This window comes from Homo sapiens, chromosome 7, assembly GCF_000001405.40.
Source record: "Homo sapiens chromosome 7, GRCh38.p14 Primary Assembly".
Classification (NCBI taxonomy): domain Eukaryota; kingdom Metazoa; phylum Chordata; class Mammalia; order Primates; family Hominidae; genus Homo; species Homo sapiens.
The window spans coordinates 96,347,980-96,924,695 of record NC_000007.14 but is presented as its reverse complement, the minus strand read 5'-3'; the positions used below and the strand labels follow the sequence as shown (position 1 = coordinate 96,924,695).

The following is a 576,716-nucleotide window of genomic DNA, read 5'->3' as shown; positions in this document are numbered from 1 at the left end:
TAAGCTCACTGCAGCCTCTGCCTCCTGGGTTCAAGTGATTCTCCTGCCTCAGCTTTCTGAGTAGCTGGGAGTACAGGCGCCTGCCACCATGCCTGACTACTTTTTGTATTTTTAGTAGAGATGGGGGTTTCACCATGTTGGCTAGGCTGGTCTCAAACTCCAGGCCTCAAGTGATCCACCCGCATCAGCATCCCAAAGTGCTGGGATTACAGGTGTGAGCCACCGTGCCCAGCCCCATTTCAGAAATCTCTTGATTCTGGACTTGATCTGAGAAAGAAGGAAAGGAAACCCAACTAGCTCTTATGGAATGCCTCCAATGCATCTAATACTATTCTAGGTGTATGAGTTCATTCATTTTTTCATTCAGTCATGAAGCACATCCTTCATGCAAAGTACTGTGCTAGCTGTTGAGGTTACAAAGACTGAAAAGACAGTCCTTATCCTTAAGAAGCCCACAGATAATTACTACCCAGAGAAACATGTGCTATGATGAAAGGTGCTTGGGAGACTTTGGAAGAAGCTCTCAACTCAGACTAGGTGGGATGAGAGGGTGAGTTTACAAAAATTTCCAAGAAGAGGTGGCACTTAAACTAAATCTTAAATAATTCTGATTCTCGTATTTACTGCTGCAAAATAGTGTAGTATGGTTGGGCAGAGAGAGCTAGAGAAAGGATAGAAAGGGGTCGGGATAGGGGGAGGAGCCAAAGATGAGACTGGAGAGGCAGGTGTGCTGGAACCAGGTAATAAGTTGCCTTGACTTTTTCCCCAGATGCAGCAGGAGATACTGGAGTCAAAGCAGGCAATGACAGCATCATATTTTTGGCTGAGGAAGCATAATATAGTGGCAGCAAAGGGAACACATTAGGACAGGGTGAGGCTAGACATGGGAGCCTGATAATCTGAGATGAAGCAGTGGAAATGAGAATAGAGAGGAAGGGGTTGATAAGACTTGATGACCAGTTGTTTGTGTATAGGAGAAAGGAGGAGAAGTCAAGGATGGTGTCCAAGTTTCTTTTTTGGCAGCTGGATGAATCATGGTGCAATTCATCATTTATTATTTGCTTTAAGATAGTTCTTTGTTTTGCCTTTATAATAACCTTATGCCTTATTTATTTATCTATCATATCTATCTATCTATCTATCTATCTATCTATCTATCTATCATCTATCTATCTATTTATCCATCTATCTATCTATCTACTTAGGAGCAGGGTCTTGCTCTGTCACCAAGCTGGAGTGCAGTGGCATGATCATAGCTCATTGTAGCCTCAAACTCCTGGGCTCAAGCAATCCTCCTGCCTCACCCTCCTGAGTAGCTGGGACTACAGGCATGCCACCATGCCCAGGTAATTTTTTAATTTTTATTTTTTGTAGAGATAGGGTCTTGCCTTGCTGCCCAGGCTAATCTTGAACTACTGGCCTCAAGTGATTCTCTCACCTCAGCCTCCCAAAGCACTGGGATTACAGGCATAAGCCAACATGCCTGGCCACTTATGCCATTTTTAATAAAGATAGGAAAGCTCTGAGAGATCAAAGAGAGAAAAGGAGGAAAGTTCCAGCTCTCCAGCTTGTAACTTGGGAGCTGGGATCCAAATTCAGGTCAGCCCGACTTCTCAGACCATGCCTCCAAAGCCCGGGACAAAAGCAAAACTTAATAAAGCTAAACAGAAAGAAAACGGCTTTGAGTAGGCTACATTCACAATAGAAACAACATGAGCTAAGATCCGAAAAGTAGAATCCCAGCACTTGAAATGAGTTCTTGACTGCAGTTAGCATGGTGAGATATGACCTCCTTTTTGACAAGGTAGTCAATTTTTTTTTCCCCAATGCTGTGCAACCTTTTTATATCTCACTGATGGCAAATAAGATTGAACTAAGATTTTAAAAACAAAAAAAGTTGCTGTTAAAAATGTCCTTATAAAAAAGGTAAAATGAAGCCTCTTAACCTTTGCTTCAGAGGTTTGCTTATTCCACCTCTGAAAATAATTTGTTTAAAAACAATCACCTCACTGGGGGAGTTTAATAAATATTTAAAAGTTTTTCATGGAAAACTAGATTTTTACCTAGAATCTTCTATGGTAGTAATGAGATATGATACTTTAAAGAGAGTAAATTCTGTATCTATGCTTTCTGAGCCAAAGGGTTATGCAGAAGACTCCATGATGTCAGGCCATTGACAAAGATTCCGCCATTTAAACCTACCGGGACAATGTATAGCTCATCCATGTAGCCCCCAGGTACACATTTGGCTGTTTCATGGTATGATTTAACCTTGAACTTCTGCTGTTTCTTTGGCTGACATTGAATTTAGTCTATGTGTCTAGTATCTTTGAAATTACTTTTGCCTTTCAGTTTTGGGAGAAACAGCTTCCTTTTTAGTGGAATAGGATATTGCTCTTTTGTAATATTCCTAGGATCCCCTTATTCATGCTTTGAGTTGGCCGCATACCAAAGATAGGTTTAATTTAGATTTGCCCCCTGTATTTATTCCCCTGAAACTTATCTTTATCCAACTTGTCTCCCTAACTATACTTTCCCTTTCCCACTCAAAAAGAGACAATCTCCATTCAAGAATTAAATTTCTTGGTTTGAACAGTTTGTTGGTTTGTCACTCCATCTCTTGAGGCTTCAACTTGCCAGGGCCTGCACTGGGGCTCCCAACACTTCAGTTTCCCCGTATGTTGGATTGCCTTCACTCACCTTGAGAGATGACTGTGAGGCATAGCTCATAAATGTCATCATAAACTGCTCTGCAAAAGTATGTCTCAACGTCTGTGATGCCAGATTCAGAAGGGCTCAATTGTGTGTATCTGGTCAAAAAAAAAAAAAGGTAGAGGGTGGCCTTTTGATGCTGAACAGCATGGTGAGGAGCTGCCAATCTTCAAGTCTCCTATGACGGTCTGAACTGCATTTTCTGCAGTTGTCCTTGCTAGCAGCAAATGTTCTAGCATTCTTTCTTATTAACAGAAGTCAGCAGGCTTGCAGGTCAGTACTTTTACTTTAGTTAGTTGGAAGTGGCCCTTTCCCCCACTTTCAGGAGCAGGAATTTTGAGACGGTAACCCCACCCTTCCATAGCAGGTCACATAAAATGCCTAGACGCTACCCTCCCCCTATGGGCAGCTGGCCTATTTATGCAAGAGAACAATAAGGAGATGGTTTCTTTGCTTCTATTTCTTTGGCAATGCGAGAGAAGGAGGTGGCTGAAGCCAGACACACTGGCTCCACGCACATGCCCAAGCCTTTTTCAAAGTCTCACCCTATTGAGTAACAAGAAGGCAACTGTCTCCATATTAACACCACCAGTGACGATATCATAACTGGATTGGCTAGTTTTCTTTCATTGAAACCCTGGCTTAACGGGTGTGTCTCTGTGTCTGAAAAACATAAATGGAAAGAACTGAAAGGGAAAAAAGACAAAAGTGAAATCACTCCTTTCTTGGCAAGGAAAACAAAAATATTCCACTTTAATGAACAAAGGCAATTGCCTGCCACTATAGCTGAACAAGGACCTATTAATAGTTTGAGACACTATCATTTAAATGTAGGGGGCTTTGAATCTGTAAAACTCAGCCACATGCAAACTGAACTATCCAGGTAACTGTTAATTGTCATTCAGGCCAAATGCACTTTCCACCTTTACTTCCAAATTCTTCTGCAGAGCTAGAACTTTTGCCACACCTACTATTGCAGGAACTTTTCTGCTTCCTTATCTTTTTGCTGGCTAGTCTGTTTACTTGAAATGCCCTTCCAGTCTTTTTATACCTGAGGAATGCATACTCACTTTCTAAATTCCACCTTTAAGTTCTTCCCTACCTTTTCTGTGTCCTCAGGCAGAACTGGTTACTCATGAGGAGCTTTGTTTAAATTAAGACTAACATTGGCACATTCGATTACCCCTTGGGATTGTGACTTTCTAGAGTTTAGAAACTGTTTTTTGTTCCTTTCTGTATTCTCAGTGCTTTTTGTGGTTCTGCACAGTGATAGGTATAGAATAAACTTTGCTCTAGCCATATGGTGGAAACCTTTAGTTATCTGAATTTTAGTTATGATGATATTTGTTAATGATGAAATCTGATTTTTAACACATGCTCTGGATTTTTGGCTTCATTTGGTTTTCCTGTTATCATACAACCTAAGGGTGAATGCAAGGCATCTATATTGCTTCAAAAAAGTTGTACTCAAGTCAGCAATATCTTCCTTTTGAGTAGAATATAAGACTTTTTACATTTTACCATGTAGGTGAAGGGAGAGAGAAGTTCATACATGGCTGAGAAAGCCAGTGTAGGTTGAAAACAAGGAAGAATGGGATCAAAAAGGAGAGAAAAGAGAGAAAAAGAAAGAAAGAGAAAGAAGAGAAAAAGAAAGAAAAGGAAGAAAGGAAGGAAGAAAGAAAGAGAAGGAAGGAAGGAAGGAAAGAAGGAAACAAAATGTAAATCAGCAAAACATACACAATCATCCATAATACTGATACCTGGAGATAATCACTGTTACCATATTCATTGACTCATTCACTCAAGAAATATTTGTTGGTATATACATTTTATTTCCTGAGTCTTTTATTGCATCTAGATACCCATATCCACACATATGTGTTTACAGGAATGAAATCAGAATATCTTTATTGTACTGTGGCTTGCACACTTCTTTTTAGGCCAATTTGTTATATGGATTACCATGATTTATTTAAAAAAATTCATTATTATTAGATACTTTGGCTGTTTCTAATATTTTGCTATTATAAACAAGGCTGCAAGAAACGTTCTGTAACTATTTCTTTGTCTCCTTGTCTAATTGTTTCCTTAGAAAAAATTTTTTTTAAAATCCTGGCAAAAAATTGCAACTTTAAAAGGTTTTGGTATATTTGGGTAATTTTTGCCCAGAAACATGGTATCACTCTTTAGAGTGCCTTTCCCACCCCACCCATACATTTTTATTTATAAAGTATTACCATTCTTTATAAGTTTTGCTAATCTGATATGTAAAAAATGACACATTATTTTAGGTTTTTTTTTATTGACTTGTTAGTTGTGTTGAACATGACTTTGTGTTTGTTGTACATTTGTTTCTTCTTTCATGAATTGCCTATACAGTTTCTGCCTTATTTAAAAAAACTTGAGTTATTTTTTTCTTATTGATTTTTAAAAACTCATTATATATTAAAAATATTAACCACACTATAAAGATATTCATGAGATGTTAACTTTTCCTTTTGTTTATTGTTTTTCACTTCTTCCATTTCTTGTTTAGCAGAGGAGAACTTTCATGAAATATAATGTTGCTTTGGTTTTTTTCTGAAGGCTTCTGAGTCTTCTGAAAATGTGTACATTGAGAGCCATAAAAGGGATTTATCAAACTGAAGATCTGGATATAGAATACCAAAAAGCAATGTGACTCTGCTCCTTTTCTAACTAAAGGACTTTATTTTTACCCCTATACCTGCTTTTGGTACCATGTGGCATCATGTAAAAATATTTTTTAAAAAATAAATGTCTACTTGACAAGGGTATATTCTCACAGTTCCAGAGTTTGTTGGATTTTTAAGAAACAAATTGTCATGATAAATAATTAATAGGTTTGGAAAGAACCATTTATTTGCAGCTCTGGATTAAGAATGCATACCCAAGTAGGGCCGGGCGCGGTGGCTCACGCCTGTAATCTCAGCCCTTTGGGAGGCCGAGGCGGGCGGATCACGAGGTCAGGAGATCGAGACCGTTGTGGCTAACATGGTGAAACCCTGTCTCTACTAAAAATACAAAAACATTAGCTGGGCGTGGTGGCGGACGCCTGTAGTCCCAGCAATTTGGGAGACTGAGGCAGGAGAATGGCGTGAACCCGGGAGGCGGAGCTTGCAGTGAGCCGAGATCGCGCCACTGCACTCCAGCCTGGGAGACAGAGCGAATCTCCGTCTCAAAAAAAAAAAAAAAAAGAATGCATACCCAAGTAGTACTATAACCCATGGAGAATAATGGGCCCTTTCTGTAGATAAGAAGAGATGATTTTAGGGCACAATCTTCCTCATCAGGCTTTGAGATAGCAGATTTTTCTCTATTACTTTTCATCCAAATGAAATATTTCATCTCAATCTTTTTGTTATTCATACGAATTTGTTTAAAGTAATAAATATTCTCCTCCATCCTAGTTCTTTGTTTTCTAGATGTGAACAATCGTTCAGTTAAATAAAATTATTACCAGATTGAATGTGGTTTCAGTAAGAATAGTTATTAGTAGGGATATATTGCATGTTTTGACCTTTAAAAAGTTAAACTTTCCCATCGTCCACATTTGGGTTAGAATTATAGAAGGCCCACTGTGTCTGAGCAGCATCTGAAGTCCCAAAGGAAACCACCAAGGATAGGCAGTTTTGTTTTTTCAACCTGGAGGAAAGGCTGATATTCTATGACATTTTGGAAATAGAATGTCCAATAAAACTTGTGTCAAAAATGGTAGTTATCACAATGAACAGAGAGAGAAAATGCATGGAATGATTTGGGGGGAGGTAACACTTAACCAGCTATTTTTCTGCAGAATATTTGGTTGAATTCTTAGTGAATTCTGCTTTTTGTCCTTCAAAATATTTTATGCAAAATTTCAAATCAGTATTAAGTAGTTCACTTAATACAAGAAAAACTTTTACTTTTTTCTCTTTATGAAAGTTTCTAAATTAGAACAATAATCCATGCTGGTTGGGACTATGTCCCACTCATGACCTAAGCCCAGTATTTCTAAATTTCTATCTGATCATAATCTATAGGATATGAAAGTAAGAGAGCCATATTCCCAGGAAATCTCAATAATTTCTTAAATCATGAGCTGTTTTTGTCTTTAAAATACTTCCAACCCTCTTCATATTCTTTAAATATTATTTTGTATGGCTTAGTTTGTTTTGTGCTACAGAATACCACAGACTGGGTAATTTTTAATGGACAGAAATTTATTGGCTTATGATTCTGAAGTTTGGGAAATCCAGGTTCAAGGGGCTAGCATCTGGTGAGCACTTTCTTGCTGCATCATTCTATGGGCAAAGAGAGGGTGAGAGAAAGCAAGAGGGGGCCAAACTCATCCTTTTATAGGAATTCTCTCTTAAGAAACCCAATCCTGTATAATGGCGGCATTAATTCATTCATGAAGGTAGAGCTTAATCACCTCTTCAAGGTTTCACCTCTTAATACTATTACAATGGTAATTAAATTTTAACATAAGTTTGAGAGAAAACAAACATTGAAATCATAGCTATAGATTGGGCCAGGTGCTGTGGCTCATGCCTTGTAATCCCAGCACTTTGGGAGGCCGAGGCGGGCGGATCACAAGGTCAGGAGATCGAGACCATCCTGGCTAACACAGTGAAACCCCGTCTCTACTAAAAATACAAAAAATTAGCCAGGTGTGGTGGCGGGAGCTGTGGTCCCAGCTACTCAGGAGGTTGAGGCAGAAGAATGGCGTGAACCGGGGAGGCCGAGCTTGCAGTGAGCCAAGATCGCACCACTGCACTCCAGCCTGGGTGACAGAGCGAGACTCCATCTCAAAAAAAAAAAAAAAAAAGAAATCATAGCCATAGATATCTAAAAAGAGTTTTATTTTTTAACAAATAAATTTTACTTTTAGTAGTATTTATAATTTTTTTTCCCATAGCAAATATTCAAATGCTGTAAAATGTCAGCCCAGACTATTGGGTAGTATTTGATTAATACCACAGTTCAGATCTCTTGGCACTATGCAGAATCATGTCTCAAAATTGCCAATTAAAAAACTTGTATTGCTTCTAAAACTTGTTATTTCTTGGAATACCACTCATAGGATTTGTTTAAAATATTCTATTTGTATAGACATACTAATCATTATTTCATTTGTAAGCTTGACTTACTGTTAGTACCAGCTATGGCTATGAATGCTCACTTATAACATTGCAACAGTTATAGACAAGACTGACCCATAATGTAGTGACCACTTCTCTTTCCTGTGCTCCTGTCTCAATTCCTAGACATGCTGGTCAACCTTAACCTCCACTTTGTGTGTTCATATTTCCTTCGGTTGCTTTCCACCTGATGTCAGTGGAGCCCTTCAAATCAGCAACATCTCTACATTGATTGCTGTGTTTTAGCAATCAATGTTTTAATTCTTGCAGGCAAATTGTAAAGACTTTTCCAGTCTTTAAAATTTCTTGAGAGTTTTTTTCTTGGGATTTTGAAAAACACAACAATTTCCCAAGAAATACTAGGAAGGCATTCCCACATGGAATCACTATCCAAGCCCGACCCCTTTGGGACTGACCAGGGCTGCTCCTTGTAGACTCAAGCTGGGTGGAAGGCAGTGTGACATGACAGAGTCACCCAGGACCAGACTTCAGGAACCATGGGTTTTAATCCTGACTGCCCCACTAACTATAGTTGTATAACCTGAAGTCGGTTTCCTAACTTCTCAGGAAGTTACATAATGAGTTTGTACATAATGAGTTTAAGGGAAGCTAAAAGTTCTTTTAATCAATGTTTTATAGTGTTCAGTGTACAGGTCTTTCACCTCCTAGTTAAGTTTGTTCGTAAGTATTTTATTATTTTGATGCTGTTGTAAATGCGATTGTTCTCTTTATTTTCGGGTTGTTTGTTATTAGTGTACAAAAATACAACTGATTTTTATATGTTGATTTTGTATTCTGCAACTTGACTGAATTCATTTATTAGTTCTAACAATTTTTTGGTGGTGTCTTTAGGATTTTCTGCATGTAAGATCAAGTCATCTAAAAACAGAGATCATTTTACTTCCCTTTTTCTGATTTAGATGCCTTTTGTTTCTTTTTCTTACCTAATGCTAAGACTTAGAGTCCTATGTTGAATAGAAGGGGTGAGAGTGGGCATCCTTGCAGTGTTCCAGATCTTAAAGGAAAAGTTTTCAGTTTTTCACCATTGAGTGTGATGTTAGCTGTGAGCTTTATGTATGTATGTATGTATGTATGTATGTATGTATGTATATATGTATGCATTGAGATGGACTTTTGCTCTTGTCACCCAGGCTGGAGTGCAATGGCATGATTTTGGCTCACTGCAACCTCTGCCTCCTGGGTTGAAGTGATTCTACTGCCTCAGCCTCCTGAGTAGCTGGGATTACAGGTATGCGCCACCATGCCCTGCTAATTTTGTATTTTTAGTAGAGATCGGGTTTCTCCATGTTTGTCAGGCTGGTCTCGAACTCCCGACCTCAGGTGATCCACCAGCCTCAGCCTCCCAAAGTGCTGGGATTACAGACATGAGCCACTGTGCCCGGCCGAGCTTTATTTTTATTTACTTGGCTTTTATTATGTTGAGGTAAGTTCCTTTTGTACCTAATTTGTTGAGAGTTTTTACCATAAAAGGGTGTTGAAGTTTGTCAAATGCTTTTTCTCCAATCTATTGAGATAATCATGTGATTTGTATCCTTCATTCTGCTAATGTACCACGTATGTGAGGAATCTAAAAAATTCAAACTCATAGAGACAGAGAGTAGAATAGTGGTTGCCAGGTGCTGGGGTGAGAAGGAAATGGAAGTATTAGTCAAATGGTACAAAGTTTCAGTTATACAAATAAATAAGTGCTGGAGATCTACTGTACAGCATAATGCCCATAATTAACAATATTGCATTGTGTACTTAAAATTTTGCTAAGAGGGTAGATCTTACATTCTGTTCCTATCACAAAAAAATTACTGATAACAAATGAAGAGGGTGGGAGGAAACTTTCTGAAGTGATGGATATGTTTATGGCATAGATTGTGTTAAGAGTTTCATGGATATATACTTGTCTCCAAACTCAGCAAGTTGTATATATTGAATATGTACAGCCTTTTGTATGTCGCTTGTACCTCAATAAAATGTTTTTTTTTGTTGTTTTTTGATAAGCTGAAAGGCTATGAGAAGAAATAACATTTTATTTCTGAGAGGTTTCAAGGTCACTGTGAGGGGCAGAAAAACAAAGGTCTGCCAGGAAGTTGCCCTTGGGTGGGAGAGTGGGTTCTGACAGTCACCAGAGGAGAGGCCAGTGGCTGATGTTTGCTTTTTTTAACTCGATGGTGGCTCCAGCCACCTGTGCTGATGGGAATTGGGGGCTGCAGCTAGTTGGGGGACGCCAGCACACCCAACTGGCGAATTTCAAACTTGCCTTTGCATTCAGACGTTTTAAGATACTTTGTGCTAAATCCAAATCAAAAGGAACTTTATTGTTTGTCATATGAAATGTTAATAAAATAATAAAAATCTCTCTCATTAGGGCTAAGTTTATAACTTAAAACCAGTAACAATTATTATCACTTCAGATATTTCTATAAGTTGGACAGGTCTGGGGCAGGTTGCGGAGCAATATGTTTTTCTTTTAGAGGGAAAGGGGTTGGCTGTCAGCATATTTCATTGTAAATTAATAATAAATACGTTCATTTACTTCTGGGATCAACGTGTTCTTTACTGAAATAAGGTACTATTTTCTAATTCTAGATTGGTCAAATTAATTTTTTTGAGTCAGAGGAGCCCTGGAAAATGTGGGAGGAGCTAAACTAGAAAAACACTTTGGGAAAGAGTATTTAGTTATGCCACATTTTCTCACACGTTTGACTTCAAGCCGTCGATCCAGGCCTTTTTCTATGTTAGACATTTCCTCTACTGTCTTGCAGCAGACATGCTGTTAGATATTTCATTCTATGATGTTGATCATGATGGGGCAGTGCAGGTCTGAAGAGGGCTGTCAGCATCTAAAATGGAAAGAAAAAGTTGAAAGTAAGGAGCATTTTAAATGAAAACTTAGGATACTGTAACTAATTAGATGGCGGTAGAAGACTGTAGAAAGGTTTTGAGCTTAAGAGATTGTAGAAATGGTGCTACTTATAATAAGATGAGAGAAGCAGGAGGACTTATTTTGGGATGAAATATATTGACCTTGGGATATCAATGGGACTTTTCAGGTAAGTATAGCAGGAATCTGTTGCTTTATAGCAGAAGCATGAAAGAGGCAGGTGTGGGGATAGAGTGGTGATTGCCGAAGTTCTGTGAATGAAAGAGATTTCAACTAAAAGAGAGGAGAAGACAGGATGGAGCCTTGTGGCATGCTCACACAAAGGGATGGAAAGAGGACAGGAGCCCTGAAAGGAGATAGTTCAGCTTATGAGAAATAAAACAGGAGAACCAGATGAAGGCTTTGTAAGAGAATCCAAAGGAATAAACAGATGGTCAGCCATCAGGAACTTCAGAAAACTCGAGCAGGAGCAGGACCATTGTATCTAACAATGGAGAAAGTACCGATCAGCCAGGGAGAATACTTGAAAGAAAGGGTCTACCTTGTTTATGTTGGTGTCCTGGAGGAATTGGCTCTAACAGGGGTAGTGGGAGAACAAGAGCTTAGAATGCTACCCTAGTATAAAGCTGAGACTAGCATGGGCGGCCATGAAGAGTGGGGTATCATGTGGTAAACGGGCTGACAAACATGGCCATCTCATTATAAAATCGAGATAGAAAGCCCCCAATTCTATAAGGTTAGTATTTTTTCACCACTAAGCAAAATAAAGAGCACAAAAGTTGGAACCAAAAGAGAAATCATAATGGCCTTGTAATATAAAGTTAACCACACATAGTTAGTGTTATGATTTTTATCTGTGTATTTTAATCCAACAAATCAACACATTTCCAAGATTCAGCAAAGGCAGTTATGTAAATTTGCATGAATATAAGATTTAGGGCCAGAGAGTATAGGCTCAAAGACTTCAGTTTGAAAGAATAGTGAATACAAATGTTAATGATGAATGAAAATTATGTGCTGTTAGCCCAAGAAGTATTACTTGACCTTTCCTGCACTAATAGTATGACAGTAATGATGCAACTACCATGGACTGAAGCAGACACATGCAGTAACATTTGACTGGAAGTCTATATCACTACCCATAACATGTATGGCCGATTACAGGCATTGACATCAGCAGCACTCATGTTATGATTTGGATGAGCATAAGCAGATTTGATGGCTACAGGAAAAGCACCATGTTTTCCTCCTCTATAGGTAAAAGGAGGTCACATTGTCAGCTTTCCCTGGTTTCATTTTCCTCATCAGAAAAAAAATGAGAAAGTTGGATAATATTATCTCTAGTACCCTTTCAGAAATAAGGTTCTGATTCTCTGACTTCAAGGACCATCTTCCAATATCCATTAAAATATTAAAAATTCAAGAAAAGATGCTTGCTGAGCTCTTGATTGAATGAAGTTTGAGAAAAGGGTGGATTACTGCAGGTTTTGCAGGCCAACATTTGTGTAGAATGGTAATCTTCAAAATTATTGACTTTGCACCTCCATTATTAAAAAATTGAGCACAAACTACTAATATATGCATATTTATTTATAAGTTATATACATATATGGTCAGATTTATACATACATTATAAAAAAGACACAGAAAATAAATTGGGAAAGTATGATACAAGAAAAAGAAATCCAAGGTACTCCATGGGATTAGCACATCCCACTTTGGAGATTATTTAGAGAGACAGGTGTTTGCTACCTTACACTAAAGACCTAATAGTGTGACTAATAAGTTTTACAACTTAGCAATCATTTTATTTGATGAGAAAGTATTCCTAAAGCTTAAACATGTTAAATTAGGAATAAATAAAATAAATAAAACATAGTTGTTCCTTGCTTTTCAAAATGACAAATTCTTCCAAGAAGCATTTTTGACAGTAACAATTTGAAGCCTAGTCTGATTTTTATCAACATGGTAAATCTGACTTTTGCCAACATGAAGCTTGCCCTTGTATTGTCAGCCATCTCTCTGATGTGGATGTTTACATTTGTGATTTTAGATCATGCAGAATAGATTTGCATTCTATTTTATTATAGACAGGAACAATTATGGAGTCTAAGCTGTCTAAACTATTAAAGCATCTTCAAATCCTTTTTCAAATTCTACTGTCAGAACTAAAGAGGCAAAAATGACTCCCTGACTAATCAAATACCAACTGTATATGGTGGAAAAGAAGGCTTGATCTACACGTCATTTCTTTAAACAAATCTAAATAAACTTGCTCAATTCAGAAATAATTCCTCTCTACTATAACAAACATAGGATGCAGATCTATGCCATCTCAGGAATGGCTTTAACTTGTTGGCCTTTATTCTAGAAAACAGTAGTTTAATATCAGCTCTATTAAAATAAATTACTTTTTAGCCAATATTATTCACCAAGCAATTAAATGAATTCATTCAAGTAATTGTTTCTATATATTAAGATTCATCCCTAAAGCGTGACACAACTCACTTGCAGCACAACAGAATTGACAAGAGAGGCTGGAACTGGGTCTGCTGGTTCCAGGGATCTTGTATTCTGGGCCAAGGAGACAGCAAGGTCAGCTCAGGAACCACAGAGACTCCCAAGGGTTCTATCCTTCATTCTGAACTATGCTGACCCATCCTTACTGGGGTCATCTTCCTCCTTCTCTCTTAAGAAGAAAGATGGTGAGGGCTGGAGTAGCTCAAGTACTTTCCACTTCGGGCAGGACTGATTCAGGAACTGAAGAGGTGACAACACATAGCACTTAACATTTTCTAGACAAAATAACATATTTCATATTCTATGACACAGAACTTAAAGGTCTCAATTGGAGATCTGTCCAAAAACATGAGCAAAATTTAATCTCTTTGGAGGGGTACGCTATATACTGTCTTTGGGCATTTGGCATCCATTTATATCTTGCTCTCTCTCTCTCCCTCCCCTGTACTGAAAGCCTGGAAGGATAAAATTTGCATTTCTCAGATTCCTTTGCAACTAAGATTCTGGATATATTGTGATAGGCACTTGGAAGAGATTTGAAAAGTGGAAGAAAGTTAAAGGCTGTCTTCCTGCAACAGTGGCAGCTGACAACCAAGGTCTGGACTCCACGTTTCTCGGTCTAGTCAGCAGCATCATGAGTGGAAGGCAGCCATATTCATGGCAGCAGTAGTATTAACAGTAGCAGTAATTTTCTGAAATCTGGTGCACAGCAGACCTTGAAGCCAAAAGACATGTTGCAATCCCCTGACTCAGGCTTTTCCAGCTCTTCTGCTGAGTGTGTAATCACTTAGTTTCCTGCATTAAATCTCTTTCTACTGGAAATACCTAGAGTGTTTGCTGCACTATATCCAGATAGAGACAGAAGGACTTTTGACCCTACACATTGATACCTCTGAAGGTCTCCATTTTTTATTTACGTATTGTACAGATATCCCTTTTAGGGCACACATACAAGCTTCCCAGACAAAATGTCAATTTCACCACTTCAGGTCTTCATTGGGAAGTTAAAACTTTGAATGCATGTTGTCCAGCACCTCCTAAAAGCCAATTCACAAAACAGATATCGAAAAAAGATATGTTAACTCTTCCTTCCTCTGCATACTTTAAGCTCTGTTTCTGCGATATAATTTCAATTGGAGTTATTGAAAGTTGCATATGGGTCTTTCAAATGATCCTTACATAAGAATTTAAGGGACCAATTTCTACTAGCATTTATTGCCAGAAAAAACATTTTTTTTTTTGCTTAGTAATCTTGATAATAAGAATAATGTAATCCATTTTCTTTCCTTGGTTTTGTTCTGATTTTCAAAGGCTCAAAGTCATATTAGGAATTAAGTGTGGCATCTTTCTGGACAAATTATTTTTATCTTCTTTCTTCTTGGTTTCTGATCATTTATTTCTATTTTAATTATACACATTAGAAAATGGGTACGTAGGATTTACTTTGAAATAAGGGATATCTGTACAATACATAAATAAAAAATGGAGACATTTCCTCCCTGCTTTATATCAATAACTGTTATTAGCCTCAGTGCTGTTTTCTATCTATCTATCATCTATCTCAAAAATATCTCTCATTTTATATTTCTTAGTCATTGATGCAAAAGCCTCTTGGATGGTGTGTCTTATACACAAAATAATAGCATCAAAGAAACTCCTTAAAAATAATTGTTTTCTCAATGCTCTGTAATAGTCCTAAAGCTGATTCATAAAAACCAATGAGCCAAAGCGAAGCAACCAAGAATACTGTAAACAGTGAAGAGTTAACTTTAAAAGTGTGAGTAAAAACCAAACACAAAAATCTCTCTCTGCTTTTTTCCTTCTAATATTCTCCTCACACAATTTCCTGTTAGTCTCTCTGACTTTTCTAAGAGATATTATTCCCTTTTCCAGTACCAATTTCAGCAGTGATGGCCTAAAAGGTTCTGGTGCCCCAAGTGAGACTAGATTATAAGACTCCATATGGGGTCAAAGATAGGAGGGTTCTTAGGGATTTTTACCAACAAAATAAAAGCGGTGGGGTTTCACATCACTTCAAAGTAAGGATACCAATAGAAGCAGATTCTCTTCTTGTCATATTGATAGAGATGCAGAAAGATCCCTCCTGTCATGTCAGTGGGAACACTGACGGCCTGAGTGGGGAATTGAACTATAAACTGGAGAGTTTTGTGAAATTTGGCGTCACACACACACACACACACACACACACACACACACACACACAGAGTGGAGAATATATACATACACACACACACACACATATCTATATGTATAGACACACCCACAGATACCACAGATACTTGAGGTTGAGAAAGAGATTTTCATATATTAGCAATGCATGTCTTGCCCTCTAGTAAGTTTTCTTTACATCCAATGTATCTCCAGGAGATTTAACTGAAGTACAGAGGCTTCCAGGATGAGTTTGACATCACCCTTGGGTTTCCCACATGCTGAGAGAAAGGAGCCAAATGATCTTACTGGGGAGGTCAGGAGCAGTGAGAAACCCACTGTCTCCTGTCTTTTTTTTTTTTTTTTGGTTTCTTTTTTTTAGAAGTCACTATCTGTGAGTCCCAGTATCCTGTATACTGTTGTCTGGGGACCAGTAGGCAAAGGGACTTAGATTTCTTGTGACTTTGTCTTTGTATCTATTGTCTCAATATGTACAAGCCACTTCTAATGATTCTTAGTGATGTCGTTCATTGGACAATAGTAGTCTTGAAGGAGGGAGTAAATAATTAGTGCTTTTTAGGATGTTGGAGAAGTACCACAGAATATTTGTATTCAGTTTTCCACGTTAATGTTCTGAAAGCCACATAAGAATTCCATTAACTAAGAACTTTCACCTCCATCTAATAGCATACTTCTCAATTCCGTGATCAGTAGAATTAACACTGATTCAGAGAAGGCTTACTTTCTTTAGAAAATGCTACTTTGTGTCTTTGAAACCAGAGGAAATGATGCTTAGGGTAGTAGACCATAGTCGTTCTGGCTGTGCTCTTAACCAGCACAGCCAGGCTTTGCACTGCAATCACAGATCTATTTGGTTGGAGTTCTGGCCACTTCCCATTCTAAACCTCGATATCCTTATATGAGAAATAGGCACAGTAAGAGAATCTATCTCATATGACTGTGAGGATTAAATAAAATGATGCATGTGAAGTGTTCAACCCAAGGCCTGGCATATAAAGAGCTCATTAATTATGAGGTTCTGAGGCAGCCTTAGAAACAAACTCTCCTGCTCCCTCCCAGTGGCTCTCTCCTGGTGTCTCTGGCTCTCCCAGTGCATCTGAGTCATGCTCTCGCCACTACTGACAGTCTGGTTCTCCTGTCTTGGTCTATTTGTGCTGCTATAACAAAATACCCAAGCCTGGGTAATTTATAAAAAGCAGAAATTTAGTTCTCATAGTTCTGGAGGCTGGGAAGTTCAAAACCAAAGCACTAGCAAGTTTTGTGTCTGGATAGGGCCCTGTGTCTGCTTCCAAGATAGTGACTTGTTGCTGCATCCTCCAGATGGGATGAACTCTGTATCCTCACATGGCCTAACTAGTTCCCTCCAGCCCTTTGAAAAAGTATTAATCCATGAGAGATAAGCCCTCATGACTTAATCACTTCACCCAAAACTCCACCTATTAATACTATCACAATGGAGATTTAAGTTTCGACACATAAATTTTGGTGGATATTTGGACCATAGCATTTCCCTATATGTTTTATTTGGCATTCAGGAAGGAGCTAATATGATTAATTGACTAAGCTAAATACTATCTTCTTACTGAGCAGAGTTCTTTCACACCATGTGTCAGCCATGGGTACTCACAAAGGGGAAAGTAATATGAAAATCCATTTATTACAAGATACTTTATTCCAGGACATTGAAGAATGACAGTCAGTCATTATTAATTCTTCTAGAGCTTCCTCTTTAATTAGAATAGTTTTGCATATTCAGGAATTAGATTAGGATGGTAATTTGCACACTTAGATCATTTTAAAGGCAGTCTAAGAAAATCCTGTTTCCACCTGGTCATATCTGATTTCAGTGACAATTAGAATGCTCTTCGTTGAGGCTAAGATAGCCAGACTCAAACCATGGATATCAATACTTTTGTATTGATATCTTGTAAACTTCAACATATTCTCTCTTTAGAACTAGCTCTAGCCCAACACTTGAAGGGGAACAATGCCAGACTCTGCTTCCTAATCGTGTGTAATTTCTAATTAGCTGCAGAAAATTTTCACTCCAAATAGCCCCAAGCACCCAACAACAACAGCAATCCAAACTAGCTTTTAATTTTTTGGAAGTTATGTTAGTAAAGTTCTTATTATGCCATGTGAAATTCTACCCAGCTATTTGCCAGAGATGTTTAAAGGCAGCCTGCTACTTTTTGGGTGGTTAATACCTGAGGCAAAATTTAGAAAAGAAACATGAAAGTTCTTGTACTACTTGAGGTTAATTACCTGTGTGGTGAGGCTTAAGTATTCAGCTTATGTAAAATACTGATCTGTTCACTTCTCCATCTAGAAGGGTATAACTTGAACTGAAGATATGTTATTTTCAGTGGAGTTTTGGGTACAGATTTCTATGAGTGCATATGAATGAATGAAATTTTATTTTATTTTAAAAATGTATTTTTGTATAACACAACAGCCAAGAAATAAAATAGGAGTCAGTGAAATTTCACATAGATGAGAAAATTCACAGCATCTTTATGCTAGGGTCAGGATAATTTCCATTTCTCTGAAAGTAAAAAACCCAAATCACAATTTTCTTAATGTACTTAATGTCTACATGTAATGTATTTAAAAGAATTATGGAAACATATAACAGTCACTTTAATTGCCATTAATTGCTCTTGGTTTTTACTTGAGATAGACATTGATTTTTTTTGTGGCATTTATTAGTTTTAAAGTTGAAATGGCAACATTTTAGCTTTAGTTTTGGGGTCAGGAGTTAAAACACAGCTGGGTATGCCATCAATTTAAGATAATTTATCAGGTTGCAGGATAATTATGAAACCAATGGATATTTTCATAAAACAGATACAGATTCTAAGCTCCTGTAGAAAATTATAAGTAAATATTATCAGGAAGGTTCTGAGTCATCTACAGAGAAAGTATTAACCGAATCAGCACAGAAAGTTCTAGTTTGTTCTCCTTTTCTTAGCATGGAGAACTGAACCACGAATGGCAGCTATGTGCGCACAAACTGGCCCCCACATACTTCCTCCCACCCTGTGGCTAACAATTTATGGACAGTATGATATTCAAATGAAAACTAATACAAGTGATAGTGATTGTGTCTCATACCTTTCTTGAAATTCAGTCAACTTTGAGTAAAATGGCTCAAATAGTGACTTTGTGAAGAAACAGCAGTGGTTACAGACCTGATGACAATTAGGATTATGCTGAGTGCTCAGAGCTTTCTAGGATTCTGCCTGGAGTGTGTTGCTTTCACAGCAGGGTGTGCCATGCCATTTGAGTTGGATTTTAAATGTACAGTTTGAAATATTCAGAATCAGTCAGGTATGATGTTTCATGCCTTCATACCAGCACTTTGGGAGGCCAAGGCAGGAGGATCTCTTGAGGCCAAGAGTTCAAGACAGCCTGGACAATATAGCAACACCTCATCCCTAAAAAGAAAAAAATAACTGGGCCTGGGGTGGATGCCTGTAGTCTCAGCTAATCAGAAGGCTGATGTGAGAGGATTGCTTGAGCCCAGAATGTTGAGGCTGAGGTGAGTGGTGATTCCACCATTGCACTCCAGCCTGGGCAGCAGAGTGAGACCCTGTCTCTAAAATTAAAAAAAAAAAAAAGAAAAATAAATATTCAGAATGCTCTTTAGTCTGGATATGGTCTGTGAGAATGTCTCTGATCTGAATAAGAGATGGGTGAATGAATACCTGCTGTATTGTTTCATGTTTATGGCAGGTGAACACAGTAACTTCCCATCTTAGTGAAATCCCACTGCTGTTCTCTATGGACATCAGTATCACCAAAACATTAGTGTTCAGCTGAAGTGATTGGGGAAAATAGCCAGTGCTATCTAGGGAGCAGGCCTTGGTCAGGAAGGACAGTAGAGCATAACTGAATTTGTTCCTGTGACCTCCAGAAATCCCAGTCACCTGAGGTCTTCAGTGTTAACTTTTCCATTTTCTCTCTCAAGATCTCAAACCTGAGAACAACCAAGTTACAGATGCTCCCATTAGTACTGATTCCTTTGGCGAAATGTATAAGGTTTTTGGATATAAAAGAGGCTGCCCAGCATGGAATTGGGTGGAAGGGTAGGGGAGGGCAGAGAAATTATTAGGTATGTCCTTCTGATTCTTCCTGAGTGTTATGAAATAGTCATTTGGATAGAAGTAGTGACAGGCAAGCCTAACAGAGAAACCCAACTGAACCCAAAATAATACACATAAACACACAGTACCCAAGAATCCATTATTTTTTTACTGTGTGTGAAAGAGATCTGAAACAAGAAGTCACACAGTCTGATTGTATTTTAAAAAATGAAGCAGAATAAAAAACCACAAATATACCCTAATTAACAAACTAAAAATAAAATACATGGGAAACCCACAGGAATTAGTACAGATTTTCCTGCTAATCTTTTCTAAGTTTCTTCCGGCTTCTAGGAGAATGAGGACTATCTAGTCTGAGAGTCTGACTAGATAGATAGCTGGGCTGTAGCCACGCTTAAGTGATGGTCCATATCACAGAAAGGAAAGTCCCTCTAGTCTGGCTGTGCATCTATTTTAATTCCCTGAGCAGAGAAGGAGCTTAGGAGAGCCAACTGCTCGACACTGTTAACCATTATCACTTGATAGTGCTTTTTGAACACGCTCTGTGTGTATGAGCCTCTACTAGGACTTGGTAGAGGTCAGCTTTCTCAGGATCTTTTTGTGTGTGTGGGCCAGGGGGCTTACAGAATTTGCATTCTAGAAAGTGCACATTAACTAGAATGTAGTATCAACCCAATTCCCCTTCTCCTCCCTTCTCCCTTTGCTTTCTCCAGAAAATCCTCCCATCAGCATATGGTTGTCCCCACACTACTCCAGTTCCCCAATCTATCCTCACCGAAGTAGGGATTATAGCAGAAGCTCTGTAGTGGAAGAGGGAGGCTTTGTAACAGTAACTTGCACCAGGATCTTGTGGCACAGACTTCAGCCATAGTTGTTATCAACCAAGCTCCCTGGTACCCCATGCCCTCCAAAACACACACAGATTGTGGTCTTTGAGCCTCCTCCCTAACAATTAGATACAGCTGATATTCTTCTAGGCCTGGGGCCTCATCTGGACTCCATCTCATCTTGAAACTCTACTACTGAAGAATACATTGCCTGTTGAAACCTGCCTGGCCTCTTGACTCCTGACCACAGAACTCAGGAGAAACTTCCCTTTCTCTGAATAACCAGGGCACTGATCTTTTCCTTTCCCATTGAATTTATCACATTATACCTTATAACTATTCAAATTTTAAGATGTCAGTTACTTAGTAGCAATACTTTTTTTCATCTTTGGTTTACATGCAGTACTACAAAGGAAGGAGCTAAAATTCTCTGAGTTGTCTCTGGATCTAATCTGAACCTTGCATGAGTAGAGATGCAAAAATAATTGCTAGATAAATTATTTATTGTGTCCCAGCATTCCTTTAGCCTCTGACCTTCAAGCCTTGCTAGTAGCTATAAGATAGTCCTATATATAGGGTTGTGAGGAAATAATTAGGTGTTTGAATGCGTGCTATGGAAATGAAATGTATTTTCAAACTCTTCATCCAGGTACTATATTGGAGGATTCAAGAGTGAATAGTTGACTGACTGCAGTCAAATCTTGATGCTTTTCTGTTTTTTTTGCAAGAAAAAGTGAAAACACTATAAAATTCATGCACACATTCATTCACTCAACTACTCGTGAAAAATAACATTCACAAGCTACTCATGAAAAATAATATTAGATGGTATTATAGAATGTATTCATTACAAGTTTAGTTTAGCACTTCAAGAAATCCAAGAGTTATTAAATGATTCAACCTGTGCTCCATGTAACAGTTATTTTTCCTAGAAAGGTACTTTCAAACTCTAACATGCATACACATTATCTGGGGCATCTGGTTAAAATGCAGTTTCTGATTCCATTGGTTGGGATGAGGCCTGGGATGCTGTATTTTTGACAAACTCCAGGTGATCCTGATGGCCCGTGGATCACACTATAAGAGTGAAGGCCTTAGGAGACCTTGTTCTTGCTCTGAATGACTATGCTTAAGAGGTCATGTCTAACAGAAAGAAGACCCATGCATAACCTAGATTCTTCCTTCTCCATGTAGTGCCTTGGGCAAAGGAGCTTCTTTTGAGCATTTTAAAAATGGGATTATAATGTCAACTCCACCTCTTTTAAATGAGTTGCTAAGATCATATGAGATGCCTGTGAGAGAACTCCACAAATAAAAAGCAGCATGATTAATATTGATAATGATAATTACTAATTTCACACTTTAGTTGAAATGTGGAGTCTTGAGTAATAGTAATTTCAAATGGGAAAAGGACGAAAGCTTTTAAAACACAAATATCTCACTGGTGTGATTACTTAACCTACAGAAGAGTTGGGTGGAATCTGACAGAGGGTGTCACCTGGGTGAGAGAGATGCTAAACGTGGTTTCCAAGGTGGGAACAATAGACACTAGAAGAGAGAGAGAGGGAGTGGGGCAAGGGCTGAAAAACTACCTATTAGGTACTATGCTCACTACCTGGGTGACATGATCACTTGAAGCCCAAACCTCAGAGTTATCCAATACACCCATATAACAAACCTGCCCATGTAACCCCCAAATCTAAAATAAAAATTGAAATTAAAGAAAGAAAGAAAAGGAAATATGGTCTACAGAAAACTTTGCTGTGTGTTGAGTGGAAGCGATGCTCCTTTGCTGCCATTTAAATGGGACTTGGTAAAGAAACAAATCCATGCAAAGGCTTTGGTATCTAATTTGCATTTATATTTTTATGTCATTTGACTTGCACATCAACCCCAGGCATTGGCATTATTTATTCCCATCTTAAAGATAAGGACCCACGAGCTCCATGAAGGCAAATCCTGCATTCTTGTCCTCAGCATAGCATTCTCAGCAGTAGTACAATGCTGAAACAGAGTAGGCATCCTAGACTATTTGTTTAATGAATGAATCAAACATGAGGTGTCTTGTTCAAGGTCACACCCTATTAAGTGGTGGAGCAAGGCATTGTCCCAGATCTATTTGGCTTCTAAGCCAAATAATGGCTTGATTCCAAGATTCACGTGAAGTCTTTGTTAGAAATACAGATCCTTGGCTTCTGCAGACCCTTGGAGTTTCTCACTCAGCTGCCTAGGCTGAGCCCAGTGATTCATATTTTTAATAAGCGACCCAATGGATCCCTTTGACTCATTCATATATTGAACATATATTTATGAAGCATGTAATATATGTTAGTCACTGTTCTAGGTGCTGGGGTGCTTTCAGCAAACAAAACAGATCAGAATCCCTGCTGTGGGACATCAAGCCAGTTTAAGCAATCCTGCATTAAACTGTGAGGACATTGGTTTCTGTAATTCAGTTAGAATTAGGATCCAAGGGTGATTTCCTTCATCCTTTCACTCAAATTTGTTGTGAGCAGTAAGAGCATCTTGAGCAGATGAAAGCAATTTCAAAAGGTCATCTTTTGAGAAGGAGCCAGGGCTTTTTGGGTGGGGCAATTTTTCATTGTATGAGCCTTGTTTAGCATCCCTGACCCTTGGCACTAAATACCATGAGCACTACCTCACTGGGACAAATGAAAATGTCCCAGCTCCTCCATCCCCTCCTTTTCCTGTTGAGAACCCCTGAAGAGACTGAAGTAGACACATGCCGGCAGGAGGATGCTCTGCTGAGCCTCACCTCCACCATTTGAGGGCTTTGTAGCTGGTAAAGAGGATTTCTTGGTTCCTTCTTCTGAAGATCAGGCCCTATTTAATTTCATAGAGATATTTTGTCAAGACAATGTTGTATTTTAATTATCTATAATGCTTTCAGAAATCATTCATTTTAGATTTTTAAACTATTGCATGAAAAATCTTGATTGCTATCATTTAACATGTGTTGCCCCTCTTTTTTTTAAAAAAAAAACATGAATAGAAATTTCAGGTACTTCAAGGAAGGAAGTAAATGACTCCCTGTGTTTAAAATGTCTGCTACTTTAACAACCTGTAGTTACTTACTGACTTAAATGAGTAACCAGCATAATTGCTGTATTTTTAGTCCTCAAAAATCTGTTTCTGTAATGGAAATCTTCATGCAATCAGTATAATCAATTGCAAAATTAATAAACTAGGGCGATCTACAACACAGCTTTTTCTGCTTTGAGAAATGAGGGGAAAAATACCTCCATGTGTGGTTTAGTCCTGAAAGACTTTTAGTAACAAATTCTGAATTGTATGGCCTTACTTTGAAGTTGCTGATGACGCTCATTTTTCTGTCATTTTCTTAAACGTTTTCTGTGCCAAACTCAGCATTTAAAATGGGCAGAAGGCAGTAACTTAGGGAACCTCTTAGGGGGACAAATTTTTCTCAAAGAATTTTGCATAAAATGTCTGTAAGCAATTCCCTATTTTAGAAAAATAGCGAAGCTACTTACATGTTCATGGAAACACGTAGAGACATGTGGAAAATAAACCATTTATCTCAAGATTTTCATCTTGTTAGATAAGAGATGTACTCCATTTGTTATAATATCAGGAACAAACTTAACACAGTTGTCATACAACAATACAGTGAGCTCAGATTGTTAAGAATCGTGGCTTCCTATTTGCAATTTGAGAAAGCATTTAGTGGGGTTTGTGCTGGGTGGGCAACCTATATTGCTCTAAGAAATGCAGTTAGTTGCTGAAGTATGCCTGTTCTAATATTCACAATAACAACTGCCTCAATATCTTTTTTTCTAGGAGGGCAATATTTAATTTATGTTATTAGTAATGTCATAAAAGGGGCAAAAGATATAAAGGTTTAGCCCTTCTTAGGAATTGTCTGTTTTAAGATTATTTAATTTCTTTTTCATTGCATGATATAAAATGAGCCAAGTGTCCCTTATTGAGGGCTTCCTAGTCTTGTTCCACTGAATTTGCTAGCTATCATCCAGGAGGGCCTGCTTCTGAGTAGGTGTACCCCACTTGAAACCATCCTAGGGAAGCCAAGTTCAGTAATTTCTAATAGTCCATGTGTGGTCTGAAATCAAAGCCTGCAGAAAATTTTAGATATCTAAATATTATAAACCGAATCAAAATCTATAACATTTTGATTAACAAAATATTTTTAAAGGTCTTTCTTTCCAAGTAACCAACAAAGCATGGTGCACAAATGAAGAACACTTTAATTTTTTTAAAAGTTTTTGTTGACTTTTAGTACTCTCTAAATGCAAATATAAAACTAAATAGGGAGAGCTACATTTTCTGTTCATAATAAGCCTTGTTTTATTTTGCAAAGCACAGAACTTCCCCCAGTTTAGGTTTTGTTAATGAAAAATAGAGAAATATAAAAAGGCAAACTCAAGAATAATTTGCTGTGGAAAACCAAAGTTAAAATGGGTTATATCCAAAAAAGAGTTGGTTTGTATTGTCCTGGTTAGTGAAAGAAAGAGAAAAAAATTATTGATACAAACCTCAAGCTCAGTTGCTGTTAATATTGGTGTCATAAAAGTTAATTACCTAAGTAGAAGTTTGTAATATGTATATATGTAGTTATGATATATTTTACATAGTTGAGATTTAATTTTGAATTATATTTTTCTATTTTGTGCCAAATAAAAAACACAGCACATTTATGGACAATAACTTTAAAGAAAATAATCCTGTGGATTAAAAAAAAAAAAAACCTGTTCATACCATTGACAACATGAGAGTAAAAATAAGGTTTTTTACTTTATAGTGTGTTTCTTTATTTCTTTCATAGTTTGTTTCTTTATTTCTTTCATATCCTTGAAAGCAGATTTATTTTTCATGAACAGCAAAGACATAGGCCACAATGAAATACAAGCACTATGTAAAGACAGACACACTCATTTAACAACTAGCTGCTATAAAAATAAATTACACATATGACTCAGGGAAGTTGTTAATAATCCTACTTTGTTTACATTATGCTTAGAAAGCAACATAACTTAATGAGATAAGATATTAAGCTAATGGTGTATCTTGGAATCATAACGTTTTCAAGCTCTGCCAAAACTGTAGGCAGATTGAATGTGGGTAGTTTATACTGATAGTGTTTTCAAAAGAGGAAATGAATAAGGCCCTGCTCAGGATAGAAGCTATGCATTCATTACCTAAGAAAGAATATTAAGTACAGATAAATTAGTGAGCTGCTTTGAAAGGACACAGCTCAAATAACAAAAATGGGGAACAGTTCAAGAATCTTGGGGGTATATTTAAGAACTGTGGATAATAATAATAATAATAAACCTATAGAAAGCCCATAATAACAAGTGACCAAGTTTCCAAAAAATCACGTGGCCACATTCTAAAGCAGGTGAACAGTGTTTAGAATTTTCTACAAAACCAAGTTTCTTCCTACTCCCCGAACTCTTTGAATGGGTTAGTTACAATGAATTTGGCCATACTCAATTTTACATTTTTATTACTCAGAAAAACATTAAACTTTTTAACCTCGGAGTTGCCTATTTGATTTTTAAAACAATATGATATTCAAGTAGGTAATGCTCACTCTTATCCACCCTTTTTAAAGGGCATAACTGATTGACATGGTAAAGCAATTTCTCCTCATCTTAGTGAAAAATGTAAAAGTAAAAGTCATAGATTATGGTTTTACGTGCCAGAAACTTGGATGGCAACAACATGTAACATGTAATGAGCACCATCACCCCAGTACAGCACAACATCTAAAAGCAGATTCTTTGCACAGTTGTCTGCAGGCTTGGTTTTGTCCTTTCAAAATCGACTTAGTATTGCTTCCTCTCTCGTCCTACACCCAAGCTTTGCAAAGTGCCAGAAGAAAAAAAAGAAGAAGCAATACCAAACCCCTACTTTGCCAAATTAGTCAGAAGGCAGGATCTAGAAAATGTAGACATTATCTGTTTTGCACCAGTAAAACACACCACAGCCAGGTCAAGCATATGCACTTTTTCTAAGGGAAAGGTACAGCATGTGTCGGTACATTCAACTTTATATAAAAATAAATACATTTCAAAAGACATAAGGCAAGGGCAACAAGAGAAACATAATTTGCAAAGTTTACTGCTAACTAGTGAGAAGATGGCATGACGCTATTTTGCTCTTGCATCCAGAAAGTGACACTATTTTTATGGGTAGAGGGAACTGATATAGCATAATTAGCTCTAGATCCAATATTGAAAGCATTGCGTACCTTGAAGATGATGCTATCAGGTGAACATAAGCTGGCAAAAGGTTATGCCAAAATAATATGGTTCAATTGGTAGATTATTGATCCCTATTACTTCTCAATTCTTTCTATGAAACCAATTCAAATTAAAGGAGCAAAAGGAAGTGAGCATCATAGTAGTCAGTCCATCATTCCTTCAATTTTTATCTTGCCAGTGATTACAGAAGTCTCAGGGAAACAATCCATAGGCTGTTTTTTTTTTCTATGTCCTAGGGAATGGTTTCTGGTTAACTGCTGCATAACAAATCACCCCAAAAGTTAGTGGCTTTAAGCAACATTAATCATTATTATCTCATAGTTTCTTGGATCAGAATTTGGAACAGACTCATGTAGATTTGGCCTGGGGTCTTTTACATGGTTGTAGACAAATAGTAGCTGGTACTATAGCAGTGGCCTAGAGGAGCTGGAGGCTGGCCAGGCATATCTCCATATCTATCTATCTATCTATCTATCTATCTATCTATCTATCTATCTATATATCTTTCTATCATCTATACCTATCATCTATTTATCTCTATCTTATCTATCTATCTATCTATCTATCTATCTATCTATCTATCCATCCATCCATTTATCCACCCACCTACCTACCTATCCATCTATCTGTGTATCATCTTCATATTGTCTCAGGCTTCTCCATGTGGTCTCTCCTGGTGGACTAGTTTGGGCTTTCTCATAGCATGGTGGCCTCAGGAGAGTCTGACTGCTTATGCGGTGGCTCAGGACTCCAGTATGAATGTTCCATCAAGCAAGGTAGAAGATATAACTTTTTTTCTGACAGGCTCAGTAGTCACACACACTGGCATTACATTTTATTGGAAACCAGGAAGGAGAAGAATTAGACTGAACTGACTCTTAATATGGGAGGTTTAGAAGATCTTATGCAACCATAGATATTGTGGATGGTCATCTTTGGAATACATTGTCACAGTGCCTTTAACTCTGAAATGGTTTGTCAGATTGGTGATGTGATATTTTGGGTAAAAATAGATGTATCCTTTGTTAGTAGATGACTGATGATGAACTATTATGCTAAAAAAACCCTAATAATCTTTTGACTCCTTGAGTCAAGATATCTCATTTGTCAGTGATACCTCCACTGCATGGAAACCCCAGTAATTTCCCGCAGTGTTAGTAGGCCTTTGTTGTTTCTTTAACTTCAGGCCTTCCAGAAGGTCTGGAATTATACCTTTAGTTGAAACAGATTCATTTTTATTACAAAAATCCAGTGACAGTGGGAATAACAGAAAAGTGGAGGCCATTTGGCTCAGGTGAGAAAAAAGGAGAAATGTGATGCCAACACTGAACGGACAGGAGGGATGGGCTATATTATGCTGGCCTGGTAATCTCTCTCGGTATCACTTTCCCCTCCTGTAAAACAGAGAGCAGCACTTCTACCTTGCCTCACAGCAAAGTAAAGCAAAGCTAAGGAAAATGTTTGGGAAGCAATTTTCAAATACATGGTTCTTTCTGGATGCCAACTGGGAGTTGCAATGATGATACCTGGATTGTCTTGCCCTCATATCTATGGCATGATGGCATGGCCTTTATCTTCAGAAGGTGAGACCACAGACCTATCAGCCAGACATTTGCTTTGAATGTTTTTTTTTTTTTCCTCTAGTGGATTTCTGTTGAGCCACCCACATTCCTACCTGGTCTTTCTCTCCAACAGTAGAATGTCCTTGCTTGGTGACTGGCAGGGTCAGCTAAACCTCCACTAAAAGAAAGAAAATACATTAATCTGTAGTACTTTGATGTATTAAAAGCAAATTATAACCAAGAAACAAAAACAAGTTGATCAGAAAGGTCTGAAAAACCTCTTAGGCAAATATTTATTGAAATCTGATGTAAACTCTTGGGAATCTGCAATAAATCATAAATTTTGTACACTTGAAAATAGAAGTGAAAATCTGATAGTGTAAGCAACATTTTTAGTCAATAGGCGTCAGAAGTTTACCTTAAAAGGGTAACCCCAAGGGACAAAGATTGTTTTACTATGGTGAATCAGGATAAGCTCATCCTCTGCAAAAGATTTCTGTGGTACCCAAAGACAGGGTCAGCCCACTGGTTTAGTGCTACAGAGTGTTTGATTTGGAAGTAGTTTCTTCAAGATCAGTAGGGCTGACAAACTGAGGCCCTTCTGAACATGATTTTCTGAGATGAACATCACTGCAAAATTCCAAACCTATGGGGCATTTAAGGTGTGTTTATTGCAAGCTCTCGGGGGCAGGTTTTGGTTGTGGACAGCTCCACGCTGCAAGGGTAGAAAAGGTAATACTTCTTGGTGTTCGGATGGCGATGACCATTTATCTTTGATACTCTCACCTACCAGGATCATTAAATAATTCCTGACTTTTAAGATACCAGGAAGGAATCAAACCCCAACTGATTTTAAAAAAAACAGATTAGAAATATAGCAATTATTGCCTGGATAAAGAGATAAGAAAAGTTTCTAACAATCCTTTAAGTCAAATTATTTACTTGGAAGAGGCTCACCTATATGGCAAGCACAGCTTGATGCTTTTGCAAAGTCCTCTAACTCCCTTCTAAAAGAAGCCGTATTTAAGTAATCATCCATTTATACCATTTATACCGGCAGATAACTGCACACCAAGCAACACTTTGTACTTCTCAGAGAAAATTTGAAAGAAACAGATTTTCCTAAAATGGGAGTTCAGTGATATTTTGGGTTAAACACAGTGCTTCTATTGTTTCTGTAATTTAGAGTCCTTACTACCAGTGAGCAAAGAAAAGCAACGATTCCAGAGACTCCTGTAAGCCAGATAATATAGATGGTATTTCACACTTTTGCATTGTTCCTGGTGAATAACTTCCACTGGGCTAATTAGTCTTGGAAAGAATTTCAGATGTCTGTGTACTACACTGTTGAAAACTGGGCATAACAACAAGCAAACTACTCTTTGAATAAAATAACATTTCATGGACTCTAGGTACATCAAGGAAGTATAACCCCAAACTGAAAGACTGAGTTGCTCTGGATGGAAAATTGATATAAATGTCAGACTTTGTAACCAAAAACCTGCCAGACTTTTGCTTAGCAATTGCTTACTGTGGTTTCTCAATGTGTGCTTTGTATAAACAGATTAACATTGTTTTCTAAGTGTTTCCAAAGGGCCTAGAAACTAAGAATTACACATTGCTTCTGTCCATCCCTCAAAAACCAACAAACTCTTCCCCAAGCTCAACACCTGTAATTGAAAATCTACCATACAGTGGCCTTCACCTTCTGTGCCAACAGATGTGAAGATGCCAAGAGGTCCTTCAGATGTTTGTGCTTCTGGGTCTCATGGGGGCACCAGCATGGGGAGGGAAAATGATCCCGGAATTCTAAAGGTCATTGCTTGACTGAAATAATGAAAATTGCCCACATGTTGGAAAAAATACAGATGTGATTACTGGAAAGTCTGGCAATCAGACCAAGAGGAACTAACGGGGCTAGAATTTCAGAGAGAGAGAGAGAGAAAGCAAGGTGTACCAGAGTGAGAGAGAAATAATTATATTCCTCAGCCTTTAGGCTACCACAATCAAGTTCAAACATAAAATGGAAGAAATATTTACTTGTGCCAAAAGCAATAAAATGTCAACTGTTACCTAAACAAGCACTCATTTCTGAAAACAAATCTAAACATTAATAAGTAATTAAAGAAAGTGAAAATTATAGTTTTTTTAAACAAGAGAAGAATGGGATATATATATATATTTGAACTTTATTTTAAAACACTGATTGTATCTAACTACCATTTCCTTACAACTATTTTATTCTAAGGACAGCTTTCCTTTCTGATGTGTCTCTTCCCACTCTTCCCTTGAAGGTACTGGAACTCTCTGTATGGTGATGCTTATATGATTATATTTGTAAAAAGTTGCATTTTCTGCCCTAAATAAGCTTGACAATTATATGTCACAATGTCTGCTTTGTACTCTTTTTACTCTGGGTGATTTAGTGGGAGACCTAGAGGCAGGATGGGGTAGTGGAGAGCTCAAGGGGTTTAGAGGTTGAGTCAGAGCTTAGCTCCAACCCCAGCTGTATGGTCTGGGGTCATTTATTTTCATTATTTATGTATTCCTTCACATCTAGGGAGCAATGGGCTCTGAATATGTACTGGAATTAGAGATTGACACCCTACCCATACAGAGCTTTTAGGCGGAGAGTCCCCTATCTGAGTTCTGTGGGTAGGATAAGGGGGTGGAGGAGATCAGGGAATGCTCCCCAGAAGGTGTAAAGACTAGCGCCGGCCGGGCGCGGTGGCTCACGCCTGTAATCCCAGCACTTTGGGAGGCCGAGGCGGGCGGATCACGAGGTCAGGAGATCGAGACCACCCCGGCTAAAATGGTGAAACCCCGTCTCTACTAAAAATACAAAAAATTAGCCGGGCGTAGTGGCGGGCGCCTGTAGTCCCAGCTACTTGGGAGGCTGAGGCAGGAGAATGGCGTGAACCCGGGAGGCGGAGCTTGCAGTGAGCCGAGATCCCGCCACTGCACTCCAGCCTGGGCGACAGAGCGAGACTCCGTCTCAAAAAAAAAAAAAAAAAAAAAAAAAAAAAAAAAAAAAGACTAGCGCCAGAGGCTCATGTAGGAGTTAGCCAGTGGAAGGGCGGGGGTGTTGTGGAAAGAGTGCAGTAGACAGAGATAATGCCATATGTGAAGACCCAGAGGCGCTGGATCTGCAAAGACTCATTCCAGTGGTCTTTCAGCCTCATATATATTTGTTTTGAGACAAAGAAAGATGTAGGGTTTTGTCTAGAACTAGAATCTTTAAAGACAAACTTCAGAGATGAGATTACCAATGGTATCTGTTATAGTTATCAGTGGGTCTCATTCAAATTTTCTCTTTTTAGCCCAAAGGGTTCCTGGTAATGTACAAGGTGGAAACCTAAGGCTTTATTTCGAGTAAGAAGGAGGAACTTCTTAGGTTACATCAGCACTCTTGAAGCTACTGAGGTTGCAAACCTGGGCTTCCCCCACATCAAGTGCATCTTCCAAAATAAACACATATTTTAGCTTGATTCGTCTAGAATGTTGATATGCATAAAAATCACCTGGGGATTTTATTAAAATGCAGATTTTGATTCAGTAGGTCAGGGTGGTTCTGAGATACGCCATTTAAAGCTCCTAGGTGATCCCGATCCCTGTGGTTTGAGGACCCCACTTTAAATTGTAAGGTCTCAAAGTAGGTAAAGAAGTCTCCATTCAGGGAGATCAGTTTCCTGAAAGTTTCAGTATTTTAAATAATTTACTTAAAACACATTCTCTAATTTTATCTGTGTCTCTATGTCTCTGTCTCACCGTCTGTCCCTCTCTCTGTCACACACACAAACAGTTGTATATAGTTTAAATTCATCCTACTGGCTATACACAAATATGTAACAACTGACCAACCAAACAAGAATGAGGCAACTAGTCTGGTTATTATTGTCAGTCTTAAAAATGGATTAAACAAATATCCTGTCCACTATCATACTTTTAATGAGCTTATGCAATTTCACTTTTCTTTCTGGTGTGTTCTAGAATAGTAATGAAATATCAGAGTAACAGTCAAATACATGTGGCCTCCAAAATCCAAGAAGGCCTACCTGGTGTTGTATCTCTTTCTTCAATGTGGGAAGTCTGGAAGCAATATGTCTCTCTCCTTTAGAAGGAATATCGCAATATGCTCCAGAACACTGGTTTCATAGAAACTTCCCCATGGAGCAGGGCCCTTAAACTTTCCTTGCTTTATTTGTCTCTCTCCAGCACACGTATCTTATTAAGGCATTTGAGGTGCTTGCTTTTGCTCACTCATCAGATCCAATTAGTATAGCATTACAAGGTAATGGACCAGGGTGATGTTCTGTGGAAAAACAATTCAATCAAGATCCCTGTGAAAGTAATTCAGAGATATCTGGGGATTCAAAGCTACCAGCCTTGGCTGTGTTTGTCCAAATATCTCATCCCAATCATCAGAAGCCAAATTCTTTTCAACCTGTCTCCAATCTTAGTAAAAAGACACCAGGTGGTTGGTATATTTAAATTGGAATTGGCAATTCCAACTCTTACAATCAAACCTTGGCCTGATTCTCAGCCACATCTGCCCTGAAGGTACAGAGATAAGAAAATCTATAAAGCACCACAGAGGATCTCTGGTTCTCCACCTTTTGTGCTAGACCCTTATTGACTCCAATAGGGATGGCACCAGGTTTGAGAAGCCAAATAAGAGACCCAGAGCTAGCCAACAAGACATGGGGTTTGTTGAGGGAAACCTGCGTATACGGTGGTCCAGTGACAGCAGGCTGGACAGGAGAACTGCTGCCACTTTTAAAAAGCATGCAAATATCTTGTCCACTGTCACACTTTATGTAGCAGTTTATAAAGCACCATCAGTTAGCACTCTCCCTAACAACCTCCACCTGGCAACCTTCATTTAACAGAAAACATTTAACCTCGATCCCTCTACGAACCACGTTCCACAGGCCAAGCTGTGGCAGAGTGTGGGGGGTTGTGTGTTCCTCATGGATAAGGAATACATCTCCGGTTTGGCCATTGTCTGAACTCTGAACACACATTCAGGTGTGTCTGCCATACAGGGTCATTCTCAGCATATGCTTAAGTTATCGCCATCAGGTGCCTCTACCCTACCATACAAACTTAACCCTAAGGTTGGAAATTCAAGCTTTTATGCTTATCTTTTTCTTTAAATATACTTTCCAGAGCATTCCACCCTATCATTTTTAATAACCACCATTGTCACCATAGCAATTAAGAGCCACCCTGTCTGCTAGAGCCTTGGTCTCTACATTCACTTCATGCCACCTCTGGTGACCATCTGAGTGACCTATATACCTGAGTGCTACTGTATGCCATGGATTCCCAGTGTTTGCTGTCCTCCTGGCAAGGTGGTTTTCTGTGCGCTCTTCAAAGAGGAGAAACTCAGTCCCAGAATCTCATTTTGAGGATCTACTTGTCATACCTCATTCCTGGTATCAATTACTACTTTAGTCAAAGTCCTAGCAGAAATCAGGGCACACTCACAAGTTCTAAATTAAAACAAGACTAACCCAGTTGTTTTAAGAGCTGCCCATCAAAGTGTGCTGGCTGGAAAGAACCTATATTTTCTTCTATTCAACCATATAATATTACCTTTCACAGGTAAGTTTTATAAGCCATCTGGAATTCACCTTTGCATATGAGACAAATTTATTTTTTTCCATAAAACAACCAGTTTGCCATCAAGTTTGCTAAAAATTCATTACTTCCCCACCCACTTGTAATGCCACCTTTATCATATGTCACATTCCCACTGTTTCTAAGCTCTGTATTGTATTCCATTTTTCTATTTCTCTGTACCTACATTGCTTTTATTACTCTGGCTTTGTAGTATGGCTTAATATCTGGTAATCTATTCATGCACTTTATGTTCATCCATATACATGTTAGAGTCAGTATATTAAGTCCTTCAAACAATCCAGCATGCTCAATTACCAAAGGTGATTTTAAACTGCCACCCTGGGAAAATGAGTCTTGTTATCTCCAGCATTTCTGTTTTGCTGAGCAAGGTGCGCAATTTGAAGATAAGCTGACTAACTCATTTGTCCCTGGCGGTTTTCCTTCTCCACTAATTCCTACACAATGCTCCATGTCTCCTCCCAATAAACATTGACTGGTGTTATGGGCCAAATTGTGTCCCTTCCAAAATTTATTTGTTGACATTGAACCTCCAAATACCTCAAAATGGGACTATATTTGGCGATAGGATTTTAAAAGAGGTAACTAAGTTAAAATGAAGTTATTAAGGTTGGTCCTAATTTAATATGACTGGTGTCCTTATAAGAAAAGAACATTTGAACACAGGATCTAGAGGGAGGACCATGTGAAGACACAAGAAGACAGCCATGAGCTAAGGAGAGAGGCCTCAGAAGAAGCCAACACCTTGATCCTGACTTCTAGCATCCAGAATTGTGAGAAAATAAATTTCTGTTGTTTTAGCCACTGTGGTACTTTGTTATGACAGCTCTAGAAAGCTAATACAATCAGGTATTAAAAGAATATTGATTTAAAGGAGTGTGCCACAATTTAGCCTAGTTCTCATGCCCATATGCCTTAATCTGGCCCTTCCAAATCTTTGGCTCTAATTTTGGTCATTTTTTTTTTTCTGGAGAACAGGCCCACTTGTCAACTGTATTTTTTACCATTACCTACGTATATTTAACTGGCTTCTGGAGTTCAAGTGCTCCAATCTAAGTTGTGATGTTTTCCTTCAAGTCTGTTGATCTACAGTGATCTCTATCTTATATAATGGCTATGGAGAGACCTAGGAATCACCCTAGACCTCTGCACCCCCGATGCACCCCGTTGGATGCACATTAAGAGTATCCATTTATCCTGATTATTTCAGTCTCCCGAATGTTTCTTGCCCTGACCTCTTCCCATCTGATTACCATTATGTTGGTTCAGGCCAACATTGCTCCTTGCCTGAGCTTTGCTAAAGATGTGTTCTAATTTTGCTACGATTTGCTAAAGACCAGTTCTAATTCCTTTGCAGGACATTCAAGGCCTTTAATAATCTGGACCAACCTGTTAGCTGAACTTCTTTACTACCACACCTTGCTCATGCCAAGCACCCTTTGTTCCTGCCACACCGATCATTTTATACTTCCTCCAATATGGAACATATTTTCACACCTTCATGGTTTTGGTCATGTTAGTCTCCATCTGCAATGTATTTTACCCCCTATTTTATTGTTAAAAACTCAGCACATCTTTAATTCCCAAATAAACTGACATTTTCTCTAGGAAACTGACATTAGAACCCCCAATTGTGATTGGTAGTTTTACACATGTGACCCCTGCCCCCCAACAGAACCTTTTGAATCCCATTTCTTTCACATTCATCACATTTTGTTTTAGTTTTGTATCACTGGCCTTATCCAATAGGTGGTGTCTTTTCCTCTGTGAAGGAAAAGACAGTATTTTTGTTCATTTTTCTGTACCTACTCAGTATATTAGCATAGGGCTTTCTACATTCTAGGTGATTTTAAAACATTTGGATTAATTGAGTTTGCTAAGTATCAATTCTATAAGTATTTTGAGTTTGGAGGCCTGTCACCAAGTTTACTTAATTTTAGTATTTCATTTTGTGGAAAATATGGCTTATTCATTTGCAGACCCAAAGTATTAAAAGGCTCATTTCTTTCTTGGCTATGAAATAGCTGTTAGAAAATATTATGAAAGGTGAAGTGCAAATTAATCAGATAAGTGAAAATTAAATTCTTCTTGAAATGTCCTCAGAAAGAAAACTCAGGGAAACCATTCAGAAGGCAAAAATTTGATTACATTTGCCAAATCTAAAATATTTTTAGCAATATTTTATGGTGAGTGTCAATCTTCTCAGACCTCAGACAGAGACTATGGAAATAGCAGGACCACCTTCTTGAATCTAGAGGAAGAGCTATTTGGAATTGAAAGTGGCCTTACAATTTGAGAGACTATGTAGCAAAACATATAGTATTTGAGAAGTGGCCAACACTAAGTAGACTGAAACCTTTCATTATCTTTACCCTTTCCCCAATTATTTTTGAAATCAAGTCTGGTGTAAGTACTATTTACTGTGTGGACAGGATCCTTCGAAATGACAGCCAGGCCAATGAAACACTTCCAAGTTGTGGAAGCATTCATTCTGTCTTAGATTTTGTTGGTTTTGTTTCTTGCTTTTTTGTTTCTGATTCTGTTTCTTGTTGCAGAGTCCAAAAAAGAGGCCATCGTGATTGAAATATCTTGTATGACTACAGTGTTTGCTTTTTAAGGACTCTGCAAAGGTACCTTGGTAGAGCCCTTGGGTTTTCAGAGCTCATGGTTTGAAAACCGCTGATTTAATAACTTAATTCATCTTATGGAAGTATTTGTTCTGCTCTAACAGTAGGAATTCTGAGTTTCTCCACTCCTTAGTAATTGATAAAGCATCTCTTTGATAGATTTCTTGACTCTTAACAAGAAGGATCTCTCTTAGTTATGGTTAAAAAAAATCCAACCAGAAAATTTGACAAGAGAAGATGAAATATTTGGCATCATCCATTTACTCACCGCTGGAAGATTCCACTTTCCCACCCTGAGCCGATAACTGTAGAATGAATAAGGAAAATCTTATTGATTTTCAACTAGGTTCACACTAGAAACCTAGCTATGCCTGCCTGTAAAGCCTTGTTCTTCTCTATTTTACATTGCTAGGGGAAGAATGCAATTAGATGAAGAGAAAAAGAGATGGGCAGATTTTCTTTGTTGTAGACATATTTATGAGTCATTAAAACAGATCCAGACTTATGCAAGTATATACATTCTAGGTTCCTCTCCTTTGAGCTTTAACTGTGCTAAATAAACAATGGTGTTACAACTCTTGATCCACAGGGATAAAATGACTAAGACATGAATAGCAATGGTTTTAAAATACAGAATGTATTAAGTCATCAAGGCTGCAAGTAGCTGGAAGACTCTCACATTGCCTTTGGGTCGTCACACATATTCTCCCTCTTAGATTGTAAGCTGCTGAAGCACAGGTATCTTTTCTTCTTTGCGATCTCCCTCCCAATTAGAATAAATGAATAATTACTGACCTTCAAGAAGATGGTATCAGGCTGGAAGTGGCGGTGGACCAATTACAACCAAAAATATTGCTTCCTAGATAGAACTGCTCAAGCGAAAAGTTATATACACATGGCCTAATAATGCCCCTGCTTGGAGTAGGGCCTACTAGTATACTTCATTTCACTAGTTTTGCTTTACTTCTTACAGGGTTGCTTTTTATTTCTTTCTCTTACAGTTTGGCAACTTTGTAGCTACAGTCAATTCTCTCTACTCCTGCCCCAGTTCTACTAGAATAAGGGCAATTGATTTATGCACCAAAAGTCTGATAGTATATAGAAGGTCATTCATGGAGAACTAAGGGGTCTGTTTTAACAGTGGTGGTCATGCAAATTAGTGTGATTGCTGGCCCAGGTCCTGAAAGAAATTAAGTTAAACTGAATAGAAACCAAGCTATGAAAGAATTTGATTTAAAATAAGGTTTTAAAGTATACATTCCCACTCTGGCACCAGATTTTTTTCATGTCACTTTTGGGCATTTTTACCAGTTGCATGACATTAATAAATGTGTATAATAGAACTATAGAGATTGGTTCAGTTTGGGGAGGGTGAGCTTGTGGTAGTAGCATTGTTGGCAGACCGATAGATGTTTTGAATTTATCTTTACTGTTTTATTAGACAACATGAAACGACTTTGAGATATAACTTTATTTTTTTAAAAAATGTCCTGCATTGGCTTCTCCCACTTCATAAGGAACCCTGACATCAAGACAAAGAGCATTAGGGGAAAGCCTTCTCTGGGGCCAGGATCCCTGTGACCTTGTCTCTCTGTGCTGGTTTGACCAGAGTTATTTTTTAAAGGTGGTGGATCATTTCCTTTTAAACTGATCTTTCTCTGCCTTTGGCTGTTTTTCCCTACCTATTCCAACAATGAACAACTTGGGGAATTGATAGGTAGAAGCTGAAGAAGTTCTGGAGTTGGGTAGTGAATAACAGGAAGTGGTGCAAGACACCTGATAATCCCTTCTGATAATGAAGTCTCAGCTCCATTCCATTAATTTCCTTGTCTTATTTCTTCTAGGCAGTTACTGCTTACCTTACCAGGGAAATGGTAGTTGGATTTCATGGGACTTCCCTAAGTCTCAGTATCATGGTATCATTAAGCTCTCCACTTATACTTACCCTTCATTTTCAGTGTAAGATGAAATTAATTAATAACACTACGATAATCTCTGTATTGGATCAGCTATGGAGAATATGAGGAAAAATGACAGCCATTAAGCTCCTACTGAATGGATGGCCCCCTTTTGTAAGATGACTTTTAATTTTTGAAATATATGAAGAGTGCGTACAATGTAAATATACAGGAAAAATAAGAAAATAAACAGCCATGTACCCACTGCCTTGCTAAAGAGATAGACTATAGCAATACCTTGAAATTTCCTGATATTGTAAGCCTTTTCTCAATCCCATCTCTTGTCTCTAAGATGTAATCACAATCCTGAATATTGTGTTATTAATTTCCTTGTTTTCCTTTATGGTTATACCACATATTGTATATATCCTTAAGTAATAAATCACCTAGTTTTGTGAGCTTATAAATTTGATATAAACTAAATTATATCTTCATGTACCTTCTGCAACTTGCTTTTTTTTGGATCACACTTACGTTTTTAAGACTAATTTTGTTGCTGTGTATAGCTGAGGTTCAGTTATTTTTTATTTTGTATAGTATTCTATTATTTGACCTCAATTGTTCTCCTGTTGGTGGATACTTGGATTGTTTCCAGTTTTTTTAAAATATTAGAAACAATGCTACTATAAATATTTACATGCTCTGAATTTCTGGGGCACACACACAAGTATTTCTTAAACATATATTCCTAAGAGTGGAATTACTAGGTTATAGAGTATGCATATTCTAAATTTGAGCCAAATATTTTTAATAGTGTTTATGTTATTTTACTTTCTCACCAGTGTCCACATCCTCACCGACATACCTCTTGATTTTTAACGTTCTGTTTAGTGTGAAATGGTATCTCACTGTGGTTTGAATTTGCATTTTCTTGATTAGTAATGATGCTAAGTGTTTTTTCATGTTTGTGAGTCATTCATGTTTCTTTTTTGAGATGCCTATTCATGTCTTTTGCTCATTTTAATTGGGCCGTTCATTTTATCTTTATTGCTTTATTTGTTGGATATAATTCTTTGTTGATTACATGTTTTATAAATCTCTGGGCCTAGTTCGTGGCTTGTATTTCAATTTACTTTATGGTGTCTTTTGATGAACAGTGTTCTTAATATTATTATGGGAAAATTTACTATTTTTCCTTTAGGGTTTGAGCTTTTCTTTTTTAATTGATATATCATAGTTGTACACATTTTTGGAGTACATGTGAGTTTTTGTGAATCTAATAAAGATATTGTGCATCCTTCATAATTTAATCCATCTGAAACTAATTTTTGTGGCCAGCGTGAGTTAAATCTATTTCAATTTTTTTGCATTTTGTTAACTATTTTCCCAGTGTAATATGTTTTGTAGAACCCTCTTTCTTCAGTTATCTGCAATGCCAACTCTGTTGTATACTAATTTTTATTTATGCGTGAGTCTATTTCTGGACTCCTATTTGATGCTGTTTATCAATTTTTCTAACCCTGTATTAATACATGCTCTAATAATTATTGTAGATTTGTAATAAGTCTTACATGGTAGAACAAGCCCTCCAATCTGGTTCTTCCTCAGAAATATCTTGACTATTCTTGGCCCTTTGACTTTCTACATACATTTTGGAATCAGTTATGCCTAATTCCATAAAAATTCATGTTTGAATTTTTATTAGAATTATGTTACATTTATAGATTAACTTTGGGATTTGAGAAAGTTTGCCATCTTTATGACATTGAGATTCCCTTTACATGATCATGGTATGTTTCTGTATGTATTTAAACCTTTTAAAATGTCTTTAATTTAGGTTTTATAATTTTCTCCATGTAGATTTTTTGTGCTTCTATTCCGGGACACTTTACTTTTTATTGTTGTTTTTGTAAAAGTCACATGCAAGTACACACACACACACACACGCGCACACTCATATATTATGCAACATTAAATGATTTCGAGATAATATTGTTTTAAAATTTCTCTGCACCTGCTTCTTCCAACCCCATAAGGAGGCCTGAGACCAAGAAAAGTAGGCAATGATTATGTTTTGTGGTAGTCAGGTCAGGATTAATATTCTGTATATATCTACAAATGTATATACAGTCATCCCTTGGTATCCAAAAGGGATTGGTTCCAAGAACCCTGAGAATACCAAAATCCACAGATGCTCAAGTTCCCTATACAAAGTAGGGCAGTATTTGCATATCACCTTCACATGTCCCTGGCACACTTTAAATCATATCTAAATAACTTATAATACCTAATACAATGTAAATTCTATGTACATAGTTGTTTTACTATATTGTTTACAGAATAATGACAAGAAAAAAAGTCTGCCTATATTCAGTATGGATGAAACAATTCAATTTTTTTCAAAATTTTTTTACATTAAAAATTTTTTATGGGTACATAGTAAGTGTTTATGTTTATGGGGCATGTGAGATATTTGGTACAGACATACAATGTGCAATAATCACATTAAGGTAAATGGGGGTGTCTATCACCTCAGGTATTTATTACTTCTTTATGTTACAAACATTATAATTATACCTCTTTAGTTATTTTTAAATGTATAATAAATTATTATTGACTGTAATCACCCTGTTGTGCTGTCAAATACTAGCTTTTTTTTTTCTTTTTTTTGAGATAGAGTCTTGCTCTGTCACCCAGGCTGGAGTGTAGTGGCGCAATCTCAGCTCTCTGCAATCACAGCCTTCCAGGTTCAAGCGATTCTCCTGTTCCAGCCTCTGGAGTAGCTAGGATTACAGATGTGCGCCACCACACCTGGCTAATTTTTGTATTTTTCATAGAGATGGGGTTTCACCATGTTGGCCAGGCTGGTCTCGAACTCCTGACCTCAGGTGATCTGCCCGCCTCGGCCTCCCGAAGTGTTGGGATTACTGGCATGAGCCACTACGCCCAGCCCTAGCTCTTATTCATTCTATTTAACTATATTTTTATATCCATTAACTGTTCTCCCAAGCCCACTACCCTTCCCAGCCTCTGGTAACCATCATTCTACTGTCTATCTCTATGAGTTCAACTGTTTTAGTTTTTTAGCTCCCGCAGATGAGTGCGAACATGCAAAGTTTGTCTTTCTGAGCCTGGCTCATTTGACTTAACATAATGTCCTCTAGTTCCAGCCATGTTGTTGCAAATGACAGGATCCCATTCTCTTTTATGGACGACTAATACTCCATTGTGTATATATACCACATTTTCTTTATCCATTCATTTGCTGATGGATGCTTTGGTTGCTTTCAAACCTTGGACACTGTGAATAGTGCTGCAATAAACATGAGAGTGAAGATATCTCTTTAATATCCTTCCTTCCTTCCTTCTTTCTTATTTTCACAGGGTCTCACTCTGTCGCTCAGGCTAGAGTACAGTGCCATGATCATGGTTCACTGCAGCCACGACTTCCTGGGCTCAAGCAAAATTCTCCCTCTTCAGCTTCCCAAGTAGCTGGGGCCACAGGTGCACATAACCATGCCCAGCTGATTATTCTATTTTTATGTTGTAGAGATGAAGTTTCCCTATATTGGCCATGCTGGTGTCTAACTCCTGGGCTCAAGCTATCCTCCTGCCTCAGCTGGCAAGTGTGAGCCACTGCACTGGGCCTTGATTTCCTTTCTTTTTGGTATATACCTAGCAGTGGGATTGCTGGATCATATAATAGTTTTAGTTTTAGTTTTTTGAGGAACCTCTGTACTATTCTCCACAGTGGCTGTGTGAATTTACATTCCCACAAATAGTGTACAAGAGTTCCCTTTTCCTCACATCCTTGCCAGCGTTCGTTATTGCATGTTTTTTGGACAAAAGCCATTTTAACTGGGATGAGATGATACCTCATTGTAGTTCTGATTTGCATTACTCTGATGATCAATGACATGGAGCATGTTTTCATATACCTGTCATTTGTATGTCTTCTTTAAAAAATGTCTTTTCAGATCTTTTGCCCATTTAAAAATCAGATTATTATGTTTATTTTCCTATTGCATTGTTTGAGCTTCTTATATGTTCTGGTCAGATGAATAGATTGCAAATATTTTCTCCTGTTCTGTGGATTGCCTCTTTACTTTGTTGATTATTTCCTTTGCAGTGTGGAAGCTTTTTAACTTGATGTGACCTCATTTGTCCATTTTTGCTTTGGGTGCCTGTGCTTTTACAAAAGATTTTGGAACACAAAATCTTTTGCCCAAACCAATGTCCTGGAGAGTTTCTCCAATGTTTTCTTTTAATAGTTTTATAGTTTCAGGTCTTAGATTTAAGGCTTTAATCCATTTTGATTTGACTTTTGTTTATGGTGAGAGACAGGGGTCTAGTTTCATTCTCTGCATATAGAGATCCAATTTTCCCAGCACCATTAATTGAAGAGACTGTCCTTTCTCCAATGTATGTTCTTGACATCTCTATGGAAAACGAGTTCACCGTAGGTGTGTGGATTTGTTTCTGGGTTCTCTATTCTGTTCCATTGGTCTATGAGTCTGTTCTTATGCTAGTACCATGCTGTTTTGGTTACTATAGGTATGTAGTATAATTTGAAGTCAGGTAATGTCATCCCTCTAGTTTTGTTCTTTTTTCTCAGGATGGTTTTGGCTATTCTGAGTTTTTTGTGGTTCTACATAACTTTTAGGATTATTTTTTCAATTTCTGTGAAAAATGCCATTGGTATTTTGATAGGGATTGCATTGAATCTGTAGATTGCTTTGGGTAGTATGGACATTTTAACAATATTTTTTCTTTCAATCCGTGAGCATAGAATATTTTTCCATTTTTTGTGTCCACTTCAATTTCTTGCATCAATGTTTTACAGTTTTAATTGTAGAAAACTTTCACTTCTTTGGCTAAGTTTATTCCTAGGTATTTTATTTATTTGTGGCTATTGTAAATGTGATTATTTTCTTGATTTCTTTTTCAGATTGTTTGCTGTTGGCATATAGAAATACTACTAATTTTTGTATGTTGATTTTGTATAATGCAATGTTACTGAATTGGTTTATTAGTTCAAATAGTTTTTTGGTGGAGTCTTCAGGTTTTTCCAAATATAAGATTCTATTATTTACAAACAAGGATAATTTGACTTTTTCCTTCGCAATTTGGATACCCTTTATTTATTCCTTTTGTTCTGTTGCTCTAGCTAGGACTTCCACTACTAGTTTGAATAACAGTGTTAAGAGTGGGCATCCTTGTTGTTTTTCTGATCTTAAAGGAAAGGCTTTCATTTTTTCCCCATGAAGTATGATACCAGCTGTGGGTCTGTCATATATGGCTTTTATTGTTTTGAGGTATGTTCTTCCTGTACTCAGTTTTTAAAGGGGTTTTTATCATGAAGGTTGTTGAATTTTATCAAATCCTTTTTCAGTGTCAATTGAAATGATCATTTTTTTTTTCTTTTTTTCGAGACAGAGTCTTGCTCTGTCACCCAGGCTGGGTGGAGTGACATGATCTTGACTCACTGCAACCTCTGCTTCCTGGATTCAAGCGATTCTCATGCCTCAGCCCCCTGAGTACCTGGGACTACAGGCATGTGCCACTATGCCTGGCTAACTTTTGTATTTTTTGGTAGAGATGGGATTTTGCCATGCTGGCCAGCTGGTCTTGAACCCTTGGCCTCATGTGATCTGCCCACCTTGACCCCCCAAAGTGCTGGGATTACAGGCGTGAGCCACTGCACCAACCTTGAAATGATCATATGGTTTTTATCCTTCATTCTGTTGATATGACGTATCACATCGATTGATTTGGTTATGTTGAACCATCTTTGCATCCCTGGGATAAATCCCATTTCGTCATGATGAATGATCTTTTAAATATGTTTGCTAGTATTTTGTGGAGGATTTTTACATCAATATCCATCAGGGATATTGACCTGTAGTTTTCTTTTTTTATTTGTCTTTGTCATGTTTTGTTATCAGGGTAGTACTCACTTTCTAGGATGAGTTTGGAAGGATCCCCTCTTCTTATTTTTTGGAATAGTCTGAGTAGGATTGTCATTAGTTATTTAAATGTCTGGTAAAATTCAGCAGTGAAACCATCAGTTCTTGGGCTTTCCTTTGCTGGGAGACTTTATTACAGCTTCTATCTCAATATTTGTTATTGATCTATTCAGGTTTTAGGCTTCTTCAAGGTTCAATCTTGGTAGGTTGTATGTTTGCAGGAATTTATTCATTTCTTCAAGTTTTTCCAATTTATGGGCATATTGCTGCACATAGTAGTCTCTAATGACCTGTGAATTTCTGTGGTATCAGTTATAATGTCTTGTTTTTCATCTCTGATTTTATTTATTTGGATCTTCTTTCTTTTTTTCTTAGTCTGGCTAAAGTTTTGTTGATTTTGTTTATCTTTTCAAAAAACCATCTTTTCATTTCATTGATCTTTAGTATGATTTTTTTTCATTTCAATTTCATTTATTTTTGCTCTTATCTTTACTATTTCTCTTCTACTAATTTTGGGTTTGGTTTGCTCTTGCTTTTCTAGTTCTTTAAGAGGCACCATCAGATTGTTTGCTTGAAGTTTTTCTACTTTTTTGATGTAGTTGCTTATTTCTATAAACTTTCTTCTTAGTACTGCTTTTGCTGTATTGCATAGGTTTTGGTATATTGTGTTTCCATTTTCATTTGCTTCAAGAAATTTTTAAATTTCCCTTTAAATTTCTTCATTGACCCCTGCTTATTCAGGAGCATATTGTTTAATTTCCATGTGTTTGTATAGTTTCCAAAGTTCCTCTTGTTATTGATTTCTAGTTTTAATCCACTGTGGTCAGAGAAGATACTTGATGTAATTTCAATATTTTTGAATTTTTAAAAGATTTGTTTTGTGGCCTAACACATGGTCTATCCTTGAGAATTATCCATGTGCTGAGGAGAAGGATGTGTATTCTGTAGCCATTGGATAAAATGTTCTATTAATATCTATTAGGTCCATTTGATCTATAGTACAGATTAAATCCCATATTTCTTTGTTGATTTTCTATCTGGATGATCTTTCCAATGCTGGAAATGGGATCTATAAAGCTTCCAGCTATTATTTTAGTGGGGTCTATCTCCCTCTTTAGCTCTAACGATATTTGCTTTATATATCTGGGTACTCCAGTATTGGGTGCATACGTGCTTACAATTGTTATATACTCTTGCTGAATTGATCTTTTTATCATTATATAGCAACCTTCTTTTTCTCTTTTTATAGTTTTGTCTTGAAATGTATTTTGTCTGATATAAGTATAATCACTTCTGCTTATTTTTGGTTTATGTTTGCACGGGATATATTTTTCCATCCCTTTATTATCAGTCTATGTATGTCTTTATAGGTGAAGTGTGTTTCTTGTAGGCAACAAAACACTGAGTCTTTTTTTTTTTTTTTAATCCATTCTGCCACTCTCCATGTTTTGACTGGAGAGTTTAGTCCATTTACATTCAATGATATTATTGATAAGTAAGAGCTTACTCCTGCCATTTATTATTTGTTTTCTCGTTGTTTTGTAGTCTTCTCTTCCTTGCTTCCTTCCTTTTTATAAAGCTAATGTTCTCTGGTGGTATGTTTTAATTTCTTGCCTTTTATTTTTTGTGTATCTGTTGTGTGCTTTTTGATTTGAGGTTACCATGAGGCTTACAAAGAATATTTTATAACCTATTATTTTAAATGGATGACAACTTAACAGTGGTTGCAAAAACAAACAAGAGAGAAAACTAATAAAAACTCTATAATTTAACCTAATTCCTCTACTTTTTAACATTTTATTATTTCTATTTATATCTTCTATTATTGCCTATGTCTTGAAACGTTGTCATAGTGATTATTTTTAGTAGTTTCATCTTTTAGTCTTTCTTCTCAAGAGATAGTTTATACACCACAATTACAATGTTGTAATATTCTATATTTGTGTAGTTATTATTACCAAATTTTCTACCTTCTGATAATCTCTTATTATTCATTAACATCCTTTTCTTTCAGATTGAAGCACTACCTTTAGCATTTCTTGTAGGACAGGTCTGGTGTTTATGAAATCCCTCAGTTTTTATTTGTCTGGGAAATTCCTTATTTCTGTTTCATGACTGAAGGATATTTTCACTGAATATACTACTCTAGAACAAAAGTTGTTTTTCTTTCTGCACTTTAAAAAAACATTTGAAAAAATGCTCAAGGCTGGGTGTGGTGGCTCACACCTATAATCATAGCACTTTGGGAGGCCAGGATGGATGGTTCATTTGAGCCCAGGAGTTCGAGAGCAACCTGGGTAACGTGATGAAACCCCATCTCTACTAAAAAATACAAAAATTACCTGGGCCTGATGACACATGCCTATAGTCCCAGCTACTCAGGGGGCTGAGGCAGGAGGCTCACCTGAGCCTTGGGAGGTCAAGGCTGCAATGAGCTGTGACTGAGCCACTGCAATCCATCCTGGGTGACAGAGAGAGACCCTGCCTCAAAAACAAACAAACAAACAAAAAAACTCAACATCGCTAATCACCAGAGAAATGCAAATCAAAAGTACAGTGAGATATAATTTCACACCAGTCAGAATGTCTATTATTGAAAAGTCAAAAAACAACAGATGCTGGCAAGGCTGTGGAGTAAAGGGAATGTTTATATACTGTTGGTGTGAATGTAAATTGGTTTAGCCACTGTGGAAGCAGTTTGTAGATTTCTCAAGGAACTTAAAAAAGATTTATAATTTGACCTAGCAATTCCATTGCTGGAAAAAAGAAAATAAATCATTCTGCCAAAGCACACATGTGCTCATAAGTTCACTGTAGCACTATTCACAATAGCAAAGACATGGAATCCACCTTGATGCCCATCAACACTGTGGAATGCTACACAACCATAAAAAGGAGAGAAATCCTGTCCTTTGCAGCAACATGGATGTAGCTGGAGGCCGTTATCCTAAGCAAATTAACACAGGAACAGAAACCCAAATACTGCATGTTCTCACTTATAAGTGAGAGCTAAACGTTGAGTAGTCATGGACATAAAGATGGCAACAATAGTCACTTGGGGCTAATAGATAAAGGAGGGAGAAAGAGGGGCAAGGGTTGAAAAACTAACTGTTGGGTACTGTGCTCACTGCCTGGGTGATAAGATCATTCATATTCCAAACCTCAGCATCATGCAATATACCCATGTAAGAATCCTGAATATGTACCCCTTGAATCTAAAATGAAAGTTGAAATTTTGAAAAATACATAAAATAAAAATAAGATGAGTTTGTCATGTCACTCTCTCCTGGCCTGTACAGCTTCCATGAAAAATTCTGCTGCAAGATGTATTGGAGCTCCATTGTATGTTATTTGTTTCTTTTCTCTTGCTGCTGTTAGGATTCTTCCTTGTCTTTGACTTTTGGAAGTTTGATTATTAAATGTCTTTAATAATTAATTCTGCTTGACCAGTTCTGCTGTTGATCAGCTCTGCTGTTGAGAGACTCTAGATGCATCCTCCAGTGTGTCAATTCCTGTTTTCAGCTCCAGAATTTCTGCCTGATCCTTTGTAGTTATTTTAATCTCTTTGTTAAATTTATCTGATAGGATTCTGAATTTCTTCTCTGTATTATCTTGAATTTTGTTGAGCTTCCTCAAAGCATCTAGTTTGAATTCTCTGTGTGAAAGGTCTCATTTCACTGTCACTCAGGGATTGGTCATTGGTGCCGTATTTAGTTTGTTTGGTGGGGTCATGTTTTCCTGGATGGTCTTGATGCTTGTGGATGTTCATCAATGTCTGGGTATTAAAGAGATAGGTATTTATTGTAGTCTTCACAGTCTGGGCTTGTTTGCACCCATCTTTCTTGGGAAGGCTTTTCAAGTATTCAAAGGGAATTGACTGTTGTGATCTAAGTCTTTGTTCACTGCACCCATATCTGCATTAGGGGGCACCCCAAGTCCAGTAGCACTGTGTCTCTTGCAGACTCATAGAGGTCCTGCCTTACTGATCTTGGGCAAGATCCATAAGAATACTCCAGATTACCAGATGGAGACTTTTGTTCTCTCTCCTTACTTTCCCCCAAACAAATGGAATTTCTCTCTCCATGCAGAGCTCCTAGAACTAGGGGAGTGGTGACACAAGCACCCCTGTGGCTACTACCAGTGGGACTACACTGGGTCAGACATAATGCCAACACAGCACTGGGTCTCACCCAAGGCCTGCAGTGACAACTGTTTGTCTACTACTGCCAATTTTCACTCAGGGCCCAAGTGCTCTTCAGTTAGCAGTTGATAAATCTGGCCAGGCTCATGCCCTTCCCTTCAGGGTGGCAAGCCCCATGCCCTGGCCAAGGGTGAGTCCAGAAATGCCATCTGGGAGCCAGGGCCTGGTGGTAACCTTAGGAATCCACATGGTGCTCTATTCTACTGCACTGAGCTGTCACTCAGGCCAGAAGACAAAGTCTTTTCCACTCTTCTCTCCTTTTCTCAAGCAGAAGTCTGCCCCTATGGCCACCACCATCCCAGGCCCGCAGCAAATACTGCCTGTCTACCACCAATATTCATTCAAGGCCCAAAGGCTCTTCAGTTTGTGGTAAATGCTGCCAGTCCTAGGTTTCTGTCTTCAGAATAGTGTTTTCCCACCCACCCAGCCCAGGGCAGGTCCAGGAATGCCATCCAAGAGCCAAAGCCTGAAATCAGGGGCCCCAGAAACTTGCTTGGTGCTCTACCCCACTATGGCCAAGCTAATGCCCAGGCTGTAACACAAAGTCCCCTTTACTATTCCATCTTTTTCCCTCAAGCAGAAGGAGTCTCTCCTCATAGCCACCGTGCAGCAAATGTGCTGGGTCCCATCTGGAGCCACCATGGAACTGGGACTCCCCCAAGGCCCACAGTGAGTACTGCCTGGCTATTGATGTTTATTTAAGGCCCAAGAGCTCTCTAGTTAGTAGGTGATGGATCCCACCAGGATTGGATCCTTTCCTTCAAGGGAGCAGGTACTCTTCTGGTCCAAAGTTTGTCTAGAAATGTGATCTGGGAGCTAGGGTCTGGAAGGGTTGGGGGGCCCTCAGGATTTTCCCTGGGGACCTAGTCTTCTATGGCTGGGCTGGTATCCAAGTTGCAAGAGAAAGTCTTCTTTACTCTTCCCTATCTTCTCTTCAAACAGAGGGAAGGAGTCTCTCCCAGAGGTGTGAGCTGCACTTCCTGGGGTAAGGGGAAGGATAATGAAAGCACTCCCTTAGTTGCACCAGCTGATGTCTCACTAGGCCACCTGCAATCCAAGTCCACTGGCTCCAAGCCCTGCACAGCACTAGTACTTCCTCAGGAATTACAGTCACTGTGGTCTAGACTGCCTTTCAGGCTACTTAGGACTCCAGAGCACTTTAGCTTGTGGTGGTGGGGCTAGCTGGAACTCAGGTTCTGACCACTAGGATGGATGATTCCCCTTTGGCTAATGCTGACTTAAGAGCTCCCACTGTGTGCATCAGCTGAGTTCTGCTCAGTGTTGCTTTCCACTATGACAGGGCAGCACTGAGTTCCAATGCAAAGTCCCACAATCACTGCACTCTCTCTCTCCCATGCACACAGATTCTCACTCTGTGCCATGTGGCTGCTGTCAAGGGATTGGGGAGGAGAGGTGTAGGAAATTCAAGACTGTCTTTCCTACCTCTTCAGTGTCTCCTTCAGTTATATGATGTATAACCAGGTACTGTAATAGCTTATCTGGTTTTTGGTTCTTATGAAGGTGCTTTTTTGTGTGGATAGTTGTTCAATTTGGTGTTCCTTAGTGGGGCATAATTGCTGGAGGTTTATATTCAGCCATCCTGTTCTACCTCTTCTCCCAAATATTTTTGATCTGCTGTTGGTTGAATCTCTGAAAGTGGAACCCATGGATGTGGAACCCACAGATATGGAGGGCTGACTATATATTTATATGTGTGTTATATAAACATATTACATATGTAATATTTTTCTCATTGTATATTGTATAGAAAGGCACTTGGATTTTATGGTTATCTTTTAATAGCAACCTTCTAAATTTATTTATTCTAATAAACTGTGCATGATTTGTTATTGTCTCATCATTTGCAAATAGTGGCATTTGACTCCTTCCTGTCCCATCTTTCTACTTTTTGTTTCTTTTTCTAGTGCTATTGTGCTGGCCTAGACTTCTAAATAATGGTGAATAGAAATGCTGATAGTAGCCAACTTATTTTATACTTGAATGCTTGATATAATTGTACCATGAGTCAGATGCTTGCTTTTATTTTTTTGTGCATGCCCTTTTTCAGGTAAAAGAAAACACAACAGGTGAAAAAAAAGCACATTCTATTTTTAGTTTACTGAGAGTCTTTTTTTCAATTCATGAATACATGTTAAATTTTATCAAATGTATTATTTTGCATATTATTGAAATGATATTTTTCTCTTTTAACCTGCTATTGTGATGATGATGTATTATATTAATACATTTTATCATGGTAAACCAACCTCGTATTCTTGGAATAAATTTTACTTTATTATTATATATAATCTTTTAAATTATATTATTGCCCTTGATTTACTAATATTTTGTTGAGAATTTTTTTCATCTTTGTTCATGAATGAGATTGGCTTATTATTTCCTTTCTAGTGTCTGTCCTTGTTTGGTATCAGGTTTATATTAATTTGACAAAACATTTTGGGAGAGCATTCACTCCTTCCTCCATTTACTGAAAAATTTCATGTGAGATAAGTATTATTTATAAACATTCCCTTTAAAATAATTTAGTTCTGATATTTTCTTTGTGAGAAGATGTTTCCTTTTGCTACTGATTTATTTTCCTTAATGGTTGTAACAGCACTTTACAACTTTTTCATGTTGTGGTAACTTGGTACAGACAAGCCCAGACTGTGGAGACTACAATAAATACCTATCTCTTTAATGGCCAGACACTGATGAACATCCACAAGCATCAAGACCATCCAGGAAAACATGACCTCCACGAAACTAAATAAGGCACTGATGACCAATGAAAATGACATTATCTATACAATACATTGTAGAAAACTGGTGGCAATTTGGTAATATCTTTATGTATTTGGGGTAAACATTCATTATAATTAAGTTAGATAGCTATAAGTAAAATAAAACAGAGAATTTAAGAATATCTAAAATATTAAATTTTATATTCATATTACCTTAAAATATTAAATAGAAAATTTCTAAACAAAATAGTTTCAAATTGTTTTAATCAGATTTTCCTTTTGATTGAAATGGTTATATGCAATTCCTAATCAGGACTTTCAAATTATAATCTCTTAAAATGCTTGATAATCATATTTAACAAGAAACTTTTAAATATAATTTAGTGACAAAAGCTTTTCAACCATGTTTTAAAAATAATATTATTTAAAAACCTGATCACTATTCTTTTTTTTTTCACGGACAAGTGTAACATTGAAGTTTTTGTTATTTTGCCGCAGTGCAAAAAGAATTCTAGTTCAGTCAGACTTTTCTCTAATTTGTAGACTGCTTGGGCATTATCACAGTAGCCACTTTGAAAGGATAGTAGTGATATGCCACAAAAATGGCATGTCAGCCAAAGACAGACGGAGGTACCCTCCATATTGGGCTGAATAAGTATCTCCCCCAAAATTCATGTCCACCTGGAACCTCAGAATGTGACTTTGTAAATGGGACCTTCACAAATAGATTAGTTAAGATGACGTCCTACTGATTAAAGTGGGCCCTAAATCAAATAACTGGTTTTCTATAAAAAGAGGAGAGGACACAAAGAAATACATAGTTGCATAGGGAAGAAGCTATGTGATGATGGGGGCAGTGATTAGAGTGATATAGCTACAAGCCAAAGAACGCTAAGGATGGCTGAGAGCCACCAAAAGTGTGGAAGAGGCAAAGAAGGATTCTTCCCTAGATGTTTCAGTGGAAGCATGGCCTGCTGATTACATGATTTCAGACTTCTAGCCCCCAGAATTATGAGAGAATAAATTTATGGGGTTTTTTTGTTTTCGTTTTTTTTTTTTTTTTGAGACGGAGTTTTGCTCTGTCGCTCAGGCTGGAGTGCAATGGTGTGATCTTGGCTCACTGCAACCTCTGCCTCCCAGGTTCAAGAGATTCTCCTGCCTCACCCTCCCGAGTAGCTGGGATTACAGGCGCCTGCCACCACACCCAGCTAATTTTTTTTAGTAGAGACGGGGTTTTGCCATGTTGGCCAGGCTGGTCTTGAACTCCTGATCTCAGATGATCCACCTGCCTCGGCCTCCCAAAGTGTTGGGATTACAGGCGTGAGCCATTGCGCCTGGCCTCTGTTGTTTTAAACCACACAGTTTGTGATGATTTGGGACAGCAGCCCAGGAAGACTAAAACACCCTCTATGAGTGAAGACAGATGAGACACACTTTCTGGAGCTTTGTCTTTCAGGAGACCTTGATTGGTTTTCCACCTTCCACACCCTCAAGCAGCTACATATTGGTTTGCATACTGCTACAGTTTGGATATATGACCCTTCAAAATTCATGTTGAAATTTGATTCCTGATGTTGGAGGTGGGACCTAATTGGAGGTGTTTGGGTCATGGGAGCAGATTCCTCATGAATAGCTTCCTGCCAACCTCCTGGTAATGAGTGAGTTCTTGCTCTATTAGTTCCTGTGAGAGCTGGTTGTTAAAAAGAGCTTGGCACCTTCTTCCTTTCTCTTGTTTCTGTTGCCATGTGATCTCTGTACAAACTGGCTTCCCTTCATTGTCTGCTGGGTGGAAGCAGCCTGAGGCCCTCACAGGATGTAGATGCCTGATCTATCCAGAATCATAGACCAAATAAACCACTTTTCTTTCTAAATTACCCAGCCTCAGGTATTCCTTTATAGCAACACACATGGATGAAGACACATGCCATGTTCCTTGGGCAACAAGCTTATGATCTCCTCCATCGACTCCACAGGCTGATTGTTATCCACAATGGTCAGTCTGCAGTTGGCTGCTGGAGTGGATGTTCAGGTTGTGGAGTTCCTGCTGGGCTGCACTCAGTGAGTTTAGGCAGTGGACAGGGCATGATGACATTAATAGGGCTCACCCTCCTCAAGAACTGTGGGACCACCACCATTCTGCCTGAGCAGTCCTCCTCAGGGCCCTGAGAGAAGCTGTGTTTGGGCAAAGGTAATTAGCCAGGTGGAAGCCTTGATTGCCCCAGGCCCAGCTGATCACCCCAAGGGCTGATGCAATCCTCACACTGGTTGTGGAACTCAGCTCTCACTAGCAAGCTTCAGCATGTACCTATATGTCAAAAATTGCCTCCAGTGCTTGCTTACCACTGTAGAGTTTTGTTTTCTCTTCTCTGGCCCTTGAGGGAAGGGATCCCTTTCTCACTTTTGCTACAGATTTGATAATTATTACATATTTTATTCAGCTTATTTGCTTGTTCTGTACTGGATGGTTTTCTATGAAAATTCAGTCCATCTTTTTGGGGGAAATGGAATGAGGCTGACTTTTCTTTTATCACAGTCTAGGTCTTCACGTGTTGCTGTGCCTTGATGTAGGATGTTGGTATATCTTTCTTGTGAAATAAGCTTGCGAAAGCACAGGAAGCTTATGTCCTTGATTTATCAGAACCTTATATTGACTACATTTTCAGAATCTTAAATCAGGATATATGGGCAGACAAATGAGGCCATATATTATGGACAAAAGGATAGAATCTTTGAAATTTAAAATTTTATGGCAAAAGCAACTAATTATCCAGTCTATCATTAGACTCCCTTGCTTTCAAATCCCCAACTGGCCACTATTTATTAGCAGTGTGACATGAACAAGTAGTTTACATCCCTTACTGTCAACATCCTTATCTGTAAAATAATATTACTTACATCATGGAACTGTGGTGAGAACTAAATAACATAATCCATATAAAGCACTCGATCCATAAAAATCCACGTTATGTTGAGCAATACAACCCTTGCTCAACAAACAGCTGTTGCTGTTATTGTTACTGGTGCTGTTTTGCTACTCATGTCAGGACTAGCCTTTGGTAAAATTAGTAGGAAAACAAGGCTTGGGTGGACATCCTCTCCTTCTCCTGCTATGTGGTATCCTCTCTCTACTTCACATGCTCCTCTCTCTTAGGCTTGCTGGGGCCTCCCAGTGAGATCTAATTCCTGATACTGCCCTTCCCTCAATGACAACAGTCTGCGCTTTGTCTCCCATTTCTCCCTGCTTTGGTTAAAATGTAGCTGGATATGCCCCATCCTCACCAGACCTTTATTTTTCCAAACTGTCCTGAAAACAATGAAAACCAAGGTGAAAATAGAGGAGAAGCTACTTAATGATAATACACCACGTAGAATGTAACAGTGGTTGTGAATGCTTCCATTTAAAAAGTACTTAATAGGATGGTTATGGGTATGTAACCAAGCCCTTGCACTGTGAATTTTTAGGCTGGAAAGTTTTTAGTATCATAGAGACATTATCCACAGAAGATGAGCAAATATGAGTTAGGGCATGAAAAAGTAAATATATAATATTATTATTCCCATTTTGCAAATGAGAAAACTGTTGCTTAAAGGCACATATGCAATTTTCTTAGGTCACACACATATTCAATGGGAAAGATGTGCATCAGCTCTTTCTAAATATAGAGCTATGGCTCTTACACACAAAGTCAGTGAACATTAATCAGTGGGTAAGATGTGTATGGGAGTCCAAACCCAGCACAAAGTACAATAGGAAGAAAAGGGTAACAGCAGCAATCATGGCAGAAAGACTAGAACAATAAAAAACGGACTTCCAGAAATTTAGAGGGTGTTTACGAAGCCATTTACTAATATGCCATCCACAAGTAATGTTTTACTGGGTAAGGAAAATTGTAGATCCCAAGAATAATACAAAAGAGAGTTAATGTCACTCTGAGACCTTGAGCCTAGCTAGAGGGATGAGAAGAATTTAGCTGTCCTTTGCAAGGAAGTTAGTGGTTACCTAAGAATCATACTTCTTCTGAAGAAATATATATGTATTATAATTTGCTGACTTTCCATGTTCATTCTTTAGTTCACTAGTCACCTGCGTAGGTAAGCTAGTAATGCTGTTTGGAATCCAATAATAATAGAATTGGCTTAAGCCTAGCAGACTATGTATCAATCAGCTTTCTGGCAATTTTGTTTCTAGTTTATCCCAACCTCATTCTGTGTATTAATCTCTTCGATTACAAATTTCAAGAATAAATAATTTCTTTCTATTGTTGATAAAGGAGAAACATCTAAACCTGATTGTACGTTTAATTGATCTCAATGTAAATAAACTTGGGATTATGGATGAATTAATCTACCAGTTAAAAAAATATCTGTAGCAGAGAATGCCCCTGCTTTAAGCATAGTCAGGTAACCTAATTTCATGAAGGCAGATTTCTTTTTTTGCTTGCAGGAAATGTAAGTGCTGACTCCTTTGTTCCTTCTGAATGTTCTATCAAAGACTATTTATAATGAGGTGCACCATTATTCAGTTGCTTTAACAATAAAGAGCAAAGTTGTTGCTAACCTCATAGAAACCAGGGCTAAGTTAAGACCCTTGTTTTCTGAACTCGAGTAGCCAACCTGATTAAAAAAGGAAAACTAAAAGATCCACTTCCTTCTCCTTGTATTTCTCATCACAACTGTTCAAAATCCTTTCTCCCATACAACCCACTGAGGTGGACTGATTTGCATGAAATTGTGTAGTGGGTGATTAAGAGGTGAATCTCTGATGTTGAAGTCCTAGCTTTGAAACTTACTAGCTGTGTTACTATGGCAGGTTATTTCACCTCTTTAAGATAAGATTCTCTCATGTATAAAGTGGGTGCAATATTAAGTTTTACAGGATTGGAGTAAAAATTAAATGGAATTGGCCGGGCGTGGTGGCTCACGCCTGTAATCCCAGCACTTTGGGAGGCCGAGGCGGGCAGATCACGAGGTCAGGAGATCGAGACCATCCTGGCTAACACGGTAAAACCCCGTCTCTACTAAAAAATACAAAAAAAAAAAAAAAAAAAGCCTGGCATGGTGGCGGGCGCCTGTAGTTCCAGCTACTCAGGAGGCTGAGGCAGGAGAATGGCGTGAACCTGGGAGGTGGAGCTTGCAGTGAGCCGAGATTGCGTCACTGCGCTCCAGCTTGGGTGACAGAGTGAGACTCTGTCCCCCCGCCAAAAAAAAAAAAAAAAAAAAAAATTAAATGAGATAATGCATAAAAGTAATTAATTAGTTTAGTGTTAAATCCCATGTGGTCCAGTCTTATAGCAGTATAGCAATAAAAAAAAAAAAACATGGCCTGGAAATTTTTTAAATAATCCAGTTTGCTCATGTTCTTTACTTACATTTAACAAGCCCCTTGAAGAGGATACGCAGCCTTCATCAACACTTTTTAAACCCTCTTTACTGTCACACCCACTCAGTCAGTTACTTGACTCCCCATCCAAAATCTATCCTTAAATTCCTTCTGCAGCCATAGACAAAGAGCCTCTCTTCCCTTCAGTCGTCCCTCTTCTCCCAATTTCAAATCACAAAATCCCAGGGGGAGACACTCATTTGAAGAGATCTAGGGCAGAAATTGAGTGGGCAGAGTAAAAACTCTCTTACTGTGTTGCTACCCACTGTTCGATGGTGGTAAAGTGGTCAGCATAAGAATACACTAAAAGCACTTTCTCCCACAATGTTGTCTAATTTTCTACGTTCTGGTGCCCTTTTAAATTTGTCATTCATTCACATTGTAAGGTTCTGCAACTGGATAACTGAATCACTGACAAATCAAATTCAAAGGGATGGCAGTTTGGATGGTTTGAGGGCAGATCATTTTGGAGTAAGGTACCTCCAACACTGAGTAACAATGATAAGAACAATACCATTTAAATCATGATCTATATTTATACTGCACTTGATAATCTTATGAGGGTTCTTACGTGTTATCTATCTATTCCCCACAAAAGTACAAGAGTAGTGTGAGGTTGGTGAGAAGAACCGAATTATCTCCTGTTTAACAGATGAGGAAACGGGAGCTATGAAGACTGGTACCTCGTGAGGTGATGTTGGGGCTGCAATTTCAGACACCCAGAGTGCTGTATGAGAGCCCTAGTCACTTGAGGGGCAACAGACCAACTAGAAGTGTTGGAGGGGCACAGGAAGGGAGGGCCCCCCTCAGCCTCCCTTACCACTGACCACGGGGAGGACATCATCTCATTTGGTACTGATGCCTTAGCTTGTTGACTCTTTCCATTATATCCTTCCAGTCACTTCATGCTATGATGATGTTGACACCATAAAGAAGTATACCCTGCAAAACTAATTAGTCTAAGAAAATTCTATTGATGCTGCCTTCCTTCTACTATGATAAAAAAATACAAATGAGTTAATCAAACAAAAATTATGTCTCTTTATAAGAAACAAGAGAATTTTTTAGGTTAATTTTTTATAACAAAGGATTGTTAAATATGTCTGTTGTGGTTTTAGTGCACAAGAACACCATAGCCAAGTAGGACCTTTTATCTTCATGTACAGAGCAATGGTACATTTCATTCAATACATTAAATTACATAGACATTAGCCACAACATGTTGATTCAGCTTCACAGGAAATGAAAATCAAGACCATCTGTGTGCATAGCCACTCCACATCACCATAACACACACTGTAATGTGTTCATTGTGTCTCAGCTCCAAAACCTAACTCCATTAGAATGACATCATTGTAAATTTTAGAAAGTCACACACACACACACACACACACACACACACACACACACACACACACATAATCTAAATCAAGAAGTCAAATAATTTTGAATACAAATTTTAGCAGCAATATTCTCTAGCTGTTTTAATTTGTCTAGTGTTCGATAAATTCTGAAATTGTCATGAGATACATATCTTCAAACACTGTGAGACATGACCCAAGTACCCAGCATAGAGCCTGGCCCATAGCAGGTGCTCAGAAAATACATGTTGCTCTTTTGATAAATGACTAGCTCTCAGCGTTTGCTTTGTTAGAATTCGCTCAGGATTCCAAATAACTCTGATTTCAGAAGAGAAGAGGTACCATGGTTGACTTTGGGGTAGTTGGCATCTAATATTTAATTTGGGTCCCTTATTTAGCAAGGAGGGTTAGTAAAGTGGATGATATACCATTTTTGGAAGATAAGCATGGAGAGTTTTAAAATCTTAAGTTTGGGCACTTTTGAATCCTCTAAAAAACCTTGCTCCTTAAAGTAAACCAAGGGGAACAGAAAAGTCTGCTTTCCAGCATTAAAGACTTTTGAATGATCTGTGAATTGTTTAGACATGCAAATTCTCACGCATCACCCCAGAATCACATCGTAAGTACCATTAGAGTAATAGATGGCTCAGTTGTCCAGCTGCCCATTGAAACTTATAAGGAATTCTAGAAGGCATGAAATATGGGCAGGTCTATTAAGACAGTGTGGTCCTTTCACCTAGAAGGCCCAGAGGCTCTTCCAGGTGCCTATGAGGTCAAAACTTGTCATAATGACATTAAGATATTACTTAGCCTTTTTCACAATTTTCAAATAAACAGTGGAGTTTCCAAGTAATTATGTGACTGGTACACAACAGAATGAATGGAATATAGAATGCGTCAGAATCTAGATGCCATTTATTAAACACATCTGTGTCAGTTTTAATTTTTAATTCAAATATTGATAATCCACATAATAAAAATCTTTGAAGTCTTTAGTTTTTCTGAAAACAAACTGAAATTCACCTAGATTAGCATATTAAACAAATGTATTTATAAATTGAAATAAAGATGACAATAAAAATAATTTGTTGAATTAATGAATCAGAGCAAGATCCATCATCAATTTAATGACATATTCTTGGGCAAAAAGAAACCTTAAAGTAAACTTACCTATTGATTGCAAGATGCATGTTTATATTTGAAATGTGAAAAAGATTGTATGTTAGAATCTAAGAAAATCAGTAATTATTCCAGGAAAGGCAGATATAAAGTGCTCTGGAAGTTTGTAGGAGAAAAAACTTATTTTTCAGGCAGAGGGATCAGATAATTTTATCTGTAGGGACTGTTCTTTGAGAGCCCTAGAATTCCTGTGTAAGAGGGGCTTGGAGGTGACAGTATTTGGAAAGAAGTTGGGTGAGCTACTAAGGGAACTGCCTTGAAAATGCATTTGTTTAGCCAACATACTGATTTTATTTGGCTCATATGTTTATTTGGAAAGGCTTAGACTGGGCTGAGGGTGGGGAAAGATTGATGGCAATTATGTAGAATCTTAAAATTTCCCATTTGGGGTATATAGGAATTTATGTCTAGATATACATCTCTATCTGTATACTATGTGTTTGCTTTGCTATTTCTCTTTCTTTTCTCGAAAGCAATAGACTCTAATTGTTCTCTGTTCTTATTGAAAATAACCTCTGTTTATACTTATCCTATGTTATTTTACCTCATCAGTCTTTCTCATATTCAAGAAATTTTCCGAGGAAGCATTTTCGTCTTATCCACATTCATAGCCACAGCATCAGATAGAGCCTAAGTTTCAGTAGATGTGCAAGTTATTTATTGAAATGAATGTCCTCAAAAGGTGCCGATGGGAGGGTTAATTCTTTTCAGCACACTAGCATATAAGGTCAGCCTCCATTTTGTTGAGAGGATATTAAAGCAAGATTAGAGGCTCAACCTGGAGTCATAAATAAATGTCAGAAGAAAACCTGAGGTAGACTCCAGAGGATCCCACTCCCAGTACTGCCTTTGCATCATCTCCAAATTCTAGCAAAAGTCCCATGGATGTTCTATATATTAATATGTACCTTTTAATGTTTCATATGTGCTTGGTGAATTAATATGTACCATTTACATGTCCCCTTTGTAGACTTGGAAGTTGGGGCTATTTACTATTTCACACCTTAAAAAGTCAGATATGCACTTTAAATTGATTTTGAGGGGTAGGTTTTGACCTTTCTTGGACTTCTTACACTCACCTTGCGATTATTGTCACATGCACCCACACAATGGCTGTGGGAGAGAGGTGTGCGTCTGCCTCCATGTAATTACATGCTATGGAGCCTCGTCATTTCTGGTTCTTCAATCCAAATTTCTTAACCAACTATTTTTGAATTGGATCTTTAGTACATCTATGTCAATACTATAGCTTTAAAACAAAATTATGTTTTTTAAAGCTATTTGAACATGGAAAAAATATGAACAATTTCTGAAAGCAAAAGCAGTGTATTTTCTTTAAACTCAAGTAACTGAAATAACTGAAGAGATTTAGTACAAATTGCAAATAAATTCGCCTTTGGATTGAGACGAAGGCAAGAGAAACATCAGACTCAAAGGTCAAAAGGAACATTTTGGAGTAAGTTATAAACCAGAAAATAGGGATTTAAAATGGAAACACTGAACTCAACAATAAGATGAGGTCATGACACCTTGGCAAGTATTTTTTATTATTATTTTTGACTGTGTTAACTCAGAATTTTGTGTTCTCTGGAGTGGAAAAATTCTGTAGTAAGATATTAATCATTGTTTTAAATATTTTTATTGAGTAGGAGTCCTCTAATTAGGGATTTGTCCTCATTTCAGTTGATGCTGGTATCTTAGTCCATTTGGACTGCTATAACACAATACTATAGATTGGGTAATTTATCAACAACAGAATTTATTGCTCACAGTTCTGGAGGCTGGGAAGTCCAAGGTCAAGGTGCCAGGAGATTTGGTGCCTGTGAGGGTCTGTGCCTCATGGATGGTGTCTTCTTGCTGCATGTGTCCTCACATGATGGAGGTGGCAAGCAGGCTCCATCAGCCCTCTCTAATCCCATTCATGAGGTCTCCACCCTCATGACATAATTACCTCCCAAAGGCCTCACGTCTTCATATTATTGCATTGGAGATTAGGTTTCAACATATAAATTTTGAAAGGACACAAACATTCAGACCATAGCAACTGAGTTAATATTTACTCTTTTACCAGCTTTTAAAAAAGTGTTCCTAAAGCCATTTAGCACTATAAAAAAGGCTTAGGAGAACATTGAAAAGTATCTTTTGATTGAGTGAATGAAGAGAGTTGGGTCAGAACATACAATGAGTTCACTATTCTTCCAACTCAATGGGTCTACATTATGTCAATTTTATTTCCCTTCACTGGAAGTGGCGTAGCTCTTCTCACACTACAGTTATTGGCCACTTTTGCCTGATTGGCCAATCTCATTTCCCAATATATTCTCAAAATTGTACTCTAGGTTCTAGTGATATCAAGTGGCTTGCCTTTTCTAGTACCTGTCTCTACATCTGTGCCCTCCTGTTCTTTCTCTGCCTGAAATATTCTACCCATTAATCTCCCAAGAAAGTCTTACCCAGCTTCAAGTCAGGACTTAAATACTACTTCCTAAGTAAAGGCTTAACTGGGTGTCCTGGGTAATCACTTTTCTCTCACCCTTCAGCATAGGGAGGTAAGGCAATCTTCTATTATACTTACTGGTTGTTTGCATATCTTCTTCCTCAATGAATGGAAAGATCCTGGAGGGTGAGTGCTTTGTGTGTCTGCAATTTTGTAACCCTAATGCCAGACAGAGTGCTTTATATACAGTACATACCCTTCAAATATTTACTGGGAGAATGTATTTACTGGGAGAATGAGTATATTCTTTGGTATAAACCATAAAGATTATTTATACTTGGCTATGTGTCTTATTAGACTCCTCATGACTATCCCTTTCAGGTATAATATTCTTGACACAGGTAGCCCATGCCTAAAAACATATTTTTAATTTGGGGGATTTAATCACAATTTTGATCCCAGGCGCATTGTCCAATATGATAGCCGCTAGCCACCTGTGGCTATTTAAACTTAAATCAATACGAATTAAATAAAATTAAAAATTCAGTTTCCTAGTAGCACTAACTACATTTTAAGTGTTCAATAGCCACATGAGGTTGGTGGCTACTGTCTTGGTTGGCACAGAGAGAAAATATTTCTATCATTGCAAAAAGTTCTGTTGGACAGCACTGCCTCAGAGAAACTAGCTATCTTTGGTAACATTTCAAATTCTTTTGCCAATTAAATAATCACATTCAAACTAATTACCCTTGAAAATATGGATGCTAACATAGCCAGGTTATTTAAATGTTATTCTATCTGATACAGCCAACCATTTTACAAATATTTTAAATATATTGAAATGTAATTTTAAATATATTGAAATGTAAAGTATACTCAGCAGAATAAATATTGAGACTAATAAATCAACACAATATCTTAGGCATACCATTTTATTACCTCTCTTTCCTGAGACATCAATAAAATCATAGTAAACAAAATGTTTTAAGTGCTATAACTCCACAAAATAAAGAGAACGGACAAAGACCATCCATAGACAGGCAGAAATCTAAAAAATTCTGGAATACAAAAAAGTGATTAAACGAATTGGAGAAAGCAGCAGCCTATATTATATATAACATATTTTATATATATGATCCTGTATACACACACACACAAACACACACGATCCTGTATATTGTACCTGAAGAGGTAGAAGGCTTCAGTCTTTATGCTTAGAAACACCAGATACAAAGAAGATCAGGAGTAAGCTGTGCAACAAAACAGAAAGGTTTATTAAAAATCTCTATATAGAATTCTCAGTTTGAGAGGGCCCACTGCACACATGGCACAATAAGGAAAAAAATTACCTACATCTATGTCATTGAGACATTTTAGAACATCAGGGTAAAGAGAATATTGAGATAGAAAGGGTCACCTAAAAAGAGAACAAAAAGCACCCTGACAAGAAACTTCTCATCAGCAATGGAGGGTGCTATTATAGAAAGTAGTGGAGCAAGGGTCTCAAAAATGTTTGTCAGTTATGAGGGCAGAATAAAGATATTTATAGACACATATGATTCAGAAAGTTTACCTGCCATACCCTCTCCTTAGGAATTTATTAGAGGATGCTGTCCAGCAAAACAAGGTAGTAGTGTGTAAAACATAGGTTCCTATGGTGGATTAGATGATTGTTCCTTATTGTTCACCTCTCCCCTGTTGTCAACATATACATCCATGCCTTTGCCAAGTGACTTGGTCCTGCCTCCCCCTAGAGTAGGTGAAGTATTTTCTTCTACTCATTTGGTGTTGGGTTGGACATGTGATTTTCTTCACATGATTGCTTCAGCTAGTGGACTCTAAATGGATGCAACATGAACAGAGGCTTTAAATATGCTTATTTGGCTTATCTTGGTCTCTCTTTCTTCTCTCATTTTCCACAAGAAAAGCACGCTGCAGACAGCTGCTGGCACTGAATGAAAGACACATGAAACAGGCTTGAACTCAACCCATAGTCTGAAGCAGGGTAAAGAGTAAATGTTTGTTGTTACCACTGAGATTTCAGGTTGCTTGTTACACAGCATTATGGTTACATAGCATTTTTGTAGCAATCAGTGACTAAGAAATTTTCAGGAACAATCGGTACAATCTACAAGAGCAGTGACATCCTGTCTCAGAATGATAGCTGTGCAGTAGACCTAAAAGCGACTGGTCCACTGTGGAATATGAGGATTAATGGCTTTGGGAGAGGGATCTCCAGGCAGTAAGAAGAATTAGTAGAACAGAAAGCATGATAGAGACCTTCAGAATGTAGTAAAGACAATCGGAAGAGCGCAAAAACAGGAAATCCATTCCACTGGATTCTAGGAGCACAGCAGTCATGACATTGGAAGCTATAGAAGGGTATCTTGATCTTATCTTACTAGCCCTTCAGTGTACTATATTTATATAGGTGTAATTAAGCTCCACTTAAATTTTTTTCTTTTCGAATTAAACAGTAGACAAATCACAAACCAGAATCTAAAGGTTTACAAAAGATTAATATAAAAGTATCACTGAGAGAACTTATAGGAGTGGGGAGGATGGGGGAAGGATGAGAGTTCTAACACCGATTTTACAGAGTGGGATTCAAGGCGGTAGGATAGAAATGGAGATGTAGGTATGTCATGGGAGACTGTGATTGTGGTGGCAACCAAAGGAGGAATGAGAATAGTGCTACCTTCCAAAATTGTGAAAGACCTAAATTCCCATCAGTTGTGACAGAACTCCAATAGCCAATAACTAAAATTGATAATTCAAGAAAGAATGATGTAACATTAATTTAAAGAAGTAGCCACCGGCCAGGCACCATGGCTCACACTTGTAATCCTAGCACTTTGGGAGGCTGAAGTGAGTGGATCACCTGAGGTCAGGAGTTCGAGAGCAGCCTGGCCAACATGGTGAAACCCCGTCTCTACTAAAAATACAAAAATTAGCCGGGCGTGGTGGTGGGCACCTACCTGTAATCCCAGCTACTCAGGAGGCTGAAGCAGGACAATCACTTGAACCCAAGGCACAGAGGTTGCAGTGAGCCAAGATTGCACCATTGCACTCCAGCCTGGGTGACAGAGCGAGACTCCATCTCAAAAAAAAAAAAAAAGTAGCCACCAGTAGAACTAAAAAGCTCTGGTGTATGAAGGAAAGGGCACAGGGGACTATTTTTTGGAGGGGATTGGGTCTGTTGATTTCTGTAGAACTTCTCCCCTTCCCGACAAACACAGAAGTAAAGGAGAAGAGCAGGAGAGGGGAGATATGCCCCAGGAAAAACAGTGCAATCTCTGAAGTTTCACCCAGATATGGGCAGAGGGCCAGCCTGCAGTAGGGCCTATTAGGCTCTTGTCTCCTCAGAGGCTTCTGGAAGTCTTTTAAAGCTTCAGCTCAGCAGTCAATTTGGGAACAATGCTTTTGAAGGTAATGGAGGTGCCAATATCCTCTTTATTTGAACCGCCTGGAGAAAATGCTAGGACAGTTTGCACAACTCCACCCTCTGCTACACGCATTCCTCTTGGCCAGGTGGGCCGTGCACATACAGCAGGGGTGTACTTGCTCAGCTCCCACCCACAGCTGTTTGCATCTAGCACCTGGCTGATCTCTCACACCATCTCACTGAGCTCCACTGAGCTAGGATCTTCATGTTCCATGTAAACTTCAAGGAGTATGCCTGACCTCTCAACATTCATTGTTGTTTGTATCACTCTCTGGGCTGCCCATAACATGAGGTTTGATCATTTCCACTCAGCTGGCAGCTTCATGCCAGTCCTTTTCGGCTGACTTGAAACACATTTCTCTGCTATTGGCACCCTGCAAGCCCTGGCTGTTGCCAGAGTAAGAAACTGAGTTCACACTATGGGACAAAATCTACTGGTCAGGCACCTGTTCAGGTTGCCTAGGGCGAAGGGAGTTTCCTTTGGAGCATATACCTTGAGGGAATTTGGTTCCATCTGGGGCACTACCACTGCTTCTGGTTGTGGGTGGGGGAATAGGCCACAGGGCCACGCTGGGAGGCTGTGTTGAAGGTTGTGATCTTCTCTGCCCTGACTCCTGGTCCTCCTCAGTACGCTGATTTTCTGAGTTGTTACCTAGACTATCCTTAGAATAATGAAAGGTGGGAAAGGCAGGCTTGCTGAAACTCTGCTGCTTTCGGTTGGCAGAGTCGCTATATTGTATCTCGCAGAATGGGGAAGGAATGCAGCTATCGGTGGGATCAGCTGAAGGCAGGGGCTTCAGGGTGATTGTGTAGCCCTCCAGCTCATATCTCTTGTAGCCCAAGAGTAGATAGGTGGCCATCACTTGTACTTCTGGTTCATCAATGAGCCCCGGATCTCTTCCAATGTGTAAGCCATGGAAACCACCAACTCAACCTGCCAGGATCCTTGTAGTCACAGAGTGGCTCAACATAAGGCTTTAATTCATCCTCACTGCCCATGTTCATCCATGGGTTCCTCATAATTTTCTCTAATGTGCCTCTCCTGCTAATTTTTCTCTAAAGTGCCACTCCTGCTAAGGTTGAAGATGAAGAATTTCTTGAGCAGGTTTTCACAGTCCATGGACTACAGAAAGGAATATGGTATATTCTGCTTAGTTCCTGCTCCACCAGCTACTTTAAGTTCTGTCCATCAAAAGGCGGGGCCTACTGACCAGCATAGAAAGGATGCCTCCAAGGTGCCACACATCCGCTGTGGGACCACAGTGCTTTTGGCCCGGGAGAGGTCTACGTTAACGTGGGAAGGACCTGCCACAGAAGGAGTCCAGCTTGTTGTCAAGGTGAACTCATTGCTGAAACCAAAATCTGCTGTCAGGATGATCATGTCAACATCCAGAGCAGGTTTTATGCCTTTAGGTCTGTCCCTGTGGACAACGTCCCATCATTAGTTTAAAATTGGGAAAAGCTGGTAAGAAGATTGATTCAAATGGCCACAAAAGAAAATCAGATCCAAAGTTTGCCTGAAAAATGGATTTTCATAATGGAATCCAAATACCACAATACTAGGCAAAAATGAAAATAAACAGAAACAAATGACAAACTAAAGAAAATGAGAGAAAAAAGAAAATGATAAAAAAGAAAAAATAGAGAAAAAATACGAGAAAATAATGAATAAGTGAGGAAAATAAAAATGAAAGAATTAGAAAAATGAGAAAAAGAAAAACAATAAAAAATGGGAAAAGAAATAAATAATAAAAATGGAAATATTAGAAAAAGAAAAAAATAGTAGAGGAAGAACACCCCACAATACAAAACACACAAAAAACTATTGAGGAAAAAAGCTAACTGGTCAAAGTCCCTCAGGTCACTAAAAACCAGTTTATTAAGCTATAATAAACAAAAATGTCAGCCTAGCTATAGATTTATATAAGCACTTGGAATTCCACAAAAATGGCTCCTTATGAGGTCATAGCAAGAAATAGATCTATTATATCTAGGGATAAAAATATAGTGGTTTTCTCACTTTTGGCCTGGAGAACACTTTAGTCTTAGAAAAAAAAAGGTGAGGAGGGATCTCAAAGAGCTTTTTGTTTATGTGGATTATAGCAATTGCTATTTACCATATTAGAAATTAAGGCCAGGCACATATGGCTCATGCCTGTAATCCCAGCACTTTGGGAGGCCGAAGTAGGTGGATCACTTGAGGCCAGGAGTTTTGAGACCAGCCTGGCCAACATGGTGAAACCCTGTCTCTACTAAAAATACAAAATTTAGCCAGGCATGGTGGTGCACACCTGTAATCCCAGCTACCCGGGAGGCTGAGGCATGAGAATCGCTTGAACCCAGGAGGTGGAGGCTGCATTGAGCTGAGATTATACCACTACACTCCAGCCTGGGCTACAGAGGGAGACTCTGTCTCAAAAAGTAAATAAATAAATAAAAATAAATAAATTAAAACCTGTAAGTGCTTCAGTAGCCTTTTTATTTCTAGTTTGAGAAGCTATAATAACTTTTGGCTTTTAAAGGGCTCATAATATTTACACTTACAATATTTAATTCCCTTTTTAAAAAAATTCTAAATGGTTGGTCTCAAAATGATGCCACAATTTAACTGGCATCATGACACTATATGAAAATGTTCCATCATGTAAAACACAGTATAGAATATTATTAACATCTATAAAAGCTGAGAAGAAGACAGTTTTCATCATTTTTCTTATTTACAGTTTTGTCAAATTTCTTTGGAGTATTTCTCCCTTCCACAGGCCAGATAATTTGCTATGTCCTTTTTGGTATCTTTAAATGCAGAGGTTGCGGCTGTGGATGGGGAAAGCAAGTCTTCTACTCCCTTTTAAGCCAACAATCTATCATGTTGAGTGTCTGTATTATTCACTTTGGGTGGGGGGGTCTGGGACCTGGGCATGGCACCAGCACCCAGAGGAGGGAACTGAGAATGCCTTTCATTTATTCCTTTTTCAAAACTCTGCCTTTTAAAATGTAGGTCTATGTTTCTGATCTATATAATTTCCTTCTCTCTAAAGGATTTCTTTTAACACTTTTTGCCAAGCAAATCTACTGGTGACAAATTCCCTTAAGTTTTGTTTGTCTGTGGAAATCTTTATTTCTCTTTACTTTTGAAGGATAATTTTACTGGATGTAGAATTCTAGGTTGGGTTTTGTTTTTCTTGCTTGCTTGCATAGTTTCTGAAGGGAAGTCTGATTTAATTCTTATCCTTGTTTCTCTACAGATAAGGTGCTTTTGCCCCTTTGGGCTCTCTCAAGACTTTCTCTTTGTCTTTGACTGTCTGCAGTTTGAATATGATATGCCCAGTGTAGATTTTTTAGTATTTGCCTGCATATTCTTCTCTGACCTTCCTGGATCTATGGTTTGGTTTCTGTTATTATATTGCTTTTTATTATGAAACGTTTTATCAGATTTAAGTTTTAAAAATATAACATATACAACTTATATATTTTAAAAATAACTCTGGCACTTTCTCACTCTATAATGCTCTGTAACCTCTTTTCATATTTAGCATTCTTTTGCAGTCTTTTAAATGATCCCTTACACATAAATGTCCACATGAACACCTAATTGCCTTCTTATGTCTTAAAAAAAAGGAGAGTCTATTCAAACTCTCACAGTAATTGAGTTTAAGTCAGCATTTCTATTACAAAACAACTTTTGGCTATTTTGCAACAGCTAGCAACAATAACAACAACAAAAACTCTCCAGGATGAACCTTGACTTAAATTTATTTTAGTTGCAAAAGAGTAGAAGAAAAATTTTGCCGTTTGTTTGTGTCAGTAGATGACATATTCATTAAAATCAAATTATTCTTTTGGTTTTAAAAACAATTCTTTTCAGTGTTTCAAAAGTTAGATGATGGGCATCTCATGGGAGCAGGCATCTGGGTGGGAGACAGGCTCTTATTTAGGTCCATCTAAAAGGAAATCTCCTTCTCTTTGAGCCTTGGTTTCCTGTCTATAAAATATGCATGGTTTTCTCCAACTGCTTTGCAGAGAAAGGAAAGCAAAATCCAAGATTTTTGGAGTCAAACTAGCCTTGAGAGATTATCTTGTCTTTTATGACAAGAAGACAGAGGCAAAAGTGGGTTGAAAATCTTGCTCAAGGTCAAATGTTGGAGGGTCACATAGAATTACTGTATTTACATTTGGCATTGACAGTACAAAGCTAATATTTTTATTTTTATAACCCCAGTGAGTCCTGTGTAAACTCATTATAGCAGTATGAGCTTTGTGGACCACTTTCATTACAATATCATATTTCTAGGACAGAAGTCCCCTGCTGGTATGGAAAATGCTTGCTTTTTAAGTGGGATCAATCCCCATTTCCATAAACTGTCCAATAACTGCATTATCAGTTCCTACATCTTGCCTTTTCTGATGTTGCCAAGTTCTTTGAGCACATCATTATAAGATCTGTAAGCTGAGTCAGGATCTGTGAGCTGAAACTTAAAGTAAGAGTTAGCAAGATGGAAAAGAAAGGTATTCTGGACAAAACAACGCAGTGGATGTAACTCACCACAATGTAAGAGTGGTGTTTGCAACATTAAAGTAATTTGCCATTGGAATCTTTGCCAAGGCCATTCATCTGCGCTTTCTTTCTCAGAGTCACAAAGAGAATCTGGCAGGTGGGTGGGGTGGGATAGGGGAGCATCCTCGATTTCTAATCTTTCTCACATTTCAGTAGAAGTCCTACTGACTCTGCTAAGTGTTTCTGAAATGTGCCCTCTGTGTTGTTGACAAGGCCAAAGTCTTAGTTCAGGTCATCATTTTTTTTGGCTTAGATAACTAGTTACTAGATTACAATCTGCCTCCTAACTAACTCACTGCCCTTACCCAATTTACTCTCCACACTGGGCTGAGTGATCTTTATGCAACACAAATATGATCATGTTTCTCAGAGACTTAACAGCTTTTAACCTAAAGGTGAAGCCCAAATTCCTTAGCATGGCATTTAAAGCAGATTCCTGCTTCTCTCTCTGCATCAGCACTCTTCCCACACCTCTGTGCTCTTGTCCTCTGAGCATGCACACAGTTCCAGTTTAAGGCTCTGCAGAGTAACCAGGTCTTCCATGACACCCTCCTCATCCTCTCTTCTTCCTCACTTGGCTAGTGACAAATTAACCTTTTCCTCACTTCCTCCCTGTTTCACTTTCTTCATTCCATAAATATTTATTGAGGATCTTCTATGTGTCAATCACTGAAGATACATTAATGAACGGGTGAGAGCTCTGCCCTTATAAACCTTATATTTGTGTGTATGTTGGGGGAACAGAAAGCAAATGTAATGTATAATGCTTTCGTCTGAATGTGTCCTCCAAACTTAATTGATAATGTGATAGCATTATGAGGTGAGGTCTTTAAGAGTTGATTAAGTTATGAGGACAAAGCCCTCATGGAATGGGGATTAGTATTATCATAAAAGAGATTTGACAAAGCTGTTTGCCCTTTTTTCAACATTCCATTTCTTCCACCATGTGAGGACACAACATTCCTCCCCACTCTGGTACCATCTTGGAAGCAAACACTGGGTCCTTACTAGACATTGAATACCAGCATCTTGATCTTGACTTTCCAGCCTCCAGAACTGTGAGAAATAAATCTCTGGTGTTTATAAATTACCCAGTCTCAGGTATTTTGTTACAGCAGCACAAATAGACTAAGACACATAAGTAATAGAGCATGTTAGAAGATGACAATCACCATGAAGAAAAATAAACTGTAAGTAGGAGTGGGGAATACAGAAAGAGATGCAGTTTTAAATAGCGGTCAGAGTAGGTTCCACAGAAAAGATGAAGTTAAAGCAAAGAGTTCAATGAGGTGGGTGAGGAAACCATTGTCTTATCTGAAGGAAGGATGTCCAGGAAGAGGGAACAGCCAGTGCAAAGGCCTAGCATGTCCACAAAGCAGCAAGCCAGTTTAGTGCAGCTGGAGCACAGTAAGTAAGGAAAACTCACAGAAGAAGAGACCAGAGAGGTTCCTGGGGGACCTCACTACTGTCAGGCCTTGGTGAAAACTTCAGTTTTAATGCTGTAAGAGGACCACTGGAGGCTTTTGAACAGGAGAGTAACATTATTCGGCTCATGTTTTCAAAGGATCACTGTTGAGAATCGACTGTGTAGTAGAAAGAGAGGAAGTAGGGAGACCAGTTAAAAGGCTATTGTAATAACGTAGGTGAGAAATATGGAGGCCTGGATCAGGGTGGCAGTAGAGGGTGGTGAGGATTGATCAGATTCTGGAAGAGTATTTTTCTGGTTTTGCATTTTAAACAATTTTAAACAAATTATTGTATGGTAAAGTTGACTCTTTTTGGTGTATAGGTCTACAGATATTAATGTGTATATAGATGTATGTAGCCATTCCCACAGTCAAAATAAAAAACAGTTTCCCAAATTCCCAAAACTCGGGCTGCCACTTTGTGGCCACATCCCTTCTTCCAATCCTAACTCTTGTCAAACACTTTGTTTGACAAGTTTTGTATTTTCAAGAATGTCTTATAAATGAAGTCATATAGTATGTAACATTTTGAGCCTGGCTTCTTTCCCTTGATACAGTGCCTCTAAGTTTCATCTAAGTTGATGTGTCAATAGTTTGTTCCTTTTTATCAATGAGTAGTATTCAATTATATGGCTGTACCATAGTTTGTTTATCCATTCACCTGTTACAAGAACAGGTTTTTTTTTTTTTTTCCCCCTGGGCGATTTTGAATACTGTACAGGCTTTTGAGTGAACATACATTTTTGTTTTTCTGAGATAAATACTCAGGAATACAAATGCTGGGCTGTATGATAACTGCATGTTTAACTTCATAAGAAACTGCCAAACTATTTTCCAGAGTGGCTGTACCATTTTGCATTCCCTCCAACAGTGTATGAAAGTTCCAGTTGCGAGGGGAGGAGCCAAGATGGCCGAATAGGAACAGCTCCGGTCTACAGCTCCCAGCGTGAGCGACGCAGAAGACGGTGATTTCTGCATTTCCATCTGAGGTACCGGGTTCATCTCACTAGGGAGTGCCAGACAGTGGGCGCAGGCCAGTGTGTGTGCGCACCGTGCGCGAGCCGAAGCAGGGCGAGGCATTGCCTCACCTGGGAAGCGCAAGGGGTCAGGGAGTTCCCTTTCCGAGTCAAAGAAAGGGGTGACGGACGCACCTGGAAAATCGGGTCACTCCCACCCGAATATTGCGCTTTTCAGACCGGCTTAAGAAACGGCGCACCACGAGACTATATCCCACACCTGGCTCGGAGGGTCCTACGCCCACGGAATCTCGCTGATTGCTAGCACAGCAGTCTGAGATCAAACTGCAAGGCGGCAACGAGGCTGGGGGAGGGGCGCCCGCCATTGCCCAGGCTTGCTTAGGTAAACAAAGCAGCCGGGAAGCTCGAACTGGGTGGAGCCCACCACAGCTCAAGGAGGCCTGCCTGCCTCTGTAGGCTCCACCTCTGGGGGCAGGGCACAGACAAACAAAAAGACAGCAGTAACCTCTGCAGACTTAAGTGTCCCTGTCTGACAGCTTTGAAGAGAGCAGTGGTTCTCCCAGCACGCAGCTGGAGATCTGAGAACGGGCAGACTGCCTCCTCAAGTGGGTCCCTGACTCCTGACCCCCGAGCAGCCTAACTGGGAGGCACCCCCCAGCAGGGGCACACTGACACCTCACACGGCAGGGTATTCCAACAGACCTGCAGCTGAGGGTCCTGTCTGTTAGAAGGAAAACTAACAACCAGAAAGGACATCTACACCGAAAACCCATCTGTACATCACCATCATCAAAGACCAAAAGTAGATAAAACCACAAAGATGGGGAAAAAACAGAACAGAAAAACTGGAAACTCTAAAACGCAGAGCGCCTCTCCTCCTCCAAAGGAACGCAGTTCCTCACCAGCAACAGAACAAAGCTGGATGGAGAATGATTTTGACGAGCTGAGAGAAGAAGGCTTCAGACGATCAAATTACTCTGAGCTACGGGAGGACATTCAAACCAAAGGCAAAGAAGTTGAAAACTTTGAAAAAAATTTAGAAGAATGTATAACTAGAATAACCAATACAGAGAAGTGCTTAAAGGAGCTGATGGAGCTGAAAACCAAGGCTCGAGAACTACGTGAAGAATGCAGAAGCCTCAGGAGCCGATGCGATCAACTGGAAGAAAGGGTATCAGCAATGGAAGATGAAATGAATGAAATGAAGCGAGAAGGGAAGTTTAGAGAAAAAAGAATAAAAAGAAATGAGCAAAGCCTCCAAGAAATATGGGACTATGTGAAAAGACCAAATCTACGTCTGATTGGTGTACCTGAAAGTGATGTGGAGAATGGAACCAAGTTGGAAAACACTCTGCAGGATATTATCCAGGAGAACTTCCCCAATCTAGCAAGGCAGGCCAACGTTCAGATTCAGGAAATACAGAGAACGCCACAAAGATACTCCTCGAGAAGAGCAACTCCAAGACACATAATTGTCAGATTCACCAAAGTTGAAATGAAGGAAAAAATGTTAAGGGCAGCCAGAGAGAAAGGTCGGGTTACCCTCAAAGGAAAGCCCATCAGACTAACAGCGGATCTCTCGGCAGAAACCCTACAAGCCAGAAGAGAGTGGGGGCCAATATTCAACATTCTTAAAGAAAAGAATTTTCAACCCAGAATTTCATATCCAGCCAAACTAAGCTTCATAAGTGAAGGAGAAATAAAATACTTTATAGACAAGCAAATGTTGAGAGATTTTGTCACCACCAGGCCTGCCCTAAAAGAGCTCCTGAAGGAAGCGCTAAACATGGAAAGGAACAACCGGTACCAGCCGCTGCAAAATCATGCCAAAATGTAAAGACCATCGAGACTAGGAAGAAACTGCATCAACTAATGAGCAAAATCACCAGCTAACATCATAATGACAGGATCAAATTCACACATAACAATATTAACTTTAAATATAAATGGACTAAATTCTGCAATTAAAAGACACAGACTGGCAAGTTGGATAAAGAGTCAAGACCCATCAGTGTGCTGTATTCAGGAAACCCATCTCACGTGCAGAGACACACATAGGCTCAAAATAAAAGGATGGAGGAAGATCTACCAAGCCAATGGAAAACAAAAAAAGGCAGGGGTTGCAATCCTAGTCTCTGATAAAACAGACTTTAAACCAACAAAGATCAAAAGAGACAAAGAAGGCCATTACATAATGGTAAAGGGATCAATTCAACAAGAGGAGCTAACTATCCTAAATATTTATGCACCCAATACAGGAGCACCCAGATTCATAAAGCAAGTCCTCAGTGACCTACAAAGAGACTTAGACTCCCACACATTAATAATGGGAGACTTTAACACCCCACTGTCAACATTAGACAGATCAACGAGACAGAAAGTCAACAAGGATACCCAGGAATTGAACTCAGCTCTGCACCAAGCAGACCTAATAGACATCTACAGAACTCTCCACCCCAAATCAACAGAATATACATTTTTTTCAGCACCACACCACACCTATTCCAAAATTGACCACATAGTTGGAAGTAAAGCTCTCCTCAGCAAATGTAAAAGAACAGAAATTATAACAAACTATCTCTCAGACCACAGTGCAATCAAACTAGAACTCAGGATTAAGAATCTCACTCAAAGCCGCTCAACTACATGGAAACTGAACAACCTGCTCCTGAATGACTACTGGGTACATAACGAAATGAAGGCAGAAATAAAGATGTTCTTTGAAACCAACGAGAACAAAGACACCACATACCAGAATCTCTGGGACGCACTCAAAGCAGTGTGTAGAGGGAAATTTATAGCACTAAATGCCTACAAGAGAAAGCAGGAAAGATCCAAAATTGACACCCTAACATCACAATTAAAAGAACTAGAAAAGCAAGAGCAAACACATTCAAAAGCTAGCAGAAGGCAAGAAATAACTAAAATCAGAGCAGAACTGAAGGAAATAGAGACACAAAAAACCCTTCAAAAAATCAATGAATCCAGGAGCTGGTTTTTTGAAAGGATCAACAAAATTGATAGACCGCTAGCAAGACTAATAAAGAAAAAAAGAGAGAAGAATCAAATAGACACAATAAAAAATGATAAAGGGGATATCACCACCGATCCCACAGAAATACAAACTACCATCAGAGAATACTACAAACACCTCTACGCAAATAAACTAGAAAATCTAGAAGAAATGGATACATTCCTCGACACATACACTCTCCCAAGACTAAACCAGGAAGAAGTTGAATCTCTGAATCGACCAATAACAGGCTCTGAAATTGTGGCAATAATCAATAGTTTACCAACCAAAAAGAGTCCAGGACCAGATGGATTCACAGCCGAATTCTACCAGAGGTACAAGGAGGAACTGGTACCATTCCTTCTGAAACTATTCCAATCAATAGAAAAAGAGGGAATCCTCCCTAACTCATTTTATGAGGCCAGCATCATACTGATACCAAAGCCGGGCAGAGACACAACCAAAAAAGAGAATTTTAGACCAATATCCTTGATGAACATTGATGCAAAAATCCTCAATAAAATACTGGCAAACCGAATCCAGCAGCACATCAAAAAGCTTATCCACCATGATCAAGTGGGCTTCATCCCTGGGATGCAAGGCTGGTTCAATATACGCAAATCAATAAATGTAATCCAGCATATAAACAGAGCCAAAGACAAAAACCACATGATTATCTCAATAGATGCAGAAAAAGCCTTTGACAAAATTCAACAACCCTTCATGCTAAAAACTCTCAATAAATTAGGTATTGATGGGACGTATTTCAAAATAATAAGAGCTATCTATGACAAACCCACAGCCAATATCATACTGAATGGGCAAAAACTGGAAGCATTCCCTTTGAAAACCGGCACAAGACAGGGATGCCCTCTCTCACCGCTCCTATTCAACATAGTGTTGGAAGTTCTGGCCAGGGCAATCAGGCAGGAGAAGGAAATAAAGGGTATTCAATTAGGAAAAGAGGAAGTCAAATTGTCTCTGTTTGCAGACGACATGATTGTTTATCTAGAAAACCCCATCGTCTCAGCCCAAAATCTCCTTAAGCTGATAAGCAACTTCAGCAAAGTCTCAGGATACAAAATCAATGTACAAAAATCACAAGCATTCTTATACACCAACAACAGACAAACAGAGAGCCAAATCATGGGTGAACTCCCATTCACAATTGCTTCAAAGAGAATAAAATACCTAGGAATCCAACTTACAAGGGATGTGAAGGACCTCTTCAAGGAGAACTACAAACCACTGCTCACGGAAATAAAAGAGGAGACAAACAAATGGAAGAACATTCCATGCTCATGGGTAGGAAGAATCAATATCGTGAAAATGGCCATACTGCCCAAGGTAATTTACAGATTCAATGCCATCCCCATCAAGCTACCAATGACTTTCTTCACAGAATTGGAAAAAACTACTTTAAAGTTCATATGGAACCAAAAAAGAGCCTGCATTGCCAAGTCAATCCTAAGCCAAAAGAACAAAGCTGGAGGCATCACACTACCTGACTTCAAACTATACTACAAGGCTACAGTAACCAAAACAGCATGGTACTGGTACCAAAACAGAGATATAGATCAATGGAACAGAACAGAGCCCTCAGAAATAATGCCGCATATCTACAACTATCTGATCTTTGACAAACCTGAGAAAAACAAGCAATGGGGAAAGGATTCCCTATTTAATAAATGGTGCTGGGAAAACTGGCTAGCCATATGTAGAAAGCTGAAACTGGATCCCTTCCTTACACCTTATACAAAAATCAATTCAAGATGGATTAAAGATTTAAACGTTAAACCTAAAACCATAAAAACCCTAGAAGAAAACCTAGGCATTACCATTCAGGACATAGGCGTGGGCAAGGACTTCATGTCCAAAACACCAAAAGCAATGGCAACAAAAGACAAAATTGACAAATGGGATCTAATTAAACTAAAGAGCTTCTGCACAGCAAAAGAAACTACCATCAGAGTGAACAGGCAACCTACAACATGGGAGAAAATTTTTGCAACCTACTCATCTGACAAAGGGCTAATATCCAGAATCTACAATGAACTCAAACAAATTTACAAGAAAAAAACAAACAACCCCATCAAAAAGTGGGCGAAGGACATGAACAGACACTTCTCAAAAGAAGACATTTATGCAGCCAAAAAACACATGAAGAAATGCTCATCATCACTGGCCATCAGAGAAATGCAAATCAAAACCACTATGAGATATCATCTCACACCAGTTAGAATGGCAATCATTTAAAAGTCAGGAAACAACAGGTGCTGGAGAGGATGCGGAGAAATAGGAACACTTTTACACTGTTGGTGGGACTGTAAACTAGTTCAACCATTGTGGAAGTCAGTGTGGCGATTCCTCAGGGATCTAGAACTAGAAATACCATTTGACCCAGCCATCCCATTACTGGGTATATACCCAAATGAGTATAAATCATGCTGCTATAAAGACACATGCACACGTATGTTTATTGCAGCACTATTCACAATAGCAAAGACTTGGAACCAACCCAAATGCCCAACAATGATAGACTGGATTAAGAAAATGTGGCACATATACACCATGGAATACTATGCAGCCATAAAAAATGATGAGTTCATATCCTTTGTAGGGACATGGATGAAATTGGAAACCATCATTCTCAGTAAACTATCGCAAGAACAAAAAACCAAACACTGCATATTCTCACTCATAGGTGGGAATTGAACAATGAGATCACATGGACACAGGAAGGGGAATATCACACTCTGGGGACTGTGGTGGGGTCGGGGGAGGGGGGAGGGATAGCATTGGGAGATATACCTAATGCTAGATGACACATTAGTGGGTGCAGTGCACCAGCATGGCACATGTATACATATGTAACTAACCTGCACAATGTGCACATGTACCCTAAAACTTAGAGTATAATAAAAAAAAAAAAAAAAGAATTGTAAAAAAAAAAATTATAAATAAAACAAAGAAGAATAAAAAAAAAAAAAAAAAGAAAGTTCCAGTTGCTTTGCATCCTTATCAGCATTTGGTTTTGTCAGTATTATTTTCGCTATTCTAATAGGTGCATAGTAATGTTTCATTATGGTTTAAATTTGCATTTTCTAATATCGAATAATATTGAATATCTCTTTATGTGCTTATATACCATTTGTATATCATCTTTGTTGAATTGTCTATTGAAATCTTTTGCCCATTTTTCAAAAATCAAGTTTTTCCTTTTACTACAGTTGAGCATTGAGAATTCATCACATAATCTGGATATAAGTTTTTGTCAGACCATTTTTGCGAATATTTTCTCCCAGTCTTCAGCCTGCATGTTCGTCCTCTCAACTTTGCAAAGCAAAAGACTTTTTAAATTAATTTTTTTACTTTTTAGATAATTGTAGATTTACATACAGTTCTAAGAAACTATACAGAAGGATCTCATACACCCTTTTATGTAGTGTGCACCAGTGGTAACATCTTACAGAATATTGGCATAGAAACAGTCAGGATACAGAGCTGTTTCATCTCCATAAGGTTTCCCTTTCAGAGCCACACTCACCTCCCTCCCATTCCAACCTCCTCCTTAACCCTGGCAACCACTAATCTGCTCTCTATTTCTGTAATTTCATTATGTTAGAATGTTAAATAAATAGAATCATACAACAGGTAATCTTTGGGATTTGCTTATTTTCACTCAGCGTAATTCTCTGGTGAGAATTATCAATAGTTTGTTCCTTTTTATTGTTAAGTATATGCCATGATATGGATATACCATCATTTGTTTAACTATTCATCTATTGAAGGACGTAGGGTTTTTTTTTTAATTTTTAGCTATCATGAACAAAGTTACTCTGAGTACTTATGTCCAGGTTTTTATGTGAACATAAGTTTTCATTTCTCTGGGACAGCTAAATGCCCAAGAATGCGACTGCTGTACAGCATAGTGGCTGCATATTTAATTTTATAAGAAACTGCCAAAATGCTTTCCAAACTGGTTGTACTATTTTACATTCTTACCAACAGTATATGGATGATCCAGCCTCTCTGCATACTTGTTAATATTTTATGTTTTCACTTTTTTTTTATTTTAGCCATTCTGGTAGGTATATAGTGATATCTCATTGTGCTTTTAATTTGCATTTACTAAATGCCTAATGCTGCTCTGCGTTTTTCCATCTGTATATCCTTTTTGGTGAAATGTCTATTCATTTAAATTTCTCTTTCTCTAATTGGTTTGTTTGTTTTTTTACTGTTGAATTTTGAGAGATTTTAATATATTCTTAATACTGGTTCTTTGACAGATATGTGGTTTGCAAATATTGTCTCTAAGCCTTTAGCTTATAATTTCATCCTTTTAATAGAGTCTTTCATAGAACAACTTTACTTTACTTTGATGAGATTCAATTTATCTATTTTTTTCTTTATGGATCATGCTTTTCATGTCATGTTTAAGGGCTTACTGCTTAACGTCTGGTTAGGAGGACTTCTAAAATTTTTATAGTTTTATATTTTACATTTATGTCTATGGTGAATTTTGAGTTGATTTTTATGTACACTGTGAGGTTTAGGTTAAGGTTCATTTTTGAGCATATAAATATTAAATAATTCAACACAATTTGTTGAACACTGTATTCCTTTTCCATCCAATCATCCTTGTGACCTTGTCAAAAATAATTTATTTGGCTGTGTGTGTCTGTGTGTGTGTATGGGACCTAGTTTTATGTTCTCTATTCTGTTTCATTGATCTATGTGTCTGTGATCAATCTCTTCATTAATACTATACTGTCTTAATTACTGTAGCTATAGAGTAAGTCTTAAAATTAAATAGTGTGATTTTTTTCAGTTTATTCTTCTTTTTCAAAAGTAGATTTGCCTACTCTACTTTCTTTGCCATTCCAAATAAATTTTAGTGTCAGCTTTTCTATATCTACAAAAAGTGTTCTGGAATTTTGACTGGATTTTCATTAAATCTTTAGATTAGTTTGGGGAAAATTGACATCGTTAGTATATGAAGTCTTCCATGTATACATAAAATTTATTATAGCTCCAAGAAAAATGAAATGCCTATGTATAAATCTAAAAAAAACATGAAAAAACCTATATGCTGAAAATTACAAAAAGCTGATTAAAAAAATCAAAGAAGACCTAAATAAATGTAAAAACATACCATGTACATGTATTGGAAGAGTTAATATACTAACAATGTCAGTTCTCCCCAAACTAATGTGGAGGTTTAAGTAAATTTCAGTCAAAATTCTAGAACTTTTTTTAGATATAGAAAAATTGACTCTAAAATTTATTTGAAAAAGCAAAGGAAGCCGAATCCAATTTTGAAAAAAATAAACTGAAGGAATGGCATTACCCAATATGCTGTATATGTATTATTCTAAAGTTTTGGTTTCTAATTGTTCATTGCTAGTATATAAGATACTGATATTTGTGTGTTGAGCTTAAAGTCACTTATAGTTTCAGGAAGTTGTTTTGTTTTGTTTTTAAAATCTTTAGAATTTCTACATAGACAATCATGTCATCTTGGAATAGGAACAATTTTATTTCTTTATTTCTAATGTGTATAAATACACATTTATTTCTTGCCTTATTCCAAGGCATTATGAGTGGTGAAAGTTGATATCCTTGCCTTGTTCCTGATCTTAGTGAGAAAGTATTCAGTCTTTTACCATCAAATATGATATTAGCTGTAGGTTTTTGTAGATGCCCTTAACCATGTTGAGAAAATTCCTTTGTATTCCCTATTTGTTGAAAGATTTTGTCATGAAAGGATGTTGAATTTTGTCACATGCCTTTTCTGTATCTATTGATGTGATCACATGGGTTTTCTTCTTTGGACTGTAAATATGGTGGATCACATTGATTGATTCTTAAACCGGCCTTAAACCAGCCTTGTATTCCCAGTTTAAAACCTACTTGTTCAAACCAGAGGCATCCATCACATTACCTGACTTCAAACTCTGCTGTAAGATGACAGTAACCAAAACATCATGCATGATACTGGTACAAAAACAGACACATAGACGAATGGAACACAATAAAGAACCCAGAAATAAGGCTGCACACCTACAACATTCTGATCTTCAACAGAGTCAACAAAAATAAGCAATGGGGAAAGGACTCCCTATTCAATAAATTTTGCTGGAATAGCTGGCCAGCCATATGCAGAAGAATAAAACTGCCCTCTACTTTTCATCATATACAAAAATTAACTCAAGATGGATTACAGATTAAAGTGTAAGACTCCAACTATAAAAACCCTAGAAGAAAGCCTAGAAAATACCATTCTGGACATTAGCCTTGGCAAACAATTTATGACTAAGTCCTCAAAAACAATTGTGACAAAACCAAAAATTGACAAGTGGTGGGACCTAATTAAACTAAAGAGCTTCTGCACAACAAAAGAGACTGTCAGCAGAGTAAACAGACAACCTACCGAATAAGAGAAAATATTCACAATCTATGCATTTGACAAAGGTCTAATATCCAGAATCCATAAGGTACTTAATTCAACAAGCAAAAAACACATAACCCCATTAACAAGTGGGCAAAGGACATGAACAGACACTTCCCAAAAAAAGACATTTAGGTGGCCAACAAACATGAAAAAATGCTCATCACTAATCATCAGAGACATGCAAATCAAAACCAAGAGATAACCTTTTGCACTAGTCAGAATGACTATTATTAAAAAGTTAAAAAACAACAGATGCTGATAAGGCAGTGGAGAAAAAGGGAATGCTTATACACTGTTGGTGTAAACTAGTTCCACTGTAGAAAGCAGTTTGGAGATTTTTCACAGTACTTAAAACAGAACTATCTTTTGACCAGGCAATCCCCTTACTGGGTATATATCCAAAGGAAAAATAAATCGTTCTACCAAAAAAACACAATCACTTGTATGTCCATTGCAGCACTATTCACCATAGCAAAAACATGGAATCAACCTAGGTACACATTAGCAGTGGATTGGATAAAGATAAGATGGTACATATACACCATGAGATACTACACAGCTGTAAAAAAGAATAAAATCATGTCCTTTGCAGCAACATGGATGCAGCTGGAGGCCATTATCCTAACTGAAAACCAAATACTGCATGTTCTCACTTGTAAGTGGGAGCAAAACATTGAGTACACATGGACATAAAGATGGGAACAATAGACAATAGGGACTTCTTGAGGGGGGAGAGAGGGATGGGGCAAGGGCTGAAACACTGCCTAAGGGTACTATGCTCGATACCTGGCTAACGAGATCAATCACACCCCAAACCTCAGCATCGTGCAATATACCCGTGTGAAAAATCTGCACATGTATGCCCTGAATCTAAAATAAAAGTTGGAATTATTTTTTGAAAACCTACTTTTGTGTGTTGCATTATTATTTTTACCTATTGATGGATTCAATGTTCTAATATTTTGTGAGGATTTTGTGTCTATATTTATGAGAAGCTAACTTTAGCAAGCCATTTACTATTTCTGAGTTTCAGGTTCCTCTGTTCTAAAGTTAATTTTGTTGCCCCTAATTATGTTACAGAGTAATTGTAGAGACAAAATAGGGACCAGCTAAATGATGACATGCTTTGTAATGTGTAAAGCATTACATAAAGGCAAGGAATGAGGAGGGCTTGTTCAGTCTTTGTGTTGTCTCCTCAGCTACATAATCTGTCCCTCCTTGTTGCCTTCTTAGGTGTAGTACCTAAGTGTACTTAGGTGTAGTACTTGCTTTCATGGAAAGGAACCTATGGAAGTGACAATCTGCATGAACTTCTCAGAAAACTTGGCACATTAGGTCAGGTCACCCAATATCTTATGAATTGGTGTAGAGACCTTTGGAACTTTTCCAAGACCAGGAATAATACTGTGGTACCTTATCTGGCTCCCAACAGGGAGGAATGTGGTCAAATGCAACATAGGGCAGTGTCTCTCAAACACCTGCAGTGCAGTCCAGTCCAGTCTTTGCAGCTAGAACTCATTTCTGGATCTTTAGTCAAATGGATTATACAAATTAACAAGAGCCAGGATTTGATTTGAGCCCAAGAAAGAGTTTAATCACCATAGGGGCATGAACACAGGTCAGTGTAATAGTGGGAGCTGCTCACATCAAAAAAATCTCTATATTCCGTTTTTCACCAAAATCGAGGTTTTCAGGAAATCAATACAGACAAATAAACTCTTCTAGGACTTGCACCACTGCAGTTCATGGCCTCTAGTAGCTGCTGCGGCAGCAGCCTTAGCTAATAACACCTCACTACAAGCAGTTTTAAAGAGTGGAATAATATACGTTATATTTACCAGAGTTTGTACATTACTATTGTTCTTTCTCTCTCTAAAATGATTCTAAATTGGTACTTCTATGTCCATGCCAGCCCCTTCATTAATCTAGCTAGGAGGGCTGGTATACAATCTTTGCAACATCATTATCCACAGCATCACCAGGAATTAAAAATTCACTGTCATTGGAAATAAAAATGATCAACAAAATAATGCAAGACATAAATTCTCAAGCTTATGAGATAAGGTAAGAGAAGGTAAAAAATATAAAGTTAAGTTTGCCATAAGGTTCGTTGGGATATGCCTCTTTTGGGGTGAAAATAAACAATCCTAAAGAAAACTGGGTCTTGCAAAAGAAAATTGAATTTAATATTATTATAATTGTTGTTGATTGGGGGAAAATGTGACTTCTTTTATTAGTTTCATCTTGCTAGAAAAAAAACTTTATCTTTTTAGTTTCATGATAAACCTGATTTTATATTTGGCTATGTATAGATAAGGGAATTTTCAGAAGAGGGTATGAATTTTTCCTAACTTCCCTAATTGATTACTAGCTAGAATCTATATCTATGTCTGACTATCTTTCTTTTGAAAGATCTTTTTTATTCTCTTAATGTCCTCCACTTTTTATTAAAGTTTATCTTTTTCCCTTGCAAATTGGCAAAACAGATACAACATCAACAAACTTATCAAAATTATCTTTGAGAAACCAAGACCCAACAGGGAGGCAGAGTGATTGAATTGATTGTGCAGAGTTTGACAGAAGAAGGGATATTTCCAGATACGCCTCATATGAGAATGCCAACCAACATGGCCATCTACCAAACTAATAAATATTTTGCAAAAAATTCCTTTTTTAAGGCCCGTCTTGACACATAGGTAACTTGGTCATTTTTTGGTTATAAAGGGCAGAATGATTTCTTCAGTACCAAAGAGTCTGAAAACTACATACTCTGATGCCAACTCCCTTGTAAAGCAATTGCCATGTTGGAGGAGGGAACCATTATTGTTCACGGGAGCCAGATGTACCTGGTTGGGGGGAGGCTTTGGGATGCCAGGCACAGGATCAGGCTCTTGTTAGGTGTGAAGGGGTTCAAGCAGATCATGACAATTCACAAAGTGGAGAGTGAGCAAGAGGCAGAGTGAGCACAACATTCTTTTTGTACTCTGGAACTACAGAAAATGTGGCTAAATGTGCAACTAAGGTTTTAAAATTCAAGTAAATTGGAAAGAGTTCAAAGGAGAACAACAAGTTGATAAAGGGTTTGTATGTCAGCCTCTAAATAAAGGGTGCAGACTGCTTGGCATGTTCACTTGAAAGGAAAAAAACCTAAAATGAGGCATAACAGCCTCTAAGCACATATAGGGATATTAAACAAGAGAAATCTCAATTACCCTTATAAGTCATTAATGGGATTAAGCTTTAGGAAAGTCAGAAAATGTAGAATATTTGAAAATCATTCTCTTCTACAGACTCAAAAGGCAGAAAAAAGTAATTCCTGTAGTTCTCCAATCAAATTCTCAAAGTTAGAAGCTACACATCTAGTGTTGGATGTTTTCAACACATATGCGATGAAGAATATTTACATTTATGCCTCATGCCTAAATAACCTATTTGAATATATAGGCATTATGTTGATAAAAACCACAATTTGGGGAAAGGAGAAATACAAATTCATTATCCATGGGATTGACTTAAAATCTTAGAAACAGGCATAGATCATTAAAAAAGGAGCCAAGCACATTGATATATTAGTACAAATCAATGAAAAGAAGGTTAAGAAATAAGAGGAAATGAAATAGGATGGAAACCATGGGCTCTTGAGTACTCCCATAAAGGACAAAAGAAGTTTATTCATTGTAGAGAAGAGAATATAAATCACCTTTATAAATTCACTAAGGTGACCTAAAAGTTAATGTTGCAAAAATCTTAGACCTTTGCAAGAGTTCCCAAGCCTTGTGATGGCTGTGAAAAGCATGCTGAGAAAGCTACACTAATCATCTACAGTACTCTGGATTGTAGGGAAAGTCAAGAAAGATGAACAAACCACAATGAAGCTGCCGAAATGAATCTTAGAAGCCAAGCAGAGAGTGCGTAAAAAAATTGATCTTGACAGATGTGTCAATCAGATTGCAAGTATCTAAACAAATGCAAAATGAAACCATAAGAAAGTCACAAAGGAAAAACAAAATCAAAAGGTTTTGAAAACCCTACAGGATGCTATAGAAAGGAAAAGATATTAATACAAACCATTACAAAGGATGAGTCTGTAAAGCTGACCAAGATTACAAAGAGAATCTCTCTGGAGTGATAATGGTGAAAAAGGGAAACAAAGATGCAAGGATATGGGCTCAGGGTGGATAGTCAGAAGACTTTGAGGAAGCTTACCACATGCAGGGAATTAAAGAGAGGTTGGTCGAGAGAAAAGAATAAAACGTTATTAGGGAATGTGTCTCTTTGTGGCAAGTGCTATCTTCTGAATCCAAACAAGTAGATGAGTGAAGGGAAGATTTGCAGTTGGATGAAGAGCCTTTGAAAGGTACATCGCTGAATCGCAGAAATCAGGCCCTGGCAAATGCCTGTTGGGTAACAGAGTTCACTGTCTGTCTCGCTGCACTGTTGTTCCCAGCAGGTGGCTGGCAAATGCTATGTCCAGTCGGGTTCCTGGCCAGCAGGGCAGTCTTGTACACAGCAGGCAAACTTTCAATTACTATATAAAAAAACTGGACGTTAATACTCATGTATTAACCATCTTTGACAGACAGAATAGAAGTTTAGGCCCTTTGGAATAGCAGCGGAGAGTCTCTGGGAAAAGAGCTCAGGAGGACAGTGTATACTCACTGTAACTGAAATTGAAAACAGATAAAACACTAAGAGCCAGGAACAGAGGAAAATATGTGAAGGAATGGGAAGAACTAAGGGCTTGACCGTTTCTTAGGTGCCTCAGTGAAACTAAAGGTAGGTAGATGCTCAGTACAGCAGAAACCACTCAATCAACATTGACACTATCTCAAATGAAAGACTTAGGCATATAAAATCTAATCTGGGATGCTGATGAGTTCTCTTATGGCTAGTCCATGTGCATTTAATATTGTTACAGAAAAAGTATCATAATATAGTTCTTCCTGAAAATAATAGTGGGACAGAATGCGATCCTGATGTATATTTGTAGAATTTCAGTTTTCTTCTGGTACAAGCAACCACTTCTATTTTGCACAAGGAGAAAACAGAAGGAACAGTGCTCAAAGAAAATTTAAGGCAACAAATAGAGAGGGCAGGCATTTCCAGCCTCTTATGTAACTAGGGACTGAATTTTCTGAGGAAGTTGAGAAGAAGCAAACATCTTTAAAAATACTATTAATAGAAAATCCCTGCTTCAAGGGCACTTTGAGCAACTGCAGCTTGAATGACTGAGAAAACCCACCAATAGTCATAAAAGCCCAGACAGAAGAAAGAGTTCAGCAAAACCCAGAGGAAAAGAGAACTCAGATTCAAGAGTAACCCCTTAACCACATCTAGCTAAGAGTTTCACCACTTCCTTGGTGGCGAGGAACACTGAAATGATCAGAATCTCTTTCAGAGTAAAGGGAAAGTAATTATTCATAACCATACAGTGTAGTACATGTGTAGTTCTCATGCTTTAAAAGGACACTTTTGTTGTCTTCACAACGAAGTCACCTATTGCTGCAAATAAATATCTGAACTGGACAGACTGATTATAGCTGTTGAAATTCTAATATGTAAAGGTGGAAGAGCTTACATAGGGGTGGAGTTACAGGTTATGCAGTGACAAACAAACCATGAGTAAACTCACTATCTTGCCAGTGGGAGGATTTTCAAGCAAAGGAGAGCATGGGTTTCTTGGGGCTTTATTTTCACTTTTATCTGTGTTAAAAATCATGTGAGAATAATTTAGAGACACAAAATTTCTCCAATCAGAATAGAGCTTGTAGCACAATTCTGTTGGTTATACCTTTATGTATTTATCTTGTGAGGTCTAATTGACCATTATTCGCCACACCTTTCCTGGAGACAATGATCACAGCCTATTGTCTGTTTTTGTTGTTGTTGTTATTTATTTGTTATTTTGAGATGGACTCTGGCTCTGTTGCCTAGGCTGGAGTGCAGCGGCACGATCTTGGCTCACTGCAACCTCCACCAGGTTCAAGCGATTCTCCTGCAACCTCCATCTCCCTGGTTCAAGGGATTCTCCTGCCTCAGCCTCCCTAGCAGCTGGGATTACAGGGATGCACCACCATGCCAAGATAATTTTTGTATTTTTAGTAGAGACAGGGTTTTGCCATGTTGGCCAGGCTGGTCTCAAACTCCTGACCTGAGGTAATCCGCTTGCCTCGGCCTCCCAAAGTGGTGTGATTACAGGAGTGAGCCACCGCACCTGGCCCACAGCCGGTTATCTTGACTTACACAGTCACAGACTTTATTCTCAGCTATAGACCATACTTGCTATATAGTGGGTTAAAAAAGAATCTAAATATGTGATTTAGTTTATGTATTTGTTAACTAGGTATAAGAAACTGGATATTTCCTAAACTTGGAAAGCTGCAGTGAAGACTAATGGGTATATGTAAAGCACTTTTAAATATAAAATCAGCAACCATAATGGTAACAGAAACGGCAATGTGCCAAAACAAAACTGAAACCAAAAAGAATATTGTAACATTTTATTTCTCAAAACCACAATGGAGAGAAAAATTTCTCTTTTGTTTGCTTAAGGGAAGGGGTGTATTTCACTCTTAAAATCATGAATGTTTTCCCTGAGAGATTGTCCCATGGCTCGTTGATATAAGAGTCACTGAAATGTAATGGCAGTATCATGATTCGATGTGCTTCACTTTTGTACAGTGTTTATCAACTGCAGGTTTCTAGATATACACATTCATAATATCTTGAATATTATAATATTAGGTAACACAGAATCGAATGGCTTTTCTGACTGGTGAATCCATCCTCAACTGGGAACTAAACATTGAAGATCAGATTAGTTGACAATTCTGATCTTCAGCATTCTATCACATTAAGTCATGGTACTATTTATATTCATTCAGCAAACTTTTCATTTTTTGAGTTTTCTCATTTATAAAGTCATCTAAAATTTGTGAAAGGTGATGGGGAAAGCATGTTTTCACAAAAATCAAAATGTTAATTAACAGTCTTCTTTTGTTCCCAAGAAACTTAAGGAGGATCACAAGAACAGATAACATTGAGATAATAGTTTAGTGAGAAACCTGTAACAAAAGGAAAAGACAAGAACGTTAAACAAATCCAAGAATGAAATAGAAGCCAAAACATGTACTATTAAGCCCTATCTTATTGTGAAAGATGGGTTTCAAATTAAGTTTCATGCTTTTCAGTGACCAATGCAAAGAAGTAAATGTCCTCAGTTACATGCACCTCAGGGTCTTTATGGCAGTGTAAATATATTGTCTCAGAGAGGCACAACTATTCCTGATACTAAGACTACAAAAAGTTTCTCAAAGTGTCCTCATGGAAATTGTCCTGAACAACATGCTTACTTTAATCCCAGGGACAAGTTTCACAGGGCTCTTCCTTAAAGCTCCCAATGGAATCAATTTAGTAAAAGCAATTTTGTGGAGAAGATGAAAAGTGAGGGTCAGTTTATTGAAATCTACTTTCTTGGTGCTGTGAAGGTTTACACAAAATTGCTATATAAAGATGTGAATTTTTGCTAATGAAATCTCATAATAATATAACAGCTTCTATATACAAATGGTAAACAAGCATATGGAAAAATGCTCAACATCACTAATTATCATGGAAATGCAAATCAAAACTGCAATGTGATAGCACCTCACTCCTGCAAGAATGGCCATAATCAAAAAAATAAAAAAATAATAGATGTTGAAGCGGATGTGGTAAAAAGGGAACAGTTTTACTTTGTTGGTGGGAATGTAAACTAGTACAACCACTATGGAAAACAGTGTGGAGATTCCTTAAACAACTAAAAGGAGATCTACCATTTGGTCCACTAATCCCACTACTAGGTATCTACCCAGAGGAAAAGAAGTCATTATATGAAAAAGGTACTTGCACATGCATGTTTATCAGCACAATTTGCAATTGCAAATTGCAATTGCAAAAATTCCCATCAATCAAATAATGGATAAAGAAAATGTCGTATGTGTGAGTATATATATATATGTATACACACACACACACACACACACACACACACACACACGCACATGCACCCCATGGAATTACTGCTCAGCCATAAAAAGGAACTAAATAATGGCATTCACAGCAACCTGGATGGAATTGGAGACTATTATTCTAAGTGAAGTAACTCAGGAATGGAAAACCAAACATTGTATGCTCTCACTCATAAGTGGGAGCTAAACTACAAGGACACAAAGGCATAAGAATGATAGAGTGATCTTTGGGGACTGGTGCGGGGGAAGGGTGGAGGTGGTGAGGGATAAAAGACTACACACATTGAATACAGTGTACACTGCTCAGGTGATGGGTGCACCAAAATCTCAGAAATCACCACTACAGAACTTATTCATGTAACCAAACACCACCTGTTCCCCCAAAACCTATTGAAATAAAAAATAAATTAAAAAACAACAAAATAATAATATAACAGCTTCTTATGCATATGAAGTATATTTAACATTCATTTTAAAATAGAAAGTACTATCATTGTCTTCTTGAAAAGCTCAAATATGAGTTTTTGGCTTTTTTCTGTATTGTTTGCTTCTAAAGAATTATTCATAAATGCTTTAAAGGAATAAACATAGCGTTATTGTGACTCTGCTTGATTAAAAATGCCATTCCCTTTTCCCAAATGTAAAGAGAATGAAGTTAGGATAAATAATCTTTGAGATATTTTACTTCAAATACTTAATGGCTTTAATATATGTCACGATAATACCTCGTTTTTAAAGCAAAGAACCTTTCTTATTTTCTCAGAAGCCTCAAAAGGCAAAGGAAAAATCAGTGTATTGATCCCTACAATGGATTCCAATGTTATTCTAGCTTCAGAAGGTGTCCAGTTACAGAGAAACATTTTAGTAATCATAAGGTTGAGACAGACCTTATGTGACCCTATTCATTCCTGACCAACAAATAGTTTTTGTTTAACTTCGAAATAAACCAGACAAACCCTGCAAGGTTACTTGTAATCATGACACCATTCTTAGAATTGCCATGTGCTGGGAACATGCCTTCTCGCTTCCTCCTTCTATCTACAGTGTAAATCTGAAGGACTTTGTTATGGCTCTTATACTTGGCACATCTTAGGCCTATTTAGAACATCAACACCATCAATCACATAATATGGGGCCGACCAGCTGGATGAACCCTGGCTATCATTCAGGGGTTATTTGTCATCTGGGCATGTCTGTTTGGTATATAACACTCCTTCAGTCCCAGAACAATTTTCCCCCTCCAAAAGTATTCTCTTTGATTCAGGAAACACGTGATTAATAAAGGACAAGGGTTTAAAGCCTGAGGTCAAGGCTAAAAGTCTTAACCAAACAAGTGCATTGCTTACTAACGTTTGCATCAGCAGTTAAAAATTCCCTTGAAGAACTCCCACACCGAAGAAACACACATCTATTCTTAAATGCCATAAATTTCAGGGGACTTCAGCAACTATGATCATCTTGAGAGATTTATTTTAAAATAATGTTGTGCATCAGAAATGTTTTGCTGCAGAATAATAACACTGCATCAAGCATTTAAAAGGCTCAGTACAAACATTTACAATTTAATATAAAAAAATTAGGGTTGAAAAGACACAGTTTAACCAATACGATATGTAAAGGAAATTTGTACTATAACATTAGGACAATTTACATTAAAAATAAATTGTTTTCTAAGATGTCTATTTACACTTAAATGGATTTAAAAGCAACACTCCTTCCCTCATATCCTTTGGCTTATTTATATGCCAATCTACAATACTTTATAGTACTTTTCCATTAGATAGTTTTTATTTTATATTTGTTTCCCTTTCTTTCACCAAAAGAAGCTTGTTTCATGTTCATAGAATATTTTCTTCCTTCTAGGCAACTTATAGTTCCACCCTGTAATAGTATTTGCCTAGTATTTATCTGATATTATGAATTGTTGGATGTATGTATAATGACAGAAAAAAAGCAAATTTTAACAACATACATTTAAAAAGTAATTGTTGGTTAAGGTTTTAAATTGTCCTAACATGACTTAACTGGAACTGACTTCATTTCTTAATCTAAAAAAATTGATTTAATAGTGTTTATTTCATTGGAATTATAAAGGGAGTCACAAACTCCCACTGGAATTCTAAACAGAGTTTCTCAGAAGATGATAAATAGATTGTGTTATAGCACTGATAATGTTGCAAGGCCTAAGGAGCTCATGTCAGTTGTTACTTTATCCAACTTGTAGAGACTTCTAAGTTCCTGAACACAGGCCACTTTAGGTAATCAGATTTGCTAGAGTTCATCTTTCTATACCTCCCACCTCTCTGCCAAATACCAAAGGAATAAAAATAGAAGCTCGGTACAAAACACACTGTATTAAAAATAAGTTGTCATTGAAATTCATACAGGCAATGCATTTATCCTGTAGACTGCATTAGAATCATAGCTTTGCAAGCAAAAAGGGGTTTCCATGTCCTCTGGTCAGATTGCTCATCCTACTGCTGTGGAAATTGAGCCTTTAGGAAGGAACTGGCAGAGGTAAGACTAGAACACTGGTCTCCCATGTCCCTGTCCAGTGTTTCCTGTGTTGAGATATAAAGCCCTCTTATGGCTCAACAGTTAGTGCAGAATCTTCGGGTTAATCTGACTTGCTCTAGCTTGGCCATCTGTTGCTCCACTACTTATGCTAATATGTTAACATTATATACTTGACTGTTGATGGGGCCTTCTTGGCACTATACATGCATAATGCTCCCAGTTAACTCAGTTGACCCTGTTAAACAATGACAATGTGTGTGAGGTCCAAGTTTGTTCACATTCATTTTTACAAAAACAGGGTTACTGACCTTGTCATATTTAACAGTGTTGAGTAGACACAGCAATGTAGATCCTGAGGGCAAATAAAGAATTTCCATTGGTCATGTAAGAACTATGTTAATTAGCTTCCCCCTCCATTCTGCTTCCAGACACTGCATAACTCTATAGTTCAGCTAGAAGGCTCACTGAGCCCTAAACTAATAAAACCCAAGAATTTTTATGAATAATAATTTACAAAATGTATTTGAGCATGCACAACTTAGAAATGTGTTCATATGTGTTTCTCTAAGAAACAGTGGCTTTTGCAGAGCAGTGTGCCTGGGGGAAGTTATCACTCTATTTTTGCTGTTGCATCTCTACTGCATAGAAGTGAAACAATGAAGTAGACTGATTTTTTAAAAAAAGACATAAAATGGAGCCAAGTGTGGTGGCATGTGCCTGAGTATAGTCCCAGATACTCAGGGGGCTAAGAAGGAGGATTGCTTGAGCCCAAGGCTGTGGTGCTCTGTGATCATGCCTGTGAATAGCCACTGCACTCCAGGCTGGGCAACATAGCGAGACTCCATCTCTAAAAGAAATAAAAAATGAAAATAGAGTCATCTCTTTATCTATATTCTCTAAGAACCATTTTCTCAGCTTGAGATAAAAAAAATGCTGCCACACAATGACTAAGGAATTATATGTGGGGCTGGTTCACATATCTAAGCACTGGATATGAGCATTCTTACCTTAGTAGAAAAACAAGCTAAGTTAATTTTTCAACAAGCAGTATTACCTTGGTACATCTTGTTCTCTCTTTCCCTCGGGGTCTTATATGAATGAATCAGAAAATTGCTCCCTTATGTGAAGCCTGAGTCTGCACCTGTGTTAAATTCACATGGAACTGAAATTGGGGGTGTGGGGGTGGGGATAAATGTCAGAAAAGCTAATGGGATGATATATCTAAGTTTGAATTCTGAAGTTGACTAGCATCCAACACAAAAAGCACAGATGAGGATATTTTTATGGGCACATTGTGCCACATTTAGAACTGAAATTAAGAATATAATAATGTTGACCAATTGTCCTTGAGTTTATGATTAGAAGCATCTGGCTCTAGATTTTAGGAAACTCAGATAACCAGGTATTCTGAAAATCTTGGCATGCCAAAATTTTTTACTTTACCTTCTTTGGGTCCTGGATCACCTTTCAAGTATTGAAACAATTTCTATGTCTTAGACATTGTAAGAGAGCTCACGAAAGGTAAGCAAGTCATTGAAGCGAAATACAGAAAACAATAAAGAGTTGAAAGAAGAGAAGAGATTAATGACTTCTAGATTTCCAAAAGCAGGCAGAATTGTTGATGTTCTGGACAGGTGAATGGGTGTGGAAGGTGGAGAGAGGATGAGTCAGTGTAAAAGTAAGAGGAATTAAATGAGGAAAACAGATATATATAGAGAGTTGTGTCTATGTTTTAAGTCTGCTCTTCATTCATGAATGGAAGTGGTTGGGGCAAGTCAGTTTCCCTCAAAACGAAGCAGACTTGTGAATGGAATTTCTCATTTGCTTGATTTATTAATGTTTTTAGACAAAATTGGACAGTGTATGAGATGCATTCTGGATGAAGACATCTCTCTGAAAGATTTTGCTATCAGAGGAAAGAAGGAAATGAGAGAGAAGTTTGGGGCTCTAAGACTAAGACACCTCAGTTTTATCAGCTGTGAAGTATACACTGAAGAGGACAATTATTTGCATATTGCAATGGGGGCTGGTTAAAATCCAATCAATTGAATCCAGATGTGAGTTTCTTGTGTGTGTGTGTGTGTGTGTGTGTGTGTGTGTGTGTGTGTGTGTGTGTGTGTTTAATGGAGGGTTGCCAAAACATCTTGGGAGTAGAGACCACAAGCTAATATAAGCCAAAGGATTCACAAAATACAAGGAAAACTTTTGCTTTATAAAAATCCTGCTTTAAGCATGGTGACTGGAATAATAAAATAAAATGGTCTGTGATAAATTAGTTAGTAGATATTTACAAATGGCTGGCCCTGTCTAAACAAAATCTTCCAAACTAACTCTACAAAAAGTGTTCCTGATATGGTGGTATCCAATCACATGTTTAGGGAACACCATAACTGGTAGTTTACGCTCTTTAGGCAGGAGGTAAAAAACTCCAAAAAAGCAATTTATGAGGAACCACCTCCTGGCACAACGGGGTCATGAATGGAATTTTGATAAAATGCCAAAGGTGTGTTTATTTTATTTTAAGTTCTGGGCTACATGTGCAGGATGTGCAGATTTGTTACATAGGTAAACATGTACCATGGTGATTTGCTGCACCTATTAACCCATCACCTAGGTATGAAGCCCAGCACGCATTAGCTATTTCTTCTTATGCTCTCCCTCCCATACCCCACAGACCCCAGTGTGTGTCGTTCCCCTCCGTTTGTCATGTGTTCAGATTGCTCAGCTCCCACTTATAAGTGAGAATATGTGGTGTTTGGTTTTCTGTTCCTATGTTAGTTTGCTGAGGATAATGGCTTCCAGCTTCATCCATGTCCCTTCAAAGGACATCATCTCATTCCTTTTTATGGCTGCATAGTATTCCATGGTGTATTTGTACCACATTTTCTTTATCCAGCTATCATTGATGGGCATTTGGGTTGATTCCATGTCTTTTTATTGTGAATAGTGCTGCAAAGAATACACAAATGCATGTATCTTTATGGTATTAATAGAATGATATATATTCCACAAAGCTGTGTTTTTAGAGGTGTAAATGTCCATAGAGATCTCAGTCCCCTTAAGAAACTAACAATAAAATCTTTTATCTTATAAGTTGATTAATTATAAGAATATTAGGAAATAATTCTGTAGGAGAATTTTGTTGCTCTTGTGCTTTCTTTTGAAATGTGACTAATTTTGATTAGTCAAAACCTAACCTCTTTCTTGGAACCAGTATTCTTGAAATAACTGCTTTGGGTTTAGAGTAACTACCGCTATGATACAAACATTTGTTTTAGTTTATTTTCTAAATGTGTTGAACACTTAAAAATAGCATTGGGAGATATACCTAATGCTAGATGACGAGTTAGTGGGTGCCGCGCACCAGCATGGCACATGTATACATATGTAACTAACCTGCACAATGTGCACATGTACCCTAAAACTTAAAGTATAATTAAAAAAAAAAAAGTAGATAAAAGGAATAATTTCTCCACAACCTCATTCCCTTGGCAAATCAACCTGTTTTCATATTCCTGAGTTCTCATCAAGTCTTTATGCATGGATATTTCCTTTTACAAAGTTACAAGTGTGCTAGAATGAATAAGTGTTTTTGAAATAATAAAGTAATGGAAGTCTTATTGTTTAAATATCATTCAATGTCTTAAAATGATGGAGTTTAGTTTATGTATTTATTAATGTGGCTAATTATTATTTGTTAAGAAAAAATTTTGTTTGTGTTAGACTAGAACCTTTTTCCTGAAATCTTAAATAGAACCAAGAATTTGTTTAAACTAGAGCTTTTCTAGAGCTTTGGCTTTTTCCTGTATTTGTTTTAGATTGCTTCATGTTACTTTAAAAATACACAACCAAACTTGAGAATGAGAAATTCATAAATAGGAAAAACGCTTAATTAGAAGAAATTGGATCCATTTCAACTCCACTGAATTTAATTCAACCCGAAACTTATTTTCTATGTGCTAGGTATTATAAAGGAAATACATCAGATGAGACTTTTCTGTCTGCTAGGGCCTTCTAATGTATTGCATAGACACATTTATGGGTTGCACTTAAGGCAGGGTTTACAGTGGGAACAACCAAAGTTCTTGGAGAACTTCTATACAAGGCCATGGAAAAGCTATTCCAACAGTGAGGGCTTCTTAAAGTAAATGGAACTTTAACTGGGCCTGGAAGAATGGGGGAGCATGGTTTACTTTTGTTTGGATCCTTTGATAAACTTAATCTTATAAACGATAAAGTCCTCTGAAGGCAGTGGATTATGCATGGGTGATTTTAAGCTTCTTTTAATCAATGGGAATGGAGAAAGAACAAACTCTTTTTCAAAACTCATACCATGTATCAGACAGTGAACCAAGTAAGCCTCCATAGGCTAACTGGCAATGAGCAGGGCTGGCTTCATGGGCATATGATCAGCACAGTGGCACAAGACCCTATGCTCAGAAGGACCTTGCACACTGGGTCTAAATGCAGTTAACCTCTCGAGATTCTTAATAATTGTATTGTTTTGTAAGTGAAGTCCAATAAGACAATGGAACATGTGTTGGGGCTTGGAGTCTTGGCTTGCTTGCTATTCCATCTCTCAGTCTCTGACTACTACCTCTACTCCCCGCTCTTCTGGATAGATTCTCAGCCTCCCACTCTCAGCTCTGCCCTGTATATAGAAAATAAAGGCACCCTCTTCCTGGGGTAGCTGCGGAATTGTGTCAGCAGGGGGAGGTCTTTGTTCCATTGTTGCCCTCAGTCCTCGCCGGGGACCTAACCATGAGCTTGAGGAAGGACAGGGACCTGGGAATAAGTGTGGGAAGTGTGAAGAGGGTTAGGGTCAGGCGTGCAGTCCCTGTGGCAAGTCAGCCATAGCCAAGGTGGTATCTGGCAGCACAACGGTGATCCAGGTACCACACTTTTCCCAGAGCAGAGCTTGCAATTTTGGGGGGGTTGACAATTTGCTGTGATTTGAGAGATTGACTTCCCTGCCCCAGCCAGAGGCCCACATTTTCATTTTACACTGGGTATTGCAAATCCTGTGGCGGACCCTGACCGTGAGGCAGGTGTTATTGACTTTCTATTACAGATAGGAAACTGGAGCCCAGAGAAGGGCTGGTAAGTGGCAGAGCAAAGGTGTCTTACTTGAAAGCCCATCCCTTTTCCACTTTGACGTCTGGTACCATCTCCCTTGAGAAACAGTTGGGTGAGGGAAAGGCACCTTGGGATGCTGAGTGCTGTGGGTGTTCTCTCCTCTGGAGTGACCTGGAGGTGACCTATAGCCATCTCTTAACAAGATAGACCTGAGCTTAATTGACTCAAGGTCTCTACAGTTTCTTACGGTGGACAAGTAGGAAAATTTTAAGCTCCAGGCCCACTATTATGACTGAGTTATGACCCCCAAATTCAGAATTTAAAGCCATAATAATCACCAGTACCTCAGAATGTGACTGTGGCTGGAGACAGGTCCTTTAAAGTAATAATTAATTTAAATGAAGGCCATTAGGTTGGGCCTTAATCCCATCTGACTGGTGTCCTTATAAGTAAAGGAAATTTGGACCCACAAAGAGGCACCAGGGGTGCGTGTGCACAGAGGAAAGACTATATCAGGAAATATCCAGAAGACGGCCCTCGACAAGCCAGGGAGAAGGCCGTCAGAAGAAATCAACCCTGTTGGCACCTTGATCTTACACTTCTAGCCTCCAGAACTGTGAGAAAATAAATTTCTGTTGTTTAAGCCTCCACTCTGTGGTATTTTGTTATGGCAGCCCTGGCAAGCTAATGCACCTAATAAGACACTGATAATGTGAATTCATCAATCTTCTGTTGGTCTAAATGGTATGGTAACAGGATTCTACCAAGTACTACACAAATGAGGAATTGTATATAAAAGCCCATTAGATGAGACTTGAAAATTCTGTATGACAGAAATCCTGCAATAGAAAATCGAGAGTGAGAGAAAATGGGATGAGGCAAGAAGAAAAAATGTAGAATACCTTAGGTAAGAGATCATTTAGCTGTTGCTCCTCATCTTTTTTATATAAACAAGTAATATGTAAATAATGCACATTTGTTAAAAAAAAAAAAGCTTACTTCAATTGAGTAAAAAATCTAGGTCTTGCCAGGAGAGGTGGCTCATGCCTGTAATCCCAGCAGTTTGGGAGGCTGAGGCAGGAGGATCACTTGAGCCCAGGAGTTCGAGACAAGACCATTGTAGAGATGAGATCTCTACAATGAAAATTTAAAAAATTAGCCAGGCATGATGACATGCACCTGTGGTCTCAGCTACATAAGAGGCTGAAATGAGAAGATAGCTTGAACCCAGGAGGTCAAGGTGGCAGTGAGTCATGATTGCACCACTGCATTCCAGCCTGAGTGACACAGTGAGACTGTCTAAAAAACAAAACAAAAACAAAAACAAACAAAAGTCTAGGTTTTTCTGTCCCTCTTCATTCCCCATCTCACTTCCCACCTCAGCAGTAAGCACTGATAGGTATATTCCTTTAGATCATTTTACAAATCATTTAAGACTATATGTATAAAATTTCTATATATGCTTAACTTTGCTTATCTCAATTTTAATTATTGAAAGAATGTAATTATATAATATGTATTGTTTTGTGATTTGTTTTTCCATTTAATAATATATATTAGGGATTTTTCTGTATTTGTTATACACTTTTATTTTATGTAATTTATTATGAAATGTGAAAACCATAGTACAGATGCTTTATGATGTATTTAACCATTATGTTACTGATAAACATTTCGGTTGTTTTCAGGTTTTTATGATTACAAAAAATATTACAATAAACATTTTTGTACATATATATGTGTGACATTTAGATTTCTAATCACCATATCTCTTGGTCACTTCCATGGTTCCTCTTTTGCTTCTGGATTCCTTTTGGAATTTATAGCTAGGACTGTCTTTTTTGATCTGAATTAGGTATGTAAAAATAGGCTGAGATGATTTTTCTTTAATATCCATATAACTAGAGTTATGTATGATTTCCTGTTTCCTTGGTAGAGAAAGTTCTTTAATTGTTAAGGCCATGTAGCATGCTGCGCCCAGGGCCAGGAGTATACAGTAGGCCACAAAGGATAGTTTAAGCTGTTGAGTTTAACACATAACCTCTCTGTGGTTTGAGGTAAAGAGACAATAAAGCTGTGAACTAGGGCATGACCCAGTGCCAGAAGACATCTGTGTACCCAGGATGGGGGTGCCAACTCAGAATGACTTTTAGGATTCTCTCTGGGATGGACACGTGTGGTATAGTCTTCAATATGGAGGTGTAGGAATGCCCTGATAAACCCTGAGCATTTCTTCCCAATTTCCATGTTTCATTTCAAGGAGTTCCTGCCCAGTGAATAATGGCACATTTTGTTATGGCTGCATAAAGCAACTACTGAGACTTTCTTAAGAATAGCCAAGTTAGTTTTATAGTGACCTAGCAAATATTGGTTTTTGGTTAAAAAAAAATACCTGGCATGATTTTTTCTAATAGTCAAATGGATGAAGAGGTGGACACATTAAAGAACAATATTTTAAAATTGTAAGCATTTAAAGATGGGTTAAATGTATACTATCACTAGACTTCATTCCTTCATCCTGAAGTCTAAAAAGCAATAATTCTCAATCCCTTCCTATGTTTTCAAACCTTCCAGTGTCTGTTCTCTTTGGCAAAACTTCATGCCTCTTGGCTTCAGGCAGGCAATTTGTCAAGAAAGCTTGCCATTTTGGCTTGCTTCTCTTTTATTTCTTGTTCCCACCATTCATTCAGCCTTCAAAATCCTCTAATTAGCTGTTTACCTTAATTATTCCAGCTAGGACTTCATCTGGTCTCAGGTTCTGCCACTTCTGAGAATCCAAAATGTCTGTGCCTTCCCTCTTGGGAGAATCTTCCTACTTTTCTGAAAAATGCATTCCCACCCGGCTTGCTCTGTGTCTTGTGGCTTCCATAGCCAAGGAGGGAAGAGAAAACTGGCAGTAGTCTTAAACATCTGATTCTGAGCCACATCTATCCTATTTTAGAGAAAATACAATTTCTTACATAGCCTCAGCGGAACCCAGGGTTTCAGCTTAGATCAGAATTTGCAGACTAGTTACTAAGTACAAGACCTCAGCAAAATCTGGGCTTAGTTCACATCTAGAATCTATAAGACATTGGAGGAATAGTGAGTTGGTGCACTTTTTCTTAACCAGACCTCCTTATCTATCATCTCTTTTGGCTCGTGAACATATAACATCAAATTAAACACCATGTAACTTGAGGATGATATCTAGCAGTTTTGAAACAGTTCAGGTCAAGGCACTATCAATCTTATGAAGAATAGGTAGAGATTCCCTGGGTGACCATGCAGCTACACACCAAATAATTAAACATGTGATTTTGAGTCTCCCTAGGCTATTCATGGAAACCAGACTCATTTTACATAGATGTATTTAATGACTAATGAACTAACTCTTAGCACCTTGATAAATAACATTCTTTGTATTTAAATTTTTGCTTATGGACATGTGTTGGTAAAAGATATTGTCACTAGTTAGGCCCCTGATTAACCCCAGAAACTATCTTCCTCGTTAGGTATAATCATTAGGGTTGACACAACCTGATCATCCACCAATTGGAATCTGATAGAAACAGAAGTACCTACCATGAAGCTTTTGAGTGCCTTGGTATTACATTTGAATTTGGAATTGACTAAGCCTTAAGCCTTCCAAATCTCACAAAATAAATTATGAAATGCATCACTTGGACCTCTTCAGGTGACATGGCCCGGGGGTCTTATTTGCCACTTTTAAAACAGAGTTCCCTTCTTGGTCCACTGTGAGACTGTTAAGCTGCAGTAATCTGAAGGGTGGCCTGTCAATCGCACACAGAGGAAAGACTGAAGATCATTTTAAGTATGACGGTTTATTTTACTTGGAAGTTTTGCTCCACTAAGTTCATTAAAAATCCTCATATATTTTTAAATTTATTTAAAATTCAGATTCTCTATTTCTCATTTTATCACCACTTTAATTAGGCATAACAGATTGAAATTAGGTATCATAGAATAACTTTGCATGTTGAGACTAACAATACTGCAATTTATTCTACGTGATGATTCATTCCCTCCCTCGATACTTGTCTGAGTCACCAGGCATAAATGAATATGCAAAGAACAGACCTTCGTACTTCTGGATTTTCAGATTATGAAATAAGAAAATCAGACATCTGTTTCCAAGACTTGTGAACTAACTCTGAGTGTAGAAATCTTTATTTTTTGCCTAATGACTGAAAAGCAGGTTCTGATGTGCTTCTTCAGAAGCACTTCATAAAATAACTGGTGCGTATAAAAAATAAATAAATAAAAGGGTAAAATATGCCACAAACTATTTGCATATGATAATTTCATGAAACATTCCCCTTGAGAAATACCTGAGTAAAATTAATTCACAATCAGTAGAAACCCAGTGGGAATGTGTTCATCGAAATAAATAACCCAAAATTATTCTTGGGCTGTGAAGTTTGTTTACTGCCTTAACTGAAGTGTGTATCAAACATAAGTACATTAGCATTGGCTGTGCACTGGGGCAGTCAGGCACAGACTTCACCTCATGTTTTTCATCCATTCTGCTGTTTATATTTTTTGGCAACAGGTTCAAACCACAAGGGGGTTTTTTCCAATATTTTGTGTGTGTGTGTGTGTGTGTGTGCGCACAGTAATGGGCATAGCACCTTTTCAAGAGGAGCCTCCAAGGTATGGCTAAATTATTGAAAGCTGGATAAGAGTTTGCTAATTTTAAAAATTATTTTAAAACTCAATTCCCTTATAGGCAAAGGGCAATGAGTATTCTCAGTCAAAGAAATAAAGAGTGTTTCTTCCCACTTAGAATTCTCAGGGCTGACTACCACTCTACTCCTGTCCAGCTCTCTGTTGTCACCTCCCAACACTGCTTGGTGGTTGTTGCTGCGATGTTGTTTTACATGTTTAATTGAAATAATACATTGTACACTCTTAGGAGGCACATGTTGGTATCAAAAGATGTTAGAGTTGTTGTCAATACATTTCACCAGTATCAGGAAAAGCTGAGCAGGGTAAGGCACTGGTTACTTTTGGGTCATCCTTGGGAGAACTTCGGTAAAAGATGAGCTGAAGCTGATAACTAAAATAACAATAGACTAGCCGTAGCCTTAATTATGAAGATCAGCGACAATTCTGATTTTTCTGATGCATATGAGATGTCACAGTGGCAGCGAACACATTAATCTTGTTCTTACTTAAGAGCAAATATTCACTGTCCCTAATTGCAAAAGGTACATAACTGCTTATCAGTCATTTTCTTTCCCATGTGTGCTACTTTAGGACTCAGGTAATTCAGATAGTATCTTCAGGATTTGGACTTCTGGAGATAAGGAGGAGTGAGCTGGGTAGTTTTTGGGTTGGCATTGAATTTTTATGTAGGACAGAGAATACTGGGAGTTAGAAAAGAAAGATAGTGACTACACTTTATATATTTCTAAGATTTTTTTTCAGTCATGGTCATTCTGGGTGTTGCTAGCTGTGATAAACATATGTGTAGGCATGGTCTTGTTTATATAAACACCTTGTGCCTGATGTTGGGCTACAAATAACTTGACAGACATTGCTTTGCAATGGTCTTGCAGCTTTGAGGTGGCAGAAACAGGATTTCAACCTAGGTCTGTCTGGATTCTAGAGCCAGTATTTGTAACTATGATACACTTCTTTCCTCATATTCTTCTCAGGCTGCATAAGTCTCCTTGCAGAAATTTTTCACCTTGTTTTTCCCTTTCCCTTTCAAGATTTCCTTCAATGTCCATTCTATATATATATATATATATATATATATATATATATATATATATACACTTTAAGTTCTGGAATACATGTGCAGAACATGCAGGTTTGTTACATAGGTATACCTGTGCCATGGTGGTTTGCTGCACCCATTCATTTAAGTAGTACTTGGTAGAATCCTGTTACCATACCATTTAGGCCAACAGAAGAAAACCTGTCATCTAGGGTTTAAGCACCGTATGCATTAGGTATTTCTCCTAATGCTATCCCCCTCAGCCCCTCACCCCCTGACAGGCCCCAGTGTGTGATGTTCCCTTCCCTGCATCCATGTGTTCTCATTGTTCAACTCCCACTTATGAGTGAGAACATGCAGTGTTTGGTTTTCTGTTGCTGTGTTAGTTGGCTGAGAATGATGGTTTCTAGTTTCATCCATGTCCCTGCAAAGGACATGAACTCATCCTTTTTTATGGCTGCATAGTATTCCATGGTGTATATGTGCTACATTTGCTTCATCCAGTCTATCATTGATGGGCATTTAGGTTGGTTCCAAGTCTTTGCTACTTCAGTGTCCATTCTAACCATACTTGGCCTATATAGAAATGTTGCGGGTTAGGATTCATACCCATAGTGAGACTCATGTGGCTCTTACAGCCAGATGGATGGAGAGAAGGATAAATGGGTGCATGAGTGGCCACACTCATTTTCTTGGAACAGAGTGGCCTAGGAACGTAGGAATAATGCTACATTCATAACATGTACTGACTAGGCATGGTGGATAACAAGTTGCTCCTTCAAGATGTCAATGCCACCAACAATAGGTAGTCCCAATAAAAGCTCCTGAACTAGATAAAACCAGTCTCCAGAAAGATTGTAGCGGTTAATAGGATGGAGTTTGAAGCCAGAATGCCTGGGTTTAAATCCTATACTGATGTGTAATCTTAGGCATGTTATTTACTTTTTTCTGTGCCTTCGTTTCCTAATCTATAAAATGGGCATACTTACCTCATGGGATTGTTGTAAGGAATATGAATATATAGACTCAGTTCCTGGCATATAGTATGTGCTATTAAGTGTTTTCTAGTATTACCAGTAGTATGATGCCTTGTGTTTGATAATTGCTCCTTCTGATATCTGACTGTGGTCCCAACCGACATATAACTCTTGGTATATCCTTAATAGAGCTTTTGGTTTACTTTGTACCCAATTCCCCTTCTATCAGCCCATAACCCACGCATTCCTGAATTTGTAGCTGACTTAAAAATATGTGGTAATGAGTCACTTCTCCATCCCCAAACTAAGAGTAAAAGCTTGGCTTCAAACTATATTCAAGGCTGGCATATTTCTACCCTATGGAAAGTAAAGCCAAAAAAATTTAATAGAGAAAAGAAGGAAAGAAGGAAGGAAAGACAGAGAGAGAAAGAGAGGGAGGGGAGAAGGAAGAGAGGAAGGAAGGAAAAAGAGAAAGCGAAAACAATGTCAGGGCAGTATACCAGGGAGGTAAAGGAGAGAGGAGAGCATAATGCTAAGTTCGGTTTCTGTAACAGTCTTTAATGTAAGATGCTCAGAAACCAGAACCATTTGTAAATGAGACTACCTGTATGTTTCCATGATGGTGTCCTACAAGTTGGCAGAAGAGTTTGAAAGGGAAGCCAACTCTCTGTGATGCAAGATGTTAGTTTTTCTTCTCTGTTATCCCTGCAGATTCTTCCCCAAATCATAAACTTCCATTCAATCTAATAACAAGAACTGGAGATTTTATTGAATAAACCTGACTTCATAAATTTAAGGAGCCATCTGAATTTGCAGTTTGGAAGTGTTGGAAGTATCAGAAAATTTATTCCAGGTGTCTTATTGACATTCAGTTAAATTCAACACTGTAAAATGGCTCTCTAAGGAAATTCCATTAATATATTTTTTGCAAATATGATTGTCCACAGCCTCAATGGATAACTACATTCAGAACAACTGCTTCACTAAATGGTTCTCTTTTCTGTTCATAAAAAAATCTAAGCAGCAAAAATGGAAGAAAAAAATGATGAGGCAATAAATACTTTCTTTTAAGACAATTGCATGACTAGACTTTACACTTAATTTCTATAAGACTGCACAAAGAAGCTTTCTTAGTGAATTCATGTCTCTGTAGTGTAGCTTTACTCAATCATGTAAAAAAGAAACATCATGAATTACACAAGTGAGGGGTGGCATTGAAAATAGAACACATCCTTTCATTAACTTACAAAAATACAATTAGTAATTATTAGTAATTTCCTGGAGAAAGTCCAGAGCTGAATTAAAAATATCACTAACCATAAAGATCTTCAATGGTCCCATAGAGAAAAAAAATATACAGTTATGAGGCTTATGTATTGTACTTGCTTTGGAAACATAAAAGGAGTAATTCATAAAGCAACCACACAACATTTGTAATGTTTTTTACTTCTTTTGCATTCTCTGGGAAATGCAAAGAATGTTTCTTTTTCTAAATAAAATGCCCTGTGGCATTTTGTCTAGAATGAGAATGGTTATGGCTTCGTTCAGAAGTCATGGATAGTCTGCCAAAAATGAGATCATTTTCTAAAAAGGCATATTTTTCAGTTTTGGCATATTCTCTTCTAATGGGCAACATGTTTATGCTGATTCTAGAAAAATGAAAAACAAATCTAAAATATCTGGAATATCTAGGGGCAATCTTACTCTTTATGTCAAATATTATTCAGAATCTTGCCATCTAAATATGTTAAAATTATTTTAAAAGAGGGTTCTATAATCCCATTAAAAAGTGGGCAAATGGCGTGAAGAGACATTTCTCGAAAGAAGATATAAAAATGGCTAACAAACATATGAAAAAAGTGCTCAATATCACTGATCATTCAGGAAATGCAAATTAAAACCACAATGAGATACCACTTTGCCCCAGCCAGAATTATTAAAAAGTCAAAAAACAACAGATGTTGATGTGGACATGTTGGAAAAGTAATGCTTCTACACTGTTTATGGGACTGTAAATTAGTACAACCTATATAGAAAACAGTATGAAGCTTTCTCAAATGACTAAAAGTAGATCTACCATTCAATCCAGCAATCCCACTAGTGGATATCTATCCAAAGGAAAAGAAGTCATTATACAAAAAAGACATCTGCATACATATGTATATCAAAGCACAATTCACAATTGCAAAGATACAGAGTCAACCTAAGTGCCCATCAACTGATGAGTGGATAAAAAAAATGTGGTATATATGCACATGGAATACTACTCAGGCATACAAAAGATCAAAATAATATATTCTGCAGCAACTTGGATGGAACTGGAGGCCATTATGCCAAGTGAAATAACTCAGGAATGGAAAACCAAACACTGAATGTTCTCACTTGTAAGTAGGAGCTAAACTATAAATTATGATTCTGAATAATATTTGACCAAAGAGTAAGATTGGTCCTAGAGATTTATATTAGATATTTTAGATTTGTTTCCATCTTTCTGGAATAACTATGCAAAGGCATACAGAGTGTTATAATGGATATTGGAGACTCAGAAGAGGGGTGGGTGGCAAGGGTCAGGGATGGAAACTTACCTACTGGATGCAATGGACACTGGGTGATGGGTGCATTAAAGGCCCAGACTTCACCACTATATGATTTGTCCATGTAACCAAAAACCACCTGTGCCCCTAAAGCTATTGAAATTTTTTTAAAATCAAAAAACAAACAAACAAAAAGAACAAAAAACTGAAGATAAAATAATAATAAAATTAAAAAGAAGTTGTTAATTTCAATATGCTGGGGCAACAATCCCTGGCAGTTGTGGAGACAGGCTCCAGGTATCAGGTAGATCCTTACCTGTTGATGTTTTGGACTCTTCTTTCTTGCCTCCGGGTTTGGAGAAACACACAGTATCAGCCTTCTGCGTTTGGTGGGGAATGAACTCTTCCTGTGAAACATATGGCTCTTTGAAGACAGGTGTGTTTTGACTGGATAGAAACAGGGTCAGCAGAGCTCTCAGCTGCATCAGGAAGAAAGGGAAGGAGGCCTGGTATGGGGAGCATTTGGGGCAAGACCCCAGAGGATTCTCCTGCTCTCATCATCTGCTTGCTATTTACGTAAAATTTCAACCTGCTTGATGGTTGCCTTCCTTTTTCTGTATTGCCTTTTGGAAAAGCAAGAAACTTAGTGCTGGGAAACTCCTGAATGAACTGTAAAATTCAATCAACTCCTGATTTTTCAAAATGCAGATTGCCTGATTTGCTCTCTCTCAGGTATCAGGCTTTGTTCTCAGTTTATATTCTGATGTCAGCCAGCTTCCCTGATCCATCTCTCCTCTTGGAGGTGGAACACTTAATCTAAGGTTAGACCAGGAGCTGCCAGGAAGTTAAAATGTATAAAAAAAAAAATAGGATATGACAGGATGTCCCCCTGATTCCCTTTCACCCATTCTCATCCTGACCTCTGTGAGATGGGGTCATTTAGTTTTATGATGTGAATTCAGGAAAGCCCATCATGATATGAATCCTGTGAGATGTGAGTCCTATGAGAGCCCATCAGTGTTGGTAAGAAAGCTCCATCTCATAAATCCTTCACTCAGTAATTTGAAGGTTCCAGGACCACTGCCCACAACATTGTGTGGCGTCATCTTCCCCCTTCAGAAAGGAATCAGAAACACTGCTCTTCATGGTCTTGAGTATGTGAGACAGTTGCAGGAAGAGAAAGGGCCTTAACCCAGTGATGGTACAAGGCAGAGGGATAGGAAAGATAAGAGGGGAGGAGACCAGGGAGCCCGGGGTGCGTGGAAGCCTGCCTGAGGCCAGCTTGGTGTGAAACAAAACATAAACAGGTGGGAGGTTTTACATTGTCCGTGAACCTTTGGTGCGTTTGGAATTGGGTAGCAGAAATATTTTCTTTTTGGAAAAGGACTGAACCTTAATGTACCTCTAGGCATTTAGGGGCATTAATGTAGGTACAGATATATTTTCAGCCTGGAATTTGAAATAAAATATTTGGGATTATCTGTTTTACTTGCCTCTGTGGGCAAGGAATTCAATAATTAAAAGTTAAATCTATGCTAAGATATACTATATATAAACTAAACAAAATAAAACAGAGCATTGAAAGGTCATGGATGAGATTCCACAGTCATGGCTGAAAAGGTAGATATCAACAATTGAGCAGGAGCACCTCACTGGTCTAAACACAGCCACTAGCAAATGAACAGGAGAAGAGAGTTAGAGATTGTGTTTAGAACAAAAGCCTTTCTGAAACTGCAAGGGTTTGTTTTCTTTCTTTCTTTCTTTCTTTCTTTCTTTCTTTCTTTCTTTCTTTCTTTCTTTCTCTTCCTTCCTTCCTTCCTTCCTTCCTTCCTTCCTTCCTTCCTTCCTTCCTTCCTTTCTTTCTTTCTTTCTTTCTTTCTTTCTTTCCTTTCTTTCTTTCTTTCCTTTCTTTCTTTCCTTCCTTCCTTCCTTCCTTCTACTAAGGACCAAAATTAAGGTTTCCTTAGAGTAGTTTTACAACTCTGAAAGTACTGATTGTTCTAAAGCCAAACCTTGGTTACTTCCTCTGCAATCATCACATTGAAAGATCAACAGATGCATGTTCAGGAGGAGGAGACATTCTCAGATTGTAGTTAACTTGGATCACAAGAAGGGGTGGGGGCACTGGTGTCCTGGGGCAGCACACTTCAGGAGCTCAGGCACAGTCCCCTTGGGCATGCCCCCCCAGCATGGCTGCATGCCCTGGAGTGAGTAGATCCTTAGTGTCATGAGCAAGGGCTTTTCAGTTTCAGAAATGAGAAGGTAGGTCAGAGAGAGCTTAGCCATTTTCGCATTTCTCTCTGTCTCTGTCTCTGTCTCTCTCTCACACACACACACAGACACACACACACACAAACACACACACACCACATTCACAAATCTGCAGTTGCTTTGAGTGGGGAAAACATTTTATTTTTATCATGTAGACATGGCCAAAATGTTCTCAACCCATTAAAAACTTGGAAGAAGATGTAGCCCCTGCTACAGAAATACCTGTTCTTTTTATTCCTCAATGGAGATAACTGCATACAAGGGTCCTTAAAATGATATGACTGGGATTCAAGTCTCTCCTTAGAATAATTACCTGTTCTGAAGAAAAGGAAGACATGTTACATAAGGAAAGCAACTTCAAGCTTCCTGTGTGGATCGTTATGAAAAAAGTGCCTGAAGAGGACACATCTACTCTAGGTAACGAGAGACTTCAGTTTAAGTTCCAGTTCTACAATGCACTGGCTATGAACGGATTTACAAAAAATCTTTCTTAAACTGTTTCTTTATCTATAAAATGGGCACACAAAAGCCATTTGGCTACTTCCCAAACTTGTCATGAGAATCCAACGTAGAGCACTATACAAGGCACATGAAAGTAAAGCAAAAGTATAGAAAACTACCTAGGGTGAATTAAAAGCAAGTCTGTGCCCAGTTATAGCTTAGTAATACATAAAAATTGTTGAAAAGCAAAACTGACATTTTGCTCTACCACAGTGGGCTGAAACCTTGAATATATACAATGTAGTTCTAGGGAAACGAACTTTATACCTGAAGATAAACATACAAAAAATTTCTCCAAACTGAGTTACTTGTCTACTACCAGTCTACAAAATAGATAAAACCAAGAACTTTTTCTGTGAGTTACTGACTGTCTAATAAAACAACTTTATTCCTGATTTTACAATCCAGATATATATGATAAGCCTCATAGGTACTAATGTAGAAATTCTGTGTTTTTATTACATTATTATACTGTAAATTCTGGGATATATGTGCAGAACGTGCAGGTTTGTTACATAGGTATACATGTGCCATGGTGGTTTGCTGCACCCATCAACCTGTCATCTAGGTTTTAAGCCCCGCGTGCATTAGGTATTTGTCCTAATGCTCTCCCTCCCCACCCCCAACAGGCCCCAGTGTATAATGTTTCCCTCCCTGGGTTCATGTGTTCTCACTGTTCAACTCCCACTTATGAGTGAGAACATGCGGTGTTTGGTTTTCTGTTCCTGTGTTAGTTTGCTGAGAATGATGGTTTCCAGCTTCATCCATGTCCCTGCAAAGGACATGAACCCATTCTTTTTTATGGCTGCATAGTATTCCATGGTGTATATGTGCCACATTTTCTTTATACAATCTATCACTGATGGACATTTGGATTGGTTCCAAGTCTTTGCTATTGTGAATAGTGCCTCAGTAAACATACGTGTGCATGTGTCTTTATAGTAGAATGATTTATAATCCTTTGGGTATATACCCAGTAATGGGATTGCTGAGTCAAATGGTATTTCTGGTTATAGAGCCTTGAGGAATCACCACACTGTCTTCCACAATGATTGAATTAATTAACACTCCCACCAACAGTGTAAAAGTGTTCCTATTTCTCCACCTCCTCTCCAGCATCTGTTGTTTCCTGACTTTTTAATAATCGCTATTCTAAATGGCATGAGACGGCATCTGATTGTGGTTTTGATTTGCATTTCTCTAATGACCAGTGATGATGAGGTTTTTTTCATATGTTTGTTGGCTGCATAAATGTCTTCTTTTGAGAAGTGTCTGTTCGTATCCTTTGCCCACTTTTTGATGGGGTTGTTTTTTTCTTGTACATTTATTTAAGTTCCTTGTACATTCTGGATATTAGACCTTTGTACATTCTGGATATTAGACCTTTGTCAGATGGATAGATTGCAAACATTTTCTCCCATTCTGTAGGTTGCCTGTTTGTTCTGATGATAGTTTCTTTTCCTGTGCAGATGCTCTTTAGTTTAACTAGATCCCATTTGTCAATTTTGGCTTTTGATGCCATTGCTTTTGGTGTTTTAGTCATGAAGTCTTCACCCATGCCTATGTCCCGAATGGTATTGCCTAGGTTTTCTTCTAGTGTTTTTAAGATTTTAGATTTTAGGTGTAAGTCTTTAATCCATCTTGAGTTAATTTTTAGATAAGGTGTGAGGAAGGGATCCAGTTTCAGTTTTCTGCATATGGCTAGCCAGTTTTCCCAGCACCAATTATTAAATAGGGAATCCTTTCCCCATTGCTTGTTTTTGTCAGGTTTGTTGAAGATCAGATGGTTGTAGATGTGTAGTGTTATTTCTGAGGCCTCTGTTCTGTTCCATTGGTCTATATATCTGTTTTGGTACCAGTACCATGCTGTCTTGGTTACTATAGCCTTGTAGTGTAGTTTGAAGTCAGGTAGTGTGATTCCTCCAGCTTTGTTCTTTTTGTTTATGATTGTCTTGGCTATGCGGGCTCTTTTTTGATTCCATATGAAGCTTAAAGTAGTTTTTTCCAGTTCTGTGAAGAAGTCAATGGTAGCTTGATGAGAATAGCATTGAATCTATAAAATACTTTGGTGAGCATGGCCATTTTCATGATATTGATTCTTCCAATCCATAAGCATGGAATGTTTTTCCACTGGTTAATGACCTGTCTTATTTCCTTGAGGAGTGGTTTGTAGTTCTCCTTGAAGATCTCCTTCATAACCTTTGTGAGTTGCATTCCTAGGTATTTCATTCTCTTTGTAGACATTGTGAATGAGAGTTCACTCATGATTTGGCTCTCTGTCTATTATTGGTGTATAGGAATGCTTATGATTTTTGCACATTGATTTTGTATCCTGAGACTTTGTTGAAGTTGCTTATCAGCTTAAGGAGTTTTTGGGCTGAGACGATGGGATTTTCTAAATATACAATCATGTCATCTGCAAACAGAGACAACGTGACTTCCTCTCTTCCTATTTGAATACCCTTTATTTCTTTCTCTTGCCTGATTGCCCTGGCCAGAACTTCCAATACTATGTTGAAAAGGAGTGGTGAGAGAGGGCATCCTTGTCTTGTGCCGGTTTTCAAAGGGAATGCTTCCAGTTTTTGCCCATTCAGTATGATATTGGCTATGAGTTTGCCATAAATAGCTCTTATTATTTTGAGATATGGTCCATCAATACCTAGTTTATTCAGTGTTTTTAGCATGAAGGGGTGTTGAATTTTGTCGAAGGCCTTTTCTGCATGTATTGAGATAATCATGTGGTTTTTGTCACTGGTTCTGTTTATGTGATGGATTACATTTATTGATTTGCGTATGTTGAACCAGCCTTGCATCTCAGGGATGAAACCAACTTGATCATGTTGGATAAGCTTTTTGATATGCTGCTGGATTTGGTTTGCCAGTATTTTATTGAGGATTTTCGCATCAATGTTTGTGAGGGATATTGGCCTGAAATTTTCTCTTTTTGTTGTGTCTCTGCCAGGTTTTGGTATCAGGATGATGCTGGCCTCATAAATGAGTTAGGGAGGGGTCACTCTTTTTCTATTGTTTGGAATAGTTTCAGAAGGAATGGTACCAACTCCTCTTTGTACCTCTGGTAGAATTTAGCTGTGAGTCCATCTGGTCCTAGGCTTTTTTTTTGGTTGGTAGGCTATTAATTACTGCCTCAATTCCAGAACTTCTTATTGGTCAATACAGGGATTTGACTTCTTCCTGGTTCGGTCTTGGGAGGGTGTATGTGTCCAGGAATTTATTTCTTCTAGATTTTCTAGTTTATTTGTGTAGAGGTGTTTATAGTATTCTCTGATACTAGTTTGTATTTCTGTGTGATCAGTTGTGATACCCCTTTTATTTTTTTTATTATGTCTATTTGATTCTTCTTTCTTTTCTTCTTTATTAGTCTGGCTAATGGTGTGTCTGTTTTGTTAATCTTTTCAAAAAACCACCTCCTGGATTCATTGATTTTTTGAAGAGTTTTCGTGTCTCTATCTCCTTCAGTTCTGCCCTCATCTTAGTTATTTCTTGTCTTCTGCTATCTTTTGATTTTGTTTGCTCTTGCTTGTGTAGTTCTTTTAATTGTGATGTTAGGGTGTCGATTTTAGATCTATGTATCCTTTTAATTCAGTGATCCAGTCCTTGAGAAATGTCCCCAGCTGAAGTAAGGAAGCCATCCTTTGTACCCTCTGCATTGACCACCAATAGGTGGGCTTCCCCTGGAAAGCAAGCATGGTTCAAAGTAAAGCAGCTCCCTTGTGTGGAGGAAAATCCCCAGGGAGAAACACAGCTGTGGCGCATCAGCAGGCAAGGCTTCTGGCAGCTGAGCAAACTTATGCTTTAGTGCTAGAGTGGGATTCAGGAGGCACATCGCAGCGACCGCTGTAAACAGTTCCCCAAAAGTTGGATTACTGATGAAAGTATGAGTTTATATTGCAATATAGGTTAGCAAATTATGTTTCTTAAATGTTGTATAATTTGTACTTCCATCAGCAACGTATGAGAATGTCTGTTTCCCTGAATACTCCCCAGCACTTGGTATTATTGCTTTTCCAAATATTTAATGATTACATACTCTTGTTAATTTAAACATTTCCGATTATTGCTAAGTTTGAATATCTCTTTATTGGTGATACTTACTTTTGCCTTGGTAATATTTTTGTGCATGTATGTGTGTGCCCTGTACTCATTTTTCTGCTGTGTTGTTTCTTTGTATATAAATACCATTAATTGATTGTGAATTATGGGAGAGTTTCTTAAAATCTGTTCTCCATTTTGTTGCCTGGGCACACGGCTAGAGCACAATCCCCAGTCACTTTTGCAGTTAAGTGTGATTATATAACTAAGTTCTGAACAGTGGGTTTTCAGCGTAGATGTCTTTGTTATGCCTCCTAGTTGCCTTTTATCGTCTTTTTCACTGGACACAGATACTAATGGCTATGGTGGAGCTTTGAGATAGTAGGAGGCTGGGTCCCTGAATCACCATGTGGGGTAGCTGTCTGCAAACTGTGAACCCCTGCTCTGGACTATTAGATGAACAAGAAATAAACCTCTTTTATATTTGAGTTACTATACATTTTTGGGATGTACTATTTGTTTTAGCAGTTTAGCCCACACTAATACAGCTGTATTGTCTAATTTCTTCTTAGTCCATCATATTTATTTGACCACATATCATGGTGTATTTAAAGGCTCCCTAGAGAAAAATGCACAGGCAACGGAATTTGAAAAGGGAGGCCGGAGAAGCAGGAGGGACAATAGGATAGTGCAACATTGTAGAAGCCAAAGAAAAAAGTATTTCAGGAAATAAGCCACGATCAGTCATGTATCATACTGTTGAGAGGCTAGGCAGGGGCTAAAAAATGCTTGATGATTGGTTCAGTGCAAAGATGACTCTGGAGCCAGGATTCCAGGACAGAAGTATTGGAAAGCTTTCCTGTGATGAAGGCACCTTAATATCTGGGAAGTGAATGCTCTAATAAATGTCTGTCTTCTGCTAATGAACTTGCCAAATGTGTAAAAAGTCTGGAAGTTTCCCACCCATGCCCTTGAAGAGCAGTAAAAGCACTGTTCAATCTGAAGTATTGATCCACACATCTCTGCAGGCCTAGATATCTGGGTGATTCCAGCTCATTCCACTAGAATTCATCTGCAGGCAGGTCCTATGAACCACCATTAATACTCTTAGAGAGCCGCGTTGGCCATTCACAGCTGAACTAATGGTGCCCTTCGCAGAAGGCACAACATTCATGAGCAGTAAGTTCTTGCCTACTACTCCCCACTGTCTGAACATGACATATCGACTTTCAATTTTTCACCTACACTTTATTCAACTCTCTTGTTTTCTCAGGTAAGACTCTAAAAATTACTTCTAGGAACAGAACATTCTGGGTTACTGAATCTCAGGACACAAACAAATTATCTTGCTTACAAGAAAAAACATGGTAAAACTTTATTGCACATCCCAGTTAATGGGTTAAAATAAGAGAAAACATATTTTGTTGGTTTCTTCCTCTTTTGTTTTTTTTGAGACAGAGTTTTACTCTGTCACCCAGGCTGGAGTGCAGTGGTGCAATCTCGGCTCACTGCAGCCTTGACCTCCCGGGCTCAGGTGATTCTCTCACCTCAGCCTCCAGAGTAGCTGGGACTACAGGCACACACCACCATGCCCAGCTAATTTTTTGTATTTTTAATAGAGACAAGGTGTCGCCATGTTGCCCAGACTGGTCTCGAACTCCTGGACTCAAGCAATCCACCCACCTTGGCCTCCCAGAGTGCTGGGATTACAGGCGTGAGCCACTGCGCCTGGCAAAGAAAATATATTTTGATTAATCTTTTAAATTAAATGACCATAGAGATAATTTATCCACCATAAAAGTGAGAGATGAAAAGAGATTCAGACATGTCAAAAGACATCAATACATGTACTTATTAAAAGTATATGGTGCTGTGCTTTAAAAACCTGGAACTGAAGGTGACTTTTCTAATTACCTATGACATGTGAAGTCAGTTGTCCCTAATACATTCAGAATGACACATTACGAATGAATAGATATTAGAGCTTTCTGCTCTGCTGCTTATAGAAACATCTGATGAAGGACAAGCACTTGGATATGTCACCTATGTCTTAAGAAAAGAAAATGAAAAGATAGTTGGAAAAGGTAGAGTCATTCTATGCTTCATGTTTTTAGTAATTCTGAGCATGAAATTATTTTTTGAAGAAAATTTCTTGTTTCTTATTTTAAAATATGTAACAAGTTTAAGCTACAGAGTTAAGAAGCTTCAGTCTTACTTGATTCAAAACGCTTATTAGTTCCTGGCAATTAAACAGCATACGCACTATCCATTTTAAGGTAATTTATCTCTAGTTTCTTCTTAGGAAAATATTTAGAAAGCCATATAGAATTTAGTAGTAGAAATGAAAATAGGGTCTATTATTTTATTTCTGCCTGCCCATTATATACTATTGAGGCTTTAAAGCATCTTTTTTTTCATAATCAATTTTATAAATTACTCCTATTCATTAGCAAACAGATTAAGGGAATATTCACATTTTGAACAATGGAAATTCTCCAGAATTCTAAGACACTCATTTATTCCATATCATTTTGAATGGGTTACATACAAAGTTGTTTTGTTTTTGCACCTACAGTATGAAAACATAGAGATCCTTAATGTTATCAATGATCAATGTGTAAACAAAAATTTATGTTTCCAGATTTTATGGCTGTCCTGCACATTTAAGTAGACCTTTGTGTCTGCTGAGTAGAATGTCATGGAAGGGGAACCCATGATAGCCTGCTGAGTCTAGATCTCACACATGTATTATGTTGATAAATAACTACCATCCTCGGAAATCCACTGCACTTAGTCTCTCCTTCTCTTGCGGTGATTGCCACACTCTACTTTGTTTTCTTGTTACTGCCGAATGTTTTCTCTCCCTCTCTGGAGCATGAGTTCTTCCAGACAAGCCTGTTTTTCAGTCTTTGCTGCATCCCCCAAGTGTCCTGCTTGTAGTTGGCTGTCAGCACAATTTTGCGGAATAAATGACTTCCAAGTGATGTAAAGCATGTTCCACTTGGGTTTTTTTTTTTTTTTTTAAAGTTAACCTGGCTGGGCGTGGTGGTTCACGCCTGTAATCCCAGCACTTTGAGAGGCTGAGGCAGGCTGATCACAAGGTCAGGAGTTCGAGACCAGCCTGGCCAGCATGGTGAAACCCCGTCTCTACTAAAAATACAAAAAAATTAGCCGGGCATGGTGGCACATGCCTGTAGTCCCAGCTACTCCGGAGGCTGAGGCAGGAGAATAACTTGAACCTAGCAGGCAGAGGTTGCAGTGAGCCAAGATTGCACCACTGTACTCCAGCCTTGGTGACAGAGCGAGACTCCATCTCAAAAAAATAAAAAATAAAAAATAAAAAAATTAACCCATGCAAAATAGTTTTGGATATGAATAATTTCCAATGATTTCCCTAACAGATGTAGTAAAACACTGTTTCCAGCCCTAATTAATTAGACCAGGAGCAAGGCAGAAAACCCTGGTAAATAATTAGGCATTATTAGCTTCATCAACAGAGTGGAGGGAAGTTTACTTAGAACTGTAGGGAAACTTAACTCATGGAGCTGATTTTTGTCAATTTCCACATTGGTCTTTAGAAAAATCATGAGCAGAGTCGCACAGTATGCAGAGCTACTCTTCATGATTTGTGGTATTTTCCCTAAATTCTTTGCTAAAATATTAGTGGTGTTATACACAAACATAACAAAAATGCAGTCTGTTTTAATTTAGTATAATTCCTTCACATTTTTCTGCTCTCTTCTTGGTCAAAATATATCTCTGTCTCTATCTCTATCTCCACGTACTTGACTTTGTAAGCTCTCTTCCATGCCCAAATCCAGCATAGTTCCCTGTACTTTCTGAAGGACTTCTATAAATACTGCAACTAGTTGATTAACTATGTAAGAAGGCTTCTCAGATGTTGCTAGTCTCAAGTTTTACTCCCCTTATGCCTTAAATGCTGATTGTAGCACCACCTTTTGTAGAATAGAATCACGTGTGATGATGTTTTGAGAGAGACGGATACTATAATAAGGTTCTTTCTAGCACTTCTTATAAATAAATGCCATTGGCTGGGTGATAGCATTTGGTTCTATGTCCCTACCCAAATCTCATCTCGAATTATAATCCCCATGTGTCAAAGGAGAGACCCATAATGCCCACGTGTCAAGGAAAGGAGGTGACTGGATCATTGGGGCAGTTTCTCCCATGCTGTTCTGATAGTGAGTGAATTCTCATGAGATCTGATGGTTTTATAAGGGGCCCTTCCCCCTTCACTTTCTCCTCTCTCTCCTGCTACCATGTAAGATGTGCCTGCTTCCCCTTCCACCATGATTGTAAGTTTCCTGAGGCCTCCACAGCCATGCAGAACTGTGAGTCAATGAAACCTCTTTCCTTTATAAATTACTCAGTCTTGGCAGTATTTTTTTAGCAGTGTGAAAGCGGTTTAATGAAATGTGTCCTAATAAAGATGTTGCCATTTTATTCCATGACAAATTATGGTATAGTAAAGCTTTGGTTTTTTCATCATAAAGCCATTGGGATTCTTCCTGTATGACTGAAACATTGTTGTGTTGGTGGCCTTAAAACTACTTTTCTTCTGTTGTGTTTATTACATTTATAAGTTGTAAGGACACTCCATGGAATTCCAAGCTGTATGAATTTAGAGGTGAGCCTCCAGGAAGATAATTGATCACCAGTGGCTGTGAACCATTCTTTTGTGCATCTTTAACAGCTCAAAAGCTCATAGTCTCAGGCCTGAATGGAAGCTTGAAGGTTGAGTCACCCCACCTGATGCTTGAATAATCCAATTTTCACTTAACAGTCCCATCTTTCAAATATTTAAAGACATCATCATGTCATGCCTCCCCTCCCCAGAAACTCCTCCAAATCAGACTAAGCTAAAATTACATTATGGTCGATTAAAATGGTCGATTTTCCTTCATGTGATACAGTTTTAAACCTCTTCACCCATCTGATTGGATTTGGATTTGAATGCTAGCCCCATTAATTTATTATATATGTAAAGCTAGACATGTTTTAAAAATGTTTTGAACCTCAGCATTTTTTAACCTGTAAAATGGGGATAATAATACTAATAGGACTGTTAGGATGATTAACTCAAATAATCAATGCACATAGCTGGTACTTAGTAAGTACTCACTTCCTTCCCATTTTTAAAGTGATTTGTAGAATGCTTGTGTTCCATGAAGAAAGGTCTTGTGATTAAATAGTCAGAAAAATAAATAGAGTTAAGCAAGTTACTTAGATTTTCTAATTACAAGATTTCCAGAGCTTTTAACAGGATGACATGCTTTGTGAATCTCCAAATAAATATGGTTTGAAGCATTTCCCTAGTTTATTTGACCACAAAACCCTTTTTGAGTAGAACACAGAATAACATTTTGTGTTTCTCTGAATACAGTGTGAGAAGGGTTGTCCTAGTGGGATCTTTGGATGTGTTGCTTTGCCCCCTGGGCTTGTCTGGAAGTATGATTGTCCCTCTGGGTCCTAGGAGTGGCCCATGCAGGGAAATTTATTCTGAGCAAACACAAAGAGGGCAAATATTTTCCCTCTGCTTCAAGTAAGAAAATAGAGTCAGCAATGAGGCTTAGGTCTTTTTGTTTCATCTATGATGCTGAGGTATAGTCTTCAGGTTTGGGAAACTCTGAGGAATTACTGTAATGAAAATACTATGATAAATAAACTACTAGGAAGGAGGAAAAACTGAAGACATTATGTAGTGGGCTGGGCAGAATCCAGCATGCTGTCCCCTTTCATGAAATTAAATATTTCTGTTTATATGATGGAAAAATCTGTGCTGATTCATTCTCATTAAGGTTCTAGCAAGTTCATCAGAGAAAGTTTATAGAGACCTTGGGGAAAACTCAACAGGGGGGAGTTTCCTGTTAGGGGCTGGGGGTGGGGAGCGAGTATTTTCCCTTTATTGGGGTTTGCTTTGTTAATTGGTGTTTGAAGAAACCCCATTTCTTTCATAGTTGAAGCTAAGCAGAATTAATGTTAATTAAAAAATCATGTTAGCATTCCCAGAGCACATTCAAGCCATTAGTTGGGAAAAGCCTTGTCCAAAACACTTCTCTCATGGCTTTGTTTGTATGGGGAACTGACCGGTGAGGAGTTTCACCAGGACAAGAGAGGGAGCTGCCAGTTTATTTCTGGAACATAGAAGGATGTGTTTCAAAAGACACTCAAAATAAAGAACACACCAAAATGTACCGAAAGTGGTTTGGTTTTCTGTTTTTTTAAAGCAAGGATGGAGCCATGCTTGAAACCTGTAAAACAGGATGCTGTACTCGAGTGTGTGTTGGGTGGAAATGGGTAAGGAAGGGTGAGCCTTGGCCTGTGATTGTCAGTATTCTAAAAAATGTACAGTTTTTAAACTTCACTGTTTGAAGCAGACTATCTTTCTTTGCCTGTAGAAATCTGTACGGTGGTCTTTCCATTTAATCTTCTTTAAGGATTATTTTACTTCACACAGAGAGGACTTCAATAAATAGATACATTGCCATCTAATCCCTGAGGTCTGTGTATTTCCTTCGGGTATAATTAATTTCGGTGGCTCACTAGACCTAAACAACCACCTTAGACAGTACTGGGGGGAAAAGCAAAATCCTGAATATATTTTTCTGCGCATTCTGGAGCCCACTGATTATTTTTTTTAGGTATGAGTTACATATTATAGGATGAGAATGTGTAATATTGAGTTACATTTAGGTAGAAGTCAACTGTCACTAACAGCCATTCTGAAACGTGAAATGACTTTCCAACTCAATGAAAATAATCATTTGATTATTCATTAATGTATTCCTCATTTCATTTTAAAAACATCTGAAGAGGCTTATAACGAAGATTACATAGAAAATCAGTCTGATGGTGTAAACCCAGAAATTGCAAATGGGATCTGCAGAAAGAGGTGGTAGCAAACGTGCTAATGTGGCAGGCTAGTGCGGATGTTCCAACTGAGCATCCATTTTGATTCTGAGCTTCCTGAAAGGCAGAATTAGAAGGGAAACATTCTTGAATTATTTCCATTAGAATTGAAGAAACACAAACAAATTCTTATTTGAACACAAGTTTTTCTGGCACTAAATTCTAAAGGAAAGAAATCTCTTCACATGTGCTTTTTTAAAGCATGTGATTTCTCTTTTGAAAATTATTTTTAGGCACACAAATGATTTATGAATACATTTAAACAACACAGAAGTATGTAGATTAAGAAGTTCAGGTTCTCCTTTACCCTTTCAACTTCACCCTCCCACCTGGAGTCTGGTGTGTGACATCTCTGAACTTTTTCTAAGACCCCCTTTATTTCCTAGCGCTTGCCCCATGTGTACCAAATACATCATATACAGTGATCATATAGATGGATTATTCTTCAGCTTACTTTTATTTATTTATCTATGCTTTGATGATCATCCATATCAATATAAATAGTGCTATTTTGTTTTGTAAAACTCCTATATGGATGTTCTAAGATTTACCAAAACATTCTCCTATGTTTGAGTTATTTGCAATTTTTCTTCCTTCGTTTGTTTTTTTGAGACAGGGTTTGGCTCTGTTGCCCAGGCTGGGGTGCAGTGGCATGAACATAGCTCACTGCAGCCTTGACCTCCTGGGCTCAAGCGATCCTCCCAACTCAGCCTCCCAAGTAGCTGAGGCTGGCTAACTTTTAAATTTTTTGTAGAAACCGGGGTCTTGCCATGTTTCCCAGAATGGTCTCAAACTCCTAGGCTCAAGTGATTCTCCCACCTTGGCCTCCCAAAGTGCTGGGATCACAGGTGTGAGCCACAGTACCCAGCCACAATTTTTGAATATTACAAATAATGCCATAATAAACACCATGTGCATGTGTTTAAAAATTTTTGTTTGGTGGATGTGATAGACACTTAGAAGTAGGAAAACAGGGTCAGAAGGTATATGCATAACAAAAATGACAAAGGAAGACTTTGTGATTAAGGGCAATGAGTTCTCAAAATCAGTAATTCTCGAATTTTTGGTATGGGTGTGTTCCTGTAGGTGTCATGCTCTTTGGAGAACCTTCTTACCTACTGCTGAAGATAATTCTATCATATGAACACTTTTCCTATCATACCAGATGACATTTGACGTAGGCAATAAGATAAAGAATCATAATTTCACATCTCAAAGAAGCCAACCTGGCCCACCAGGATCAGCTGCTCCTAAGGATTTTTGTTTTCAATATCTTGTGACTCGTTCATTTTGTTCTTGACTATCAGCATTTATGAGCAGATAAATAACACCTGTAAATAAATAAGAAAATACTTGAAAAAAATACTTGAGTATTTTTTTCATTCAGAGCGAAAAAGATATCTGTCGCTGGATTTTAGAAGTAGAAAAATCTAAGTTTGGCACGTTGCAAAGGGAATCATTTGAGAAAGAGTGCTCTAGATTAAGTCAATTACAAAATAAGAAATGAGTTGTTATATATAATACCACCACTGAAAGACCCATGTTAAATTTTTAGCCAATGTCCCTTCAAAAAGATATGATATTCAAAAGGACTTTATAACAAATTTTAGGTGAATTCCAGACTGACATATCTTTAAGATTTTATTAATTATTTACATAGTTCTGAAATTTACATCCTGCTTCCAAATGAGTTCATTTGAATATACACAAGCAAGTTTTGCTTCTGTTTGAATAAACTCATGTCTTTGGCTGATATTTCTGACATTTTTTTTATATTGTCTGAGAAGTAGAATGACTCCTTCCAGACAGGGATCTAAACAATTCTAAAGAAATACTGAGGAAACAGAGAGCAGCAGAAGCAAACTATAGTGTGTTTAACAATTCTGAGGTTGTTCCTGGTACAACTTGCGCATAAAGGAAACAGAACTTCAGTCTTAAGGTAAACATTGGCATCTATCAAATGCACACATCTTATCCTCTCTGAATTTGATACCTTCTGAAAGGGAAGATTCAATGTGATTTGTAATGTGCAGAAGGCTTTGAGATTAAAGGCGTTCAACAATTCCACTTATCTAGTTCCCCTCTTTCAGCCCCCTTTTACCAGCTTCCAAGATTAACCTCATTCCTTAATTATTGTGGTCATACTTTGAATAAAAGAGGAGAAAATGCAATGGCAGCCAATCACTTCAGAATTATAGACTTTACAAAAGAGACAAAGGATGGGTATCCCCAGCAAGCATGTTTATTTACAATACCCATAACTATAGAATACCTCCAAAAATATGCCCTTGGTCTTTTTGTTTTCTAAGCAGGCATGTAGTTGATTAGATGCTTTTAAGGATTTTAAATGTTAATACATATGAACATGTCTGTCATCCTTTATCCTATTTATATTTCCACATGATATTTGCAGAGATTTTGACTTGGGGGATTTGAGGTGGGGAAATTCTGATGCAGGGTCATTGACTTAGATAGTACCTTCATTCTCAGATCTCTGATTTCTTATAGAAATCATTCTCCTCATCTGGCCAGTCTTTGAAGACCAGAATCCAGTGATGATCACCAAGAATGAAAAAGAGAGAATTGTGTCGCTAACTCGCTCTCTTCCCAGTTTTCCTTGGATTTGCACTCTCACTTAGTAATTTGAACCCTATGGCATGGCATTGCATTCCTGAAAACTGACTTTTATGTCTGCATGCTTTTACTAATATTACTTATTTCTGGGCACAATGGTGCATGCTTGTAGTTCAAGCTACTCGGGAGGCTGAAGGAGAATGATTGCTTGAGCCCAGGAGTTCAAGGCTAGCCTGGGCAACGTTGCAAGAACCTGTCTCTTAAAAAAATTGCCTATGATTACCCCCTTCCCCCAGCTCATACTGATCCATCTATATAGGCAAAAGCTGGTCTGGGCTTTATTCTGGATTTGTTTTGAATTCTAGATCATGTTTTCCACCACAACCATAGCACCAAGATTGATAGGGATCCTAGCATATCTCTTACATCTCCTTATGAAACCGACTCTATGACCATTTAGCAAATTCCAAAGTTTCCTCATTTATATAGTGGAGTTACTACTGACACTCCTCAGAGATGTGTTGTGAGGATTAAATGAGGTAATATACACAAAGAACTTAGCATAATTCTGTAAACAAGGGTCAATATCCCATAGTTATCTGAGAGGAAAAAAAGCCAGATACAAAACAACTCCTGAAGTTCATTGAGGCAGACTTTCAATGAAAGCTCATTTGCTCTTCTCTCTCCCCTCCTTGGGTTTTAATTCTTCTTACGTAATATAAAAGTAGGAAAATGAGGTTACAAAAAGACTAACAGTTCTCAACACTATCACCATCTAATGCTCCCCAGTTTGTAAGATGAATGATGTACATTAAGCATCTACACCAAACAACCTCTGGGAGGCACACAAACTAGCTGGAATCCAGTGTGAGAGTGAAAAAGCAAAGCTACCTTTGGACACGGTACAGTTATTGTGGTTAGAATGACATTAGGAATGATGCAATAGGCTGGCCTCCCTCCATCAATTTATAAAGGATCCCTTTGATGTTATCTTAATTTACTTTCAGGACCTGGCCTAATACATTGTACATATTCACATGGTTTTTTGCTAGCCTCCGGCAGAACAAGCAGTACAAGACAGGCTGGAGAAGTATTTACCCAACCAGTTAAAAGTCCAGTTTCTAAGACACAGCATCAGCCTGCTGGGCATCCAATTAGATCCCAAAAGATCTCTACCCTCCAATGACTTAAGGCCTAAAGTGGTGCAGCACATTCTGGACTCATTGATTAACTCAAACAGTTTTTGTCCTACTTCTCCATTATGACGGCATTCCTCAGCATCAGAATTACAACTTTTTTTGGTAGTCCAAGGCTGGCAACATCCGAAGACCTTTAAATAACCTGTTTGCCTCTGGCTCATTCCTTCTCCACCTTATTCTTGGTAAATGTTGATAGTTCTAACATTATAGCATGGGCAGTCTTACCACTTAATCTAACCCAGTTTAAATCTTGTAAGTTCTTTTTTAATCATACATTCTTGAATAATAGAAAAATGACCAGGAAAAAGGCATTTTTGGCAACTGAGATCATATTAGAAGCTGATATGAACCATTCCATGTTTACGTCCACCAAATAGCTTAATAGTCTGTCTAGTGGGTGTTGAATATGCTGCTCCTCAACCTTGCGTAATTGTACTTTTAGATCCTGTACCTCTCAAGCTTCTGCAATCAATAATTTTGTGTCTTTCGTAAGTTCTACTATCTAGGACAATGTGAGTAGCACAGATGAGGCAGAGAATGGAGAAAAGATTCCAAGGGCTTCTTGGATCAGGAATAGGTCTGTAAGATGCTGTAAGATCAGGGGACAACTTCATTCTATAATCTATCCAAAGGCAGTGTTTAAAGGACTGAACTATTTACTCAGCACATTCATTTGACAAATAGTTCTGGAGAGTTTATAATATACAGGATACCATATTAAAAACTGAAGATGAATGAGCAAAACCTGACCTAAGTCCTCATCTTGATATATCATAGAGTCAGGAACACATATATTAATCAAATACAACTTACACTTGTAAATGCAGAATTGTGGTAAGGGCTTCAAAGTAAAGGTATATGGGACAATGAGAATTCAGATCTTCTTCAATTTCTATCAGACATCTAGTGACAACAGACCACCATCATCACAGACTTTTTATTATCAAAATGGCTTCTTTTCAGTTACCCCGAACTAGCTAATTCAATGATACTTCTCTTTTGGGTGTTTAAACAGGTTTTTGTTTGTTTGTTGCTTTTTTTTTTTTTTTTTTTTTTTTTGAGGTATGGTCTCATTCTGTTGCCCAGGCTGGAGTGCAGTGGTACAATCACAGCTTACTGTAGCCTCGACCTCCTTGGCTCAAGCAATCCTCCCACCTCAGCCTCCTGAGTAGCTGGACCACAGGTGCACACCACCACACATGGCTAGTTTTTTAATGTTTTAAATTTATTATTATTATTATTTTGAGACGGAGTTTCACTCTTGTTACCCAGGCTGCAGTCCAATGGTGGAATCTTGGCTCACTGCAACCTCTGCCTCCTGGGTTCAAGCGATTCTCCTGTCTCAGCCTCCTGAGTAGCTGGGATTACAGGCGCCGGCCACCACACCCAGCTAATTTTTGTATTTGTAGTAGAAGTGGAGTTTCACCATGTTGGCCGGGCTGATCTTGAACTCCTGACCTCAGGTGATCCACCTGCCTCAGCCTCCCAAAGTGCTGGGATTACAGGTGTGAGCCACAGCGCCTGGTCTAGTTTTTTAATTTTTTTGTAGAGATGAGGTCTCACTCTGTTGCCCAGGCTGGTCTTAAACTCCTGGACTCAAGCTATTCTCCAACCTCAGGCCCTTAAGGTGCTGAGATCACAGGTGTGAGTCACCGTGCATGGACTAAACAGGTTTTAATGCATTCACTAAATAGTTTATTTCGCACCATGCTATGCGTGATCTCAGGTAACCATAATTACTTGAATATTTATAAGAACATCTTCTATTTTTACGAAGGTGTGTATTCCTTGGTATGATAGGGTTGTGCAATAAAATATTCTGGTAGAATGAGGAGAGTCCCAACTTATAGACCCATTTTGAAAAACTAAAACAAAACTGCATTAATCTGTTCCTGCATTGCTATAAAGAAATGTCTGAGACTGGGAGATTTATTAAAAAAAGAGGTTTAATTGGCTCATGGTTCCACAGGCTGTACAGGAAGCATGGCTGAGGAGGCCTCGGGAAACTTTCAATCATGGCAGAAGGCGAAGGGGAAGCAGGCATGTCTTATATGACTGGAGCAGGAGGAAAGTGGAGAGGTGTGACACACTTTTAAACAACCAGATCTCGTGAGAACTCACTCAATATCATGAGAACAGCACCCAGGCGGATGGTGTTAAACCATTAGAAACTGCCCCCAGGATCAATCACCTCTCACCAGGCCCCACCTCCAACACTGAGGATTACAATTGAACATGAGATTTGGGTAAAAATATAGATCTAAACCATATCCAAACCCAACTGATTTCTGCCAGAGCAAGTAGATAAACCAAATATCTTCCGCCCCAATGCCCACTAGTGTTACCTCTTGACAACAGAATAACTATTATTACTTTCTTCCTTAGGTTAATTTGATAAACCAATATCATCTCTCCCTCCAAGAAAAATATTCTCTCCCTAAATGCTTCCCTACCCCTACACTTCTCCACCTCTTATTGCCCTTTTAGGAAACCAAGTTCATGGATTGAATTTCAGTTATTCTTCCAGATGACAAATACATTTATTTATTTCCTTGTTTTCCCATTAATTCATTCAACACCTGAAGGCTTATTATACATTTGATATTTTGCCAGTGGCTAAGTTCTAAGTAAGACTTAGAACTTCTCTCAAGGATTTCATCATCTCGGTGACACAAACCCTTACAAAATTTTATCAAGCAGCAGGGTGGACCTTAATAAAAATGTGTATAAAGCATAGAGGTGATAGAATAGCAGCAGTAAGTGGTAGTAGGTGTTAGGAAGATTTCTTGGTGAGGGAGAAGGAATGTAAATACTCCAGGAAGCCAAAGGGTACATTTAGGGAGGGACTTACTAGGCAAAGGCACACCAGCATCTGCAAAGACTTAGGCCTGAAATAGCACAGTGAACTACGGATGAAGAATTAAGTCCAAGGAACAAGTGCACCAGAAGACACTGGAGAGAAGGAAGCAAGGGCCAAATTATGGGGAGTTCTATTTGTCATGTGACCAGCCCAGAAGTTACTGTGTAGGCAAAGGGGAAACCATGGAAGGGCTTTAAGCAGGAGAGTAAAACATCGACACTTGTATATTTAAAGGATCATTTTGGTGGCAACTGGAGAATGAATTGGGAGTGAGGAAGGCTACAAACAAGGTCCAGTTACCCTGCTGTCAGAATCCCAGGCAGGAAACGGTAAGCCTGAACTAAGGCAGCGGCCAAAGGAATGCAGAAAGAAGGTACATTTCAGCCGGGCACGGTGGCTTATGCCTGTAATCCCAGCACTTTGGGAGGCCAAGGCGGGTGGATCACGAGGTCAGGAGATCGAGACCATCCTTGCCAACATAGTGAAACCTCGTCTCTACTAAAAATACAAAAATTAGCTGGGCATGGTGGCGCGTGTCTGTAGTTCCAGCTACTAGGGAGGCTGAGGAAGGAGAATCGCTTGAACCCAGGAGGCAGAGGTTGCAGTGAGCCGAGACTGCGTCGTTGCACTCCAGCCTGGGTGATAGAGTGAGACCCTGCCTCAAAAATAAAAAAATAAAAAAAATAAAGAAGGTACATTTGAGAAAAGTTTACAGAATCAAGAAAACTTGGCAACTGATTGGATGTGGGAGATGAGGAAGAAAGAGAAAATTAGGTCTACCCTTGTGTTTGGGAGAAAGGTGGATGTTAGTTTTAAAACACAAAAGGTACCTCTGAGAGAACCTTGACAATCAGAAACCAGGTGTAATTTTCTATCTAATAACTTAATAACTTTCCTTCTACATGATCTTACAGCTGGGTGGACCCACGATAGACTCCTTATCGCCCAGACCAGCACCTAGTTCAAGCTTTCAACTTGACTGCATACTGGCAGCTTTAAAAAAATACTAATACCTGCATCTGTACCCAATTTATGCAGGTGCAATCTAGACATTGGTGTTCATTAAGGTCTCAGTGACTGTAAAATGCCATCACTGCTCCAGAGGTTTCCCTAGATTTAAAACACCTACTACTTACTTAAATGCTTACTCTTCTAATTGGCCAAACACCATACCCTTCTCTTACTCTAGTAAGCTATAAAAGAATTTGAAGTGCAGGTATTTGTGGGCCCTTGGCTCTGAAGGAGAAAAATTTTGGCCCTTAGAACCCAGAAAAGATGTGTTCCAGAAGGCCAGGCCTGAACTCTCTGGTCATGCTAGACTCTCTGAGGACCAGCGCTCTCACCAAACCTGGCTCCACTAGGGGATGCGTGGCCTGGTGGGATCGAGGGTTGAGGCTTGAGGGGAGTGTCATGCCAGGGACATGGATTGAGGATACGGACTGTGAAAATCTGCTTCTCAGTTGACTCATAAACCTGGCAACCACACAGCTGAAAGTCCTTCAGACAGCAAGGCATGTTGGGTTCCTAGTGCTGCCATAACGAAGTACCCACAATCTGGTTGGTTTAAAACAGCAGAAATTTATTCCCTTACAGTTCTGTAGTCTAGAGGTTCAATATCATGGTTTTGGAAATGCCATGTGTCCTCACCAGGTTCTAGGGATGAATCTTTCTTTGCTCTTCTCAGCTTCTGGTGATTGCTGGCCGGGAGTGTTCTTTGAAGCCACATATTCCAGCCTCTGCCTCCATCTTCACGTGAACTTTATCCTTGGGTATATCAGTGTGTCCAAGTTTCACGCTTCTTCTTATAAGGATACCTTAAAAGCCCTAATCCATTATTACCTCATCTTAAGTTAATTACATCAGCAAATACCCTATTTCCAAATACAGTCACATTCAGAGGTACTGGGGTTTAGGACTTGAACGTATTCTAGGGAACAAAATTTACCCACAATACAAAAAGACTACTTGTGCTATCTGTTTTCTGGGAGAAATTCCTCCTGCTGCCTCTCACTGACATCTTGACTTTCCAGGTTTTGACCTCAGCTTGCTGATTACATAATTGTCTGTCCTGCCATCCCTCAAACCCCCACCAGCACCTCCGTATCTCAGATCAAAAGAGCCACAGATTTTTTTCAGAAGTAGAAATAATATTATAGAGGACATCTTCTGTGTATATGTATTTATAATAGATGCATTTTATGAATGGGGAGAGTTCTGGGACTCTTTTCCCCCAAGTCTGTCTACTCCAGAAACGAGTCTCTAACTTTATTCTTATTTTAACTTCTGACCTGAACATACCACAGATATCTCTGACTCAAATTCTGTCCCGGTTGACCACCTCTCTCTCCTTTTCTACTTTGTCTTCTCACTTTTCCTTCTGTTTGGTTGCTTTTCACCAATACACCAGCTTCACTTCTGAACCGGCAAAGCTTCTTAAACCCTAAGGTGGGAAGTCTTGGCCCACCTTAAACTCTGACTTAAACCCTATTTTTTCCATAATGAATGTAAGCAGCAAGTCACAAAGATAAAAATTAAACCATATCTCCTTTCCTATTTGGTGACCCTTTATGCTATCAGCTTACTTTTCTGCACAGATATAAAAACGTACCTCGAGGATGTAGATCCATCCCATAATTTGTATTGTCACTTTCCTTGAGTCCAGATAGGATCCCTCCAAACCAATCCCACTTCTTCCTTGATCTGAGGCCCTGTCCTCCAGTTGCTGTGTAGAATCTGGTTGGAGAACTTGGTACTGACTACATGAAAGGCAGCCTTCTATTTTTATATTTGTTCTTTTGCATTAGAAATCCTAAGGGATTGTTTGTTCATGTCTCACTGGGCCCATAACTGAAACCCTACTGGGAGATTTCCCCATGTTTACTGACCATTAGATTCACTGCTGTCTATTTCTGGCCCTGAGGTAATTTTTTTCTGTGAACTTGAACAAATAACCTCTATTTTCCTTTCCTTATAAAATGATATACTTATTGCCTATGCATGTTTTTGGGCTTAACAAGGTTGTTACCAAATGATTACATATGAAGCTGAATCATAAAACATTTTATGCTTATTTTTATTGGCTGTACTACAGTACACTTCAATTCAGAAGCCATTTATTTATTTATTGCTCACCGACAATGTACCTAGCATGGTGCTACATGTTATTGGTAGTCTATGACTTGTTAGGAAAATAGTAACGTTCAGTACGTACCTGACTGATCAACATGTAAGATATGGCCCCTGGTTTCAAGTAATCAACAACTTCTATGGTCAGTAGTACTTTGTATTTTGAGGAAAAAGTAATTAGTTAAATAAAATGTTATCAGACAAGTGTAGGCATTCGCAATGGTAAGAGCTAAGAAAAGGAGAAGGGACTTAATATGTATTCAATATTTTACCTACATTATTCAACTTTGTCCTCACCACAAGCTTGTAAGGTATCATCCCCATTGCCAGAAAAAGAAACTGAGGCTCAGAGTGGTTTGGTGACTTGCCCAAGTTTACACCTAGTAAGTGGGGAATGAAAGTTTAATGGCAAATGCATTTAATGTACGTCAGTTTAACTATAAAGTTGGTGCTTTCATTGCTACACTAGTTTGCTAAGGCCAGATGCCAAACCCTAGGGCATGATTCCTTTGTTCAGTTCTCTTTATTGCTGTTGAATTAGAAGTCTTCAGATTCTTCTGCCAAAACATGACCTGTCTCTGGGAGGAAGAGCTTAGCGTGCCTACAGTGTGATGATCCACCTTCTTAGCTGTCCAGTGAAATCTTCTTTTCTCATTTTACAGACTGCCTTTTGCCTGTGTTATCCACTCCAGTCATTATCTCTATGCTGCTTCTTCCCATGGCTCCCTTCTTGACATTTCTACCTGGAGAGGTTTCAAAGCTAACAAATCCCAAATCAAACTCATTATCTTCTCACCTTTCCTCCTTTCACTCTAAGGTTGGGGAAACCTTGCTTCTTCTCCATCTTCCATATTACTGTCTAGGTCAGTGTCATCATCAGCCAAAGTTGTTCAAGATAGGAACCTCTTCTAGTCCCACAGTCATCAAGTCCCATAGAGTCTTCCTGGATACCTCCCACTCCTGCCCCTTCCACATCACTGCTGTCATCACATTCCAGGCTCTCATGACCTGTCACTGGGAAAATTATAAGAGCATGGGTCTCCCTAGCTGTGTTCTCATTCATTCTCCCCTCTTACTTTACCCCCTCACATCCCTGACACACACACACACACACGTGCGCATGTGTGCACGCGCATGCACGTTTGGATGGGAGAACACAGCCTGAGTCAACTCCAATCGGTTTCATCAGCCATTCCCTCTACCCTGACAGCTCTAGACTCCAGTGAAGTCTCTCACTCTTTCTACAAACTGTCTTTGTAGCCTCCAATAAATATTCCTGTTTTTCCCCCAACTAAACTACATATCCTCAGAAAATGAACTTGAGTGTAACTACCAGGTGAAGTCTTCTTGACTCCTCTTGACTCTTTGAGACAGAGTTAGTTCCATCTTCCTCTGTTTTCTCTCCCACCTCATACACCTCATGCCCCTATTAACACTTTTAACATATTATGGCCATTTTTATTGTACTTATGATGCCCCTATAATCTGAGTGCTTCTTAACAGGAGGGCCATTTCATTTGCATCCTCTTTATCGTGAAGTATTTTAGCTATTCATAAAAGTATAGCGAATAATATAATGAACACCAATGGATCCACCTTCTGGTTTTGTCATATAAAAAGATGTTTTTTAATAACAGAATACTACAGTTGGATTGAAGACCTCTGTGTACCTTTTCCCATTCCATTCCCTCTCTTGCCAGAAGTATCCACTACCCTGGATGTGCTGTCACTTCACCCATGTGTGTTTTGACATTTATTACATACAGATGTATCCATAAACAATAATGCAGGGTTTTTTTTAGAAGTTTTTAAAAGTGATAATGATATCATCCTGTGTGTATCCTCCTGCAATTGAAGTTTTCTTTTTGTTCACTATTGTGTTTTTGGAATTTAGCCACATAGGTAGATGTGGCACTCATTCATTAATTTTAACTACTGCATAATATTTTTTATGAGCATAAGCCCAATTTATCTCTTCTTTCATAGGTTGATAAGCCTTTTCTGATTTTGCATGTCCATGCTTCCTTGAGCAGCTATGAGGGTTTCTCTAGGGTATACAAGCTGTGAGTGAAAGGTATGTCTTTCACCTCAAGACATACCGTCACCTTGTTTCTTGCAGGGCTTATACTTATTGATACTCCTACCAGCAGTGTAGAGCATTCCCGTTGCTCACTATTACCCCAATTGCTTAGCAAGAGTCTAGCACACAAGAGATGCATTATACCTCCTAACGGTAACTGAAGGAATGAGTGAACAGTGCTTGAATTTATAAAAAGTGAGCCAAAAGAAGCAGAAATACAAGTACTTTTACTGAAATCACCAACAATAGGAAGTCTAGACCCGTGCTATTTAAATGTAAGTTAGTTAAATCAAATTAAGTTAAAGATTCAGTTCCTTAGCTCATGAGCCACATTTCATATGCTCAGTAGCCACTTGTGGTTAGTGGCTCCTGGCTGCCATACTGCACAGCACAGATGTAGACCATCTCCACCATGGCAGAAAGTCTCAGTGGACTATGCTGGTCTAGACCTTTCTCACTTCCTCCCTTTGCCCTCTTCCCACCTACCTTAAGCACTTAATATTTTCCCAGTGCCTTCTAGATGCCTAGAATTCCCACCAAGTGTGCTTTCCTCGGCTGGAATTCATAATTCATGGCTCCTCATCTGATTTTCTTTAAAAAATGGTAGTAAAACATGCATAACATAAAACTTAACATTTTAACCATTTTAAGTGCATAGCTCAGTGGCATTAAGTAAAATCACCTTGTGCAACCATTATCGCCATTCATCTCTAGAACATTTTCCTCTTCCAAACTGAAACTCTGTTCCAATTAAACACTAATTCTCCATGCTGCCATCCTCCAACCCCTGACAACTACCATCCAACTTCCTGTCCCTATGAATGTGATTCCTGTGGGTACCTCATATCAGTGGAATCATACAATATTGTCCTTTTGTATCTGGCTTAGCATAATGTCATCAAGGTTCATTCGTGTTGTACCATGCATCAGAATTTCATTCTTTTTAAGGCTGAATAGTATTCCATTGTATGTGTACACCACTCCTCATCGGATTTTATATTTTCTTTTCCACTCAGGTACCAGCTGGGTGACTGCCCAGCCAAATGAATGCAATCCATAGCATTGACAAAGGGTACAGGCTTAACTCAATGGCCCCCAGATAATAACATTACAGTGTGGAGTGCTGGGCAGAACGATGGGACAGGAATGAGGATTTCTGGGTTCTGGTTCCCAGACTGCTGGGCTACAGCGGGTGGCTTTCCAAAGTTACCTTAACTTTCAAGCATCAGTTTCCTTATCTAATCAAAAAAATAAAAAAATAAAAAATAAAAAAAGGCCTTTCTGTTATTCTAAAATTCTGTGGTTTTTGGAGGACTCTTCAGTGCATTGACTCAAAATCAATAAGGAAAGTGGATATGAAGGCATTATAGCAAAATGAGTAAGGGAAATATTTTAGGAAAGAGTGCTGTCTAAAACTTTCCAATTCTATACACACACAAAAAGGAGGCAGCTTACACTATGTGTAAGGCCATATGCATTAGACATTTCTATACCTAATGTCTCCCTGTCTAGAGTCAAGGGCAGGGTCTTGGAAAATTCTTACCTATTTTACTTAACTTTCAACTTTCTGTTAGGCCTCTGGGATATTCTAAATCTTCTTTGATTTTGTTTGTTTTGTTTTTCCAACTTAGTTTCATAGAATATTTCAAAATAGGAACTAAATTCAACATTTTTTATATTGATTATTGATTTTCTTCTATATTATTATTATTCTCTAGTTTATTTCCTTTTACATTTTGCATTTATAAATGATTCTCTAATTTTTACCCTGTTGAAATGCATTGGTTTCCAAGTACAATTAAGAACTGCCCCAGAAGATAAATAGTAGAGATGTGGACAAAAAAGGCAGAGATTGATTATACTCCTCCTGCTGTAATCTGGCTGGGGAATGACATGGAAAGGAGGGAAAGAACTTTGATGGCCTCATATTCCCACTTTTCCTAGATTTCGTCCCCGGTCTTTATATATACCTGTATTACCATTGTATTTCTGACTACTCCTTACATGGATTCTAGGCAAAATAAACCAACATATATATTTTGTATTATGGCCACATTTTATGTATGTGCTTTGAGGATTTAGCCAGGTGCATGCATATGGCCCTAATTCATTAATTTTAACTGCTGCATGGTGTTATGTTATGAACATAGTGCAATTTATTTATGTGTTCTTCTTTGATGGTTAGGCTGTTTTCAATTTGTCATTGTATATTTCTCCATGAACACATACGAGGGTGCTCTCAAAACCTTATGCTTGACCCAGGTTTAGGAAATTTGCTTGCCGTGTTTTTTGGGACAAAATTTCTATGAACTCCAAAGAGTTCCTTCATTCAACAGATAAAAACCGAGTATCTATAGTGTACAGAGATAAGGAAAAGCAAAGATAAAATCCCCATTCTCAAGAAAGGACCATTGGAATGGGATAATAATCAAATAATAGAATAAAGAAATATAACATTGCAAGAGTAATGAATAATTTGAAGGAAAGGTCCATCATCTGTAAGAGCATAGAACAGGGAGAACCTGCTTGACTCAGGGTATCAGTGTTGGTTTTCCCATAGTCATACTTGGTCTGAAAGGGGAAAGAGGAATGAGTAAGACTTGGCCTAATAAGAAATATGAGGTCTGGGCTGGGCTGGGCTGAAAGCCTCAGAAGCAGAGGGAACAGCAAGCAGACAGGCCTTGAGCTGGAGGAGGAAGTAGATGATTTAGAGAGAAGGCCCATGTGGCTGGAACAAAGAGTGATGGAAAGGAACATGTGAGAAAAACTTGAGAACTAGAACTAGATGGGTTAGAGAATGCAGGACATTTGACTTACACCCTAAAATGAGGGAATGCTATGAGCTGATTTTAAGCTAGGAAGATATACTAGCAGATTTGGGTTTCAAAACAACAAACTCACTGTCTCCTGTATGGTGAAGCCTTTGTGGGGATCTTGGTTCCAGTTTATGCTGAATCTGTGTGGCTGGAGATAAACCTCTTGTAGTCACTGGCAGGACTCACCCATTCCCTTGAAGAAAGATCTGAAATGAGGGAACGCTTTTAAGTAGGAGGATCATCTTTTATGACAGGATGCACAGCAGAGAGAGAAGAGGGTTGATATCATCCATAAAGTGGTGAGAATCTTTAGCAAAAGAGAGGTCAAAGTAAGGAAGAGTCTATTCACAGAAGAGAAAAAGGGTGGGGAGAGAGGAAGTAGAAGCTGAGAGCCCAACTCCACGAGAAGCCTCTTAGTCATGCTGGTGGGTATAGAGATCAGACTATCAGGATAAACCAGGCAAAACACAGGGATAAGGCAGTAGCGGAGACTTCAGTTAAAATCTGGAGGGAAAACATAGTTCTCTAGGCTGTCCAAAGTGGACCAAATAGCCCACAAATTGCACAACACAGCAACTAAAATCCTATAGTCTCTGGGAGGCCTGAGTGTCCCTACACTCAGCCCATAATTAATCCTCCTCCTTCTTAGAAAATCAAAGTCATGACCTGTGACTTGTGGTACCAACATTGTCATGGCTCCTGCTGAGTAACTCGTGGGCACCACTCCATGCTCCCCAGGCTCCAGCCCCTGTCTCAGCTCGAAAAACATACTTGACAACACTATCATGACTCTTGAAGAGCCAACTTTTACTTCCCCTATTATTTAACAATATGTTTTCCCTTCTCATGCTTTGAGTAGATGTTTAGTTTCTAAGACAAGGGGCAAAAAAGAATTCTGAGTTTCGTTTTGCAGTGGGGAAATGCTTTACAACCAAGGGTGAGGGAAGAACTTTTCTGGAAAACAATGATTTTTATTTGGCTGTTTCAAAAAGTGTGTATTATCATAAGAAAGACTTAGATGCTAACAAAAATACAGTCTCAGAGAAGAGCCTGATTGAAGCATAATTGATTATGTTGGACAATTACAAATGCCCTTATTAAATAATTGCATTTAAACCACATGATAGTTTTATAACTGATTTATAAAAACAAAACTGTAAAAGTTTAAGTGACATAATTGTTCTCAGTATCACTACAATTTTCAAATGAAGCAATTTAGACTTAGAAGCAATTTTACTTTTCATTGTGATGTTATTTTGGTGTCAGACTGCAAGCTTTTGTTCCACTCCAGAGTTCTAGGAATGATGATTAACCCTTCTCTCTCCTTGGCTGAGACAATGATACATTTTTCTAATGTACTAGTCCTTCACATTTTGCTGCAGACTCAGCAGGTTCTGCAAAGAATGGTTTTCAGGCCTCCACTTATTTATATGGTTTCTATTTAATTAGAATGAAGTAGTTTCTGCAGGCGTGTGGGTAATGTAAATCTTTCTTAGATTAGGTATATATGTGAACTCACAATAAAAATGGCACATAAAAATGGTACAAACAATATCCTCTTGTGTTTGAGGGTATTGATAAATAATGTTAAGTCTTTGCACAGTTTTCTTTCAAAATTGAGTCCACCCTGGAAACAATGTGGCAAATGGCCTGGTATCTCAGGCACATCTCCATAGAATGTTAATCAAAGGTCTATATTTTCAGGTATATGAATAAAAGATCTTCGAACATTCAGTGGATAAAAGCCAAAGCCATTAACATTCCTATATTTAGTTTCTGTGAATTAAATGGTTTTATGCAACTACTGTCTCTATATCACACACGAAACTCGCAAGGCATGTTTTACACTGGTAATAAGAGCTTAACCTGCTGTATTTCATTTCAGTCTTGCTGATAGCATTTATCAGCAAAATCTGGCTAAAAACACAATATGCAACTTAAACCTGATCATAACTAGGCTGCAGAGGAGGAAAGTGGGGGATTATCTGGAGACTGGGAGCACAAATATAAGATTGTATTGTCATTGTGTGCTATAGGCCTTTTGGCAAACTGTAGTGTAAGCCCCAGCTGACAGGCCTTTTCACAACTGACAGAGGAAAATATGAAACTTAAATTCTTCATGACAGATAAATCTGCCGAATGAAAGGAAGACCAATAGGATAACAGTGGGACAAAAAAATATTGCTTCTGGGTAACTCCCTTAAATCTACCTCTTTTGTAAATATACAAAATAGGCATTCAACGAATATCTTCTAAACTCCTACCTATCAACTTTGCTAAGCAAGCTGTTAAATTGGAATGATAAAATAAGCATCTTTTCTTCAGCAGATGAATACAAAGTCTTATAAAACAGGGGTGGCAGATTAAATTTAATATGTGGGTATGAAAGACGTTTCCTGGATGACTATCAACTGGAGTGGATTTCTTGAACCAAGTTGACATGTTAATATTGTAGAGGGCTTATTAATTGAGATATTAAATGTACCTAATCCATCATGATTGGGTTCTTTGTCAAATTAAAAAAAAGTATGACTGTAAGTAATTGCTCTTTTCTGTCAGTGGGCCTTGAGTCCCTGAAATGTAACCAGAGACTATTTCTTAGGATTAGTATCATTGGCCTTTCCACTGCCAATACATACCTTTTACCCTTGTCAAAGGCACTAGGGCCTCCAGGGGTCTAGGGTTCTTTGCTTCTCCCCTGCTGGTTTGGCATTGGCATTCTTTTCATCCTGGGAACATTTCATTCTGGTTGGCTCTACCAATTGTATCCAATTCCAGTGGCAGCCTATGGAAAACTACCTCAAACTATGAGAGGCCAGATTGAACTGAAAAAGTAGTTTCTTGTTGTCTAATGTTTTTTTAAAAAACTCTTCTAACTATTTACTATTAACCTCCCTGCTCTTCTGGCATCTCCTGGAGCAGCATACTTCTGCGGGGAAAGGAGAGATTCGTATGGGCTCCTTAAACAGGCTGCCTCTTTTATTTGTGAACGGCTGGACTGCCTTGGCAAGCCCCAGGTCAAGTTGATAGACTCTGTCTTGTTGATAAAGCAAATTTCAGGACCCAAGAGCAGATCTGCCTTGAACTGTCACGTTCCCTGGTTGCCATGGCAATTCCTGGCTAATCTCCAGCACAAAAATCAAAATGAGAAAGAGAAAGAGAGAGAGAGAGAGAAAGAGAATGAATGGGAGGAAGGAAAGATGAAACAGATAAGAGTTCTTGGGGTCGTTTTTTTTGTTTTGTTTTGTTTTCTGAGACTTCATGTTCCCACCAGTGTGGGTTCTTTCCCCAGCCAGCCAGTCCCAGAATGTTTGGCGGCAGGACAAGGCCAGAGTCTCAGGCCATGGGAATCTCTGACCAAGTTGCAGGGAGGAAGAAGAAAGGCAGTTAGAGAGTTAGAGACTATGAAAAGGAGGTGGAGGAGGAGGGGAGCCAGCCTGGAGTCTGAGAGAAGAATCCAGGCGCCACGGTGTAACAGCTGCCTCAGGTATGCTAGCCAGTTTCAGCTCGTTCCCAGCTCTTTCTGGCAAGCCCCAGGCTCAGGCCTGTGTGTGCGCGCGCACACACACACACATGCACATACACATACGTGTGCCCGTACATGCACGATTGAGTTGTATCTGTTGGGAAGAAGTTGCTAGGCTGTCCGCAACAGTGTCTTTCAGATATTTGCTGAAGAGCTGGGCTTGCTGGGCACCACTTTTCATAATTGTGGTGAAATTGCCTAAGACCTTGGTAAATAACAAAATCTACTCAAATACAAAGGGATTTAACTTACTCTAAAGATTATTTTGTTTTGTCTGCTGGATTAAAATTGCTTCTAAAGTTATTAGAGAAACTTAACATTAGCACTTGCCTTTCTATAAAGAAACAAACCACACACACACAAAGGTGCAGCATTATACGGTAATTATCCAAAATGCTACCGCTTGGAATAATAAGGATGCTGTGTGTTTACATAGCATCTTTCTTTTCCAAATAAATTAAATAGATACACCACCCGCATCCCATTATCCCTATAAATAGTCTTCTATGAGCCATGCGGGTGGCAAGGAAGATTATCTGCATTATATAGGAGGAGTGACTGAAGCACAGAGAAGCTTTCAAGATCACACGGTAAGGAAACAGCAATTCTAGATTTGTTATGTAAAACACTAACTTGGAAGAGTTTTGCTGTTTAAATAAAATATATATTCTTTTCCATCTTGATTCTGTAAAAGCAATTTGCAGAGTCGTTCCTCTTTAGGGACTCTTCCCTGACACCTTCCTCGTGTATAGTCTTTACCTTAGCACTTATCAGTGTCTTGTAATACTTCATTGATTTGCCTGCCTTTTTCCTGAGATTATACTCTTCTTGAGGGCTGGGATTTACTCGTCTTTGTATCTCCAGTGCTTGTAACATGGTTGATGCTTCTTAAATGTCTGTTGCTTGAATGAATGAATGAAAGAAAAAAGAATGAATGAATTTTCGGACAGTCTTCTAAGAATTTCTGACGAAGTAACAATAAGTGCAAATTTGGACTTTAAATATGTCTCATTTCATTTTATCTTTGCTGTGACAAATATGTCCACCTTACAAACCATCTTTTAAGAATCCAGTGAATACATTTATAGCTAATTCTTTCCCTGCCTGGGATGTTGGGTCTATTGTTTGGAACAATAAACTTAAACTTGTGGAAATACTAGGGCTCCAGGTAGTCTATTGTAATTATTTTCCTCATAGCCTTCTTTATATACGGGAAAGCATTTAGGTGTGGAGGTTCTGGGAAGTGTTAATATATGGTTATTACGCTGTACCCAAAACCCTTTCTTGTATGCATTGAATCTTAAAGCCAGACTATTATTTGTAGGGAGGAGGTGTAGACCTCAAAATAACAATAGGAACAATGATTGCTCTTCAAGGAGACTACAAATTTAACTTTCTTTTATACATTTTTCAGTGATCAATACAAAAAAAGGCAAGGTAATATATGTTAATCTTTACTAGATGTACTTTATGTATCCCCTTACGTTGGAAGCCTAGCAGGAGTAGAATGTCACAACAGACATTTACTGAAATACCTGGGGAAATGTAACAAAAAGTGTTAGAGGAAAATGGTCTTTCAGCTAAATTACCTAATATATTTGCTAATGGTATCTGATTTAAAAGCCATAAAAATACCAAGTTAAAAGCACATTAGAAGATGTGTTATATTTATAAGTGTTTGTCACCTTGGCAACAAAAGCTATATTCCAAATCTAACACTAGCTATGATGGGCCAAGACCTTTTAAAATTGGTAAATACTTCTTTATGGCAATGATCTGCTTTCAGCTACTGAATGCTAGAACTAGAAAAGGCAAGTTCTTCATTGCTTAGCAATTTTTTTCCCAGCTTTCTACTATGGGTAAGCTTTTTTTTTTTTTATTAGTTACTATGGTTTATTCGTAACGAGAAATATAATGCATTTTCAAATAAAGTATCAGTCTTAATTATTCCCTTCTTACACTGAGAAATCTAGGTATAATAGCAGATTCCTAAAGATAGCATTTATTTATCAGCCTACACTTCAATCTATCAACCATAGCACTAATCTTGGTTCATGGAGGAAACACTACAGGTGTATGCTAGAAAATCAACTGTATGCTACAAATATCTATCCTCCTAAGCAGCTAGATGGAATATGTTCAGTTTAATAGGAGGTCATACATGAGGAAAGTTTTCACAAACTTTTACCTCCCCAGTGAGCTGCATGAGGACTGAAAATTTTCCTTCAGCATGTCCCACTACAATTCTGCTCATGCTGTTACATCTAGTAAAGATGAACAGTTTGGTGTGGGAACCCATGCTTGAAAAGGTAGATTTTAGGTAGACCTCAAAGAGGTTTAGATTTGGACTCTTACTGTTCTTTCCTCATTTTCTAAGCTACAATCTGATTTTTCAAATTCTATAAAAAATGCTTGGGTCATGTACCAGTCAAAGATTATAATTCCAAGAGTCTAACTAGATTCCCATGTGGTTGAACCAATTTTCAGAAGTAAACCATGGAAAAGGTCTGGGTAAACACACATTCTCTGTGGGCTGTGGCTGTTCACTGGGCGCCTAGACAAGTTGTCTCTGCAGCCAGCTTGGGAAAACCCAAGCCCAACTCGTGATCTGTAATCATGCTCAGCAGGTTCTCAGATACAGGGGCAACTTGGAGGGCCTAAGATCATCATTTCCAAGTAACCTTCTCACACAAGGAAAGTATGTCTCTCTTTTACCTAAAAAAATCAACAAAAATTCCCTACCACATAGGCCATACTAAAAGTTGCCACAAAGTACATCTTAGCTTCCATTGTATTTTCTCAGAAATAAGGTTTTCTTAGTGAGTATTAAAAATAAGCTTCAGTCTACGAGACAGGGAAATTAATGTCATACAAGGAGAATGTTCTAGAAGAGTATAGGATAAGCCTCTGCCCAGAACTAATAAATTAAGGTAGTAGCTTTGAGTTCAAATATAAACCATGTGAACAAGGCTGGCATCATGTATTCAAACATAGTTAAACCAGGTTTACCTTCCATTGACTGAAGGCAAAGAATCACATGGATTGACTTGTATTCTAGTACTTAAACACACAGTTTTCATGTGATTGATAAATGCAACTTACCTCTTAAGAATGTTCTGGCTACATCATGTTACCACTAAGTCCTTTGTTTAACTCCTAATTAATCAACTACCCAGTCACAATCTGTTGGAAATTTTTAAAAATGCTGTTTATTTTTGTCTCAATATGACTTTTATTTTTATTTTATTTTATTTTATTTTATTTTATTTTATTTTATTTTATTTTATTTTATTTTATTTTACTTTGAGATGGAGTCTCACTGTCACCCAGGCTGGAGTGTAGTGGTGCAATCTCGGCTCACCGCAACCTCTGCCACCCTGGTTCAAGCAATTCTCCTGCCTCAGCCTTCTGAGTAGCTGGGATTATAGGCGCCTGCGACTGTGCTTGACTAATTTTTGTGGTTTTAGTAGAGATGGGGTTTCATCATCTTGACCAGGGTGGTCTTGAACTCCTGACCTTGTGATCCACCTGCCTTGGCCTCCCAAAGTGTTGATATTACAGGCGTGAGCCACTGCACCCGGCCTCAATATGACTTTTAAATAGCATAGATGGAAAATTACAGCATCATCTTTAAAAATCATTATATAACGTATTATTTAAAGTATTAACTCCATAATCTCATTTCACTATCCAGAAAATATGAGCAAAAGGCTAACTGTGGCCTGAATTTCACCACATATAAAGACACAGGGTACTTCATAAAAACTACCTTGAGTGAAAAATAAAACATGCAGTATCAATAAATTGTTTTTCTAAGAGAATAAAGGGCTCATGGGGAAAGAGATTGATTATTTTTCAACTTTATACCTTCTGCATAGGAGGCAAGTAAAAAATATTTGTAGAAATTGAAAATAAATTTCAGTAAGTCTATTTTATATATTCTTCATGATATGCACAAGGTTAAGGAATGGCCGTCCACATAAATATGTAGCCAAGAGAAAAGGTTAAAGGTAAGAGTAAAATAAAAGAACATGATTCACTTCCATTTTGTTGAAACTTACCTGTAGATATATTTGCCTTACATACCTGAAAGATGAGCAGAAATTAGACAAAGAGATGGAGCCACAGTAGCATAACTAAAGGCAGAAAGTGAGAATTAGCATGGCAGGAACTTTCAGGAGACTTGCCTTGTTGAGTGAAAGTTGTAGGTTTAGAGGTAGGAAATGTGGTTAGGTCAGGTGGGGCCAGTTGTAGACCAGGAAAGGAAGCTAACATTTGCTGAGTGCCAGGACTTGCACAGAGGTTCCCTGGGGTCACTCCTCATGACAACATGGTGATGTAGGTGTGATTATCCTTACTTACAGATTGAAGAGAGTCTTAGAAAGTTTACATGACTGACTCAGTGGCTTTCTGCAAGGATGTGGCAAACATGAGACATAGTCCAATGTTCTTTTAAACACACTATATTGTATTAAAAACCAGGAAGAGAGATGTAGAGATTAACTTACATGGAAAGCAACAACATATAAACCAAGTCCAGAGAGGTGGAATCTAAATAAAAAATTTAAAAACACAAATGGCCTAATATGAGCGCTGTTTTGGGAATTTTCCATGTGTAAAATGAGCAATATCATTACATAATTATGTTCTTATTCTGAACAGGACCAACAGATTAATTTCCAGTTACAAATTTCAAAGTAGTACCGATTAAGACTTCATTGCTTAGGATATTACTGTTCATCATTCCAGAAAATCCTAGGTCCAATTTGGAAAACATAAAATATTCTAAAAGCAGGTCTAGTGCAGGAATTTAGACATTGTCTTTTATTGGAGACCTGACAAATCTGCCACTATACTCTTCCCTCTGTGGTTTACAGGCTGCTTCCCCATATATGATACTAGCATCCTATTCAGAAGCTGATTGTTGTGTTTTGGTTTATGCTTCATATGGCAACAGCCTTGAGCCACTTCTAAGAGAGGATAATAATGACAAATTTGAAAATTTCTCCCCAAGAAAGGAGGCTGTGGTGAAAATAAGAAACGGCATTTAAGCAACTACCATTAAAGGCACCTTAATTTTCTGTTGACAAACACGAATTCCCAAATTATTTGCAGGGAGGTTTCAGGGCTGACTGCCATAAAGCCTGTCTAGGACAATGTTTTCTGGTTCTACAGAAGTGCTAATGAAATCTTCATTCTTCCATTGATTACTTTCAGTGGGAGTCGTTATGTCTTAAAAACCACGGCACTCTTGAGGTCGATGGCTCCCCAGCTCCTCTCACATTCTTACAGAGTCCCTTGACCCCCTCACTTGGACCAGGCTCTCCTAATCTCAAACACCAATGTAGACAATGTAGACTTGAGACAGGAGTGCTGGAAGGAGCTCTGTGCTTTAAGGAGCATTGACTCCACACGTAGTACATCCATTCTTTCAGCAGAAACAGCCTTGTTTTTAGGCCCCATTTCTGCAAACTGGAATTTTATCTTGCTCAGGAGGCTTAATCTCCACTAACTTAACTTTAATGAACATATTTTTTGTCTTAGATGCCGTCTGTCACTTTAGCTTTCTAGAGCATTGTAGGCTTGTAGTTATTAGATAGATACGTAGTCACTCTTAAGAGTGAAGCTCAGTCATACTCTTCTTAATTTGTCCTTCCTGGACTCCTGTTATATTCAAGGTTTGGAACTTTGCTGGTGCTTAATGCCTGCCTTTCTGCCTGTCTGGATTTTCAGTTTTGTTTTGCCAGACTTCTTTATACAATTTGTATCATTTTATACAATACCCTCATTTTACAAGCAAGAAAATAAAAATATAAGAAAGCTGGGAGATTTGCTTAAGGCTTCAGCGCTAATTACTGGACCTCAGGTCTACTAACTTTGAAGCCTATATGCTTTTACATAGTTGGGCTAAGGTTATTAGATGCCTCCTTTTTTTTTTTTTTTGAGACGGAGTCTTGCTCTGTCGCCCAGGCTGGAGTGCAGTGGTGCTATCTCGGCCCACTGCAAGCTCCGCCTCCCGGGTTCACGCCGTTCTCCTGCCTCAGCCTCCGGAGTAGCTGGGACTACAGGCGCCTGCCACCGCGCCCGGCTAATTTTTTTGTATTTTTTAGTAGAGACGGGGTCTCACCGTGGTCTCGATCTCCTGACCTCATGATCCGCCCGCCTCGGCCTCCCAAAGTGCTGGGATTACAGGCGTGAGCCACCGCGCCCGGCCTGGATGCCTCTTTTAAAGAGATTTTTCCCTGGGGTGGTGTGGGGAAGGGACCAATGTCCTGAATATACCTGTTTTATTCTTAGCTGTGCAGATAACACAAGCCTTCTGGCCTGGAGGTGTTCATAACAGAGCTGTGTCATAGACAAATGCAATAGGCATCATTTTTTTGTTACTCTCCAGTGACATAACTTTTATTTTAAATATATTTTATTTACCCTTATTTGGGGGAAATTCTCCAAGTTTATGGACACTCTTGTTTCTCTAATATATCCTTGACATGTATCTTAAGCACCATCCTTCTATTATAATCAACTAGAAATTACATTGCTTTACCAAAGAATCTTAACAAAAATCTCTCTCCCTTTTCCATGATATCAGTCTCTTTTCTTTTCCTTCTTTTCTCTTGCATGTTTCTCCTCTCTCTCTCTTTTTTTGTTCTCTCTTTCTATAAAAAAGCCAATCTGCCAGAAGTTTCAAGGTATCAGGTTTATTGAGGAACAATTTACATACAACAAAATGCATTCTTTCTAGGTATAGTGTTGCATTTGACTGGTCCGTTTTGTGGTTCCAGGTTAGATTTTTTCACGATTCCTGTAAGTGGAATCATACAGTGTACAACTCTTTCCATCTGACTTCTTTTACTCAGGATAGTGTGTTTGAGGCTCATCTATGTCGTTCCACATGTGAGTTCCCTGATATGTGTAGACTTCCACTGTGTGGATATGCCTCCATTTATTTAACCATTGATGGACATTTGAATTGTTTCCAGTTTTTTGAATTTGTGAATAAAGCGGCTATAAATATTTGTATTCAAAAAGAGAGATTATTCCCCTTTATTTGAATTTTTATCTACTATGTCAAGAAATATTTGAGAGAGAAAATTGTCCCCCAACGTTTAAAAAAGGTTAAAATGAAAAGCAAAATACCTACCCCTTTTCAAGAATATTAGCCTATGGGTGGGTGGTTTTCTTTAGTTTTAAGAAACACTTTTTTTTAAAACATGAGCTTGTTTTATCAATCATTCTATTTTCAAACTGTTATTATGATAGACCTCTATTTTATTAAGATAGTTTCTTTTCCTACAGTATAAAAAGTAAGAAACTAATTTGCATTTCAAACACTTGTTTTTTTGCTATTCTGGTCTGTGAATTCTAGCTGAGACTTTGCCCATCTTTACTTCTCCACCTCTGTGTCTTAAACCTTGTAATATATAACAGTCTTTTCCAAGGAAACATTTTTTTTCCCATCAGTTTCTTTCCTAGGCCCTTAAATATCAATAGAGCCTTTTGCCAATCCATTATACTTTAAGACACCTTATATTACATTAAAACACAATTAATTCCTCGGGATTTAAAAAATCAATAGTTATTTTGGTGTTTTAAATGTCCACAGGCATGGAAACTAGAGCTGCCCTGTGCTCTGCAAGGGTTTTTATCGAACAGAATTTATAGTAAGCTCAGCAACAAAGCCCTGTTGTGGAGTGTTACCTGATGGGACATAGAACTAAGTGACCGTGAGATCTGAAATAATGAGAGTCTGTTGAGTTTCATGCTTCCCAGCCTTCTGCCTTCTTTAGGAATGGTAGCAGGTCTTTTTTCTGAGGCACTTACCTGGCCACCCACGCATACAGGCCTGGTCTACACACTGTATCTTAGTCTTTAACTGCATTCCATTACATCCCATTCATTCAGATGTGACTCTGCTGCCCCATGTGGAGTACCTGGAAGGGCGAATCTCTGAGACACCTGACCTTTTTATCTGACTAGACCTCTGAGTATTTCAGGAACTAACTACAGTCAAAGTCAATGGTGCTTTTTTATTTTTTATTTTTGTGTCTTTTTAAAGAATTTCCTACCCAGGCCTGCCCAGAAGGCTTAAAGATATTTTACTGTTTTGTCTTCTCAGGGTTTTAAAATTTTGAAGTTTTGCCATTGATGGCCAAATCACTAAACCGTTTAGAATGGTGTGTATATGTGTGTGTGAATAAAGTAGGGCTTTTTTTCCCCCAGAAGGATAACTAGTTTTCTCAGCATATTGAAGTAACTTGTTCAATCTTTCCCCTCTGATCCTTATTGCCAGACTTGCTATATACAAAATTTCCATATTGCGTGAGTCTCTTCCTGGACACTCCATTCTTTTCTATTGGTTTCCTAAATGTGCTAATATCATTTTACCTTATTTATCATTACTTTAGAATAAACTGACATCTAGTAAAGTATGTCCCCTCATCTGGTTCTACTATCTCTTCTGTCATACTTGGCTATTCCTAATTCATTTTTCTTGCAAACATATTTTAGAATCAGCTTTTCAATGTCAAGAAAACTGTCTGCTGTAACTATATTAATAGCAGACAGAAATATAAGAAAATTTCAACTACTTTGTAAAATTCAAATTGTTTTGTAACCCATAACTTATCTATGTCTTACAAATTTTATAGCTCCTGTAGTCTTGACTACCTAACAATATACCTGTTGTTGATGATATAGAAGAAATTCAAGCACAAAATTATTTGAGCACTCTTGTACTATATTGCTTTTATTTGCATATTTCTAACTGGCTCATATGTCCTTTTCTAGATCATTTATAAATTTGTATCAGTTATGGTTCTCTATTAGGATTCAATTCAAAAAAGAGACCACTTTAGGTATTATTAGCAGGAAAATTTTTTTATTTTTTTTTTAACTTTTGTTTTCTTTGAGGCAGAGTTTCACTCTGTGGCCCTGGCTGGAGTGCAGTGGCATGATCTTGGCTCACGGCAACCTCCACCTCCCAGGTTCAAGCAATTCTCCTGCCTCAGCTTCCCAAGTAGCTAGGATTACAAGTATGCACCACCACACCTGGCTAATTTTTATATTTTTAGTAGAGATGGGGTTTCGCCATGTTGGCCAGGCTGGTCTCAAACTCCTGCCCTCAAGTGATCCACGGCCTCGGCCTCCTGAAATTCTGGGGTTACAGGCATGAGCCACCATGCTGGGCCACTAGCAGGAAGAATTTAATACAGAGAATGAGTGCTTATGAAATCACTAGATGTGTTAAAGGATCAGGCTGTAGTCTGGGTCTCTAAAAGCGATTGCAAAATGATACAGAACCCATCCACCAGCTACTGCCACTGAGGCACTAGGAGAGCTGTGCCTGAGTCAAGAACCTGCCACCTCTCTGCTGCCACTGCTTCTGGGTACCAAAGGAGGTACAAGGCAGGGATTAGGATAACAAATCAAGTAATCTGAATGAGTAAAGCCTGCCACAAGTGCTTTTACTCATCACCAAGGAAGCCTTAGTGTGGACACTGGGACATTGCTGCAGAGAGATCTCAGGTTTTCACAGCCATGTTTATCAGCAGACACAGCCAAAAAGGGACAGGAAAATGGCCTTGCCTCACTTCAGGCTTCTAAATCTTATACTAATGTGATGAATTGATGGAACTTAATTTGCATCTAGAACCCTAGGTGCAAGGAAATATGAGAAATGAGGGTGTTGGCTTCCAAGTTGCCCACAGCCCATCCACATTATCCAGCATGTGGTTTTTTTTTTGTTTTGGTTTGTGGTTTTTTTTTTTTTTTTTTTTGCTTGCAAGCAACTGAAGTTTACCATGTTCAACATAAGCAAAAAAGCAATTTATTGGCTGGGCGTGGTGGCTCACACCTGTAATCCCAGCACTTTGGGAGGCCAAGGTGGGCAGATCACAAGGTCAAGGAGATTGAGACCATCCGGGCCAACATGGTGAAACCCCATCTCTACTAAAAATACAAAAATTAGCTGGGCATGGTGCTGCTTGGGAGGCTGAGGCAGGAGAATTGCTTGAACCCGGGAGGTGGAGGTTGCAGTGAGCCAAGATTGCGCCCCTGCACTCCATCCTGGCAACGGAGAGAGCCTCCGAAAAAAAAAAAAAAGCAATTTATTGGGAAGAGAGAGCAGTTACATAACCAAAGAGAGAGCATTCAAGTCTTAGAAAAGGTGGAAAGCAAGGCAGGTCTGAGAACTTAGGTAATGGAACCTAAGAACTAACTCTCTCTCCCATTCTCTACCATTGTATGGCTCAGCTCTAACTGCTTCATGTCTGTTCACAGGATTCCATACCTGGGTGGTTAACACTTAAGATATAAATTTCTAGGAGGAAGAATCTCATTGCCTCAGTTAGGGTCAAATGATCACTTCAGTGGTGGTGATAGTGGTGGGAAGGTAGACTCCCAGTTGACAATTTCCTCAGAATCTCCTACAGTCCAGAAGTAGCACATTTACAAAAAAAGAAAATAAAGGAAAGAAAGAAAGAGAAAGAAAAAAGGAAAAGAAAGAAGAAAGAAAGAAGGAAAGAGAAAGAAAAGAAAGAAAGAAAGAGAGAAAGAAAGAAAGAAGGAAAGTAAGTGAGTACTGGGCAGGAAAAATATACCAGTTGTCTCTTCCAGTGGGCCAGTCTGATAAGTGGCATTGCCTCAAAGTCATATACCTGTTGAAATAGATTCTTATACCACAAAGCTTTTGTAAAACACATTGAGGGTTTACATTGAAAATGTAAATGTAAAAGTCAAAATTATAGACTTGAATATTTTAGTGTTGATCTTTTAGTTATATAGGTAAGTTTTGCTACATGTTTGAAATATTTCATTTTGTAGATATAGAAAATGAGATCCTTCAAGGAGCATAAAGGGTTTCCTTTGTATAAAGTCACACAAATTGGTATAGAACCAGATACAGAGGCCGCTCTTCTGGAAATGTTCCTATACATGCCGTAACGGTTAAAGTGCTCTTTGTCTTTAACTGGCTTTGTTATATAGGAGGTATATTTTGGGTTCTCATCCATATATAGCATTTATGCACAGTACATTTCAGAGAGCAACCTGACTTACACCTACCTGCCTTATCTCATGTTCGCATCTGTAAGGCCCCTGAGCTGTCACGGTGACAGCATGATTCAAAATTAATGACACATGGAAATTCACAGGCCCCCAGAAAAGAAACTTTCTCCCACACTGCTCAGGAAATTTAAAAAAAAGGAAACTTCATGCCAATATACTGAAAAGAAAGTTGCTGCCAACTATAGGATTGTGACCCACTACGAAATGTGTACCGTAGACTTACCGTGTTACCGGCAAGAATCTTCCCAGATAAATTATAATGAAGCCCCCAGCTGCAGAAACAACCACATCTTGAAGGGTTGAAACCATTACCAGTATGAGTTTCTCATTTACTTGGCTGTGAGTTGGGGAATAACTGAAGGGGATTGTTAGTCTCTGGGTGCCTCAGTCTCTTGCCTGTCTTTCTCACTCTATTCTCCCTTCTTCTCTCTCCCTATCATGATGGAGTGACTGCTCAGTTCTTTCTCCTAGTAATATCATGCACACTCTCACTAGGGTGTCATAGTTCTCTTTCCTACTAACTCCGAGAGGAAAGTGGGGGATGAGCACCTGAGGAGCTTGTGAGGTGGAGTTTGCCCTCTTGCACCTCTGCGTTTGCGCTAAGAACATTCCCCTGGTAGCTGCCTGGTCTGAGGAGGATGGGGAACAGAGCCTCCTGGCTGACTTGCAGACCTGCATCTTGAGGCAGAGAAGCCCAGTAGATCCCAGTCAGTCCAGGGTAACTGACCTCTAGCTAGTCTGCATATCATACATATGCATGAGGAGCCTCCCAGAGATCCATAGAGCTGACCCATAGATGCGTGATAAATGCCTGCTTCTTCTTGTATGCTGCTGAGAGCTTGTGATTGTTTGTTGTTTGGTGTTACTGCAGCAGTGGCTAAGCAATTCACTTCTAATTCCCCTTCTCCTCTCTCCCCTTGTCTCTTGCTCCATCATCCTCATCATTGAGAAGCTTCCATCCTCAGCCAGTGCTGGTCCCTTAGGTTAATTACCTGCCTGCTAAATAGTAAGCCCCAAGTAATCCACTTTCAAAGTTTATTACAACAAAGGAAAGGAGTCCACATAAAAGGACATAAGCAGACAATGCTTTGACGACGTTAGCAATGCCTCTTTAAGAGGCATTTCGGAAGTGTGTTCATATTCACTGGTGTATGTCACTATCAATTTGAGTAATTGTCACTGTAACACCATATATTATGAATTGAAGCACAGAAATAAATGGTGTTGAGGGTAACTCTATCTCGCAAGCCATTCATCATCCCATAGCATGGGATTTCTTCAGGAGAAAATAAACAGCGAGAGGAATCTCAATTCTACTCCACCCCCACTCCCCATCCCCAGCTCCCACCCCCACAAAATATATAACATCTTTTCTTCCTTAGTCTCCTGTTTGCCTTTTTCTTTTCATTTTTCCCAGCCTGTCTATTATGGAGTGATATACTAGGCATAGAATCACCATTCCTTTTTCTTCTTTACTGTGTAAATGTCAGTGGAAAGTATGCCAAGTTCCAGACACAATATAATCATAATACTACCACTGTGTTTCTGGATTAATTAATCATAATGAATGAAATTTTTCTTGATTCTGTATGCCAAGCCTGGAAGCATAATTCAATTTCATCTTTGACTTCTGTAGCCTGAAGCAACCACTTAAACTCAGCTGTCATAAGGCTTTTGGAGGGAGATCAAAAAACACTAAATAGGAAAAAAAATCCAACTTGCTAAAAGCCATAAACGAAGCAGAAAATATTCTTTTAATATACCAAAAGAAAGGCATCTACATATATATTAAAAGAAGGGCACAATAAAATATTGCTATTTTCCAAATATGATTATAAAATGTGATGACACTGCCTTTCAAAATCTTTGTTTTCTCCTCCCAAACCATCTGAAAATAGTATTAGACATGAGCAAAACACACATTGGAACAGTGAATGGGAACACTGAAAGTCTCCGTGAAAACTAAACTAATTTGGAACCTATCATAACTTGTTTTCAGCTTTAGAACCACTAAATCATTATGAAAACACCTAAGTTACTCTTTTTGAAATCGTATAATGGTAACATGGACTTTCTGTTGTGTTTGTTTCTAATCTAGATCCTATCCCCTTGGGGGCCCTTTATATATGAAGTTGAATTGCTTGTGGTTTAATTTAGAATCTATGACATTCATTGTTTTCATTCACTGTGGAAATAAAGATGACCATAAGGAAAAATATCATTCTTCTGTAATCTTAGCACTCAGAGATATCCCCAGCTAATATTTTGATGTATAGAATTTTATTCTTTGTTCCCTGTTTGTGTGTGTCTAGCATATGTGTAACAAAATGATAAATACACAATGTATCTACCTTTAACAAGATAGCAGAAACATCCTTTCTTGTCATAATGTTCAACTCTCTCTTTTGAATGGTTATATATTTCAATAATTTTCATAGGATCCAAAACTGAGATAGGTCCAGAGCAGCCATATTTATGATATTGATGGACATCTAGCAGAGAAGAGGATACTACAATGGCTTCAGAGATTAGTTCAGTTTGTGCTTGCATTTTGATTGAGAATGTATCTTGACTCTTCAGCATTCTTTGAATGACACCTACACCATCTTAAACTTCATGTTCATTCACTGTGATTACAAGCCGCTGGGCACTAGAAATTAGTAAGACTGGTGTTTCTGGGAAAATGGTTCCTTCCACTCTGAGGATGCTTTTGCTATATCCTCTGATGAGGGTATTTCTGTATTCTTTGCCACTTTGCTGCTGACACAAGTTAGACACGACCTTCATTATGACTCAAAGCATCCACACGATCCCAGGCATCCATTCCATTGTGACATGACAGGAGCCTAGTTATTGAAATGAACATCTTCATGCTTCTTAGTGGCAAAGATCTGGAAAGAGGCAGTAATAAAGCCGCTGACAGTACATGCAAAACATATTGAACAGTCAACACCTTCTATTCACATGCAGAATCATTCCTGGGCGGACTTACTAGGGAAGAGACAAGAGGGAGTGCATGCAAGTTTAAATCTGCAACAAAAGATATGATGCAGAAGGAGATGAGCAAGATGGGATGGGAATAATTATTCAATCAGAGCGATGAAAAAATAACACAAAAGCCACAGGAATCTGTTGAGGTTGAAGGGGAAAAATGTGAAAGAACCAAATGAATTGCTTTACAAGAAAGGGCCACAATTCAGAGATTACAGGTGCTTTGGTGGTAACTGGGGATCCCCAATAAAGCAAATCCACTTAATCTTTGATTAGCACCTCTAACCACAATGAAGCCGTGGTGGATTTGATTTTAGGTTGGATATTCAACTTCAGGACAAGTTTTAGTTTTAAATTTTTACCCAATAAATATTTTTAATAATCATTTTTTAAAAACAGTATTAACCCTGCCCAAACCCATTCTCCACTGATGCTGGCACACAGGGCACCGAATGTAGTAGACATTTACTCATACTTTTTAGAAATGAAAAATAAACATGAGGCTAATCATAGCCACATATGTGTCCAATTTTCCAAGAAAAAAAAATTTCTACTGGTTTATAAATTGGGAGACAACCATTGTGATGACATTTCCCACGCATCAAACCCAGAGTAGCTGTGAACTAATTTATTGTCCATTGATGTTGCAATTTTCAGTATACAGAATCCAGTGGAAATCTGGAACTGATTCCCAGTTATACCCACCTTATGACTCCATGTGAAACTCTAAAACAAGCCCCACACTGAGGACTAGAAAGTCTTTCTTTGCCTCAGAATGAGATTATTTACTTACACTGAGGTTTCAATCTGTTTCCAGCAGAAAATAGCAGCCAATAGCACTTTTACAGGCATTTCTGAGAGACTGCATCCATAACTGAATGGAAAACTTGGGACCCTATTTTACCCCACAGTGAATGCCTGGTAGCAACTCTGGTTCCGTGGTCCCACCAGACTCAGCAACAAGGTCTCCCAACAGAAATGTACTCTGGTCTCATGCATAGTTTCAGGGGCTGCATCTTCCCCATGAATAAACCTACAGGGGGCTCTGTCTTTGGAACATCCAGCCGATTGGACTTTTTATTTGATTTCGGTTGAAATGGAATTTCACTATTTTCAGTTCTGCAAGGACAGGTGCCATAGTATAGGTTTTCCAGCCACAATGGTTGATGTGGGCTGACTTACAATGTACTCATTGTGGTTACACAAGATTTACGTGCCATGCCTTCCTTTTAACATCCCTTTCTCAGCCCATCCTGGGAAAAGAAATGCTTGCTAGATTCTAGATAAGTCACTCTTTACTGTTTCTGTCAGATGTCATTCACTGGGGGACAGTAATGTGCCTTATGGAGATAAGGTGAATTGCCTGTTTCATGGCACGAATCTGAAAGCATCCTTGAATTCAATTCAACAGTCTGACCGCCAGACAGCTCTTGAAATCATGTAAGAGGAAAAGAAAGAATGGGATTCTTATCTGGGAAGTGCCATACTGTAAAACTATAAGCATGATGTGCTGACGGACCGATGGGATGGTAGATTACATTAACACATGAAAAACAGAAACAGATTTGTTAGAGGGAAGGAAAATCACCTTATTCATTAAATTTGCCTACTTTTATGCTTTCTACTTTTTTAATAGAATTTTTTCCACTTTTTTAAAAGAAGTAAATGGTTTTATCCCAAACAAAACTGTAAAACAGTTGAATTGATCTCTGTCATTCACCCTTTATCTACCAAACCACTCTCCCTGATCAGAGAAGCCACTAGTCCACATCATGTTCTCTGTGTCTCTCCAACTTTATCTATCTTCCTCTGAGTTAAACATGACCTGAGGGAAGAATCTGATACCTTCATTCATGCTGGAGGTAGCACTCTACTAGAATGTGAGCTTCACTGGGGCAGAGTTTGGTTTTTTGTCTGTTTTGTTAATTGGCACACCATGAGCAGCTAGAACAGTGCCTGACACATAGTAGATATTCAATAAATACTTGTTTTTGAATGATAAAGCTCAATGCTTTTTCTGACATGAAGGTAAACACACTTTTAAAATTATATGTATTATATGTCCTCCTGTTGGGGGTGTAGGGAGAGGTCACTTATACCATCATTTGACCATTTGTCGTTCCGTTTTTTGAAGAAAGAATTCATAGGATAATTATTGAGCAAAACCTCTGCTCCCTCCTCCACTTACCCCTTATTTATTGTTATCTCTCTAAGAGGAGAGAGGCAGTCAAATAAATAAGTTTCTGTCCAGAGCAAATTTTCAGAGATTGAGGCAAAGGTTGAAGTGCTATCCTCATTACTCCCTAAAATATCCATATATTGGATGCAGTTCGTATTTATAGGACAGAAAAAGAAGCTACTGAGAACCAGAGTAGAGAGAGGTGAGGAGGCTGAACATCTGAGAAGCAAGTCAACTCCAATTTTAGAGAAGATACCTGCAGGTTTAATATAAGTGTCTGTTAAGCTTCAGTACATAACGTCTTACAGAATATTGTGATTTTGTCAGTGTATTAGTCAGGGTACTCCAGAGAGACAGAACTAATAGGATATATAGAGAGATAAATACAGAGATGAGAGGAGATTTATTATGGGAATTGGCTCACATCATTATGGAGGCTGAGAAGTCCCACAATAGGCCATCAGCAAACTGGAGAACCAGGGAAGCTGGTAGCATGGTTCAATCTAAGTTGAAAGATCTCAGACAGAGGGAATCCCATTGTATAATTTTCTGTATTAGTCTGTTCTCACACTGCTATAAAGAACTACCTGAGGCTGAGTAATTTATGAAGAAAAGAGGTTTAATTGACTTACAGTTCTGCAGGCTGTACAGGAAGCATGGCTAGGAGGTCTCAGGAAACGTATGGCAGAAGGCGAAGGGGAAGCAAGCACATCTTACCATGATGGAGCAAGAGAGGTGAAGGGGGAAGGGCTACACACTTTCAAATAACCATGTCTCAAGAGAACTCACTCACTATCACAAGCACAGCAAAGGGGAAACCCACCCCTGTGATCCAATCACCTTCCACCAGGTCCCTCCCCCAACAGTGGGAAGTGGAATTCAACATGAGATTTGGGTGGGGACACAGAGCTAAACAATATCACTGTCTGCCCAAGGCTGAAGGCCTGAGGAACCCAGGGGCCTACTGGTGCAAGTCCAGGAGTTCAAAGGCCAGAAAACCTAGAGTTCTAACATCCAAGGGCAGAGAAGGGTGTCCCAGCTAAAGAAGAAATTGAGAGAGAGAGAGAGAGAGCAAATTCACCTTTCCTCTGCCTTTTTGCTATATGTGGGCCGTTAGCCATTTGGACGATGCCTGCCCACACTGGACCATGCCTGCTTACATCTTACTCAGCCCACAGATTCAAATGCCAATCTTCTGGAAATACTCAGAAATAATACTTTATCAGCTATCTGGGTATCCCTTAATCCAATCAAGTTGACATCTAAAATTAAGCATCACAGTCAGTCAGCTGAGTGACTTTTTTAACCCTAGGGAGAGACAGAGATGGGAGAGGTAAAAAGCAACACCATCTGCTTGATAAATTCTGATCTTTTTTATTCTTAATCTAATTTTTTAAGAACATTGCCCTCATATCTGAAAATTCCCGAAACCATACCTCAGTTCTCTTTCTACAGAAATACCATCCAATTGAACTTTCTAGATTCTCTCGATTTTAAAGAATGAAGAAGGCAAGCTTCTTAGGTTGTTCATAGTTTGGGGATCAGGAACCATGGCTTTTTCGTCTTAGCATTTTCCCTTACCCATAAGAGAAACTCAATAAATGTCTGACAGATTAATTACAATCCTTTCCATTTAGTTACAAGGCCTCTTGCACCGCCAATGATTTATTGAACCATTTTATCAATCATCCCCATTTGACTTAATTTTACAACCTTAATACATTTATTCATCATAAAGGCAGCTAATGTTTGGGGAATCTAGAACAAAAACTATCTATCTCTGCCAGATACAGAAGGGACTGGAAATCAGACGTTTGCAGTTACAAACAAATACACACCTCTTGGTGTGCAAATTCATTTACACTTGGCAAATCATTGCTTCTTGTTTGTTGACTAAAAGCTCTTTAAAAGGCTCAAATAGCTTCTTTGGTATCAACTAACTTGAAAAAACACCATTCTGATTCTTTAAATTTAAATAAATAAAAAACAGATGGGTTAAATTTCTCTTAAAACACAAATGGTTTTTAAAATGAGAGAAAAAGGTGCTTAGCAAAAGACAGCTTGGGCTTTATTGAACCCAGAGCTTTTCAAAAATAGTTTATGCTACTTAATGAGCCCAAACCATGGTTATTTAAAATATAATTTTTAAAGGTGAAGTCTAAAAAAAGATATTTAATAAAAATACTCTAATTCTAACTTTCTATAAAATACTGCTAATAAACAGTTTTACTTTGAAAGAGTTCATATTCTTTACTTAATGGATTCTACAGACATATAATTTTTTGAAATTGTAACCCAAGAAAACTACATATGACCTAATATCTCCAGACCTCTTTTTGTTTTCTTTCTTCCTTTCTTGTGAGCTTCAGATTATCTTCAGCCTCCTCAAAGCATGGTGACATGCATTATTATGGGGAAAGTTCCCAAATAATCTTGACACTTTATGAAACTGTCCTTAAGGAGCTATTAGCTGTTATGGTTTGTTGTCTTTTATCATTTCTTTTTTCAAAGAAGACATTTAATTAATCCAAATTGCTCTGAGGATACCATCCAGTTTTCCTTATCCTTCCCTACCTCTCTCTTTCTCATCCTGTTTTTTTGTTCCCTAACCAAAAAGTCTCAGAATGCATTATCTAGGAATATATGCGTGATATTAATTTCTTAGATTCATCATTACTCAGGGAGAGAAATGCCTCTAGTTTCTATGGTCAGTGCCATTTCCAATCATTCATTTGTCCAGGCATAATTAATTAATTAAGTGTGTATGATTCAGTGTTGTGCTAGGCTGATTGGTTGTATAAAGATAGATATGGTCATTCAGTTGCTCACAGGGCTTAACTAGTAAAATTTGAATGGACTGTAGGTTCTCAAAAGCAGCCCAAAAAAAGGTTAATTTGAAGGTAGACTCAGAGTTCTAGCCTCTTCCACCTACCAACGACACCCTCTCCTTTACCTTGCCCTGCCTTTCATCCTCCCAGTTAAGGCTGCCATTGAGGAGAAAAGAAGCCTGTGTGTGTGTGTGTGTGTGTGTGTGTGTGTGTGTGTGTGTGTCATGTACCTCTAGGAGTGGCCAACATAATCCTTATTTATCAGACAGCATATCTATCTATCTATCTATCTATCTATCTATCTATCTATCTATCATCTATCTATCTATCATCTCTCTCTCTCTCTCTCTCTCTCTCTCTCTCTCTCTCTCTGTATGTGTATGTTGGGCAGGGGTGGGGGAGGCTTAGCTTAAGTTATGCTGCAATAACAAACAACTCTAAAATCTCAGTGCTATCAGAAACAAACAAACAAAAGCACCTGTCACTGGCTGCCTATGACTCTGAACCCTATTGGCTTCCTTCTGGGACCCAAATGAAGGAAAGATCCCCATCTGGGACATTACACAGTCTTATGGAAGAGGGAAAAGAGAGAGGGCTGTGCCACATGGTGACTCTTAAACTTTGTGCTCACAAATGGCCTGCATCATTCTCATCCATGTTTCAGTGGCCAGAGTAACTTACCAGGCCAAGTTGACATCAACCTACATAGGGAGGAAATCAATGGACTAGTGATATATCTGCCACACCATTTGTAGACCCAGTTATGACATCAGAGTAAAAATGTGATTTATGGTATATTCTAGGTCTATTTTTCAAAGGGTTGGCTAATCTATATCTAAAGTTCCTATGAAAATCTCCTTTCAGGGTTGACTGAATGAAGTGCTATTGAGCTGGTACCTGGATACCTTTGTTCAGGGAAAGATTTCTTCTGGTGTAGCTGCTTTCCTACTAGTGTCTCAATTGTTTCTCAATGCAATGTTGTGGTGTGAGATTTTCTATTTGTCATCTATAGAAACTTATATCAGCACTAATTTTTCTCTTAAGAAGCTTACATTTAACTAATATCGTAATAAAACCCTACACTCAAAAAAACCTCTGCTTTTCCAATTTTTCCAATTTAAATTTTCTCTTTGAGAATCATTATTATGCCCAAGCTGAACTTACTTTATGTTTACATTATTTTTTAGATATTTCTGTGAGGTTCTTTTTCTAAAGCAATGAAAAATATTCTTTTTTTCTTTTCCCATAACTCAACAGGCTTTAACTGATTTTGTTCATTTGCCTTGAAAAAAAAAATCATCTTTTGGCTTAAACCAAGCATGGAAAATTTTAGCCCCAAAGGAACATTCTGGAAGACAGTTGTATAAACAAAAGAAAAAAGGTCTTGGATTAGAAAAGCTTTTTTCACATTTACTACAACAATACCAGCTAATTTAGGGTCACAAAATAAATATAGAGGATATTAGTTTGTTCTCAGTGATAATAAAAATAGCTAGCAATTTATGTAATGATAATAATAATAAAGTGGCTAAATTTTATTTCGTATTATGTGCCAATACTGGGCACATTATATCATTTAATCCTCACATCAATCATATGAGGTAAGTACCATTATTATCCCTATTTTACCAAAAACAATACCAAATGAAACAAGAATTGGGGTTTTGAAAGGTTAAGAAATGCAACCAGATAACGAAGTTAGTAAATGGCTAAGTCGGTCTAACTGATTCTAGAATCTAAAACCAAACACTGTTCCAGTCGTTCTCAAATGCTACCTCTGGAGCAGCAGCAGCAGCAGCTGGGAACTTGTCAGAAATCCACATTGTGAGCCTCCCCTCAACTGACCTAGCAATCAGGAACTCTAAGGGTTGGGCCTAGTAATCTGTGTTTTAACAAGATCAGCCTTCCAGGTAATTCTGCAGGTTTGATAAGCATTGTATTATCCCATGTTTGTTTTGGCAATTTTTTTTTGCTAAAACTGCTGTCTTTCCTCTTTTTCTCTTTTTACTTTTTATTAAAGTATAGCATACATTTAGTACAGAGTGTAAACTACACTATCTTTTGATTTTGATTTGTCTAGGAATTTCTGTTTACTTGCCCATTATTGTGGATGTTATGTTGCTTAATGCTGGATTTTGTTGTCTTTCTTCAAAGAGTGTTGAATTAGATCTGAGGGTTATTATTTGCATTTTAGTGTAATTCTTATGAGACTGGTTTTTAAGGGTTAGAGTACGTCTAGAGTAGCCATTAATGTAGGAATAGTTTAGCCCTACTTCAAGAAATGTGATCCTTCTGTGATCTCTAGTGAATGTCCTGATCAACCAATGAGGAATCTCCAGTTTGGCTGCTGGGAACTCAAACAATACCAAGTACTGTGTGAATTCTGAGCAGTTTAGCTCATGGATCTTGATCAGTTTTTTTTTTTTCTTTCTTGAGTGTGGAGAGTTCTTACTCTATGGATGTAGGTCTTAGTATTCCTCAAAACCCCAAGGGGAACCCTATGGAAATTCTTGAAACTCTTTTTCTATTTAGCTGCCTCTTTTCTGAAACTCTTCCAAGTAACATCCCACCACCTCAGATTCCCTGAACTCTCATCTCTGTCTCCTCAGCAAAGCTGCTGTGTTCTTTCTGACATCTTTCCTCCTGTTCTGCAATTTAGAATGGGCCTCAAAGCAGTCAGTTGAGGTGACCAGTTTATTTTCCTTCTCTTGGGGACCACAGATCTGCACTGCCTGTTGTCCAGTGCCTGAAAAAAAATGTATTGTGTCTAGATTTCCATGTGCTTTAGGAAATCTAGCTCCTGTTACTCCATTGTGAGCAGTAGTAAAATTTCACCACATTTTTTTTAATTGACAAGCTGATTCTAAAACTTATTGTAAAAGCAAAAAATATAGATTAATAAATAGAATGTCGAAAAAGAAGAACAAAGTTGGAGGATTTCCTCTACCTCATTTCAAAATGTACTATAAAGCTACAATATGGTATTAGCCTAAGAATAGATTATGTGTTCTCAATAGAAGTGGTAGCACTCCCAAGGGGATGGAAACTGGTTCTTGGAGGGGAAAACACATATTCTTTTCATGTATGAAGCACATATATACATATAGCACATAAACAGATATGTATCTCTAATATCAAAATTCATGGAGGGATGGCGAAAAGACAGTCATATCAACAACTGTTGCTGGGAAAACTGGATATCCACATGCAAAAGAATGAAGCTGGGTCCTTATGTAACACCACACACAAAAATTAACTCAAAATGGATCTGTGACCTAAATATAAGATCTCAAACTCTAAAACTCTTAGACAAAAATGTAGGACAAAATTTTGTAACCCTGAATTTGGCAACGATTTCTTGGATGTGACACCAAAGGCACAGGCAACAAAAGTAAAAATAGACAAATTGGACTTCATGAAAACTTAAAAAATTTGTACATCAAAGACATTAACAATTGACTAAAAACACAACCTACAGGATGGGAAAAAATATTTTCAAATTATGTGTCTGATAAAAGATAAATAGCCAGAACACAGAGACTATTAAATCTCAACAATAAAAAATAAACAACTCAATTAAAAAATGGACAAAGTACATAAATAGATGTTTCTCCAAAGAGGATATACAAATGAGCCAAAATCACATGAAGAGATATTCAACATCACTAATCATAAGGGAAATGCAAATCAAAACTACAATGAGATATCATCTCACATCCATTAGGATGGCTATGATTAAAAAAAAAACAGAAGATAACAAGTGTAAGCAAGCATGTGGAGAAACTGGAATGCATTATTGATGGGAATGTAAAATGGTACAGCCACTGTGGAAAACAATATAGCGGCTAGCAGCTCCTCAAAAAAAATAAAAATAGAATTATCAGCTAAGTGCAGTAGTGTGTACCTGTAGTCCCAAATACTCAGCAGTCTGAGGTGAGAGGATATCTTGAGGTCAGGAGTTCCAGGCTGTAGTGCTCTGTGATCACACCTGTGATTAGTCACTGCACTCCAGCCTGGGCAACATAGACTGAGTCTCTAAAAAATAAAAAACATTAAAAAAATAGATCTAGCAATTCAACTTCTGTGTATATACTCAAAAGAACTGAAAGTGGAGTCTGGAAGAGATACTTGTACATGCATATGCATAGCAGCATTATTCACAGTAGCTAAAATGTGGAAGCAACAGATGATGGATAAGCAAAATGTGGTTTAAACATACAATGGAATATAGTCCCAACTCAAAAAGGAAGGAAATATGCTACAACATGGGTAAACCTCAAGGGCATTATGCTAAGTGAAATAAGCCAGTCACAAAAAGACAATCACTATGTGATTCCACTTGTATGAGGTAGTTGGAGTAGTGAAAATCATAGAGGCAGAAATTAGGATGGTGGTTGCTGGGGGATAGTGAGAGGGGAAAATGGGTAGTTTTGTTTAATGGATATAGAGTTTTAGTTTTGCAAGATTAAAATATTTCTGGAGATGGGTGGTAGTGATGGTATTATAGGTTATACAATATTAATATATTTAATTATGGCTAAGATAATAAATTTTATGTTATGTGTATTTTACCACAATAAAAAACATTGGAAAAAAAGTTAATGGAGGAGGGGGCAATTAGGAATAAAAATGTCTAGAAAAGCTCCTCAGGAGAGTGATAATAAGAGAAGTTGAGATATACTAGAATAGGCAGTTAGATAAATGGAACAGAACCAAGAGTCTAGAAATAGACTCACACATAGCAGTCAATTGAGTTTTGTCAAACCAACTATGAGGAAAATATTTTTAACAAATAATGATATAACAACTTGATATTCAAAAGGAAGAAAATAAACCTCAACATCTATCTTGCTCCACTCACAAAAATATACTCACAATGGATCATAGTTCAAAATATGAAACCCCTCCCAAAGCTTCCCTAGGATAATGCCGGAGAATATCTTCACAAGCTTGGGAAGATAAAAACAAAGATTTTTTTTTAGAACTCAAAAGTACTAACTATTTGGGAGGAGAGATTATTGTGGCGGACAGGAGGCAGCACTAGATTGCAACTCTGACTCAGGCAGACACAGCAGTGTGCGGAGGATCACATAGTGAATTTTAGCCCCAAAACGACTGCAAGAACAAACCAAGAATCCAGAGAGTACCCACAGACCTTCTGAAGGAAGCAGACTGCTCCTGTAGGACCCAGGAGACACCCCAAATACTCTGGGAGGTGGGTAGCCTGGAGCAAATTCTCAAGCCCTGCTGGCCCACTGCCTGGAAACAGACTCAGTGCTGTTGTGGGGAATGGTAGGAGTGAGACCGGCCATTTGGATTGTATGGGAGCTGAGTGAGGTCTGTGACTGCCAGCTTTCTCCCCACTTCCCTGACAACCTGCATGACTCAGCAGAGGCAGCCATAATCCTCCTAGGTACACAACTCCAATGACCTGGGACCTCAGACCCATCCCCCACAGCAACCGCAGCAAGACCCACCCAAAGAGAGTCTGAGCTCAGACATGCCTTGCCCTGCTCCCACCTGATGGGCCTTTCCTACCCACCCTCATAGCTGGAGACAAGGGGCATATACTCTTGCTGGTTCTAGGGCTCCGCCCACCGCCATTTCCTCTCCGTACTACCACAGTTGATGCTCTCTGGAAAGTGCCACCTCCTAGCAGGAGGCCAACCAGTACAAAAATAGAACATTAAACCACCAAAGCTAAGAACCTTCACAGAGTCCATTTCACCATTCTCCTACCTCCACTGGAACAGGTGCTGGTATCCATGGCTGAGAGACCCACAGATGGTTCACATCATAGGACTCTGTGCAGCCAACCCCTAGTACCAGCCTGGAGCCTGGTAGACTTGCTGGGTGGCCAGACCCAGAAGAGAGATAACAATCACTGCGGCTCGGCTCTCAGGAAGCCACATCCATAGGAAAAGGGGGAGAATACTACATCAAGAGAACATCCCATAGGACAAAAGAATCTGAACAACAGTCTTCAGCCCTAGATCTTCCCATGACAGAGCCTACCCAAATGGGAAGGAACCAGAAAACTAACTCTGGTAATATGACAAAACAAAGCTCCTTAACACCCCCCCAAAAATCACACTAGCTCACCAGCAATGGATCCAAACCAAGAAGAAATCCCTGGTTTACCTGAAAAAGAATTCAGGAGGCTAGTCATTAAGCTAATCAGAGAGGCACCAGAGAAAGGTGAAGCCCAATGCAAGGAAATCCAAAAAACAATACAAGAAGTGAAGGGAGAAGTATTCAGGAAATGGATAGCATAAAGAAAAAACAATCAAAACTTCACGCAACATTGGACATGCTTAGAGAAATGGAAAATTCTCTGGAAAGTCTCAGCAATAGAATTCAACAAGTAGAAGAAAAAATTCAGAGCTCAAAGACAAGGTCTTCGAATTAACCCAATACAACAAAGACAAACAAAAAAGAATAAGAAAATATGAACAAAGCCTCCAAGAAGTCTGGGATTACGTTATATGACCAAACCTAAGAATAATTGGTGTTCCTGAGGAAGAAGAGAAATCTGAAAGTTTGGAAAACATATTTGGGAAAAGAATTGAGGAAAACTTCGCCAGCCTTGCGAGAGACTTAGACATCCAAATACAAGAAGCACAAAGAACATCTGGGAAATTCATTGCAAAAAGATCATCACCAAGATTCATTGTCAGCAGGTTATCTAAAGTTAAGATGGAGGCAAGAATCTTAAGAGCTGTGAGACAACAGCACCAGGTAACCTGTAAAGGAAAACCTATCAGGTTAACAGCAGCTTTCTCAGCAGAAACCCTACAAGCCAGAAGGGATTGGGGCCCTATCTTCATCCTCCTTAAACACAACAATTATCAGCCAAGAATTTTGTATCCAGTGAAACTCAGCATCATCATATATGAAGGAAAGGTAAAGTCTTTTTCAGACAAACAAATCTTAGAGAATTGACCACTAACAAGCCACTACTACAAGAACTGCTAAAAGGAGCTCTAAATTTTGCAACAAATCCTGGAAACACATCAAAACAGAACCTCTTTAAAGCATAAATCACACAGGACCTACAAAACAAAAATACAAGTTAAAAAGTAAAAACAAAACAAAAAAACAACATACACAGGCAAAAAATAGCAAAATGAATGGAATGGTACCTCACATCTCAATACTAACATTGAATGTAAATGGCCTAAATGCTTCACTTAAAAGATATAGAACTGGAGAATGGATAAGAACTCACCAACCATTTGCTGCCTTCAGGAGACTCACATAAACTTAAAGGGGTGGAAAAAGGTATTTCGTGCAAATGGACGCCAAAAGCGAGCAGGGGTAGCTATTCTTATATCAGAAAAAGCAAACTTTAAAGCAATAGCAGTTAAAAGAGACAAAGAGGGACATTATATAATGGTAAAAGGCCTTGTCCAATAGGAAAATATCACAATCCTAAACATATATGCACCTAATACTGGGAGCCTTCAAATTTATAAAACAATTACTACTAGACCTAAGAAATGAGTCCCCCAATAATAGTGGGGGACTTCAACACTCCACTGACAGCACTAAGCACTAGACAGGTCATCAAGACAGAAAGTCAACAAAGAAACAATGGATTTAAACTATACCTTGGAACAAATGGGCTTAACAGATATATACAGAACATTTCATCCAATAACTGCAGCACACACACTCTATTCAACAGCACATGAAACTTTCTCCAAGATAGAGCATAAAATAGGCCACAAAATGAGCCTCAATAAATTTAAGAAAATTGAAATTATATCAAGCACTCTCTCAGACCACAGTGGAATAAAACTGGAAATCAACTCCAAAAGGAATCTTCAAAACCATACAAATACATGGAAATTAAATAACCTGCTCCTAAATGAGCATTGGGTCAAAAATGAAATCAAGATGGAAATTTAAAAATGCTTCAAACTAAATGACAATGACCCAACCTATAAAAAACTCTGGGATATAGCAAAGTCAGTGCTAAGAGGAAAGTTCATAGTCCTAAATGCCTACATCAAAAATACTGAAAGAGCACAAACTGAGATTCTAAGGTCATACCTCAAGGAGCTAGAGAAACAATAACAAACCAAACCCAAACCCAGCAGAAGAAAGGAAATAACGAAGATCTGGGCAGAACTAAATGATATTGAAACAAACAAACAAACAAAAAAATAGAAAAGATAAATGAAACAAAAAGGTGGTTATTTGAAAAGATAAATAAAATTGATAGGCCATTAGCAAGATTAACCAAGAAAAGAAGGAAGAACATCCAAATAACCTCACTAAGAAATGAATCAGGAGATATTACAACTGACACCACTGAAATACAAAAGATCATTCAAGGCTACTATGAACACCTTTACGCAAATAAACTAGAAAATCTAGGAAAGATGGATAACCTGGAAAATACAACCCTTCTAACTTAAATCAGGAAGAATTAGATGCCCTGAACAGACCAATAACAAGCAGTGAGATTGAAATTGTAACTAAATAATTGCCAACCAAAAGAAAGTCCAGGACCAGGCAGATTCACAGCAGAATTCTACCAGACATTCAAAGAAGAATTGGTACCAATGCTGTTGACACTATTCCACAAGATAGAGAAAGAGGGAACCCTCTCTAATTCATTCTATGAAGCCAGCATCACCCTAATACCCAAATCAGGAAAGGACATAACCAATCAAGGAAACTACAGACTGATATCCCTGATGAACATAGACGCTAAAATCCTTAACAAAATACTAGCTAACCGAATCCAACAACATATCAAAAAGATAATCCACCACGATCAAGTGAGTTTAATACCAGGGATGCAGGGATGGTTTAACATACGCAAGTCAATAAATGTGATACACCACATAAACAGAATTAAAAACCAAAATCACATGATCATCTCAGTAGATGCAGAAAAAGCATTTGACAAAATCTAGCATACTTTATGATTAAAACTCTCAGCAAAATTGGCATACAAGGAACATAATACCTCAATGTAATAAAAGCCATCTATGACAAACCCACAGCCAACATAATACCAAATGGGGAAAAGTTGAAAGCATTCCCTCTGAGAATTGGAACAAGACAAAGACGCCCACTCTCACCACTCCTCTTTGACATAGTACTGGAAGTCCTAGACAGAGCAATCAGACAAGAGAAAGAAATAAAGGGCATCCAAATCAGTAAAGAGGAAGTCAAACTGTCACTGTTTGCTGATGATAAGATTGTTTACCTAGAAAACACTAAAGACTCCCCCAGAATGCTCCTAGAACTGATAAAAGAATTCAGCAAAGTTTCCAGATACAAGATTAATGTACACAAATCAGTAGCTTTTCCATACACCACACTGACTGAGTGGAGAATCAAATCAAGAACTCAACCCCCTTTACAATAGCTGCAAAAAGCAAAATTCTTAGCAATATACCTAACCAAGGTGGTGAAAGACCTCTACAAGGAAAACTAAGAAACACTGCCGAAAGAAATCATAGATGACACAAACAAATGGAAACACATCCCATGCTCGTGGATGGGTAGAATCAATATTGTCAAAATGACCACACTGCCAAAAGCAATTTACAAATTCAATGCAATCCCTATCAAATACCACCATCATTCTTCACAGAATTAGAAATAACAATTCTATACTTCATATGGAGCCAAAAAAGAGCCTACATAGCCAAAGCAAGACTGAGCCAAAAGAACAAATCTGGAGGCATCACATTACCTGATTTCAAACTATATTATAAGGTCATAGTCACCAAAACAGCATGGTATTGGTATAAAAATAGGCACATAGACCAATGGAAAAAAAATAGAGAACAAAGAAGTAAACCCACTTACTTACAGCCAACTGATCTTCGACAAAGCAAACAAAAACATAAAGTAGGGAAAGGACACCCTTTTCAACAAATGGTGCTGAGATAATGGGCTAGCCACATGTAGGAGAATGAAACTGGATCCTTATCTCTCACCTTATACAAAAATCAACGATGGATTAAGGACTTAAATTTAAGACCTGAAACTATAAAAATTCTAGAAGATAACATTGGAAAAACCCTTCTAGACATTGGTTTAAGCAAGGATTTCATGAACAATAACCCAAAAGCAAATGCAATAAAAACAAAGATAAATAGCTGGAGCTTAATTAAGCTAAAGAGCCTTTGCATGGGAAAAAAAGCACTCAGCAGAGTAAACAGACAACCCAGAGTGGGAAAAAATCTTCACAATCTATACATCTGACAAAGGACCAATAACCAGAATCTACAACTAACTCAAACAAATCAATTAGAAAAAAACAAACAATCCCATCAAAAAGTGGGCTAAGGACATGAATAGACAATCTCAAAGGAAGATATACAAATGGCCAACAAACATGAAAAAATTTTCAACATCACTAATGATCAGGGAACTGCAAATCAAAACCACAATGTGATAACCACCTTACTCCTGCAAGAATGGTCATAATTAAAAAATCAAAAAACAGTAGATGTTGGCATGGATGTGATGATCAGGGAACACTTCTACATTGTGGGAGGGAATGTAAACTAGTACAGCCCTTATGGAAAGCTGTGTGGAGATTCCTTAAAGAACTGAAAGTAGAACTACCAGTTGATTCAGCAATCCCACTACTGGGTATTTACCAGAGGAAAAGAAGTCATTATATGAAAAAGATACTTGCACATGCATGTTTATAGCAGCACAATTCATAATTGCAAAATGATGGAACCAACCCAAATGCCCATCAATCAACGAGTGGATAAAGAAACTGTGGTATGTATATATATATATATATATATATATATACACACACACACACACACACACACACACACACACACACACACACACACACAAACAATGGAATACCCTCCTCAGTTTTTGAGCTGATGCCACTGCCTCCCCAGGAAATCCTCAGCCAATGACTAAGTATGGCAGGGTACTAAGGTATGGCCGCTTCTGCCCAGTAGGGACTCCTTTAACCAATTATCCCTGCTCTGGAGCTCCCTGTTGAGTCAGCCAAGACTTTGTTGGATAGTGATCATGGTCTGCAGCGCTTCCTGCTGAATTCTGCTTCCCCAGGGTACTTTCTTTCGCAGAGGTCAGAACCACAATTCCGTCTGCAAGCTTTCCCTGTGCAATTCTGCTTCTTCCCTCCTTTACCTTTCACAAGCACACCTTCTCCATCCCTGTCCCCAGTTAGCCACGCATGCTCCAATCGACCTCAGCATCTGCTTCTTGGAGGACACAACTGAAAACTTCACAATATGTTTGAAGAAATTAGAATCTTTTCCTCGGTGACCCTTGCTGTCATTCCCACCAAATCTTAACATTCCTCTCATAGTCAGAAGTGAACTTTCTCTTCTTTGGGAAGTGAAAGCTCTCCCCTTCTTAAGTATTTGTATCCAGCCACAGCACATCCTACCTCTATTCTGGGGGCTTCTGTGTGAGACTCTGCCTCTTTTTCCAGAGGGGTGTTCTGAAGGGTTCTTATGCTGAGATTACAAATCTCATCCAATGTCTTCTCTTGCACATGAATCCTCTTCCCAAAGACCACATTGTATTTTATCCATGAGTCAGTTTACCACTGCATAGCCTCCAAATTAATATATCTGCTCATTATGCTGCAAACCACTCTCTTGTTGGCTGGGAACACTGTTGAGTTCTTAATCTTTCATTGTAGGAAGGCTTTATTAAAAAAAAAAAAAGCACACACACACACAAAACAAAATAACCTGCCAATTCTTCATGCTTGGTTTGAGTTGCAAGGCTGATATTAGGAAAGAAGAAAACATACTATTTTTCTCTTCAGGAGTTCTTTTTTTAATGGAATATGTTGTTTAAAGGCTTTTGTCCAAGTCTTTGGGGTCTATAGTAGAAAAGCATTTCTTGATTTTTCATCTCTCATTGGTTTTCTGAAAATGTGGAGACATATAGTGGTTCTTATTTAGACTCTAACAACATTGCCAAGCTCTCCTTCCATTTCTGTGTGGTCTTTTCAGGAAAGGGTAATTGCCCTGTGGCTTCCCCACTACCATTCATTCATCCAACAAATATTTATTCAACACCTACCATGTGCCAGGCATTTCAATGTATACTTCATTTTATTAGACAAAATAAAACTAAAGAGCAAAATTAAAGCAAAGCAGAATCATCATGTGAATTTTAAAGCTTTGAATATAAGAGATTTTTGTTTTATTTTACAGCAATAGGTCAATGGGAGGTTGTATAAAGTGGGTGGTAGGGAAAGGGAGTAGTTGATTAGATAATCTGTTGTTCTCATATAGCTTTGTCATGTAGTAGAGGCATCTGCACCAAGTTGCATCTCAAACTTCACCTGTCCAAAGCGAGCTTTTGCTATGTACCTCCCAAGCCTCCCTCTTCACAAAAATCCCCCATTTTAGTCAATTTCAATCCCATTATTTCAGTTGCTAGGGTAAAAATTCTTGGAGTTTCCCTCAACTCCTCTTTTTTTACATTCATATTCAATCCTTCAGGAAATTCTATTGACTCCCTTTTAAAAAACTATCCAGAATCCAACCAGTGCTCGACATATTTCCAACACTCTAGTCCAAACCACCGCCGTTTCTCACCTGGGTTACTGCAATACTCTTCTCTATTAGTCAGGATTCTAACACAGAACCATCAGGATACACATATAGATATACGAGAGAGGATTTATTAGGGGAACTGGCTAATGTCATTATGGAGGCTGAGAAGTCCCACAATAAGACATCTTCCAGTGGGAGAATCCAGGAAGCTGGTATCATGTCTCAGTCCAAGTCCAAAGGCTTCAGAACCAGGGAAGCCCATGTTATAGCCCTCAGTCCAAGACCAAAGGCCTGAGAGCCTGGGGTGGGGGTAGAGGGACCCCAGTGCAAGTCATGAACTCCAATGGCCAGAGAATCTGGACTTCTGACGTCCAAGAGAAGGAGAGGGTGTCGCAGTTCCAGGAGAGAGTCCGAGCATTTGCCTTTCCTCTACTTTTTTGTTCTATCCAGGCCCCAACCATTTAATGGTGCCCGCCTACATTGAGGACAGATGTTCCCCACTCAGTTCACTGACTCACGTGCCAGTTTCTTCCAGGAACACCCTCACAGACACACAAAAAATAATGCAGTACCAGCTATTTAGGTGTCCTTTAATTCTGTCAAGTTGATGGAAAATTAACTATCACATCATCTAAATGGGTTTCCTGCTCCAGCTCCTGCCCTACAGTCTCTTCTCAGGAGTATCCAGAGTGCTCCAGGGCCACTCTTCTGCTTAAAATCCATTGTCTCCCATCTCTGACTAAAAACCAGCATCAAAGCCCTTCCAGTGACGTTGAAAGCTCTACATGATCTGCCCTTACTATCTCTGGTCTTCTGCTACTCTTCTACTCATTCTCTTCCCTCTGCCATACTGACCAGCATATACCTGCCTCAGGGCCTTTGCACCTGCTAATTTCTCTGCCTAGAATAGTCCCCCTCCCACAGAGATCCCCATAGCTTTCTCCCTTAACTTTCAGGATTTACTCAAATTTTTCCTTTTCAATGAGGCCTTCCTTAGCCACACGTCTAAACTTACACACATCTTCATGCCTGCCCTCACCCCTAAATATATACATCCTTTGTTTTTTTTTTAATTTTAATTCTTCCTTTTAGCAGTGATTTTTATCTTCGTTCAGTCCTATTAAGCCTGGCACCTAAAACAGTTTTAGATAAAAATATTTATTGATTAAATGAATCTAAGATAATATTAGCAAAACTCCAGAGTAGTGTATATTTTGCTTTTTGTTTTTGCCGTACCTCAAACACAAAACTATCTTTTTGTTTTTGTTTTTAAGCAAAATCAAAAGCAATGCTTTAGCTTATATGCATAGTCCCTTAATTTATATCTCCATCTTTTAAAGGGTCTTACTTCAATTATAGTTACAAGTTCTACTTTTAAACATCTCTGCAGGAAGATATTCCACAATTCTGTCAGTAACTCCAATATTCAATTCTAATCAACAAAACTTTTAAAATTTCAGCCCATGTAAGACCTTTAGGCCTTTGTTTAAAGCTATTTCCTGTGTCTATCTTCAGTGAAAATGGGTATAGTTGGTATCATACCTTTGTGAACTATTCTGTCCTCCAAATTAGATCATTCCAGATTCCCTAATTCTTCCTCCAAGGTAAAGTTTGCCAACTTTTCAATCAGCAACTCTGGGACTCTTCTGCCAATCATGCTCAAGGTCTGTAGCCTTTTAAATGAATGAGTATCTTTTGGGTGCAATCTTTGATAACTCAAAGACCACTTCAGGGAGACAAATGGAGAAAAACACCAAAGAAGATTCCTACCCCCTCCATTCTTATTTGCCACCACAAAGTTGCCTAATAATCAGCACAATGAATGAAGTTTGCTTTATATGAATTAGGAACAAAATTGAAGCCATGTTAAAAGTACATGCATAAGTATCATATAAACAGCTCCACATATACCATCACCCTCTAATCTGGCCAAGGCCCCCAACCTCTCTTGACCTGACTTCTGCAGCACCTACTCTAGTAGTCTCCTTGTCTCACTGCAATCCTTTCAAATTCTCCATACTGACCCACAATTGCCTCTGAAAAACAAGACAAAACAAACAAACAAAACAACAACAACAAAACTAGATACCTTCATGTGGCATAAGAGCATAAGAGGCTTTTTTGGATCTAACTGCTGCCTCCCTATCCAGCCTAATTGAACACCTACTACTCCCAGGCTTTTAATTTAGACTGAGCTTGTCCAACCTGTGGCCCACAGGCCACATGCAGACCGGGATGGCTTTGAATGTGGCCCAACACAAATTTGTAAACTCTTCAAACATTATGAGAATTTTTTGTGATTGTTTTTAGCTCATCAGTTATTGTTAGTGTTAATTTATTTTATGTGTAGCCCAAGACCATTCTTCTCCTTCCAATGTGGCCTAGGGACACTAAAAAAATTGGACACCCCTGATTGAGACTCTACTCACTGAACTAATTTGAGTTTCCTGAGTATACCACAACCTCATAATTCATTGTTTTTGTTTACAATGTTTCCTTTGCCTAGACTATCCTCTCTCAACTTATCTACCTAACTTTTAATCATCTCTTGGAGGGGCTGTCTTTGAAGGGACTCATTATATAATATCCTCTTCCCTGTCTCAATTCTCAATAAATTGAAAAATAAGGAATGATGGGGCTAGGATATCAAAATAGCACTTAGATCATGGCTGGAGCCCAGATATGAGGTCATGTCTTTAGGTCTGTGAACACAGAGTGGATGCTAATAAAGATCCCGAGTTGGGTAGCTCACCTGCCAACTGCAGCAGCAGTGGGTGGGATTTAGCCTTCCCCGATGGCCAAGCAGAACCTGAAGAAGCCCTGCTGCCTGTGGTCCCTGCAAGCAGCAGATCCCAAGAGAAGTGAGAGAGAAACTGAGCCTGGAAAACTCTTTCATGATGTTTCATGATGGAACAACTTTCCATCCTGAAAGGATTACCTGTGATTCAAACTCATTAACCCAAATTCAAGAACTGCAAGTGCTTGTTATTATACCCAGAGCCTCCTACCTTTGACTTTCTCATTGTCCTTTGATCTTTCATGACTCTTTGGTCACATTTGCTGTGCCAACACATAGTTAGTCTTCATATATTGTATCTTGAGCATTTTCTTAGTAAATGCTCTTTGCAAACTTACCAATTAGGCAAATCATTTTATTTTCACTGGGCCAGAGCAAGTAAAAGGGCAGAGAGAAGCCAGGAATGTGCTTTTAAAAATCCTTCCAGAAGTGGGAGTAAGGAAGTCCAGCCTTCTTCAGGCCTCTTTCCATTGCTTGCTGCTTTATGTATCCTCCCCTACCTTATGCTGAGAGATTTAGAGGCTCTTTCCCCTGGTCAGTGGTCCTCATGCAGGGGTGATTTTCCCTCAGAGAACATTTGGCAATGTCTGGTGATATTTTGGGTGTCTCAGCTGTGAAAGGGGGTGATACAGTTTGGCTTTGTGCCCTCACCTAAATCTCATCTTGAATTTTAATCCCCTAGATGTTTAGGGAGAGATCTGGTAGGAGGTGATTGGATTATGGGGGTGGTTCCTTCATGCTGTTCTCATCATAGTGAGTGAATTATCACGAGATCTTTTGGTTTTATAAATGGTAGTTTTTCCTGTGCTGACACATGCTCACTCTCGCCTGCTGCCATGTAAAACCATGCCTTTGCTTCTCTTTTGCCTTCAGCCATGATTGTAAGTTTCCTGAGGCCTCCCCAGCCACACAGAACCGTGAGTCAATTAAACTTTTTTCCTTTATAAATTAGCCAGTCTCAGGTATTTCTTTGTAGCAGTGTGAGAACAGACTAATACAGTAAATTCATACCACAAAGAGTAGGATACTGCTACAAAGATACCTGAAAATGTGGCAGCGGCTTTGGAACTGTGTAACAGGCAGAGGATGGAACAGTTTGGCGGGTTCAGAAGAAGTCAGGAAGATGTGGGAAACTTTGGGACTTCCTGGAGACTCACTGAATGGTTCAAGCCAAAATGCTGATAGTGATATGGACAATGAAGCCCAGGCTGAAGTGGTCTCAGATGGAGATGAGGAAACTATTGGAAACTGGAGTAAAGGTCACTCTTGCTATGCTTTAGCAAAGAGATTGGTGGCATTTTTCCCCTGTTCTAGCGATCTGTGGAACTTTGAACTTGAGAGAGATGATTTAGGGTATCTAGTGGAAGAAATTTCTAAGCAGCAAAGCATTCAAGAGGTGACCTGGGTGCTTTTAAAAGCATTCAGCTTTATGCATTCACAAAGAGATGGTTTGATATTGGAGCTTATGTTTACAAGGGAAGCAAAGCATAAATGTTTGGAAAATTTGCAGCCTGATGATGTGATAGAAAAGAAAAACCCATTTTCTGGGGATAAATTCAAGCTGGCTGCAGAAATTTGCATAAGTAATGAGGGGCTGAATGTTAATCACCAAGACAATGGGAAAAATGTCTCTAGGGCATGTTGGAGATCTTGGCAGCAGCCCCTCCCATCACAGGCCCAAAGGCCTAGGAGGAAAAATGGTTTCATGTTCCAGGACCCCTACTGCTCTGTGCAGCCTCAGGACATAGCACCCTGTGTCTCAGCTGTTTCAGCTCCAGTTGTGGCTAAAAGGGACCAAGGTACAGCTTGGGCCATGGCTTCAGAGGGTGCAAGCCCCAAGCCTTGGCAACTTACACATGGCGTTTGGCCTGTGGGTTCACAGAAGTCAAGAATTGAGGTTTGGGTACCTCTACCTCGATTTCAGCAGATGTATAAAAATGCCTGGATATGCAGGAAGATGCTTGCTACAGGAGTGGAGCCCTCATGGAGAACCTCTGCTAGGGCAGTGCAGAAGGGAAATGTGGGGTTGGAGCCCCTAAACAGAGTCCCCACTGGGGCACTGCCTAGTGGAGCTGTGAGAAGGAGGCCATCATTCTCCAGACCCCAGAATGGTAGATCCACCAACAATTTGCACTGTGTGCCTGGAAAAGCTGCAGACGCTCAACATCAGCCTGTGAAAGCAGCCAAGAGGGGGGCTGTACCCTGCAAAGCCACAGGGGCAGAACTGCCCAAGACCGTGGGAGCCCATCTTTTGCATCAGCATGATCCAGATGTGAGACACAGAGTCAAAGGAGGTCATTTCAGCCCTTTAAGATTTAATGGCTACTCTGCTGGGTTTCAGACTTGCATGGGGCCTGTAGCCCCCTTTGTTTTGGCCAATTTCTCCCATTTGGAATGTGTGTATTTACCCAATGCCTGTACCCCCAGTGTATCTTGGAAGTGACTAATTTGCTTTTGATTTTACAAGTTCATTGGTGGAAGGGACTTGCCTTGTTTTAGATGAGACTTTGGACTTGAACTTTTGAGTTAATGCTGAAATGAGTTCAGACCTTGGGGGAATGTTGGGAAGGCATGATTGGTTTTGAAATGTAAGGACATGAGACATGGGAGGGGCTGGGGTGGAATGACATGGTTTGGCTTTGTGTCCCCACCCAAATCTCATCTTGAATTTTAATCCCCAAGTGTTTAGAGAGAGGCCTGGTGGGAGGTGATTGACTTATGGGGGCAGTTTCCCTTATGCTGTTCTCATGATAGTGAGTGAATTCTCATGAGATCTGATGGTTTTATAAGTGGTAATTTTTCCTGTGCTGACACACACTTACTCTCACCTGCTGCCATGTAAGACTGTGCCTTTGCTTCTTCTTTGCCTTCTGCCATGAGTGTAAGTTTCCTGAGGCCTCCCAGCCATGTGGAACTGTGAGTCAATTAAATCTCTTTCCTTTATAAATTACCCAGTCCCAGGTATTTATTTATAGCAGTGTGAGAACAGATTAATACAGGGGGTAATGCTGGCGTCTAGTGGGTGGAGGCCAGGGATGCTGCTAAACCTCCCTCAATGCACAGGACAGACCCCACAATAAGGAATCATCTGGCTCGTGCCAAGGCTAGTGCCAAGGCTGAGAAATCTTGCCCTAGGTATATACTGCTCCAATTGATACTCTCCCACCCTTACCCCCTCAAAGTCCCAAGACAGGGATTGTGTATTTCAATTTTGGATTTCCAGTACCTACAGTCAATACACATTTATTGAAAGATTGAATGAATGAATGAATGAATGAATGAATGAGTTGGTTCATAAATATTTAAACTACAGCGTAAACAGTTAACCAACCCTCTGGATGACATAGAGACCTTTAAAACCTAAGGCTGCTAACTTGGAGGCTGAAGTTTTGAAATCTACAAACTACTAAACTTTCATGTAAAATAATGTATGTGCATATTTGCATTTTTTCTGAGTAGAGGGCCTAGGTTTTAACAGATTCTCCAAGAAGTCTGTCATTCCAATAATGCTAAAAATCACATTTAAGACACCAGGTAAAATTTTTTGAGAATTAGAGCATCAGCTCCTCTTTCTAGAGGAGCGCTGGCTACAACCATCCATCATGAAAGGATTACATTGTGATGCAAACTAATTAACCCAAATTTAAGAATCACAAGTGCTTATTATTAGGCCCAGAGCCTCCTACCTTTGACTTTCTCATTATCGTGTTATCCTTCATGACGCTTAGGTCACATTTGCTGTGCTGATACATAGTTAGCCTTCATATATTGTATCCTCAGCGTTTTCTTAGCCAGTCTCATTCCATTTTGTTTCAAATTACGCATTCAGTTGGCCAGGACCACATTAAATTTTAATAGGGACATTAGAAATCATTTGTCCAATACAGTCGTCTTACAGATGACAAAACAGAGGCTCAAAAGGGTCAATTGCCGAATATCAGAGAAACTGCAAGAGGGTTAGGAACCAGTCTCTTATTTCCTGCTTTAGTATTTTGTTGTTGTTGTTTTTTAGTATATACACTAATGTTTTAACTATCATGACTTCTTGCCAATTTTTCATAGGCAATCTTGCTTCTTAAGAAAGTTTAGTTCGTATATATAATAGAAACTGCCTGCCCTGTCTTGAGATAGGAAGGAAGAAAGGAAGGAAGGAAGGAAGGAAGGAAGGAAGGAAGGGAGAAAAGAAGGAAAGAAAAAAGGTAGGAAGGACAATAAAAGAATAAAAAAAAAGAAAGAGAATGATGGACTGTCATGACTGAGTAAGAGTTACTGACCTTGGAAACAGATGCCAAAGAGTTTCTTGCACAATGAGTTTTGACAAATACTTCTTGGAAAATAAGGGTCACTGAAGATGTTCTTTTCTCTTAAGTGAAAACAGAACTTAGTAACAGAGCCACAGCAGGTCCTCCAGGCTGACTGTGCATTGATGTTTGATTTGGACAGCAAATGAACTGAGGTATTATACTGTGAGTTCCAGAGAACAGAAAAAGCATATACTATGTAGGCCAAAAATATCGGGCAGGTAAGCAAGTTCATCAGAAGGAGAGTAGCACCTTGCCTGTTACCAGGAAAAGGCGTGTCTCATCACATCACCCACTTTCTACCTAGTATTAACCCTTGAAATTCAGAATCTACTTATCTGCCCCATTACAGATATATACAAAGCATTTCCTATGAGAAAGAGGAAATACCTCTTAAACCTGTTTTTCTTTTATCATTTTGGCAATTTAGTTGCTATGTAATTTTCAACTAAATACTGTCCATCTTTAAAACTTGGTTTCCTCACTTGAAAAAAGGAAACCAAGGAAATAATACCACTTCATGAGGTATATGTGAGATGCTTAGCTACTGCATGGAATTTAGTAAATTCTGAATAAATATTAACTATTAACATTTGGGTACTTTTAGTGGGATTGTTTGGAGCGTAGCAGTACTCCAGCTAAACATTATATTTTTTCAATTTCTTGGGAAGTTAAATTCTGCTTGGAAACTGAGCTTTCTCTTTCAATAATGTAGATGAAACATCTTCTTGACGTTTCATATGAGAATTTAAACATTGAGCAAGAGGAGAAGTTTTGAGTTTAATTTCATGTTGGCAATCCGGTAGTCAAAATTGCTGCTTAATTAGATTCTTCAATTAACCTGTGCAAAAAAGGTTTGATACAAAAAGTGGATACATTTTGACTAAATTAATTTGAATTATATCTGGGTTTTGCAAGTTACTTTTCAGCATTTGATATTACTGATTCTCTAAAGTTGTTGGGGAGTAAAGTGATGGAGTGGGGCGCTTACTGTGCAGAGAATTCCAAGGAGAAGAAGCAAATAAAAGCACAAGCCAGTTTTCAACTGCTTTAATTGATTTGACTAGTGGTTATATATAAAAATAAACACTTCCAGGTAAGGCTTTAAAAACAGTTTTGCCTGGTTTGGCTCTTTCAGTGTGTGTGTGTGTGTGTGTGTGTGTGTGTGTGTACGTCCTGTACTCGGGGATTATGGGATAATTTGTATGAACAATTAGACAACTAGGCATTGGGGATTCTTTTTTTCCTCCTGGACTCCCGAAACATAGTTGTATGCATGACACTTTTGGGTCCTTGGATCTAGGCAGCTCTTCTGTCTTGATTTACTTCTAATTCTCCCCCTTTCAACCCCAATGCCCACTCCACCAACAGACAGCCACTCTAATAGTCACTCTTAATTTGTGTAATTATATCCTTTGATATGCATATATCTTTGAAAACTGTATTAATATGTCCACTGCTTTGGTAACCTAACACAATTTTTAAAAATCTATCCAGTTGCTGTATGTACATCTAGTGTATTGCTTCTAACTACCGTATGGAATTCCAAATAATATGCATCTGCTACGTTTTATTTATACATTTCCTATTGATTGGATCTAGGTTGCCTCTAAGTCACTTTTACACATACCACCTCACATGAATATCCTCATATGTGACTATTTATGGGTCTGTGAAAATATTTTCTAGGGTATAAGCTCAGGGGTGTGACTGATAGGTCACCAAATAGAGAAAATATATGCATATAATTTATATGTTTATATACATATGCATGTAGATGTGTACAAATACATAGTTTTCTCTAACATAAGTAATGACAGATTACTCTCCCAAATGGCTATTCCTGTTTCCATCCCTACCAGCAGCACTAGGATTCCTGTTTCCTCCCAGATTTCACCAACACTTGGTATTATCCCATCTAATTTGTACCTCTCTCATTAGTAAAACATGATACAATTTGCTTCTTCACCCCCTCCCCACCACCCTGATTACTAGTGAGGTTGACATCTCTTCACATACCCATTAACTATTTGGATTTTCCATTTCGTGCATCACTTCTGTAGCCATGTTTTTTTTTTCCTCTGTGTTTTCATTTTTGTAATTTCTAGGAAGTGTTTGTTTATTCCAGTTTTGGGGCTAGCAAATATTTTCTTCCAATGACCTCTCTGTTAGCCTTGCGTATGGTGCCCTTCAATGAAGATAAACTCTTAAATTTTACATAGTTGTAGCCATCAGTTTGGGTCAGTATTTTTTGTGCTTCTTTGATCCAAGAAGTTGTTCCTCAATATTAAATTAGAAAATAGTCTTTTAAATTTTATTTTATTAGCTTTTTAGTTTTGCCTTGTACTTTTTCATCTTTAATTCATTTGGAGTTCACCTTTTACATATGATGTAAAATACAGTCACTTTATTTTTCTCTATATAGTAAACCAGATTAGCCAGCATCATATATTAAAAATCCATTTTTATCCACCAATTTGTGATGCTTTGCAATCATACACCAGGTTTGATATGTACAGGAGTCTGTTTACAAACACTCTGTCCAATTATACTGGTCTATTCGTCTATCTTTGTGCAAATACCATGTTGTCTCCATTACTAAGAGTCAATGGTGTGTCAAAGTCTAAGATTAATCAACCTGCTTTGCTCTTATTTTTTCAAAATTGTCCTAGCATTTGGGAACTTTTATTCTTCTATGTACATCTTATATTAAGTTGGTTAAATTTCTAAAAACATCCTGCTAGAATCTTATTAACATTTCAAATCAATAGTAGGAGAAAAAAGGTTACATTGTCGTGCAACAAACATTTCATCTTTCTATTTACTCAGATTTTTTTTCTTCTTTTTTAATAGAGTTTAAAAATTTTCCATGAAGGTTTGTGCATTACACACAAGTTACCTCCTAGGCACCATAGTTTTGTTGTTACTATACATGGTGTCTTCTTTGTAGTAATGTTTTTTGCTAATTATTGGTGGTTGAATTTTTTAAACTGATTTTGTTTGGCAAACTTGCTAAACTCTCTTAATCCTCCTAATATTTTGTCTACTAATCCCTTTGAGTTTTTCATGTAGATATAAGAAATGGCAGTTGTTTGATTCTTTCTAATCCCACGTCTCTTATTTTGTTTTTTAATGTTGTTTGGCCAGGACTTTTGATATCATATCAAACAATGGTGATTATAGCAGCCAACCTTCAAAGTTTCTTTATTAAGTATAATGCTGACTAGAAATTTTTAACAGATAGGCTTCACCTAGGGAAAAGAGTTTATTTCAAATAATAGGTCTTTTCAGTAGTTTTTATCAAATTCTTTTTCCATAGGTATTTGAATAATATAGACCTTTTCTCTTTTAGTCTCTTAATACATATTTTCATGTTAAATCATCTTTGCATTCCCAAGATTATGCTTGATTATGATATTGTTTTTTAATATACACTGTTTGATTCCATTAGCTAATAGTTTAATTTATAATTTTCTCATCTATGTTCATAAGTGAAATAGACCTACTTTTTTTTTTCTTGCACTCTTTTCATCTGGATTTGAAATCAAGGTTTTACTGGCTTTACAAAATTACTTAGGCAGCTTTTCCTCTTTTTCTATTTTCTGGAATAACTCATATAAAATTTAACAGTTCTGTAACAATTTGGTAAAACTCAACTCCAAAATTGTAAAAATGCTTTGATTACCATAAAATATTTCATTGCATTGGTCCATTAAACTTTTCTATTTCTTCTTGTGCCAATTATACATTTTATGTTTTTTCTCAAAATTTATATATTTTACCTAGGTTTTATCATTGTTACTCTCTATTTCATTAGGTTTTTTTCCCTCTTTATCCACTATTTTTTCTCCCTTTTCCTTTCAGTTTATTCTCTTGCCCCTTTTCTAGCTTTCTCAGTTGAATTCTCAGCTCATTTGTTTTCAGACTTTCTTGGTGTTCATAATAAATGTATTTAAATCTTTTAAATTTCTTCTATATTCCACATTAGCTATACTTTGATGGCCTCCTACTCATCTTGTTGGAGAGATGAGATTGACAGCAGTATGTCAGTCACATGTCATCACAGCCTTGGAGAGCACACCACACATCATGCTGAGCCACAGAGAGTTACCCTAGGGGACAGAGTGAACAAGCAGGGACGTGGGAGGCAGGCTTTATAGCAGCGAGAGGGTGAGGTGACCCCTGGTTCCCACAGGAGGATGTGATTGGCTTGTTTGAATAACTTCATGGGCTGGTAGGGGAGTGAAACCCATTTGGTTAAAGACTAGGTGGGGTGCAGCATCTATCTGCTGGTCTAGCTGACTGATGAACTGGCTAGGTGGGGAGTCTTTCCCACTGGGTGGTACAGCATATCTGGTGAGAGCAGGAAAACTCATGGTTAGGCTTTTGAGGTCCTCTCGTTTCAGATGTCAAGGCAGCATATAGTATTGAATATTAATTTCAGGCCTCACACCATAAGCTGTATCCCAGAAATTTTGATATGTGGTGCTTTCTATGTATTTTATACATTCTGTTATGATTAAATCTTTAACCTAAGAGTTAGTTATATGTATTTATGTAGATATATATGCATTTATGCATGTATGTAATATATGTATGTATTTAGTTATATATATGCATGTATGTATGTAGTTATTTAATTATATATATGTTTGGTTTCCTCACATAAGTCATTGCTAGAGTGATTGTTTTGCATTTTTACCACCTAAATTCATTTCATTATGTGCAGCAAATGTAGTCTGTGTGATGCTGAATTTTTGGAATTTGTTGAAGAATTTTCTTCCTTTGTGGCATAATCAATTTTTGTGTGTTCCATTTGTACTTTAAAAGAATACGAATTTTTGTTTGTTTGATGGGTATACAAATCTATAAATATTAGTTCAAATTTATTATGTTGCTTAAATCTTTTAAATCATTGCTTACTTCAGACTCTTTGTGGGTCAATTACTGAGAATCATCTTAGGAACTCTGGCTTCCTCGCCCAACTTTTAATGCTTTCTTATTTGCCTGATACATCTTATCTTTTATTTTTAATTTTTTTTGAATCTTTTTATTTTAAATCTATCTTTTTAAAAGACACATTGCTCGTGTTCTGTTACCCAGCCTGAATATTTATGTCTTTTGATTTGTGAATATTTATTATAATTATTATTCTGTTAGGACAAATTTCTACTATATAATTTTATGTGTTCTCTTATCATTCTTTCTACATTTTCTTTCTTCTTTTTTCTCTATTATATCAGCTATCTCTTGTGCCCTGCACACACTCTTCCTTCCTCTTACTCCAGGCCTTCCTGGGGTGATCAACTTTTCATTGGTATAACCTGACAGCACTGCCTCACCTGCATCTTACAGCTCTTGCTTCTTGCTTATTATTCAATACGCCTCCCTTTATCAACCCTTGGGAAGAAAATTGTGAGAAACATTTTCCACAGTTCCTTAATGCATCCTTGTGTTAGTTTTTCCTCCTTTCCTTCCCTGTTTCATTCACTCTCTTCTCCACTCCTGTTCACTGGGATCGCTTTCCAAAATAAACTATCTATATAAAAGCCCTTGTCTCATATTCTGCTTTTAAAGAGATTTCCAGGCTAAGGCTCCCAAGTTCCTCAGAAATACAAGATTTTCTTCAGCTGGTTTGAAAGTTATATACTTTTATTTTTCATTAACAATTTATTAAAACTGATGCTTTTGTCATAAATTCGTATATCTATAACTGCCATTCTCTCCCTTCCAAGAAAATAGGTGACTTAACATGTCCTCACTATTCTCTGGTCACCCTGTTTCTGGTCATTTTAATATCACATAGAATTTTAGTTTGGAATTATATTAATTAGATGTATCTCCTTTCTCTTCCTGATCCTTGAATTTCAGTAGGAAATCAAACTTTACTCCTTATATATCTCTTAGCATCCTCCAAGAGCAATTTCTCTTTCTACTGAAAATATTTGTCCAAGGGTGTCTTAAAGATAATCTTATGTTATAGATTGTCTCAGCCATGTATCACTGAGAACATAAAACACTAACTTCAAAGACTTTTTCCTTTAACACTTTGTGTTAACCAGTAATACAAATACTACTCTATTGCCTTCTTCCACCTAGGGTTGCTGTTGAGAAGTTTGATAATAATAGTTAACACTTAACAGAATGCTTAGTATATACAAGGGAGTGTTCAAATAATTTACATGTATTAAGTCATTTAATGTCCATGATGGTAATTTCATTCTTCTTCCTTTGTAGTTAGAATCCCCTATTCCGTTGTCCCCCCACCCCCATTTTGAAAGCGTGTAGACTTTTTCTTTCCTCCTTGATGATCTTATATGTTAGCATATTAAGCATAGGTGTGATTTCATTTTTTCATCATTCTATTTTACCAGTTCCTGAGTCTTTTTACTCTAAGGTTTTTTATATTTAAGTCTGAAAAATTATTGTTCCTTGATGCATTCCTCCATCTTACTATCATTATCTTGTTCACTATCTCCTGAAATATTTCTTTTCCTCTATTTATTCATTACCTCTTCTCAAGACTCTTGAACAAATCCCAGCTTTTTTAAAACTTCTATCCTCTGTATTTATTACCTTTCCTTTTGCATTTTCCTGCCTACTGCTTCCCGACAGAGTTCCCTAACTGATCTGTTAGTTCACTAATTCATCTTCAGATATAATCAGTTTTTATTTCAACTCTCATATTTTATGCCTAGTGTTTTTCACTGACTCATTCTTATAATGATTTGTGTCTCTTTCTTATTCCCAATAATCTTCCCTATTTCCTTGAAAATTTTTATTATGATTAAACATGCTTGTTCTATCTGATACATTAACAGTGCTTCATTTAGTACAGATTGTTCAGTTTATCTTCCTTCATGGTGCTTGTGCCTCAAAGAATTGCTACATTGGCTGGTAACATTTCCAAGTGGAAGCAGCAAACACCTAGACCCTATCTGTACCCATCAGAGTATATTTGGCCTTGGGGAGAAGACTCTCTTCAAAGAATATCTCTAGTGTTATAATTCATACTCTATCACTCACTCTGCTTGTTCTCCCTACCACCAACTAGAGAGCCTAACACAAAATCTTCCAATAGCTTGGCCAATGAAACTGCTCTTTGTCAAAAGCTACCTCTCTGAATTGTAATCACCTATCCCATGGCATATTGAAAACAGAAGGGGAGAAGGAGGAAAGAAGGTTTGAGGGCTGGTCTTGCATGTATGTTTCTATTGCTTTCCACCGAAGCTAGCAAGCTCTTCCCAGGTGGCTCTGATGCAGAACACAGGAGGGCCCTCTGCTCTGGGCTGCACTCTCACATCCAGCCTAACTCCCTCTGTCACCCCAGGAGCTTCTCACAGTTTTCATGTCGGGTTCTCACATTCATCCACCTTTCCCCCTCCCTTTTGGCATTTTCGGGAGCTGATTAGGGGGAAGTCAGGATGTAGAGCTAGTTCTTGACAGGGCCAGTGATGTACTTTCTGGGAACTCCTAACTGCACCCCAGTCCTCACTTATAAAATGTGCCTAAGAAAACATGTTTGCGCAGAAATATGCTCAGGCTGAGTGTTTCATCCAGAAAGTTTAGTCCTACAATGGCAGAAGCAGTATTTCACAATCTTAAGGTAGCAATTTTGTGCCAAGATATGTATCTTTTAGAAGGAGCATAGCTAGGGCAAAACAGCCTGATGGGCCTTGACCAAATCATATACCTCAGACATATTTGTGGGCCTATAGTAACCCTATAAAGAATTTTTCATTCATTCCTTCTTTCTTTCCTTCTTCTCTCTCTCCCTCTTTGACTCTCTCCCTCACTCTCTGCATGTAAAATAATCAGAAGCTGTTTGCTCACAGCACTGTGAATCCACACAGTGGGGTGCAAGTGAAAGCAGATTTGCAGCAGGAAGTTCGGTGGAAGGGCAGAGAGAAACACTATCCTACATGGTCAGAGGATTATATCTAAACAAGGATGACTGATTTGACTCTGAAATTAAAATGTTACAATGCAATTTTTCCAACAACAAAAGGTGATTCTTACAAGCAAAGCACTCTATGGTTCTTCTTTGCTCTTCTAATTATAATGACCCCTCCAATTTCTATCATTAATGTGCCTCTTGCAAGAAGCAAGCCAAATAATTGAGTAAAGACACTCAGATTAGTTACTCCAAATTATCTCTAGTCTACAGAAGAAAAAAATAACAGAAATCTACAATTTTTATTTTCTTCCTAAGTGAAAATGTACAGGGAACTATTCAGAAAATGTTATTTTATTTGCATTCTGCATTTATGTAAATCCACAAGTATAAATGGTTTTCAATGACATCATCCTCCCTCCTTTGTGAGTAGATAATAACTGACGGTACACTTTCCAAAAGGAGGATTTCACCAAATAAGGGGCAAATGCTCAAAGCAGCATGCACAATGAATAGAAAAATAAATTTACCCCAAAAGGGAAAGAGTATATCTAAGTAAGTGCTTCTTAGGAATACTACTGTTATTCATTTACTTCAAATTTTCTTGTTCAGATATTCCCAATGTATTCAATAAAGAAAATGGTTTAGAACCTCTGGTCCAACAAATAAATTTAAAATGGGAATAAAGAGGGGCCAATAATCCTGGTTTCTTATAAGACCTCTGCCTGGTATCACTCTGCACCCTCCATCTAGATTCTTCCATGGTCAGCAGGGAAAACAGAATCATCCATCTACAACACATAATGCAACTCTCCCTGTGCTTCAAAATGTACCAAATAGCAGGGACAGCTCCAGGAGGCAGACAGTAGATCAAGGAATTGTCTGTCAAGATGGAATAAACACTAGGAATTGTTAATGCTAATGGTAGCAATTTTTCCTAGAGTTACCCAGAATTAGAATCCAAAGATTTATGAGCAGCTTGGTAATAACAATATATTGATCGATCTTTCTTTTTTGCCATCATATATACCTATGTCTTCCCCTTCTCGACAAAACAGCCCTACCCCAAATTTAGTTAACTCAGTTGTCCCTTCTGGCTTTTATTCCACTGCATTTTTATTGGAATGCAGCCTCATTTCTAAACTCTAACTGGTGCACTTACATCACTTTCATTTCTACTTTGCCTACAACCTCCTTATTTTCTGCAAACTAGTTTCCTTTCCTCCTCCTTTCCCACACCTTCACCTTCACATATACGGGCAGTCTTAAGCCCACAGTACTGAAACACTCAAAGGTCACTAAAGATTCCTCTGTGATAGAATCTAATGGCAAGTATGTCATCCTCTTTTACACTTATCTATCTGTAATATTTGATACTATTGACCACACACTGTACTTCTGGAAAAGATAACTGCCATTTAGTAAGAGTTCACTATAGTTAATATTGCGTCATGCACAATATTAAGCACTTTACATGCATTAATCTTTGTATTTTTCAAATGCCCACCTAAAGTAAGGACCATTATTATCTCCATTTAAAAAATAAAGTAGTGGGGTCGAGAGAGGTTAAGTAATTGCTCAAGGTTCCCAAGTAGTAGAGGAAGATTCAATCCTAGGTCCTACTGACTCTAAGCCCATGCTCTGCTTACCACATTGATACCACTTCTCACAATGTGCTTTTACCCCTTTACATTTATAACCCCATTTTCCTCTGGATCCTCTTCCCTGACCCCCTTACTTTTAGGCATTTTCTGGCCCCATCCTTGGCTTTCTGCTCTTCTTCCTGTCTACTGTGCTTCAGGATTTCCCTAGAGTGCTATTAGTCATCTCAAGCTGCCACAACAAAATACCATAGACTGGGTGGTATAACCAACACATGATTATTTTCTCACAGCTCTGAAGTTTGGAAGTCTGAAATCAGGGTGCCAGCAGGGTCGAGGAGAGGGCTTCCTGGCTTGCAAACCATCACCATCTCACTGTGTCCTCACATGGCCTTTTCCTCAGGGTGTGTATGTGTGTGGACAGAGTGCGCACTCTGGTGTCTCTTCCTCGTCTTAGAAGGCCACCAACCCTGTCAGATTAAGACCACCCTTGTTACCCCATTTAACTTTACCTCCTAAATGTTCTATTTCCAAATACAGTCACATTGAAGGTTAGAACCCAACATATGAATTTGGGAGAAACACAATTCAATCCACAACAAATCATGACTTAAAACATCCTCTCCTGTCCTCTAATTCATGTTCCCTCTCCTTAGCTCTAATTTCATACTATGCCTTTCTGTCGTATCTTCCACCAGCACTTCAAATTTAGCAAGTCCAAAATTCAGTTTCTCATTTTCACTGTCATGGAAATGTCACCACTCTTCGCTCACTTCAGGTTTAAAAACTTGGAACTAAATTTTGAACTATCTCTCTCTTTCAATCTCAGTGTCTGTTATTACCAAAGAACTGTGAATTTGTCCTTCAAACAATGTCTCAGATTCATTCTCTCTTTGGTTTCTATGCCAGGATCACATCCTTATCCCCTGTATGAGTTACTATTGCTGTATAATAAAATACCCAAAACTCAATCATAAAACAATGATTTAGTATTAATCATGTGTTTGTGGCTGGCTGGGGGTTAGCTGATATAGGTTGGGCTTAGCTGGTGCTCATCTGCTCCTCAGTTCTCTTTGCCGGGTAGCCAAGGCATGTTCTCTTCTTGGTGATCACAGAAGCAAGCTCAATCACGCAAGTGCTTCTCAAGTTTTGTTCACATTATGTCCACTACCATTCTAATAGCCAAAGCAAGTCACATGGTCAAGTTCAGAGCAAAGATGTGGAAGGCACAGGGTGAGAGAAAAAGGGAGTGAATATTTGGAACAGTAATTTAACCTATTACATCCTCTTATTCATGTATTACAGCACAACAATCTTTTAGCTGCTTGTGATGACTATAATAGCATCCTTGTCCAATGTTTCCTTTATACAATTCCCAGATTAATCTTCCATAAACACCACTTTTATCATGTCACACATCTGTTCTAAAATCATGTATGGGTCGCTATTTCTAACTACACTATATCTAAAGTATTTTTTCTGTCTTTTAAAACCCTTCATCATTTGACCTGTCTCCATTTCCTAAACATACATCCTCCTTTCTAATCAAGCCAGACTCTTCAGTGTTTCATGAACATTCTTCATCAATTCTCATCTTGGTAGTGTTGTTCAGACAGTTCCTCTTGCCCCACATACTCCCTTCTCTCCCCAGCCTAATTACATCTCCTCCACAGAATTTCCCTAGGTAATTTTTCCTAACTTATCTCTTTTTTATGCTAGTGAATCAACATGTTACTTCTCCCAGAGAAGACTTGTGTTTGTTTATTCATTCAACAAAGTTTTATTTAGTACTTACTAGGTGCCAGCATTGTACTAAATGTTGGAGGTAACACAGTGAAAAGGACCCCAGTCTGTGACCACGTGCTAGCTGACAATCTCTTGGGAGAAATTATGGCATGGTCATGCTGCATAGGGATGAACATAAAGTACACAGGAGTGGTTTAATCCTTAGTGGACTATGAAAAGATATTTGAAGCATAAGTTCTCTATGCCAAAACCTGTGTGATGAAGAAGAGCTGATCAGGTGAGAAGGGATTAGTGAGAACCATTCGGGTAGAAGGAACTAAGGCAAGAAAGAGGCAGCATGTTTGGAGAGCTGCCCATAATTCAGAATGGCTGGAGAATTCAGTGTGAGACAGAGATGGGGACATAAGGCTGGAGAAGAAAGCCTTTTCTAAGGAATCTGAAACTCACATTGAGGGCAGGAGAGTAGTAAATTAGTATGTTTAAGCATGGGCGTGACATGATCTGATAGTATTTTAAAAGATCACTTTTAAACAATAGAGTGAAGGGAGTCAAGAGGAGAAGCAAGAAGACCAGTTCAGAAGGCTGTTGTAATAATCCAGGAGAAATATAAATGTGGATCATACTAAGGTAGTGGAGAAAAGCAGATTTCAGAGGCATTGGAAGTGGATTTAACAGGACTTGGCTATTAAATGAAATAAGGCTATGAGAGAGAAAAGTGTCAAGGTTTTGCCAAGTTTGTGGTAGAGGCAAAGTAAATAGTGGTGCAACTAATTCAGGGAGCCTAAAGGAAGGTGGGGAGAAGTGAAGAGGAGGGCAGGACAGGATGAACAGGTAGATGATGGGGGATGGGGGCGTGTCACACGTTAACACTCCTTAAAGAATGAGACTGCTTTCTGATATCACCAAGCAGGCAAGTAAGGAGGATCTTCTGGCACCCCTGAAATCACTCTACATTGGTGGCCACCTATCCTGCCTGTGAGTGGAAGTAGGCTCAAATCAGAATGGGCCTAGGAGGAGTGCTATGGTCCAGTGTTATCTGAGATCCAGATCAACCAGGTTGTAGTTCTTACAGGTGGGTCACAAAGTCACTGAAGATAAGATCATGGGTCTCTGAACTCCCTTTACTGGATTTAGAATAGTGATGGTTGCAACAATTTCTCATTCCACCACATCCATTGGTGGGGTTCCTGAGAGATGCAGCTCATCCCTACTCATTTGATGATGCCAAACTAATAGTGCTTTTACTAAGCAAGAAATAAAAGACAAGTCCAAAAAAGTTACAGCTGGATTTGCATTTTAACAAATTTCATATTCCTTTTGAGGAAACTGAAATTAAATATTTATTTTTTATATCTTGAGAAATAAAATTTTCTTTGCTGGGAAAACAATCTGGATATATATTGGATCTTGAAAATGCAAGCAGACTTACAGGGTTTTTATATTAGTATCAGTGATACTGGAAGTTTGCCCCCAAAGAAAGCAGTGCCCAGAGAAATAAGAGCTACATTCTTAAGTGAGAGAACTGTGTACTTACTTGATGGTTTGCAATGTATGCAATTACTGGGTAGCTCAGCGATCAAGGCCCTTAGCAGTGCAAAAGGCTATTAGATTACCTACCACTACCCCAATCAGGGTAGAATTCTTCTTTCTAGTATGTTCATAAGGACTCTGTTCAGTCTAGTTTTAAAGGTCTTAAGCTTGGAGGCTTTAATCACCTCCATTAGAAGACTCTTCCCTACTATCATAGGAAGTATGTCCTTAGGGGAAATTCACTGACACTTAACCCATATTTTACCTGTTATAATGTCCTATTACCCTAATTAATACCTTCTCTGAGCCTTTCCTTGTGACTCATCCACCATGCATCACGTCTTCCTCTGCAGTGTTTTTGCCATTCAGATTCATTGCATGTGGAGAGTTAACCTGTGTCTCTAGTCAGTCCTAATAGTTAGGAAATGTTTAAGCCTGCAGTACTAATAAATCAGCTTAACGTATAATTAGAGGCTTAACTCTGTGAAGAGAAGGTATAACCCATTTGTTAATAATATCACTTAGGCCTTTTGAAAACATTCTTGCCTAAAATAACTGAATTGATTTGGGAACTAGCCTTGAACAAAATGTGAAAATAATTGCCTTCTATGACATTATGAGCCCAGTTCCTTCAACAAAAGTGTAGAGCTAAGAATGCTCCGTAGCTTTCTGTCAGTTATTCCAGAGGCAAATAGATTATTAGCTTCCACAAAGTTGATTAAAATTCAGATTTATAGTCGGGAATGTGGTGTGAGTCTGTAGACCTAGCTACTCAGGAGGCTAAGGTGGGAAGATCTCTTCAGCTCAGGAATTTGAGGCTGCAGTGAGCTGTGATTGCACCACTACACTCAGCCTGAGTGACAGAGTGAGATCCTGTCTCAAAAAAAAAAAAAAAAAAAATCAGATTTAACTAAAATCGCCAATATGCTAGATGCTTTCATTTAATCTGCCGCATTATAGTCATTTTGTAGATGGCTACACCAAGGCAAAGAGAAGTTAGAAACCTGCTCAGCACCACACAGCGGAAAGTGACAGATGCAGAATATGCACCTGAGTCTTCTGACTCCTAATCCTGAGCTCTTGAAATGTCATTCACCTGACTGGAGACAGTAAGATGGTTACTTTTGGGGCTTGAGTATCTCTACCACACCACAAGACCCTAGGAGAATATCTGTTTTGTATTTTCTCTTGTACCATAAAGAATATAGGCATGATATTCCTGCTAATTCCTCTCATTGGACAAGGAATTTTGTGGGCATTTGGATGGAAAATTGTTGGGCATCCACCTAAAAGCCTCGATTTGATTCATTTTGGCTTCTTTTTGTTTTCTAATTTTTAAAAAATCTTTAAATGGGGTCTTTTTATCTTTAGTTAATAATGTAAAAGAGACTGCATTCACATAGATCCATTTCCAGGACCCTTGGTATTTAGGATTGGACTGAATGACCAGTATCAACATTTACAATGGTGTCTTGAAATTGATGGCCTTTTGGGGGATTTTTTAAGATTGGAGGTTAAGGGGAAGTTGAGGGAGCCAAGTCAGGATTCTAGGGTGGATGCCTGATGATTTCCCATCAAAATGGTCACAAAATTTATTGTTTGATAAGAGAAATGAGCAGAAACACAGCCTTTTCAAATGGATGGAGCTTATGTTAAGAAATAAATTTTTCTTTAAAAAAAAAAAAGAACATGGGCATGAGAACAAGCATGCTCATGGATGTAGAAAAGCCATGGAATTCCTGGCTCTTATGAATGGGAAGTAGCCAATGCCTCCCCACTCAGTTTACTTCATATTACCCCTTTGTATGCTGTTGTACATGTGGCCATTTCCTCCTCTGGTCCTATCACAAACACCTAACTGGGTATCCCATTTATGTACTAGCCTGGGACAAGAAGATATGAATTAAGACAAGGTAGGAATGAGCTCTGAGCTCTTTCTCCATCACCATTTCTGGGTTCAGCCTTTCCTGGGGTCAAGAAGAGGGAGAACACAACCACTTATTCATGCATGGCAGAAGGGAATAATTCTTCTCTACCCATCCCACATAACTTCCAGAGAATTATCTATCATTCTCAGACTCCAAGTAGAGCGAAGATCTGTTCACATCAACCTTCCTCACATTAATGCAGGAGGAAAAGAAAGGTAGGGGGCTGGGTGCAGTGGCTCATGCCTGTAATCCCAGCACTTTGGGAGGCCAAGGTGGGTGGATCACCTGATGTCGGGAGTTCAAGACCAGCCTGGCCAACGTGGCGAAACCCCGTCTCTACTAAAAATACAAAAATTAGCCGGGCATGGTGGCATACACCTGTAGTCCCAGCTGTGGAGGTTGCAGTGAGCCAAGATTGCACCGCTGCACTCCAGCCTGGGCGATAGAGTGAGACTCCGTCTCAAAAAAAAAAAAAAAAAAAAAAAAAGAAAAGAAACAAATAAAGGTAGGGTCCCGAGAGCTCTCCTGGAGCTCATTTTGGGTCTGGGGTGAAGGCTTAGAATCAGGATGGTGCTGCTACTTCCACCTTAGCCTTGTCAGTAAAGCGCTTAGAACCAGATCTAGGGGTGCACAAGTCTAATGCACTAAGTTGTGTGCCCCATGACAAGTGGGGAGGGAATGGAGCAGGTCCAGGCAGGGCAAATCAGTGTTTGCTACCTGGGTACTTGTAACCAAATGGGCTACAGGGTCTGCTTCAATTCAGCTAGATATTTTCTTATCGAACGACACCTCCCCTGAAAAATCATATTATGAATAATTTTGTATTCAAATATAAATTAGTTTAAGAAATAATGGAGTTATACAGGGACTAGTTTCTAAGGTAAAAAGTACAATTACAGTAGTGACCTCTTATTCTCAGTTTTTGCTTTTCTTTTTTTTTTTTTTTTTTTTTTTGATACGGAGTCTCGCTTTGTCGCCCAGGCTGGAGTGCAGTGGCGGGATCTCGGCTCACTGCAAGCTCCGCCTCCCGGGTTCACGCCATTCTCCTGCCTCAGCCTCCCAAGTAGCTGGGACTACAGGCGCCCGCCACTACGCCCGGCTAATTTTTTGTATTTTTAGTAGAGATGGGGTTTCACCGTTTTAGCTGGGATGGTCTCGATCTCCTGACCTCGTGATCCGCCCGCCTCGGCCTCCCAAAGTGCTGGGATTACAGGCGTGAGCCACCGCGCCCGGCCTGCTTTTCATGGCTTCAATTACCTGCAGTATTAAATGGAATATCCCAGAAATAAACAATTCTTATGCTTTAAATTAAACATTGTTCTGAATAGTTTGATGAAATCTCTCTCTCTCATGCTCCCTCCCACCTCGATTTATCCACGCTGTCTACACTACCCACATGTCAGTCGCTTAGTAACAGTCTTGGTGATGAGACTGACTGTGGTGGTATCACAGTGCTTGTGCTTATTTTACTTTTGTTACAGTCTGTTGTTAAAATTGTTCTATCTTATTATTAGTTATTGTTGTTAATCTCTTACTCTGCCTAATTTATAAATTAAACTTTATCATAGGCATGTATACACAGGAGAAGTCATAGTAATCTAGGGTTCAGTACTATCTGTGGTTTCAGGCATGTACCGGGGGTCTTGGAACATATTCCCATGGATAAGAGGGGACTACTGTGTCCAAATTGGCCATTAAAATACTAATACCTTCAGGGGCCCCACACTGGAGACAACAGTTCCAACACAGACTTTCCCTTCATCTTTGGATCCTATTTTGATTTCTTTAATATAGTAGCCAGATGAAGGAGGTGGCTTACATCTAGGGACCTTGTTATGTGAAAAATACATACCTTTAAAAACTAGAATCACACTAGGTATGCCAAGACTCCAGAATTATGAGAGGTATAAAAGAAATGAGGCAGCCTAAGGGAAGAATGTGTTCATGGTTCCATCTCATGCTTACTCTAAGGCTTACACTCAGTGAAGACAATGACAGATACAACCACTGTTTCTCCATCCCTTTCTCTCGGTATATTTATTTTTGTCCTGAGTATGTATAGTTGCCTTATTTTCGGTGCCTTTTTATCAGTTACATGTACACATGATGCAACCTCTCTACATGTAAGTTCACATTATTGAGGATCACCAAGATATCACATTAGGGTAGCCCTAACAATGTAACAATGTTAACAATCAATATTCAAATATTGTGATTGAAGCCTTATAATTTCATTTTTTTTATTGGATTCTTAAGGAAGTGAGAAACTGTAAGTAGAACATGGGAGATCTAGAATTATGATTAAATGTACTACTGGAAATCATGGTTCTCAGGACTATGGTGCTAGGATTCTACTGACATCTGGGTAGCAACTGTGTTAGTCCACTCCCATAAGATTTCCATAGCATTAGTCTGAAGCTGTTTTACATTTGCTGAAATTTACATGATTGATTAAAATTGATGGTCAGTTTTAATACTAATATGCATCCTTATAATGCCCAGATCCTGAAGTGTTTATTTATAAGTTTGGAGATTTGGACAAGGGGAAGTGAGGATGAGAAAGAAGGAGAGAAATGGAACGAAGATTTATTGAATGTCTCGTATGTATCTGAGATGCTTGGTTGAAACAGTCTATGTATTCTTTTCCTACAAGGTTTGTATTATTATGCCTATTTTATAGACTAGGTGCTCCCAGAAATTTTTTCCAAGGGTGATTCAGATAGAAAGTGGGGCTAAGCTCAAAACCAAACACAAGTATCTCTGACTACAAAGCCTGCCACTGAAAGTAAAGGAAGGCAGCTCTGCTTTGCTTCTTCATAGGAATGTTGAAAAAAAATAACTAGAGTGATATTGCAACATGTTTTGCAAAGTAAAATATGCTAAGGAAGAGCTTGTAGTATTAACCTTCTCCATAGGACTTGTACAGATGATGCACTTTAAGACTCACGAAACCAGTTTTCCTGGTGTGTAATTCCTTTTCCTGTCACTCTCTAAATATGCAATGTCATCTCCTATGTATTGTAACCTGTGCAACTGATAGCTAGTTCTAATGCTACTACTGCTTGGCTACATCATATTTAAAATTAAACTTAATAAATCTTTTAATGAAGAGATCATTCTACGTAATTAAATAAAATTTCAAAAGAGCATGTAACTGACAAACAAACTACCATAGTCAGATGATCAAGGTCAACATCAAAAGTAATAAGTCATGTTGAAAGTACCCTTGATATAATGTGATGAAAATGGCACTTGACCTCAGTGGTCCTACTCCCCAAACACATAAACCCAGTATAACTATGAGAAAACATCAGAAAGATATCAATAGAGGGATATTCTGCAAAATCCAAGTATTCCTCAAAACCAGTCATCAAAAACCAAGAGAATCTGAGAAATTGCAATAGTCAAGGGAAGCCTAAGGAGACATGATGACTATATGTGATGTGCTATCCTGGATGGGAAGCTGGAACAGAAAAAGGTAAAAATGTTAGGTAAAAATTAAGAAAATTTGAATAAAATATTAACTTTAATAATAATATATATCATAATATTGTTTCATTAATTGTGGAAGACTAGATATGTAGTATATGGGAGTCTCCATACTATCTTCATAATTTTTTAAAAAAATCTAAAACTGCTGTAAGTTTAAGAATAAAACAAAAGAGCACATAGATAGGATTTTGCTTCAAAAAAATTCTAAAATATGTATTCTCCTTTCTGTGTTCTCATGCTTCTTCAAAGATCTGAAGGACAGAGCAAGATAGCATTTTTAAAAATTCACATAAGGCCAGGCGTGGTGGCTCACGCCTGTAATCCCAGCACTTTGGGAAGCCAAGGCAGGTGGATCACCTGAGGTTAGGAGTTTGAGACCAGCTGGGTCAACATGGTGAAACCCCATCTCTACTAAAAATACTAAAATTAGCTGGGCATGGTGACAGGCACCTGTAATCCTAGCTACTCAGGAGGCTGAGGCACAAGAATCGCTTGAACCCGGGAGGCGGAGGTTGCAGTGAGCCAAAATTGCATCACTGCACTCCAGCCTGGGCGACAGAGTGAGACTTTGTCTCAAAAAAAAAAAAAAAAGAAGAAGAAGAAAGAAAAGAAAGAAAAGAAAAAAGTCACATGAAATGTGTTTATCAGGGTAAAGTGTAGCAATTTAGCCTTGTCCCATCTTGCCCTCATAAATAAAGATTAAGAAACTTGGGGCTGTTTTTCTTTAGCGTTGTTATTGATTAATTATGGTATTTTTCAAGTCGGATTACATCTGTAAAACAGATAAAACTCTACCTTGTGGGAGGCTTATAAAGTTTAATGAAATGAAACAGATAAATAGTACATAAAAAGGATTACTTTTGGGCTAACATTCTAATCACAGAGCTTTTTAAAATAATCAATTTTAAGTCATTTCAAATGCTGACCAGGTTTGACTTTCCTGTCAATACAGAGGCCTATAATGATTGTATTCCTTTGTTGAATTTTTCTTCACACAAATGAGCACACACTTAAACTTTACTTAAATGCCAGGACATGCTGACACAAGTTGGGGGCAGAATCGCATAGACAGCCCACACCCTGGCTCTTGGCTAGTTCGTGTAATCCAGGACACACTGTGACCCACCTGTGCAAGTCACTGTTTCATGAATCAGCCCCCTCCATGCAAGGGAAAATGTGCTTGGCAACCTGGCCACACTATCCTAAGGTGAGAGAAGTGATTACCTAGGAAGAAGACGTAAAGGCCACCACACGCACAGACTTGCTTTGCCCAGGACATGGGGAGTTTCTGTTTGCTTGGAATTAGCCCCAGAATTCAGAATTAAGCTAACTACAGCTTGCTTTTCTAATATCCTAAAAATGCATGCTTTTCATAAGAACCTAGGTGGTGGCTTTCCTACTTGTGCATGCTTTGCCTCTGCTCACCATCCCTGAGCCCTTAGCATTGACACAGCATTGCTTGATCTCTTCAGGTGATGTGGGGTAGAGTTTAATCAGTCAGAGGTTTATGTGCAGAAGCTACCCCACATATAATCAGAAGGAGGCATAAGACAGTGAGGGTGACTGCAGGTTCTGAAAGGAGAGCTGGTGCGGTCTATGCCAGAAACTAGGCAGGCTGGGTGCAGTATGGTCATCACATCTGTGATGTTGTTTTTCTTTTGGTTTCTGCTATTGGTGCTTAATTCAAGAGAATCTCACCCAATGAGAGCAACAGGAAATGGGCAGGCTATTCTTCTATGGAACCTGCTGGGTCTAGTCTCTGGCCCAAGGTAATTTATAAGGGCTTTTGTTCTTCCTTCATGTAGGCCCCAGGAACTCACGGTGATGAAGACTTAGGACACGTGGTAACTACTGGTAAGAATTTTATGAAACATAGTATCACCAGGCTCTGTGGCTTAATTTCTAATACTATGTGACTTGAAAGTTGTAAGACAAATTCCATAGTCTGAATTCCTTTTCTCTTCAAGACTGCCCCTACTGCATGTATCTCTAGAGATTTCTTTCTCTCCTCATCTCCAAGACTTGCTTTGAGTGGATAATATATTCCCTAATTTCTTGCTAACTATATTGACACGCACACCATTTCTGCTTTAGAAGTTTAGACTAAGTACTATAAGAATGCTGACACCAGAAAAGGATATAAGAAGCATGAGGAGAATTGTAAAAGCCTACTAAATTATGTAAAATAAAACTCCTTAGTCCCTAGCCTGAAAAGGGATGACACCCTTTGGCTTTTTTATAAGAGTGAAGTTCAGAATAAATAATAAGATGAAATATTGAGTTCCTATTTGTGAATAATATTTGTGTTTCAGGAACTTTCAGGTATGTGTTACCAAATTTGGTGGGCATTTTCACAATACAGAAGTCAGTCCCCATAAACATATTGTTGGAATAATTATATCCCTATCCAGAATTATCTGAGTATCAAGGAGTTCTTCAATCAATATACTGAAAAAGGAGAATCTGACTTCACATTTTCTTTCTATCATTTGACTCATGAGAATAACCATAATTTTATTGAATATAAATGTGAGTCTGAAGCACGTTTACAAGGCCCTGTGGCTTGGTTTCTAATGTCATTATCACTTTACTCAGCAATGTTGCTTGGACTCAACCCTAGTCCAGGATTTCCTTCCTCACTCAGTCCTCAGATCCAGAAGCTCATCTAACTGAATTTAGGCCTATGTTCCATAAAGTCACCGGAAAAGTTTATTAATTTACAATGCAAAGTATTTACACATGGAGAGTTAATTTTTTTTCTCTAGATATCTACTTCAGAAATGAGCTAAGGACAGCAGTGGGTTAAATGACAATTGAGCCAGGAAATAAAGGAAAGAGAATGTTTTTAGGTTGACAGCTTGCTGAAATTTCCTTTTATAAAATTATGGCACCTCAGAGTTATACCTAACCAAGAACCTAAATATTCCTGTCACAAGTCTGGGCACTATTAGTTTGGAGAAATACCAAAAAAATCTTACGTTATTCTCATTTTTCTGGATGCCATATGCACTGATGCCTTTCAGATTCTACATTTTCACCTTTCATTGCAACCCTCTCACAATATTTGGACAGCATCTGCATTGTGTTTTACATTCCATTTATCTGACTTATGAAAAGGAAGCATCCATGTATATATAATGTACTAATTGCTATCAGTCCCAATTAGGTAGAGCTTGCCTCTTTTCCCCCATTTTTGTTTGTTTTCTAGCATTCATCTGATTTTGGTCTGTTCTCTATATTCAATTACTACAACAGTATATGGAAGCAACTCACCACATTTCAAATTTGTATTTATAACATCAGTCGAATGGGTGCTATAGGCATAAACAACAGTAAAATGGTATTACAAAAATCATAAAGGAACATTATATAGGATAAACATTCCTTTGTTTTTCATCCTATATGTGTGAATGAAAGAATTAATATAGGATGACATAATAATGGTAAGAATCTTGGTACTTGGTATTATATAACAGTGAATGATGGGGTGCAATTGAACAAGTCTACTTTGTGGTCAATCATTACTGACTTGGGGTTTTAATTCCAAGGACATCCATTTTGTTCTAATTACAGTGCTCACAAAGCTTTGACAGCATAGCAGGCAAGCACCTAGAGAGGAAAAAAACATATTGTAATTAATATTAATAAAAATATTATAATTAATGCAGACTATAAAACATTCTTAAATTATAAAAGGAACCTGTGATCAACAAATAGTGCTGAGATAAGTGGATAGCCACATGAAAAAGAATGGAGTTGGATTCATATCTCACACCACACAGAAAAATTAATTCAAAATAGATCACAGACTTAGATGTAAGGATTACGATTTCACAGAAGAAAGCATAGGAGTAAATCTTCATGACGTTGGATTAGTCATTGGTTTCTAGATATGACCCAAGAACACAAGTCATAAAAGAAAAATTAGATAAATTGGACTTCATAAACATTAAAAACATTCTGCCTCAATGGACACCATCAAGACAGCAAAAAGGCAACCCACAGAATAGAAGAAATGATTTGCAAATCATACATCTGGTAAAGGACCTGTATGCATATATAAAGAACTCTTATAACTCAACAATAAAAAGATAAATAACCCAATTTAAAAATGAAGCTAGGTGTGGTAGATCACACCTGTAATCCCAGCACTTTGGGAGGCCAAAATGGGAGGATCCCTTGAGGCCAGGAGCTTGAGACCATTCTGGGAAATATAGCAAGACCCAGTCTCTACAAAAAAATTTAAAAATTAGGATATGATGGCACATCCTTGTAGTCCCAGCCACTCAGCTGAGGCAGGAGGATGGCTTGAGCCCAGATCAAGGCTGCAGTGAGCCGTGATTGTGCCACTGCACTCCAGCCTGGGTGACTGAGTGAGATCTTGTCTCTTGAAAAAAAAAAAGAGCAAAGGCTTTCAATAGACATCTTTTCAAACAAGATACACAAATGTCCAATAAGCACATAAAACAATGCACAATTAGAAATTAGGAAAATGCAAATCAAAACCACAGTAAAATACTACTTCACACCCACTAGGATAGCTATGATAAAAAGATGAGCAATGGCAAGTACTGCTAAGGTTGTGGAAAAACTGGAACTCTCATACATTTCTGATGGGGATATACAATGGAGCAGCACTTTGATAACAGTTTGGCAGTTCCTCAAAAAGTTAAACATAGTTACCATAAAAGCCAGCATTTCCACTCCTACTGGACCCTGTCATACTTATAACCTATATATGTTCATAGAAATTCATAATAGCCAAAAATGTACGCTACCCAAAATGTGCATCAACTGATAAGGTATGCCCATGCAAGTGTATATTATTCAGTCAAAAAATGAAGTATTGATATACACTACAGTATGGATGAACCTTGAACACATGATGCTAGGAAAAGAAGTCAGACACAAAAAGCCACGTTATATGACTCCATCTATATGAAAAGTCCAAAATAGGCAAATCAATAGAGAAAGAAAATAGATTAGTTGTTTCCTGGGTTGGGGGAGACAGGAGTCAGCAGTGATTGCTAATGGGTATTGAGTTTCTTTTTGGAGTGATGGAAATGTTCTGGAATTAATGATGGTAGTTGCAGAGCTGTGAAGATAGTAAAAAACACTGAGTTGTGCACCTTAAAATGGTGAATTTTACAGCATATGAGGTAAATGTAAGAACTACAGTTATGATTCAGAAAGGCTGAGGACTTTATTAAGGTTGGAGAGGGGTGGTGTAGTAAACTGATTAGGCCAACAGTTCTCAAAATGTGGTCCTCGAGTCAGCAGCATCAACATCACCTGACAATTTGGTAGAGATGCACAGTCTCAGGTTATGCCCCATCTACCGAGTCAAAACCCCTGGGGGCTCAGAGATTTGTGTTTTAAAGAGCCCTGCAGGTGACTGTGATGTACATGTAGGTTTGAGAGCCACTGGATTAGTTACAGCTTTAAAAGCCTAATTGCTCTTCTACTCACCAGATCTGTAGCCTTTGGCAAGTTTCTTGACCGTTCTGTGTCTCAAATTATTCATCTGGAAAAACGATTCCTCACAGGGTTGTTTGTAAGGATGAAATGTTTTAGCATAGGTAACGTGCTTAGGAGAGGACTTGCCACTTAATGAGTACTCCAAGTGTTAGCCATTATTATGCAACAGTACTGAGCTGATCGGGGAATCAAAGGCAGATGTCTGACTCAGCAGAATGTCAACCACATAAATGTAGGTATATTTTTTCTAGTAGGCACATTTTTTTAAAGTTTAACAAAGAGAAATTCATCTAATAGTATACTTTATTTAACCCAATACATCAAAAGTATAATTTCAACATGCAATCAATGTAAAATATCTAAAAAAAATTATATTCTCTTTTTCACACCAAGTCATCAAAATCCAGTGTATTTTATACTTAGAGTACTTCTCTATTTGGAATAGCCACATTTCACTAGCTTAACAGCCATATGTAGCTAGTGGCTTCTATATTAGACAACACAACTGTAACTCAAATACCATGCTCTCTTCCCTTTCTTTTTTTATTATTATTTTTTATACTTTAAGTTTTGGGATACATGTGCAGAATGTTCAGGTTTATTACATAGGTATACATGTGCCATGGTGGTTTGCTGCACCCATCAACCCATCATCTACATCAGGTATTTCTCCTAATGCTATCCCTCTCTTTGCTCCCCACCCCCCGACAGGTCCCGGTGTGTGATGTTCCCCTCCCTGTGCCCATATGTTCTCATTGTTCAACTTCCTCTTATGAGTGAGAACATGTGGTGTTTGGTTTTCTGTTCCTGTGTTAGTTTGCTGAGAATGATGTTTTCCAGCTTCATCCATGTCCCTGCAAAGGACATGAACTCATTCTTTTTTATGGCTGCATAGTATTCCATAGTGTATATGTGCCACATTTTCTTTATCCAGCTCATCATCTCTGGTCATTAGTGAAATGCAAATCAAAACCACAGTGAGATACCATCTCACTCCAGTTAGAATGGTGATCATTTAAAAGTCAGGAAACAACAGATGCTGGAGAGTATGTGGAGAAATAGGAACACTTTTACACTGTTGGTGGGAGTGTAAATTAGTTCAACCATTGTGGAAGAGAGTGTGGCGATTCCTCAGGGATCTAGAACTACAAATACCATTTGACCCAGCAATCGCATTACTGGGTATATACCCAAAGGATTATAAATCATTCTACTATAAAGACACATGCACACGTATGTTTATTGCAGCACTACTCACAATAGCAAAGACTTGGAGCCAAGTCCCAAGTTCCTGAACATTCAGAGATGTAGTCTCTGCCTGAGGATTTCCAAAGAGTAGATCACCAGATGGGGACAGGTCATGAAGTATCATTTCCTAGCCATGTCCCATCATAACAGGTGATGCTGGCTTGCAGACGAGTCTCCTATTGACCCACCACCTCAGCTACACATTGTTGTAATAGAACTGGTAAACTGCCTGAAGAGAATCTTCATAGAGGAACGTATTAGATTTCAGGCTCTTATGTGTTGCTCACTGTTGTATCCATAGGGTCTAGAAAATGTGCCTGGCACACGGCAGGTACTCAACACACTTTTTTTCAAATCATGAATAAACATTAACAGTGTTTTTCTAACTTAGCCTTTAATTTTCGAATATTTTCAAATATCCAAAAACATCAAAATATTCTTTTAATATTGTCATTCCTTCTCACAAGCAGATCCATTTTTGTCTTCTAACTTTAAGCTCCTAGTTACCTTTAAACATTTATCAAGCCCTTAGTAAAGATCAGGTTTCATAGAATATAAACCCACAATACAATTGCTGATATTTAGGGTTTTATTTTCTGTGACAGAGTACATATTTCATATATGTACAAACATCATACAAAGATCATAAATATAATTTTTAAAATTTTTTATTGCTGGTCTAAGAAAAAAATGAAAGCAAACATCCAGAGTTATAAGATTCACGATTTTCCCTGCATTCTCAGTAGCAGTACCTACAGGACATACTTTTATGTTAAAGGCCCATGCTGCCGGAAGATGCTGACATTCTTATAACTTATGACCTGAACAATCTGAAGGAGCACAAAGAAACACCACTGATGTGTGAGTGAATGGTTGCCCAGGGAGGCTGGCACCTGAAGTGCATTAATTTCTTCACTGAGGTCCTAAGAGTCTCACAGCAAGATGTAAGTAGTTTACTCAGAATAAAAGACAAGGTCTTAGTAAAGGCCTACAAGGTCTCTCTGACTTCATTCCACTGGAGGGGAGTGAGTGTGGGGAAGAATATTCCTTCATATTCCTCAAACACACCAGGTTTGCTCCACCATTCCTGCTGTGCTCTGTAAGTTCTCACTGCCTGGGATATTCTTTCCCCAGTACCCACTTGGCTAACTACTCTCACTGCCTTTGTCTTGCTCAAATGTCTCTCCTTCTTCAGGAGTTCTACCCTGATTGCATTATTAAACGCAGCCATCTGCCCCCATTCTGTCACACCCCCAACCCTGCCCGCCATATTCCTTAGCCTGCTATCTACTCCCCTTAGCACTTCCCACCTACTGAAGATATGGCATACCGTGTTCTTTACTGTTCCTCACACTAGAACGTAAACTCCACAAGGGTAGATCTCTTCAGTGTTTGGTTCACTGAGGTACCCTACCCCAGAATAGTAGCTGGCAGATAGTAGGTACTCCATAATAACTCCTTGAAGAATGAATACAGGAATTAGTTCACTCATAGATCAAGCTGTTTAATATATCACTTTTCCCTTTCAGTTTTAGTCTGCTCTAATATTAATATCTGCTGGGAGGTTTTGCGTGTCTGAGAAGTTGAACTCTCCCAACCTGTTGGTTGGGCTTACTCAGTGAAGGATCTAGTCTCTGGAATTTATTCTTCTGGGCAGGCTGCCAGAAACTGAATTTGTCGTCTTTGGGGTATGATGCAAGATTTAGGGTTCTTTGTTATTCTGAGGGGTGTGTTTCAATTTTGGCTGACTTTATTGTTTTGTCTGGGAATTTATTCCTGTTTTGAGTTTTATTTGTCTGGGTTGATCAAGCAATTTAGCAACTATTCTTCACAGAGCTATGGTATACTAGAAATTAGAGCTGAAAAACACCTCATGGTTGATCCAGACCATCCCCCTGCCATTAAGTCTTCTTGCTCACCACAATACACTGTCCATGGCTTTGTTCAATGAAGTTTTAAATGTCCTTAGAGATTCTTTTGGGCACCCACTCAACTAACCTAATACTCCTGAAAATTAACAAGAATCCCCAATGTTTTGTCTAAACTTTCCCTTTCTTATTTTCATTTTATTTCTCCTATTTACAGTCCAAGGTGAACCCTTTTTCTTTTGGAATTTTATACCTTTCAGAGAGTTGTGGACTTACATTTCTGCTCTATTAGTTCTTTAACCAAACTATGTGTTCCTACCTTAATCTTTCTTCATTCTCTTTGTTTAATTTTGGTTTTGGTTATTGAATTCCTTCCAACTCATCACCTTGGTTTGCAGTATGTATAGTTTCACTGTTCACCCATTGAACGACTATCACAATGCTTTTCCATCAGAAACCTTAAGACAAAGCACTGACATCTGCCATATATAATTACAAATATATCCAATTTGATGCCATAATCAACCTAGGGTGTTTTCATTTTACTCATCAGAATATTAAATAAGTTCTGTGCAATGCTGTTTACTTAACTTGATTTTAAATTCTGATGTTAATTGTGTAATATCAGACATCTCACTTAAGCCCTTTGTACTTTTGTTTTTATATCTGCAAAAGGAGAGCACAACATCAGCTTCAGCCTCCTTTGCTGTAATCTTATGAATATAAATATGCTATTCTAGGGCTAGAAAGAGATTTTTCAGAGAGAAAAACACCTCACTTCCCAGCTTTCAGACAGAATCACACAGGATAAATTATTCTCAATATATGAAGTTCAAATGACACTCTTTTCTGCTTACAGTAATTTATGCTAAATCAATCCATCTCCATTTGTAGTAAAGGGCAAATTTTTAAAATTCAAAAATGCCATGGGCTGATTTTTATAAAATACGAAATCACAGGGTTGGATGAAGTGGCAGTGTCAAACTGCTCTAAGAGTTTCTACATGTTTATGCTCACTTTCTATAGTTGTCTTTTATAGGCGCTGGTCCAGGGACCCCACTTTGAGTAGCTCTGTGCTAGACAATTATATGCCTCACCTTCAGATTCAGATATAGGCTCAGAGGCCTGACAGATACTTTTCAAGATAACTCTTTCTCTTCTAATGATTAACATTAGACTTGATTTTACTTTTCAATTTTTGTACTTCAATTCAAAATCAACTTTAAAAAAATAGAATAGCAAATCAATTAATCATTCCTCTCAAAACATTTGATTACATATTTCTCATTTATTTATCGTCACCTTTTTTCAAAGTGTGGCAATCCTTAATTCATATCATAAAATCAAATCTGAATGAAAAATACTTTTAAGAAAGAAGAAAAAATTAATTCCATGGAGCTTACACCAGACCCCTGAGTTACAGAATGATCCCTTAGTCACAGCGATGCTAGCAGCTCCACTTCTCAAACTGACACTAGTCTCTGGCAGCCTACCGTCAGGGATAGGCTGACAGCAAGCAAACACATTCCAATCAAAAGGAAGGCAAAATCACCCAGTGCTAATTCTACCCCACCTGGCAGTCTGCCACCAACCTTTACTCTTCGGATTTAAGACATAGATCGTATATCAGAAATAACTGGAGTAGCTATTACATAAGTTGGTTATGGGATGCATATGCTTTCAGCTAGCATCTTTTATAGTTTGGGTACAAGAAAAATTTTGAGTTTTAGCACTCTTTTCTGGAATAGGCTTCTCTTATTTTTAGTGGGTTTTAATTATGTTGAGAAGGAATTAAATAATGATATATTGAAATTTCATTTTTCCAGGGAATTAAAAAAAAATAAAATTAATTGGAAAACATGAAATGTGAGGAAATATTAAATACAGTTTTAAACTGAACAAACGTAATCCATAAGTTACACATTGGGCTTTTTATGATCTAAAAATTTCTTCCAAGAAAAAGAAAAATTGAAATTCAAAGACTTATGAGCTTGTTTCAAAAAATAGTAAAAATAAGTTCCAACTGGTATAAGAACATGGATAAAGTACCAACTCATGGTCAAGGTACAACATGATACCAGGGCAAATAATAGCACAGGATGAGTGAGGTATTAGCAGAGAAGAAACTTTAAATGCAGAACATTTTATACTACTTTAAGGGATTTTATACAACTAAGAAAACATATATATATATATACACACACACACATATGTATAAATAGCAGAGAAAGTGTATTAAAACAATATATTTCTGATGAAGTTCTTCTTTACACAATTTTCTAAGAGCAAGCACATGGCCAATGTGGATTAATCATTAATGAATTTAATAAAGTGAACAGATTATTAGCTCCTAAAGCTAGTTATTTTGTTTTTCAAATGTTTCAAATGTGCCAGATGTTTCATAAAAATAGTTTTTATTATTTAAAATGATTTATGAGGCTAGAATGCCCAACTTCTATTTCTGTGTTAAAATCTAAATGTTAAAAACCGTTAACAGACAAACAGAATTTACAGTTCAGTTAGCAGTCACTGAATGTGAAAAGAGTTCTTAAAATGCTCCTCTTCAGAGCCATTCTCGTTCCCATAGAAACCAATGTGAGATCCTGGAAAACAAGGTAAGTTCTAAAATAATCACCATTATAAATACCCATTATATAAATGTAAATACAGGCAATTGAAATGATTTAGATGATTTTGAAATTGCATATCATTTCCCAAACCATAATGATTCCTTCAGAGTGGTTCCTGTCTGTCATATAAATACAGCATTTACAAAATTTTAAAAATTCTTATGATTTACCTGTGAGACCATAATCGCCTTTTCAAACAAGTCTTGGGCATGCAAATACCGATTTTTGAACAGGTAGTTTGGTCCAAAATAGGGTCTTTTTGGGCTGGGCTCTTATGTTGTGGTAGATTAAGTACTTCTCATTATTAGCATTTACATTTTCAATAACTGTATCTTTATTCATTAGTAATTGTTCTACAATGAGATCTAAATATTTCAGGGAGCTTACAATGATAATTTTTCATATTTTCATTTGTCCAGGCATTTTGTTATGACAAAAGAGCCAAAAAAGCTCCGTCTATTTGGGATTGTAATTCTTCCCAATGTCCAGAATCAATCACTGGGTACAAAGTACTCATAATACTAATAAAGATGTGAGTGTGAGTTGTTCCCAGGTATATATACACCTTCCAAGAAGAGCTAAGCTCCTCCCCCATAAACCAAGCCATTAAACATATCACACACAAAAATCAACTCAAAGTGGATTAAAGGCTTAAATATAAGACCGGACACTGTAAAACTCCTAAAAGAAAACAGGAGGAAAGCTTCCTCATATTGGTCTAAAAACTATTTTTTGAATATCCCAAAAGTAAAAATAGACAAGTGGGACTATATCAAACTCAAAAGCTTCTCGACAGCCAAGGAAACAGAATGAAAGGCCAATCTATGGAATGGGAAAAAATATTTGCAAACTATTTATCTCATAAGGGGTTAATATCAAATACACATAAGGAACTTCTATAACACAACAGCAAACAAAACAAAGCAAAACAAAAACCCAAATATCCCAGTTAAATAATTGGCAAATGATTGGAATAAACATTCATCCAAAGAAGACATACAAATGACAAAAAGGTATATGAAAAGATTCTCTACCTCACTACTCATCAGGAAAATGTAAATCAAAACAACAATGAGATATTATGTCATACCTGTTAGAATGGCTATTATAAAAAAAAATAAGGTAAGTGTTGGTGAGGTTGTGGAGAAACTGGAACCCTTGTGTGATGTTGATGGAAGTCTAAAAATGGTGCAGCCTCTATGGAAAACAGTATGGAGTTTCCTTAGAAAATTAAAAACAGAACAACCATATGATCGAATTATTCCACTTCTGGGTATATATCTAAAGAAATTGAAATCAGGCTCTCAAAGAGATATCTGTACTTCCATGAATATGTAGTGTTATTGTAGTATTATTTGCAATAGCCAACATATAGAAATAATCTGAATGCCCATCAACTAATGAATGGATTAAGAAAATGTGGTATATATACACAATGGAATATTATTTAGCCTCAAAAAAGGAAATCCTGCTATATACAACTGTATAAAAAAGTAAAACACAACAACATGAATGAATCTGGAGGATATTATGCTAAGTGAAATAAGCCAGTCAGAAGAGACAAATAATGCACGATCTCACTTAAATGCAGGATCCAAAATAGTTCAAATAATAGAAACAGAGAACAGAATGGTAGTTGCCAGGGACTAGGGGACAGGGAAATGGGGATTTGCTATTCAATGGTTATAAAGCTACAGTTATACAAAATGAATAAGTTCTAGAGATATGCTGTACAATATAGTGCCTACAGTTAACAGTACTGTATTGTGCACTCAAAAATGGAAGAGGGTAGATCTTATGTTAAGTCTTCTTACCACAATGATAATAATAAACCCAAATGTATATCACAATGGGCTTTAGAGCTGGCTGCAAGTATCCAGAATCTGCCTGCATTGTTAGAGTCCACTTTTCTTAAAGATCCTTAATTTTAAGATCTGTTTCAGGAGAAAGTGAGTATATTTTAAAGGTCCAGAAAGAATGAAAATTTGAACAGACAGCTATACATTTACATGAAATAAGAAATCTCCTATAAAAGATATCCTAATCACAACTTTCTAATGTCCCATCCTTTATACACTTCCTTATTCATTTCCAGTGCTACAAATTGATATGGCTTGGTTTGTCCAACCCTTTTAGAATTTCATTTTTCTCTGAATAGAATTACACTTACATTTATTACAAATATATGTGGAATTTTAATGATGGTGTTGATAGCTGCCTAAAAGCTGTGACCTGGTGGAGAAAGGAAGTTCCTGAAAGTGTGCTGCAGACCAGCTTTATGGATTTATTATAATATTATCTAGGACCTGCCCTTTAGAGACTCATAAGAAGCTACAGCAAATGGTTGTGTTCTAGAGGTTAAAGAAAGCAGATAAAAAGATAGCTCCATTACTCAGCACAGCAAATGTTCAGTATATCTTGATGACAAGCATAGAAGTGGTTGGAAATAGTCGACTTCCCTTCTGTGAAGAAGCTTATGCATTGCTAGAGGATAGGAACCAGCATTATCATCCTCCTTTCTACATCAAACAACCATTACTTACCGTGTATTTGCTATATGCTGGGCACCGGAGAGTTTTATATGCAGTAACTTAATCCTAATAACATTATGAGGAAAGTAATTTTACTACTTCCATTTCAAAGATTGGAAAAATGAGGCACACAAGGGAAATTTCCTAGAGATACAGCCAGCAAATAGTAGAGCCTGATTCAAATTCAGGAAGGATGAATTTGGAGACCAAGCTTTTTACATATGCTGAAAGAATGTCTTAGAAATTGAGGTGTAGGTCAGCTTCCTCAACCCTTCATGGCTAGTTAGCTCTGCTCTCCCAAAGTCAAATTGAAGTTGCCTTTGAAATCAGTCCTTCCTCTAGACATCAACCATTAAATATCCTCTCACTGTTTCTCCTTGGATAGGCATTACAAGCATATGCCACCATGCCCAGCCTCAAGTAAATTTTTTTTCTCTAAAAGTTTCATTAGGGATTCTTATGATATTAGTTATATAACAAATACCTGAACTCTTAAGTGGGCTATGGACTGACCATTTAGTAACTAGACAGAATGGACTATAACAGGTTGACCTTTCTGTACAGACCTGTTATAGTCCATTATAGTTATAGTCCAACCTGTTATAGTCCATTCTGTCTAGTCACTAAATGGTCCCTCCATTGCCTGCTTAAGAATTCAGGTATTTGTCATAAAACTAATATCATAAGAATCCCTAATGAAATTTTTAGGGAAAAAAATTTACTTGAGGCTGGGCATGGTGGCATATGCTTGTAATCCCAGTACTTTGGGAGGCCACGGCAGTAGGATCGCTTGAGCCTGGGAGTTTAAGACCAGACTGGGCAAAATGGCGAGACCTCATCTTTACAAAACATTAGCTGGGCATGGTGACCTGAACCTGTAGTCACAGCTATCAGGGAGGCTGAGGTGGGAGACTTACCAGAGACCTGGTGGTTGAGGCTCCAGTGAGCCATGATCGTGCCACTGCACTCCAGCCTGTGCAAAAGAGTGAGACAATGTCTCAAAAAAAAAAAAAAAATTTAGAGACAAACAGAATCATCTACTACAAAATATACTGCTAACTTGTTTTCCTACCTATAAAGTTAAAACTATTCAATCAATTACAGATATGATATAATATGTAAGTGAAGGCATAGTTTTGACTACAAATGCTTTTCATAAGATTGTTGAGAGTTTCTGAGTCATTGAGCGTTAATCCTAGAGTTCGATTTTCTTTTTCATTCTACCTCCTTGCCTTCTGCACTTCCGTCTACATTCATGTGTCAGAGAAAAAATGATTCTGGGGGTTCTGGTGTTAACTGTCTGCCTCTGCACATCAGGATGGTTTGTTTCCTATCATTTAAGAAAGTCCTTAGAATACAATAGCTTCACCACTTCTTAGCACTATGACCTTGGCCACATTACCAATCTCTCTGAGTCTCAGTTCCTCAAGTATAAAATGGATTTAAATTGTACTCAGTAGGTGTACTAGTCTGTTCTCATGCTGCTAATAAAGACATACCTGATACTGAATAATTTATAAAGGAAAGAGATTTAATTGACTCACAGTTCCACATAGCTGGGGAGGCCTCACAATAATGGCTGAAGGCAAATAAGGAGGAAAGTCATGTCTTATCTATTGCAGCAGACAAGAGAGCAGGTGCAGGGGAACTCCCCTTCATAAAACTATCAGATCTTGTGAGACACAGTCACTATCACAAGAACAGCATAGGAAAGACCCACATCCATGATTTAATTACCTCCCACTGGGTCCCTCCCACAATATGTGGGAATTATAGGAGCTACAATTCAAGATGTGGTAGGGACACAGTCAAACCGTATCATTCTGCCCCTGGCCCTTCCCAAATCTCATGTCCTCCCATTTTAAAACAAATCATGCCTCCCAACAGTCCCCCAAAGTCTTAACTCATTTCAGCATTAACTCAAAAGTCGACAGTCCAAAGTCTCATCTGAGAAAAGGCAAGTCCCTTCTGCCTATGAGCCTGTAAAATCAAAAGCAAGTTAATTACTTCCTAGCTACAATGGAGGTACAGGCATTGGGTAAATATACTCATTCTAAATGGGAGAAATTGGCCAAAATGAAGCAGCTACAGGCCCCATGCAAGTCCAAAATCCTGCGAGGCAGTCAAATCTTAATGCTCCAAAATGATCTCCTTTGACTCCTTGTCTCACATCCAGTTCACACTGATGCAAGAGGTGAGTTCCAGTGGTCTTGGGCAGCTCTGCCTCTGTAGCTTTGCAGGGTACAGCCTCTCTCCTGGCTGCTTTCAAAAGGTGGTGTTGAGTGTCTGTAGCTTTTCCACGCATACGATGCAAGCTGTTGGTCAATCTACCATTCTGAGGTCTGGAGGAAGGTGGCTGTCTTCTCAGCTCCACAAGGCAGTGCCCCAGTGGGAACTCTGTGTGGGGGTTCTAACCCCACATTTCCCTTCTGCACTACCCAGCAGATGTTCTCCATGAGGGCTACACTTCTGTAGTGAACTTCTGCCTGGATATCCAGGCATTTTCATACTTCCTCTGAAATCTAGGTGGAGGTTCCCAAACCTCAATTCTTGACTTCTGTGCATCTGCAGGCCCAATACCGTGTGGAAGCTGCCAAGGCTTGGGGCTTGCACCCTCTGAAGCCATGGCCTGAACTGTACCTTGGTTACACAGGGCACCAAGTCCTGAGGCTGCATACAGCAGGGGGGCTCTGGGCCCAGACCATGAAACCACTTTTCCCTCCTAGGCCTCTGGGTCTGTGATGGGTGTGGCTGCCATGAAGGTCTCTGTCATGTCCTGGAGAGATTTTCCCATGTCTTGGCAATTAACACTTTGCTCCTTTTTACTTATGCAAATTTCTGCAGCCAGCTTGAATATCTCCCCAGAAAATGGGTTTTTCTTTTCTACTGCATCATCAGGCTGCAAATGTTCCATACTTTTATGCTTTGTCACCTCTTGAATGCTTTGCTGCTTAGAAATTTCTTCTGCCAGATAAGCCTAAATCACCTCTCTCAAGTTTAAAGTGCCACAGTTCTCTAAGGCAGGCATAAAATATGACCAGTCTCTCTGCATAGCAAGAGTGAACTTTACTCCAGTTTCCAACAAGTTCCGCATCTCCATCAGAGACCACCTCAGCCTGGACTTTATTTTATAGTCCATTTCACTATCAGCATTTTGGTCAAAGCCACTCAACAAGTCTCTAGGAAGTTCTGAACTTTCACATCTTCCTGTCTTCTGAGCCCTCCAAATCTCTAAGAAGTTCCAAACTTTCCCATATTTTTCTATCTTCTTCTGAGCCCTCCAAACTGTTCCAACCTCTGCCTGTTACCCAGTTCTAAAGTCGCTTCCATATTTTCAGGTATCTTTATGGCAGGGCCCTACTACCCTGTACCAACTGACTGTATTAGTTTGTTCTCACGCTGCTAATAAAGACATACCTGGGACTAGGTAATTTATAAAGGAAGGAGGTTTAATTGACTCACAGTTCCACATGGCCAGGGAGGCCTCACAATCATGGCTGAAGGTGAATGAGGAGCAAAGTCATGTCATACTTGGTGGCAGACAAGAGAGCTTGTATAGGGAAACTCTCCTTTATAAAACCATCAGATCTTGTGAGACTTATTCACTATCAGGAGAACAGCATGGGAAAGACCCGCCCCATTATTCAATTACCTCCCACTGAGTCCCTCCCACAACATGTGGGAATTATGGGAGCTACAGTTCAAGATGGGATTTGGGTGAGGACAGAAGCAAACCATATAAATAGGGCTGTTGAGAGGAGGATTAAATAAGAAAATACACAAAATGGGTTTAGCCCAGTGCCCGATACAAAGTAAACACTAAATATACATTATTAGAGGGACTGACTTCCTCAAAAAGTATTAAAAAGATATCATCAAGGAAACAAAACACACACTTAGAGACTTTAAGCGTTGACAAGGAGAATATGAAATATTTAAAAATATAAGTTCCTTAGTTAATAATAGCTAACATGTATTGATCACTTATTATGTGCCAGGCATTGAACTATGCACATTATATACATAATCTCCTTTAATCTTAACTGTGACTGCGAATAACCAAAATGTATTACAGAGAAATTAAGTAATTTGTCTAAACTCCCCTTTAGAAGGAACTGAGCCTAGATTTATAATACAAACTGGTCTGCAAATATGTATTCTTAATATCATTTTCCAAAATTATTCCCCGTGCCACGACCCTTGAAATGCAAAGTTGCTCATTGTGCCATGTGCCATGACATTTATGGCCGTACCACCCTGAACATGCCCCATCTCATCTGAAATAAGAAGTTATTTAAGTTTCAGCATTCTGGATTTCACAAACCAGTACAATGGAAGAAAGGGCAGGGGTGGTGGAACTTGACGTAAGATTGTTGATTTTTAAATCAACAATCTCTCTTTAAATTGAATATAGTTTTAGGGGGAAAAAATCACCATATTGCTGTTGATTTTTTTCTTTTGCTAAGGATTGATACAAACTTCATCATATATCAAATGAAATAAATAATAGGTCCAGGAACTAAAATTTGGGTTTTCTGATTCCTTGGCAAAATCTTTTTTTTTTTACCTTCTTTAAAAAATTATTTTAATTGACAAATAAAAATTGCCTATATTTGGGAGCACATGTTTTAAAATACAAATACATTGTATAATGACTAAATCACACTAAATAAGATATGCATTACCTGACATAATTTTTTTGGTAGTGAGATACCATTATTTTCAGTAATCTATATAAATCAAATAGTATAAGAGATACATTTTTTAAAAATTTCATCTAATTGTAGTTCTTGGCCAAGTTTGTTCTACATTTAGTTATTCAATTTTCTGTATTCCCAAACACTCTGTTCATTTCTCACTAATATTAAGATGCAGATTCAAGTGGATTACTGTGTTTCATTGTGATTTATCTGTTTACATGTCTCTGAGCAGCATATAAGCTCCTTGAAGAAAGGGACCTTGTCTATACATGTTTGATGCACAGCTCCTGGTAAGCGGTATGACCTTACATTGTTGAATAAAGGAATGGCATTTATAGATATAATCTGGAACATGTATCAACATTTACAATAATACTCAATTTGTGTACGTATATTCCATAATATTCATCCATATACATCCATATATTATATATAGAGTTCCATGAAGTTCACTACTGTATTCAAAATGATATTCAAATGCTATTCAAACAATTCTAAATGATATATTTTGAACACCATAAAATGTTACACAAATCCATAAATAGCATTACTGTATAATAACCTGTAAACCAGAGTTACTACACACACATACACACCACACAAATTCTATTTAAAAAGCTATTTTACCACAAAGTAATTCTAAGACCTTATAAACACTGCCTAATGGAAAAGTCTGGAGATTGGAGCCAGGCAAAAAAATCTGCATTTCGGTTGTCTAGAACTACCTGAGTGACTTCGGCTGCTTCCTACCGAACCTGAATTTTCTGTGATGTGGAGACATTTAATACCACCTTTAGGGAACTGGCTTAAGGACTGGAGGTAATAACGTATGTGAAGGGCTGATGAATGTTTGCAGTCACACTGTAGTCTCTCTAGAGTTCCTTCCTCGGTTGCAAACTAAGGGTTTTTTTGTTTGTTTGTTTTACACATTATGAGTCTCTTATAGTCAGGAAAACTACACGGATCTCAACTTTGGCAATACAGAGAGTCCGAATAACAAGGTAGAGACCAAAAAAAAAAAAAAAAAAAAATCACCTCTACAACTCGGAAAAAGCGCTAACCCCGCAGGAAGCGCTGGGCCGACCTCCAGTATCCCAGCATTCCTCGCGCTGCTCCCGTATTCTTTCCCCAAGTCTCTATGGTAGCGTCAGCGTCGGAGGCGGTAGTGACGGTGGCGTTTCCTTGAGGAAGAGTGAGGGTTCCAACTTTTCTGCTTATCTGGGAGGTGTTGGGCGCGGACAGTCGAGATGTCAGAGAAAAAGCAGCCGGTAGACTTAGGTCTGTTAGAGGAAGACGACGAGTTTGAAGAGTTCCCTGCCGAAGGTAACCGCTGGGCCCCGGTTTCTGTGTCGCGCGAACGGTGACTCAGGCCTCCGTGTGGAGGTAGCTTGGGTGCTCGGGCCCAGCTGGGGGCACCGGCGGGAAGTTTGGACTCCCAGGGCCGGCACTCGAGGCGCTAACGCTCACCCCTCAGTGGCGCCCCAGATTCGGGTTTGGGGTGTTGCGCTGGGACTCACTGGTGAGGCCCAATGGCTTCGGCTTCCTCACTGGGAGGAGCCACCGTGAGTCTGGACCCATAGCCCCGCGTCTGTGATGGTTGGTCCATTTACTGTTCACCTGGGTTACTCACCACTTAAACTTAGTTCAAGTCTACATAACCTCCTTTTCTTTTTGTTTTAGCAGTCTTTCTTTGTCTTTAAACCTTTCCAGAATTGAATTGTCAGTAGTTACGCCAATGCTGCTTAACTTTTAGGATGTTACAAATGAAGCCTCATTAAGTAGGATAGGAGGGTAAGATACGGGGTGCTTAATACACATTATTGCCTCATTCCTGTTCCTCACCATTTTGATCACTTAACTGTGACCTAACTTAATGCTTTATAAGACCCTAAAACTTGCCGGGTGTGGTGGCTCACGCCTGTAATCGCAGCAGTTTGGGAGGAAGAGGCAGGAGGATCACATAAGGTCAGGAGTTCAAGACCAGCCTGGGCAACATAGCGAGACCCTGTCCCTACAAAAATAAAATATTTTTTTAAAAGAACCTAAACCTTACACATTTTTTTTTTTAGCTTCAAAACTAAAGACCTGGTTTTTTCATTGTAGATAATAGCAAATTGCTAACATTTATTGAGTGGCTGTTGTTTTCAGGAACTTGTCTAAGTGCTTTACTTGTAATAGCATATTCCACTTTCATAAATATAAGAAGTAGGCCTCAGTATTGCCATTCTTCAGATAAACTGAAGCTCGGAATGGTTAAGAAACCTTCTGATGTCTCATAACTAGTTAGAAATAATAGAACTGGAACTGGGAAACCTGGCCTGATTGACACCAAAGCTCTTAACTTCAGCTGTACTGCTTCTGTTTGTGAGATTGCTGTTGCCAGTTAGGTTTTCAAAATAGGCTGCTTTATTGGCTGATGGTTGATGAGTAGGATTTGTAAATATTTACCTTATAAGAAAAGGAGATTACTTTCTGAAGGTGGTAGAAAGAGAATTGTGGTTAATGGGGTACACATCCTGTTGCATCAAGCAATTACTACTTCACTAAAATTGTCCCAAGTTGTATACCCTATGATGATCCTATTGTGCATAAAACCACATAGCTGGAACATTTGTTCTATTTATAATGTACTGTTACTTTGTTTAGTGGAAGAGAACATTAGTGTACATGCTACAGAAACTGGTAAACTAACCCAAAGCACATTTCTTTTCAGTTCTGGAATTAATTATGTGTTGTAGGCATTCTTAGTTTTTTGTTTTGGTAATGGATTTATCTATTCAGTCATGTTTTCTTTAGCTCGCTTTCAAGTTGCTTCATAATCCGCCAACATAGAGCTGTGTCGTAGAAAGCTGGCCTATTGAAGGTAGGATCTACTTCTTACTCAAACTTAATACTTCAAATAGCATTCTTCATTATCATATACAGGGTGGAATGTTAGGCACTTTATTTGCATTACATAATCTAATTATCACTATCACCTTGAGAATATGGAGGCTTAGAGACAAAAAGAAAAACAAACAAACAAAACTTGCCATTATGTCCAAGCCAGGATCTGAAAGGTCTAACTCCCTGATCCAAACTTTATCTGTAACATTTAGCAAAGTGCCTGATACATAGTAGGTGGTCAATAAATGCATGTTGAATGAATGATGAATGAACCCGCATTTAAAATGAGTAGTTAGTTGATAATTGACTGCTTAAAAACGATCTAGAGATAACTATGTACCTGATGGTACACTTGATTTTTTTCAGCAACTTTCATCAGCTTTTGCGAGTGTAGTTTGTGCTTGTTCTAAGTTTATATGTGAGCAGCAATTTTTCAAAGTGTCAGTAGTTATATAGTAAAACAAAACAAAAAGGTAAAAGGAAAAGCAAAAAAAAATTATTCTTTCTAAGGACAAAAGACTCACAACAGACTTGTTTATTAACATTAAGTAATTGACCATTTATGGGTCTCCTTACAGAATGTTTGTTGTCTTCAGGTATAAATGTGTAGAATTAATTCATTCAGGAAACTTTCCATTTTAGAGTGAGAAACATTTTTAATGCCTTTATTTTGTTCAAGTTTCTCTTCTCTGGTTTATGATTTGGAGAGGTTTTTCTTAATTTGAATTTGTGAGAAAATCATCCCACAAGGTGAAACCACTCAATATTTACTCATGAAAGTTGTTCTGATGAGTAACAAAAGCAAAAGAAAAACACTTCAGAAAATATCACCAAAGAATTATTTCTTTTCTGAGAATCTACATTTCCGACATGTTTTGGTCTAGTCAAGGTTTAGAGTCTGTTACTATTCAAAATGTGATCCATGAAACAGCAGACTTGGCATTGCCTGGGAGCCTGTTAAAATTGCAGCATCTCATCATTCCTCAAACCTAGACCTACTTAATCAGTGTGGGCTTTACCAGGATTCCTAAGAGAGATGTTTGAAAAAACATTAAAGTTTGAAAAGTATTACTTTAAAACAGTGACCTATTTTCAATCTTTTGGTATTTGAGTTTTCACTTCAAGTATTAATGCCCTGATTTACTTTCAAGTTCTTTCTGTACTTTGGAAAATTATTTTTCTTGTAAGTATGCCATTGACAAATTCACTAACAGATACAAATTAAAATTGGTGTTGTTAAGGCAGCCTATGAACATCTCTGCAGTCTATAACAGATCTTACTTTCAAACGCTTTGTTGAGTGTCAGTGCTCCAGAAAGTGGATTTTATCCACTCTCGGGTAACTTGGAGTATAGAGGTTGCCACATGAAAGTCGTTACTGGTGGTTCGACTAATAGATTTTCTTTTGGGAGTGGGTCTTTCTTTTGGGAGTGGCGTTGCTACATCCCATCTTGCATAAGAATATGTTTGGTAGGATGTTCATTTAATCATTTTAAGGAAAGGGAATTTTTATTGTTTCTTCTCTCTCTCTTTTTTTTTTTTTTTTTTTTTTTTTGTTTGTTTGAGATGGAGTTTCACTCTTGTTGCCCAGGCTGGAGTGCAGTGGCGCGATCTCGGCTGACTGCAACCTCCACCTCCTGGGTTCAAGCGATTCTCCTGCCTCAGCCTCCCGTGTAGCTGGGATTACAGGCATGTGCCACCATGCCCGGCTAATTTTGTATTTTTGGTAGAGACAGGGTTTCTCCATGTTGGTCAAGCTGGTCTTGAACTCCCGACCTCAGGTGATCCACCCGCCTCTGCCTCCCAAAGTGCTGGGATTACAGGTGTGAGGCACCATGTCAGCATAGTTTCTTCTCAATAGCCCTTCAATGTAAAGTGCAACATCTGGAAGGAGTCTCTGAAGGTACAAATGCTGCTTTTATTTTTTCCCCCATTCTATAGCCTGTGAATTGGTGCTACATTGGCATTTCCTCACAATTATTCTAATTGGTGGGTGTGTAATCTTCTGGTCATTAAGCAGGAGCTGTAAAAAATCATATTTAGGATCTTTGTGATATACAGCCTCCAACTTCTTGACTACTTAAACTGATTTAGAACAGCCTTTATTAGGAAGACATTCAAGGTCCTGGGTGTGATTGATTTTGATATGATTTTGGAAGCTTTGAAATGGTTAGAATTCTAGGACCGGAGGGCAACTTAAAAGTCTAGAGAAGATTTCATTTTTCAAATCATACGGTCAGGTTGGTGGTGATAGAGTCAAAAACTGAAGTAGTCTATAATTTATTTAAAACTTTTTTTTTTTTTTTGAGACAGAGTCTCGCTCTGTCACCCAGGCTGGAGTGCAGTGGCGCAATCTCGGCTCACTGCAAGCTCCACCTCCTGGGTTCACACCATTCTCCTGCCTCAGCCTCCCTAGTAGCTGGGATTACAGGTGCCCGTCACCACGCCCGGCTAATTTTTTTTGTAGAGATGGGGTTTCATGGTGTTAGCCAGGATGGTCTCGATCTCCTGACCTGGTGATCCGCCCGCCTCGGCCTCCCAAAGTGCTGGGATTACAGGCATGAGCCACCGCGCCCAGCCTAATTTATTTAAAACGTTGACTACTTTTCCATATCAAATTATTGAAAGAGTTTTAAAAAATATTTTTATTAGTTTCTCTGACAATTAGATGTGGATTCGAGTAAAAGAGGGAAGAGAACAAGTGCTCCTTTAGATTCTTTTATTCTCTTCCTGTGCCAGAATTGAAAGGGTTTTTTTTTTTTTTTTGAGAGAGAAGCTTTTTTAGAATATTTAGAATGAAATTGAGTTTGCCTGCAGCAGCAATAGCGTTTACAAGAGTGATATTATACTAAGTATTCTATACTTTTTCTGTATTAGGTGAAATTTCTATATAGTCTGAAGAAATCAGGAGCAGAATACTACCCACCTTCCCACCCTCTGGCCCCTGGAGAAATTTCTGGATAAGACAGTGTTATGATGGGAATCTGTCTGTTGAGGCAGACAACAGACTGGTGATCCCCTAATGCTGCCAGCATTCTGGAATAAATGAGGCATTATCACCTGTGCCTTAAAAAGTATGACATCTTACAGTGGTTCTTAACCAAGGGAGTGTTTTTGGATGTCACACTGACTTGACAGGTAGGAGTGTAGAAAAACTGCCAGCATTTAGTGGGTAGAGGTCAAGGATTTTATATTTGTGCCTGCACGAGGAAGAACTGCCCTGTGAAAAATGCTATTGAGAAATATTTATGTGAACAGCATATACCAACAGGACTAAACATTCAATAGGAGGATTCCTTAGAATCTTAAATGTAGAAGATAGATGTGACCAGTATTGATAATGTCACACACCATGCTAGTCAGTTTACCTAGTGCCAAAAAGGGCTTTTGCTGTTTTTGCATTATTAAATGTAATATAGTGGACATAACCATTAAACATTTGAATTAGTTACATGGTGGTAGCAAGAAATGGAGAACTCATGTTACTAAAAATTTTTAAGAAAAAATGTGTAATCTGTATAATGATTCGAAGAGTACCTGTTGAATGTCCATTTTTGATAATTGTGTGCAAGAAGAAAGTTTTTGAACCCCAGGATAGAATAAGCATGATGAATCTAGGATTAGGCCTAGGTTCAAATCTACCATTCATAAACTTTCAGCTAGTCACCTCATGCTAGTTACTTAACTTCCTCTTTAAAATATTTTTGTAGTATATTATATAGGATAATTGTATAAGTAACCGCTTATGGTAAAAATTTAAACTTAATGAGAGTATAAATTAAAAAGTAAAAACACAGTTTCCCTCTACAATTCCCCAAAAAAGTTATTTATGTCCCAGTGATAACCAACGTTAAATGTTTTTTTCTTTAGTATCCTTCCAGAATGTATTTATAAATTGTACTTGTTTGTATGTATCCTTTAAATACATACACAGAAGACATACGATATATACTATTTCCTCCTACTTGATTTTTATTATTTAATGTATCTCAGGTACATTTTTGCATCAATATAAAAATCTACCTCATGCCCTCATTGTGTTCATCTTAAATAGTCTATTTAACTAGTCCCTTCTTGATAGATATTAGGGTTTTTTCTTTGGTTCTTTTATGTATGTGTGTGTGTGTGTGTGTGTGTGTGTGTGTGTGTGTGTTTTTAAGAGACAAGGTCTTGCTCTGGTGCTCTGTCACCCAGGCTGGAGTACAGTGGCGCTGTCACAGATTATTACGGCCTTGAACTCCTGGGATTGAGTGATCCTCTGTCTCAGCCTCCCTATCAGCCTCCCTAGTAGCTGGGAGTACAGGCATGTGCCATCTCACCTAATTTGTTCTTTCAAATTTTTTGTGGAGATTTGGTCTCGTTATGTTGCCCAGGCTGGTACTGAACTAATGGCCTCAGCAGTCTTCCCATCAGTCTTCCCAGGTGCTGGGATTACAGGTGAGCCACTGCACCTGGCCTTTAAAAGAAAAAAAAAAAATGGAATATGCTGCAGTGAATAACCTTATAGCTTTAGGGTTTTTGTTGCTTGGGTTTTGTTGTTTTTTTTCTGTTACAGATAATGAATATGTTTACATCTTTTTGTGTGTGTGCTAATCTATAAGATAAACTCCTAGAGAAGAATTGCCAAATTGAATTGGCAGACTCATTTTTTATAATATAATTTTTATTTTGAAATAATCTCAAACTTACAGAATAGTTGAAAGTACAGTACAAACATTTTTCTCTAAACCATTTGTGAATAAGTTGCCAACCTGATGGCCATCACTCCTGAGTATTTTAATGTGTATTTCCTACAAGGACATAGTCACAAGACAACCATCAAAATCAGGAAATTAACGCACTGATGCATTACTATAGGTTGAGCATCCCAAATCTGAAATCCTCCGGAATCTCAAACTTTCTGAGTACCAACATGAAATTTCAGATTAGGGGATTTGGGATGCCCAGTTGTAAATATATAATGCAAGTATTTCAAAATTCAAAAAAATACAAAATTTGAAACACTTCTGGTCTCAAGCATTTTGAATAAGGGATACTCAACCTGTATGATCTAACCCACAGATCACTTTCAGCTTTCTCCCATTGTCTCAATAATGTCTTACTATAGAGTCCTGGATTACATTATCTTGTCCTGTCTCTTTAGTCTTCCTTAGTCTAGAGCATTTCCTGTTTGTCTTTAACTTTAATGATTTTCACACTTTAGAAGACTACAGGCCAGATATTTTGTAGAATGTTCCTCACCTGTGCCTATTTCCTCATGATAGAAGTTCTACATTGTAGTCCTGGTGCTCTGTTCTAATGACATCTTTTTAGGTGGAACATTATTCTCATTTGTTCCATTACTGGGGATGTTCACTTCAATCACTATTAAGGTGGTGTTTGTTAGGCCTTTCCATTGTTAGGTTACTAATTTTCCCTTCCTAATAGGCAGTTTTGGGGGAGGGACTTTGAAACTATGTAAATACAGTATTCCAGTGATCATCAAACTTGTAACTTGTTCATCTTTTAAAAAATGTATAGCAGTGTGGACTAGTGGATTCTGACTCAGTAGGTTATAATTTGTAACTATTATTTGGATTCTCAGATTGTCCCATATTTGAACATGCAGAACTCCTTCAGGCTGTCTTCTGTGTCCTTTTGCCATGTCTCCATTATTCTTTGTGCATTTCCTAGCATTCTGGCACAAGGTGTATTCCAAACTAATTTTATATGTGAAATCAGCCGTTGCTCCAATGTGATTTCTTTTTAGTGGAGAATGGTATTTAGAATGCAGGGTCTTCACTTTGCTTATGTTTATTGCATTTGGGATATTCCTGCTCCCAGACCCTCTAAGTGGAAGGAACTAGGGATGTACAGGAGTGTGTGTGTGTGTGTATGTATAAAACCATGGGTTCACACAGATGTCTCCAATTGCAGTTCAACACCACTGGATTCATTCTAGTTTTTTCCCTTTCTACATTTGTTATTCCCTTCTCCAATAGTGAGAAACCTGGCTTCCATTATCTTCAATGTATTGTCTATTTGGTCATCCCCCTTCCTAACCAATCTTTGCTGCCCCCAACAGGTGCCCTTCTTGCCCAACTTGGGCTCCACATTTTATGCCAGGCCACCCTCCCATCCTCTAGTGTGGGTGACTTCGTTCTGTCCAGGCTCTGACACACCAGCCACACCATGCTGCCCCTCTCCAGGAATGCCCTCCTTGCTCTACTTGGGCTTAGACACCTCATCTTAGACCTGGCATATCTTAAATTTTGACAGATACTCTCAAATTGCCTTTGAGAAGGGTTATGCCAATTTATGTTTTCATCTACAGTTCACCTTTTCCCTCATAAGCTTGCTACACTAGATAGTAAACATGTTAGTCATTACTGACCTCATGAATGAAAAATAAAATTGTATCATTTTGATTTGGATTGATTTTTTTAAGTAAGATTAACCATTATGTTTTTCTCTGAGCTGTTACCATCTTAATCCTCAATTTCATTATCTGTAATATATGGCTAATAATATTTATTAGAGTCATGAAAGAATTACATTATTGTAATGGTTGGCCTGGGCTACCATAACAAAATAGCATAGACTGGGTGGCTTAAACATCAGAGATTTATTTTCTCACCCATTCTGGAGGCTGTGGAGTCCAAGATTAAAGTGTAGGTCGATACAGTTCTTGGTGAGGCCACTCTTCCTGCCTTGCACAAGGCTGCCTTTGTGCTGTGTTCTCTTGTGGCAGAATGAAAGAGTGCATGCTCTCTGGTGTCTCTTAAGGCACTAATCCCATCATGGGAGCCCTACCCGCAAGACCTCATTCAATCCTGATTACCTCCCGAATACCATCATATTGAGGATGAGGGCTTCAACATAAGAATTTTTGGGGGGGTTTTGGGGGGCCAGGGTACAAAGATTTAGTCCAGAACAATGATACATATGTAAACAGAGTCTGGCACAAAGTTGGTATTCAGTAAACATTAGTCTCCTTTTTTCTCTCCCCTCTAATGTACTTAGGAGTTTGGATTTTGGATGATGTTTAATATTTATTTAGAATTTGAGCTGTGTCTGACATGTATTTAGTAATTTTGAATATATTCAAAATTAAGCTTGTTAAATTTGTGAATTATTTGATAATTGATTTATTTTGCAGTATTAGAAACTTGTAAATTTAAAAAAATTGCCATTAAATGTTTTTCCACAAGTACTTAATAATGTGGTTATTCATAGAAAGACACATAAAATAGTAACATACATTATTTAGGGGTATATACAGATTGGAATGAAAAACCCCCAAATCAAGATGCTGGTGCTTGGGAAGGGATAGTGAGAGGTGTGAACCAGGATATTAAACACTGAAAAACTCTTTGAAAAACTATTTGGTTAGCTATTTCATTGGTTCTATGGAATGAGCAAGCAGTAAGCAATTGTGGTTTAAGTAGTGTTTAATGTTACTACTTGTTTGTTAAACATTACTCATTGAAAGATGTGATGAACTGCGAAAACATTGAGAGGAAAATAAGTTTCAAAAACTGTATACAGTTGACCCTTTAACAACATGGTTTGAAGTGTGAGGGTCCATTTATACACAGATTTTTTTCAACTAAATGGGAAAAGGAAGTACGATATTCACAGGATATGGAACCCACCTGTAGAGAGGGCTGACTACCACTTGGCTAACCATGGGACCTGAATATACATAGATTTGGGTATACTTGGGCTGTCCTGGAACAAGTACCCCGAGTATACCGAGGGATGAGTGTACTCTTCTTCATAAGTATTTAAAATTTACCAAATATCCTTAATCCTTTGTCTGGTTGTGTACTCTGGTGTACATGTAATGTTTGGTGGAAATTGTATTGTTTATATTCTAGGACATGTTTCTCTACTCACCTCTCTCATCCCACAAATTGCCTTTCCAGTGATTAGCATGTATGTAATAAAGGATTTATTCATTTGACATGTATTTGTTGAGTGTTTCCTATAAATCTGGTACTGAAAAGTACAGAGAGAATGGTATTAGCTGCCATTTATCAGTACTAAGTGCTTTACATACACAGTGTCATTGAGTCTTCATAGCTCTTTGAGGTATAAGTTTTATACCTAGGGATCAGAAAAATTTAATTTACCCAAGGTCACAGTTAATTAGAGGCTGTCTTGAAGCAAATTTGACTTCTATAGATATTTGTCTTTGAACTTAGTAAGTAGTAGTTAAGGGAGAGAAGAATCAGTGGTTTTAACACCAAGCTAGAGTGCTTTAGTATTTTGGAAGTGTTTATCCTGGGGTGGGACTCAAAGCCCTTTTCTCCCTACCACCAATTAAACCATAGCAACATTGCCTTTGTTTCTCTTACCTGTTGGGCTTCTGAGTAAGATGTAATTTGGTTTCCTTCAACTGATAGTAAAGTGCAACAGCAGTTCAAAAGAAACAGATTACTTCCAGTTATGTACAGTGCGAGGTAGCAACCTTTGAACAGGGCTTTCAAAAGAAACGTAGGAAAGGGGTTTTCAAAAGAAGGGAAAAGGTGTAGGTGCTTTGAAGTGAAAAATAAATGTGTATGTATATTGTATTTGCTTATGAAATAGTAGTTGCAAATGCAGGTGGTTTGTGGCCTCAGCATGGAAAGCTTTAAGCCTCTGACCAGTTTGGACTTAATCCTTAATTAACTAGATGAGAAGTGGTTTTTAAAATGTTTTGTTTGTTTTGCTTATGACAGTGATATGTGTAAGTTTCCTTTAGGCAATATGCTGAAACATTAACCCAGCAGAATTAATTTGAAAAGATAGAAAGACTAGAGTCAGGGAGGTTAATTAGCAGATTGTCGAAATAACTCAGGTGAGGACTAAGGGCGAAATAAATTATTATTAGAAATGAAGTGAAGAGAATGATGCCACAACAGTAAGGGAGGTAGAAGTGATGAAGCATTAGCAACTAGTTTGATATGGGGTGTTGAGAATAAGAAGAAATCTGGGGTTGTGATTTTGCCCATGCGTGTCTTAAGAATATGCATGGTGAAGTTGAGATTGGATACCCTTGACTCAGTAATTTGAAGGGTAGATCAGAATGAGGGTACCAAGATGAGATGAATCTAGGGCATAAGGGCTTGGAAAAGATGAGAGTAATGGTTTTTGTAAATTTTATGGAATTAAAATTAAAGCCACAAATCTACCAGGTTCAGGAAGCGAAAGAAAAAACAAATACATTTTTAAAAATTTATGCTGGAGAGGATGTGGAGAAGTAGGAACGCTTTTACACTGTTGGTGGGAGTGTAAATTAGTTCAACCATTGTGGAAGACAATGTGGTGATTCCGCAAGGATCTAGAACTAGAAATAACCATTTGACCCAGCAATCCCATTACTGGGTTATACCCAAAGGATTATAAATCATTCTACTATAAAGACGCATGCACATGAATGTTTATTGAAGCACTATTCACAATAGCAAAGACTTGGAACCGATCCCAATGGCCATCAGTGACGGACTGGTTAAAGAAAAGGTGGCACGTATACGCTGTGCAATACTATACAGCCATAAAAAAGGATGGGTTCTTGTCCTTTTTAGGGACATGGATGAAGCTGGAAACCATCATTGTCAACAAACTAACACAAGAACAGAAAACCTAACACCGCATGTTCTCACTCATAAGTGGAAGTTGAACAATGAGAACACATAGTAGACACAGGAAGGGGAACATCACACACCTGGGCCTGTCGGGGTGGGAAGCAAGGGGAGGGATGGCATTAGGAGAAATACTTAATTCGTGTGGGACTTAAAACCTAGGTGATGGGTTGATGGGTGCAGCAAACCACTGTGGCACATGTATTCCTATGTAACGGACCTGTACATTCTGCACATCTATCCCAGAACTTAAAGTAAAAAAAATCCCAAATCAACAAAGAGAACCAACAAAGTGGAACCATTCTGCCAGACTTATATTTTTTTTAATTGTTGATGAAAATAATTGGGTTTGGATTTCCTTTTTAAAAAATGTAAGAATAGTTATGAATGATTATGAAGTTATTTTGATCCTTTGTTTCAGACTCTGCCACAACTGAAAGCTCACCAACAGCCTGCCAATAAAAACATTGTTTATGACTTGCTTTTTGTTTGAAGTTCTCCACTAACAGTTTTGGTCCTTGTTAGAGAAAATATAGTAGCAAAGTGGTGCCGTGCTACGTATTGATTTCTTAGTCACTGACTAGACATTAGATCTGCAGGGTATACGGGTGTTTGCATTATGATAACCTACAGAAGTGAAATTTTCAAAAAAAATAATTTGTTTCATACACCCTCAGCAGGAACACTTGTAAATTTATCTCAGAATCACTGGATATGGTGTGGCTTCATTATCATACTCATGAGTATAGTGATGCTGTTTGTAAGTATTGCTCTTCTCTTTTACACACACCTAAGATGGTGAATGTTCAATTTAGTATTTTTCTTTTCATGTAATGTTCTGTATATACTTGCATGTTTTGTATTTGAAGAAACTTGGTTGGAGATTAGGTTGTTTATGTTCAGAATACCTTTATTTTTATGGAATAAGAATTCGATACTCTTGAAAATTGGTGTAGAATAGAACATTTGCAACCCTATTTAGTATGAGTGGGATTTCCTTTTTACTTTTCTCAAAAATGCTATATTTCATGCCTTTCAGAAATTTGGAAATGTATGTTGCAGAGTAGGGGAAAGTAAGTATTAAAAGAATTTTCTAAGTTGAAAGAAGATTCTTTTTGTACTTAAATGTCAAGGTGATACTTAGGTGAAGTATGTCTTAGATCTTGGATAGCTCAGATTTTTTAAATTTAAAGCTAGTCACAGATGTAATTCTCAACTAGCCAAAGTGAAGAAAGCCCAATTTGGGACAACGTCTAAAATAAGAATTGCTAGAAACTTATGTATTAGGCATCTGTTACTGGTTATTTCCAATTCTGACTTTTTAAAATGTAGGGTTTTTTTTTTTTTTTAAACCAGTACACATCTGGAGGCATACACATTGAAGCAAATACAGCTGTGGTTATTTACATGATTAATCACAATTCTGGCAATGCATTTAGTGTTTAAGGTAAAGTGTATGCTTTATAAGGCCATCTACATATTGAAGGATGGCATTAGACATGAGGTATATCAGATATCATGGGTATCATTGTTTGGTTATATTTTGTCCTTTTCAAAACTATTTCTGGAGTTAACCCTTTAAAACTGAGTGATTAAAATTGCTTGGTTGTCAGTGTAGTGTTAGAGTTGAAAATTAAAACACAATTCAGAGATCCAAGAAGATGTCAGCTAAACCCAGAGATTACAATAGTTACAGCTTTTTCATGTTATACATTGAGTAGAGTTTGTATGTATTGTAACTTACATATATTGTAACATGTATGTATAGTATAGAGAATTTGTAAGTGTTGGACATACTATTTTGGGGCATTATACCCTATCACATAAGCTTTTTATGTAATATAGTTAAGTACATAATCCAGGTTAATACACTGTTTAAAATATCCATCCAAAATAGATTCTGGTTTGTCAGTGTTAGCACTATTTTTCTTAACAGTGCTCATATTAATTTTAACTGCTTAATAAGTTGTAATAGAAAGGTTATTTCTCAGATTCCTCATCTATGATAATTGGAAGGGTGGTATGCTATTACGTAGACATTAGTGCTTCTTACTGCTTAAGATAATGGTATTAAGGCTACAAAGTTTATCTAGATTTATCAGATAATTAACGAAGAATTTGGCCAGCTCTTTCGTCTTTGTTTACTCAGTAGTGTCATAACTATGAAGTACTGTATAGTAATACGAAAGAACTATAGAGGTATTGTTATGAATCTTTTTTATATGTTCTACCTAAAATGTTGCTCACAGTATTCTTTTTCCCCCTCTTCATGAGCCAGTTCCTTTTTCCTGGGACTTTATCTCTACTTTTTCCTTTCCTTTCCCAGCCATTAAAATAGGGTGAGATGGTTATTAGACGAGGGAGAGATGCTTTATCTTTGTTGTAAATGATCATCAGAGTTTAACTTTATAAACTAAAAAAATTGTACCATTCTTAAATATTTTTCCCCTCTCTAAGTTAAAAGAAGTAAAGTCAACTTGAAGACATCACTTAATAACTATTGAAATAACATTTTGAATCAAATCATAATTAGATGAAAAATTTTGTTTCTTAAAAGATAGTTGCTTTAAAAGATAAGGCTCTACAGTATTTTTCAAAGACTTACAAGGTTAGCAGAAAAGTGTAAAATATTATTTTATATTTCTGGCTTGAATCTTTTGACACATGATTATTTCCTTTTTAGGGACCAATGCAGATGGAAGCGACCTACTTAACAGTTTAGGAAGCTGGTTATTTGGAAGTGGTTCAAGCTGAGTAGAATCTGCTTGTTGTCTTAGAACCTTGAAACAGTTCTGTTGTGATTTTGAGTTATGTCACCCCCTTTACTCAAGAACATAGTATCTAGTCTTTATTTAAATTATTTTTTTGTAACATAAAACTCCATTAGACATCTTTATAAAGACTCCTTAAAATAACTATCAAATAGATAATTTCTATTTCCAGGCTCAACCCACATAGCATATTTAAAGCTTGAGATTTGAGGTTAGAGAATAGTGGTAATACGTACGTACTTTCTCACCATTCTAAACAAAAGCTGAAATCTCAATCTAAACCTCCCCTCTACCACTACCAAAGGGAGGAAGAAAATCTAGAAAACTAAAAACTACAATATTCTTCTTTATGCATATTTATGTTTATTCTTCCTTTAAAAATATAAATTTTGTATCAGTTGTATTAGGCAGATACTAGTGGTGGCTTACAGTTTGGTCTACTTTTAAATATTTGTATATAAGTTATCCTTACGTTTTGCAGTTTTGAATTTCACACTGGTATCTTCCTGCCATTCAACTTGCTTTAGGGTTGTTGGTGTTGTGTTTTGAAAGATTGTGAAGTCGACCTTCTAAAAATGAGTTCAAAGAAAAATCAGTAAAGTAAATATCCTCCTGAAATTGTAAGTTTCTTGGCAAGTAGAATTTTTTGTATTAACTTCTGTTTTAGGTTATCTGCAAACTCAAGAATTGAGAGAACTAGACAGCATAAGCTCAGATTTAAGGAAGATACCATTTTTCATAGATATGGTTTTAGCTGTTTTTGAATTGTGAGTGTTCAGTAGCAAGCTTTTCAAAGTTTTTGTAATTGTGGAAATAATGTATGAGAAATATTTAGACAGCATCTGTTTCTATTTTTAGACTGGGCTGGCTTAGATGAAGATGAAGATGCACATGTCTGGGAGGATAATTGGGATGATGACAATGTAGAGGATGACTTCTCTAATCAGTTACGGTAAGTTTTAAGCCAGATTTTTATTGTAGTTCAGTATTAATTATAAGCATGGAATATGTAATTTACATAGATGATTAACCTCTTAAAAGCTACTTAATCTTTGAAATAGGTTTTTGAACTGTGTAAAGTAAGACATATTGTCTTCATCTCCTGTGATTCTAAACATGAACACTTTGTGTAATTGCATACAACTTTTATTCTTTCTGGTCTTTTTACAAAGGTAGTAAAATAGAAGCATATTTGCTATTTCTTATCCTTAGGAATTTAATTCTGTCAATGTTAATTTTCTACCAATATCAAATAACTCAGCAGAAATTAGAATCATAGAGTGCTGGGACCTAATAGATTGGTGATTCTCAAACTGGAATGGAGATTGGGGTTGTGAGAATGTACTGTGTCATATTCATGTATAAATCTACCTGATTTCATTTATTTATTGAGGTAAAATTCATGTAACATAAAATTAAGCATTTGAAAGTGTACAGTTCAGTGGCTTCTAGTACATCCTCAATATTGTGCAACCATCATCTCTATTTAGTTCCAGTATTTTCAGCATCCCAAAAGGAAACACAGTACTTGTTAAGCAGTCATTCCACGTTCTTTCTTGCCCTAATCCCTGGCCGCTGCTGATCTGCTTTCTATCTCTAAGTATTTGCCTGTTTTGGAAGCTTCATATAAATGAAATCATACAATATTGTGACCTTGCGTGCGTACCTTTTTTCACTTAGCATAATGTTTTCAAGGTTCATTCATGTTGTACCATGCATCAGTACTTCATTCCTTTTTATGGCTGAATAATATTCATATACATGTTCCATATTGTATATTCCAATTTATAATAATACTATATGGATATGCCACGTTTTATACATTCATCAGTTGATGGACATTCAGACTGTTTCCACCTTTTAGCTATTGTGGATAGTGCTGCTATGAACGTACGTGTACATATATTTGAGTACCTGTTTTCAATTCTTTTGAAAAGAAATTTTATATATATATATATACACACACACACACACACACACACACACACAAGTGGAATTGTTGGGTCATACGTTAATTCTATATTTAACTTTTTGAGGAGCTGCCAAGCTGTTTTCTACAGCAGTTGAACAATTTATGTTCTCACTAGCGTTCGTACTAGCAGGGTGTGAAGGTTTCAGTCTCTCCACATCCTTGCCAAAACTTATTTTTCTTTTTTGTTTTAAATTATAGCCGTATTTTAATCTATTTTTTCTTTTGTTATTTGTGCTTTTGGTGTCATATTTAAGAATTCATTGGCAAATTCAATGTAATGAAGATTTATCTTTGTTTTCTTCTAAGAGCTTTATAGTTTTTGCTCTTACATGTCAGTCTTTGCTTTGGGTTAATTTTTGTATATGTTATGAAATAGGGCTTCAGCTCATTCTTCTGCATATAGATGTCTAGTCTTTCCAGCACCATTTGTTGAAGAGACTTTTTTCCCTCCTAATTTTATTTTGATTCAGGCTGTATTTATTTGTCTTGGCTACAAGAATAAATAGACTGTCATATACTTTGCTCAAGTAAAGATATAGAAGATATATGTATTCCAGTCTTCTAATTTACTAGTCTAGTAAGCTTGTTCAAACAGAAAGTGAAATAGTTTATAATAAATTTTTAAACTTTGATTTCTAATAGTAATGCAGTAGCACCAGCTCCTACACTGCATTTTTTTTTATTGGCTCTATAAAGACTTAGAATTTTGCTGGAGACTGATAATAATTTTACCTATCTACTTTTTTTCTCATTTTTAGAAATAGTATAATTTACCTTTCACTGTTATACTGATACTTCTACAGTTTTTCATTTCCGTGTCTCAAATATTGCTGACTGATTTTTGACTACATCTTTTGGTTCTTCTAGTACCCTGAGATGTAATTATCCAGAGCCTTGAGATTTTAAACTGCCTTAATGCAGTTATCTTACCTGTCTTAGTTTTCAATTTTGTCTTAATTATGTTGTTTTTCCTTTTATAGTTTTATGGACAAGATAAAAATGATAGCTATTGAACAATAATCCTGCTTTTTCTCTAAAATCTGTTAATGTTACATCATCTGTTCCAAGCATTGTACCTGCTCTTTCTCATTCTTCATGATCAGTATATGGCTCTTAGAAGCCCCTTCTGTTCTTTTTACAGATTTCAGTTTATTTCGAGGATCAGATTAATTCTATGTGTACAAGCTCATGCCCTTTCTTTTTATATCTGTCTTTGTTTTATGTCCTTCAAAAAATGAGCCACATTAGAGAACACCCTACTAGCTTTTGAAAAATATACATTCCCTTTTGTTCCGCCTTGGCATCATTATGCTATTAGACTATTTATTTTCAGGTCTTCCAAATGCTGTTGATCTCTACTCTGTGTTTTTAATCACGTGTCAGAGTTTTCTTCCTGATATGTTTTTGACATTTTGAAATTGAGGCTAAACAAGTTTTCTTCCTTTGACATTCAAAATAGTCAAATTTCTTTGAAGTTTTGTTTCTTTTATGTCTTTCATTAGCACTTTTCTCTTAAAACTGATTGATACATTGTTGAATACTATAATTTTTACCAAGAAACTTTCAGTAGTAAATGTATTGATAATTAGATTTCACATCATTACATGTTGCCTTTTTATTGCTTTAGAAATAGAACATTATATATTTGTGGCTTACTGTTTTTATAATACACCCCCACAGTGCCATTATGTACTCTTGTGTTTCTGCCTTTAGGTTTGTGGATTTCTATAGGTATATAAATCTATTTTTGTTGTTTTTTCACTGTTGTTGTTTTTTGCCTGAGGTATATAAATCTTGATGCCTCCATTAGTGAATAAGATTTTTCTTTTTATTTCCCCATTTGAGTCATGAGTTCTTTCTTCACTAAGATTGTTGCCACATTGCCAGTGGTGTCAAATAGAACTTGCTGTAGTGATGGAAATGTTTGAGAAGCTGCTGTATAGAAGCAATCAGTTACATTTGGCTACTAAGCACATGAAATGTGGCTAGCACAGCTAAGGGACTGAATTTTTTGTTTTATTCAATTAAAATAGCCACATATGACTACCATATTGAATAAAACAGCCTCGCACAATCCTTGCTTTAAAAAATTTGTCTTGATTAAAAGACTCACACAAAGTTATTCTTCCTAGTCTTTTCTGTAAAGTACATGGAAACCCTTAACATAATATCATAAGTCATGGTAAAGAATGGAGTTTACTGTTGTCTGATGTTATTTGGTCCTAATCCTATTTAACAGTGGAGAGGCATCTCAGACTCTAGTGTGAATCAGATTGCTGGGGTTCCAACCCCAGATCTGCCTCCTATTTAGCCATATGAACCTTGGGCAACTCACTTAGCCTTTCTGTGACCTACTTTTGTCACACATAAAACTCAGATGATAATTAGTGCTTTACTGCTAGAGTTATTATAACGTTTAAGTGATTTAACATGTGTAGAGTGCTTAGACTGTGGTGTGTGTGTGTTAAATAAAAACTGTCCATGTCGCAGGCCCCCCACTTTCCACATTCGTCTTTCTCTTTCCGTGTAATTACCTTTAACAGAAGTAGAAAGAATAAGGCCACTTTGTTCTTCCAGGTAACTCAAAGTCATTCTGATTTTGCAGCTTCTGATATCATTTGTTTATGTATTAAGAGAAATAGGTAGTAGTATGATTTTTCTCAACCCTATTTCACGTCTTACATAAAAACTCTAAGAAGCCAGTATAGGCCAGGCGCAGTGGCTCACACCTGTAACCCCAGCACTTTGGGAGGCCGAGGCCGGTGGATCACGAGGTCAGGAGATCGAGACCATCCTGGCTAACATGTTGAAACCCCGTCTCTACTAAAAATACAAAAAAATTAGCTGGGCCTGGTGGCGGGCGCCTGTAGTCCCAGCTACTAGGGAGGCTGAGGCAGGACAATGGCATAAACCTGGGAGGTGGAGCTTGCAGTGAGCCGAGATGGCACCACTGCACTCCAGCCTGGGCAACAGAGCGAGACTCCATCTCAACAACAACAAAAAAATCCAGTATAGTTCCTGATTTACCAAATCAGATATAGCCATTGTCATAAAGCTGAGTAGTTTCTTGGATAGTAAGAGGACTTTTCAAACCTACTAGTGGCCATTAGTCTTTTTTCTTGTTTTGTTGCACAAAGACTGCTGCTGTTTTCGTTTCAGATAGTGTATGTTCACTGTGTATGTCGTATGATATTAACAGTTGTGCTGAGGTTTTCTATTTTTGTCTTTGTTGATTTTTCCACTCAGCAGCCTCATGATTATTAGTGTTTTTGTTTTGTACTTGGTGGCCTCAATTTTTTTCTTTTGGTTTTTTAAATTCTAGCAAAGAATTTTTCATCTTTTCTAAGAATTTAGCTGATAGAAGAGCATTTCATCATCTTGTTTGTGATTGTAAACAATTTATACATGCAGTTAGTGACCAGCCACCTCCCATTAGGAAAGCCAATAGACACAAACCTGAAGGACAGATTTGGTATACTTGTTACTTAAATTGTAGGTTGAACTTTGGGGTTTTTTTGTTCATTGTTTTTGTTGCTGCTGTTAAAGTGAATATTCTACAGAGTAGAAAACTAAGGTTTAAGAAAGTTGTAAAATTACTTTTATTTTAAATAAATTATAAAATTTTAACATGAGATAAAATTCAAAGACAGTTACCACATTCCCTCAAGATTGGCAGCAAGAGTTTTTGTATGAAACATTTGAGTTTTCTGTGATCATCAGAATCTTTTAGCTTTTCCTTTCAGCCTTGACTCTTATTTTAATGTATACTACATTACATTTGTATAACTTTCTCTCATTTAGCTCTCAAAACAATGGAGATAAGTTGTTATAAATGAAGGGCAGATACTATAATCTCCAGTTTCCTGAGGGGCAGGGGAAGGGCCCAAAGGAAGCAAATTAGTTAGCAAAGGAAGGGCCAGAGTCAGAGTCTTGCACTGGAGTCTTGACTCCTAATCCAGGGTTTATACCACCACCCCATAGCAGAAGACAAGGATGATTCATTTGAACAATCTGTGGCCTTGATATAATTTATGGAAATTAGCTCACTATTTGTATTCTAAATAACTAAAAATTTTAGGAAAGCAAAGGAGTTTTGAGAAATGAATGCTAAATACTATACATTATTCCGGTCATGTGTTTGCATTGGAATAGTGTAGTGGTGTCTAAGCCAAATTTACTTGAGAACAAATGTCTATCTTATTGGATGTAATGATGTAAAGCATATTAATCATACTTTAAGTTTACTCAGTGTTTTATCATGGATTAGCCATCTACTAATTTTGTCATAAACTTTGAATTGTGGCAAATAAGGTTAGAGCAATACATATATGTCAATATGGAAAGCAATCTGTTTATTCTTTCTGCATATACAACAGTAATATAGTAATACCTGTTATGATCATTGTAAAATCCCTAAAGGTTTGATAGTGATGTGTACTTTGCCTGAGGTTAATGAGTCTCAAAACTTATGTTTAAATATTTATTAGGAACAGAACATTCATATAGCATTTGGAAAGTATTTGAAGGATAGCAGTAAGTCCCTCACATTTCTTCCACAAATAGACTTATAAGAAAATTAAGGAAGATAAAATACAAGTTAAATAATGGGAAAAACAAAATTTTATAGTATTATATTGACTCATATCCAATTTTCTTATGTTTTTTTTTCAGAGACAAAAGTAAAACTATTCAGTGGTATTGTAAATTGATGTCTCAGGCATAGCTCATTTATTTGTTTATTTATTGTATTGTTTCTAAAAGAATGTTTATTATAAAGAATACCTAGTGATGTTCTTTCTGTTTTATCTTAGAGCTGAACTAGAGAAACATGGTTATAAGATGGAGACTTCATAGCATCCAGAAGAAGTGTTGAAGTAACCTAAACTTGACCTGCTTAATACATTCTAGGGCAGAGAACCCAGGATGGGACACTAAAAAAATGTGTTTATTTCATTATCTGCTTGGATTTATTTGTGTTTTTGTAACACAAAAAATAAATGTTTTGATATAATCTTGGTTTGGTTCAGAAGTCTTAATCTTTTGCTTCTAATCAATTTTCTTGTCATGATTTTCCAAAACCTTATTATATATAGATAGTAAAATTTCATATTATGAAATTTTCTTTTTTTTTTTTAATGTTAACTGAGTGAGGCTCAGGTTAAATGATCTGGAGTAGATTTCACCTGATTCCCAATTCAGTACTTTTCTTAAACCACATCAATTAATTGTTACTTCTATTTTATAAGGAATTTCTTTTACATCACATTGAACCTTAATCTCTTCTGTATTTTGATAGCTTAGGCAACATTTGCTGACATTTATAAGGTGACCTTTCAAAACCTGTGTTTTAAAAATATTAATCATTTTAAATTGCTGTAATTTACTTAGTTCCTGAGCCATTAATAATATTATTAATGGTTGTTAGCGTATTATTGGTACTTAAAGTCCAAAGTAGTTTAATCACAGTAAGAATGGTGTCTTCTATTAAAATTGAGGAAGTGGGCTCAAGATACTTTATCAACAAGTGCATATTTTCAGGTACTACATAGCAGGCTCATTTAGTACAACTGAGTTTTCACAGAGTGATAGCTGTTGCCACATCACTTTTGTGAATGGGAGATTTAATTTGGTTTGTAAAGGATTCTTTGTGATGACTTAAATGTACGGGGTATTTTTTAGGAATATTTTCAAATGTAAATGTTGTTACTAAGAACTACAATCAATCTGTAGTGTTGAGTAATTTCAAATGTAAAATTTATGTAACAATGCAGTGCAGATACCAAAATAGGGGTTGGTGGCCTGAAATACAAGTTATACTTCAAAATGATTTTGAGCATAAATATGTTTCTGTTTTTAAGACAAGCATAAACCTACCTTGCCTGCCTAACGGAACTGCTAGATGATCAAATGGAATAAGGAACACCAAAGAACTTTGGAAAGTATAAAAGTTTTGAATGGATAAGTGATACTTTTTTTCTTTTTTTTTAAATTATTATTATACTTTAAGTTTTAGGGTACATGTGCACAATGTGCAGGTTAGTTACATATGTATACATGTGCCATGCTGGTGTGCTGCACCCATTAACTCGTCATTTAGCATTAGGTATATCTCTTAATGCTATCCCTCCCCCCTCTCCCCACCCCACAACAGTCCCCAGAGTGTGATGTTCCCCTTCCTGTGTCCATGTGTTCTCATTGTTCAATTCCCATCTATGAGTGAGAACATGCGGTGTTTGGTTTTTTGTCCTTGCGATAGTTTACTGAGAATGATGATTTCCAATTTCATCCATGTCCCTACAAAGGACATGAACTCATCATTTTTTATGGCTGCATAGTATTCCATGGTGTATATGTGCCACGTTTTCTTAATCCAGTCTATCGCTGGACATTTGGGTTGGTTCCAAGTCTTTGCTATTGTGAATAGTGCTGCAATAAACATACGTGTGCATGTGTCTTTATAGCAGCATAATTTATAGTCCTTTGGGTCTATACCCAGTAATGGGATGGCTGGGTCAAATGGTATTTCTAGTTCTAGATCCCTGAGGAATCGCCACACTGACTTCCACAATGGTTGAACTAGTTTACCGTCCCACCAACAGTGTAAAAGTGTTCCTGTTTCTCCACATCCTCTCCAGCACCTGTTGTTTCCTGACTTTTTAATGATTGCCATTCTAACTGGTGTGAGATGGTATCTCATTGTGGTTTTGATTTGCGTTTTTCTGATGGCTAGTGATGATGAGCATTTTTTCGTGTGTCTTTTGGCTGCATAAATGTCTTCTTTTGAGAAGTGTCTGTTCATATCCTTCACCCACTTTTTGATGGGGTTTGTTTTTTTCTTGTAAATTTGTTTGAGTTCATTGTAGATTCTGGATATTAGCCCTTTGTCAGATGAGTAGGTTGCAAAAATTTTCTCCCATTCTGTAGGTTGCCTGTTCACTGTGATGGTAGTTTGTTTTGCTGTGCAGAAGCTCTTTAGTTTAATTAGATCCCATTTGTCAATTTTGGCTTTTGTTGCCATTGCTTTTGGTGTTTTAGACATGAAGTCCTTGCCCATGCCTATGTCCTGAATGTTAATGCCTAGGTTTTCTTCTAGGGTTTTTATGGTTTTAGGTCTAATATTTAAGTCTTTAATCCATCTTGAATTAATTTTTGTATAAGGTAAGTGATATTTTTATAAATATAATGAAGCACAGGCAGCTATGTTGATGTTGTAACATGCTAAGAAGTATTTTGATGTGCATTTTCTCAATATTTTGGTCTGTGGTTACAGGATGTGGTCACCCTAACAGTGTCAGATTACTGACAGTATTAAGTGATGGCCTGAATGATGGCCACTTAATGTGATGATTTTAAATTATTGAGGTATAATTTTGAAACCTCATAGGAGTTGAGCAGAGGCTTTAATGGGTTATTTGTAGTTATCCAGTGTTTTGTCCTTAATTAAATATCAAAATTTAGGTAGTAGTTGTTAAGGATTGGGTACCCGAAAATTGGTATTTGACATCAGGATGATAAAAACACATCTGAAGTAGGAAAGGAGATTAGTCAGGCAGATGAAAAAAATTATTATTTGAAATTTTACAATTTGTAGATTTCTCTCATTTGACCTTCACAGTGACCCACCCTGTGAAGCAGGGAGGAGAGGCCTGTTTATTGTAAACAATTTTGTCAAATAGAAAACAGTCTCAGAGTAAGTTAGGAAGTAAAAGGGCCCAGGATTGCAACAGCTAATAGGTGGCATATACAGAGCTAGAATCTAGGTTTCCGGACTCTTGGGTTTCTTGCAGATATTTTGGAAAGTGCATGAGTTCTGATGTTACTTCAAGGTTTGACTCATAATTAGACCACTTATTAGTTGTGTGTTAAGTTTCAGAACAGCCTATTAACAGTTTTCCTGTTCTATAAAATGGAAAGAATCCCTGCAGGGCTGAGCTGAAGATTAGCATGTGATAATATAGTGGTGGTAATCAATCAATTTTTTTTTTTTTTTTTTTACTGAGCCATGCTACCACTTATATGGGAGTTGCCTTACCTCCCCTTAATAACTGATGCTTACTATGTACCAGACGTTGTTCTCAGCTATTTATATGTGTTAATCTTCACAACAACCCTGAGATAGGTAATGTTATCATGTACATTTCATATATGAAGAAAAGCACCAAGATGCTGAATAATTTGCCCATAGTCACTCAGGAAGTGGTTCCAAACAAAACGAAACAAAAAACGTCTTCAATGGAAGGGACTATTCTGCACAACTTAGGGTTTCTCTTTCAACAGCACTTAATATAGTCTTACATAAATGCTCCTTAAATTTTAGTTGAGTAGCTACACAGAAAAAATGAAGTTTGCTGCAAATTTACTCCATGGTAGAAGTTTTTATTGATACAGACATAAATGTTTCTGTTAGCAATGACTCCCTTTTTTCCCCTATAATTTTTCATAATTATTTTCCAAAATTCAGTTCTGTTTGAAATGAAATTGTAGATGTAATAATGGTCAGCATTTTTCATTAGGCCTTGGCATAGAATTGCTGTAGGGGATGGCATGTCCATCCTATTCCCACTAAAAGTTTAGAGGACTATCATAATGAGCCAAGTCCCTTTTGAAAGATTGAATGTTATATTAATAATGCTTTCTACAGCATGTTGTCGTCTGCACTGTATATTTTTAAACATTTATATCCTTCCTGTTCCACACTTCCCATTTTGAGAGAGGTAACACATCCCACCCACTTGGCAGAGAGCTGACAATTAGCACCACCCTCATTCCACCCATACACATGATGCTGGGGGACTGGCCTTGGATTTTCCAGCTACCTTAATGGCTCCTATTGCACTCTGCCTTTAAGTGTCCTGAGTTTACTTCTTGCTGTATCCATATGTTCTCTTTAGTAATCTCACCAGTGTCAGTTGCTTTTAAACCAATTCCACATGTATGATTCCAAATCTCCTGTTTTGACCTCTCCCTGAAACTCTAATCTCATATATTCAACTAACAACTTGATTACCTCTCCATGTCTGAGTTAAAATTAACTTGATGAGAAGAGAACCCTTCATTATCCTTCTCAAACCTGATCTTTCCTCCAGTCTTCCCCACCTCAGTAAATAGACCCACATTCAACCCAATTGTTTAAGCCAAAAATATAGAAACTTATTGAATCTTCTGTTCTCCCAATATCCAATCCATTGGTGAGCCCTATCAACTCTGCCTCAAATGCATATTTCATGTAGTTAGTACAGTGCTTGCCTTTTCCATTCTTCCCTTCCCCTTTCCTAATGAATCCTCATCTCCCCTGCCTCCCCCGCCCCCCAAACGGTTAGATATCCATCTTTCTTTCACATGGGCCAAGCCTTCTTTCACAAGGCAAGCCAACACCATTCCCAGCTCAGGGTGGGGTGTGTTTCATCTTAAGCCAATCTTAGTAATCCCGTGCCCCGTACAAGTGATTGGATACAAGGATGGACAGCTTTAAATAAATTTGGGGCAATGAATCAAAAGTGGGGCTAGAAGCATCTGGCAGAGAAAAATCCTGCTTCATAAAATAGCACACAAAGCCAGCCTTTCCCTCCAAATATAAATAAGGGAGCATGTAGTCTCAATTGCTAGTGACAGTCATATAACAACTATTGCAGTTTGAGGGTGAAGATTAGAAAGTCTGGAAGAGGATTCTTTGATGATGTCATTGAACTTGCTCTAGGACAAGGCCTCCTGTAAAACAAGCCTACAAACGTCCTTATTTTTAATTTTTTTTAATTATACTTTAAGTTCTGAGTTACATGTGCAGAATGTGCAAGTTTGTTACATAGGTATACATGTGCCATTGTGGTTTGCTGACCCATCAACCCATCATCTACATTAGGTATTTCTCCTAATGCTATCCCTCCCCTAGTCCGCCACCCCCTGACAGACTCCAGTGTGTGATCTCCTCCCTGTGTCCATGTATTCTCACTGTTCAACTTCCACTTATGAGTGAAAACATGCGGTGTTTGGTTTTCTGTTCTTGTGTTAGTTTGCTGAGAATGATGGTTTCCAGCTTCCTCCATGTCCCTGCAGAGGACATAAACTCATCCTTTTTATGGCTGCATAGTATTCCATGGTGTATATGTGCCACATTTTCTTTATCCAGTCTATCATTGATGGCCATTTGGGTTGGTTCCAAGTCTTTGCTGTTGTGAACAGTGCTGCAATAAACATACGTGTGCATGTGGCTTTATAGAATGATTTATAATCCTTTGGGTATATACCCAGTAATGGGATTGCTGGGCCAAATGGTATTTCTGGTTCTAGATCCTTGAGGAATCGCCACACTGACTTCCACAATGGTTGAACTAATTTACAGTCCCACCAACAGTGTAAAAGTGTTCCTATTTCTCCACATCCTCTCTGGCATCTGTTGTTTCCTGACTTTTTAGTGATCATCATTCAAACTGGCATGAGATGGTATCTCACTGTGGTTTTGATTTACATTTCTCTAATGACTAGTGATGATGAGCTTTTTTTAAATATGTTTGTTGGCTGTATAAATGTCTTCTTCTGAGAAGTGTCTGTTCATATCATTCACCCACTTTTCTAGTATTTCTAGTTCTATATCCTTGTTTCAAGTATTTCTAGTTCTATATCCTTGAGGAATCGCCACACTGTCTTCCACAATGTTTGAACTAATTTACATTCCCACCAACAGTGTAAAAGCGTTCCTATTTCTACATCCTCTCCAGCATCTGTTGTTTCCTGACTTTTTAATGATCGCCATTCTAACTGGCATGAGGTGGTATCTCATTGTGGTTTTGATTTGCATTTCTCTAATGACCAGTGATAAAGAGCACTTTTTCATATGTTTGTTGGCTGCATAAATGTCTTCTTTTGAGAAGTATTTGTTCATATCCTTTGCCCACTTCTTGATGGGGCTGTTTGTTTTTTTCTTGTAAATTTGTTTAAGTTCTTTGTAGAGTCTGGATATTTTATCTATCCAAAGATAGACAAAGGATACAATGTATCCTTTGTCAGATGGACAGATTGCAAACATTTTCTCCCATTCTGTAGGTTACCTGTTCACTCTGATGATAGTTTCTTTTGCTGTGCAGAAGCTCTTTGGTTTGATTAGATCCCATTTGTCAGTTCTGGCTTTTGTTGCCATTTCTTTGGTGTTTTAGTCATGAAGCCTTTGTTCATGCCTGTGTCCTGAATGTTATCGCCTAGGTTTTCTTTTAGGGTTTTTATGGTTTTACGTCTCAAAATAGTAAGAGCTATTTATGACAAACCCACAGCCAATGTCATACTGAATGGGCAAAAACTGGAAGCATCCCCTTTGAAAACCGGTACAAGACAAGGATGACCTCTCTCACCACTCCTATTCAACGTAGTATTGGAAGTTCTGGCCAGGGCAATCAGGCAAGAGAAAGAAATAAAGGGTATTCACATAGGAAGAGAGGAAGTCAAATTGTCTCTGTTTGTAGATGACATGGTTGTATATTTAGAAAACCCCATTGTCTCAACCCAAAATCTCCTTAAGCTGATAAGCAACTTAAGCAAAGTATCAGGATACATAATCAATGTGCAAAAATCACAAGCATTCCTATACACCAAGAACAGACAAAAAGAGAGCGAAATCATGAGTGAACACCCATTCACAATTGCTACAAAGAGAATAAAATACCTAGGACTACAATTTACAAGGGGTGTGAAGGACCTCTTCAAGGAGAACTACAAACCACTGCTCAAGGAAATAAGAGAGGACACAAACAAATGGAAAAACATTCCATCCTCATAGATTGGAAGAATCAATATCGTGAAAATGGCCATACTGCCCAAAGTAATTTACAGATTCAATGCTGTTCCCATCAAACTACCATTGACTTTCTTCATAGAATTGGAAAAACCTACTTTAAATTTCATATGAAACCAAAAAAGAGCCTGCATAGCCAAGACAATCCTAAGCAAAAAGAACAAAGCTGGAGGCATCACACTACCTGGCTTCAAACTATACTACAAGGCTACAGTAACCAAAACAGCATGGTACTGGTACCAAAACAGATATGTAAACCAATGGAACAGAACAGAGGCCTCAGAAATAACACCACACATCTACAACCATCTGATCTTTGACAAGCCTGACAAAAACAAGCAATGGGGAAAGGATTCCTTATTTAATAAATGGTGTTGGGAAAACTGGCTAGCCATACATAGAAAGCTGAAACTGGATCCCTTCCTTACACCTTACACAAAAATTAACTCAAGATGGATTAAAGACTTAAACGTAAGACCTAAAACCAAACGTCCTTATTTAAGAAATCTTAGGTTGGGTGTTTTGTTACTTGTACCCAGAAACAGCTTAACTGATAAATTAAGAATCTATCTACTCCCACTACTATTATTAGTACTATCACTGTTGCTTATTAGGATTTACTGCAATTATTACCTAGCCAGTCTCCCTACTTCTACTCTTTCTGCCCTATAATCTATTCTAGAAAAAACACCGCATTGTTGAAATTTAGATCATGTCACCATTTTCCTCAAATGCTGTCAGTGCTTCTTAAAAGCAGCATAAAATCTAAACTACTTGTAAAGCCCAATGTAGTCTGGCTCCTGCCAATCTTATTGACACACACCACTTGATTTTCAGTATTGTCATATTTTGATCACTTCTGAAGAGTAAATCAAAGATATATCACCCAAGCAAAAAGTGATTAAACTACATGCAGTTGCTTGAACATGGAAAGGCTAGGTGATTTTGCACCAGTTGTTCCCTGGGATGCTTGCCCTCCTCATCCTCTTAAGTCAGGCCTTCCCTGATCATTTAAGCTAAGGTATCTACTTGATTATTCTACAACACGACCTCCTAAAAATTGCTCTCCAATACTGCCTGATTTTTTGTTCACTGCTGTTGCATTGCAATAGCCAACTCCTTGTGTGTCAGAAACTAATGACAAACAATGGCCAGAATATTGATTTCATTTTGCTCTCCACATATTTGCCTTGAGGGTTGATGGGTTGTCAAAAAGGTTGATACAAGGATAAATTCCATTTTATATTAACCGTAGTTTTAATTCACTGGTCAGGTAGAATCGCTATAATGTTATTCTGATTCCTCTTTAGCTGTCATGAAATTGAAGAAAGCTTATACTCCTACCCTCTTTGTTACCCTTGTAAGACGACTTTCTTAGACTAGGTGACTATTAGAGAAAGTCTTGCCACTTTTCACTGATGAGGATAATATTTAGAGTTACAGGAAGAACCATTAGCTAACATTCCAGTAGTGCACAACACATTTAAAACTCTAGATTATCATCTTTGCCTGGGCCGGCACACCCCTGTTTACAATGTAACATTGTGTATTTCTCCTCTTAGTTACTCTTTTTGTTGTTGGTTGTGTTTATTAATGGTTTTCTGTTATAGACTGTATTCCTTAAAAGTAGAACTCCCATTGTATTCATGTTTATATCCCCTTGTCTTACTGTGGGTTGTCTCAGAAGCAACTTAGAATAGAGATAAGGATTCAAATGTGAGTATTTTATTACAGAAGTACTAGGGGAGTGGGGAAGTGAGTCAGGAAAGAGAGAGAAGCTAAAAAAGAGTGTATATCTAGCAAGTTACACCATAGGGAATTCGACTTCAGTTCCACCTGGGAACTCTAGGAGGCTATATACAACATATCTTAGAGTTATCCTGTCCTAGGGGAGGGGAGTCAGAGTATTTATCAACTCGTCAGTCATTGGTTGAGAGTTACTCAGGAAAATCCCCCAGTATCTTCTGGTATGACCCATGTGTGGGCAGAGTAGGCTCTGGCTACCACAGAAAGTATTCAGACAGAATTACAGTCGCTGGCAGCTGAAAGTGGAGCTTTCCTGCGTGGAAGTGGTAAATGATGAAGAAATAAGGGCAGGGCACCAAGCACATCTGCTACATCACTTGGTGTGTCTTAAATATTTGCTATAAAGTGAATCTTAAAACCATTGAATCAAGAGATCAGAAGAATGATTGGCAGAATCAGCATAGATTAGGAAACAGTAGAGACCTTTTATAACAATGGGAGATGGGCTTTGCCTTTCTTCTTGATTGTGAGTCACAAATCTGTGTAATAAGCCATTTCATATCTAATTGGTTGTATCTAGACAATTTAAACCTTATGTCCTGGCAAAAGAGGTCAATCAGATCACTAATGACTAAGAAATATACTTTTTTATTGCTGCCTATGGTGAAATGTCTTTCAGAAAAATCTTCATAGCTTTTTGCTTTGATTAAAAATAATGGCATCATTAAAGCTCAATAACTTCAACAAATCGATCACCAAGATTAATCCCTTATTTAAGGTATAAATGATGTGCTTTTGTCTATGTTAGGGTTCATAAATAAAGATTTAACAAAGATGTTTTAATTTTTCAAAACTCGTACTCAAAAACAAAGACTCCCGGTTGGTATTTTATGTATAGAAATCCATGGTCCAAGTTAATAGGATGTGTCTTAATGATTTTGATGATGATATTTCAAAGTAGTGGAATGGACAGGATACTGATTTTATGAGAAGAACAATTGCTTCTTTTTGCTAAAGCTAATAAGGCCACTACAATGAGCCACAGAGATGACAATGTGTGTTTATGTCTTTTACTATCTTTCAACAATTACTTCTTTGGTGATTAAAAAAGGCATATGCAAAATTACTTTGGTTTCAGGGACATATACATCATTCCTCTTAAGTAAGACAGTTAAAAAAATTAAAGCTATTGATTTATATATTGAAGAAGTTTCTTCATATTTTATATTTAACTTGTTAAATAAGTCTCGTTTTGGAAGCTAAGTTTTCACCATTTGATACAAGTCTATATAATACTAGTTCATAATGTAGGGACTAGACCAAGACTATTGTATCAAACAGTGCTGCTAGATTTTATTTTGCTTTACAAATTAAAATTTATTGTTGTAGACTAATAAAATTGTCTTTAAGTCAACTGACTCTGAAAGAGAGCATATATACTTTTATTTTTCCATGTAAAGCTTTTTTCTTAATTTTTCTTATCCAAATTAAACTTGATATCTCATTTTAAAACTATTTCAAGGTACAGAAAAATTTAGGAATAGTCAATCAGGAATTAAATGAGTGATGTCAAATGGTGTTCCCAGGAAATTGTGGGAAAGGGTGTGAGTATGAGGCTCTAGGCAACCCTCTTTTGTTTCAGTCAGAATAGTTTGACTTTTATTTGTTTTAGACATTGGAATTCAGCATACGATTTCATTTGAAAACTTGATTCTGCTGCCTTTCTTTTAAAGTTTGATAACAGTGATCTAGATGTTCTACATTACTGGCAATTTCTCCTAAATACTACCAAGTAAGTTAGGTTTTACTTTCTGTCCAGATTCAGGGTACAACCACTTCATACTGTGAAAATTATAAACATTTTTCCTAAGTTTTCTGAGTCTCTGTCATCTATATATTTGTGACCATGATGTTAGACTTATAGAATTGGATGGATGCTTAAAAAGCATCTACCTCTACCACTTCATTTTACAGATGAAGAAATAACCTCAAAGCCATTGTGACCCGTCCCCAAGGTCACATTGGGCAGAATCAAGAAATGAATCAAATTGGGTACTCTTCTCACTGCACTGAGATTTCTCTTTTAGAGGTTCTATTTCACCAATTTTGAATATGGAATATTTGCTAGATATTAGGAAACATAAATGGCATAAAGAAAGGATGAGAACAAATAACATTGCAAAAGAAATTTATTCATTCAACAAATATTTATTGAGCAGCTACCAAGCGTCAGGCATTGTATTCACTGAAAGTAGTCTGTTAGTTCACATATGAAAAACGTATGTGTGCTTTATGTGATGATTGTTAATGCAAGTTAAGTAGATTGCTCCTGGACTTTAGGGTGAAAACTTCTTTTTAAATACCATAGTGGACATTGGTTTTATCTTGGCTACTGGGAAAACATTGTCATTTAGGTTGCTAATAACATCTAGATTTTTTATGGGTAATTAATACCATCATCTCCTTTCCCTACTCCCCTTCCCCACCCTCTTTCATTTTTCTGCCGTCTTGGTGAAGCCAATTGAGGACTTTCTATCTTAAAAAGAGATAATAATGATGAGGAAAACTGTCCATTCAGCCCAGACCACTGAATAGTTCCTGCTCTGAGACCCTCTCCCCATCAGAGCACCTTTGATCCTATCTCCAGGCACAGCTCTTCAATCTCATGATGGATTCTAATAACTCTCTCACTTCCTTTCAATAAATCCCCTTTCTGCTTAAGTTAATCAAAGTTGTCTTGTGTTGCTTGCAACCAATTAACCCTAAATGATATCTATATCTCTTTGTGAGAGATTCTGTAATTATTTATCATATGTGACAACACAAACTGCTAGAGAAGAACAAGATCTGTGAAATTAAGGCCTTTGTCTCAAAGTCCAAAACCTAAGTCACTGTACCAAGAAAAGATGACGATAACCACCAACTGAACCTTTTAGCTCTTTGTTACCTTAACAAGCTTGATGTCGGGAGACCTGTTACACAATAAAGATAATTCCCTTCTCTCGATTATCTTCTCCCCATTTAGAGACGACTCCTGAGAAGCTGTCCTGGGCCTCTTAGGGCTGTGAAGCACTGTCATCCTTTTCCCAGTCTTCATTTTGATCTGCTAAAGTACCATTGTGCTGGCCCTCTGCTGAGTGCTGTTGACCTTGTTCGCTGATTGCTTTTAGTGATTCCCTTCGGTGATTGATGGAACTGACTGGACAGTAATAAAAACAGGGCTGATTTGCTTTATCTTAGCAGGATTAAAGCCTGAAAACAAATCTAATTTTCTTTTATGGGGAATGGAAGTAGGAACAAAAGATTTTGATCAGTGTCTTAAAGTAACATGAAAGGAAGACTGGAGGACTTAATATGGTAAAAGGAAACTCTGTAAAGGAAAAGAAGCATAACTGTTAGATTCCTAATGGAAGGTGTGGTGACTCTCTAATTTCCTTCTTAACAATAATGCTGTTCACATGCTAGGCATGGTATATACTAGCCCATAGATCCTCTGTATAAATTTGTGATGTAAAATGAGAGAAAAAGATATGGGAAATGTAAAACAGTCATGGGAAAATTGAAGAGGTTGGAATAGAGCATTGTACAGCAAAATTTGTCATCTTTACCGTTCCGTGATATCTCTCAATAAAATTGGCAGAAATGTAGCTTGTAGGAAATTAATGGAAAGTTCTTGAGTCCTTTACTTGTTTTTCTTTCATTGTTAATGAATGTAAAGGGTTAACTATTAAAAACTGTAGCATAGCATGGAGTATTAAATATTTATACATATATTTTACATTTAAATTTCAACCCTTTTAATAATTGTGGGTAAATAATAGGTAACAGACTGTGGTCAGCCTTATCATAGGAGGATGAATTGTTGCAGGAACATTCCTTCTTTCACATTTTCCTGGCAGGAATAAAGAGGTTGTTCAATCATTCAACCTATATATAGGTAGAGAGAAAGGCAGCAGAAGAGCCCAGTGCAATGTCATTGCATTACTGTAATCATAAAACTGTCAATGACTTAATCTCCAGGTCTTTATTTCACAACTGGAAAATGGGGATGTATGGGTCAAGGGCAGGGCCACTGCCAGCCTAAACAATGCCTCTATGTAAACAGGAAAATTTCACCCCTTACTGCAGGATAATTTAGCCTCATGAATTTGGCAAATGGAGCTCAGGCTAGATTTCAGCCTCTGGTTTCTTTTGCTGGATTCTCTTGTACAGAGTACAACCTACATAGCTGTATATAACAGCCCTGGTGTGAGTTCTTGGTTGCCTGCAACAGAATCCAACCCTAAATATGTTATGCCAAATGAGAAGTTACTGGCAGAATATTGGAGTTCACAGATTAAGAGGAACTTGAGAAAGTAACTGAAGCTAGGACATCTCTGGCATCAGGACCTTAAAGTCTATTGAGGCTTTAACTCAGTAGCTGGACCCCAGGTGCTGCTGCAAAGGATTTGGCATCTGTCCATGTCCTCTTCCTTTGCATCACTCACTTAGGATTTACAGTCCCAAGAGTGATATTTGATTGCCTGGCCCCCTGGCTATAACAGGGAGCTGGTGGAGGAAGGAGCAGGCTCCTCAGCTTCTGAAGTAGGAAATGACAGTGAGAGCTGGCACTTAGTGTCCTCCCACTAAGACCACACGCCATTTGAGTTATCCCCAAGGAGAGACTGGGGAGTTATTAGGAAGCTGTGTATGTGTGGAGAGAACTGGGTGCTGGATAACTATAAAATGGTAAATGTCTGTTATATACTTAGCTGTTAATATCACCTAAAGGTATCTAGTTGTAGCTGCCATACAAAACTGCTCCAAAGATAGGGACATTAAGTGTTAGAACTAACGGCATTTAAGTGACCAGTTTCCTGACCCAATGTTTTAGTGCATGTCCTTTTCTCTATACATAGAAGTGACGGCGAAACTGATGGCCTGTAAAGGAAGGAATATCAAGTGACAGTTCATAGTGAAATACTCAAGATGCAATTCTATGAATTCATTATTCCTCTTGATTCTCTGTAGTTTGCCCCATACTGTGTGCAGAAGACAGTTTTCTCCAGAGAAAGGAGAAAAGACCTCAAATTTTATCATCTCTTCTCTCCAAGATAGAAATGCAACTATATTTTCCACCTTTTCCTTTTTTGCTTTTTATTTATTTTTGGGGGGTGGGGTGGGGTTCAGGATGATGGCCATGTCCATGAATAACAGAGAAGTGGTCCTGACAATCAACGATGCTGCCTGTTGGGTGGGCTGAGGTACTGTGTCCCCATGCTCCTAAAAGATCCAAAGCCTTCCATGTCACCCACCCCTGCTCCTTCTTCCTCCATGGAGGACCCTCGTGCTTGTGCACAGCTTTCCAGGACAGAAGAGAGCATAACAGGGATTCCGTTTGTTGGCTCTTGGTCAAGAGTCTGCTGATTTTTCTCTTAGATGTGATTTTTCAATGCCCATGAGTTTCCTCTGTGCACAAAATTTCTGGCCCAGCACAGGGTTCAGTGGAATTTGTCCTTCCCCTGATTCATCATTCCTATTATGAAACCACAAATTTCCTGCCATTGTATGCATTGTATGTATACTTTTATTACTTTTTATTTTGAGACAGGGTCTTGCTCTGTTGCCCAGGCTGGAATACAGTGGCTCAATCATGGCTCACGGCTGTCTTGACCTCCCGAGCCCAAACCATCCTCCCATATCAGCTTCCCAAGTATCTTCTGGGACCACAGGCATGCACCACCACGCTCAGCTAATTTTTTTGTTTGTTTGTTTTTTTAGAGAAAGAGTCTCCTTATGTTGCCCAGTCTGGTCTCTAACTCCTAGGTTCAAGTGATCCCCCTCTTGCCTAGGCCTCTTAAAGCACTGGGATTACAGGTGTGAGCCACCGCACCCAGCCTGTATACTTCTTTTGACAGACTGATGTTCATTCATTAAAATATATGTATAAACACTGCTCTATAAGCCCTAGTAATATTCTAAGCCCTGGTTGATTTACCTATTTTGTTGGTAAGTAAAGCCTAGATGACCATAATTATAGATCTGTGGTGGATCTTAACAGTCTAGTGGTGGAGACAAGGAAGACAGAAGTGGACAAATGTGTAAATATGTAATTACAAATAATGAGGAAAATAATTTTAAAGAAAGAACAGGACTCTGTAATAGAGAATAGCAAGAGTGAGACCTACCTAGAAAGAATGACCATTAGGCTTATCTGAGGAATATATAATTCATGATCTAAAAATTTGGCTGGCGGGAGTCAGGGAGAGGGGAGGTAGAGATGGGGATGGGACTGGGGCATAAGGGGTGTACATTTTTCAGGATGGGCCAGGCTTATGCTGTGGTCAAGCAGCCCACAGATCACAGTGGCTTGATACTTAAAAGTTTGCTTACACAAAGTCTGTTTTCCAGGGCAACTGTACTCCTGATGATATTGGTCTGTGAAACCCCGTATGGCTGCTATGTTCTCCACCAAAAGGGAAGAATGTGCAGTGCTTTCCTCTGCTGTTAACAGATCATCAACCTGTATGTGTTCATGGCCCCACCTAAATGTAAAGAGCTGGGATGCACAGGATTGGAGAGCTATTATTGAGCACTAGTCATGTGGATATGTGCATGGAGTCAGTAAGGAGGGAGTGGGGTGGTGCTACAGCATTTCAGGCAAAGAGAGCAGCCTGGGTGAAGGTCCAGCCTGGGCAAGGTAGGATTATGGTTAGCATACTGCAGTATTGTTGGGTAGTAAGAGATTATGATACTTCCTGTAGCTACATAACAGGGGCTTACTTGAAGGGTGACCCTATTTATTGTTTCAGTCACCAGTGTTCAGTGGAAAGTCATGTCTTTCATATAAAAAGGAGGTCAGGCACAGTGGCTCATGCCTGTAATCCCAGCACTTTGGGAGGGCAAGGCAGGTGGATCACCTGAGGTCAGGAGTTCGAGACCAGCCTGGCCAACATGGTGAAACCTGTCTCTACTAAAAATATAAAAATTAGCCAGGCATGGTGGTGCATGCCTGTAATCCCAGCTACTTGGGAGGCTGAGGCAGGACAATTGCTTGAACCCGGGAGGTGGAGGTTGCCGTGAGCCGAGATTGCACCACTGCATCCCAGCCTGGGTGACAGAGCAAGACTCTGTCTCAAAAAGAATGAATAAAAATAAAAAATAAAAATAAAAATTAGAAGAAATGACTTCCATGTTTTATTATTTTATTAATTATCTGCCTCCTAAAAGACAAACAATTAATTTTATATACTATGTGTGGTAAATATATGCATTTTTTCACTTAATTCTAAGTAGTATCATTATTCCCATTTTACAGATGATAAAACAGAGAAAAACAGACTAAGTGATTTACTTAAGGTCACACCTCTGGTAAGTGATACCCAGGCAGTCTGACTCAGGTGGTTTTTGGCCACTATACTACTCTCATACAGCTGAAAAATGTTTTCTTTGTGTTGGCCAGGAAGGACCCTGGTGACCAGGTGCCTGACCCTGTAGAAGAGGAAGTGTTATTGCATCTTGCAGGGGCAGGACAGAGGACAGGGAAAAGGTATGCATATAGTATGCTAATGAGGTTATATTTCCTTTTGGAGTTAGTGTTTATCCTAAGAATCAGATTTGGGATGGTGAGAAGCCACTATTTTGTTAGCTTAACTAGAGAGTGTCCTTCCAGTGGTGTTATTGTTGTTCTTTCATACTAAGTGTTTTTGGACACTTCAGACTATTGCAGTTGGAGAACAAAAGGTACCCCTTCTCCAGTGCCCAAGTCATAGAGACACCATCCAGGAAGTGATGGTACTCAAAATCAAAGTGTAAAAAACTAGAGTGAGGAAAAACTCAGCAGGGATGAAGCTGGAGGTGTTGGACGACTGCCTTCTCCTACCTACGATGTCTTCCCTCAAAGCTAATACTTAGGTGGGCCTGCATTTATCGTAATAATGGAGGCTCTTTCCATCAAACTTTTGGGTAGCTATCTGCAACCTTCTACAGCTCAGTGGCCAGCAGTGACCTTGGGGCAGAACAGGCACAACTCTTGGTTTCCTGCCCACCACTGTTCGCTCTTTCCTTGTAAAAGAAAAGGGATAGAAGTGCAAAGTACTACACAGAAGTCCTGAGAAGAATCACTGGGTGTGCAGGATGTTCAGTAAATAATTTTCAGGTGATTATACATGAGAGGCCATTGAGCTTCTGTTTGTCTTACTCGGAGTTACCACAGACTTTCACCCAATGAGGACACTGACCTAAGAGCAGGCACAGGCCATGTCATCAGCCAGGGAGTACTATATTTGGTTTTCTAAAACCTATTTTTATAAGAGAGATTTCTAGGATCAGATTTCCTATCCCGATATGGGCATTATGTAATAACAACAGGTTTCCCCAATTACTGTTTACACTGTGAATCTAAAGCCCTTAATAATATTGTCCAGATACCTAGTTTTTCCATTTAGGAATAGCCATAAATTGGAGTTTTTACATGAGTAATTCTGCTCTCTGAGGAGCATCCTCTCCAGGCATGCTCCGCAATGTCTTATACCTCTCAACTTTGCTTATTTAGTTTCTCCAGGGTAGGATGCTTTTTCCTCCCTTCTCTTCAATCGGTTATATGTTCATTAACTGTAAGAATTCCTTTTTTGCAGTATCCTCTTTCAGAAGACTTTTTTGAACTCCCAGGTTGAGCTCTGTGCCTCCCTTTCAGTTTTCCATCACGCTCAATATCTTTATCTTGTTCTTTAGGCTCATTCAAGTAAAATTATCTACCCTGAAGTTTCTTTTGTGGGTTTTTCCTCCTCATTAGATTCTAAAGTCCTCATGGGTGGGGATTGTCTTTACTCAGCATTTTTACCTCTAGATCTAGTAAAGTTCTTCATAAATGTCAGTTAAACCAAATTAAATGGGTAAAAGCTGGTTTTCAATAAGATGTAGTGAGAGTTCCATAAATCTATTGTAGCTTTGGAAGTGAGAATTGTTTCTACTAAACTATCACTGAAAAAATGTCACCAAAATTAAACCCCATAATGCAGCTGTCCCAGAAAAGGGATAGACTTAAGTCTTATTGCTGATTTCTGATTCTAATTTGTTTTGAAACAGGTTGTTTTTTCAAGGTGTCTTAATTTTTCTAGCTACAAAATAGCTGTGGACATTGTGTTCATTGAAATCTGTGGGGCTTGCTATTCTCACTGAGTCAGCATATTATGAATGCAGTTTATTATTCCCAAAATGTCGTGCATGCAGCTTAATCAGTGCAGAAGTGAAGACCAAGAGCCTTGGAGCAGTTGTACTGATTTGACATTTTCGTGGAATCAACAAAGAGGATATATCTCCATGAGGCAAGCTACTGGATTTCTCTCCCTCCCTATATTTCAAGCTATAAACACAGTTTCCCCATTGACATTTATTAGAAAGTAACACAAAGCAGATTGCTAGGTTTGTACTCTACAGACATTTTTATATCAGGCACATTGCATGCTCTCTGTAAATCAAGCATGATGGCATCCTTGCAGATTAAGCTCTCAAATCCTGTTCTACCATTTTAATAATTTCACTGACTTAATCTTTATATGAATGAAGTATATAATTTCCTCAAACAATGCTTTGCTCCTCTGTGTTTGCCAAAAGAATGCTTCAGTTTAGAAATTTGGTCTGTGATCTGTCAGATGAGGATACAAAAAGTTTAACTTAAACACAAACACTAGGTCACACAGGGACAGGATCCAGATGGTTTTGTATTTGATTACACCACCCTCCATCTCCCTGGCATCTATATCCTTTCTTCTATTTTCCGCCATCTGTCAATAAACCTGAACAAAGAACTTAATCACATATGCTATCAACAGGTCAGTTTGATTTTTTTTCTACCTTCTCTGTCACTGGGTGGTTAAAAAAGAGTATATTATAAAGCAGTATCTAGTTTTACATCATAATTTATGTTTTTCCCAAAGCTAAGTAAGCCTTAAGATTAAGGCTGGGCCATTTGCTCATGTAACTCCAGTATTTGAGACAAATCAAATGTTATATTTGATCTAATTTAATGAGTTAGAATAAAGTATGTTTTTCTTCCATTATTTGCTGTTAATATGAATTATAGATTTTGTTATTTATTAGTAATAAAATTGTAGATTTTATTATTACTTGATTAACATTGGAAATTTAGAATCAACCATAACAAGAAATTAACAATAGTATTTAAAGTGGTTTCAATGATATACCTTGAAGTCAGAATCACCTGATTTACTCCTGGCTCAGTTATGTACTAGTCATGTTGCCTCAGGCATGTTACTTAGCCTCATCTATAAAGGAGGTAAAGGACTATGTAACTTGCAGGATTATTGTAGGATTAATGAGATAATTTTGTACAGCATTTAGCCCAGTGCCAAATGAAGCCCTGTGTCAACAAATAGTGATCATTTTCATTATTAATATTTGTGCTACTATTAAAATATCTTTGAATACTAAAGAAAAGAGATAAAGTAATAAAATGGAGTTTTAAAAAACCACTACACTATCATGCATTTTGAAATGTGATTCTCAAGTGGGTTCATAAAAATATTTTTATTATAGACAGATATCACTCCATGAATACAATTCTCATTCACAAGTCAGGCCACTTATCTTATGTATCCTAAATAAAAGAGTGCATATTGCTTTTCTGTCATGCTTTTGACCAAGTGGGCCAACTTTATGTTATCAGCCTGGAACAAGGTTCAACAAGTTGCATCTGCAGACAAAATCTAGCCCCCTGCCTGTTTTTGTGTGGCCTAAGAGCTAATAATCACGTGTATATTGTTAAGTAGTGGGGAAATTTTTTCTATACCATTTTCTGATTCAGGAAAATTATATGAAATTCAAATTTCAGTGTCTATAAATAAAGTTTGATGGAACATAACCACACTCATTGATTTACATATTATCTATGGCAGCTTTTAATCAGCAGAATTGAGTATTTATGACAGAGACTACGTAACTTGCAAAGCCTATCATCTGTCCCTTTACAGGAAAAGCTTACAGAAAAATTGACTCCTGACTTAGAAAAATAAAAATATATTTCTGGATGAGGCTTTCGGAGTTCAGCACTCTCAATTTAAAGATCAGCATTTTAGTTTCCTAGGGCTGCCATAACAAAGTACCACAGACTGGGTGACTCAAAGCAACAGAAATTTATTGCTGCATGCTTCTGGAGGCTAGAAGTCTGAAATCCTAGAAGTCTGAAATTAAGGTGTCAGCAGGGCCATGCTCCCTCTGAAACCTGTGAGAAAGAATCCTTCCTTGTCTCTTCCTAATTTCTGGTGGTTTGCATGTTCCCTGGCTTGCAGCTGTATAACTTCAGTCCCTGCCTTTGTTGTCCCATGGCATTCTCCCTGTGTGTCTCTGTCTTCAGGGGGCCATCTTCTTATAGGGACACTAGTCTGATGGACCCGTCTACTCCAGTAGGACCATCTTATTCATTATATCTGCAAGAACCCCTTTCCAGGTAAGGTCACATTCTGAAGTACTAGGGGTTAAGATTTCAACATGTCTTTTTTTGGTAGAGGGGAAAGGAACACAAATGAACCAGTTACAATCAGGAAATTGGAGCCCTGACATATGAAGGAACTTATTCAAAGTCACAAAGAGAGTTAGTGGAAGAACCAAGACAAACCTGGGAAGCTGAATCTGTAGCTGATTGATGAATAATCTTTACACTACACCACATGAATCAAAGTGAATTAATCTGTTATATCTAATGTATATGCAATACTTAATTTCATTGAGTCCTTTTTAGAATATATCTATTTAAGCATTAATAATGAAACACACTATTTAAAGTTGAGGACTGTAATTGGCTAAAATTCCCAGTACTATAATTTTTATTTATTTTATAGCAGAGAAGAATAATTGTGATGAGGTGTATTTGTTCTATTTCAATTGTCAGCTAACCATTCTAAAAAACAGGAGTGTGTTCATAATCTACATTATGTGGCAACAGTAATATTTTACTAAATTGTCAAAATTTATACTCTTATTCAGAAGTGACAGCCGTACAAAACAATACTAAAGAGGAAAACCCAGCAATATAAATAGTAATTTAAGCACTTAAAAATAATATGATATACACCTACTATGTATGCACAAAAATTAAAATATCTGATAACTCTACAATTTCATTTCTTTTCTCAATGCCTATCACTTTTATCACCTATAGGAATTCAACTTTCAAGTTGTTTCTTTCTCAGAGTTGCTCTAAAAGTAGTATTCGTGGGTGGGTTTCCACCTCCACAGGTCTGTCACTGGTTGTATACAGGGAGCTAATAGAATTTTTCAGTGTTAAAATATGGATTGTGAAAAAGGATCCCTTCAAAACTAAAAGTGATAGAGACATGGCAGATAAAGAACGATATTGGTGTTACACAAACAGGAAGAGGAGATGGGAAATTTTAACCAGGTCATATTTACCTGTAAATACCAAACTATATTCTTTACAATATTTTTCAAGTGGTATTAGGTGTGTATATTGTGGGGAAGCTCAGGCCGTTGGGACTAAAGAAAGCCACCCATGTGATTTAGCAATGTGGTTCTCTTCAGCTGAATCCAGGCTTTTTGGTTTAATGTTTTGGAAGATTCTTCTGCTTCCATCTGCCAGCACTAAGGCAATTGAGTATGTGGCTCAGTAACCCTAGAGAAAAAACATCCCTGAATGAACCTCCAGCGGTGACATTCATATATCCAAAAGCTAAAATAATCCCAAGATTCGGGGATTATGCTTTGAAGGAAAAAGTTGACAATAGCTTTGTTACTGCACAGAAAGTTCCAAGTTTACCGTGGCCAATAGGTAATTAATTGTCATAACCTACGCCTTTGAAGTAAATGGAAGGAAGGAAAAATTACCCCATTTGACTGATAGAAAAACTGAGACAAGGGCAGCTAACTTGCTTGTGGTTACCCAGGGAATAGTTGGCTGAGACTCCAGGATTCTTGACTCCAAATTCATTGCCGTAACCACCAGACTGAAACCGGCCGCCAAAGGCTGTAATTTGGTCTTGAGGCTGTGGCTATAGTTTAGAACCACAATAGTGAGGGAAACACACTTTAAGGAGGACCTTGAAAATCTCTCAAGAGAATTATGCCTCTTTATCTATGTTTATGCAACGATTGGAATAAATGAGAGTTCCGTCCCAACCACATTTGTGGCTTTGGGTTAGGCTGGAATCCCTCTGAGGAAACTGGGAAGGTTTGTCTCATCCTTCAGCCCAAACTTTAAAACCAATGGTGTTGAATTTTTGATACACAAATCAATGCATTAACATCATGCTTTTACTTGGCAGAAGTAATATCATGGATTGCCATGGATATAGCAAGTTGGCCCAAAGAGGAGAGGACTGGAGACTTGGAAGCTAGGGGAGCATATTTTTTGGGGTCACATGGGTGATCTGGAACAGCCCTGAGGTGGGTGCTCTGCAGGGATCCGGACGAACATAGGCCTTGCATCAAGAACATCTACAGTATCTCTAGGACACAGGCAGGAGAAGCATGGTAAGAGAGAGTGGTAGAAGTAGGGTCTGACTGTGGGTACCAGGTTGAAGTCCTAGAGGGCAAGCCTCAGGCATCACAGAGATTGAGCTGTACATCTTTATGGTTGAGGCAAAAAAAAAAAAAAAAATTGGATTCAATAGCAGCATTCAAGCAATTCTTGGAAAGGTAAAGCAACAATCTTACTCCATTGAAACAAGGGTACCAAGTAATAATCATTATATTAATTATAATATCATACTACAGCTACACTTTATTGAGTACCTGCTATGAGCTGGATGTTATACTATCTCTTTATATAGATCTCATTTACTCCTTACTACAATCCAACAATGTAGGTTTTAATTTTCACATTTTATAGATGTGGAAATTGAGAGAGAGGTTAGCTGACTTACCCAAAGTCACAGTAATATATCAAATGCAGACAGGATTTGAACCCAGGACTCTAGTTCTGTTGTCCATGGTTTATGCTCATCCTTCCTGGGCTAGAGGAGACCACAGGGCCTCCGTTCATAGGCATAAGACAAGAGCCCAGTTTCCAGATCTGGGGTACAAGGATGATGCATACACTGGGAAAACTTTTAAGATTTCTTTCAAGAACAAGAGTCCTAGAGATTCGGCCTTGGCTGTGTCTGTAAGTAAGAATGTAATGGCTCTAGAGTGGGAAATTAAAGTTGCTAAGCAGGTCCTTATCCACATTTAATTTCACCCTTCCTCACAATGACAGCTTTTTTCCCACTTGCTAGTGATTAAGTGCATGGACTTGAAGTCATATGAACTTGGTTGGAAATGCTGTTTCATACCCTTACTAGCTGCGTGGTCATAGGTAAGTTACTTAACCTCTCTGAGCCCTAGCTTTCTCATCTGCAGGGCTGGTATCTCACAGGATTGTGAAGAGTCAGTGAGGACCTGTGTTGACATGTTTATCCTAGGGACAGGTTGTCAGCTCAACCTTAGTTGTTCATTGGAATCACTTGGAGACCTTAAAAACCCTTGCTGCCAGGCACATTCCAGATCAATTTATTCAGAATCACTAGGAATGGGACCCAGACCTCAGTATTTGTTTAAAGTTCCCTTTGTCATTTGATGTACAGTTAAGGCTGGAGACCAACATTTAAGTGCTATGAATAATATTTTTCTCTTGTTTAGGTGAAAGGTAATTTTCTTCCTCAGTCCAGCAAAGAATTGGTGAAATTCCTGAGTAAAAATAACTATCGCCAAGCCTTAACCATAAAAAGAGTATTTTTCTATTTATAAATAGAGAACTAACTTTTCATATTTACTCTCTCAGAAGTTTAGAGTTGCTACATTTCCTTTGCTTTTTAAGTTATCAACTTAGCTGTTGAGTTCAACAATGAACAGGAATGAGAAACCAAGGCCATATTTTTAGGCGGGAAATATACCTTCAAAATAGATCATCTTCTATCTCTTCCCTCCCCTGAAATCCCACTAACATATAGGCATTTCCCCCCTTGGTGAGCTCCTGTGTTGCAGAGGGGTCTGTGACTGAGTGGTTTCTGATAGTACCTCTGGGATTTGGAAAGCTAGAGGGATGTCCAACCAGAGAGCTGGGTCAGGGGCTGGCTGGGAGTGGGAGGCTAGGATCAAGCTGCCTTTCTGGGGTAGAGGATTGTGGGGAAAGCCAGTGGGAAGATGAGAAACCAGTGCCTATGGGAGCCCTGAGAGTTCAGAACTGAGATCCCAGATGCCAATGCTGAGCCCACTGAACACGTGTGGGATTGTGAATCTGGGAGAACTAAAGGGGAAGTGGGTTGAATCTGGAGCTTGAAAACAAGTAAAGAGGACACAGAATGATTGTTTCAGAGACTGCTGTGTGTCCACTACTTAACTTTGTGGGTGTTAGCATTTTATTTCGTGTATCTGTGGTTTATTCATTATTTCACTATTGTATGGTTTTTCACTTTGTAAACATACCAGAATTTATTCAACCATCCTACCATTAATGAACACTTGGTTTGTTTCCAGTTTCTGTTGTCTATGCACTATGTGGCTATGAACATTCCAAACCATGTATCCTGGTGTGTGTGTAAGTGTCTTTACAATGATGTGGTAGGCCAAATAATATCCTTCTAAAACCATTTAAGTCCTAACCCCCTGAGTCTGTGAACATATTGTTTTACATGGCCAAAAATGAATGTGCAGATGGGATTAAAGTTAAGGATCTTAAGAGAAGGAGGTTATCCTGGATTACCCAGGTGGGCCAAAACTAATCACCCAAGTACTTAAAAGCAGAAGATGGAGGCCAAAGAATTGATCAGAGAGATGCAACTCGAGAACTTCTCAACCTGTCCTTGCTGTCTTTGAAGATGGAGGAGGGGAGCCAAAAGCAGAAGAATCTGGAGGCCTCTGAAATGAAGAACAGCCCTCATGTTATGGTGAATAAACAGGGAACTCAGTCCTACAACCTCAAAGAACGGAATTGTGCCAACAATGCAAAAGAACAGGGAACAGATTCTCTCCTAGAGCCTCCAGGAAGGAATGCAGTCGGCTAACACCTTCCTGTTGTTCCAGGGAGACCCATATAGACATATGGCCTGCAGAATTGTAAGATAATACATTTTTGTTGTTTCAAGCCAGCAGGTTTGTGGTAATTTGTTATGGCAGCAATAGAAAGCAAACAGATATATAACTAAGAGTGGAATTACTGGGTTGTGAATTCTTGTTTTCAGCTTTGTGAGCTAATGACACACTGATTTCCCAAGGCAATTAGTGCTCCCACAAGCATTCAATGGAGTGTTTCTTTTATTCCATAACTTCACAAACACTTGGTATATTCAACTCTAACATTTTTGCCAATCTTGTGGGTATGAACTGGTTTTAATTTTTATCTTGTTACTGATGAAACGTTTCATATACTTTTGGACTATATATTTTGTTTTCAGTGAAACGCCTGCTTTGTCTTTTGCCTGTTTTTAATTCTATATTTGTTTGACTTTTATATTTTTTTCTTGAAATTCTTTATAGTGTTTATAGTGTTCCAGTCTTCTGTTACTCCTTCAAGTCTGTGGTTGTTTTTTCACTTCCTTTCTGGTATGTGTGGTAACCATGGGAGTGCACTGTTCAGAGAGAACCTACTGTAAGGAAAGTAATTAGTTGACATCCTTCATTAGCCACACCTTTGGGTCACATGCTACTGGTCAAACCTGAGCATGGTGGAGGTACTGAAGCCTGCCCAGGGCTTTCTCAGTGTGGCACTGCAGGCAGAGGCTCTTCCTATCCAATCCTTCTTCTCGCCCCTCTCTTTTCCTAGGTGTCAGGCCCGAATCATAGTCTCAGACTCTCCCCCACACTGCTGCTCCTTCTTGCCTTTATTCTTCACAGGTGCTGTCCCCAGCAAATCTCTTGCACCTTTAATTCCACCTTGTCATCTACCTCCTGGGGAACCCAGACTAGCACAGTATTTTTTGATAAATGTAATTCTACTCTTCCTCCTCTCTTACCTCCTCTTTCTCTCTTTATTTCTTCTTATGGAAATTTTAAAACATATACAAAAGTAAAGAGAGTTGTAAAATAACTTCCACATACTCATTGCCCAGTTTCAGTAGTTATCAACATGTTTTCTAATCTCATGTCATGTATTTCCCTCCACTTTTTTTTTTCCTGGAATATCTTAAAGCAAGTTCTGCGTCATATTATTGCACTAGGACATACTTCACTATGTATCTCTAATAGAGTCTTTCTTAAAAAAAAACAAAATCACATAATACCATGATTTTATCTAATAAAATTAATGATTCCTTAATGTCATCTAATACTCAATATGTGTTCAAATTTTTGTGGTCGAACAGAAATGTTTTAATGCAGCTGGGAAATCAGCTTTTTCTTTTATGGTTTACACTTTCTACATCTTGTTCAGGAACATGTGTTCAACAAAATATTCTCCTATATTGCCTTCTAATTTTTTGTACTTTTTTGCTTTTGCACAGTTAAGTCTTGAATCATATTGAGTTAGTTTTTGTGTATGATATGAAGTAGGGTTCAGTCTTTCTCCATATGCCCAATTTCACCAGTTGTCCAAACACCATTTATTGAATAGTCAGTTTTTTAAAAAATTATTTTTATTTCACTTTAAGTTCTGGGATACATGTGCAGAATGTGCAGGTTTGTTATGTAGATATACATGTGCCATGGTGGTTTGCTGCACCTATCAACCCGTCATCTAGGTTTTAAGACCCGCATGCATTAGGTATTTCTCCTAATGCTCTGCCTCCCCTTGCCTCCCACCCCCTGACAGGCCCCAGCGTGTGATGTTCACCTCCATGTGTCCATGTGTTCTCATTGTTCAACTCCCACTTATGAGTGAGAGCATGCGGTGTTTGGTTTTCTGTTCCTGTGTTAGTTTGCTAAGAATGATGGCTTCCAGCTTCATCCATGTCCCTACAAAAGACATGAACTCATTTTTTCTGGCTGCATAGTATTCCATGGTATATATGTCCCACGTTTTCTTTATCCAGTCTGTCATTGATGGTCATTTGGGTTGGTTCCAAGTGTTTGCTATTGTAAATAGTGCTGCAGTGAACATGTGTGTATATGTGTGTTTATAGTAGAATGATTTATAATCCTTTGGGTATATGCCCAGTAATGGGATTGCTGGGTCAAATGGCATTTCTGGTTCTAGATCCTTGAGGAATCGCCATAGTGTCTGCCACAATGGTTGAACTAATTTACACTCCCAGCAACAGCGTAAAAGCATTGTGATTGCTCCACAGCCTTGCCAGCATCTGTTGTTTGCTGACTTTTTTTTTTTTTTTTTTTTTTGAGACGGAGTTTTGCTCTTGTTGCCTAGGCTGGAGTGCAATGGCATGATCTTGGCTCACCACAACCTCTACCTCCCGGGTTCAAGCCATTCTCCTGCCTCAGCCTCCAGAGTAGCTGGGATTACAGGCATGCCCCACCACGCCCAGCTAATTTTTGTATTTTTAGTAAAGATGGGGTTTCTCCATGTTGGTCAGGGTAGTCTTGAACTCCCGACCTCAGGTGATCTGCCCGCCTCGGCCTCCCAAAGTGCTGGGATTACAGGCATGAGGCACCACGCCCGGCCCCCTGACTTTTTAATAATCGCCTTTGACTAGTCAGTTCTAGTCCCAAGATATACAATGTTACTTTTGCCATATAAAAGTCAATTGTTTTGTGGGTCTTTCTCTCTTCTCTATTTTATTCCTTTGGTCTAATTTATTTCTGGTTAGTACCACACTACCCTAGTCAATACAATGTATAGCAAGTCCTTACATCTGGTAGGGCAAATCTTACCTTATTCTTTCTCTCAATTATTGTCTTATTTTTATTGAATATTTGTTGTCTTATATAAAACTTAAAATCAATTTGTTGAATTCCTGGAAGCAATTTGTTAATATTTTGATTGAAATTGCACTGAATTTAAGAACAACTTGGGAAAGCATTGATATCTTAACGATTTGGAGTCTTTCCAATCCTAAATATGATATAGCCATCTCTTAGGTGCAAATGTCTTTCCATAAACCTCTATGGACTTCCCAGAGATCTTTCATGTCTTTTGAGAAGTAGCAAAGGATAGTGATGAGGAGTACAGAATCTGGCACCAGACTACCTGGGTGTGAATCCTGCTATTTACTGGGTGTGTAAACTTATGTAACCTCTCTGTGCCTCAATTTCTTCATCTTTAAAATGGAGATAATTATACCACTTTAAAGGGCTACTATAAATAGTAAATTAATATATATGAAATATTTTGAAAGAGGTCTGAGAAATAGTTAAGAATCACGTAAATGTTTACGGCTAGTATTATTTCTTCCTAGCTTCCTTTCACTTGTTCTATTTCAAATAAGACAGGATTTTTTTTGTAATTACGTTTTTCTATTTCTGATACATACATGTAACTCATTTTTATATATTCGTTTTAAACTTAATTCTGTTGTGGTCAGATTCCATTTGTTCGAAATTTCTTGAGAATTGCTGCATTTGGTCAGTTTTCATAAATATTCCATGAATTCTATTAAATAATGTGTATTCTTCAGGTGTTGAATATGGATTTCCTTAGATGTTCATTAAATTGAGCTTATGAATTGTGTTGTTCAACTCTTCTTTGGGACTATATTTAAACTGTGTGGGTTTCACTAGATCATTGGATGAAATTGAGATAGTAAGATAGAAATCTCTAGACAATTTTAAAATTTCTAAATGCACATTGGAAATTATATATATACAATAACAATGTGTTTTCTCAGTTTAAATAAAGCATAAGGGGTTTTTGCTTTTTACTGGGATTGGATTAAGTTATTATGTTCAGAGTGGTACTTATATACATTTTTATTTTTAAAATGAAATTATTGGACAATAAAATGCCACTATATTTGTACTAATTTTTTAAAAATCTCTTTGACCTATCAAGAATTGAGAGAAATGTGTTGAAATCTCTCACTATGAGAAAGGATTTGTCCATTTGTATCTGTAGTTCTATCAACTTTTGATTTATATCATTTGAAGCTATTTTATTAGTTATCTGCAATTTTAGAATTGTTGGATCTTCCTGGGGAGTTGAAATCTTTGTCATTATGTTGGGACACACTCTAGCCACAAGAATGGATTTTGTCTCAAGGTCTATCTCATCTGCTGTTATTATAGCCATCTCAGCTCTATTTTTATTAGTATTTGCATGGTTAGTTTTTTTCTGTCCTTTTATTCTCAACTATCTCATGTCCTTAGATATGTTTTAGGGGAACTGCTTATAATCAACAGTAGGTTTTACTTTTTATCCAATCTGAAACTCTTATTTTTTAACTGGCAAGTTTAATATAATCCCACTTACTGTGATGTCTGATATATTTGGGCTTGTTTTTGTTTTTTTTTTTTTTTTTGCCATCTTACTTTCTTTCTTCTATTTGATTCACATTTCCTCTGATTCTTCTATGTATCATCTTGCCTTTTGGGGGGCTTGGTGGGATATTTTGTTTATTTATTCCATTTTTCCCTCTATTAGTTTGTAAGTATTCATTTCATTTCTGTTTTAGTGATCACCCTTGAAATTTTGCAAGTAAGCTTAACAAAATTAGTAAGCAATACCAATAGTTTTTCACTGGGAAAATACACAGACCCTTAATATGCTTTAATTCTAATCAGTCTTTCTTCCATCTTCAGTATTTTGTCTCTTCTAAGACATCAGGTTTGAGATTATCACTACTTTATGCAAATAATGTTGTTTAGATTTACCTCCAGTTTAGACATTTCTTTGCTCACTTTTCCTCTTGTGTCTCTCAGGTTGTCCTTCTGAAACAAGTTTCTCTATCTCCTCTGGAAGTGCATTTAGTAAAGATCTTTTAGTTATGATCTCAACTTTTGTTTGCCAAAAATGTGTTTATATTGCCTTTGTTCTTGAAATACAGTTATGCTGAGAGTATAAGTTGGCAGTGATTTTCTGTCAGCACTTTGACAATATTATTTCATTGTTTTCTAGTTTCCCTTATTGCTATAAGGAGCCTACCTGTGATTTATGGATCGTTTTATTTCCTGTTGCTTTTCAAATTTTCCCTTTGTCTTTGGTGTTCTATAGTTTCACTAAAACCTATCCAGGTGTGGATTTCTTTTTTATTTTGCTTTTTATTTTAATGTGCTTCCTGTGTTTGTGAGTTCATATTTTCTCAATTCTGGAAAATTCTGAGCCTTGATTTTGCACGCTGGCTTTCCCCATACTTCTGGGGTTTGCTGCAGTACACCTCTGCAGGTATGGACATCTGCCAAGTTTTCTGAGACATCCACAATAATGCAACTAATCACAACTTCAGGGCCTCTACTAGATCATATGGTACCTTTGTGCATTAGAAAAAAAGGTGCCCCCTTCAAGGATGGGAACATTTGGTTCAGTGGGCAGAAAGCATGACTTAGAGAGCAGGGATCAGGGTTGGGTTTTAGTTTCCTGTTGCACCACTAACTGGATTCCTTTTTGGTGGGCACACCTAGCACAACCATTTGCCCCACCTCTGAAATGACAAAACCTGTGGTGGCTGTGGGACACTCAGCACTGTGTTAAGATCAGAGGCACAGGGAGTAGCCCCAAAGATTGCAGAAGTCTTCACGTTGTGCATTAGGGAAAGACCTCTTGATTACAGGCTGGTCTCTTCAACAATAGTTGTGCACAGACACTCTACCCATTATTGGGGCACCTTCCAACACTGAGACAAGTTATGGATACTGTCTCCTAGGAATTGCATGGCTCCTATGCACAGATTTAACATTTGTTTCCTTCTACTTGCACTCTTTCTCAGAGAAGCTTATAGAAAAACAAATTAATTGGTCATTTTTAATATTGAAAAACACCAGTGTGACTTCAAAAATTCAGATCAGTAAAGAAATTAAAAGACCATATGCCAGGGATGTTCAGCCTTTTTTCATGACATAAAATGCATTTTCCAAGCATTTCTGATCTTCCAAGTGAGTGCATAGATCAAACACAGAAAAAAGAGAGCATTGAGATTTAGTTTTAACTGAGCACTCACACTGTGCTCAGGACTGGGCTGGCACTGAGCACTACACTTCAAAGGTACAAGAGGAATATTAGCAAAACACCACCCTGGCAGTCCCTGGGCCCTGCAGCCTGGAGAGTTGCAGGCCACTGAATCACACATCCCATCCTCTAATTTCACTTGGGATTCATCGGCCTAAGTAACCTAATTGAGTGTCATAATTGATTTGGGAGACTCATTTCCTTCCCTGGAAATCATTAAAGGTGGCTGCGTCATGCTTAAAATAGCACTTTTTCTAAAGGAATCCCCTGGACTCGTTCATGAGGAAGAAAGACCCTGTCAGCAGGTGGCTTCTCAGTCCTGCCGGTCCATGACCTGCCCAGACCTGCCCTCTGCACAAAGGTTGCTAGTGGCTCCTCGGGCCTCCCCACCAGGCGCCTTTCAGAGTACACAAAAAGGGCATACTGCCATTCCTAATGGAGGCAGCCACCCTGGGCAAAGGGCTGGCCACTGGCGTTGTTGTGGTCATCACCCCAATTAGCAAGACACACTCTGTGCCACTAAAGAATTTTTAGCAGGAAATTCTTTTGTGAGTGACTCAACTTCCCTGCATGAAATACCTAGATATTGTGACTTCTTTTTCGAAGCCAATGTTAAATTCCTAATTAAACTCTTACCTTTGAGGTTTTCCAACCGAGAAAACCCACTAGAGGTGGCCCTAAGGAATTTGCAATTCCTTCTGTTGGATTTCACCAGTGAGAGGTGAAGCTGGGAATAGCCACACTGCTGAGAATACCTTTGTAGTCACAGGAGGTGGTTCTCTTTTCCCTTGATTTTAATCCCTCTTTTACTTAGGATGGAAATAGCCTGAACCCAAATCTGAAAGAGTGATATCAAGTCTGGATAAAGATGCTGAAGTGTAGGGTCACAAATGGAAAGCTCTCTGAGGTTTAATTTTGTGAAATTCATTTATCCCTGAAAGCACTTTATCCTTAAACATGCATCTGTGTCTACAATAGAAACTGCCACTTGAATTACACCTCCTACAAGTGTAAGCCACCCTCAATTTAGAATCATTTCCATAATCCTGAGATAGTCTCAAGTCTACAGATAGCATCTCAAAAATCATCTAACAAAAAACTGTTATTGATGAGGTAGGAGATTCCTTTGCCTATTCCTTGGCTTAATTGTTCTCACTGTTTCAAAGTGTCCAACTTAAATTTTCTTACTGCCACTTAAATTTTATGTCTCTGTGGAAATGAATAATAGATGCTGCATATTTTAAAGGGCTTACGACAATATTTCTTAGGGTACATAATCACAATTTTATACTATAGACTGCACATTTTAACAGTCACAGCTACAGACAGATGTATAAATTGACCCAACTTATAAATAAGCCCAACTTATTTTATATACATATGTGTGTGTGTGTATATATATATATATATATATATATTTAACATTATATTTTTTAACATGCACTCTTCAACTGGGCTATATCAGCCCCAACAGTTGGAGAGTGTATATGCTAAAACTACTAGCCCGTGGCATTCTTCTTCATTCTCATTTGCAGACATTTTGGGATTCAGAGATTATTTTTATCACTTCATCTTTTACCACTAAATTAATAAATGTAGATGATTTTGTTGTACCAAGACAGTTTTCCAAACACTGATTTTGAATTTAGATGGAAGAAGCCTGATTTTTTTTTTTTTTTTACTAGGTCCTAAACTGACTCTGGGGACTAAAGAAAAAAAGTATAACTTATCATGGAAGTTGCTTAAGTGCAAAATTAATCAGGTCAGGGGAGGATTGGATATGGAGATTAAACTGTCATGCTTGGATCTGGAAGGTCAGTGACAAACCAGGTGGGCTGCCAAGGAGGCTGGGGTAGGGTGGGAGTTAATGTCTTCTGCATATCAGAGGCTGCAAGATGGAAGCTGGCTGAGACAGTGATGTTCAGGCAAGGAAGTAAGCTCAAGGAGACAAGCAGTGAGGAGAGAATGGTCAGGCAGTAGGCATGAGGACTCCAACTAAGAATTTGGAGACTTGTGGGTTTGGCCAACCAAAAGCCAGAAACGGACACCAGAGAGATCAGGCAACATCTTGTGTGTACAGCAGATGCTGTCACCAACAGCAAAAAAATGGAATTTAATTTTGAGCTCGGAATTTGGGTGGAGGGAATCTTTACATTCCTCCTGCCCAGGGCAAGAGCCTGTTTCTGAGGTCAGACTGGACTGAGCCTATGGAGGCATGGGAGCAAAAGGACATGCTCCCCATTCCTTACTGGATGATTCTGTTAGATCCTGTGAAGAATCTGTTGTGGGAATCTGACCCAAAGTTTCTGTCATCAAGATTAATGGCTTCTTCCTATATAGCCAGTTCCATTTTCACTTTTCACTATTATAATAAAAGTTGTATCTCTAGTCCTTTGTTTTATAATCACTAATTATCAAAATATTCTAGTTTATAAGTTAGCTTTATATTCATTATGGAAATGACAAAATGGAAAAGACATAACTTGTTCAAAGCCACAGGCAACTAGTCATAAAACAAACAGGGTGAGAAAAATCAAATCAGGACCCTCAACACCTGCTGTGATGAAAGGGGTATGGGGACAGTTTTGGGAGCGATCGGTTTGTTCATTATCATGATAATGGTGTTAGTTCACGGGTGTGGAGAGATGTCAAAACTTTTTGGACTGTACAATTTAAGTATTTGCAATTGAGGCTGGGTGCAGTGGCTCACACCTGTAATGCCAGGACTTTGGGAGGCCTAGGCAGGCGGAACACGAGGTCAAGAGATTGAGACCTGGCCAACATGGTAAAATCCCGTCTCTACTAAAAATACAAAAAAAAAAAAAAAAGGTATTTGCATTGATTTTATGTCAAATATACTTTAGTAGAGCTGTTCAAAAAAATGAAATAACTGATGGTTCCAACAGCTGATCAATGTAAGTGGAAATAAGTTGCAAAGTTTGCACAACCACACAACAATGGCAATGGAAGTCTATGGTACTTGATGCCTTTCTATTTTCTCTGTCAAGACTCCTCTAACTTCTGCTTCCTTCACTACCTGGCCCAGACCCTGAGATGAAACATTTTAAACATTTTAGTCTCTGGTACCCTTAATCTCTGGTACCTCTGCTCTCACTGTGGCAGAAACTTGAATAAGTGGTAAGGGTTAACTTGTACAAAATTAACCCCCTGCTGGCTGGCCTCCCTGAAAAGAAGTTGGCTTCCTGCAGAGCTTCATGGAAACAGACTAGGCTCTAAGTGCTTAGAGCAATCAATCATTTCTGGTCAACTACTGGCCTGGAGCCTGGCCTCTCCCTATACTGCCAAGGGAGGGGACGGTGCTTCACAATAATGAACACTACTGTGGTGAGTGCTGCAGAGAGCTTGCGACATCATACACCTGTGACTGCGAATTGTGGACCTCAAATCCAGATCACACCAGGAAAGAAGCTGCTGACTCCCAGTCATGAGCCTTGAGTTGGCGGGAAATCTTGCATTGAGGTTCCATCACACTACAGATCTCAATTTACAATGGGCTTGTGTCCCTACAAATATATAATAAGCTGAAAATACCTCAAATAAAAAATGCATTTAATACATCTTACCTACCAAACATCAAAGCTTAGCCTACCCTACCTTAAGTGTGCACAGAACAGTTATATTAGCCTACAGATGGGCAAAAATTATCTGGCAACTCACTGGTAGAGTAGCATTTGCTCACCCTCCTGATGGCATGGCTGATGGGTGCTGTGGCTCACTGCTGCTGCCCAGCATTGTAAAAGAGTCCTTGCTAGCTCTAGAAAAGATCAAAATTCAAAATTCAAAGTATGGTTTCTATGAATGCCTACAGCTTTCACACCATCATAATGCTGGAAAACCATAAGTTGAACCATCATAAGTTGGAGACCATCTGTTTATGACATTTGTATCCCAGTCCTTGATTATACTAGGAGAGGGATGACACTTTCTATTGGGGAAGCTTCACAACTCCACAGCCCTAAGTTCAGCTCTTTCTACTCAAATCTGAAACTTGGCCTGGACTCTCATGTTGTAGAATTAAGTGAAAGGTGGAGACCTATGTCTTCTGTATCCATGAATTTTCCCTAGTGAACTCTAGTATGAGTACTTCTTGCCCAAATGTCATTGTTTGCACAACATTGAATAACTGTGAATGTGCCCTCCATTACAAATATAGGGCTTCCTTCCTTAAGTGCACTCTCATCATTGCTCTGCAAACCATTTAAACATACTCTTCTCTGTTCAGCTTCTAGCTGGATATGAATGTTTACAACTCTCTGTAAGTCTCCCCCTCAATCATATTCCCTCATTTGGGGCAGATGGCCTAGCTTCCAATTGCATAAAGAAATAGACACTATTAAGTATAATTCCCCGGCCCCCCAACAGACAAACATTTCTCTGTCGTTTGCCACTACTTCATTTTATCCTCTTTCAGAAGAAAAAGAGAGGACTGTGTTGTTAGGTGGAGGATGGCTTGCATTCCTGCCTTGTTCCAACGCTTACTAGCAAGCTGACTTCGGGAAGATTAGGTAACTCATCTCAGTTTCCTCATCTGTAATGCAAAGGTAATAATGATATAGATTAGTTATTGGGAGGAATAAATGAGAAAGTTGATTCTTAGCATAGTACGTGGCATTATTGGACTTAATGAACTTAATCTGTACAGGTTGTTATCAACTATCACGACTCTTCTCTAAAGTAAGTCCATTTGCCCTCCTGATGCCATTCCTCTTCCCATTGCTGGGTCCTGGCTACAACAATTACTTCTGTCCCACCTCTCTTACCACCCTTAGCTGAAATCACCTTAATTGCCTCCTGCCTGGAAAAGTAAATAATGTTTATTTGTTTATGTGTCTGGTTCCCTGTTAGAGTCTGAACTCAAGAGCTAGGCAATTATCTCTGTAGATCCCAATAAGTAGGTGAGCAATTTGTTAAATAAGTCAGATCTAGAAAACAGTCAGATTTCCTCCATTTTTTCCTATTAGGAATCTACCTTCCATTTTTTAAACAGCTGAATCTGATATCTGCCTTTTTTTGTTTTGTTCTGTGTTTTGACAGGCAGTGTACCACAGTTGTCTGCACATGGCTCCTGGAGACAGTGAGGCCTGGGTGGGAATCATGGCCTTACCATTTACTATTGTGTGACTTTGATCAAATGACTATTTACATCTCTGGTGCCTACATTTTGCACATATGTAAAATGGAGATCATAGTACCTGCCACCATAGAATTGTTGTATTAGGTCATGCATGAAAAGCATGTAGCTTAGTGCTTGGCACATTAACCCTGTCCACCATTATTGTTATTAGAATTGAGGAATCTCCAAAACCATGGTGCTGTAGCTACTAGAAAATCCAACAGATTGTGCTAGTGTGTCAACATTAATGGTTCTGTCAAAACTACAAAAAAAGTGGAAACAAAGAAAAGGGGGATCATTTTTATTCCGTTCACAGACTCTTCAATGCATGCTTGAGTGATTAACGATATGAGTGTGTGTTTTAATTCACACAATTAACTTTTCATTTCACATTCAAATAATTTGAGTACAAATTGGGAAAAACTGTACTTCATTCTTTGGGAAACATAACTGAAGATGAAAAAGAAAGTTTTCCTAAAGTAGCTTAGATTTCTTTGGGGTTTTAAATAGTATTATACCTAAAATCTATTATGCCTTCAAAGTTTCAAAAATTAATATTTGGTGACCATAAAAATTAAAATAATCCAAATAATGGATTGGATCATTTATGTAGCATATATCTTGATACTAGATAAATAAATTTTCTCTATTCTTTTTGTGTTGGTGATTATTTTTCTATGATTTCCCTCAATTTTTTACAAAGAAGAGAAGATACTTTATCATATCCTAAATATGCCCAAACTAGTTTACCAAAATATGTACAATATATATAGAATTCAAATAATTTGCATCCTTAATGTAGAATTAGTGGGAAAAACACACTCTCATTTAACAAATGGGCAACAGACATGAACAGGCAATATACAACAGAAGAAATACAAATAGCCAGTAAACACAAATAAAACAATAAAATAAAGCAATAAATATTATTTCAATATAAAGTGTTCACTTGACTTGAGTGTGCATTTAATTTTATTAAATTCTTCATGATTCAATTGCATTTAAATGAATCCTGCAGATGAAGAGACATTTTTATCTTTTCAGACAACATTATTACCTCAATTTTACATGCTATCCAAAGCAATGGGAAATAAAAGTTCAAAGAGATGGGAAGAGGTATGAATTACAATGACAAGTGGCAACATGTTAAATATTCAAACTGAGGGCCATCTGCTCTGCTCTAAAGCCTCTGAATAAAGTAATTTCCAGACTTGAGGCCAGTGCAATTTTTGACCCATGTTTTTGCATCTTAAAACCCTTTTGCAGCCAGGTGTGGTGACTCATGTCTGTAATCCCAGTACTTTGGGAGGCCAAGGCAGGCGGATCACTTGAGGTCAGGAGTTCGAGACCAGCCTGGCCAACATGGTGAATCCCCGTCTCTACTAAAAAATATAAACATTAGCTGGGTGTGGTGGTGCATGCCTGTAATCCCAGCTACTTGGGAAGTTGAGGCAGGAGAATTGCTTGAACCCAGGAGGTGGAAGTTGCAGTAAGCTGAGATCACGCCACTGCACTCCAGCCTGGGTGACAGAGCAAGACTCTGTCTCAAAACAAACAAACAAACAAAATCCTTTTGCCATCTTGCTCTTTATCAGCCCTGTGGGTTGAAGCTTCTTCTTCAGTCCTGATGATCACACATGCCTTTTACCTATGAATAGAGATGCTGCCTTTGACTCTGTCCTAGTTCTTGACTCTGCCTTTGGATTTTTTTTTTCTTGAGTCTACCTAACGTGAATTGCATTTGATAGTTTGGATATTCCAGAAAAACTTCCTCACATATTGTCTCCTAATTTATTTTAAGTATTAATAGTTATCTTTGAAAAATATCTTCTACAATTTTAATAAGATAAGGGAAATCATGATTTAAAAGAGTGTTTTTAATTGGAATCTTGAAGGAAGAGCCTAACACCTTTTCCAACATGGAATTTTAAGCTCTCTTGATCCCTAATTTATTACCACTGGCCACAAGAGGTGACATTTCCTACAAAGTTTAGGGAATTTATGGCAATACTAATAAGAACCAATCCTTGACTTGCCACCCACGTGCAGTTCAAAGCTGTTCTTCTGGAGAACATGGAGTCTGTGGTGTCTTAGACTACTGACTTTGCTGTTATTCATCCTACCCACCCTTCATTTTTCTCCATGAGTAACTGCTTTCCTCTTAGTCCTAGTAACCCAGAGGCACAGATGTCCAAAGACAACAGTCAGATGGAAATGTAAATCACAGATCTCCACACCTGAAAACACCATTGGCAAACTGAAAACCAGACTAGCTCTGGGAAGCAATTGCTATCAGATTGCACAGATGAAATTAACCTGATACACATGAAAAGGTCACTGTCTAAAGATATTTAAAAAAGAGAGAAATTTATATATTTTGTAAAGGATTGTTGCTGTTGGGCCACTTTTACATGGTGAGAGTTTTGGAGCTCTGAGTGTGTGTGTGTGTGTGCGCGCATCTGTGTGTGTTTCTGTGTGTTTGTGTTTAAATTTGGAACTTGGGGGGTTTCATTTAAATTCTAAGTAATGTCTTTTAGGGACCTACAGTGTTGTTGTTGTTATTTACAAATCTGTGTTTCTTCAGAATTTCTTATCTTTCTCTCCTTTCATGCTAAAGCTGTGAGAAAAAGCCCTGAGCTGTCTCCCTAAATGGCTGTGTCTCCTGCAGTGGCTTGGTACCATCAAGTCAGATGAAGGACACATTGGGCGAGGTGCCCATCTACTGCCTGGAGAACATGCCCAGGAGGCTGGAACCTGTTCCCTTTCAGAGATGAAATCCTGTCTTCTCATCAACTCACAAGACAAAGAGGACTTTTCTGACATCTAGCTGAAGGAGAGGGATTGTTTCAAGTCTTGTGCAGCGGAATTTCCCATAGTTTGTTCTGTTGATCCTTAGTTTTTCAAGATGCCCATAGGAAAAAATATTTTTGTGGTCAAGTCAGTTATGGAAACCTCTGCCTTTGAGCTATTTATAGCTTCTTAAGGCATATTAGCATGAACATGTTCTGAGACTTCCTGTGTTGAAAAGAAACTCTGTTTAACTTTGTTTAGCTTAGTGATTTCCAAATTTGTTTGACCACAGAACCCTTTTTTGGGAAACATTACTAATATTTCATGGAACTAGTGGGCTACAGAAAACACATGGGATATACTGATGGACGGTGTTAGGATGATGGATCAGATGGAGAGTGGGAAGAACAATGGATTTAAAGTCACAGACCTATGTTCAAGTCTAATCGGCTGTTTACCAAAAATGCAACATTTTTTAGGGAGATCTCTAAACCTCTCTCACTCTTGGTTTCCTCATCTAAAAATGGGAAATAATAATATTTATTACACAGGGTGTTTGTGGGGATGAAAGGACACAATGTGGAAGAACATGGGAGCAGGGCTTGGTTCAACTTCAATTAAATCAGACTCTTCTTGACAAGTAAACACTGGGACCAGATGACAATGGGATACTGGCACAGAAGTGATCTGCAGAAGTCTTGTTGCTGTCTACATACACATATGTGTTCCATGACTTCATATATTGTTGGAAGTAGCAGCTTATTGATGGCTTGGGGTATAGTTGAAAAGGATAGGGGCCCTTCTATAGCACCAAGTTGGCTGTCTTCAGTGTTGGTCAAGATTAGCTGTCTTAAAGTCCAAAGGATTGGACCGGCTAGATATTTTGTTGTACCTCAGAAAAATTATCTTAATTTCCTAGATATTTTGTTGTACCTCAGAAAAATTACCTTAATTTTCTACCCTCTCCAAATTTTTTCACCACAGAATATTTTTTTGGAGAAAAATTATCAATATTTTATGGAACTAGTGGGCTATAGAAAACACACAGGATGTACTGATAAAACACAGTAGTAAAACACATTGGTTTATGAATGATCTCTGTATTAAACCATCTGTACATATTGGTTTAATAAAAGTTCATTGCTAGATCTATCTGCTGAATTTCCATTCACCTTCATTAATGGATGCTTTAATTTGCAGTTCTCAAAAAGCTTTACAAATGAATTAGGGTAGACACAAAGCTGTGCCACCCAGAGCATCTTCAGTGATGTGCTGCACCCAATAGCGAGGGGGACTTTCAACAGAGTCCCCAGTCCTCAGCTCAGGGAGGCTCCACCTCTGTCGCAGAAAGCGACCTTATTGGACGTCACACCTCCTCAGGGTGGTTCACATCCAGTGACTGATCCAGGCAGGGGAAAAAAACATTGGGCCGTTTTGGCCCAATGTGAGAAAGCTCAGACAGCTGATATATGCTTCAGCACCACGCCCCACCCCTAGGTGAGTGGCCGAGGCTTTGTCAGGGCTGCACTGCAGTTTGATATGCAATCGTCTGCAAAAAAAACTGACTTGCAAAAAATTGCAGTTTGGTTTCTGCTCAGTCCTTCTTCTTTCACTTATTTTCACAAGTATCCATCCAAAATTCCTTCTGTAGAAGCCAACCTATACCCAGAGGTTGGTGCTTCGGCTCTATACCTCCTAAATACCTATTCGGTGTCTCTTGACTACAGTATTCTCTCTCTAACTTGACTGCAAGTTCCTTGTGGGCAAAAAATATATAGCGATTTCTATATGCCACAGTTTCTATGGTTGTGCCACAGATACAGAAGATAGCTGTTAAATACATTTTGAATGAAAGGATATTCCCTTTTTAAGATGGATACTTCCATTTCTGTACATAGCAAGTGGTCAGAAATTAAAAGTCATGTTAGAACTCGGGAAATTCTGTCAGTTTTTTCAGCTTTGTTTAGTGGCTCTTTCTGTGTCCACTTACACTGTGGAAATTTCTGGTATGTATTATGTTTCTCACTCCCTTCTTTTCCTCCTTTTCTTTCTATGTCCAGAACTAACATTGATGTCCAAAATTTCTCCACCTATATCCTGCTACTCCTTCTATGATAGTTGAAATGATATTTTTCTTTATGAATTGTTATTCACAGCAACCTTCTTGACTAATGTATTCAAAAATTGTGAATGCCATTTTCCCCTTAAATAGGCCCCTTTAGACAAATAACTGCTAAGCATTTTTCCCTGTGAATATGTAAATAGGTTAAAAACGAAGATGCAGCCAGTGTTGTGTGAATATTATTCCAACATTACACTTAAGATCCTTTCAGCACCATTTGCTAACATTTTGTACTCCTAGCCAAAGTGCCAAAAATTGCTCTCTCCTCATGTAATTTTCAAAAATTTCACTGGCACAAAATGAAGTAAAATCTCTATCTGCAGGAGAGAGCAAACTTCATTTAGCGTGTTTTACAAAGTGCTAAATAGGTTTTCTATTTTGGGAGTGGAGTAGCAGAACGTGAGCTTCCTGCTCTCCTGATCAAACATTTGCAATTCTGTTTCTGCACAGATTGCACATTTCAGGTTGTCTTTGGCTATATTAACATAAGACTTGTTGTTTTATGCAAAAGAAAAGAAATACAATTACAATGTGTTCATGGGATGTAATATCAGTTCTGGAAGGTTATTTTTCCTTGTCTTTAATGTTTTTATTATTTAAGATAAAATAGTGATTAGAGTCCCTGCAAGAGGCTTTTGTATTCAACTGGTTTCAGAGTAAGAGCTCTTATTTGCTATCTTCTAGGGCACCATCCAAAAGAAAACGGCCATGTTCTCACTGATGAGATATTTAGGATACCGGATCGCTAGCATCCTTTCAAGTAGCCCATTATATCCATGTCTCAAAGAAACCATACGTAACTATTTGCTGGATATATTTTCTAAGAGAAAAGTACTTGTCTCATAATATGATAAGAATAATAATTATAGCTAAGATTTATTGATTGCTTATATATTCCAAGCACTATATGACATGCATGATCTCATGGAATTGTCACAACTGCCCTCTGAGTTAGCATCTATTTGATTTGACTCCAGACCCTGAGTCCTGTACCACTTGGCAATACCATCTCTCACGTAAAGAGAGCATGCAGTGCTATACCTCACCTCCCTAGTAGAATACCGTTTAGTTCATAAGTAAACTTGACTGAGAGAACATGGAAACAGAGTTAGGGAGGTGGCTGCAGAGCACACCAGAGACCGAAACATATTACTGCTTTGTAAACTTCTCAATATTTGCACCATAAAACACATATGCTTAGAGTATTTACACACTTCTCCAGCTTTTCTCAATGCTTAATATGTGGATATATTTAATATCTAACTGTAGTTTGAAAGGAGCAAACATTCCTTCAAAACCAATGAAGGCTGGAGGATTGACCTAGGCAATTGATTTTTGAAGAGTAATGATACTAGTGAGCATTAGCCCTTTATAGATATCTGCTAATTCACCCTCTCAGAAGCTATTAACAAAGAAAGAAATAAACTCTGTGACTCTTACATGGGGATCCAATTGTATCTTTAATCTCACATAGCTATCTCTCAAGTATATATCACCATTGTGTGCAAGTATCTTAAAGTTGTGTTGCACATATCACCTGGGGAGAGGATGGCAGTCGGAGGTGGGAGTGGGAGTGGGAGTGGGCAAACAACTTCACTGAGGAATCCAGAGAACTATGCCTTGCATATTATAGACAGCCAGCATATCTGGTCCCTGTTTCCAAAAAATCTTACATGTATAGTTTGTATATTTAAAAATCTAAGCTTTTGGAAGAGAAAAAAACTCAAGACAATATATAGGATAACTAAAATAATATGTGACCCAAACAGTAATAACTACCAATTCAGAGGAAAGAGAAACATCACTGTGGTCCCAGAACATAAGAGAAACTTTGAGCTGGACTTTTAGGAATGAGCAAGATTTGGATAAACTAAGTAGTTAAGAGGTCAGCAAAGTTGTTCTGTAAATGACCAGATAGTAAATATTTCAGGCTTTGTGGGCCACATATGATCTCTTTTGAAACTACTCAACTTTACCATTGTAATAAAAAGTAGCCATAGACATATTAGGTAAGTGAATGGGCTGGGTTATGTTCTAATAAAACTTTATTTACAAAAAAGAAAAAAGGCTGCAGGCTGGATTTGTCATGCAGGCTATAGTTTGCTGACCCCTGGTACAGACCATGGAGAAGTACATCTTAGGAAAGAGGTACTCTCAAAGGAATAGGGAGGGATATATATCTGGGACAATGGAGAATGGGAAAGACATGATGAATCAGTGAAACATAATGTATGAAAGAAACTATACATGACTAAATATTCATGGAATATATTTTCTTCTTGTGGAAGGTAGACACAGCATCATCTCTACCCATAAAAGATGGCATTCTGCAAGACTGAGAAGATGCCCACCTCCATTCCCAGAGTCCAGGCCTTCATTAACTCACACGAGAACTACAGAAGCATCACCCCTAGTTCTCCTATTAGTCACTCCTCCTCAACTGCCTCTAATCCATCCATCCATCTATCCGGCATGGGTCATGTAAAGTTACAGCTGAGAAGGTACTCCCTCTCTTAAACTCATCGGGGCTCCATGTGGCTTCAAGATTGAAAATAAAACTACTGTGTATGGTATATAAACTTAAGCTCTCAAGAGTGTGCCCACTCCCTGTGCTCCAGTCATGGAACACTCTTTGCAGTTCTTTGAGCATGCTCCGGTCTCTCTTTCATGCTTTATATAAGCTGTCCTCTTTTATTGGAACATACTTCCTTCCCATCCTGCCCCCAACACCCAACTTGTCTACCTGAGGAGCACTTAGTCATTGTTAAAGACCCAGTCCAAGTTTTTCCTCCTTGGAAATACTTCCCTGACCTACTTTGTCTGGGGTTTGTGCCCGCTTTCCTGTTTCTAATGTTCCCTGAACCTACCTCTACAGTAGCAACCATATTCCATTATACAGTATTTACTTATTGACCCATCCCTCTTCCCTGCCAGACCTTGAACTCCCTGAGGGCAAAAACCTTCCCATTCTCAATCTCTGCCACCTAACATGGCCTGGCAGTTTACGAACGAACAAATGCTTAAATATTAACTTATTGATCATTGAATGAATGAATGAATATCTAAATCCTGTTGTCTATTTTTAAACACAGGGACAATTCTCATATAGTCTAACATCTGTATGATAAAAAGTATAAAGATGGCATTAAGAAAAACAGAAAGAATATGTACCAGAAAGGCTTAATAATGGTTATTACATTTCTTAAAATATATTTTCTATGTTATAAATGTACTCATTTTATAATAAAAACCTCAATATAAGATAAATAGTATATAAAAACTCTTGGAATCTGATTTAAAAAACTCTTGGAATCTGACTGGTGTGAAGCAGGTTCACCATGCACCTGTCACTCTACTTGAATGAGTCTGGTGAGACAGAATACTCACACAAGTTAATCGATCTTCTTATCTATTACACACAGAGGAGAAGATGGATAATAGAAACCTAGCATTAAGGTGGGCTGGTGCCCAACTTTCAGGAAAGCTGTCCAGGATGAACAGAGTCTTGTCTGTGAGTGCTCCACGTCACACTGCAACTGAGGGACCCTGAAAGCATTCTGCCCTGGGTTTTATACCTTGGGGGAAACTGGGTGCACAGAGCTAAAGCTTTGCAGAAAATCCTGTTTAGAATAGATAGGAACAGAGCCCGGGCTGTTCTGAACAGTCCCTCCTTATTTCAGAATGTTATATTCCCAGCACATTTTACAGTTATCCTGAGCAGGAGGAGACCTGACCTCTTGCAGTTGACTGTCATGAGGTAGCCTCTTCCACCTTCCCCCTTTAATGCTATGAAGACAGAAAAATACATAAAAATAGCAAGACAGGAAACCAAACCTTACAGAAGATCTATTGCCAGAATCTGGGAGCACTCTTTGGAATCTACAAGGCTGATAGAACTTGGTCAAGATAATCCAAACTTCTGATTGTTTGCATTCCCAAACTTTGCTTCATGAAACAGCTCATAACCCAGAGAACCAGAACTTGCTCCAACAAAAAATTATGGAATCCCACCTCCACCACACAGTTGCTGCTTTTGGAGGCTTTCTGAGCATGTCTAAACTGCCTTTCATCCTTCCACGTCATTTAGAGGAGCAAACCCCAGAGAACAAGCCAGTAAAGCAAGCCCCAGAGAACAAGCCAGAACAAGCCAGTAAAGGGTTACACCTAATGGCAAGTTACATCCTTGGAGGTAAAGTTGTTACAAAGTGATGGTGGGGACATAGACTGTGAAAAGTTGGGAATGGGCTTGGGGCAGGCTCCACTCAGGCTTCTAGATGGAGATTTAAATATTTGCAGTTAATAAGGAGAAGAAAGTGGGCAAAACAAAATCCTTTATTTTCAAACACAACCTCTTTATTATTCTTATCTTACTTAAAGATAACTAAATTTAATGCTATCCCTCCACTAACCCCCCACCCCCTGACAGGCCCTGGTGTGTGATGTTCCTCTCCCTGTGTCCATGTGTTCTCATTGTTCAACTCCCATTTATGAGTGAGAACATGCGGTGTTTGGTTTTCTGTTCTTGTGTTAGTTTGCTGAGAATTATGGTTTCCAGCTTCATCCATGTCCCTGCAAAGGATGTGAACTCGTCCTTTTTTATGGCTGCATAGTATTCCATGGTGTATATGTGTCACATTTTCTTTAGCCAGTCTATCATTAATGGACATTTGGGTTGGTTCCAAGTCTTTTCTATTGTGAATAGTGCCGCAGTAAACATACGTGTGCATGTGTCTTTATAGCATTAGGAGAAATACCTAATGTAGATGACAGGTTGATGGGTGTAGCAAACCACCATGGCATGTGTATACCTATGTAACAAAACTGCATGTTCTGTACATGTACCCCAGAACTTAAAGTATAATAAAAAATTAAAAATAAATAAAAATAAAGAAAATATGGTACGTATACACCATGGAATACCATGCAGCCATACAAAAGAATGAGATCATGCCCTTTGCAGGAACATGGATGGAGCTGGAGGCCATTATCTTTAGCAAACTAAAGCAGCAACAGAAAACCAAATACTGCACGTTCTCACTTATAACCTGGAGTGAAATGATGAGAACACATGGACACATATGTGGGAACAACACACACTGGGACCTATTGGAGGTTGGATGGTGGGAGGAGAGAGAGTATCAGGAAAAATAACTAATGGGTACTAGGCTTAATCCATGGGTGATGAAATAATCTGGACAATAAACCCCTATGACACAAGTTTACCTATGTAACAAACCTGCTCTTGTACCTCTGAACTTAAAATAAAAGTTAAATTTTAAAAAATGAAAAAAAGATAACTAAATTTAAAAGTCCAAATTAGGGCCCATAGAAACATAATGTAAAATTAGGGACAAGAAGTAGTCATGCTGAGGACTTGGAAGAAAGGAGACTGCTTATAACTGAAAATGACCAATTGTAGAATCCTGAGGAAAAAATTCAAAAAGTTGTTTAGAATTTCCAGTAAAAATGAAAAAAAAATGGCTTCTACAAAACAGTTAAAAGTAATAAGGAGAAAAGAGAGAAAGACAAAAAGTGACAGCAGGATCAGATATACAAGTAGATGAATCTGATGAGAAATAATTATTTAGTAGGATTAATATCCTACTATTATTACAGAAAAAAAATCATAGCTTGGTGCCTAGGAAATAAACTCAAAGATGCAAAGGACTAATTTGATAACTTTTCCTGGAGAGTTTAAAAAAAGAAACAAAGGTGAAACTATGAGAAAAAAAAAGAGGGAGACAGAAAACAGAAACTCAAACCAAGATAAACGCTACCGTACCTGGAGAAAAATAAAGCAATTTTTGAGGATGTAATTGAAGTAAGTTTTCCTGAGCTCAGAATATTTCCCATATGCAGACTGATATTCTAAACTAAAATCTACATAATTACAACCTGAAAATTTAAAATTCTATAAACTCTAGGTAGAATATCTGGTTATTCTATAAAGGAATTTAAAACAGGTGTCTTCAACCTTCTTCTCTGTAATCTACAAGTCAGTGGATCAATGTGTAGACTAGGAACTGCTGTTCAATAAAACTTTCTGCAATGATGAAAATGTTCTAGATGTGTGCTGTACCATATGGTAGCCACTACTCCTGTTGAGCTATGGAACCCTTGAAATGTGACCAGTGGACTGAATTTTCATTTTACTTAATTTTAGTAATTTTAATTTAAATAGCTCCATGTGGTTAATGCCACCCATATTGGACAGTGCAAATTCAGCATTTTGAGGTTAAGCTACTGTGACTTAGATTATTATTTCCGTCAATGCTTTCTTTCTCATGTGAAGGAAATAGGACTTTTTTGAGTATTCAGGAGCTTAGAAAATATACCACCTATTAATTTTGTTTGGAAAAAAAATCTTCAAAGATCTGTTCAAACCTTAATAAACATTAAAAAAAAGCACAAGAATAGGGAAGTTTTCTTATAATAGGCTCGATGGGGACTACTGAAAATAGGAAATGTGTAATGTAAAACTTAAACGTTAAAGACAATAGTCTGCCTAAATCTCCAAATTATGTTACCAAAACAGGCATGGCTAGGAAGTGGGGTAGGAGGCATGCTAAATTATTTGATTGTTTGTTTGTTTAAAGAGACAATCTGCATTTTAGTTAGACAAGAAGAAAACTATACAATGTGTTTGCACAGGTACATGTTGAATTTAAAACAAAATGTACCTTCTCTAAAAACTGGAGAAGACAGATGTAAAGAAGGGTATATTCTTGTGCTCAGGGAAAAGCTCCTAGATTTCCATTTCCATGCTTTCATTATTAAAGAACACAGAATTAAAATAATTTAAATAAGCACTAAACTCAAGAAGTTAAGTAAAATAAAGTAACTCTAAGAAAAGCATACACAAATATTAAAGCAAAAATAATTATATCAGAAAATAGAAAGATGGTAGGATTAAAATAAGCCTGAAAATTGTTTGAAGAAAAAAACTAATAGATAAATCTCTAGCTAGTCTTCTCAAAGAAAAGAGAGAATAAATACAGCTAAAACTATGAATGGGAAAGTAAATATAGTGTTTGATATAAAGTGGATTTATTTATTTTTATTTTTTATTTTTTATTTTTTTTCGGCTCCCTATTTTTAAGGAAAGAAAAAATACTACCTAAAAATATTGAAAAAATTGAAAAATTTTTAGGAAAGTATGTTATCAAAAATAACTTCTTAAGAAGTAGAACACTTGATAACCATAGAAAAACATAATATTTAAAAAAGTTTACTGGTAAGAAATGCTGGTCTTAGAAGTTCTGAGTGAGTCTTCTCAAACCTTCAAGTGTGAGATTACTCTAAGTTTTTTGTAAAGAAACCATATTTTTTAGAGCAGTGTTAGGTTAACAGCAAAACTGAAATGAACACACAGAGAAACCCCATGGTAGGGGTCTCTCCTCCTCCTCCCCCGACACATGCATAGCCTCCCTCATTTATAGCATCCCCACAGAGTGGTACATTTGTTACAGCTAATGAACTTCCAGTAACACATCATCATCCAAAGCTCATAGTTTCCATTAGGGTTCACTCCTGGTGCCCTACATTCCGTGAGTTTGGAGATGTATAATGACATGTGTCCACCATTATAGTATCTTACAGAGTATTTTCACTTCCCTAAAAATCCTCTGTTCTCCACCTATTCATCTCTCCCTCCCACTACCCCCTGCCAACCACTAAAGTTTTCACTGTCTCCATAGCTTTGGCTTTTCCAGAATGTCATATAGTTGGAATCATACAGTATGTGGCATTTTCAGATGAGCTTCCTTCACTTGGTAATATGCACCTAAGTTTTCTCTTTGTCTTTTCATGGCTTGGTAGCTCATTTCTTTTTAGCACTGGAAAATAGTCCATTATCTTTATGTACCACAGTTTATTTTTCATTCATCTACGGAAGGATGTCTTAGCTGTTTCCAAATATTTGCAAAATTATGAATAAGCCTGCAATAAACGTGTGTGTGCAAGTTTTTGTGTGGACATAAGTTTTCAGTTCCTTTGAGTAAATACCAAGGCATATAATTTCTGGATCCCATGGTAAGAGTATGTTTAGTTTTGTAAGAATCCACCAAACTGTCTCCCAAAGTGGCTGTTCCATTTTGCATTTGTATTCATTACAGCAGTGAATGATAATTCCTGTTGCTCTACATCCTCACCAGCATTTAGTATTGTCAGTGTTCTGGATTTTGGCCATTATAATAGGTGTGTAGCGATATTGTATTGCTGTTTTAATTTGCATTTATTTGACGATATATGATGTGGAACATCTTTTCGTATGCTTATTTCCCACTGTATATCTTCTTTAGTGAGATGTCTGTTGAGGTCTTTGGCTCATTTTCAAATCAGGTTGTTTATTTTCTCATTGTTGAATAGGTGCCTTGTAGGATAACAGTCCTTTATCAAATACGTCTTTTGTAAATATTTTCTCCCAGTCTGTGGCTTGCCTTTTCATCTTCTTGACAGTATTTTACAGAACAGAATTTTTTTTTATTTTAATGAAGTTCAGCTTATCAGTTATTTCTTTCATGGATCATGCCTTTGGTGCTGCATCTAAAAAGTCATTACCAAACCCAAAGTCATCTAGAGTTACTCCTATGTTATTTCTAGGGGACTTATACTTTTACATTTTACCTTTAGGCCTGTGATCCATTTAAGTTGAGTTTTGTGAAGGTTGTAAGGTTTGTGTCTAGGTTCATTGCATTTGGATGTCCTGTTGTTTCAGCATGGTGTATTGAAAAGATTATCTTTTCTCCACTATATTGCCTTTGCTTCTTTGTCAAATATCAGGTGAATATATTTTTGTGGGTCTATTTCTGGGTAATCTATTCTGTTTCGTTGATCTCTTTGTCTATTCTTTTGCCAATACCACATTGTTTTGATTACTATATCTTTACGGGAAGTCTTGAAGCTGGCTAGTGTTTGTCCTCTGACTTTGTTCTTCTCTAGTTCTTTTTCATTGTTCGAAAGCATAGGGAATAAAATGAAACTTCCCTTTTAACTTCATTTTTAAAAGACCATATATTTTGATGCCAAATGTGAACAAAGTTGAATAATGAAAAAACTGGAGATCATTCCCAGTTCTAAATAAACATGAGATAACTCTGCAGTATATTAAGAGTACTTGACAAAGTGAAATTACTTTCAGGATTGAGAAGCAATTACAAACACATTGTTCTGGTTTTTTGTCAGGTGGTATCCTAAGATCTGCTCATATATTCATTCAATTTTCACAAGAATAAATTATATGGGTCCCATTATTGTGCCTCGTTTACAGATAAGAAAGTTCAAGTGTTGGGATATTGAGTAAGTTGTTCAAAGTCACACAATTGGTAAGGGCAGAGGCAGGCTTGAATCCAGGAAGTCTGGCTATAGAGTGACACTCTTACCACTAGTGATATTGCTTTTTATGCCAATAGATTACTGGAAGAAACCAGAGCACACATCTCAATAGTAATGAAAAAGATGTGTGATAACATTCAGAATCCACTCCTGAATTAAAAAGAAAGTGCTTACACTAGGAGAGAAGGTTATGTTATTCTTAATATTATAAAGAATATTTATTACTATGGGGAAATAATAATGGATTGTTGAGTGAAAAAGAGATACAGTGTATAAAATATGATTGTAATTATGTTACTAGATAGAAAATATATTAGATATAAGTCAAAGTTAATAATAAATGGGGAGATTATAAATGATTCTATGTCCCTTCACTGGACCTTTTCTATATTTTCTGAGTTTATCACAAATGCATTTATTTTGTAATTTTAAAAATATATATTGTTTAAAAAGCAAAGATTGCCCAAATAAAGAGAAAAATATGGTAGATCAAATGTAAAGTAAGAATTAGAAATCCCAAATAGACATTCATAGAGTATCCTTTGAGTTTCTCCAACAATAAGAGATTATTTTGTGCCCTAGAAGGTGGGAGGGAATTTGTGGCACCATATGAAAATGACAGAGCAAAGCGAGTGTGGAAGCTATGAAGGCAAGTACCAATTAAGTCTGAATTCTTAACTTTGGTCTTCTCCGAAAGGAGCTGAGAAAAGTCTTCATCACAAATCATCTTGAAACTGGAAGAATGGAGGAACGAGGTGAAGAAGGACTCATTAATAACTGAGTATAAAAACAATACCATGTAACATTATTTAAAAGTAGCAAACAATGGCTTGACCAAATCCAGCCATCAAGTGCAGGCATCATCTGCTAATTTGTTGTTCATTGGTAGCCATTAGCTCTGTGACAGGGTTGCTCTAGAAGTACACAAATGAGCTTGCCATTCTCCTTGGAAGCTCAAGGAAGGTGAGGGTGGGTAGAGAAGAGGAAGGCTGTTGAGTCAGTGAAAAAATTCTGAATAAGTCCAACAAACAGAGACAGCCTAAGGTGCATATCAGGAATCAGAATAAGAATTAGCCAGGGTAATAAGAGGGAAGAAGATGATAGCTAGTGAAGGGGAGTGCTTGGTTCAAACAGAGGCCATCTGTCCATACCCAAATGATTTACAGGCAGCAGAACAGTCAGACTAAAGGGCAGCCATTGGATAGGTGTCTCTTTCATCTTATGCAGAAGTACATTATCTTAGCATTTAAACTGAGAGTGAACTGGGCCCCTCATTATGCTTTGCCAAGAGTCCAATATCCTAACATTAAATGGAAAATAGAGTCAAGCACATCATCTGTTGGCATAAAAGTAAAGTTTAAAGAGAAATATAAGCATAAAAGCAGGACTTTCTAGCAATGAGAAGCATCTCAAGGGAAAACAATTTATATAATGAGAGTTGTAAGTACATACACATATTAAAAGCACTCAGACACCTTGCTTGTATTGGCTTTGGGTTATGAATTGAAGAAGACTGCAAAAGCTTGGGACACACCATTTGAGTGTTTCAGAGCTGAAATGAGAAGGACATTCTATTTTTGACCAGGGATATGGGAAACGTGTCAATCTCTGTGTGAGGGTGAAGAACGCACTGAGACAGCCAGAAGAGACATGTGAGTAATGCCACTGACATTTAAAAATCTTTTTCTGGGTCTAAGTATACCCTGGCAACTTCATGGCTTCCTGATAGAAGCAACGCAGTCATATATACCCTCTCCACAACAGATCACTTCCTCTACACCACTAGCCTAAGGACTATGTGGGGAACCAGAGACAGTGGCTAACAATAGCCTTAAACTCACTGTTTCTGTGTCAGATACAAGTAGAATTCTGAATAATACTTTCTTTTTCCTTTTATTCCTCCTTCCACTCAGAGAATACTTGCCTCAATTTTAAGGAGGTATCTCCATCTTCCACTGAGTCAGATGCAGAAATTCAGATCCTTCTCATCTTTGCAACATGCTATACCAGGTGGACTTTACCATGAGTAACAGACCAATCCAGTGAATCTCCAAAACCCACAGCAATAACAGGCACCATGTAAAACAGAGAGGAGTGGTGTCTCCATTCTGAAGTCTTCATTTTGTGGCTTCTTTCACTAACCACATTTCTTTAAACTTAATCAGAGCTAACCCTTCCCTAATTGGACTCAGACAAGCTACTTGAGCACTGGACACAAGACCCAGAAAGAATTCAGGGCTGTGAACAGCTGATTATAATTTCCTGTGGTGATTGAGACATTCACATGCAGACACACACACTTTAGAGATCCTGGTTATACATGTTACTTAGCTATTCTTTATTTAATTGATGAGTAGGCATTCCTGAGGGAAAAGGAAGGGGAGCTTCTTGGATTTTTCTCCATTTCTAACTTCACTGAAGAGCTCTTGGTGGTAACCATGGGTTGCTCACCATGTCCTGTGGATTTCTCCCACAGAGTGACTTAAGAAGGTACAGATTCTGCCTTACCACTCTAGTAACGTTGCTCATGATGACCCAGTCACCATGACCTTCCCTTTTCAAGTTATTTTCTTTTTTTCAGAGTTTTACTCTGAAACTCTGACCAGGAACCAGGAGTTATAAGCCCTTCTTTTGACTTCTCATAGGTGCCTTGTGCTCTGATTGGAAGACTCACCTTGCTTCACCTTGTGTTATATATCTTCCTTGACATTCTTATATTGCACACCTTTCCAGATGGTAGGAACCTGATGCAAAGCCAATAGTCTGTTGCACTGAATTGATTTAATTTGGTTTTGAGCCTAGAGGTTTGCTAAAATTGTTTGGTTTTCTTAAAAAAGACATTGATTCTTTTAATTAAACAAGAGTATATTATGGAAAAATTAGAAAAATGTATAACTACAAAATGAAAATACACATTATACTACCAGTTAGAGACAGATTTCTTATCTTTTTGAAGTATTACTTTCTTTTTTTCCTAAAATTTTAATCAATTATTTAATTTTTCCAATAACTAATAAATTATACCAAGGTCATTTATAAAATGATCATTCTCCCTGCTGGTTTGAACTGATTTTAGCAAATTGAAGTAATTTTTTTTCTATTACAATATTGGTTGAAATGTCACTTCAGTGACACTAAAAAGGTTGTCAAAAGTAGCTATCTCCACCTCCTTGCCTCTCATTCTAAAAGGTATTGCATACCCATCAGCTTCACCAAGATTGCTCTTTTCAAGCTAGGTAGTGCTCTCTATTTTGTTTGTATATTGCTTCAACTATCCACAGGATTTAGCACAATTGACTACCCCTTCCCTGAACTACTTCCTTCTGTCTGCTTCAATACCTGTCTGGTTTTTCTCCAGCCACCCCAGCTATCTTTTTCCTGTTTCCCCTGCTGCCTTGCTCCTTTTCTGTGTGTCCTCCAAATGCCAGCATGCGGGCACATTTTTAGGACTCCTTTGCCTCCCTAACATGCTCATTTGTGCCTTGGCTTTAAATATAATCATCGATTATTGCCCAACATGGATATCTCAAGCCCAACTTGCCAGGACACCAGATTTCTATAGGTTACTGCCTGCTTGTTACTTCCTCAAATCTCTGATAGACATCTAAAACTTACTATATTTGAAACTTTTGATTCCCCACACCCACCCCCATCCTGGTCTTTCTCTAGTCTTCTTAGTATCATGCACCCAGTTCTTTTAGACCATAACTAGGAATTATCGTGATTCCTTTATTTTCTTCAGTGTCCCAATTCAATCTTTTTGACTTTTCCTCCAAAACATATCCCAAATTAATTCACTTCCTTCCAACTTCACTACCCCTACTTTATCCTGGTCACTTTCATCTTTCCCAGACTACTCTGATAGGCTCCTGTCTGGGTTGGCCATTTCCATACTGGCTCTTTGTAGTTCATTCTACAAATAGAAACCAGAGTGATGTTTATAAATGACAAGTCAGACTGTCACTCCTCTGCTTTAAAACCTTCCATTATTTCTTTATTATACTTAAAAAATAAAATCCAAGTTCTTTATCTTGGGTACAAAGTCCTACAAAATCTAACTCCTGTCAACCTCACATATTCTCGCCCCCTTGCCTACTCTTCTCCACCATACTTCTTTCCGTTTCTTGACTACACCAAGCCTGATACTTTCTTTGAAAGGTTCTTTCCCCTGCATTTGCATGGCTCACTTCTTCTAGCCATTCACTTATCAGATTAAATGTCACCTCCTCAAGTCAAAATTATACCACCCTACATGAATTATCTTTATTTTTCTTATGTATTATATATATTATATACATATCTTATATATAATATATATATGCATGTATATGAGAGAGAGAAAAAGAGCATTGTCTGTCTCTCCAATCAGAATACAAAGAGAAACAGACTCTTGTCTACCATATTCACTGTTGTATCCTCAGTGACTAGAATAGTGCTTAGAGCATTATTTTTAAATAAATGAATGAATGTGACATAGGCTAGAATTTTATCTACACTTGCCTATGTTTTTGTTTCTTATTTTCTGTTCTAATGATCTACCTATTCTTTCATCAAACAAGTAAACAAGTAAAACAGAAATAGAAGACTCCATCTCAATTGCCATAGTTATCACATACATTTTAATATTTGATAGGGATAGCCAAAGTTCTCCCTTCTTACACTCATTATTCTAAACATTCCTGGCTAGTATCGCCTGTTTGTTCTCCAAGTGATCTAAAAACACACTATATATTTCTTTATTTGCTCAATTTTCATAGGTTCAGCATAAAGACTCTGTGTGTTTCTTGTTAAGTCAGCTAGTTTATATTTTTCTTGCTATTGTGAACAGCATATTGCTCACACAAGGAGAGATCATGCATTTAGGTTACCTACCTATCTTTTAAAGACATTTGAGTTTGCACCTCCTGATATATAGGAAAATTAATACTCGTCCATATTTATTTTCTATGTAATATTCACAGTGGACTTTTTCATTGGTTTTAGCAGATCTTCAACTAATTTTCTTTAATTTTCTAGGCAGTCTATTATATCATCTGCAAATAACAATCTTTTTTCCCTTCCCAAGAGTTAAGCCCTTTACTCCTTTTCCTCCCTAGTCTGGTTGCATTCAGTAGAACTACCATAACAATATTCAATAATGATGAGTATTCTTGCCTCATAATGACTTTTATATAAATGCCTCTAGTCTCCCTATTAACTATGTTGTTAAATGCTGGTTTTAGATAGATTACTATATTAAGAATGACATAACTTTCTCTCCTAGTTTAAAAGTGCAATATAAGTGTTTCTGGTTGCATAATATATAATGCTTTATATTATAATACATCCTCATTTATTACTTCAGTATGGAAATTATCCCAGGAATGTTATAATATTGCCTTTATCTGATAGGACATTAAATATTGACTGTGTATCCACTATGTTCAAAACATTGTGCTATTTTTAAACTCTGAAAATAAGTAGATTAAAAGAAGGTTTAAATGTGGATGTGGTAATCCAACCCCGTGTTTAATGCTATTTCAGTTCCCACCATCATTTACCAAAATGTTAGATTTGTTATTACAAAATACCAAGGCAAGCAGTTGCTACCCTATATATATATATATTTAGAACCATCATATTTTCTCCCTGTAAGCTATGTCTATTTTTCCTATGACAATTAAAGGTGTTTTTCCAATTCCTTCTTGCAATATCTTAAATAATGAGTCCTAACCTGGATGCATATGACAATTAGCTGAGGTTTGAAATATTCTGATGTTTGGGCCCTTCCCTAAACTAATTGAATCTGAACTACCAGGAGTGGGTCCCAGGCAATTTTATTATTGAAAAGCAACATTCAGCCAGTAGAGTCACTCAGCATTGAACCAAGCACTTTGTGTCTGGCCCTCCAAGAATTCAAGAAAATTAAAAAAACTCTACACCAGTTATTGTCAAACTTTGCTTAGAAATTAAGGGGCAATTAGAAATATCAGGGTGCATTTAAAAATTCAAGGTACAGGATTGGTAAGGGGCAGAGCAAGAAGGCAGAATAGAAGTCTCCACCGATTGTCCCCCAACCCCTGCAAACACACTAATCTAACAACTGTCTGCCAAAAAAAAAAAAAAAACAAAAAACAACAAAAAAAAACCACCTTCATAAGAACAAAAAATCAGGTGAGCATTCACAGTACCTGTTTTTTTAAAATTATTATTATACTTTATATTCTGGGATACATGTGCAGAATGTGCAGGTTCGTTACATAGGTATACACGTGCCATGGTGATTTGCTGCACCCATCAACCTGTCATCTGCATTAGGTATTTCTCCTAATGCTATCCCTCCCCTAGTCCGCCACCCCCTGACAGGCCCCAGTGTGTGATGTTCCCCTCCCTGTATCCATGCGTTCTCATTGTTCAGCTCCCACTTATGAGTGGGAACATGCAGTGTTTGCTTTTCTGTTCTTGTGTTAGTTTGCTGAGAATGATGGTTTCCAGCTTCATCCATGTCCCTGCAAAGGACATGAACTCATTCTTTTTATGGCTACATAGTATTCCATGGTGTATATGTGCCACATTTTCTTTATCCAGGCTATCACTGATGGGTATTTTGCTTGGTTCCAAGTCTTTGCTATTGTGACCAGTGCCACAATAAACATATGTGTGCATGTGTCTTTATAGTAGAATGACTTACAATCCTTTGGGAATATACCCAGTAATGGGATTGCTGGGTCAAATGGTATTTCTGGTTCTAGATCCTTGAGGAATTGCCACACTGTCTTCCACAATGGTTGAACTAATTTACACTCCCACCAACAGTGTAAAAGCGTTCCTATTTCTCCACATCCCCTCCAGCATCTGTTGTTTCCTGACTTTTTAATGATCACCATTCTAACTGGCATGAGATGGTATTTCCTTGTGGTTTTGATTTGCATTTCTGTTATGACCAGTGATGATGAGCATTTTTTCATATGTCCGTTGGCTGTATAAATGTCTTCTTTTGAGAAGTGTCTGTTCATTTCATTCACCCACTTTTGATGGCATTGTTTGTTTTTTTCTTGTAAATTTGTTTAAGTTCTTTGTAGATTCTGGATATTAGCCCTTTGTCAGATGGATACATTGCAAAAATTTTCTCCCATTCTGTAGGTTGCCTGTTCACTCTGATGATAGTTTCTTTTGCTGTGCAGAAGCTCTTTAGTTTAATTAGATCCCATTTGTCAATTTTGGCTTTTGTTGCCATTGCTTTTGGTGTTTTATTCATGGAGTCTTTGCCCATGCCTATGTCCTGAAAGGTATTGCCCAGGTTTTCTTCTAGGGTTTTTATGATTTTAGGTCTTAGGCTCCGGTTTTAACTTTATATCACTGAAAGAGGCACTGAAGAGGTGGTAAAACAGTCTTGAATCACCGACACCACCCCTCCCTCATCCTGTGACAGCAGTGGCATGGTGCAGAGAGCTTTTCTGTGCACTGGGGAGAGAGAGAGTGCAGTAATTATGAGGCACTGAGCTCAGTGCTGTCCTATTATAAAAGAAAAAAACTGGATGAAACTTAACTGATGCTCACCCATGGAGGGAGCATTTAATCCAGCCCTAAACAGAGGGGAATCACTGACCCCCAGCAGTCTAAACTTGAGTTCCCCGCAAGCCTTGCCACCATGGGCTACAGTGGCAGTCTAGGCCACTGGGACTACAACTCCTAGGCAAGCCCTAATGCTGAACTGGGCCCAGAGACAGTGATAGTGGGCTAAGCGGGGCATGTGACCTAATGACACATCAGTCAGGGGAAGCTAAGGGAGTGCTGGCATCACCATTCCCCTAACCCCAGGCTGCACAGCTTGTGGCTCCAAAAGAGACCCTTTCCCTCCACTTGAGGAGAGGAGATGGAATAATGTGGAAAACTTTGTTTTGCATCTTGGATAAGCTCAGCCACAGCAGGATAGGACATCAGTCAGAGTCATGAGGTCCCCTTTCCAGGCTGTAGCTCCTGGACAACATTTCTATACATACCTGAGACCAGAAGAGAACCCACTGCCTCGAAAGGAAGGACCTACTCCTGGCAGGATTAATTATCTCCTAACTAAAGAGTCCTTGGGTCCTGAATAACCAGCAGTAATAGCCAGGTATCATGGCAAGGGCCTTGGGTGAGCCTCTGAGACTTGCTGCCTTCAGGTGAGACTCAGCCTATTCCCAAATCTGGTGGCTAGGTGGCAAGATGCCTTTCACGTGAAGAACAGAGGATGGAAAAGTAAAGGGGACTTTGTCTTGCACCTTAGGTGCCACCTTGGCTACAGGGGGATAGAGCACCAAGAGGACTCTCAGGGTCCCCAATTCCAGGAGTTGGCTCTTGGATGGCATTTCTGGACCTGCCCTGGGCCAGAGGGGAGCCTGTTCCCCTGAAAAGTGAGTCCCAAACCAGGCAGCATTCACCACAAGCTGACTGAAGAGCTGTTAGGCCCTCAAGGAACATCAGAGGTAGTCTGGCAGTACTCCTCATGAGCCTATGGTAGTGTGGCCACAGGGTGAGGCTCCTCTCTGTTTGGAAAGGGGTGGGAAGAGTGGGAAGGACTGTGCCTTGTGGCTTGAGTGCCAGCTCAGCCGCAGCACACTAGAATACCACGTAGAATTCTAAGGTTTTTGCTTTTAGTTCTTAGCTCCCAGATGGCACTTCTGGACCTGCGTGGGGAGTGGAGGAACTCACCACCTGAAAGGAAGAACACAGGCCTGGCTGGCTTTACCACCTGCTAAGTGTAGAGCCCTAGGGCCTTAAGCGAACATAAGCTGCAGCCAAGGACTGGTTATGGTAAGCCTTGGGCAACACCCAATGCTGTGGTGACTTTGGGTCTGATCCAGCACAGTGCTAGTGGTGGTGGCCACAAGGGTGCTTGGGTCACTCCACTGCCAGCTCCAGGTGGCTCAGAACAGAGAGAGAGGCTCTGTTTGGGAGAAAGTAAGGAAAGAGAACAAGAGTCTCAGTCTGGTAATCCACAGAATTCTTCTAAATCTTATCCAAGACCATCAAGGCAGTACCTCTATGAGTCTGGAGGAACCACTGCATTATTGGGCATGGGGTGGCCCCTAAAGCACATACAGCTTAGATCACAACTCCCAAGTCCTTCTGAATATATGGAAAGCCTTCCCAAGGAGGATGGGTACAAACAAGCCCAGACTGAGAAGACTACAATGAATACCTAACTCTTCAATGCCCAAACACAGACAAATATCTACAAGTGTCATGACCATCCAGGAAAGCATGACCTCACCAAATGAACTAAATAAGGCACTAGGGACCAATCCTGGAGAAACGGATATGTGACCTTTCAGACAGAGAATTCAAAATAGCTGTTTTGAGGAGACTCAAAGAAAAATCAAGATAACACAAAGAAGGAATTCAGAATTCTATCAGACAAATTTAGTAGAGATTGAAATAACTAAAATGAATAAAGCAGAAATTCTGGAATTTGGCATACTGAAGAATTCATCAGAGTCTTTTAATAGGAGAATTGATCAAGCAGAAGAGGAATTAGTGAGCTTGAAGATAGAGTATTTGAAAATACAAAGTTAGAGGAAACAACCACAAAAAAGAATAAAAAAGCAATGAAGCATACCTGCGGGATCTAGAAAATAGCTGCAAAAGGGCAAATCTAAGAGTTGTTGGCCTTAAAGAGAAGGTAGAGAAAAAGACGGGTAGAAAGTTTATTCAAAGGGATAATAACAGGGAACTTCCCAAACCTAGAGAAAGATACCCATATCAAATACAAGAAGGTTATAGAACACCAAGCAGATTTAACTCAAAAGACTGCCTCAAGGCATTTAATAATCAAACTCCCAAAGGTCAAGGATAAAGAAAGGACCCTAATAGCAGCAAGAGAAAAGAAACAAACAACATACAATGGAGCTCCCATATGTCTGGCAGCAGACTTTTCAGTGCAAACCTTATAGGCCAGAAGAGAGGGGCATGACGTAATTAAGTGCTAAAAGAAAAAGAAAACTAACCTAGATTAGTGTATCTGGTGAAAATATTCTTCAAACGTGAAGGAAAACTAAAGACTTCCCCAGACAAACAAAAGTGGAGAGATTTCATCAACACCACACCTATCCTACTACAAATGCTAAAGGGAGTACTTCAGTCAGAAAGAAAAGAACATTAATGAGCAATATAAAATCATCGGAAGCTACAAAACTCACTGGTAATAGTAAGCACAAAGAAAAACAAAGAATATTGTAACACTGTAATTATGGTGTGTAAACTACTCATGCCTTAAGTAGAAAGATGAAAAGATGAAACAATTGAAAGGAATAACTAGAACTTTTTAAGACATAGGCAGTATAGTAAGATATAAATACAAACAACAAACAGTTAAAAAGTGGGAGGATAAAGTTAAAGTGTAGAGCTTTTATTCATTTTCTCTTTGCTTGTTTATGCAATGAGTATTCAGTTGTCATCAGTTTAAAATAATGGGTTATAAAATACTATTTGCAAGCCTCACGGTAACATACATAATAACATACGATGGCTACAAAAAAATAAAAAGCAAGAAACTAAATTATATCACCAGAGGAAAAAACTTTCACTAAAAGAAAGACAGGAGGAAAATTAAAAAGGAAGAGAAGGCCACAAAACAACCAGAAAACAAATAACAAAATGGCAGGAGTAAGTACTTCTTTATCAATAATTACATTGAATGTAAATTGACTAAATGTACCCAATGAAAAGATCCATTGATCTGTCACCTACAAGAAACACAAATAAAGATAACTATAAAGACACACATAGACTGAAAATAAAGGGAAGAAAAAAGATATTCCATGCAAATGGAAACAAAAAAAGAGTAAGAATAGTTATATCAGACAAAATAGATTTCAAGACAAAAACTATAGGAAGAGACAAAGAAGGTCGCTGTATAATGATAAAGGGGTCAATTTAGCAAGAGGATATAACATTTTAAATATATATGCACCCAACACCGGAGCACTCAGAGATATAAAGCAAATATTATTAGAGCTAAAGAGAAAGATAGGCTCCAATACAATCATAGTTAAGAGACTTCAACACTCCATTTTCAGCATTGGACAGATCTTCCAGACAGAAAATCGACAAAGAAACATTGGACTTAATTTTTACTATAGACCAAATGGACCTAATAGATATTTACGAACATTTCATCCAGTGGCTGCAGAATAAACATTGTTTTCCTCAGCACATGGATCATTCTCAAGGATAGGCCATATGTTAGGTCACAAAACAAGTCTTAAAATGTTTTAAAAAGTTGAAATCATATCAAGCATCTTCTCTGACCACAATGGAATAAAACTGAAAATCAATAACAACAGAAATTTTGGAAACCATACGAGTACGTGGAAACTAAACAACATGCTCCTGAATGACCAGTGGGTCAATAAAGAAATTATAAGAAGGAAATTGAAAATCTTCTTGAAACAAATGATAAAGGAAACACAAAATACCAAAACCTATGAGATACAGCAAAAGCAGTACCAAGAGAGAAGATTACAGCTATACGTGCTGGCATCAAAGAAGAAGAAAAACTTCAAATAAACAACCTAATGAATTAAATTAAATTAAAGAATTTGAAAAGCAAAAGCAAACCAAGCCCTAAATTAGTAGAAGAAAAGGAATAATAAAGATCAGAGCAGAAATAAATGAAATAAAAAAGAAGGAAACAATACAAAAGATCAATGAAACAAAGATGGTTTTTTGAAAAGTTAAACAAAGTGACAAAACTTCTGCCAAAATAACTGAGAAAAAAGAGAAGATCCAAACAAATAAAATTGCAGATGAAGAGGAGACATTACAACTGATACTGCAGAAATTCACAGGATCATTAGATGCCAATAAAGTTGAAAACCTAGAAGAAATGGTTAAATTCCTAGATGCATAAAACCTACCAAGATTGAACCATGAAGAAATCCAAAACTGGAATAGACCAATAACAAGTAATGAATTCAAAGCTGTAATAAAAACTCTGTCAGTAAAGAAAAGCCCAGGACCTAATGGCTTCACTGCTGAATTCTATCAAACATTTAAAGAAGAACTAATACCAATTCTACTCAAACTATTATGAAAAATAGAAGAGAAGGGAATACTTCCAAACTCATTCTGAGGTCAGTATTACTCTGATACCAAAATCAGACAGATACATCAATAAAAGAAAACTAACTACAGGCCAATATCTCTGATGAATATTGATGCAAAAACCCTCAACAAAATACTAGCAAATTGAATTCAACAAAACATTGGAAAGATCATTCATCATGACTGAGTAGAATTTATCCTTAGTATTCAAGGATGGTTCAACATATGCAAACCAATCAATGTGATACATCATATCAACAGAATAAAGGATTAAAAAACCCATATGATCATTTCAACATCCCTTCATTATAAAAAATATTCAAAAAACTGGATACAGAAGGAACATACCTTAACATAATAAAAGCCATATATGGCAAAAGCAACCTAAGTGTTCATTAACAGATGAATCAATAAAGAAAATGTAGTACTTACATACGATGTAATACTACTATTCAGCCATAAAAAGAATGAGATTCTGTCATTTGCAACAACATAGATGGAACTGGAGGTCATTATGTTAAGTGAAATAAAACAAGCACAAAAAAACAAACTTTTCATATTCTCATTTATTTGTGGGATCTAAAAATCAAAGCAATTGCACTTATGGACGTATAGAGTAGAAGGATGGTTACCAGAGGCTGAGAAGGTCAATGGGGGTTTGGAAGGGGAGGTGGGATGGTTAATGTGTACAAAAACAACAAAAAGAAAGAATGAATAAGACCTATTATTTGATAACATAACAGGGTGACTATAGGCAAAAATAATTTAATCATACATTTTAAAATAACTGAAAGAGTATAATTGGATTGTTTGCAACACAAAGGATAAATGCTTGAGGGGATGGATACCCCATTTTACATCATGTGATTATTACACATTTTATGCCTATATCAAAACATCTCATGTACTCCATAAACATATACACATATTATGTACCCATAAAAATTAAAATTAAAAGTTAAAAAAATTATGATGACCAGGTCACACTTAAAGGCAAATAAGAACCTCTGTGGCATCAGTTTTATTTTACACACCACGTGTAAACCCAAAGTGTAGCCAAATTTAAGAACTGCTGTTCTACACTCCTGCAAATCAAAGTATGGTCTGTGGTTCAGCAGCATTGTTATAACCTGGAAGCTTGTTAGAACAACTGATCTCAGATTTATCATATATGCAGATGACTTTGTTACATTAAAGTTTTAGTAGCACTGCTTCCACAAGGGGTTTCAGCCTTGTAGCTTAGATCCTAAACTTTGAGACTTATTATTTTGCTTATGATTTTAATTCATGCAGTGGGGAGCAGTGACAACACTAGGGAGTAATTCCAAAGATTTGTTTCAAAAGAGCATCTGGACTTTTGAGGAAGCCACATGTCCCTGCAGGGATGTCATTTCATCCCTTTTGCTCTTGTTAACTTTATCTTTAAGTTTTTGTTGTAGTTCTTTCATTTATTTTGTTCCTGGTCTTGCACATGTTTGGTGACTATAACAGGTTGAGGGGAAATATGATGCTAAGTGAGATGTGAGGCAAGTGAAAGCCTTCATGCACTTAATGTAAAAATGAAATGACACCCTAAATATAAAGTGTGAATTGCTTGTAGATGCGCTGGCACCCTGAGGTGTGGGAGGAGAAGGAGGCAGTAGCCACAGTACTCACCTGAGCAGGCTGGCTCAGCTCCCTGTTGGAACAATGGGATTCCCTAATGGCAAAATCACACCTGAGCCTCCTTTAACACTCCAAAAGCAGCAACCTCCTTATGAGCAGGGGGAGTTGTTTTTCAAGCAACATAGAGTCCTGATAAATAACGTTTTCACTTAGGTAGAGTCAGTCACTTAGCATTGAAACAGCTTTCTAGATATGATAGGTATTTTTAGAATTTGCATTAATTCTATCAGCATTATGGCTAAGAAATGGGCTGAGCAATAGCTAGTAGAAGATTGGCTAAAAGTCTACAAGGATTTCCCCTTGCTTTTAGAATCTCCCTATCACCCCATTGCAGCCCCAGGTTTGTCCTGTGCTCATGTGACCTATGTAAATACCTTACACCTTATATCCCTTCCTGCTCCCTACTCCCAAACACATGCACAAACTGGGAATCCCCTGTGCCCCCTTTCTAAGAGAGTCTTTCCTAGCTAATAGTGGAATGTTGGAAGGGGACATCCTGAAAGACTCAGCATAATTATTAATGTGGCTAATATTTATCAGGTCCTTTCAATGTGCCAAGCACTTAATGAGCATTATTTCATTTCATTCTCATAACAATTGTCTGAATTTAGTATTATTATTATTATCCCCATTTTGTAGAGGAAAAAAATAAGTAACTGACCTGAGATCCCACAGCTATTCAAAGTCAAGCCTGGTGGGATGCAAACTCAGGCATTCTGTCCCCAGAGCCCATGCTCCGACCCACTTGACCCACTACACTAAAAGAGCTCCCTAAATGAGACTCTCTTGACAAAATGAGGAACTTAAACTTGGCTTGGTATGAAAATCCTAAGCACAAAATTTTAGACTAATACAATGTACTCCCATATATCTACCACCTAGATTTATCAACCATTAACTTTTTGTCTTATTTATTTCATCCATATTTATTTTTATTGAGTCACGTAAAAGTAAATTTTAGATCTTCTTATATGTCATCCCTTTAGTAGATAGAATGGTGGTTCCAAAAACATATAGCCATGCCCTAATCTTCAGAACCTATCAATATTACCTTATATGTTAAAAGATGGAATGTTACCTTATTTGGAAAAGGGGTCTTTGCAAATGTAATTAACTTAAGAATCTTTAGATGAGGAGATCATCCTGGTGGGCCCTTATCCCAGTGGGCCCTAAATCCAAGGATAAGCATCCTTGTAAGAGAAAGCCAGAGGGAGATTTGACATGCAAGTTCCTTGGCAGCGGCAAGCCAAGGAATGCCAGGAGCTAACACAAGCTGGAAAAAGCAAAGATAGATTCTCCCCTAGAGCCATCAGAGGGAGCACAGTCCTGCCAACATCACTTCAGTCAAAATTCTGGTTTCTGGAACTTTGAGATAATAAATTTCTGTTATTTTAAGCCACCAAGTTTGTAGTGATTTGTTATGGCAGACCTGGGAACAAGTACAACCTTTCAATGATTGAGTATGCATCACCAACAAAATCAGGATATTCTTCCATATATAGACAATAAAATGATCATATCTAACAAAATTAACATGAATTCCATATATATTTATATAAACAAGTATATATTTATATATAATAAACAAGTACATATTTTATATAAAATAATACATTTATATAAACAAGTATATATGAATATATTTAGATATATTTATACAAATTTATCTATTTAAATATATAAATTATATATTTAATATTATATAAATTAATATAATTTAAATATATAGAGAGAGAAGAAGAAGAAAAAGAAGAAGATTCTATTCATTATTATAAAGAATTGGCTCATGCAGTTATGCAATTATGAAGGTGATGTTCTACAATCTGCTGTCTACAGTTGGAAACCCATGAAAGCTGGTGGTGTGGTTTAGCCTGAATCAGAAAGCCTGAGAAGTAGGAGAGTCAATGTTAAAGTTCCAGCCTGAATCTGAAGGCTTGAAAACCAGAGAAGTTGATGGTATAAATCCTAGTCCAAAGGCAGGAGAAGACTGATGATCCAGCTCAAGCAGGTGGACAAGAGAAAATTTTTCCCTTCCTTTGCTTTTTGTTTTATTCAGGCCCTCAGTGGATTGATGATGCCTACTCATATTGGGGAGGGCAGTCTTCTTTACTGAATCCAGCAATTCAAATGCTAATTCTATCCAGAAACACCCTCATAGACATACCTGGAAATGATGTTTAGCCAAATGCCTGGCACCCTGTGACTCAGGTGAATTGAAATAAAATTAACCATCACAGATGTCAAGACTGGCACTGACCCCAAAGCATTTGTATTCCATGCAGAGCTCACTGTGGCTAGAATTTCACCTTTTGAAATGTCTGTATTTATGTAAGTTTTCCCTGCTTCCTTTGAAAATGCCACATTTCTAGACAGTTGCATGCATTACATGACTAGCACAGTGGTATTAAGTGATTTTATGATCTACATGGCTTTTCCACTGATCAGATGGTCAAACAGAATTTGAGGCTAATAGGTGTTTGAAAAAGAAAACCTTCACCTACTTTCTAATTTTTCCAGGGCTGGATACAGTGAACTGGAGGAATAGCGGGGAGAATTGCCAATACTCAGGAGTCAGGCTTCACATTGATCATGCAGCTAATAAGAAAGAAGGCAAAGGTACCAAGCCCCTTGCCATATGAGAGCTTCCAGCAACTTTGGCAGAAGATAGAAAGGAAAATACTACTACTATTTAGAAACTGCACTGATATTTCTTGACTTCTCCTGAATCGACTACTGTTTTCCCCTCAGTGATTCAAATACAAGAGAAATTTTTCTCATCATTCTGTGTCTCAAAGCTCTGAAATAAGGCATCTTTTCCTGTCTTTTATTTGATTTAAGGCCAGCTTCAAGCATTTATTGAACTGATTAGCACATTAGTTTTATTTTTTTTTTCCATGTCCTTTTATGTTCTGGTGAGTTTATTAGGTGAGGCCAGTTTCCTTCAGAGAATTTAATCCAAAGGCCTTTACTAGAAGGCTGGCATGTTTCCTTTTCTCATAAAGATAAGGAAACATCAACAGGCATAACATAGCAGAATGTCTAGCCTAAGTTATGGAAAAGATTCCATGCCATACTCCCTGGTGAGGTTGACTTCACACTTACTGGCTTACTTCTCCTGATACTTGGTTTACAAGTGAGACAAGTAATCCCCTCTGAGGGTAACTGGTCATGTTTCTTTGTTTACTCTGGGGGTCATTTTGCCACTAACAGCTATGCTGGCTCTATGCAGAACTTCAAACCTCAGGCTGTCTACCTGAGCTATAGGGAAGAAGAAGCTACAGAGTTCCCTTTAATAAGACATCAGCAATACATTTAGCTGTCAGAGAAGATGGGTCATATTTAGGAATACATGGAGAATAAGTTTTAAAAGAGAGAGAATCCAAATGTATTGTACTCTTAATTAGAGGTCCCTAAACTGCAAATTCATTTGCTAATATAATTTCTCATGCTTTTTATTTCAATAATGTATGTATTCGGTAATGTCTGATAAATACTTGCACTTCATTTTTTGTTGCCCACTCATTTATTAACTTCTGCAGCAGTGTCTTGGATGGAGGGAGAACTGGAGAAGCACTGAATAGAAAAGAGGGTGATATTACAAAATCCCTGAAGTTGGAGAAACACAAGCAGCCTGAACACACTTCTGTCCTCACCAATGGGAAAAGCTCAGCTGCTCTTTCATTTTGCTTCTACATTCCCCAAACCCCAGGCTACTCTACAATCCTTTTTTATATCTTTTAAGATAACATTTTATATTGAGGAAAGATTGAACAAAGGTATTGAATTATCCAGAACAAAATGGAAACTTTTTGGAATTGTGAAGCCTACCAAAGCTTCACAATTCAACTCATCAATTATGTGGATGCTGCAAAGACCAATTTTTAAAGAGTGTTTGATATTGCTTAATTATACTTATTTATTACTTATTTGCTTCTTGTGCTTATTATCATTAAAGAAAAAGAAAGCAAAATTTCAAGCTTTCCTGGACAACTCTTCCAGGACAATCAATCTACTTCTATTCCATATTTTCTTAATTTTAACAATACATAATTATGTACAGTAGATTCTCATTGGTGGGAACATAATGAATACAAATTTTATACTGGTCATACATAGTGTGTTCATGTAAGATGGGTCAAATCTGGGGCAGACCTCAGAGGGCGTCCTGGAAGATGATGACATGTGGAGTGACACCACCAAATCCAACTGCCCCAAAACACACAAAGCCCCAAACTACCAAAATCACTCAACAGGTAAATAAAAACATACAAATATAAACAGGTAAATAAATTGGTCTCTAAACAGGTATGCAAAAATATAAACTAAAAAAAACATAACATAGAGTGAGCACAACAGACAATGGGAGGGGAGAGGGATCAAAGAGGCTGATTAGAGGCAAGGAGTACATGCGCCCTCCATGGAGAGGAACCAGAATAGTAAGCAGATACTCCAAACAGATCATCGAGGAGAGAATTCACCAGAGAAGACATGGGAAGCACCAGAAGTAAGTAAGGAGAGAGTTTGCGACAGCTTGCTGGCAGGGGGCTGAGAGCCAGGAGAGGCTCGCGGGTGTGGGAAAACCTCAGGGCTCCGAAATGGGTTTTTACAATCTTGGCTACAAGAGAATCCCTCAACCCACTAGGGCCTCAGGCCTGACACACAGAGATGCCTAAAGACTGCTCAGAGACATTGCTCCAGAAAGGGTACCCCACATGCCTCCAAGCCAAGAGCAGCCTCAGCTGGGCACCATTCTGAGAGTCTAGCTACTACGGATCTACAGACATGGCTGCTGCTGCTGCACTGATTCTAGGAGACAGAGGGAGAGGCTGGGTACTCCCGTGCACCCCCTGGGAGGGTCCCTACTGCCCTGCCGCAGGCTGCTGTTGAGACTGAGATGTGAGTAGACTACACTTGCACTCCCCTTGGTATCTTGCCTACACTGCTTGCCTGGGAGGTGCCCCACCCTCCCTGGACCCTGGACGCAGGCCCAAAGCACCATTTCGAGTCTAATGCTGGGTTGTGTCCTGCCCTCAGGCTAAGTTCAGGCCGCCATGGCTGCAGCTGCTGCTAAGGAGGATCAGGGAAACTAGGCTCTCCTACATATATCTAGAATAATACCACTGTTCTGGAATGAGTGGCATAAGACTGAGACACAAGTGGACCACACTCCCCACAGCTTCTTGCCCATGCTACCTGCTTGGGAGGGGCCTCACTGCCCTCACTGGTTGCAAGACGAAGGTACCATTTTGAGAGTTTAATGCTAGGCTTCCCCCTGCCCTTGGGCAAAGTTCGAGTTGACGTGGCTGCACCTGCCACCCATCTAGGGGAAGAACATGGGAGAGCAATCTCTCCTGAGCACACTTAGGACAATACCCACTGCCCTGCTATGGGTGGCTGTGGGATTACGGACTAGGCTTCTCAGCCTGTTGCAGCTTCCAGCAATACCAACACAGACTGCTTGGGTCCCGGTGGTTGCTTTTCTACTGCTACTTTCATCACCCACACCACACCAACTGCCCAGAGGTCTGAGAACACACCCACATAACTGGCCCACTGCTCCCACTATTAGCTTCCAAGCAAGCCACCTGGAGGCTAAGAAGAAGCCCTCTAGAATCCAGTAACATGGTGCCAGTGTCAACTGCTCTGGGGCCTAAAACAGGCACACTCACCCCGCTGCTGCCACCACTGGAGCCCAAAGACTGGCTCATGTGCCATCCAAGTCCCCAGATAAACTTCACCACAACCTCAGCTAATAGCTATGCCTTAAGTCACTAAGAAAATCAGATACCACTGATCCTGTGTACCGCTGAAGAAGTTATACAAAAATCACACTACTGCTGGCACCCAAAGCCAAAACCAAAGTATCTTAATCAACAAAATACATACATACTCAGGAAAAAATTTTTTCCTACAAAAACAATTTCAAAAAATTAGAACAGACAACTGCTACATTAGATGTGCAGATGTCAATGGAAAGACACAGGAAATATGAAAAAGCAGGGAAATATGATGCCACCAAAGGACCACAACAATTGTCTAGCAAGTTTCCAATCAAGAATTCCTTGAAATGCGAGATAAATAATTAAAAATATTGATTTCGAAGAAGCTTAATTAGATGAAAAAGAAATCTGAAAACCAATACAGAGAAATCAAAAATCAATTCAGTATATGAATGAAAAATTTACAAGAAGATAGATAGTTTGTTTTTTTAAGACACGGTCTTTCTCTGTTGCCCAGGCCAAAGTGCAGAGGTGTAATCATGGCTCACTGCAGCCTTGAACACCTGGGCTCAAGTGATCCTCCCACTTCAGCCTCCTGGGTGGGTAGGACTACATGTGCATGCCAGCCACAACTGGCTAATTTTTAAATTTTTTTGTAGAGATAGGGTTTCACCCAAGCTAAGATAGTTATCTTAGAAAAACTGAGCAGAAATTCTAGAAATAAAAGATTAATTGAAGGAAATACAAAATAAGTGTAAAAGCTTCAATAACAGACTGGACCAAGCAGAAGAAAGAATGTCAGAAGCTGAAGACTGGTCTTCTGAAATAATCCATTCAGACAAAAATAAGCAAAAAAGAATAAAAAAGAATGAACAAAGTCTTTGAGACACTGGGACTACATAAAGTTACTGAACTTACGAGTTATTGGTTCTCCTGAAGGGGAAAAGGGATAAAAAAGTTTATAAACTCTATTTCAAAAAATAATTGATGAAAACTTCCCAAGCCTGTCAGAGAGTTAGCTAGATACAGGAGGCTCAGCAATCCCCAGGCAAGTATAAAAAGTAGTTCCCCACAGCATGTTGTATTCAGAATATCTAATGTCAAAGTGAAAAAACGAATTTTAAGAGAAAAGCATCAAGTCACCTGTAAAGGAAATGGATAAATTCTGGAAACATGCAACCTCCTGAGATTGAAGCAGGAAGAAATAGAAACTTCTGAACAGATCAACAATAAATAGCGAGATTGAATCAGTAATAAAAAAGTCTCCCAACAACAACAAAAAAGCCCAAGTTCAGATGGATTCACAGCTGAATTCTATCAAACATACAAAGAACTAATACCAATCCTTCTGAAACTATTTTTAAAAAATGAGGAGGGGGGAACTCTTTGTAACTCATTCTGTGAGGCCAATGTCACCCTGATACCAAAACCAGACAAAGATACAACAAAAAAGAAAACAAGAAACCAATATCCCTGATGAACACAGGCACAAAAATCCTCAAAATAACACTAGCAATTCGAATCCAACAGCATACTACACCATGATCAGGTGGGATTTATCCCAGGGATACAAGGATGGTTCAACATATGCAAATCAATTAATGGGACACATCACATAAACAGAACTAAGGACAAAAAATATATGATAATCTCAATATATGCAGAAAAAGTATTTGATAAAATCTGGCATTCCTTTATGATAAAAGTACTCAACAAACTAGGCATAGAAGAAACATACCTCAACATAATAAAGGCCATATATGACAAACCCATACCCAACATCATACTCAATGGTAAAAAGTTGAAAGCATTCTCTCTAAGAACTGGAACAAGACAAGGATGCCCACTTTCACCACTCTTATCCAACACAGTACTGGAAGTCCTCACCAGAGCAATCAGGCAAGAAAAGGAAATAAAAACATCCAAATAGGAGAAAAGGAAGTCAAATTATCCCTGTTTACAGATTCTGTGTTATTATATCTAGAAACCCCTAAAGACTCTACTAGAAAATTATTAGATTTGATAATAAATTCAGTAGTTTCTGTCCAAAATTAATGTACAGAAATCAGCAGTGTTTCTACACAACAATGATCTAGCTAAGAACCAAATCAAGAAGGTGAGTCTACTTATAACAGCTAAAAAAAGAGGAAATACCTAGGAATAGATTTAACCAGGGAGGTGAAAGATCTCTATAAGAAGAATTATAAAACACTGATGAAAGAAGTTGTAGATGACATAAACAAATGAAAAAAACACCCCATGCTCATGGATTGGAATAATCACCATCATTAAAATACCTTACTGTCCAAAGCATTCTACAGATCCTATGCAATCCCTATCAAATTACCAATGACATTTTTTCAGAGAATTAGAAAAAACATCCTGAAATTCGTATGAAACCAAAAAAAGAGCCTGAATAACCAAAGCAATCCTGAACAAAAAGAACTAAGCTGGAGGCATTACATTACCTGACTTCGAATTCTACTACAAGGCTATAGTAACCAAAGCAGCATAATACTGGTGTAAAAATAGACATATAGATCAATGGAACAGAATAGAGAACCAGTAATAAAGACATATAATTACAACAAACTGATCTTTGACAAGTCAATAAAAATAAGCAGTGGTGATATGACATACTATTCAATAAATGGTGCTGGGAAAGTTGGATAGCCATATGTAGAATAATGAAACTGGACCCATACCTCTGACCACATACAAAAATTAAGTCAAGATGGATTACATACCTAAATATAAGACCCAAAAATATAAAAATCCTAAAAGAAAACCTAGGAAAAACTATTCTAGACATTGCCTAGGTAAAGAATTTATGACTAAGTACCCAGAAGCAAATGCAACAAAAACAAAAATAGACAAACAGGACTTAACTAAACTAAAAAGCTTCTTCACAGCAAAAGAAACAATCAACATTGCAAACAGGTAACCTACAGAATAGGGAAAAAGTATTTGCAAACTATGAATCTAACAAAGGGCTAATATCTAGAATCTTCAAGGAACTCAAACAACTCATCAAAAAAACAAACACTGAAAAAAAACCATTGTAAAGTGGGCAGAGGAAATAAACAGACATTTTTCAAAAGAGGACACACAAGTGGCCAAGAAACATGAAAAAATGTTCAGCATCACTAATCATCAAAGAGATGCAAATTAAAACCACAATGAGATACCATCAAACACCAGTTAGAATGGCTGTTATTAAAAAGTCTAAAACCAATAAATGTTGGCAAGGATGTGAAGAAAAGAGAATGCTTATGTACTCTTGGTGGCAATGTAAGTTAGTACAATCTCTATGGAAAATAGTATGGAGGTTTCTCAAAGAGCTGAAAATAGAAGTACCATTCGATCCAACAGTCTCACTACTAGGTATATACTCAATGGGAAAGAAATTATATCAAAAAGATACCTGCACTTATATGTCTATCACAGTACTATTTTCGATAGTAAAGATATCAAATCAACCTAAGTGTCCATCAGTGGAGGATTATATGAAGAAAATGTTCATATTTATTACTCAGCCATAGAAAATAATGAAGACATTTTTGGGTTGGAGGCCATTATCCTAAGTGAAATAACTTAGAAACTTAACACTTACAAGTGGGAGCTAAACAATGTGTACACAAAGGCATACAGCATGGAGTAATAGACACCTGGAGACTACAAAAGGTGGGAAGGTGGGAGCGAGTTGAGGATTGAAAAATTACCTATTGGATACAATGCTTACTATGTGGGTTATGGGTATATTAAAAGCCAAGGCTTCTCTACTACGCAATATACACATTTAAGATATCTGCACTTGCACCTCCTAAATACATAAAAATTTAAATAAAAAATTGATGATGGACTCTTAAAAAAATCATATGAGTTGGGCTGGGTGTGGTGGCTCATGCCTGTAATCCCAGCACTTTGGGAGGCTGAGGCGGGCAGATTACCTGACATCAGGAGTTTGAGACCAGCCTGGCCAACCTGGCGAAACCTTGTCTCTACCAAAAATACAAAAATTAGCCAGGCATGGTGGTAGGCGCCTGTAATCCCAGGATTACTCAGGAGGCTGAGGAATAAGAATTGCTTGAACTTGGGAGGTGGAGGTTGCAGTAAGCCGAGATGGCACTACTGCACTCCAGCCAGCCTGGGGAATAGAGCGAGACTCTGTCTCCAAAAAAAAAAAAAAAAAAAAAAAAGATGACTCAAAAAATAACCCAACAGTCCAGTCCACAGAAGAGGATGATGGAAACTGGTAAATGCAATCAAATCCCTTGTGAAATCACCTGTTGAAATCTTTTCATTTTTATGAGGTTCAGAAAGGCAATGGGATTTGTCCAAAGTCTTAGTTAATACTCAATTCTGCCTTTGTCACATGGAAGTAGTCATATGCAATATGTAAAAATGGATATGGCTGTGTTGCTACAATCCTTTACTTACAAAAACAGCCAACAAGTCAGATTTTGTCCTTGGGCTGTAGTTTGTTGACTATTGATAGAGGCTCATAAGAAAAAACAATAAGAATTGTGACCTTATACTATAAACTCTCCTCCTCTCCAAACAAAGCAATTGTCTGTGTGTGTGTATGTGTGTGTGCACATATGTGTGCACATGACATATATTTGTGCAAAAGGCAATATGAACACTTCTGTGGACCAGAAATGGAATAGAAACCCAGAGCTATCAGTTGGGTTGAAGCATATGCACTAGGTAGCATGTGCAGAAGGAGATGAAGACAGACAATAGAGAACCCAAAGCTTTTCACACCATGGTGAGAGACCTGAACTGGACTCATTATGTTACACCAGGAGCTAAGGCGTGCTTCTCTGTTCAAGAAACGAAGGCTGAATAAACTGATACTACTGTTTTCGGCTATAGCTTGCATAAAATATAAGTTGTAGCAAGAAGCAGCAGCAAAAGTCAATCAGAACATTCAGGTCTGGAAAGAGCTTCTTGCTGCCTGAGTGCATGGATCGTTGTATTCACAGTTCATCTTGAAGCTGGAGCTAATTTAGGACCTGGTTCTACTTCTGGGCTGAGGAACTTTATCTAGAAAACTGCTTAGAGCAGAGTGAGACCAAAGACCAAAACCACAAAACAATAAAAACACTTTCTATTCAAGGTGAAACTACAAACCGAAATTTAAGAGCATATTAGGAAATTTAATGTTAAGAATGAAACTAAGAAAACAAAGTATAAGGAGATAAATAGATAAATTCACACATGGCAAAATGTAAACAATGGAACAATCTCTATATGACTTTAAAATAAGAATATTTAAGATCCTCAAGTAGATACAGATAAGAATGTTACCCAGCAAGAGAATTTTGAAAATACAGTAGATGGATATGAATAAAAAACCAAGCAATCTCACTTCTGCACATATATCCAAAGGAATTGAAATTCGTATGTTGAAGAGATGTCTTCACTCCCATGTTCACTGCAGCTCTATTCACAATAGCCAAGATATAGAAACTATGGAAGTGCCCATTGATGGACAAATGGATTTTTAAAATGTGGTATAGATACAAAATGGAGTACTATTCATCCTTTAAAAAGCAGGAAAGTCTGTCATTTGTGGCAACATGGATAAACCTAGAGGACATTATGCTAAGTGAAATAAGCGAGGCATAGTGAGACAAATAGTGTATGACATCACTTATATGTCAAATCTATAAATGTCAAACTCAAAGAAGTAGATAATAGAACAGTGGTTACCAGAGGCTGGGTGGGAGTGGAACAGGCAGAGAAAGGAGAGACATTGGCTAAATGGTACAAAGTTTCAGCTGGACAGGTCTTCCTGTTCTGGTGATTTATTGCAGAACATGGTGACTATAGTTAATAATAATGTATTGTATATTTTAAAATAGCTAAAAGCAAGGATTGTAAATAGTATTACCACAAAGAAATGATAATTATTTGAGGTGATAGATACGCTAATTAGCCTGATTTGATTATTTTACAATGTTTACACAATTATATGTCAATTAAAAATAAAATTTCAAAAAAACCTAAGAGAATTTTCAAAAAATGAATTCCTGACTCTCAAATACATATAAAATAAATGTGTTATAGGTTTTCTTTAATGTAATAAGAAAACTAGGCAGATGTTACAATGAGCTCAAAAGAGAATCCATGAACGGATACATTTATAGATCAAGAATATTAAAACGTGTGCAAACTTTTTCTCTGGGATAAAAGAGACAGAATTTTTATGTCTATAGACAAGAATTATTTTGCATAGCTATCAGTTATCTACAATATATAGAGTTATAAAATATCTCCATAGAATCAGAATTTAACAACCCCAAAAGGTCTCCTCTAGAGTCTAGACAATGCATGGTTTTCCATTAAAACACAACTTTTTCTCTCTACAACCATGATCAAATGTTAACATTAGCTCACTTTAGTTTGCAGGTACAGATGACTTTAAAAAAAATACTTTCTTTTGTACTTTTCTTCATTTAAAAAAGTTTTAATTTTTTAAATTAAAAACAACTATATTTGGCTGGGTGCAGTGGCTCACGCCTGTAATCCCAGCACTTTGGGAGGCCGAGGCAGGCGGATCATGAGTTCAGGAGATCGAGACCATCCTGGCTAACATGGTGAAACCCTGTCTCTACTAAAAATACAAAAAATTAGCCGGGTGTGGTGGCAGGCGCCTGTAGTCCCAGCTACTGGGGAGGCTGAGGCAGGAGAATGGCGTGAACCCAGGAGGCAGAGCTTGCAGTGAGCTGAGATTGCGCCACTGCACTCCAGCCTGGGCGACTGGGCAACAGAGCGAGACTCTGTATAAACAACAAAAAAAACCAAAAGCAACAACAACAAAAACAACTATATTCTCACCACCTCTCAACTCGAGATTCTGATTCTGTAGGTTTGGAGATGGGTCTAAGGTTTGCAATTTTTTAATTACAAGGTTATTCTGATGTGCAGCTGGTTTGGGAACCTTTTACTAGATGGTAACTAACATTCCTCCCAACTCTGAGATTCACAGCAAATGCCCTTGTTTCCCAGTTTGGTGGCAAGGGTGGGATCAAGGCCTAGGTTAGCTAATGGCTAATGAAAGGCTAGAGGCTTAACCCAGAGAAGAAAGTCACAGCAGCCCATTCTATGTCTTGGTTGGCAGGATGCAAATATCAGGTGCCAGACATTTTTTACAGATGAATTTACCATTTCCTTGGAGCAGAATTAGGATAACAGTCACCCAGTGCAATGTCTGGGCAGGCCTATTAATTGCTCTGAGCCTCATTATGTGTGCCCTGTCTACATCACAGGCTACTATGAGAATGTATTTGGAGCTGCTTTATAAACTGTGAAGCGCCTACTCAATGATAAAATGTTGCAATAATGCTTATTAGTACTTACTGGTCATTATTTTGGCAAACCAATTATACATAGCAAATTAGAGATATGCTAGAAATTATACTATGCTTTTTTTATTTGGGGGGGTAAGGAAGAGAAAGGAAAAAATGAGGCTCTTTCCTAGCAGCATAAAAATATGTTTGGAAAAAAACCTAGCCAAACCTAAGAGTCATGAATTGACTTTTAGATAGTAGATCCGATCAGCTTAGGGACCCAGTCATGTAAACAAGATAATAATTTATATTAAAATACAGTTGGGCCAGCTAGCACCGGATGGAAAAGCTCCACACTGTTAGGAGTTGTTCATGAGTATAATGGGATCCAATTGCTTTAAAGGGGATTCTGTGATTGCTTGGTATGTTAGGCTGACCCAAAAGTTCCTATGAAAATAAACAAGTGAAATTCTCAAAAACACATGGTATTCATCAAACTCATCTCTATGACTTTTCATTGTCATCCTCTATGGCTATCTGAATCCTACTCATTTTCCAGATCTGCTTTCTTCCTCCATGGATCTTTATTTTATTGCCCATCACAAGTCATAACTGTTTCTCCTTCCTCTTCACTCTAAGCAAAACTTCTGGTCTTCATCACTCATGTAACTTTTGCTCATATTCCATGGCATGACTGTCATGGAGGACTTGCCAGCCCTTTTTAACAACTTTGTCTCTTCCTTCCTAGGTGATGTAGGAGAGGAGAGACTTTCCCTCTACCTTCCTAAATTTGATAGCTGGGTTTATCCAATAAACTGTCAACAGGCAGATCAATAGGAGAAAAGGTACATAAATTTATTCATTTTTAACATTACATGCACAGGGGCATCATGCGGGAAAAGCACGTGAATCTCTGAAAGAGTGATGAGATTTGAGAGCTTCTACACCATCTTAATGGAGAAAAGGGAGGGAGGCATGTAGGTCATTTAGGAGAGAGTAAATGATTTTTAGAAAAAATGAGAGTCCTTAGAAGAATATATGGGAGATATGATGGTTTGTAACAAAGCTTGTCTGGGTGTTGTGTCAACTTCTAATTTCCTCTATGAGTCAATCTTCCCTAGGTGATGAAACTCCTGGGGGTCGGGGGAATTAAGACAATTGATTTCCTTTTAGAGGACCTGGACCTACCCTTAGGCAAATAAGGGATGTTTAGAGAAAGTCTCTCCCAGCATTTGCTGCTTTTCAAGTGCCTTCAGCTTAAAATAATCAATATACCAAAGCAGCATATTTCAGGATGATATGTCCTGAACTCCTTCAATGATAAGCAGTCTAGGGCCAACAGCAACGCTGTGAACATTTTTGAATCTCCTACTGCCCCCAGGCTCAGTATTTTATGCAAAAGATTGTAGACTCTGGTAACCTTTCTGAACCACTTAAGCCATTGACCAAGACTGTAGAAACTTCCAATTCTATATTGGAAGAGAATGAGTCTTACTTTTTTGCAAGGTCTATGGCATTGATTAATTTTAGAAATTCGTTTTATCTTTCATATTTAAGATATATTGTCACTGACACAAGTAGCTGAATCTGAAGAACAATTAAAGCCAGATATTTGAGCACAGCAGGACTTTGCCTACCTCTCTTGTCTCTTACCTAGAGTATCATTGGTGTCTATATTATTCACCTTCATAGCAGATAATTCTCTCCCTCAGGATAGGAAAATTGATTATCAAAAGCTGCTGGAGCCCGGGCTTGGTGGCTCACACCTGTAATCCCAGCACCTTGGGAGGCCCAGGCAGGCGGATCACCTGAGGTCGGGAGTTCGAGACTGACCTCACCAACATGGAGAAACCCCATCTCTACTAAAAATACAAAATTAGCTGGGCATGGTGGCATGCACCTGTAATCCCAGGTACTTGAGAGGCTGAGGCAGGAGAATCACTTGAACCCAGGAGGCGGAGGTTGCGGTGAGCTGAGATTGTGCCATTGCACTCCAGCCTGGGCAACAAGAGCAAAACTGTCTCAAAAAAAAAAAAAACCTGCTGGAATTTATAACTTATGGTTTCCCTCAGTGGGGAGAGACTAACATGCTTTTTTCTTTCTCAATTTCACAATTACTGGGAAAGCTCTTTAACTGGTCCAGCCTGGATCAGGTGATCATATCTGGACCAATCATCTTTAGTCAGGAATGAAGGTGAGGTTACATTAAAACACAGATTCTTCCATCTGAACCATGTGGTTAGAATGGGAGGAGAAACAAGACAAAACAACAGGTATCAATCATACTTGCACATCTCATCTTTCACCATTCCCAATTAAAATCCATTCTCCTTATTATTTCCTTATACATCTTGCTTCCTTTTGTCTCTATCCCTTTCCTCATAGGCTACCCTCCTGATTTATTTATAAGGCTTTGAGGCTTCTCTTACAAGAAGGGTCCCCTGCCTCCAATCCTCAGGTATCAATTACTTTTGTACAAATATTTACATTCCCCTTACCATTTTTGGTCAAATGCTGTATCATAATGGCATGCATGGTATTGTAGTTAAATTAAGAAGACTCACATTCAGGTTCTTATCCTAAGATTTGCTAGCTGTATGACTCTCTGGAAATTCTCTAACTTCTCTGGGCCTCAGTTTTATCTTAAATCTCGATAAAATGATCATAATGTCTACCTCACATATACATTTTAACATCCAAGTGAAGTAATGCATTAGAAATTACTTTGTAAATTACCATAAACATAAAAAGGTATTTTCATATCTCAATGCATGGTATGGGGAGGGGCTTTGACCTTACACTGGAACATTGATGAAATATGATTGCCCTTAATGCTAGGCTGGGCCCACAGAACACCACTACCATCTATGTCATAGTTCAGATAATGTTTGCATCACTGGATTAAGAAGCAATGGCACACTAATGCTCAATAGGCACAGGCAGATGCTCAATATCATAAGTCTTTAAGGAAAGGTCAACAGAAACTACAATGAGACACCACTTTATATCCACTTGGATGGCTATAATAAAAAGATAATAAGTGCTGACAAGGATGTGAAAAAGCAGGAACCCTCACATATTGCTTATAGGAATGACAAATGGTGCAGTCACTTTGGCAAATACTTCATCAGCTACCCAAAAAGTTAAATACGATTGGGTATTTATACAATTTCTGTTTACCATGTGAACCAGCAATTTCAGTCTTAGGTATATACCCAAGATAAATGAAAACATTTGTACACACAAAAATGTGTACACAAATGTTCACAATGGCATTATTCACAATAGCTAAAAAGTAGAAACAACTAAATGTCCATGAATTGATGAAGGGATAAACAAAATGCAGTATATACATACTATGGAATATTATTCTGTCATAAAGAGGAGGGAAGTATTGTACATGCTACAGCATGGATGAACCTTGTAAACATTAAGCTAAGTAAAAAAGCCAGTCAGAAAAGACTACATATTGTATGATTCTATTTATGTAATATGTCCAAATATTTGGAGACAGAAAGTAGACTAGTGGTTGCCTAGGGCTGTATGTGAGGGAGGGAAAATGGAGACTGGACTCCAAGTGGGTACAAGGCTTCTTTATGGGATTATGGAAAGGCTTTAAAATTAGATTATGGCAATGGTTATGCAACCTTGTAAATATTCTGGAAACCATTGAACTGTACACTTTAAACAGGTGAATTATGGTATATAAATTATCTCAATAAAATGACTTTTTAAATACAAAAGGATCATTCTTAAAAAGAAAAAAAAAATGGAAGTAGTGCCTTGTGCCAACAGGTGGGAAGCACTGATGCTCGGAAGTAGGGTTCCAACCAACACACTCAAATTCAGAGTTGGAACCTCCAGTCTCCCTGGTGGGGTACTAACAAAAGCTCTTTCACAAATCTCCATTCCTCTGCTTATGTACTTCCCTGGGCTCAACATGTCCTTTCCTTCTTGCCTACCAAGTAACTTCTTATTCCTCCTTTGAGAATCATCTCGGGTATCCACTTCTTGGGAGTTATTTCCTATGCTCTCTTCTCTTCCAGACGATGCTAAGGGCTTTCTCCTCTTCAGTTCCAAAAGGAACCCCACACATACCATCATCAGAGTGTTTATATCTGGCTCATCAATACTTTTATAAGTACACCTCCTTATCAGCCCCTGAGTCCCTCAAGGGGAGAGGCAATTTCTCTATCATTTTAATATCTCCAGCACTTGACAAGATGTCTGATCCAGGCAGACACTCAACCAATGCTTGCTGAATGGATAAAAAGGGAAGGTGCCCCAGAAGTAGACTGGAACACTACCTAGAGATTAAGATCAGGGGACTCAGAAACTAAGCCCAAAGTAAAAATCCCATTGGAAAGGAAAGCTGTGTGGAAGTCACCTCCCAAGGCAGGTTCTACATAGGGAATGGGCAAAAGTGACTCAAGGAAGAGAGTATCTCCATGACCAGCTGCCGGAAGTTCAGTGGGCCCAATTGTGGGCAGCTGGGGATGGCACAATCAATGTACATGAGGTGGGGTGGCTGGCTACTATTATTACCTAGTTGTTTCTCTACTTTATTCAATTGAATTATAAAGTCCTTAAGGTTAAGCACTAGAACTTCTTCTTTTATGTGTTCCATAGATACTCCACAAAATGTTTGTTAAATGAGATAATTTTACCATAAACATTTCTTCCTCAAAAAGAGTGAACAGTCTATTTCCTTTTTTCTGATTCAATATATTCTAAACTCTCAAAATGAAATGTAAAACACAGGAAAGTGGTTCCCTTCCAATTTGAGATAAATCCTGTGGGTTTAAGAGAAAATATGTTATCACTGAAGAACTAACTCAAATCATGAAACTAAGTGAAGACAAAACTGCCTATCATGATAGCAACATGACATATTCAACATCTATTTGTTTATTTGTTATTGACTATCTTTCCCTGTAAGATGCAAACTCCATGAGAGCTGAGAATTTTATCTGTTTGTTTCACCAAGGTATCCTCAGCACCTAGAGCAGTTTCTGGCACATAATAGGTACTTAATAAATACCTGCTGATAAAGAGAGGCAAGGAAAGAAGAAAGGAGGGATGGAGGGAGAGAAGACTTTTAGGTATAGAAATGTATAAACACCATAAATTAGTGCCAGATCTGTCTTACTTAACATTGTTATAAGTGATACAAAGAAAATGCCTGCTAGAATAAAATTTTCCACAAAGCTCTTCTGTACAGTGACATAGCAAGGCAATAAGAATAAACTGTAAAAGAAAATAACATGGACATGTGAGTAGGCAGAAAAATAGCAAATAAGCTCCATGCAGACTGATGTAAGATGATATAATAACACATTACGGGAAAATGGTACAAATGTGCCTACAAGATAATGGTTCCTGACAATCAGATCAGAACCAGGAGAGAACCTGAAGGAGTTGTTGAATGTAGCCTACTTTATGCCCAAGAGTTATGCTTCAACCTCAATGCAGTGAAAGAAATAAGTCCCATATTATTTTAATTATGCAGTTCTGGACTTGGATGAAAAATATCTCTGAAAAATAAATACTTTTTTTTCTAATAGTTGTGCCACAATTTTGTTTACTCTCATTCTATGTCCTCCATTCAAGCCTGTTGTGTATGGATGTGGGCCCATCTTCTTGCCAAAAAGGTGGGCATAGCCTCAGTTTAGGTGACACAGTTAGGGTGTCCTCTCTGTGGGAAGAGCTTCTGCAACTCTTGCTGTGGTAGGCTCAGCTGCTCTGAATAAGACAGACCCAATGCCCTTCTGGCTATAGCTAAATAGAATCTGAGCAGTATTTACTATCCATATTTTTTGCCCTTGTTCTCCGTATAAATCTAGTTTACTTAAAGTTGGCTTGAGTAGGCTTCTATTTAGAGTGATCCTCCCTTATCAATTACCCCCAGTGGATGCCTGCAAATGCAGACAGTTTTGAACCCTATGTATACCATGTTTTTTCCTATGCATACATACCTATGATGAAGTTTAATTTGTAAATTAGGCATAGTAAGAGATTAACAACAATAACTAATAATAAAATAGAACAAGTATAACAATATGCCAACATTGCTACTTTTGCACTGTTGGTCCTTTATTAAGTAAAATAAGGGTGACTTGAACACAAGCCCTGCAATACTGCAGCAGTTTATCTGATCACCAAGATGGCTACTAAGTGACTAGCGGAAGGGTAGCATGTACAATGTGGGTACCCTTGACAAAGAGATGATTCTCATCCCAGGCAGGATGGAGCAGGATAGTGTGAGATTGCCTCACACTACTCAGAAGAGAATGCAATTTAAAACTTATGAATTGTGTATTTCTATAATTTTCTATTTAATATTTTTGGATGGGGGTTGACCATAGGTAACTAAAACTGCAAAAAGTGAAAGCACGGATAATGGGGGACTACTGTACGGCAATCAAAGAAACCCCAAGTATCAGTAGGAACTCTATTTCAAGAGAAAAAAAAAATCCCCTATCCCATCCTGCATAAAAATAGATGCAAATCAATTCAACTGGTAAAAGGACTTGAAAGCAGATTCTGGAAACAGATGAATAGTTTACCCAAAGTTGGAAGCAGTCCCAATCTAAATGTACCTTGGCCTATATCTGGAGAGCTTTTGTTTAAAATTCAACTCAGACAGAGTGAGGTCAGAGGGTAACTCCTGACCAGCTCCCCAAATATTGCTATCTAACACCCAGTGCCAAAAATAGAGTTACTTTTGTGTCAATAGACTATGATCTGAAAATCTATGCTTTTATATGATTTTCCTATTGTTTTTCATTGTTGGCCTTCACATGAAATATTTATTTTGGGGAAAAAAATTCAAGACACCATAGTTCGTTGGATTTAGTTTTGGCCTCTGTACCTCACGAATGCCAATGTAGGGCCAAAGGCTGAAGAGCAACTAGGATGACTGAAGGAACTGATGACCTTCCTCACTAGGTTAATTGTCTTTTAAATTAGGATTGCAACATGGAAAAGCAAGAGTTTAGAAGGGTTATTAAAACTAATGAATTCATGAATTATATGTAATTTTTATGTTAACTTATTTAATCCACATAACAATTCTATAAGAAAAGTGCAATTATTATCCCCATTTCACATGGGGAGGTTGAGTAAATTGCTTAAGCCTCACCATGGCAATCTTGGATTTGATTCTAGCTATTCTTTCTGCTTGGTTGGTTGGTTGGTTGGGGTTTTTGTTTGTTTATTTTTTGAGACGGAGTCTTGCTCTGTCTCGCCCAGGCTGGAGTGCAGTGGCATAATCTTGGCTCGCTGCAACCTCTGCCTACTGGGTTCAAGAGATTCTCAAGCCTCAGCGTCCTGAGTAGCTAGGATTAGAGGCATGCACCACCATGCCTGGCTAATTTTTGTATTTTTAGTGCAGACGGGGTTTCACCATGTTGGCCAGGCTGGTCTCGAACTCTGGACCTCAAGTGATTCGCCCGCCTCAGCCTCCAAAAGTGCTGGGATTACAGGCATGAGCCACCACACCCGGCCCTGATTCTAGCTATTCTGGCACCAGAGTTCATGATATTCACCATACACTAGATGACCCCCAATGTATTAAACTCAGCTTGGAATATAAGTTGGAGCATCTTATAAGTTGGAATACTTACAAAGCATGTAAAACTCTTTACATGAAGGTGTGGCTACAAATATAAATAGGCATGACTGCTAAATTCATGAATGTTAAATTCATAATATTACATGAAATGACACTAGGGACATCAGAGGTTATCAACCTACTGATGTTGATGAAAGGGGGCAACCATAATGTCTTCCTAAACTCTGCTTTAGAGACCCTGTTCCAGACAAACCAGAGACATGTGGAAGCCAGCTTCATTCCATACAAAAAGTCTCATGTCCCTATCATATGTCATAATAGTTATGGAAGTAATATTTTAATGATCATTAATAGGTCTCCACAGCTGGTGGCTCCTACTGCTGGTGATGGAAAGTGCAGAATGGTCAATAGATTCTGGTCCCACTGGCCTTCTCATGCATGTATTCATGCTGGGCTGTCTCCATTGCATTACTTCTTTGCTCATGTCTTGATTTTTTACACCCCATCTGTCCTCTAAGGAATATTTTGAAATCAAAATTTAAAATGGTAAAATAAACTTAAAATAACTTTTCTTTAATATTTTTATTCTGTTATGAAGTGTTATCTCACAATTTTACATGCAGCCACAAATACAAAATTTATGGTAGCTGGGCCTGAAGCGTCTCCATATTAAAAAAAAAAAAACTATCCTGTAACTTTCAATGTTCATTAAATGTGGGAAAGGTAAGTTTAGTGAATGAGTTTTGAAATCTCTCTGTGGGAGATTTTACCTAAACACATTTATGTAAACTACTGAAAAGATAAAAAATGTTGAGGTGGGGTTGGAGGGAGGGAGGAGCACTGTTGGGAGAGATTTCACTTGGTGACTGTTGCTATAGGAACCATTTACCAATTGCTCAAGATATCAGTTCCCAAGAAAGACGGGAATAGCAAACAAAATAAAAACAACAAATGGAGAAAACAGTGGGGTCTGGCACCAGAAAAAAACTACCTTTTTTATGTGCGTACACTTGAGAAGATGATATTTTCTCAGGGAGGAGGTTGGGTGGGGAGTAGGGAGGTAGATTCCCAAAATGTGGTGACCATTCTCTCTCAATGAGCAGGTGGTCATGTGTTAAACAAGAGGGAGGTCCTGACTGACAGCCACATCTTCCTCCATAGCTCACTGCCACTCCATGAGTCAATCTTGAGAACGATCATAAACCTTGACTGCAATTCCTTTTTTCTTTTCAACTAGCCTAAAGAACAACATAGTAAGTATACTCAGTGTGTTTGGTAACTGGTCAACCATTCTCCCACTTAGAAGTTTCTTATCATTGCCTTTAAGACCAATAAGCACAAAATCTCAGAGCAGGAGGGTATATTTGAAATCCCAAATGAGAAAAATATGCCTTGCTCAAAGCCAGGCAGCCCAGCATATTGCTTTAAAGTTATGGCTCATTTGCAAGTTCTGTTCACTCAACGCATAGAGCTACCTTCCAAGTGAACTGTCAGGTTAAAAACTAAACTTATTATTTTTTATGTTCCAATTAATACACATTTTTATGCTGCTATGAAGGCACAGTAATCATGATTGATGCCTGGGACCTCAATCCTTCCAGATTTAGCTGAGTACTTTATCCTGATTGTTTCTCCATCCTTTTCCCCTTGATTTATTTGCCTTCTCTCTGGCTGTACGTCACCTTCTATTTGATCATTTGTAAAATGTTTGCTACTATTTCAAAGCTGAGCAAGATTGAGGAAGTTTCCATTAATTTCTTAAATGGAAGAAAATGTTGAAATAATCACGAATCAATTTTTTAAAATTTATTTGTCATTCTCAGTACCATCTGTCCCCTTATTTCTCTAGGTGAGAAAGTCAGATTCAGATTTACCAATGGACCCAATATCATCTCATGAAAATGCTGGCTGAATTTCCCAAATACAATTAGGGGAAAAACTAGATTTGCTCAAGGCAGGGGTTACTACCCATCAGTGGGAGGTAGAAATATTGGTAATATCTATATGCATGGGCATATACCAGGACTGGCAAACTTGAATGCCTTTGGAGTATAGGCAGGTGATATGAATGAGTAAAACCAGTCTGACGGAGATATTGGTGAGCTGAAGAGTGCATAGCCTGTCTAAATGGATCAGGTTAGGGAGGGTGGAGGTAGTACAGGGAGGAGAATACAAATCAATTATTCAGCCCCAGCTGCTGATGCCATGCAGAAATGTGGGGTCATATTTTCCACATCATCCCATTTTCAACAGAGGAAAGAAATCTGGATATTCTGACACATTTCTTATTTTCCAAATTTCTTAACATTAAAGTCTGGTCCTCTGTTATCCCCACTCATTCTTTTGAACTGTTATTCAGGCTTATGTCATTAAACACCTCTTCTTACCAATGGCTCCCAAATTTATATCTTCAACCAAGAAGCTTTCCTAAACTCTGACTTGCATATCCACTATCCTCTTTGACATCTCCACTGAGATGTCCAACAGACATTGTTAATGTAACATGGTGAAACTGAACTCCTGATCTTTCCTGCAAAAGTTTCTCTACCCACAGCTCTCCCCATCTCCCTGATGGCAGTATCATTCTCAGGCCAGAAATTCCAGAAACTCTGCAGTCATTTTTCACTTCTTTCCACATCCAATGTAATAGACCTTTTTGTGTTTACCTTTTGAAACACTCACACTCCCACAATTTTTCATAACCTTCACTGGTACCTCCCTATCCAGCATCATTTTTCATTTTGCAGTACTTCAAAAGATTTCTGTTTGGTCTTCCTGAGTCTATCCTTATCTCTTTCCCTACAGCCTATTTTCAACAAAGAAACCAGAGTAATTATATTTAAATATAAGTTAAATCAGGTCATCTGCTATATACCTTGCAGTGTTCCCAATCTCAGTGACAGTAAAAGTTGGCCCTTAGAAAAGCTCATAAGGCCCTACACCATCCAGTCCCTCATCAATTAACTCACCTGACTTTTTACTACCTTTTCAGTTGCTTACACCACTCCAGCCCCAGGGTCTCCTTGTTATTCCCCAAACAAGCACCCATGCTCCCACCTTAGAGACTGGGCACTGGCCATTCCCTCAGCCTGGAACATCCTCACTGCTCATGTTTATAGAGCTGACACCCTCACCTCCTGCAAGAGTTTGTTCAAATTCTTCCTCCTCAACAAGGCATCCCATAGCCCACCCCATCCTCCTTCTAAACCCCTATTACCCCAATTGACTTTTTTTCTTAGCACTCACTTCCTCAGATACTATATGTTAATCATTTAGTATGTCTTTTATTTATTGTTTTTCTCTCCCTGCTAGAATATAAGTTCCATGAATGCAGCTTTGTCTGGTTCCTTAATGAACTCCAAGTTCCTGAAACAGTACCTGGCACATGCCCAATAGATAATTGTTGAATGGATTTTTAAAACTTGGGAATTATTTAAACAAACAAATACAAAGTGTGTGGGCCAAACAAAAGAACCCACAGGTCAAGCCTATGGACAACCTACTGGGGATCTCTGGTTATGAGAAGCAGAGCAGCCCCTTCATCCTTCCTCCTCCAACATCCCTGGTCTACCCAATCTGTACAAGCATCTCTTCTTCTATTCCAGATTTCAAAAGCAAATAGTATACCAAATTAGTGTGTGTGGAGTGTTGGGTCTAGACATATCCTTGACTTCCTCTCTGCCTCCTATTTCTTCCACTACTCTCTCCAAACTTGCTCCATCCAGAAAACAACATTGCAGACTCCATCCTGGAGACAGGGCTGAGGGAGACATCCAGGAAGAATGCAATGTGCCCACTGTAATACTTGCCTACCTACCTCCTCTGTTGTTGAGGCTAGAACTGAGCATCACTAGCCAGAGCACTCACCTGTCAGGATGTCATTACCGTTGCTTTAAATCATGTTTTACATTCAACGTTGAAAACCAAGGTGACATGGCATGGTGAATTCCAGAGCAAACAGACCCAGTTGAAATTCTGCCTCTGCCCATCACCGTGGGCACCTTACTCACACTCACTGAGTTGTAGATTCCTCATCTGTTTGAGAGGAGTCATCATAGATGAGGATTAAATGGGATAATAAATGCCAAATGCTTGGCATATAGTAGATGCTTGATATTTTCTTTTCTTTCCACCAAACCAAATGTTTGCTAACTCATTCTAGAAAGTTTGGTTCCTCCCCTTCTGCTAAATCACTTTCAGCAAAATTATAGCTTTCTTTGAATCTACTGCCTATATCATAAATATTTCCTAAATTCTGGAGTCTGTTCTCAAACATTTCTCTCCAAAACATTCTTTAAAATTCTATGTTTCTCTCCCTCACTTAAAAATACTGCTGTTGCTACATAAGAATTAACCTTTTCAGAGACTTGCATGGCTTCTGTATATTTGCTACTTAAGACTTCAGCACAAAGACCAAATATATAGACTGATTAAAATAAAGGCAAATCAGAAATGGCATTTAAAAGTATGTAAATTCACATTTTTAAAGTTCCAGACTAATTTTTAAAGCACTCTCTGTCCCACCCCAAAAGGTTTGGTTGCTGGTTTTTGTCTAAATTAATCCAGTAGCAACAGACTCGCGTGTTCCTGTGTGACCTGGAAATTCCCAAGTAATCACTTTTGAGTAGCAGATGTTTAGATAAGCTAACATGTTCTTAAGGAAATAAATCCTTTTATGATGATTTCAGAATGGATCTGTATATTTGGCTCAATACTTTAGGGGAACTGCATTCTCCAACAGGTGAAAATAAATACATGCAGAGCCAGGGCTTAAGTCAAAAGAAGAGAATCTGGCACCTATTTTCTAGTGACTACATAAAGACAGGCCAGGGCGCTGACCCCAGGATGCGTGTGGGTCAGAAGGGCAGGAAGGGAATCTGCTAGTCCTCTTGTTCTCTTTTAAAGTCTTGTAAGAGCTAAATTCATGTCATTTTTAAAAGAGGGCTTGAGAAAGGAAGCATTGTCAGAAAGATAACTTAATACTTACAATACTTATAAAGATGAGACATTATCATGCTGTGTGTTGAAGCAAGTGGGGACGTAATACAACCTGATACCAGTCTCATCAGCAAATATTTGTTAGGTATCCTTGGGAATGAGGCAAGTAGCCGATAAGCAGATGGACACAGAGGAGTGTTGGAGTGACCCCAGACATTTAGGTAAATATGTTGGCAGGGAACTATTTATTATTACTCTGGGTTTTGTTTTGCTGTTTGTTGTTTTGGTTTGGTTTTTACTAGTCCTCTGTCCCTTCAGTTTCTGCAAGAAAAGGCTTTCAGTCACCAATACCTTTGTAGAAAGAAAGAGAGAGAGAGAGAGAGAAAGGCAAAAAATACTTGTTCATTAGCTTTTTCCTTCAGGCAAAACCAAGTGCTATGCTTTAGCACTCCACACCTGATAAAGCCCTAAACCTTCCATTGTGACAGGCCGCAAAGAGAAAGGCAAGCAATCTCTGCTCTAAGAGAGCCTCTTCCTTTCCTTTTTCCTTCCCTTCCTTCTTCCTTCCTTCCTCCCTCCCTCTGCCCCTCTAGTTTTCTCATTTCTTTTCTGTTTTTCCCCCTTTCTGTTGGCACAGCTTCCCTCTTGGTTGTATCTCTCTTTGCTTGAACTTTTCTAATACTTTATGTTTATCCACAAACCTCGTGCAATTTTCTCAACAAGAGAGATTATGGAGGTACTGCACATACCTACACAATTTTGCTCACATCAGGATGGAAGTTTAAAAAAATTTTTTTAATCTAATTTTATTTAACAGGCAAACAACAACTTCAGTCAAGATCATAGACCCAACGTTTTCCACAAAGTGAGCATATAAACTCAGTGGTCTGGGGCCTGTGGTCAAAAAGACATGGTAGTTCTACACTCTTCAGATCTTTCCAATTAGAACTTGAAAGCCCATTTTCCTCCCAGAGAAATGCCAGATGCATTCTTCTTTAATGAGCTTAGGACCAAAACTGCAATATGATCTCCTGCTTCAGGTGGAACATGGATAACAACTTAGAAAGAAAAGAGAATGGGGTCTGCAAGAGGATGTAGATTGAAGGATTACCTTAATTAAATGTAAAAGTAGGATCAGAGAGGTTGGAAGACCTTAAAGAAACATTAGTTCTGTGGTCTTAGAGACAAAGCCATGTAGGGCAGCTGTTCCTCTATTTGGGGGAAAAAAAAAAAAAAATCCAAGTCTGAATCTTTATACAATATTTAAAAAAAATAAGGTAGCCATGACAAACACCCCATACAATATTTAGTTCTCAGTTGGCTTTTGCCTCTTCTAATTCTGTGCATTCTATCCAGCTCAAACTCATAAATTAGATTTTTCTTTCTAATAATCCCTGACTCTACCAGTTCATTATCTTTTTTTGAGTTTTAAAATTCAGGGTGCAGGTAGATAACAATTTAAAGTTTAATTCAAATGAAAGTATTTATAGTTTGGCTCAGCATATTTTGTATGGTGTTTCTAAGAGTGACCAGGACTTTAAAATGTTGCGATTTGGATTAAATAAATTATAATTCATTCAAAAACAAGAAATTATGCAGCTATGAAAATGACTGAGGAAACCATGTACTGAGATAAATTTAAGTCAAAGATATGTTTAGTGACAAAGTAAGATGCAAAACAGCATGCAGAGCATATTGACTTTTGCATTAAAGTAGGTGAGAACTATATATATGTGTTTGTTTACTTGGATGTACAAAAAGAAATATAAGAAAAACACACACGAAACCAATAACAATATTTAGGGCATGAACAATGGGCAGAAGATAACTAGGTGGATTGGGTACAAGAGTGAGGAGGCATTTTACTGTATACAGTTTTAGATCCTTTAACCATGTGACTATGTGTGTGTGCATGTGTATGTGGTGTGTGTGTGTGTATATATATATATATATATCATATATACTATATGAGAAATTTATATATAATTGTAAAGTTCTTCACTAAACCAAAACATAAATAAAGTGCAGGAGTCCAAAAAAATTGCAAGCTGATGAATCTATGGGAAGAATATATAATAGTGACCTGTATTTTATGTGCAAACCCTGTCATCTTGTGTCTTGCTAATATCTCAAGGATAAGCTACCAAATGCCTACAGTTTGACCACTAGGTAAAAGGAGAGATCAGGAAACTTCAGAAAACACAACCACCTGATAATCTTCTTAAGGGCATTTGGAATGCTCAGTGATCCACGAATGTCAAGGCAAACTTCTGATATGCCTCTTCCAAGTTCCATATAAATCTCTTTATCTAAGGTAAACTTTGGGTCAGTAAGAAATGCCAGGGACCTTTGTTTTATGCTCCTGAGTGTTTTAGATGCATTATTTCACGTATACTCCTAATAGTTCAAGACATATACAGCATTTCTAATATCTTTTCGTAAGCAGAGATGGTTAAGGCATTGAATAATCCGGCCCTGACTATGACAGTATGCTCAGTGGCAAAGGAGAAAACACTTTAGTTTGATTCCTAGCCATAGCATTACAAGGATTCAAAGCCTTTCACCTCCTGTCCATTTCTATGTTAGTTTCCCCTCAAAACACTCCCCATTCTCCTGTTACAATACCAGCTTCAGTGTAATTTTATAGCTCATTTCTTATGTACCTAGATTCCTTTCTTTTTTCAGATGGCATATTTGCCTCTGATATCTGGGGAATGCTTATCATTGGAATTATTAAATGTACAAGCTGACACAACAAACCACCAATTTGTTATTTTGATGAAAATATTTTTGTATTTTCAGCAGATGGCTAAAAAATGTTGCCTTTGTTATACAGTCTTTGTTTTGACAAAGACAAAAAAGAGAGAGAAAGAAAGCTCTGGATCATTTTTCCAGTGAAACTTAATCTAAAACCAAACAATTTAGCACGTGACTTCTGAGTGTGTTCCATGTGTTTCTAGAGCCCATTTCCCTGGCAACCTCCACACTCTCCCAGCTGTAGAGGTCAACACAATAGACTTGTCACAGGTTTTAAGTCGGGTAACCACTTTTAATTTGGAGAAATTATTACCCGGGGAGAAAATAGGCTGGTCCTATACTTCAAAGAAAAAAATAGAAATCAAGATGCACACGGCCTCCTGAATTGGACCGACTTAATGGTGCTGTGTGCCTCATAAGCAGCTGTTCAAATAAGTAGCTGCCCAGAGGAAATGTATATTCAAATGCTTCTTGTCATTTGCTTCTCCTTGCTTCACACCTAAAAGCCAGATGCAAGCTCTTCCAGGGCTAACAAATAGATGCCTTCTGGTGGCTCATTATGGTAATTACTGGCCATATATTACTGCCATGTGAAAAGGGTTGTAAGGCAGGCCAGCCCAGGGGCATTTACAAGTGGTTTATTTGTGTTGAGCTATTAAGAATCCGCCAGTTATCAGATCAACCACTGCTCTTTGGGTTTTACAAGCAAGTTGTTCCCTAACAATCTGATCCTTCATCTGCTACCTTTGTGATATGTTTAAGCACCACTTAGAGACCTAACATACTGCTTAGGAAACTTACTTTACCTGTTTGCAAAGAATTTCCAAAGTCCACTGCATCCTATGAACAGTTTCTGCATGAATCCTTCCCAACTCCCTCCCCTCCACCCTATGCCTGCAAAGGCTGCATAGCTTGCTCTATTCTTTGATCGAAGAGGTGTGTAACAGGGCTACACACCTCTTTGTTGGCCATAAGCACCTTCTTGGTGTAAATGAACATGGATGCAACCGAGTTTTATGAGTTTGGACAACCTCAGCGTTCACTTCAGGTTATGATGAGTCTGAAGCTCATTACAAGTTAGGGGGAAAGTCTTCTTTAACAAACAGAATAGAACACTTATGAATATAAAATTAAGCACAGAAATGAATATTTGGAATAAGAAACAATTTTTTAAAAGCTGAAAATCTATAAACATCTGGCCCTAAAAAAAAAATCTAAAAATCGAAAAACAAAACAAAGAAGAATAACATGACTTTTAGAAATTAACTTCCCAACTTTCCTATAATGCTGTTGTTCTTACTTTGGGGACAACAGAGTCTTTGATTGCCTTTTCATATGACAATGGTTTGTTTGTTTGTTTTGTGTTTTTGTGAGATGGGGTCTCACTCTGTCTGGAGTGCAGTGACGCAGTCATGGCTCACCACAACCTTGACCTCCTGGGCTCAAGTCATCCTCCCACCTCAGCCTCCCAATTAGCTGGGACTACATGTGCACACCACCATGCTGGACAGTTTTTTAAGTTTTTGTAGAGATGGGGTTTTGCCATGTTGCCCACACTGGTCTCAAATGCCTGGGCTCAAGTGATCCTTCCACTTTGGCCTCCTAAAGTGCTGGGATTACAGGTGTGAGCCCCTGTGCCCGGCCTAACTATTTTTATATAGAGAAAAGAAAGATGATTCAGACTTTATTTAGCATCATTGATTAAAAAAAATATTACCTAGTTTGAGAAAAGTTCCTTTCAGCTTCATGATATAGAAGCTTCATGTAAATTCTAAAAATTTTTAGAATTCTGTTAAATTTGGGGAAATGTTCATTAAATTTTTTATATATGAGCTATAATATTTCAGGGCATTTTAAGTTTTATTTTGCAGTAACTAATCTTAAGTACACTTTGACTTGAAATATATTCATTTTTATAGATGACACCAGTGAAATATATCTTTCTTAATAAACTACTCCTTTTGTTTTAATCTGAAAATTCTTTTGTTTATGTAGCTGCTCTGTATCACAGTAATTTCTATTGATTTCATCACTCATTTTTAGTGTTTTTAGTTTCATATTCCATTATTTTTTCTGAATTTTCTTTTAGTTTTGTAATACATTAATAGATGATAAAAATGGTACTCTTCGAAAACATTCAAATCAGGAGAATACTGAAAAGAAATTCTCACTTGTTTTATTAAAGCATTTCAAAACATTTTACCAAATTTGTTTCTCAGTGTTAGAATAATTTTGCCAATTAACAAAAAACACTTAATATTTGGAAGGTGCCCATGCAAGCAAGAGACCATGAAGCTTAAGCTTCATTAGAGTTATAAAAAACAATCTGCTTTTGGGCCTTTAAGAGATAAGCTGATAGACAGGACTCACTTACCTATGCATCCCTGCTCCATACAGTCTATTGCCAAAGACATAGTCATTCAATTTAAATTTGGAAACAGGAGCTTCAAGCTAATTTTTTTTTAATGGTGGGGGGGTTTTCATATTCCCAGAATCCTCAGAGGATGTGGGATGGGGAATAGAGTGGGAAGGAGCTCTTGGTGTGGGAAGTGGGTGGCAGAAAAATGAGAAGAAATGGCTCTTGGAAACTGTCCACTTTTCAGCCTGGTGTCAGGACCTACAAGCTTATTTACACTCTACTTCTAATGGCAGGCATTTGGTTGTTGCAAATGCATAAATCTGCTTCTCACAGGAGACAGAATATTCAGCACATTTTTGGGGGCTGACATTATCTCACTAATTATAACAGCAAAATTAGAAATAATCTAAATATAAAAAAGCCAAGTGTTGGTTAGATGCCTTATTACATATCTACATAATGGACGCATGCAACATCTTAAAATGTTCCCTAATACTATATCTATTGATTTGAAAATTGTTAATAATATATTTTTCATGAAACAAAATAGATACAAAACAATATGAGGGGTAAAAATTCCAGTTTTGCTTATTAAAAAAAAAACAAACCCAACTTTTTATCTACATAGTCAACATAGATGTTATAAGTACCAAAGTGTTGAGAGTAGTTGTCTCTGGGCAAGTAGAATTGAAAGATTTGAAACTTCTCTTTAAAAAAAAAATGCTTATTCATATCAGTCATTCTTTTTCCTAACGACCTTCTTTCATTTTGGTAATGGGAAAATATTTCTAATGCAAATAAGGAAAATATCACTTTGATATTGGATTTCTTTAGTCTTTGCCAATAAAATAATTATCTGAAATTTAAATTTGTGTATGCAGTTTGATATTCATGTTAAAGCCCCATTTTCTGGAGGTCTTAATCTATTTCTAAGAAGAATTACTCTCCAGCATTTACTATAGCAAGAGGAGGGAGGTCAACTTCACATACGGCACACTGGGTTCTGCAAATTTCATCTGATTGGGGAACAGGCCAACATACCAAAAAATTAGTTCCAGGTGGCTGTAAGAGAAATGTTTTATGTTTAATTGAATTTTTCTAGGAGGTATGTATATGTAAAGTATTCTCTGGAAAAGGTTATATTTAGTCATTCACACTTACATGTATAGTCAAGAAAACATAGTACCCCCTAAGAAATGTAGGGTATGTGTAGATATTCTGCAGTGATTTGAGTTGCCATCAAGCAATATGTGTTGTTGTGAACGCAATATCAACCAGCACTTAGAATCTGGGAAGCTCAGAATGCACTCTTTTACATAACCTTACTGTATCTTTGGAAGAAAATGCAAAAGAAACATTGAGGAAACTTCTTAAAATGCACATTCCAAGGTCTCTCGCAGATATTCAGATTCAGTAAATCTATCATGTGGCCCAGGAATGGACAATTTGAATGGGGGCCCCTACTTGGAGAAATGACGTTTTAAGAAAGTGTGCCTTTTTTTTTTTTTTTTTTTTTAATATGGGAGAATTACAGCAGAGAGGAGGGAAGAGCCTTCTCTAGAGCTTCAAGGACGGTAATATGTGGAAAACAGACAAGAAGGGTTGCTTTTGGTCCTAAACTTTCTCCGTTCCTTCTTTACCAGCTAACAAACATGCCCCCTGAGTTGTATAATATGAACCCTTCGACCAAATTAATCGATGCCTCAAAACTGGTCCTCTGGCAGTTACCGAAATCATGCTGTGTGGAAAAACAATCCTTTTCTCCTCAGAGGAGCTTGAAACCCTGTTAAGAAAATGACTTAGGCCATACTTAAAAACCTGCCACCTTCAACCTTCTAAATCTCTGCTCCTACAGATTGCTGCCCCGAATACGTGTGCTTTGTCTCTGCTTGTGCTAATGGTTTTCTGTGTTCCGTTCTCCAACGGAAGACAGCACGTGACAGCCGGTGTCATGGTGCTGCTGAAAAATGCATTCTCCGTGCCCAGGAAGAACCTGTATAAATATTCTCAATAAATAAATAACAGTTGTCATTTTCAGAATATGACAATCTCCAGCTGCCTGTGCTTAAAGTGAGCGATGTGTCATTTAGCCTAATAGATGTGAATGCACGTATTGTACATACAAGTGACTCACCTAATTCTTATTCACTTCAGTCTTGGTCTCAGTTGGGGGCAAGTGCCTCTAACAGGGTTTGGCTGGATCAAATCACAAGCTGAAAAATCTTGGTCAATTATCGAAGCCCGAGGCTAAGGAGGGAGTTGTCTTTTCATACCTCCTCACAGACCCCTCCTCTTCCCGGGCTTACCTAAGACGCCAGTCAACCTCCCATTGACTGGCGTCTTAGGTAAGCCAGTCATCCCATCTGTGGAATTTCTGGGACTCTTTCTCCCCCCTGTAATTTAATGTGACTCAGTTGTTCTCTGTCCTGATAATACCAGTGGTGAGAAAGTCGCTTAATCCTACTGGCATCCCCTCTTGTCAGCACCTCTTTATTTCCCTCTTTAAAGGCTCAACATGTTTTGATTTACAATACTCACCAAGATAACTGCAGGTGCCCTCTCTAAAAAGCAAGGTTAACTCACCTGAGATGAATTCTTTTATTGTAAACAAAAGCAACACATGAGCAGGAAATACAATTAATACAGGTGCTTCTCTGAAATTTAGCAAATGTCTGTTGTTTTGAAAGGAAAAAAAAAAAAAACTCCATTGCCTGGAGGTTTGTGTCATGCCATTTCAGTGAAGAAGGGATTTGAATTAGAATACATTTGAAGGAAAAAGGAATAGCCCTCTATGTTCAGGAAAGGCCCCAACAAAGACCCCATGTAAGGAACTATAAATTGTTTAAGGACTCAGGTTATTCAGGGGTAAGCAAAGTGTTGACCCAAACTGATGCTAATGTCTGAATTTCTGGGTAGAAGCCATCTGATGAAATCATCAGTTTTATATGGAGTGCATGTGTAGAGCTAGCTATATTGTTGCTAAGTAACTTTTTAAAGTACTCCAGTTAAGGCAACCTTTGTAGAACCTGTCATTTGACTCTCCTTGGAAATATATAATGAATATATTAATTCAAGGGAAGTGTTTTTAACTCTGTTAGAGGGAGGCAGATGTGCTAACTTTCTCTTCAGTTTGCTTGAGGTTCAGAGTTCGCCATTCTGGTGGTTGACAGTTCGTTGTTTTAAAACCTCAGAAGTTAACCGAAAGTCTTTTATTATGAAGAGTAGGTAAATCTTTTCAGGTGTTGCTGAAGAGATTTGCTGTTCGTGTAAAGAAATGATCAAAAAAGGAAATCAAACAAAATAAATACTGCAGTCCTACCAAACAGCTTAATTTTGTGAATCTTGTGTAGTTAGAGAAAATTAAGATTAAAAGCCATGAAAAACAAAAGGGGGAAATTGTAGACTTAACAGGAACACCTGACAAGCCATTACAATTAAATTGCCAAGTATATTACATCTATTTTTAAAAATCTTGATCACTTCTCTAAACAAGTAATGTTTCTTCTGCCTTTTAAATCTTGGTCCTGGTATTCGTTTACTTTAGATAGTTTCATCAAGAAAAGTGTTACTTTTCACCACTGGCTTGGGGTCCTTTTTCATATGCATTCACCTAGGGAACCACATTCCTATGTTTGTAACCCCGACCCTCCCTCTGACAATCTTCTTCCTCCACAGAGCACACACATAAAATTATGTTTCTACAAATGATTTTGGCATAGCCACACTTCCTCAATGGCGAATCTACCTGCTCTTGGAATGACAAGATGACAAGACTGCATGCTCAATTACACCTGCTCCTCTTTTTAAGTAATTGCCTTAGATCTTGCCAAATTATGTTGCTAGTTTTCTCAGGCACTCTAATTTAAATTAGAATGAAGCTGCTAAACTTTTATCAATTACTACATCCTAAGCAATGTCTTTGTTTTCAAGAATTCTATCTTTCATGACCCAATTACAAATGGCTAAAGAATCCTGCAGTTTCAGACCCCAGTATATATAATCATTACGTTTCCTTAAGCATAGTCTGTATATATAACTGGTTTTTCTGTATCTGTACTTTTATATAACAAAAAAGAGTGCTTGTTCGTGGAGTTTCCTGTGACTTGTAGAAATAAAAATGGCAAAGGAGTTAAGTTGCCAGATCTAGCAAATAAAAATACAACATGCCTAGCTGAATCTGAATTTCTAATAAAAATGAACTATTTGTTAGGATAAGTGTGTCCCCTGCAATGTTTGGGACATAATTATACTAACAAAAATTTCTTGTTTATCTGAAACTCAAATTTAAGTAGGCACTCTGTATTTTATCTGGGAACCCTAAAGTTGAGTAAAGCCAAAACTGATTTATATTTATGTGTTTCTATGAGTAATATTTTACCGGGAAATGAATGAGTTATATTTCAATTTTGATATTGGGGAAATATGAGATGATTAATTTAAATAATTGGTAAAAAATAAAATATAATTGGCAAGAAATATTAGCCTGAATGGGGGTTTCATGCCTTTTTTTGCATTCTAGTAAAATATAAATTTTCTCTGTATGCATAAATGTGAAAACTCCATTGTTTTCTGCCTGAATTAGCATTTGTTATTTTTGTGCATGACCCTCTAAAACACTTTCCATTACTCAAGTCATCTGCAGTCACTCAAAACTAGTGAAGCCTTATGAGAAAAGCAAATGGAGAAATAGTAGTCTAATTAAAATTAGCTCAGTTTGAGGAAGAAGGGACTCTGCTTTAAATTGGGACTGTCATAGGAAAAATATTAGGAAACAAATACCTCAGGTAATTTTCAGAGTCCAAGATAATTTCTTTTCAAAATCATAATTTCAGTACAGAATGTTCTAATATTTACCTTTTTTAGTGGATGGGAATTTAATACCTGCAAACATTATAAATTATAAATGTAGGTTGTAAATGACCTTATGTCACTGGAGATGGGAGAGGGAATGAGGGTTGGATGTCTCAGCAGTGGCAGCAGGTGGGGGTACACACAATGGAGTTACACACAGGGACTGCCAGGTGCTTTGAAAATGGTTCATCCTGTGGTCTCACTTCAGCCTCGGGGGTATCCCTAAAAGGTAGTTACTTATGTGGTCTTACACTTGAGATCAGCTCAGCAAGAAGCACATACAGTGACCGAAGAGCACAGCCTGGATTCAAACCCAAGCCTCAATGTGTGCTCTAATCCGGGGATGGGCCGTTTCCACTCCCAGTGGGTTGAGTACCAGAACCACCTGGAGGGCCTGGTAGCAGGCGCCACTCTGTCCAGGCATGGAGGCAGCCAAGCAGAATGAGTCACCCCACCCTAAACTCAGGGGAGGACAATGGGAAGGCAGCAGAGGGCAGGTGGAAGGAGCTGAGAGACCAGGTCAACAGGCCTCTCAGCCACAAGCCCTAAGCAGTGCGGTTCCCACACCTGGGTGCAGCCTTCAGGCAGGCAATAGCCATCATCAGAGGCAACAGCCATCATCAGAAAACTTTTACTTTTATGGTTCATGATCATTAGAAAAATACTGTAGTTACAAAATCAGTTGAATGCATTTTCTCCTTATGATTTCTTTCCTCACAAATTTTATACTATAAGCCAATTTAAAAAAATGGTTTACATATACCCATGTGCTGCAAATTATTTTGATTATTAGAATTTTACACATTTCAAGTTTTATCATCTGTGTGCTAATATTTATTCTATGTATGAATTGGAATGATTCTTATTTATATTTCTTTCTTTCTTTACTATTACTTTTTGAGACAGGGTCTTGCTCTGTCACCCAAGCTGGAGTGCAGTGGTGTAATCACGGCTCACTGCAGTCTCCATGTCCTGGGCTCAAGCAATCCTCCTGCCTCAGCCTCCTGAGCTACCACATCTGGCCTATTTTTTCTTTATATTTAACATCTGTCTCTTAATAATCCTCACTGTCTTTTTTTCTTCCTTATTATTTAAATACATAGAGTTCAAAATGGAAAGAAAAGAGAGTAGTGGTACTTCTATCATTATGATGAAATGAGCTTTTATTATCAAATAATATACCTATCATGTCAAACCTAATGTTGTCACTATAATTTTGAAGTTCCCAAAATGATATACCTTTCTTCTCTCTCTCTCTCTCTCTCTCGTGTGTGTGTGTGTGTGTGTGTGTGTGTGTGTGTGTGTGTGTGTTTGTTTTTAGACATGATCTTGCTCTGTTGCACAGGCTGGAGTTCAGTGGTGTGATCGTGGCTCATTGCAGCCTCCACTTCCTGGGCTCAGCTACTATAGCCTCCCAAGTAGCTGAGACTACAGGCATGCACCACGACACCTGGCTAATTTTTAAATTTTTTGTCTCACTATTGCCCAGGCTGGTCTCAAAGTCCTGGGCTCAAGCGATCCTTCCACCTCGGCCTCCAAAAGTTCTGGGATTATAGGCCTGAGCCATCTGACCCAGCCACCTTTCTTCTTAGTTGGCTTGATGAGGTGTAAGGCAATGAAAACTACTCCTTTTAGGTGCTCTAAGGGGTGAACAATGGGCCTATAACATATAATACTTCGTTGTTAACATGACAAAGTATAGGTACCAGGTCTATTGGTACAAAGTTTTTCTGAACTCATTTCATCTAGCTTTCTACAGTGTTCAATAGTATGTGTTAAATATCTCTTCAGTGTCTGTGGGAAGATGTCAAATTTATTGAACAAGGTTATAATATGTGAGTATATTACATCTATGTACGTATGTATGTGTACACGTGTATTCTAATATTTAAAAATATGTTATTTTACCATAAACTATCCTACTCTCTAATGTTATCAGCATCAGTAAAATCACCTATCAGTTGCTTTAGAAGAGTTCAGAATGTCCATTTTCCTGGGGAAAAAAAAAAAACAAGAAAGTCTTAATCGTAATGCAGTAGGAAAAAATAGGCAAAAAAGTTCAAGATGCCCTGTGAGAACAGATCTGTCACCTGGCTGTGCACCAACCGGAAGCAAGGCACACACTCACTGCTTGCTGAGGTTATCTGAAGTGGAAAACTGGGGAAATATTCCCAACATGGGGGAGAAAGAGAGCAAGAAATGAAAAGAAAGAACAGCTCAAAGCAGATAGTGGAATGCAGGGGTGGTAATGGGTCAGAAGAACTGACAGCGCAAAATCAAGACTGCTCCAAGGAAGAGAACAGAAGCCTTTTTCAGAATAGAGGGAGAAAGTTATTTTTCTGAGATCTATGGAAATTAGTGCCCAAAATATGAAAGATGCCATGGAGAAAAAGAAGGTTCTGTGATCAAATATACTTGAGAAATACAAATACTATAATCTTGGAGATTTACAATGCATACCTAAACATTACCATTTCTGAGAGCTCCTATTTTTAAAAAAATCTCTTTAATCTTGTTAATAAATGTATTCATGTTTAATATTGGTGTTCTCACACTTATTTGACTATGATATTGTTTTTTTAAGACCACCTGGTAACATTCCCAATTGTATGAGTGGATGAAGCTGTGGACTCTTGTGTTTTGTGGTTAGCGGTTGTTCGGAAACCTGAATATGGATAATATCAACACCTCAGTGGTACCTGAAGACATCCATAATGCACTTGTAATGGGCAGTATAGCAAAGTGATTAAAAACAGGAGCTTTGAATTGGGTAATCCCTGGGCTCAAATCTCAGGTATTCTACCTGCCTTGCCAAAGTCCCTGACTTCTTTATGCCTCTATTTCCTCATCTGTCAAAAAGAGGGAAAAAATAAAGATAACAGGACCTATTTCATTAGTTTTTGGGAGGTATCAGATGAGATATTTCCTGTAAAACACATAACATTCTGCCCAGCACATGGGAAACAAAAAACCTAAAGAATCCAGCCTCAAATCTCCTCTTCTGTGAATTCTCTAGGAAGAGTTTTTATCTGGCTACTAAAGTGGTTTTTGGAGAATAGAGATTAAATGAATACCACATCTCTGACCAAGGCAACATGATGTCTGGAACTATGGTCAAATGTAAGTATGATCTTACCAGACCCAGTGTGGATTGAGAGGATTCTGTGAGATTACATGTGTAAAGAACTTTGTAGTCTAATGGCTAGCAGCAGTTATGGCTATTTCATTGTAGGAGGGAACGAACTGACAGGTAATATAAATAGGGTGAGTTGGGACTCTTACCCATTTTCACACATTTTCAATATCTTCTTTGCTGGGACATGTACAGCCTCTGGGATTTGTGTCTGTGAGCTCAGGCAGGAAGAATCCTTCCTACCACTGGCAGCTGGAATTCTGTAGGAAAGAAGGAAAAATCTCAGAGAGGTGGTAAACTCTTGTAATGGAGACCAGAAAGCCAAGCATACACTGTATTTTTCCTTGAGTCAGTGAAAAATTCCCATCTTCTTCCTTTTTAAAATTGAGAATTGGACAGACATGGTGGCTCATTCCTGTAATCCCAGCACTTTGGGAGGCCAAGGCGAGAGGATCACTTGAGCCCAGGAGTTCAAGACTAGCCTGGGCAACATAGCAAGACCTCATCTCTACAAATACTTTTTTAAAACTGAAATAATTTTAAAAATTGAAAGGTGAGTAATAGGAACAGCTCCGGTCTACAGCTCCCAGCATGAGTGATGCAGAAGACGGGTGATTTCTGCATTTCCATCTGAGGTACAGGGTTCATCTCACTAGGGAGTGCCAGACAGTGGGCGCAGGTCAGTGGGTGCGCGCACCGTGTGCAAGCCGAAGCAGGGCGAGGCATTGCCTCACTCGGGAAGCGCAAGGGGTCAGGGAGTTCCCTTTCCTAGTCAAAGAAAGGGGTGACAGACAGCACCTGGAAAATCGGGTCACTCCCACCCGAATACTGCACTTTTCCGACGGGCTTAAAAAACAGCGCATCAGGAGATTATATCCCGCACCTGGCTCGGAGGGTCCTAAGCCCATGTAGTCTCGCTGATTGCTAGCACAGCAGTCTGAGATCAAACTGCAAGGCAGCAGCGAGGCTGGGGGAGGGGCGCCCGCCATTGCCCAGGCTTGCTTAGGTAAACAAAGCAGCTGGCAAGTTCCAACTGGGTGGAGCCCACCACAGCTGAAGGAGGCCTGCCTGCCTCTGTAGGCTCCACCTCTGGGGGCAGGGCACAGACAAACAAAAAGACAGCAGTAACCTCTGCAGACTTAAATGTCCCTGTCTGACAGCTTTAAAGAGAGCAGTGGTTCTCCCAGCACGAAGCTGGGATCTGAGAACAGGCAGACTGCCTCCTCAATGGGTCCCTGACCCCTGACCCCTGAGCAGCCTAACTGGGAGGCACCCCCCAGCAGGGGCAGACTGACACCTCACACGGCAGGGTATTCCAACAGACCTGCAGCTGAGGGTCCTGTCTGTTAGAAGGAAAACTAACAAACAGAAAGGATATCCACACCAAAAAACCCATCTGTACATCACCATCATCAAAGACCAAAAGTAGATAAAACCACAAAGATGGGGAAAAAACAGAGCAGAAAAACTGGAAACTCTAAAAAGCAGAGCGCCTCTCCTTCTCCAAAGGAACGCAGTTCCTCACCAGCAATGGAACAAAGCTGGATGGAGAATGACTTTGACGAGCTGAGAGAAGAAGGCTTCAGACGATCAAATTACTCCGAGCTACAGGAGGACATTCAAACCAAAGGAAAAGAAGTTGAAAACTTTGAAAAAAATTTAGAAGAATGTATAACTAGAATAATCAATACAGAGAAGTGCTTAAAGGAGCTGATGGAGCTGAAAACCAAGGCTCGAGAACTATGTGAAGAATGCAGAAGCCTCAGGAGCCAATGCGGTCAACTGGAAGAAAGGGTATCACCGATGGAAGATGAAATGAATGAAATGAAGCGAGAAGGGAAGTTTAGAGAAAAAAGAATAAAAAGAAACGAGCAAAGCCTCCAAGAAATATGGGACTATGTGAAAAGACCAAATCTAGGTCTGATTGGTGTACCTGAAAGTGACGGGGAGAATGGAACCAAGTTGGAAAACACTCTGCAGGATATCATCCAGGAGAACTTCCCCAATCTAGCAAGGCAGGCCAACGTTCAGATTCAGGAAATAGAGAGAATGCCACAAAGATACTCCTCGAGAAGAGCAACTCCAAGACACATAATTGTCAGATTCACCAAAGTTGAAATGAAGGAAAAAATGTTAAGGGCAGCCAGAGAGAAAGGTCGGGTTACCCTCAAAGGGAAGCCCATCAGACTAACAGCAGATCTCTCGACAGAAACTTTACAGGCCAGAAGAGAGTGGGGGCCAATATTCAACATTCTTAAAGAAAAGAATTTTCAACCCAGAATTTCATATCCAGCCAAACTAAGCTTCATAAATGAAGGAGAAATAAAATACTTTACAGACAAGCAAATGCTGACAGATTTTGTCACCACCAGGCCTACCCAAAAAGAGCTCCTGAAGGAAGCACTAAACATGGAAAGGAACAACTGGTACCAGCCACTGCAAAATCATGCCAAAATGTAAAGGCCATCGAGACTAGGAAGAAACTGCATCAACTAACGAGCAAAATAACCAGCTAACATAATGACTGGATCAAATTCACACATAACAATATTAACTTTAAATGTAAATGGACTAAATGCTCCAATTAAAAGACACAGACTGGCAAACTGGATAAAGAGTCAAGACCCATCAGTGTGCTGTATTCAGGAAACCCATCTCACGTGCAGAGACACATAGGCTCAAAATAAAAGGATGGAGGAAGATCTACCAAGCAAATGGAAAACAAGAAAAGGCAGGGGTTGCAATCCTAGTCTCGGATAAAACAGACTTTAAACCAACAAAGATCAAAAAAGACAAAGAAGGCCATTACATAATGGTAAAGGGATCAATTCAACAAGAAGAGCTAACCATCCTAAATATATATGCACCCAATACAGGAGCACCCAGATTCATAAAGCAAGTCCTGAGTGACCTACAAAGAGACTTAAACTCCCACACGTTAATAATGGGAGACTTTAACACACCACTGTCAACATTAGACAGATCAACAAGACAGAAAGTCAACAAGGATACCCAGGAATTGAACTCAGCTCTGCACCAAGTGGACCTAATAGACATCTACAGAACTCTCCACCCCAAATCAACAGAATATACATTTTTTTCAGCACCACACCACACCTATTCCAAAATTGACCACATACTTGGAAGTAAAGCTCTCCTCAGCAAATGTAAAAGAACAGAAATTATAACAAACTATCTCTCAGACCACAGTGCAATCAAACTATAACTCAGGATTAAGAAACTCACTCAAAACCGCTCAACTACATGGAAACTGAACAACCTGCTCCTGAATGACTACTGGATACATAACGAAATGAAGGCAGAAATAAAGATGTTCTTTGAAACCAACGAGAACAAAGACACAACATACCAGAATCTCTGGGACGCATTCAAAGCAGTGTGTAGAGGGAAATTTATAGCACTAAATGCCCACAAGAGAAAGCAGGAAAGATCCAAATTGACACCCTAACATCACAATTAAAGGAACTAGAAAAGCAAGAGCAAACACATTCAAAAGATAGCAGAAGGCAAGAAATAACTAAAATCAGAGCAGAACTGAAGGGAATAGAGACACAAAAAACCCTTCAAAAAATTAATGAATCCAGGAGCTGGTTTTTTGAAAGGATCAACAAAATTGATAGATCGCTAGCAAGACTAATAAAGAAGAAAAGAGAGAAGAATCAAATAGACGCAATAAAAAATGATAAAGGGGATATCACCACCGATCCCACAGAAATATAAACTACCATAAGATAATACTACAAACACCTCTACGCAAATAAACTAGAAAATCTGGAAGAAATGGATAAATTTCTGGACACATGCACTCTCCCAAGACTAAACCAGGAAGAAGTTGAATCTCTGAATAGACCAATAACAGGAGCTGAAATTGTGGCAATAATCAATAGCTTACCAACCAAAAAGAGTCTAGGACCAGACAGATTCACAGCCGAATTCTACCAGAGGTACAAGGAGGAACTGGTACCATTCCTTCTGAAACTATTCCAATCAATAGAAAAAGAGGGAATCCTCCCTAACTCATTTTATGAGGCCAGCATCATCCTGATACCAAAGCCGGGCAGAGACACAACCAAAAAAGAGAATTTTAGACCAATATCCTTGATGAACATTGATGCAGAAATCCTCAATAAAATACTGGCAAACAGAATCCAGCAGCACATCAAAAAGCTTATCCACCATGATCAAGTGGGCTTCATCCCTGGGATGCAAGGCTGGTTCAATATACGCAAATCAATAAATGTAATCCAGCATATAAACAGAACCAAAGACAAAAACCACATGATTATCTCAATAGATGCAGAAAAGGCCTTTGACAAAATTCAACAACCCTTCATGCAAAAAACTCTCAATAAATTAGGTATTGATGGGACGTATTTCAAAATAATAAGAGCTATCTATGACAAACCCACAGCCAATATCATACTGAATGGGCAAAAACTGGAAGCATTCCCTTTGAAAACTGGCACAAGACAGGGATGCCCTCTCTCACCACTCCTATTCAACATAGTGTTGGAAGTTCTGGCCAGGGCAATTAGGCAGGAGAAGGAAATAAAGGGTATTCAAAGAGGAAAAGAGGAAGTCACATTGTCCCTGTTTGCAGATGACACGATTGTGTATCTAGAAAACCCCATTGTCTCAGCCCAAAATCTCCTTAAGCTGATAAGCAACTTCAGCAAAGTCTCAGGATACAAAATCAATGTACAAAAATCACAAGCATTCTTATACACCAACAACAGACAAACAGAGAGCCAAATCATGAGTGAACTCCCATTCACAGTTGCTTCAAAGAGAATAAAATACCTAGGAATCCAACTTACAAGGGCTGTGAAAGACCTCTTCAAGGAGAACTACAAACCACTGCTCAAGGAAATAAAAGAGGATAGAAAGAAATGGAAGAACATTCCATGCTCATGGGTAGGAAGAATCAATATCATGAAAATGGCCATACTGCCCAAGGTAATTTACAGATTCAATGTCATCCCCATCAAGCTACCAATGACTTTCTTCACAGAATTGGAAAAAACTACTTTAAAGTTCATATGGAACCAAAAAAGAGCCCGCATCGCCAAGTCAATCCTAAAACAAAAGAACAAAGCTGGAGGCATCACACTACCTGACTTCAAACTATACTACAAGGCTACAGTCACCAAAACAGCATGGTACTGGTACCAAAACAGAGATAAAGATCAATGGAACAGGACAGAGCCCTCAGAAATAACGCCGCATATCTGCAACTATCTGATCTTTGACAAACCTGAGAAAAACAAGCAATGGGGAAAGGATTCCCTATTTAATAAATGGTGCTGGGAAAACTGGCTAGCTGTATGTAGAAAGCTGAAACTGGATCCCTTCCTTACACCTTATACAAAAATCAATTCAAGACGGATTAAAGACTTAAAACGTTAGACCTAAAACCATAAAAACCCTAGAAGAAAACCTACGCATTACCATTCAGGACATAGGCATGGGCAAGGACTTCATGTCTACAACACCAAAAGCAATGGCAACAAAAGACAAAATTGACAAATGAGATCTAATTAAACTAAAGAGCTTCTGCACAGCAAAAGAAACTACCATCAGAGTGAACAGGCAACCTACAAAATGGGAGAAAATTTTTGCAACCTACTCATCTGACAAAGGGCTAATATCCAGAATCTACAATGAACTCAAACAAATTTATGAGAAAAAACAAACAACCCCATCAAAAAGTGGGCGAAGGACATGAACAGACACTTCTCAAAAGAAGACATTTATGCAGCCAAAAAACACATGAAAAAATGCTCACCATCACTGGCCATCAGAGAAATGCAAATCAAAACCACAATGAGATACCATCTCACACCAGTTAGAATGGCAATCATTAAAAAGTCAGGAAACAACAAGTGCTGGAGAGGATGTGGAGAAATAGGAACACTTTTACACTGTTGGTGGGACTGTAAACTAGTTCAACCATTGTGGAAGTCAGTGTGGCATTTCCTCAGGGATCTAGAACTGGAAATACCATTTGACCCAGCCATCCCATTACTGGGTATAGACCCAAAGGACTATAAATCATGCTGCTATAAAGACACATGCACATGTATGTTTATTGCGGCATTATTCACCATAGCAAAGACTTGGAACCAACCCAAATGTCCAACAATGATAGACTGGATTAAGAAAATGTGGCACATATACACCATGGAATACTATGCAGCCATAAAAAATGATGAGTTCATGTCCTTTGTAGGGACATGGATGAAATTGGAAATCATCATTCTCAGTAAACTATCACAAGAACAAAAAACCAAACACCGCATATTCTCACTCATAGGTGGGAATTGAACAACGAGAACACACGGACACAGGAAGGGGAACATCACACTCTGGGGACTGTTGTGGGGTGGGGGGAGGGGGGAGGGATAGCATTGGGAGATATACCTAATGCTAGATGACGAGTTAGTGGGTGCAGCGCACCAGCATGGCACATGTATACATATGTAACTAACCTGCACATTGTGCACATGTACCCTAAAACTTAAAGTATAATAATAATAAATAAATAAATTAAAAAAATTGAAAGGTGAGGAAATAGGTTTTAAATTTTTTAAAATTTAGTAATAATTATAGATCCATAAGAAGTTGCAGAGATAATACAGAGGTCCTATGCACCCTTCACCAATTTCCCCTATTGCTTACATCTTAGGTGGCTATAGCTCAATATCAAAATCATATTGGTATAAAGGGTGTATATAGTTCTAATTTATTTAATCACATGTGTAGTTTCACCAGCAAAATTAAGATACAAAATGAAACACTTTATTTTAGCTGTTTTACTCTTTTCAAGAGGCAGTCTTATAAAAAGAGTTCACATTACTATGAATATTAGTTTTAGTAATTATACTTCAATTTTCACAACTGGAGGCAGGGTTTTGACATCATAATTCAGGATTTTTGTAAGATTCTGAACATCTCTTCTATTGCTGCAATGTGCTTCTCCTTTCCTCTTTGTAAATCTGGTCATCATATGTAGATACTTTAGGAAGTAGCTTTACATTCTAATTCAGTTCTTCTCCTCTGTCATCATTTATGATTGCATTGGAGGAAATGTATGTGTTTTACAAAAGGCAAAATGTGCTGAAGAAAGAACCAAATGGTGAAACAGATCCCATTTAGAAAGCCATAAACAAGCTTACAGCAGTAAGTGGTGACATGAATAAATTGCTTTTGCAGGAAAATTCAGACTTAATATCATTACTAAGCTACAGCTGAAAGGCATAACTATATTTCAAATGGTAGTAATGACTGGCACCATTGGATTAGAAATGATTTCATGATGGCATCATAATGATTTATTTTCTTTTAAAGAGAGAAACTTGGAATCTCATCATGGTAGTTAGAAAAATAAAAATTCAATGATGATATAACTGTACTGTATTCTTTGCCAGGTTTTCCTCTGGTCTTTAATACAAATATGTCAAGATTTAAGAGACGAATTCTCACAGTTTTAGTGTGGTTACAGTTCCTAGTTTCTCATAAGGCATAATTGTGACATTCATAGTTCAACAAAATGTTGAACTTCCTAGATCTGCAGGCTGGTGACTGCTATTGTAACCAATAATTGTATCCATAAAATGAATTCTTCACAATAAATAGAGAACAAAGCTTTGTTGAAATTGAGAGGCTGGGTGGGCATCTGTACTCACTAACTATACTAGCAAAGGGTCTGGCTCTGGCACCCAGCCTAGCATTAATTAGCAGCATTTTGCTGAGTGTGTTTCATAAAATAGGATTGTCTCAGAAGATGCTTTCTATGAAAAGAATTCTGTTTTTTACACTACAACAAAGACATTATTGCTGTTAATACAGATTTTCCCATATCTTTACCAATGTCTTGTCTTAGCATTCTCCCTTACATCTTAGTTCTTTTAGGGATCATTTTTTCTTTGCTTTGACATTCTTCTCTTAGAATTTTTTGTTTTTTAAGAAAATAGATCTTTTAGTTTGTTAGAAATGTGCTAATTTCACATTGGAAGATGTTTCACTGGCTATACAACTCTAGGTTGACAGTTATTTTCTCTTAGCATTTTGAAGATATTATCCCATCTTCTGATGGTCTCAATCAAATTGTCATTTGTTTTAAGTTACCTAGTGTTTTTGTTTTTTTTCCTCTATCACCTTTTAAGAATCTCTCTTTTCTTTGGCAATCTGCAGTTTCATTGCGTATCTAAATGTCTTTTTTTTTTTCCTTTATCTTATTTGTCTCTTATCAGGACACTGAATCTAAAGGTTTGTGTTTTTATTTTTTCTGCAAAATTCTCAATGTCATTTTGAATTGTGTCTTTCCCCAATTCTATTATCCTCCTCAGGAAATTTGATTAGAGATTTGTTAGACTTAGCCTCCATGTTCACTGATTTTATTCTGTCCAATCAGCTGTTAAAGTCTAATCTACTGTTTAGTCCATTGAGTTTCTAATTATTTTTACAAGTTCTTTGGTTCATTTTTTATTTAGCCTGGTCATTTTTCATAGTCTTTTACTTCTTAATAATACTTAAAGAGTCTCTTATTTCCTTAAGCAAATTAAACATACCTATTTTATATCCTGCATATAGTAATTTCTACTCCTATAATCTTAGTGGGTCTAACATGTATTGGTGGTGTTTTTTTTTTCCTTTCATTCTATTGACTCTTGCTCATGGTGGTTTATTTCCTCACTTAATATGATAGTTTAAATTTTGATCTCACATTCCTTGGAATTTGGGCTGTGGAATTTTTTTGAAGCTCAAGTTTAAAGTGTTTTTCCTTAGATATGATTTATTTTTGCTTCTATCAGTCACCTAGGAGCACTACATAACCAGAACCAGTTCAAATTAAATCCTGAGCTCTGGGTTTTCCAAGGGCATTGAATTCTTTGAAATCCATCCCCAAATCCATGTAAAGGCTTCTTTGTGGTTTTGAATTCTCAGGGAAACATTTTCCCAAACCCATCCACCAAGAGCCAAGTTTAAGATAGCAAACATCTGTTTTATATTTCTCTCTGCTGGGTGTTTTGTTATTTAATCAATACATTATGAATTATAAATAATTTTATAATAAATAATTTTATAATTAATCGTAACATTTTTACCTTTTCACCCAAAGAGTCACTTTGCAAGGTTTTTGGTTCATACAGGAATCTCTGGTCCAAACCTTCTTCTTTGAGCAGGCTTTGCCTTCTTTGATCCTCTAAACAGATATGGTCCATTAAGGCCCAAGCTCTAGGCCACCAGCAGATGTTGGATGCTCTCAAAGCAGCTTCCAGTGACAGTACTTTGTTTACTCTATGTGGCCATACCTTCTCATGGTTAGGGCTCCATTTCTTGCCAGCTCAGTTATTTACTTAAAGATCAAATATTGTATCCATTTTTTTTTTTTTGACAGAGTTTTGCTCTTGTTGCCCAGGTTGGAGTGCAGTGGTGCAATCTCAGCTCACTGCAACCTCTGACTCCTGGGTTCAATCGATCCTCCTGCCTCAGCCTCCCGAGTAGCTGGGATTACAGGCACATGCCACCACGCCTGGCTAATTTTGTATTTTTAGTAGAAACGGGGTTTCACCATGTTGGTCAGGCTGGTCTCAAACTCCTGACCTCTGGTGATCCACCCGCCTCGGCCTCCGAAAGTGCTGGGACTACAGGCATAAGTGACCACGCCCAGCCTGTATCCATCATTTCTAATTGTTCTATATTAGGAAGGTTTTTGTGATGGCTTCTTTGCCGTATTACCTAGAACAGAATTCAGAATTGCATTTAAACATAGAAAGAAAACTACCTCAGGAACAAAGGACAATAAAATAGCCAAGTAAATTGAATGATGGAATTGAGGAAAGAGAGGTAGAGGCAAGTTCATAGTATGAACAATAAATATGTATTTATTGTTCATAGTAGAAGGCAAGATATGTATTTAAAATGAAATTAAACATATGTGAAATTATAAAGGTAAGCATTGTAAACCATAAAAAAGATGATACACCTTTCAAATTATTAGGAGGAAAATGCATGCAAAAAAGCAAAGTAAAGTGAACACAGACAGAGCCTAAAAGACAAAAGAATACATAAGTTTAAGAAAATACTTCCAAATAAACAAAGCACAGTAAACCAGACAATGTAATAAAACATAAAAGTCAAGGGTAACTAAATGTCAGAATTAAGATATGATGGCAGAATGAAAATACACAATAAAGATAAATCTTATGGACTCACCTAGGAAAATACTTTTAGAATAAGTCACAAATAAAAATTCAACTTTCAGCAGAACTGAATAAATGCTTCTAAAACAAAGTGTCTCAGATGGTTGAAAGGAAAAAGATAAATACACTGTAGCATGCCTATGAAAACACAAAATTATGTAGGGGCTATAATATCAGACAAGATTGAATTCACAGCAAAGAAATATTACATAAAACTAAGAAGGCATTGTATAATGACAAATGCTGTAATTCACAGGAAGGTACAATAATCATAAATACTTATCTACTAAATAGCATAGCATAAAGATTCCTAAGGTAAAACTTTAACATATACAAAGATAAATGGATACACAGAATATAATAATAGATGTACATGTGTCGTCTTCTTCAAGTAGATCAAAATAAGTAAAAAGGGTTATTTCCTTTTTTGGTGAGTTATTTGAGTTCCTTGTAGATTCTGGATATTAACCATTTGTCAGATGCATAGTTTGCAAATATTTTTTTCTCATTCTATAGGTTGTCTGTTTAGTCTGTTGACTGTTACAGAATGGCTATTATTAAAAAGTCAAAGTGGGCAGAGCCCACCGCAGCGCCACAAAGCCGCTGTAGCCAGACTGCTTCTCTGGATTCCTCCTCTCTGGGCAGGGCAACTCTGAAAGAAAGGCAGCACCCCCAGTCAGGGGCTTATAGATAAAACTCCCATCTCCCTGGGACAGAGCACCTGGGGGAAGGGGTGGCTGTGGGCGCAGCTTCAGCAGACGTAAATGTTCCTGCCTGCTGTCTATAAACAGAGCAGTGGATCTCCCAGCATAGCACCTGAGCTCTGCTAAGGGACAGACTCTCTCCTCAAGTGGGTCCCTGACCCCCATGCCTCCTGTCTGGGAGACACCTCCCAGCAGGGGTCAACAGACACCTCATAGAGGAGAGCTCTGGCTGGCATCTGGCAGGTGACCCTCTGGGACAAAGCCTCCAGAGGAAGGAACAGGGAGCAATCTTTGCTGTTCTGCAGCCTCCATTGGTGATACCCAGGAAAACAGGGTCTGGAGTGGACCTCCAGCAAACTTCAGCAGACCTACAGCAGAGGGGCCTGACTGTTAGAAGGAAAACTAACAAATAGAAAGCAATAGCATCAACATCAACAAAGAGGACATCCACACAGAAACCTCACTTGAAGGTCACCAACATCAAAGACCAAAGGTAGATAAATCCACAAAGATGAGGAAAAACCAGTGCAAAAAGGCTGAAAATTCCAAAAACCAGAACAACTCTTCTCCACCAAAGGATCACAAGTCCTCGCCAGCAAGGGAACAAAACTGGAGGGAGAATGAGTTTGCCAAATTGACAGAAATAGGCTTCAGAAAGTACGTAATAACAAACTCCTCCAAGCTAAAGAAGCACGTTCTAACCCAACGCAAAGAAGCTAAGAACCTTGAAAAAAGGTTAGAGGAATTGCTAACTAGAATAACCAGTTTAGAGAACACTATAAATGACATGATGGAACTGCAAAACACAGCACGAGAACTTCATGAAGCATACATAAATATCAATAGCTGGATCAATCAAGAGGAACAAAGGATATCAGAGATTGAAGATCAACTCAATGAAATAAAGCATGAAGACAAGATTAGAGAAAAAAGAATGAAAAGGAATGAATAAAGCCTCCAAGAAATATGGGACCATGTGCGATCATTAAAAAGTCAGGAAACAACAGTAGCTGGAGAGGATGTGGAGAAATAGGAACACTTTTACACTGTTAGTGGGACTGTAAACTAGTTCAACCATTGTGGAAGACAGTGTGGCGATTCCTCAAAGATCTACAACTAGAAATACCATTTGACCCAGTGATCCCATTACTGGGTATATACCCAAAGGATTATAAATCATGCTGCTATAAAGATACATGCACACGTATGTTTATTGCGGCACTATTCACAATAGCAAAGTCTTGGAACCAACCCAGATGTCCATCAGTGATAGACTGGATTAAGAAAATGTGGCACATATACACCATGGAATACTATGCAGCCATAAAAAATGATGAGTTCATGTCCTTTGTAGGGATATGGATGAAGCTGGAAACCATCATTCTCAGCAAACTATCACAAGGACAAAAAACCAAACACCACATGTTCTCACTCATAGCTGGGAATTGAACAATGAGAACACATGGACACAGGAAGGGGAACATCACACACTGGGGCCTGTTGTGGGGTGGGAGGAGCGGGGAGGGATATCATTAGGAGATATACCTAATGTAAATGATGAGTTAACGGGTGCAGCACACCAACATGGCACATGTATACATATGTAACAAACCTACACATTGTGCGCATGTACTCTAGAACTTAAAGTATAATAAAAAATATTAAAAAAAAAAATGGGACCATGTGAAAAGACCAAACCTACGTTTGATTGGTGTACTTGAAAGTGACGGGGAGAATGGAACCAAGTTGGAAAACACTCTTCAGGATATTATCCAAGAGAATTTAGCAAGACAGACCAACATTCAAATTCAGGAAATACAGAGAACACCACAAAGATACTCAAGAAGAGCAACCCCAAGACACATAATCATCAGATTCACCAAGGTTGAAACGAAGGAAAAAATGTTAAGGGCAGCCAGAGAGAAAGGTCGGATTACCCACAAAGGGAAGCCCATCAGACTAACAGCAGATCTCCCCACAGAAACCCTAAAAGGTAGAAGAGAGGGGGGCCAATATTCAACATTCTTAAAGAAAAGAATTTTCAACCCAGAATCTCAAATCCAGCCAAACTAAGTTTCATAAGTGAAGGAGAAATAAAATCCTTTACAGACAAGCAAATGCTGAGAGATTTTGTCACCACTAGGCCTGCCTTACAAGAGCTCCTGAAGGAAGCACTAAATATGGAAAGGAACAACCGGTACCAGCCACTGCAAAAACATCACCACTATGAAGAAACTGCATCAAGTAATGGGCAAAATAACCAGCTAGCATCATAATGACAGGATCAAATTCACACTTAACAATATTAACCTTAAATGTAAATGGGCTAAATGCCCCAATTAAAAGACACAGACTGGCAAATGGGATAGAGTCGAGACCCATCAGTGTGCTATATTCAGGAGACACATGTCATGTGCAAAGGCACATATAGGCTCAAAATAAAGGGACAGAGGAATATTTACCAAGCAAATGGAAAGAAAAAAAAAAAAAAACAGGGGTTGCAATCCTAGTCTCTGATGAAACAGACTTTAAACCAACAAAGATCAAAAAAGACAAAGACAGGCATTACATAATGGTAAAGGGATCAATGCAACAAGAAGAGCTAACTATCCTAAATATATATGCACCCTATACAGGAGCACCCAGATTCATAAAGCATGTTCTTAGAGACCTACAAAGAGACTTAGACTCTCACAAAATAATAGTGGGAGACTTTAACACCCTACTGTCAATATTAGACAGATCAATGAGACAGAAAATTAACAAGGATATTCAGGACTTGAACTCAACTCTGGACCAAGCGGACCTAATAGACATCTGCAGAACTCTCCAACCCAAATCAACAGAGTATACATTCTTCTCAGCACCACGTGGCACTTATTCTAAAAATGACCACATAATTGGAAGTAAAACACTTCTCAGCAAATGCAAAATAATGGAAATCATAACAAACAGTCTCTCAGACCACAGTGCAATCAAATTAGAACTCAGATAAAGAAACTCACTCAAAACCGCACAACTACATGAAAACTGAACAACCTGCTCCTGAATGACTACTGGGTAAATAATGAAATGAAGGCAGAAATAAATAAGTTCTTTGAAACCAATGAGAACAAAGGCACAACATACCAGAATCTCTGGGACACAGCTAAAGCAGTGTTTAGGGGGAAATTTATAGCGCTAGATGCCAACAGGAGAAAGCAGGAAAGATCTAAAAATTGTCACCCTAACATCACGATTAAAGGAACTAGAGAAGCAAGAGCAAACACATTCAAAAGCTAGCAGAAGACAAGAAATAACTAAGATCAGAGCAGAACTGAAGAAGATAGAGACATGAAAAGCCCTTCAAAAAATCAATGAATCCAGAAGCTGGTTTTTTGAAAAGATTAACACAACAGATAGATGGTTAGCCAGACTAATGAAGAAAAGAGAGAAGAATCAAATAGACACAATAAAAAATGATGAAGAGGATATCACCACCGATCCCACAGAAATACAAACTACCATCAGAGAATACTATAAACACCTCTATGCAAGTAAACTAGAAAATTTAGAAGAAATGGATAAATTCCTGTACATGTACACTCTCCCAAGACTAAACCAGGAAGAAGTCAAATCCCTCAATAGACCAATAACAAGTTCTGAAATTGAGGCAGTAATTAATAGCCTACCAACCAAAAAAAGCCCAGGACCAGACGGATTCACAGCCCAGTTCTAAAAGAGAAGCTGGTACCATTCCTTCTGAAACTATTCCCAACAATAGAAAAAGAGGGACTCCTCCCTAGCTCATTTTATGAGGCCAGCATCATCCTGATACCAAAACCTGGCACAGACACAACAAAAAAAGAAAATTTCAGGCCAATATACCTGATGAACATTGATTTGAAAATCCTCAATAAAATATTGGCAAACCGAATCCAGCAGCACATCAAAAAGCTTATCCAGCATGATTAGGTTGGCTTCATCCCTGAGATGCATACATACATATGTATGTATATATATATGTATATATGTGCGTATATATGTATATATATACATATATATACACACACACAGAACAGATGCCTCAGAAATCATGCCACACATCTACAACCATCTCATCTTTGACAAACCTGACAAAAACAAACAATGGGGAAAGGATTCCCTATTTAATAAATGGCATTATGAAAACTGGCTAGCCGTCTGCAGAAAACTGAAACTGGAACCCTTCCATACACATTATACAAAAATTAACTCAAGATGGATTAAAGACTTAAATGTATGACCTAAAACTATAAAAACCCTAGAAGAAAACCTAGGCAATACCATTCAGGACATAGGCATCAGCAAAGACTTCATGACTAAAACACCAAAAGCATGGCAACAAAAGCCAAAATTGACAAATGGGATCTAATTAAACTAAAGAGTTTCTGCACAGCAGAAGAAACTATCATCATAGTGAAAAGGCAGCCTACAGAATGGGAGAAAATTTTTGCAATCTATCCATCTGACAAAGGGCTAATATCCAAAATCTACAAGGAACTTAAACAAATTTACAAGAAAATAACAACCCCATCAAAAAGTGGGCAAACAATATGAACAGCCACTTCTCAGAAGAAGACATTTATACAGCCAACAAACATACGAAAAAAAAAAAAAGCTCATCATCACTGGTCATTAGAGAAATGCAAATCAAAACCACAGTAAGATACCATCTCATGCCAGTTAGAATGACGATCATTAAAAAGTTAGGAAACAACAGATGCCGGAGAGGATGTGGAGAAATGGGAACACTTTTACACTGTTGGTGGGAGTGTAAATTAGTTCAACCATTGTGGAAGACAGTGTAGCGATTCCTCAAGGATCTAGAACCAGAAATACCGTTCGACCCAACCATCCCATTACTGGGTATATACCCAAAGGATTATAAATCATTCTACTATAAAGACACATGCACACATATGTTTATCGTTTATCGCGGCACTGTTCACAATAGCAAAGACTTGGAACCAACCCAAATGCCCATCAACGATAGACTGGATAAAGAAAATGTGGCACATATATACCATGGAATACTATGTAGCCATAAAAAGGATGAGTTTATGTCCTTTGCAGGGACATGAATGAAGCTGGAAGCCATCATTTTCAGCAAACTAACACAGGAACAGAAAACCAAACACCACGTGTTCTCACTCGTAAGTGGGAGTTGAACAATGAGAACACATGGACACAGGGAGGGGAACATCATACACCGTGGCCTGTCAGGGGGTGGGGGGCTAGGGGAGAGATAGCATTAGGAGGAATACCTAATTTAGAGGACGGGTTGATGGGTGCAGCAGACCACCATGGCACATGTATACCTATGTAACAAACCTGCACATTCTACACATGTATCCCAGAACTTAAAGTATTAAAAAAAAAAAAGTCAAAAAATGCAGATGCTGGCAAGTATGCAGAGAAAAGGAAATGCTTATACTCTCTTGGTGGGAATGCAGATTAGTACAGTCTTTATGGAAAATAGTATGAAGGTTTCTCAAAGAACTAAACATAGAACTACTATTCAATTCAGCAATCCCACTACTGGGTATATACCCAAAAGGAAGTAAATCGTTATCAAAAAGGTACCTGCACTCGTATTTCTAGCACAGCACTATTTATAATAGCAAAGAATCAACCTAAGTTTCCATCAACGATAATTAGATAAAGGAAATGTGGCATACATATACCATGAAACACTACCGAGCCATAAAAAAGAATCATGTCTTTTGCAGCAACATGAATGGAACTACAGGCCATTATCTTAAGTGAAAGAACTCAGAAACAAAGTCAAAACCTCATGTTCTAACTTGTAAGTAGAAGTTAAACAAAGGATAAACATGGACATCTAGAGTGGAATAATGGGCACTGGAGACTAAAAAAAGATGCAGAAGGTGAAGGTTGAAAAATTACCTATTGGTCATAATGTCCACTGTTCAGGTGATGACTACGCTAAAAACAGACTTTGCCATTAGGCAATACATACATGTAAGAAATCTGCACTTGTACCCCCTGTATCTATAAGAATAAAAATATATTTTAAAAAAGAAAAGTGAAAATATAAAATATTTAAAAATTAAGAGTAGATATTATTGATATAAATTACACACCATACAGGGATTATACCTTCTTTTTAAACACACATAGACTTTTTGGGGAAAAGTATTTTACTTCAGAATGAAAAATGATCAGCTTCCACACCATTCACTGCAAAGTACACAGTATTCACAAATACAATGCTGGTTATTTGAGGAAATGTAGTCACACCTCAATTTCTCCTTCACGGTTTTTCTTTTCAAAAGATCTGTTTACCAAGAAGAAACAGTACAGGAAAAATTACTTTTTCAATAAACTTACAAAAATCTAAAATTTCCAAAGGAATCAAGACTGACTTCCCACTACCACCACCTTAATATCATCACATCCTTATTGGGATGCTAATATTCACATCCAAAGCATACATTTACTTTCAACAACGGGGTCGCATCTTAAAAAAACTGGATCTTTGCAAGTATTCAGTGTCTGAAATAGACAGCTAATACTGGATTTAATATTATTTTATAAAAATACTCTCCTTAGCAGTAAATGTAGGTCTGCACATTCACAATAGTCCTAGAAAATAAATACTGTAATTACTTACAATATGTTATGACAAACTAGTTTCAAGAAACAAAAGTTTAACATCTTGCTAAAAATTCTGATCAGAATAAAATGAATACACATAGAACTTCTTAAGGAATGAACATTTATTAGGAGATAAAAATCGTAATGCACTTCAAAACACAAGTTTTGTTTTATTTATTTTATCCACAGTAAAATAAAATTAGTGATAAATACCTAAATTATAAAAAATTTTTAAATGTTAGGAGCTAAATGAAGATTTTAATCTCTTTTACAACACTGTCAGGTGAGAGAAGAAATCCAAACAACATACTAAAAACAATATATACTGAAACCTGAAGGAGGCAAAAAAGGTGATCAGAGGAAAAATCAAATTTCAAAGAAAAACTGTCAAATAAGAAGGAACAAGAACAAATTAAACATTCAAAATAAGAAATTGTCATCACCAATAAAATAAACTTGAGGAAATCAGAATGAAGAAACTAGTAAATAAAGTGTGAAATTCCTAAATAGCTACAAAAAAGAGTGAAATGAATGAATTTTAAAAATTGCGCTTTTTAAAAGGTTAATTAGATAGGTAAACCATTAACATAAGTTTTTAAATGGCAAGAGATGGAGAAAGCGAAAATATTTAAAATGAGAAATTAAGTTGAGAACCTTAGTGCAGATATTTAAAATGTGTCTTTGCTTATCTTCATGCATATGGATTTTAAAAATCTAAAAAAAATGGTTGACATTTCTAGAAACTTAAATCACCAAAAGTGACTTCAAAAGGGATAGAAAATCTAGGGCATTTCAGAGAAATTATAAAAGTTGTTCAAAAGTTGCAGGCATCAGGCCCAGATTATATTACACCTGAAGCCTACCCAAAATGTCAACGCAATGTTCAGAAAATTTCAATGCTATTGAAATGATTCTAGCAGAGATCGAAGAAAAACTTTTATTTTTTGTATGTACCCATCAAAATAATTATATCAAAACTTGACAGGATACTAAATGTGTGTGTGTGTGAGTGTGTGTGTGTATGTGTGTGCATGTGTGTGTGTATGTGTGTGTATCAGTCATTTTGTGAATATTGATCCAAAATAATATATTAGCCAACAGAATCCAACATTGCTTTAAAAGAATACATCATAACCAAGACAAAAAATTAAGATTATTAGAAAAATTACTAATATAATTTATGTTTCTATTATATCAGAAGAGAAAATTTATATTATTATGCTCAGAAAGGGTATGAAGGTATTTAAGTTCAAAATCCATTGTTGGTTTTAAAAGACTCTTGATAAAAAAATAATAAATAGATATTTTTAATATCCATCTAATTGACAGCCAAAACCTGCATTGTGCTGAGTGGTGAAACTACTCAAAATATTTTCAACAGGAGAAAGACAATGATGTCCACCATTACAATGATTACTTCTCATTGCTTTAGAGGTTATAAATGTGGAATTGGAAAGGAAAAAAAATACAAAGGTTTGAAGAGATGACACAGAATTATCATTATTTACATATATGATTAAATTTTACAGCTGGAAAACACCACAAACAATAAAATAACATTAATGCAAACAAACCAATTATTTTCCTATGTATAAGTGAAAGTTACATTAAAATATAAAGGGATAAAGGTAGTATTTGTCATAGGAACAAAATGATAAAATGTAATACGAGTAAATTTAAGAAATGTTCAAGACATATATAAAGGGACTTTAAAAGAATGAAGGATAAAACAAGAATTGAAGAAATATAATGATATACCTTTTATTGGATAAGAAGACTCAATATTTTGAAGGCAGCAAATCTCTCTGTATTTACCTATACATTAATTTTATTCCAATGAAATTACTTCACAGATAATTTTTAGAGTAGGGAGCAATTTAGAAACACATAAATTTCTGACGTGACATTAGTTCTACAAGGTACTAAATGCTATATTAATTAAAACACACTTTTACTGGCACATAGAAACAAAACACAATAGACCAAAGGAAGAGTTGAGATGTATACCAAAATCCTCATGGTAATGTGGCTTGTTATCAAAGAAGTATTTCAAAACCATGCCCAAACAAATTTACTTAATAACTAGTCATGAACAATTGCCTAGTCTTCTGGAAAAATAATGAATTAATTCTTACTTCAGATGGATTTATACCAAGATGAAATCAAATATCAGAGATTTAATCACTACAAAAGGAAATTCTAAAAGTACTGAAAGAAATTATGTGAGAATTTAAAAATTAATCTTGTAATGAGAGAAGCCTTTCTAAGCATGGCACAAAGCTTAGAAGCCATAAAAGGTGATAAATTTGCCTACATAAAAATTAAACATTGTCTGCATAGCAATAGAATACTATAAATTCAATGGCATTGACAAAGCAGGAAGAATATTTGTAATATGCTATATATAATAAAGGGCTATCTTTCTTATTATATGAAGAGTTCTTATGAATCAATTAGAAAAAATATTTTAAAACCAGTAAGGAAATGGGAGGATGACATGAGCAGGCAGTTTATAGAAAAATAAGTTCAAACAACTTATAATGAATTAAAGTTCAATTAAATGAAATGAAGATATTTTCAGCCTTGTCAACCATTAAATAAATGTTTATTAAAATAACATAATATGTAATTTAAACCTATCAGATTGACATACTAAAACATGCCTGTATGATTGTATTTGCACATTATCTCTCCAGGGTGAATAATCTCAGATGTTAACAGTATTTGCCTCTCTGTAAGGTAACCAGGGAACAAGGATGAGATGAGCATGTACTTTTTACGGCATATTATACTGTATGTTTAACTTTTTAAACTATGTGTGTATCACTTTTATAGAATAAAATAATATTTTAAAATATAAATTGAAGCCAGAAAAATTAAATAGATTAATTAATGTCACACAACAAACTGCAGATGTTTCATTAAAGCCTAGGACTGTATGATTTGGACTAAAGTGCTATATGATTTGGACAAAAGTGCTATATGATTTGGACAAAAAGTATATTGTTGACATTAATTTGCATTATTCTTTCTAAGCTTTTATCAGAGAATCCAACATGACAAGGATAATGTGTACATGAGCTATCTTGTGAAGAAGATCTGTGGGAACACTTGTTGAGAGGTTGATATTTTTATTCTCTGCACTGTTTTCTATTTTTGTATTTTACTAATAGAGATAGGAAGCAACTTGTGACACCTTTGTTTTTAACAAGCATCTCTGACAGAGCTAGGGTTTTAAAAAGTCTTCTTTTTAAAGCTTTTTAAAGCCTTTTTTCATCAGTAAAATTAGTGCTGTGTGTGTGAATAAGTGTGTGTAATCATTACTCAAGCTTCAGACTATTAAATTACAAAACCTGAATTGAGGGTAAGAGTATATTTTGTTCTATTTAGTTGCAGTGAACTAAGGGACTCAAGGAATTTATCTCTGGAACATAAAAAACACCTCTGTTGAAGCTGAACCAGAGAATTTACTTTTTTCTTCTTTTTCTTCTTCTTTTTTCAAATCACAGAATCCACTTACTAAAATTGTGCCTCACAGAGCATTGACCTTTAGACTATAATGGCTGCCTCCGGGCCATTACAACTTATAGTGCAATACCTTCTAATCTTCCAACCTACAAGTAAAGGTTATGAAGTTTTAGAGCACAAAGTACCTAACTCTTTGCTTGTAAATTCACTTTCTCCACCAAAATCCAAAACAATTAGCCTATTTGGGGGACTTTTAGTATATGGAATGACATTTTTTAAAAACCAAATTTATCTTTGAGTAGAAAAGGGGATTTTAAAAAGGTATAATATTCTAGGATAATGGTTTGACTAAAACCCTAAAGGCCACCAGATAAGACCTCCTGCTCTGATGAGGATTCCTGGATTGTTCTCTGAGTTTATAGGGAGAGGAATGGAGGACTAGGTTTTGTTTGGTGTAATCTATCTTTCTCTGTGAAAATGCACATCAAAATTTAAGTAAGTAGTGAGAATATCACTAATTTTTTTCTTCTGCTTATGTTTTCTAAAGTTTAAGTCAACAAACATATATTAATTACATTTAAAGTTTAAATGCAACTTTTTGTAAAATTTGGAAAATACAAACACAATAAGGATGAAAAATAGACTTACCATATAAGTTTTCTTGGTTTTCTATCAATATTTTCTGTATAACATATATAAGCGCCTAAGTACTTTAAAAACTCTCAATAGCAGAGCCATCAAAAGGGTGTAAGATTTTTCTCTCATGTTAAAATCCAGACGTAGGGTGTCCAAGACTAGATAGTGGATCTGTTACATAAAGTACTTAGGAAATTGGGTCCCTTCCACCTTTTGGTTCCTCTATGCATGATCCATTCTCACTTAATGATCCAAGAAAGAAGCCCCAGCCATCACATTCACTTTCTAGCCGGCACGGTCAAGGAAAGGGAAAAAAGAACGTGGCTCTTCCTTTTAACAAGTAAACATACCACTTCCACTTACTTGCTAATCTCCAGAACCTGGTCACATGACTACACATCCTTTTGCAATGAGAGCTGGGAAATAATTTTTATTTTTTTTTTGGATGGCATCACCAACTAAAAATCCCATCTTACGTTTTCAGCTTGCTAAATCCCATTGCTCCTATTAGTGGTGCACATTCTCATACTACTGTTAACATGGGAGGTGTATTTTTGAGATTTTCTCTTTGTTCTACCCTGATTTATAAAATCGTAAGATGAAGATCAGCCTTAAGATAAAGACTTATAAATAATGAGAAAAATTTTTAGAAGAATGTAAATCATCAAAATCGACTCAAAATGAAATAGAATATAATAAATAACTTCTAATAAGTTTAATTTATCATTGTCTATTTATCACCAACTTTCCTATGTTCAAGAAAAGACATTCAGCCCAAACAGGTAAACTCTCTGATTTTAAATAATGTCTATTTTATATATACTGTCTCAGACACTAGAAAAAGAGGACTGGCACTCCACTCACTGCATGAGGCTAATAAAACCTGTATGCCAGAACTTGTGAAAGAGCATAACAAAGTAAAATCAGATTTGGAAAGCAGTTATGAATCTAACTGAAGCTTATAAGATGTCAGAAAAAATGTGAATTTTTTACTGAATTTATAGGCTAATCTGGGTGGATTTCTCTTTATATACAAGAAGGTGAGTATTAACAGTTTGAATTTTTGTTTGAAGTTTTTTCTCTTTCCATTTTTCCTTCTCCATTGTTTTGGGAGTTAAACATTCTATATCTATTCATTTAATGGTTACACGTGCTGTTCTAACACAGATGCCTAACAAACCTTAATGTTAATGAGTCCTGTCTCCTAACTTCACCCAATATTCCATGGTCCATCATTAAAATCGCTGACTAGCATAAATCCTGAACCCTCTTGTCCCTCTCTAGTTTTAACAAACATCGACCCTGATAAATTCCAAATTTTTTTGTATTCCCATGTACTTCTGTATAGTTGAATTTGGCTGGAGAAAAATATAGTCATATTGACTGGTCTCATTTTATATTTATGATTGTTAGCTTTAAGAGTGTTGTTTATGCTGCCTGGCAGTCATAATACTTGCCATGACCATTTTCCTAGGTTACTATTTTATATTTTCTCCTTTTTTTCCCCCAAACCTCCAGCACATCCCTCCCCATCCTCACTCTCAATAATGACCTTGCTTCCTATTTCACTGAAAAAATAGAAGCAATCAGAATATACCTTCCCAACCCTCCTAATGCCACTCTACCCACCTCCTTGTATCTAGATTAACCTGTTTTTCTTCCTGTCATGAATGAATAGTTTGTTCTAAGGCCATCCTTTTGCATGTCACCTCTTGTCTACTCAGGAACATTTCTCCAACAAATTTTCTCTCTTCCCAGCATCATCATTTCCCCCACCCATGACTGCATCATTTGAATCTTGACCCTCTTAATCAATTCTCTGTTTAGCAATCAGCATGCTGTCTATTAAATCAAAACATTTTACTCACATCTTATCATCTTCCAATGACTTTCCTTCATACTTGGGATAGCATTCAAACTCCTTAACCTAGCTTGCAAAGTCCTCTAGTTTGGATGTACGAAGGAAAGCTATTGGAGGATGATTTGCACTAAGCTTAGAAAAATCTACATCTATGGTAAATAAAACAACAGAGCCACGCATGGTGGCACTCACCTGGTCTGGCTCCTACCTATCTGCTGAAACTCATCTTGCACCACACTCCCTCTGTTCACTATATTCTGGTAACAGTGGCCTCCTGAAACTTACCAAACTTCTCCCCACCCTATGGCTTTATTCCAGTTTTCCTATCCACTTGTAAGGTTCTTTCTGTGATATTCATATGAGTGTCTCCCTTGAATATGGAAATTCATATATTGGCTCAAGGCCAAGTTCAGAGAGAAGTTTCCATTGACCATCCAATCCAAAGGAGGAAATCTCTATCATGTCTCATTATTTTTTAATTTTTAGCGTAGCGCTTATCATACAGTGGGTGATATCGTTTTTACTTATTATTTTTCAATTTTTATCTCTCCCTGCTAAACTTTTACTCCATTATAGCATAAGTTTTCCCCTGCTATATATCCATAGCACTGTATCCTTCATACATAGAATAGTATTTTATATTAGACAGTCACAAAATATTAATGAATTAACAAATGATGAATGAATGACTGAATGGGAAGCCTTCTAATCTACTTCTAACAAATTCCAACAAAGGTTAGTCAACCTTCTCATTAAGACACATGTTCCATTGCCTTGTTTTAACAAATTAATATGATTTTTTAATGTACACTGTATGTATTTTAAGGTCATTATGGCAAGAGAAAGATGGCTTTCCATTTAACTCTCTCTAAACTTTAACTCGACAAAATGAATTACATGTGGTCATTGGAATTATAATTAGTGGAATAATTAGATCCACATTTGATCATTACCAGACCTAGAATGTGTGTTCACTAAACAGTGAATAACCAGGCCTTCCTTATTCTGTGCTACAGTTGTAAAAAGAAACCAAAGGTAAGTGTTCTATCCCTTTTAGTGCATAATAATAATAATACCACAAATACTCTAGATATATAATAATAGTTAGAAGGGTGGATTCCTGACTTTTCCACCTAGGTGTTAAGGACAAAAAAGTAACTTGAGATATTGGGGCCACCACAGAGCTTTCTCCTTTTACCCAGGGAAAGTAAGTCTCCACATATTTGTCACCTCTCCATCTATAACGCATCTTTAATGGGTCACATTTTATATTCCCTTCAGCTGAGTATAGAAATGAGTAGTTATTTAAATCATTCCAAAGCTACTGTTAAGTGAAAATATTTAAATATGGAACCGATGTTCAAGTACTGAGGCAATGAAGATATTATTTAGGTCAGCTGAAAAGCAGATACAAGGGTAGGGGTGATCAATTCATAATGCTCAGCACCTGCAGCCAAAGTGACTACAGTGAGAAGCGGCAGCAGGTTATAGGCGTCGAAGGTTTGAGAGCCTCTGCCATTTTGTGAGGGGACCAGGGCATCAGTCTAGAAAAATGACCATAAGCCTCTGTTTCTTTGCTGATGGGACAGGATGTCCATTAGAGCAGGAGGAATTTCTGGAGCAGCAGTTCCCTGAATTGTTCCTGACAAGTGGTCCCAGAGATCCAGCTGGTGGAGAAGTAGGTGGCATTTCAACCCTCACCCCCTTTTCCATTGCTTCAACTGCAGTAGTTCTGCAGATTTCATTTGAAACAATAAATATTTTGTCATGTGGAACATTGCAAAATTATTCTAATTATCTTGAAATAATATAAAAATATAGCTATGAAAGTTCTAATTTTCTTAAAAAAGAGTAATGGTAAGAGGGGTTTGCAGTAAGTTTAATAAAATTGACACCCACAGTAAATAAACCAGCAGAGCCAGGCACAGTGGCACACACGTGAAGTCTCAGCTACTGGGGAGACTGAGGTAGAAGGATGGCTTGAGCCCAGAAGTTTGAGGCTATCCTTGGCAATATAGCAAGACCCTGTCTCTAAAAAATTAAAATTAAATTAAACAGCACGTACTGGCTTAGGAACAGCAGCTAGATCAACTGAATAAGGAGTGCACAAATACTAAATATATATATGGGAATTTATTATATGATAGGGTGTTATTTAAAATCAAATGGAAAATGATAAATTATTCAACATATTTGATATAGGAGCCCTACCACACAACTGCCATAGGGGTTAACAATTTAAATATAAGAAGCAAAATCCTATAAGCACATGATTAAAATACAATTAAAAAAAAAACTTGAGACAGAAAATATTAGAAAGCTGATATGAACACCAAAACCAGAAACCATAAAAGAAACTCTTAATTTTAACTATATAAAAAGTGGTTATCATATGACAAAAATATTAAAAGTGAGATTGAAAGACAACATGTAAAAAACGTATTTGGAATATATAGGCCAACAAAGAGTTGATATTCTTATCCTATCAAGTACTGTTGGTACTATAAAACAAAAAGCCAAACAGAAAAGTATACTAAAAGACATTAATTGTACTTTACTAAAGAAATTTAGATGGCCAATAAATTTATGAAAAAAGCAAAACTCATTAGCATTTAAGGCATATTTATTTTTAAAAATTTGGTTGATTAAAATGTATCATTTTGTCAAACACGTATAATAAATGGTACTCTAATATACTCTGGGTGACTTTGCAACTTTAGTGCAAACTCTGAGAAGGAGCAATTAATCAATATGTATCAGAAGTTAAAGTGTGTATACCTTTTGACCCAGATATTCTATTTCCAGGAACTTATTCAAAGGAAATAAATAATCAGATATATTTGAAAAAAATAAAGATGCTCATTGCGGAACTATTTATAATAGGAATCTGAAGCAACCTACGTGCCACATGTGGATTATTGTCCAGTGTATTATTCAGAATAAGCTAGATTATGCTGCTGTAACAAACAAATTCTGAAGTCATGGAGGTTTTACATCTAAAAGTTTTTTGGGTTTTTCTATTGAGTGTCTGGTGACCTCCTCAAGGCAGCACCTTCTTCAAGGTGTTTCTATCCCATAGCTCCAGCATTTCTGTATAATGCCACTGCAGCAGGACTTGCAAAGGCTTGTCACTGCCTCCATTTATAAGTGACATGCTTGTCACTGCCTCCACTTATAAGTGACATTTTCATTTAGAGCTAATTGGCCAGAGCTAGTTATTTGGCCCTGCCTAACTTAAGGGAACTAGGTTGTGTATCCTTCTCTGTGCCCAGGAAGAAGATAACAAGATATGGGTGAGCTCTAGTACTCTCTACAACATGTAGCCTTTAAAAGTGCTATATAGATCTTTATTTACTAACACAAAAGATTGTCCACAATACGCCATTTAGAGAGAAAAACAAAACATGTTTTAATAATTCATTTGGGCCAGGTGCAGTGACTGACACCTATAATTCCAGCACTTTGGGTGGGTGGGTCGCTTGATCTCTGGATTTCAAGACCAGCCTGGGCAACATGGTGAAACCCCATCTCTACCAAAAATACAAAAAATTAGCCAGGTGTGGTGGTGTATGCCTGTATTCCCAGCTACCTGGGAGGCTGAGGTGGGAGAATCAACCGAGCCTGGGAGATTGAGGTTGGAATAGCCGAGATTGTGCCACTGCACTCCAGCCTGGGCCACAGAGTGAGGCCTTGTCTCAAAAAATAATTCATTTGTTTAGGGGGTGGGAGTAAAGGCACAGACAGGAAAAATATGCAAATATATATCTCTAGATAGAAATGGGAAAAATATGAAAAAATTTATATACTAAAAAGTTACAGTAATTGTTTTTGAGTGATGGGATTATGGATACCTAAGTCTGTTTAACTCAAATTTAGATGTTAACGTGTGTATCCCTAAAGCATAGTAACTGGTACTGTGGCTCACATTCCTAAAGCATAGTAGCTAGCTCTGTGGATCACATTAGAATTTACACTGCCCATTAACTATTCTGGCTCATTTAATCCTCTTAATAACTCTGACATAAAGATTTTATTATATCCATTTAACATATGAAAATCTAACTCAGAATTTAAGTGACTTACCCAATATTAGTCCATAAGCAGGGCTGCAAGGGTCTACCAACTCCAAATACCATGCTCCTTTTTTATTCTTTAATAAATGCAATAATTTATTGGATCCTGATGAAATGTTTTTCATTCCAACAGACTAAGGCTTCCTGGATTCTTGCCATGCAGATCATGGTCTGAGTCTGAAGTTACTCAGATGTCTTTTTTAAACAAAATAAACAAATGAGCAGTTTACGAAGACCTTCTTGCCTCTTTCATGTTTCTACCCTCTTTTCACTTCATATTTATTCTCTGCCTTGTGAACTCCCTCTCTCCTTGCTTCTTTTCTGTCTTCGTAGACAGCTCTTTAAGAAACAACTAGGCCATGCTCTTCATTCTCTTCTTTAACTTTACTGCAGCTCCTCCCCTGTCTGCCTGTACCCATTCCATTTGTTCCACCTTCTGTGCACTGATCTAAGTTTACTACTTTGCTCAGCTGATTAAACTCATCCCAGGTTGACCTTTTGATGGTTTTGGACTCCCTCGGAATCTTTGCATATCGTAATCCGGCACCGTCACATGCATGCTTGTATTCTCACATGTGTAACACCCATTGGTTTACCCAACTAAACTTCTGGAAGGCAAAGACTGTATTCTCTGCCCTTTGCTTCTTTTCTGTTTCATAATGTGGCAGCCATGGACATGCATCAGCTGGTCTCCTTCAAGAGAAACTCCTGGGGGAGGAGCCAAGATGGCCGAATAGGAACAGCTCCAGTCTACAGCTCCCAGCGTGAGCGACGCAGAAGATGGGTGATTTCTGCATTTCCATCTGAGGTACCGGGTTCATCTCACTAGGGAGTGCCAGACAGTGGGCGCAGGTCAGTGGGTGTGCGCACCGTGTGCGAGCCGAAGCAGGGCGAGGCATTGCCTCACTTGGGAAGCGCAAGGGGTCAGGGAGTTCCCTGAGTCAAAGAAAGGGGTGATGGACAGCACCTGGAAAATCGGGTCACTCCCACCCGAATACTGCCCTTTTCCAACGGCCTTAAAAAACGGCTCACCACGAGATTATATCCCACACCTGGCTCGGAGGGTCCTACGCCCACGGAGCCTGGCTGATTGCTAGCACAGCAGTCTGAGATCAAACTGCAAGGCGGCAGCGAGGCTGGGGGAAGGGCGCCCGCCATTGCCTAGGCTTGATTAGGTAAACAAAGCAGCCGGGAAGCTCCAACTGGGTGGAGCCCACCACAGCTGAAGGAGGCCTGCCTGCCTCTGTAGGCTCCACCTCTGGGGGCAGGGCACAGACAAACAAAAAGACAGCAGTAACCTCTGCAGACTTAAATGTCCCTGTCTGACAGCTTTGAAGAGAGCAGTGGTTCTCCCAGCACGCAGCTGGAAATACGAGAACGGGCAGACTGCCTCCTCAAGTGGGTCCCTGACCCCTGACCCCCGAGCAGCCTAACTGGGAGGCACCCCCCAGCAGGGGCACACTGACACCTCACACGGCAGGGTATTCCAACAGACCTGCAGCTGAGGGTCCTGTCTGTTAGAAGGAAAACTAACAAACAGAAAGGACATCCACACCAAAAACCCATCTGTACATCACCATCATCAAAGACCAAAAGTAGATAAAACCACAACGATGGGGAAAAAACAGAGCAGAAAAACTGGAAACTCTAAAAAGCAGAGCGCTTCTCCTCCTCCAAAGGAACGCAGTTCCTCACCAGCAACGGAACAAAGCTGGATAGAGAATGACTTTGACGAGCTGAGAGAAGAAGGCTTCAGACGATCAAATTACTCTGAGCTACGGGAGGACGTTCAAACCAAAGGAAAAGAAGTTGAAAACTTTGAAAAAAATGTAGAAGAATGTATAACTAGAATAACCAATACAGAGAAGTGCTTAAAGGAGCTGATGGAGCTGAAAACCAAGGCTCGAGAACTACGTGAAGAATGCAGAAGCCTCGGGAGCCGATGTGATCAACTGGAAGAAAGGGTATCAGCAATGGAAGATGAAATGAATGAAATGAAGCGAGAAGGGAAGTTTAGAGAAAAAAGAATAAAAAGAAATGAGCAAAGCCTCCAAGAAATATGGGACTATGTGAAAAGACCAAATCTACGTCTGATTGGTGTACCTGAAAGTGATGGGGAGAATGGAACCAAGTTGGAAAACACTCTGCAGGATATTATCCAGGAGAACTTCCCCAATCTAGCAAGGCAGGCCAACATTCAGATTCAGGAAATACAGAGAACACCACAAAGATACTCCTCGAGAAGAGCGACTCCAAGACACATAATTGTCAGATGCACCAAAGTTGAAATGAAGGAAAAAATGTTAAGGGCAGCCAGAGAGAAAGGTCGGGTTACCCTCAAAGGGAAGCCCATCAGACTAACAGCGGATTTCTCGGCAGAAACCCTAGAAGACAGAAGAGAGTGGGGGCCAATATTCAACATTCTTAAAGAAAAGAATTTTCAACCCAGAATTTCATATCCAGCCAAACTAAGCTTCATAAGCGAAGGAGAAATAAAATACTTTATAGACAAGCAAATGCTAAGAAATTTTGTCACCACCAGGCCTGCCTTACAAGAGCTCCTGAAGGAAGCGCTAAACATGGAAAGGAACAACCGGTACCAGCCGCTGCAAAATCATGCCAAAATGTAAAGACCATTGAGACTAGGAAGAAACTGCATCAACTAACGAGCAAAATAACCAGCTAACATCATAATGACTGGATCAAATTCACACATAACAATATTAACTTTAAATGTAAATGGACTAAATGCTCCAATTAAAAGACACAGACTGGCAAACTGGATAAAGAGTCAAGACCCATCAGTGTGCTGTATTCAGGAAACCCATCTCACGTGCAGCGACACCCATAGGCTCAAAATAAAAGGATGGAGGAAGATCTACCAAGCAAATGGAAAACAAAAAAAGGCAGGGGTTGCAATCCTAGTCTCTGATAAAACAGACTTTAAACCAGCAAAGATCAAAAAAGACAAAGAAGGCCATTACATAATGGTAAAGGGATCAATTCAACAAGAAGAGCTAACTATCCTAAATATATATGCACCCAATACAGGAGCACCCAGATTCATAAAGCAAGTCCTGAGTGACCTACAAAGAGACTTAGACTCCCACACGTTAATAATGGGAGACTTTAACACCCCACTGTCAACATTAGACAGATCAACGAGACAGAAAGTCAACAAGGATACCCAGGAATTGAACTCAGCTCTGCACCAAGTGGACCTAATAGACATCTACAGAACTCTCCACCCCAAATCAACAGAATATACATTTTTTTCAGCACCGCACCACACCTATTCCAAAATTGACCACATACTTGGAAGTAAAGCTCTCCTCAGCAAATGTAAAAGAACAGAAATTATAACAAACTATCTCTCAGACCACAGTGCAATCAAACTATAACTCAGGATTAAGAATCTCACTCAAAACCGCTCAACTACATGGAAACTGAACAACCTGCTCCTGAATGACTACTGGGTACATAACGAAATGAAGGCAGAAATAAAGATGTTCTTTGAAACCAACGAGAACAAAGACACAACATACCAGAATCTCTGGGACACATTCAAACAGTGTGTAGAGGGAAATTTACAGCACTAAATGCCCACAAGAGAAAGCAGGAAAGATCCAAATTGACACCCTAACATCACAATTAAAGGAACTAGAAAAGCAAGGGCAAACACATTCAAAAGATAGCAGAAGGCAAGAAATAACTAAGAGCAGAACTGAAGGAAATAGAGACACAAAAACCCTTCAAAAAATTAATGAATCCAGGAGCTGGTTTTTTGAAAGGATCAACAAAATTGATAGATCGCTAGCAAGACTAATAAAGAAGAAAAGAGAGAAGAATCAAATAGACGCAATAAAAAATGATAAAGGGGATATCACCACCAATCCCACAGAAATACAAACTACCATAAGATAATACTACAAACACCTCTACGCAAATAAACCAGAAAATCTAGAAGAAAAGGATAAATTTCTGGACACATGCACTCTCCCAAGACTAAACCAGGAAAAAGTTGAATCTCTGAATAGACCAATAAACAGGAGCTGAAATTGTGGCAATAATCAATAGCTTACCAACCAAAAAGAGTCTAGGACCAGATAGATTCACAGCCGAATTCTACCAGAGGTACAAGGAGGAACTGGTACCATTCCTTCTGAAACTATTCCAATCAATAGAAAAAGAGGGAATCCTCCCTAACTCATTTTATGAGGCCAGCATCATTCTGATACCAAAGCCGGGCAGAGACACAACAAAAAAAGAGAATGTTAGACCAATATCCTTGATTAACATTGATGCAGAAATCCTCAATAAAATACTGGCAAAATGAATCCAGCAGCACATCAAAAAGCTTATCCACCATGATCAAGTGGGCTTCATCCCTGGGATGCAAGGCTGGTTCAATATACGCAAATCAATAAATGTAATCCAGCATATAAACAGAGCCAAAGACAAAAACCACATGATTATCTCAATAGATGCAGAAAAAGCCTTTGACAAAATACAACAACCCTTCATGCTAAAAACTCTCAATAAATTAGGTATTGATGGGATGTATTTCAAAATAATAAGCGCTATCTATGACAAACCCACAGCCAATATCATACTGAATGGGCAAAAACTGGAAGCATTCCCTTTGAAAACTGGCACAAGACAGGGATGCCCTCTCTCACCACTCCTATTCAACATAGTGTTGGAAGTTCTGGCCAGGGCAATTAGGCAGGAGAAGGAAATAAAGGGTATTCAATGAGGAAAAGAGGAAGTCAAATTGTCCCTGTTTGCAGACGACATGATTGTATATCTAGAAAACCCCATTGTCTCAGCCCAAAATCTCCTTAAGCTGATAAGCAAATTCAGCAAAGTCTCAGGATACAAAATCAATGTACAAAAATCACAAGCATTCTTATACACCAACAACAGACAAACAGAGAACCAAATCATGAGTGAACTCCCATTCACAATTGCTTCAAAGAGAATAAAATACCTAGGAATCCAACTTACAAGGGATGTGAAGGACCTCTTCAAGGAGAACTACAAACCACTGCTTAATGAAATAAAAGAGGATACAAACAAGTGGAAGAACATTCCATGCTCATGGGTAGGAAGAATCAATATCGTGAAAATGGCCATACTGCCCAAGGTAATTTACAGATTCAATGTCATCCCCATCAAGCTACCAATGACTTTCTTCACAGAATTGGAAAAAACTACTTTAAAGTTCATATGGAACCAAAAAAGAGCCTGCATCACCAAGTCAATCCTAAGCCAAAAGAACAAAGCTGGAGGCATCACACTACCCGACTTCAAACTATACTACAAGGCTACAGTCACCAAAACAGCATGGTACTGGTACCAAAACAGAGATATAGATCAATGGAACAGAACAGAGCCCTCAGAAATAATGCTGCATATCTACAACTATCTGATCTTTGACAAACCTGAGAAAAACAAGCAATGGGGAAAGGATTCCCTATTTAATAAATGGTGCTGGGAAAACTGGCTAGCCATATGTAGAAAGCTGAAACTGGATCCCTTCCTTACACCTTATACAAAAATCAATTCAAGATGGATTAAAGACTTAAATGTTAGACCTAAAACCATAAAAACCCTAGAAGAAAACCTACGCATTACCATTCAGGACATAGGCATGGGCAAGGACTTCATGTCTAAAACACCAAAAGCAATGGCAACAAAAGACAAAATTGACAAATGGGATCTAATTAAACTAAAGAGCTTCTGCACAGCAAAAGAAACTACCATCAGAGTGAACAGGCAACCTACAAAATAGGAGAAAATTTTCGCAACCTACTCATCTGACAAGGGCTAATATCCAGAATCTACAATGAACTCAAACAAATTTACAAGAAAAAAACAAACAACCCCATCAAAAAGTGGGTGAAGGACATGAACAGACACTTCTCAAAAGAAGACATTTATGCAGCCAAAAGACACATGAAAAAATGCTCATCATCACTGGCCATCAGAGAAATGCAAATCAAAACCACAATGAGATACCATCTCACACCAGTTAGAATGGCAATCATTAAAAAGTCAGGAAACAACAGGTGCTGGAGAGGATGTGGAGAAATAGGAACACTTTTATACTGTTGGTGGGACTGTAAACTAGTTCAACCATTGTGGAAGTCAGTGTGGCGATTCCTCAGGGATCTAGAACTGGAAATAAATACCATTTGACCCAGCCATCCCATTACTGGGTATATACCCAAAGGACTATAAATCATGCTGCTATAAAGACACATGCACACGTATGTTTATTGCGGCATTATTCACAATAGCAAAGACTTGGAACCAACCCAAATGTCCAACAATGATAGACTGGATTAAGAAAATGTGGCACATATACACCATGGAATACTATGCAGCCATAAAATATGATGAGTTCATATCCTTTGTAGGGACATGGATGAAATTGGAAATCATCATTCTCAGTAAACTATCGCAAGAACAAAAAACCAAACACCGCATATTCTCACTCATAGGTGGGAATTGAACAATGAGATCACATGGACACAGGAAGGGGAACATCACACTCTGGGGACTGTTGTGGGGTGGTGGGAGGGGGAGGGATAGCACTGGGAGATATACCTAATGCTAGATGACGAGTTAGTGGGTGCAGCGCACCAGCATGGCACATGTATACATATGTAACTAACCTGCACAATGTGCACATGTACCCTAAAACTTAAAGTATAATAAAAAAAAGAGAGAAACTCCTGTAGGAAGTGTAGTTAAATGGTAGCCCCAGCTCCCACCCCTCTGAATGTACTACCACCTTCATGGTGAGGCCACGCTTCCCCTGGGCTACTCCCCACTAATGACGAACATGACAGAGTGCTGGCACTGGACCATTCCTGTGGGATGTGAGACTCCTGCGAGGGGCAACCTCAACTCTGTGTACTAGCTTCTTGTGACTGCCATAACAAATTACTGCATATTAGGTGGCGTAAAACAACAGAAATATAGTCTATCACACAGCTTTGGGGCCAGAAGTCTGAAATAAATGTGTTGGCAGGGCTGGTTCCTTCCAGAGGCTCTAGGGGAGAATCCATGTCATGCTTCTTTCCTAGTTTCTGGTGGCTGCCAGCAGTCCTTGTTGATCCTTAGCTTATAACTGCAACATCTACCTCTGTCTTCACATGACCTCTGTGTGTATGTAATTCTTTTTTTTCTTTTCTTTTTTTTTTTTTTTTTTGAGACAGAGTCTCACTCCTCTTGCTCAGGCTAGAGTGTAGTGGTGCTATCTTGGCTCACTGCAACCTCCGCCTCCCAGTTTCAAGCAATTCTCTTGCCTCGGCCTCCTGAATGGCTGGGACTCCAGGTGCACACCACCATGCCTGGCTAATTTTTGTATTTTTTAGTAGAGATAGGGTTTCATTCACCATGTTGGCCAGGCTGGTCTTGAACTCCTGACCTCAAGTGATCCACCAGCCTTGGCCTCCCAAAGTGCTGGGATTACAAGTATGAGCCACTGCACCCGGCCTCTGTGTCTTCTTATAAAGACACTTATCATTTGATTTAGGGCCCACCTGGATAATACAGAATTATCTTGTCTTGAGAACCTTAATTATATCTGCAAAGCCCTTTTCCAAATAAGGTCACATTCAAGGTCTCGGGTGAACATATCTTTAGGGGAATGGGTGGAAGGGTGCACCATTCAACCTATTATGCTCAATGAATTTTGGTAAACGTGGCCAAAACTTCCTCAAAACTGTACTGTTGTCAAAGTCTTTCCTATCTAACCCTCTTCCCTCTCTCCTTTCATGTGTGTCAGACCTGCATTGTCTTAAGTGCTCTCCTGTATATTCCTACTTCCTTTCCTTTTATTCTTCATAAGCATTTCCTCAAATAAATCTCTTGCATGTCTATCTCTTCTTGGTGAGTGTTTCTCAGAGGACCTGAACTGATGCACATAGTATCTGTTGAATGCTTAATACCTGTTTCTGAATGAATATTAGTGCAAGGGTTTCTTCTTTCCATTACACTTCAAAACAGGAATGAACTGAATTTTGTAGACAATATCCTAATTTTCCTGCATCCTGATTCTTCCTTTTTGATCGCATAGGCCAATCATTCTTAATATTTTTCTACTTTCCCGTGTGTCACACTCCTCAGACTGCTGTACAAAAGCAGAGAAGGCAGGGCATAGCTGATCCTGCCTTACTAACTTAAACCCTTTCCTTTTTCCTCTCACTCAAGGAAGCACAGCATAATAAAAAGACTTGGATAATCTGGAGCTACTCTAATTTATTTTTAAAAGCAAATAATTTGTAAATTTTGGACTATTTTCTTATCGCTAGTTATAACTTCTTTCAACACACTTCATAATTGATTCTGACATACCAGTACATTGCAATATCACAGTTAAGAATATTGCTGTAAATACAAGAAAACACAGCCTACAAGAGTGTCCAACAGATGAGTGCAAATAATAAAATCATGCTTTATGAATGGAATCATAAACGATTTTGCAATCAAAATAATAAATGCAGTTCAGAAAATATTAATGCACTTCAGTTGGTAATTGCATTTGCCATTATCAAGTGCTCAGTAATATAGTACTTAGCTATTCTAAAGTCACTCAGGTATGTTAAACAATTAAACATGAGTCTGGGGAATAGCTTTGTTTAGCCTTTTTCAATTATAACCATGTATCATATTCAGTGTTTTCTGTATTAACTCTATGAGACAATAGTATTTTAAAGAATTGTATTACAACAGTTGTAATAGAACAGTTGTACTAAACGACTTTCCCTCACTATTTCTCAAACTTTCTATACTATCTTGCTGAACTTATTTTAATGAATAAATTAAAATATTTAAACCCTAGACATTTATATTAATAAAAACCTAATTTTTAATTCAAGAAAGTCCAGCTTCCAACAATCCCATGTTCTTTAAATAGTGACCACTGACCACCATGACAGTAACTTCATGGCAAAAGTGTGAAACTCTATTTATAAATTAAACCATTAAGTAATACCATTTAGTTACATAGCCGAAATGCTATTGTGCATAGGTAAAAGCATTCTCATCAAACTAAAGCACTTTACAATGTAACAATCTGGACCTGGTTTTATAATGCCACAATCCCACCCCACCCTGTCCATCTTTTTATTTGTTTTTAGGGAAAAAAAGAACTAAATAAGAACATTTGGAAATGGCAGTCAAATTATATCTGGAAATACTTAAGGCAATAACCCATGTGGCTCTAATGTGTAAAAGCATGTCTGACAAGGTATGGCTCAGGTCCTAGAGCAGTGTACCTCCAAGACAATTCAAATATTAGCACCTTTAGAGTACAAAACTAAGATTTGTAAGATGGTGCTTTTAAGTGAGCCATCCTCTTGTGTGGAAAAAGTCTGTCCCTGCTCATATTAATCTAAAGACAAAATTAAAGAACGCTTTTATGAAATTAGTGGGATTTAAGCCACTGGATGAACATAAGAGATCTGCCTCAAGGTAAGTTTCTGTTATTGGACATTCTTGATTGGATCACGAAAGTGCCCTAAAAATCTAAATGTCTGTCAAAGGCCCCAAGTCCTCCGCCTTTTTGGCAGGGGCTCTCAGCAGACATGGTGCTATGGCAAACACTCAAGTAGGGAAACCACCTCAGTTTGCCGGGGACTGAGGGGCTTCTTGAGATGTGAGACTACCAGTCCTAAAATTCGGACAGTCCCAGGCAAACTAGAAAGATTTGGTCACTCTACCAACCCTCATGTTCCTGGACCCCTTTTACTGCTTTTCCAACAGCATATGTGGGATAGTATTCTCAAGGAAGATTTTGATTCAACTGGAGTGGATTACCTCTTGCCAGCAAGACTCATAACCCTGCCACTTGCCAAATATCAGGGGAAAAAATTTCAGAGCTGCCACTTCTTCCCTAGACAGCCCAGGTGTCCTCTGTGACTATCAATACAGTACGAGCTCTGAACTCATGCGCTCCCTGTCTCAATTTCTGCCTCACCTCTTGCCCCAGGCACTGATGTGCTAAGGTTCTGAGTAAACCCCATGGGATTATGGAATTTGATCTGCTTCTGTTGCTGAGCACATATTTTATTTATAATGAGTCATTTGTTCACTTGTTCAGCTCAACAAATATTTGTTGATTGCTAAATATGCGGTAGGCACTCTTCTACTCGCTACAGATACTTTAATGGGCAAAACGGGGAAAGTACCTGTGCTCAAAGAGTTTATATTTTAAAAAGGGAGAAGAGGACAATTAAAAAAACTAAAAGAACCAGATAGTTCGGTTGATCACAAGTTCTCTAAATTCAGTAAAATTCAGTGATTTTCATTAACAATCACTAATAAGTAGCAGTCAGGTTCTCAGACATAGCTGTGGCTTTGGGAGCAAATAATACAGTTCTAAAGTAGGGTTTCTCAGAATTTAGTATACATATAGATTTCCTGGGGATTTTGTTAAAATACAGATTCTGATTCAGTAGGCCTGGGGTGGGGCCATAGATTCTGTTTTCTAACAGGCTTGCAGATGATGTGTTACTCCAAGTCTGGGGACCATACTTTGAGTAGCAATGTTCTAAAGATATTAATAGGGAATTATGCTTGTAAGGGAAAGCTCAAACTATTGGCTCCTCTTAGGAAAGATGGGCTCAGAATGGTCATTGCTCTAGGTCTCCTGGAGAATTCTGGATGTCAGAAGAGACTTGGGATTAAGAATCGAAAATCATGGAAACTCCTGTGAAAATAGGATGTTCTTTCAGAGAGCAGGAAAATCCAAAGCATATTATAACTAACTACAAACATTATGTTCAATTTTTTTATTGTTCATATACTGGCATTTGCTGCATTCAGGCTTCATTTGGAATCTTAAATATCATACCTCATGTTTGAAAGTGAACCAAACACAACAATCCTTTTTTTATTTTTTGCCCAGTGTACCTCCCCATCTCAACTTTGACCTAATACATCATTTTCAAATATAATTTTTATAAACAACAGGATTCCAGTGGTACAAATGGCCTGGTCACCAATCTTTACAGTACACGTCTTACAAGGGGCAACTTAATTTGTGACCCTCTTTTTAACTGAGCTGGGAGAAACAGCAGTAGAGTAGCAGTGAGTAAGCAAGAATCCTGTGTACAGGGAAGATCCGGGCCCAGTGCGGCTCATCTAGGTACCACTTTACAACTCCTATCATCACATCAGCAGAACCACAACAAGCTCTGTGCAAGCCAAAGGGGAAAGTGCCATTGTAAAACTGAAGACAGCTGCTTTCATAATAGAACTAATTGCACACTGCATCAGAGAACCAAATTAGTGGTGAAAACAGTTATAAAAAACGACAGACAGTGAAACATGACTCACTTAGGAACTGCTGCCAGTCAGGCACATTGTCATTGGACACTGTTCAAAAACCCACACCTGCATTTTTTGAATAGTAAACATATAAGATGTAATTACCAGGAAAACATATGCCACTTTTCAAATGTGACAACACTACATTTTTGCCTTTGGACCATGAATGGCATGGGACTAAACTGACCACAATACTCTATTCATTCCCAGGATTTTTCGCAGATAAAGCAAAGCATAATCAAAGCTTACAACCCCCTATTCATACTTAAGAGACTATCTTTAGCCTAAGAAATTTTAAAGGATCTGTTTTGCTGACAGAGATTCCTAAATGTCCTCTAGACCATCAATGAAGGAAACATCAACACTGGAGATATAAGAAGCATCAATTCTAAAATGCATATGCTTATATAGGCTCAGCTTAAAAATTCAAGCTGCAGTCGTTTGGGGTGTCTTCCCTGGTTTCCCTCTCAACTATACAGTAATTGCTGTCTCAATAACAAACAGGTGTTCAGAAAAGACTTCCACTGTTCTTGTAGTCTAAGCTCACATTTCTGCATTCTCAGCTGCAATCTGCATTAGAGAATTTGCAGGTTCCCCATGTGATACATATATGTCCTCATGCCAGCTACAACCGAAAGGATGATGCTTTTTCCATCATGATGGGTAGGTGGCTACCAGTGATGACAAACTCCTTGGCTTCTAATCAACTAGGTATAGAATAATGACCACTGAGAAAATGTGCTTTAGGCTGAAGCATGACAGTTTATCCTTAAACAACAGCTCACACCCTCAATGCTGTTTTTAAATATTTAAATTGTGTTGAACAGCATTCATTCACAAAGAAGGGTGAGTAGAATTTCATTCCAAAACAAATCACAGAATAAAACCTGTTCAATATCCTCATGAAGATCGTGCCGGTGGAATGTTCCAGTGTTGGCTAATGGAGCCCTGAAATTGCTGATGAATTGTATAACTATATAGTGACTAATCCTTCTTTCTCCTGCTCAATTAATTAGTCAAACCTAAACATAAATCCAGAAATACTTGTGAGAACTCTGCTGGTTTTTGTCAACACATAAGAGGTAGGTACTGAAAATGATCATCATTTTCTTCATGTGAAAGATGTGGAGGATTATATAAATATTTTTCAAAGATTGTATTACTTCACAAGTTCTAGAGATGCTTGTGTAAGCAAAAGAAGGTATGTGACAATTGGTTTGAGAGTATGAGGAGTGTGTATTCAGTTCAAGATGAGGAACTGTGTGTAGCATTTTTAAATTTTACTGTAATTCTTTACATATTTTCTTCCCCTCCGATGGTGAGTTCCTTAAAGACAGGAATCATCTTATTCATCTTTGAATCTCCAACATTTAGCAGTAGGTGTCCGATCAGTCTTGGCAGTTGTTGGGTTCTCTTTATCTGAATTTGCCTCATTGATCGCTTCAAGATTCAACATGATTGGCAGGTTTGGCTAAGAAGCAACCCCCTCTCCAAGAAATCAGAGCAAGATTCTTCTCAGAGAAACAGAGAAGCCTGCAGAGCAGCTGCTTAGCTTACAGGCTGATTCAAAGGATGGGGTACAAATATGCAAGCAAATTAGGTTCTTAGGTCTCATTCTTCAGCACCATTTCTGAAGGAAGGAGGAAGAGAATCTTTTAGGCTCTTCAAACTCCTCAGCTGATAGCATTGCTATATCAACTATGGGAATGTAAGCTAGACAATTTGGATCCAAATCTTTTTTCAGCTATATCTATTGTCCAGACTCAAAATGTTAAGCTGGAGGATTTACAGCACAGGATGGAAACATCCATCCTATTGTTTGCATTTATCTGTATGGGCCAAATATGGATAGTCTTTGGAATGTGTATTAAATAGTGAAAATTCAGGGCTCTATGCATAACGCTAAAATAACTGGGATATATGTTTAAGAAACCTAGATTTTTCTGAAAATGTTGAGTATAAAACACTAAGGAATAAACGTATTTGCCAAGCATTGAAAATCTTTCAGAAACCATGTTATCAGCATCTTGTTAGCAATACATAAAACTTAGTGCTAGCCAAGTGCTAACAAATAATCTCTATGCTGGCAGCACACTAATTCCTTGGTCTTAAATTTTTTTTTTCCCCTCATATGGAATGTTTTAGCAAGTTGTTGAGTTTTACTACTTCAGCTTTAGGAACTGCTTCTCTCAATTCCTTTGGCGTTCTGAGCAGCTTGTGATTTCCTTCATTTAATCTTTCTGTGTCCCCCTTAAAAACTATGAACCATTACTCCTCTTTAAATAAAATTAGTAAGAAAGTTAGAATACATGGGACAAAATTTTTGAAATATCAGTTCAAAGAAAGAATAGCACCCATACAACTCCACAACCCCAGGACCTGGGAGTCAGATTTTCTTTGGGATCATAACAAAAGCCCCAAATACCATGAGTGGAAGAACCTAAAAAGGGGTGCATCCACTTCCTGATTCTCCTCAAATCCAGAGGTTTCCATGGGGTCAGGGAAGGCTTTACAAGAGAATGAGCCAATGGTAAGTTATGAAGAAGTGGTTACGAGTAAGGGATCATAAATAAGCCTTTAAAAGACAGCTGACCCTTGAATAACATGGGTTTTGAAATGCATGGGTTTACTTAAACTTGAATTTTCTTCTGCTTATGCTGCCCCTGAGACAGCAAGACCAAGGTCTCCTCTTCCTCTTCAGCCTACTCAATGTGAAAACAATGAGAATGAAGACCTCTGTGATGATTCACTCCCACTTAATAAATAGTAAATATATTTTCTCGTCTTTGTGATTTTCTTAATATCATTTGTTCTCTAGCTTAGTTTATTGTAGGAATATAGTATATTATACATATATAAAATATGTGTTAATCAAGTGTTTATGTTATTGATAAGGCTTCTGATCAATAATAGGCTATTAGTAGTTAAGTTTTGGAAGGGTCAAAAGTTATGTGTGGATTTTCAACTGCAAGGTAGGTCAGTACTCCTAACCCCCATGTTGTTTAAGTGTCAATTGTATGCTAATATTCAGTAACATTAAACATTAAAGATAGTTTATAAGTAAGAGAATAATCAATACTATTTTTAAGGAATTTATTAAACATCTATAATGAGAAAACAAAGATATGTTATTTAAGCAATAGCTTATTTCTCTATAGCGCTTTATAATTATATTATGTTCATCTGATCCTTATAAAAATCCTATTTAAAAAAGCAGGGTAGATATTAACAAATTTTACAGAGGTAGAAACATAGTAGGTGCTCAGTGCTACAACTGATGTGTCATAATTCTCTGTTATTAGAGATGAAAACTTTAAAAAATTAAGTTTATTTGGAACTGAGATGTTTGTGTTAAACATATGCAAAATTTATAATACTAGAAATTATGAAATAAAGGACAGGCTAGCAAAAGTGGTTGTGGAATTGTGTTTTCCTAGAGGCCTTTAAGAACATTAAGAGATTTTCATTTCTCTGTGATGTTTTAACGCTGATGGGCTCATGAATCCACCTTAGCTAGGGATTGGTTCTCCATTGGCCCCTTCCAGAATTTAAACTAATTTGTAAAACTCAGGACTGGCTATATAATTTGTGGGACACTCCTGCTTAGAAATTAAGAATTTCAAGATGGTGATCATAGAGCACTAAGCCAAGCATGGGGCCCAGTGTGAATGCACAGGTTGTGCCAGCTGGCCCTGGTAGCTTCTTAGCTAAATGAAGGGTTATGATCACAAATGCAAATCCAAAGCAATGAAATGTTACTGCTACCACCAAGCATGTGGATTTTCTGATTCATTGATTATATTCTGTTTCCAATCACAAGTCTGCATGTATTTGGTAGTCAATGCAACAAGGTTACTAAGAAATTCTAAAAAACCGAACAGAAACCTGATGAATCCAGAATATGGGAGCTAGGAGTAAGTTATTTCCTTAGGTTAATGCTATGATACATAAACTACTATATTTAGAAAAAAGTGATAATAGAAAATTAAGAAAATTTTCAAATTCACATTGACAGAAAACAAGAAACAATGTAACTTGCACTTAAAGATTTATTGTTAAAAAATATATATTTATTTTATAGACATTTGAAACATTGGACTAAACAGTAAACAGTTTCATATATATATATTTCTTTATCTGTTAGCATGTGCTTGTGAATGTATAGTTGTCTCTCAGTATACATGGGGGATTGGTTCTAGGAACCCCTGCAAATACCAAAATTCAGAATATATAAGTGCCTTATATCAAACAGTGTAGTATTTGCATATAACCTATACATATCCTCCGGTATATGTTAAATCACCTTTAGATTACTTATACTCCCAATAAAATGTAAATGTAAATAGTTGTTATACTTTATTGTTTAGGGAATATGACACAAAAAGTCTGTACATGTCCACAATTTGTTTTTGCAAATATTTTTGATCTGACTGCTTGAATACACACATGTGGAACCCACAAATGTGGAGAGGTAACTGTACACACACAAAAAAATCCATTTCCCATCCTCCACTCCCACCTCTCCACCTCATCTTAACATTGTATTGTAAGCATTTTTATGTCATCATTGAAAACATAATTTTCAAAAGCTATATAACATCCCAACATAAAAATTAAAAATGCAATCCTTTCCATATTCTTGAAAATTTACATTGTAGGGTAATTTTGCCATTGTTTTATTTGTTTGTTTTGCTCTCATAACAGTGGTATACAGATCTTTGTCCATATGAATTGACCTAACTTAAATAAAGGATATTTGAGTTTATGAAGATCCTGATATATATATTATTCATATTTCCCCCAAAATTTGTGGCAATTTAAACTCTCACAAACCATATATGAATGTCCAGTTCCTACACCCTCGTTATCATTAAATATTACCATGTGTGTTTTCTTTAATTTTGCCAATTTCAAAGATAAAAATAATGCTATCTACTTATTTAACAAAGCTTTTTATTAGTACTGAGATTAAATTATATCATTTTTTATTTTCCATTTGCATGTTTTCTATTATGAATCATCAGTTCGTGTCCTTTTTCCTATTTTAAAATCAAGATAATAGGGTTTTCACCCTAAAGACTCTGCCAAAACTTGCAAGAGCTGATAAAAGACTTCAGTAAAGTTTCAGGATATAAAATCAATGTACAAAAGCCAGCAGCATTTCTATACACCAGTAATATTCAAGCCAAGACTCAAATCAAGAATACAATACCATTTACAACAGCCACACAAACAAAATACCTAAGAATATATGTAACCAATAAGGTGATATATCTCTACAAGGAGAACTACAAAACACTGCTAAATGGAATCATAGATGACACAAATAAATGGAAAAATATTCCATGCTCATAGACTGGAAGAATCAGTATTGTTAAAATGGCCATACTGCCAAAATCAATCCATAGGTTCAATGCTATTTTTATCAAACTACCAATGTAATTTTTCACATAATTAGAAAAAAAATTCTAAAATTCATATGGAACCCCCTCCCCCAAAAAAAGAGCCCAAATGGCTAAAGCAATCCTAAGCAAAAATAAAAAAGCCAGAGGTATCACGTTACTCAACTTCAAGCTACACTATAAGGCCACAGCAACCCAAAGAGCATGCTATTGGAAAAAAAAAAAAAAAAAAAAAGACACATAGGCCAATGAAACAGAATACAGAACCCGGAAATAAAGCCATACACCTACAGCCATTTGATTTTCAACAAAATTGGCAAAAATAAGCAATGGGGAAAGGACTCACTACTCAATAAATGGTGCTGGGACAGCTGGCTTAAGAATGAAACAGCACCTACCTTTTACCATATAAAAAAATTAGCTCAAGATAGATTGCAGGTTTAAATATAAAACTTCAAACGATAAGAATTCCAGATGAAAACCTAGAAAACATCATTCCGGACATGGGCCTTGGGAGAGAAATGTCTAAGACCTCAAAAGCAATTGCCACAAAACAAAATTGATAAGTGGGACCTAATTAAACTAAAGAGCTTCTGCACAACAAGAGAAACTGTCAACATAGTAAACAGACAACCTACAGAATGCAAGAAAATATTTGCAAATAATACATCCAACAAAGGTCTAATATTCGGAATCTATAAGGAACTTAAACAATTCAGCAAAAAAAAAAAAAAAACAAAAAAAAAAACCCATTAAAAAGTGGGAAAAGACATGATCAGACACTTCTCAAAAGGAGACATACAAGCAGCAAACAAATATATAAAAAACGTTCAGCATCACTAACCATCAGAGGAAGTAAATAAAAACCACTAAGAGACATCACTGCACACCAGTCAGAATGACAATTACTAAAAAGTCCAAGAACAGCAGATGCTGGCGAGGCTGAAGAGAAAATGAAATGCTTATATACTATTGGTGGAAATATAAATTAGTTCAGCCACTGTGGAAAGCAGTTTAGAGATTTCTTTCTCAAAGTACGTAAAGCAGAACTACCGTTCAACCCAGCAATCTCATTACTGAATATGTACCCAAAGGAAAATAAATCATTCCACCAAAAAGACCCAGGCACTCACATATTCATCACAGCACTATTCACAGATAATAGCAGATATATGGAATCAATCTAGGGGCCCATCAATGGTGGATTAAAGAAAATGTGGTCCATATATGCTGTGGAATACTACACAGCTATAAGAAAGAATGAAATCATGTCCTTTGCAGCAACCAGGATGCACCTGGAGGCCATTATCCTAAGTAAATTAACACAGGAACAGAAAACCAAATACCGTGTTTTCTCACTTATAAGTGGGAGCTAAACATTGGGTACTCATGGAATAAAGATGGCAATAATAGACACTGGAAACTACTGGGGGGTTGAAAACCTACTATGTTCACTACCTGTGCTTCAGGATCATCCGTACCTCAAACCTCAGCATCACACAATATGTCCATGTAACAAACGTGCAAATGTTCCCCCTGAATCTGAAATAGAAGTTGAAATTATTTTTAAAAAGTAACAGTGTTTTCTTATTGATTTACAAAGGTATCTTTATAGGTGAAGTTTATCTATCATTATCTGTCACCTTGGTTATAAATATTTGTGTAAATTTGAAGTTTGCTTTTTGATCATATTTGAGGTTCAAGAATGTTTCATTTTTATAGGCATAATATTAATTATTTTCCCCTATTAATTTTATTAACAGAATGCCATTTTATATACTGAGATGAGTTGAATATTTATCTATTTTAATTTGTTTGATTTTAAAATACTTAATCATTTAAATCATATGAAATTTATTTTTGTGTATTGTGTGAACCCGACATTGTCTTGATTTCTTTTCCCTAAATATCCAATTTTCTCAACACTCAAATGCAGCCTAATTTTATTAATTGGTGATGTTTTCTTTGTCATAAAGTTTTAAAAAATAAATATTAGGTTGTTTTCAGAGTTTTGAGTTTCATTCAGTTGATCTGCCAATTGATTCTCTGTGCTAGTGCTACTGTTTGTATTATCAGTTTCACAATGTTAAGAATTCTTTTTCAATTTTTTATATAAGTTGTAAATTTATCGTTTGTGATGATTTTTGAATTATTTTTATAACTTATTTTTATAATTCTTATTATATTTATAACCTATTTATATATTATAATTTATTAGGTTGATGCAAAAGTAATTGCAGGTTTTGCTATTACTTTTATATGGCAAAAACCATAAATACTTTTGCACCAGCCTAATATTATAAAATTATTTTAATAAAACCTTAATGTATCAAGATTACATTAAGCCCATGAATTCATTTAGGAGAGCTGTCTTAACATTTCATTTATTCAACAAGTATTTATTGAGCACATATCATGAAACAGGCCCTGGTCTGAGTGCTGAGGTTGCAGCAATGAATCCAAAGTTTTTGCCCCAGGAGGCTTATTTCTGGCTTATCCAAGGATATTGCATCCTTTTCAACACATTATTTTAAATCATATTTTATATATTTTAGTAAGGCTTTTTTTCAATGCGATAACTTCATGCATATGGATCCCATCATTTCCAGTTGTAAATAGAATTTCTAATTCTTCTAGAATTTTATACTGTGTTTGTTTTTAGCTTACCATTATATTTTAAATGGCTCAGTGCCATATTGTAGGAGCAACACAATAACAAAATCTTGTTGAGTGGATAAATTTATAATTTCATTAAACATGTGAATGGAATTTTTTTCTTCAACTTGTTATTTCTGGTATATATTATATTAGTTATCTATTGCTACATACCAAATTACTCCCAATAGCAGCTCAAAACAACATGTAAGTATTATTTCACAGTTTTTGTGGTTCAGGAATTGGCCATTGCTTAGCCAGATTCTCTGCTTCATGCTCTTTCAAAAATCTATAATCAAGGTGTTAGCCCAGAGTCTGTGGTCTTAACTGAAGGTTCAACTGGGGAAGGATCCACTTGCAAGCTCATCCATACAGTTGCTGGCAGGATTCAGTTCCTTGAGGGCTGATGGCTAGAGGTCATTCTCAGTATCTTGACAGATTGGAACCTTGAACATGCTAGCTTGTTTTACCAAAGAAAACAAAAGGAAGTGTCTGCTAACATGAAGGAAACCACAGTCTTATGTAGCAGTGTTAAGGGGATCATGGATTTTATTTATAGCAACCATAGCAGGTTCTCACATTGAAAATCTGAGGAAGATCCTTCATGGTTCTGACTAGAAAAGAGGAGTAATCATTGTGCAATATGACCAGCTTCTTAGCAAAGAACTACTGTCCAGGGGCAAAGACATTACCGCAGCTCTATCTCAGCCGAGGAAAGGGCATTTCTCCCATTCCAGTCTCCTCTAACCTTTCTGTCTCACCAAAAGGGGGAAGTGAGAGCAGAGGGTAGAGCTATATTTTTCTGAAGTTCACAACTCAGAGACACATGCCTAAACAATGGGAGTATATTGTAAGATGTTACAATGCTTCCCCTCCTCCATACTTCACCACCACATTAACAGGGCTTCAGTATAATAGTAGATCATAGCTGAAAGAGCTGCAAGACATAGATGCTCTTTGAAGAGTAGAACTTAGGGAAGCCCCAAGTCAAATGGGGAAAAAACAAAGACATTAGAGGAAGGTGAGTCCTTTTGCACCTATAGCTACAGAAAATTTTAAACACAATCCAACTTTTAGCCAGATTAGCATAAATCCTCACACTGAAGGCCTATTTGCCTCCTATTACCCAACACAATATGTCTAGTTTTCAGCAAAAATTTACAAAGCATATAAAAGGCAAACATAGTCTGAAGAGACAAAACAACTATCTGAATTAGGCTCAGACATGGCATAGCTTTTGGAATTAGGGTTGGGAATTTAAATTCAGATGGAATTGAAAATAGCTATGCTTAATATGTTAAAGACTCTAATAGAAAAAGTAAACAACACTCAAGAATATTTGGGTAATGTAAGCAGAGAGACAGAAAGTCTAATAAATAATCTAGAGAAATAAAAGAAAACACTATTAAAGAAATTATAAGTGTCTCTGATGGGCTTATAAGTACACTCAAAACAACCAAAGAAAGAGTCAGTGAGCCTGAAGAAAATAAGTCAACAGAAACATTCTAAACTGAAGTACAAAAAGAAACAAGAATTAAAGTTAAAAAAAGAAAACAAACAGAATAGAACCCCAAAGAAATGTGGGAAAATTTCAAAAGGCATAATATCTCCATAATTGGAATACCAGAAGCAGAAGAAATTGAGGACAGGGCAGAAAAATTATCTGAAGTAATAATGGCTGCAAATTTTCCAAAATTAATGAGACACCAAACCACAGATCCAGGAAGCTCAGAGAACACCAACCAGGATAAATACACAAAACAAACCAAAAAACCCAGAAAAACAAAGAAACAAAAAATCTAGGCATATCATAATCAACCTGCAGCAAATCAAGCACAAAGAAAAAATCTTGAAAGAAGCCAAAGTGGGGCAAGGAAGACACTGGACTATAGAGGAATAAGGACAAGAATTACTGTACACTTCCCATTGAAAACCATGCAAGTAAAAACAGAGTGGAAGTAAATATTTAAAGTACTGAAAGAAAAAAAAATCTAGAATTCCATGTCCAGCAAAATTATCTTTTAAAAGTGAGGGAGAAATACTTTCTCAGGTAAGCAAAAACTGAGGTAATTAATCACCAGTAGACATACCCTGAAAAAAATGTTAAGATTTCTTCAGGAAGAAAGAAGTTAGAAAGTTGACTCTATATTCAGAAAACAGAAGTGTCAAAGTAAAAATAAATGAAAGTAAAATCATTTACTTCTCTTATTTGTAATTGATCTAAAAAAAGTGTTCAAAGCAACAATGCTAACAATGCATTCGGTGATTATAACATATAGATAAGAGAAGTGAATGACAACAATGTCACAAGGGGCCATAGAGAGAAATTGAGAATAGTCTTTATGAGACACCTATACTAATCATTAGTGGTGGTGTGATTTGAAAGTAAGTAGACTTATATTAGTTAAAAATGTTTATTATAAATTCTAGGGCAACTACTAACATTTTAAGTAAAATTGATACAATAATATTTGAAACAGAATGGAATTACATAAAATTCTAAGTTAAAACCAAGGAAAGCAGTAAAAGAGGGAGAATAAACCAAAGGAGATGAAATAAATAGGAAAGTCTCTAGTATAGTAGATATTAATCCAACTGTACCAATAGTTACTTTAAATGTGACTGGTTTAAATACACTTAGTAAAAACAGAGATTGTTAAGAGTGTTTGAAAAATAGGACTCAGCTATGTTGTCTATGAGAAATACACTTTAAATATAAAGTAAAAAATAGGTTAAAAATATAGAGATGGAGAAAGATATGCCACATTTAACTGATCAGAAGAAAGCTGAAGTAGTTATATTAATTTCAGACAAAGCTGACTTCAGAACAAAGAAGATCATGAGGGACAAAGAGGAGCATTACATCATGAAAAATTATTCAGTTCTCTAAGAAGATATAACAATCCTTGATGTGTATGTGCCTAACAAAAGAACATCAAAGTACATGAGGCAAAACTAATAGAAGTGCAAGGAGAAATAGACAAATCCACTATTGTATTTGGAGACCTCACTACTCCTCTGTTAGTAATTGACAGGTCAAACAGGAAGAAAATCAGTCTTGATCATGTGACCTGACCAGCATGATCCATCAACTTGATTTCATTGATATCTATAGAATGCTCCTACCAATAACAGCAGAATACACATTCTTCTCAAGGTCACAAGAAACATTCACCAATAAATGCCACATTTTGGGCCACAGAGAACTTAAAAGTATAGAAATCATAAAAAGTATGTTCTCAAATCACAATAGAATAAAACCAGAAACCGGTAACAGAAAGATAGCTGGAAAACATTCCCCAAGTATTTAGAAATTAAGTCACACACTTCTAAATAATACATGGGTCAAGGAAGTCTCAAGAGGAATTTTAAAACATTTTGAATTAAATGAATATAAAATAACAGATGCTGATGAGGTTGCAGAGAAAAGGGAATGCTTATACACTGTTGGTGGGAGTGTAAATTATTTCAACCATTGTGGAAAGCAGTGTGGTTATTCCTCAAAGAACTAAAAACAGAACTACCATCTGACCCGGAAATCCCACTCCCGGATATGTACCCAAATGAATATAAATTATTCTACCATAAAGACACATGTGCTTGTATGTTCATTGCAGCACTATTCACAATAGCAAAGAAATGGAATCAACCTAAATGCCCATCAGTGGTAGACTGAATAAAGAAAATGTGGTACATGTATACCATGGAATACTAGACAGCCGTAACAAAGTAAAAAATCATGTCCTTTACAGCAACACGGATGTAGTTGGAAGCCATTATCCTAAGTGAATTAAAACAGGAACAGAAAACCGAATACCACATGTTATCACTAATGAGAGGGAGCTAAATAAGGAGAACACATGGACAGAAAGAGGCGAACAACAGATACTGGGGAGGAAGGAAGGGGAGAGGAGAGAGAGATTCAGAGAAAAGAAACTGTTGGGCACTATGCTTAGTGCCTGGGTGATGAAAGAATCTGTACGTGAAATTTCCAAGTTGTGAGTTTGCCTATATAACAAACCTGCACATGTATCCCTGAACCTAAAATGAAAGTTAAAATATTTAATAAAAAAGAAAATTAAAATATGACATCAAAATTTGTAGGATGCAGTAAAAACAGTGCTTACAGGACATTTTATAGCATTAAATACATATATTCGAAAAGAAAAAAACACAAAGTTAACCATATGTCTTTTCCTTAAGGATTTTTGCTTGTAAGAATGATTATATTCAACATACTGAAAAATTTAGTGGTCTAGGACACTAGACCATTGTAAAACAGGTGTTCTTAGTTTATTTAATGCAAAATTTTACAAATTTAACTTTACAGAGCTTGCTTATTAAGGTACACAAAATTTTAGAAATTTAGTCTATTTTTTGCCATACATGCAAATACAAAACATTTGTGTGCAGATGGCTACCTTGAAGTAATGTCTAACTTATGAGTTAGACAACAGATAATTTTGCTATGCAAACCATGGCATGAAATAGAACAGAAGGCCTCAAGTTTTTGGTCTTAGGACTCCTTTGCTCTCTTACAAATTATTAATAACTCCAAAGAACTCTCATTTATATGGGTTATATTTATTGGTATCTATTATATTAGAAATTAAAACAGAAATGTTAAAAAGAATTTTTTCTTAAAAAGCAGTAAGTATACATGTTAACATATTTTAACAAAAAGTAACAATATTTTCAAAAACAAACATTTAGTGAGAAGAGCAATATTTTATTTTTGTAAATCTCTTCAATGTCTGGCTTAATACAAGGTAAGTGGATTCTCACATTTGCTTCTGCATTCCATCTATTGCGATACGTTGTTTTGATTGAAGTATGTGAAGAAGATCCAGCCTCTCACATTGAGAAAGAGTATTTAGTAACCTTTGTAGATAATTGTTATTATTCTGTGATACTACACCAAAACTCCACAAGCAGCAGTTTCTTAAAAGATAATTGCAATGCAGAATCTGAAACTATTACCAATGAAATTTTCCTGTTCGTCATACCATTACCTTAAAATCAACTATTCTGTTTTGCACTTCGAATGGACCTTTTACCCATGTCTGATTTTGTAACATCATGCATTGGTCATTTGGAAAATGTTGCTTCACTGAGTTAAATAGATTTTCCAAATGTTGACACATTTCATAAGGCAGTATCAACAGATCACATTCATTACTATCACACCAGTCTTATCAGAAAAGCCTTAAAGTATCGGGGAAGCTGTCAAGCTCACAGTGGCAGTTACAAATTTTCCAAAATTCTAAATTTTGTTTCAAAGCTGAACTTTTTTTTGTTGGCAACAAATACTCTCAGTTGTTTTCCCTGAAGTGACAAGTTCACTTTGTTCATTTTTGACAAAATGTCTGCCAAACACCTAAGTATAAATAACCTTAGTTTGTCAGTCATTCTTTCAAGTAAAATGGTGTTCCATGAAAAGAAAACCCAGCTAGTTCAGCTCTCAACTCAGATATCTGCATAGATGTATATTGTACTTGAGTAAGCAGCAAAGTGCTTTACGTATACCTCTCATTTTGTTGCACTCAGGGGTCGGGATTTAATACAATTAATATTATTTTACTGCTTCACCAGAACATTATTAAGTTACACTGGATTTTTTTTTCCTGTGAGTACACAGTGATGACAAATAGGACTACTACACAGTTTGGTGCCACTGCCTTGATTCAAACTAAGGTACTGGCACTTGTAGCTATAACTGCTTTTGAACCATCAGTTCAAATGATGATGCAATGAAAAAGGCAGATAATACCTTAGTATTTTTATGAAAATACTTTTGAACCCATGGCCTCTTTGAAGTATCTTAGGGACCCCCCAGAGGACTCCAGGGACTTTGAAAATTGCCCTGTAGGGACACCAAAGGAGGGAATAACAAAGGCTTTGTCAGCGATATCCAAATAATTCAGCGCCTGCCGTTTCTGCTACCTTCACAAGCTTATGATGGATTTCTGAGGTAGCATCTGCAGCTGTGGTAGAATGGAGAAGCTAAGAAAAAAGTAACCATAATACACAAATATCAGACAGTCTAATTTAATTATAAAGAAGTGAAATAAATTAAACAGCCTAGAGATTCAGGGTCACTATACAGAAGAGCAATTTTGCGGGTGACTCTTCTAGAAGGTAGTAGCAGGTAATGATCATCTTTGATGACTCTAGATTGATGGAGACGGTGGGAGGAGAAAATTGCTTTTTAGGGGGAATGTGGGAAGGGTCAACTAGCAATGGAGCCAAGGTCAGCATGGGTTTTGCCATTCCTGAATACACACAAAGCTAGTGGTTAATGACATTCTGGGGACAGTTTCATTTTGATGAAAAAGGAGGAGAGCACATCTGAGCTGACGTGACAGTGTTAAGAATGTGGCTAGTTCAGATATGTGTGGCATTGGGGTTCAGCTTGTTTTGTGCTTACAGTCATATTGCTGGGTGTATAAGAGATGGAACTTCCTCCCAGAAAGTGGTGAGTTAAAGGCAAGTGAAAATATTGTGCATTTCTGGATGTTTAAGGAGTCCATTAGAACAAGTACTGATACCAATCTGTAGCGGAAGTAAAAGTCTTTTCTTATTAGCAAGTGCAGTTCAGGAGATATTAACCAATACCACAGAGTCCTCCAGCCAGCTTTGATCCTCCTGAATTTTGTGGAGAAAAACATCTTGTAGGGTTTGAAGTCAAAGCAGAAGTGGCTGTAAACAAAATTAAAAAGTCGGGTTTTCAGGCTGTATCTGTAATAAGCTTTCAGCTGAAATGAAATGTAATTAGCAAGTACGATAATGCATTTTGCTTCATTTAGCTCTTCAGTGGGTTTATAAACAAATTCTGTCAGTTAACTCATAAAGCAGATGCATCCACTACACCCTGGCTAAGCATGTTATGGAAGACAGCCTCATGCAGGTGCAAGAACTACAACAGGAAGATCTGTTTATCAATTTACCAGTCAGGAATGTTGGCAACAATGAACATGCACCATTTTTAAATGTTCCCCAATGAAGAAGGTTAAGAAATATTATATCTGAGGGCCTATGAAAGAAAAGCTGAGCAGCAGCACTCAAATTCTCATAGTAAACATTGTTTATTTTGTAATGCTCCATGAAGACAACCTCAAGTGTCATCTGGTGTCCAAGACAACACTGAATGCTTATTACTCTTACCAAAATATTAGCAGTGACTGTGAGGTGGAATCAGAGGGTTTTTTTTTCAAACTTTTCTGTGTCTTTTTATATTGCCTTGGCAATGTAAAAAATTAATTTGGGAAAAGTGAATAAAAACAGAACTTTGGGCTCATCCCAGAAAATATTTTTTAAATACTAATGATTTTTTTAAAACATGTTTTAGCTTGTTTGAATTTAGGAAAATGAAAGCCTGTATTCTGCCACATACTGCCAGACCTTAAAGATATATTAATACAGCCCCTATATCAAAGGGCCCGGAACCTAATGGGTGAGGCAAACAGAGGGTAGATCACTTACAATGTCCCAGGGAGGACTGAGCAGAGGCCATGGGATCTCAAGAAAAGGAAGACTAACTTTCCAGAAGAATTGAGGAAGTCTTCACAGAGCAGATGAAGACATTTCAATTAGATCTGTAAAAATACTTAATAGGGATAAAAATGAAAGTGATAAAAATATTGGGAACTAAATAGTACCTTGATTCTTACAGAGAAGGTGTTTAGTATTGCCATTCATAATATTTTCTAGAAATGCACATAGAAATTCTGAAATGTCTAGATTCTTGCCATATTAACTACCAGTAATAATAGGGTAAATGTTAAAATTTCTTTAACACTGAGCATCTACATGTTCTGATCCTTGTCATGTATTCTTATTTTAACTCTTAGGAAGTTTTCTTTCAAAGATTGATAGACATATGAATAATTATTGTGCATTTCCTTTTTTTTTTTTTTTTCCACACAGAGTCTCACTGTCGCCCAGGCTGCAGTGCAGTGACATGATGATGGCTCACTGCAGTCTTGACCTTCTGGGCCCACACAGTCCTCCCACATCAGCCTTCTGAGTAGCTGGGAGGGATTACAGATGCACACCACCCTGCCTGACTAGTTTTTCTTTTTGTTTGTTTTTTTTTGTTGTTTTTTTTTTTATATTTTTTATAGAGACAGGATCTCACCATGTTGCCCAGGCTGGTCTTGAACTCCTGGTCTCAAGCCATCCTGCTGCCTCAGCTTCCGAAAGTGCTGGGATTACAGGCGTGAGCCACTGTACCTGGCCTGTTGTGCATTTTCAATGTAAAGCCATGAGCCTTGATCTCACTCAAAGAATCTTCATTCATATTTTTCCTATTAGAGCATAAATTTTCATATGTGCAATCCATATTTATAATTTTCAGAGTGCTTTCATGTTTATATGGTCATCTTTCTATCCCTTATGTCTTACTTCATCCATAATAATATCTCCAACATGACTTTTAGCTCTTAGAAACTAAAATCTCTAGAAGATAGTCTTTTTCCCTTCCCCCATAGCTAAATTCTATGATCCAGACCCAGATTATTGCAACAGTTTTGATTGTTTTGGGCATGGCGCCTGACTAACTGTGTGTTAAATAAATGTTCCTTTTCTCTTCCTCTCATGATGATCATGTTCTTTAAGACCCAGCTCAACTTAGCAGAACAAGGAATCCCTTTTCCCTCACCCCAACCCACATGGATTGTTCTCTTAATTTTACACAGTGTCAACTCTTCTCATGTACTCTTTCCTACTCCCTATCCTTCTCAGATGTTTTGAATCCACTCCTAGGCAACTTACAGGCACTATAATGGATCAATGTTTTTTCAGCTCCATCAGGAGTTCTGGTGGAATCCTGCTTAGGAATGCTACGCCGAATTGTTTTCTGGTCTTTGGCCACTAGAGAAATGGAATCACTGGGAATGAGGCATCACTGGGACAGTTTATCCCTCATGAGGACCCTGATGCCCCGATACCTGAGGGACGTTTACTATGACTTCCAGGCAAATTCCTGGGGCTTGTGCTCTTTTTTGTTCCCAGCAGATCCCAAACTAGGAATGTGCTTCTCATGTTCTCTGGCAGACTTCTTACAACCACTTCCTGGGATCATAGCACTCACTCTGTTTTCCTGGACTTGGTTTCAGTTCCCATGTTCCCTAGATGAGACCTCCATGGGGCCCTCACCTGTGGTGGATGTGGCCAAGCTCTGCTACTTCCAGGCACTGTTTTATGCTGTAGTGCACCTTGACCTCCACCACCAGCAGCTACTCTTTCACCATATCCCCTTAAGTTCCTGCTGATTCCCTCTCTCCTGCTTCCCTGCCACCACCAGCTGTCAATTGCCACCCACCCAGTCCAGACAAGCTATGGCCTTTCCTAGCAATCTTGCCTTTCCTCAGCACCAGGGGCTAGATCCACTGTAATCTTGGCCTTTCCTCATTGTCATGTTACAATGGTAACACGAACGGGAGCCACAAAGAACCACCACCTAGAATCAGGTCTAAAACAAATCAAATTGTGCCATCCTCAGATATCCACGAATGCTAGTTGAGAGTTTTCCCATGAGTTAAGTAGCATCTTCTGCACAGTGTTTCAGGAAGGAAGTTGTACAACTGTTTTTATGCTAGGAGCCAGGGATTCCCAGAGCTCCTCTACTGTAATTCAGAATGCATTAGTACCGCAGTGAAAGCTCTTCCTTTACATATCACCAAGATAATTTTTAAACCCAAAGTGTGTGTTTGTTTTTAGAGGAGGATCACAGTTACTATACATGAAAAACATTTTATTTGTATCTCCCCAACGATTGCTGAGGTGAGTGTAAAACACTTGGACAACTATTTCTGTAAAGTGATGGTCTTTTTTAGAAATGAGACTTTTCTGTACTCCAAATAATTCTAAGTGAGAACCCTTCTTCAAGAACTACAATTTTTTTTTTATCAAGAGCTGCAGTTGTATGAGTGACATACATTTTATTCCTAATGCAAAAATTTTTGCCATACTTATGATAATTGAAATACCAAATTATTTTACATGAATATTTTTATGAGGAAGAGATAACTGATTTTTAGTTTGAGATGAAAATTAGAAGAGAAATGCTATTACAATATGCAAAAGTACTTTGTAACTATGATCCAGCAAATAAATACACAATGGTGTTATTAGTGGAAGTAGTTCCTAAATAAGCTACTTTTGATATGGTATGAAATTCAAGGAGGCCTTCATGGTAGGGAAAAAAGTGGATTTCAAATTAGCGTTTTGTTTACTTTATAAATTAACATTTTTAATTTAAGAAATTAGGTTATACAATCTTTTATCCTTTCTTTTTTCTTTTGTCTTCTAAAAAGATTGGGAGGAGGGAAGGAATGTCTACAAGCTGCTATATCCTGAAAACTTTTCCCATTATGCAATGTTAGCCAAACCCTGGGACATGGAGTAAAAAAGTGATTTTGTATCATAAGGGATGAGGTCAGTTACCTAATCACCATCCAATACACTTTATTCTTTCTTCCAAACCAAAATGAGTTGCAGGATAGACTGTATTGGCAATAGATGTTTCATTTGTGTTGCTTAAGTTTTTGAAATATATTTTGGGTAAATTGCATTAAATTTATTAGGTACGGGAATATATTTTAGAATACAATATCTAAGGTTATCAAATGGTATATATTTCAATGTTTGGTGCAGAAAGCCACGGTGGTAGTATGCTGCTGGTGGGTATAGGATGAGAAGACATCTCTCTCTTCCATACTCTAGCACTTTAATATGTATGTGCATCACATGGAGAGCTTGATGACTGCAGATTCTGAATCAGTAGGTCTGGAATGGGTCTGAGATTCTGCATTTCTAACAAGCTCCCAGGTGATATGAATGCTGCTAGTCTAGGGACCACACCTAAAGTAGCAAGCCTAGATGTCAAAATTGTTTTATCCCAGATTTAGAAAGTGTCTTGCACAAATTTTGTAGGTTGTTTTTGAATCAAGATGGCATGCCTGTCTGATGTATCTTACAACTAAGTTTTGCTCATTTCAGTCTTCTCAAATTTGTCCAGAATTATTGGGCAGGGTTGGGCATGGTGGGTAATGCCTATAATCCCAGCATTTTGGGAGGCTGAGGCGGGCAGATTGCTTGAGTCCAGGAATTCAAGGCCAGCCTGGGCAACATGGTGAAACCCAGTCTCTAGTAAAATTACAAAAATTAGCCAGGTGTGGTGGCACGCCTGTAGTCCCAGATACTTGGGAGGCTGATGTAGGAGGATTGCTTGAGCCTTGGAGGCAGAGGTTGAAGTGAGCTGAGATCACGCCACTGTACTCCAGCCTGGGTGACAGAGTGAGACCCTGTCTCGAAACAAAACAACCCCACAAAATTATTGGGCAAATGAGCATACATACAATGGGCAATTGAGGTTTAATAACATGAAGCCAATCTGACTGCACAAAACTTCTATACATATACCATAAATTGTCCCTGAGAGATTAAAAAGCAGTTCTGAGTCCACTGGATTTGAACCTGGGAATACGAGTTTTACAAATCAGCAAAATACAGAAACATCATCCTGCAAGGAGCTGATATCATGAACCATACATATTCCTATTGTGAGAATTACTGGCAAAAGCAGAAGGAAAACAAAAACCCTTTGTAGATTTTAATTATTTCCAAAGAGTAACAACAACAACAAAAAAGAACTCAGAACATGCCATCTGGGGATGTGGAATTTAGAACAAATGAGGTTTGCTTTCTAAGAATGGCACTCAGGAGAGAAACCAACAGCTAAGCAGGGTATAACTGAGAGCTAACAGTCTGCATATTTTGTTATCTCATGAAAAGCATAATTTACCAGTTGTGGCAATAATAACAATGATAACGATGTGAATTAATAAACTTGCTAGTGAAACCACCATTCAAATACACGTTGGGTAATTTAATTAGCCTTGGCTGCACTTTCTCTGTCAATCCCAAACTTACAGGGATTGAATTGTTAAGTACATTTCTCACTCTGTGATTCTGAGAAGTTTATTTTTACCTGGCAAATTATTTTAAATGTGAGACAAAGCAGGGCTGCAGTGGTAAAATCACATAGGAAGCCCATGTCCCTGTTCCCCAAGCCTGGGCCCTCGCTACCCGCACCCTGGTACACAAAAAGCTGGTGTGAATTTCAGATCCTGGGTCTGCTCTAAATCATGGGAACCAGAGAAATTAGAAGTGACACCGTTTACCCAGGGGCCTTTGCCGCAGAATATTTTTTTTGGAACTTTTACATCAGTCTCAGAACTCACTGGCTTCATTAAGTCACGTGTCATTGTGTTAGGAAGGAAGGCAAGAACACGTTATTAGCTAGGGATTTTTTTCCCTTTCCCTCCGCCATCCTCCTTTCTCATTTCACTTCATTGCATGTTTCCCTTCCCTCTCTTCCCCTTCAAGGTATGCATTATATATCTTTCATCTCAGGGCTCTTTATGTACCAACCTGAGTTAACTTTCTTGGTGCACATACGAGGAAATACGTTTCTTTATGTTCACAGAGTTTTGGAAGAGAACTCTGTGGCACTGGTTGAGGGATGGTTTATGGGTCATCATTTTACTTCCCTGTTGGTATATTCTTGCCTTTCTTTTACCCACGTCTTCTTCCTTTCCTTTTAAAGCTTACATTTTTAGAGTAAGGGACAAAATCATGAGCAATAACTTTTTTTTTTAAGGAGGAGGAGGACGACTGTCATTGAAACTAATATGTCTGCTTGATAACAAAAAACTGTCCTAACCTCCCACAGAACACAAGCCCCAGGGGCTGGGAAGAACAAAGCCACCCTCTGAAAGGAGAAAGGAGAGGGGAGGGCTTGGGGGAGTCATGTGCAGCTTCTCATCACTGTGGCACCAGCCAGAGCCCACAAACCATTTTATCATCCTCTGGCCCCAAGAGATCAAGGAAGGCACTGTTTGGAAAGTTGCCTCCAAGGAAGTCTTTTGTTTGTCCTGGTGGCTTTCCCTGCCTTTTCCTAGGATACTCAGCCTGGTCTGAGTCAAAGGAAGCTGCCAGGACCCTTCTTTTTCTTTCTGGTTTAGTTTGGGTGGTGGTCTTCATTGAGCACTTCCTGACTTGTTTCTATGCCTTCCTCTCCCCCGTGTAAACTGGGAATCTTGTACTGGTAGTTGGGAATAAGAAGAGACCATTTTCTCTTTATATTGAGGACTCATTTCACCTCCAAGTCAAAAGCAACTTTGTCTATTGTTTGCAGAAACTTTGCATACTCTATGGTTTTGAAAATGAAAAAAAAAAATAAATGCTTTAGGCCTAAGGAGGTACCTGTGCCCAGAGAACTGTTTTATCACTGTCAAAAGTCATATCAATGTCTGAAAAATACACTTCACCTAAATATATAATGGTGAGTGATATTATTTTCTACATTGCTAGTAAAGAAATATTGTTTAAAAATAATAAAGTTTGACAGGGGTTGGTTTGAGGTCATGGGAATGACTGCTAATAGGTATGAGGTTTCTTTTGGGGGTGATAAAAAGATTTTAAAATGAATTGAGGTCATGGTTGTGCAACCCTGTGAATATACTAGAATACATTGCATTGTGCACTTTACAGCAGTGGTCCCCAACCTTTTTGGCACCAGGGACCAGTTTTCTGGAAGACCATGTTTCCATGGACTGAGGGATGGTTTCGGGATGAAACTGTTCCACCTCAGATCATCAGGCATTAGTTAAATTCTCATAAGAAGCGCACAACCTAGATCCCTTGCAAGTGTAGTTCACAATAGGGTTGGCGTTCCTATGAGGAGTTAACGCGCCTCTGATCTGACAGGAGGTAGAGCTCAGGCAGTAATTCTGGCTTGCCTGCTGCTGACCTCCTGTTATGCAGCCCAATTCCAGCCTGGGGCCAGGGGTGGAGACCCCTGCTTTATAGGATCACTTGGAGACCTTTTTAATTTTACTAAGGTCCAAGCCCTACCAAACATCAAATGAAAAAGAGGTGAGAAGAGGCCATCAGTATATTCTAAATATCCTCCTTCTTCTTAAAAATCTGAGTTGAACATTCAGATGGTTCAAAATCACAACAATGTAAAAGAACTCACTTCCAGTCTTCTCTCTATCCGAGTTGTACCCGGCCTCCACTCTATACAGAAGTAACCACTTTTATTAGTTTTTGTGAATCTGCACGTGCACTCGCAAATGCCTCAGGATCACTTGGAGGGTTTGTTAAAACACAGACAGCTGGGTCCCACCCACAGAGTTTCCAATTCTTTAGGTCTGGTGCAGGGCCCAGAATTACATTTCTAACCAAAAAAAAAAAAAGGAGTCAGGACTAGACAAGATCAATGATGAGAATAAGAAAAGGGAGGGGTAATTGTTTATATAAGAGCCTGAGATTGGCACGCAGAGAAGGTTTAAAGGAGCAGTGGGGATGAGAGTGGTTAAGGAAGATGTGTTTTCCTTAGACAAACTTGCAAAGGAAGGGCCAGGGTCAAGACATTCAGAGACTTGAGGCTGGAGAAGAATCAGCCACCCGTAGTGCACTGTTCAATATGGCAGCCACCAGCAGTCTGTGGCTGTTGAGCAATTGAAATGTGGCTAATCTGATTGAGGACATATATTTTTAATTTAATTAAGTTTAATTAATTGAAATGGATATGGAAAAACTGATATTTCATTCAGTTAATGAAAACTTTTAAGTATGCTTCGAACAACTTGGTATAAATCTGTGTTTTCAACTGTAAGTTTTATGATATTTAAATACAGATCAAATAATTCCCATGAAAATCTAGCATCTGAATTGAGATGTTCTAGAAGCATAAAATATATTCAAGATGTTGAAAATCTAGCATGAAATAAGATTGTAAAACATCTCATCAATAATTTTTATGTTGACTACATAATGAAATAATAATTTTTTAATATAATGGGTTAAATATATTAATTAAATAAAAGTAATGTTATTAATCATATAAAAATAATTCCTGTTCATTTTTACTTTTTTAATGTACTTACTAGAAAATTTGAAATGATATATGAAATAATTATATTTTTATTGGACAGCACTGATTTATACCTGTGGCATGGAATAGAGTAGCTATTAGCTATACGTTGCTATTTAAATTTAAGTTAATTAAAATAAAATAAAATAAAACATCCAGTACCTCAGTCTTACTAGCTACAATTTTAGTGTGCAATAGCTGTACATGCCTACTGGCTACCATATTGCATAATGCAAATATAAAACACTGACATCATCGCAGGAGTTCTATTGAGCAGCTTTGGTCTATATCTTTTCAGTGAATTAAGAGAAGAGGTCCTGTCCTAGGGGTGATGTTGAGAATTCGGAGGAGAGAAATAAAGGTATGAAATGGCGGATGTAGAAATGCTTCAGGGCATCTACAAGAGATGAGTAGAAGGATTGGAAGTGTAGCCAGAAAACCCTCACAAAAGCGAGGCAGTTGAAGATTGACAGAGACAGAGCATGGCAGCATGTCCAAAAAGTCTACATAAGAAGTGCCCTGTTTAATAGGCTAACCAGAAACTCCAGGTTAGGGAAGAAGAGGACAACAAACCCAAAAGGGGACAGAGGTGAAGCATATTGTGAACGTCCAAGGGAAAAAATGAAGATCACAATGAAAGCAACAAACAAAACAAAGTTTGTTAAACGTAAGTGAGAAATGAAAGGGGTGAGATGCATCATCTGATAAGAGAAATAATAGGAGAAATGTTTAAGTTTGTGTCATTGGGGTGGAACAATTTCAAGGGGTGATGGAGGCTAAGTTTTGACTACATCAGAGGGTAGTTGAGTTTGGAGTTGATAATGAAGGAGCCAGCATATTTGAATGTCAACAACATTCAATAGTTTTTGAGGATGATAGCTGGTAGAAAAGATAGGGAGAAGACTGGGCAGGTGCTGAAGGTGGAAGAGTATCCAGGAGTTGGTGGGTGGCTGTGGTCAGGAAAGGGAAATGTTGAATAAGCTAATGGTCTGAACCGCAACAAAAGCTGTAAAGAGAGGAGAACGATGATCAGAGTGATGTGGGGAACCAAGAAATATGCTGATTTACGACACTGCCCTGAACTTCCTTAGTAAAATGTGATCTTTCCCTCTTTTGAACCCTGGGGCATTTTGCACTCCTCAGGTAAAATTTTTTATGCTTTGAACTGTGACTATTTATATAGTAATCTAAGCCCCGCCTCTTACTCCTCTTCCCTACCAACTTCCCTGATCCCCAACCACTGCCTCCATCAGATACACCATATATACTCTCGTCAGACTGGAAGTCCTTTGAAAGTTGGAACAATGTTTTCCTCATTTATTCCAGTTTCTAGATCTCAATAAGTTTATGTCAAACTAAGTTTGGTTGAGATTCTTGCAAGCAAAAATATATAGAGAGAGACTGGATTTATAAGTTTAGGTGAAAATTAGAAGAACATCTGTAGTGAAACATCACATAGCTCTGCCCTCTGTGTCTTCGTGTTCATTATTTTGTCAAAGATTTGAATGAAGGCATCCTTAGGCAAATAACACAAAGCTGAGCCACAGTTCATCTTCACAGATTGTTAAGCAGAAGCAGCCTATTGGCAACATAGAGGATAGATTCATGATAAAATGGGATCCAAGAAGAATGGTATCAGCACCTCAGTATCATTTAAACAACATCTCTCTTTTTTTTTTTTTTTTTTTTGAGATGGAGTTTCACTCTTGTTGCCCAGGCTGGAGTGCAATGATGTGATCTTGGCTCACTGCAACCTCCGCCTCCCAGGTTCAAGCAATTCTCCCACCTCAGCCCCTGGAGTAGCTGGGATTACAAGCATGTGCCACCACATCCGGCTAATTTTTTTTTGGGGGGGGGGTATTTTTAGTAGAGACGGGGTTTCTCCATGTTGGTCAGGCTGGTCTCGAACTCCCGACCTCAGATGATCTGCCTGCCTTGGCCTCCCAAAGTGCTGGGATTACAGGTGTGAGCCACTGTGCCTGACCCCAACAACATCTTTTTTTTTTTTTTTTCTCACAAAGCACTGTGCTGAGCTCTGCATATGGACCTGGCATGGCAGTAGTCCCATGGTGGAGTGCTAATCGTGCAATGTAGAACTATGAAGGCAAAAATGCAAAGCAGTAAATCTCAATGACCTGGTCCTCAGAACAGTGCCTACTAGTTGACTTGGGCAATCATTGTTAGAGCAAACTAAAAGTTTAGGACACAAACTGCCAAATAGGAGAAGCTAACATTCATCTACATAAGGACAACAGTTTGAGCCCTGTGACTGATATTTTAATTCCTCAGCACCCAGAGGTCAGGGCTATATATGCCCGGAATGGATCAGTTACGCAAATATAATGGTAACATAGAGCATGTGCCTGAAGCAACATGTCAGTCTGTGTCATCTTGGATGTCCCAGGAACTACACGTGATGTATGCCAGGATATCCAAAATACTAACATTGACTTCCTCCTGACTGCCCTTAATATCCTTTCGAGGGTAATTAACAATTTGGCAAAATTGATTTTGAAAAGAGGGGAAACAAAGACAAAATTTTATTTACTTTTTTTCTTCTCTTTCTCTAAGATCTGTTTCCCTCTGTACTCCTTACAGTTCAATTTCATGCTGTAAATAATTTTGTCTCATTTTGTTCTTGAATTTGGGGTAACTCTATAGTGTAAGGGCCATCTGGACACATTTGTTGTGACTCTCCTATCTACATTTGCATAACCTGGATCATCAACAGGAAAATGCAGCCTGAATTCTGCACAGAGAATGGCAAACCCCAGGCAGTGAAATGGAAAAACTTAGTCGGCCCAGGGACGCCTCCATTTTGGGCTGCAAATTTGGATATTTGGAGCCAAATTCTCATTCCATGTGACTCCAGGGGAGCTTTGGTCAGCGTGTAATTCAGTGTGGGTTGGGAAAGGAAAAGACAGAAGAACATGAAACTGCCAAGTTTGAGGCCCCATTACGCAGTTGTGACCTGACCGAAAATACCGTGCCGAGTTGTGTGTGGGTAACTCAGCCATAAAAAAGGCAGCTGTGGTCTTATTAGTCGTGAACTTGAGATCATTTTAGTAAAAGATGAATTGCCCCTAAATGATTGATCTGGTGTTTGGAGGAAATGCTGTTCTCTGTGCTTCTCTCAAATGGAGAAACTAACCAGACGCTTGTCCCACACCCAGAATGGGTATTTGTGGTGTGGCTTGTACCATGGCCTGCTGGGGAATGATGACCTTGGACTGACAGTTCCCCTTTAAGTAGCAAACTTGTGTTTTTCATCTTAACACGATATGCCAGAGGCACTGAATAACAACCTACATCCTTTCACACACCACATGTCTGCTCCGGGTTTAAGCTGATAAAAGCTGGAGAGAGTGTGTTCTGAGTGGTCTGACTGAGGCTGGAAATGGGGATATTCAATAAGAGATTGCAGGCCCTCCTTTTTCGCCCTCAGGCCCCCTCGAAGAAAATCATAGAGATGCTCTGTGAGCTTGGACTCAAAATAGTTTAAAATTTCAAGCCAAGGGGAATGTCCGTCCCCTTTTTTTTGTGAGGTTTTGCAGCAAAATAACCTGTTTTGTTTGCCTGAGAGATTAGATTTGTCAGCTTCGGCATTGCATGGGAAGGTCTGACCTTGAGAATTACGGGGCTCTCAGGACAATCAGCCATGGAGGAGAAAAGCAAGCCTTTTCTTGCTTGCTTTTGCAAGCTGGGATCAGTGGGCCAGACTCTCTCCGATAAGAACCCAGAAGGGGAGAGCCTGGGCATCGGGGAGGCCAGCCTACTAGCCTCTGTCTTCTCCTGAGTCACAGAAAAATCAAAACCTGGGAGCAGATGCTGGAACACAGACACCATACCCTTTTATTTCTGTTCCAAAAGAAATAGAGGTAGAGGATGGCTTTTCTTCCTATGCTGCCTCTTAACCTATACCACGGTGCTAGATTTTCTTCCGAAACTTCTCCCTACCTGTTGGCCCTTCCAGCCTTACTGGGGGACCAAGGAGAAGGAGGAAGAGACTAGAGAGTAACCCACCAGGATTGAGGTTACTTTGGTCTTGAAAATGCAGATTATTTTCAGGTGTGAACTGAAAATAAAGAAGTCAAGTGTTATATCAGCTATTTGGTGAGAATAAAAGCTTTGAGAATGTCTCCTGTTTGTATAGCATTTAATTACCTACCCAACAGTTTCTGCTGTTTCATCATCTGATTCTCACAAAAGTTCTATGAACTAGATCAAGCAGGTGTTATTCCCCAATTCTACAGATGAGAAAACTGAGCCCCCAGCTGATTTTGTAGCCAGAAATCACAGAAATATGTGGCAGAGCAAGCGTGGTCTAGGAATTTTGTCATTCTACACAGTTTCCTGCCAAAGTCTTATCTCATTGCAAAATAACACAGTATGATGAGTGACCCTTGGCATACTCTGTCATCATATCTTCATCTGTATGTATGTATGTATGATCCTACTTCAGCTTTGGTCATCTCAGCTGGGATGATTATAACATCTTTCTTGTGGCTGCCTCAAGCTTCCCTTCTTGCAATCCATCAAAATATTTCCCAGCAGGATCTTCTTGGCAGACCATTTTGGACTGAAGTGGGTTTCACTTCCCATGAGATAAGAGCCGAATTTCTAATTAAGAAGTCTATCAAGAGGCCCCTTCTTTCCCCCGTCTTCTTTCCTTGCAAGTACATGACTGTTAGGTGCTCCTTCTCACTCCGTCACCAAATAAGCTTGCTCTTTTTAATCTCTGCATGTGATCTAAAACTCTCGGAATAACCCCCCTTACCTGCATGGATAAGTGTGTACCTATACACACCTTTACCTTTTTGGCTAGCATAGGAAGGCTTTGAGATCTTTTCAGGACACTGGTTTTTGTTTATTTTCATTTTGTCTAAACACAGGAAACTTTCAAAATCTCAGCTATGTGGAGGGTCTCATCCTGATGACTCCCTCTGCCTGGAGTGTTCTGTCACCAGATATTAACATGGCTTGTTCCCTCACCTCCTTCGAGTCTTCACTCCAACTTCATTCCTCAGTGATCCCTCTTCCTCATCACCAACCTATTTAAAAAATCTCAACCCACCCACTCCCACTTCACATCTCCAATCCCACTTACCTTGATCTACCCTTTCTTTTTCCGTAGTATGTATCCCCTCCTAAAATACTGTGTAATTTACTCATCTGGTCTGTCTGCTGTTGATTGGTCTGACTCTTCTTTCTAGAATTAAGTCCTAAGAGGAGAGGAAATTGGGTTTTTATTGTTCACTGATGTATCCTAAATGCCTAAAGCAACGCCTGGCAGATAGAAAGTGCTCAAAAAAAATAGTTTTGTTGAATCAATGAAATTTCTGTCCTCTGTAAATATTACCTCCCTTCTTCAACCTTCAAGATTGTTCCCATTCCTCTCTGCCAGTCACTAGTTTCTTCACACCCAATTACATGAGACCAATAATTATTTCCAGTGCATAAAAATCTAGGTGCCAGTTTTCATATCTTGATAAAATGTGAAATGCTTCACCCCCTCCATCCTTTGTGACCCTTCTCCCTGCTCTCTACTTTCTGTCACAATAATTGCCAGCACATGTGTGTTACATGGAATGTTGTGTATAGGTCAGTAGATATCACTGGGTTAAAGTAAGGAAAAGAAAAGTTATTCAATGTTTGCAAGCACAAGGACAGAATCATTTGTGGTGGGGGTATTTGGATAATGGCAGCACATACTAGGCCATGCAGGCCATTGCATGTACAGTATTAGCTTATAAACTTTCCCTTACCATATGAACCAGTTGTTAGGGGAATGATGGAGTGGGGGGATGATATAAAACATCACCTCATTTACTAAAGAACTGAATAATTCGCAAAGAGATACATACCTGCCAAGCTAATCAGAATAATGACACTGGTTCACTTGATCATTGCCTTCTCAGTAAGGCAGTCTGCTTGGGAAACTAAATTATGAACTGAAGGGCTGCGTGATGAATATAAATTCAGAGAAAAGGAAATTGGTAGTGACTAACTGGCAGCAGTGATATCCCAACTCCAGTAATTAGAGATATGGACAGTGGACCAAATGGTCACATCAGTGGTCACAGTATCCTCAGCCTACACATGCCACAGACACAGTGGCATAGGCTGTCAGCCTTAATTCTCTTGTTCTTGACTTAATGACAACATTATACTTTTGTTATACTCATCGCTCTTTCACTCATTCTTATTTTAATATGCACATGGACTTTATATATTAAAATTTCAGTTTATAAGTTTCCAGTTTATTATATAGGCTGATTATATTTTATGCCCATTGCTAAGTGGTAATAATGGCAGAAACTTTCCACTCCAGCCCCGAATTTGAGTAAGAATAATATGGGGTGACTTTCCCTCAACACTATACCTTCAATACATGCATCCAATGCCATTGCCAATGGCATTAGAGAATGGATTACTACTACGATCTATGCAGATTACGTAAACTGTGATTTGCCTCAACCACAGAATTCACCATTCTGGCACTGGCCTATACTGCGTGTTCTCTAATTTCAAATGCTATATCCATCCTATATGATAATTGTCCTTGTATCATCTGGCCTAATGCCTTCTGTCTCTTAAGTACAGTAAACGTTCTTACGTGTTTTAAAATGAATGCAAGTATGCCTCTCCATCTACATATATACCTGTGCATAGCCTAAGTGAGACATGAAAGGCAAGCATCACAAATGAAAGGACTAGCAGATTTGACTACTGTCAAATATACTAGAGACTGAAAAACAGTAGTCTTATTATCTCAACATAATAAACGTTAACTAAACATATAACATATTGGGAGAATATATATGCCACATATTTAACAGACCAAACTTAACACATATGGGAGGAAATATTCACCATGACTATTTGTTACTATCCCAAGCATACAAATATTTATGTTAATTTAAAAAAAGACAACTATCAGGGAACAGCAAAGTATGTAAATAGGCAATTCTCAAAATAAGAACTTCAAATGTCCAGAAATATGAAGTTTCCCCATCTCGCTAGTGATTATAGACATATGTGCTAAAATTTTTAATACATATCTAACCCGAAAGATAAAGAATTTCATTACTTTGAAGAGTTCAACTATACATATGTTGAAAAGAATGTAGAGAAAGGGACAATCTCAAACTCCATGTCTAGAGTATAATGGCAACATTTTTTAAAGTTGTCTTTTAGAGCACTTTTACCTTTGCATCAAAATTGAGAGGAAGGTACAGAGATTTGTCATTTACCCTCTGTCCCAACAAGCATAGCATCCCCTTTTATCAATATCCTCCCACCAGAATGGTACATTTGTTACAACTGATGAATCTACACTGACACTTTATCACTCAAAGTCCATAGTATACATTAAGGTTCACTCTGGGTGTTGTACATTCTACACATTAGGACAAATGTATTATGATATGTATCCACCATTACAGTATCATGGAAGAGTATTTTCACTTCCCTAAAAGTTCTCCATGCTCCACCTATTTGTCTCTTCCTCCCAGAGCTCCTACAAACCACTGATCTTTTTATTGTCTCCATGGTTTTACCTTTTCAAGAATGTCATATATAGTTGGAATCATACAGTATGTAGGCTTTTCAGATTGGCTTCTTTCACTGGAAATATGCATTTATGTTTCTTCCACATCTTTTCATGGCTGGGTAGCTCGTTTCTTTTTAATACTGAATAATATTCCATTGTCTTTACACAACACAGTTTACTTATTCATTCACTTATTGAAGGACATCTTGGTTCCTTCCAAATTTGGGCAATTATGAATAAAGCTGCTATAAACATGTATGTGCATGTTCTATAAGTTTTCAACTCCTTTAGATAAATACCAGAGTGTGATTACTGGATCCTATGGTAAGAATATGTTTAGTTTTGTAAGAAAGCATTAAACTGTCTTCCAAAGTGGCTGTACCATTTTATATTTCCACCATCAATGAATGAGAGTTCCTGGTTCTCCACACTCTCACCAGCATCTGATGTTGTCAGTGTTCTGCATTTCAGCTATTCTAATAGGTGTGTAGTAGTATCCTACTGTTGTTTTAATTTACACTTCCCTGGTAATATAAGAGGTGGAGAATCTGTTCATATGCTTATCTGCTATCTGAATATCCTCTTTATTGAGTTGTCTGTTTAGGTCTTTGGCCCATTTTTTAAATTAGGTTGTTTTCTGACTAACAGGTTTAAGAATTCTTTGTCTATTTTGGATAACACTCTTTTATCAGACGTATCTCTTGAAAACATATTTTCTCCTGGCTTGTGACTTGTCTTTTCATATTTGAGACTGTCTTGCAGAGAAGAAATTTTTAATTTGGATGAAGTCCAACTTATCAGTTCTTTCTTTGTTGGATCATGATTTTGGTGTCATATCTCTAAAGTCATTGGTTATCTAGATTTTTTCTTATGGTATCTTCTAGGAGTTTTATACTTTTGCACTTTCCATTTAGGTCTGTAAATCCATTTTGAGTAATTTTTGTGACGTATATAAGGCCTTTCTTTAGGTTCTTTTTTTTTAAAAGAAAAAGATTTTTGTATTATTATACTTTAAGTTCTAGGGTACATGTGCACAACATGCAATTTTGTTATATAGGTATACATGTGCCATGTTGGTTTGCTGCACCCATCAACTCATCATTTACATTAGGTATTTCTCCTAATGCTATCCCTCCCCCAGTCCCCGACCCCGCAACAGGCCCCAGTGTGTGATGTTCCCTGCCCTGCGTCCCTGTGTTCTCATTGTTCAGCTCCTACTTATGAGTGAGAACATGTGGTGTTTGGTTTTCTGTCCTTGTGATAGTTTGCTTACAATGATGGTTTCCAGCTTCATCCATGTCCCTGCAAAGGGCAGGAACTCATCCTTTTTTATGGCTGCATAGTATTCCATGGTGTATATGTGCCACATTTTCTTAATCCAGTCTATCATTGATGGACATTTAGGTTGGTTCCAAGTCTTTGCTATTGTGAATAGTGCTGCAATAAACATATGTGTGAATGTGCCTTTATAGTAGCATGATTTATAATCCTTTGGGTATATACCCAGTAATGGGATTGCTGGGTCAAATGGTATTTCTATTTCTAGATCCTTGAGGAATTGCCACACTGTCTTCCACAATGGTTGAATTATTTTACACTCCCACCAACCTTGTAAAAGTGTTGCTATTTCTCCACATCCTCTCCAGCATTTGTTGTTTCCTGAATTTTTAATGATCATCATTCTAATTGGCGTGAGATGGTATCCCTTTGTGGTTTTGATTTGCATCTCTCTGATGACCAGTGATGATGACCATTTTTTCATATGTCTGTTGGCTGCATAAATGTCTTCTTTTGAGAAGTGTCTGTTCATATCCTTTGCCCATGTGGATATCCTTTTTGCATGTGGATATCCGGTTGTTCTGGCACCATTTGTTGAAAGACTGTATTTTCTCCATTGTATTGACATTGCCCTTTTGTCAAATATCAGTTGATTATATTTATGTGGGGCTCTTTCTGGGCTCTCTGCTCTTTTCCATTGATCTCTTCATACTCTTTCACCAATACCATAGTGTCTTGATTACTTCAGCTTTATAATATGTCTTGAGGTTGGTAATATTTGCTCTCCGTCAATATTGTGTTGTGTATCCTGGGTCTTTTTGCCTTTCCATATAAATTTTACAGTTTGTCAACATCCACAAAATAACTTGCTGGGATTTTGATTGAGATTATATTGAAGGTATATATCAGGTGAGAAAAACTGATATCTTGACAATAACTGAGTTTTCCTACCTATGAACATAGTATGTCTTTTCATTTATTTATAAAACCTTTTTTATTTCCTTCATCAGAGTTTTGTAGTTTTTCTCATATAAATCTTGTATATATTTTGTTAGATTTATACCTAACTGCTTCATTTTTGGAGGTCCTAACATAAATGGTATCATGTTTCTAATTTCAAATTTTACTTGTTCGTTGCTGGTATATAGGAAAGTGACTGACTTGTATATTAACCTCACATCCTGCAACTTTGCTATAATCACTTATTATGGAGGTTTTTTGTCAATTACTTAAGATTTTCTACAGAGACAATCATGTCATCTGTGAAGAAAGACAGTTTTATTTCTTCTTTCCCATCTGTATATCTTTTATTTCCTTTTCTTGTCTTGTTGCATTATCTAGAACTTCCAGTATGATGTTGAAAATGTAGTTGCAGCTGGGTATGGTAGCATGTGCCCATAGTCATAGCTAATCGGGAGCCTGAGATGGGAGGATTGCTTAACCCAGGAGTTCACGGCTATCCTGGGCAACATAGCAAGACTCCATTTCTTACAATAAATAAATAAATAAAAAGGTAACTGCAACATTTTAAAGAACAATTCGACAATTTTTTTCAAGACGTTAAGCACAAGTACATTTGACTTAGTAATTCCACTTCTATAATCTTTCTTAGAGCAATACTCTCAGAAGAGCATAAGGATATTTGAATAAATATGTTTGTGGCAACATTGCTTGTAATAGTAAATTTTCTTTCCCCAAATGTATATCATGAATCATCTGATAAATCTATAAAATAAAATCTGTGTAGCCATTATAATGAAAGAGTAGATCTGTATGAATTGATATGGGAGTATGTCCACAATATATTTATTAAATGAAAAAAGCAAGCTTCATAGTAGTATCCATTGTAATATTACTATAGTAATATTACATAGCAATATCTATGGTATAATCTCATTTTTATAACGAATTTTTTTATTTTTGAGACAGAGTCTTGCTCTGCTGCCCAGGCTGGAGTTCAGTGGCATGATCTCCACATACTGCAACCTCTGCCTCCTGGTTTCAAGTGATTCTCCTGCCTCAGCCTCCCGAGTAACTGGGATTACAGGTGCACACCATCATGCCCAGCTGATTCTTGTATTTTTGGTAGAGATGGGGTTTCACCATGTTGGCCACGCTAGTCTGGAACTCCTGACCTCAAGTGATCTGCCCACCTCAGCCTCCTAAAATGCTGGGATTACAGGTGTGAGCCACTGCACCCAGCCTACGTTCTTTACATACATATTAATAGATAAAAGACCTGGAAAGAAACATATCAACCCCCTAATGCTATCAGATAAGGATAAAAGTTTCCCCTTTTATTTCTGTACTTTATACTTCTCTAGTGTTGGATTTTTAAATACTAATCATATATTTTTTGTATGAGTTTCCTGGGGCTGCTGTAAGAAAGTACCACAAACTGGGTGGCTTAAGCAACAGAAATTTATTACCTCACATTTTCAAAGGTTAGAAATCTGAAATCAGGGTGCTGTCAGGGTTGGTTCCTTCTTGGGGCTGTGAGAGACACTCCATTCCGTGCCTCTCTCTTAACTGCCAGCAGCCTTAGGGATCCTTTGCTTGTTCAGGGTGTTCTCCTGGTGTCTTCCCATCCTCTTCCCTTGTTGTGTATCTGTCTCCGTATCCAAACTTCCCATTTTTATAAGGACACGGTTATATTGGACTGGTGCCTATCATAATAACCTCATCTTAACTCGATCATCTGCAAAGATCCTGTTTCCAAATATGATCGAATTCACAAGTTCTGGGAATGAGGACTTCAGTATATGGGAGGGGCAGTGTGTAATTCAATCCATGGTGTTAATTATGTAATGAAAGCAATTAAGAAAACGTGGTTTATGCTCTTCACTCCTACATCAACTTCTTTGCCTCCCTTCTATGTTTCTGTTGATGCTTTTTTTGTAAATATCAAAATGTGAGCAGCCTTTCTGACTCTTCCTCCTGAACTTTCTCCTAACCAGTGGCCCCTCCCATCAGGTATAACAGACTTTTTATGCTTTTACACTAGTGACACTTGATCACAAACCCATGAGTGTACAAGACACATGGCTTTGTATCAATAATAGTGGGAGTTTAGAGCCTCTGCTTCATTCCTAAGGATAGCAGTTCAAGAAATAATACATGCATTGTAGCTCCTGTGAGAGCTTTACTCAAGCCCGTTTCCCTTTTCTCACTAATCCTTCATAATGCCCTAGTTTCATAATGTGATTTAGTGAATTAAACTTGGACAGCCAGAAATTATATAATTAATTACATTTGGCTTCAATTATATTGACTAATTGATCCAAGCCTGTTCACAGGCTACCTGCAACCAGAGGTGGAACAGGCAGGTGGTGAGGGCTCATTAGCTTAGTAGTTCGTGTGTACTTGCTAATCTAATTTTAAAAATTGTTATAAATCTCAGATGGATCATACCATAAGTCAGAAGAGTCTCACTTCTTCCAAGCACCCCATGTTATATATGTTTCTCTTCATCAAGAGGCCTTTGTCATCTCACCTAGACTGCAGTCCCCAATGTCAGGCTCTCCCTACTCTATTCTCAAAACTCAATTAATTTTCCTGATATGGGCCTTAAATAATGGTGATCCTGGGCTTGGAGTGGGGACAGGAAGCAGTCGTGGGTACAGTAGAAATGGTTATGTGCCCCAGGAGCACAGTGTCCAAAAGCTGTGTCTTTTGATGAAATGGTTGTGAAAACTTAAGACTTTAAAGTCTGGCTAATTAAGATGTCCTCCCAGGAACAGCAGCAGCAGCACCTCAAAGCTTTTCAGAAATCCAGAATCTATGGCTCCACCCCAGACTACTGAGTCAGAATCTCAAATTTAACAAGAATGTCAGGTGATTTGTATGCATTTTAAAATGTTGAGAAGCCCTGCTTTAAAGGAAGTTTTGTGAAAACAATGGTCAGTAGGTTCCACATGTAACGTTCACATCAGTGGACAGACTGTGCAACCCAGTGAGAGGCAATCAAAAAAATACTATTTATTAAAAAAAAGTAATGTCCATTTTATGCACTTACTCTTCATGCTACCATCAATTTTAACCCCTTTTTTAGATGGTCCTTGATGTAAGAACCTGGGTATCCTCTGGTTGTAATTACTCCTCTTTTCACAAACACTGTGTATTTCCCAAAAATCTTCAATATGACATTCTATATTATATTCCAACCTAAATTTCTAGCCATATTTCCTCTTCCAATTTGTGCTATATACATCAGTCCAATAGGTGTGTTTGCTAATCCTTGGACAAACACCATGCATTCTTCCTTATTGGACATGCTAGCATAGACTTCTCACACTCTCTCCTCGTTCAGTGTCCATCTCCATGAAGACTTTTCATAATTCTTCAATCAAAAAGAATCTCTCTCTTGGAATCTTTATTAAATTGTATACCTCTCTTAAACTGATTATATTGTTTTTATGGCAGTCATTTTCTCTCCACTCGATTGGACTAGCACAGTGCCTAAATACTCAGCAGGTGATTAATAACAATTGGATAACTGACTGACTGAATGAATGAATCTGTGGTCAGGACATCACCAAATTATTCCTTGAGGACTGGTTACGTTCTAAAAACTGTGATTCTATTTGTTTTCTAATTCCTGAGGTGGTAGTATTCATATCATCTCATCTCATATAACACTCTCAGGCAGTGATTAGAGTCTACCAAGGACGTTTGCTTGAATCAAAACCAGAAGATAATGTCAGCCTTCCTCAGCCTACATCAAACCCAGACTGATGGTGGTTCCAGTGGCTGCAGGGGTAGCCAGGCCCTCTAGAAGAGGCAATCTCTTCATGACAGCCCTTCTAGCTTACACAGTTACTGAGGGTCAATCAGCTTTCAGGACATAATTTCATCCAAATAATCTTTTTAATCCAAAAATATCCCAAAGGAGCATTGATGAGAAGAGATGCATATAGCTGCAGCCAGAGGATGAAATGCCCAAACTATTTGCAATGACCACCTGCAGAGATTCTCATTTGATCTTCAGAAATAGCATTTTCAGGCATCAACTTCAAAAGCAGACTATTTTATAACATTATATCATGTTAATTTTACCTTCCCTGATATTGGCATGCTATGTGGTAATCCAGATTATACCAGATTGTACCAACTGTGATCCAACATACAGCTTCTCTTTTGAGATAGATTAGGTTTGGTTTCCTTTGCTTAAGCAAGTACAGTCATGTGTTACATAACCATGCTTTGGTCAGTGATGAACCACATATATGATAGTGGTCCCATAAGATTATAATACTGTCTTTTGACTGTACCTTTTCTATATTTAGATATGTTTAGATACACAAATATATAACCACTGTGTTACAATTGCCTATAGTGTTTGGTATAGTAACATGCTGTACAGGTTTGTAGCCTAAGAGCAATAAGTTAATCATATAGCCTAGATGTGTAGTAGGTTATTCCATCTAGGTTTGTGTAAGTACACTATGATGTTTGCACAACGACAAAATCACACACATTGCATTTCTCAGAACATATCCCCATTGTTAAGTGATACATGACTGTACTTCAAAGGTGGTGCACCTATCAAGAAACTATTGTAATGTGAATATCAATATCAGAAATAACTAAATCAGATTTCCTGTGGAAACCCAAGGGCGTATACAATAGATTTGAATTTAAAGTGATTGATAAAATGTAGTTTGGTGATTTTTATTATGGTAATTTATATGTAAGAAAAAATGTATCACTTTAACCATTTTTAAAATATATAGTTCAGCAGTATTAAGTATATCACATTTTTGTGAAACCATCACCACCATCCGTCCCCAGAACATTTTCATCTATTCCAGCTGAAAGTATGTACTTATTAAACATGAATTTCTTGTTCCTCCCCTCCCTCAATCCCTGGCTACCACCATCCTACTTTCTGTCTCTATGAATTTGCCTTGGATTCTAGATACCTCATTTAAATGGAATCATACAATATTTGTCCTTTTGCGTATGACTTATTTCACCTAGCATAACGTTGTCAAGGTCCATCCATGTTGTAGCATGCCCCAAAATTTTCTTCCGTTTTAAGGCTGAATAATATTCCATTGTATGTATATGTCAGATTTTGTTTATCCACTTATCCATTCTTGGATACTTGGGTTGCTTCTACCTTTTGGCTACTGTGAATAATGCTGCTATGAACATGGATGTCCAAATTGTAGTTTAGGTTGTTGAGACAATCTAGCATTTTGAACATGAGGTCAATGCATTTGGAGAAGCACAAGCTGTAGAGTTTGTTCTTCCATTGATTCAGTGTCAAAATCCACATTGATGCTGATAACTCATCATACATCAAATAACTAATTCTGATAATCAGTCCTTCAGTCTTTGTAACAACTAATGCTTATTAATGTGAAAATAAAATCTAAGCGATGTAAATGGGGATCTTGGCAATTTTACCTGAGCACAGATGATAATAAAGATTGCGTCTCTTGATTGGGAGGGGTGGCTCACTCCTGTAATCCCAGCACTTTGAGAGGCCAAGGCAGGTGGATCACTTGAGGCCAGGAGTTTAAGATCAGCCTGGTGAACCTGGAGAAACCCTGTCTCTACTGAAAAATACCAAAAAAAAAAAAAAAAAAAAAATTAGCTGGACGTGGTGGTGCATGCCTGTAATCCCAGCTACTTGGGAGGCTGAGGCACGAGAATCACTTGAACCTGGGAGATGGAAGTTGCAGTGAGCTGAGATTGTGCCACTGCACTCCAGCCTGGGTGACAGAACAAGACTGTCAAAAAAAAAAAAAAAGTTGTGTTTCTTGTAGTAAAAATTGTCATTTAATTTAAAAATAGATTCATAATCAAATCACTACACTTTTTCAAATCCCACCTGATTTAGAGTTATCAAGTAAAGACGTATTACAGAATACATCTTTATTTAAAATAAATTTTCCCAGATTTTCCATGTGGCTTCCTGAAGATTCTCCACAGTAGCTCTACCTGGGAGCTTCCTCTTATATCTTGTAGTATTTGGAATGAGGGTGATTTTCTTTGACCACATTCTATATTGTATTTATCCACCTTATGCCACTAGCTCTGTAGCCAAAAAGTGAACATGGTATTAATGGGATGCAGTCCTATTGACAGTAATAACAGTGTGGATTGCTAACCACATGATAAGATCAAGATGCATATTTGAATTGGCTGTATTTATGTTCCAGATGCAAGATGATTATCTGACAGCAGAGGCAACATGATTTAATACATAAGGCCCAGGGCCAGGAATTGGGAAATCTGGGTTTTATTCTTGGCTTCATCACTTAGGCCATGTATACATGAGTGGAGTATTTTGTAATTGCACTGTTCTCGTTGACCCCAAACTGCTTCCTGCCCTGCCCTGCCACCAGAAGTGTTTTATTACATTGTTATGATATCATTGCTTCTCTTCTTTCCCTCTATTTCTCTTATCTTTCCTCATCTTCCCTATTTCTTAATAAATTGTACTAAATTTGTATCATATGAGCAATACATAAATACATTTTATTATTTTTCAAAAACTTACAGAGAATATTGATTCCCCCTGAATCTCCACTCTTCCATTTCTAAGCAGCTCTCATTCTCTTGTTCCTAATCTTGTTCTTTTTCCTATCTGCTTTTATTTCATTGATTTTCTGATTGTAGAGACTCACCCCATTTCTACACTACCCTCTTTTTCATACCTACACCAGCTTGAGTTTCATATAAGATATTCCCAATATAATATATTCCTCTAAAATACACTAAGGCAAGGGGAGAAATATGCGAAGGGTGATAGAGAACACAAAAAGCAAACTAGGAAACAGAATGGAAAACTGGAAGAGTCCCAGGGATCTGTGGGATTGGATTCTGGGTGAACTGAAAACTGCTCTCAATGCATCCCATCCTATCAAGTAGGTAGTCAGCAGAATTTTCTGTTGACAATTCTGAGACGCCCTCTCAAGGAAACTTGTGATTTCCTTGAGAATCAGAGATCTTTGCATTTCTGGGTTGCTGTCATCCCCACTTTCATCAAAGAGATGCCCAGGTTGATTTCACATCCATGGGGACACTCTTCTGCCTCATCTAACCTCACCAGGAGGAAGAGGATAATAGGGAATGAAGAAGGTAAATCCACAATTAAAAGTGCCAGAAGACTAGGGATAGTAGCCATCATCCACAGCATTCTTCCCCCTTAGAAAGAGCATCACTGAAGAGGTCCAGCACTGGGCTGAAAGGGACTAAGAATGGTCATCTTGCCTGGGTAAATCTTAATTTTTTCCTAGGTCATGTAGGCAAAGAGGCTGAAAGGAGAAGGTTGGAGACTGGTTATGTTGGCCAGAATGTGCTGTTTGGGGTTGTGCTTTTCGTTCCTTTTGTGTTGCAGTAGTTATATGCTGAGTGATTCAGGATAGAGTTAGCATTTAGTAATTTTTACAGCAATAAAATATTATTGGCAAAAATAAAGACCCATGTTTCCTTGACCTGAATACTGCCGCAAAACTCAGGCAGTTTAGTAATTCTCAACTATATGGATATATACATACACACACATTTGAAAACATTATATATATTCTTTACCTTAAAAAATGGAGCAGGCAGGTGGCTGAAAGCTTAATATTACTGCTTTGCCACATACCACATAGGTTAATAAGTCAAACTGCTTCCTGTATTTCATATATTCAGAGGCTTTCATACTTTTTCTGTTGTCTTTTCCTCTAATTTTTTTTAATAAAGAGATAAAGTATTACAGGTGTAATTAAGTCCTTTTGGCACCATTCCCTGATCTCATTTCTTTCTCTTCCTATCTCTTTCCTAAGAGGTAACCAGCAGTCCAAAGTTGTGCATCTTTCCTGTTCATATTCTAAGTTTTAATTGCATCTGTGTGCATCCTGAACTAATATACAATACTGTTGAGTATTTTAAAATTTATAAGTATTGATTTATTCCATATATATCTTTCTTAAATGTGACCTTTGTACTCAACATTGTTCTTGAATTTTTATCACATATTTGTACCACTTCTCAATACTTGCAATTATATGTGCAAGTTCCTAATTCCCTTGTCATTGCTTCTATCTAATTGCAGATCCCAAAATGGGTAGGCTCTGTTTGACCTTGTGGAATTGTTGAAGATGCAGTTCTCAACAGCATCACTAGATGTTGTAAGTATATTAAATAAATTTAATAAGTGGGATCCATAACCTGATAATAGCATTTGTAATAACTTATAGGACTGGACCATCCTCTGACATTTAAATTTTGGAGTTTCCTTAGGTGACATTTTGAAGTTTTCTAACAGTAAGTCTAGAATATAATGATCATATAAAATTTGACATATATAATAACCAAGAAAAGGCCATAATATTTTAATTACATCACAGAAAAGATAGGTGTGTCTTATCATTTAAACAGTACTCCAAACATATTCTTACCAATTAATTTATTAGAATGTTAAAAGCCCATATCCAGACTTGGCTCAATCAATGAACACATCCAGAAGTAAGATTAATGTGTCCATATAAAATTTCCCTCTGAAAAGAACCAGAGGTCTTCGGAGAAGTGGCTGATTCTGTGACAAGAAATATACAAGATGATCTGGGAACATCTTGTCCTACAGATATCAAGTAAACTATCAAAAGACTTCTATGGTCATTTCAAAAGGACTCAGGAACCAAAATAAAGAGGCTCCAACTGACCAGAAATAGATTAAGTAGTGCGTCAATTCAGATAAAAACTGCAATGGATTAAAACTGATCAAATACATTTAAATCCATGGTCACCTTTGGAGAATGCAAGACATTGACAACTCATAATTTTGAAAATAGGTAAACAAACAGAAAGAATCAAGTATTTATCCCAGGTTCCCTATATATTATATGCCAATGGGTAACTGCTATGGTCTCAATGTTTGTGTCCCCCTAGAATTCACAGGTTGAAATCCTAATTCCCAAGGTGATGGTGTTAAGAGGTGAGGGTTTTGCGAGGTGGTTAGGTTAAGAAGCCTCCACCCTCAAGAGTTTGGATTAGTGCCCTTATAAGAGACCACAGAAAGACTCCTCTCCTTTTCTACTATGTGGACCCTCGCCAAACATTGAATTTTCTGATACTCTCGTCTTGGACTTCCCAGCCACCAGAAATGTGAGAAATCAATTTCTGTTGTTTATAATCCACCCAGTATATGGTATTTTGTTATAGCAGCCAAAACAGACTAAAATAGCAACAAAATAGGAAATGCAAGAAAATAGCTCTTTGAGTAAGTGTTATAGCTAATAAATAAAGAAGAGATGATAGAATTATAATAGTACTATTTTGCAACCTTTCATGAACTAATGGATTAACAATAGCTGCTAACATCTCACAATTAGAGATAACTCCTTATAAGGCCAGGCACAGTGGCTCACACCTGTAGTCCCAAAACTCTGGGAGGCTGAGGTGGGTGGATCACCTGAGGTCAGGAATTCAAGATTAGCCTGGCCAACATGGTGAAACCCTGTCTCTAATAAAAATACAAAAAAATTAGCTGGGCGTGGTGGTGTGCATCTGTAATCCCAGCTACTTGGGAGGCTGAGGCAGAAGAATCTCTTCAACCTGGGAGGCGAGGTTGCAGTGAGCTGAGATGGCACCACTGCACTCCAGCCTGGGGGACAGAGTGAGACTCTGTCTCAAAATAAATAAATAAATAAATAGATAGATAACTCCTGATAGAAATACAAACCACCACTTTGATGAAATAGCCTCAACAAACAAATCAAACTTAAATCCAAGAAAGCTAGATCCAGCTAATAATTTATGGGAAATACAGTCAGAAGAAAAGCATATGCAAGAAATATACTAAGCTACACCATGGGGATGCAACCAGCAAAACCCCAACTCAAGGAGATTCTATAGGAAAAACAACCTTGTGTCTTCAACAAGTAAATTACAAGCAGAAAGAAAGGAGAGAGAATTCATAGATTAAAAGTGACTTCAGAAACATACCAAGAAATCATAACATGGAAATTTTACTTGAATTCTGATATAATCAAATGAACCATTAAAACACTTTAATAACATTTATAAGATCATTGGAAATATGAACACTGTATGATGATATGAGGAATTGCTCGATGTTTTTAGGTTTGAAAATGGTACTGTAGCTTTTCTTATAATTTGCATGATTTCTTATGTAAATAAGGTATTTATAAATGAATTAGTATATAGGTTTTGATTCAAGATAATAAGGAAAGAACGTATGTCATACTTCAGTAACTAACTGATGAAATAATATGAGGAGAGGTATAGATGTAAATGAAATCAAATTGGCCATAAGCTGGTAATTGTTGAATCAGTTCATGAGCTCATGGGGATTTGTTATACTATTTTATATGTTTGAAATTTTCCATATTAAAAAGTTTTTGAAAAAACCTAACTGGGGAAAAATAAAGTGGGGAAGAGGAATTTAGACACCAAGCTTTGCTTAGGAGTCTCTGCTTGTAGTTTTTCTAAGACAAGAGTTCCAGATTCTGTAAGAAAAGGGGTCACTTTAGGAAAGGATATGATGTGAAAACCATAAAAATAAATTCCAGAAACTGTACTTGTTCAAACAACATACCTGTGAGGTTTGGACCCCACGGGGTGCTGAGATGGACTTCAGAAAGTCTTCAAATTCCCTGAAGTTGTACTCAAGATATTCTCCATATGCGCATATTTCTAAAAAGAAAGTGCAAAGCTTCATCAGACCCTTAAAGGGAACCCTTTCCTCCTGAACTTTTAAGAACTACTACCTGCAGCAGGGAAATGAAAACAGAAAGGATTTATACCCATGGGTTCCATGGCCAACCCAATAGGAAGTGAGCAGCTGTGAGCACTGCAGGATCTCTGTGAACTGGATACTTGGGCAGTACCACAGTATCTGGGTTGTATCTGTGGTCAGTCATCCCTTACTCTTCTAGCTGAAGAAAAGGTCATGGTGAACCCTGACCCCATGCACTTTACCAACAACTAATGTCAGAGCTCATGCAGCTGTAACGGCAGCAATCCTCAGTTTAGGGAATTTTCAAGTCAGCACTTTCTGTTCAGAATATCTATTGGCCCTGGAATTTTCTAATGCTTCATAAAGGCCCTGTCATTAAGGGTCCTTCTGATGCTGAAAATAAATGAGGCTAAGGTGTAGGAAACCCTGTGTTATTTCAGCACACCAGATATCTAAGAGAAGATGAAATATAAACTTCCAGGGACATTGATTAGCTTCTCTCAATGATTTATTCGTCTCAGTGACTTACGCAATTCACGATATGCAGTCTCCGAGATGAAAACAAAAGTGGTGAGTTTTCCTAGACTAATCCTTTTTCTCCTACAAAAGGTAATCAGGGCTTTTTGCCTGCTGAGAAAAAAGTTGTAGTGGTGACTTGGGCAACCAGCAAGAAGAGGCTTTCAGAATAGCAAGCAGGTTTTTACTTTCAAGTCTGTGCTATTATATTCAAAAAGACAGAGTTCCAGAGCTCTCAGATGCCAAATGCTCATTGCTCAAGAATAATAATAACTATAAAACAGAACAGCATATAGATTGATAGGTCCTTGGAGGTTATAATGGGGATCAAAGAGTTTAACAACTCACTAAATAGGCATGTTTTTAACAACCGAGCTGATCATAGCCATTTTGGAGAGCCTGCATGTCTAAAGATAAGCTTATGCTTCTAGTAGAGAAATAATGACCAGTGTATTCTGTTGCTGACCATCCAGGGTTATTTTATTCAGCATTTGATCAATGCTTGGGTGTTAGAAGACCTTGCCAATCATTATTTAAGGGAATCAGCACTGCTGGGTCTTAGATTGGCCTGATAAAGGGAGAGACCCCTAGAGAAACTGTGAGATCCAAGCCATTTCTCAGACTGAAACAGAATTAATCACCTATTATAGAATGCCTCTTATGGTGAAGTTGCATAACTTGTCCACATTCATTTGGCCCCTACCTCAGAACAAGATGGCCAGTGCCAAGCACAATGCCTTACATGTAGAAGGAACTCAAACATGTGTTGAATGAATTACTGCAGCGTATCAGTGAATTTGAGCATGAAATCGTTGGCTAGAGAAATTTTTCTATTCTGGAATTTACTCTTTCATCAGAAAATAAAGGAATGGAGAATGTATTAGGCTATTTTGACATAACCCAAATAATAGTAGCTTGTGTTTTTGAACATTTACTGTAAATTGGGGAGTATTATAAACATTTTACATGTGTTAATTCTCACAAGTTAGTGAGATAGGTGTCATTACCCATTTTTACAAATAGAAAACTGAGGCACAGAGAATTAAATTTATATGCTGTAAGTCTTATAACTGGTAAGTGGTACAGCCTGGAATCAAACCTAGTCTGACTCACACCAGGATCGGCAGTCTTTACCAGTGTTTCAGACTGCCACTACCTATCCACAGCAAATGAACAAAGGCCTTGTTTAAAGATCTACATTACTTTGAGAGGATCTTACAAAGAAAATTTTCAGTGTGATAAAGATGCCATATACTACAGTGGTATAGAGCCTAGGCCCCAGAATCAGGATTTGATTTATGGCTCTACTAATGATCCTAAGCAGGTTAACCTCTCTAAGCTTACTTTAAACTGGAGATAATAGTACTTGCCTCAGAGAGCATTTCTGAAAATTAAATAAAATAGTCCACATAGGACTGGATAAAGAAAATATGGCACATGTACATCATGGGAATACTCTGCAGCCATTAAAAAGAATGAAATTTTGTCCTTTGCAGCAACATGAATGCAGTTGGAGGCCATTATCCTAAGTAAATTGACACAGGAACAGAAAACAAAATTCCACATGTTCTCACTTGTAAGTGGGACCTAAACATTGGGTACTCATGGATATAAAGATGGGTTATAACAACAGACACTTTGGACTACTAGAAGTGGGAGGGAGGGGGATGGTCAGGGTTGAAAAACTAACTATTGGGTACTACATTCAGTACCTGGGTGATGGGATTAATTGTACCCCAAACATCGGCATTATGCAAACCTGCACAAGTACCACCTGAATCTAAAGTAAAAGTTGAAATTATTAAAAAATAATAATAATTCACATAAAGCACTTAGTATGTTTTGCACACATAATAATGATAATACTAACATGTTTACTGAGCTATTATGTACTTACTAAACATCCAATAAATTTTAGTTAACATAGTTCAGTGTGCTCAATGACAGGTTGAAGTCCACCACATTTGGATGGTTTTTAGTCTTTCCTAACATTAAGGCATGTACTTATCATCATTGAATTCAATAACTTTGTGGAACAATCTTCATTAGCCTCAAGTTAATGATTAATCAAAAAAGATTGGGTTTTTTTGTGTGTGTGTGAAAGGTCTATATACTACTAAGATGCCCTAAATCAGAGAGTTGAAGAAGGCTAGCCAATTATATGTTGCTCAGATCCACTCCCTGCTAAGTAGGAGTTAATATTACTAAAGGTCAGTGAGAAAACATTTTAAAACCTGCCTTGACCATTTATTTCCATATAGAGAAGTGGACTTAACATCAACTCTGGATGTCATCGTAGCTTTCAGACCTACTGAGACTTCTGTGGCAAGGCAGGATGGAGAAAAGAGTAAACCAGGACTAGAGGGGACAGATGAGCTCTACCCACTAACTGAGAATCTTGGCCATTACTTAGAACGTGCAGAGGGTTAACAGTGACCTTAGGTCTGATTCCAACTTGTCACGATATTGAAGAAGTCTGATCTCATGGCAGGAGCACCACAATAGTCTTTAGGCAGTAACATCTTGGTTCTTTGGGATTTCATAATAAGAGGCAGACTTTTTTCACAAAATCCAGTTGTAGCTAGGTATAAATCTGTGGCAAAAGGAGTAAGAACAAGATCCAGATTTTGAAGGAAAGTTGGTAAGAGCTAGAAAGGTTTTCAGGACCACAGCCAAATGTAGTCCAGGCCTGGCAGGGACCTGGAAGGAGTGAAATCCAGGAGCCAAGATGAAAATCTAACCTCCTCTCCAGGAACATGTGCTACAGGATACGAGAAGAAGCTGCAGCAAAGATAATCATGAAGTGCTTTTTGAGAATTAAGTAGAAACTAAAGCAGTATAAGGAAGCACAGATAAGTTAGAATAGCAGTGGTGAAGACCTCAAATCCCTTCATGCATTAAAGCTGAGATCTCTAAACTGGAATCCATTTACGGAGTTCAGAGGTCCCCCTGGAATATGCACAAAATATTCTTAGGTGGACACATATGTGCAGTTTTCTGGGAGGAAAGTTCATAGCTTTCATCTGATTCTCAAAGTAGTTTGTGATCCAAAAAATGTATGACGACTGGCCTGAGTGAAGTTCATATAGACTTGATTATTTGGTAGTTACATTCGTGAGACATATTTCCTTAACGTTTGAACTCATAAAAAAACACAGGTAGTAAGTAGTGAAATCACAGCATTTTCACAGGTTGCTGTTCTTCATATCCAAAGAGGACCCACTTGGCCCAGAGAGCCACCTGCCTTCGATGCGGCCACCAAGAAAGACTAAGGCCTGATCAGCAGGCCAGTGTCCCCTTTGCTGACACTGTATTCTCAAGACTGCCCTGGGTGTGTGGCTTCACCTCTCTCTTTTTAGTCCAGTGTTGTTTGTATCATGGAGACTAAAATGTATCTATGGAAAGGGTTCTTAAACTCCTATTTGCAAAGGGGTGCCAGACTGACAAGGTTTTTCATGGTTCATGTAAAAATGAGAAGAACAGGGAAAATTAAATGAATTTTCTTTCACAAAACTAAATCTATTCAATTTAAGTAACTATCCTTTATTCTGATAAGGTCAAAAAATTATACCCTTACTAATTATTTGATGTTAAACAAAATATGTGTTGATGGTGATATTTGATGGTGGTTTTGTTCTTTGATTTTTATTCTACTTGATCTATGTTGGTCTCCAATTTAAAACAAAACAAAAAACGTTTTTCTAGCCCATGAAATCAAAATTGTAGGAATTGTTTCCTGATATACTCAACAGCAATGCATCTAGCCTACAAGTGACTGCCACAATCCGATCAAATGTTTGTTTTTCCACTCTATGCCTAGTGACTACTCATGTGACTGATTTTCTGTGGTGGAGTTGGAACAAAAATAGGCACAACTGACTTGTTTATTTGTTAAGTACATGCCTGGCTTAGACAATGAGGATAGCATCAGGACTTAGTAGTTCCATCTTTAACTTAGAATGTGCACAGCATCACATTTAGTAAATGCTCGTTGAAATAAAATTGACTCGCTTTGTTCAAGACACATAAGGAACCCTCATGCAGTTCCCTCCTGCCCGCTGTGAGTCACATTCGGCCAACTGCCACCCGGCACAGGGCTACTCACTTTCTGTGAGTGAAAAGTAGCTCTTATAAAGGGATGGAGTATTACGGCAAGAATCTACTTATGAGAGTCTCAGTCTCAATTTTATTAATGACTTATTCTGTGACCTGAAATGGTCACTCAAGTGGACTTTCTATCCTACTTGCAGAGAATGAAAAAGTGGCAAATTACTGTTGTTGCCTAATAGTCTTAGTATAAGGACATTAGGCTGAATTAGTTATGTAGGCATTATTCAGGAACAGAAATTTCTTGACATAACTATGGACTTCAAAAATTGTGAAGCTGAAATATTTTAATCTCAGGATAAACCCATTATTTAAGTTAAGGTACTCTTGAGAACAAATATGATTACTTCATTGATGTATTCACACCAGAGTATTAAGACATTTTGGTTTTTGAAAAATCTATGTGCTTCATTCTTTATCAGTTGGATAGTGTCTATTATAGTTAAAGCTAGTCTATTAAATAATCTTTATATAAAATGATTTTATAGAAAACCTATTAAAATAAATGTCTTGTACAGAAAAGTTATAATGGGACAGAAACTATTATTAAACTCATTTTCAAGAATGATTCTCTACAAGAAATACTTTGTATGACCTTTGTGTAACCTTCTCAAGGTTACAGGGTTACTTGGACAAGTCAGGTAACATCTCCCTGCTCCTCGACGCTATAAATAAGAATAGAAGCTACCTCAAAGAATTAAATGTGGTAACACATGTATGTTAGAAGAGCAGGACACACAACAATCATTTGACAAACTTTAGCTAATATTATATTCTTCTTATTATTATTGGCACACTTGAAGTATCAGTTGCAGAATACGTTAACAGCAAGAAAAAAGCTCTGAACAATCTTATGGTGTATTGTTCTACCATTAAGTTGCAAGTTTCCCTCAATTCATCTCTGTCGTATCTTCCTGAGAAAACAGCAGAATAGAAATAAGTTCAATCATTCTCCATCTCAAACCTTATAAGACTCTCAGAAAAACCTATCTGATCTCTAGCAAATCTATACCAACATCATGCACACATGCGTGTGTGTGCACACTTACACAGACACACGTGCACATGCACACACACATACACAAAACGACGTGTAATTTTTAGTGAGATTCTCTACGAATTTCAATAAACATCTGTAGATAAGGTTCATTCTTTAGACTAAATTATATTTTATTGCAAACATTGCTATAAACAATAGGAATGTTGCTTAAAAGCATGAGCCTAGAAGGCGGGCCATGTGGTTTCAAGTTTCAGCTCTACAATGTACAATTATTTGTCTTTTCTAATCCTTGGCATCCTCATCTGTAACACCTGCTTTATAGGAGAAAGGCTGTAGTTAAATGAGATGTTGCATGTAAAACACTCAGCGCAGGGCCTGGCACCTTGCCACGTTTAAAATTCATTAAATTTTAGCAATTATTACTCTTCATTACAGATGTTGTATTTTTCATCTCTAAAAGTTCTATTTGGATCCTTTTTATATTTTCTATTTCTCTCTTCATCAGGCTTGTGTTTTCTCTAAAATTTTTAGCACATAGAGAATATAATAAGTGTTTGAAGTCCTCATCTGTTAGTTCCGTCATCTGTTAGTTCCCTTATCTTTGTCATTTCCCAGTCTGGAAATACTTTGGTCATTAAACTGGTGCAATCACAGGACTCACCTTGTTTGCTTCTCTTCTCTCAGGGATGAGAGTCCTGTGCTCTCTACTGTCCAATGTCTAAAAATTGCTGTTTCACATTTTTTGTCCAGTTTTCCAGTTGCTCAGGGTGGGAGGATAAATCCAGTCCACGTTACTCCATCTTAGCCAGAAGTTGAAGTCTTTGGCTATTATTATATCTGAAAGCCAGCCTTAGTTATAAAGCAGTCCTCAGCTGTAAGTCAGATTAAAAGGAGTAACAAATGTGATACATTAGAGACTATACAGGTTTATGTATGCGGTTATAGGATGTTATTAAATACATGTATCAATTTAAGCATGTACCATTTTATTTTTCTTCTTGTTTTTCCACTTCTGAAAATATTTGGTTTTTGAATTCTTGACACTGGGCCAATCTTTATGAAAAGCCACAAGTTAGGAAGTTTTGTATAATTTAAAATCCTGCTTAAGGTATGATTAAGGCTTTTGTGAATGACTTGGTAAATTAAAATTTTCCCTAAAAGAAAAAAATTTGATTTTTTTTGTTTTTTTCCTGAGCCATGCAATCTTCTGAATATTGAAAATTAGATTACTCTTGCATAAATACATTGCAACTGTAATTTAACAACCTATGAAGTTAAAGTATTAAGATCCTCCCAAGTGCAAGGTTTAATTTTTATTATGCAGAATCATACTAATATTAAGCATTATTACATTGTTCAACATTAGATGAATTTGCAGAAAGTGTGTGTATGACAGAGTGTGTGTGTGTGTGTGTGTGTGTATACGTGCTCGTGCGCATGTGTGTGTGTATAGGAGACCCAGGAAGAATACGCACACATGCCAGGGAGAATTAAGCTCAATTTCTTGCTTAAATAAATATTTTATACTTGTTAATATGGTATTTAATCTTCAGGCTGAGAATTATAAACCCATGAAGGGAAATTGAGGAATTCAGACTTTAAAAAAATGCCCTTGAAATGAAATTTAATCACTGCATTTTGAGACATATAAAATATACTACAAAGTGTGAGATAGCTCTACAAAATTTTTATTATGTAGAAATCATTCAAATGAGAAACACCTGCTAGATTCACAAACTGTAGTATATATGTCTAATAAAAATTACTCTTAAATCTTACGTTTCCCCTTTGAGACATTTATTGTTCCTGGAGAAAGCAGTATTTTTTTTCTTATCCTAAATATGTCTTCTATTAAACTAGAGAGTTCTATAAATCAGTAATAACCTTTTAGATATCAACCTCTTCATAATTATGTCCTCCAAACCCAGGTAATTGTTTACATATTTTATACAGAAATAAATAGGAGAAAACATATGTTCCATTTGTTGGGGGGGGCAGTATAAAGATTTAGATTATTTTTCAGCATTTGTGAAGTTTGGCTTTACACTCTTTTATATTACATTTGAATAATTAATTTATTTCACACAGAGAAACAAATACATCAGATGATGCTATGCAGCTCTGAAGGAAGAACATGTATTGCCAGGTAGGAACTGATATGGATTATATCAATATGTGGCTTTTATTAAATATAATCCTCTACATGAGTTAGTATACCTTGAGTGTACTATGACGATGATTTTAACTATCTAACGAGTTAAAATGAATGTTTGGTTTTAGTCAAATCGAGCTCTGGGTATTCTGATGCTTTTGCTATATTTCTCAACAGGAAGTGGGTAAACTTCCAAACAAGAATGATCTCAGATTAAGAAACAACACCAGCATCTCGAAGGCTGTCTGTTTGTACAATGAAATGACAGCAAACAGAGAGGCCTGCGGCTGTTTTCCTAGATGCCTACTCTGGGTGCCAGCCATCTGTGTTCATTTAGGTGGTGTATGTGTGTAGGTAGGTGAAGGGAGGGGGAGAGATAGATCTCAGGTTGCAGGTCTGAGTGTGGTCTCTGATACAGAATGAAACCTCTGCCTGGTGCCTCTCAAACAAGACCTTCATCTGCTGGTCTCTCCAGAGAAGTAATTTCACCAATACCAGCCACGAGGGGTATGTTTTGTGTTTTCTTTATTCAAAGTGAAAGATGTTAAACAGAAATTTTCAGAAGCACTTTTGTTTGGAAGAGGGGAAAGGAAGATCGCGGAAACTGGAAAACATCCATGAAATTAGCCCTAAATCATGGCCAATACTGATCATTTCCTGACAAGCTGTCTGTCAACCAAGCCAGAACAATAGTTTATTCAAGGCCCTCTGGTGCTGACAGTGATAGAGTATTGTTAATTAAATATTGGTACAATGGTGGATATTTTTAAATTTTAACTTTCATAACTGCAGTAGTGGCTAGAACAGCACTTTACTATCAGGAGTCCTCAAAATACATTGTTAATGTCTCTCCTACAGATTGCATTAACAGGAATTAGAAGAGTATCAGTTTAAAGTAAAGGCCCTGAGAGCTTATTTGACTCACCTAAGAGCAGTGAAAGAGAAGAGAACAGAAAGTAGAGATGCCTTCAGTCATGTTAGCTCCAAATTTGGTATTTATTTGTGAAAAAGTCTATCTAAATACAATGTCTATAAATAGGAGATGGAAATGAGCTAATTTGGCTGCATGATTTTATTTATTCATTATCCATAACCAAAAAATTCTGGTTGTCTTTAATTAATCTTATATTTCACAATATTTCTATGGCCTGAAATATCATTAGAATAATCTTCCAATGCTATTCTCCCACCCTCTCTCTTTCCCTCTTGCTCTCTCTTCACCCCCTTCTCTCTCATTATCTCTCTGAGTTTTTGTAGCTCTCACTTATCTGAACTTCTGTGACATATTCATAAAATTTCACAATATTTCTATGGCCTGAAATATCATTAGAATAATCTTCCAATGCTATTCTCCCACCCTCTCTCTTTCCCTCTTGCTCTCTCTTCACCCCCTTCTCTCTCATTATCTCTCTGAGTTTTTGTAGCTCTCACTTATCTGAACTTCTGTGACATATTCATAAAATTTCACAATATTTCTATGGCCTGAAATATCATTAAAATATTCTTCCAATGCTATTTTCCCACCCTCTCTCTTTCCCTTTTGCTCTCTCTCCACCCCCTTCTCTCTCATTATCTCTCTGAGTTTTTGTAGCTCTCACTTATCTGACCTTCTGTGACATATTCTGTTCTTAAACTTGAATTGGTTAATGTTGTGATTCTAACACCCATGTCCTAATCTAAGAGGAGGGCATGCCAGATTCTGGGGTTAACTTTCTGGATGTCATGTCTGCTTACAGAAAAATGATTTGTATTCCCAACTTAGTGTCAAATTATGCATTTATGAAATTACTATAAGGTGTGAAACTGTTCCTCCTAAGCCCTTCTCAAGGAAAAAAAAAATCTCTTTATTAACTGGACCAAAAAGCTACTTTGAGAAAAGCTCCCAAACTTTACAGTAGTAAGAACATTTCAAATTTCTTAGAATGCTGTGTTTCTAGGGTTTGCATGTAATCAAAATGCTTAGGAGAAGAGCAGGAACACTTATTAAGTATTTCACATATCTTGAGAATTATTTAAAATAAGAAACAGACTCACCTGGGTAGCATTTTGCCTTGAAAATTCACTGGCCCGAGTTTGTACACCACAATGCAAAAGATGCATAAGGAACTATTTAAGCTGAACTCTTTCTATTCTGGTATTTGACAACCACTACGAGAGATTTCTTCCTAGGTGTAAAGCAGTTTCTTCCTAAGGGCTCTGATAACTCTGTCTCCACCTTTTGCAATTTGTGTCTTCCTGTTACTCTGTCTTATTTCATGAGCCAGCAAGCACATATCTGTCCAGAATCTTAGGATTCTCACAAAAAGTACAGGACAAAGATCCTACACTCAAGAAGTTTAGCGTGTGGTTGTGGGGAGCAAAACTAAAAAATGTAGGAAATAAATGGAGAACCTATATGTTTTGAAGAGCAATAGGAAATGGTTTTGTGAGATTAGGTGAGTAGAAAGCAATGGCATAGATTGGGGAAATAGCTTGGTTTATAAGACTAACATTGAAGAGAGCCCTTGGAGTAGAGAAGAAGGCAAGGAAGACAGGTAAATAGTGTTGCACAGATGAGAGGGAATCAATTCATTTACTACCTTGAACTTAATGCCACTGTAGATTCTTGAGTGGGGAGTGACATGATGAAGGAACTGTTTAGGAAAATCACTCCAACAATGATATTGGAGGTTTGGTAGGAAACAGTCTGGAAGCATGCAGCTGTATCAAGCAGCTGTTGGAGTGATCCACAGTGATCAGACTTGGGCTGAGGTTATGGCAGAATTAATGAAAATAACCCAATCTTGAGGATACTTTGAAGAAATAAACAATGGTGTATGGCAGACTATAGGAGAAGGGCACTGGTAAATTGTCCAAGGTGACATCTTGATCTCAAGCTTGGAAAGCTGGAAGAACGCTGGTATCACCGAGAAATGAGAAAGTTGGTAACTTGGATAGGAAATGCATTTTCGAAAAATTGTAAAATGTATTTGAGATTATGGTAGCTTCAATTAACATTTTTATATATATTTTTAAAACATTCTAGGCCAGGCGTGGTGGCTCACGCCTATAATCCCAGGCCAAGGTGGGCAGATTACTTAAAGTCAGGAGTTCGAGACCAGTGGGGCCAACATAGTGAAACCCTGTCTCTACTAAAAATACAAAAATTAGCCGGGTATGTGGCTATAACCCAACTACTTGGGAGGCTAAGGCACGACAATCACTTGAACCCAGGAGGCAGAGGTTGCAGTGAGCCGAGATTGCGTTACTGCACTCCACACTCCAGCCTGGGTGGCAGAGTGAGACTCCATCTCAAAACAAACAAAACATTCTAATCTTCTAGCATTCCTACTTTTGAATATACACCAGAAATAATTGAAAGTAGGGATTTGAACAGATATTTGTACATCCATGTTCACAGAGCAGCATGATTCACAGTAGCAAAAGATGGAAACAACCAAAATGTCCATTGAAGGATGAAGGAATGAACAAAATGGGGTGTACACAAACACACACACACACACACACACACACACACATGAATATTATTCACCCTTAAAATGGAATGGACCAGGCATAGTAGCTCACACCTGTAATCCTAGTACTTTGGGAGGCCAAGGCTGGTGGATCGCTTGAGCCCAGAAGTTCAAGACCAGCCTGGCCAACATGGTGAAACCTTGTCTCTACAAAAAAAAAAAAAAAAAAAAAAAAAATACAAAAAATTAGTCGGGCATGGTGGCACACACTTGTAGTCCCAGCCGCTCAGAAGGCTGAGACAGGATGATCACTTGGGCCTGGGAGGTCAAGGCTCCAGTGAGCTGTGAACACGCCACTGCACTCCAGCCTGGGCAACAGAGTGAGACCCTGTCTCAAAATAAAAGAAAGGAATGAAGCCCTGATACATGCTAAAACATGGATGAAGCTTGAGGGCATTATATCAAGTAAAATAAGCCAGATACAAAAGGACAAATATTATATGATTCCACTTGTATGTGGTACCTGTAATAGTCAAATGCCTAGAGACAGGAAGTAGATGGAGTTTATCAGGGGTTGAAGGGAGAGGGGAATGGAGAGTTATTGTTTAATGGGTACAGAATTCAGTTTGGAAAGATGAAAACATTCTGGAGACGATGGTGGTGACAGTTGCAGAACAATGTGAAAGTACTTAATGCCACTGAAATGTATACTCAACAATGGCTAAAATGGTTAAGTTTATATTATGTATACTTCCAAATAGAAAAATGAATGTCATAAAGAAAGACTGTGTAAACACTGAGGGCAAACCAAGGAAGTGCTTCCAAGAAACAAGTGGAATCTGTACACCTGAATTCAAACATAGGACCTGCCACTTACTAGCTGTATGCCTCTTTTTCTTGTCTGTAAAAGGGTGCAATGATGAGAACTAAAAGAAATAACATGTAGCACTCTTTTTGTATTTGGTAGGTGCTCCACAAATATTAGTTTTCTTTACAGTTAAAAAAAATTACTCTTCAATTTGAACTTTTTCCCTGACAGAATTAGACTTCAGATATATTACTGTGCATCTTGCATGCCAGAGAATAACTTCAAAGAAGAGGTGCAGCAGCTGTCAGAGAGCAAAGATATGCCTCGCTCATGCAGGAAGGGCACCCCTTTCTTTACGCAAAGTCTAAAAATCAGGAAAACGCAGCAGTAAATATGAGGCTGCCTTTGACTGACAGCTTCCCTTCCTGCCTGTGCCTCTAGCCCAAATCCCAGAAACATCTGTCACATACACTTGACTGTGTTTGGTTTTTATCTTAACGAATCTTTACGACTAAATAAACTAGTAAGATGTGAGAAAACTTCCAAGTTCTCAGAAAGCTGACGTTTGCTCAGAAATGCCCGGATGATTTCAGTCCTCTCAGTTCATTGATAGAGAAGGAGGTTCAAGGGAGAAGTAAGACATGTTAAAAGCCTACCACTGCCTCTGGTTAAGAAAGAAAACTGGAAATTATCATAACTATTAGCGTGTGGTTAGAAAGAATTTTTAAAATATCATAAATGTTATAAAAACACTTAGATATTTTCATAACTTCTAAACATTATCATGTTCCTGGTTAATATAAGAAGAATTTTTTTTATCAAAAAGGATGTCAAAGCCAGAATCCACTGATGAGAAAATACTTCTAACAATCTAAATAAGTAACCAAACCTCTCTCTTTCAAAGAAAAAAAGAGATACCTCTGTAAAGCAGATGCAGCAATGCAAAGCGAGATACATGAATTTAGACGTTCATTACATTTGTATACCCCACATCAGTATTCTTAAAAACTGCAAGTAATCTCAGAGATCCTGTGTGCTGGAGCTGAGACCAGAATCCAGGGCTCCTAATCCTGAATTCAGTTTTATGTCCCACTGTATCCACTGCCACTGCAGGGGGTCACAGAGTGGTCTTCAAAGAACCCCCCATAAACCACCCCCATATCTGATATTGGCATAACGGATCCAAAATAAAGCCATCTGGACAATTTTGATTGTGATCCTGAGATGCCACCTCATCCAAAATAAGCCTCTCTCGCTCTGATTTCCAACTGACTGACAATCCACAGCACACCTTCCAATGTGATCACGTTTGGCTTGGGCTTGTGGCTTGCATGTTAGTCCACCCCCACCCTGACCCCATGAATAATCACCTCTGCAACTGAAGTTCAGACAACAGGCATCCTGCCTCCTGCTTTATATCGCAGGCATTTTAAAGAGACACCCCTGTGGTCTTAATTCCTGGACAACAATCATTTACACTGTACAAAACTTAAAACTCTAGGGAGGCAGTTAAGTAATTTAGCATTTTTGTTTCATGTAAAAATATTATTTCTAGTTCATAATGGGAAGTTCAAAAACATTGTTTCTTATCATTAAAAGCTCTCAGAAGTGTGTAATCTGGGCTCTTTATAGGTATGTTCCCTATAAAATGCCCTGAGGAACAGAATACAAGTCTTTCTACAAAGAAATACCTTCAATATCTTTTGTTGTTTGAGGAAAGGTCTTTAATTTAGAGTTGAATAGTCATACAGATAAACACTTCAACGTCCTTGGAATCTGCAGATAGTTTATAACAAGCTTTTAAGACAAATGAAGAGTGTTTTTCATCTGTTATGTTGTGATGACCGTGAATTGGAAGTAGAGGGTATACAGGCTCATCCATTCAAGAAATTTTTTTTCATCCCATTCTGTTCCAGACTCTCCAAGGCAGTTGGACACACATGGATCTGACCCTCAGGGATCTTATAGTCAAGTCAGGGTTCCGTACAGGATTGAATAGTGTGTCTCCTCACAATGCCCCTGCACAATTCATGTCCACCAAGAACCTCAGAACATGACTTTACTCAGAAATAGGGTCTTTGCAGATATAATTAAGGTGTAAATTAAGAAAAGGTCATACTGGATTAGGGTAAGACTTAAATCTAGTCATTGTCATCCATATGAAAAGAGGAGAGGGCGCACAGACATAGATACACAGAGGCCATGTGCATGTGAAGGCGGAGGCAGAGACTAGAGTGATACAATTACAAACCAAGGAAGGCCCAACATTGCTGGCCACAGCTGGAGCTACAATCAGCCCCCTCCCAGGAGCCTTTGAGGGATGGTGGCCTGCAAACACTGACTTGGTACTTCCAGACTCCAGAACTGTGAGAGAAGAGATTGCTGTTGTTTTAAGCCACTCAGTTTGAGGTAATTTGTTACAGCAGGTCTAGAAAACTAATACAGGCTCCATCTTCAAACAGTCTGATTTAATTGGCCTGGTGTAAACTTGGGCATCAGTATTTTCATGAAAGCTCCCTAGGTGATTCTAATGTTTTAGACCCATCACTCTAGATTGGTGGCTTTCAAAGTCTTCATTAGCATCAGCATCAACTGGGAACTTATTACAAATGAAAATTCTCTGGCCCCACACAGGCTTCCCAAATTAAAAATTCTAGGGGTAGGGCCCAGCAATTCGTAGCTTAACAAGCACTCCAGGTCATTCTGATGCCACTAATGTTTGAGAACCATTGTTCTGGTTGATAGGGGATCCAGGGAGCAATGGAAAATAATCAGTGAACAGGAATGGAGCAGAGCAATAGGCAGACATATTTTAGAAAGTAAGGGAGGAGTGTTCATGTGTTCTTCTGGCGGCACTGTGAGAGTACATCTGAAAATGTCAACATCATGCTTGGTGTTGCTTAGAGGTATGTGTCCAATCAATCATCTGCCAAGTGCAATTTTTGAAGACATACTGTTTTCAAATGTGCAGGCAGCCCTGACAATTTTGTTACTATTCAGGTCTATAGCCACCCAGACTCTACATTAAGATTGTATCTGTACGCACATCCCAGCAGGCAGAGAAGGAGGGCAATCTGAATACCTGAGATGAAAAACTTCATTGAGGCCAACTTCTTTTAACTTCAATTATTAGAAAACTGGCTCCCCTTGCCACTTCTTTTACCCACAGCCCAAAGAACAAAACAGGCCAATACACTTCATTTTGGCACGGAATTATGCTCTTTGCCAGAATCAAGCTATGTGAGGCTACAGTAACCACTAAGGATGGGGTAACTGGAAATTGTCCCCCTTGATGAAAAGCGTTGGTAAAATCCACATGGCTGGCAGTTGATAGAAAAGAAAATATTAGATGTTATTTTTTCAGAGATGAATGGTTTGAGAATCCAATTTAAATATTTTTATTTGTTTCCTTGATTTTCATCCTTCTGACCTCAAGCAGAAAGGCTTCCCTGGCAGCATTGATAACATTCTTTCTCAAGTTGCTTGCATTGTAGTCACATATTCAGCTCAAGTTTCTCTTATGCCTTTATGGCCCTACTATTGCATTGTCAACTTAAGGTACCATTTCCACAAGCATTAAGGTAAAAAGTACTAATTTTTCTTATAACTCTTTCTCTTACTCGCTCTAGATTTAGAAACTACCTTGATAGAAATAATTAACTTCTCATTTCTAACCAGTACAAGAGAAAGTATTAAGTAGACTAAGTTTGTCTTTGAAGTCCCTTTCCCTTTCTTTCTGAGGTACTCATCCCATGCACCCAGTGCCCACAAGCAGACCCATGATTGCTCAGGCCTCCCATTTAATGGGAGTGGTCCCTCATTTTTCAGATTTTTCTTCTTCTCTCATGCGTCATAGTACATTGGTCTTGTGGATTAAGAAGACCATGCTCTCCCTTGGTTTAACAATAGGGATGATGAGTTGATGATTGCTATTTGTTAATTAGCTGAGGTTACCCTTACTAGATAAAGTAATATTTTAACCCACATGAGTACGGATATCTTCTTACAAGAAGAAATGTGAATGATAAGAACAGCAAGCTCTTGCAGACATAGCTTGGGGACATCTGCCTTGGAGTCCTTACAGAGTTGCCCCAACTGGTTGGCAGCTCATTGATGTCAAAATCAGCTAGTGTGTTTGTTAAATGAAATGTAGACTATTGCATTCCACCCTAGATCTTCTGAATCAGAGTCTCAGTGTTTGGCACTCAGGACTCTGAATGTTAACAACTCTCCTGATTATTTTTTGGTACACTGGAGATTGAGACTCTCTGGTGTCATGGAAAGATCCCCAGATTCAGAGTTGACAGGCCTCATTTTTAATCTCATCTTCACCATGTGCCATGTAGTCCTGGGCAAGTCATGCCTCTAGTTTTGGGATTTAGTTCCTTTACTGTCAAATGCAGGTAAGAATACTTGCCATGTCCACCTTAGAGAATAGTCGTAAGGCTCAAATGAGTTAAAGCCTCCAAACTGCCCTTTGTATTACAGGGTTGGCACTAGAGTGAGGCGAGTCAGCCACTCACCGTAGGGCACAAAATTAAAGGGGGTCCCAAAATACCCATAATCAAGATAAATAATATTTTAATGCAATATTTTTAAATGAAAATTACTGGATAAAAGTCCATACTGATCAAAACATCAACACTTTCGATGTTTTGGGTTAGTGTTACTAATTTTTTTCTTTTGGCCTCAGACTCATAGTATAGCATGGCATTGTTACTAATATTTATTTTAAAATTTGATATTGTGTTTACTGTAGATATTTTGCATTAACTTTGATTTTTAAAAAGTGCTTCCATCAAAATATTGTTTTCTTGATTAATTGATTACTGTGTGATACTCCCTTAAAAGTTGCACCTCAGGTTAGTAACTTACTGGTCTCTCCCTAGTCCCAGCCCTATAATCTAGAATAGGTTGTGCAGATGCATGTTGTCATTTTTACCAGGCTTGGACTCTCCCAGCTCCAGCGTTTCCTCAAATAGTTGCATGCACACGACAAAAAGCTGTGCTGGCATCCTAGCTAAATTCTGCCTGTTGAATGGTGGGAATGTGGTCCTAAGAACATAAGGCAGGCACAGGCATGCGCACAGTGCTTTTCAGGGGCCTCCCTTTCCCAGGGGCACAGAAGAAGAACTCTTCATTGGGATATTTGGTGTGAGAACCAGTTTAACTGGCGTAACTGGAAAATTTGCCTTTGTTTAAGGAAGAACTCTTTCTGCAACTACACACCCATCCCAGAAAAGTTTGGATTTGCAAGTTGCCTCATGTGCAGCTTTTTATTTCAAAGGCTACTATTATATACCAAGGTTACCAAGTCCCCTTGTGTTGGAGGCAAGAATAAGTGACACCCAGGCTGGGTAGCTGGTAACCAGGGAGTGGAATGATTAAAAAGAGGCCTGAGGGTCAGGGAGAGGGGTGACCTGCTGGGCAGAAAGAAGCCCCTGCTCTTACACTGCTTTTGGTTTCCCCACCTCACTCAAGGAGGCTGCTTAAAATCCAGTAATGAGAAGACACAGGGCCAGGTGGAACAGGTGCCCGCCTCCTCACCTCCTGCCAGCCTGAAAGGTCTAGGATAATACCTTCAACTTCCCTTATAGGACTCCAACATTTGTGCTGTGTTTGCTGTACAAGGAGGAAAAGTGGGAAGAAAGCATGGCATAAAAAGGGGGAGGAGACCCAGCATAAGAAGCCCAGCTCAGCGGGCCAGAGGACCCTGGATCCATGAGAGTAAGCATCCGGCCTTTGCAAAGCAACAGATAAACTTGGAGATGCCCAACTCCAGAGCGACAACAGAGTTAGCCTGGGTCTGCAGGTAAGCAGATGACAGCCACAGGAGGAAAAAAAAAAAAGGTAGAAAAAAAATTAACTCTCTAAGTCTTTGACACCAGATACTAAAACTAAAGGCCAGCAACATTGTGACATACTCAACCGTGATCTTTACACGTGATATTTTCCTTTCTTCCAATTCTTCCCTGGTCCTTACATAATGATTTTTAGAATAAAGTGTTATACAGCTTATCACATATCAGAAAAACCTTGGTGGCTGTGGTAAGCTAAACAATGTCCCCCTTACCCCCCACAAAAAGTCCACATTATAATCCATGTACACTGTGAACATGTTGGCTTACAGAGTAAAAGAGATTTTGCAGATATGATTAAGAATGCAGAGATGGGAGGCCAGGCGTAGTGGCTCATGCCTGTAATCCCAGCACTTTGCAAGGCCGAGGTGGACAGATCACAAGTTCAGGAGTTCAAGACCAACCTGGCCAACATAGTGAAACCCTGTCTCTATTAAGAATACAGAAAATACAGGGCATGGTGGCATGCGCCTGTAGTCCCAGCTACTTGGGAGGCTGAGGTAGGATAATCACTTGAACCCAGGAGGCCAAGGTTGCAGTGAGCCGAGATCGCACCACTGCACTCCAGCCTGGGCAATAGAGTGAGACTCCACCTCAAAAAAAAAAAAAAAAAAAAAAAAGAATGTAGAGATGGGAAGATTAGCTTGGGTTATTTAGGTGGGCCCAAAGCAATCACAAGGGCCTTTATAAATGGAGGCAGGAGGCTCAGAGTGAGTAGGAGGAGTTGGGAAGATCAAAGCAAGAGGAGGGATTGAGGGAGGGGCTTCTAGATGCTGAAAAAGTCAAGGAATCCCCTGAAGCCTTGAGAAGGAATGCAGTCCTGCTAACATCCATGTTTTAGGCTTCTGACCTCCAGAACTGTAAGAGAATCAATTTGCCTTGTTTTAAGCCACTAAGTTTATGGAGATTTGTTACAGTAGCAATAGGAAACCAATATAGTTGGTAATGGGTTAACACTGGTCATTCTGACTTAAAAAATTTTGCCTAGACTTAATAAGCAATGACCTTGTCTTGTAAGTAATTTGGTGGCAAATGTTCAAAACTGGCAAAACATTTACTTCGCTGTGTATTTGGAGGACCTCAAAGTTTGTTTGAGCTGAACATGGCATAGTGCACAGGCCTGACACTTTGGCAGCACCCATGTCAGTGCTATATACTATGAGGCACTTAATAAATGCTTTTTGTCAGTCTCAACAGGAATAACAGCTGACTGTAGGATATGGTGTTCCCATTTCCACCAGGGTAAGACAATTTAGAAAGTTGGATTCCAGAGACTTGAATCATGAAATCTAATATTTACAGCTCCACCTCAAGAAAAAAGAAGTGGGCAAGGTAATGGAACAAAGATATAAATGGATATAAATGGGTAACTTTTCTGTATGGTGAGAGGATTTTTAAGGCACCCAGTGATGCCAGTGAAATTGAGTCATTCGGAAGAGTTAGGATTTGGGAGGCGCTTTTTGGTAAGTGAGTGGAATAACTTCTTGTCAATTCCATGCTGGCTTCTGTATCTACTTGTGGCCATGCCTTTTCTGTTCATAATGGTTATGGCACTGATGTGTTTACACTTTCCAGTGGAGTCTGAATCAACAAGGTTTATACACACACAGATAATTCAAATCCATAAAGCCATGCCTGTGATTCTCTTCAGGTATTTACTGACTTAGAGTGAGACACATGTAGCCACACTTAGCATTTTACCTTATGGTTTCTGGCTCTCTTCTCTGGTTCACATGAAGAGCTTCTCATTCATCTTCACAGTTAGAGAGATGCCATAGTTTGATGTGCCTTTGAAAAAGAACTTCACTCTATAGAGAGTTAAAGTCATTGTGGTGAAGATGAAGTTGAAAACAGGCATATGATTTTCAGATTCCTTTCTGAGCAGCGACCACAGGCAGGAAGGAGAATGTACTCAGTGGCTACATGAGTACACTCTGTAGGGCATAACCTCTGGACCTATTCTGCCAGCGATTGCATCCCACATTGCCACTTACTAGCTATCTTTTTTTGGGGAACTTACTTAACAGTTATACCTCAGTTTTCTCATCTCTAAAATGGGGATGATTGGATCTACCCTATAGGGTTGTTGTGAAGATTGAATAAGTTAATATGCATGAAGTGTAATCAAATGATTCCTGGCCCACAGCATTTATCATTCTTCTTCATAGGTCCCTGACTCTTTCCACTGCTCCACTGAGCCCCCCACCATCCTTGGTGCACTGTGAAGATTGTTCTTGCCTGCCTGGCTGCCATTCGGGTGACCTCTACAATCTGGCCCCAGCAGAAAGAACTTGCTAGCAGCATATCAATAGCAGAGATGGAAGTCTGGTCATATGGTGCCCACATCTATTGAAGTAAACATGCTGATACCAGATATCCCTGGCTCTCTGTCTTCAAGGCACATGGTAGAACTATACTTCCTAGCTTTCTGTGTGGCTGGGTGGGTCACATGACAAGTTCAGACAGATGAATTATGATTAGAAGCATTTAATTGTTAATACATATTCTAGTGCTCTTTCCCTCTGTCATCACAACTGACAATGTTTCAGACAGTGACTTCTCCAACAGGCTGGTTCCAGAGTGAAAATAGAGCCCAGTAGAGTCTGTAGCTGATGCAATATGGACATGTAGGGTGAGTGAGAAAATGCTTTTGTTGGGTTAAGCATCTGAGGTTTGATGGTTTGTTGCTACTGCAGCACAACCTTACCCATCCTAACAAATATGACTATTATTGACTAACCTGACAACAGAAGAGTCTTTCCACTTCTGCTGTGATGAGGAACAGAGTTTTTTCCCTGTTATATCTTAATATTAGATAGCAGCAGCCTCTGGAAATAGTTCTTTCTCTACCACTTCTTACCCATGTGGCATAAAGCCAGCTACTAAACCTCTTCACTTTTCAGCTTTCCCTTTTAAAAGTGGGAGTAAATAAGACCTTTCTCATGGAGTTATTGATCAAATGAAATAATTAAATAACGAGTATTTAAATTTTAAATTTAAATGAAAATTCAAATGACATAATGCCTATGAAGTACTTATTTAGTCCATAATATCCTCAGTAAATGGTAGTTAGCCTTACTAACACAAAGGAAATGGACAAAGCCATGCCATTTTCCAAAGTAGTTTCTAGGACCATATTATCTCTAAAAATCCCAACTTTCTGCTGTAAATTTGAACTAATCCAGAACAGGCTAATCCATTGCAATGGCCTATTCATCCTTCTTCTTAGAGTTTAGCTATCAGTCATCTTGTTGCTGAGAACAAAGCCAGCCTAGTTGTTTGTAAGCAAGCCTCTAGAGAGACAGAAACTGTCTTGTATTTCTTTGAATATCCTCTACTGCCTCTAACACTGTGCCTCGGCTATATTTCTGGATCTTTATTTAATTGTTTTGAATGCTTCTTATGTTTAATTTCTGCCATATCCATTAGGAAAACAACGTAATCCTTCCTCCAACACCGATGGTATAAGCCTCCATGACCGGGAAACATTTGCCCCCAAGTTTAAAGAATTTAGTTCTGTAAGGCTTGTTGACCCATCTGACAGGAATTCCTGTACCAAGTGGTCAGTCAGTGAAGATCTCTTTCCACTGGTAACTTTATCAAGAAAGTAAGATACAAGACTGTATGTAAAGTATATTATCCTATGTGAAATCAAGGGACAGAAAATAACTGGAAGGAAATATTCCAAAATGTTAGCAGTAGTTTCTCCCGGAGAATGTGATGTATACATTTGGATGGGTGATATATAAAGTACTTTTCATAGATCTGGGCAAGAGATATTTTAGAGGGCTCCACATACCACAATCACCCACAAATAAATGTATTAAAGAGCACACAGATGCCTTTATCACTCAGGATGTGGCACTCAGAGCTGGCCCAGCATAGTCTATAACACTTAACATCACTCTCATGACCACACTGCTCAGGTCCTAGGGAAGTGTGCCTCTGTATCTCTTCCCTGTATCCTTAAAAGAAAAGATGACCTAATTTGAAAGTTGATAAAAATCAGGGATTATGATGATGTTGCTTCAGAATTCTTGGAGGACGTAAGAGAAAAATAGTGCTGGGTTATGAGAAGAACAAAACTTACCAAATTCCTCCCTGAAGATAACATAAATGCAATAGATTCTTTTACAACAAAGTGTCATTTCTCAATAATGCCAAGAATCCTTTTTCATGCTTCTCTTCTTGTTCACATTCCTGGTTCCCATGCTACTCAATTAACATAATATTCAGAAAAGTTGCAGATGGTGATTTAGGAACATGTTGTAATATTAACATTTCATATTACCCTTAAATTTGCATGCATGCATCATATGTGTATCATGGTACCAATTCTTTATATTGGTAACTAGGTGGATATAGAACATTTACAATGTGAATAGTGTTATCTCTATAAAAACAAGATTTAATTAAAATGTTCATATATGAAATGAAATTTTGGCATATATTAATTATAACTTGGATTTTACCTTTTAAAGTTAATAGATCATTTTGAATATTTTAAAAGACTTTAATAAACATATAAAATAACTTTTAGATTGTTTTTCTATTCAATTTATATATTCTCATTAAAATATGTTTAAATATACTTTGAATATAATTGCAATTTTTAAAGCCTTCAGAGAATTACAATGAGTTGAAAACAAATTATGTAAACATATTGATTATAACAACAAAGTACTTTTTCTGAAATAAAGGCAAGAAAACTTAACTGATGGAACAAATACAAATTTATAAGTTACGTATACATTTTATTACTCATTCAACCATCACAACCCATAGACAGAAAAGCCAGATGTATGCCATAATAACTTTAGCAGACATTTTGCCAGCCTTCAGACATATAAAAACTGTAGCTTTACATATATCCTTTGCTTTTTGTCACTATGAGGGTATATTTCTCAAGGTAGGAGGATAAATATATTTTATATAACAGTTTATAATAAAGAACTGAAATCCCCTCCAAGGGTCAGCTTCAACAATCCCCTTGGGTCTATTTGTTCAGACTGGAGTGTCCATCCAGTTTCCCATGCCAGACGAAATATAGATGAAAGCCCAGACTGTCCCCAAATGGCAGTGTCCCTGACCTCGTGGCAGGACAGAAAGAAGGCAGCCTGGAGGAAGTGACTGATTCACCATGGAACAGCGGTTTCACCAAAACAGAGACCTCCCAGCAGCTCCAGGCCAGAATTATAAAGAACTTTAAGAACCAGTTCCACAGGAAGAGGGCCAATTATGTCCCCAGACTGACATGGTACAAAAGAATAGCAGAAAGATACAACCCTGGGGAAAATTGAGCCCCACAAATAATGTCTCTTGTGGTGAGTTTCCTTTAGTTTCCTCAGGCCCAACACTCAGATATTCTTAAGACAAAAAGTTCTTGAACTTGACAGACAGCTGAGAGCACCAACTATCTCAAGAGCAGAGACTCTTTGGAAATGATAAGGTGCAAACACTGTCAAATGGCTCCCTTTGCATTGAACTGCAATCTCCAGCTATAAAGGCTGCCAGGACCAGCAGGGGCAAAGCTCTGAGCCATCCCTCAAAACACCAGGCTTCTGGTATCTGAGGGCTCCTGGACTTCCTAATGACAGAGGCCTAGGCAGCCCAGGTTTGGGATACGTTTTTTTGGAGGAATCTCCAGGCACGACACTCAGAGAAACAAGCAGCCAGTGAAGAAGGTTGTGTAGCCCCTGTTGGGAAGGTTACTAAGCAGGGGACCCTAGGTGAAGACAGCTGGGCTTCTCTGTTTTTTTTTTTTTAAACCATCTTTCTCAGAGCTTAGCTGGACAAAGCCCTGCTGAAGCCAGAGGTGGGCCCATGGATGTGTATCTTCTTCTGGCACTGTGCTGCTGGGAAGCGTCTCCCTTGAGAGAAATTATAAATGTTCTGGGCTCCTCAGAATTCCAGATTGTTTCTAAAGGCAGCAGTGCAACCTAGATGGATTCTCATGTAAAGCACCCAGTCAGAAATTGATCTGGGAAGCTGGTGTTAATTCACGAAGACAGGATTACTGGATACTGAAGGACTGAATGCTGCTCAGACCTCACTGAAGGTTCACACATTTGAGAAAGCCTGGCATACTCTACCCTGACTTGCCATATGCACATATTCACAAAATGTCCAAGATCTGGTACTATCAGTGTTCAGGTTATTCATTGCTGCCCTCATTTATCAAATACTTATTTAGAGTATTTGATATCAAATACTTATTTAGAGTATTTGATATCAAATACTTATTTAGAGTATTTGATATCAAATACTTATTTAGAGTATTTGATATCAAATACTTATTTAGAGTATTTGATATCAAATACTTATTTAGAGTATTTGATATCAAATACTTATTTAGTGCCTGAGGGTTAAAACACAGGAATGTGAAGAATCACAATATTCTTGAGCCCTTAGATTTTTTTTAGGTGTTTAAACAAGGCCAGGTTCTTCTCTAGGTGGAATAAAGTAAAATTCAGTTTGATGGGGGACGGAGGGTATAAACAACTTCTCTATGGCCTAGACCATTGAAAACACCAAAATTTGTATTCTAAATTTTAATATGGAAATGTGGTCTGGCCTGATTTTCTTCCTGTGTTATTGCTTTAATCTAATCCTTCTGTAGCAGCAGTCCCCAGCGCAGAGGCTTGTACTAGTGAATGTGTTTGGGGAGTACACAGAGGGAGAAATGTGGGTGTTCTCTGTGTGTGTTCAAAGCTTTTGATGTTAAAAAACATACTCTCTAGCCTGTGGCTTTTCCACTTACGAGACTTGCTCAGGCCTTGTGTATCACTTCCTAGGCCTCCACTCACATTTGACCCCCATGAAATGTCCTCCAGTCTCTGTCCAGCTCTGTTTCTTGCTCTTGGTGCCCTACTTATACATCAAAAAACCAGTAAAGCTGCCCAGGAGTACTGAACTCTAATGCCAAGAATAAAAAATCACAATAAAATGTATAGCTAATTTTTCCTGTTTTTAATGTGCCAAGTACTTTACTTTCTGTTTCATTTTATATTCACAAGCTTTGCCATTGTTCTAATGAGGTGCTGAGGTCACGAGACTGGCCTGAGATCACATTGCTGGAACGCAGCAGATCTAGGATTCAAAACCAAATCTCTTTGACCCCCAAACCTATGCTCTGAGTTAAAATGCTGTGTGGTCTCCTCTAAGCCCCTTTAACACTCACTGTCTCCAGTTATGTCCTCTTTTCCATTCCTAATATGATCCGTCTTCTGTTCTTAATACAGGCAGCCAGAATTTTGTTCCTTTTCAAAGTTTCTTCAGAGAACCAATCTCAATTGTTGATCGATGTTTTCTGTTTCATTAATTTTCAACCTGATATTTTATTTCCTTTGACCTAGTTTCTTAAGACTTATTCTGCTGTTCCTGTTTTTAATTTCTCAAATTTGATCAGTTCATTAATCTCTACCTTTCATCAATATGAGCACTCAGGTAATACATTTTCCTCTAAGTACAGCTTTTCTTCAAGTTTTGATATTTAGTCTTGTTAATCATTCGATTCCAAGTATCTTCCATTATATTAATTCTATGATGCAGAAATTATTTGAGGAGTTTTTAAACTTACAAGTATGCATTTCTCTAACTTAATTGTAAGAGTATAGAATGTATGATACCAGACTTTTCTGTCCTAGCACATGGTCACTTTTCATAAATTTTCTGTGTGCTTGGAAAGAATGCATATTTGCCAGTTGTTGAGCAATGTTCTTATATAGATTCATTTTACCAAATGTGTTGGTGGTATTGTTTGGTTCTATATACTTTGCAATTTTTGTCTTTTGATCTTTTAATTACTGTAATAGAAATATGTATCAAATTTCTCACAATGGTGGTGAATTTAGCAACTTCTTGTAGTTTAACCAGAATTTCCTTTTGATGAAATAAATCTCTGTTTCTAAGTCGATATACACCTAGAATGGTTAAAGCTTCCCAGTGAATTACATCATTCATCATTATCCACCTCCTTAAAGTTTATTGTGTCTGATATTAATTACTTTCTCTTCATCAGCTTTCTCTTAAGCTGTATTTTCCTGGTATATATTTTTGTTAATCTTTTAATTTTAAACACTTCTGGTGGAATGACTTCATATTTTAGGTGTCCCTTTAGGGAAAACATAACCAAACTGGATTTTATTTTTTAATTCGGTATGATAGTCATTATCTTTTAACTAGAAGGTGTAACCTATTTACTCTTATTGTGAATTGTGATATATTTAGTCCATGTTATCATTTCTTCAATCTTATCATTTGGGTTTATTTGTTTTTTTCTGATAGTGTTCTTTCCTGCCTCAATTTAAAAATGTGTTCCATTTTATTTTTTCTATTAGTATAAAAATTATAAATTTGATTCCCATTCTTTAATGATTTTCTATAAATATTAACATTAATATTTAAGTTAAGTCCATGTCTTTGCATTCTCTTGGAATACTAAGACTTTATAATGCTTTCATTATAATGATACCACCACTCCATAGACAAATAATATGCTATTTCTGCTTATTTTTTTTTAGCTCTACATGTTAAACATTTATTATTATTTTATACAGTTTCTATTTATTTAGATATACTGATATTTTTAATATTTATTCTTACATAATGGGGGTTTCGTTATGGGACGATATTCTTTCTTCCTAATGCACTTTTTCTAGAAGTTTCTTTAGTACGATGTTGACGGTACATGGACAAAAAGAAAAGAACAACAGACACCAGGGCCTCCACCAGGTGAAGGACAGGAGGAGGTAAGAATCAAAAAACTAACTATCGGGTACTATGCTTATTACCTGGGTAACAAAAACATCTGTACACACAACCCCAATGACATATAATTTACTATTATAACAAACCTGCACCTGTACCCCTCAACTTAAAATAAACGTTTAAATAAACAAGCAAATAAAAAGATGTTGGTGGTAAGGTCTTTTTTTTTTTAATCTCAAAATGACTTTAATTCGACCTTGTTCAAAAGAGGTGATTTTACTGGGTGTATAATTCTTTTCCTTTCTTTCTTCTTTTTTTTGTAGAGATGGGGTCTTGCTATGTTTCCCAGCCTGATCTTGAACTCCTGGCCTCAACTGATCCTCCCCACTTGGCCTTCCAAGTGCTGGGATTACAGATGTGAGCCACGGTGCCCAGCCTACAGTTATTTTCTTTTAGAAATGTGTAGAAACATTCCACTCTCCTCTGGCCTCACTGTGCTCTAGAGAAGTCCCTCTATAAGTAATAGCAATAACAAGCAGTTAAAGCTTTTTTTACAGTGTTACAATGTGCCAGGGACTATTTTTGGCTATATCTATATACATTGTCATTTAATTTTCATGTCCATACTATGAAGTAGGTACTATTGTAGGTCGAGTATCCCTTATCCAAAATGCTTGGGACCTGAAGTGTTTTTGATTTCAGATATTTTCGGATTTGGAAATATTTGCACTTACATAATGATATATTATTTCACTTATGTTCATTTAAGTTCATTTATGTTTCACATATACCTTATACAAATAGCCGGAAGGTAATTTTGTACAATATTCTAAACAATTTTGTGCATGAAGTACATGAAACAAAGTTTTGACTGCATTTTGTCTACAACCCAACACATGAGGTCAGGTGTGAAATTTTCCACTTCTGGTGCTCAAAAAGCTTCCAATTTTTGAGTATTTCGAACTTTCGGCTTAGGGATGCTCAACTTGTATTGTTATTTCCATTTTATAGATGAGGAAACTCAGGCAATTAGTTCGCTAGTGATAGAGCCTAGATTTGAATCGAGGCAGTCTGGCTTCAGAGTCTGTACTCTTAACCATTACACTGGCAGCATTTCCGACTTATTTCAAGTAGAACTTTTTTTAAATTTTTACTTCTTAGGATTTGTGTAACTTCCCACATTTTATGTGACCTGTTATTCTACAGTTCTGGAAGATTATCAGACATTATCACTTCAGATATTGGCTTTTCTCTATCGTTTGTCTGAAATATCCAGTAGACATACGTGTAAACTTATTAATCCCTCATATTTTTCGCATTTCTAATCTTTGTCTAAGAAGCATAATAGTCTCTTCAGCTGGAGTTTCTGTTGCATCATTTTTTCTTTTTTTTGGTCCTAATTGGCTTAACCCATTGCTTATCTAATTTAATTACTATATTTTTAGTTCTAGAAATTGTATTTGGTTCGTTTTAAAATTAGCTTGGTACTTTTTATAGTCTTTTCTTGTTTGCTTGGTTATATTTTTAATGGTCTCTTTAATTATTTAAGTGTATCTCATACAGTTATTTTTTATATTTATCCAACAATTTTAATAGCTTTGGTCTTTATTGTTTCTGCTAACTTTCTAATGGTGGTTTCTTTCCTCATATATGTTTTAATCTTGCATGTGTTTCCTGGAATGATAATTCTTTTAGACCTAAGTTTGGGTGGGTTTCTTCAAACAGAGTTCACATTGACCTCCACTGTACCCCTGGAGGCACCTCCACATGTAGACCATTTTACAGTAAATTATCAGCTTCGACGGTATAAATAATGTTCCCAATCCACATGAAGGCAGGCTTCTGCTTGTGAAATTATATCTATTTATTATTTCCCCAACATAGGCCAGAGAAAAAGATAAACAAGTTTACTCACTTCCTTTCTCTAGGAGGTGGTCCCCACCATTCACTCAATTTTAAGGGGTCCAGGCTTTCTAAAATTGATAGTGGATCATACTTCCCACCTTAGACATGCGCTTGACTTAGTCACTCATCCCTCACTGGAGCTCTTGAAAACCTAAGCTCTGGCTTCCAGGACAACTACCTACTCTAGTGCTCCTTCCCCTCGCTGGATTTCTGCTTTCCTCCAAGGTTTTCTTTACAGTCTTGCCAGCTCATCTATGCCTTTAACATTACTTTTTAAAAAATATTGTATCCACCATATCTGATCATCACTTTTTAAGCTACCTACAAATACCATTATATCAGCAACAGAAACCAAGAGTTACAGTTTTTACTGTTCCTCGGCTACCTGTTTGCTATCCTATATTAAGTTTTCTTTTTGTCTTATGTCTCCACATCTTTTGAATAAGTGCTTCATGAGGAACATTCAAATAAAAATTTTACTTCTGCTCATACAGACATTTTTCAATGATCTGTTTTTCTCTTCATTTTGATTGCTCAAAGATTCATGGACTTTCAAAATTCTAACCCAATATCCGGAACGTGAATGGTAATCTTATCTTCATAGATTCTCTATTTTAAACAATATTACACAAAATGTTGAATCTACTTTCTACCTCCTTAAACTCCATTCTCCTCCAAGATATTTCTACTTTTAAATCTTCCACATTTTCCTAAAGCAATATCCCATAAAAATCAGCAAGTTTTTGCAACAATTGAAGAAAAAAAATCTGACCAGAATTCCTAGTAAGACTTGGCAGAAATGATCTTCCCCTACAATTCATGTGTCCCAACATTAAAAATCTTCCAGAGGGATTTTCAATGACCACTTGGACTTCTTTCTAGAAAGTTTTCAGAGGTTGTTATCCATAGAAGGGAAACAAGCAGGTTACATATGGAGAAATTGCAAAGTCTTCAATTTGATTTAAGATCATAAAACAGGCCATTGTCATGGATTCCCATAGAGACTGGGACATCCCCCTACAGTTTACCCATATTATAATACTTCTGAAGTATTTCAGAGTCATCTGAATGGTACTTGTCAAATGTGAGACCACCTGACACTGTTCGGGTACTTTTTCTGCAGAAGCTGTATCACTTATTACAAATCAATAAATTAGGGCCCCCAAACAGAGCACCAGAAAAGCCATTTGTACTTTGGGAAGATCATGGCAGACAGGAGGCAGGACTAGAATGCAGTTCCCACTCAGACAGACAGAGCAGCTTGTGGAGGCTCGCCTTATGAACTTTTGTTCCAGAATAACTGCAGGAATAAATCAGGGAAGCCAAGAGAACCCACAGACCCTCTGAAAGAAACAGATTGCTCCTGCAGGACCCGGAAGACCCTCCAAATACTAACAGGTGCTGGTATCCATTGCTGAGAGACCCACAGAGAGTTCACATCACAGGACTCCGTGCAGACGACCCCCAGTACCAGCTCAGAGCCTGGTAGACTTGCTGGGCGGCTAGATCCAGAACAGAGATAACACTACAGCTTGGCTCTCAGGAAGCCACATCCCTAGGACAAGTGCAGGGAGTACTGCATCAAGGAAACACCCTGTGGGACAACAGAATCTGAACAACAGCCTTCAGCCTTAGACCTTCCCGCTGACAGAGCCTACACAAATGAAAAGGAACCAGAAAACCAACTCTCAGTAATATGACAAAACTAGGTTCTTTAACACCCCTCAAAAACCACACTAGCTCACCAACAATGGATCCAAACCAAGAAGAAATCCCCGATTTACCTGAAAAAGAATTCAAAAGGTTAGTTATTAAGCTAATCAAGGAGATAACAGAGAAAGGTGAAGCCCAATTTAAGGAAGTCAAAAAAAGATACCAGAAATGAGGGGAGAAATTTTCAATAAAATAGACAGCATAAATGAAAAACAATCAAAACTTCAGGAAACAATGGATGCACTTATAGAAATGTAAAATGCTCTGGAAATTCTCAGCAATAGAATAGAACAAGCAAAAGAAGGAACATCAGAGCTCAAAGACAAGGTTTTTGCATTAACCCAATCCAACAAAGGCAAACTAAAAAGAGTAAGAAAATATGAACAAAGCCTTCAAGAAGTCTGGGATTATGTCAAATGACCAAACCTAAGAACAATTGGCATTCTTGAGGAAGAAGAGAAATCTGAAAGTTTAGAAAATACATTTAGGAGAATAATTGAGGAAAACTTCCCCAGCCTTGCTAGAGACGTAGACATCCAAATAAAAGAAGCTCAGCAAACACCTGGGAAATTCATTGCAAAAAGATCATCACCTAGGCACACTGTCATCAGGTTGTCTAAAGTCAAGACGAGGGAAAGGATCTTAAGAGCTGTGAGGCAAAAGCACCAGGTAACCTAAGAAGGAAAGCCTATCAGATTAACAGCAGATTTCTCAGCAGAAACCCTACAAGCTAGAAGGGAATGAAGCCCTATATTCAGCCTTTTTAAACAAAACAATTATCAGCCAAGAATTTTGTATCCAATGAAACTAAGCTTCACAAATGAAGGAAAGATACAGTCTTTTTCAGACAAACAGCTGAGAGAATTTGCCACTACCAACCTAGCACTACAAGAACTGCCAAAAGGAGCTCTAAATCTCGAAACAAATACTGGAAACACATCAAAACAGAACCTCTTTACAGCATAAATCTCATGGGACCTATAAAACAAAAATACAAAACAAACAAGCAAATAACAACAACAACAAAAAGATATACGGGCAACAAATGGCACAATTAATGGAATTGTACCTCACATCTCAATACTAATGTTGAATGTAAACAGCCTGAATGCTCCACTTAAAAGATGCAGAATTGCAGAATGGATAAGAATTCACCAACCAACTATCTGCTGCCTTCAAAAGACTCACCTAACACAAAAGAACTCACATAAACTTAAGGTAAAGGGGTGGAATAAGACCTTCCATGCAAATGGACACCAAAAGCTGGTAGGAGTAGCTATTCTTTTATTAGACAAAACAAACATTAAAGCAACAGCAGTTAAAAAAGACAAAGAGCGAGATTATATATTGATAAAAGGCCTTGTCCAAAAGGAAAATATCACAATCCTAAATATATATGCACCTAACACTAGAGTTCCCAAATTTATAAAACAATTACTAATAGATCTAAGAAATGAGATAGAGAGCAACACAATAATAGTAGGGTACTTCAATACTCCACTGACAACACTAGATAGGTCATCAAGACAGAAAGTCAAAAAAGAAACAATAGATTTAAACTATACCCTGGAACAAATGGACTTAACGGATATTTACAGAACATTCTACCCAACAACTGCAGAATATACATTCTATTCATCAATACATAGGACTTTCTCCAAGATAGACCATATGATAGGCCACAAAATGAGCCTCAATAAGTTTAAGGAACTTGAAATTATATCAAGCACTCTCTCAGATCACAGTGGAATAAAACTGGAAATTGACCCCAAAAGGAACCCTCAAAACCACGCAAATACACGGAAATGAAATAACCTGCTCCTGAATGATCATTGGGTCAAAAATGGAAATTAAAAAATTCTTTGAACTGAACAACAGTAGTGACACAATATATCAAGAGCTCTGGGATGCAGCAAAGGCAGTGCTAAAAGTAAAGTTTATAGCCCTAAACGCTTGCATCAAAAAGTCTGAAAGAGCACAAACTGACAATCTAAGGTCATACCTTAAGGAACTAGAGAAACAAAAATAAAACAAACCAAAACCCAGCAGAAGACAGGAAATAACCAAGATCAGAGCAGAACTAAATGAAACTGAAACAAAAATAAATAAATAAATTAAATAAATGAAACAAAAAGCTGGTTCTTTAAAAATATAAAACTGATAGACCATTAGCAAGATTAACCAAGAAAAGAAAAGAGAGAATCCAAATAAGCTCAATTAGAAATGAAATGGGATATATTACAACTGACATCACAAAAATACAAAAGATCACTCAAGGCTACTGTGACCACCTTTATGCACATAAACTAGAAAACCTAGAGGAGGTGGATAAATTCCTAGGAAGATACAATCCTCCTAACTTAAATCAGGAAGCATTAGATACCCTGAACAGACAAATAACAAGCAGCAAGATTGAAATGGTAATTTAAAAACTACAAAGAAAAAAAAAAGTCCAAGACCAGAAGGAATCACAGCAGAATTCTACCAGACATTCAAAGAAGAACTGGTACCAATCCTATTGACACTATTACACAAGATAGAGAAAGAAGGAATCCTCCCTAAATCATTTTATGAAGCCAGTATCACCCTAATACCAAAACCAGGAAAGGACATAACCAAAAAAGAAAACTACAGGCCAAAATCCCTGATGAACATAGATGCAAAAATCCTTAACAAAATACTAGCTAACTGAATCCAACAATATATCAAAAAGATAATCCACCATGATCAAGTGGGTTTCATACCAATGATGCAGGGATGGTTCAACCTATGCAAGTCAATAAATGCGATACACCGCATAAACAGAATTAAAAACAAAAATCACATGATCATCTCAATAGATGCAGAAAAAGCATTTGATAAAATCCAGCATCACTTTATGACTAAAACTCTCAGCAAAATTGGCATACAAGGGACATACCTCAATGTAATAAAAGCCATCTATGACAAACCCACAGCCAACATAATATTGAATGGGGAAAAGTTGAAAGCATTCCCTCTGAGAAGTGGAACAAGACAAGGATGCCTACTCTCACCACACCTCTTCAGCATACTATTGGATGTCCTAGCCAGAGCAATCAGACAAGAGAAAGAAATAAAAGACAAGTCAAACTGTTGCTGGAAGAGAAAGTCAAACTGTCACTGTTTGCTGATGATATGATTGTTTAACTAGAAAACCCTGAAGACTCCTCCAGAAAGCTCCTAGAACTGACGAAAGAATTCAGCAAAGTTTCCAGATACAAAATTAAGGTACACAAATCAGGAACTCTTCTATATGCCAACAGTGACCAATCTGAGAATCAAATAAAAAACTCAACTACTTTTACGATAGCTGCAAAAAATAATAATAAAACACTTAGGATTATACCAAACCAAGGAGGTGAAAGACAAGGAAAACTACAAATCACTGCTGAAGGAAATCATAGATGACACAAACAAATGGAAACACATCCCATGCTCACGGATGGGTAGAATCAATGTTGTGAAAATGACCGTACTGCCAAAAGCAATCTACACATTCAACTCAATTCCCATCAAAATACCACTATCATTTTTCACAGAACTAGAAAAAAAATCCTAAAATTCATATGGAACCAAAAAAGAGCCCGCGTAGCCAAAGCAAGGCTAAGCAAAAAGAACAAATCTGAACGCATCACATTACCTGATTTCAAACGACTATAAGACCATAGTCAACAAAACAGCATGGTACTGGTATAAAAATAGGCACATAGACCTATGGAACAGAATAAGAGAACCCAGAAATAAACCCAAATACTTATGGCCAACTGATCTTCAAAAAAGCAAACAAAACATAAAGCCGGGAAAGGACACCCTATTCAACAAATGGTGCTGGGATAATTGACTAGCCACACGTAGGAGAATGAAACTGGATCCTCATCTCTCACCTTATACAAAAATCAACTCAAGGTGGATCAAGGATTTAAATCTAAGACCTGAAACTATAAAAATTCTAGACAATAACATCGGAAAAACCCTTCTAGACATTGGCTTAGGCAAGGATTTCATGACCAAGAATGCAAAAGCAAATGCAATGAAAACAAAGATAAATAGCTGGGACTTAATTAAACTAAAGAGCTTTTGCATGGCAAAAGGAATAGTTAGCAAACTAAACAGACTACCCACAGAGTGGGAGAAAATCTTCACAATCTATACATCTGAAAAAGGACTAATATCCAGAATCTACAACGAACTCAAACAAATTAGCAAGAAAAAAACAAACGATCCCATCAAAAATTGGGCTAAGGCGATGAATAGACAATTCTCAAAGGAAGATATATAAATCCAGCAAACGTATGAAAAAATGCTCAACATCACTAATGATCAGGGAAATGCAAATCAAAACCACAATGTGATACCACCTTAGTCCTGCAAGAATGGTCATAATTAAATAATAATAATAATAATAGATGTTGGTGTGGATGAGGTGAACAGGCAACACTTCTACACTGCTGGTGGGAATGTAAACTAGTAAAACCACTATGGAAAACAGTGTGGAGATTCCTTAAAGAACTAAAAGTAGAACTACCATTTGATCCAGTAATCCCACTACTGGGTATCTACCCAAAGGAAAAGAAGTCATTATATGAAAAAGATACTTGCACATGCATGTTTATAACAGCATAATTCTCAATTGCAAAAACGTGGAACCAACCCAAATGTCCAATGAGTGGATAAATAAACTGTGGTGTATATATATCTATAAAGTAAAAAGGGAGAGGAGGCTTCACTGAGTCCCAAAGGTCAAATGGGTCCAAATGGGGATATGGAGGGTAACGTGGGTGGAGGGCATGAAAGAACACAGGATATTCAGAAAATGCAAATTGTTCCATATGGCTTTGGCCAAAAAGACAGTGGAAAGCAATCAAGTCAAGAGCAGCTCTTGCTGGGCCTGGTGGCATGCACCTGTAATCCTAGCTACAGAGGAGGCTGAGGCAGGAGAATCTCTTAAGGCCAGGAGGTTGAGGCCAGCCATGGCAACACAGCAACACCCCATCTCTAAAATAATATTTAAAAATTAGCCAGGCAGGGTGGCAACCACCTGTAGTTCTAACTACTTGGGAGGCTGAAGCTGAAGGATTGGTTGAGGTCAGGAGTTCGAGGTTACAGTGAGCTATGATTGCATGACTGCACAACAGCATAGGTAACAGAGTAAGACTCTGTACTAAAAACAAATTTGTTTAAAAGAGAAGCTCTTGCAGGCAGCAGTAGAGACAGAAAAGCTTCTGGGGAGAATGGTTTGGAGAGTGAAGTAGAAAGAAAGGATCTTAGAAAGGTAGACGAATACCTCAGCAAATGACTGTTGCAAAAAGAGCAAAAATGCAAAATACCTTGTGCCAAAGGCTTATTATTTAGACCAATACTTCCAAATGTTACTGTGCATACAATTTCACCTGGAGTCTTATTGAAATGAAGATTCTGATTCAATAGGCATGGGATGGGCCTGAGATTCTGCATTTCTAACAAGCTCTCAAGTGATGCTGATGCTGCTGATCCATAGGCCAGACTTCGAATAGCAAGGGTTTAGAATGTATCATGGTTTGTCCCAAGTCATTTATGTGATTGCAAAGGTAAGCTCTCATCCCATCTTTGAAAATCCACCCCCTATTACTAATATTTTCAAAGAATCTGCTTTTAAAGCTTCATATAGGATGTTCCTTAACCCTTTATTGCACTTAAACCCTAGAATTAGATGAAAAGAAAATCAAATTTCATTCTTTCCTCTTCTTTCAGGATGAATATCTTCTGGGATCTCATTTTCTCTTTTACCAAATATAGCGTGTCTTCCAAAAGAATATTTTATAATTTGGTTCTCACATTTCGTGAACATTTTATGGATACGCTATACAGTTCCTCTAATAAAGAAGTCGTATAACTCAGTAGATCATGAATTACTTGGAATCTGTAGCTAGATTTTGGAGAATTTTGTACTTCCCATAGTACCAAATATAGAGCTTTGTAACAGTGAATGCTCATATCTGTCTATTGAATAATACATATATAGTCTGTTGTTTCAAAAGAATTTCATGACTACATAGAAACTGAGTGTACACATAATGTTTTTTCCTCATGTGCATGTAAATTTTGCATTTCAAAATACTGGGCTTCTTTCACTTCCAATGGGAGTTTTGCACACAGTCTATAAATCTTGCTGTTAAGACATTTTCCTTCATTATCCTAAATTTATCTTAATTTCAATCCAATTAAAAACTGTTTACTAGAGTTTTCCCCTCATATAATTGAGCACAGTATAGTTGATTTTTTAACTGTAAACATACATCTGTGAATAATTCCTAAATGCCACAGTATATAGGAGATTCTGCAGCATAATGGAAGTAATTTATTTCCAAATTGCTCCCATTTCTCTTATGACTTGCTTGCAAAGCTTTATTAAAATCAAGTCCAGCAGGTATGACAAGAGGCTGACCTCGTTTCCTAAGCATTATGCCTGCTGCCTGTGCAAAAGACTCCTAAGGCTTTTGCATAGCTCATAAATGCATGTCTATCTCTGAAGCTATGTCTCTAGTTACTGATCACAGTGAAAAATACCAGCAATAAAGAGAAATGTTTAAAAGCCTGGAATCCAGAGTAAGACTGTAGAGGTTCAGATTCTCTTTCTACCATTCATCTGTAAAGTTGAATAATAACAGGAGATACTTCACAGGATCATTGTGAGGATCAAATGAGCTGATGCGCATTAAGAACGTGATTAGTAGTTATTAATATAATTAGTATTAAGGTAATTTTTAATTCTTACCCACTTCTATAGCAGCCAATTTCCAGGCAATAGATAGAATTGCCACAGACAGTAAAAACTAAACACCATCTGCAAAAAGAGTATAGCAACCATAACATGGTCTGTCTGGTCATCTTCGTGGTCCAATGTGATTGGTCAGCCAATCAAATTCATCTTTCAGAAAAGAATCTTTTAATATTTCCTAAACCAGCTTATTGTTTTACTCTGTGTCTCAATAGACCTAGGTTTTCTATCGGACAATTTGAACAATGTGTCCATTGGATCTGATTCATCAAATTGGTATTGAACATCCACTGTGTGCAAGGTACTCAGCAATACCAACTTGATACCAAGATGTGTGGAAGATACAACAATGAATATTTATTCAATAGCTATTAAATGCCTTTCTATATGCCAGGCACTGAGCTAGGTGATGATGATATACAAGAGAGAAGGTACATATAGTTTCTGTCCTTGGGGACCTTCTAGTCTAGAGGGAAAAAATAAACCACAATTATAATGAAGTCTCAGTGCCGTGCCAGGGAAGGACAAAATGCAATGGGAAAGAAGAGCAAGATAAGCAGGAGGCCTAGGAAGGTGACCAGGTGGAAGTGACCATAAGTTGAGAACAAAGCATGAGTAGGAATTAGCCAGGTAAAGAGCTAGGAAGAGCACTAGGGAACAGCACAGGGAAATGCCCAGGCAAGCGAAGGCCCCACAGGCTTCCCTGAGAAAGCAGTAGGAGTTAAGTAGGACTGCAGTGTAAGGTGTAGTGCAAGAGGGGAAATGAGGGAGAGATGCTGATAGCACCTGGTAAGCCATGGTAAGGAGCTGAGAATTTATCTCAAGGGTAGTGGAAATACACTAAAGGTTTTGGCAGGGGAATGAGATGATCAGATATACAGGCATCGTAGAAAAATCACTCTGACTGCAGAGTAAGGAATAATAGGTAAAGGGAGGGCTGGGAGCAAGATTTGAGTGAGGAAAGCCAAATCAATTGCTGTGAGGGGAAAAGCAAGAGCCAGAGATGGCCTGGACTCAGAGAGGGTCATGGAAATATAAAGAAGTGAAGGGGCTGGGCGCAGTGGTTCACGCCTGTAATTCCAGCACTTTGGGAGGCCAAGGTGGGCAGATCACCTGAAATCAGGAGTTTGAGACCAGCCTGGCCAACACAGTGAAACCCCTTCTCTACCAAAAATACAAAAATCAGCCAGGCATGGTGGTGGATGCCTGTAATCCCAGCTACTCAGGAGGCTGAGGCAGGAGAATTGTTTGAACCCAGGAGGTGGAGGTTGCAGTGAGCCAAGATCTCGTCATTGCACTCCAGGCTGGGTGACAAGAGTAAGACTCTGTCTCAAAAAAAAAAAAAAAAAAAAAAAGAAGGATTTCAAGAGATATTGAGAAGAGAGAATCAAGAACAGTCCGTAACTGATGAGATGTAGCGGGTGTGGAAGAAGAAAGAATCAAAGATGACTTTGAGATGAGAAAGAGGACATGAAGTACAGAACAGTACAGAGCCTCCTGGTCTTTGTTGTATGGAATAGGAGTTAGGACAGAATATGATCACTGACATAATAGAAATGCAAAAATGCAGGAGTGGCATGAGCAAATAAATCCTTAGGGATGAGGGGTTCAGAAACATCTTGAGAGGCATTGGAGTTGGTTAAGATTAGTGGGGACTGGTAGTTTAGAGATGCTGAAAGGATATTTCCATTCTCCAGTGATGCCAGTCCTATAGCTTGGATCCTTTTCAGTGGCCAGTGTCCTCAGGGCAGAAGAGGCTTTCAGGGAAAGGTACTTCCATCTGTTCATCAGGACCTGGAATTCCTGCCTGAAAACATCTGCGGCACCACGTAACATTTCTTGAGCTGTAGATATTTGAGGTCATGTCCAGGTCTTTGACGGTTGGGGAATTACTGTTCTGAAAGAGTACTTAGTGAAGGGCTTGCCAAAGGTATCAGTACAAATCACTTTCCCTACCCCCCTAAAGTTTCTTTCTTTTTAAAAGACACAAAAGCCAAATTTTGATATAATTTTTAAAGATTTTTCCATACCAGATTTTGAAGTGGATTTTGATGCAATATCAGACCTCAAAGAAACAGATACTGCTCTCAGCCTAGATTCTGAACACTGACCCTTTCTCCTTCAGCCCTACTAACCTTAGCCCCACAATCAGAGCTTTCAGCAGTGCTCTGAAGGCCCAGAGAGGAGTTATCCTGACTTAAATTGCCATCCCAGCACATGTGGGATATGTCTTTAACCACAAAATATGTTTTATTTAAGGCCTTTCCTCAATTGTGAAAACTTAAATTTAATAAGGATTGAAAAAGCCTATAAATCAAACACAATAAAATATTAAATTATGCACCTTACTCTAAGTGGGGTACATATATTTTATCATCGAAAGTGTGGGTCTGGACATTCTGTAAATTCTGGTTTCTCGGGCAGACTGGGAGTTGGAAAACAAAGATGCATTAGTTTTCAATTTACAGAACATGATGTTAGTGATTACATTAACTTAATCTAATATTATTTCCCATATTTAAAGACAGAATGAGAACCTTGTGTTTAGATTGTTGTTGGCTTGAAAAAATATAAATGTGAATTTATGTGTGTGAGTGTGTGTGTATGTGTGTGCATACATAAAGAAATAAGGACCCGGCTGGCTTTCCATATAATAGGCCACGTTATTAGTACAGCTGCACATTCTGTGTCTCAGGGGATTAGAAACTCAGCCTAAAATCTCATTTAATTACAGAGCATTGACTACCATGGACCTCTTGCATCTGGACCCAGGAATAATAGAGAACATTTTCTCTGAATGGTTTGTAGTGTTCAGGATAGAAACACAGGTAGTTCAATTTTTAACATTTGGTTAAAACGCAAAAAGCAAAAGTTCACAGATGGTTAGCTCAGCCTATTAAATAATTTTACCAAAGTTCCTTGATTCTCTTTTTCTTTGGAGGCTTAAAAAGTGCAATTTCTTTCCCTTTTGGATGCGGAGGTGAAAGGGCACAAAATGACTTAGTTCATCTGTAAATGACCGTAACAATAGTCCCTACCTCAGAAGTTACCATGGAGAGGAAGCCAGATAACATGAGTGAAAGGACATCCCAAAATATCAAATGCTATTCAATGTTAGTTAAATAGTATTATTATCATTACTCATTTACTCCTTTATTTATTTTTAAAAATAACCTTTTGAGCACCTACTAAGAACGAAGCACAGTTCTATATGAAGAAAATGTAGTGGTGAATATGGCAGACATGACTTCTGCTCTAATGCAATTTCCATTCTACTGAGGCAGACAGATGAACAAATTAGATATTCCACAGAGAAAAGTACTGTGAAAAATATGAAACAGGATAATATGATAGACAGCGGCTGTGGCATTTCTTTGGAACAATCCCTCTGAAAAAGTAACATTTGAGCTGGAGACTAAATGAATTAAATGATAAAAGCAAGCCAGCCATTGGAAGAACATTCCAGAGAGAAAGTAAAGCAAATGCAGCGGCCCTAAGCTGGGCTGGATTGAGGACAAGAGAGGACCTCAGTGGCTCAGGGGCAGTGAGTGGGGAGAGACAAACAAGCTGAGGCTTGAGGGAAGGCCTGTGGCCCAATAGGCAGGGCCAGCCTTGCAGGCCACAGCAGAAGCTGGACTAAATCCCAAGAGCTGTAAGAAGCCACTGGAGGATTTTAAGCAAGGAAGAGATAGATTCTGAGTTGTGTTTAAAATGAAAGTTACTCTGGCTCCTGTATGGAAAATGGATGAGTTGGGTGGTGGAGAGAAGAGTACCCAGAGTTGTAATAAAGACATGAATTAAGAGGCTATTACAATAGCTGAGGAGAGAGGAATGATGGCGGCAGTAGGGCGGTTGCAAGAAGACAGAAAAACAGGCAATCAAAGTAGAGGGGTCAGGCTGGAAGCTTCATAGATGACCTAGAGTTCCAGGCAGAAGTTCAGGGTAGACTTGTAAAAGTCATCAGCAAAGTATTGTAGTGACTGAATTGTCCAACCCATGGCTCACAGGTTGCATGCAGCCCAGGATGGCTTTGAATGCGCCCAACACAAATTCATAGACTTTCTTAAAACATTATGAGTTTTTTTTTGTTTGTTTTTTGTTTTTGAGCTAGAGACTCACTCTGTCACGTAGGCTGGAGTGCAGTGGCGCAATTTCGGCTCACTGCAAACTTTGCCTCCCAGGTTCAAGCAATTCTCCTGCCTCAGCCTCCCAAGTAGCTGGGATTACAGGCATCCACCACCATGCCTGGCTAATTTTTGTATTTGTAGTAGATACAAGGTTTCACCATGTTGGCCAGGCTGGTCTTGAACTCCTGACCTCAGGTGATCCACTCGCCTTGGCCTCCCAAAGTGCTAGGATTATAGGTGTGAGCCACTGCACCTGGCCAAAACATTATGAGATCTTTTTGCAATTTTCTTTTAGCTCATCAGCTATGGTTAGTGTTAGTATATATTACATGTGGCCGAAGACAATTCTCCTTCTTCTTCTTCTTCCGGTGTGGCCCAGGGAAGCCAAAAGATTGGACACCCCTGATTTAGAGGAAAACAGAGGAGGAAAATCCAGCAAAGGAGCAACCAACAAGAGGCAGGGAGAAATCTAGGAAAGTATGCTCTAAGAGCCAAGAGAAGAAAGTGCTAAGGAGGGGCAGTTAAGAAGGAAGGAAGTGGTCAATGAGACAAGCGTAGTTGGAATAAGGAGGAAGATGAGTACCCAGAAGAGGTCATTGGATTTGGTAATGTGGAAATCATGGATGACCTTTAAAAGGAAACTAAACTCTAATTAAGGTGGGCTGGGAAAACACCTGAGGAATGTAGAAAACAATTTTAGACAACTCTTCTGCAAAGTTTTACTATGAAGGATCAAAGAAATGAAACATAGGTCAAAAATATTCTTGTTAGAGGCATATGAAAAAATGCTCAACATCACTAATCATCTAAGAAATGCAAATTAAAACTACAATGAGCTATCATCTCATCACATTTAAAATGGCTTTCATCCAAAAGACAGGCAATAATGAATTCTGGCAAGGATGTGGAGAAAAGAAAACCCCTGTGCACTATTGGTGGGACTTTTCCCACTTACTCATCAAAGATTGATGAGTACATCAACTTTGGAGAAAAGTATGAAGGTTCCTCAAAAAACTAAACATAGAACTACCATATGGCCAGAAATCCCACTGCAGGGTATATACCCGAAAGAAAGAAAATCAGTATATCGAAGAGATATCTGCACCCTCATGTTTATTGCAGCGCTATTCACAATAGCCAAGATATGGAATCAACCCATGCCATCAACAAACAAGCAGATAAAGAAAATGTGGTACAAACATATACACAATGGAATATTATTTAGCCAGAAAAGGAATAAAATCTTGTCATTCGCAACAACATGGATGGAACTGGAGGTCATTATGTTAAGTGAAATAAGCTAGACACAGAAAGATAAATATCACATGTTCTCACTAATATGTGGGAGCTAAAAAAAAATGAACTCATGCAGATAGAGAATAGAATGATGATTAGCAGAGGCTAGAAAGGGGAGCGGGGAAGGAGGGAATAAAGATGAGGTGGTTAATGGGTACAGAAATACATTTAGAGGAATAAGATCTAGTGTTCAGCAGCACAACAGAATGACTATAGTTAATAATTAATCATATATTTCAAAATAACTAAAAGAGTGGAATTAGAATGTTCCTAACACAAAGAAATGATAAATGCTTGAGGTGATAGATATCCCAATTACTCTAGTTTTGGGCTCAAGGAGTTCAAGGCTGCTGTGAACTCTTATTGTGCCACTGCACTCCAGCGAGAGTGACAGAGCAGAAGACCCTGTCACAAACAACAACAACAACAAAACTAGTCAATAACTTTGTTTTTTATTGCTTTGGTGTTTTCTACCTATACTATGCACAAAATAAAAATGGTTGGCTGACTTTCCCTTGAGAAACATTTCAACCGGAAGCATTAGGTAAAGTCACTAAATACTGGGTCATCTTGAAATTTACACATGTCACTAAAATAATACTGTGTGGATAAAGACAAATCAACAGTTTAAGTGAAAAGCAGAAACAACCCCCATGACAATCCTAAACAGAGATTTTTTTTAAGCATTCAATTTTATAAAAGAAAAACAGAGTAGCAGGTTTTTTTAGCTGCCAAGTCAGTTTCATCAGATACTCCTTCACCATACATTTAATTTCATCTAAAAAATTTTGTCACCTAAGTGAGTAAGATAATTTTCTTAATCAAAATATAAAAATGCCAAAGAGGTAGCTTGAATAATGATAGAATACAGTCCTTCATTTATAGTTTTAGTCATATTTTATAAAGTGCCTATAGGAAGTACTCTAGGGAAAGGAAACTAACCTTTTGCTTACTTACCATGTGCTAACCACTATACTTGATGCTATATTTACATTAACTTGCTTAGTACTCACTACTACCCTACAAGATATAACCTGTCTACAATTTAGAAATGAAAAGACTGGCTCAAAGTTTAATAAAACCAATTCAGGTTTACATAGTGATATTGGTGGAGTAGCAGATTTGACCTCAGGTCAGTCTGTCTAAAGGTGCTTCTCACTTCTTTACATTACTTATTTTACATACACGAGAGCAAGATAAGCAGACCATTTCCACCCCACACAAGGCTGAGTATCATAAGATACACTCCTGTACATGTCGAATCCTTTTGTAGAATTTTACACATTTGTTTAACGATAAATTCCTCCTTAGAATCTACAGTCTGTAGGCTCCATGAGGTCAGATCCTCTCACTTACTACTTTATAAAACCTCTGTACTTTGCACATAGTACTTGCTCAAATATCTATTAACTGATACCCTTTAAGGAGATTCATAACTTAAAGAAAATACCAGATGAATATACAGTGATTCAACATCCACAAAGCAAGCTACTATCTGTCAGGAGACTCATGTCTTGAAAGGTAGCCTGTCTCTGATACAACTCTAAGGCAGATTTTGCCAGGTACATGAAGGTCAGCAAATTCTGTGCCTTTCATTCCTGCCAAACCTGGTCACGACCTCAAAATGTAAGCTTCTCCTGACAGCTGTCCTCTTCAGTCAGTTTAGCTCCTCTGCGCTTCCCCTCTTCTGACCCAGCCCCAATTCCTCCTCTCCTTCAAAAGCATCTGACCCAGCCCCAATTCCCCCTCTCCTTCAAAAGCATCATGTCCCATAACCGTTTGAAACTTGTTTCAGAGTAAACAGACTTCCCTCTACTCTTAGCTGCTACATAGAACACATGCTACACTCCTCACCTTACTGAAATTTGATGCATCTCCCAAGGCTACTGCTGTGGTGGCCCTCTCAAGGGCCATATTCCCATGTTCCATATTTGGTAGTTCTAAGAGGTGGCTCCTGTGTTCTTTTCACTCCCCAGTGCAGCTTTCAAACCAATATTTCCAAGTCCTGGAGTCTAAAAAAAGTTTGTTGTTTGAGAATAATGGCAACTCCTCCCCTTCAACCGTCAACCACCAACCACCTAGTCATGGTTTTAGTCAAAAATTTTGGCCCCTGAATCATAATACTTATCTCTACCTAAGTCCTGTCCAGGTAACTATCCCAATCAATATCCATATGTGACATGTGCTTACCTTATAAACCCCACTCCACTTCCTCACCTACTCTCATACCTCAGACATTGGCATCATTCTCTAAAGTAATGAATTTCAGTGTGTCACTGTCTAATAACAGGATCTTTCCAGCTTTAACTCCCTCATTCCCACTATGCCTATCCTGGAACTTCAATTCTCTCCTTTCTCTCCATCCTTTTGTGTTCAGCCTAGACCTCATGATCCATCGTGTCATCCCTCTTTAACACTCTTCCCCACAACCTTGTCCCACATCCTTCTGTCACTCTATCCTTGTAAAATCCTATCTTTAACTTCCATGGTCTACTGGCTCATAATAGAGAATACACATTCACAGTGCATGTTGGTGTCCCTTCACATTCTAGATGTTTAATTTTTGCTTGGTTTTCAGCATAACCTATAAATCCTTTATATATTCCTAGCCAGTTTTCTCTCCTTAAATAATAATTTCAAAACCTCATCAATCTTCTCAGGCAGCATGTTCAAAACCCATCTCTCTGTCAAGGCATGACCTCACTTTCTACTTCAGAAACAGTGAAGACATAAGCCTATGAGACTTCCTTCAGTCCCCCACTCTCAGATCTATAACATTAGCTAAATCCACCCTTGTCCTTTTCACTTTTTCTGTCTCAGTGGAAGACTTGATCCTCCTGAAGCTAATCCTTAGACTTATGCTGTGGTGTCCATTTCCCAGATCCGCAGAGATACAACTCCATCAATTATTCCTTTTTGTCTTACCTCTTCAATCTCTCCCTCTCTGCTATTTTGTTCCAATTAGCATATACACATGCTTAAGTCTCTCAGTTGATCTTACATTCCCTCTCTCTAGCCATGTGCCCCCCTCTGCTTCACAGTCAACTCTCAGAAAAAATGCTTATAGCCATTCTGTCAATTTTACTTCCAACTAAGTTTTCTATTAATAACAAATACACTGCAACCACTCTTGCCAGTAACCAGTGATCTCCTTGCTGCCATTCGGTGGGTGGGGTTCTGTACTTATCTTACTCAATCTCTTATAGATGTCTTTCTTCTTGAGACACTTTCTTCCATTGATTTTCTATAACATTACACTCTCCAGGTTTTCTTACTATATCTGCCTTCTATCTTCCTCCAACTACCCTGTAGGTGTTGTTCTACTATAAGAACCCATCGTTGGCTGTCTTCTCAATCTACATATTCTTGCTTAGTAATTTACCAATTCCTATAATATCTACCATCATCTATATCTGTTGTCCTTAAACTTTTTTGGGTCATGAACCCCTTTGAGAATCTGATGAAAATTCTGGACCTTGTCCCTGAAAAAGGAAAGGAATATACAACCATACTTTTTCTGGATAATTTTAGAATGTTCTTGGACACTCTGAAGCTTATCAATGAACCTTTCAATAAGTATTTCTGATCCGCTGTGCCAACAACTCCCAAAATTTATCTGCATTCATCCTTCTCGAGCAAGCCCTGAAAATTAGGCTGCCTGCTTAATATCTTTAATTGGAAATCTGTATTAGTCAGGGTTCTCTAGAGGAACAGAACTAGTAGGATATATATATATATATATATATATACACACACACACACACACACACACACACACATAAATATATATATTTGTGTGTGTGTATACATATATATATTTGGGAGTTTATTAAGTATTAACTTACAAGATCACAAAGTCTCACAATAGGCTGTCTGCAAGCTTAGAAGTAAGGAGAGCCAGTCTGAGTCCCAAAACTGAAGAACTTGGAGTCCAATGTTTGAGGGCATGAAGCATCCAGCATGGAAGAAAGATGTAGGCTGGGAGTCTAGGCCAATCTCACCTTTTCACATTTTTCTACCTGCCTTATATTTGCTGGCAGCTGATTCGATTGTGCCCACCAGACACCAGATTAAGGGTGGATCTGCCTTCCCCAGCCCACTGACTCGAATGTTAATCTCCTCTGGCAACACCCTTACAGACACACCCAGGATCAATATTGTGCATCCTTCAGTCCAATCAAGTTGACACTCAGTATTAACCATCACAAGTCTACCCTTTGTCAACTTGAACCCACACACATCTCCTGAGATCATAGATAATCTTCAAATAAAGACAATAATAAGGTCATAATTACACCTAACATAATACAACTATCCTTCGTACAACCGGAAATGCACCAATCCCCAACCCAAATACTATTATATAAAGTTAACAAGATTTAAATGCTGATATGAAGTTAATAAATCTTATGTCACATGATAAAGGAAAAGGAAATAAAATGAAGATATTTTCTTAGTACACGTGTATACATACACAAACATGTTTTTAACAAAATAAGGAAGAAATACTCATGACAGTTACAGTCCTTATTTCTACAGCTGGTCATGTGGTCATAGCGGGTATTGATGACTACCTTCTTCTACCACCCATTCTGTATTCCCTTTGCCTTCAGCAAGCAGCTAAGCAGGTCATGGTTTTTTTCTTGGTGGAGTGACCAAACCTTCATTTCTGAGGGGTCTGGAACATTTGTAATCCTGGCTGGATTGAGCTGTTGTAGTTTCCCGTTGACCTTAATCACAAGACATGGTAATACTAAGAGACATCCTAATGGATCTTCTGTATTCCACGCATCCTCTTCCTTCCGTTATGGAGTAGTAGACTGATTTCATCTTGATAGTCGAGATCAGTCACCCCAGCCAACACTGTAACTCCTTTTTTAGCCCATTGACTTAAAGGTAGGAGGAGCTTAAATGTCCAGGTGGCAATCTTAATTTCCAGTTTAATGGAATTGTTGTTGTGTCTCCTGGTGGCAGTGTTCCTCCCTCTGGAACTAAAACCTCTAGGCCAGCAGAACATAATGTCATGGGAACATGGGAAACAAAAATTTTGCTAGTGGATCACTAGGGGTGATGGTGAGTGGTACCACTTCCATTTCCACCCCTCGATTCCTGAACCTGTGAATCCCGCCTATGGAAGAAACAGTATCACATAATGGACAGTGGTTCAGAGTATACATGGCCTTCTGGAGAACTTTGCCCGTCCCTGCAAAGTATTGTCATCTAGTTGGCATTGTAATTGTGACTTCAGAAGGCCATTCCACTGTTCTATCAATCCAGCTGCTTCAGGATGATGGGGAAAATGGTAAGACCAGTGAATTTCACGAGCATGGGCCCACTGCTGCACTTCTTTAGCCATAAAGTTAGTGCCTTGGTCAGAGGCAAGGCTGCGTGGAATACCATGACAGTGGATAAGGCATTCTGTGAGTCCACAGGTGGTAGTCTTGGCAGAAGCAGTGTGTGCAGGATAGGCAAACCCATATCCGGAGTAAGCGTCTATCTCACTGAGGACAAACCTCTGCTTTTTTCATGATGGAAGAGGTCCGGTATAATCAACCTGCCACCAGGTAGCTGGCTGATCACCCCAAAGAATGGTGCCGTATCGAGGGCTCAGGGTTGGTCTCTGCTGCTGGCAAATTGGGCATTCAGCAGTGGCTGTAGCCAGATCAGCCTTGATGAGTGGAAGTTCATGTTGCTGAGCCCATGCATAACCTCCATCCCTGCCACCATGGCCACTTTGTTCATGGGCCCACTGGGCAATGATGGGGTGGCTGGGGAAAGAGGTTGAGCGGTGTCCACAGAATGTGTCATCCTATTCACTTGATTACTAAAATCCTCTTCTGCTGAGGTCGCCCACTGATGAGCATTCACATAGGATACAAATATCTTCACAGTTTTTGACCACTCAGAGTGATCCATCCACATACCTCTTCCCCAAATTTCTTTGTCACCAATTTTCCAATCATGCTTCTTCCAAGTCCCTGACCATCCAGCCAAACCATTGGCTACAGCCCATGAATCAGTATATAATTGCACATCTGGTTATTTCTGCTTCCATGCAAAGTGCACAACCAGATGGACTGCTCAAAGTTCTGCTCACTGGGAAGATTTCCCTTCACCGCTGTCCTTCAGGGATGTCCTAGAAAGGGGCTATAGTGCTGCAGCTGTCCACTTTCGGGTGGTGCCTGCATATCGTGCAGAACCATCTGTGAACCAGGCCCTAGCCTTCTCTTCCTCTGTCAGCTAATCATAGGGAACTCCCCATGAGGCCATCAGTGCAGGTTGGGAAAGAGAAGGCAGGGTGGCAGGAGTGGAGACCATGGGCATTTGAGCCACTTCCTCATGTAACTTACTTGTGCCTTCAGGACCTGCTCGAGCCCGATCACATATATACCTCTACAATTTGATGACAGAATGCTGCTGTGTGTGACCCACTTTATGGCTAGATGGGTCAGAAAGCACCCAATTTGTGATAGGCAGTTCAGGTCACATGGTGACTTGATGACCCATAGTCAAACATTCAGTTTCCACCAAAGCCCAGTAACAGGCCAAGAGCTGTCTCTCAAAAGGAGAGTAATTATCTGCAGAAGATGGCAGGGCCTTGCTCCAAAATCCTAAAGGTCTCCTCTGTGATTCACCTATCGGGGCCTGCCAAATGCTCCAAACAGCATCCCTATCTGCCACTGACACCTCGAGGACCATTGGATCTGCTGGGTCATGTGGCCCAAGTGGCAGAGCACCTTGCACAGCAGCCTGGACCTGTTGCAGAGCCTTCTATTGATCTGGACCCCACTCAAAACTGGCAGCCTTTGGGGTCACTCAGTAAATGGGCCAGAGTACCACACCCAAATGAGGGAAGTGTTCCTTCCAAAATCCAAATAGGCCCACTAGGCACTGTGCCACTTTATTGGTTGTAGGAAGGGCCAAATGCAGCAACTTATCCTTCATCTTAGAAGGAACATCTTGACAGACCCCACACCACTGGACCCCTAGAAATTTTACTGAACTAGAAGATCACTGGATTTTAGTTGGTGTTATTTCTCATCCACTTGCACACAAATATATAATTAATAAGTCCAGTGTGTTTGCTACTTCCTTTACTTCATCTTTCCTTATCTTGAGTTTTCTGTTCTGATTAATGCGATTTTGGTTATAGTCTCTTCTCGGGTATTTTCCTCTGATTCGGTGCAATAACATATTCAGTAATTCTTTGTATATTTGCAAACACTTTTGCACTCCTGTAGATGAATCTCAGAAACTCAACGAGCAGAAGAAGCCAGACACACAAATGAGGACATGCTGGATGTTTCTATCTATAGAAGCTCCAGAACAAATAAAACTACTATATGTGATAGAGGTTAGAATAACAGTTACTTTTGGAAGCAGAATGAGAGAGCCTGCTGGGATGCTGGAAATGTCTGTTTCTTGCTCTGTGTGGAGGTTACCTGTGTTTATACATAGGTAAAAATCATCAAGCTGTCTGCTTCGGGTTTTTGCACTTAACTGTATGTGAAATATACTTCTAAAAAGAGAAAGAGTCTTAAAAAGGGAAGAAAAATTAATAAATCAAGAGCCTAACTGGAAGAAAATTGTAAAAGAAGACCAAAAATAAGCCCTTCCTCTATTAAAAAGCATCAGAACAAAAACTGTTAAAGTTCCAGCAAAACTCTCAGGAACAAATATATTTAATGCTACTTAAAATGTTCTAATTTTTAGGCCAGACACAGTGGTTCATGCCTGTAATCCTAGCACTTTGGGAGACAGAGGCTGATGGATCACCTGAGGCCAGGAGTCCAAGACCAGCCTGGCCAGCATAGCAAAACCTCGTTTCTACTAAAAATAAAAAACATAGGCGTAGTGGCCACCATCTGTAATCCCAGCTACTTGGGAGGCTGAAGCATGAGAATCTCTTGAACCCGGGAGGCAGAGGTTGCAGTGAGCCGAGATCAAGATTGTGCTACTGCACTCCAGCCTGGGCAACAGAGCGAGACTCGGTCTCAAAAAAAAAAAAAAAAAAAAAAGAATAAAATGTACTTATTTTTAGAAGTAGATAAATGAAAAGTTTCCCAAATCATTCTACAACATAAAAAGGTGACCTCATATTTTTGGCCTGATTTTGGCCACAATATAGAAGTATCAAGTACCCAAATTCTTTTTTTTTTTTTCCTTTTGAGATGGAGTCTCACTCTGTCGCCCAGGCTGGAGTGCAGTGACATGATCTCGGCTCACTGCAGCCTCTGTCTCCCAGGTTCTAGCAATTCTCCTGCCTTAGCCCCCCAAGTAGCTAGGATTACAGGCGCACAACACCATGCCTGGCTAATTTTTGTATTTTCAGTAGAGATGGGTTTTCACCATGTTGGCCAGGCTGGTCTCGAGCTCCTGACCTCAAGTGATCCGCCTGCTCTGGCTTCTCAAAGTGTTGGGATTACAGACTCAAACAGACACACTTGAACTTGTTAGGAGACACTGAACTAGTCCTCTTTTTTTTTTTTTTTTTTTTTTTTTTTTTTGGCAGAGTCTCACTCTGTTGCCCAGGCTGGACTGCAGTGGTGTGAACTTGGCTCACTGCAACCTCAGCATCCCAAGTTTAAGCGATTCTCCTGCCTCAGCCTCCCAAGTAGCTGGGACTACAGGCACATGCCACCATGCCCGGCTAATTTTTGTATTTTTAGTAGAGACAGGGTTTCACTATGTTGGCCAGGCTGGCCTCGAATTCCTGACCTCAGGTGATCCACCCACCTCTGCCTCCCAAAGTGCAAATTAGCCCTCTTGATCCAGCCTTGCCTCCTTTTACTTTGGACTGCTACAAGGAGGGAAAAACTGAAAAGGCAGCTAAACTTCCCCATCCCCACCCTGAAGACCTGCAACTACAGATTAAGCTTGATCTGGGGGAAGGGAAACAGATTCGAACAATTATGAATGTACATGGTTGACATTTATCAAGTGAGCTCCAGTTATTTGATCACCATGCAAACAAGTCAAGGATTCATGAAAAGATTTTTCAAATTAAAGTATATTCAAAAGCTAGAAATCCATTGGAAAGCATGACACAACCAAGTTCAGGCAGCTCTCTTACAGTGTATAAACACGAATTTTCAGAAAGTTAAAAGTTAAACATTAAAAATTTTATTTTAAAGATCAGTGAGAACAATATCTGTTTATGTCAGTCCAGGTTACTCCTATGATACAAAAAGCATTTGCTATAACATGTTTATATTTCTTCACTAAAGGCCCACCTTTACTCTTTCTTTTTGACCTCTGTACAAATGAAACTTGTGAAGCAATCATTGCATCTGCTGGAGCTGGGAGTCTGTTTGCATTTCCATTCATCCCCTTGTTTCTGGGGGTTCCACATTCAGGCACAGAAAGAAAAAGCTAGTAGAGCAGCAGGCCTTGGTCTGAAATCAGCACTTACAGTATCAGCCCACGTAGAAACAGATCTTTTTGTAAGGTTGAATAGGGCTGATAAAATAATAGATTGTCCTGCTGTGTGGAAGCCATGGGAATGCAGCTAATGGCACTCACACAGGTCCCAGGAACCCACCTAGGAGCTGCAGCAAGAAACTTATGAAAAAGTAAGGTTTAAGCAAGGTGCTGTGGCTAAATTAACATAATATGTAAATGTGTATATGCTTGTGTCAGTAAGGCCTATGTGTATGTTGGGTCTTAACCATTAACACACACATTGGTTTGATATATCCAGCTTCTGTTTCAAGTTCTAGTACTGTCTAGCAATCTTTCTGGAAATATGCCCCACGTTTCAACCATACTTCTGCCAAGAGAACAGGCTCCCAGGGAAATGGCAGTGTGTATTCCATTAAAACCAATCAATTGTATTGTTAAACTATACAAATATTTCCATGCAATTTTCAAAAGAAATATAATTTTCTGAACAATATCACACAAATATCTTGAAACACACCACAGAAATCAAAACGTTCATTTGTAGTCCCCCAGCCCTTAGATTTCTGTCCGTGATTCCCAACTCATTCAGCATCTTAGGAACCAAGCAGGCATATTCTGTAGCTAGAATATATCAGGGCAACTTCAGCCTTTTCCCTACCCCAGGCAAAAGCCATCCTGTGCCTTTGGGCTCTATTCCTTATGTCCTAACAGACAAGAAAAAAAAATGCACAGGAAATGGCTTTGGATTCGGGAGGTGAAGGTGGTGGCAAGAAGAGCTGGTAACTATGCAGTGAGTAACTCATCAGCAAAATTAAAGTGTGTGTGCATGCGTGTGTGTCAGAGACAGAGAGACAAGAGGATACCTGCTTTAATAGGAAAGAATAAGTAGTTCTTGGTAAGGTCTAAATGATAAATATGGCCTCACAGTAAAGCCAAGTCTGCACGTGATATTTCTTTTTGTAAGACTTGTATTACCAAAACTTTTATTTTTATAAAGAATAGTGTCTTAAGTTAAATGGAAAAAGCTATAATGTTAGAATATAAATCTTTGGGCTTACTGAGCTGAAAAGGGAGATTGCCCTTCTGAAGACACTGGGGGAGGGCATTATATAGTGCTGCTCTCTCTATACCCCTGAAAATGGAATTATGATTCTACTTTATTTCAAAGCCTTCCCAGAATAGAGGGCTACGTGTGCTTCTGGTCCCTGTGTAAAGAATTAGAAAACTAAAAAAAAAAAAAAAAATAGAATTAGAAAATTAGTAAACAATTCAACCCCTTAGAGCATCCATGTTAGGACCTGAAAGGATCACACACTGGAGTAGTTGAAGGGGCAGCCAGGGACAACCAGCAGCCCCTAAAGCCCTGCTGGCTGGCCATGTCACACAATCTGCCCACAAGCCAAAGGAACTTGAGTTTGTACAGAGCTGAAGACAATAGGGCAGACTAAGCAGGCTTGGCCTTGCAACAAGAGCTGTGTGTCACACTCAACCTCCCCTTCCTCTGAAAGGCTTGGCAGCCTAGGGGACATGAAGGATACCAGTAGTCACTCTAGACATTTGGAGCTTGGCCGCTCTGCCCTATGTACCTCTAGTCTGTGCATCAAAAATGTGGGGTTGAGGAAGAACCTCAATATTAGAAGGTAATTTTCAGGTAGAAACAGGTGAGCAGAGTCTAACACCCATGTAACTGTATGTTCTATCACTTTTCAGCTTGCTCTCTGAGGTGTAGCTCCATTCTCACAATGCACCATGACCCAACTAAATTCTGCTAGGGATGCCTCTAAGCCACATTGGTAGTACTACTTGTTAGTACTACTTCTGAGCCTCTTGAGCTGCCCACAGTAAGTATTCAATAAATGTGCTTAAGAATACTATTCAGTCTCATGTTGGTTCTTACCTTTTCTTTGTAGCTATATCCTGTATCTCCATTAGGATTGTACACAGGGCCAACATATTACACTTCAACATCTCTTACAGGTCGTTACAAAGCACCATACTCATAGTCTTCTGTAAAGTCTTCTGTAAAGTCTTCTGAATCCTTAATGCTTGCCTGTACTGGCAATAGATGGGTAACATCTGTTGATGTTTCCTTCACTTACATTATTCAATACAGTAGGGCCATTTAAAGTTTCAGCTGCCAACAATGACTATTAGTTTAACACACCAGCCCCTACATGGAATTAGCCTTCCTTAATCCTAGTGGATAGCTCCAAGAAACAGAATATGTGATCAATTTTATAGGACATTTTGATCACTTATATCCTGTTACTGATATTTACAATAAAAACATTACCAAAATATTGTCCAGTAAATGAACACAATTTTTTTTCTTATTCCTTGTATTTAATCCATTTTTAAGGCCACTTTTGCTTATTTTGTTCTCTTTTCTGAAGTATTTCTAAGGTAAAATAAAAGAAATAACTCCTTTCAGGTAGTCTGTTTGGAATGAATTATCCAAAGGGTAACCCAACAATGTGTGAGCTTCCCTAGGCAATATGGCCATCCACCACTTTAAGGAAATAAAACATAAACAGATAAAGCAGTTAGCAGGTAATTACATGCATAAAAGAAAGATTTTCTGCTTTCCAGGGGAGAATGAGTGCAAGCTCCCCTGTTGCATTTGAACATGAATTTTAACTGTTAAATTTTGATTTGTATGAAAGTTTTTGTAAAGAGAGACACATCTATAACAATAATTCCTCCTACACCAGGATTTAGAGTTGGGCCACACAGACTCCTTAACTGGCAGAAGATTTGCATTTCAAGGCCTTTTTGAAAATACCAACCCCACACTGAAAAACCTACATGAACAGCCATTAGAAAAACCAATCCTGCTATGAACATCGTCTGCTAATTATAATGAGGAGGCCTAAGGGAGAATCTTCCAACCCTGGCCACTAATCCAGTCAGATTGCATCTGCATTTGAATGAGTGACAGCAGACCTCTCTACAGCTGTGACCCATTGGGGTCGCCGGCCAATCAAAGACTCAGTACGCAGCTGGGCCTGGTCATTTGTTCTCTCAGATCTTATCAAGCTTGACTCCTTTTCCCATTAGAACTCTCCTTTCTCACTTTCAGTCTCAATTTCCCTCTACTCAAAAACACCCAGAATAGAAAGGAGCTTAAAGGTCTTCTAATCCACTGATTGTCAAAATTGAGTTTTCTTCATAATCAAAGAATTCTTCCTTCAAGTTAAGGCTCACCCAGAAGCCTAAGAGATAAAAGAGTCATTTGGATGTGCTCTGGTCATGGAGGTAATGGGGGCTAGCAGCCCACCTGGGCACTGACCTGCCCTTCCCAGTAAGGACTTTAAGATAGAAATTCTATTCCCTCCATGCATGGATGAGGCATCTGGAGGGTGGACTGTTTTTCAATGGGGACATCCCTGGCATTTGTGGGCAGAAGCAGTCTTTACCACACAGGATTGGCCGATGCATAGTAGTCACTTAGCACCCCTGGCCCCCAGCTAAGTAACTGCAGTGCCCTCCCGTACAGGTGCTGACCGAATTCAGATACTGAGAGAGAGTGGTTCTGGTTCCACCTGGGCTGAGAATCATGTGATCTGGAGTGATTTGTCCAGGGTTAGTCAAAGGGCAGAGCCAGGATAAACCCAGGTTTCCTGATTCCCAGCCTATCCCTTCTCTCCAACATGTGGACTTTTCTGCCAACTACCATGCTTTCATCCCTCAGCCCTTTGGAGCTTTGTCCTAACAGCCAGGACCCGGTCTAATGTAATTCTGCTTCTACTACTCTGAGGCTGCCAGACCTTACTCCTTCTATTGCTGTTCCCATTGTGAGGCCCATGCAGGCTCTTCCATCTGAGAACTGACATTAATTTACCCACAGCGAAGACATCTCCAGCACTTTTTCAGTTTATGGTGAGCACAAATTCAACTCCAGGGCTATGTCCAACGCAGTTTCTCAGTGAAATGTGATTTTTCAATTCACTAACTCCGATACACTAATTTTTTTTCTTGTTTCCAAATTGTATTGTTTGATTCTAGATCATCTAGATTCTATATAACCATCTGTATAACCATGATTCTAGTAGATAAGTTCTTGGCTGCCATCCTGGTTGGATGCTAGAGAGATCTAGGTTTGAGTCCTCCTCCTCCACTGATCAGCTATATGAACCTTTAAAAGAGACCTGGCTTTTCTGAGCCTCAGTTTCCTCATTTATAAACTGGGGAAAAAAGGAAACTTCCCTTGCAGGAAGGGAAGTTCCTTGTATGGATTAAATGCATGTATAGTACTTAGCACTAGCAATTGCTGCCACTGTTATTACCACCATCACCATTTCCTCACCTTAGTGGAATTTGTTGGAGTACATTCCCCTAAGGTTTATAATGTTGTCACATGGAGGTGGCTGAGCGCCCCCATTCTAGATTCCATGTTCAGAGTTTCCCCTCAGCTTTCAAGCTTGCCCAGTAATATCAGTCAATTCTGGAAGAAAATGATAGATTCCCCTCTTCCTCCTCTAATAAGACGAGTAGACACCCCTGTGGTCATCCAAGAGATCTTATTTCCCGCTGATAGAGGGGTCGGCAAATATCCAGACCTTTTAAAATGGGTTTTTACCAACAGTCTATCAAGTCTCCAGAGGAAACTATCGTGTCTGAGACAGCCAGGATCCTTTATTACTGACAAGTTTGATCTGTGTGGTTGAAATCATTTTTGACAAGAAAAAAACAGGCTCAAGTACAACGAAATCATGACCCATCCACAGTGACCAATTTTCAAACTTCAAAATCCTCAATAGTGCTTAATTATTACACACAAAAACGAATTTCCATGGAAATTTGATGTACATTTTTGTCTTTTGCATTCAGTACTGAAAAACCAGTCAAACAATTTCAAAAAATCACAGCTATTAAGCCAAACTAAACCAAACACTTTGTTCTGAGATATTTGCCAAGTCGTTTCAGAGTACAATTTGCTTTGCTGAATCAATTAGTTTTTGCAAAGTTATATATGTGTAAAGCATTTGTTAGATGCCTGTTCAAAATCTATCAATGTGATTAGTGTTTTAAATGATATATAAAGATGTTAAGTGTATATATGAAAAAGTACACTTTATTGAAAATAGTTAAGACCCAATAAATCATAACGAATTCAATATTAAATTCCATGTTGGGATTTTTTGGATAGATCAGATTCAGCAGCTCTTCTGTTTTGTTTTGTTTTGTTTTTGAGACGGAGTCTCACTCTTTTCTCCCAGCCTGAAGTGCAGTGGTGCCATCTTGGCTCACTGCAACCTCCACCTCCCGAGTTCAAGCGATTCTTCTGCCTCAGCCTCTTGAGTACCTGGGATTACAGGTGCCTGCCACCACGCCCAGCTAATTTTTGTACTTTTAGTAGAGATGGGGTTTCGCCATGTTGGCCAGGCTGGTCTCGAACTCCTGACCTCAGGTGATCCACCCGCCTCAGCCTCCCAAAGTGCCGGGATTACAGGCGTGAGCCGCAGCACCTAGCCAGCAGCTCTTCTTAACAGAAAGCTTTTGTGTGTTTCTGAGGAAATTTTGCCCAAGGAAAGACTGCTGCAGATTCCCGAGCTACATTTCTTTGCTCTTTTTATTCTCAATGAAACAATAATTATTCAATTAATCTTGTCAACAAGTGGAGGCTGGTTTCATTTCAGTTGTTTACTAATTATTATTGGGTAGATCTTTAGATCCTTGAAAATGTTGTCCAATTGCCACAAACTACTAATGAAGCCAGGCTTGGTTAATTAGGGAATAAGAGCAATTAGCTTGTCAGCAGTTAATTCCGACAGTCCCTAGAGAAAGGCTACATTTAGGGATTCGTATCACAGGAGCTATTGACCTCTAAACCCTCCTCCTTTTCTGTCACTGCTGTTTAATGGAAAGTCACTTATTTTGTCAGGCTAATAACTGAGGTAATGAAGTATCCCATGGCTTCAGCTTGCAACTCTGTTTTTCTCTTGCTAATTTTAGAAAGTTTATAAATAGCTGAAAGGGTCTATTTTGGACATCATTAAAAGAGGAAACCCAAGGTGGGACTTCACAGAATCCATTGAGGTCTGCTGACCACCCCTAAAGCTATCTGGAGCTCATTAGTCCACAGAGCTTTCTCTGCCGAAGAACAGTTGGTTGTGAATATTTTTCTGTTACAAGACTGTTAGGAGTCAAGGCAGTTTTGTCTAAAATTTTGATTTAATGGGACAAGAGAGGATGATTTTGAAATATGTCCTCTTGTTTCCATCTCTTCTGACAGAAACTCTTTTTAAAGCAATGGAATTAGGTAATTCATCTGTAGCCATTTGGTGGGGGATGGGGGGAGCGAGACTGGGATGGCAGTTATTAACCATAAAAGATCTTAGAGAAAGCTCTTAGGACAACCTGACAAGCCTGCCAAAGAGTAATAATTTAAACCAAGGTCCTCTGATTGATTGTTCTAATCTTGGACCTCCCACTTTCAGTGGAAATTCTGTGTAGAGCATCCCCTCCATGTCTAGACTAGAGCTGAATCTGACCGGATTGAGATATTTCACTGGACCAATTTGCTGTTCCCTGTCTCCCCATTCTTAGAAAAGTCTAGGACAGAAAAGTACAAGCCCTGGATCTTGGAAGCCCAGTCACCAGGCCATGGTCTGTCTGCCACATGGCATGTTTCAGAGTTTTATTTACCTCACCTTCACTTTTCTCCTTGGGAATATTATAAAAAACTCCTCTATGCTTAAGCCATGTTAGCCACTACATAGGATATAAAAAGAACATAAAAGTAGAAATGAAAATGGAGGCAACAAGTCCCATCTCATCATGGAGTTTTGCTGAAGTTGTCACCAATAGTAGAAGTAATGGTGTTGACCTTGTTGGTACTGAAAGGACCTAATAAAGAGCATCCCTGCCTTCTTCCCCCTGAGTTCAGAACCAAATGAAAAGCAAGACAAAAAGTTAAGGTGAATGGGCACCCATATCGCCTGTACTTTAAATTGGTAGAGTTCAACTCAGATTTTACTATACTCTCAGGGAAATTACCTCCATATTTTTAAGAAATCAAAATGTACCACTACCCGCCAAGTGTGGTGGCTCATACCTGTAGCCTCAGCACTTTGGGAGGCCAAGTCAGGAGGATCACTTCAGCCCAGGAGGTCGAGGCTGTAGCGAGCTGTGATCATGCCACTGCACTCCAGCCTGGGCTACAGAGAAAGACTCTGTCTCAAAAAAAAAAAAAAAGTAACTATATTAAACATCATATTAGAGAATGTGGCTTCTATCACAGGCTTTCTGATAGGACTTAGACCCCAGAATTAGAATTTACCCACTCAATGCCTGAACTGCTAGACCACGTCTTGTGGGAAAACTGTCTGAACCAAGGAGCTAAGAAGAAGATATGCTCCTGCTGGTGGCTGCCTGCTGAAGAAAAAGGAGTTGGCTTTGCAGGCCTAGCTTCTTTTTCCAAACTCAGTAACCAAATTAAGTCTCTCCTCCTCCAAGGAAGCAGCTAGGATGGGGCAAGAATACAGGCATGTTCTCCAAGTAGAATTTCCTCCACTGTAATAGGCAAGAACTATGCCTCCTCACAGATGTTACAGACAAAAGCTTTCTATATAGTTACATTTTCAGTGATTCATTAAGAAATTGAGTCCAATAAAATCTGAATTAAACCTTATTAATTTTAAAATTAAAGCGATTAACTTTTGCATTGTCAATAACCAATCCATAAGGCAAATTAATAATAGTTTCTATAGAATTCTTGAGGGATTATTTTAATTCTTAAACAAATGCACTAATTTTAAGACCTTTCAAAGGAAAGTGGCCCTAAGTATCTGTGGGGAATTGGTTCCAAGACATTCTGAGGATGTCAAAATCCAAAGATGCCCAATTCCTTATGTATAATGGTGTAGTATTTGCATATAACTAAGCACGTGCTCCCAAATACTTTAAATTATCTCTAGACTACCTAGAATACCAAATACAATGTAAATACTATGTAAAAAGTTGTTATACTGTATTGTTTAGGGATTAATGATATGGAGAAAATCTATATACATCAGTACAGGTACAATTTCTTTTCCAAATAGTTTCAATCCTTAGTTAAGTCCATGATACAGAACCTGGGACACGGGGGCCTACTATAACACTCAGATGAAAAAGGATCATGCTAAAATATGACACTTTTAGCTGTTAAATTAGCTAAACATGCATATGTATTTTGTTATTACCAGGAGAGTGGAAATGATGCACAAAAGTCAGTTTTTAATTTTACTTCTCAATATGCACATATTTTACCAACATGCCCTACCCTCAACTTGCGGATGAGTAAAGAAAGAATGAAAGGAAAAGGTACTGTGAGTTGCCCCATGTTTCCCTTTCCTTCTATGCTATTTTTAGCACAACTGATTTACTAATACAGGGAATTAATAAAACAAAAGATGTGACAAGGTTCCCTGGTTATATGTTTCTTAGAACATTGCATTCTTCCTGTGTTTGAAACAAATTCTGGTTTGAACAGAAAATGTGGTCTTTTGAGACCATTTGCATACCCTACACACACACACACACACAGACACACACATACACACATACACACACACACACACGAGTCCTGGATGTAGCACCCTCACCTTATACTTGCTTTGAGTCTTGCTGAATTCGCTTGTTTCATGGGTCCACCAGAATTCTGTGTGCCTGGGGCAGTGGGAATGCTATCTGCAGATGGGACAGCTAGGCAGAATGGAGAAGCTATACTGCATGGATCTCCTATGCTCAGATGCAAGCTTTATTGTCCCATCATACTTTATGAAACACAAGTTCAAAGATAAAAATTCTTAAAAATTTCCAAACAGAGGCAGCAGAGCATGAGTGTGGGACACTTTTGAGCATGGGACCATGTGCAATGGCACAGGTCACATGCTTATGAAGATCACATGCCCTAAACGACATAGGCCACATGCCCATGAAGAAAGATCACATGCCCTTGAAGCCAGCCCTGAGTAGAGGATAGGATTAGACCTGAGAAAGTTTGGGCCACAGATTAGTAGCAGGGAAGCCTGAGTTCTGGGGATAGTGAACAACTGAAAGAGAGGAGCAAGTGTTGAAACAAGCCCCCACACACAGCCTTTTTTTTTTTTTTTTTTTGACATAGTCTCACTCTGTTGTCCAGGCTGGTGTATAGCGGCACAATCTCGGCTCCTTGCAACCACTGCCTTCCAGGCTCAAGTGATCCTCCCACATCAGCCTCCTGAGTAACTGGGACTACAGGAACATGCCACAACACCTGACTAATTATTGTATTTTTTTGTAGAGATGGGGTTTTACCATGTTGCCCAGGCTGGTCTGGAACTCCTGGGCTCAGGAGATCTCCCCATTTGGGCCTCCCAAAGCCTAGGGACTACAGATATGAGCCACCACACCTGGCCAACTCCCTATTCTTATTTTAAGCAATTCCTCTCACTTTTGCCAGGAGGTAAGAATATCAACAACAAATGGGCCTTGTACCAACAGAGCACCAGGCTACATGCAATTGCTAGTTACAGTATTAGGGATTATTTACCCCTCAATTAATACAAAGAAATTAAGTTGTTATTCAAGTTTTATGGACCCAATTTAGCCTTTGGGCTAAATTACCTTCCACTGAGCACAAAAGTATGTGAGTTTTTGCTACATTTTTGTTAGCATCTGGCAACAACCAGTAAGATTAAATAAAAGTTTATTATAATTTTTCCAGTGATTTAGTAAAATTGGCATAAATATGCAGGTTTGGTAAATTAAACAGCCTTTAGGGTCCTTTAAACCCATTACATTTGTGATCATTTTAGTTTACAAAGTGCTATCACCTACAGAATTCCCATTTAACCCCCATCATAACCCTGTGAAGTAAGATAGGCAGACATTATATCCCTAAGTATGAGTGTGTTTACCGGGCCTGCCCTGCCAGGGTGCTGAATTGGGTTGCATGAACCTCCATTGCCCCCACAGCCCCAGCTGACTGGAAAGGTGGAATCACTTAATACAAGAGAAATCATAACATAAGCTAGACAATGTGCTGGTGTGACCAGACTCTAAAAGATGAAATGGGCCAATTGGATGTATCTCTGAGAGAGAGAGCATAACGTGTCCAATACAGACCTCCTTGTACAGATCAGACAGTTCACATTTCTCAAATAGACCTATTGAGAAATTTTCCTAAACTGTTTTGTTCTTAGTCTTCTCCATCTTAGTAAAAGGCATTTCCAGCCACTCATTTGCTCAGCAAAAGACCTAAGAATCATCCTCGTTCCTTCCTTTTCTCTCCCTGCTACCTCTCAGCAAGCTCTGCAAATGCTTTTTATAGCTTTAGTCTATCTGCTTCTGCTCTTTCCCACTGACCACCTCTGGAACAGGCTATAATTATCTCTTGTCTAATTTTGCAATAGCCTCAAAACTAGTCTCCCTGCTTCCATTCTTGCCCCTTTGGTAATCCATTTTCTACACAATAGCCATTGTGAGCTTTATAGAACGTAAATCAAACCATGCCACTTACATACTTAAAGTGTTTCAGAGTTTTTTCATAATGAAAGAACTCATTGCCCTGTCTTACAAAGCTCTGCATGGTGTGGAATTTATATTCCTCTCTAAGCTACCTCATACCAATCCCTTCGGCTACACTGGCCTTTGTTAGCTCCTGGACCCATTAAGCTCTCCCTACCCCAGGGATCTTGTAATGCCTATCTTGAAATCATTTTGGTGGGGACTAGCTTAAATATCACCTCCACATAGAAGCCTTCAGTGATCATGTTCCCCCAACACCGCCAAAGGAATTCTCTACCCTGTTACTCTCTACCCGGCTCCCATTCATTCTCATCATAGAATGTACCAGAGTCTGTCTTATTTATGCCTCTGCTTGTTCATTGGCCATTTCTCTCCATCAAATGTAAGTTTCATGAGGACAAGGACCTTGTCTAAATTGTTTATTACTATAGCCCTAGCACATAGAGTAGTTCCTGGCACATAATAGATATTAAATAATTTTTTCTTTAAATGAAGAACAGAGAGGAAGTCAAATAAATATATTAAAATTTTCAGATGTAGTGGAGATTGGGGCACCCTGAGAGACCACGGGGAAATAAAAATTATGCACATGTAAAGGAGAAAGGAGACAGGAACACAATTGCAGAAATAACCCCAAATCCGAGAAAGAATAAATACAGGCTCTAGACTACCTTCAGTAGGAACAATGTCCCAGTTCTGAATTCAGGACAGGTGTGTCCTGACAATAAACTCTTTTTGCCAGACACCAACCAAAGTTTCAAGTTTTTTTAATTAGAAAACTGAAGGTTATTCTGAAGCTTTGTCTTATGACAAGTCACTGTGAATGGGCATCCTAGATGACCTATCCAACCCTATGGCTGGCAAGAAAGACACAGTAAACAACCATGAAGATCACATGGAATGGGTGAAGGATGGCATCCCCAATGAAGAGATGCACCAGATAAAAATGACAAGTCCTCTAAGATTACCCTACCATAGACCCCTCCCAAATGCCTTAGCATTCCCTGAACACACACGCACTCTTCTACATGATCAGGGCTTTGCACTTGGTCTCTGCCTCGATTACTCTTCACTGTTAGCTTCCTAGTGTACTCAAAATAGGATGGTTGCTCTCAAGGCCCTCCATGTATGCTTCAACAGGAGCCAACTCACAGCCCTGTGTTCTTCATCTTTGCTTACATTTCTGTCTTTCTTGGTTAGACAGTGAAAGTCTGTTTCGGGGACAGTGAGCAGGTGCTCAACGCAATAGGTGCTCCACAAAGAAATGGGCACATGATTATTTTCAAAGTTCACACAGCTAATGACTCACAGGGCCAAAATTAGAATCCAGTGTGTTTCCCTTTGTTCATTCTTCAAATCTTGTATGGCATTATCATTGTACAGATGGTTATGAAGAAAAGCTTTCCTGATGATCGTAGCAAAAGCCTTAGTTTGGGGATTAATGTTGAAGAAAAGCAAAACAATTCTCTACTGAATAAATACAGAAGGCCTCACAGTGTTCTACTAAAATAAATTGTATCATTGGAGTCGTGATAACTGAGGGAAATTTTCTATTTTTAAGTTCTTTTTACAACTCTTGTAACAGTCAGTATCCCAGGCAAATATTTACCCAACATGTACTTATTTAATGGCTACTGGATAGGAGACTCCCTGCACCAGCGACTGGGGACAAAAAGGTAAATAAGACATGTCCCCTGCCCTTGAGAAGACATAATCAATAAAGGAGTACACAGCAGCCTACATGATCCTTTAAAATTGAGTAAATCATATCACTCTTCTGAAAACAAACAAAAAACCTCAACTGGGTTTTCTATCTCATTCCTGGTAATCTCCAAAACCTTTCCTATGACTTAGAAGACCCTCCTAGCATAGCCTCCTTTACTTTTCTCACCTCATCTTCCACTGCTCCAGTACTCCTAGGTTTCTGCCTCAGGCCTTTGAACTTTCCTTTCTCTACCTGAAGTATTCTTCACCAAATATCCATAGTTCAATCCCTCATTTCTCTAGATCTCTCCTCAAATGCCTTCTTAGCTAAAAGGGCTTTCCTGTCCACACTGTCCACCACTCACCTCCCAACATCATTCTCTGACCCTTGTACCTGGCTTCATTTTTCTTCAAGCATTACTATTAACTGATATTTTAGATTTAGGGGGTACATGTGCAGGTTTATTACACAGGTATATTGCATGATGCTGAGGTTTGTGGGTGTGAATTATTCCATCATCCAGGTAGTGAGCATAGTACACAATAGGTAGCTTCAGCCCTTGCCCCTCTTCTTCTTTCCTCCCTCTAGTAGTCTTCAGTGTCTATTGTTCCCATTTTTGTGTTCATGTGTACCCAATGTTTAGCTCCCACTTATAAGTGAGAACATGTGGTATTTGGTTTTCTGTTTCTGTGTTAGTTCAGTTAGGATAATGGCCTCCAGCTGCATCCATGTTGCTTCAAAGGGCATGATTTTGTACTTTTTAATGGCTGTGTAGTATTCCACTGTGTATATATACCACATTTTTTATCCAACCCACTGTTAATGGCCACCTAGGTTGATTCCACGTCTTTACTATTGCGTGTGAATACTGCTATGATGAATACACAGACGCATATGTCTTTTTTGTAGAACAGTTTGTTTTCCTTTGGGTATATACCCAGTAATAGGATTGCTGGGTCAATTGGTAATTCTAAGTTCTTTGAGAAATCTCCAAACTGCTTTCCACGGTGGCTGAACTAATTTACATTTCCACCAACAGTGTATACAGATTCCCTTTGCTGTTTTTTGACTTTTTAATAATAGTCATTCTGAATGGTGAAATGGTATCTCATTGTGGTTTTGATTTGCATTTCTCTGATGATTAGTGATTATGAGCATTTTCATGTTTGTTGGCTGCTTGTATGTCTTCTTTTGAAAAAGTACCTGTACATGTCTTTTGCCCAGTTTTTAATGGGGTTATGTAGTTTTTGTTTGTTGAATTGTTTAAGCTCCTTATAGAGTCTGAATATTAGGCCTTTGTTGAATATATACTTTGCTCATATTTTCTGCCATTCTGTAGGTTGTCTGTTGACTGTTGATAGTTTCTTTTGCTGTGCAGAAGCTCTTTAGTTTAATTAGGTCCTACTTATCAATTTTTATTTTATTGCAATTGCTTTTGAAGACTTACTCATAATTTCTTTCCCAAGGCCTCTGTCCAGAATTATGTTTCCTAGGTTTTCTTCTGGAATTCTTTTTTTTTTTTTTTTTTTTGAGACGGAGTCTCGCTCTGTCGCCCAGGCCGGACTGCGGACTGCAGTGGCGCAATCTCGGCTCACTGCAAGCTCCGCTTCCCGGGTTCACGCCATTCTCCTGCCTCAGCCTCCCGAGTAGCTGGGACTACAGGCGCCCGCCACCGCGCCCGGCTAATTTTTTGTATTTTTAGTAGAGACGGAGTTTCACCTTGTTAGCCAGGATGGTCTCGATCTCCTGACCTCATGATCCACCCGCCTCGGCCTCCCAAAGTGCTGGGATTACAGGCGTGAGCCACCGCGCCCGGCCGGAATTCTTATAGTTTGAGGTCTTGCATTTAAATCTGTAATCCATCTTGTATATGGTGAAAGGCAGGGGCCCAGTTTCATTCTTCTCCATATGGCTAGCCAGCTATCCCAGCACCATTTATTGAATAGGGAGTCCTTTCCCTATTGCTTATTCTTGTTGACTTTGCCAAAGATCAGATGGCTTTAGGTGTGTGGCTTTATTTCTGGGTTTTTAAATTCTGTTCCATTGGTCTATGTGTCTATTTTTGTACCAGTAACATTCTGTTTTTGTTACTGTAGTCTTACAGTATAGTTTGAAGTCATATTATGTGATGCCTACAGCTTTGTTCTTTTCACTTAGGATTTCATTGGCTATTCGGGTTCTTTTCTGGTTCCATGTGAATTTTAAAATAATGTTTGTTAATTCTGTGAAAAATGATGATAGTTTGATAAGAATAGCACTGACTCTGTAGATTGATTTGAGCAGTATGGCCATAATATAGTTTGGATATTGTCCCCCAAATCTCATATGAAAGTATAATCCACAATGTTGGAAACGGGGCCTGGTGGGAGGTGTTTGGGTCTTGGGGGCAGATTTCTCATAGCTTGGTGCTGTCCTCATTATAGTGAGTGAATTCTCATGAGATCTGGTTGTTTAAACGTGTGTGTAACCTCCCCAGCCTGCGTTGCTCTTGTTCTTGCTGTATGACATGCCTGTTCCTGGTTTGCCTTCCACCATGAGTCAAATCTCTCTGAGGCCTCCCCAGAAGTCAAAGAGACGCTGGCACCATGCTTGTATAGCCTGCAGAACCATGAGCCAATTAAACCTCTTTTCTTTATAAACTACCCAGTCTCCAGTATTTCTAGACAGCAACACAAGAATGACCTAACACTGGCCATTTTAATGATATTGATTCTCCCAATCTATAAGCATGGAACGTTTTTCTATTTGTTTGTGTTGTCTGTGATTTATTTCAACAGTGTTTTATAGTTTTCCTTGTAGAGATCTTTTGCTGCCTTGTGTAACCTCTCTTTCTCTCTCTCTGCCTCTATTCTTCTCTCTTACACACACACACACACACACACACACTCTCACACATACACAAACACACACAAAATTATAAGCTTCTTTAAACAAGAATGTGTGGTTTTATCCATATTCAACAAGTGGTTGTTGAATGGCTTAATGAATGAATTAGTACATTTCATAAATACTTTATTGCAAACTTATCAAAATATACATAATTATGCAATTACAACAATTACTCTCTTAAACTGCACTGAAGATAGCTCTTACTGAGAACTAAATCTGGGTGTTTAGGCTAGAACCTGGCCCTTGTTGAGGAGGCTGTTTCTTATTTCTAGAGAGCCATTAGATATAAGACACTGGACCAGATATTGTGAAAGAAACAAATGTGGTTAAAGTAAGATGTGGACTTTAATGGAATTTTGATTTATTAGGAGAGATAAAATTTACACCTGATCATACAAATGTAGTCATGTGGCAGTTTGAAGACAAAGCATGTAATGAAGGCTCAGAAGAGAGAAAGAATACTTTTTGGGAAGATCAGAGACTTAAAGGATACATTGATGTATCAATTATGCATTGAAGAATAAGTAAACATTTGGAAAAGAAAATTGCCCACAAAAGAGATATAGAAAACAAAGCCATGAGACGATAGGAAAAGGTATAGTCTACCTTGAACACTAATGGGAGTAAAACTTGAACACTAATGGGAGTAAAACTTGAACACTAATGGGAGTAAAAGAGATACAGATGGAACGATCCACTGAGAACCCAGGAGCCAGCGAATATGCTCAACATTTGAAATTGTGGGAGGCAGGTGTGCAAGCCTGTGCTCAAATCCACACTGGGTCTCATGGACTAACCTTGAAACTAGTTCTTTAGCAAAATTAAAATATCAGTACCTCCTTTGAAGAGTTCTAACAGAATAACATTTTGAAAAGCACTGCCACATATTATATTTCGTTAATACTGTTTCTTCATTATTCAGAAGACATTGTCTAAGTCATAGAAGAAATTTGGACAAATGAATGACACAACCAGAGCTTTTCCTTATTGACAAATTACCTAAAAGATTTGGTGTGATTTGGTTTTCCCTTACTTGGTATTTCTGAAATGCCAAACTCAATTTCCTATTCCTCTATATGTCAACCACGTACATGATGTCAACATTAGCCTCTTCTTTATACATATGCCACAAGATGGAGTATCCAAACCTAAACATTCAAAATAGAAACCTGAAAAAGTTATGAGGTCATGGAGCCAGACAGCCTTGGTTGGATGCTGCCTTTTCCATGCAATAGTTATGTGACCTTGTAATGCCATTGAACATCTCTGTGCCTAGTGGTTGATGCTATAAGAATTAGATAAGATAATGTATGTCAAGTACTTAACACAGACTTGACACATAGTAAATGCTTCATATATATTAGCTATTATGTTCCCATTGAAGTTCTCTTAGATTCTAACCAGACAACATATAAAAATTAGTAATTTAGTTTTCATCGTCTTTTGTTATTAATACGCCATATTAAAATGGACCTTTAAGAGTAGTATGTACCTGACACTGAAGGAAATACAAAACTGGATTTCATGAAGATTAAAAAACCTTCATATATCAAAGAACACCATCAAAAGAGTAAAAAGACTCCATACTACCCATAGTGAGCTACAGATTCAGGGCAATCCCTATCAAAATACCAATGACATTCTTCATAGAAATAGAAAAAAAAATTCTAAGCTTCATGTGAAACCACAAAAAACCCTGAGTAGCCAAAACAATCTTGAGCAAAAGGAACAAAGCTGGAGGCATCACACTATGTGACTTCAAGATACACTACAAAACTATAGTAACCAAAACAGCATGGTTCTGGCATAAAAACAAACACATAACACATAGACCAACAGAACAGAATAGAAACCCAAAAATAAATCCATCCATTTACAGCCAACTGATTTTCAACAAAGGTTCCAAGAACACACATTGAGGAAAAGACAGCGTCTTCAATAAATGGTGCTAGGGAAACAGAATATACAAATGCAAAAAAAAAAAGAAAAAAGAAAAAGAAAATAGACCCCCATCTCTCACCATGTACAAAAAATCAACTCAAAATGGATTAAGGCTTAAATACAATACCTGAAATTATGAAACTACTATATGAAAATGTAAGGGAACTATTTCATGACATTAGTCTGGGCAAGGACTTTTTGGATAGAACTTCAAAAGCACAGACAACAAAAGCAAAAATAGACAAATGGGATTGCATCAAACTAAAAAGCTTCTGTACAGCAAATGAAACAATTAACAGAGTGAAGAGACAATGTACAGAATGGGAGAAAATATTTGCGAACTATGCACCTGGCAAGGGGTTAATATCCATAATACATAAGGAATTCAAACAACTTAATAGCAAAGAAACCAAATAATCCAATTTTAAAATGGGCAAAAGATTTGAATAGACATTTCTCAAAAGAAGATATAGAATGACCAACAAACATATACAAAATGCCCAACATCACTAACCATCAGGAAAATGCAAATCAAAACCACGGTGAAATACCACTTTGCACCCACTAGGATAGCTATAATTTCAAAAAATAAAAATAACAATTCCTCTTGTGGAGGTGGAGAAATTGAAACTTTTATATGTTGCGAGGGAATGCAACATGGTTCAGCTATTGCAGAAAACACTTTTGTGATTCCTCAAAACATGAAACATAGAATTACCATTTGACCCAGCATTTTCACTTCTGGGTATATATCAAAAAGAATTGAAAACTGCATAAATGTACATGCATGTTCATAGGGGAACTTTTGAAAAAAGCCAAATTTCCATCAACTCATGAATGGGCAGACAAAATGTGGTATACGCATACAGGGGAATATGACTCAGCCAGAAAAAATGAAGTGCTGATAGATGCTACATCAATGAATCTATAAAGCATTATGTTAAATGAAAGAAGCCAGACACAAAAGATCACATATTGTATGATTCCATTTATATGAAATATTATATATTCAGAATAGGTAAATTCGTAGCAACAGAAAGCAGATTGGTAGTTGCCAGCAACTGGTGGGGGGACAGGAATGGGGAGCAACTGCCAAATGGGTACAGGGTTTTCCTTTGGGATAATTCCGTCTGATGGAAATGTTTTAGAACTAGGTAAATGTGGCAGTTGCACAACACTGTGAAAATACTAAGTGCCACTGTTCATTTTTAAATGGTAAATTTTATGTTATATGAATCTCATTTCAGAAAAAATGGAAACAAAATTATCATCTCCATAAGATATTAGCATTACAGCCTTTCCTAATTAATTTGTCCTATTTTATACTCTCACAGTGTATGTTCCCGCCATCATGCCATGTTATCCCATGTGTTCTACTTTGTTTCAATACACATCTACTACAGAGGTCAGTAAACTATGTCCTGCAGGCCAAATTTGGCCCACTGCTTGTTTTTGTGTGGCCCACAAACTAAGAATTGTTTTTTACATTTTAAATGGTTGAAAAAAGTTAAAACAAGAATAATAGTTTGTGAGACATGAAAATAGTTTGACACTTAAGTTTCAGTGTCCACTCAGAAAGCTGTATTAGTTTATGGTTACTGTCATTCTCTTACAACATACTGTCTACGCTTGCTTTCATTCTACAGTACCAGCTCTGAGTACAGAGATTACATGGCCTGCAAAGCAAAAAATATTCACCATCTGCCCCTTTACAAAAAATGTTGTTGACCCCTGATGTACTCGATCATAATAAGCTTTAAGTAGAAGTAATCTCTCACAGCACCCAGCCTGATGATTTGTACATTCTAGAGAGTTGATAAATGTCTCTTGCATAAATACCTCTGTAAAGTTTTTACTATTCAAATGCATGCCACAGGATTTCTGCTTCTATATGCTAATAAAATTGAAAGCACTAATTTCTTTGTATTTTTACAAAGTTTGACACCTCGTTTGATATTTGGCACATGAATTCTACAAAAGACTTTTTTAAACAGAAACTCCAAGCTGCAATGAGAATACATCATACCCAAAAGGAGAAGTAATTTTACAGTCTTTTTAAAAATATGAAATAGATGCTTATGTTGAAATCTTGAAAATCACACTAATGTGCCATTCAAACTTTAAACGTCAGTACATAAAACTATGTTAGTTTTCTAGCACAAAAATAAATGAAGGATTAAAAAGTTCTGATCCCTAGCATTGCCTTTCTGGAGGATAGATTCAGAACTAGTGTGACAATAGTCTTTAAAAATTTCTAAAATTAATATTTAATTTATTAGAACAAACAGAATTCTATAATCCATTTTACAAAGTGAGTTACCACGTATGTTCAAGAAAATGTAGGTAAAGATGTAAATACTAAACATTATTGGAGTAGATTGTGGGGAGAAAAGAGGCAAAAAAAAAAAGAAACATAAAGATTAGGTTTTTATCTTGATTGTAAATGATAAATTATCCAGAATCTTGGTAAGACAAAAATGATACTAAGCAGCAATCACTTATGTTTCTTAAACATTTTTTTAGCAAAATTATTCTTTGACTCTTAATATTTTCATCATTACTTTTATTTCTCTGTTTTGCAAAGGAGATTGCCTGGGTTGCATGGGACTGTCGGTATAATCAAGCAAGCAAGCAATACAGTGAAATTGATGTCATGTGATGAGCACCCATTTGGAGGTCTGAAGATCTCAGCATGGAGCCAAGCCACCATGGCCCTATTCTTAAACCTTTCATCATCCATGATGAAGAAGGTGACTACATGGTTTCTGAGATCCTTTCATTCTCATATTCTGGGAGTCTAAGTAATAAGTTAAATTCTGACATTTGTGATTGACTATTCAACAGATTTGAGTGAATCACATTTTTATAAATAATATATATATTAGGCTTTTGTATTTCTTCTTTCTCAAATATTCTATGTGTACCTACTAGTGAAATAGCCCTGTATTAAATAGGGCAATATGAAAGAGTTTATGAAGGCTTAAAGAGCTATATAAATGTATGTTGTTATTATTAAATAAAAATCATACAATGTTAGTGTTAAGGCCAGAAGGTCTTAGAGATCACCTTACATGACTTCATTTCACAGATGAGGAAACTGTGGTTCAGAGAGGTGAAGTGCTAGAGATTCAAAGATTCAACCTTTTCTATTATTCTATGTTACCCCATTTACAGTTAAGAATTGCATTCCAGGCCAGATGCAGTGGTTCACACCTAATCCCAGCACTTTGGGAGGCCAAGGCAGGAGGATCACTTGAGGTCAGGAGTTTGAGACCAGCCTGGCCAACATGGCGAAACCCCGTCTCCACTAAACATACAAAAATTTGCCAGGCATGGTGCCCCGGGCCTGTAATTCCAGCTACTCAGGAGGCTGAGGCAGGAGAATTGCTTGAACCCAGGAGGCAAAGGTTGCAGTGACCCAAGATCATGCCACTGCACTCCAGCCTGGCCAACAGAGTGAGATTCCATCTCAAAAAAAAAAAAAAAAAAAGGAATCGCATTCTAAAGTATTACTGTCCTTGCAACAGTTGCCTATATTGGCTTTCCCAATTATAATTTACCTTTTTTATTCAAGAAGCAGTCTGTTTTCTCACGCTCTTACTTTTGTATTCCCATGGCTTGATTTTAAGCTAGTTTCTATGTCTGCAAAACATTGCATTTTCTGATTGGGTTTATCAAACAATGATATCTAAGTAATATGTTTGTATTTCATCCAAGCGTAAGAAGTATACAGCTCATTAGAATTTAGGGCTAATAATGTAAAATGAAGAAAAATAAACAAAGATAAAATAAGGGTAAATTGTTGCCTTATCTGGACAATTTTGATATCAGATTCCTCAAAACTATGGTTTTATAAAGAGACATAAATTAACTTATTAAATCATATCTTGTTAACCAGAAGATCAACAATAGTAGTAAGATACTTCTGGCAAAGTCCATTCATTCAGTCATTCAACAAACATTTATCAAGCCCTATAAATAGCAAGACCTTGTTGGAGACCCTAACTAAAAGGCAGAGATTAATAAGTTCCTTCCTAGGAAGGAATTTAAGAAATAATAATAATTCACTGAGTCCTTACTGTGTGCCCTGTACAAGGTGTTTTATGTGAATGATCTCTTTTGATCTTCAAGACAACATGAGTTATATACCAGTATATTAATGTGAACTTTAAGTGAAATATAATATAAAGCATCTAGTACAGTGCCTAGAACATACTAGATTCTCACAAAATATTAATTTTCTTTTGGTCCCCCTTTTATTTCACAGCAGACATCATAATTTTTCCTTCTAGAAGATATATCCCAGAAAGCAGTGGATTTCCAGAGCTGAATGAATGATACAACCAAAAGAACCTGCTGGTTGAACATAAGAAATCCCCCCAGACCCAAGGTAAGGCTTAGAGCAGTGGAATGAAGCTCAGCTAAAGGCAGGAATTGGACAGCCACCCATCTGAAGGCACTGGGGCCCAGGACACGCTGGAGATTCTTGGAGGTGGGAAGTAAGCAGAGGCTCCACCATCAAAGTTTGGAGGAGAAGGGGTCTGGGCTCCTCTCAGTCATGTACAAGTTCCTGCAGTGGAGGAAAGCCCAGTTCCAAGAAACACAGCGAAGGAAGCGTGGGCAGAGGCACAAATAGCAGATTGGATGCCCCAGCCTAGAGCCTTCAGAGTGTGGCTTCCAGAACCACAACAAACTCTAACAGACTTTCCACAGAGATGGGAAGGAAGTTGCTAGAACAAACACTATCCTGAAACTTGCCCCAAATCTGAACCTCATCAAACCCCAGTGTTTTTTTGAGGTTAGAAAAAGCCTGGCTTAGCATTTTTAAAACAATATCTATTTGCCTTTTGTCTACCATTTGCAGCCAGAAGTGGAAGTTCTAAAAACCCATTAAAAACTTTGGGTTTTATTTTGTATTTATTTCTTTACTATATGCTTTGCCTGGCCAAAACCAGAAAATGCTGGAATGGCACAAGTTCATTCTCCTGAGATATCCAGATCAAAGTTGTTTGGAACTGCTTGGCAAAATATCTGAATTTTTCCATTCTTATCCAAACCAATGCCTCCAATCCCTTGCAATTTACTCATATGCATCCACCTTCTCAAGTGTTCTGAGGCATTTCTTTCAGCACACACACTGGCCTTCAAAGGGTAACAAGAAATTGTGTGCTGGCAGAAGCTATATTTTCAAGTTTATGCCTTCAATTCATTATCCGACAAAGAGAACAAGAAATTCTGGCAATTTTATCCACTCTATATATTCCACATGGAGTAAAGTATAGGAAGAGCAATGTCAAAGACCCTCTTGCATAGAGATTTATTTGTTGGCAGTATATTTTACACTGCTAAATTATCATCCTCTCTCCTAAGTGTGGAATCCAGTTTGGCCAAGTAAAACTTTAAAGCAGCACATATAATCCGACCAGCAAATTTACTGGGAAACTGGTCTTGTTCTTTTCATAGTGCCTTAGAGAAATGTCCCTGCGGGTGGGGGGTTAGCAAAACTTGCCCTCTCAGATATGTTGTATTTTTGTTGCAGAATTCACATTTTACACTTATTTCCCATTGGTCATTCTTATTCTAAGTGGCCTTAATCCATAGATGTTACCTTTCAGGAACATATTAAGGGTATAATGCAGTGCATGCTGCAATGTTAATCTTGTCTTCATAAAAATACTTCAATTTATCATCTATAGATTTCTTTTCCCGTGGTAATTTTAATCTTGATTTTTTTCCATGAGATACAAAACAAGAATTTGCCTCACAAAAAAAGTCAACTTTTAAGAGAACTCTTCCACCTTTTCATTAAAATGAAGAAAATGCATGATGCTGCCTTACTCAAAGCTACTGAGAAAACATCCCAGTAATGCACCTCCTCACCTGTTACATGTTTTAGCCTCAGTTCCTATTTGGGTACCTGGGTATTTTTCAGGTATACCCTTGGCTATTTCTGGGTGTGTATTTGAAACCATCTTCATTAGCATAATATTTTTCTAATGTCAAATGAAAAACATTTTTATGATCAGATAGATGAACTTCTAAGGTCAGCAAGCCTGTCTCAGTTTCTAATATTTCCAAAATATACAAGTGATTCTTTTGCTTTATAAACCTCCACCTGCTTCTTTCTTTCATGTAATTCGCCTTTGTTCAGTTATTTTGCACCACCCCTGGAGTGTTTTCAAATATATTTTAAACCCCCAAGCAACCCCATTTCAGCTGATTGACTTTAGAGAACTCTAATGCTGGCCAGGCATTTTGCTGCAACCCCATTTAGACTCAGCAGGAAGAGCAGATTTAAAAGGCAGATTACGTTTTTAGCTTTTTAAAAACTGCTTTATTAGAGAGGCTAAAAGCCACAGTGGTGGTAAGCTGAATTCTTTTGAAATACAAGCAACTTCAAGACATCTAGGGAGTAGCTCCTCACCCGTGGAGCTCCTCCCTTTGGGTTTCAATGATGGCAGGGACCAGCTGGCTCCAAGTATTTTTCTTAAGGGTCCTTGTGGCTCCAACAACAGAATCCCTAAAAGCACCAAAGAGGTTTCATTTAAGGGTCGGAGACCTTTGAAAAGCAGCTCACCGAGGTTCCCGCCTCTGGACTTCTGGCAGGCCATTTTGTGTGAAAGTGTTGTTACATACTGGCTTCTACTGAAATGGAGGGGCTGGCCAAGGGGCAATAGGTAGGGAACTATAATGAGGATGTGAAAGCCGCTTACAGAAGAGGTGAGAATACCTGCAGGCCTCATTCCTATGACAGGCATCTGGGAGTCCCAAAAGATGGCTAAAAAACAAACAAACAAACAAACAAACAAAAACGGGTGGATGGATGGATAGATAAGACATAGATAGATAGATAGATAGATAGATAGATAGATAGATAGATAGATAGATAGACAGACAGGCGGAGGCCACAGTAGTGGCTACTGCTTCACACACCATCTTAAAACATGTGCTACTACTAATCAATGCATTCCTTCTCACGTACTTGGGGTTTTGTTGGTATTATACCAAGAGCTGCTTATAGAGCAGTTGAGTGTTCCTGAAAAGAGGCTGGACATACTGAGATTTCTAGAAAGTCTACGAGATTCCATATGGAATCTCATTGTGTTTAGAGGTTTTGAGAGAAAATAAACACAACCAGATTTCAAGAATGTTTGTAGAAAAGGCACGCTAAGACTATTTAAAGACAAGGTTAAAACAGGATTAAGCCAGAGATCTAACTAATCATACCGTGTAGATGCAGGGCATATGTGCTGCCACGCACTCCCTCTGTGCCCAGAGAACATCAGAAACCAATTATAACTCACCTGCCAAGCCCAGAACAGCCTTAGAATCTTTCTTGGCAGGCTGATGCCATCCTGGATTAAACAGAGGATAGCCCTAAAGATGTATATGGGTCAGGTTAGAACCCAACACAGCTGGACATGGTGGCTCATGCCTGTAATCCCAGCACTTTGGGAGGCTGAGACCGGCAGATCACCTGTGGTCAGGAGTTCGACACCAGCCTGGCCAGCATGGTAAAACCCTGTCTCTACTAAAAATACAAAAATTAGCTGGGCGTGGTGGCGCATGCCTGTAGTCCCAGCTACTCAGGAAGCTGAGGCAGGAGAATCACTGGAACCAAGGAGGCAGAGGGTGCAGTGAGCCGAGATCACGCCATTGCACTCCAGCCTGGGTGACAGAGTGAGACTCTTTCTCAAAAAAAAAATTTAATTAATTAATTAATTATTTTTAAGAAAAGAAGTCAACATAAATTCCCACAGGCAGGACAAACAGGTGGCAAAAGCAAGTGGAGCCAGCGGAATGGGAGCAGGAAGAATGTCAAGTACATGCCCTACCAGAACAGGGCAGTAGGTGCTCAGCTTCAGAAGATGTTATCCTGCAGGAATCGTGGGCTTGTATCACCAGATTTTTTAAGAGTAAATAAAACCAAATTTTTACTTGAAATCTCTTGATTTTTAAATGCTGAATCCAAAAAGAGGGGGAGAAATTAATGCCACGTAAGCCAAACAAAATACATATGCGGAAAAAAATAAAAAGACATCTGCTTGTTAATGTAGCCTCCAGGCTTAGGAGAATTGAAGGAAGATTTCACTTTGCTCTTGTCTTGCCTGAACCACCTTGCCACTATCCGCAGCTTAAAAACAAAAGAAAACCATCTCACCAGGGCTTGCAGAGGGCATGTGACAAATTGCAGAAAATTATAGCCAACATTTCGTGGTTGCTGATCTTCCCTGGGTTACACACTAGCAGAGGCCTGAAAAAACAGGCAAACTTCAAAGATCAAAGTTTCCATGCTGCAGAGGGGACTTTTCAACCAGCTTGCTTTTGTCTAGTTCCTCCCACCCCCAACCCCTTTTTGTCAATCACCAAGCAGTTGTCACAAAGTTCAGATTCTGACATTGTCAGAGGCTAATCATGCCTTTCACTCATAGCTTATTTCAGTATTCCAACCCTCTAGGTCTTGGTCTCTTTTTGGGCTGTTTACATACAATTTCCTTCTGGGTGGAGCTTTGTTTTTTCTTTCCTTCTTTTGGGGCTGTTGTTTTTTCTTAAAATAGGAGGTCATTTCAGGCAGAAATATGTTTTCGCCTCTTTGCTTCCTCTATGGCTGGGCCTGGGGCCCTTTTGGAAAGAAGGAAATTTCCACTTTGTTTACAAGGAGGGGTTGGTTTTCTTTGGCTATCCCATTAATTTGCTGGGTAGGGAGTTTGATGTTCCTAGGATTATCTAAGGAAATCAGGAGAGGCATTTTAAAGGCCCTTCTTCATTTTTTTTTTATGTTACACTCTCTGTTTTTCTGATTCTTTTTCTCTAACTTGTTCACATTTTTCTAATGAATTTAAGCTTCCTATATGTCCGTCCTTGCATTCCAGCTTTCTACCCTATTTTTTTAGCTTTAGTTGTCAATCTGGTTATTTGACCAACATTCTGGACCAATTCCAGCATGAGTCACAGTTTTGTACTTTTAAATGGAAAAGTAATGTTCCCCTTCTCTTTAAAATGCAGCCATGACCCATTGCCATTGCTACAAAAGGCAGACTTGATTGTGCATGTCTTTCTCTACTGTATTCTCCCATCTTCATGGGCCACACGTCAAGCAATTCATCACCCACATCGAATAATGTCAATAGGCACCCAGGTGGGAGTGAACTGTTCTAAGCCTCACTCAGAGTTTACAGTTGTCCTCTGGAAGAATGCATTCTAAGAAAACAACACGTTAACTGAAAAAAAAAAAAAATTCCAAAGCCAACAGAAGAAAATCCTTTAAGGCATATCTTGTGATGACTTTAGTAGGCTTGATGCCAAAGAAATGTTAAATAATTTATTCAAGACCACTCCCAATATGTGATTTACTTAAAGGGTCATGTTTACTAACATATCATACTAAAAGACCTCAATTAAGTGGAATTAAGAATCCCATTTCAGAGTTTGATTGTTTAGGACCATTCCATTTCATAAATGCTTATTGTTCATTCTAAACCAAGGAAGAAAGATAAATAATGACAAATAAGGTCTATGGTAAAGATTGAGATCAGGAAAGGCTATTTAGGATGGTGATTAGGACCATGTATTTGGAGCCAGGCATATGTGGGATGGGTACACATCAGCTAGTAACAATGAGTCTCAGGCAAGTTACTTACTATGTCTATTCTTCAATTTGCTCAGCTATAAAATAGAGATAATAACAGTACTTCCTTCATGGAGTTGTAAATGACTATGTTAAAGACCTAGTAAGTGTTCATTACAACCAACAACAGCAATAATTCCAACCTTCATAGGGCACTTTTATTATGCATGAGGTACTACCTTTACTTGAATGATTCTATGAAGTAGGTATCATTATTATCATCCTCATTTTGCCCATAAGGAAATTAGAGACTCAGAGAAGTTAAGTAACTTATCCAGGGTCACAGAGCTACTAAGTAACCAATCCAGGATTCCAACCTAAGTGAACTGGCATAGAGCCTGAGCCCTTAACCACTATGTAGCTTTTAACGTCCTTTTAATGTGTAATGAGTCTTCCCTATTCCAAGTGTTTGTGGATCTAAGGTCATTCTGTCATTAACTCAACTTCCTATGTTGCCTATGACTGCCTATAGTGTTGTACACAGAGCAGAGATGCTGAAAATGGCAGATCTGTTAAAACTGTCTCTTTCTCTCTCTGTCTCTCTCTCTCACATACACACACACACGCACACACACTTACATGGTTGTTTATTTACCCTCACTGTACCCTTCCTGCGAAGTCAGAGGAGTAAATGATGGATATAAAATATACATTCTACAGTATAAAAAGAGGAAGGAGTTTCTAATTCATTTTTGCCTTTTAATTAACCAATAATTAGTTATTTAAAACTTCTCATTCCTCCTAGCATTCTGGTTAACTGATATTTTTTGTTATTTTATTCCTACAATAAAATAAATACATGTGGTAGAAATTACAGTCAAATAGCTTCCATTCCAAAAGATACAAACTGCTCTAATTTATCTAGTTTAAAGAAGCAACAGTTTTAGAGTAAACTGTTGGTGAAATTCCAAGTAACATTTTTACTGTCCTGAGAAATGAAATTTGAAGAATTGGAAGGCATAGGAGGCCATGACGTCAGAGATGGAAATATAGAATGGGGCCAGCAGTTTGTCACAGTAATACATTCTGATAATCAAGAAGTTAAATATCACAGGATATGTTTGCAAATCTATTACAATATGCTGTGCTTATAAAATTATATAAAATATGCTGTGCTATAAATATCACTTATATTTTATTGTATATTTTATGTATACTATATATATAATATGCTGTGCTATATATATCACTTATATTTTATTGTATATTTTATGTTATCACACATGACCTCATTTGATTTGCACAGGAGAAATAGTATTAGATGAGATAGGCAGTAGAAATAATATCAATCCATTTTATGTAGGAGGAAACTGAGGCTCAGAAAGCCAATGACTTGGCCTAGGTCACACAGCTTGCAGAGCCAAGACTTACCATTTTTTGCTATTTCTACTAAGTCACAATTTTTACTGGCACTTTTGTTGAGCCTCCCTTGACAGTTTCCTTAGACCAAGATGGCTGTTCTCCAAGGGGTGGGAACCAGGAATGATTTTTGTAGGGAAAGGTCCAGAACAAGAGGTAGTAATGCATGGGTACACCCTCCCAAATCACCTTAGAAGGCTAAGCAGGGCTGGAGGAAAGGAGGTCATTGGCAGGAGAAGGGAAAACTACAAAGGGCAAATGTCCCAACTTTCCCACATCTGGCCATGCTCATTCCACATTTTATTTTGTGTTAAAACTATTGGCTCTTGATTCAAATTGCAAGGGTTGAATCCTGGCGCCACTCTTCACTGAGCTCTTTTTGCCTCGTTTCCTTGTTGGTAGAATGGGATTCAAAACCATCCGAATTTTGTAGGATTGATGTGAGAATTAAACAAGAGAGAGCCGAAATGGTGGCTCATGCTGTAATGCCAGCACTTTAGGAAGCTGAGGCAGGAGGATTGCTTCAGGCCGGGAGTTTGAGACCAGCCTGGTCAACATAGTGAGATCCTGTCTCTTTTTTTTTTTAAACAAAAAATAAATAAGAATTAAATAAGAGAACCATGTAAAGGGCTTAGCATTCTAACTGACACATGGTAAGTACTTAATGAACATCAGCTATCATCATCACTATTTTTCATGCAGAGCTAGAGTGGCAGAGCCAGTATTGGTACCCAGCCAACCCAATTCCAGAGACCAGTTTCTTAACCAAAATTCCTATTGTCTTCGGACTTTCTGTGTCCATCTGTCTGGAACGAACTTCCCTTAGATATCCATCTGCACAGCTCTCTTCCCCTCTACATTTAGGCCTCTGCTCAAATATCACTTCCTCTGAATGACACTTCTTGGCTGCCTGATCTAAAACGGTACTCTTTGTGACTCTCTATCCCTTTAATCTGCTTCATTTTTTTTATAGTACTTATAGTTACCTAATACAATATTGAATGTTTATTTGATTTGTCATGGATTGCTTTCTCTACCACTAGAAAGCAAGCTCCATGAAGGCAGGGGCTTGGTTTGGCTCACATGTGTGGCTTTTTTGCTTAGAACGTATTCAATTTTTTGTTGCATAAATGTATATACTGATGAGTAAAACATTCATTGACAGCGGCAACTAACATATGGAACCACTATCAACAGAGAAACCAAATAGGAATAAGATCTAGCTCCTACTCTAAAGAGACTTACACTTTAGCTAGGAAGGGGCTCAGAAAGGTCATTAGAAACCCACCTAACTGTCGTGACAGAGAATGCCAAGGTTGAATGAGGGGCACCAAACCTCTGTGTGCTCCACCCTGAGTCTAATCTGCAGACTTATCCATCAAGTGAGTCTAACAGTCTATTCTTCCCTAATGAAATGTTCTAGAATCAAATATCAAATCAAACAATAGAATTTCAGAAAGCATTTTAAGAGAGTTTAAATGCTCAAGCCTTGCTATCTCTATGAAATCAGACATACTATTCCTTGGGAGGTGACATTCTCCAGAAGACTATGGAAATAGTATTTCTTTGATGTAATCTGCTCCCAAAAGTAAACTAGGGAAGTAGATATTTTACAGTTGCTAAAGATCTTGAGAGATTGAAAAGCAAAATAGGCACTCAGTCTCATTAAGCCCAAACTACTAGACTGTGTCTTCTGGGTGAGTCATTAATCAATACCATTAAGTTATAATTCTTTGCCAAGCTAAGAAAACACGACCCAAACAGTAGTGAGCATTTCCTCCCTCTTACCACTTACCCCTAAATATGAAGAGCGATCTTCTAAAAACTTCAGTCTTCCTGAGATTAGCAGGTCTGCAAAATGTCCACTGGATTTGTCCAGAGAGAAAATGTGCCAAACGTGATGAAGTGAGAGAACACCACTTGATTCTGGCCACTCACACTCAAAGCTTTTTCCACCGCCTGGATAAAGCAGTGCAGAGCTACACAGGATGACAAGACTGAAATAAAACAAATCATTTACAACATGATTTCCTGCTGAGCAGTGTTCTAAGCCATCCCATGGTGGATAGTGCCTAGCTAACACAGAACAGACCCTAGGCTCTTGAACGGAAAGTCCTTTTATATGACAAATAACACTGTGTGTGTACTGATGAGTGGCAACCACAGAAAAATGGTGCGCTATAATGGAAACATCAATGGTTCCAGCAGAGGAAGACTGCACTGTTCTTCATCAGAGAAGCTCACCTTGATCTGGTATGATGGACCTAAGGAATAACTAGCCACTGGGGCAGTCAAATCTACATTCACATAAAAGGCCATAGCAATGCCCAGTGTGACTTATTTAAAGGGCAACACAATTGAACATAAATTATCAAGTGTCTAGAATATGCAACATTATGGGTTAGGGGTTAAAAAAATAAAGATGCACAAGACACATTTCTGCCATGAAGGAGGAGGAAAGTGCTGACTTAAATGTGACCTCATTTAATTTGATCCTTATAGAATCCAGTAGGGTAGACACAAAGTTTTATAAACCCCATTTTACAGATAAGGAAGCTAAGGCTCAAAGTGGTAAGTGATGTGCTCAAGTTTAATTTGAGTGAGCTCTGGAGCTGGAACTCGACCCCAAATCCTGGATTCTTACCGCTATAAAACCTGCATCTGGCTCCATCTTTAGACAACAGAAAAAAGCAAAGCCTTAATTCAAACATATTCCTGAGGTAAATTAGAATTTGCATGACATTTTTAAACTTTTAATCACTTCAGTATGTCATTGCAACACCATTTAGCTTTCTTTCATTAAACCTTGATATGACCACATGACCAAAACAGCCAGATGATGACAGAACAGAAGCTCTGCTCTCACCCACAGAACAATCCAGGACTCAGGGACGGCAGGCTGCATCCAAAGTATTCACAGCTGAGGTAAATCTAAAACCTTTGCTCATTGGGGCATTCCAAGGCTTTTGGGGAAAAACATACCTCGTTCTCAAGTATTGTTTGGCAACTTTTCTTCATCCAGATGATCCTGGTTTGACTGGATCACCAATAATGTTTTTCAGAGAATTGAAAATTTTATGAGCTTTCCCTCAAGATGGGCTCAAGGAATGCTTAACATAAAGGCACAAATATTATGGAGCTGGAGAAATTTAAAAAAGAAAACTGATAAAAAGAGTGATCCGAGTCCCAGGAAGATTAGAGGGTCTTTAAATTCTGATTTTGTTCGGGGTTGAACACTAAACAGAATTCATACATTGACTCTCTACAGTTTACAGTTGGGGCTGTCTTTAACTTCCTTCACCTGGCTTCCTTTCTGTATGCTTTTATTATACTCACAGTTCAAATCTCATTTCCTGACATTGTTTATTATCATCAGGTGTTGTGCCTTTATCATTACAGTCATAGTAGCACTTTTATCTCTACCTCTATTTCTAATGAAACAACCTTTTTACCCTATATTATTGTACTTGTGTATATTTTTATATCACCTCTGAACTTAAAACTTCTTGAAGAGTTATCTGTAATAGAATATTATCTCTGACTAACCAGCATGAAGTCTCAAATTTGACAAGCATCCAGTTTATTGAATACAGAATTAATCTTTCTCTGGTTTCCACTGACCCCTCTATCTTCATCAGAGGACTTCTGTTGGACTTCAGTCCAGTCTGGTCTACAGAAAGTCCCTTTTTATCAGTTCTCTTTTTTTTCTTTCTTCAGCTCCATAATATTTGTGCCTTTATGTTAAGCATTCCTTGAGCCCATCTTGAGGGAAAGCTCATAAAATTTTCAATTCTCTCAAAAATGCTATTGGTGGTCCAGTCAAAACAGGATCATCTGGATAAAGAAAAATTGCCAATCGACATTTGAGGCAGAGGTACCTTTTTGTCCCCAAAGCCTTGGAATGCCCCGATGAGCAAAGGTTTTAGGTTTACCTCAGTCCTGAATCTTTGGATCTACCAGCAAATTAGGGACCCCTGTCAAAACATGCCTTAAAGAGAGAGATGGCAGTTGGGAAAGAGAGCAAATCAGGAAATTCAACATCCTCATTTTATATATGAAAAATGGAAGCCCAAAATAGCAATGTAATTTACCCAAACTCATCCAGCTCTTGGTAAAAGACCCAGGACTAAAACCCAGGTGTCCTGTCTGCCAGTCCTCTGAGGTAACTTTTCTTTCTCCTCACCATCCCAAACTGCCTCTCCTAAAGAAAATAAGTCCTTCTGATATTTTAGTTCTTGTTTTTATTAAATTGGTTTGTGTCCTTGGCTCCTTGTCCTGCCCTCATGCCTGGCCCAGAGTGCTGGGCCACTTGGAACTAGGAGTGTCAGTCCTCATGGCTCCAAGAGGTCACCATCAATAGAGAAGTCACTTGTCTCACGTCTTTGGGCAACACCACCTTCCCTACTTAGACAAAAAGATGACCCTTGCGTTAAATCTGTCAGTCTTGAGCTCTGCTAACTGGCAGAGCTAAGAGATCATACCCAGGCTTATGTTGGTCAGGTAGAAACAAATGTGCCACCTATAAGTTGGGTGACATTATGATCATTCTAGCACCCTTTGATTTGTTAAGAATAAAATAGTTTTGTTGGAATCCTTTGTGGTTATGTTAGTGTCTTATCGACCTCATCTTTTTCTAGTCCCACCTTCTTTTTTTTTTTTTTGCCTTCCTGGTGCCTCGTATTTATTTGTTTTAAGATGTGATTGAGGCCGGGCGTGGTGGCTCACGCCTGTAATCCCAGCACTTTGGGAGGCCAAGGTGGGCGGATCACAAGGTCAGGAGATCGAGACCATCCTGGGTAACATGGTGAAACCCCGTCTCTACTAAATATACAAAAAATTAGCCAGGCATGGTGGCAGGCGCCTGTAGTCCCAGCTATTAGGGAGGCTGAGGGAGGAGAATGGTGTGAACCCAGGAGGCAGAGGTTGCAGTGAGCTGAGATCGCGCCACTGCACTCCAGCCTGGGCGACAGAGTGATACTCAGTCTCAAAAAAAAAAAAAAAAAAAAAAAAAAGATGTGATTGAGGGATATTACTTTAATTTTTTAAGCACCTAAAACACTTTATGTAAAAATAAAGAAATAAATTTATCAAATCCAATTTTTTGGAGCAAGTTGCAATGGAAAAAACCCTAGATATGAAATCAGATTAGAGTTCAAAAACACCCTCTCACCTGCTAACTTTTGCCGATGACTGAACTTCTCTGAGTCTCAGAATGCTCATTTGTAAAATAGAGTTAACAATTCAACAACAGAGAGTAGGCTAGTTGAGTGAGAAGTCATTAAATGAGTCTGGTGTGATGCCTGTCATGGCACATAGGATCCCACTCCACGTTTGCTGAATCTGAACTCAGGATTTTCAGGATCATAAGAGCTTTGTTTACCACAGCTGCCCTCACTACTGCTCTGGTATCTCTTTTCTTGTACCATCAGCACTTTTCATAGTGTGCTACAGAAATGCCCAATTATGGTATCCTATTGTGGTTTTGATTTGCATTTCCCTCATGGCTAATAAGAGCATCTGTTCATGCATTTATTGTGCATGTGTTCTTTGGAGAACTGTCTTTTTATATCCTTTGCCCATTTTATCATTGGGTTTTCCTATTTTCATTGAGTTGTAAGAGTTCTTTACATATTCTAGATTCAAGTCCCTTACCAGTTATATGACTTGCAAATTTTTCTTTCATTCTGCATGTTGCCTTTTCACTTTCTAGGTGATGTCCTTTGAAGCACAAAAGTTTCTCATTATAATGATGTCCAGTCATCAAATCTACTTTTTCCTTTGTTGCTTGTGTTTTTGTTTTCATATCTAAAAACCATTGTCTAATTCGAATTCATAAGTATTTACCACTGCATTTTTTTCTAAGAGCTTACAATTTTCACTCTTATGTTTAGATTTAATGATCCAGCTGGAGTTAATTTCTGTATAGGTTGTGAGGTAGGGATCCAGATTCATTCTTCTACCTGTAGATATGAAGTTGTTCCAGCATCATTTACTGAAAAATACTATTTTTTCCCATTTTGTTATATTTACACTCATGGTAAAAATTAAGTACTTTTTATAGCAACACATCAGGAAGCACATAATGCCAAATTGCCTCCCTTTTTGTATTAAAATTGATTCTATTCAAATGTCAAAAAAATTTAAAAAATCAAATTTAAATGAAATGAAAAGATATCATGGAGCATATTATGATACTGCTTATTACATATGAACATTTTAAAAGCTGAGTAAGGTAAATTTATCCAGGAGAAATATATTAAATATTTGTCCAATTCAGGCAACCTTGCACTTAGGAGGGCAGCAGCAGAACTTTGGACATCATCCAGAGGAAAACATTAAAGAGCATGAATACAAAGCCTTTCAGCATGTACTAGAAAATAAACCCATCCTGAAGTTGAACACGGACAAGGTCCTAGATTTTTTTTCTTTTTTAGAAAGATCAAAATGTCAGTCTGAACAACAATTTTTTTAAACTAAATAAAAGCAGCATTAATGTTTTTAAATACAATTCAAAAACTATTAAAATGAGTAAGTTATCAGGAAGTACATGACCATAATCCATGTATTTTCTATGTTCCTTCTACTTGTACATAGATTTCAGATCACGTGCAGTCCTATTATGAATTCTATTAATTCTTCCTTGCCTTGTGTTGTAAACATTTGCATTGATTTAAGTGGTTGCAGAATAGTTCATCATGCTGCTGGCTGTTTAACTAACTCTCCTCCTAACTCTAGACATTGTTTGGAAGTTGAATTGAATTTTGTGATTAAGTGGTTGTTTTTCATAACTCCTGTAGTTTTAACTTCAAAATTCCTTTGCACTCCCAGTCCCAGTGACCATTTCAGTCATGCAGGGCATAGCAATGATGCATAAAACAGAGACAGACAGGAGATAAGCGATTGAAACTGCTCTTTTTGGGCAGGGAGACAATGAGAAGCAGGGGAAGCACAAAACAAACCAAAAAATCTGGTTTTAATATCTGCTTTCAGTTGTTAGACTAAATGATTATTTGGTTCCCTTCTGTGAATTAATTTCACCAGCCAGTTATTCTAATTCTGTATTCCTTTTGGCCAGATAGATATAGACTAAAAATATGTACAGAAAAGAATTCTGGACTTATTTTAATGTGTGCCTATCAGCATTTGGTTATTTCCTGTCTTGTTGTAAAAAGAATTTAAAGCAGTTCACTTTGGGGAGTTTTCTGAAAAACTTAAGGTCTTTAACAATGCAATTTTTTCTGCTTTCTTTCAGTTCCTAGAGCATTTCTGTCAGTTATAGAAGTTAATTATATTTCCTAGAATCTTATCTCATATTATAGGTATATACTATTTTAATTCCTATTTGCTCTGCTCTCTATAGAAATCAGTTTGACATGAACAGTTTCATATCAGCATTGAGGGATTATTACAAATGGGCTCACATGTGTCTTTGTTTTATCTCTTGTGTAATTACAACTTGGATGGAGCATTATTTGTTCAACCTTCTAAGGTCACAGACCAGTCTTTTCTGGTTTACAACTGTACTAATCAGCTAAGAAACAATGGGTCAAGCTATGAAAAAGCTAAACGTTGAAGATTGTTGAATGCAGGGCTTTACAGTAACATGCAACTACCTGGCCTTTGGAACACCAACTGTATAGGATTGGGAATAATACTGGAAATGTCCCTTTGTTCACTGCAATGTGAAATAATTCCATCTCAGTGTTTGCTCAGTAACCACATGCATTTTTGTTTTTGCCTTTTTGTCTCTTCATTTTAATATTTACTATGTGTAAAACTTCTGTATTCTGCACTGTGGCAGGGAGGTGTTCTGCAGACGGGAGGAAAAGGATGTAATTCCTAGCTAATATAAATCTTCACACTTGCATGGAACTTTAGAACTGACAAACTGTTTTTCCACATGAGTGAACTTCTCTGAGTCTCAGAATGCTCAACCTAATGAGGGAGATAGGACAGGAATGAGTATGCCGTTTTACAGGAATGAAACTGAGACTCAGAGATATTGTGATGTATCCAAATCCATCAGACCTAGAAAAGTGAAAGACCCGGATGGTCACATCCCTAATCCAACCTGCTTATCACCATTCATGGCTATAATGAAAATTTTTCACTAAGTAATTTCTCCCTTTGAAGATTTTCTGTAATTCTTAGTTGCACACTAGTTTTACAACAATCCAAGTCAAGGAGAAATCTGTGTGTTAAAGGACTTTTTTCTTTGATGTGCCTTTACTCTCCGTGGAATGCACCCAACAGTGAGTTTTCCCCTGCACTGAATAGCTCCTTTTATTTAGTGAGATGGTACCTCATAGAGAGGGAGACTTCTCAAAGCACCTAACAGATTGGGGCTTCCTAAACCACATCTTGAGGGACAAGAAACACTGCCCTCCCTGGCTGGTGGTAAAGCTTCAACAAGCCCAGGTGGCTTTTCTCTTGGGCTCCCATATTTCCGCTCTTTACTCTGCCAAAGTCCACATTCCTTTCCCTGTCACCACACACAGTTTGACCCCAGGCCAGGGTGGCAGCTTCCTCGGTCCCTTTGAGGCCACAGCCAGTGCTGCTCTGTAGACTTATTGGCAGTGGGCATCTGGGGACAGCTGCTGCCCAAGCCCTCCTGCAGCAGCCCATGCACCTTGCCTCACAATTGGCCTTGTGTTCTCCCAGGCTCCTGGGAGGAAGACCCATCCTGCTCAGCCCAGGCCTCCCACCAAGTGTGTTACTTGGGGCCCTCCACCAAAACAGGATGGCGGTTGAGTGTTGAGATTACCTGACCACTATTACCTCTTCCTTGTCTCCCAACAGCTTAATTCAGCCAAAGGTGTCAGGACCTCATCCCTGAGAGATTTGGGTTGTTGTTTTGTTTTCTTTTGTTTCCCAGAACAGGAAAAACATGAATATTTTCTTTTTTTTTTCCTGTGCTTCTTTGAAAAGACATGAGGGGTGAGCCCCGTGTGAAAAGATATTTTTGCATCTAGTTTGGGGGGAAAAAAGCCTTTCCCCAAATGTCTGAGAACCTTTTCATTATAAAATCCTGTGATGAAACACTAACGAGGAAGAAGGATGCCATCAGCAGCAGGGCCAGAGTACAACAGCACCGTCTACTGGACAAAGGCTGAGTTCATTGATGGTGTTCCATGCAATGGCCATGAAGAAAATATGGCTAACACTCTGGGGCTAGGGTGCAGGGAGAAAAGCATGAAAGAGGACCTGGACTTTTCTAAATGCAGTAAATCTGTGAGAGGCAACTGCTTTGTGGGACTGTTCACAAAACAAATTCCAGGCCTTGAGAGTTGCTCTTTAAAAAAATTTCTAAAAATTTATCCCCTATACACCCATGCAACCCCCATCCATCTACTGTCATTTTTATGAGGCTGCCCCCACCATCAACACTTATTAAACACCCTCTCACCTTGACACCCACACATTCATTCCTTTATTCATTCATTCAGCGCCAGGCCCTGCGCTAGGCATTCAAGGTGTAATAAGAAGTAAGCCCTAGCATCCTTGAGCCATTCTGTAGGCATCCAGGACTGGGCCTAGGCAGGAATTCCTGTTCCAAGTCTTTCTTTATCAACTTCCTTTCAGTTTTGTTCTTACTTTCAGTTCCCCTCTGAGCCCTGCTCTCTGCTAAGAGATAAGTGGGATATTGGGGTATCCATGTAAATTAGCCAAGCTCCTATATTAACCAGGTAAAATGTTTCTTATCCCATGTAAATTCAAACTCTTAAATCCTTAAGATGGCTATTCAAGGATGATCCTAATGTTAAGATCTTTAGCCAATTTGACAGATACATGGAGGTCAAAGAGGAATGGGGTGTTGATGTATGTCCCTTAATCAGTCATTATAGTTGGTAGCTGCCTTTTTAATACATACAAATGGCCAGCTCTGGCCAACAGGTTAAAACACAATGAAAGCTTGAATTTTCTTAGGCATAATTATTTGGTATGAATGTATCTTTTTTATTTTCCATCATTAATGAATTTTTAAAATGTATAGCCAAGCCTTTAAAATCAAGTAGGCCACAGTAATATCACCAGGAAGAGAAAATAAATAATATTATTAAGGAACCAAGAGACCTCTCTGTAGCTGTTGGGAAAATTAAGGAAAGTAGAAACTGAGCCCTATGTATTCATTATTAGAACAAACATTCTCCTCAGTGGAGATTATCGTCAGGATGACAGGTGATCACTAGTGGCCCAGGGCTTTCTAACAGTCCAATGAGGCAAAGCCCAAAGTACAGTCACAAACTCAAGGGACTGAAAAAGCTTTTGGAATCCCCTCATTCATCTCTCTTTTTTAAGCAAAGCCAAACCAACCCACACCAATTATACCAATCTCATCGTTTAAAATTGTCTAGGGAAATGAGTTTATATATTTTGTTGTAGTCCCATCCTAGTAGTTAAAATGTACACATCATCAAAAAGTTTTTTCTAATGCTAATTTAAAGCCCCAGATTAAACTTAAACCTGTATCCCAGGAGGTGGAGAAGGGGAGAGGAGGTGGAGTAAGGAGAGAGAGCAATAATTAATCAATTTCTTCCTTATAATAGCATGTGTTTTCTTGAAGCCCAAGTCTAATTCTATTTATAAATATTTCTTTCCCATTATAAGCAATTCCAGATTGATAGGTTGTTTCAAGTGAGCCATAGTCTCTTCAGTTTTTCATTAAATGTGTTAATAACTCACAGTGCATGTATCTACAGTCACAAAGCAACTTCTTGGGCTTTATCTGTTGTCTTTTACATGTATTCAGTAGAGAATGATGGGTGGTTTGAATATTTGTGGGTAGCTATTCGTGAATATGTTTACTGACTTCCATCATTAAAAGAGTCACAAGTTTCAAGTTAAACTGGAAGTCCTTGGTTTATATTTCCAATTTCTGCAAAGCATATAAAATTTTGAGGTAATGACAGCAGTGTTTCTAGAAATAAGAAACAGTCACCCACGTATCTCAAACAGTGTTTATTACATAGAACAGTTTCTGCTGAAACTACCCCTACCATATTTCATAGAATTCGTTTTCCTCCTTGCCTGGAGTGTCTGTGTCCCAGAATCTGGAATAGCAACTGTATCATCCATGCTGACTCCTGCCTGCAACCTTAACTTTTTAGAGATCAAACTGGCCCGTTGTCTGTGCTGTCACCACAAGTGACAGACCAGCCTTGTGCAGTGCTGTACATCAATTTTCAGTACAAAAATAATAGTACTTCTTCCTTAGCTGCTTGAGTAAAATCAAAGTGAGGGTCTTAAACAACTTAATTTCATCCTTCAGGGGCAAGTCATTCTTGAGCCTACTGTAACTGAAGAGGGATAGGTTGTGGTGTAATTGTTTCCTGCTTAACCATTTTACTGCTATACATCAATTTTACTCTACTTTTGTCTGTATCCAATCATATTTTCAAATATAAGTCATGTGAATATTTAAAGCCCCCTAAAAATGGGACAGAGGAAATTATTCCCAATGAACAAGGATAAGGGATCTGTATTCCTTGAATTTTAAAATAGTCGTGAATCTTAGAAACCCACTATTCCAGCTGGGAATCCAATTACGTGGCTGTCTAAACATTTTTCTTCAAGGAGTCTTTCTAGTCAATAACTATTCTTTCAGAGCATTCAGTTTGGGCCTTTACCAACAAAGACCAAGCATTTTAAAGTCAATAAACAAGGATTTATAATAGGCAGTGCCATTCTGATTTCTAGTAGAACCCAAAACCCTCTCTGTATTTCCATGCCAGATAACACATTTTACTAATATAGATTGTACCAACCTTTCTGATGGCCAATATTAAAAATTAAAATGTGTGTATAATTTGACTAAGGTGTTCACTTTAAGGAATATCATCAATAGAAATTATTGGATGCATACACTAAAATATTTGCACATAGATGTTCATCACATTGTTGTTTATAAAAGTGAATCTTGGCTGGGTGCTGTGGCTCACGCCTGTAACCCCAGCACTCTGGGAGCCCAAGGCGGGCAGATCACAAGGTCAAGAGATTGAGACCATCCTAGCCAACATTGTGAAATCCTGTCTCTACTAACAATACAAAAAAAAAAAAAAATTAGCTGGGTGTAGTGGTACACACCTGTAGTCCCAGCTACTCTGGAGACTGAGGCAGGAGAATCGCTTGAACCTGGGAGGCAGAGGTTGCAGTGAGCTGAGATTGCGCCACTGCACTCCAGCCTAGTGACAGAGTGAGACTCCGTCTCAAAAAAAAAATTATAAAATCTATTTTTCTCTATGAATAATAATAATGTGTGTATTTTCACTATCTATATAGTTACACAAGCTATGAAGCCATTTTTTCAAATGTATGAGCCATTTTTTAACGGTTTTTTTTTTAGTAAAGTGAAAGCAAGTTTATTAAGGAGGTAAAGGAATAAATGAATGGCTACTCAATAGGCAAAGCAGCTCAAAAATGGTTTTCTATTACGGTAAAGAGAGTATATGCATAGAGAAAGCTTCAAAGAAATATGTCAAAATGTTAACAGCAGTTATTTGTGGCTAGGACTACAGGTGAATTTATCCTTCTACTTTATATGTTGTGTGTTTTTTTTTTTAATTTTGTTTTGTTTTGTTTTGTTTTTTTCAGACAGAGTCTCGCTCTGTCACCCAGGCTGGAGTACAGTGGCATGATCTCGACTCATTGCAACCTCTGTCCCCTGGGTTCAAGCAATTCTCCTGCCTCAGCCTCTCTAGTAGCTAGGATTACAGGCGTGCACTACCATGCCCTGCTGATTTTTGTATTTTTAGTAGAGACGGGGTTTTGCCATGTTGTCCAGGCTGGTCTCCAACTCCTGACCTCAAGTGATCTGCATGCCTCAGCCTCCCAAAGTGTTCAGATTACAGGCCTGAGCCACCGTGCCAGGCCTACTTTACATGTTATATCATTTTTTCTGTAAGCAGGTATATCTTTCATAGTTTTAAAGGGCTGTGTTTGGCCAGGCACTGAGGCTCACGTCTGTAATCCCAGAACTTTGGGAGGCCAAGATGGGTGGATCACTTGAGGCCAGGAGTTCGAGACCAGCCTGACTAACATGGTGAAACCCTGTCTCTACTAAAAATACAAAAATTAGCCATATATGGTGGCACATACCTATAATCCCAGCTACTCAGGAGGCTGAGATATGAGAATTGCTTGGACCCAGGAGTTGGAGATTGCAGTGAGCCAAGATCATGCCACTGCACTCCAGCCTGGGTGACAGAGTGAGACTCTGTCTCAAAACTAAATAAAAAATTTAATTAATTAATTAATTAATTAATTAAAGGGCTGTTTTTACTTGGAGGAAAAAGTAGCTCATAAATACCGAAAATATTTTGTTTTATCAGGGTTTTGTTTTCCTCAAAGGAAACTACTCATGTGAGGAAAAAATTCTATGCACAAAATATAAATTTCATATATCAAGAATGATTAAGAAATGGAGTATTATAGCTAACTAAGAGTAACTATACCGACTCTATGTAGGTATAAGGCAAGGTCACATCAAAAGGAACACTACAAAGTGGCTTTCATCCAAACTTTTAAGACCTTCTATTTTTACTGACTGGACCAAAACCAAAAATAGGCGTCTCTCAATCCAGCACAGTAGTCACTAACCTTCATTGCTTGGCTGTAAACATACGGAATTCCTCCACCCTCTTCTCACCCACAGACTCTCTTATATACAAAAACGACTTCAAGGACTAACCAGTGGTATTTATGCTGGGTTTTACAAAGTTGCTGACCAGACTTGTCAGCATAGGAAAGAGGGGCTGAGATCCCTCTCCTCTGGCTTTTTCATCCTAGAATGATACATAACATTTCTTTTGGAAGAAGGGTTGTATGGCAGCAAAAGCAAAGCTATGAGACACACCCTTCTTTTGCAAATAGGAAAAGTGATGCCTAGAGACTAAATTACTTATTCACCAGGATGGAAATGCCAGGATCAGAATGTAGTTTCATGACACTTGCTCTGTTAGTTGCTGTTTACCCAGCACCATCCTGGATTCTCACAAGAAAGAACCCCTTTAGGACAAACAAAAGATCAGACCCAACGAAAGATGAATGTCCTTGTGCCCAGTCTGAGCTATTCGTTTGCTGGCTGAAGAATAAGTGTAAGTGTGTTTTGTCTTCTTAAGGTTCTTATGGAAGGTAGCAAACCAACATATAAAAGTCTTTAAAATAGCTAATGCAAGACCTCTGAACAGCCATTGTGTTAAATGTCACAAGAGATTTTCATCTTAGTATTTAGTGGCTGGCAGGAGATGACTCAGTGTCATGGAATTTAATTTTAAATTGTTTTTAAATAAATTTACGGGGTCCAATAGCAAGTAACTTTGGAAGGTGACAAGGTGGCTTTGGAGATTTGAGAGTTTTTGAAGCCATATATCAAAGGTTGCCTTTGACAGTTATGGGGATTTACTTTGTTCCCTACTCCAATTGTTTCCAAAAGCTCTCAACCATGCTTCCCTGTGCAGGAAAACTAAATTTGGAAGTCTTGCCATCTTTGCCTGCCTGGGACCTCAAAGTATCGAGCCCTGTATGCCTAGAAACTGCTCAAACATTCCTTTCTGGGGGCTGTCATTAAATCCCTGTTTTCTGGATGGAGATACTGAGGGTACAACTATTGGTCAAGGTCACCCAGTAAGTCAGTGGCAAAGCTGGGAATACAACCCAGACTTTCTGACTCCCTTGCCCATCCCCTGACCATCAAACCACATGCTCTTGACCAGGATGAAACAGACTTGTCTGTCTCAGCATTTAGAGTGAGCCGAGTAAAAGAAACTGCAATTTATCCATTTCCATTTCAAACTTTCATGTGTCTCTTATTTCATCAGCTAATAGGCACATCACTCCAGGTCATTCTTCACTCTAAAAAACTTATTTTTTACTAATTTGTCAAAGAAATGCTATCTTAATTTGGAAGAGCATGAGAAACCACTTTTTTTCCCCCGTCATATCACATTGTGTAACACTGGCAGTGTGGCCACTCCAAAAACCCGCAGAAGCTGCTTCCTTTGGTCTGCCGATGGCTGGTTCTTCTGCCAGCTCCTCCATGTGGCCTTCCTTGTATGGGGGTCGGGCGTCCCATGGTTCCTGGCAAAGGAACATCCCATGGACAAGCCAGGGCCTTGACGTGGCTGTTCCTTCTCCTGCTCTTTTGAATGCTCCTTGACCACAAGAGAACTCGATTCTCCTGCCAGCTGTACCCCATATGCCACTTGAAATGTAGTCAGTGGTGACTGTCCAACAGGGCGCCAGCCAGAGTCCAGAGCAACTTTACTAGGGATGAGGGAAAGGCAGTACAACCAGGTCGTGCCAGTGAGAACCATCTCCTGCCAACAACCACAAGGGGAGAGAAGGGTTTTTAATGCCCATGGGTAAACTGTCCCACTTTTTCTCATAGCCTATAAAGATGTTTCTCCCAGCGTTTTATACCTGTCATGTTTGATCATAAATATGTCTTCCTCAAAATGAGCTAACTTGTTTACCCAAAAGGCCTGACTCTATTTTGGGGACAGCTTTCCAAACTCTGGGTTAGGGTGTTTGACCAACTGGTTCCATCCCCTCTCCTGCTGCTGGCAGTTAGTCCTTGTGTTCTGCAATGACTTTGCTCCCTGAAGCTGTCAGTAGAAGCAGGGAGCAGCAGAGATATGAAATCCAGGAAGGAGAGAGATGTGTTGTTATTGTGCTAACGAGGCTCCTCCCGTGAGTTTATTAAATCTGCTCAGTCCAGGCCAAGCATGCCTTGGTCAGAAGAGATTCCCCAAAGTCACCTCTAATTTTAGTACTGCCTCACCAAGAAGTGCGGCCCTGCCCTCACTACCCCAGACACCTGTCCTCTCCCTGTGAGAGGCTCTCAGGGCTAAGTGCATCCCCAGTGACACATAGGGTGGCCCCCAAAATCATTGTTCTAGTACTTAAAATTACAGACAGTTAAAAGGCGGTTCCTGCTTGTCTTTCCCATCACACGTGGCTCCAAATGCATCATGTTATTCCATCCTTCAGCTCTTTCAGCCTGCGCAAGCCATCAAGTGCTATGTTCTCATGAGAAGAAATACGTTTCCCTAATGTGACAGCACTGGATGTACTCCAGGGAGAGTGACAGCTTAATTTTGTTTATTATTCACTCTGAGTTCTAAAGAAGTAAACTTCATTAACTTTTCCAATAAAATACAAAGACTCTATTATTTGCCGTATCCATAAAATTAAACAAGAAAAAAATACTTTGACGTTTCCAAGAAAGCAGGTTCTTTTTTTTTGTTTGTTTCTGTTGCTCTACCCAGATGATCTAGAGGGTGATATGCTTCTGTTGGCCTCTGACCTGTGATAGAAATGCCCAGGTCGGCAGCTCCATGCAATACTCAGCATCAACCTGTTTGCCCATCCATGTATATTTAATGGTCTTCCTGGCATCTTGACTATCAGGACAGAGATGTAACAGCCCTGACTAACATTTTATAGACATGTATTTTCATTTGCAGAGTAATAGAACTATGAAGATAGATGTCTCATTCCAAGTAGTCTCTCAACCAGAAAATAAGAGATCTAAAAATATAATGTGTCCCACAGCAGCCCTGACTTCAGTCACAGATGGGGCTGGAGAGATTGAAGCTCCATGAGTAAGTGCATCACAGTGAGGATGAATCAGCCTGGCCTATCACCTTTCAAATCTGGTAGAAGAACTTACAGACCCAGTTTATACTTGTGTCTTCCTGATTATCTAGATACATGGTGGAAATCTGCTCTTAGGATGAAAGATCATAAGGAAATGTACCTGGAAAAATAATAATTAGAAAACTACTTTCAGTTTTAAAAATAGCTAGAAACTCATATCGAACCCCCAAATTCAATATTGAAGCAGATTGCCTTATTTTTATAACTTATTTTGCCAAAAAACAAGTGATCGTGTGTATGATTGTTTCGGCAAGCACAAGTTCCAGCCTCTAACTGCTCTCAGAAATTAAACAGCTTTCAAAAAGAATAGCGGGCAAGACAATCCAAGAAAGGGGTGTTAAGGCCTTTTGAATTCATTAAAATTTATTTCAAGAATGATAAATCTTCAATGTATGTTAAATTGTATGTTAAACAGTCATCTTTTCTGCTTTGAGAGCAGCATTTGAAGATCTAAAAGTAAACAATGATGTGAAAGTTTCCTTCACAGGGCTTTCTTGTTCTCTTTCCCTCCTAATAAAATGGTGTTTATGGCTTAACATACACAGTAGGAAAGGAAGAACGTAAGTAGGAAAGCAAAAAGAAAATCTACAGACTCCAGGAATAGAACTGTATTTGGAGGTTGAGCTTTAAAAAACGGAAAACTTTGTTTTTCACTTAATTTTAAAATTCTGATAAAATATGTATAACATAGTATTCATCATTTAGGCCATTCTTAAGTGTGCAATTTAGTACCATTAAATGCATTCATAATGTTATATAACCATCACCACTATCTATACCCAAAACCTTTTCATCATCCCTAACAAAACCTCTGTACTCATTATACAATAAACTCCCCATTCCTTCCTTCATGCAGACCCTAACATGTATTCAACTTTCTTTCTCTATGAATTTCACTTTTCTAGGTACCACATATAAATTGAAATCATACAATATTCATCCTTCTGTATCTGATTTATTTCTCTAAGCATAGTATTTTCAAGGTCCATCCGTGTTTTAGCGTATATCAAAATTTCATTCCTAAAAAAGGAAAACTTTTATTTGTAAAGAATAAAAATTTTGATCTGTTTTTTTCTTATTTATAGCCCTTGTTGTCTGGAGTTTGTTATATCTCCATAGAGGGAAGCAGAGGTCTCTTTGGTCTTACCTGGCTTTTGTTAACTGACGATGGTCTTCTGAGTACGTGGAAGTCTTTCTCTATTGCCTGAGAAGCCCAAAGAGGTTCTGGGTTTTGTTTTTATTTTTCTTTCAGATCTTCTGGTATTGTGAACTGACAAACTCCTGTCATAAAACCAAAGGACTGAAAATCTTACATTGAAGCACTTATGGTTAACCCCAAAAGCATTCTTTGTTTTTGGTCCCCCTTCACCTACATATTTGTTGTAATTTTCCCTCAGTTAAATTGGGGAGAGGTACAATGTACAGGCAATGGGCATTTAGCACAACCTATGCTCACAACTCCTGCCTTTTCAATCACATTTTTGTCCAGTATTTCTCAACCTCATGGGGCCAAATGCCACCTTTTACAACAAATATTTTATTAAGCTCCATTTATTTATTCTTAAATGAAATTCACAGACAATATAACCTATAGACACCTATTAATTTTTAAGCCAAAATGATGCTTTAAGCATAAAATAAATGTTAAAAAAAGAAAATAATTTTTAGTAAAATAATATGTATTTCAATATGTAAATGCTTAGAAATAACTACATTGGAAGACATAATGAAGCAGTCAAAAGCTGGCTGTAGATGACAAATTGCTTTTGAATTCAGCAACTACAAATACAAACCAAGATTTATGTGCTGTTTAGACAATTAAAGCCCTTGAACAATTGTCTAACAGTTATGCAAATTTCCAAAACAATGAACAACTTACTTTAAAAAAAGAAAAGTTCTGAACAAAGTACAAAGTTTTATTCCTAGAAAATTTAGGGTGTATTAAAACTGTGTAATAAATACATTGTGTTTGCATGTAAAATGGAGTTAGGCTTTGAGTTTGAATAATTATACACGAGGTTTTCTGAATTCACAACTGCCCAGTTGGACATACAAAAGTCACATGGGACACAGAACAATTCTTCATGGCAAAGGACTATCTCAAACATGCATAATGTTGACCTCCCTGACACTTGCCCAGTAAATGTTAATGTTAGCCCCCAATTAGAGTAATAATCAAAAAATAAACTCACAAATTTAAAAAAATGAACAGAGGGGGATATTTAACTAGCCCAGTCTCTTTAAAGGTGGGAAGCCAGCAGATAATTCCAAGTGCCTCTAAGAACTCCAAAGTGTTTTGATGCACACTGTTTCCAGGGTGGATTCTGAAGAGACAGAGGCCCAGAGACTCTAACATGGAGGCTCCTCTGATGGTCGCAGTTTTTTGGGTGATTTTCTTGTATTCTTGCCCAGACTGTGTAACTGAGATCTTATTCTCTGCTTCCTCTTGAGACACTTCATGCACCACCTATGTCAAGCTCCCTAAATATAGGAAAGTACATGAACAATTTGACTATGGTATGGTGGAAGCTCATGGTCTAAACATTCAAATTACGTCATTAAAGCTGCAAAAAAGGATTAAGCTCTTTCTTCCATTTCGTTTTTCCCTTCTAAGTTCACCCTTAATTGCAGCCTCCTGACCAAAGCTGCAAGTCTGAGCATAGCTCCCAAACTATAAAAAATCCAATAATTTCTTTCTATCTGTGTCTCCAATCCCACCTCCAGCCTGGTTCCATGCCCATACTGCTCTTCTTGAAATTTGCCTAAACCAAACCTACTGGCTTCCTGCATCCTGTGCTGTAGTCACCTGGAATTGAGTTCTTCACTCTCTGAGAGTGCAGCTTCTCAATCACTCCTCGTAAGAGTCCAATCTCACCAAATTTCAAAAATATGTTCTAAAAGAGCAGATTCCTTATATGCCTCCATAGGGTCTAAATTTTTTCTCCAGCCCCCCTCACTTAAGTTATCTTCTAAGATCTTCAAGACAACCCTGTAAAGTAGATCAAGGAGTTGACATTTTATCAATGAGGTCATTGAGATACAGAGAGATTTATTAATTTGCAAAAGTTACAGTTAGGGTCAGACGTGATGGCTCACACCTGTAATACCAGCACTTTAGGAGGCCAAGGTGGGAGGACTGATTGAGGCCAGAATTTGGAGACCAGCCTGGGCAAAAAGTGAGACCCCATGTGTATTAGTCCATTATAGTCCCACATTGCTACAGAGAACTACCTGAGACCAGGTAGTTTATAAAGAAATTAAGTTTAATTGGCCCACGGCTCCACAGGTTGTATAGGAAGCATGGCTTGGGGAGGACTCAGGAAATTTACAATCATGGCAGAAAATGAAGGGGAAGGGAAGCATATCTTCACATGGCCAGCAGGAGAGAGAGAGCAAAGGGGGAAGTGCTATGCACTTTTAAACAACAAGATTTCATGAGAACTCACTGTCACGAGAACAGCAAAAGGGAAATCTGCCCCCATGATCCTATCACCTCCCACCAGGTCCCTCACCCAATACTGAGGATTGCAATTCAACATGAGATTTGGGTGGGGACACAGAACCAAACAATATCATCGTCTTTACCAAAACAAAACAAAGTTACACAGCTAATGAGTTGCACAACTAGGAAAATAACGGGTTTTCTGTTTGCTTATTTGTTTTTATTTTAATTTTTTTTACTCTTAATTCAGTAGGTTTTTCAGTCATCCATTTACTAGCTCTATTAAAATAAAAATCTCTTTGGTGAACTAATTTATATTTACCATTTCCACAGTCGACTGAGATTTAGCAAGTCTCTCAGAAAGCCTTCCTGCTTTTGTTTTTGTTTTTTTTTTGGCAATACAGTTGGAAAGTCCTTCATTTTCTGATCTATCATCATATCCCCAGAAGTGTCTCTGCTCCCCACATGGTTAAAAGTACCCTTCCTTTGACCTTTTCTAGCATTGTTGTTTTTTCTGGATATAGAGAAACCAGAGTTGCTACACTAAGAGATATGTATGTCCTACATTTGAGCACATAAGTACCATAACATTTTCCCTTTTATTTCTGAAGCATATCAGAGGCAAAAGAGCACTTTGGACTTGAGACCCCTTCCCCTGCTCTGAAATCTCACCAAATTTCAAGGCTTAGCTTGAATGCAGCCTCCTCCATTGTATTAGTTGATGTTCTCCAGAAAAACAGAACCAATAGGACATTATACACACACACACACACACACACACACACACACACACACACACACACACATAAATTTATTATGAGAAATCTGCCCATGTGGTTATGGAGTCAGAAGTCCCATGATCTGCCATCTGAAAGCTGAAGACTCGTGAAAGCAAGTGGTATAATGCCAGTCTGAGTCTGAAGCCCTGGGAAATAATGGCATAAGTTCTAGTCAAAGTCCAAAGTCCTAAAAACTAGAGGGGCAATGGTATAAGTTCCAGTCCAAGTCCAAAGGCCTGAGAACCAGGAGGGCAGGTGATGTAAGTCCCAGTCCAAAGACAGGAAAAGACTGATGCTACTGTCCCAGCTCATGCAGTCAGGTGCAGAGAGAGAGAATTATTCTTTCCTCTATATTTTTGCTCTACTCAGGCCTTCAACTGAAAATTATAGTTAATTGCTCACAAATGTTTGCTTTATATTCATTCTTGTTTATTTATTTACTTTTAGGTTTTATCTTTTTTTATTTTTTGAAACAGTTGCATTGAATGATATTTATTTATGTTGGGAAAGGCAATCTTCCTTAATCAAATTTATTTATTTATTTAAATGTTCATCTCTTCCAGAAACATCCTCATAGACACACCCAGAAATGATGTTTAACCAGATATCTGTGCATCAGGTGGCCCACTCAAATGGACACATATAACTAAACATAGCATCTATAAAGCCTTCTTTGAACCTCTAACATAATTCCTTTATTTTACCATAGCACATTTTCTAAAATCTGTTTAGCACTTATTTAATTATGTAGGATATTATAGTTAATTGCTCACAAATGTTTGCTTTACATTCATTCTCATTTATTTTTATTTTTTATCTTTTTAAATTTTTTTGAGACAGGGTCTTGCTCTGTCATCACCCAGACCGGAGTGCAGTGGCTCAATCATGGCTCACCGATGCCTCAAACTCCTGGGCTTACACAATCCTCCTGCCTCAGCCTCCTGAGTAGCTGGGACTATAAGCATGTACCATCATACCCAGATTTTTTTTTTATTTTTATACAGACAGGGTCTCACTATGTTGCCCAGGCTGGTCTCGAACTCCTGGGCTCAAGCAATCCTCCTGCCTCAGCCTTCTAAAGTGCTGGGATTACAGGTATGAGCCACCACTCCCAGCATTCATTCTTATTTATACGTAACACTAAGTTTCACTCATTTCTTTGCCCACAAGTGTTCCTGTATCCCATTTCTTATTACTGAATTTATTTTTCTTCTTTCTGGAGTAAACTCTCTGTGAGAAGGTCTGGGTATGGTAAATTTTTTAAGTCTTATGTGTTTCCATTAGAAAACTTTTGGTTGCAAGTAACAGAGAAATCCATACTCAAATGTTTTTTAAAAGGCAGCTCCATGCACAAAGGTATCACGTAAAGGAGAGGTCCTTTTCATCATCCCACCCTGCCATCCTCCACTTTTCTATTCTGTTCTGAGGTTAAGTCCTCTCTTGGCAATGGATGTCACAGTCCCAGGAATCACAGTCAGTCATGACAATGTCCAGTGGAAGCAGACTCTGCTTCTTCCTCTCTTGATCTCTTTAAAGAAAAGGAGACCTTTCACATAAGCCTCTGGGCAGACTTCTCACATCTATTTGGTCAGGACTAAGTGAACCAGCCCTTTCTATAACCACTTACTGTCAAAAGGAATGGGATTACTACAATTAGAGTAGCCTAACTAAGATTTACCCTTTATTGGGCCAGAAGGTGGGACAAATGACACTATCAATTTGGGATATGGATTATGCATGGTTGGTTGGAGAGCACTTGTGCAAAAGGCTCTCCAGAATGCCCTTAGTCTCTACAGAGAGTTGTGCTTGAAACAGACAAAGCAGGCTGCAGCATGGATAGTGCCCTGGGACAGAGAGCTTGTGCTTGTACTGCGTTTGCATTTATGGGGAAGCTAGGGCAGAACGGAAATACTTAACCAGTCCTGTAGCAATAGGAGTTTCCCATCAGGGCAATGGCCTTGCTGGTGAGAATATGTGGAACTTGGACAGCAGCCATCTAGGGGAAGTTTGCTTTCCAGTTCTGGTGTCCCAAAAGACAAAGTTCCAAACAGCATACTCCCAAATGTTGAAATCCCAAAAGATCAAAATCTCTGAAGTCCAAACTTCCTAATATCTTAAATCCAAGAAATCACTATCACAGAATGGTTGTCTCATGAAGGGCTAGCTCTTATGGACTGTCCAATTCCCCAAAATCTATCCTTGAAATGTGTTTTTTCCGTAAGTCATATTTTCTCCTTAGTTTTTTTCTTTTTCTTTATTTTAGTTTTTTTCACTATTTTAAATTGTCAACACTGCTTTTTACAATTTCTAATGCTCTGTATTTAATCTTCACATTATTTCCAATATTGGAACTAAGAATTATGTAGAAACTTATAGAGAATTCTAATGTTTTATGCAATTTTTTTTTTGCAAATTTGACTTCATGGAAGTGTATTATCACAATGTTGACTTTGTGTGTAAACACTGTGTGTATATGTGAAAATGTTAAAACTTCCTCAATAAATGAAGCACTATTCTTTTTGTAAATCTTCAGTGAAAGAGAAAATTTCTCAAGATCTCAGCTCTTTGGATGACTGTATAACCAGTGGTGACACATCATGATTTATGATCAATCTCATCAAAACACTTAGGTTGTTCATCAAGGTATTTCAGATGACTGCAGTTATAAAAGTGGGTGTACACAACTAGCACTATAGTGATATGTGTTTAGACATTTTCCTTTTTGACCTATTTATGAATATAGTTTATCTGCTCATAACTGTTATACCCATGCAACTGTCATTGGTATATACCTGAGTGTTTATGCTTGCAAAATTATGTATGTTATTATTACCCATTTTACTGGGTAAAGTGGCCTAGGAAGTGTTCTGACATGTTTTTACATGTTTCTCAAAAAAATCCCATTTTAAGAATGTAAATAAATATCTTTTTAATTTTTTTTTAAATTTTTTCCAGAATTATAGTTTGGGGATGTTTATTTTTCAGAATTTCAACATTCAAGGTTTTGGTGTTCAGGATTGTGTCTTTTAGATTAAAATCAACACCCACCTCATAGGTGTCCCTGGTGAGCCAGCCTGTTTGCTAGGATGCCTAAGGAAGTAGGGGCCAAGTCATGGGATGTGTGACTGAGTTTGTCTCGCCTCATCCCTGAATCACATGTACACCTCTATCAAAGAGGACTCTACCAGCAGCAGAGAATACTTGTTTGACTGGACTATGGGGTGTAGTCTATACCATAAATTCTTGAAACCCTCACCACCTATGGCCAAATCTTTATTCTAAACTCAAAAGTTATTTTCCTTCAATATTGAAGATTTTGCTTGATTATCTTTTTTCATCCATTATTGCAGATGAAAAATCTGTGGATTTTCAGTTTAATTATCTAGAGTAGCTTTTTAATTTTCTCTTTTCTTGAATGAGCCAAAATGTCATACATTTGTGTGCATTTGTGAAGTTGTTTCATTCTGTTTGGCACATAGTGTTAACTTTCAATCTGAGAGCTCATTTCATTCTTCAGGTGTTATTTCTTTTATTTATTTAAGGATCTGCTTCATTATCTCTATTTTATTCCTCCAGACCCACCTTAGGTAACCACATATCATTAAAGAGACTTCAAAACATGCAGACATTTCATTCAGGTTTCTTAATTTATCTTGTATATTTATCATCTATTTATTCCTTTGTGCTCTATTCTATAACAATAGAATACTTGGCCCCAATTTCTAACTCACTACACTTAGCTCTTTAGTTTTGACCTTTCTACTGCTCAGCCTAATATTGTTTTTTTTTACTTTATTATTGAAATATAACATAAGTACAGAAAAGTGTATGAACCCAAACTATACAGGTGAGTAAAGAATCACAAGTGAGCCTGTATGGTGTCTCACATCTGTAATCGCAGCACTTTGGGAGGCCAAGGTGAGAGGATAACTTGAGTCCAAGAGTTTGAGACTGGCCTGGGCAACATAGCAAGACTCCATTCCAAACAACAACAACAACAACAAACAATCATAAAGTGAACCCAGCTGTGAAACCCTCACAGCTGAAGAAAGAGGTCTGGGCCAGGAATGTTTTCTTTGCTCCATTAGAGTATAGTGTACGTTTCTGATACGGCAACTTAGTGAAGTGAAAAAACAAAGAGAAAGTGGAAAGTACTACTAGAATCATCTTTAATTTAGTTTGCAATTAAGGCAAGTGCACATTCCATAGGAGCAGACATTCTGGTCCTGAGACAAAGAGTTTGTTCAAATGACAGAGCCCTGAGATCCTCTATTTCTACAAAGATCTAGTTCACTCTGATATTGCTGACAACATTCCTAATTATCTCCCTTCACTTGTATGATTACTTTCTTCACCCCTTTTCCCTATCATATCAGTTCATACTATTTTATGGAAAAACCCAATCAAGGCAACATTTTTCTGAAATGTCAACCTAAAAGTAAGAAGCTGAGACAAAATTAATACAGAGTTTTTTGAGGCTAAAGTTGAAGACTGCAGCCCTGGACACACTTCCAAATTGCTTTGGGGAGTCCTCCAGAAAATAAAACAGACGTTCACTTTTAAAGAAAAAAGGACAAATCAGAAGAAGGGCGATTACAAAAGTTGTTTGTCAAAAATGTTTATTGGGACGAGGCAGGGCAAGATGGCTGAATAGAAGCCTCCACCAGTTGTCCTCTCCACAGGAACACCAAATTAAACAACTATTTATGCAGAAAAGCACCCTCATAAGAACCAAAAATCAGGTGAGCAATCACAGTACCTGGTTTTAACTTCACATCGCTAAAAGAGGCACTGAAGAGGGTGGAAAAGATAATCTTGAATTGTCGACACCACCCCTCCTCCATCCCCTGAGCAGCAGCCATGTGATACATAGAGAGGGAATCTGTATACATGGGAGAGGGAGAATGCAGTGATTGTGGGACTTTGCATTGGAATGCAGTGCCGCCCACGCCAGCCAGAACTCAGTCTGCACCCATGGAGGAAGCACTGGGTCCAGCCTTAACCAAAAAAGAATCACCCATCCCAGTGGCTGGAACTTGAGTTTCGGCAAGCCTTGCCACTGTGGGCTGAAGTACTCTGGGGTACTAAATAAACCTGAACAGCTATCTATGCCACAAGGACTACAACTCCTAGGCAAGTCCTAGTGTTGTGCTGGGCTCAGAGCCAGTGGACTTGGAGAGTGTGCAGCCTAGTGAGACACCAGCCGGGGTGGCTAAGGGAGTACTTGAGCCACCCCTCCCCCGATCCCAGGTAGTGCAGCTTGCAGCTCAAAAAGAGATCCCTTCCTTCCGCTTCAGGAGAAGAGAAGGAAGGGCAAAGAGGTCTTTATCTTACAACTTAGATCCAAGCTCAGCCACAGTAGCATACAGCACTGGGCAGAGTCATAAGGCCCCCATTCCAGGCTCTAGCTCCCAGATGAAATTTCTAGATACACCCTGGGCCAGAAGGGAATCCACTGCCTTGAAGGAAATGACCCAGTCCTGGCAGGATTCATCACCTGCTGAGTAAAGAGCCCTTGGACCCTGAATAATCAGCAGTGGTAATCAGATATTACATGCCATGGGCCTTGGGTGAGACTCTGAGACATGTTGGCTTCACATGTAACCCAGCACATTTACGGCTGTGGTGGCTATGAGGAGAGACCCCATCTGCTTGAGAAAAGAAGAGGGAAGAGTAAGGGGGACTTTTTCTTGAGCTTAGGTACAAGCTCAGTCACGGTGAAGAGCATCAAGAGGGCTCTTGGGGTCCCCAGCTCTAGGCCTTGGCTCTTGGATGGATCTCTGGATCCCTGGGCAAGAAGTAAGCCCACTTCCCTAAAGGGTGAGTCCTGGGCTTGGCAGCATTAACCCCAAGCTGACTAAACAGCTCTTGGTCCTTAAGTGAACATTGGTGGTAACCTGACAGTACTCCCCGTGGGCCTGTGGTGGTTGTAGAAACATGGATAGACTCCTCTGCCTGGGGACAGGGGAAAGAAGAATGGGAAAGACTTTGGTGGTTTTGGTCCCAGCTTAGCTGCAGTAGAATACAGCACCAGGTAGGCTTCTAAGGATTCTGACTACAGGCCCTGGCCTCTAGACAGCATCTGTGGACCCATCCCAGGTCTGGGGGAACTTGGGATGCTTAAAGGAAGGACATAAGCCTGACTGGCTCCACCACCTGCTGATTATAGAGCCCTAGAGCCTTGAGCGAACATAGGCAGTAGCGAGGTGGTGGTTACAGTGGGCCTTGGGCAAGGCCTAGTGCTGTTCTGGCTTCAGGTCAAATCTAGTGCAATCCCAGTGTTGGTGGCCACAGGAATGCTTGTGTCACCCCACCCCCAGCTCCAGGTGGCTCAAAGAAGAGAGAGAGACTTTGTTCATTTGGGAGAAACTAAGGGAAAAGAACAAGAGTCTCTGCCTGGTAATCTGTAACATTCTTGCAGGTATTATCCAAGAGCACCAAGGTGATACCTCTACGAGTCTGCAAAAACCACAGCATTACTGTGCTTGGGGGTGCCACCTAATGCAGATATGGTTGCAGTGAGCAAAAACTTAGATTGCAATACCCAAGTCTCTTAGAATATCTGGAAATCTTTCCCAAGAAGGACAGGTACAAATAAGCCCAGAGTGCAAAGGCTACAATAAATACCTAACTCTTAAATGCCAAACACAGATGAATACACACAAGCTTCAAGACCATCCAGGAAAACATGGTCTCACCAAACAAACTGAATAAGGCATCAGGAACCAATCCTGGAGAGAAAGAGATATGTGACCTTTCAGACAGAGAATTCAAAATTTGAGGAATTCATATTTGAGGAAAGTCAAAAATTTCAAGATAACACAGAGAAGGAATTCAGAATCCTATCAGATAAATTTTAGATAGAAATTGTAATTATTAAAAATAATCAAGCAGAAATTCTGGAGTTGAAAAATGCAGAAGAATGCATCAGAGGTTTTTTTGTTTGTTTTTGTTTTTTGAGACAGAGTCTCACTCTTTGCTCAGGCTGGAGTGCAGTGGCATGATCTCAGCTCACTGCAACCTCCACCTCCCGGGTTCAAGCGATTCTCCTGCCTCAGCCTCCAAAGTAGCTGCGATTACAGGCATGTGTCACAATGCCTGAATAATTTTTGTATCTTCAGTAGAGATGGGGTTTCACCATGTTGGCCAGGCTGGGCTCCAACTCCTGACCTCAGGTGATCCACCCAACTCGGCCTCCAAAAGTGCTAGGATTACAGGCATGAGCCACCACGCCCAGCCTAGAGTATCTTAATAGCAGAATTGATCAAGCAGAAGAAATAATTAGTAAACTTGAAGACAGGCTATTTGACAATTCACAGTCAGAGGAGACAAAAGAAAAAAGAATGAAAAAGAATAAAGCACACCTGCAAGATCTGGAAAACAGCCTCAAAGGGGCAAATCTAAGAGTTACTGGCCTTTAAAAGGAGGTAGAGAGAGAGATAGAAGTAGAAAGCCTATTCTAAGTAATAATAACAGAAAATTTCCCAAACGTAGAGAAAGATATTAATATTCAAGTATAAGAAGGTTTTAGAACACTAGGCAGATTTAATCCAAAGAAGACTGCCTCAAGGCATTTAATCATTAAACTCCCAAAGCCCAAGGATAAAGAAAGGATGCTAAAATCAAGAGAAAAGAAACAAATAACCCACGATGGAGCTCCAATACATCTGGCAGCAGACTTTTCAGTGGAAACCTTATAGGCTAGGAGAGAGTGGCATGACATATTTACAGTGCTAAAGGAAAAACGCTTTTATCCTAGAATAGTGTATCCAGTGAAAATATCCTTCAAAAATGAAGCAGAAATAAAGAAGACTTTCCCAGATAAACAAAAGCTGAGGGATTTCATCAACACCAGACCTGCCCTACAAGAAATGCTAAACTGAGTTCTTTAATCTGAAAAAAAGGACATTAATGAGCAATAAGGAATCATTCAAAGGTAAAAAAATTCACCGGTAATAATAAGTACACAGAAAAACAAAGAATAGTATAACACTGATTGCAGCGTGTAAATGACTCATATTTGAAATAGAAGATGAAAAGATGAATAACATATAATAACTACAACTTTTTAAGACATAGGCCATACAATAAGATACAAATAGAAACAACAAAAAGTTAAAAAGCAGGGGTATGAAGTTAAAGTGTAGAGATACTATTAGTTTTTTCTTTGCTTATGCAATCAGTGCTAAGTTTTCATCAGTTTAAAATAATGAGATAAGATAATATTTGCAAGCCTCACGGTAACCTCAAATAAAAAAGAACATGCAATAAATACACAAAAACAAAAAGCAAGAAATTAAACAACCACCTGAGAAAATCAGATCAGAAAATCACCTTCACTAAAAGGAAAACAGGAAGAAAAGAAAGAAGAAAGAGAATACCACAAAATAACCAGAAAACAAATAACAAAATGGCAGGAGTAGTTCTTACTTATCATTAATAATATTGAATGTAAATGGACTAACTGGCCAATTAAAAGACACAGAGTGGCAGAATGGATTTTAAAAAAAAAGACCCAATGATCTGTTGCCCCCAAGAAACATATTTCACCTAAAAAGACACATATAGACTGAAACTAAAAAGATGGAAAAAGATATTCCATGCAAATGGAAACCAAAAGGGAGCAGGGGTAGCTATACTTATATCAGACAAAATAGATTTTAAGACAAAAATTACACAAAGAGACAAAGAAGGTTATTATATAATGATAAAGTGGTCAATTCAGCAAGAGGATATAACAATTGTAAATATATATGCACCCAACAGGGGAGCACCCAGATATATAGAGCAAATATTATTAGAGCTAAAGAGAGAGACCCCAATACAATTATAGCTGGAGACTTCAACACCCTACTTTTAGCATTGGACAGATCATTCAGACAGAAAAGCAACCAATAAACATTGTACTTAATCTACACCATAAACCAAATGGAACTAATAGATATTGACCAAACATTTCATCCAATGGCTGCAGAATACACATTCTTCTCAGTACAAAGATCATTCTCAAGGATAGGCCATATGTTAGACAATATGATCATTTCAATTGATGCTGAAAAAGCATTTTATAAAATTTAACATCACTTCATCATAAAAACCCTCAAAACACTGGAGATAGAAGGAACATACCTCAATATAATAAAAGCCATATGTGATATATCCACAGTTAGTATTATATTGAATGGGGGAAAACTGAAAGCCTTTCCTCAAAGATCTGCAACACAAGGATGCCCACATTCACCACTATTATTCAACATATTACTGGAAGTCCTATCTAGAGCAATCAGACAAGAGAAAGAAAAATAAAGTGCATCCAAATTTGAAAGGAAGACATCAAATTATCCTTGATTGCAGAAGATATGATCTTATATTTGGAGAAACTTGAAGACTCTACCAAAAAACTATTACAACTGGTAAATTCAGTAAAGTTGCAGGATACCAAATAAACATACAAAAATCAATAGCATTTCTATATGCCAACAGCAAACGCTTCTGAAAAAGAAAATGACAAAGTAATCTCATGTACAAGTTACAAATGAAAGGCCGGGCATGGTGGCTCTCATGCTTGTAATCCCAGCACTTTGGGAGGCTGAGGTGGGCAGATCAAATCAAAATGGATTAAAGACTTAAATTTAAGATCTCAAACTATGAAACTACTGGAAGAAAACTTTGGTGAAAGTCTGCAGGACATGGGACTGGAGAAAGTCTCCAGGACATTGGACTGGGCAAAGATCTCTTGAGCAATACCCCCACAAACACAGGCAACCAAAGCAAAAATGGACAAATGGGATCCCATCAAGTTCTGCACAGCAAAGGAAACAATCAACAAAGTGAAAAGACAACCCACAGAATGGGAGAAAATATTTGCAAACTACCCATCTGGCAAGGGATTAATAACCAGAATATTTAAGGAGCTCAAGCAACTCTACAGGAAAAAAATCTAATAATCTGATTTAAAAATTAGAAAAAGATCTGAATAGACATTTCTCAAAAGAAGACATACAAATGGCAAGCAGATATAAGAAAAGATGTTCCATATTATTGATCATCAGATAAACGCAAATCAAAACTACAATGAGATATTATCTCATCCCAGTAAAATGGCTTTTATCCAAAAGACAGGCTATAACAAATGCTGGCAAGGCCATGGAGAAAAGGGCAACCTCATATGCTTTTGGTGGGAATGTAAATTAGTACAACCACTATAGAGAACAGTTCGGAGGTTCCTCAAAAAACTAAAATTAGAGCTACCATGTGATCCACCAATCCCACTACTAGGTATATAAGCAAAATAAAGGAAATTAGCATATCAAAAAGATATCTGCACTCCCAAGTTTATTGCAGCACTATTCACAACAGCCAAGATTTGGAAGCACCCCAAGTGTTTGCCAACAGACAAATGGATAAAGAAAATATGGTACACATATAGAATGGAATACTAAACAGCCATAAAAAATGAGATCCTGTCATTTTCAACAACATGGATGGAACTGTAGGTCACTATGTTAAGTTAAATAAGCCAGGCACAGAAAAACAAATTTCACATGTTCCCACTTATCTGTGGAAGCTAAAAATTAAAACACTTGAACTCATGGAGATAGAGAATAAGACAGTTACCAGAGGATAGCAGGGTGGGGCCAGGGGCGGGGGCGGAATGGGGAGGGAGGGGGGCAGAAGAGAAGGAATGGTTAATAGGTATAAAAAATAGAAAGAATGGACAAGATCTAATATTTGACCCCACAACAGGTTGATTATAGTCAATAATAATTTAATTGTACATTCTAAAATACCTAAAAGAGTATAATTGTACTGTTTGTAACACAATGGATAAATGCTTGAGGTGATGGATACCTCAATTACTCTGATATGATTATTACACACTGTATACCTACCTGTATTAAAATATCCCATATTCCCCACAAATGTATACACCTACTATGTACCCACAAAAACTAAAACTAAAAATATTAAAAAATTAAAAACAATTTTTTATTGGTTTATAAAAATGACATTGGTTAGTGATTGGCTGTGCAGTGGTAATTTTTAAAGTATGCTATGGAAAACAAGACCACAGGTGCCCAACTGCCAGCCCTTTGACTTGAACCTTATGCTGTGAGACAGAGATGGAAAAATCCTTAACCTGAATCTCTGGCCCTGAGGGAGAGGCAGAAAAAAGGCAGTTTTTTTCCCTACAACCCAAATCTCTTACCCACAAGATAAATACCAAAAATCTTTGTTCTAGAGAGAGTTTGAAAGAATAGCCCAAGTAAAGTCTAGACCTTTAATCAAAGAGTGGAAGAATTAGGTCTGGAATTTTAGTAACATCCACCACTTTACATCAAATAATTTCTCTCAGAATAGGAAGAACACAAAGGTTTTGAAGCCTGACCAGGGGTCAAGTTGGGGAAAAATGTTAGAGGACGGGATGGGTTTGTTGTGAATCTTGCTAACAGCACCAGAAATGTTGACCTAAAAGGAATAAGCTGAGGCAAAATTAATACGGAGAGTTTGGGCCACAGTTGAGGACTGCAGCCCAGGACACACTTCCAAGTTTCCTTGAGGGGGGTGCTCCCGAGAACAAAATAGAGGCTTAAATTTTTAAAGAAAAAAGGACAATTAGAAATGTTATCAGGAATTCTCATTGGTTAACAGAAGTAACATTGCTTTGTGATTGGATGTATATTCTTACACTGTAAGGTATATGACATTATAGTTATTTAGCATCAGTCTAGAGCCTACATAATAAGTATCTTCAAGAGATAATTATTTGGCTCAAGGGAGAGTGAGATGTAACTGCTGTTACATTTTAAACGCCTTTCTGGGCCTAATAATTTAAAAGGGCTCACATTCTTCACATTAAAAGGTTTTTTTCCTTCTCAGAACCACGCTCCTAGAAATCCAAGGGCTCTTTCCCGGCTTAAGCTCCGCCCTGAACAGAGGGGTTGGGAAGGCTAAAAGGAAACAAATGTTCCCATTCAGTAAGAGAGACATAGAAATGACATCTCTCCCTGGACCATCAAGTTAACTCAGCTGGCCTGCCTATTCTTAGGAGTGATCTGAGAGAGGATGGTGGAGAGGTGTACTGTTCCCCAATCTGATGCTCTGCCTGCTGCTCTCAGTCAGTGTCATTCATTCTCCTTACTGGGGACTGACTGCCTCAGAAGAGACTTCCAAAAGGAAAAAGATCTCAAGAAGTTGATCAAAATTTGCAGCACTCATGTGGGTCCTATGAAGTCTCAAAAAATATCTAGATTCTTCAATGACTGGAAAATTTTGTGATTAGTTCACTATAAAAGATGCTTATTGAGTACCTCTTGTTTTCATTTATTCAACAAATATTTATTGGCCACCCACTCTGTAGCAGGCTCTGTTTTAGGAGCCATAGCAGATACAATAAGTAAGATAAGATCCTGCTTTGAAGGCAGTTCCCATTTATTTGGAAGGGAATGGCATACAGAAATAATAAAAGCAAATAACAGAAAAAGGTATGTGCCCTACAGCAGTATAAACAAATGACATTGTGAGAGAGGGGTGAAAACAGAGAAATCCTACTCAGATTAGTAAACCAGGATGTCCTCATGGAAGATAGCATTTAACATGACCCTTGAAACTACAAAGAAATTTGACAAAGACGGAGTAAGAAAGAGCATTCCAAAAGAGAAAACTGCATAAAGAACAGGGTAGTCTGAGCGTGGTGGCTCACACCTGTTATCCCAGCACTTTAGGAGGCCATGGAGGGCAGATCACTCGAGCTCAGAAGCTTGAGACAAGCCTGGCCAACATGGTGAAATCCCCTGTCTACCAAAAATACAAAAATTAGCCGGATGTGGTGACATATGCCTGTAGTCCCAGCTATTCAGGAGGCTGAGGCAGGAGAATCACTTGAAACCAGGAGGCGGAGGTTGTAGTGAGCCAATATCTCACCACTGCACTCCAGCCTGGGTGACAGAGTAACAGTGTCTCAAAAAAAAAAAAAAAAAAAAGAAAAACAGAGTAGAACTAAGGTACATAAAGTAGTTGGGTGTGGCAGGAATGATAATAGAGACAAATAAGCAAAGCATCATTATTTAAGAAAAAAAAAGGAGTTGGTCTATGTGCACCATACTTACAGATCACAACTCTAGCCAATAGCTAGTGTAAGCTGTAACATCCAAAACAAGCTATTTTGTAGACTTCTGTAAGGTTCCTGAATAAATATAAATGATATTTTTGTTCATCCAGTTTAACCTGGGTCAAATGCTTTAAGCCAATGCTAAGTGCTAAGCTGAGCCCTTTCCTTAAGGAGTCTTCTTTTTAGTGGATAGATTCGAGGAAACAAAAACATGCTGAGTTTTCCTAAATAAAAATATGGATAAGCTAAGGTGAACATTGATGATTAGAGTTAGTTCTGACTGAAAGGAACATGGAAAGCTTGTGAAAAATACCCATTTAAGTGGATTTTGAATCGGGGGACAGGGACTGGAGAAGATGGAAGTGGAAAGATCAAGGTCCTAGCCCAATTTTAATGGAAGAATCAACACAGAGCTCCTGGAGATGTGAGTGCTTCTGATTAACTTGCAATCTGACCACAGAAGAAATCTGACTTAGCCAATTAACTGTGGATGTTAAATTAGCTTTTCATTAGTAATAATTGTTATGATGGATAGATAATTTATGAATTCTGAGGAATACTCCACACATTCAAACAAGGGCTTTATCTTTTAAAAGCATCATTATAACAAAAATAATATTATATGTGGCTACTATTCCCTCAATGGTGGGAAAGAAAGAGGGGGTTGTGGAAGGGTTTTGGAGAAGTGGATGATGACCTTGAGATCTAAAAGATAAGATACAGGGAGGCCACATAGAGAAGGAGGTATAGGGAGGATATTCCAAGCACAGACAGCAGCAAGTAAAGGGGGCAACAGGGAATTTAATGGAATCAAGAAATGCCAGTAGTTGTGAAGGGCTGCAGTACAGAAGGGTTAACAGAGAGGAGTGACCATAATGATGTATGAGCCACATCTTCTAACGACTCATATACCACATGAAGTTTAGCTCTTATCCTAAAGACAACGGAAGTCACCCAAGCATTTTATACAAAGAGCAGACTTTCACTTTAGAAAAATCCCTCTGGCAGCTGGAAGAAAAAGAGATGAGTAATATGTAGGCAGATTGAAGGCAGAAAGACCAGTCCACATTCCAAGTGACCAGTTGGTGGCCAAAGCATGGTGGGGTCCCCTAGCCGAGTGTATAACTAAGGCTTGTTCTGAAGAGCTGGAGAAAGAACCTACGTTCAAACTGCCTGGTTATATCGTCAAAGTCTCTCGCCACCCCTTGTTTGTCAGAACATTGCTTGAGCCAATTTTTTAAACCATAAGCCTGAGGAACAAGAATATCACATACATTGAGGAAATTTTAATTTAACTTTCCTGAGAGCTGGAAACCAACTTCTTGCAAAGTTCAGCACATTCCTCAAAGCTGCTCTCACTTCCCTGCCTGGCTGAGTCAGGAAGGAAAAGGGCTTCGTTGCTAAGACAACTCCATCCAAGGCCTTCCACATTGCCTGCCCTCTGCTTAAACCCTCTGGGATTGCTTGGAAAATTACAAACCTAAACTATAAATGCCTCTTCTTCACTTACCTTTTCCAGAAACACCACTTAGATATCGCTTTCTAGCAACCATTTTATTTCTGTTACCAGTTTCACCACCCCAGACTCTCCCTTTCTAAGGAAACCTGGACTTCCCAGTCAAATTGGATTTTATTTTCTGATATTTTCAGACTTCATTTACTATTATTCTATTTGTTTGAAAACGATTCTAAGAAGCAGATAGGGAAAGAGAAAGGATGCTTCTGATCTAATATATTGCTCAAGTCTAGGTGCTATGAGGCATACAAGTACCAAATCTACACTCATTTCCTTGTTAAAACATATGACGCCATATATTGAGTAATAGCAATATTATATACTAGCATCTGGATTTCAACAAAGTGTTTGGCAAAGTTTCAGGATAAGGAACAAGGTGAGGAAATGAGGACTGGATAAGGTTGTATGGTTAGCATGATTCAAATCTGACAGTATCCACAAGGTGTTGATTAATGGATTGCTGTCATATTGTGGGAAGGGTTCTAATTTTAACCCTTTCCTGTTCCTCAAATTTATAGTCACTTAGATAGCAACATATGCTGTTAGTTGTGCAAATGACCCAATTCATTTAGTGCAATGCTAGGCACTTAGCAATTGTTCAATAAATGTTTGTTGAGTTTAATGGAGAGGAAACTGTTGATACTTTATGTGACCAAATCACAATTGTAAATGAGTTCATTAGGCTGAAAGTCAAAATACAAATATGATGATATTGAAAAGGGATAAGTGAATTTTGTGCTTTTGGACTCAAATAATCAATGGTACAACTATAGCACTTGGAAAGCCCAATTTAACATATAAATTAAAACATGTCTTTAAAAAGTTAGCACTACAGGCTAAATATGAATTAATAGGCTGTTCCCTTCTCCTACAAAATTAATATAAGTTACAGAATGTCATGTGCTGATCAAGGGCAATCATAGCCTGTTCTCTGTGCTGTTTAGATAACATCTGGAAACTGTGTTTCATGCTAGGCAATGCATCTTAAGAGGATTATTAATCAAGAGACCATAATGCCAAGGGATTCCTATAAGAAATAGGTAGAGATATTTGGATTATATGCCCAGGTTATTTTTTAGAAACTTTTTTTTTTTTTTGAGACAGGGTCTCACTCTGTACCCCAGACTGGAGTGCAGTGGCACGATCTTGGCTCACTGCAACCTCTGCCTCCCAGATTTAAGCGAGTCTCCTGACTCAGCCTCCCAGGTAGCTGGGACTATAGGCATGCACCACCACACCCAGATAATTTTTCTATTTTTAGTAGAGACGGGATTTCACCATGTCGGACAGGCTGGCCTCAAACTCCTAACCTCAGGTGATCCACCCACCTCAGCCTCCCAAAGTTCTGGGATTACAAGTGTGAGCCACCGCACCGGCCCTATTTTTTAGAAACTTGAGCAGGAGTAGGGGTGGTAATGGGAGTCTTCTTGATAGCTACCTCCACATATCCAAAAGCTATCATCTATAAGCAAGATTTATTCTTAGTAGCTCTAGCTTAGCTCAACTAAGCTAAGTTTAAATTAGCTTAACTAGGAGCTTGAAAAAAAATGACAAGCAAATTTTTGGCTCTAGATAAGAAATATTTCTTTATCAAATAAAATGATTGACAAATGGAACAGTGACTATCCCAAAGTAATAGTAAAATGCAGGTAACTTCTAAAGCAAATTGTTGCATGAAATAGTTTCATGGGTTTTTTAATGTTTGTAAATTTATTAGGTAACCCCCACTCAATCAGAATAGGTTCAAAGCAACTCCTTAAAGTACTCCATATTTTGAGGTTCCATCCATCTCTAAGACTGTCTGATTGTGATCACAGTTATGTTGCCAGAAAGCCAAGAACAAAACAGAGTTAAATCACTGTCCACCACTATCATCATGCAGACTAAGAGACATAGGGTTTAAGAAATACTAATTCAAGGCCAGGCACTGTGGCTCATGCCTGTAATCCCTGCACTTTGGGAGGCCAAGGCGGGTGGATCATGAGGTCAGGAGTTCGAAACCAGCCTGACTGACACAGTGAAACCCCGTCTCTGCTAAAAATACAAAAATTAGCTGGGTGTATAAAAGCGCCTGTAATCCCAGGTACTCAGGAGGCTGAGGCAGGAGAATAGCTTGAACCCAGGAGGCGGAGGCTGCAATGAGCTGAGATCGCACCACTGCACTCCAGCCTAGGCAACAGAGTGAGACTCCATCTCAAGAAAAATAAATAAATAAATAAATAAATACGAATTCAGTTGAATTCCACAAGTGTTTTTTGATTTCTTCTTTTGTACTAGGCACTTGTAGGTACTGAATTTATAACTGAATAAGACACAGTACTTGGCCACAGGAAGTTTATAGTCTTACGTTGGAAAACGTCCTGAATAGATAACTTCAAGATGCTTTCTATAACAGTGCCTGCCATAGTTGGTACTTGTATTAGTCTCTAACTGCTGCTGCAACAAGTTACCAAAATTTAGCACCTTAAAACAGCACAATTTTTTTTTTAAATGTTGTTCTGTTGCCCAGGCTTGAGTGCAGTGGCATGATCATGGCTCACTGCAGCCTCGGCCTCCCAGGCACAGGCAAAGCTCCCACCTCAGCCTCTTGAGTAGCTGTAACCATAGGTATGTGCTACCATGCTCAGCTAATTTTTGTATTTTTTGTAGAGATGGGATTTCAGGCTGTTGCCTGGGCCAGTCTTAAACTCCTGGGCTCACGTGATCCACCAGCCTCGGCCTACAAAAATGCTGGGATTATAGGCATGAGCCACTGTGCCCGGCCAAAAACACAAATTTATTATCTTACGATTTTTGGAGGACAGAAATCTGAAATGGCCACAGAGGTGGTATCTGTGAGTGAAGTGAGCCAGCTGGGACCTAGGGCAGGAGGAGGGCCCATGCCCTGTATACGTGAGGAAGCTGCAACTGAGCTCCAGCCAGTTTTAGCCATGTAATATTTAGCCCAGTGTTGTTACGTATTTCCATTTTTCAAGAGGAGCTGCAAATCTGGTTATTTATATACAAATAATCGAAAACTTTAACACTGGCAACTCCTATCAAACACCTCTGAGGACCAGTTTGGCCCACATTCTACTAGTTTGCAAACTCTAGTTTAAGACAAAGAAAAGACTTGGCTAATTAATCAATGGTTCTAAACCTGGAGTCTGGAATAGAATTCAGGATTCTATGAATATGAATGGGAAAAAAAGTGTCTTACTTGAATTTATAGAACATAATTTACATATCTCTTCATACATCTCTATATTTAAACATAGAAAATAAATACTATATCTTTATTTTACTAACCTCTAATAGAAATTTAGCATCTCCTTATTTATGAACATCAGTCATAGACCACAGTACTATTGGGAATACCTGTAAATATCACCCATAGAAATTACAAATATTTTCATATTATACTACAGTGTTGCAGTGTCTCAAAATGTCTTCTATGCTCATCATCACTTTGAAATGGGCAATTTGTAGATCTACCCTAGATCTTGTTGTGTAATATACTAATGAAGAATCACATACAACACCATCATCATGGATTTGCTTTTATTTTAGTATTTTGATAACTATATTTCATCATATTTGGTTACCTTTGTAATGATATTTTATTTAACAAACTTAGATTATTCTGAGATTTCAATAGATGTCATAAGACTACAAAGGTATTCATAGCACATGTGCCTCTGTCTCTCTCTCTCTCTCTCTCTGTCTCACACACACACACAGACACACACGCACATACAGACACACACAGACTAACACATATACGCACCAACTCTTGAACCAAATGAGGAGAATGAAGAAGAAAGCAAGACAAAAGACTCTTCAAAAATCTTTGATTAAATGTTTGTGTGTGGCCACCTGACCCTTGTCAATCTGTAACTGTCACTGAGGCATTCTTATTAATTCTTTGAGCCTCTCAGGTGCTGCAGTTAAATCTAATTTCAGTGACTAGGAATAACTGAGCCTTGGTCAAAAACAGAAGCCTGCTGTTGTTAAACTATATTATTAAAGTGGACTACCCTAGGAAATGCATTTTATTCAGTAAATAAGTCACACAGGAACTTAGGCTGTATAGCTAGAGATGCTGTTCCTTTGTTTGAGATCTTGCTGGGCTGTATAGTTAGAGATGCTGTTCTTTTGTTTGAGATCTTGCTGGGCTGAGGAGCTTCTGATGGCTTGCTCGCCATCCCATTTAACCAAAGACTCTCTCTCTCTGCTGATGGATGATCACTGGTTTCTTTGCAGATCTGGGAAATGTGTTTGGCTTGCTCCCCGATATGACATGCCTGCTCAGCTTGCTGGCTTTTGCAAAGTTTAGCTCAGTTGTGGGTTTTTCTTGCTTCCAGGAGACTTGGGTTGGCTTTTCACATTCCTAGGTCTCCTGTGTCTGAAAACCTTCAGTTTGGCTTTACAAATGATCCTATAATGTAACACTAGCTCCTGAATGGTAACATAAGTTTGGTAATAATAATAAAATAGAAATAGGGAGCGATCAGATTATTAGCATGGGCATATGAATTAAGCCATATTGCAACAAATCTGTTTCAAGGGTAATAATCTTAGTTTGGACAGAATTGAATTCAAGACCTCAGTCTCGCTGGCATTTCCTACATCCACTTTCTCAAACTATGAAACTTTCCAGATATGTACTTGAATGATATATGTTCCCAACTAGACTTCATGTGGTCTTCTAAAAGAAAGTCTCCTCTCAACCTCTTTTTTCAAATGCCCTGATATTTTTTGAGTCCTAGGTAGCTGAATATCCTCCAAAGTTATATATAAGAAGGTCCCCATACCTCTGTGGTCTCCAAGGACAGAGATTACTGTTTCTTTTGTTCATCAGGTATCTCTAGCCTGGCACATGAAAGGTGTTCAAAAAATATTAGCTGGTTTAACAAATAAATGAATAAATGCAATATGAATAATTATAATTACAATTACAATACTTTTCTCAAAGATTATTGAAAGAATTATTTGAAAACATTCATGAACTTTTAAGTCTTATGAAAGTGAATAAATTGGATTCACTAGTGCCATAAACCATGGTTAATTCCACACCTTCTCTTTATGTTATGTCCAATGAGAAGTGCAGAAAGCACATTTACACAACTCTAATCGTCTTTTGTTTATATAAAAACCTGTTTCTAAGCAAAATTATACAAGTGACATATTTCATATTTGCTGCCATTCAAACCTCCTTTTATTAGTGCTGCTCTATTTTGAGGGGGTATCAATTTCCAGGGGCCCAAGGCCCTCAGAGAATCTTGTACATTTTACATAATTAGTTTTGAAGATTCTCTCATCCTTACTGCAGACACTGAGCATTTGCTACCATTGCCTCTTCACCATCACAGCTTATCTTTCCTATCTTACATTCTTTTTTTTTTTTTTTTTTTTTTTTTTTTTTTTCAGACAGAGTCTCACTCTGTCACCCAGGCTGGAGTGCAGTGGTGTGATCTCGGCTCACTGCAACCTCCACCTCCCAGGTTCAAGCGATTCTTCTGCCTCAGCCTCCCGCGTAGCTGGGGCTACAGGTGCATGCCACCACACCCAGCTAATTTTTGTATTTTTAGTAGAGACGGGGTTTCACCATATTGGCCAGGCTGGTCTCAAGTTCCTGACCTCATGATCCACCCACCTCGGTCTCCCAAAGTGCTGGGATTACAGGCATGAGCCACCGTGCCCAGGCTCCTATCTTATATTCTTTCTCAGCATTAAAAAGCCAACCTTAAAACTTTGTGTATGTGGTCATGTTATCAGCGGGTTACTACTTAATGTGATACTTCCCACGTGGTGTGTGTGTCTTTCATTAGGAGCAGCTACTTCAGCCCTCCTGGCAAAATGGCAGGAGAATATTGGCTCTTCCAAGAACACTTCATATGGTGCCACATTGACAGCTACCTATTTTATCTGTGCATAAATCCTGCCCCAGTAACACACACTAAGGTGTTTCTCATCTGTGCTCTAAATGGATGAGAAACTAGGTTCAGATGGTGAACTAGGAGACTCGGGCAAATTGCCCCCTCTCTCTCTGCCTTAGGTTCTTTACCTATAAATTGAAAAGTGGGGAAGGTAGTGCCCCAGATTTTCTCATCTTTTCTGCACCTAAAACAGTAATGATTCTGAGATTCACTGGAATATGCTTCATATAAAATAAACCAGGTTAAAAGGGAAATCCTTAAGAGATACTGCTGTTTTTCTTACACTTGTCATTAGACTCTTTATGATAATAGAATAATTTAGGAGCCAAAAGTATAATATATATTTTTTGCAGTACATAAGCTTTATGAAGACAACAAAGTGATTTTTGAAGAATGACCAGCCAGGTGCTGTGGCTCACACCTGTAATCCCAACACTTTGAGAGGCTGAGGCAGGCAGATCACTTGAGCCCAGCAATTTGAGACCAGCCTGAGCAATAGGGCAGAACCCCATCTCTACAAAAAATTCTACAAAAAAATTAGCTGGGTGTAGTGGCATGTGCCTGTGATCCCAACTACTCAGGAAGCTGAGGTGAGAGGATCACTTCAGTAGGGAAGGTTGAGGCTGCAGTGAGCTGAGATCATGCCACTGCACACCAGGCTGGGTGACAGAGTGAGACCCTGTAAAAAAAAAAAAAAAAAAAAAAAAAAAAAAAAAAAAAAAAGAATGACCAAACTCATTCTCCAAAGAGAACTGAAGAATATAAATTTTACTGAACTATACAGAATATATTCCACAGTGCATTCTGATTACTGCTTTTATTTCCTCCGCTTTCAGGATCTTGCGACACCTAGAATGATTCTTCAAGCCACTTATTCTTTGTGATAACACATTTCTATCATAGATCCCAGTATATCTAGCCTGAGCTGAGTCTTCAGCCTTATCAGGACTATCATCTGCAATGTGAGAAACAAAGATCTAAATTTCCATTTTTTTGTGGAGGAATTACTTCCTAGTTGAGATTCTTTCAACATACAAAAGCGGGAACACCATGAAACTGTCTCTTAAAAAACATAAAATATGCCTGTTGCAAGATGCGATTGTAATGTTATTATTCAATCAGTTTGTGTCCTGCATAGTGAAGGCACATGTACACAGATATGTTCATCGGGGTAAGGCTAAACTGCTGCATCAAAGAGGATCTCCCACAACCAAAGCTTACAGGCTTAAAGAAACAAATAAATTGACTTTTTGGTCATGTCCCAGCCTGAGATACATGTTGCCAGATGGTACCTCTGCTGCATGGTGGCCATTTAGGAACCCAAGGTAAAGGTGGCTCACCTGTGCTCAATATCTGTTCCCTAGTAACAACCTAAATTCCACTTATGAGCTTAAAAATAGACCACAAGCTGATAATTTTATCACTTTGTGTTTAAAATGTGATCCATAAATCCTCTTACCTCTTCGCCATATACATTTGCCTCTCTTTTTCAAAAAATGATGGCATAGTGACTATTTTTATGCCGTCATATGTAGTGGGTAAGCTATTGATAAAATGTAATACAATTCTCATTTTTTTTAGGTTCTATTGAGGGAATTAATGAATCTGAAGATTTCCTTGTACTGTATGTATGATTCTCCTGTTCGATAAAAGATGTCAAGGATTCATAATAAAGGTCTAGGTTTTTTAACATCTTATTTGCCATTGTGTTGATACACCAATATCAGGCTGTTCTTTCTGCAGCAGTGACCAAACTTCAAAATATAAAGGAATGTGTTCTTTTGTGTTCTGTTTTTGTTGACACTGGATTTTTGTTCTGAACAAAAATAAAAACTTTTCTTTTTTTTGGTTAAGTAGAGACTTTGACCAAAAAGAAAACATAAAAAGACAACAATGTGTTGGTGTAAGCCAGGAGACAGTGGTGACTGTTTTTATTTTTGTAGTGCATTATGAAAGACAGTTCTCTAAAAAGTTTGAAGGCAGCTAAGAATGAAATACTTTTAAAGATCTATGGCTCTTTTAAAGATATAATTTGGATGATCGGCATTCATCTTTGAGCGATGAAAAGTAAGTCAGTTTATACAGTAGCATATTTACCAGCCTAGAAAAGAAAAAGGTATGCTATTCACATTCATAGAATCCAAGTTTCTTTTCTGCCATGGAGAACCAAGATGTTTTATTGGTTCAAACTGTCACACAGTTTTTTCACAGGGCTAGGTCTCTTGGGCAAGGAGTCCCACAGCAGCTGAGCAAACACTCTGGAGTTATACGTAGCTCAAGACCACCACAAGGGTTGCTAGAGGAGGGCAGGCCAACCACTCTGTGGGATCTGAGGGAGTGGCTTCTGAGAATTAGATGGTCTCAGGGGCATCAGAAGCCTGACTGTGCACGCCTGCCTTCAGCCTGGTGATAGATCCCCGCTAGGGTGCTGAGGCTCCTAGATCAGCAAGGTCTCACAGCCCCCCAGCCCCAATCAGGTTAAGCCTGGGATCCCCTTTCATGCCCTGTCAGACAGCCAAGACACTGACACTCGACACTTGGCCCTACCTCCCAGAGAACTGCTTCTCAGGCCTCTCATGGCTGTCCCACAGTAGTTTTGGCCCAAATCATTTCCTGCTACATTTCCTTTCCCATTGCCGTGTAGCGAAGTGTGATGGGGCATGAAAAATAGAACTGTGAGCCAAATAACACACTCTATTTGAAAGGAATGATCTGGTATCCTTCAATAAAAAATAATTGTGCTTGTAATATCAAATGTGTGGCTACAGACTTGCAAAAAACCCAAAAGACCACGGGATGGAGTGGTATAGTGGTAGGGAACAGAGAGACAAGAGATCAGAAGCACCTGGGAAGAAAAGGTTCCTAATTAGAAGATGTGGCTCCAGTGTTCTTGAAGGCACTCAGCTATAGTCAAGGACTGTCCATGACACAAAAGGGTGAGGTGAGGTTAGTGATACATATAATTTCTGCTTACATTAAGCCTATAAAATTAATTAGCCTAATTGACTAATAATTAGTTTGTATTATTAAGGATGGTAAGAAACCAGTCTCATATCTTGTAGCATATCATTATTAACAGAAATATTTGTAAACTAAGGTTACCACATATATGAATGTATTATTAGTTCTAAATACTCCTGGAAGGTAATTCAATTGGAAAGCAGTCATTCTCTTCACTAGCATGTGCACTCATGTGCACACACAGAGCACTCAAGGAAGGACTGAAAAGAGAAAGACGAGTAAGGAAAAACAACTAAGGAAAAAGTAAGGCAGAATTGGAAATCAAAACAAAATTACATCTGAAATGATGTGATTAATAAAGTAGCCAAAGAAGGGCACTCAAATATCAAAGTAATACATGAATAGAGATATTTTCCAAAACTCCAAGTAGAATATGAGAATCATTTCACTGTACAACTATAACAATATACACGCAACTAGTCTTCCTTTCTAGTCATAACAAAAATTACTTGAAACATATACAGAATGAAGGAAAGAATTCTGGTTTTGATACCGAGAATTCAAGGAGAGTAAAGTTATTTTCTCCAAAGGCTGAAAATCTTATATATATGTGTGTGTGTGTGTGTGTGTGTGTGTGTGTGTGTGTGTATATATATATCAGTAGTTGCTGTATATATATATATATATATATACACACACACACACACATACATATATATATATTCTGTGAGCACATAGGTAAAATTCCTTTTATCTCTTTCATCTTGAGAGCCTGAAATAATTTAATCTTCTTGCAAAGTTTCTTAAAAAGAGACTGTAAATGTTTACATTATTAAGCATGTATTTAATGGACAAAAACGAACAAGAACAAAAATTTCAGCTGAGGCATTTTTGCCAAGAAAAGATCTCCAGAGTGAATTTTGTGATGACTTGGAAAAAATAGAATAAGGTAGGTTCTGTGTAGAATAATGCTATTTGGAAAATTATAACTGGATTTTAAATCTATTTTATGATAGTAACAAGTCACTTCAAATTTTTCCTTACATGGTGTTAATTAAACTACATAAAATCAGGTTCATAAAATAAACTTTTCTTTTTTCACAATAGAAGAATCTAGCAGTTATCACTTTAACCAAGTGATCAAATATAGGATCCCCAGTAATGGAACACATTGTCATGATATGACTCTTGATGTGATGGTATTGGAAGTATATAACATAATCTATATTGTATTTTCCCAAAAATGTTTAACCTAAATATTAGCACAAGAAAACAATCAAATCCAGATTGTGGAACATTCTCTGAAACATATTGCTCTAACTCTTGAAAAATGTTAATGCCATGAAAGATAAACAGGAGAGGGAACTATTCTAGATTAAAGGAAACTAAAGAGACATGACAACCATATGCAATGTGATATGGGTTGGATGTTTGTTCCCTCCAAATCTCATATTAAACTATAATCTCCCATGTTAGAGGCGGGGCCTAGTGGGAGGTGTTGGATCACAGGTGCGAATCCCTCATTAATGCCTTAGTGCCATTCTCATGATAATGAATAAGTTCTCTGAGTTTGTGTGAGACCTGGTTGTTTAAGAAAATATTTCTCTCTCTCTCTCTCTCTCTCTCTCTCTCTCTCTCTCCCTCTCCCTCTCTGTCTCTCCTGCTCCTGCCATGTGATGTGCTGGCTCTCTTCACCTTCTGCCAGCATTGTAAGCTTCCTGAGCCCCTCACCAGAGGCAGTTGCTGACACTAGGCTTTGTATATAGCCGGTAGAACCATGAACCAATTCTAGTATATGGGTTTTCATTGTACTATTCTTTAAACTTCTCAGCATGTTTAAGATTGTTTAAGGACACTGGGTTATTAAATAGTAAATGAGGACTATTTCTCTCTTGTTTTGTTGGGGAAGGGGAAGTTTCCTGTGAAGACCAAAAAACCTGCTAGACAAATTCCATAAGAGCTGTAACACTCTGTGTTTCAGGTAATAAGTGAAGAAGGGACAATACGCTATCTCCATTTTGCAATTTCTACTATACCCTCATGGATCTAAGTGCTGAGCATGGCTGGTTATAAAATAAAAGATAATCAGATACTATATGCCTTTTAAAAGAATACACCATTACTATGAAGTAGTCTTGCCAACAAATCAAACCTAAAATGGACCAAAGACCTAGGTCAGTCATTTGCAAACATCAGTGGGATTAGGAGAACCCAAAAGGCTTGTTAAATCAGACTGCTGGACTGCAAGTCCAGAGTTTCTGATTAAATAGGTTTAGGGTAAAGTCTAGTCAGTTTCATTTCTAACAAGTGGGAGTGCTGAGGCTACACTCCATGATCATCTCTTGAAAGCAAATTTTCTAGATTAACCTGCTAATTTACTGAAACTGCAAAGGACAGAGAAACATGTTAAATAATACCATGGGGATGTTATCAACAAAACCAGACTGTGGGCAAGTCTAAAAAAAAAAACACTCCGTGTGTCTTAAATAAATAAATTGCAATTTAAATAAAGATGAAAGGGGAATATATAGATTAAAAGAGATTTAGGCCAGGCCCCATGGCTCATGCCTGTAATCCCAGCACTTTGGGAGGCCAAGGCAGGTGGATCACTTGAGCTCAGGAGTTCAAGATCAGCCTGGGCAGCATAGTGAAAACCTCTCTCTACAAATAAATACAAAACAGTAGCAGGGCATGGTGGTATGCACAGATCACCTGAGCCCAGAAGGTCAAAGCTGCAGTGAGCCACAATCATGCCACTACATTCCAACCTGGGCAACAGAGCAAGACTCTGTCTCAAAAAAAAAAAAAAAAAAAAAGAGAAAGAGATTTAAAAGATATGCCAATCAATTGCAATATGTAAAATTCTACTTAGATTCTTATTTAACATTACTTTTTTAAAGCGTATTTATTACATTTAAGAGAAAATTAGAACTTTGGCAATTGACTGGATGAATTATTACTTTTATAGATGTGTTAGTGGTATTTTTATTTTTTTGAAAGAGAGTTCTTCCAGCATTTTGGGAGGCCAAGGCAGGCAGATTGCTTGAGTCCAGGAGTTTGAGAGCAGCCTGGGCAACATGATGAAACCCTGTCTCTACAAAAAGTACAAAAATTAGCCGGGCATGGTGGTGCACACCTGTAGTCCCAGCTACTAAGGAGGCTGAGGCAGGAGAATCGCTCGAGTCTGAGAGGCAGACGTTGCAATGATTTGGGATTGTGCCACTGCACTCCAGCCTGGGTGACAGAGTAAGACCCTGTCTCAAAAAAAGAAAAAAATCCTTTTATGTTGATGTCGGCATGTCTTCCAGGCATATTCAAAGTACACATGTGACGATTTCTTCATTATTTTGACATTTGAGATGTCGAAATACTAAACCACCAAACACACACATGATCAATATAAGTTCTATTTTAATCACAAGCAAAAATATCAAAAATGATTTTGTTTAATTGTGAAAATATCATACATAAAGAGTACATTATAATAATAGCAGCATTGGAGCCAGGTGCATAATGTCATGAGAAATTGTGTCCAGCTCATGAAATAAGAAATCCACAATCCTAGGGGGCAAAAAAGAATGTATTATCAATGTGTAGCTTAAAGAATAACAATAAAATAAAGACCTGTGCATCCATCACCCAGCTTAAGAAATATAATATTATCAGTACCCCTAGAAGATCCTGAGGGCTCCATATAAATCTCCTCCCCATCACTGCCCCTGGAAGTAACTACTATGCTGAAATTTGAGCTAACTATTCCTTTGCAGAACTACATGCTTTTACTACCTAACACTATAGTTTCATTTGTTTAGATACTTATATAAATAGAATAATACCATATGCATTTTTCTATATATTACTTATTGTTGCTGTTGTACAACCTTGTAGTTTTGAGATTCAGCCATATAAATGTATGCAGCAGTAATCCCTCTATATTTACTGCCATATAGTATTCATTTGAACAGATATTCCAAGATTTATCAGTTTTTGTGTTGATGGATGTTTCATCTCTTCCTTTCCAAATTTTCAACTGTCCTATTTGATTGCACTATTACCTCCATTACAAAGTTACACTAGAATAGTGATGGAGATCAGTTCTTCCTGACTTCAGTGGAATGTTTCCCCTTAATCATGATGCTGGCTTTTGGGCTGAAATATACATTTATATCATGGTTAAAAAAAGTATTCATATATTGCTATTTAATTGAGTGTTTTGTCAAAAATGATTGCTGAGTTTTGGCAGGTGCCTGTTCAGCATTTATGGAGATGATGGTGTGATTTTTCTCATTAGTTCTTCCAATTTAATAATTTTTTAATATAGAAGTGTCATTGATTCATGAAATGAATTCCCCTGCTAATGACACTTGAATCTTAAAATTTGTTCCTAGAACTTATTTAGGAGTTTAGTATCAATATCTACACGTCAAATTGATCTGTAGGTCTTTTCTTTAAAACAATATGTCAGAATTTGGAATCAATGTCATCTTCATGCCAATAAAAATAATTTGGAATAGTACTTTTTTAAATGCTGTGGGCTGTCTAAATAGCACTAATATTGTCTTCCCTTTGAAGACTTGGTATAACTTTCCATAGAAACAAATGGGCCTAAAGCTTTTCTTTATTAATTTTCTCTGTTTCTTCTAAGGGGATCATTTTGTTTAGATTTGTCTATATCTTTTCTGATTTCAGTGTGGATATGTTATATTTTCCTAGCTAAAAGTTATCGTTGGCCAGATGCCATGGCTATACCTGTGATCCCAACACTTTGCGAGGCCAAGGCGGGAGGATCACTTGATCTAGGAGTTGGAGACAAGCCTGGGCAACATACAAAATCCCGTCTCTATGGAAAATACAAAAATTAGCCAGACACGGTGGCTGGTGCCTGTGGTCTCAGCTACTTGGGAGGCTGAGGTGGGAGGATCGCTTGAGCCCAGGAGGTGGAGGGTGCAGTGAGCCAAGATTGAGCCACTGCACTCCAGCCTGGGTAACAAAGCCAAACCCTGTCTCAAAAAAAGAAAAAACAAAAAGTTACTCTTCTCATTCAGATTGCCAAATATATTTTCACAGAGCTGAGTGAAGTTCTCATGATTCTTTTAATTTCCTGTTTCTGTCTTTATTTCCCTATGATCATTTCTTCTTTTATTTATTTGGGTTTTTTGTTGCTTTTTTGATTAGTTGACTTAGTGTTTTATCTATTTTATTGTTGTTTTAAGGAACGTTTTATATTTAGTTATTAGCATTATATTTCTATGTTGTAAATCACTATTTTGTTATTAAATTCTTCCATTTGCTTTGCTTAATTTTAATCTTTTTCATCCAGATGCTAAAACTTTATTAGTTTTTCACTTTTTGAATTCTAAGAAAATTATTTAGAGCTATTGAATTTTCCTCTAAATGTTGCTTTAGTTCTATTCCATATATATGGATATTTACTATTCCCCTTATTGTTCTTTTATAGAAGTTCTGTGATACTAGTTTGTCTTTCTTTGTTAACCCAGTTGTTTAAAAGTGAACTTAAATTTTTTCATGAATTAATTTGTACTTTATAATTTTAGTCATTGTATTACATAATGTTGGTTGTATTATTTCTACATTTTGGAGTTTATTGAGTTTTTTAACTGACATAACAGTTACTTTTTTGTATATATGGAGAAAGCAACTAAAAAGATATATTTTATATTTTTGGAGTACAAATTTTGAGAAATACATGTGTATATATACCTTATCTATCCTATTAACTATGTTTCTTTTAGTTCTTTATATCTTTATTTGTGGTCCTTTTGATATACATTGACTGCTTCTTCCCTTCCACACACATGGCAAAAATGCTCCTCCCCACCCCTTTTAGGTTAGAGATAGCTATATTAATTGCTTTGCATGATGAAATGTAAGCAAAAGTAATGTTCATCGCTTCCAGGTAGAAGCCTTTACAGGCTGATGCACAATTTATCATGTTCCCATTTGCTTGCCACAGTATCCAAAAGGGAACATTTCAAATGAAGGAGGAGCCATCAGCTTGCATCCCTCAGTAAAGAAGACATTGAAAACAGGTCCCTGCTGACCCATGATGGACATGTAGTATGAGCAAAAATTACGTCTTTTGTTAGTTTAAGCTACTGAGATATAGGGAGTGTTTGTTATTTAGCAGAATAAACATAACCTACCCTGCCCTATTATAGAGTAAGAATGCAACAGTCTTCAAGTTAGATTGATTCAGCAGCCCAATGACATTTATCAAAGACTCCATTTTTCCACCATTCACTCTTGAGATCAGCTTCTTGCTGATAACAAGAGATGCATCAGTTCTAGAACTCATATTCAGACAAGAAATAGCAAACTCAAGAAGAAAAAGCATCTTTTCTTCAATTTTCTCTTAGGAGCAGGGAAACTCCCTGATGTATTCCAGCAGATAGCCCTTTATACCTCATCAAGTAGAATTATGTCACATGCCCATTTCTGAACCAATCACTGGTAAAGGGGATGGAATTTTCATGATTGACTTAGATTAATGATCTAGGATGAAATAGATGTTGGGGTGCTAACCACAATGACTTCTACCAATAGCAAATAATATCTATGAGTATGTACACACATATGGAGGCGCTATTATTTTTAAATATTTTAATCATAATAAAAAATATACCATAGAAGCCAGGCATGGCCTGCACTTGTAGTCCCAGCAACTAAGGAAGCTGAGGTGGGAGGATAACTTGAGCCCAGGAGTTCAAGGCTGCAGTGAGCCATGATCACACCACTGCACTCTAGCCTGGGCAACTGAGCAAGACTATCTAAAAAAAAAATAACAAAAATAAAAATAAATTTTCAAATAAAAAAATTTAAAATAATAAAAAATATAATTGCCTTGATAAATATAAGACATAATCTACATTTACCATTCCAGAGTCATTACTTTTCCCAAATTCTGAATTTAAATTTTTTTTTGGTTTCCTTGGGGATAGTTTCTACATTTTGATTTGTATATTTCTTTTTCTCTTTTTTCTATTTTATTATTATTATTATTACTATTTTGAGACAGGGTCTCACTCTGTCACTCAGGCTGGAATACAATGGCACAATCTTGACTCACTGCAACCTCTGCCTCCCTGGTTCAAGGGATTCTCCTGCCTCAGCCTCCCGATTAGCTGGGATTACAGGCGCCTGCCACCACGCCCAGCTAATTTTTGCATTTTTAGTAGTGACAGGGTTTCACCATGTTGGTCAGACTGGTCTCGAACTCCTGACTTCAGGTGATCCACCCGCCTCAGCCTCCCAAAGTGCTGGGATTAAGGCGTGAGCCACCACTCTTGGCCTGATTTGTATCTTTCTTATGTCTTTTATTTGTAATAATAGTCCCTTATATGTCATCAATAAAAACAGGAAAGGTTAGGCCAAGTGCGGTGGCTCACGCCTGTAATCCCGGCACTTTGGGAGGCCAAGGCGGGCAGATCACGAGGTCAGGAGATCGAGACCATCCTGGCTAACACTGTGAAACCCTGTCTCTACTAAAAAAAATGCAAAAAATTAGCCGGGCGTGGTGGCGGATGCATGTAGTCCCAGCTACTCGGGAGGCTGAGGCAGGAGAATGGCGTGAACCCGGCAGGCGGAGCTTGCAGTGAGCCAAGATGGCGCCACTGCACTTCCGCAGGGGCGACAGAGAGAGACTCCATCTAAAAATAAATAAATAAATAAATAAATAAAACCAGAGGAAAGTTAAAATATGTAAAATTATAATCCAGAACAACCAATGACTGAAATTTACTTGTAAATTGGCATGTATCTGAAAAAGCCATAAAATATCACTTTAACCAAGGTTTCCAAACTTTCTGACTGACAAGTTAGCTAAGTGTGGCTATTTTGTTTTACTTGGCTGAAATACTTATTCTATCTAGACATCAATCAATTACCATGTATATTATCTCCTTGTCAAACACTGCTACTCCTGTTCTATTATGTACTTATTTATTACAAATGGTACATGATGTCATGATACTGAGTTATTTTCATAACTTAATGATCTTATATTACAATTTGCTTACAGGTAAAAATCTTTGTTCTATTATTTAAAGTACAATAAAAGTACTTAAATGCAATATCTTTTCATGTGGGTGATATATTTTTACTGACTAAAATGCAAATCAGAGTTTCCTAAGCATTTTAATGCACTAAATTTATATTAGAATCTAACGCTTAGGATAAATCAATCATTCCTAAACCAGATTATAAGGTCTTTGGTGATAAAAATCAAGTCTTTCAAACCATATTATCTGGTACACCAATTAAGGCTCCAGAAATACTTATTGATAATATGATCTAATGAGAAACAGTCAAATTTTAAAAATTAATTACTTATTGAAATAGCAATCTGTACTCATAATTTTGAAAATGAAGCAAGTCAGTTTTCAGTCCAGCATGTAAGAAGCTTGAAAATTGCTTTTCTAATAACAGCAAACAAAAATATGAACAAATTGAAAAATCAACAATTCTTAGATCTATAAGAAAATGAGGTCACAGGGAGAACCACTGCCTCTCAAGTTGGAGAAACCAACAGGTAAAACAGAAAATCACAACTTACTGGAGGAGAAACTCATGAGCTGAAACTTCCATGGGAACCGGCACCATGGTAGAAAAATCTAAACTTTAATTGGCAAATTGCTGGAGGCTTAGTGTGGACATATCTGAGAGATAAAGACTCCAGAGGGATTCAATCATCAGAGGGCACTTGAACTTTTGTAAGTTTTATCTCTTGGAGCTCTATTAAGTTTTCATAATGAATAGTAAAGAAAAATCCATTTATGTTTCTGGCAAGAGCAGGGGACAATAAACCACTGTGGAATAAGTCATTGTGTTCTGTTCTCAATAAGACCTATCTGGCCAGTCGCAGTGGCTCACATCTATAATTCCAGCACTTTGGAAGGCCAAGGTGGGAGGATTGCTTGAGCCTAGGAGATCAAGACCAGCTTGGGCAATAGAGAAAGATCTCATCTCTACAAAAAATAAAAAATTAGTTGCACATGGTGACAAGCACCTGTAGTCCCAGTAACTTGGAAGGCTGAGGTGAGAATATCATTTGAGCCCAGGAGGTCAAGGTTGCAGTGAGCCATAATTGCACTACTACACTCCAGCCTGGGCAACAGAGTAAAACCCTATCTAAAAAAAAAAAAAAAAGCCCTGCCCTCAGGAGAAACCATTTAACCAGAGCCTAACTTGCTGGGGTTTTTATCAGAGCCTAACTGATCTGGGCTGGGGAGCATCACTGGTGGGGGCTAAGAGGCATGTGTGAAGTTCATAATTCAGAGGGCTGAGATTTAATCATGGGACTGACTATACAATGCCTCCCTTCCTCCAAGACCTTAGCACCATGTTACTAGAGGCCTATTTACAGAAATTCCTTTTATTCAATACATTATGTACAGCTATCAAGAAATAATTACAAAACATACTAAAAAGCAAAAAAAAAAAAAAAAAGGACAGAGAAAGTATCAGAGCCAGACTCAGATATGGCAAGGATGTTGGAAGTATCAGACCAGGAATTCAAAACAGCAGGGATTAATATGCTAAGGACTCTAACGGACAAAGTAAACAGTATACAAGAACAAGAACAGATGGATTGTGTAAGCAGAGACAGCAATGCTGTGAAGGAAATCAAAAAGAAATACTAGAGAATAAAAACACTGTAACTGAAATGAAGAATACCTTTGGTGGACTGATTAGTAGAATGAACACAGCTGAGGAAAGAATCTCTGCACTTGAGGATATCTCAATAGACCTCCAAAACATAAAAGCAAACAGAAAACATACTGGAAAAAAAAACCCAAAATAAAATATCCAAGAACTGTGGGACAACTATAAGAGGTGTAAATACATCTAATGGGATTACAGGGAGAAGAAAGAAAAAACAGAAGAACAGACGACTAAGAATTTCCCCCAAATTAATATCAGATACAAAACCACAAATCTGGAAGCCCAGGGAACACCAAGTAGAATAAATGCAAAAGAAAAAGGAAAGAAAAATACAAAACAAACAAAAAAAAAAAACAAATAGGCACATCATTTTAAACTACAGAAAATCAAAGATAAAGAAAAAATACTGAAAGAAAGAAGCACAAGGGAAAATCATTACTTATGGAGGAGAAAATAGAATTCCATCCAACTTTTCCTCAAATACCAAAAAAAAAAAAAAAAACAGAAGAGAGTGAAGGTAGATATTTAAAATGTTGAGAGAAAAAACTACCAACTGTATTCTGTGAAATTATTCTCCAGAAGTGAAGGGGGAAATAAAGACTTTCTCAAACAATCAAAAACAGAGGGAATTTATTGCCAGTAGATCTGCTTTGCAAGAAATGCTAAAAGTAATTCTTTTTTTTTTGTTTTTTGAGACAGTCTCACTCTGTTGCCTAGGAGTACAGTGGGGCCATCTCAGCTCACTGCAACCTCTGGCTCCCAGGTTCAAGTGATTCTCCTGCCTCAGCCTCCCAAGTAGCTGGGATTACACGTGTGGGCCACCATGCCCGGCTAATTTTTTTGTGTATTTTTTTTAGTAGAGATGGGGTTTCACCACGTTAGCCAGGCTGGTGTCAAACTCTTGACCTCAGGTGATCCACCTGCCTCAGCCTCTCAGAGTGCTAGGATTACAGGCATGGCCACCACACCCGGCCAAAAGTAATTCTTTTTTTTTTTTTTTTTGAGACAGAGTCTACCTCTGTCGCCCAGGCTGGAGTGCAGTGGCATGATCTCAGCTCACTGCAAGCTCTGCCTCCTGGGTTCGCACCATTCTCCTGCCTCGGCCTCCTGAATAGCTGGGACTACAGGTGCCTGCCACCAAGTGTTGCTAACTTTTTGTGTTTTTAGTAGAGACAGGGTTTCACCATGTTAGCCAGAAGGGTCTTGATCTCCTGACCACGTGACCCACCCGCCTCAGCCTCCCAAAGTGCTGGGATTACAGGCATGAGCCACTGTGCCTGGCCCAACAGTAATTCTTAAAAATAAAACAGGCTTGGCATGGTGGCTCACACCTGTTATCCCAGTACTTCGTGGGGCTGAGGTAGGAGAATTGCTTCAGCTCAGGAGTTCAAGACTAGCCTGGGCAACATAGTGAGATTCTGTCTCAATTTAAGAAAGAAGGAAAGAAGGAAGGAAGGAAGGAAGGAAGAAAATGATAAATGTCAGAAACTCGATCTACACAAAGAAAAAAAGCATTGGAAAAGAAACAAGTGAAGGTAAAATAAAAACTTTTATTTTTCTTATTTTTAATTGATCTAACAGATAAGAATTTTCTCAAATAATAATAGCAAAAATGTCTTCAATTATGTATACTTCTGCATATATATACACATATCTTTATTATACTCATGTAAAAGCAAAATGAATGACAGCAATGATACAAGGGAAGGGAGGAAAGAATTAGGATTATTTTGTTATTATAAAGCACTTACACAATCAGAGAAGCTGTAGAGTGTTATTTGAAAGTAGGCTTGGAGATATAAATACACATTTAGTTGTAAATTCATATTACAGACTTGAGGGCAACCACTAAAAAAAGTTAAAAAAAAAAAAGAAGTATAACTAATATGCTAATAAAGGAAAGAAAGTGGGATTATACAAAATGCTCAATTAAAACCATAAAAGGCAGAAGAAGAGTGGAAGACAAAATAGAAACAAAGAACAAAGCCAACATATAGGAAATACTAACAAATATGGTGGATATTAATTCAACTATATCAATAATCACTTCAAACATTAATCGCCTGAATATACTAATTAAAAGACAGAGATTGTCAAAGTGAATCAAGAAACAAGATTCGACTATATGTTGTCTACAAGAAACTCACTTTATTAAGTTATGATAGATGTTGGCATGAAGGCAGTGAAAAGGGAACACCTATACACTGTTAGTGGGAATGCAAATTAGTACAACGTCTATGGAAAACAGTACGAAGATTTCTCAAAGAAACTAAAAGTAGATCTACCATTCAATCCAGCAATCCCATTACTGGGTATCCAAACAAAGGAATAGGACTCATTACATCAAAAAGACACCTGCATATGTATATTTAACACAGACAATTCACAATTGCAAAAATTTAGAACCAACCTGAGTGCACATCAACTGATGAGTAGATAAAGAAAATGTGGTGTATATGCATCACCATAGAATAATACTCAGCCATAAAAAGAACAAAATAATGTCTTTGGAGCAACTTGGATAGAGCTGGAGGTCATATGCTAAGTGATGTAACTCAGGAATGAAAAACCAAATACTATATGTTCCCAGTTTTAAGTAAGAGCTGAGCTATGGGTACAAAAAGGTATACAGAGTGGTATAATGGTCATTGAAGATTCAGAAGAGGAGAGGGTGGCAGGGGCGTGAGGGATAAGAAAACAACATATGGGGTACGATGTACACTACTTGGGTGATAGGTGCACTAAAATCTCAGACTTCACAACTACACAATTTATTTATGTAATCAAAAACCATGTGTATCCCAAAAGCTGTTGAATTATTATTATTATTATTATTTTTCCCAGAGTCTCGCTCTGTCACCCAGGCGGGAGTGCAGTGGCGCGATCTCGGCTCACTGCAAGCTCCACCTCCCAGGTTCAGGCCATTCTCCTGCCTCAGCCTCCCAAGTAGCTGGGACTATAAGTGACTGCCACCACACAGGGCTAATTTTCTGTATGTTTTAGTAGAGACAGGGTTTCACCGTGTTAGCCAGGATGGTCTCAATCTCCTGACCTTGTGATCCGCCTGCCTCAGCCTCCCAAAGTGTTGGGATTACAGGCATGAGCCACTGCGCCTGGCTGAAATTTTTTTGAATGTTAAAAATAAGATAATAAATACAAAAATAAATAAACTCATGTTAAATATAAAGACACATATAGATTAAAAGAAAATGGATGGAGAAAGATGTATCATTCTAACAGTAATCCAAAGAAAGCAGAGTAGCTCCATTACTTTCAGATAGAGTAAACTTCAAGTCACAGAAATCTATCGAGAATAAAGAGGGTCATTACATAACGTTATAGAAGTCAATTCTCCAAGAAGACATAATAATCTTTAATGTGTATGTGCCTGACAACATTGCATCAAAATACTTGCATCAAAAACCGATAGAACTGCAAGAAGTGGATAAATCCACTGTTATCATTGGAGACTTCCACACTCCTCTATCAGAAATGGACAGATCCAACAGGCAGAAAATCAGTTAAGAACATAGTTGAATTCAACAACACAATCAATCAAGTGCATATAATGAACATCTATAGGCTATTTCATCCAACAACAGCAAAATGTACTTTTTGCAAGCTCACATGGAACATTCACCAAAATAGGCCATACTCTGGACCATAAAACACATCTTAACAAATTTAAAAGGATGGAAATCATACAATGTCTGCTCTCATACCAAAATGGAATTAAATGATAAATTAATAACAGAAAGCTGAAAAATCCCTAAATACTTGGAGTTAAGCAACATAACTCTAAATAACACGAGTCAAAGAAAACTCAAGAGAAAGTTTAAAAATACTTTGAACCAAATGAAAATGAAAACACAAATTATCAAAATTTTGTGCATGCAGTGAAAGTAGTACTTAGAGGAAAATTTATAGCATTGAATGCATATATTAGAAAAGAAGGAAGATCTAACATCAGTCGCTCAAGCTTCTACCTTAGGAAACTGGAAAAGGAAATGTGGAATATATACACCATGGAATACTATGCAGCCATAAAAAAGGATGAGTTCATATCCTTTGCAGGGACATGGATGAAGCTGGAAACCATCATTCTCAGCAAACTATCACAAGGACAGAAAACCAAACACCGCATGTTCTCACTCATAGGTGGGAATTGAACAATGAGAACACTTGGACACAGGGTGGGGAACATCACACACCAGGGCCTGTCAGGAGATGGGGGGCTGGGGGAGGGATAGCATTAGGAGAATCACCTAATGTAAATGATGAGTTGATGGGTGCAGCAAACCAGTATGGCACATGTATACCTATGTAACAAACCTGCACGTGTGCACATGTACCCTAGAACTTAAAGTATAATAAAAAAATTTAAATACTTGTAAATATTTGATCTATGTATGCTAAACACAGAGCTGATCCACATAAAGATTTACATAAAGATGTTAAAAAATAATAATAATATTAACCCTTTATGTGTAATATTGTGTGGGAAAAAAAAGAAAAGGAGGAGCAAATTAATTCCAATGTAAGCAGAAGAATAAAAATTAGAGCAAAAATTGATAAACTTGAGAACAGGAAATTAATAGAGAAAACCAAGAAAACCAAAGCTTTTGCTTTGAAAAGATGATAAAATCAAATAGCCTCTCACCAGGCTAACTAAAAAACAAACAAACAAACAACAAAAATAAGACAGAATACAAGTAACTAATATCAAATTAGTAAGCCTCTACCCAAGTTAAGAAAAAAAAAACAGATGACAGAAATTACTGTAATTCATAGAGGGGATATCACTACAGATTCCATGGACATTAAACAGATAATAAAGAAATACCATAAACAACTATGCCCACAAAACCTAGAAGAAATAAACCAAGTCCCTGAATGATACAATCTGCCAAAACTCACATAAGAAGAAATATAAAATCTGAATAGGCTGATATTTATTTTAAAAATTAAATTAATAATTAATAATGTTCCAAAACAGAAAGCACTAGTCTCAGATGGGTTCTTTGGTGAATTCCATAAAACATTTAAGAAAGAATTTATACCAACTTTGGACAATCTTTTTCAGAAGATAATAGCAGAGGCAATACTTCCAAACTCTTTCTATGAGGCCAGGTTTGCCCTAAACCAAAACCAGACATAGATATTACAAAAACAAAAAACTACAGATCGATATCTCTCATGAAAATAGATGCAAAATCCTCAACAAAATAGTAAATTTAATCCAACAATGTATAAAAAAATTATGTATCCTGACCAAGTGGGATTTATCCCAGGCACATAATTCTGGATCAACTTTCAAAAATCAATTAATATAATCCAAAATATCAACAGGCAAAAATTACATGATTATATCAATAGATGCAAAAGAAGCATCTGACAAACTTCAACACCCATTCATAACAAAAATATTCAATAAACTAGGAATAGAGGAGGACTTCCTCAACTTGATACAGACAATCTGTAAAAAACCTTATTAAAAAATAAAAAAAACCCTACAGCTAACATTATACTTAATGGTGAGAAACTCAATGCTTTCCCACTAAGATCAAAATGTTCCCGCCTCACCACTGCTTTTTAACATCGTACTAGAAGTATTAGCTAATGCAATAAGATGTGGAAAAGTACAAAGATTGAAGAGAAAATTATAAAAATTCTTTCTTCACAGGTGACATGATTTGTTCATATAGAAAATCCAAAGGAATCAACCTACAACCTCCTGGAACTAATAAGCCATTATAACCAGGTTACAGGATGCAACATTAATACAAAAAAATTCGATTGCTATGTTATAACAGCAGTGAACAAATAGAAACTGAAATTAAAAACACAATACCATATACATTAGCACCCCAGAAGTGAATTATTTACATATAAATCTAATATAATATTTACAAGATACAGATGAGAGAACTACAAAATTCTGATGAAAACAAAGAAGAACTAAATAATTGCAAAGATATTCCATGTTCATGGATAGGAAGACTCAGTATTACTAAAATATCAGTTCTTTCCCATTTGATCTATAGATTCAATACAATCTCAATTAAAATCCTAGCAAGTTATTTTGTGGATATTAACAAACTAAATAATTACTACTAGTAACAAACTAAATGATTATGAAAATATCAGTTCTTTCCAATTTGATCTACAGATTCAGTACAATCTCAATTAAAATCCCAGGAGGTTATTTTGTGGATATTAACAAACCAATTCTAAAGTTTATGTAGAGCAGCAAAAGACCAAATAGCCACAAAATTGAAGAGCAGCAAAATTGAAAGACTGACACTGGCTTCAACACTTACTATAAAGCTACGGTAATCCAGACAGTGTGGTATTGACAAAATAATAGACAAAATGGAACAGGATAGAGAGCCCAGAAGAAAAACCCACATAACTATAGTCAACTGATCTTGGACAAAGGAGTAAAAGCAATACAATGCAGCAAAGATAGTCTTTTAACAAATGATGCTGGAACAAATGGACATATACATGAAAAATTGAATCTAGATACAGCCTTCACAAGACTTAACGCAAAATGGATCACAGATCTAAATGTAAAATGTAAAACTATAAGACTCCTAGAAGATAACCTAGGAGAAAATCTAGATCTCCTTGGATTTGGTGATGACTTTTTTGATGCAACACCAAAAGCATGATCCATAAAAGAAAGAATAGAGAAGCTGAATTTTATTAAAATTTTAAAAATTTCTGCTTGCAAAGACACTGTCAAGAGAATGAAAAGACAAGTTATAGAGTAGGAGAAAATATTTGTGAAAGACATATAAAGAACTGTTATCTAAAACATATGAAGAACTCTTGAAATTCATCAGTAATAACATAAACAAATGGACTAAAAAATGGGTCAAAGGCCATAACAGACCCTTCATCTCACCAAAGATGAAATACAGATAGCAAATAAGCATATGAAAAGATTTTCCACATCATGTCATCAAGGAAATACAAATTACAACAACAATGAGATATCACTACACACCTATTAGAATGGTCAAAATTGAAAACACTGAAAACCAAATGCTGGTGAGGATATGGAGCAACAGGAACTCTTACTCATTGCTCGTTAGAATGCAAGATGGTTAGGCTGGCTGGGCGCAGTGGCTCACACCTGCTATCCTAGCACTTTGGGAGGCCAAGGTGGGCAGATTGCCTGAGCTCAGGAGTTCGAGACCAGCCTGGGCAACATGGTGAAACCCTGTCTCTACTAACATACAAAAAATTAGCCAGGCATAGCAGCGTGTGCCTGTAGTCCCAGCTACTTGGGAGGCTGAGGCAGGAGATTCACTTGAACCCTGGAGGCGGAGGTTGCAGTGAGCCAAGATCATGCCACTGTATTCTAGCCTGGTGACAGAGCGAGACTCCATCTCAAAAAAAAAAAAAAAAGAGTAAGAGTAAGACTCTGTCTCCAAAAAATAAATAAAATAAAGAATGCAAGATGGTTATGGCCACTTTGGAAGACAGGTTGTTATAAAACTAAACACCCTATGGTTTACCATATGATCCAGCAATCACACTCAATGGTATTTACCAAGGAGTTGAAAACCTATGTCCATGCAAAAATCTGCACACAGATGTTTATAGCCACTTTATTCATAATTGTAAAAACTTGAAAGCAACCAAGATGCCCTTCAGTAGGTGAAAGAATAAACTATGGTACATTTAGACAATGGAATATTATTCAGTGCTAAAAAGTAATGTGCTATCGAGCCTTGAAAAGACACAGAGGAAACTTAAATGCATATTTCTAAGTGAAAGAAGTCAATCTGAAAAGCCTACATACTATATAATTCCAACTATATGTCATTCTCAAAAATGCAAAACTATGAAGACAGTTAAAAGATGAGTGATTGTCACGGGCCAGGAGGATAGGGAGAGATGAACAGGTGGGCACAGAGAATTTTTAGGACAGTGAAAATACTGTGTACAATGCAATAATGGTGGATACATGTCATTATTAATATGTACAAACCCATAGAATATATAATACCAAGAATGAACCCTAATGTAAACTATTGACTTTGGGTGATAATGATATTAATGTAGGCTCAGCAGTTGTAACAAATGTACCACTCTGGTGGGGATATTATAATAGGGATGTTATGCATGTATGAGAGGCAGGGAGTAAATGGGAAATCTCTGTACTTTCCTCTCAATTTTGCTTTGAATCCTAAACTGCTCAAAAGATAAAATATATTAAATAAAAATTATTTAAATGAGGTGACTATCACTATGGATACCTTGCATAGCCTTACAGAGATAATGTACGCATTCAGGTAAAAGCCATTTGTTTACAATGGGAACATAGTGTTTGCACTATGGTAAACACTTGGTAAAATATTTTAGAGATTATTTTGAAACTACTTTTGCAGAAATTATAACTGAGGAAATTATAACAGTAAAAGAAATCTGACATGGCTGACTCCATCTTGTCTCAAGCCTCACAAGTTTCCTGTCTTTGCTCATTGCTGGGCATGAGCCAACCTAACTTTAGGAGAAATTTAGTTTATAGTTTAAATAATAGCCCTTCCCTCAAACTAAACTGTGCTTGTAAAACTAACAAAAGATCACCAAGTTAGCATGAGAGGGGCCTGAATTCTAAATCATTACCAGCCATTATTTGGAGGTTATAAGATTTGCAACTTCCCCAATTACTCTGGAAAATAACATCGCTATTGTAGATCCTAAGATTGGCCTTTCGAGATGTCTTTTCAGGTTTTTGCATTTCTGACTACTGGACAACCCCACATGGACCTGCCAACCAGTCCCGAGGCTTCCACCAGGAACTGACTCAGCAGAAGAGAGCAGCTTCCTCTCCCTGTGATTTCATCTCAGTGCCAACCAATCAGCACTCCCAACTCACCGGCTCCCTACCTACCACATTATCCTGAAAAACTCTGATCCCCAAATTCTCAGGGAGACTGATTTGAGTAATAATAAAGCTCTAGTCTCCCGTATAGCCCCCTCTGCGTGAATTAAACTCTTTCTCTATTGCAATTGCCCTGTCTTGATAAATCGGCTCTGTCTGGGCAGTGGGCAAGAGACCCTGTTGTGGGGTTACAAACTGGAGAACCTGTTGGACAGTTACAATTTTCCATTAGTACATAAATCTTTTTAACATTTCCATTTTATTGTTTTGTATGAATGCACCTTAATTTAATCTGTCTATTCCCTGCTCCATTTATGTGTATAGAAGTTATTTTCAGTGTTTTGTTAATATAAATAATGTTTAAATGAGCACCTACTTTTGCACACTTATGTAATTAAATCTGTAGGATAAATTCTTAGAAGTGAAGAGTATATTTCCATGAATTTACGTATACCAATGATGTATAAGTCAGGCTTACCAACTTTAAGACATTATCCAGAGTACACATCCTCAAATAAATGGCTATAAGTAAGAAGAGATAAATGTTGAATTAACTTTGTCCTTGTATAAAAACACATCTCTATTTTTAATTTACCACTTTTTAGGGTGACTTTGACTAGTTGACATTACCACATAATGATTTATTCGCAATTTCCTAAGCAATTTAATTAATTTTTAGGGTTTATAGATATTTCATAGACTTTCAAATAGGAGAGCAAATGGCTGTTAAAAATAGCAGGAAAAAAAGCTATCAGCAGGAATTTGTGAGCAAAAAGAGTAGTCTGAAAAATTATACTTTCCAAATTTTCTCCTATTTAGTTCAAGGCATATCTTATTCACAGTACCTTATCGTGTGTTAAAATGTTTTATGGGTCCTTTGTGAAATACCAAAAGTTACTGAATATATGACTTATTTTTGCAAATCAAATGTTTCTTTAAAATTCAAAAAATTTTCAATGAGGTTTAATTAGGCAGAAAAGTGGTTCAGAACTCATTTGAAAACTTGCATGATAATTAGGAAACATCAAAGAGTATTGTTATACTCTAAACTGTAAACAACCGTTAATGATTTCATAAATTGCAAACATTATCCTACAGCACAGAGAACTGAAACTTATTTTTTAAAGGCGAGTGTAGATTAAGCTAATGATTGACTCAATTCCTCTTCTCAACAAATGTTTCATCAGAAACTGCATTTATCACTGCAAGGGTCAAAGTTCATGGAATTTTGGAGCTGGGAGAGACCTTAGGTATCTTCCTATCCAGCAGATGAGGAAACTGATTTAGCCAATGTCATATTTGGTTACCAACAGACTGAATGGGGACACAGTTTTCTTGACTCTCCACCTGGGCATTCTCTACTATATATTGCTGTATCTGTATTAACATATATAAAAGCACTCACAACAGCATCTAATAAATTTAGCATGGCATTTTTTAAATTGATATTTAAAAAATCTTTTATGTTGGCCGGGCGTGGTGGCCGGGCGTGTAATCCCAGCACTTTCGGAGGCCGAGGCGGGTGGATCACAAGGTCAGGAGTTCGAGACCAGCCTGGCCAACATAGTAAAACCCCGTCTCTACTAAAAATACAAAAAAAATTAGCCAGGCCTGGTGGCAGGCACCTGTAATCCCAGCTACTCTGAAGGCTGAGGCAGGAGAATCGCTGAAACCCGGAAGGTGGAAGTTGCAGTAAGCCAAGATCACGCCATTGCACTCCAGCCTGGGCGACAGAGCGAGACTCCATCTCAAAAAAAAAAAAAAATCTTTTATGTTGAGAATTTCTGTGATAAGTAATAGGGATACATCAACAGGGAAGAAAGTTTTTCTCTCATTCAGGAATCCATATTCTGGTGGGAAGACCATATTTCCATAATTAGACAATGTTCTAGGGCAAGAATGGGACAGTCTGCTAGGATTGATTAGCCTTTCTCCTTGGCTTGTTGAGAGTTGTGGCATGTCCCATATATGTCATGACTGCCCTAAAGGAAACCTAAAGGAGAAAAAAAAAAACCTGAGTGCAGTGGCTCACACCTGTAATCCCAACACTTTGGGAGGCCAAGGCAGGCAGACCACCTGAGGTTAGAAGTTCAAGACCAGACTGGCCAACATGGCAAAACCCTGTGGAGCGACAGGACTAGCTGGAATTCCTAGGCCGACTAAGAATTCCTAAGCCTAGCTGGGAAAGCTGATCACACCTACTTTTGAACACGGGGCTTGTAACTCAGCTCACACCCAACCAATCAGGTAATAAAGAGGGCTCTCTAAAATACAAATTAGGCTAAAGCAGGAGGTAAAGAAATAGTCAAATCACATATCGCCTGAGAGCGCAGGGGGAGGGACAATGATCAGACTATAAACCCAGGCATTCGAACAGGGAGTGGGCAACCCCCTTTGGGTCCCCTCCCATTGTATGGGAGCTCTGTTTTCACTCTATTAAATGTTGCAACTGCATACTCTTCTGGTCCGTGTTTGTTATGGCTCAAGCTGAGCTTTCACTCACTGTCCACCACTGTTGTTTGCCCACATCGCAGACCCGCCGCTGACTTCCACCCCTCTGGATCCGGCAGGGTGTCCGCTGTCCATGGAGGCACCCATTACTGCTCCCGATCCGGCTAAAGGCTCGCCATTGTTTCTGCACGGCTAAGTGCCCAGGTTCGTCCCAATCGAGCTGAACACTGGTCTCTAGGTTCCACGGTTCTCTTCTGTGACCCACGGCTTCTAATAGAGCTGTAACACTCACCGCATGGCCCAAAGTTCCATTCCTTGGAATCCATGAAGCCAAGAACCCCAGGTAAGAGAACAAAAGGCTTGCCGCCATCTTTGGAGCGGCCGCCCCATCTTGGGCGTGGCCTGCCACCATCTTGGGAGCTCTAAGAACAAAGACCCGCCCATAACACCCTCTCTACTAAAAGTAAAAAATTAGCCAGCCCTGGTGGCAGGAACCTGTAATCCAGCTACTGGGGAGGCTGAGGCAGGAGAATTGCTTGAACCCGGGAGGCGGAAGTTGCAGTGAGCTGAGATCACGCCACTGCACTCCAGCCTGGGTGACAGAACACAACTCTATCTAAAAAACAAAAACCCTGAGGCAAAATTAATGTAAGTAGATGGTTTATTTGAGCCAATTATTCAAATTGTCCTGAATGTACATTCTAATCAGCAGCAGTTATAAGTGGGTTTTTAAAAGAAAAAAGACCAGACATGGTAGCTCACGCCTGTAAACTCAACGGTTTGGGAGGCTGAGGCAGGAGTATCATTTGAGTTCAGGAGTTAGAGACCACCCTGGGCAACATGGCGAAACCCTGTCCCTGCTAAAAATACAAAAATTAGCTGGGTGTGGTGGTACGCCTGTAGTCCCAGCTTCCGGAGGCTGAGGTGGGAGAATCTCCTCAGCCTGAGTGGTGGAGGTTGCAGTGGCGTAGTTGCAGTGAGCACTGCTGGTGCCATTGCACTCCAGCCTGGATGACAAAGTGAGACCCTGTCTCAATATAAATAAATAAATAAATAAATAAATAAATAAATAAATAAATGCAAGCAAAGAAGAGGCAGTTCCTAAGTTGTTCACCAAGAATTTACATTAAAATAACATAAGCTATTGATTGGTTACACATTGTTTGTGATATTCTTTGTATCACATGTTCCAGGAGCATGAGGATAATGGGTGAGGCAGCTAGTCAGAAAAAAAATGCCTTTAAATAATTGCCCCAGACATAGGTTGGGACAGGGGCATGACTGAAGTCTCATACCCAGGTCTCCGTAGGGCTGATACATTTTTCATACCTCACATATCTCTCTCTGCTCTGAGCTATTTTTCTTTTCTCACATTTAAATTACAATGTTATTTTTTACACTTTTGCTGCCGTTTGTAAGTTTTGTTTTGTTTTGTTTTGTTTGAGACAGAGTCTCGCTCTGTCGCCCAGGCTGGAGTGCAGTGGCACCATCTTGGCTCCCTGCAACCTCCACCTCCCGGGTTCAAGCTATTCTTGAGCCTCAGCCTCCTGAGTAGCTGGGATTATAGGCCTGCACCACCACGCCTGGCTAATTTTTGTATCTTTAATAGAGACGGGGTTTCACCATGTTGGCCAGGCTGGTCTCAAACTCCTGACCTCATGATCCGCCTGCCTTGGCCTCCCAAAGTGCTGGGATTACAGGCGTGAGCCACTGCGCCCGCCCCATACGTTATTAAAGCATGTATCCATTACTGTACCTGATCCTTGCAATAACTAGCTAGGCTATATTATTGTCTCCGTTTTTCAGTTCCGGAACCCATAGCTCAAAAGGGTGACTTCCCCAATGCTTCACAGCCAGGAAGTTGTAGAACTGGAACTAGAATCCTAGGCTTCTGCCTTGAGTCCAGTGAGTTTGTGATAATATTAATCAACTTGAATATCTCAAGTTCCAAATATTTAGTTTTCTGGGAATTCTGAGGTCACTTTAGAAGGAGATCCTTCTGTGGAAGTTTGGGTAACCTAAATATCCAAATTATTGCATGCTTTCTTGGAAAAGGAAGATAGTAACGCCCAAAAATTCCATGCAAGTGCTTGTGGCTGTTAGTGAACTGTGAGGATGGTATTTTGCTAGAAGCGTGAAACCACAGTCCTCAGTTTGTTTGTTCCATTCCTTGTCATGGGGATAAGGAAACTTGAACATAAAATATCATTGAAATTAAATAAGTCTGGAAAGAAGCATACCAAAATATTACCAGTCTCTGGGTGGCTGAATTACAAGTTAATTTTATTTTCATTTTCTGCATTTTCCACATTTCCTACAATAATTGTGTTACTTTTATAATAAGAAATTATGCAATTCATCTGTATCTGCATATAATTCTCAGCCTATTCAAAAGAAAGAAGTTCAAACTTTCTTAAGCTTGATACTTGGACAGACAGATACTTGGAACTGCCTCTGATAAATGAATGTTCTTTAAAAAAAAAATTAGCTGAGTTGGCTAAAGAATTCCTTCAGGCATTTGTACATTCTTTTAACAAATAGTTATTGAGCACCTACTGTGTGCCAGGCAGTTTTAGGCACTTGGAACACGGCACTGAACAGAACAGATAAAAATTCTTGCGTCTGGACCTTTCATCCTAAAGGGGGAGACAGACCAAAGTACAATAAAATTAAAAATCACTGTATGTATAATATAGTATGTTAAATAATGCTAAATGATTGGAAGAAAAATAAAGCAAGGAGGAATAGAGTGCTTGGAGGGTGGGGCATTTTGCACAGGGTATTCAGGGAAGACCTCAATAAGGAGGTGACCTGAAAGAGGTGAGATGTGAGCCCTGTGGGTTTCTGAAGGAAGAGAACTCCAGGTAGCGAGAGCAGCACGTGCAAAGGTGTGAGGCAGGAGTGTGCCTAGCATGTTCTAGATACAGCAAAGTGGCCAAGTCTGGAGGACTATGGGCAGCAAAAAGAGTAGGAGTTGCCACCAGCAGGCAAAGAACATGATCTGACTTACGTTTCTGGATCATTTTGGCAACTGTGGTAGGGACAGATTAAAGACAAGCAAATAAGATGGTGCAGGAACCCTTTTGTAGGGGCCTCTGGCCCCCAAGCATGGAAATAAAAGGAAACCTTGAGTTCTTTGAAGGGAAATGGCAGACACCTAGCTAACCCTGGAAGTAAAGAAGCAACATTATAAGGAAGGAGGTAATAGTAACCTAAAACAATAGCCAAGAAAGTTAGAGTCAGGAGAATTTTTATTCTCCTATAGAAACTAAAGATAATATCTTTTTTTTCCTTACTTACTTTCTTTATTTTTTTTATAGAGGCAAGGTCTCCCTGTGTTGCCCAGACTAGTCTCGAACTCCTGCATCTGCCCCCTTGGCCTCCAAAGGTGCTGGGATTACAGGTGTGAGCCACTATGTCTGGCCAAGATAACATCTTAAAAGATGTCCTGAGTTGTTTTTCAGAAACCTGGACCCCCACTGATATGGCCTGGCTCTGCGTCCCCACCCAAATCTCATCTCAAATTGTAATCCCCACTTGTTGAGGGAGAGGGGTGATTGGACCATGGGGGTGGTTACCCCATGCTGTTCTTGTGATAGTGAGTGAGTTCTCATGAGATCTGATGGTTCTATAAGTGTTCGGAAGTTCTTCCTTCGTGGTTCTCTCTCCTGCCACCTTGTGAAGAAGGTACTTGCTTCCCCTTGGACTTACACTGTGATTGTAAATTTCCTGAGGCATCGCCAGACATGTGAAACTGTGAGTCAGTTAAGCCTCTTTTCTTTTAAATCACCCAGTCTCCAGCAGTTCTTTATAGTGGTGTGAGAATGGATGAATACAGGCTTCAAATGGATTCACTGGCAGGTAGACCTCAGATAAGAGAGAACTGAAGGCTGAACTCTGACCATTGTTCTTTGTTATTAAATTTCTTCCTGAGGGTCCTGGAGGGAATCACCCACTCTCCTCAGCCTGAGCTAGTATTCTTTTCTGTTAATCCCAAATTTTTGAACAAAATTTCTCTTCCTTTACCAGTTGTAAATCAGAAAAATCTTTGAATCGGCCTATGACCTGTAAGCCTTCCCCCTTCAAGGTATCTTGCACTTTTAGGCCAAAACAAATGTATAAGCTCCATGTATTGATTTACAATTTTGCCTACAACTTCTGCTTTCTTGAATTTTACCTGTGCCTTTAAAATCTCTTACCTGTAAGCCAGGGGGAGGTCAAGATTTGGTCATTAGCTGCCTAGTCCTCCTTGCTTGGCACCCTGCAAATAAACACCTTTTTTTGTACTGCTGCAAATTCGGTGTGGATATTTGGTCTTAGTGTGCCAAGCAAGCGGGCCCCAGTTTGGTTCTATAACACAAAGGCAGAAGCAGGGGGAAAACAGTGGGAGATTAGATATATATATATATATTTGAGACAGGGTCTCAATAGGCTGTAGTGAAGTGGTGTGATCATGGCTCACTGCAGTCTCAACCTCCTGGGCTCAAGTGATCCTGCCACCTTAGCCTCCTGAGTAGCCTGGACTACAGGCATGTGCCACCACACCCAGATAATTTTTGTATTTTTGGTAGAGATGGGGTTTTACCATGTTGCCCAGCCTGGTCTTGAACTCCTGAGCTCAAGCAGTCCTCACACCTTGGCCTCCCAAAGTGCTGGGCTTACAGGCATGAGCCACTGCACCCGGTCACCTCTGGGTATGTATTTTTAAGGTGGGGCTGCTTATGGATTGAAAGAGGGTTGTAATAGAAAGAGTCAGTGGTAACTCAAAAGTTTGTAACTGAGCAATTAAAAAATTGGGGTTGTCATATTCTTAGGAAGACTATGAGAAAAACAAATTTGAGGTGGACAGAATTTGGAGTTCATTTTTGGACATGCCAGGTTGAGCTGCCTCTCCTCTATCAAAGTAGAAATGTTTATTTGACACTTGGATATACTCAGGAGTTCAAGGGAGTAGTCTGAGGTAAAGCTGGGACTTGTGAGCACATAGATCATATGTAAATCCATGAGACCAGATGGGAGCAACAAGAGCAAGTGAGAATACATAAGAGCAGAAATCCAAGGTTGACCCTGGGTCCCACCTACATATCGTGATCAGGGAAATGAGGATAACTACCAGACAAGATTATCTTGGAGGCCAAGTGGCAAAAGAAGTTATGATCTATTGATGGTAAGTCAAATGCAGCTGAGAATGACTGTATTTGGGACCAATTATTTCCCAGAAAATTCTGAGTAGTGTTTGTTTCAAGGATTAACAGCCCATAACAACTGTGCCAGAGGAAAAGCATTTTAGAGGCCACAGTTTAATGGAAAATGAAAGTTGGAAACATGAATTTGAGGGCCAGCTCCACCGCTTATTGGCTGTGTGATCTGGGGAAAGTCAATTAACCACATCAATCCTAGGTTCCTACATTGTAAAATGGAAGCAGTAGTAGCTGCCTCGTTCTGTTGCTAGGAGGAATAATGGAAATAAATCTTTATCACTGTTTCTAACAAACAACGGGCACTCAATAAATGTTAGCCTTCTCTTTGTCATTAAACAGGATAGTTCTTGGCGTCAATGTAATGGATCGTTATGAGCATACTCTGTATTTTAAGTTCTATGAATTTGTTACTTGGTAATCCAATTCCCCATTTTCACTTTTTCTAATTACTCAGGTACCAAATATGTGCCCCTTGCTAAATTTTTAACTTGTCTTCTCAAACGAAAAATTCCCAGATTGAAGAATATTTATAGACTAACTGGTCCATGTTCATCAAATTCTTTATGTCAAGAAAAGCTAAGGAGTTATTCCAGATTAAAGTTGAACAAAATGACATGAAAACTAAATACAGTATGTGATCCTGGACTGGATTCTATACCTTTGAGGGCAAAATGCTGTAAACACATAATGGGGACAATTAACAAAATTGGAATATAGAAAACTAGGCTTGGAAAAACTTTTTTTCACATACATTTTATATGTTCTTTTACATATATAAGAAATTTTTCACAACAAAAACAGTAAACACAATAAGAGATGTCTATATGTCTGTATTCATATGGAAATGTGTCGTTAAACGAAAAAAAGAAGTTGCAGACCTTTGAATTATGTGAACACCTTTGCTTAAAGAAATATATCTCACACACACACGCACACGTTATGTTTGGTCAATGTCCGAAAAGATACAAAATAAATTTAAACAGTGATTATTTCTGAGGATTCCAAATGTAATTTTCTTCTATAACCTTCTTGCCTGTTTGAAATGATTATTGCTTTTCTAATTTTAAATATATTTTAAGGTGGATAATAAAAGAAACTTAAAATCTAAGAACGAATTGACACTGTTAGAATTTGTGAGCCAGTAATGAGGGAGTAGGTTTTAAAGAGAGGAGTAGGGTAGTTTCACCTGCTGCAAATAGAAAGATAAGGAAAACTGGGTTTCTACAGTCTTTGTCTGTCACCAAAGACCTCGTTGTTCAGGACACAGAATTATGACTACGCATGGACAATGCAACTGTAATTTGGGACCTCACTGGACTTTGGATATTTAGGTAAATTAGTCTTAAAATTTCCTGGGCCTCTGCAAATCCAGAGTTTCCTCATGATTTCTGCTAAAGTCTGGCCTTTGGATCCTGTTTTTCTCTGCATCTCCATCATCAGAAACCACCTTGTTTCTGCCTAGAGTCACTCTGCTGCTTTTCACAAGGAATCTCAACACACTCATGGTTTAGAATTGAGTAACTTAAGAAAAGAATCGAAAAGTAGTGGAAACACCTTCACTAAGCATTGTCAAACCCTCCACTGTTTCCCCCTCTCACATTCCACTGCCATCCAAAAATGTACCCTACTGTCCTATGATCTTGCAGCTGCGTGCACTCCTCAGATGTGTAGTCAAATTCTCTCCGCAGTTTCATCTCTATTAGACCAGCTGGGCTAGACCAACTTCCCTGCCCCAGGATTCCCCACTTCCCTTGGAATTTTGATAAATAAAGTGCTCATCAATAAAAGCTGAAGATGATAAAATGCTCATCATAGATGATGTAAAGTGATAAAAAGATGAATAAAGTGCTCATCAAAAAATCCTCCCTACCCTTGGAATTTTTTATTTATTTATTTATTTTTATTTTTATTTTTTTTAGAGACAAAGTCTCACTCTGCTGCTCAGGCTGGAGTGCAACAGCGTGATCGTAGCTCAAGTCCACCAGGATTATAGGCATGAGCCATTGCACCTGGCCTGCCCTTGGAATTCTGATGAATAAAGTGCTCGTCAATAAAACTTTTCTTTACAGACCAAAATCATGGTTTTTGGTTTTTTTAGACATGAAGTCTCACTGTGTTGCCCAGGCTGGTCTCAAACTCCTGGGCTCAAGCAATCCACCCACCTTGGCCTCCCAAAGTGCTAGGATTACGGGTGTGAACCACCATGCCCAGCCAGACAAAATCATGATTTTTAAATGAAACATTTGATCAGGCACTTTTGCGGCAGGAAGTGGAACTGATTCATGGAAGCTATGCTTTAAGAATTGAGTTTGGGGTTACTTTCTCATGGAAAATTTTATAATTCACCCCCTTCTGCAGACTGATCATCTTTGGACACACATATTAGTTGAAATCACTCAAGTATGGTGGTTTTAAAGGTCTATGAAATACAGAAGAACAGCAACAATAAATAACAGTGGTTAGAGATGAAGGTTACAGAGCCCAGCTGCCAGGATTCAATCCTGGATCCCCTAATTAATAATAGTTCTGTCACTCAGGGGCTTACTAGATAAGAAAGGGAGAAGAATTACACATATGTCTTTGAGGATTGTGTGGAATATAGTTTATTTTCATGTAAAAGAGAGTGTATAAGGAAATAAGGGAAGTTTATAAGGATATCAATCAACAAAGATTAATATGTCTTCAAGTGAATTGCTGCCCTCACTTCTCATTCTTAAGTATTCCACATCTTTTTTCATTCTTTTCCCAGTTACAGTCATTGACCAAAACATTTGCATGTTTCTCACCAGACCAAAACCAAAAGTCATAAAGATCTTTAAGGACCTGTCTCAGTAGGAGTCTTGCAGCTAATCAAAATCCAAGATAAAAGATAATATCAGCCGAGCGTGGTGGCTCACACCTGTAATCCCAACACTTTGGGAGGCCGAAGTGGGTGGATCACTTGAGATCAGGAGTTCAAGACCAGCCTGGCCAAAATGGTGAAATCCTGTCTGTAGTAAAAATACAAAAATTAGCCAGGTGTGGTGGCAGGTGCTTGGAATCCCAGCTACTCAGGAGGCTGAGGCAGTAGAATTGCCGGAACCTGGGAGGCAGAGGTTTCTGTGAGCCAAGATTGCACCACAGTACTCCAGCCTGGGCAACAGAGTGAGACTCTGTCTCAAAAAAAAGAAAAAAAAAAGAAGATAATATTCACCTCCAAGTTGACATCTGCCCTATCCATCGAATCTAGGGAACTTCTTGGCAATTGTAATAGGTAGCATAATAGGTAGAATGTCACTCCAAAGATGTTCTCATCTAAATCCCTGAAACCTGTATGTATGTCTGTTACTTTACATGGCAAAGGGACTTTGCAGATATGATGAGATTAAGTATCTTGAGATAACGGCTTGACTATTCTGGGTAATCCAAGTGAGCCCAGTGGAATCATAAGGGTCCTTGTAAGTGATGGCAGGAGAGTAAGCGTCAAAGAGAGATTTGAGAATGCTGTGCTGCTGGGCTTAAAGATAGAAGAAGGAAATTTGAGCCAAGGACTACAGGTGACCTCTAGAAGCTGAAAAGGCAAAGAAACAGATTCTCTCCTACGGAAAGGTTCTCTGCCTATTGCATGAATCTGGTGAGAGAGAACCCTTGCACAAGTTAGGCAAAGCAGATTTATTACTCACAGATAGGCAGCAAGGATAAACAGAAGCCAAGGATCCATGACAAACTGGTCCCCCAAGACTCAGGAAAGCTGCCTAAGGCAGATTGTCTTGTCTGCACGTGCTTCCTGTTGTACTGCAGCTGAGGGACTCCAGTGGCGTCCCACCCTGGGTTTATATACCCTGGGTGCCACTCAGCTCACTAAGCTCAAGCATTGTAGAACATCCTGTTCCAGGAGCAATGAGGACACACCCAGGTTGTTCTGGACATTTCTTCCTTATCTCAGGATGTTGTATTCTCAGCACAGTCTGCTTGAGAATTGCAAGTAAGAGAGGATTGTTGATTAGGCCGAGGTCATCTGGGGACCTGTCCTCCTGTACACTAGAGCCCCCCAGAAGGAACAGAACACTGCCTACATCTTCATTTTAGCCCAGTGAGATCCAATTTGAACACTTCAGATTTTCAGAACTGCAAGGTAATAAATGTGTGTTGTTTTAAGCTACTAAGATTTATTACAGCAACTGGAGGAAACTAATATATCAAGTCACCTATGATTTTCTTCTCATGCTAATCACTAGATGAAATGGTGTTGTTCAATTTATTCATTAGTTTTCTCCTCACCACTGTATTCCATCCTCCAGGAATACAAGTTCCACAAAATGAGGTGGACTCTCAGAGTGAGCCCCTTGCCTGTGATACCTGAAACTCAATAAATACATGAATTTCTTTGTATTTACATGAGTGCATGAATTGCTAATAATGTTGCTGAAATTTTTTTAACATTAGTAAATGGCACCAGAGATCATGAACGAGTATTCATTCTGAGGTGTTCTTAGGACTCTACTCTGTGTCAGGTAACGTGGGAGATGCTGGGCTTTGAGAGAGGTATAAATGTAGGTCCTGACACCCAGGAGATCTCCATCCAATAACACAGAGTAACAATGTCATATTGATTATAATTCTGTATTAGGCCATTCTCACATTGCTGTAAAGAAATACCTGAGACTGAGTAATTTATAAAGAAAAGCGGTTTAATTGGCTCACAGTTCTGCAGGCTGTACAGGAAGCACAGGGCATCTGCTTCTGGGGAGACCTCAGGAAACCAATCATGGCAGAAGGCAAAGGGAGCAGGCACATCACATGGGGGAAGTAGGAGCGAAAGAAAGAAAGTGGGAGGGGCCACACATTTTTAAAGGATCAGATCTCACAAGAACCCACTCCTGAGTTGCAAGGACAGAACCAAGAGAATGGTGTGAAAATATTCATAAGAAATCTATCCCCATGATCCAATCACCTCCCATCAGGCCCCACCTCCATCGCTGGGGATTACGATTCAACATGCAATTTGGGTGGGGACACATATCCAAACTATGTCAACTTCTGAGATTTTACTACATGTAAGATTGTTTTCGAGAAATTAAAATGCTAACTGAATAGCAATGTTTTGGAAGTCAGTGTTATAGAAGGGAGGCACTGTGGGCTCAGTGGTTAACAGCAACAGCCTTGAACTCAGGAGCCTCAAAGTTGAGAATCCTGACTCTGCCACTACTTTGCCCCAGTGTGACCTGAAGTAGTGACTTAATTCCCACAGACCTTATTTCCTTATCAGTAAAATGGGGGCAAGGCGCAGTGGCTCACGCCTGTAATCCTAAAACTTTGGGAGGGCAAGGCAGGTGGATCACCTGAGGTCAGGAGTTCAAGATCAGCTTAGCTAACTTGCCAAAACCCCATCTCTACCAAAAATACAAAAATTAGCCAGGCATGGTGGCATGCACCTGTAATCCCAGTTACTCAGGAGGCTGAGGCAGGAGAATCACTTGAACCCGGGAAGCAGAGGTTGCAGTGAGCCGAGATCACACCACTGCACTCCAGCCTGGGAGACAGAGCAAGACTTCATCTCAAAAATAAATATAAATAAATAAAATAAAATGGGAATAATGAGATCCATGCCACAAGATAGTGATAATTCAGTAATAA

At 38.2% G+C, this 576,716-nt stretch overlaps 1 protein-coding gene, 6 long non-coding RNA genes and 2 pseudogenes across 30 annotated transcripts, besides 17 other annotated features; 1 reads left to right on the top strand and 8 right to left on the bottom strand.

Annotated features, from left to right (window-relative positions):
• MARK2P10 (MARK2 pseudogene 10) lies at positions 65,025–66,532 on the bottom strand (annotated as a pseudogene).
• Positions 90,517–91,012: an enhancer, noted in NCBI's record as "eDlx#8 fragment used in the reporter transgene". NCBI's record gives its function as "activates a minimal E1b promoter in somatic muscle of transgenic zebrafish {active_cell/tissue: somatic muscle}" and the evidence as "EXISTENCE:transgenic organism evidence [ECO:0001131][PMID:22914741]".
• LOC105375414 (uncharacterized) lies at positions 120,010–137,592 on the bottom strand. Of its 2 annotated transcripts, none has more exons than XR_927783.2 (4): positions 137,451–137,592; positions 134,897–135,017; positions 121,383–121,487; positions 120,010–120,213 (listed from the first exon to the last, which is right to left on the bottom strand). It is a non-coding gene; the product is annotated as an uncharacterized LOC105375414 (long non-coding RNA). The 2 variants fall into 2 exon arrangements; XR_007060443.1 differs by lacking the exons at positions 134,897–135,017; positions 137,451–137,592 and adding exons at positions 128,437–128,603; positions 129,398–129,526.
• Positions 123,465–123,759: a silencer, noted in NCBI's record as "tiled region #10792; K562 Repressive non-DNase unmatched - State 13:Ctcf". NCBI's record gives its function as "represses a minimal TATA promoter and a strong SV40 promoter by Sharpr-MPRA in K562 cells {active_cell/tissue: K562}" and the evidence as "EXISTENCE:reporter gene assay evidence [ECO:0000049][PMID:27701403]".
• Positions 214,576–214,665: an enhancer, noted in NCBI's record as "active region_26298". NCBI's record gives its function as "activates an Ori minimal core promoter by ATAC-STARR-seq in GM12878 lymphoblastoid cells {active_cell/tissue: GM12878}" and the evidence as "EXISTENCE:reporter gene assay evidence [ECO:0000049][PMID:35858748]".
• Positions 214,836–215,035: an enhancer, noted in NCBI's record as "active region_26297". NCBI's record gives its function as "activates an Ori minimal core promoter by ATAC-STARR-seq in GM12878 lymphoblastoid cells {active_cell/tissue: GM12878}" and the evidence as "EXISTENCE:reporter gene assay evidence [ECO:0000049][PMID:35858748]".
• SEM1 (SEM1 26S proteasome subunit) lies at positions 214,850–443,070 on the top strand. Of its 20 annotated transcripts, none has more exons than NR_163950.1 (7): positions 214,850–215,008; positions 229,805–229,898; positions 287,390–287,456; positions 366,440–366,579; positions 417,998–418,073; positions 438,279–438,493; positions 440,708–443,070. NR_163950.1 is itself a non-coding variant. In NM_001393901.1 (4 exons), the coding sequence occupies exons 1-3, from the start codon at positions 214,933–214,935 to the stop codon at positions 287,418–287,420; spliced, it is 201 nt and encodes a 66-aa protein (NP_001380830.1). In that variant the 5' UTR covers positions 214,850–214,932; the 3' UTR covers positions 287,421–287,456; positions 302,053–303,039. The 20 variants fall into 20 exon arrangements, 10 of the variants coding, with proteins under 10 accessions (NP_001380830.1, NP_001380827.1, NP_001380829.1 ...); NR_163952.1 differs by lacking the exons at positions 287,390–287,456; positions 366,440–366,579 and adding exons at positions 268,111–268,239; positions 428,355–428,412; NR_163953.1 differs by lacking the exons at positions 287,390–287,456; positions 366,440–366,579 and adding an exon at positions 428,355–428,412.
• Positions 248,345–248,639: a silencer, noted in NCBI's record as "tiled region #6945; K562 Repressive non-DNase unmatched - State 23:Low". NCBI's record gives its function as "represses a minimal TATA promoter and a strong SV40 promoter by Sharpr-MPRA in K562 cells {active_cell/tissue: K562}" and the evidence as "EXISTENCE:reporter gene assay evidence [ECO:0000049][PMID:27701403]".
• Positions 266,279–266,779: an enhancer, noted in NCBI's record as "H3K4me1 hESC enhancer chr7:96287229-96287729 (GRCh37/hg19 assembly coordinates)". NCBI's record gives its function as "activates a minimal SCP1, AML or CMV promoter by ChIP-STARR-seq in primed H9 embryonic stem cells {active_cell/tissue: H9 hESC(primed)}" and the evidence as "EXISTENCE:reporter gene assay evidence [ECO:0000049][PMID:30033119]".
• Positions 266,780–267,280: an enhancer, noted in NCBI's record as "H3K4me1 hESC enhancer chr7:96286728-96287228 (GRCh37/hg19 assembly coordinates)". NCBI's record gives its function as "activates a minimal SCP1, AML or CMV promoter by ChIP-STARR-seq in primed H9 embryonic stem cells {active_cell/tissue: H9 hESC(primed)}" and the evidence as "EXISTENCE:reporter gene assay evidence [ECO:0000049][PMID:30033119]".
• Positions 327,656–328,572: an enhancer, noted in NCBI's record as "eDlx#14 fragment used in the reporter transgene". NCBI's record gives its function as "activates a minimal E1b promoter in the forebrain, olfactory bulb and trunk of transgenic zebrafish {active_cell/tissue: forebrain | olfactory bulb | trunk}" and the evidence as "EXISTENCE:transgenic organism evidence [ECO:0001131][PMID:22914741]".
• Positions 332,434–332,933: an enhancer, noted in NCBI's record as "eDlx#16 fragment used in the reporter transgene". NCBI's record gives its function as "activates a minimal E1b promoter in the forebrain, olfactory bulb and caudal fin of transgenic zebrafish {active_cell/tissue: fin | forebrain | olfactory bulb}" and the evidence as "EXISTENCE:transgenic organism evidence [ECO:0001131][PMID:22914741]".
• Positions 332,434–333,403: a biological region, named in NCBI's record as "eDlx#16 enhancer in SHFM1 region".
• Positions 332,496–333,403: an enhancer, noted in NCBI's record as "OCT4-NANOG-H3K27ac hESC enhancer chr7:96220605-96221512 (GRCh37/hg19 assembly coordinates)". NCBI's record gives its function as "activates a minimal SCP1, AML or CMV promoter by ChIP-STARR-seq in naive H9 embryonic stem cells {active_cell/tissue: H9 hESC(naive)}" and the evidence as "EXISTENCE:reporter gene assay evidence [ECO:0000049][PMID:30033119]".
• On the bottom strand, positions 336,665–360,173 carry LOC107986825 (uncharacterized). The gene is made up of 3 exons (XR_001745289.2): positions 359,850–360,173; positions 338,314–338,424; positions 336,665–337,024 (listed from the first exon to the last, which is right to left on the bottom strand). It is a non-coding gene; the product is annotated as an uncharacterized LOC107986825 (long non-coding RNA).
• Positions 338,762–339,261: an enhancer, noted in NCBI's record as "H3K4me1 hESC enhancer chr7:96214747-96215246 (GRCh37/hg19 assembly coordinates)". NCBI's record gives its function as "activates a minimal SCP1, AML or CMV promoter by ChIP-STARR-seq in primed H9 embryonic stem cells {active_cell/tissue: H9 hESC(primed)}" and the evidence as "EXISTENCE:reporter gene assay evidence [ECO:0000049][PMID:30033119]".
• Positions 339,262–339,763: an enhancer, noted in NCBI's record as "H3K4me1 hESC enhancer chr7:96214245-96214746 (GRCh37/hg19 assembly coordinates)". NCBI's record gives its function as "activates a minimal SCP1, AML or CMV promoter by ChIP-STARR-seq in primed H9 embryonic stem cells {active_cell/tissue: H9 hESC(primed)}" and the evidence as "EXISTENCE:reporter gene assay evidence [ECO:0000049][PMID:30033119]".
• Positions 366,156–366,744: an enhancer, noted in NCBI's record as "H3K27ac-H3K4me1 hESC enhancer chr7:96187264-96187852 (GRCh37/hg19 assembly coordinates)". NCBI's record gives its function as "activates a minimal SCP1, AML or CMV promoter by ChIP-STARR-seq in primed H9 embryonic stem cells {active_cell/tissue: H9 hESC(primed)}" and the evidence as "EXISTENCE:reporter gene assay evidence [ECO:0000049][PMID:30033119]".
• Positions 393,395–415,465, bottom strand: LOC105375412 (uncharacterized). Its single transcript, XR_927781.3, has 3 exons — positions 415,357–415,465; positions 405,223–405,337; positions 393,395–393,477 (listed from the first exon to the last, which is right to left on the bottom strand). It is a non-coding gene; the product is annotated as an uncharacterized LOC105375412 (long non-coding RNA).
• Positions 415,478–474,574, bottom strand: LOC105375411 (uncharacterized). The gene is made up of 4 exons (XR_927780.2): positions 474,367–474,574; positions 426,928–427,138; positions 420,503–420,600; positions 415,478–415,508 (listed from the first exon to the last, which is right to left on the bottom strand). It is a non-coding gene; the product is annotated as an uncharacterized LOC105375411 (long non-coding RNA).
• Positions 428,593–429,090: an enhancer, noted in NCBI's record as "VISTA enhancer hs2311; eDlx#18 fragment used in the reporter transgenes". NCBI's record gives its function as "enhancer in: branchial arch[8/11]; activates a minimal Hsp68 or E1b promoter in branchial arch of transgenic mice and transgenic zebrafish {active_cell/tissue: branchial arch}" and the evidence as "EXISTENCE:transgenic organism evidence [ECO:0001131][PMID:17130149, PMID:22914741]".
• Positions 478,017–478,603: an enhancer, noted in NCBI's record as "VISTA enhancer hs2312; eDlx#19 fragment used in the reporter transgenes". NCBI's record gives its function as "enhancer in: branchial arch[3/3]; activates a Hs p68 promoter in branchial arch of transgenic mice, or an E1b promoter in branchial arch and pectoral fin of transgenic zebrafish {active_cell/tissue: branchial arch | fin}" and the evidence as "EXISTENCE:transgenic organism evidence [ECO:0001131][PMID:17130149, PMID:22914741]".
• Positions 479,609–566,194, bottom strand: LOC105375410 (uncharacterized). Of its 4 annotated transcripts, none has more exons than XR_927779.3 (5): positions 519,948–520,158; positions 519,334–519,622; positions 518,289–518,422; positions 502,281–502,482; positions 479,609–479,644 (listed from the first exon to the last, which is right to left on the bottom strand). It is a non-coding gene; the product is annotated as an uncharacterized LOC105375410 (long non-coding RNA). The 4 variants fall into 4 exon arrangements; XR_001745288.2 differs by lacking the exons at positions 479,609–479,644; positions 519,948–520,158 and adding exons at positions 495,938–496,018; positions 565,952–566,194; XR_927777.3 differs by lacking the exon at positions 479,609–479,644 and adding an exon at positions 495,938–496,018.
• Positions 546,776–546,839, bottom strand: RNU7-188P (RNA, U7 small nuclear 188 pseudogene; annotated as a pseudogene).
• LOC124901702 (uncharacterized) lies at positions 548,262–551,588 on the bottom strand. The gene is made up of 2 exons (XR_007060442.1): positions 551,512–551,588; positions 548,262–548,429 (listed from the first exon to the last, which is right to left on the bottom strand). It is a non-coding gene; the product is annotated as an uncharacterized LOC124901702 (long non-coding RNA).
• Positions 569,386–569,964: an enhancer, noted in NCBI's record as "NANOG hESC enhancer chr7:95984044-95984622 (GRCh37/hg19 assembly coordinates)". NCBI's record gives its function as "activates a minimal SCP1, AML or CMV promoter by ChIP-STARR-seq in naive H9 embryonic stem cells {active_cell/tissue: H9 hESC(naive)}" and the evidence as "EXISTENCE:reporter gene assay evidence [ECO:0000049][PMID:30033119]".

What these genes read in the sequence shown, in the direction of transcription:
- SEM1 (NM_001393898.1), top strand. Translation starts at nt 214,933, where the DNA reads ATGTCAGAGAAAAAGCAGCCGGTAGACTTAGGTCTGTTAGAGGAAGAC. An exon ending in TGAAGAGTTCCCTGCCGAAG is followed by an intron (nt 215,009 to 229,804) that starts GTAACCGCTGGG and finishes TTCTATTTTTAG; the next exon opens with ACTGGGCTGGCTTAGATGAA. An exon ending in GACTTCTCTAATCAGTTACG is followed by an intron (nt 229,899 to 278,763) that starts GTAAGTTTTAAG and finishes TGTGGAAGGTAG; the next exon opens with ACACAGCATCATCTCTACCC.